At 39.6% G+C, this 565,591-nt stretch overlaps 1 protein-coding gene across 5 annotated transcripts; it reads left to right on the top strand.

The window, feature by feature from the left end:
* Nucleotides 1-78,925: 78,925 nt before the first annotated feature.
* On the top strand, nt 78,926-404,739 carry PHF14 (PHD finger protein 14). 5 transcript variants are annotated; one of them, XR_010090781.1, is made up of 20 exons: nt 78,926-79,025; nt 80,556-80,666; nt 83,800-84,440; nt 107,715-107,859; nt 115,287-115,446; nt 151,443-151,554; nt 157,856-157,993; nt 161,143-161,289; nt 162,610-162,880; nt 164,573-164,679; nt 166,988-167,083; nt 179,328-179,431; nt 180,236-180,367; nt 185,610-185,778; nt 190,829-190,969; nt 212,832-212,888; nt 213,007-213,131; nt 279,965-280,082; nt 281,904-281,975; nt 403,772-403,822. XR_010090781.1 is itself a non-coding variant. In XM_063452419.1 (20 exons), coding segments are annotated over exons 1-20 (2,871 nt in total). In that variant the 5' UTR covers nt 78,926-79,024; the 3' UTR covers nt 403,824-404,739. The 5 variants fall into 5 exon arrangements, 4 of the variants coding, with proteins under 4 accessions (XP_063308489.1, XP_063308488.1, XP_063308491.1 ...); XM_063452419.1 differs by having other exon boundaries at nt 190,832-190,969; nt 281,929-281,975; nt 403,772-404,739; XM_063452418.1 differs by having other exon boundaries at nt 281,929-281,975; nt 403,772-404,739.
* Nucleotides 404,740-565,591: the final 160,852 nt, after the last annotated feature.

Below are 565,591 nucleotides of genomic sequence, written 5' to 3'. Positions count from 1 at the left end.
GGTTGCTTCTTCTAAGTGTTGCTTCTAAGTGTCTGTGGTTGGAGATATTCTGGAGAGTTTTAGAGAAGCTTCAACTGTCTAAGAGTTGTGCTAAGAGTTTTCTTTTTTACTGTTACAGGTAAGATTCATCTGTAGGAAAAGGTTACTGATTGCACAAGGTTTGATTTCCTGTTGGTAATTATAAGGCATTTGATTGGATTAGGTAGCTACTTGCTATTGATTGCTGTGTAAATTAGCTATTGTTTGCTAATAAGCAGAGGCCTACCCAGGTGTTAAACATTCCTAGTGGGAGGTGATTTTAGGAGTATATAAGGGCTGTTGTCATTAGCTTGGCTAATAGAGCTTGGTTGCTTCTTCTAAGTGTTGCTTCTAAGTGTCTGTGGTTGGAGATATTCTGGAGAGTTTTACAGAAGCTTCAACTGCCTAAGAGTTGTGCTAAGAGTTTTCTTTTTTACTGTTACAGGTAAGATTCATCTGTAGGAAAAGGTTACTGATTGCACAAGGTTTGATTTCCTGTTGGTAATTATAAGGCATTTGATTGGATTAGGTAGCTACTTGCTATTGATTGCTGTGTAAATTAGCTATTGTTTGCTAATAAGCAGAGGCCTACCCAGGTGTTAAACATTCCTAGTGGGAGGTGATTTTAGGAGTATATAAGGGCTGTTGTCATTAGCTTGGCTAATAGAGCTTGGTTGCTTCTTCTAAGTGTTGCTTCTAAGTGTCTGTGGTTGGAGATATTCTGGAGAGTTTTACAGAAGCTTCAACTGCCTAAGAGTTGTGCTAAGAGTTTTCTTTTTTACTGTTACAGGTAAGATTCATCTGTAGGAAAAGGTTACTGATTGCACAAGGTTTGATTTCCTGTTGGTAATTATAAGGCATTTGATTGGATTAGGTAGCTACTTGCTATTGATTGCTGTGTAAATTAGCTATTGTTTGCTAATAAGCAGAGGCCTACCCAGGTGTTAAACATTCCTAGTGGGAGGTGATTTTAGGAGTATATAAGGGCTGTTGTCATTAGCTTGGCTAATAGAGCTTGGTTGCTTCTTCTAAGTGTTGCTTCTAAGTGTCTGTGGTTGGAGATATTCTGGAGAGTTTTACAGAAGCTTCAACTGCCTAAGAGTTGTGCTAAGAGTTTTCTTTTTTACTGTTACAGGTAAGATTCATCTGTAGGAAAAGGTTACTGATTGCACAAGGTTTGATTTCCTGTTGGTAATTATAAGGCATTTGATTGGATTAGGTAGCTACTTGCTATTGATTGCTGTGTAAATTAGCTATTGTTTGCTAATAAGCAGAGGCCTACCCAGGTGTTAAACATTCCTAGTGGGAGGTGATTTTAGGAGTATATAAGGGCTGTTGTCATTAGCTTGGCTAATAGAGCTTGGTTGCTTCTTCTAAGTGTTGCTTCTAAGTGTCTGTGGTTGGAGATATTCTGGAGAGTTTTACAGAAGCTTCAACTGTCTAAGAGTTGTGCTAAGAGTTTTCTTTTTTACTGTTACAGGTAAGATTCATCTGTAGGAAAAGGTTACTGATTGCACAAGGTTTGATTTCCTGTTGGTAATTATAAGGCATTTGATTGGATTAGGTAGCTACTTGCTATTGATTGCTGTGTAAATTAGCTATTGTTTGCTAATAAGCAGAGGCCTACCCAGGTGTTAAACATTCCTAGTGGGAGGTGATTTTAGGAGTATATAAGGGCTGTTGTCATTAGCTTGGCTAATAGAGCTTGGTTGCTTCTTCTAAGTGTTGCTTCTAAGTGTCTGTGGTTGGAGATATTCTGGAGAGTTTTACAGAAGCTTCAACTGTCTAAGAGTTGTGCTAAGAGTTTTCTTTTTTACTGTTACAGGTAAGATTCATCTGTAGGAAAAGGTTACTGATTGCACAAGGTTTGATTTCCTGTTGGTAATTCTAAGGCATTTGATTGGATTAGGTAGCTACTTGCTATTGATTGCTGTGTAAATTAGCTATTGTTTGCTAATAAGCAGAGGCCTACCCAGGTGTTAAACATTCCTAGTGGGAGGTGATTTTAGGAGTATATAAGGGCTGTTGTCATTAGCTTGGCTAATAGAGCTTGGTTGCTTCTTCTAAGTGTTGCTTCTAAGTGTCTGTGGTTGGAGATATTCTGGAGAGTTTTACAGAAGCTTCAACTGTCTAAGAGTTGTGCTAAGAGTTTTCTTTTTTACTGTTACAGGTAAGATTCATCTGTAGGAAAAGGTTACTGATTGCACAAGGTTTGATTTCCTGTTGGTAATTATAAGGCATTTGATTGGATTAGGTAGCTACTTGCTATTGATTGCTGTGTAAATTAGCTATTGTTTGCTAATAAGCAGAGGCCTACCCAGGTGTTAAACATTCCTAGTGGGAGGTGATTTTAGGAGTATATAAGGGCTGTTGTCATTAGCTTGGCTAATAGAGCTTGGTTGCTTCTTCTAAGTGTTGCTTCTAAGTGTCTGTGGTTGGAGATATTCTGGAGAGTTTTACAGAAGCTTCAACTGTCTAAGAGTTGTGCTAAGAGTTTTCTTTTTTACTGTTACAGGTAAGATTCATCTGTAGGAAAAGGTTACTGATTGCACAAGGTTTGATTTCCTGTTGGTAATTATAAGGCATTTGATTGGATTAGGTAGCTACTTGCTATTGATTGCTGTGTAAATTAGCTATTGTTTGCTAATAAGCAGAGGCCTACCCAGGTGTTAAACATTCCTAGTGGGAGGTGATTTTAGGAGTATATAAGGGCTGTTGTCATTAGCTTGGCTAATAGAGCTTGGTTGCTTCTTCTAAGTGTTGCTTCTAAGTGTCTGTGGTTGGAGATATTCTGGAGAGTTTTACAGAAGCTTCAACTGTCTAAGAGTTGTGCTAAGAGTTTTCTTTTTTACTGTTACAGGTAAGATTCATCTGTAGGAAAAGGTTACTGATTGCACAAGGTTTGATTTCCTGTTGGTAATTCTAAGGCATTTGATTGGATTAGGTAGCTACTTGCTATTGATTGCTGTGTAAATTAGCTATTGTTTGCTAATAAGCAGAGGCCTACCCAGGTGTTAAACATTCCTAGTGGGAGGTGATTTTAGGAGTATATAAGGGCTGTTGTCATTAGCTTGGCTAATAGAGCTTGGTTGCTTCTTCTAAGTGTTGCTTCTAAGTGTCTGTGGTTGGAGATATTCTGGAGAGTTTTACAGAAGCTTCAACTGTCTAAGAGTTGTGCTAAGAGTTTTCTTTTTTACTGTTACAGGTAAGATTCATCTGTAGGAAAAGGTTACTGATTGCACAAGGTTTGATTTCCTGTTGGTAATTCTAAGGCATTTGATTGGATTAGGTAGCTACTTGCTATTGATTGCTGTGTAAATTAGCTATTGTTTGCTAATAAGTAGAGGCCTACCCAGGTGTTAAACATTCCTAGTGGGAGGTGATTTTAGGAGTATATAAGGGCTGTTGTCATTAGCTTGGCTAATAGAGCTTGGTTGCTTCTTCTAAGTGTTGCTTCTAAGTGTCTGTGGTTGGAGATATTCTGGAGAGTTTTACAGAAGCTTCAACTGTCTAAGAGTTGTGCTAAGAGTTTTCTTTTTTACTGTTACAGGTAAGATTCATCTGTAGGAAAAGGTTACTGATTGCACAAGGTTTGATTTCCTGTTGGTAATTCTAAGGCATTTGATTGGATTAGGTAGCTACTTGCTATTGATTGCTGTGTAAATTAGCTATTGTTTGCTAATAAGCAGAGGCCTACCCAGGTGTTAAACATTCCTAGTGGGAGGTGATTTTAGGAGTATATAAGGGCTGTTGTCATTAGCTTGGCTAATAGAGCTTGGTTGCTTCTTCTAAGTGTTGCTTCTAAGTGTCTGTGGTTGGAGATATTCTGGAGAGTTTTACAGAAGCTTCAACTGTCTAAGAGTTGTGCTAAGAGTTTTCTTTTTTACTGTTACAGGTAAGATTCATCTGTAGGAAAAGGTTACTGATTGCACAAGGTTTGATTTCCTGTTGGTAATTCTAAGGCATTTGATTGGATTAGGTAGCTACTTGCTATTGATTGCTGTGTAAATTAGCTATTGTTTGCTAATAAGCAGAGGCCTACCCAGGTGTTAAACATTCCTAGTGGGAGGTGATTTTAGGAGTATATAAGGGCTGTTGTCATTAGCTTGGCTAATAGAGCTTGGTTGCTTCTTCTAAGTGTTGCTTCTAAGTGTCTGTGGTTGGAGATATTCTGGAGAGTTTTACAGAAGCTTCAACTGTCTAAGAGTTGTGCTAAGAGTTTTCTTTTTTACTGTTACAGGTAAGATTCATCTGTAGGAAAAGGTTACTGATTGCACAAGGTTTGATTTCCTGTTGGTAATTCTAAGGCATTTGATTGGATTAGGTAGCTACTTGCTATTGATTGCTGTGTAAATTAGCTATTGTTTGCTAATAAGCAGAGGCCTACCCAGGTGTTAAACATTCCTAGTGGGAGGTGATTTTAGGAGTATATAAGGGCTGTTGTCATTAGCTTGGCTAATAGAGCTTGGTTGCTTCTTCTAAGTGTTGCTTCTAAGTGTCTGTGGTTGGAGATATTCTGGAGAGTTTTACAGAAGCTTCAACTGTCTAAGAGTTGTGCTAAGAGTTTTCTTTTTTACTGTTACAGGTAAGATTCATCTGTAGGAAAAGGTTACTGATTGCACAAGGTTTGATTTCCTGTTGGTAATTCTAAGGCATTTGATTGGATTAGGTAGCTACTTGCTATTGATTGCTGTGTAAATTAGCTATTGTTTGCTAATAAGCAGAGGCCTACCCAGGTGTTAAACATTCCTAGTGGGAGGTGATTTTAGGAGTATATAAGGGCTGTTGTCATTAGCTTGGCTAATAGAGCTTGGTTGCTTCTTCTAAGTGTTGCTTCTAAGTGTCTGTGGTTGGAGATATTCTGGAGAGTTTTACAGAAGCTTCAACTGTCTAAGAGTTGTGCTAAGAGTTTCTTTTTTACTGTTACAGGTAAGATTCATCTGTAGGAAAAGGTTACTGATTGCACAAGGTTTGATTTCCTGTTGGTAATTCTAAGGCATTTGATTGGATTAGGTAGCTACTTGCTATTGATTGCTGTGTAAATTAGCTATTGTTTGCTAATAAGCAGAGGCCTACCCAGGTGTTAAACATTTCTAGTGGGAGGTGATTTTAGGAGTATATAAGGGCTGTTGTCATTAGCTTGGCTAATAGAGCTTGGTTGCTTCTTCTAAGTGTTGCTTCTAAGTGTCTGTGGTTGGAGATATTCTGGAGAGTTTTACAGAAGCTTCAACTGTCTAAGAGTTGTGCTAAGAGTTTTCTTTTTTACTGTTACAGGTAAGATTCATCTGTAGGAAAAGGTTACTGATTGCACAAGGTTTGATTTCCTGTTGGTAATTCTAAGGCATTTGATTGGATTAGGTAGCTACTTGCTATTGATTGCTGTGTAAATTAGCTATTGTTTGCTAATAAGCAGAGGCCTACCCAGGTGTTAAACATTCCTAGTGGGAGGTGATTTTAGGAGTATATAAGGGCTGTTGTCATTAGCTTGGCTAATAGAGCTTGGTTGCTTCTTCTAAGTGTTGCTTCTAAGTGTCTGTGGTTGGAGATATTCTGGAGAGTTTTACAGAAGCTTCAACTGTCTAAGAGTTGTGCTAAGAGTTTTCTTTTTTACTGTTACAGGTAAGATTCATCTGTAGGAAAAGGTTACTGATTGCACAAGGTTTGATTTCCTGTTGGTAATTCTAAGGCATTTGATTGGATTAGGTAGCTACTTGCTATTGATTGCTGTGTAAATTAGCTATTGTTTGCTAATAAGCAGAGGCCTACCCAGGTGTTAAACATTCCTAGTGGGAGGTGATTTTAGGAGTATATAAGGGCTGTTGTCATTAGCTTGGCTAATAGAGCTTGGTTGCTTCTTCTAAGTGTTGCTTCTAAGTGTCTGTGGTTGGAGATATTCTGGAGAGTTTTACAGAAGCTTCAACTGTCTAAGAGTTGTGCTAAGAGTTTTCTTTTTTACTGTTACAGGTAAGATTCATCTGTAGGAAAAGGTTACTGATTGCACAAGGTTTGATTTCCTGTTGGTAATTGTAAGGCATTTGATTGGATTAGGTAGCTACTTGCTATTGATTGCTGTGTAAATTAGCTATTGTTTGCTAATAAGCAGAGGCCTACCCAGGTGTTAAACATTCCTAGTGGGAGGTGATTTTAGGAGTATATAAGGGCTGTTGTCATTAGCTTGGCTAATAGAGCTTGGTTGCTTCTTCTAAGTGTTGCTTCTAAGTGTCTGTGGTTGGAGATATTCTGGAGAGTTTTACAGAAGCTTCAACTGTCTAAGAGGTGTGCTAAGAGTTTTCTTTTTTACTGTTACAGGTAAGATTCATCTGTAGGAAAAGGTTACTGATTGCACAAGGTTTGATTTCCTGTTGGTAATTCTAAGGCATTTGATTGGATTAGGTAGCTACTTGCTATTGATTGCTGTGTAAATTAGCTATTGTTTGCTAATAAGCAGAGGCCTACCCAGGTGTTAAACATTCCTAGTGGGAGGTGATTTTAGGAGTATATAAGGGCTGTTGTCATTAGCTTGGCTAATAGAGCTTGGTTGCTTCTTCTAAGTGTTGCTTCTAAGTGTCTGTGGTTGGAGATATTCTGGAGAGTTTTACAGAAGCTTCAACTGTCTAAGAGTTGTGCTAAGAGTTTTCTTTTTTACTGTTACAGGTAAGATTCATCTGTAGGAAAAGGTTACTGATTGCACAAGGTTTGATTTCCTGTTGGTAATTCTAAGGCATTTGATTGGATTAGGTAGCTACTTGCTATTGATTGCTGTGTAAATTAGCTATTGTTTGCTAATAAGCAGAGGCCTACCCAGGTGTTAAACATTCCTAGTGGGAGGTGATTTTAGGAGTATATAAGGGCTGTTGTCATTAGCTTGGCTAATAGAGCTTGGTTGCTTCTTCTAAGTGTTGCTTCTAAGTGTCTGTGGTTGGAGATATTCTGGAGAGTTTTACAGAAGCTTCAACTGTCTAAGAGTTGTGCTAAGAGTTTTCTTTTTTACTGTTACAGGTAAGATTCATCTGTAGGAAAAGGTTACTGATTGCACAAGGTTTGATTTCCTGTTGGTAATTGTAAGGCATTTGATTGGATTAGGTAGCTACTTGCTATTGATTGCTGTGTAAATTAGCTATTGTTTGCTAATAAGCAGAGGCCTACCCAGGTGTTAAACATTCCTAGTGGGAGGTGATTTTAGGAGTATATAAGGGCTGTTGTCATTAGCTTGGCTAATAGAGCTTGGTTGCTTCTTCTAAGTGTTGCTTCTAAGTGTCTGTGGTTGGAGATATTCTGGAGAGTTTTACAGAAGCTTCAACTGTCTAAGAGTTGTGCTAAGAGTTTTCTTTTTTACTGTTACAGGTAAGATTCATCTGTAGGAAAAGGTTACTGATTGCACAAGGTTTGATTTCCTGTTGGTAATTCTAAGGCATTTGATTGGATTAGGTAGCTACTTGCTATTGATTGCTGTGTAAATTAGCTATTGTTTGCTAATAAGCAGAGGCCTACCCAGGTGTTAAACATTCCTAGTGGGAGGTGATTTTAGGAGTATATAAGGGCTGTTGTCATTAGCTTGGCTAATAGAGCTTGGTTGCTTCTTCTAAGTGTTGCTTCTAAGTGTCTGTGGTTGGAGATATTCTGGAGAGTTTTACAGAAGCTTCAACTGTCTAAGAGTTGTGCTAAGAGTTTTCTTTTTTACTGTTACAGGTAAGATTCATCTGTAGGAAAAGGTTACTGATTGCACAAGGTTTGATTTCCTGTTGGTAATTGTAAGGCATTTGATTGGATTAGGTAGCTACTTGCTATTGATTGCTGTGTAAATTAGCTATTGTTTGCTAATAAGCAGAGGCCTACCCAGGTGTTAAACATTCCTAGTGGGAGGTGATTTTAGGAGTATATAAGGGCTGTTGTCATTAGCTTGGCTAATAGAGCTTGGTTGCTTCTTCTAAGTGTTGCTTCTAAGTGTCTGTGGTTGGAGATATTCTGGAGAGTTTTAGAGAAGCTTCAACTGTCTAAGAGTTGTGCTAAGAGTTTTCTTTTTTACTGTTACAGGTAAGATTCATCTGTAGGAAAAGGTTACTGATTGCACAAGGTTTGATTTCCTGTTGGTAATTCTAAGGCATTTGATTGGATTAGGTAGCTACTTGCTATTGATTGCTGTGTAAATTAGCTATTGTTTGCTAATAAGCAGAGGCCTACCCAGGTGTTAAACATTCCTAGTGGGAGGTGATTTTAGGAGTATATAAGGGCTGTTGTCATTAGCTTGGCTAATAGAGCTTGGTTGCTTCTTCTAAGTGTTGCTTCTAAGTGTCTGTGGTTGGAGATATTCTGGAGAGTTTTACAGAAGCTTCAACTGTCTAAGAGTTGTGCTAAGAGTTTTCTTTTTTACTGTTACAGGTAAGATTCATCTGTAGGAAAAGGTTACTGATTGCACAAGGTTTGATTTCCTGTTGGTAATTCTAAGGCATTTGATTGGATTAGGTAGCTACTTGCTATTGATTGCTGTGTAAATTAGCTATTGTTTGCTAATAAGCAGAGGCCTACCCAGGTGTTAAACATTCCTAGTGGGAGGTGATTTTAGGAGTATATAAGGGCTGTTGTCATTAGCTTGGCTAATAGAGCTTGGTTGCTTCTTCTAAGTGTTGCTTCTAAGTGTCTGTGGTTGGAGATATTCTGGAGAGTTTTACAGAAGCTTCAACTGTCTAAGAGTTGTGCTAAGAGTTTTCTTTTTTACTGTTACAGGTAAGATTCATCTGTAGGAAAAGGTTACTGATTGCACAAGGTTTGATTTCCTGTTGGTAATTCTAAGGCATTTGATTGGATTAGGTAGCTACTTGCTATTGATTGCTGTGTAAATTAGCTATTGTTTGCTAATAAGCAGAGGCCTACCCAGGTGTTAAACATTCCTAGTGGGAGGTGATTTTAGGAGTATATAAGGGCTGTTGTCATTAGCTTGGCTAATAGAGCTTGGTTGCTTCTTCTAAGTGTTGCTTCTAAGTGTCTGTGGTTGGAGATATTCTGGAGAGTTTTACAGAAGCTTCTACTGTCTAAGAGTTGTGCTAAGAGTTTTCTTTTTTACTGTTACAGGTAAGATTCATCTGTAGGAAAAGGTTACTGATTGCACAAGGTTTGATTTCCTGTTGGTAATTCTAAGGCATTTGATTGGATTAGGTAGCTACTTGCTATTGATTGCTGTGTAAATTAGCTATTGTTTGCTAATAAGCAGAGGCCTACCCAGGTGTTAAACATTTCTAGTGGGAGGTGATTTTAGGAGTATATAAGGGCTGTTGTCATTAGCTTGGCTAATAGAGCTTGGTTGCTTCTTCTAAGTGTTGCTTCTAAGTGTCTGTGGTTGGAGATATTCTGGAGAGTTTTACAGAAGCTTCAACTGTCTAAGAGTTGTGCTAAGAGTTTTCTTTTTTACTGTTACAGGTAAGATTCATCTGTAGGAAAAGGTTACTGATTGCACAAGGTTTGATTTCCTGTTGGTAATTCTAAGGCATTTGATTGGATTAGGTAGCTACTTGCTATTGATTGCTGTGTAAATTAGCTATTGTTTGCTAATAAGCAGAGGCCTACCCAGGTGTTAAACATTCCTAGTGGGAGGTGATTTTAGGAGTATATAAGGGCTGTTGTCATTAGCTTGGCTAATAGGGCTTGGTTGCTTCTTCTAAGTGTTGCTTCTAAGTGTCTGTGGTTGGAGATATTCTGGAGAGTTTTACAGAAGCTTCAACTGTCTAAGAGTTGTGCTAAGAGTTTTCTTTTTTACTGTTACAGGTAAGATTCATCTGTAGGAAAAGGTTACTGATTGCACAAGGTTTGATTTCCTGTTGGTAATTCTAAGGCATTTGATTGGATTAGGTAGCTACTTGCTATTGATTGCTGTGTAAATTAGCTATTGTTTGCTAATAAGCAGAGGCCTACCCAGGTGTTAAACATTCCTAGTGGGAGGTGATTTTAGGAGTATATAAGGGCTGTTGTCATTAGCTTGGCTAATAGAGCTTGGTTGCTTCTTCTAAGTGTTGCTTCTAAGTGTCTGTGGTTGGAGATATTCTGGAGAGTTTTACAGAAGCTTCAACTGTCTAAGAGTTGTGCTAAGAGTTTTCTTTTTTACTGTTACAGGTAAGATTCATCTGTAGGAAAAGGTTACTGATTGCACAAGGTTTGATTTCCTGTTGGTAATTCTAAGGCATTTGATTGGATTAGGTAGCTACTTGCTATTGATTGCTGTGTAAATTAGCTATTGTTTGCTAATAAGCAGAGGCCTACCCAGGTGTTAAACATTCCTAGTGGGAGGTGATTTTAGGAGTATATAAGGGCTGTTGTCATTAGCTTGGCTAATAGAGCTTGGTTGCTTCTTCTAAGTGTTGCTTCTAAGTGTCTGTGGTTGGAGATATTCTGGAGAGTTTTACAGAAGCTTCAACTGTCTAAGAGTTGTGCTAAGAGTTTTCTTTTTTACTGTTACAGGTAAGATTCATCTGTAGGAAAAGGTTACTGATTGCACAAGGTTTGATTTCCTGTTGGTAATTCTAAGGCATTTGATTGGATTAGGTAGCTACTTGCTATTGATTGCTGTGTAAATTAGCTATTGTTTGCTAATAAGCAGAGGCCTACCCAGGTGTTAAACATTTCTAGTGGGAGGTGATTTTAGGAGTATATAAGGGCTGTTGTCATTAGCTTGGCTAATAGAGCTTGGTTGCTTCTTCTAAGTGTTGCTTCTAAGTGTCTGTGGTTGGAGATATTCTGGAGAGTTTTACAGAAGCTTCAACTGTCTAAGAGTTGTGCTAAGAGTTTTCTTTTTTACTGTTACAGGTAAGATTCATCTGTAGGAAAAGGTTACTGATTGCACAAGGTTTGATTTCCTGTTGGTAATTCTAAGGCATTTGATTGGATTAGGTAGCTACTTGCTATTGATTGCTGTGTAAATTAGCTATTGTTTGCTAATAAGCAGAGGCCTACCCAGGTGTTAAACATTCCTAGTGGGAGGTGATTTTAGGAGTATATAAGGGCTGTTGTCATTAGCTTGGCTAATAGAGCTTGGTTGCTTCTTCTAAGTGTTGCTTCTAAGTGTCTGTGGTTGGAGATATTCTGGAGAGTTTTACAGAAGCTTCAACTGTCTAAGAGTTGTGCTAAGAGTTTTCTTTTTTACTGTTACAGGTAAGATTCATCTGTAGGAAAAGGTTACTGATTGCACAAGGTTTGATTTCCTGTTGGTAATTCTAAGGCATTTGATTGGATTAGGTAGCTACTTGCTATTGATTGCTGTGTAAATTAGCTATTGTTTGCTAATAAGCAGAGGCCTACCCAGGTGTTAAACATTCCTAGTGGGAGGTGATTTTAGGAGTATATAAGGGCTGTTGTCATTAGCTTGGCTAATAGAGCTTGGTTGCTTCTTCTAAGTGTTGCTTCTAAGTGTCTGTGGTTGGAGATATTCTGGAGAGTTTTACAGAAGCTTCAACTGTCTAAGAGTTGTGCTAAGAGTTTTCTTTTTTACTGTTACAGGTAAGATTCATCTGTAGGAAAAGGTTACTGATTGCACAAGGTTTGATTTCCTGTTGGTAATTCTAAGGCATTTGATTGGATTAGGTAGCTACTTGCTATTGATTGCTGTGTAAATTAGCTATTGTTTGCTAATAAGCAGAGGCCTACCCAGGTGTTAAACATTCCTAGTGGGAGGTGATTTTAGGAGTATATAAGGGCTGTTGTCATTAGCTTGGCTAATAGAGCTTGGTTGCTTCTTCTAAGTGTTGCTTCTAAGTGTCTGTGGTTGGAGATATTCTGGAGAGTTTTACAGAAGCTTCAACTGTCTAAGAGTTGTGCTAAGAGTTTTCTTTTTTACTGTTACAGGTAAGATTCATCTGTAGGAAAAGGTTACTGATTGCACAAGGTTTGATTTCCTGTTGGTAATTGTAAGGCATTTGATTGGATTAGGTAGCTACTTGCTATTGATTGCTGTGTAAATTAGCTATTGTTTGCTAATAAGCAGAGGCCTACCCAGGTGTTAAACATTCCTAGTGGGAGGTGATTTTAGGAGTATATAAGGGCTGTTGTCATTAGCTTGGCTAATAGAGCTTGGTTGCTTCTTCTAAGTGTTGCTTCTAAGTGTCTGTGGTTGGAGATATTCTGGAGAGTTTTACAGAAGCTTCAACTGTCTAAGAGTTGTGCTAAGAGTTTTCTTTTTTACTGTTACAGGTAAGATTCATCTGTAGGAAAAGGTTACTGATTGCACAAGGTTTGATTTCCTGTTGGTAATTCTAAGGCATTTGATTGGATTAGGTAGCTACTTGCTATTGATTGCTGTGTAAATTAGCTATTGTTTGCTAATAAGCAGAGGCCTACCCAGGTGTTAAACATTCCTAGTGGGAGGTGATTTTAGGAGTATATAAGGGCTGTTGTCATTAGCTTGGCTAATAGAGCTTGGTTGCTTCTTCTAAGTGTTGCTTCTAAGTGTCTGTGGTTGGAGATATTCTGGAGAGTTTTACAGAAGCTTCAACTGTCTAAGAGTTGTGCTAAGAGTTTTCTTTTTTACTGTTACAGGTAAGATTCATCTGTAGGAAAAGGTTACTGATTGCACAAGGTTTGATTTCCTGTTGGTAATTCTAAGGCATTTGATTGGATTAGGTAGCTACTTGCTATTGATTGCTGTGTAAATTAGCTATTGTTTGCTAATAAGCAGAGGCCTACCCAGGTGTTAAACATTCCTAGTGGGAGGTGATTTTAGGAGTATATAAGGGCTGTTGTCATTAGCTTGGCTAATAGAGCTTGGTTGCTTCTTCTAAGTGTTGCTTCTAAGTGTCTGTGGTTGGAGATATTCTGGAGAGTTTTACAGAAGCTTCAACTGTCTAAGAGTTGTGCTAAGAGTTTTCTTTTTTACTGTTACAGGTAAGATTCATCTGTAGGAAAAGGTTACTGATTGCACAAGGTTTGATTTCCTGTTGGTAATTCTAAGGCATTTGATTGGATTAGGTAGCTACTTGCTATTGATTGCTGTGTAAATTAGCTATTGTTTGCTAATAAGCAGAGGCCTACCCAGGTGTTAAACATTCCTAGTGGGAGGTGATTTTAGGAGTATATAAGGGCTGTTGTCATTAGCTTGGCTAATAGAGCTTGGTTGCTTCTTCTAAGTGTTGCTTCTAAGTGTCTGTGGTTGGAGATATTCTGGAGAGTTTTACAGAAGCTTCAACTGTCTAAGAGTTGTGCTAAGAGTTTTCTTTTTTACTGTTACAGGTAAGATTCATCTGTAGGAAAAGGTTACTGATTGCACAAGGTTTGATTTCCTGTTGGTAATTCTAAGGCATTTGATTGGATTAGGTAGCTACTTGCTATTGATTGCTGTGTAAATTAGCTATTGTTTGCTAATAAGCAGAGGCCTACCCAGGTGTTAAACATTCCTAGTGGGAGGTGATTTTAGGAGTATATAAGGGCTGTTGTCATTAGCTTGGCTAATAGAGCTTGGTTGCTTCTTCTAAGTGTTGCTTCTAAGTGTCTGTGGTTGGAGATATTCTGGAGAGTTTTACAGAAGCTTCAACTGTCTAAGAGTTGTGCTAAGAGTTTTCTTTTTTACTGTTACAGGTAAGATTCATCTGTAGGAAAAGGTTACTGATTGCACAAGCTTTGATTTCCTGTTGGTAATTCTAAGGCATTTGATTGGATTAGGTAGCTACTTGCTATTGATTGCTGTGTAAATTAGCTATTGTTTGCTAATAAGCATAGGCCTACCCAGGTGTTAAACATTCCTAGTGGGAGGTGATTTTAGGAGTATATAAGGGCTGTTGTCATTAGCTTGGCTAATAGAGCTTGGTTGCTTCTTCTAAGTGTTGCTTCTAAGTGTCTGTGGTTGGAGATATTCTGGAGAGTTTTACAGAAGCTTCTACTGTCTAAGAGTTGTGCTAAGAGTTTTCTTTTTTACTGTTACAGGTAAGATTCATCTGTAGGAAAAGGTTACTGATTGCACAAGGTTTGATTTCCTGTTGGTAATTCTAAGGCATTTGATTGGATTAGGTAGCTACTTGCTATTGATTGCTGTGTAAATTAGCTATTGTTTGCTAATAAGCAGAGGCCTACCCAGGTGTTAAACATTTCTAGTGGGAGGTGATTTTAGGAGTATATAAGGGCTGTTGTCATTAGCTTGGCTAATAGAGCTTGGTTGCTTCTTCTAAGTGTTGCTTCTAAGTGTCTGTGGTTGGAGATATTCTGGAGAGTTTTACAGAAGCTTCAACTGTCTAAGAGTTGTGCTAAGAGTTTTCTTTTTTACTGTTACAGGTAAGATTCATCTGTAGGAAAAGGTTACTGATTGCACAAGGTTTGATTTCCTGTTGGTAATTGTAAGGCATTTGATTGGATTAGGTAGCTACTTGCTATTGATTGCTGTGTAAATTAGCTATTGTTTGCTAATAAGCAGAGGCCTACCCAGGTGTTAAACATTCCTAGTGGGAGGTGATTTTAGGAGTATATAAGGGCTGTTGTCATTAGCTTGGCTAATAGAGCTTGGTTGCTTCTTCTAAGTGTTGCTTCTAAGTGTCTGTGGTTGGAGATATTCTGGAGAGTTTTACAGAAGCTTCAACTGTCTAAGAGGTGTGCTAAGAGTTTTCTTTTTTACTGTTACAGGTAAGATTCATCTGTAGGAAAAGGTTACTGATTGCACAAGGTTTGATTTCCTGTTGGTAATTCTAAGGCATTTGATTGGATTAGGTAGCTACTTGCTATTGATTGCTGTGTAAATTAGCTATTGTTTGCTAATAAGCAGAGGCCTACCCAGGTGTTAAACATTCCTAGTGGGAGGTGATTTTAGGAGTATATAAGGGCTGTTGTCATTAGCTTGGCTAATAGAGCTTGGTTGCTTCTTCTAAGTGTTGCTTCTAAGTGTCTGTGGTTGGAGATATTCTGGAGAGTTTTACAGAAGCTTCAACTGTCTAAGAGTTGTGCTAAGAGTTTTCTTTTTTACTGTTACAGGTAAGATTCATCTGTAGGAAAAGGTTACTGATTGCACAAGGTTTGATTTCCTGTTGGTAATTCTAAGGCATTTGATTGGATTAGGTAGCTACTTGCTATTGATTGCTGTGTAAATTAGCTATTGTTTGCTAATAAGCAGAGGCCTACCCAGGTGTTAAACATTCCTAGTGGGAGGTGATTTTAGGAGTATATAAGGGCTGTTGTCATTAGCTTGGCTAATAGAGCTTGGTTGCTTCTTCTAAGTGTTGCTTCTAAGTGTCTGTGGTTGGAGATATTCTGGAGAGTTTTACAGAAGCTTCAACTGTCTAAGAGTTGTGCTAAGAGTTTTCTTTTTTACTGTTACAGGTAAGATTCATCTGTAGGAAAAGGTTACTGATTGCACAAGGTTTGATTTCCTGTTGGTAATTCTAAGGCATTTGATTGGATTAGGTAGCTACTTGCTATTGATTGCTGTGTAAATTAGCTATTGTTTGCTAATAAGCAGAGGCCTACCCAGGTGTTAAACATTCCTAGTGGGAGGTGATTTTAGGAGTATATAAGGGCTGTTGTCATTAGCTTGGCTAATAGAGCTTGGTTGCTTCTTCTAAGTGTTGCTTCTAAGTGTCTGTGGTTGGAGATATTCTGGAGAGTTTTACAGAAGCTTCAACTGTCTAAGAGTTGTGCTAAGAGTTTTCTTTTTTACTGTTACAGGTAAGATTCATCTGTAGGAAAAGGTTACTGATTGCACAAGGTTTGATTTCCTGTTGGTAATTCTAAGGCATTTGATTGGATTAGGTAGCTACTTGCTATTGATTGCTGTGTAAATTAGCTATTGTTTGCTAATAAGCAGAGGCCTACCCAGGTGTTAAACATTCCTAGTGGGAGGTGATTTTAGGAGTATATAAGGGCTGTTGTCATTAGCTTGGCTAATAGAGCTTGGTTGCTTCTTCTAAGTGTTGCTTCTAAGTGTCTGTGGTTGGAGATATTCTGGAGAGTTTTACAGAAGCTTCAACTGTCTAAGAGTTGTGCTAAGAGTTTTCTTTTTTACTGTTACAGGTAAGATTCATCTGTAGGAAAAGGTTACTGATTGCACAAGGTTTGATTTCCTGTTGGTAATTCTAAGGCATTTGATTGGATTAGGTAGCTACTTGCTATTGATTGCTGTGTAAATTAGCTATTGTTTGCTAATAAGCAGAGGCCTACCCAGGTGTTAAACATTCCTAGTGGGAGGTGATTTTAGGAGTATATAAGGGCTGTTGTCATTAGCTTGGCTAATAGAGCTTGGTTGCTTCTTCTAAGTGTTGCTTCTAAGTGTCTGTGGTTGGAGATATTCTGGAGAGTTTTACAGAAGCTTCAACTGTCTAAGAGGTGTGCTAAGAGTTTTCTTTTTTACTGTTACAGGTAAGATTCATCTGTAGGAAAAGGTTACTGATTGCACAAGGTTTGATTTCCTGTTGGTAATTCTAAGGCATTTGATTGGATTAGGTAGCTACTTGCTATTGATTGCTGTGTAAATTAGCTATTGTTTGCTAATAAGCAGAGGCCTACCCAGGTGTTAAACATTCCTAGTGGGAGGTGATTTTAGGAGTATATAAGGGCTGTTGTCATTAGCTTGGCTAATAGAGCTTGGTTGCTTCTTCTAAGTGTTGCTTCTAAGTGTCTGTGGTTGGAGATATTCTGGAGAGTTTTACAGAAGCTTCAACTGTCTAAGAGTTGTGCTAAGAGTTTTCTTTTTTACTGTTACAGGTAAGATTCATCTGTAGGAAAAGGTTACTGATTGCACAAGGTTTGATTTCCTGTTGGTAATTCTAAGGCATTTGATTGGATTAGGTAGCTACTTGCTATTGATTGCTGTGTAAATTAGCTATTGTTTGCTAATAAGCAGAGGCCTACCCAGGTGTTAAACATTCCTAGTGGGAGGTGATTTTAGGAGTATATAAGGGCTGTTGTCATTAGCTTGGCTAATAGAGCTTGGTTGCTTCTTCTAAGTGTTGCTTCTAAGTGTCTGTGGTTGGAGATATTCTGGAGAGTTTTACAGAAGCTTCAACTGTCTAAGAGGTGTGCTAAGAGTTTTCTTTTTTACTGTTACAGGTAAGATTCATCTGTAGGAAAAGGTTACTGATTGCACAAGGTTTGATTTCCTGTTGGTAATTCTAAGGCATTTGATTGGATTAGGTAGCTACTTGCTATTGATTGCTGTGTAAATTAGCTATTGTTTGCTAATAAGCAGAGGCCTACCCAGGTGTTAAACATTCCTAGTGGGAGGTGATTTTAGGAGTATATAAGGGCTGTTGTCATTAGCTTGGCTAATAGAGCTTGGTTGCTTCTTCTAAGTGTTGCTTCTAAGTGTCTGTGGTTGGAGATATTCTGGAGAGTTTTACAGAAGCTTCAACTGTCTAAGAGTTGTGCTAAGAGTTTTCTTTTTTACTGTTACAGGTAAGATTCATCTGTAGGAAAAGGTTACTGATTGCACAAGGTTTGATTTCCTGTTGGTAATTCTAAGGCATTTGATTGGATTAGGTAGCTACTTGCTATTGATTGCTGTGTAAATTAGCTATTGTTTGCTAATAAGCAGAGGCCTACCCAGGTGTTAAACATTCCTAGTGGGAGGTGATTTTAGGAGTATATAAGGGCTGTTGTCATTAGCTTGGCTAATAGAGCTTGGTTGCTTCTTCTAAGTGTTGCTTCTAAGTGTCTGTGGTTGGAGATATTCTGGAGAGTTTTACAGAAGCTTCAACTGTCTAAGAGTTGTGCTAAGAGTTTTCTTTTTTACTGTTACAGGTAAGATTCATCTGTAGGAAAAGGTTACTGATTGCACAAGGTTTGATTTCCTGTTGGTAATTCTAAGGCATTTGATTGGATTAGGTAGCTACTTGCTATTGATTGCTGTGTAAATTAGCTATTGTTTGCTAATAAGCAGAGGCCTACCCAGGTGTTAAACATTCCTAGTGGGAGGTGATTTTAGGAGTATATAAGGGCTGTTGTCATTAGCTTGGCTAATAGAGCTTGGTTGCTTCTTCTAAGTGTTGCTTCTAAGTGTCTGTGGTTGGAGATATTCTGGAGAGTTTTACAGAAGCTTCAACTGTCTAAGAGTTGTGCTAAGAGTTTTCTTTTTTACTGTTACAGGTAAGATTCATCTGTAGGAAAAGGTTACTGATTGCACAAGGTTTGATTTCCTGTTGGTAATTCTAAGGCATTTGATTGGATTAGGTAGCTACTTGCTATTGATTGCTGTGTAAATTAGCTATTGTTTGCTAATAAGCAGAGGCCTACCCAGGTGTTAAACATTCCTAGTGGGAGGTGATTTTAGGAGTATATAAGGGCTGTTGTCATTAGCTTGGCTAATAGAGCTTGGTTGCTTCTTCTAAGTGTTGCTTCTAAGTGTCTGTGGTTGGAGATATTCTGGAGAGTTTTACAGAAGCTTCAACTGTCTAAGAGTTGTGCTAAGAGTTTTCTTTTTTACTGTTACAGGTAAGATTCATCTGTAGGAAAAGGTTACTGATTGCACAAGGTTTGATTTCCTGTTGGTAATTCTAAGGCATTTGATTGGATTAGGTAGCTACTTGCTATTGATTGCTGTGTAAATTAGCTATTGTTTGCTAATAAGCAGAGGCCTACCCAGGTGTTAAACATTCCTAGTGGGAGGTGATTTTAGGAGTATATAAGGGCTGTTGTCATTAGCTTGGCTAATAGAGCTTGGTTGCTTCTTCTAAGTGTTGCTTCTAAGTGTCTGTGGTTGGAGATATTCTGGAGAGTTTTACAGAAGCTTCAACTGTCTAAGAGTTGTGCTAAGAGTTTTCTTTTTTACTGTTACAGGTAAGATTCATCTGTAGGAAAAGGTTACTGATTGCACAAGGTTTGATTTCCTGTTGGTAATTCTAAGGCATTTGATTGGATTAGGTAGCTACTTGCTATTGATTGCTGTGTAAATTAGCTATTGTTTGCTAATAAGCAGAGGCCTACCCAGGTGTTAAACATTCCTAGTGGGAGGTGATTTTAGGAGTATATAAGGGCTGTTGTCATTAGCTTGGCTAATAGAGCTTGGTTGCTTCTTCTAAGTGTTGCTTCTAAGTGTCTGTGGTTGGAGATATTCTGGAGAGTTTTACAGAAGCTTCAACTGTCTAAGAGTTGTGCTAAGAGTTTTCTTTTTTACTGTTACAGGTAAGATTCATCTGTAGGAAAAGGTTACTGATTGCACAAGGTTTGATTTCCTGTTGGTAATTCTAAGGCATTTGATTGGATTAGGTAGCTACTTGCTATTGATTGCTGTGTAAATTAGCTATTGTTTGCTAATAAGCAGAGGCCTACCCAGGTGTTAAACATTCCTAGTGGGAGGTGATTTTAGGAGTATATAAGGGCTGTTGTCATTAGCTTGGCTAATAGAGCTTGGTTGCTTCTTCTAAGTGTTGCTTCTAAGTGTCTGTGGTTGGAGATATTCTGGAGAGTTTTACAGAAGCTTCAACTGTCTAAGAGTTGTGCTAAGAGTTTTCTTTTTTACTGTTACAGGTAAGATTCATCTGTAGGAAAAGGTTACTGATTGCACAAGGTTTGATTTCCTGTTGGTAATTCTAAGGCATTTGATTGGATTAGGTAGCTACTTGCTATTGATTGCTGTGTAAATTAGCTATTGTTTGCTAATAAGCATAGGCCTACCCAGGTGTTAAACATTCCTAGTGGGAGGTGATTTTAGGAGTATATAAGGGCTGTTGTCATTAGCTTGGCTAATAGAGCTTGGTTGCTTCTTCTAAGTGTTGCTTCTAAGTGTCTGTGGTTGGAGATATTCTGGAGAGTTTTACAGAAGCTTCAACTGTCTAAGAGTTGTGCTAAGAGTTTTCTTTTTTACTGTTACAGGTAAGATTCATCTGTAGGAAAAGGTTACTGATTGCACAAGGTTTGATTTCCTGTTGGTAATTCTAAGGCATTTGATTGGATTAGGTAGCTACTTGCTATTGATTGCTGTGTAAATTAGCTATTGTTTGCTAATAAGCAGAGGCCTACCCAGGTGTTAAACATTCCTAGTGGGAGGTGATTTTAGGAGTATATAAGGGCTGTTGTCATTAGCTTGGCTAATAGAGCTTGGTTGCTTCTTCTAAGTGTTGCTTCTAAGTGTCTGTGGTTGGAGATATTCTGGAGAGTTTTACAGAAGCTTCAACTGTCTAAGAGGTGTGCTAAGAGTTTTCTTTTTTACTGTTACAGGTAAGATTCATCTGTAGGAAAAGGTTACTGATTGCACAAGGTTTGATTTCCTGTTGGTAATTCTAAGGCATTTGATTGGATTAGGTAGCTACTTGCTATTGATTGCTGTGTAAATTAGCTATTGTTTGCTAATAAGCAGAGGCCTACCCAGGTGTTAAACATTCCTAGTGGGAGGTGATTTTAGGAGTATATAAGGGCTGTTGTCATTAGCTTGGCTAATAGAGCTTGGTTGCTTCTTCTAAGTGTTGCTTCTAAGTGTCTGTGGTTGGAGATATTCTGGAGAGTTTTACAGAAGCTTCAACTGTCTAAGAGTTGTGCTAAGAGTTTTCTTTTTTACTGTTACAGGTAAGATTCATCTGTAGGAAAAGGTTACTGATTGCACAAGGTTTGATTTCCTGTTGGTAATTCTAAGGCATTTGATTGGATTAGGTAGCTACTTGCTATTGATTGCTGTGTAAATTAGCTATTGTTTGCTAATAAGCAGAGGCCTACCCAGGTGTTAAACATTCCTAGTGGGAGGTGATTTTAGGAGTATATAAGGGCTGTTGTCATTAGCTTGGCTAATAGAGCTTGGTTGCTTCTTCTAAGTGTTGCTTCTAAGTGTCTGTGGTTGGAGATATTCTGGAGAGTTTTACAGAAGCTTCAACTGTCTAAGAGTTGTGCTAAGAGTTTTCTTTTTTACTGTTACAGGTAAGATTCATCTGTAGGAAAAGGTTACTGATTGCACAAGGTTTGATTTCCTGTTGGTAATTCTAAGGCATTTGATTGGATTAGGTAGCTACTTGCTATTGATTGCTGTGTAAATTAGCTATTGTTTGCTAATAAGCAGAGGCCTACCCAGGTGTTAAACATTCCTAGTGGGAGGTGATTTTAGGAGTATATAAGGGCTGTTGTCATTAGCTTGGCTAATAGAGCTTGGTTGCTTCTTCTAAGTGTTGCTTCTAAGTGTCTGTGGTTGGAGATATTCTGGAGAGTTTTACAGAAGCTTCAACTGTCTAAGAGTTGTGCTAAGAGTTTTCTTTTTTACTGTTACAGGTAAGATTCATCTGTAGGAAAAGGTTACTGATTGCACAAGGTTTGATTTCCTGTTGGTAATTCTAAGGCATTTGATTGGATTAGGTAGCTACTTGCTATTGATTGCTGTGTAAATTAGCTATTGTTTGCTAATAAGCAGAGGCCTACCCAGGTGTTAAACATTCCTAGTGGGAGGTGATTTTAGGAGTATATAAGGGCTGTTGTCATTAGCTTGGCTAATAGAGCTTGGTTGCTTCTTCTAAGTGTTGCTTCTAAGTGTCTGTGGTTGGAGATATTCTGGAGAGTTTTACAGAAGCTTCAACTGTCTAAGAGTTGTGCTAAGAGTTTTCTTTTTTACTGTTACAGGTAAGATTCATCTGTAGGAAAAGGTTACTGATTGCACAAGGTTTGATTTCCTGTTGGTAATTCTAAGGCATTTGATTGGATTAGGTAGCTACTTGCTATTGATTGCTGTGTAAATTAGCTATTGTTTGCTAATAAGCATAGGCCTACCCAGGTGTTAAACATTCCTAGTGGGAGGTGATTTTAGGAGTATATAAGGGCTGTTGTCATTAGCTTGGCTAATAGAGCTTGGTTGCTTCTTCTAAGTGTTGCTTCTAAGTGTCTGTGGTTGGAGATATTCTGGAGAGTTTTACAGAAGCTTCTACTGTCTAAGAGTTGTGCTAAGAGTTTTCTTTTTTACTGTTACAGGTAAGATTCATCTGTAGGAAAAGGTTACTGATTGCACAAGGTTTGATTTCCTGTTGGTAATTCTAAGGCATTTGATTGGATTAGGTAGCTACTTGCTATTGATTGCTGTGTAAATTAGCTATTGTTTGCTAATAAGCAGAGGCCTACCCAGGTGTTAAACATTCCTAGTGGGAGGTGATTTTAGGAGTATATAAGGGCTGTTGTCATTAGCTTGGCTAATAGAGCTTGGTTGCTTCTTCTAAGTGTTGCTTCTAAGTGTCTGTGGTTGGAGATATTCTGGAGAGTTTTACAGAAGCTTCAACTGTCTAAGAGTTGTGCTAAGAGTTTTCTTTTTTACTGTTACAGGTAAGATTCATCTGTAGGAAAAGGTTACTGATTGCACAAGGTTTGATTTCCTGTTGGTAATTCTAAGGCATTTGATTGGATTAGGTAGCTACTTGCTATTGATTGCTGTGTAAATTAGCTATTGTTTGCTAATAAGCAGAGGCCTACCCAGGTGTTAAACATTCCTAGTGGGAGGTGATTTTAGGAGTATATAAGGGCTGTTGTCATTAGCTTGGCTAATAGAGCTTGGTTGCTTCTTCTAAGTGTTGCTTCTAAGTGTCTGTGGTTGGAGATATTCTGGAGAGTTTTACAGAAGCTTCAACTGTCTAAGAGTTGTGCTAAGAGTTTTCTTTTTTACTGTTACAGGTAAGATTCATCTGTAGGAAAAGGTTACTGATTGCACAAGGTTTGATTTCCTGTTGGTAATTCTAAGGCATTTGATTGGATTAGGTAGCTACTTGCTATTGATTGCTGTGTAAATTAGCTATTGTTTGCTAATAAGCAGAGGCCTACCCAGGTGTTAAACATTCCTAGTGGGAGGTGATTTTAGGAGTATATAAGGGCTGTTGTCATTAGCTTGGCTAATAGAGCTTGGTTGCTTCTTCTAAGTGTTGCTTCTAAGTGTCTGTGGTTGGAGATATTCTGGAGAGTTTTACAGAAGCTTCAACTGTCTAAGAGTTGTGCTAAGAGTTTTCTTTTTTACTGTTACAGGTAAGATTCATCTGTAGGAAAAGGTTACTGATTGCACAAGGTTTGATTTCCTGTTGGTAATTCTAAGGCATTTGATTGGATTAGGTAGCTACTTGCTATTGATTGCTGTGTAAATTAGCTATTGTTTGCTAATAAGCAGAGGCCTACCCAGGTGTTAAACATTCCTAGTGGGAGGTGATTTTAGGAGTATATAAGGGCTGTTGTCATTAGCTTGGCTAATAGAGCTTGGTTGCTTCTTCTAAGTGTTGCTTCTAAGTGTCTGTGGTTGGAGATATTCTGGAGAGTTATACAGAAGCTTCAACTGTCTAAGAGTTGTGCTAAGAGTTTTCTTTTTTACTGTTACAGGTAAGATTCATCTGTAGGAAAAGGTTACTGATTGCACAAGGTTTGATTTCCTGTTGGTAATTCTAAGGCATTTGATTGGATTAGGTAGCTACTTGCTATTGATTGCTGTGTAAATTAGCTATTGTTTGCTAATAAGCAGAGGCCTACCCAGGTGTTAAACATTCCTAGTGGGAGGTGATTTTAGGAGTATATAAGGGCTGTTGTCATTAGCTTGGCTAATAGAGCTTGGTTGCTTCTTCTAAGTGTTGCTTCTAAGTGTCTGTGGTTGGAGATATTCTGGAGAGTTTTACAGAAGCTTCAACTGTCTAAGAGTTGTGCTAAGAGTTTTCTTTTTTACTGTTACAGGTAAGATTCATCTGTAGGAAAAGGTTACTGATTGCACAAGGTTTGATTTCCTGTTGGTAATTCTAAGGCATTTGATTGGATTAGGTAGCTACTTGCTATTGATTGCTGTGTAAATTAGCTATTGTTTGCTAATAAGCAGAGGCCTACCCAGGTGTTAAACATTCCTAGTGGGAGGTGATTTTAGGAGTATATAAGGGCTGTTGTCATTAGCTTGGCTAATAGAGCTTGGTTGCTTCTTCTAAGTGTTGCTTCTAAGTGTCTGTGGTTGGAGATATTCTGGAGAGTTTTACAGAAGCTTCTACTGTCTAAGAGTTGTGCTAAGAGTTTTCTTTTTTACTGTTACAGGTAAGATTCATCTGTAGGAAAAGGTTACTGATTGCACAAGGTTTGATTTCCTGTTGGTAATTCTAAGGCATTTGATTGGATTAGGTAGCTACTTGCTATTGATTGCTGTGTAAATTAGCTATTGTTTGCTAATAAGCAGAGGCCTACCCAGGTGTTAAACATTCCTAGTGGGAGGTGATTTTAGGAGTATATAAGGGCTGTTGTCATTAGCTTGGCTAATAGAGCTTGGTTGCTTCTTCTAAGTGTTGCTTCTAAGTGTCTGTGGTTGGAGATATTCTGGAGAGTTTTACAGAAGCTTCAACTGTCTAAGAGTTGTGCTAAGAGTTTTCTTTTTTACTGTTACAGGTAAGATTCATCTGTAGGAAAAGGTTACTGATTGCACAAGGTTTGATTTCCTGTTGGTAATTCTAAGGCATTTGATTGGATTAGGTAGCTACTTGCTATTGATTGCTGTGTAAATTAGCTATTGTTTGCTAATAAGCAGAGGCCTACCCAGGTGTTAAACATTCCTAGTGGGAGGTGATTTTAGGAGTATATAAGGGCTGTTGTCATTAGCTTGGCTAATAGAGCTTGGTTGCTTCTTCTAAGTGTTGCTTCTAAGTGTCTGTGGTTGGAGATATTCTGGAGAGTTTTACAGAAGCTTCAACTGTCTAAGAGTTGTGCTAAGAGTTTTCTTTTTTACTGTTACAGGTAAGATTCATCTGTAGGAAAAGGTTACTGATTGCACAAGGTTTGATTTCCTGTTGGTAATTCTAAGGCATTTGATTGGATTAGGTAGCTACTTGCTATTGATTGCTGTGTAAATTAGCTATTGTTTGCTAATAAGCAGAGGCCTACCCAGGTGTTAAACATTCCTAGTGGGAGGTGATTTTAGGAGTATATAAGGGCTGTTGTCATTAGCTTGGCTAATAGAGCTTGGTTGCTTCTTCTAAGTGTTGCTTCTAAGTGTCTGTGGTTGGAGATATTCTGGAGAGTTTTACAGAAGCTTCAACTGTCTAAGAGTTGTGCTAAGAGTTTTCTTTTTTACTGTTACAGGTAAGATTCATCTGTAGGAAAAGGTTACTGATTGCACAAGGTTTGATTTCCTGTTGGTAATTCTAAGGCATTTGATTGGATTAGGTAGCTACTTGCTATTGATTGCTGTGTAAATTAGCTATTGTTTGCTAATAAGCAGAGGCCTACCCAGGTGTTAAACATTCCTAGTGGGAGGTGATTTTAGGAGTATATAAGGGCTGTTGTCATTAGCTTGGCTAATAGAGCTTGGTTGCTTCTTCTAAGTGTTGCTTCTAAGTGTCTGTGGTTGGAGATATTCTGGAGAGTTATACAGAAGCTTCAACTGTCTAAGAGTTGTGCTAAGAGTTTTCTTTTTTACTGTTACAGGTAAGATTCATCTGTAGGAAAAGGTTACTGATTGCACAAGGTTTGATTTCCTGTTGGTAATTCTAAGGCATTTGATTGGATTAGGTAGCTACTTGCTATTGATTGCTGTGTAAATTAGCTATTGTTTGCTAATAAGCAGAGGCCTACCCAGGTGTTAAACATTCCTAGTGGGAGGTGATTTTAGGAGTATATAAGGGCTGTTGTCATTAGCTTGGCTAATAGAGCTTGGTTGCTTCTTCTAAGTGTTGCTTCTAAGTGTCTGTGGTTGGAGATATTCTGGAGAGTTTTACAGAAGCTTCAACTGTCTAAGAGTTGTGCTAAGAGTTTTCTTTTTTACTGTTACAGGTAAGATTCATCTGTAGGAAAAGGTTACTGATTGCACAAGGTTTGATTTCCTGTTGGTAATTCTAAGGCATTTGATTGGATTAGGTAGCTACTTGCTATTGATTGCTGTGTAAATTAGCTATTGTTTGCTAATAAGCAGAGGCCTACCCAGGTGTTAAACATTCCTAGTGGGAGGTGATTTTAGGAGTATATAAGGGCTGTTGTCATTAGCTTGGCTAATAGAGCTTGGTTGCTTCTTCTAAGTGTTGCTTCTAAGTTTCTGTGGTTGGAGATATTCTGGAGATAAACTGGAGGTAATCTGAAGTATTCAGGAGGATAAATAAAAAGTTAAGATTCGTTTGATTTAAATAATTGATCTCATTGGAATGGCATACTTAGTTCAGTGTAATAGTTGCTATGCATTTGTTTTGCGTTCCACTTTTTGGAGGTTTAGTTGTTGTCTAATCTGTAGACAGTTCTCTATCTTGCGGCAGGAGATTGTATTTTTGAAATCTGAGATTTGTAAATTATCTGGTAAACAAACTCAGGCTGGAACTGCTGCAAAGCCACTGCCACAGAGACATACTAGGAATGGCAGATGGATTACTGTAGGATCTGGTCGACTTAGAGTTGTGGATAAAAGGCATATTGCACAGTCTGTTGTTCTACATAATTCATTTTCTGCACTTTCAGAGTGTAATGGTGTCATGGAGACAGGCACTGAGGCTAGTGGTGTTGTGCAGAGAGGCACTGAGGCTAGTGGTGTTGTGCAGAGAGGCACTGAGGCTAGTGGTGTTGTGCAGAGAGGCACTGAGGCTAGTGGTGTTGTGCAGAGAGGCACTGAGGCTAGTGGTGATGTGCAGAGAGGCACTGAGGCTAGTGGTGTTGTGCAGAGACGCACTGAGGCTAGTGGTGTTTTGCAGAGAGGCACTGAGGCTAGTGGTGTTGTGCAGAGAGACACTGAGGCTAGTGGTGTTGTGCAGAGAGGCACTGAGGCTAGTGGTGTTGTGCAGAGAGGCACTGAGGCTAGAGGTGTTGTGGAGAGAGGCACTGAGGCTAGAGGTGTTGTGGAGAGAGGCACTGAGGCTAGTGCTGTTGTGGAGAGAGGCATTGAGGCCAGTGGTGTTGTGCAGAGAGGCTTGAAGACTATGATGAGGCCTAATAGAAAGCAGTTGTTAATGGGGGATTCCATCATAAGAGGTGTGGAGATGGACAATGGTGGTCTTGTGAGGTGTCTTCCCGGAGCTACTGCTCACAGAGACAGGAGACGTATCTGTAATATTGTTAAGCAAGCAAAGCAGGAAGGGGAATTGGATGTACTCGTCCATATAGGGACAAATGACTTGGCTTGCAATGAGGTTTCAGAGGTTAAGGAAGTTGTTAGTGTTTTTGCCAATGATATACGGCAGGTTGCTTCCACACTGTCATTCTCTGAAGTTCTGCCTGTGCATAACACTCAGAATGACAGGCGGATGCGTATTAGGGACTTTAACTTGTGGCTTGGTGAATGGTGTCGGGAGCAAGGATTTGGCTTTATTGCTCATGGTAGCTCTGTTTGGAATGGAAATAAACTGTACAAAAAAGATGGTTTGCATCTTTCTCAAAAGGGAACAAATGTTCTCAGTGAGCAGTTCAGAGGTTTTGCTAAGATGTATTTAAACTAGGATGGGGGGGCAAAAGGGTGATAAAACATCAATCCAATTGTCCCCCAAAAAAGGACAGAAGGTGCCTGTAGCAAGTGTGTTAAAAAATGATAAGCTTAGAGTCATGTCTACAAATGCTTGCAGTTTAGGGAATAAGATCCATGAACTTGTGGCAATAATGGCAACTGATAGTGTAGATTTAGTCGCTGTTACTGAGACATGGTATAATGAAAAAAATGACTGGGACATAGCAATACCAGGGTACTCTTTATATAGAAAAGACAGGGAAGGCAAGAAAGGGGGAGGGGTGGCCCTGTATGTGAAGGATAGCATAAAATCTAGCCTAATAAAGGTTAGTGAGACGAACATAGAGTCCATTTGGGTTACGTTAGAATTTGGTAATCACACAGTAGTTCGTGTAGGTGTGATTTATAGGCCCCCAGGACAAATTGAAGAGTTAGATAATCTACTAGTTGAAGAAATAGCTAAAATGACAATGAAGGGGGAAGTTATCACCATGGGTGACTTTAATCTTCCTGATGTGAATTGGAAAACAAAAATAGCTACTTGTGCCAGAAGCACACATATTCTAAACTCCCTACTGGGATTGTCTCTAAAACAAGTCGTTGAGCAGCCAACTTGTAAGGAGGCCATACTAGATTTAGTGTTAACAAATGGAGATTTGGTATCAGATATTACTGTAGGTGAAAGTTTAGGATCCAGTGATCATCAGTCAGTGTGGTTTAATATAAGAACAGTGACTGAGTCACACCACACAAAAACAAAAGTTTTAGACTTTAGAAAAACAGACTTTTCTAAAATTAGAATATGTGTAAAGGAGTCATTATCAGACTGGAGCAATTTAAAGCAAGCAAGCAAGCTAAGCAAGTTATAAGAGCTTCCAAATCACACACAGAAGAGAAAATAGCACAGTCAGTAAAAAAGGGGGACAAAACTTTTTTTAGATACATAAATGAGAAAAGAAAAGTAAAACAAGGATTAGTTAGATTAAAACCAAAAGAAGGAAGGTATGTAGATGAGGATAAAGGTCTAGCTGACTGCCTCAATGAATATTTTTGTTCGGTATTTACAGCTGAAAATGAAGGAAAGGGACCTCTGTTAAAAAAAGGATAGATGAGTCATTTATTACACGTGAGTTTACAGAGGAAGAGGTTCTATTTCAACTGTCAAAAGTAAAGACAAATAAGTCAATGGGACCTGATGGAATACACCCAAAGCTATTAAAAGAGCTTAGTGGTGTACTAGCAAAACCATTAACAGATTTATTTAACCAATCATTGTTAACAGGAGTAGTCCCAGAAGATTGGAAGTTAGCGAATGTTGTGCCCATTCACAAGAAAGGTAATAGGGTGGAGTCGGGCAACTATAGGCCAGTAAGCCTTACTTCAGTAGTGGGGAAAGTGATGGAAACCATGTTAAAGGATAGGATTGTTGAACATCTAAAAACACATGGATTTCAAGATCAGAGACAACATGGGTTTACTTCAGGGAGATCATGCCAAACTAATCTTATTGATTTTTTTGATTGGGTAACTAAAATTATAGATCAGGGTGGTGCAGTAGACATTGCTTACCTAGATTTCAGTAAGGCTTTTGACACTGTTGCACATAGAAGGCTTATCAATAAACTGCAATCTTTGAGTTTGGATTCCAATATTGTTGAATGGGTAAGGCAGTGGCTGAGTGACAGGCAACAGAGGGTTGTAGTCAATGGAGTATATTCGAAGCTTGGGCTTGTCACCAGTGGGGTACCTCAGGGATCTGTACTTGGACCCATTCTCTTTAATATTTTTATTAGTGATATTGCAGAAGGTCTTGATGGTAAGGTGTGTCTTTTTGCGGATGATACTAAGATATGTAACAGGGTTGATGTTCCAGGAGGGATAAGCCAAATGGCAAATGATTTAGGTAAACTAGAAAAATGGTCAGAGTTGTGGCAACTGACATTTAATGTGGATAAGTGCAAGATAATGCATCTTGGACGTAAAAACCCAAGGGCAGAGTACAGAATATTTGATAGAGTCCTAACCTCAACATCTGAGGAAAGGGATTTAGGGGTGATTATTTCTGAGGACTTAAAGGTAGGCAGACAATGTAATAGAGCAGCAGGAAATGCTAGCAGAATGCTTGGTTGTATAGGGAGAGGTATTAGCAGTAGAAAGAGGGAAGTGCTCATGCCATTGTACAGAACACTGGTGAGACCTCACTTGGAGTACTGTACACAGTACTGGAGACCATATCTTCAGAAGGATATTGATACCTTAGAGAGAGTTCAAAGAAGGGCTACTAAACTGGTTCATGGATTGCAGGATAAAACTTACCAGGAAAGGTTAAAGGATCTTAACATGTATAGCTTGGTGGAAAGACGAGACAGGGGGGATATGATAGAAACATTTAAATACATAAAGGGAATCAACACAGTAAAGGAGGAGACTATATTTAAAAGAAGAAAAACTACCACAACCAGAGGACATAGTCTAAAATTAGAAGGACAAAGGTTTAAAAATAATATCAGGAAGTATTACTTTACTGAGAGGGTAGTGGATGCATGGAATAGCCTTCCAGCTGAAGTGGTAGAGGTTAACACAGTAAAGGAGTTTAAGCATGCGTGGGATAGGCATAAGGCTATCCTAACTATAAGATAATGCCAGGGACTAATGAAAGTATTTAGAAAACTGGGCAGACTAGATGGGCCGAATGGTTCTTATCTGCCGTCACATTCTATGTTTCTATGTTTCTATCATATTTGCAGTGTCGATATAGTGACATTATAAGGGCAGTGTGTATAGTGACATTATATGGGCAGTGTGTATAGTGACATTATATGGGCAGTGTGTATAGTGACGTTATATGGGCAGTGTGTATAGTGACGTTATATGGGCAGTGTGTATAGTGACATTATATTGGCAGTGTGTATAGTGACATTATATGGGCAGTGTGTATAGTGACATTATATGGGCAGTGTGTATAGTGACATTATATTGCCAGTGTGGGTATAGTGACAATATTTTATTCCATTTTTAATGTAGTGTATTTAATAATTTATGATTATCTCAGCAGTATAATATGTAATATGAAAAGATCCCTTATTATTTATTTTATTGGCTTGTAGTTTTCATATTAGATTCATTAAATTCATTAAAAAGTCCAATATTAATAAAATTATAGAAAAAAACTATTTTAAAATCATTTGGAGATAAAGTCATTTTTGGTTTCGGTTTTCGGCCAAGGGCATCCTGAATTTTCGGTTTCGGACCAGAATTTTCATTTCGGTGCATCTCTAGCGAAAAAACAAGCCAAAGGTCAGGAAATCCCAAAATACAGCACAAAATCACAGAGTGTTTACCAAGCAATAGCACAGAATAACTGAGCAACGATAGCTCAGCTGTTCACAATTTAAATAGGCCGCTTATCTGTGGACATACCTATTCTGACACACCTTCCATACCACCCTATTCGTGTACAGGTTGTCAAAGGTCTGGAATTGCCATGGAAGGTTATTGTGTTCTAGCCACGCCCACAGGGCTATCCTGTGGCATAGAACAAGCGTTCACATCTCCCAGACATCTATCTTAACACGTGAGATGTGGCACAGCTTGTGTTCGGAGGTTGAGGCCTGCCTCCTGTGTTTGTGCATGTGCGTGTTCAGGCGGCCACGACTTAGAGGTGCATTCAGAGCAGAACAACATAAAATAGTGCATAGATGTCTCCTCAATTACCAAAGACTAAGAAAGTACACAATCAAAAACACAAACTTCCATGATAATATTTTCTTTAGTGTTTTTTTTTATTTTGTTCCATTCTAATACTTAAATTTTAGTTAACCCTTTAACGCCAGTACGGCATTCTGAACGGCCACATTTTAACGGGCTTAAAAGCTGTTACAGCGACATAGAATGCCGTAACAGCTTTAAGCCCCTGTAGGTCTGGGATACTCACCTACCTAGCGATCCTCTACGGAGGGACTGCTGCCTTTAGCTTTGGAGAGTTTGCCTCTCTTCCACAGGTTTGAAGCAATGCTGATCAATCTGATAGAGTTTAACACTTAAAACAACTGATGTTAGAAAAGGGAGTGGAGGGGTTAGTGGGGTGTCATAAATAGCAGAAGATGTGCCTGAAAGTGAAAGGTGCAGATTGGCTGAGAATAGCCAGAAAAAGTAAATAAACAGAGAAGAGTCAATAAACTAGTTAAAAAGAAAAAAAAAACAACAACAAAAAAACAGCACAGCAGGGCATGCAAATATATAGCTGAATATATGTGTGTGTGTGTATATATATATTAATCAAATAAAGGTGAAGCAGGTATATTGAAAAAGAACAATATAGGACATGAAGGTGTGTGTTTATATAATTTTTGGGTAGTGTGTGAGAAAGCCAGATCCCTCATTTCTGGTGTTGAAATTTGCGATCATTTTCATTTCAAATGTCTGTCGTTCACTTTTATACTGAGGTTTTGGATGGAGTGACCAGTCTGGGTGAAGTGATGACCAACAGGGGTACATTATCCATTTTTCTTGTGGTTCTTGATTGAGTGTCTGTGTAGGTTTATTCTGAGATGCAGCTTAAGGCCAGTTTATCTAATGTAACAACCTTTGTCACACACTGTATAATGTACACCACATTCGCAGATGTGCACAAATATGACCCCACAATGTTTTGTTATTGTGTCTGGCTGTGTTATTGCCGCATATCTGTTGACACAGTTTGCAGAGTAATTTTCTTGCATCGTACAGTGCCATTCTGTGTGAGTTCCTGTTCTGTGGTCAGTTTGCTGCGGATCAGGTTAGTTTTGTCTCAGGTTAGTTGGTTGTTTGTAAGGTCATATGGGGGGGCTCAGAAAATATCTCTTTGAGTGTGGGGTCCTCTGAAATTTACGGCTGTAGCTCTTTAATAATGTTGTGTACTCCTTCTAGAGTTGGGTTGTATGTAACTACTAGAGGGATTCTTGTCATCTTCTCTTTGTATGATAGGAGCCTTTTCCGTGGAGTATTTTATGACACCCCACTAACCCCTCTCACTCCCCCTCGCTAACACCAGTTGTTTTAAGTGTTTAACTCTATCAGATTGATCAGTATTGCTTCAGACCTGAGGAAGAGAGGAAAACTCTTGAAAGCTTGTCTTTGAAATATTATTTTAGTCCAATAAAAAAGGTATCATTGCATACTGCAATACTCGGGTATTTTGGAATTTTGGCATCATATATATGTATATATATATATATATTAGTGTATTTTTATAGTGTATTTTTATATCAATATATAAATAATAATATATAAAAACTATATATATATATATATATATATATATATAAAATCCAAGTAGAGAGCACTCTGGAGTCTTTGTAATAAATTCAAACTGTTGCTTTATTTTCGCAAAAACAGCGATACAACGTAAAGGTTGACATTTCAGTCTTTGCAGACTTTTTTCAAGACAATTGTTACAGTTTCAGCAACATTTTGAATTTATTACAAAGACTCCAGAGTGCTCTCTACTTGGATTTTATACATTTTGGTGGGAGATTCAGCACTGGAGCAGTTGAAAGACCAGGAACAACGAGTTAAATATAGGCTGTGCAAATTAAATTCTCTGGACTTTCTGCCTGAGTTGTCAGGCAGGTCCCTCAAATTGTAATTAATAAAATCACTTAATTATGTAAAAATATTACATAAATATGCAAGCAGAATTTAAATACATATAAAGAAGTCCAGAGAATAAATTTCCATACCTGAAGAGGATATATATATGTGTGTGTGTGTATATAGAAACCAAGAAAGTTATGGTGGGGAAAAAATGTGGGAAATGGATGTCTTATGGCTTGACTGGTGTGAAGATCTGTGTTTAACAATGTATTGACCATGTGTGTGTATGTGTGTATATATATATGTATGTATATATATATATATATATATATATATTGATTTTCTTACCCTTACTGGGTGTTATGTTTATTCCTCATTCTCGGGTACTCTTTCAAAGGCCCGGAGGTCTGAGGGTTCTGCGCATTATCTTAGCTGTTCATAGAACTGCACTCTTCTGGACAGCGATCTCAGATGTCCCACCTGAAATCTCTTAAAGCCACTCCCCCAACTTGGAAGTCACAGCCCCAAGTGCTCTTTCACATCTGGGACTACTACGGCCTTCACTTTCCACATCTTTTCTAGCTCTTCTTTCAGTCCTTGGCATTTCTACATCTTCTCATGCTCCTTCTTCCTGATGTTAAAGTCACTTGGTATTGCTACATCCACCACAACTGCAGTCTTCCATTCTTTGTCTACCCCCACAAGGTGAGGTTGGTTAGCCAGTACTTACTTGTCTGTCTGGATCTTGTCATATACCAGTATTCCAATGTCAACTGAATATATATATAATTTAAGTCTAAGTGTAAATGGCCAAAGTTTGTGACTAACTGGCTACTAAAAAAGACTGAGCATACACAATTTTAAGTAGCCTGGTTTGTCTACGTTTTTACATAGTGTACCATAATGGGGATAATTCTCATTCCTGGGCTGCCATACGGTTTCAAAGGCAACATAACCTGGCAAATCTGGCAAATTTCAATGTGCAGAAATTTTAAATTTGGCATGTCTTGTATTTGACCCTGTAACTTTACAAAACACTATAAAACCAGGGCATGGGGGTTACTGTTGTACTGCTGAGACATTGATGAACACAAATATAAGTGTGTTAGAGCAGTAAAATGTAAATTACTGATTATATCATCAGTGAAGGGTAGCTTATTTGTAAAAAACAAACATGTATGTTAACTTTGGCCAGGGTTTGTGACTAAGTGGCTGCTAGAAAAGACTGGACGTACACCATTTTAATTTCCCTGGGTTGTCTACTTTTGCAAATGGTATACTATGATGGGGCAATCTTAATTCCTGCAGTGCCATACAGTCTCAAAAGCAACATAGGACCGTAAGCCCAAACTGGCAAATTTCAAAGTGTAAAAACTGAAAAGGGGTTAAGTCCTATATTTGACCCGGTAACTTTCCAGAAACCCCATAAAACCTATACATTTGGGGTACTGTTATATTCATGTGGCATCACTGAAAACAAATATGTGTATTTTATTGCAGTAAAAGCTAACAGATATAAAAAATGGTATGTGAGCGCTCCAAAATATTAAATCATGACCACTAAAACACTGTACACCAAAATAGCAGCTGTAGAAAAAAAACTTATATAGATCTGATAGCAACTCTGGGATAATATGAATAAATGAGTTCTAACCATAAATATATCAAATATATAGTATACCAAACATCATTTATTAAACATGTAAAAGCAATAACATCTAAATCAATGTTGCTACAAATAAATGTATCACATAAATAAAAAGCACAAAGTGTCCAGAACAGGAGTGCAAGGAATTAACACAGTGTGGGCCCCCCCTACACTGGTGAAGAATATATGGCCACTGGAACTGGAGATGTGCACATGAAAACGATATATAAATGGTAGAACAAATATATAAACAGATAAAAAAAATAATTCCCAGACACATACACTAACCTTGGAGGAGGGAGCTCATAAACCCGCCACACCACTGGGTCTAGGCTAAGGGAGTTGCAATGAGAAATATCCCCGAGTTGAAAGAGACTCTGGGGGTAAGCCAGGGCAGCTTACCTTATCCGCCCGACCTTCAAGTGAGGTGAGGGGAGCACGCCGACTCCTAACCACGAGATAGGCATGTGTGTAGATCCAATCACGGAAGCTGCTGAAAATCACTCCCGGACTGTAAATGAAACCGGGTTGGAAATACAGCTAGAATGATGGATAGCGGATCGTCTAAGTGTTTCGTTCTCAATGGAGGACTTTCTCAAGACAAAAGCTAACAGTACTATGACATTCACAGTTAAAATATCATACAGAACTTAAATTACTTAATTTCTCAATTTTTTTTAGATTTTGTTCATATTAAATTATTTTTCATATATATAGTTGTTATGAAAGAAAAGTCCCACTTCTGCTGAATAAAATGAATATAATAAGTGTGGGCGAATTTAATATGAAATTGGTAAACTATGATTGAACAGACATATAGCACAAATTCCAGGTTTATTTTGATCAGAACTTGTGCAATTGCCTCTAACCTTAAGGGGTTAATTTTGTCATGGAGATGATGCCTCATATTGTTCCCTTTTCAAATGCTACAATTCCCTTCAAACTCACTGTTTCGGTATCCGAACAAGGACCACCCCAACAGCTTATTAGAACGTTAAAACCCTCCGTTAACAAGTGTGAAACTACAAGGAAAACAACTAATGAATGCTCTCCTGGGTGGCCACCATTTCATGCAACCGAATGCACGTGGTCGACAGAATGGAATGTGGCCATTTTGTCTCCCGAACGCAGGCAGCAGTAGCTGGTCGTCGAGTGCCTAGAACTGATTTCAGATAGGCACTCCCACGAACACTGGTGAAGACGGAACTGCTGCCCATTCATGTTCCTGACCACCCATACGAACGGTGTTCGGGAGATATGAACTACCGAATGGGGGGAGCATTAGACACTTGAAATCATTTGTCTATTGTGTGTGGTTTTCGTATAGGAATCCTTGAACTGAGACCGACCATTGCCACTAAACCTCTGGAATTATTTTGGGCTTCTACCTCGTGGCCAGTCAAAAGTTTGAGTGCTTTTTGGATATGTAAGGCACTTAAATCAGGGCTATCTGGAGATGTGACTCTCGAGGGGGTTCCATGTATTTGGGGGGTACTTTTGGGGTGTTAAATAATTGTTACTCTTTTCTGTACCTGGGAGATAATTGAGTTTGTAAAGTCCCTGACTCAATTATCTCTCAGGCACAGGGGAGGAGTTTACTGTATGTATAAATTGTGAGTGCTTGCTTGCATTAAACAGATCTACTCCCAGCATTCAGTCTCGACTAATGTGTGGGTGGAATACTATACTGGCTATAGTTATGTGCACAACTGGTTGGAGCTATTTTACACTGGGAAAGAAAGTCTGTGGCAGTGATATACTGGTGGTCCGCCACATCTCCTTACTATGAAGTCAGCAGTATGTGACTTTAGGAAACTCTTTGTTCATGAAATCAAGTGCTATGGATCAAGAAGTGAAATAAAACTGTTCCCATTGACTTGATAATACCTAGGAAATGTTCCTTGGGCTTACTCATAGATGTATAGTCGGTGGGAAAAAATAATAGCGTCCTGGACCGACTGCGGGAGGTCTGCTTTTTAGAGAATCTTTAATTAAAGACATAAGTAAATATGTTAATATTTTTTTCAACTTTGGATAAAGCTCAAACTTCACTAAAAAAAGTTTTCAATCCAAGGGTGTTCAATAGGGCTGGGAAAAGGATGCATTTGCACATGTTGCAAGGAGTCATGAATGTGCACTCACTCTCAATTACCTGCATGGTCTTAGGTTGGATAAGCAAGCTTAAGACCTCCAATAGCAAGCAAGAATATGTACTGAAAGCAGTACTTACTGATATGCGTGCATTACTAATGTATACACAAAGGCTGTGATACAGGTAAACTTTGATTTATTAAAAACTAAGACAGCTTTCCTTTAACCCCTTAAGGACACATGACATGTGTGACATGTCATGATTCCCTTTTATTCGGGAAGTTTGGTCCTTAAGGGGTTAATGTAATTATAACTCATAAACTTAAATGTGTATAAATGAAAATAAACATACCTAGAAACTTGCAAATATCAGTTCAATTTCCAGACATTTAATGGTTAACTGCATTAAAATAATTCATTATCAAAGTTGTCAACTAATGAATTATGAGATAAATATACTGCTGAGCAACAAAAGTATACAAGTGGGCTATATGTTACTATTAGCAAATGACAGAAGAAGTTGCCATCGTATTTGAATAATTTATAACAGCAATACACAAAGCAATTACAATAATAGAAATTGATGTAGAAGCACATTTTCTTCTTTTAGAACCTTAGTAATGCTGACACTTTTAAGGAGAATTACAATTTCTTTAACCTATTGAGTATAATACGGAATATCACCTATAACTTGTGTAATCCTTTTTTTTTTGTGAGGTTCCATTTTCATTTACCTGTATATTAAAGGAACCACCTGGGCATCAGCAATGTGCAGGCGGTGATAATCTAGGCGTGTCAGGCATGTCTACAAGGTTGCTCACTTGTATAGACACTTGTTTGTACTTGACATCACATTCTAATTCAGTCCTGCCAGTCAGAGCACACATTGGAGTGGAAGAGGGGAAACAGCAACATTATTTTTTTATTTTTCTTTCTCCCTACTCTATGTTTCCCCTTGGGCACTCTCCATTGTGTGTAGTACATAAACACTACAACAGCATGTATACAAATATTTGCAAATACAGAAATAAACAATACGCAATCCATTTCTTTAAATATGGAACAGTTCTCATAATGTTATAGTTGCAGCCAGTGGTGTAGCATGGGTTGCCAGTGCCCAGGCAAGACAAGTATTGCGACCTTTAACCCCTGGACCGTTAGCACTCCCCAAGTCCCTTAATGGGGTGCCTAGATAGCCTATCTGCCTCATTTCTAAGATGTGTGTGCTACTGATAGTTGCGTTGTATAATTTTTAAAATTCACCTCACGCCTAAATTAATGTGTATATTCGGGTAGACCATTTTGTTTTTAATTCACCTCACAGTTATGGGCACTTGAATTTTGATTTAGGGGTGCTTGATTTGGACCTGGTTTAGCTGGACAGATATTTGTACAGGAGACAGTTGAGGGATACCTTACCTCGTACTCTTTGAGTCCTTGCTGAGCTTGGACATCCTTATTTTAGGATCAGCATAGTACCCTTTTGGTTATTATCTATGTAGGTTGAAGTATTTAATTTTCTTTAATTGTGCAATTTACATGTTATATTCATTTCATTTGTTGCAAAGAAGCCAATATCAGGAGAACCTTATTCAAGATATGTGGATAGACTTCCCTAAGCATATCATTTTTACTAAATGTAATTAATTTTTTGGGTACTAAATCCTGAGCTTTTTATTTCAAGCTGACCATTATGGTAACAATATTGATACCGTGGTAGAATATTCACAAGTCTTTTGTTTGTTGCTGGTGTTACAATTGTAACACTCTACTCTTGCAAATGGATTGCAGTTGACTATTCCCTATAATAACTATTACTTTACAGTCAACTGGTCTGGGTGTGTGGTCAGATTTTGGAGTCAGACATTAGTGTGACATTTGTATTTATTTTATTTTTTTCTCTCATAACGTAGTACCCTTTTGGGATATTAAGGTTAAGGTTAATCAGTGCTTACATTGGATGTTGCTTTGTTGGACATTGTGACTGTATATTGAACATCTCTCAGAAGGACTTATCACCTAAAGTAGGTTTTCATTTCGTCTCACACTAAGATCTGAAAGGCATTTTCTTTCTTATATCTCTCAGGATCCTCTATTATACTTTACCAATTACATATATTGTAATACACGAGAAGTGATGTTGCACCATGTATATGCCTGTTGTTCACCTACAGCTGTAAACCAGTTGGTCCATTCCAATTAATAAAGCTAATATTTATTTTTATTTAAGTAAGGACTTCCTGCCCCTTGCTCCCTTTTGGGGTGGAGTATTAGTGTTTTCTCTTTTATTTTGTTATTTACAATTTGGGTTACTTTTTCTTGGTCCTTACTATATGGTCATTTTTTGTTGTTGGCCCCTTTCACTTTAAGAGACCACTCTCATTATGTTTATATTGTTATCTAAGTTATGTTTCTCAGTGTGGGACTGAGACCTTTGTTTGCTATGATGATAAGATAAGGGATTGCATGCAGTGAATATATTATTTTATGTAGATGACATAAATATTCACTCAATGAATCACATAAAGGCTATATTCACCCACCATTAACAAAATAAATACAATTAAAAAAAAAAGACATTCACTAATATATATTATGATTACAATACACATATATGGCATTGCAATATAAATCTACTCATTTCGTTAAACCTGAGTATGCTAGATAACTGAAATTAAAAATTGAACTGAAATTAAGCAGAAAAAAATTAGAAACAGTGCTCAAACCTTCAAATTAAAAAACAAACAAACAAAACATTAATGGAGTACTGTTTTATGTGTGAAAATGATAGGAGGTGAAACTGTGCCTTGATAACACTGTCAGTCTTCTTTAAATTTATATTAGAAAACTTTTCAGAGAGGGCAAAGGTTAAATGGTGACAGAGAATTTGTGCAAATAAGACAGGGTCAATGCAACCACATTTATGTGTTTCTATTAGTAGTTAGAAGGGGTTGAATATCCAAAACAAAGGGAAATTAAAAATGCATTTCAAGTGTTGTCATATATCTTACTTTAAGTGCTTACAACAACATGCCATTTATTTTCCTCTACTGTCTGACTTAATACCATGCCACATCACAAAAGATTTTCCAAGTCAATTAACAAATATATGACTTATACTCTTCATATACAGTAGCTTGCACAAAAGGTAGTTATCGAATTTTCATGTTTGCTCAATAGTGCTCTCTCTGAGCCAATAAATGTATGTTTTCGAAATATAAATGATCATCATTCCCATGACAAGCGCTTCACAAAATGTATAACAACAAAACAAGACTAAGATTATATTCCTTTGAGGAGACTTTAAATTTAAATACTTTAAATACTAAGTAATAGTGATGTCGCGAACATAAAATTTTCGGTTCGCGAACGGCGAAGGTGAACTTCCGCAAATGTTCGCGCACGGGCGAACCGGGCGAACCGCCATAGACTTCAATAGGCAGGAGAATTTTAAAACCCACAGGGACTCTTTCTGGTCACAATAGTGATGGAAAAGTTGTTTCAAGAGGACTAACACCTGGACTGTGGCATGCCGGAGGGGGATCCATGGCAAAACTCCCATGGAAAATTACATAGTTGATGCAGAGTCTGGTTTTAATCCATAAAGGGCATAAATCACCTAACATTCCTAAATTGTTTGGAATAACATGCTTTAAAACATCAGGTATAATGTTGTATCGATCAGGTAGTGTAAGGGTTATGCCCGCTTCACAGTGACAGACCAAACTCCCCGTTTAACACACCGCAAACAACCGCAAACAGTCCATTTGCACAACCGCAAACTCCCCATTTGCACAAGGTTGGATACCAAGCTAGCCATGTCCCGTTCCTTGTCCTCACTGATGTCATTGAAGGTCTCTTCCTCCACCCAGCCACGTACAACACCAAGGGTCCCCGATAGGTGACAACAAGCCCCTTGGGACGCCTGCTGTGTTTGGTCTTCCACCTCCTCAAAGCCACCTTCCTCCTCTTACTCCTCTTCTTCAGACTCCTCTCTCTGCGTTGCCTCTCTCTGCGTTATTATAAGGTGTGTTAAGTAGTACTATTCCTATCAGTTTAATCCCTGTTACGTCCCTTATCAGGGGACGTGTATATGGCATCGATTTTAGGAAGCGGGAGATGGAAAAACATGCTTGGTCGTTCCTCCTACTTCAAATGTGGGGCACTGCGCGTGCAATCTAATGTGCCCCCAGATAGGAGTGGTGTGTTAAGTAGTACTATTCTTATCAGTTTAATCCCTGTTACGTCCCCTATCAGGGGATGTGTATATGGCATCGTTTTTTGGAACCGGGAGATGGAAAAAGATGCTTGGTTGGTCCTTCTACTTCAAATTTGGGGCACTGCGCGTGTAATCTAATGTGCCACCAGATAGGAGTGGTGTGTTAAGTAGTCCCCCTCATCAGGCCTTTTTTAGTCGAATGTATCGCCCACTGTCAGTCCCTTCGGGATCCATCCCTCATTCATCTTAATAAAGGTGAGGTAATTAAGACTTTTTTGACCTAGGCAACTTCTCTTCTCAGTGACAATACCTCCTGCAGCACTGAAGGTCCTTTCTGACAGGACACTTGAAGCGGGGTAGGCCAGAAGTTCTATCGCAAATTGGGATAGCTCAGGCCACAGGTCAAGCCTGCATACCCAGTAGTCAAGGGGTTCATCGCTCCTCAGATTGTCGATATCTGCAGTTAAGGCGCGGTAGTCTGCTACCTGTTGGTCGAGTCGTTCTCTGAGGGTGGACCCCGAAGGGCTGTGGCGATGCGTAGGACTTAAAAATCTCTGCATGTCCTCCATCAACAACACGTCTGTAAAGCATCCTGTCCTTGCCGGCGTGGTCGTGGGAGGAGGAGGATTACTTTGACCTCTTCCCCTGTTAGATTCCCGTTGTGCTGTGACATCACCCTTATACGCTGTGTAAAGCATACTTTTTAATTGATTTTGGAACTGCTGCATCCTTTCCGACTTGCGGTAATTCGGTAACATTTCAGGCACTTTCTGCTTATACCGGGGGTCTAGTAGCGTGGACACCCAGTACAGGTCGTTCTCCTTCAGCCTTTTTATACGAGGGTCCCTCAACAGGCACGACAGCATGAAAGACCCCATTTGCACAAGGTTGGAGCTACTCATGTCCCGTTCTTCGTCCTCAGTGATCTCACTGAAGGTATGTTCTTCCCCCCAGCCACGTACAACACCACGGGTACCAGATAGGTGAAAACGAGCACCCTGGGATGCCTGTTGTGGTTGGTCTTCCTCCTCCTCCTCAAAGCCACATTCCTCCTCTGACTCCTCTTCCTCACAATCCTCTTCCAGCGTTACCGCAGGTCCAGCAAGCGATGCTGATAAGGTTGTTTCTGGTGGTGATGGTGACCACAACTCTTCCTCTTCACACTCATCTACGGCCTGATCCAGCACTCTTCGCAGGGCACGTTCCAGGAAGAAAACAAATGGTATGATGTCGCTGATGGTGCCTTCGATGCGACTCACTAGGTTTGTCACCTCCTCAAAAGGACGCATGAGCCTACAGGCATTGCGCATGAGCGTCCAGTAACGTGGCAAAAAAATTCCCAGCTCCGCAGAGGCTGTCCTAGCACCCCGGTCATACAAATAGTCGTTAACGGCTTTTTCTTGTTGGAGCAGGCGGTCGAACATTAGGAGTGTTGAATTCCAACGTGTCGGGCTGTCGCAAATCAAGCGCCTCACTGGCATGTTTTTTCACCGCTGGATATCTGAAAAGTGCGCCATGGCCGTGTAGGAACGCCTGAAATGGCCACACACCTTCCTGGCCTGCTTCAGGATGTCCTGTAAGCCTGGGTACATATGCACAAAGAATTGTACGATCAGATTACACACATGTGCCATGCATGGCACATGTGTCAACTTGCCCGAATTCAATGCCGCCAACACATTTCTTCCGTTGTCACACACCACTTGGCCAATCTCCAGTTGGTGCGGAGTCAGCCACTGATCCACCTGTGCGTTCAGGGCGGACAGGAGTGCTGGTCCGGTGTGACTCTCTGCTTTCAGGCAAGTCAACCCCAAGACTGCGTGACACTGCCGTATCCGGGATGTGGAATAGTACCTGGGGAGCTGGGGGGGTGCCGTTGATGTAGAGCAAGATGCAGCAGCAGAAGAGGACTCAGCCGAGGAGGTTATGGAAGAGGATGGAGTAGGAGGAGTAGAGTAGGTGGCAGCAGGCCTGCCTGCAAGTCGTGGCGTTGTCACCAACTCCTCTGCAGAGCCACGCATTCCATGCTTGGCAGACGTCAGCAGGTTTACCCAATGCACAGTGTAGGTGATATACCTGCCCTGACCATGCTTTGCAGACCAGGAATCAGTGATCAGATGGACCCTTACCCCAACACTGTGTGCCAGACATGCCATTACTTCCTTTTGCACAATCGAGTACAGGTTGGGGATTGCCTTTTGTGCAAAGAAATTTCAGCCGGGTACCTTCCACTGCGGTGTCCCAATAGCTACAAATTTTTGGAACACCTCAGACTCCACCAGCTTGTATGGTTAAAGCTGGCGGGCTAAGAGTTCAGTCAAGCCAGCTGTCAGATGCCGGGCAAGGGGGTGACTTTGTGACATTGGCTTCTTACGCTCAAACACGTCCTTGACAGACACCTGACTGTGGGCAGATGAGCAGGAACTGCTCAAGGCAAAAGGTGGAGTGGCGGATGGTTGAGAGGGGGCAAGGAGGACAGCAGTGGTTGACATGGCTGAAGATGCTGGACCAGGAGGAGGATGGCGGCTTTGAGTTTGTGTGCTGCTTGTACTCATGTGTTGATCCCATAGGCGTTTGTGAGGTGCGATCATGTGCCTTCGCAAAGCAGTTGTACCTAGGTGGGTGTTGGACTTCCAACGACTCAGTTTCTTTTGGCACAGGTTGCAAATGGCATCGCTGTTGTCAGAGGCAGACACACAAAAAAATGCCACACTGCTGAGCTCTGCAATGACGGCATTCTGGTGGTGGCAACAGCATGCGTTGATTGGCGTGCTGTCTGGCTGAAACCGGGTGCCGATGCATGCTGTCTGACTGTGCCACTAGCTCCTTGTGACGACCTCCCCCTGCTTCCAACTCGTCTCCTCCTCCTCCTCCTCCCTGTCTCCCCATCTGAACTTTCCCCCTGTTCTTCTTCTCTTCTAGCGGGCACCCACATGACATCCACGGACGCATCATCATCATCAACCGCTTCACTTGTATCTGACAACTCAGCAAAGGAAGCAGCAGCGGGTACAACATCATCATCATCACACCGTACGTCCATGTGTGTAATGCTGCCTGACTGAGACATATTCCTGTTATCTACATCCTCTGGCAATAATGCTTGTGCATCACTCATGTCGTCCAACTGATGTGTAAATAACTCCTCTGACATACCAAGTGAAGCAGCTGTGGTGCTAGTGTTGGTGGTGGCGGCAGGCGGGCGAGTGGTAACTTGAGAGGTGCCCGAAGCTAAGCTGGAGGAGGATGGTGCGTCAAGGTTCTGAGCGGAAGCTGTGGAAGATTGGGCGTCCTGTGTTAGCCAGTAAACTATGTCCTCAGAACTTTTCGAGTTCAGGGTACGTGGCCTCTGAACACTGGGCATTATTCTAGGGCCAAAGGGAATCACAGAACCATGACCACGACGGCCCCTGCGGGGTGGCCTGCCTCTGCCTGTCATTTTTTTTTGATTAGTGGTACTATGCATTGGCAGAAGTTGACAGAGTAGACGCTGTAGGCCTGACACACACGCTTGCAGACAACTAACTGCTATTCAATCTATTACAGTCAAAATTTTTTTTTTTTTTAAATGTACACTACTGTTACACCAGATATGAGTTGCACTGGTGTGACACTGTGCCCTGGAAGGCCCTGAAATGCACACGCGTGACGGAAACTGACTGCTATTATTTCACAGTCAAATTTCTAGTTTTTTTTTTAAATGAACACTACTGTTAAACCAGATATAAGTTGCACTGGTGTGACACTGTGCCCTGGCAGGCCCTGAAACGCACACGCGTGAAGGAAACTGACTGCAATTATTTCATAATCAAAAAAGTTTTGTTTTTTTTAAATGCAAGCTATTGTGAGACCAGTGAGTGAGTGGTGGCACTGGGCAGGCCCTGAAATGCACACGTGTGAAGGAAACTGACTGTTATTATATTACAGTCAAAAAAGTTTGTTTGTTTTTAAATGCAAGCTATTGTGACACCAGTGAGTGAGTGGTGGCAGTGGGCAAGTGGGCACAGTGTACACTGTGAGACTGACACACACGCTGGCAGGCAGGCAATTGCAATTAGATTACACAGGGGGAAAAAAAGCAGACTGATGTTCTAGCCCTAAAAAGGGCTTTTTGGGGTGCTGTCCTTACAGCAGAGATCAGATGAGTTCTTCAGGACTGTAGTGGACACTGAATACACTAGTCTAGCTATCAATTTCCCTATTAAATATGCAGCAGCACACTGTCCCTCCTCTCACTAAGACTGCAGCTTCAGAATGAATCTAAAATGGATGCTGTCCAGGAGATGGGAAGGTCTGGGAGGGAGGGTCTGCTGCTGATTGGCTGGAATGTGTCTGCTGACTGTGAGGTACAGGGTCAAAGTTTACTCAATGATGACGAATAGGGGGCGGACTGACCATTGCATATGTTCGCCGTCAGTGGTGAACGCAAACAAGTTATGTTTGCCAGGAACTATTCGCCAGCGAACCGTTAGGGACATCACTACTAAGTAATGATCTAAGGAATACTTGTAGGAATACTCATCTATAAAAGAACAGAAGTGCAAACCTCTCTTCTATAGTGCTAGACTAAGACCTCCCCATTGCAAAGTGAATCGGTAACGTTAGCAATCAGTTTGTTGGATCAAAATAAGTATATCCGAGATCTGTATTCAATGCTTGCTACTCTATATTTATTGCTGTGAACTGGTAAATGTTAGATGCGTAATACAAACATAACTGAGACAGATTGTGCCCAAGGCCTTAATGTATAAATGAGATGCCATGCCATTAGAAAGGCCCACTTTTTGAAACTATCACTAATTATACAAATTATCTATAGGAGTGCCAATTCTGGAAATCTAGAGGAGTGCCACTTTTTTTCATAGAGATTTGATGATTTATATTAAGACGTAGGTCCGGCTCTATATTTGGAAGAGGACAATACATCCTTAACATTTGTATAAATGCTTACTCCTTAAATTATAATCAGTTTAACTTTTTACAGTATCTTTTAGAAAGAGTAAGAAGTTAAAAATGGCACGGTTATCATTTGTGGAGATTTTCATACATAAATTAGACCCCGTAACTGTCACCTCCAGACCTTAGAAGATTAATTCGCTTCTACAGGTCCGATCTACATTGGAGACACACAGGGTTTTTCACTAATGTGAGAATTCAAGTTGAATTCAAAGTGAATTTCAAATGTAAGACCAAAGTGGCTGAAGTAAAGGCATAACAGACTTTTAGCTATATTTCAGCTATATGGAAGTTGAAAATTCAGCTTGAATTCTCTTGTCAGTGAATAACCGTGACAGTGTGCATAACTAATTTATGAATATGAGTTGTATGACTGATGGAGGTTATTGAATCATAGGGAATGCAATTTCAAGTTTCACTCTAGGGTGCATAATACATGTTTTCACTTAGAGAGATCCTTTATTGATAAATTTGTCCTTCAAAGATTTACTAAGTCTATCTAAAGCATTACATGGTCATTCCATGTACCTATATCAGTGCAAATTCTTGCAGCTCGTAATAGCCCTAAAGAAGGACAATACAGATTAAGAGATGATCTAATTACTTAAATAAATTATATTAATAAGGCAGATAGGGAATTCAAATAAGTTTTTGGAAACACATATGACACTTCTGATGTGTCTACTGAACGCTTATGGCCGCTCTTTGAATTTGTACTGAGAGGAAATTTCATTCAAAAGGCAGCAGTAGCTCACAAAGCACGTACATAAGATTTGCTACATTTAGAACACGAGGTGCATGACCTTTCAATGGCTAATTAAACCTCTCCATCACCACACAGATTACAAATTTTGGAAGATAAGAGGCAACAATTAACTGACCTCCATGTTGAGGTTGCAGGTTTTCACCTTTTTTAAAGATTGAACCAAATCTATTACTTGAAAATAAATAAGGCTCCTTTTAACTGGTAGTGAAGTTAAAGAAAAAGATGGGCAATACATAGGATGCCTATATTTATATGCCAAAGGAGAGAAAATGATAAACTCTAAAAACTCCTCTGCAGTACTCTATAACTGAATTTCTGATAGACAATATCGCACAAGTTCAGAATTATTTCCTCACTTTCCTGCATTATATCTGGACAGAGTTATCACAAATTATATTTACATATGTCTGATCAGCATAGGCAAATAATTGAAAAAAATTAAAGTCTTTCCGAGAGGCGTTTCCTGAGATATTGGCAACATGCTGTCCCAGTCATCAAGACCTGAGATGGTGCCTACACAAAAGGACCTCTCAATCTCCTGGGACAAGGAAGAGCTTGACAGACTGGATTCAATACTGAATGGGGAGTGTGTGCTACCCACTACAATAACAGAAGATCTCTCCATGCAAGCTACTCATGAAAAACATCTGCTCCTTTTATAAAACTGACTTGGCTGTGCTCTGTGAGGAGCTTCTTACTGTCACTGACCAAGTAAAAGAGGAGGATGTTGCCACCATTAGCCAGCAACAGGTAGAATAGGCCCAACACACAACACAGATACAACACTCTCTGGGATTATTGTCTGCAAGACTAGAGTCACAAGACGATGCTGGTTGATGCAAAGACATAAAAATCAGGGTAATAGTGGAGGATGTGGAAGGATGGGAGCTACCACATTTCCTTCAATGTCTGATCTCCACTATACTACTGCAAAAGCAAGTGAAAAGCATTTATATGAATGGCATCTGCAGGCTTCCCAATTCATACATGCACTGGCTGGATCACCTCGGGTCATATTGGTCCACTTCTAGACCCTGGGAGATAAAGTGGCCATTGTTGCAGTACACAATAAGGCTCTCTATTTGGTTGAACACCATAGGTTCCTCATGCTTCAGGATTTATGTTGTTCCACTCTTACTTGAAGACAATCTATGTCCCCAATCACTACCCAAATGAAAGCTTTGGGGATCAAGTACAGATTGAGTCCCAACAGGATACTAAGGGTCAACACAGGCTCACATCGACTGCAGAAACAGCAGCATTTAGGCCCTCGGGCTTACTTCTCAAGCTGTCCAAACCATCTACCTCTCCACAATCTTGGGACACATGCGCTATGGGACATTACTTTGTCCCTTGCCAATCTATTCGTGTGGTGTGTTTATTTGATGCTCTTTCTTTTATACCAATTTTCTTGTTTAATTTATGTTATCAGTGATGACACTAATTGTGTTGTCTTTTGGGTATCCAATATCTGCTATGTCTGTTTCCTAATGCCTTTTTTTTGACACCTCAGTGCGACAGTCCGGAGTTAACATGTTTGAGGGTTACAGAGCCCATTACTTACCAATCCACTTCAACTCAATGTTATTCCACATTAGCTATCTAACCTGTATATGATAGTGTTTCAGTTATTGTGGTACTTTTAGTTTATTCAATGACTACTGTTAATAACGGTTATTACAAGTGTCTCATCATTCTTAATTTGGGTGCCCATAAAGATGGCTAGTTCTGATCTCTTGTCTGTCAGTAGTTTATATGTTGCTATGTCCGAGTCAGTTTTGTGTTTATCTTACAGTGTTCTGATATATTTTATTAATGTTCTGGTTTGTGTTTTTCTCTTTTGTTTGTTGGCAGAGGCCAATTGGATAATTTTATCTCTGACAACGCTTTTGTGTGCTTCCCATATAATTGGGTATGAGGTATGAGGAGTCTGAATGTTTATTTGTTGCGAAATATCGGTCTTTGTCGTTAAGTAAAGTAACCATTGGGTTTGAGATGGGTGTAGGGTCGGGATTTGGATGGCAAGAGACAGGGGTGCACTGTCAGACCATGTTATTGGGCCATAAGAACATTGTTTTACTAGGTGGAGGTAACGATGTGGTATGTGTTTGTAGTGTATGAGTAGAAGGAGTAATCTCTGGTCGTTGGATGAAGTATTCACCAATAATCAAACATTTGTGTTGTGTCCAGGATTGTCTGAATTTTTTGCGAGTGGAATTTTGATATGTTTGTGTCGTCGATGTAGAGTCTAATGCGCTATCTACGGGTGTATTGATGTCTCCTCCCAACTGTAGGAGGCTCTAGTTTGGTCAAGATTTTGCGTAAGGTAGTGATTTGTCGCCTGTTAGGGAGGTAGAGATTTGCAAATGTAATCATTGTGTTAACTATTAGCCCCTTCATGAACAAATATCTACTGTTATCATCCAATCTGTGATCTCTGTAAGTGAAGGGTAGGTTGGCCCCTACCAAGATTGCTTCTCCCCTGGATTTGGTTTTAATATAATTACTAAAGTAGCCTGTGGGGTAGTGTCTGTCCTTGAGATTGGGTGCTGAATCTTTGCGGAAATAGGTTTTGTGGAGAAAAGTCACCTTTGCTTTGAGTTTGTGGAGTTCAGTGAGTGCCATGCATCTATTCTCTGGAGAGTTTAGGCCTTTTGCATTGATTGAGGTTACTCTTATCACCACTATGCGGAATGCAGTTGGGTAAGAGGTGTTTATCACCGGGGATTGGGATATTATCCGGTATGAGATGCCAGTACAGTTCAAATTGGTACAAACAATTAAACAACAGTAATAAAAATAAAAACAATAATAAAAACAATATACAATTCGTAACGGAGCTCCAGTACTCCAACTGAGTACCTCCGCCATGTCTGCTATCTCTTACTTATCAGGGACCTTGGAGCACTTCATATTCAGTCACGGAGGCTTGTCTGGGATCACTGAGGGCCTTTTCCACCCTGGACCAGGCTACTATGTATATAGCCCTAACACCCTTTCCATCAGCAGTTTATATCCCTTTCCCCAAACACCAGACGACACATGGTAAAGGTTAACACAGCAACTCCTTTAATGAATACAGCACACATAGTTTAAGCCCCCAACAACCTAATTTACATACAATAGGTTGATAAGAGCACTACAGTACATGGAAGGGTGAGGTCAGACAAGAGCAAGGGCTTATGGGAGATTGAGGAGGGACAGGGCAGCCAGTTTAAACTGGTCTGGCAGTGTCCCTGGGACAACGCCTTGCTGGGGAAACAATAGGACAGGAAAAAGGGGGGAGGGGGAGATGCACAGACCAGCAATACATTCAACATACCCTGCACAAAAAATAGGCACAGTGTGACAAAATACAAAAGGAATTTGGGAGCCCACCCATAGTGTCTGAATTCCATCCCCAGTGACGGTGACTACCGTCACACAATTCAACAATATTCAGTCAAAAACCATTGTAGATACTGCTATGCGAGCTGAGTTTTTGTAATTGAAATACTGGTGTCGATCCCTGAGATTTTACCAGGGAACTTAGTTGCATTTTATGACACCACTATTAAGTGAGTAGGGGATGAAGGAAATTGAATCTTGGAAGCCACTGCTTGGTTGTGTGGCTGCATTTGGGATATGTGGGGGTGAATTAATGAATTTAGAAAGCAATTTAGGACATTTTGGTGATTGTGTAGTGAATGTTTATCATTGAGTGTGGGTGTTCAGGGGTAAATCCTTCCATTGGTGTGTATGTGGTATTGAGGTAAGATATTGTAAAAGTAGCTCCCAATCTATAGTGGATTTTCCAGACCAGCTATATGAATAAAAGGATAAAAAATTAAGTAGTGTGGAGGTTACTGAGTGCAATATTTTTTTATTTATTTGTTTGCCCCCCTTTTTTTGGGTGGCTAAATCTAAAATCTGTTGTGACCTGTAATGGTTATGGATTGTGTAATTTAGTACATCCCCATATGGTAAGCATTTAGACAGATTTATAGAGTACATTATTATACGACCTGAGTTTGTCTGTTTTTATTCTTAACCTGAAATTATATAGTTTGATTCTGTGTTTCAGAGTCGCAACTCTTGTGTTCGGTTGTTGAAGGTCTGCAAAGATAGTCCGTGAGTGTTTCTTTCGGGTCTCTTGTCTTGGTGGATTTGGAGTTTCTCATCTGTATATCTTTGTTTAGGTTAGACCTTGGGTGTTGTTGTGGTTTTATCATGTCAAGGTTTCTTGTCATGGGGTTTTAATGTTGGTATCCAGTCTGTCAGTAATTCAGTGTTCCTTGTGAGGTGTGTGTTGGGGAGGGATGATGCACTTTTGGGAAGTTCATAGCTGGTCCGAAGATAGTCCTGCTTTTGATTGTGATTTTCAATATTGTATCGGGTGCTGTGTCGTAGCTTACTTAGCTTTTAGGGGTGTTTAGCATTCTTGCAATCAGTCTCGGCTTCTTTGATGTGGGGATCCATCTGTGCATTCTGTTCGCCTTTTCTTCATGAGTGCCCTCCCCTTTTGTCGCTGCGGCATTGGTTGTGCTGTTTGTTAGGTCGCTTGAGTACTAGTCCATAATGTGAACTTTGTTCAGTTCCAACGCCCTAAGGAACGGTTGTACTCCCTGGTGCATGGCTAGTGTGGGTTGACCCTTTGTGAGTTATTATTAGGGCAAAAGGAATGCCTCAGCGATATTTAATGTTGCGTGTGTGGCGAAACCGACCTCGCCACGTGTCCTTGGAGGGGGCTGCTTGCCCGCCTCTTGCCTTTGGACTATGGACCAGACTTTATGTGAATGTGTTAACCCAGATAGCTATGCCATGGAGCCCATTCGTGTAGTTAAAGACTTCGGCTCCATGGCAAGTGAACTGTGTGAGTAGGATCTGCGCGCTATTCGGTAGTTTTCTGCGCGCAGATCTCAGCTATCTGGGGATAGGTGAAATGTCTGTGTGTTATGTGTAAAAGGTGAATTTATGTATTTTAAAGTGTTTTACTGTCTTTGTGTCCCCATGTGCTCAATGGAGTCTGTCTCTGTGCTGGGAGGTAATTGGATTACTTCTCCAATTATCTCCAGGGCAGAAGGGAGGAAGCCAGGGTGCATTGTGGGGATGTTTTTACTTTTACTGTTTGCTGTTTTACTGTTTGATTAAAATACTGCCAGCCAGGGGGAACAAAAGATACTTTACTAACTTTTGAACCCCTGGTCTGATCCATGCCATTTTTTAATATGTTGTTCCCCTGAATGGATTGATTGTGGATATGTAATTTTGTGTGAATGTGATGTATGGTTTTGAAGTTATAAATATGGTGTAAAAAGTATATTTTAAACTGTATGAATAATGGGATTATGTGTCACACTAAGGGGAGGGGATGTGTGGGAGGTAACATCTATGTCATTGGTTATTTTATGCCTCCCCTGGGTGTGGCCTGTAAGTGTACAATTGTAATAAAAGCCAGGCTGGATGTGCCAGTCCTGAGATTCTGCTTGACCCTCAAACCGATGTGTCGTCTCGTTTTTGGGGAAATTGGATTGTATGCTGACTGCCAGGAGTGTAAGCGGGTTATATGCTTTTCCTGTTCAGCTATTCCAGGGTTCGTGTGTTTCCAGTTCAGGAGTTGGTAGATTTGTATAGTTTGCAGTCCGGGAGATTGGTGCTTGCAGTAGCTGCTGGTCTATGGAAAAGGGGGATATCGCCTAAACTGGGTTTTATCCTCTTGTAAGTGAAACGGTCCGTTACAGCGTGATCTCAATTGGTCTGTGATTGGCTTTAGGGATCTTCTTGCATGTAGAGTCAGCGATGTTAAATCTGGAATGTGACGAGACCAATCTCACCACTGTGCATTGGAGGAGCCTGGTCGCCTGCCTGTTGCCTCTGGACTATGGCCCTGGGAGATTGGGCCCTTTAAAAACAGTATTCGTCCATACCAGAGTGTATGTCACTTATTCTGGCCCTTTAAATACTGTTGGGGAAGGTTTGGCACTTTTTATATGGCACTTCGGATGCAGCCGAAGTCCCGAAGTTGTTGAAGTCGTCGAAGTGGCCGCCATTCGACAAAGGAACACGTGGTGGCAGCCATTTTAATTTAGTCGAACACGGTCAGCGGTGTATGCTAAAGAATCTGTGGAACTAAAATCGGCTACGCAAATACACGAACACCGCTGACCCTTACCGTCGCCTCCACTTCGACACTTCGGTAAAAGTCGAAGTATGTTCGACAATTTGAACATACTGTTTTAATGTGCTATTTGCACAAGCGGACCTGTTCGTGCCTTCGAATGGGACTTAGCCGTTTTTCTACAGGAAATTGACCGACCGCACAGCCCAAATCTATGGAACTGTTTTGGGCAGGAAAATGTGCTTGTGGTCGGTCATAAAGGACTTCTGGCTATCTTTTTATCTACTGGGGGGATTTGTATGATGTTTGAGAGTGTTTATGTTTAAAGTATGCTGAGTTTAAATATGTAATTTTTATGGAGATTGGATGTATGGTTTTAAAGTTACAGTGTATGTGAAAAAACTGTATTTTTACTGTCTGTGATAATTATGTTAAACCATTGTGTAACATAATTGTATCACAGGCAGAGGGGAGGAATTTGTGGGTAAATGCTGGGAGTGTCTTTTGAAATGTACGTGTATGATTGGCTATTTTGTAACACCCTGTGGGTGGTCCTACCTAAGGGAACTGTCATAAAATAAGGTTCTTTTGGTGCCATTAAACAGACCACTGCTTGATCCTCAACACGGAGCTCTGTCTCGTTCTTGGGGGGATTTACTGTATGCTGTTAGAGACTGATTGCCAGGAGTGTAAGCTGATTGTCTGCTTTTCCTGTTCGTCTGCTAGCAGCTATTTGTGAGGTTCCAGTTCGGGAGGTGGAGTGCTATGTTGTATCCAGTTCGGGAGTTTGGTGTTCTGCAGTAGTTTTGCCTGTATCTCTGGAAGGGGAAGATCTACTAAACGGCTGTTAACCTCTTTTATGCCTGGGGGTGCCATTACATGGAAAGATCTGGATCTCATGGTCGTGGAAGAGCAGTGGAGGGGTAGTAGAATGTAATAATCTCTTCCTTGTTTGTAAAGTAGTGCAATCTACAAATGATGTCTCAGTGTGTCTCTGCTGTGTTCCTGGGCTTGAGTGAACGATGTGCCCTGTCAAATAGTAAAGGCACTTCTGCGGCCTTGCCCAAAATCTGATTGAATAGTTCTGTTAGAATGGTGTGAATGTCTTCTCCCGCGGTTTCAGGTATGCCTCGGACCCTAAGGTTGTTTCTGCGTCCCCTATTATCTACATCGTCTAGTGAGTGCTGTAGGTGAGCTAAATATGTGGCTTGAGATTCAACCTTAGAGGTAATTATTTGTACTTGCGTTTGTGTGGTATCTCTGTCTTCCTCTAGGTCCTGGACACGGTGGCCCACGTGTTGAATTTCCGACTGTAGGCCTTCCAGACTGGTTTGGAATGTAGTCTCCAGTTTCCTCAGCATATCCGCCAGGTCTTTCTCGGAAGAGACAGTTTTCAGTATCTCCCTTATGTCAGGTTCAATATAGCCTGATGAATTCTCAGAGGCCACCGGGATAGGAGGTGCGGACTCAGGTAGCAAGGCCATCGACGCCATATTGGAGTCAGAGTTCTCGGGTACCAGTTCAGCATATTTTTAAAATAGCTTTGTTAGGGAGCCAGATTTCCCCGAGGCCGTCTTCCCTGATGTGGAGTGGCCACTTTGGGAGCGTTTAGGGCTACCCATTGTAGATTGGTACCCCTTATTTTATTGATTTACCGCCTGTTTTGCCGGAGCTCAGTTAGTGTGCGTCCATCTCTGTCGGCAGTTTGCCACGCCCCCATGTCTATGTTATTGTAACTTTTATATTCATGCATTGTTGACATGTTAAATATGTATTTACCTCAATAAAAGATGAATAATAAAAAGTAAAAAAATCTGCTGGACACACACATTGACCTGCTAAACTTGCTACCAAAAAAAAAATCCTTCTTATTATAATTTGCCAGGATTTTTTTTTTTAGATTATTATATTATTCTTATAAGAAGAGACTAGTTCATCCCTACTACAGGATAACACTCCATTTTGTTTTCTGAAACTACAATACCATGTATATTCACTACTTGTTTAACTCTTCTGTAAGCAAAAGGCGACAATGCCAAATAATTAATACAGGGCCAATTATTACACTTTAAAAATGGGAAAAACACTGGGCAATTGTGCCAGTTGTAGGCCCATTTTGGATATAATTACTGATACAAACATGTATGGAAAGATTTCAGCAACAAGATTATCTTCAATATTACCAACACAAATCAATTATGAGGATTATTTGGGGTTTATGGCACACAGACAGGCATCAGACAGCACAAAACAATTTAATAATATTTTTCATTATATTAATTGTCTTTGAATATGTTTTCTCTGCTCCTATTCTTGGATGTTAAAATTGATAGAATACATTCAGGGTATCTGACAGTTGTTCTTGAATTCTCTGTTCAATTTACTTCTGCTATATTGGCAGTACAATGCAATCCCACTGTGATTTTACATTCTCATGCTTCTTAACACATCCTGTATCTATCTATAACTAATGCAACCAGATATAGGTGCCCTACTATTTGCATAAATAAAGGTACCGACTATGGCCATTAAGAAAAGTCCAGATATATAGGGAATACAAATGTTTTTAGGATGTACACAGACCTATAGTAAAATTGCATGTTTTATATAATTTTATCCACACTTTGTTTATTCACTACCTATCTTGCTCTCACCATACTATTTGTTTTTACCTGTTTGCCATATTTTGTGTGATTTGGAGTAACCCACACTTGGTGATTTTGAGCAACCTTTTCAATATTTCCCCTTTTTTCTACTGTTTCTAATTAATGTAATCTCAGTTTGGCAACATTTCTTATTGAAAATTGGATTCAAAAGGACATCTAAGATGGCAGGCAGAAGCGGATTCACTCACAGACCTAGATCGAGACTTTAGGTCCATGAACTGGGAAATTAAGAGAGAACACTGAACAGCTGCAGAGGACTGTGGTACCCAAAGCAGATTGGTTGAGAATGATCCAGAGGACATTCTAGTTGGGACTTTTAAACCCAGGTGGGCTGCAGTAGCTTTCATGCTGCAGACAATTTGAATATTCCTGAGGAAGTCCACGCAATAGCGGACAAAATGCGCAGGGATAATTATTTACTTTACTTGTTTTTAATGACTTGTTTGACTGTGTGATGGGATTCCTCCAGTAACCAAATGAACTGGTACACCATTTAGGAGTAGTTCCTCTTGCTGTGGATCCTGTAACACAAGCATGTCAAACTCACGGGCAGCGGACCGCATGCGGCCCACAAGGACCAACCTTGCGGCCTGGCGAGCCGCGAGTACATGCTGGTGTTATAGCAGAGTAGGCACCTGCTTTCCCCACAATGCAGGTGCCTACTCTGCTGAAACTTACCCGGTCGGGGAGGAGGGCCAGCGAGGGAGCTCCTCCTCCTCCTGCTCCTCACTGCTCCCTTGCGCGCCGTCTGTAGTGAAGCCGGGTGCCGGAATATGACATCATATTCCGGCATCACTAAACCGTGCAAGGGAGCAGTGACGAACAGGAAGGAGATCTCCAGACAGAAGATCCCCACACCAGCTCCCAAAGGTAGGGAACAATACATTTATTATGTGAGTGCAAGAATGTGTAAATGTGTGTGTGTCTCTCAGTGTGTGTGTGTGTGTGTCTGTCAGTGAGTATGTGTGTGTGTGTGTGTCTGTCTGTCAGTGAGTAGGTGTTTCTGTCTGTGTGTGTCTGTCAATGAGTATGTGTGTGTGTCTGTCTGTGTCTGTCATTGAGTATGTGGGTGTGTGTCTGTCAATGTGTGTGTGTGTGTGTCTATCAGTAAGTGTGTGTGTGTCTGTCAGTGTGTCTGTCTGTGAGTGAGTGTGTGTCTGTCTGTGAGTGTGTGTCTGTCTGTGAGTGTGTGTCTGTCTGTGAGGGTGTGTGTCTGTCTGTGAGGGTGTGTGTCTGTCTGTGAGGGTGTGTGTCAGTGATTGAGTATGTGTGTGTGTGTTGGTCAGTGTTGCATTGGCTGCGACTGGACAGTGGAGTACCTGGAGGTGCATGGAGGCACGCAACGCCATGTGAAATCGACATGCTCCACCTTCACAGGGCTTCAAGATGTAGCGGGAGGATCAGATTTGGCACAGAGTGGTAGAGGTAGGGGGTGCTGTGGTTTAGTAGGGGGGACGACTGGGATTTAGTGGAGGGAGAGCTGTGGTTTAGTAGAGGGAGATGCTGTTTTTTTTTATACTGTACTTTTTAAACTAAACCTACGTTTCTATGAAAATTGAAGGTATTTGTTTTTTTTTTTTTGCGGCTCACATAAACTTAAACCTTGTTTATGTGACCCTGCCAGACTTTGAGTTTGACATGCTTGCTGTAACAAGTATATCTTGTTGATGTGCCTTCATACTTTTGGAAATTTGTAAGTGCAATATTATTTAAATTTTGTTTTTAATATTTTCAGTTTTGCAAATGTCTTTCACTTTATTCCCTTTTACTACTGAAAATACTGGGAGTTGGAACGCAAAGGATCCCTAACACAGTGATTATTTGTCCTGCCTGCTAAATACTTGCATTTGTGAGTGTAATAGTCCACTATTTATTACATGGTGCCTTGATTATATTACAGTACAAAAGGTGTGTACTATAGCGTTAATCCAAAAATCGAAAATGTGCTATCACCAAGAGTGTACCTCACTCACTCAGCAATACAGAATACAAAAGCAAACAAAAGCAAATAAGGCTATACAAGCGATATAAGCTAAAAGGGAGGGATAGCACATCAAAAGAGAATACAACCTTAAAGAGGACCGGGATCTTTCCAGATCTAAAACATAAATACAGTAAAATATGGTGAAGTATGAATGGACAAGGGGGTAGGTGTCCAGGAGGTAGAGAACTTACAAAAGGTATAGGTTTTCTGCGCTTATCTCCCTTTCGGGTGTTTGTAGCCAATCAATGTGTAGAACAAGCGATAGATTTTCTTCCAAAATGGTAAAATCCTCAGTATGGACAGAAAAGAGAGATATACATAGAGTAGTACTGTATAAAAATATCAAAATTTAATCACACTGATTGCACTTACATTCAGGTAACAATCAGCAAGCATGTCTCCACTAACAAGTGGACCGAGATGTCAAATAGGATCAATGATGCAGATGATGAAACAACTGGTCGTACCATATGAAGTGCTAAAACAAGTAAATACAATAATAAAATAATATAATGAAAATACTCAGTCCAACGCGTTTCGTCTTGTGTAGACTTCTTCAGGGATATGAGTACTGTTCCTAAACGTTCCTTTTTTATATCTGTGTGTCCAGGTGCTTTCCATTGGGCTTCTCGAAAAAACCGCGAGGTCGGGCACTTCCGGGTTTCTTCATACGTTCATCCTTATTGGTCCCTTTAGGCGAACGTCATACGTCCTTTAAGGCGTGTGTATGCTTCCGCGTTCCAACAGTGAAACGCATATCGTCGTACTATTTATTGCGCTCCAGCCTTGGAACGCATGCAGAAAAAACCATATCCACAGGATCGAGACGACAGCGGATGGGGAAAAACCCCCCCCCCTGACAGCCCGAACCCATAGATAAAGTGTGTACAGGAGCATATTCCACATAGGTAAAAAACAGAACATAATAGATAGATATATATGCGGATCTAAGAGAGACCCAAAGGTCTGGATAGGAAATATATGACCAATTGGTCATCCAATGGGATTATGTAATGAGAAATGCAAAAAAACTAATAAATAAACTGATAAAATAATAAAAACGTATATGAGAAATATATATGCAAAAATGTATATAAAAGGAATATATATATAAAAAAAACCAAATCTAAAAAAATATAAAAAATCTCAAAAAATATTAAACCAATAGGGTGTCAAGTAAATCCGCCCATATGTACATGTAAACTGTAAGACCAGACCACACATAAAAAATCAATCAAATGGCCACAAGGTAATAATACAAATAATATCTATAAGCTAACATATGTATATATAATGTATTGAGTATAGGTTTCTTAAATGTTCTATAAAAAAGAAGAATTGAGTTAGTATCAGTCAATGTAAATATATCAAATGTATTGCTCCAAGTTCTAATGGACCCACCCAGTGAGAGAAAGGAGAGAAAGGGGGATAACCCAAAACAGAGGTCTTATAATAAACCTGTGAGGTCGATATCTTGATTTAATCCATTTCTTAGTGTTTTTAAATTGAATATCCACTGTGCCTCTTTCTTAGCTAACTCATGCATTTTGTTACCTCCTCTCCAATGCTTTTCGACAGAATCTATACCAATTGCAATCAAAGTGGACCAATTAAAAAATGTGCATGTATTGCAATGTCTCGGAACACTGTGTTCTACTTTGTTAGTTCTAATATTATTGAAGTGCTCTCGGAATCTGATATGTATTGGTCTGATGGTTCTACCTATGTATTGCGCACCACATCCACATTGTAATAAATATATTACATATGTGGATGTGCAATGGATGAACTTCTTGATGGTATATATCTTCTTTGTGTAAGTACCTGTAAATGTTATAGTCTTTCGCTTTTGATGGGTGCATGTGGAGCAAGTACCACATTTGTGGAATCCTGCAGTTTTTTGAGAGAGTAGAAAGTTTTTATTATTAGACTTGGGAATCTGTATGGGTAAGAGGCTCGGGGCTAATTGATTTTTTAGATTATCAGCTTTTCTGTAAATAACTGTGGGTCGATCAGGTAAAACGTTGCCCAAAATTTCATCCTTTTTTAAAATGGCCCAATGTTTTTTAAGGATTTTTTCTATTTTTTTGGCATGTATGTTATATTTAGTGATAAATGCAAATTCCGTATGAGTGTTGCCTTTTGTATCTTTTAATTTATTATCAACCAGAAATTCTGAGCGATCCCTGCTTTTTATATGTGTGATTGTCTTTTCCATTTGTTCCCTATTGTATCCTTTTTCAGAATATCTATTTTTTATTATTTTTGATTGTTCATCAAAAGTTTGAATATTGGAACAATTTCTTCGTATCCTTGTTATTTGTCCCTTTGGGACATTATTTAGCCAAGTGGGATGGTGTAGGCTAGTTTTTTTGATGGCAGTGTTACAATCAGTTTTTTTAAAAAAGGTTCTTGTGTTGAGTGATCCTGTTTCAACATACAAGGTTAGGTCCAGAAAGTCAATAGTCTCTTTGTGTATATTTGAGGTGAATTTTAGGTTATACTGATTGGAGTTAATGCTTTGAATAAACATCTCCAAACTGTTTGTATCACCTTCCCAAATAATAAGTACATCATCTATGTAGCGTCGCCATAGGACAAGGCTCCCCCCCAGCTGTGGACCCAACCGTATGCATAGAGACTCCCAATGGGAGACATACAGGTTGGCAAAACTGGGGGCGAACCTCGTCCCCATGGCGACACCACATAGCTGTAAGAAAAATGTAGAATTAAACCAAAAAAAGTTTTTTGTTAGTACAAATTGAATACATGCCAATAAAAATTCGATCTGTAGGGGACCGAAAGTGTTCTGTTGAACAAGTATATCTTTAATTACCTCTAAACCCTTAAGATGAGGGATATTAGAATATAGGGCAGTTACATCAACTGTGGCCAAAATATAGGACGGTTTCCAAACAAAAGACTCCAAAGTCTGTAAGAGATGTTTTGTGTCTCTGATAAAAGAAGGGCAAGATGGTACAAATGGTTTTAGAAAAAAATCAACATATTCTGAAAGATTACAGGATAATTAATTTATCCCACTAATAATGGGACGGCCAGGAGGGGAGGACAGGCTTTTGTGGATTTTCGGGAGGAAATAGAAAATCGCTATCTTGCATGTGGGGTTAAAGATGTATTTGAATTCTTCTGTAGAAATGATATTATTATCAAGCCCCTTTTGGAGTAGGGACCGAAGGTCATCCAAAAAGGGCTTGGTAGGGTCTTGTTTTAAGATCTTATATGTTGTGTTATCTCCCAAAATACGATTGGCTTCCTCCATATAATATAGTCTACTCATGACAACTGTACCTCCTCCCTTGTCTGCCTCTTTAATTACTAGTTGGGAATCTTTTTTTAGTTTATTCAGAGCCTGTCTTTCTTTATTGGTTAGGTTATGTTTAAATTTATGTTTAGCCTCTTCTTTCTTTTGGATTTTATCCAAGTCTGTTTGTACTAGATCGTTAAAAACCTCTAGATATTTTCCTCTCTCAAATGTTGGATAGAAGTTGGATTTGTTTTTTAAGGTGGAATGAACAAATGTGGTATCTACTGGACTAGGATCTGTGTTAGTTAAGTCTGTAGTTTTATTTTGGATCAAAATGGGAGTGTCATAATGTCCTATTATTTTCTTTTTCTCAAAAAAACGTTTCACGGTCAGTTTCTTAAGGAACTTCTGATTATCAATAAACAATTCAAATGGTTTTATGCCTGCCGTAGGGGCGAATTTTAAACCTTTTTCCAAAAGTGACAGTTCTTGAGTTGTTAAGTCAACCCCAGAAATATTGAAGATACCTTTTACTGATTTCGGTTGAATCTGTGAGTGGGTGTCGGGGATAGTGAGTGGAATGGAGGATAAACAATTAATGGAAGAATGGTTTAAGGCTAGTGATGAATGTTCCAATAAGTACATCCAAAGTCTCATAGACTTCCAAAAAAGATCTCTTATACAAATAGAGGATGAAATACAGAAATTAGAAAATGAAATAACCATTCAAAAAGACACCAAAAATATAGAAATCAATTATAAGATTCTAAAAGATAAGATAAAAATAATAGATGATAGAATTTCTACAACTAAATCATCAAAATTTAAAAGGGACCAAACAGACTACAAAGGAGGTAATATCAGAAATTGGACAAAGAACAAACGATTTAGTGAACCCTCAAATAGATATACTTTCAATAAACAAAGGTATCCTAATCACACATGGAGTAAACCTACACCATCTCTAAGGGCAGAATCAGAGACATTCCACAAACACAACACTTCCCCGGCCCCTTTTTTAGGAAAAGGGCCAAATCATACGAAACCCAATCTAATCTCGACCAAAAACAGATTTCAACATTTCGGTTCCCCCCAAAAGAAAAGACCACATATAGAAATGGAAGAACCAGACCACTCACTATCCCCGACACCCACTCACAGATTCAACCGAAATCAGTAAAAGGTATCTTCAATATTTCTGGGGTTGACTTAACAACTCAAGAACTGTCACTTTTGGAAAAAGGTTTAAAATTCGCCCCTACGGCAGGCATAAAACCATTTGAATTGTTTATTGATAATCAGAAGTTCCTTAAGAAACTGACCGTGAAACGTTTTTTTGAGAAAAAGAAAATAATAGGACATTATGACACTCCCATTTTGATCCAAAATAAAACTACAGACTTAACTAACACAGATCCTAGTCCAGTAGATACCACATTTGTTCATTCCACCTTAAAAAACAAATCCAACTTCTATCCAACATTTGAGAGAGGAAAATATCTAGAGGTTTTTAACGATCTAGTACAAACAGACTTGGATAAAATCCAAAAGAAAGAAGAGGCTAAACATAAATTTAAACATAACCTAACCAATAAAGAAAGACAGGCTCTGAATAAACTAAAAAAAGATTCCCAACTAGTAATTAAAGAGGCAGACAAGGGAGGAGGTACAGTTGTCATGAGTAGACTATATTATATGGAGGAAGCCAATCGTATTTTGGGAGATAACACAACATATAAGATCTTAAAACAAGACCCTACCAAGCCCTTTTTGGATGACCTTCGGTCCCTACTCCAAAAGGGGCTTGATAATAATATCATTTCTACAGAAGAATTCAAATACATCTTTAACCCCACATGCAAGATAGCGATTTTCTATTTCCTCCCGAAAATCCACAAAAGCCTGTCCTCCCCTCCTGGCCGTCCCATTATTAGTGGGATAAATTAATTATCCTGTAATCTTTCAGAATATGTTGATTTTTTTCTAAAACCATTTGTACCATCTTGCCCTTCTTTTATCAGAGACACAAAACATCTCTTACAGACTTTGGAGTCTTTTGTTTGGAAACCGTCCTATATTTTGGCCACAGTTGATGTAACTGCCCTATATTCTAATATCCCTCATCTTAAGGGTTTAGAGGTAATTAAAGATATACTTGTTCAACAGAACACTTTCGGTCCCCTACAGATCGAATTTTTATTGGCATGTATTCAATTTGTACTAACAAAAAACTTTTTTTGGTTTAATTCTACATTTTTCTTACAGCTATGTGGTGTCGCCATGGGGACGAGGTTCACCCCCAGTTTTGCCAACCTGTATGTCTCCCATTGGGAGTCTCTATGCATACGGTTGGGTCCACAGCTGGGGGGGAGCCTTGTCCTATGGCGACGCTACATAGATGATGTACTTATTATTTGGGAAGGTGATACAAACAGTTTGGAGATGTTTATTCAAAGCATTAACTCCAATCAGTATAACCTAAAATTCACCTCAAATATACACAAAGAGACTATTGACTTTCTGGACCTAACCTTGTATGTTGAAACAGGATCACTCAACACAAGAACCTTTTTTAAAAAAACTGATTGTAACACTGCCATCAAAAAAACTAGCCTACACCATCCCACTTGGCTAAATAATGTCCCAAAGGGACAAATAACAAGGATACGAAGAAATTGTTCCAATATTCAAACTTTTGATGAACAATCAAAAATAATAAAAAATTGATATTCTGAAAAAGGATACAATAGGGAACAAATGGAAAAGACAATCACACATATAAAAAGCAGGGATCGCTCAGAATTTCTGGTTGATAATAAATTAAAAGATACAAAAGGCAACACTCATACGGAATTTGCATTTATCACTAAATATAACATACATGCCAAAAAAATAGAAAAAATCCTTAAAAAACATTGGGCCATTTTAAAAAAGGATGAAATTTTGGGCAACGTTTTACCTGATCGACCCACAGTTATTTACAGAAAAGCTGATAATCTAAAAAATCAATTAGCCCCGAGCCTCTTACCCATACAGATTCCCAAGTCTAATAATAAAAACTTTCTACTCTCTCAAAAAACTGCAGGATTCCACAAATGTGGTACTTGCTCCACATGCACCCATCAAAAGCGAAAGACTATAACATTTACAGGTACTTACTGTCAGGGTTTCTTTGTTGTTTCTAACAGCAAACCTTTCTGTTTCAGTGATTGAGTTTGCAGCTGCAATTACTATGAGCTGCTTCTGCTTGTTGCCACGGTTACTCACCTGTAAGTAGTTATCACCCTGCTGCTAATCAGTTCTGCCTATTTAAGCAGCTAAGCCCAGAACCTCCTTGCCCTTGCGTGGTTTCCTGTTTCCCAGAAGTCTCCTTGTTCCTGTGTTTCCTGTTTGATCCTGGTTCCTGACTCCGGCCTTGTTCCTGACTCCGCTGCTCTCCGTGCTCCTGATCCTGGCTTGTCTGACTACCCGCTCTGGTGACTGACCCCTGCTTGATTCCTGGACTTTGCTTTTGTTTATTATTTGTTATTTATTAATAAAGGTGTGTTTGCATCTACTTCTGTCTCTGTCTGGTTCCTGGTCCCTGACATTACGCAAGGGCCATGAATACAGATGGTACAGGCAAGACACCTATACCTAACCTGCTTACCCAGTGGGACCAGCAGAACCACCATTTGGACCAGTATGCCCATCTGGATCCAGTACCCGGCCAGCCTGCGATTGCGGCCGCCTCTGCCTCACTTCCTGTTCTAGCACCGGTTGTAACCTCCAAACCTGTAGCGGCTAGAGAAATGACTGGGTCTGTCCCGCTCCCTCAGCATTTTGGGGGCGACCCAGCACAGTGCAGAGAATTTATAAATCAGGTTAAAGGATACCTTGAAACCCTGCCCCAGGCATTTCCTACAGACAGTGACAAAGTTCACTTCATGATTTCTTTGCTGTCTGAAAAGGCCCTAGCTTGGGCAAAACCTCTCTGGGAGGCGGAGAAGCCTATTATTTACAATTACCCTGAATTTGTTGCATCCTTCAATATCAATTGATATTCCAGCTCGCTCCACCCCTACTGCCGAACTACTCATGTCTAATTCTCAGGGCACAAAAACTATTGTCGAGTATGCCAGTGAATTCCGTACCATGGCAGCAGAGGGTGGCTGGAACAACGAGACTCTTGTGGCTGCCTTTGCACAAGGTCTCTCCGATGTGTTTAAAAATGAGATTGCAGCCAGAGAACTACCTAAAGATCTCGAGGAACTGATATCATTTGTCACCCTCATTGACATCAGACTCCGAGAGAGATCCTCATCCAAGGAGCGCCTGCGGAGGCCTCTTGTAAATTTGACACCGAGCTTTTCTTGCCCACCCGAACCTCCCTCACCTCCCTTGCCTCCTGGTCCTGAGTCCTCTGTCTGTGTGGAGCCAAGGCGGTTAGGCTTCTCACGCCTCTCGGCCGAGGAGAGAGCCTTTAGGAGGAGGGAGGGCCTGTGCCTATACTGCGGACACCACGGTCACATGTTAAAGTTTTGCCCGATCCGTCCGGCAAAGGGTCCGTACCCAAGATACTGTCAGGGGCAGATCTTGGGTGGTCTTTCTGCAGACCCAGAGATATGTGTGCACAAACCCTTGGTGCCTGTTATCCTCTCCTGGTCTGATTCATCCATTGATACCCGGGCGTTACTTGATTCTGGGGCCGCAGGCTTGTTTATAGATTGTGCATTTGCAGCAAAGCACTCTATACCCTTACAGTCTCGCAACTCCCCACTAGCCTTCGAAGCCATCGATGGCAGACCAATACAGCCAACCCACGTGACCCAAGAAACCGTGCCCATATCTCTGGCTGTAGGGGCTCTACATCATGAGACGACCCAATTCCAGGTCATTTCCTCTCCATATTACCAGGTTGTTTTGGGATACCCTTGGTTACAGAAGCATAACCCCACAATTGATTGGCGCAAAGCTGAGATATTATCATGGTCCCAGCAATGCACATTGTCCTGTCTCCAGAAACCGGTCAAAGTTTTGGCCGCATGTTCTGCCTCTTCCTTACCCGCTGAGTACCAAGAATTCCAAGATGTATTTGACAAGGGTCAAGCCAGCGTTCTGCCACCACACCGTCCGTATGACTGTGGTATCGAACTCCAACCGGGTACCAATCCTCCCCGGGGCCGGATTTACCCACTGTCTGTAGCAGAAAATCGAGCCATGGAGGAGTATGTTACCGATGCACTGTCTAAGGGTTTTATTCGGAAGTCATCTTCTCCTGCCGGGGCCGGCTTTTTCTTTGTAAAGAAAAAAGATGGCGAGTTGAGACCCTGTATCGACTATAGGGGTCTCAATCGCATTACTATTAAGAATGCCTACCCCATTCCATTAATCACGGAATTATTTGACCGCCTCAAGGGAGCAACGGTCTTCACCAAACTTGATCTGAGAGGGGCATATAATCTCGTCCGGATAAAAGAGGACCACGAATGGAAAACCGCATTTAACACCAGGAGCGGCCATTACGAATACCTAGTAATGCCCTTTGGTCTTTGCAATGCTCCGGCGGTTTTCCAAGAATTTATAAATGACGTCCTGCGAGATATGCTGCAGCAATGTGTGGTGGTTTATCTTGATGATATTCTGATCCATTCCACATCTCTCGAGAACCATCACGCAGACGTTTCTCGTGTTCTACAGAGACTTAGAGAAAATAGTCTGTTCTGCAAATTGGAGAAATGTGAGTTTCACTGCAAACAGGTTACATTCTTGGGATATGTTATCTCAGATACTGGATTCTCTATGGATCCGGAGAAACTTTCGGCTGTACTTAAATGGCCTCGACCTACGGGTCTTCGCTCTATACAACGGTTTCTGGGCTTCGCCAATTATTATCGGAAGTTCATACGCAACTTTTCTTCCTTGGTTAAACCTCTCACGGACATGACCAGGAGAGATGCTGATCCACAGCATTGGTCACAGGAAGCCATTACTGCCTTTGAGTCTCTCAAAGTCGCCTTTGCTGCTGCCCCTATACTGGCACACCCTAACCCTGCCTTACCATTCATTCTTGAGGTCGATGCGTCTGAGACAGGAGTGGGCGCCCTCCTGTCTCAACGTCCTAACCCAGAGAGTTCCAGGCATCCGTGCGGGTATTTCTCGAGGAAATTGAACCCGGCGGAATGCAACTACCAGATTGGTGATAGAGAACTTCTAGCCATAATTTTAGCTCTCAAAGAATGGAGGCACCTTCTTGAGGGTACTTCAGTGCCAATCCTCATACTCACAGACCACAAGAATCTAACATATCTTTCTGAAGCTAAGCGACTTTCCCCCCGGCAAGCTAGATGGGCTCTCTTCCTATCAAGATTCAATTATGTGGTTTCTTACTTGCCCGGTACAAAAAACATCCAGGCTGATGCCTTGTCTCGACAGTTCTCCCCTCCATCTAGAGAGGAGATAACCCCTACTCCTGTGATTCCTCCGGACCATATACTGGCAACCATCCGTACTAACCTCACCTCACCCCTAGGCGAGGAGATTCTGGCTGCACAAAGTAATGCTCCTCCAGAGAAACCTAATGGCTGTTGTTTTGTACCTATTAACCTCCGTACGAAACTATTGAGTACATACCACGACTCCAAAGCAGCTGGACATCCAGGCAAAAACCAGTTAATCTGGTCCGTATCCCGGCAATTTTGGTGGCCTAGTCTCCGTTCGGATGTCACCGCTTTTGTAGCTGCCTGTCCTGTGTGCGCTCAAAACAAAACCCCACGACGCTCTCCAGTGGGTCTCCTGCAAACCATACCTAATGGTGAACGACCCTGGACCCACTTGTCCATGGATTTTATCGTAGATCTTCCGGTCTCTCGTGGCAATACAGTCGTTCTCATGGTTGTTGACCGATTCTCGAAGATGTCGCATTGCATTCCCTTGAAAAAACTACCAACTTCCCAGGAACTTGCAACAATTTTTGGTCGGGAGATCTTTCGTTTGCATGGGTTACCCAAAGTGATAGTCTCAGATAGGGGTAGCCAGTTCGTGTCCAGATTTTGGAGAGCTTTTTGTACGCAAATGGGAATTCAGCTTTCCTTCTCCTCGGCCTACCACCCGCAATCCAATGGTGCAGCGGAACGAGCTAACCAAACACTGGAACAGTTTCTGCGTTGCTACATTTCTGACCACCAGAACAACTGGTCTGATCTGCTACCCTGGGCGGAGTTTGCCCACAATAGTGCGATTAATGCCTCCTCCCGGCTATCCCCGTTCCTGGCAAACTATGGGTTTCAACCGTCCATGTTGCCTGATACGTTCTTGCCACAGGAGATACCGGCATTGGAGGGACATCTCAGGGAACTCCGTTCCACTTGGGTGCAGGTTCAGACTTCTTTGCAACGCGCAATGCAGAACTACAAACTCCAGGCCGACCGCAGACGCCTTCCTGCACCTACCTATCAGGTCGGAGAGAGGGTCTGGCTGTCTTCCCGCAACCTACGCCTCCGTGTTCCCTCACAAAAACTGGCACACCGATACGTTGGGCCATTTCGTATACTTCGAAGGGTTAACCCTGTAGCTTACGCACTTGACCTTCCTGCTAACATGCGCATCTCAAATGTTTTCCATGTTTCCCTCTTGAAACCGTTGGTTTGTAATCGCTACACCAACTCAGTGCCACGTCCACGTCCTGTTCTGATTGACAATCATGAGGAATATGAAATACGCAGCATCATTGACTCACGGGTCTTCAGAGGACAGATCCAATACTTGGTGCACTGGAAAGGATACGGTCCAGAGGAACGCTCCTGGGTTCCAGCCTCTGATGTCCATGCACCATCCCTCCTTCGTTCCTATCACGCCCGCTTCCCCATGAAGCCCGGACCCACCAACAGAGATGGGGGGAATCGTTGAGGGGGAGGTACTGTCAGGGTTTCTTTGTTGTTTCTAACAGCAAACCTTTCTGTTTCAGTGATTGAGTTTGCAGCTGCAATTACTATGAGCTGCTTCTGCTTGTTGCCACGGTTACTCACCTGTAAGTAGTTATCACCCTGCTGCTAATCAGTTCTGCCTATTTAAGCAGCTAAGCCCAGAACCTCCTTGCCCTTGCGTGGTTTCCTGTTTCCCAGAAGTCTCCTTGTTCCTGTGTTTCCTGTTTGATCCTGGTTCCTGACTCCGGCCTTGTTCCTGACTCCGCTGCTCTCCGTGCTCCTGATCCTGGCTTGTCTGACTACCCGCTCTGGTGACTGACCCCTGCTTGATTCCTGGACTTTGCTTTTGTTTATTATTTGTTATTTATTAATAAAGGTGTGTTTGCATCTACTTCTGTCTCTGTCTGGTTCCTGGTCCCTGACACTTACACAAAGAAGATATATACCATCAAGAAGTTCATCCATTGCACATCCACATATGTAATATATTTATTACAATGTGGATGTGGTGCGCAATACATAGGTAGAACCATCAGACCAATACATATCAGATTCCGAGAGCACTTCAATAATATTAGAACTAACAAAGTAGAACACAGTGTTCCGAGACATTGCAATACATGCACATTTTTTAATTGGTCCACTTTGATTGCAATTGGTATAGATTCTGTCGAAAAGCATTGGAGAGGAGGTAACAAAATGCATGAGTTAGCTAAGAAAGAGGCACAGTGGATATTCAATTTAAAAACACTAAGAAATGGATTAAATCAAGATATCGACCTCACAGGTTTATTATAAGACCTCTGTTTTGGGTTATCCCCCTTTCTCTCCTTTCTCTCACTGGGTGGGTCCATTAGAACTTGGAGCAATACATTTGATATATTTACATTGACTGATACTAACTCAATTCTTCTTTTTTATAGAACATTTAAGAAACCTATACTCAATACATTATATATACATATGTTAGCTTATAGATATTATTTGTATTATTACCTTGTGGCCATTTGATTGATTTTTTATGTGTGGTCTGGTCTTACAGTTTACATGTACATATGGGCGGATTTACTTGACACCCTATTGGTTTAATATTTTTTGAGATTTTTTATATTTTTTTAGATTTGGTTTTTTTATATATATATTCTTTTTATATACATTTTTGCATATATATTTCTCATATACGTTTTTATTATTTTATCAGTTTATTTATTAGTTTTTTTGCATTTCTCATTACATAATCCCATTGGATGACCAATTGGTCATATATTTCCTATCCAGACCTTTGGGTCTCTCTTAGATCCGCATATATATCTATCTATTATGTTCTGTTTTTTACCTATGTGGAATATGCTCCTGTACACACTTTATCTATGGGTTCGGGCTGTCAGGGGGGGGGTTTTTTCCCCATCCGCTGTCGTCTCGATCCTGTGGATATGTTTTTTTCTGCATGCGTTCCAAGGCTGGAGCGCAATAAATAGTATGACGATATGCGTTCCACTGTTGGAACGCGGAAGCATACACACGCCTTAAAGGACGTATGACGTTCGCCTAAAGGGACCAATAAGGATGAACGTATGAAGAAACCCGGAAGTGCCCGACCTCGCGGTTTTTTCGAGAAGCCCAATGGAAAGCACCTGGACACACAGATATAAAAAAGGAACGTTTAGGAACAGTACTCATATCCCTGAAGAAGTCTACACAAGACGAAACGCGTTGGACTGAGTATTTTCATTATATTATTTTATTATTGTATTTACTTGTTTTAGCACTTCATATGGTACGACCAGTTGTTTCATCATCTGCATCATTGATCCTATTTGACATCTCGGTCCACTTGTTAGTGGAGACATGCTTGCTGATTGTTACCTGAATGTAAGTGCAATCAGTGTGATTAAATTTTGATATTTTTATACAGTACTACTCTATGTATATCTCTCTTTTCTGTCCATACTGAGGATTTTACCATTTTGGAAGAAAATCTATCGCTTGTTCTACACATTGATTGGCTACAAACACCCGAAAGGGAGATAAGCGCAGAAAACCTATACCTTTTGTAAGTTCTCTACCTCCTGGACACCTACCCCCTTGTCCATTCATACTTCACCATATTTTACTGTATTTATGTTTTAGATCTGGAAAGATCCCGGTCCTCTTTAAGGTTGTATTCTCTTTTGATGTGCTATCCCTCCCTTTTAGCTTATATCGCTTGTATAGCCTTATTTGCTTTTGTTTGCTTTTGATTATATTACAAGCTGCAATAATGCTGGATTAAATTGTGGAGTAAAAAAAAGTGTAGCTTTATTTCATCTCAAGGCATCAAGAAGTGAAAGAAATAACAAAAACATAATAGTACACAAGGGTGGGGCAGCACAGGAAAGACCCTTACACAACAGAGAACAGAAAGTTCTCTGAGGAGAATTCTAAATGCTTGCTTCATCATCTAGTCTCCACACATTACGTAATTATATTTTTTTATAATTTTGCTGAACTGCAGGAGCTATATAAGCTAAAAAAAAAATAAAAACATCTGTGAGTATTTACAGCTTAAACATTGTTTTTGTATGCAGGACTTAATCATTTGCTGTCTTTTCCCACTCCTTTAGAAATTGTAAAAAAGAAGAAAAATAAACGTGCATTATCTCCCCCAAATGCAGGCCAAGCTATCTCTATGTTTCTATAGTATTATGTCCTCTGAACGAACAATAAATGCAACTTTTCAAATATTTTTATTGAGTTTTTGAAATGTATATATACATACATTATACTAATAATACACATATTAATAATATATAAGATTAATAACAATGAGTCTATAAAATTATTCATAATATAATGAAAATAAAATTTCAACAATAAAGATAAAATAAAATGGGGGGGAAATAAAAAAGGAATTAATCAATAAAACATTTTACATGTACAATCATACATAAAAAGTTACATATTTAGTCATTTAATATATCCTTTTTACAAAATGATTTTTTTTAACAGTATTTATTTACATAGTTTGAGCAAATGGATTAATATTGTTAAATTAGATTTGCTTCAGACATTTTTTTCCCATTCACTCCATTCTTGTCTTATAAATAGAATATTATTTTCTGAATACATGAGATAAATCAATTCATGTTGTTTACTATCTAGAATAGAATATAAAGCCTCCATAATGTCTGGCAAGTCACTAGTTTGTCAATATCTGGATATGGTAGCAGTTGCTGCAATTAAAATATGACTTAGCATTATTTTTTGGTATTTTGGTAGGTGAGTTGGAAGTTGTTGTTTTTTATTCTTTATTTTTTCGTGCATAGTCAAGACATGACATAACGGCAAACACTGCCACAACAGCAACCGTCTGCGCTTCACTTTACATAGGAGTACAATCTGGCATGAGTAGCGGTGCACATCTTTATATATAATAGAATAAGTTGAGACTGTGAAGATGTGTATAGTCGGCTACCTCGGCTTAGGGGTCGATGCTTCGTTAAGGTCACATGGGCTGTAATAGGCTGGTTCAACAAGTCAACAAAAGCATGTATAACTGATGAAACATAAATTAAAACTGCTGTTTGGTTTAGACTGTGGGGGAAGTGGGTCAGTTTAGGCATGGCGGTTGCAGAACAAGAGGGGGGGTGTCTGTGTCCCCCTAGTTGTCCCGGTCTGCTGTGTACTGCGCCTGAGTTACCCTGAGGTGCGGAAGGGGAGGGGGGGGATACTGGGCAGGGGATAGTCGGGTAGGTCTAAGCAGGGTTTTGGGCCTACAAGTCAGTAGTGGTGGTTCAGGTTAACGGTGCTCCACTCAGAGCATGAGCTCTGTAACAAAATTCTTTGTATATATTGAACAGTGGGGGAATGTCCCAGCAAAGAGTAGGAATGGGCCTGCATGAGTTCAGGTCGTGACAGCGGTCTCTGTCAAGACACAAATTCTGCAGCATATGCAGGGTCCCAGCTGTGGGAATGCATGGGTTCAGCAGGAAGTATGGCTGGGCCAAGTGAGTCTGCAGGGAGGTCCAGGCTTCTCAGTGCCTGAGTGGCCTCCTGTATGTCGTGAATCGTGTGCATTGCTTTCCCTCGGCTGATGAACAGTGTGTTAGCTGGGCCCCAACGGTATCGGATTTGTTGCATTCGCAGTAGGGAGGTAACGTTTGCAGTGACCTTCTCCATGCCAATGTTCCTCTGGAGAGATCTGCATAAAATGACAGGTCCATCTCCTCAAAGAGGTATGTTGTTTGACCTCTGGTGGCTGCTAATACTGCTTTGTCTTTAAGGCACTGGAACTGTATCACCAGGTCCCAAGGAAGCAGAAGGTGGCGCCTTGGCTGTACTTGGTACGTGGAATATTCTGTCCAGTTGAACCGCTTTAGCCATTTTTGGGGTCAGCAGTGCTGCAAGGAGCCGCCTGGTGAAGTGTGGCAGTTCAGCCTCTGGGATGCACTCAGCGACCCCCTTGTTTTTCAGTTTTTCTGGCGCCTCTTGTCCTCTTGCGTGGAAAGCTTGTGTTCAGTAAGGAGATTCTGCTGCTGCAGTTCTTTAACCGCATGTTGTAACTTTTTGATTTGGCTGGAGTGGGTGCTGGATGTGCCTTCCACAACTCCTACCCGGGTGGTTATACCCCGCAGGTCGCCCCGGATTGTGGCCACATCGGCCGAGATTTTTTTGGTGGTGGTCTGCCATAAGCTTGCTGATGCCTTCCATAATCACCGGCGTGGGAACTGATACGGGTGGCGGGAGCGGCGGTCGTGCTGGCAGGGGCATTGTTAGTGTAGGTAAGTACTTCCCCTCTGCTTCATCTGACGTCCTGTCAGAAAAGTCAGAGCAGCCACTTTTGAAAGACTCCATCTTGGGTCCAGGAGTGGCTCCATAAATGCCTGCCTGCCACCATAACCTCATGCCCAACAATGCCCGGACTTCTCAGGCTTCTGTTTTTTGTTTTTTTGCCCCATGAGGCCCGGGTGAGGCTGGGGGTCCACCTGAGTTGCAACTGGGTCAGGATATACTGTTGGTATTGGGTAAAAATTGCTGCTGTAGCCGGGTGCTCTGAGGCCATGCGACTGTCCGCTTCAGTGGTTAGACTCCGCCCCCGGACGTTTTTTTTAAAGAGACAAATTTCAGGGGTCAGTTGGGGAATTGAATCGGTAAGTGTATATATTAATTTGTGAATTGATTTCCAATATGAGCCCACTTTGTTACACATTCATAGTATGTGACACAATGAGTCCACTTGTCCACACCCCGTCCAACATCTGTCCGAATTAGATCATTTTAATTAATGTAGTCTAGAGGAGGTGAGATACCAATAAGAATGATTTTGTAGTAGGATTCTAAATACGCCACACACTGTGTAATGCCCCTTAGTGCTGTTGCACATTCACAAAATTCTGCAATATCCAGTATTTTTTTTACATTTTCTTCCCAAGTAAACATCGAATCAAATCTTTGGCTGATGTTTTTTATTAAATATGAATAGGAAATTGAAATAGTTCTTTTTTTGCTGGGATCTAAAATGTATATTAGTTCTAAATTTTATAGTTCTGGTGTACAGTAATATGAATTGTTTTCTGAAAGAGCAAAGTTTATTTTAAGCCATTAACTTATATTTTTTTTATATATAAGGGACTGTCAGAGTCAGTTAAATAAAATATATATTTTAGTTTTGTAAATGGGGTAAGTTTGTTCGGACGTAAAAAAATCAGTTATCAGAGAAATAGAATCTGCAGTCCAATAGTCAATGCTTTATACCAGATTTTATTGGGGTTTAATTTTTTAAACAAGATGTCCCATGGTTTTATTGTGATTTTTGTTGATGGAAACATATTGCTGAAATGTGGTCTTTGAGATGGAGGAAGCTAAATGATGTTATTAATTAAATGTGGGAGAATTTTATTTGCCTTCATATCAAGCCATTGAGCGTGTCCAATATTTAAATTAAATTAAACTGCATTTGCAGCATTGGTGGCATGGTAGTATTGTATAAAATCTGCTAGGCTCATATCTCCTCCAATTCTAGGTTCTTGCAATACGAATAACTTAATTCTTGCCAGTTACGTATTCCAAATAAATCTCAAAAAAGCAGAGTGATAGCATTGGGGGAGAGAGTTATAAAATGGCCTCAGACGCCAATGACGTTTTGGTCACTCTCCATAACCCCTCTCAGTCACTAACCCTTCTGGAGTTATTATCGACCTATGGGGAGCACTCTGGCTATAAGATCAGCTATGATAAATCCTCTACCATACCATTCCATATGTCAAATACGTACCAAGCAGGTCTCAAATCAGGGTAGAACTTGAAAATCACAAAATCCTTTAAATACCTAGGGGTCACTCTCAATCAATCCCACACTGAGCTGTTTTCAAATAGCTACCAACCTCTATTACAGACTATACAGAAGGAAATAGAACATTGGCAGGATAAACCACTATCTTGGATAGGTAGGGGGCACTGCATTAAAATGAACATCCTACCCAGACTTCTGTTCCTCTTTCAAGCGCTACCCAGAAGGGTGACTAAGAGAGACCTAGCAGGCCTACAGAAAATGATAGACACCTTCATATGGCACAAAAAAAGACAGAAACTGGCTAGGAATTTACTGTACAGACTTAAGAACAAGGGGGGGGGGTGGGGGGGGGGGACTGGGACTCCCTCACTTGCTATTATACTATTATGCGACTCAAATGGCTAAAATAGTACCATGGCATGCCCTCGCTGGGGAACACAGATGGGCAGACATTGAAACGGGCCTACTGAAACACGATATCCCAGAATTATACATGTGGCGTGACAAGCCCAATAGAGCCCTACTCCGCACTGATTAACTGTCAATCTTAAACTCCTTAGATATTTGGGACCGCCTGTGGCAATCTCTTTTTTTTTTCTTTCTCTCTTCTTTGCTCTTCTTCTTCCACTTTTATTCCAATGTGATTCTTCTTACCCATGTCTCGAGTTCATAGGCATAGAGTGATTGACAAAAATCCACAGGGTACAACAGCACAAAACTGTATAGTTCGTAATCCTATAACATGGTTTTCTGCTCACGGTTCACGCCACAGGGAAGCATAAACATACATAGAGATCCATAGTTGATCGTTTATCGATGCGCATATAATAAAACTGTATAAACACCAATGTTACAAATATTTCTTTCATGTTTGAAATATAAAAAAAATTAAATAAAGAATATTAAAAAAAGAGCAGACTGAATTATTTATCTAGAAACATTTGTTTTCTGATGTGGGTTGCAATAAATGTAATGTATGTTGAAAAGGGAGAAAATTAGACATTAAAATTACAGCATGACAAAGTATTAACCCCTTCCCGACCGCGGATGTACTAGGTACGTCTGACATAAACAGTTAAGGACCTCGGACGTGCCTAGTACGTCCTTGGTATTCCTACTTACTTACTCGATCGCCGCTGTTCCCCTGCTGGCTATCAGTGTTCCTCTCCGACTGACAGCCCATACAGTCCCACCTCTGCAAATTAGGACCCTGCAGGTCACGTGACCGCAATAGGCGTCCATAGTGCTGCCTGCAGGGGCACATTATCCCCCATTGTCAGGACTTACGATTAGAATTCTCTCCGGCTCCGTTCTGACACTTCCGGTATGCGGAACAAGTCTCCGCCCCCTTCTCTGACGCGGCTCTCTCAAGCCCTTATAGAAAAACCGCGCCAGTTTCAAATCGCTTGGTGAATGTATTAGGTTACTTCCGCATTCATATTGCCGGCTAAAGCTTCTTACTTCTGACTACTGTATACCGAACTCCTGGACTGTAAAACGGATTCCCTGCCTTCTCCAATCCTCTGATCATCGGACTGTTACTGGTTTCTCCTATTCTCTTCAACCCTCAAGACCCGAACTGTTAAAGGTTTACTCTCATCTGGCTACAAGCAAACAGCCTGAAGACAACTACTCTCATCAAACCTTAAGTATTCCCTTTGTACATATTTCTCAGAGTTGCTTTCTTAAGGAAGTCTCAACTAAACAATTCAAATTCAACTTTTCACTTGCTCTCCTTCAATTATTATTTACTTACGATTACAACTTCACTATCAATTATTAAAGCTACAGTATTGTGATACCAGAAAGGACTTTGGTTTTATGTATCATCTGGCTAAATATTAGGAAAACATAAACTCTGCAGTTGTGTTCCACATCTTAATCTAATTGTAGCATAACACCCATGTACAGGTTTTATAATGTTTTTGAAAGTTACAGGGTTAAATATAAGGGTTGATTTTTCATTTTTTTCACATTGAAATTTGCCAGATTAGTTATGTTGTCTTTGAGAGCATATGGTAGCCCAGGAATGAGAATTACCACCACGATGGCATACCATTTGCAAAATAAGAAAACCCAAGGTATTGCAAATGGGGTATGTTCAGTCTTAGTCACAAACACTGGCCAAAGTTAGCGTTCATAGTTGTTTTTTACATTTTTAACACACAAACAAATATAAATGCTAACTTTGGCCAGTGTTAGTGACGAAAAAAGACTGGACATACCACATATTGAATACCCTGGGTTGTCTACTTTCAAAAAATATGTACATGTGAGGTGTGATTCAGAGATTTATGACAGATAACAGTGCTACAATGTCACTATTGATATATTTTAAAAATATATATTTTGAAACAGCAATGTCCTACTTGTACTTATAGCCCTAAAACTTGCACACAAAAAAAGAAGCTAAGAACATGTTAACAATGAGTATTTCTAAACTAAGGACAAAATTTAGAAACTATTTTGCATGGGTGTTTTTTGGCGGTTGTAGATGCGTAACAGATTTTGGGGGTTAAAGTTATAAAAAGTGTGTTTTTTGTTTGTTTTTTCATCATATTTTATTTATTTTTTATAGTAAATTATATCATATGATGAAAATAATGGTATCTTCAGAAAGACCATTGAATGGCGAGAAAAACGGTGTATAATATGTGTGGGTACAGTAAATGAGTAAGAGGAAAATTACAGCTAAACACAAACACCGCAGAAATGTAAAAACAGCCCTGGTCCTTAACGGTAAGAAAATAGAAAAAACGGTCTGGTCACTAAGGGGTTAATCATCTTTATGGTATTTGGTTCATACAATTCTTCCCATTATATATACAGGTTGAAGGTCTTCTGAGATCACGGGTGCAATCATAAAGTAACTATGGCTCATATTTAAAGGGACACTCCAGGCACCCAGACCCCTTCTGCTCATTGGAGTGGTCTGGGTGCCAACTCCCACTACCCTTAACCCTGCAAGTGTAATTATTGCAGTTTTTCATAAACTGCAATAATTACATTGCAGGGTTAACTCCTCCTCTAGTGGCTGTCTACTAGACAGCCACTAGAGGTCACTTCCTAGTTTCTAGCACAGGTTTCCTGTGCTAGAGCGTCGCTGGACGTCTCACGCTTTTTCAATGCTTTCCTATGGGGAGACGTAATGCGCATTAGGTCTCATCGGCCGGTGGGCGAGATTAGTCTCGCCCACCGGCCGACGTAATCACAAGGAGGAGCGTCGCGGAGGCGGAGACAGCGGCGAGGGACATCGCCGCTGTCCCAGGTAAGTCACTGAAGGGGTTTTCACCCATTCAGTAACCGGGGATTGGGGGGTGGGAGGGAGAGGGACCCTCCAGTGCCAGAAAAACGGATCGTTTTTCTGGCACTGGAGTTTCCCTTTAATAGAAATGCCTCCATATTCACAGATACTGACAGACTTCACTAATGTGAGAATTCAAAGTGAATTTCAAATGTTATGCCAAAGTGACTATTTTGACCATAAACATGAAATTCACCTTGAATTCTCACTTCCGTGCCTTGTCAGTTTACTAAAACATTTATGTTTAAATTCACTACTTTTCACAGGTTTGAAAAAAAAAATCACTTAGTATTATCTATATTAAAGTTAGAACTCACCCAGTGTTTAGCTTTTTTTAATATGTGTGATATTCTTACAAATATTTTTATTAATACATTTTCAATAATAAATATAATTTATAAACAAAAACGGAAAAGAAAATAACCTGTGTGTGTATTATACATACACAGATACATTTTTAATTTAAAAAAAAAAGTGAATTTTACAACCACAAATCTACATTTTCAGTGCTTTACATTAAAAAAAAAAACATCAAAAAGTATATGAGATATTTAAAAAGTGGAGCCATGGAAAACTATACAAATCCAGCCATTCAGAGTTCCTGCATCCATTGGGGGACATGCTGAGCTACATAGACTCCAATACACCAAAGGAGACCATAGTAAAGCGCACCCGCGCCTGTGAGCGTGAGTTTTCATTTCCCACGCCAAGCACGCGCCTGTACACGGCCAGTCTAGCGGCTGCGCCTCACTGAGCATGCGCGCCTTCCTTGTGCGGCTGTACAAGTATCGCCGAGGCGCCTCCCGTGGCGCATGCGCGGCTCTCCCCCACCCACCCACTCACCGAAACGCGCTTGCGCCATCTGCCCCCAATCCAGTCTGCGCATGCGCGCCGGTTTAAAGCCCTTACAAATCGGGCCAAGCATCGGAACACGGAGGAACCGGGGCAGCTGTAAAAAAAATAAATAAAATCGGGACCGCTGCAAGTATGCCATTAGTGTTATATATAAATCCTTCTTCTAGCACACAGGTCTTCCTCATACATAATGCTCCACGTGCTGTGTTAGTAGGCTGCTGTATTGGGGGGGTGGGTACCCCCAGTCACTTACCTCTCGGTGTGTGGTTGGCCTCCTTTATATTCTGATTAATTAATAATGCACAAAGCCAGGGCCAGGCCTAGGTGTCTGCACACAGAGGACCATTGTCAGGCTGTGATAGAGACCCTGTGCATTGCACACTTCCCATTCACCCATTGATTAGAAAGACCAGTGCTGAGATTTAGGATTTTTAGGATAAGGCTGATCAGTGTGCTCTTTTTTTATTTAATTCTGTAAACTAGTAGATGGGTAACCAGCATACATAGAACATCACAGGAGTGGAATCCCATCTAGAGAATTGGCACGGTGTACAAATGTATACAATGTAACACATCCACAGGAAAGCCCACAGCTCTGTTACAAAAGATGTGTTTAGTAGGTCCCACAAGTAAGGGTTTGATGCCAAAGTGTCCTAATTGTTTCCATTAAAAACAACAAAAGACAGAAAAGAAAAAATAAACAACCGATTTTGTTTTAGATAAAGTTACAAGTGAAATTTATTCCTTTATTGTAGTTTGAGTATGCATCTAATTTTGCATTATAACATTGTGAAAATACACATGTTTATATTATTTTGTCTTAGTTATGTTTCCAAACATACAGATGTACTGACATTTTAGATTTGGAAATCGTTCTGATCCAATATCAACATTTACCCGTGAGCTGCCTGAGTGATGTGTAAATCAGTTGGTTTGCAGAAAATTTAGATTAGTATTACTACAGTGTTAGCGATTTTGTGACATTCACCAGGATATACCGGAGTCCCAATGTTCTCGCCAATAGTGATATAATAGTTTCACCTCCCATGTGTAGTTCGTCAGGATCTGTAACTAAATTACTGTGCCCCATTGGCATTTCTCTGTCATTGTAAATTGCTACCTTAAAGCATCACCACAGATTTGCACATCTTAAGTGTTACTAGTATATAACACACTACACTGTCCCAAACTGGAATAGGAATGTGTCCATCACGCCTGCTTATCTGGCAAAATATATCTAATTTGAAGACAAAAAAAATAAAAAAAAATCTCTATTCGTAGTTCAGTGTTTACATGTGTGCATGCATGTTGTGTTGTCACAGTCTTTCTAACACTGCTTCACTTTTAATGAGGAATGCATTGATGAACATTACAAAATTTACTTTAGTTAACAGATGTTTGTGTTGTAGCCACGGTTTTCTGTTAATGGTATATAATGATGCTTATTGTAATGTGTTTATAAGTGATATTGCAAACACCATGGTGATAGCCCTCAAACTTTAGTGTCAGCATATTTATTTGTTAAATATTACTGGCACAGTTTAAGAATGGTGGTGTCCATAAAATATCTGTCTTAGTTGACGCCATTTTTAAATGTAGGTGAATTTAATGGATGCCACTTTTAAAAAAGGAAAAACAAAACAAAAACCTTTCTTTTCAGTGGACCGGAGTTCGAAAAGACGACAAGTGAAGCCTTTGGCCACTTCCCTCCTAGAAGCACTGGATTATGATAGCTCAGATGACAGTGATTTTAAAGTTGGAGATGCCTCAGGTATTTTACAAAGCTTTTTTTTTTTTTTTTAATAATCTATTACACATTATTACGTGGAATTGTTTAGTGACATTAAAGCAGCATTGTCATTCCCCCAACCCCCTCCCTGCGCATTGTGGGTATTTCATAAAGATAAAATCTTTATTACATACTCATATTGACTGTTTTGGCATTTTACTGTAATTCCAACCCAGTCAAAAGATATACTGAGATAAAATAGAGACTACTTTGTGTCAATATTTTTCCTATGCTGGACACTACTGCCTTAGTGTCAATCCCTCAGCTGACACCAGTGATGTCTGCCGGGAATTGGTTCTGTCTCTGAAGGTCTTGGCGCTAAAGGACTGACTGGTAGATAATGGCTTTGCCCGTGAAGGACAGGTTCAAGTAAGTTCAACTCACCTTTCCCTGCCCCCCCCCCCCATCCCCCAGCCTCCAGATCTCCTGCAGCAATGTCACAGTTAGGATCTTTGCAAATTCTATAAAGTCCTCAGACGGTGACAGTTTCACTTTAATATGTTTGGCACAATATGGTTATCAGCTCCAAAGTTCGCTGTGGACACAAAATATTGTGACTATTTTTCTTTAAATTACCTTGTGATCATTCAATCTATATTTTCAAATTATTTTACAGTACAAATGCTGGCACTGTATGCCAGGGCTATCATAGGTGCCAAATTTGCTAAATAAATAACTGTTCCATGTATTTTTTGTGTTTATGTTGACTACTTGCTTTATTTCTTGTACCACAGTAAAGTGTATTTGATAGATCAAGTTAAAGAAACATATCAAGCACTATAACCACTACAGCCCATTTTTATTGCTGTTTAACAATTTACCTGGGTCTTGCCAGGTGCCAGCCACTGCATCCCCTGCATCCACTCATCTCCTGCAGGAGAGTCCAAATTCCTCTGTACAGCAAAGCAGGATCATGTGTCAGCTGAGCACTCTCTGCTAATAAATGAGGTTCTTCATTGGCCATACTTCATTCTACAAAGATACAGTGTATTTTGTTAGAGAATAGAGGATGCGGCCGCAAGCGCCTGGCAGGACCCAGGTAAATTGCCACACTGTTTTAAAATGGTTTGACATGTTACTGTGGGACAATACCTGGGCTCTCCTTGCACCATAACAACCACAGCTGGCTGTGTTTCTTTCACCATGAACTAAAGCTATATGAATTCAGGATTCATTTTATTTTCTCATAATATATTTACTCTTCTTGATTAGTACTTGCTGTAGTGGTTAAAATACTAATATTACCCCGTGGTCCATCCAAAGAAACCAAATCATGGGCTATTTGTTTGATAACTTACCTGGGGTCTACCGGGCACAGATCTGCTCTCATATGAGAGCCAGAAGTTCTCTGCAATGAGCTAAGCTTGGTAGTCCAGGGCTTTGCTCATTGTCAGAGCTATCACCTGGCGCTAGCAGCAGGTTTTAGCTTAAGAGAGCTAAAGGAACCTCCATGTAGCAGCTTCCATATCTCTCTAGAGGATGTGGCTAGCACCCGGCAGAATCCTATGAAGTCAAACAGTTTGATTACTTACATTTTGGGAAGCGCCAGAGCATTCCTGGCACCATAAGCAATAGAGTGCACTGAAGTGGTTATGGTGCTTGGAGTGTCCCTATAAATTGGGTTTTAAAATCCAGCCTAAATGAATTGGCTTAGTAGTAATTATGGGACACTCCATGCTTATGTTTAGCCATATTTTTAAAACATTATATATAAATAAGTGCATACAAATATGTAAAAAATATATTTTTTAAACAAAATCTCTCATTTGAAGTTCCCCTGGAGGTTGCAGATTTCTGCAATGTCCAGACTAAAAGTAGTTTCACCTTTCAGTTAATCCTTGCCATGCAATAAGATTTATTGGCAGTGCTAAACTTATATTAAACTGCTGCTCACCAGCATGTGTAGTCGAAAAACACATCCCTTCCTTCAGTCTTTAGCAATAAACAAGCACCTTGGGTCAGACAGTGTTTGAAAACAGACATTAGTTAGTCACCATAAGCTTCTCTGCATCACTCCCTGCACAGAAGCAGGGAAGACCAGAGAGACTAACTCTTAGTTTTTTAAACACAGTCTGACACAAGGTGCTTGTATTTAGCAGAAGAATCATGTCCTATACAAAAGGTTTTTTTTTTTTTTTAAACATATACCACAAAAAAAAAATCAATTTCCTTTCAAAACTTAATGAAATGATTATTTTTTTAAAGGGACGCTATAGTCACCCAGACCACTTCAGTTCAATGAAGTGGTCTGTGTGCCAGGTCCCCCGGGTTTTAACCCTTCAGATGTAAACATAGTTTCAGAGAAACTTCTATGTTTAGATTGCAGGGTTAATCCAGCCTCTAGTGGACAGCCGCTAGAGGCGCTTCTGCGACACTGGATGCGAAAATCGCATCCAGCGTGCAGAACATTCATAGGAAAGCATTGATAAATGCTTTCTTATGGACTGTTTGAATGCAGGCGCGGCTCTTGCCGCGCATGCGCATTCCGCTCCACTCAGGAGCTGACGTCGGCGGGGAAGGAGAGGTCACCATTTTAAGGTAACTGGGGGTGGGGGGGTGTAAGGGTTATATAGTGTCAGGAAAATGAGTTTGTTTTCCTGACACTATAGTGATCCTTTAAAAATATTTTTGAGGTGGGTTATCATTTAAGGAAAGGTTGTCCTCAAAGTTTTAATACAATGAGTCCATGTACCTAAATTTGAAGGGTGAATCTGAAAGAGCATCATCTTGACTTTATTTATTTAGATAATGCTTTTTTTCTTGAAAGACTGACAAACGAAAACCCCTAATCACTAGCGTATTAGCCCAATGCCCGGTGTTTCCTCTATTCAGTTGTAGGTGATACATTATACTAGTAAGGGGTATAGTTTTATATACCCTTTGTTCTCATTAATTTTAATTGTATTTTGACAAAAGTGTGTCTGTAGGAAAATGTGTTACTATTCCATATTAATGTATGGAAGAATCAGTAATTTTCTATTTGTTTTTGTTTTAGCATCAGCTGTTCAATTTATTAAAAAGGAATGTCTCTTTAGTTTTGATGCATTTTTATAAAATTCTGAGTATGTTAATTGATTATTATAACTTCTTTAAAATATATGTATTTTCTTTACAGATTCCGAAGGTAGTGTGATTGGCAGTGACGATGCATCAAAGGATAGTGGAGAAGGATCCAGCAGTGATTCCGAAGGGAATATAATGGAGGATGCAATACCAACAGCTGCAGTTGAGCAAGAACAAAGCAAAGTAGAAGTTGTTCCCACGAGTCATCCTGAAAATGAAGATCATGCTGTCGAGGAAGGAGTAACGGGAGACGATAGCAAAAAAGATGATACTGATAAATCTTGCAAGAAAAAAGAAAGAGTCTCAGAAGTTGATGTTAGCACAGATGATCAAACCAATGAGCCCAAGAAATGGAATTTACGCAGAAATAGGCCTCTGCTGGATTTTATCACAATGGAAGAGTTAAATGCAATGGACGATTATGACAGTGAAGATGACAATGACTGGCGGCCTGCTATGGTCAGGAAAAAAGGGAGAACTTCCTCTCAAGGTGAAGGAAGTGATGGGGAAGATGATGACGAAGAGGATGGAAGTGAAGAAGAATCTACTCATCATGCAGGCAATGAGGACAACAGTAGCAGTTCCAGTGAAGAAGGGAAGAAAAAGAAAATCAAACTTACCGGTAGAAATAGTGGAGATGAGGAAGAATTGACAAATGACAGCCTGACATTGTCTCAGAGCAAGAGTAATGAGGTAAGTAATATATTCACGTTTGTTTTTTTTTTGTTTCGTTTTTTCAATTATCTATCTATCCTAATAATTGTTGAAGGATAGTTCTCATACTTCTCTACAAGATTGTCAATATTTATTTCATACCTGCTTTAGCAAAAGCCATAGCCATTCCTTGTTTTGGGTAAATAAATATTACACGGACAAAGTGCACCCAGTAGTGATATAGAAGGTACAGCAGTCTCACTAAATTAGAGCTAAACTCCTCTTTATCATTATATAGGCCCTCAATAACAAAAAGAAAATGAATTGTGTGCATATTTTGCATAATTCATGTCTATGATTGTTTGCTTTGCACTTTGAGTAACACTGTTGATTTCCCCCTAAGCCTAAAATCTAATCTTCTATTTCATGGATTTCTGTTGGTAACGTGCAAATAAACTTGCTATAATATAGTATAAAACAAAGTCACTACAGTATTTAAAATATGGCAAAAATTTAATGATAGTGTAAAACTATTTTCCTAAATTAATATGTAAGCAGAATCACTATACAAATCCACTCATGTTATTTTCCTCCTCTTGATTTACATTCTTACAGAGGAGGTTCACTTGTAAACTTTTGCACAGTTGTTTTTATCTTGCAAAACAACTACTGTTAATGTGTTCTGATTACCTTGCTCATACTTTGTGGATGTTGGGGCAGCTAATATACGCTTGTGTAGGACACTGTTAACCTCTTCTTTGTATGTTAGAACCTGGCCACTTTCTGTTTTTCCAATTTAGTAATCAGAAAATTGTTTCATTCTTACCGTAATTTTCCTTTCCTGGTCATTATATGGCCGCACTTACTTATTAGTTTGCTCCTAACCTGTACTTCAAAAAGGGCAGGAAGCAGACCTGGTATAATTAGATCCACCCCTCCCTATTAGGCAGTCTTTGTAACTAGCTTCACAACTCTCAAGTAGATGGGTGGAAACGTAATGCTGTAATGAAGTGTAAAGATCAGGACAATAAAATTATGGAAAGTCTGTTTTCCTTATTCCTGATCAAAGCATTTACTAATGGCAATACCCAAGTAGTGTATATATAGTGGGGGTACAGAGTTCAAATACCACTAATAGTTATAAAAAACATTCTTGAGCTGCACAAACTCATTAGGCTTATCAAAAGTCAAAGTAATCAATAGGATATTGTCATAATCTGCTCAGGCTAGTTATTGTACCCCAGAGGCTGCTGGTCCACAACCTCCCTGGTATTCAATATTGGGAATATCCTGGAGAATTCTAATGCCAGGTAGGAATTAAGGTAGTGATAAACAAACCTATAAAAGTAACAAGTATATACTAATACAAGAGAAATTCCTGTAAGAAACTCCTTGTATCTCTCTTGCTTTGTAGAATAATAAAATAGATTAGAGGAGAACCTCCTTTAACCCCCATAACACTGTTACGGCATTCTATGCCGTCCCACATTTAGTGGGCTTTAAAGCCGCTGTGGCATCATGAAACACCGTACCGGCTTAGAGCCCTGGAGCCGCCAGGGTACTTACCTTCAAGTTGCTCTGCTTCAGGGGCGCTGCCTGACATAAATATTTAAGTTGTCTTCGCAACAGCTCTGAGTCTTTATATCATTCACATATACTGTGCTTGCGTTTTCACACTAACTAATACATTGAGCATATAGTGGACACATACCGAGGCTGATTCTTTACAGCAAGCATGTCAAACTCAAAGGCTAACACGGGCCAAATAAACAAACTTTATGTGGGCTGCAAAAAAACCAAAAACTTCAGTTTTCATTGAAACGTAGAAATGTACAGTATAAAAAAGTTACCTAATGCTCGTAGGGCTTCAAAGTAAACAAAATAGCAAATTGATTTTAAGGACACATGCATTTGCATATAACCAAAGTTTCAGTCCAACTACCTTGACATATTAAGAAAAGTTTGGTAATGGGACTGATATGGTGAATGTATGCACAGCTGTAAAAACAAAATACATTATCTTGTTGATTTTGAAGTCCTATGAGTGTGTTCTTCACATTGGCTGAGATCATCCAATGCTTTCCCATAGGAAAGCATTGGGTGGCAATTGTGAATGTGTAGCAAAAAGCTGTGCAGCCAATCAGCATCTCCATGGGGAGCGTTCAGCACCTCCGTGCAGACCCAAACTAATACATTGCCCCCAAATCCAATACACTCCCCTTCTCCCTCCTCTCTAATACACTGCCCCCTCCACCCATTCTAATACACTGCCCCTTAATCTAATACACTGCCCCTCCTACCTCCACTCTAATTGAATACAATGCCCCTTCTCTTAGAACTCTAATTTAATACACTGCCCTTCCCCCAATTTAACACACTGCCGCCTCCCCCAAAATAATACATTGCCCTCCCCCCAATTTAACACACTGCCGTCCCTCCCACAACTCTAATACACTGCCTCCCCCCTCCCACCACTCTAATACACTGCCCCACTCCCTGTTGTGCCTAATCATTCAATTTATGAAGCGCCAATATCAAAAAGCAATAATCAATTACCCTAAGGTTTTTAAAGATATTGGTGGGCACCAAAACCCTATTCGGGATGAGTGAATTGAGTATTTGAGAAAGGGATGGACACTGACTCCAAGGACTTGCAATAATCAATACAAACTTTATTGATTAACAGAGACTTAATTAATAAGTAATAATTCAGCTTAAGGAAACAGCTTAATTATCTAGATATTCAGCTCAAGTTATACATCACCATTAGAGAATCTTGCTGCTCTCGACTGAGAGAACTTCTGGCAGTCAGGCTTGAAGGGACCCTCTCTTTCTGGAAAATCAGGAGAACCAGCAATACGCGTCCGTATTACAGGTGGGAAGTACTTCACGTGAGTGCCAAATTTTCTTGTCTTTTATATGTTTTTTACCAATTGGATGTATAGTCTGTACTTTTCCATCAAGTCTCCTCATCGGTGCAGCCCAGCAAAGACCTTGCAAAAGCGTTGGATGGGTCCGGCAGCTGGCCAGGCTGTTCAGGCCCACCAACAATGCAATGCCATGCCAGGTCTGTGCGATTATTTATCTATTATCTAAAAGCTAGCTATGTACTAATAATTATCTTGTGATGTTATGCATGAGTCATTCTGGTGCTGTGTTTTGTGGTTTTATTAACATTTTCAATGCTGTTACCGGCACCATCTTAACTATCTATAAAAGTTTGATTTGCTCAATAGTGATCAATCAATCATTCTTAATTAATATGGAATGTTGTTATCACACAACCTCCCCCAATTTAATACACTGCCCCTTCCATTCCCCTTATTAATGCATTGACCCCCTACCCCAATTTAACACATTGCCCCTCTCCTTCCCCTAAATTAACACATTTCCCTCTCCTCAATTTAATACCCTGCCTCCCCCTCCCACCACTCTAATACACTGCCCACTCCCTTCCTCAAATTAATACACTGCCCCCCTCCCCAATTTAGCACACTACACAGGAAGGTGCCCCCAAACCCTCTTCCCCTACCTTAAGATGAGCCGCCTGTCCTCCAGTTCCATCCCTGCTCTTCTCTGCTTAAGCAGGCCAAATGCTCCTCTGGCACTGTGGGAAGGAAGAGTGGCTGGCCTGCGGGAGCACGCGATCGGCCGTGGGAGGGAAGACGAGAATCTGACAGGAAATATCTTTCCTGTCTTGCGGCTGTTTGCAGCCACAACACAAAGTGGCCACGGATCAGGTGAGCCCCAACTATATCCATTGTGGGCTGCAAGTTTGACATGCTTGCTATACAGTAACTCGTACATAGATCATATAGTGGATACATATACTAAGGATGTGTCTGCAGACCAACTCATACATTGATGATATTGTGGATACATATGCTGAGGCTGTGCTTTACACCAGCTCATATATTGAGATATCAGTCATGTTTACTGAGGCTGTGCCTTTCCACCAGTTTATACAGATTGGCTATTTTATATACTGATTTAGAAAAGCAAGAAGATCTAACCAATATATTACCTTCCACTCTCTTAAAGAAGCATGCTTATGTGCTAAAATGCACAGTTAACAGAAATAAATGCCACATGCCTTGATAGGGATAAGTGTCTGCGTGGGCATAGGATTTAAAACCTGTCAAATACAAGTGTGCACTTCAAAAAATCACCCAGGGAAGCTTACACTTATCGTGGATATTGGCCTCTTCTCTGTCTTCAGGACTGTGGTATTCAGGCAGATTTTATACAGCCAGGATAACCATTATAAACACTCTTTTGTAAAATGCATCATTAGACATATAAACTTACCTAAATGCTCAATACACCCCTCCTAAGTGTGACCTATTTGTTAGATGGAAGCCCAATGTAAGCAACTGGGAGGAACTAAATCAGAAACCCAGGTACTTATACTAGTCTTTCATCTGAATTACTGTACTGTACTTACCTGAGGTGTGAAAACATACGGAACAACCATGGAGACAGATGAACTGCTGCAGACCTGTATTTCAGCGGCAATTGGGGATTTGAACTGACAGTCAAAACTGTTTAAACTATAGGCTTCCATCTGCCTCCCATAGAACATTCGTTATGGGAACATGGTGAAGGTTTAAAATAGACATACACAAGAAACATACCCAGCTAGTCACCTTATATGAGTGATGTGATGTTTACTAGGTATTCAGGGAAATAAACTTAGCCCTGGCTTGGCCTCATACATCCAGTGGACCGTTTTCAACCCCTCAGAGAGAGAGAGAGTTAGGTCAGACATTGGGTCACTAAAAGGTGTACCCAGAGAGGCAACTCTTCCATCTGTGTTGTTTTCTGGATCTTCATGGATTAGAGGCTTCACAGTGGCCTGGTGAGCAGGGACAGTTTAGTACTATTTTGCGCTCTAGACAAGACCAGCTGCTTGCATCCTCCGAAACAAATATTACCAACTTTGTGTGTCTTTCTTCCCTCTTCCCCAGCCCCTCTGTGTGCCTCTTCCCCCTTCCCCAGCCCCTCTGTGTGACTCTTCCCCCAGCCCCTCTGTGTGACTCTTCCCCCAGCCCCTCTGTGTGACTCTTCCCCCAGCCCCTCTGTGTGACTCTTCCCCCAGCCCCTCTGTGTGACTCTTCCCCCAGCCCCTCTGCGTGACTCTTCCCCCAGCCCCTCTGCGTGGCTCTTCCCCCAGCCCCTCTGCCTGGCTCTTCCCCCAGCCCCTCTGCCTGGCTCTTCCCCCAGCCCCTCTGCCTGGCTCTTCCCCCAGCCCCTCTGCCTGGCTCTTCCCCCAGCCCCTCTGCCTGGCTCTTCCCCCAGCCCCTCTGCCTGGCTCTTCCCCCAGCCCCTCTGCCTGGCTCTTCCCCCAGCCCCTCTGCCTGGCTCTTCCCCCAGCCCCTCTGCCTGGCTCTTCCCCCAGCCCCTCTGCCTGGCTCTTCCCCCAGCCCCTCTGCCTGGCTCTTCCCCCAGCCCCTCTGCCTGGCTCTTCCCCCAGCCCCTCTGCCTGGCTCTTCCCCCAGCCCCTCTGCCTGGCTCTTCCCCCAGCCCCTCTGCCTGGCTCTTCCCCCAGCCCCTCTGCCTGGCTCTTCCCCCAGCCCCTCTGCCTGGCTCTTCCCCCAGCCCCTCTGCCTGGCTCTTCCCCCAGCCCCTCTGCCTGGCTCTTCCCCCAGCCCCTCTGCCTGGCTCTTCCCCCAGCCCCTCTGCCTGGCTCTTCCCCCAGCCCCTCTGCCTGGCTCTTTGTTGCCTCAGCCTGCCCCTCTGCCTGGCTCTTTGTTGCCTCAGCCTGCCCCTCTGCCTGGCTCTTTGTTGCCTCAGCCTGCCCCTCTGCCTGGCTCTTTGTTGCCCCAGCCTGCCCCTCTGCCTGGCTCTTTGTTGCCCCAGCCTGCCCCTCTGCCTGGCTCTTTGTTGCCCCAGCCTGCCCCTCTGCCTGGCTCTTTGTTGCCCCAGCCTGCCCCTCTGCCTGGCTCTTTGTTGCCCCAGCCTGCCCCTCTGCCTGGCTCTTTGTTGCCCCAGCCTGCCCCTCTGCCTGGCTCTTTGTTGCCCCAGCCTGCCCCTCTGCCTGGCTCTTTGTTGCCCCAGCCTGCCCCTCTGCCTGGCTCTTTGTTGCCCCAGCCTGCCCCTCTGCCTGGCTCTTTGTTGCCCCAGCCTGCCCCTCTGCCTGGCTCTTTGTTGCCCCAGCCTGCCCCTCTGCCTGGCTCTTTGTTGCCCCAGCCTGCCCCTCTGCCTGGCTCTTTGTTGCCCCAGCCTGCCCCTCTGCCTGGCTCTTTGTTGCCCCAGCCTGCCCCTCTGCCTGGCTCTTTGTTGCCCCAGCCTGCCCCTCTGCCTGGCTCTTTGTTGCCCCAGCCTGCCCCTCTGCCTGGCTCTTTGTTGCCCCAGCCTGCCCCTCTGCCTGGCTCTTTGTTGCCCCAGCCTGCCCCTCTGCCTGGCTCTTTGTTGCCCCAGCCTGCCCCTCTGCCTGGCTCTTTGTTGCCCCAGCCTGCCCCTCTGCCTGGCTCTTTGTTGCCCCAGCCTGCCCCTCTGCCTGGCTCTTTGTTGCCCCAGCCTGCCCCTCTGCCTGGCTCTTTGTTGCCCCAGCCTGCCCCTCTGCCTGGCTCTTTGTTGCCCCAGCCTGCCCCTCTGCCTGGCTCTTTGTTGCCCCAGCCTGCCCCTCTGCCTGGCTCTTTGTTGCCCCAGCCTGCCCCTCTGCCTGGCTCTTTGTTGCCCCAGCCTGCCCCTCTGCCTGGCTCTTTGTTGCCCCAGCCTGCCCCTCTGCCTGGCTCTTTGTTGCCCCAGCCTGCCCCTCTGCCTGGCTCTTTGTTGCCCCAGCCTGCCCCTCTGCCTGGCTCTTTGTTCTCCCAGGTCCTGCGTGCCTCTTTCTCCCCCCATGCTTATTTCTTCCCACCATCTCCAGTGTGCCTCTTCTTTATTTTTAGATATGCCTTGTTGTTGGCAGTTAAATTCAGATATGCTTTTATGGTTTTAGCTATTTGATTAAATATGTTCCTTATTTGTTTTAGAGTTATGGTCTCTTCATTTTTAATTAAAAAATAAATAAATAGAAAGAAAGCAATTAAAGTAACCTTTACTCCTGCTCCAGGACAGTTTTCTTACTGCAGCCTGGTCATCCTCCAGTTAAGTCATCAAGATCCTAGTAGCTCTTTGTCTCAGAAGTGGTATTGTTCACAAGAGCAACGCTGCAGGGGAAGCATATATGCATCAAAATCACTTCAGTTAAGGTGAAGTGATTTTGGTGCTTGGACTGTCCTTTTGAGGAATAAAATCAATTGGCAAAGAATAGTCAAAACTATTGGCAAACATAAGACGTGTATACTGAAGTGCATTAAATGATGTCATATAACAGGAAGCAAAGTTGAATAAAGTACTCTTTAAAAGTCAAATGTCAAATTTAATTTAATAACTGCAAATATGAATTATAGCATGATTAGAAAAATAGCATTGGGACGAGAAAGAATTCAAATAAAAAACGAAACAAGATAGCGAGAGACAGACCAAAGCACTGAATCCTTGAAGGAAAGTGCCGGTCTGTACTCACAGTCCTGTGTACCGCGCGGAGGCTCCAGGGGCTTAACCCCTTTATTAGTTAGAAACAAGAAGGAAAAAGATGCTACAAAGGTCTCAATATGAAACAAAGTATGAGACCCTCTGCATCATCTGGATATAAATGTAGCCATGTAGGGGTGAAAAAAGTATATAAATGTGTACTAAATAAGCCCTAACGACAAATGAGGTCATAAAGACCAAGAAAATAAAGAAATAAAGTATGTACAAATAACTAATACCACTATCTCTCCAAGGTAAGGACAGGAAGAAGACCACTGCTAAATAAGTAAAGGGAATTATACTACTGAAATAAAGCTTTATTAAAGAACAGGCTAAGAAATGAGTATCAATCCCAGCAGTGACCCCTATATATCAAATCAATCCTTATCCAAGAGACTGGCTTGAACCATAGGAAGTACTAAGACTCCAAATACAATTATGCAGAGTATAGAGCGACCCACTTTGTAGCCCTCCAAATGGGTTAGTGATAAGAGATAGGGTCCCTAAATACAGAAACAATCTATGGATCCTAGTAGCCAAAGTCAAAACATTAATAGATAGAGAAGGGAGGAGGAATATGGAGTAAGGAGGTCAGTTCAAAATAAACTGATGGTATAAATTATAAAGCCTCTCTCCCTGTAAAACTATCTAGACAGGTATAGTGGTAGAGAAATGGAATGAAAGAGATATAGAGTATTTCAAATCATATTTGAGCTAAAGAGTGCATAGATCAAAAATTGTCCGGTAGCCATATTTGAAAATAGAAAAAAGAACGCCTGACGCGCGTTTCAGGTGCTTTGTATGCTGCACCTTCGTCAGGGAATCCACCCTGTCCTAGAGACCTAAGTTTTGCCTTTGGAACGTGTACAACTATGTCGGGCTGATAATTCATCGATGTACTGTAGGATCTCTTTTAGACTTTCAGCTTCATGGAAACTCCAAATGTAATAGCGTAGGACATTAGGAGTGCTAGGGCCTTATATGTGGCTTTGATTGGTTGTACTACTTTTACCTTAGTAACCCATTCCAATACCATAGGGAAAACCACATAGTTCCGGGGTGTCTATGTAGTCAGAAGCTTGGCTACATTCAAAATTTAGTTTTAAAGAGATTTATTAAACATAGATGGGTTTGCTTTTTTGTGTTTCAGTATGTCCAATAGGAAAGGAAAACAAGTGGATTCCCCATATATCTTTAATAGCTATGTAGGTCCCATGCCAGAATGGTTTGACTGCCAATATCCCAGACAGCATCCATATTCACTTGGCAGTTCCAGAATTTTTGCTGTGTTTGATGGCATCTAGTTAGTTTGTAATTGGATTATTGCGTTTTAATGGGAATCGAACAATGTGCTGTAATTTTAAATACCTTTTTCCATTTCTTGTTAGAACTTGAAATGCCCAATTCCGGCTCCCATTGTCTTTATTTAAAAAAAAAATCAACTGGGTTGTGTGCATGAAGAGAGGTTGTGCTAACTTGAGGCTGCAGAGTGGCAGAAATTGTCTATGGTCCTCTGTGTTATTGAGGAGAGTTCAGAGAGTGTTTTAAACTGGTGACAGAAAGAGAAGTGTCAAATCCTTAGTTTTTGTAGAAGGGAAACAGAGTGCACCATTATCTGACAAGTAATAGGCTCTCACTGGAGAAAAACGGGATTCGCAAAATGAATAACATTTTAGTCCAGGAGAGAAACCAGGGTTGTTTGTGAAGAGTATGAGTGGTGATGGGTATGTGCTTATTTTCCAAGCCTCGAGTGTAGATGTGACAGTCGATATTTAACTGTGGAAAGGGAACGCAATTAGGTCCACGGCAAGTGGGACTTGAGAATGTTTTTTTCTAAATGCACCCAGAGATTAGTAAGCAATCTCACAGACAAGTATCTGTAATCATTGTCAGCATGATTGCCTTGGAAGAATTCACAATGTCAAGAAGACAAACGCTTCGGCTGACCTGGATCTAATTCACAAGGAATAATGGAGACAAGGGTGGGCTAAATGCCATACATACTTAAAAACATTATTTCATAAAGTGAAGTTGGCACTCACTCTCATTCCTATATATAGGTTCAGTGGTCCATAGTCTTGGTGGCTAACCCACAATCATCCAGAGTAAGAAAAATGTCTGGGCACATGGATTGCATCCATAGTGAGAGTATTTTCATAGGCAAGTAGCGGCAACATTTCTGCTTTTGTGTGAACCTTTCTTGATAAATTTAGCAGTTTCTTCAAAAATAGTGATTTGACAAATGTAAATAAATATCTTAGAGAGTTTTATTGAAAGAACACGTAAACGTTAAAGGGGACCTGCCAGTTGTAATCTCCTTACAGAGTTTGTTGTTAAACTTCTGTAACACCCACCTACCTTCTACACACTCTTCTCCTGCAAATTTCACTTATTTGCAGGGCAAACCTCCTTCGTGATGCTGACATGATGGCTTTGTTGCCAACATGCTGGTGTCTGAATGGAGTGATGTCAGTCACTCAGTTCCCATACTCCCTAGCCAGTGGAACACACAGTGATTGCTATGTTCCAATACTGCCTACCCAGTGGTATGCACTGTGGTTGCTGTTTGGTGAAAGAATTAAATAGATTCACACACACTAAGATATACAGTGTATAAATAAATATACCACCTATTGTAGATATAAGTATTGTAGTTACATCTGAAAAACAAATGGAACATACATAGTGCTTTCCATATAGGTAAAGACAAACAATCTATAATGTATGAGGATTGAACTCACAAGGTTGGAGCCTCATAGGCTCTATGTACATCACCCTTGGGTGCCTGTCCAGGCTCTCGGTAAACTTCTGTTGAAGAACTCGAGGTCAACGAATTCAAATGTAAATACAAATGTATTAGATAATAAAATATTAATATATAGGGACAAAGGTAAGGCAGGTATAGAAATGGAATATAGCACAGTATTGCACCGCAATTATGGCCAGAAAGTAAAAGCAGTAGAATACCACAGCATATAAACAATAAAAAAAATACCGCCATACAGGAAAAGTCCCAATAAAAGTCCAGTAAAGTGCAAATGCGTTTCAGCCCTTGATAGGGCCTTCCTCAGTGCACTGAGGAATCCTATGAGGCTCCATCCTTGTGAGTTCAATCCTCATACATTATAGATTGTTTGTCTTTACCTATATGGAAAGCACTATGTATGTTCCATTTGTTTTGCAGATGTAACTACAATACTTATATCTACAATAGGTGGTATATTTATTTATACACTGTATTTCTTAGTGTGTGTGAATCTATTTAATTCTTTTACTTTGTCTTTAGGTGTTAAGGGATTACACCTCTTTTTCACACTCACTACTATTGTTTATATTTAAGGTTGGAAGCGCCTACACAACTACTGTATACTTTTTGTATATTTTGTTTGGTGAAAAGCAGAATGACCAATGTGGTCATCTTCTGCTCTCCCAGTTAATCAATTCTTTGGCATGGTCTATGCCAAATAACTAATTGACAGGTGGGAGAAAAAAAAACTATTTAAAAATATATATTTTTCTCCCCATGTATACATTTGTTAGCAAAACTGTAAGCACAATGTATAGATGAAATTCAATACTTTCTTTAGAAAGCATGTGTAGTGAGGAGGGGAGATTTTTTGTTTGTTTTTTGACTATCTTGTGTATTGTAGAGCTGTATAAATTTACAGGGATGTATGATTTTACTGCTTGTAAGATTGTATGTGGTTATTTTTTATAGTGTGTGCCCTGATGAAGTTCATGTCTTGAACGAAACGCGTAGGACCTAATACCGCATTTCTAATATTGATCTTAATGGTGTTTATTTCACCTTTTATATAATGAAAAGATTTGGAGTTTGATCCTATTCGGAGTCCCGTGTACCTTTAAGCTATTCCGTATTGGAAGGGAGATTACTAGCCCCCCCCATACCATCAGGGGAGGCACCCTATGAGCGCTTTTATCTACATAATCTCGTGAGTGCATTTATTACTAGCGCAAGATACATTGTATTTACTGTATCACACTATTGTGTTTTTTTGTATGTTCTCTTTATAGAATTTTCAGCCGTATCCCGCTTTGGTTGTGGTTTTTTTAAGACATGGAAATCCCCTGTATCTGCTAGCCAATGTTTTGCTTTAGAGACTCTAGCTAAATTTATTGCAGTGTTTTTTTTTTTGTTTTGTTTTTTTTATTCAATTTCTTTTTTTATTGAAAGAAAAATCAGACATATGGAATCAGCAAAAAGACAGTCAGATGGTGGCATACTTTTGCTTTGTACATGTCTATTAGTAAACATAATCAGGCAAGGTACAAACAATCTGTATATCAATTACATAGATGTGTGAGGGAGGCACCTTCTAAATTGGCAGTAGGAAGGCATAGCCGGAGAAGGCGAGAGCTCTAGGAGTGGATTGGTTATCTTTTATGTACAACATATCTTTTCGTCTGTGTGCATAACACTCAGCTAAATATAGGTAATAACCGCCTATAGAGACTATGGAAACATCAGGGGTCTGGAGGTCCTGCGACATGAATGGTATCTCTCAGTTCATTAGCGTGCCAGGACCATATAACTGGATAACTGTAGAGATAACTACTAACAGTAGATATTCAGAATATAACCAATAAACAAACAATTGAAAAATACATTAGAATAGAAATCGGATCACACACATTATGCACATTATTCTCATGTGTGTGGGGGTGACTTTCATGTAGGCTTTTGGGACTCAGAAGTAGGAGAATGCTGAGGTTTGTGTACCCTAAGCTGGTCTCAATCCCGTCTAACCTCCAGGATAAAGGTAGAGACATTGGCTATGCCAGATTTTGTTTAGAACAGCTACAATGTCGCCCATACAGTAATAGGAAGTTGCATTCTCCTCATCTGACGGTAGCCCGGTCCTCCCTTTGTGTATCCTCTACTCTGTTACCCATGTAGGCGATCCAGGGTTGCCAGATCCTAATATAATTAAGTTTTCCCCAGGGACGACCATCGGAGTTCTTCCAAGGTTCAGAAGTACTCCATTTTAGTGATCAATTCCCTTAAGCCAGGCGTCTTGGTTGCTTTCCACAAGCTTGCAATTACCGATTTTGGCAGCAGTGAGCATAAAATACACCAGTGAGTTTTTGAATTTAGTTAAGGATGTGTCTATGTGTAAGAGTAACAGGGTGTCCATATCAAGGGAGAGGCTCGTACCCATAATGTCCTGTATTGTGGCCACCGCCAGCCCTGCTGTCAGCCATTTTCAATCACTTGTGGTAGAGGAGTGATAGAGAGTGGAGCTAATAGTTAAAGGGACATGGAAAGCTCTGTTAGGTAGGGACATGGAAAGCTCTGTTAGGTAGGGACATGGAAAGCTCTGTTAGGTAGGGACATGGAAAGCTCTGTTAGGTAGGGACATGGAAAGCTCTGTTAGGTAGGGACATGGAAAGCTCTGTTAGGTAGGGACATGGAAAGCTCTGTTAGGTAGGGACATGGAAAGCTCTGTTAGGTAGGGACATGGAAAGCTCTGTTAGGTAGGGACATGGAAAGCTCTGTTAGGTAGGGACATGGAAAGCTCTGTTAGGTAGGGACATGGAAAGCTCTGTTAGGTAGGGACATGGAAAGCTCTGTTAGGTAGGGACATGGAAAGCTCTGTTAGGTAGGGACATGGAAAGCTCTGTTAGGTAGGGACATGGAAAGCTCTGTTAGGTAGGGACATGGAAAGCTCTGTTAGGTAGGGACATGGAAAATTTGGTAAATTTAAAAAAATATATATTTTTTTATTAAGAAATAGAAATTTGAAATAAATTCGGCAAAATGGCTGGAAATAAAACCAACAGAAAATAAATCACAAACAGAAAAAAAGGAAGCTAAACCTGAAAAAACAGTTATCCTTCTTTACTTCCCACACCATAAATATAAGTATGGAGAAGTCAATAATGAATGAATCTGAAGAAATAACAATATATCCAACAGATGAATCCGAGAAAGAGAAAATAATATCTTCAAAAGAACAACTTATGACTCAAGAACATCTTATGAATGCACTTGATCTTTAGTTTGGGAAAATAAATAATTTCATTCATCAAAATATGCAAGATTTAGAAAAGAACATTAGGGAATAAAATCAAAGAAAATTAAGAAAAAAAATTGCAAGTCTGGAAACAAATAAATAAATATACAACATGAAGAAAATTGGAATGCTGGAACAAAAAATCGCAGCTCTGGAAGATCGCTCCAGACTAAATAATGTAAGATTAAGAGCAATACCTAAATTTATTACAAGTGAAAATCTGGAGAGAAAAAAATTGCAAGATTTTTTTTTTTTTTTTTCTAAATTGGGAGTGACATAAGAAGGCTATGTGCATTTATGGGAGAGATGCCATAGAATGGGAATGCCACCTGGTTTAGCAGATGATCCACCTAGAGACGTTATTTTATCTTTATTCTCGTTTCGGATGAAGGAGAAAATATTAAAAATCAAAGAAGATAACTGTATTATCAGAATCTTACCACGGAATTATAATTTTACCGGATTTATCATTTTTTTACAAGAATCAATACTAGTTCATTTGCAACAATTATACTTTGAAAAAAGAACATTAGATATAAGTGGGGGAACCCAGTAAAGATAATTCTCACATATCATTTTAAATCATACTCCTTCAACACTCCCGGAAAATTAAGAATATGGGCAATAGATAACAAAGTAATAGATCCTATCTAATGAACTGATTAATGTGGTTTTTTTTTTTTGTCTTGATCTTATTTTTAAATTGTAAATTTGATATACAAAAAGAGGAGGAAGAAAAGAAAGTAATTGTAGATATCTATACACTGTAATAGGAATTGATGATATTAAAAATATTTAGACACACAATAATAAGAGAATTTATAAGAATTAAATATGATTCACACTAAAGAATTTGGCTGTATTTCACTGAATAAGACACTAAATATAAATAGAAGTGAATGCTATATGAAAAGTAGTTACACATAAGTTATAAATAGAAAACACAAGGAAAGTGAGAAAAAGGTGCATTTATTTATTTGTTTTTTTTTTTCACAAAGTCATAACTGGAATTAATACACCAATGAGAATTAAATTACATGTAATTTCACTGAAAAAAGAAGGAATGTATTAGAATTAGGGAATAGATATTAGAAATGAATAACACATTTAGGTGGAAAGAAAAAATAAATCTATAAAGGAAATAATTTAAATAAATATTAGGTAAAATTTCACTTTGTAATGGCACTAAAAAAAATGAAAGTGGTAATTAAAAATTGTGAAGTAAATTAGTCTAGAAGGGAGAGAGGGAGAGAGAGAAGAAGAGAGAGGGGGAAGGATTTTTTTAATCTTTCTCTCTCTCTCTCTTGGTTTTTTTAACATAAGAATATTAATTTATAGTATCTTAGGATAATTTTGCTATTCGCATATAAGGGGTAATACTGGTTACAATATCCCACTAAAAGGAAAGGAAGTGATAAAAAAGGGGGGGAAAAAAGGAAAATTAGGTTAGGAGAGAGAGAAAAGAATAATGTAGTAGGAATCCTCTATTTCTCCTGAAATTAATTAATTAAATAAAAATAGAGATATAATAACAGGAGAAGAGAAAAAAGTAGATGAGAAACTGGTTAGTACTGTCCCAGCTCTATCGCCATATATAGTATCACAATCAGGTTCCACATTTTATTGGGAGACAATATGTGGAAGTGGAAATGCACAAATGGGTTGTGCAGCTTCCACATGGTATGTTATTTGCATGTTGTTTATGTATTGTCTAATGATGTATTTATGGATTTTTTTGGCAGATTTGGGGATTGTTGTGAGGGATAAGAAATGGTACTGTAAATATAATGGTTACATTTCTAACGTTGAATGTACAAGGTATGAATTCTCCTCAGAAAAGATCCATTTTGTTTTCTCATTTAAATAAGGAAAAGATAGATAATTGTGCACTCCAGGAGACATATTGGAAACTGAAAAATAAAACAAGAGTGAATTCTTTGAGGTACCCATTGGTGATCATGGCTTCCTTGAAAGGGAAGAAAAAAAGAAGAGTGGCGTACCTATTCTCTAGCAACCTTGATGTTAAAATTAAATATAAAGAAAAAGACTCTGAAGGCAGATATATTATTGTTGTAGGAGAATTTAATAACAAAACTATGACTTTAATCAATATATATGCCCCAAATCAAGCACCTGCCCAATTTATTTTAAAGATATTTAAAAAAAAAAAGCTGAAAAAATAAAACAAGGCTCATTAATTATAATGGGAGATTTCAATTGCGTAATGAACCCCAAATTGATAATAAAACATTAACGGGTGAAATCACCAGCTACCGACCAATCTCTTTTAAATTCAGATGTAAAAATATATGCAGCCATAATAGCAGAGAGCTTAAAAGCAATATTAGATATAGTGATTTGTAATAACCAAGTACATAGTTACATAGCTGAAAAGAGACTTGCGTCCATCAAGTTCAGCCTTCCTCACATTTGTTTTTTGCTGTTGATCCAAAAGAAGGCCAAAAAATCCAGTTTGAAGCACTTCCAATTTTGCAACAAGCTAGGAAAAAAAATCCTCCTTGACCCAAGAATAGCAGTCAGATTTATCCTTGGATCAAGCAGTTATTACCCTACATTGAAATATTATATCCTTGAATATTCTGTTTTTGCAAGTATGCATCTAGTAGCTGTTTGAACATCTGTATGGATTCCACATCTTCAGGCAGAGAATTCCACATCCTTATTGTTCTTACAGTAAAAAAGCCTTTCCTATGCCTTCGATTAAATCTTATTTTTTCCGGTCTAAACGCATGCCCTCGTGTCCTATGTAAAGTCCGGTTTGTGAATAGGTTTCCACACAATGGTTTGTATTGGCCACGAAAAGTAGGATTTGTCCCTGGAAGATCTCCAACTGGACACATGAGATCACTCATAAATATATATAATCGATCCCGATTAAATGGTGTGCCCCAGCTGACTCTGTCATTGGATGCTGAAAAGGCATTGAACAGGGTCGGCTGGGGATATATGGCGGAATCTTCGAAGGCATATGGATTAAGTGGAAGAATATTTCAAGCAATAATGGCATTATACATTAAACCGAGAAGTCGAGTAATGGGATCTGGTATCATATCACCATGGTTTTGCTTAATGAATGGAACACCACAGGGGTGTCCTTTATCACCCTTGTTGTATGTCCTCACATTAGAACCTTTAGCCAGGAAAATTAGAACCCATCCTAAAATGCAAGGATTTAATACAATTAATACACATATAATCAAATTATATGCAGATGACATTCTATTGACTGTTGAAGATCCTTGTAAATCAATAGATGTAATTATGGATTGTTTAAAAGAATATTCTTTATTATCAAACTATAAATTAAATTAAACAAAATCTAAAGGGATCCCCTTAAATATGTCTAGAACTCAAATAAATTATCTGAAAGATAAATATAATTTTAAATTGGAAAACAATCAATTTACATATTTGAGTATCAAGATATCAACTAAACCTAGCGAATGGATGGAAATAAATTTACTCCCTCTAATAAAGGATATGAATAGGTCATTAAAAGAATGGAGAATGTTAGAAATTTCCTGGTGGGGGAAAATAAACACTGTGAAGGCATATATCCTTTCCAAGTTTACATATATATTCAGAATGGTTCCTCTAAAAATTCCAACTCCATGGCTAAATATTATCCAGACCACATTTTCTAGATTGACATGGGCTGGTAAGAAACCCAGATTAAATTTACAACTACATGCTAAAAAAACAAACATATAGAAGGACTGGGAATACCAATTATTCAAGAATATGCAGACGCGGCTTTGTTAGCACATGCAGTTATATCACAAATAAATAGAGCTTCATCTGAGAGTTGGTATCTAATAGAGATGAAAGATTTTAAACCTCAAGACTTTTTGAACTTATTCTGGAAATCACAGAATTCTTTGAAATCTTTATCATAATAGAAGGGAACATAGCTTTAAATCATATTCTGACAAATTGGTATATATTGAGAAAAAAATAATAGCTAAAAAAAAAAGCTAAGATAAAAGACAAAGTTTTACATTGTCTACATTTAAAGATTATAAGTGGCTTAACCCCTTAAGGACCAAACTTCTGGAATAAAAGGGAATCATGACATGTCATACATGTCATGTGTCCTTAAGGGGTTAATGGAAAATATAGACCTTCAACCATGGATAAATAATAGAATTATAGAAATTCATAATTTAGTAGAGAGAAAATAAAATCCTTCGCTGCACTCCAAACAGAATTTAATCTTGTTGACCAATAAATATTTAGATATCTCTGAATTAATAATAAAATGATAAATTGTATATTAATGATGATTCTCAAATAGTCAAAAATTTTAATAAAATGTTTAAACAAAATAATTATAAACATTTAATAACAAAATGTCTTGAAATAATTAAAATATGTAAAAAAGATGTCCTAATTACTGCTATAAGATTATTATTCCAAAAAAATCCAACTTGGCAAGAAATTAAGAATCAAATAATTATACAATTAAAAATGGAAAAGGGAATATCTTACCAAATAAATTGAACATAAAAGATCAAGAGTTATTGGTTAAATATTTTTCAAACCGATGAATTCTGAGACAAAAGGGTTAGAAGGATCAAAAAGAAGATTTATTAGAAGGAGAAAATGCATCAATGTGATGGGTGCTAACTGCAATTAGACAAGTCCACAGATGTTATAGGACTTTCAATTTTGTTGGTTTTTGTTAGATCTCATTTTGACAAACAGATTGAAGACTTGCTTCTGTGTAAAAACTTTGAAAACTCAAACCACTGGTGAGAACATCTTTATATCCAGAAGTTCATGGACACACAGGATAAATTTGGACAAAAGTGTAGATGTGTGCAATGATGGTGCCAAAGCAATGGTTGGGAAAGTGGCAGGTGCTGTGACACAGGTAGGAAATGTAGCAAAAATCAGCACCAATTCTCACTTTGTTCTTCAAAGACATGCACTGGTAGCTAAAAATATTTCAATCTGACTTAAAACTGTGCTAGACGAATCGGTCCAGATTATTCATTTTATGAAAAGTCGACCATTACAGTCACAACTATTTAAAATTATATGTGAAGATATGGGTAGTCCCCACTCTGCTCTACTTTTGCATTCAGAAGTCCGTTGGCTATCGCAAGGTAAAGTCCTTGTTAGAATGTTTGAATTGCATCAAGAGTTGTTTGCATATTTCCAGGATCATAAATTTGGATTATCTGATCGATTAACAAACATTTTGGGGTTATCCAAAGTAGCATATCTTGCAGACATATTCACAAAATAAAATGACGTATGTTTATCACTCCAAGGAAAAACCAAATAAAATATTTTCTGTTGTTAATATATATATATATATATATATATATAATCTGTTGAGCAAAATAATTTGAACTCTTTGCCAACACCTCAAGGATTTTCTTGAAGAATCAGAAATTGAACTTGAAGATGAAATTCACAATGAAATTGTAGATCATCTTCGCCATTTAATCACATCTATTAATCAGTATTTTCCATTCTTGAATGAAAACAATGAGTGGGTTCGAAATCCATTCATAAAAGACAAGCCAGCCGATTTTTCTGATGTAGATTTTGAGAATCTGATCGCTATAACTTCTGACATTCAACTAAGCCAAAATTTTTAAGAAGTTTCTCTTATTGCTTTTTGGGGTGATTTATGCGAAGAATACCCAGAATTGTCCAAGCGGGCAATCAAAGTTCTGTTGTCATTCGCCAGCACGTACTTATGTGAAATTGGATTCTCACTTTACTCTGCAACAAAAACAAAGTATCGAAATCGACTTGACGCAACTGCAGACATGCAAATACAATTGTCAACAATTAAACAAGATAAAAATAATTTGCCAGCAAAAGAGAACATTACACTTTGCTCATTGAAAGGTTTGCGCTGCGCTTCTCTATGGCACACATTCTTTTGTTGGCGTTCCAAAGTTTTGCTATACTATGTCAAAGGGTTCCAAGGGATAAATTAATTGGGAAACCCTGTACTAGAGAAACTTCAAATACCAAATAGATATTATTCCTATTCAAAATTGGTAGAGGTGTGGACAAAGTTGGATAATAAATTAATATCAAAATAATTTTCTTGAGGGTTTTAGTAGTTGAATAATCTCTAGACATAAGCTGTTGTGTTTTGCATGAGATGTCCATTAAAGGGTTCATTAGGAAATGTAATTTCTGTGTATATATGTGTGAATTCATTATTTGTGTCCCCTAACCATCTCTTTTCCGATTGCCTTCTGTACTTAAATCTTATATAATCTGAAAATTAATGAAATATAATCTGAAAATTAATGAAAGTTGCATATACAAAAATTAACATTCTTCTTAAACACTGAAGGTATAATAAATCTAGTCAAACCCCTTCCTTGTATGTTTGTAAGGGACCCTTTGTCATTTCTGTGAGTGTAGCTTCCTATAATGTCACCAAATGTAACGTATTGTATCTATATGGGCAAAATATTTCCAAGTTGCTCCAAGTGTTGTCAGACATCTGCATTGAACTCAGCACATTCCCTTTATTTTGAGTTGTCTGAAAATATCTCTTTAAACCTCTTCCCATCAGATGCTTATCGGATATGTATCCTAAGCATATGGCAACAATTCAGTTCATCACATAGGTCAAATAGGACTGCTGCCTAAGAAGATAGCAGCTGCATTTCTAAAAGTAAAACAGAGGAAATATTTAACAACTCTTCCATAAATCTCATTTCAAGATCTCAAATGAATAAACACTTTTACTGTACAAGAAATAATTACAGTAATTACAGAACCCTCACAAATCTGGCTACAAATGTCTCTTCTAATAGATTTTACTTTTTAAATGTGAACTTGATTGCCTCTTATTTATTAAAAACTTTAAAAGAAATAAGTAACTTGGAGAATTTTTGCTGAAGACATGCTATTAGCCACTATTACAACTTTACCCAAACCTACGTTCCCAATTACATACTAATTTACAGACTAAAACCCTTAGCTAAAGATGACTCTTTCACCATCATTACTTCTAAATTGATGGTAAACGGAATAAAATATTGCATGCTTTATTGCCTTTATTTTCTTACGTAATGGAAACATAGCTATATATAGTCAGGAGATAAATATAGGGGAAAAAAACTTACTATATGTTATGCTTTTGTGCTCTTTAACATCTAGTAATAATTAAAATTCATGACCATTTTCCTTTAAAGGGAAACTCCAGTGCCAGTAAAACAATCAGTTTTCCTGGCACTGCAGGTCCCCTCTCCCTCCCACCTCCCAATCCCTAGTTGCTGAAGGGGTGAAAACCCCTTCAGTCACTTACCAGAGGCAGCGACATGTCCCACGTTGCTGCTTCTTCCGCTGCCACCGCTTCTCCTCTGCATTACGTCGGCCGGTGGAGCGCTTAGAGCTCCCCATAGGAAAGCATTGAAAATGCTTTTCAATGCTTTCCTATGGGGAATTGAGCAATGCTGGAGGTCCTCACACAGCGTGAGGACGTCCAGCTACGATCTAGCACAGAAAATCTGTGCTAGAGACACAGAAGTGCCCTCTAGTGGAGTTAACCCTGCAAGGTAATTATTGCAGTTTATAAAAAACTGCAATAATTACACTTGCATGGTTAAGGGTAGTGGGAGTTGGCACCCAGACTACTCCAATGGGCAGAAGTGGTCTGAGTGCCTGGAGTGTCCCTTTAACCCCTTAAGGACCAAACTTCTGGAATAAAAGGGAATCGTGACATGTCACACATGTCATGTGTCCTTAAGGGGTTAAGCTGGTACCTGCTGAAAAAAAAAGCTCCACTAAAAGAGCTAGAATCATATAACCTTCTTTATCTTGAAAAAGATGAGGAAAATTTGTTCACAACCATATGCTTAAAGACACTGTAAACTTGAGACTTATTGATAAATGTAGGGAATAATGCATCAATATGTTTCTCTGAATGCCATTAATATAAATACATGGTGGTTAATGATTTATACAAAATGCTGAATTTTCTAATAATGAGTCACATTATAATACCCTTTTAAATGTTATTAGATTGGCTTCTAAACCAGTACCACACATTATACGTTGCTTCAGAAGACTGGATTCTTACGTTCCCTAGACATCTTCATCTGCTATCTGAGGCTTCCCAACTGTCCCGATTTTGGTGAGACAGTCCTGATTTTCAGGTCCTGGGGACACAACCGAACTTGCTCCTTGCCCTCTTTACCTCCCGCCCACTGGCATCCTAATTCTCTAGATGCCAGAGTTTGGAGGTATGCTATCCCATCTGCCATTGAATATAACTTGTCTGTAGGAAGCCAATCTCAAAATATGGTCCTTTTGAAATTTAGACTTAATTTCTCCACATTCCCTTTCCTACGCTTCCATCTTTAAGTAACCCCAACTTACTTTGCATTCCTACCTCATGTGTTTGGTAATTTCTGATAAATTTGGCTTATTGAATGTTCTTCTTGCAACACATTTTTCATTCACAGATCAAGTGAAGTGACCAAAAAGGAAAGGGGAGGGGTAGGGGAAATAGGAGGAGCAATAGAACAACTTTACTTCCAAGGATAATTATTTTAGATCAGTGGTCCCCAAACCAGTCCTCACAACCCTGTGGCAGTCCAGGTTTTGTTGGTATCTCCATTGGAATAAAAAAATAAAATACATAAATCCTGGATTGTTGGTGGCCATGAGGACTGGTTTTGGAACCTCTGGGGCAGACAGAACAGCAGTGATCCTGTGTGTTTACCCTTGTAGTGCTTGAGTTAGAGTGGGAGATAGACTGAGTCATTTATTCTTTTGTGAAACTAGGTCTTGGTTTTATGCTGTATGAAGGGCCGGCGCTACCATAAGGCGGCACAGGTGGCCGCCTAAGGGAGCACTGGTCCAGGGGCCCAATATCCAGGTGATCGGCAGGATGGGAGTGCACAGTGTATGACTGTGTCTGTATATGTGTGTCTGTATGTCTTTGTATGTATGTCTGTCTATATGTGTCTATATGACTGCATCTATATGTCTTTGTATTACTGTATGTTTGTGTCTGTGTGTCTCTTGAGCAAGTAGATTTTTCTACCCCTGGTTTGTGCTAATTTAGATGCAGTTCTACCCAAAGTTTAAATACCTGTAATCATTTATCAGAAAGAGACCTTTTATTTAGAAATGAGCTAAATAAACACACCTCTTTTGTAAAAATATATTTTCCTTTTTAATTACCCCCAAAGAAAGGCTCATGAAAGATTCAGTGCATATTGAAATATTGCCTTTTTATGTTGGTATAAGAATTGCTGCTGATCTGGACTATATCGTGGTTGACTGAAATCTTTTGTTCATGATCTATCATAGGTGATGTAAAGCAGTGATGAAAACTATTTAATTTAATGTCACCTCAATTTGGCAGTAGCAATAATCAGCATGTCTTGCTGATAGACATCTCAAGGGGGATGTGGGGGGCACTATGCATATCAAGTGACTTTAGCACATAGATCATTTCAGCATGCACTAACATGTAACTGTGGAATAAATCAATTTATCTTATTTACTTTTGTGTTTGGTCCACTTTTATAAGCAGTGAGCTTAAATAGAGTTTACAATTATGTAATATTTATATATAAGTACATATTTAGCATAAATTTATGTACCACAAAATTATTTTTATTTACGTGCAGGTGTACCCAGTTGTCCTTTTTTTGAATTTTAGTGTTTTTCCCTTATTCCGTAAAAAGAATAAGTAATATATTTATAAATGCACTCTTTTTTTTTTATTGGTTATTTTCCTTTTTAGGATTCCCTAATTCTAGAGAAAAGTGAGAAATGGACTTCCCAGAAGATGGACCATATTTTAATTTGTTGTGTCTGCCTTGGGGATAACAGTGAGGATGCTGATGAAATCATCCAGTGTGACAATTGTGGCATTACTGTACATGAAGGTAATTGTTCCTTTTCATGGTCTATATATTTTATTGTTCTTACTGTTAAAACTATTTACATAGTATGTTAGCTTTTATTTTTCAATGTAATTTTTTCTTTTTTGTACCGACATACAACACTGCTTGCTGATGGTAGATACAATTTCTGTCTGTTGTATGGTACATTTTGAAGCTTGTATGTTCACTATATTATACTGTTAGAGTATATTTGGAAATGTAGTGGAACTCGTCATTTTGAGGCACTTTGGAAATATGAAGAAATAGCAATTTTGTTAATGTATCCCTATGGATTTTAAATATACATTTTAAAGTCGTCTGGTGGATTATCTACAACTGCTGATGCTGCATAAAGAGGGATAGTTTCTAGGGTTCCCTGTTTTCTTTTCTTGTTTCTCCATCTATGAGTACATTATATATACATATATACATCATATAAGAACAAGGCTAAGTGTCACCTGAGTACACTAAAATGGAAGAGACTCTCCATGTGAGTTCTTCCATTGAGTGTATGTTCACTAAATTATAGCAGGCTGTATTGAAGTGTCTTATTTTATTTCATAGCACTGTCTTGTTGTCTTAACCCTTAGGTTAATTATTTTGCTATTGGTGGATTTTTTTACCGTATAGTATAATTTTATGCAATAATGAATAAGTTAAAGGAGAGTGGGGTACAATTAAGAATATATGATTGCACACTTGATCATTGCCTGAGTTTAATGCATATTAATATCCTAGCAGCCTTCTAGGCTGAAAGGATTAAAGGACCACTATAGGCACCCAGACCACTTCAGCTCAATTAAGTGGTCTGGGTGCCAGGTCCATCTAGGATTAATCCTGCCTGCTGTAAACATAGCAGTTTCAGAAAAACTGCTATGTTTATAAATGGGTTAATCCAGCCTCTAGTGGCTGTCTCATTGACAGCCGCTAGAGGCGCTTCTCACTGTGCTTTTCACAGTGAGAAGATGCCACCGTCCATAGGAGTGAGAATGCTTTCCTATGGATTGGCTGAATGCGCGCGCGGCTCTTGCCGTGCATGCGCATTCAGCCGATGACGACCGAAGGAGGAGGAGCGTCCCCAGCGCCGAGGGAGCCCGGCGCTGGAGAAAGGTGAGTGTTTAACCCCCTTCAGCCTGGCGGGAGTGTGACCCTGAGAGTGGGGGCACCCTCAGGACACTATAGTGCCAGGAAAACGAGTTTGTTTTCCTGGCACTATAGTGGTCCTTTAAGTGTTGGGTAATATCTGTGGCTGAGGATAAAACATCAATTTTATTCTTCCAGATCAAACATTTTGCTTATAATTATTATCATACTATTGAAGAACAATTTTTCCAATGTCATTCATTTTTTGATATTCTTATTTTATTAAACTAACACATTATATGCTTTTTTTTGTACAGTAGATGGAAATATTTTGCAACCAGTTGACATTTTCAAATGTACAAGTAATAGGTGTGATTTAATAGAATGATAAACATTTCATTGCTCCTCATTGCCACATTTTGATGTAGATATATTTTGTATTGTATGCTTTTGTGTGGGTTATGAACGGTTTAAATCGTTTGAACCCAATACCTTTTTATGTTTAAGAATATTAAGAATTCATTTTGCATCTTTATATGTACTATTTTCTGTAACTAATGGAAAAAAAAACCAAAACATTAAGACGTTATCTTTAGCAGGTTTCTTTCGAAGGTTGACACAAACTTATCTTTTAGTGGTAAGCCTTTTTCTTTAGACTCTAAACTGTCACTCAGGATAAATGTTTGTGCCAAGATCTTGTAACCAGAATGTAATCACATAGAACCCCAACAGTGATGTCAGTACTCCTGACATTTTGATTGTAGTGTGTCTGGAGAGAAATGTCTTGTATATATTATAGCATATGACAATGCTATCAGCAGTGCACTTGTAATATTGAGCCATTTTTTAACCTTTTAAATGTAGTCACACGCATGAACAAACACTAGAAGCTTAAGAAACATTAAAAAAATGCAGAGTGTAAAAAAATGAATATTTGAAAAGTACAATTTTAAAATTGTATTATTCAGCTATTGGTATTTATTGTGTTAGAAAAATATGAATTGTGTAGATATGAGGAAATAATGATTGTGTGTTTAAAAAAAAAACAATCTATGGATTGTATCGTGTGATGTCAGTAGCTCCACCCTAACTGTACCGTACCATTTTCCTATGGACCTACAACTGAAGGGGGCTCAGGGATGGTGCGGTTTGGTTTGGTTGTAAGGGCCCCTTTTATAATGGAAACACCCAAATTAGCATACCAAACTGTACCAACCCAAACCATGTCGCTCAGTGGAAGCGGGGCTTAAGAGATTATTTTAAGTTTTGAAGTATAGGATCAAGGCTTAATATTTTATTGAAAGTGATAAACTGCTAAATGTTGTCAGTGGGCTTCTGACACGGGAGATTATGACCAATCAATATTTGCACAATGTTATTTTAATTTAATGGAGATTAATAACCTCAAATTGTGATGTTATCGTTTAAATGGACCCTCTAACAGAGGCAGCTCTCTAATTTAGGTGGCCACGCTGATTGAGGCCTCGCAGTCGCCTAAATTGCCTTAGGGCAGAGTGACATGTTGGGTCTTCGCTCTCTGACCAAAGACCCGACACAGGAGGGGGCCCAGCGGCTTGCCCTTTATGCCGCCGGTGCAAGGCCCCTCCAGTCAGTCTGCGCTGATCGAGAGCCGCCCAGCACCACAGTCAGTCTGCACTCAGCAGGCGCAGAGCTGCAGACTGAGCTGTCTCGCGATCTCCAGTGTATCAGAGCGTTGCCACGGGTTACCATGGCAATGCTCTGACTGGAGATCGCAAGAGACTTACCACGTGGTCTGTAGCTCTGCGCCCGGCGGAGCTGCAGACCAGAGAACCTGCCAACCGGGGAATAATTAAAGTGCGGAAAAAAAGGTATTGATAAGCCCCCACTACCCATCTCTCAGCCCCCACTACCCATCTCTCAGCCCCCCTCTACCCATCTCTCAGCCCCCCTCTACCCATCTCTCAGCCCCCCTCTACCCATCTCTCAGCCCCCCTTTACCCATCTCTCAGCCCCCCTCTACCCATCTCTCAGCCCCCCTCTACCCATCTCTCAGCCCCCCTCTACCCATCTCTCAGCCCCCCTCTACCCATCTCTCAGCCCCCCTCTACCCATCTCTCAGCCCCCCTCTACCCATCTCTCAGCCCCCCTCTACCCATCTCTCAGCCCCCCTCTACCCATCTCTCAGCCCCCCTCTACCCATCTCTCAGCCCCCCTCTACCCATCTCTCAGCCCCCCTCTACCCATCTCTCAGCCCCCCTCTACCCATCTCTCAGCCCCCCTCTACCCATCTCTCAGCCCCCCTCTACCCATCTCTCAGCCCCCCTCTACCCATCTCTCAGCCCCCCTCTACCCATCTCTCAGCCCGCCTCTACCCATCTCTCAGCCCCCCACCCTCTCACAGCCTCCACACCCTGTCACCCCACTAGCACCCTGTCACAGCCCCCCACACTCTGTCCTCACACACACCCTCACAGCCATCCCACCCTGTCACCCCACTAACACCCTATCGCAACCCTCACACAACTTGTCAAAGCCACCCCACACACACCGTCACAGAAACTCCCACATACACCCTGTCACAGCCTCCCCACACACACCCTCAGCCACCTCCACCCTGTCACCCCACTAACACCCTGTCACAACCCCCCCCATGCAGAAAGTTCACAGGCATCCCCCATAAACACAGCACACTGCAAGCAGCTACCCCACACACGTAGGTCCCAGACACATGCTCACTAAGACATACATTCACACACAAGGATACTCTCTGTCAGACACACACTTTCATGCACACAGACAGGTAAACAATGCCAGACACACTCAGAAATAAACACATCTGCACTTATGTATACTCGACTGCTAGGCTATGTGACTATACCCTGCAATGGTGTATAAACGATTAGAATAATTGCTAATTAAATTTGTTTATTGCAAATTAACTTAGTTTGCTAATTATGCCATAACTTCAGTCAGAGAGCTCACAATGCAGTGGCAGATGGAACTGCAATACTGCAAGTCTCTGGACAGTGAATACAGAGACTAGCTCTCTGTATCCAGCGCTGCAAACAACTGCATCTCAATGTTGTAATTATTTTATGCAAAGACCCTGTCCCTGCAGTCTGACAGTCACTAGAGGCATTTTCTCATGGCTTGCAAACTGGCAGCCACCAAAGGCATTTTTGATGAATCGCTTCAAAAATCAAGTTTCTGCTTGCAAAGAACAATGATGCTTAAACCCTAGAGACATATTGGAATAATGCTTCTATATGAGAAGCATCCAGTTAGTGGAATGTGGCATTTACCATGCATGTGCCTAGGTCCACAATACTTCTTTATGAGGAGAATTTAATTGAACAGAGATCATCAGAATGTTGACCACACAGCGAGTAGACTGGAAACTGCATTAAGACTGTGATGTTAATGGATAAATTGTGAGGTTTTATTTTTTTTAATTTGTTTTAATGTTTCCAAAAGGGTTGTAGTGGTTATGGTATTAAAAAAAAAAAAACAACAACAAAAAAAAAAAAAAAATTTTCTTTATACTTGCATACACGTTTGTACATAGAGGTAGACACAGCCGAGCAATTTCCAAGCTAGGATTTCTACGTGTGCAGGATACATGGTCAGACAGTCACTTGCATTTTTATTGTAGAGCATATATTTTAATATCCTTCAAAAGAACATCTAACATATTTGATGTTCCAACATCCATTTTGTGATCCAAATCCAATTACTCTAGCAAAACCCTGGGCATGTAATTTTACCTAGATAAATGAAGTGCATCTATAAGTAGGAAAAATTAATACCAAATAGTTCAATTTATGCATTCATGTTTGATTTCCTTTACTGTGTATTAATATTTTGCAATTACTCTTTTTGTTGATGGTGTGAGTATGATGAAAATAAATTATTTTCACCTACCTAGCAAAACACATTTTCTTTCTCAATCTTTATATTTTAAATTCAGATATGGTTTCCTAACGTAAATCTCTTGACTATCATTTCTGTTTATTAATTTGTTTTTTTAGCAGAAAGTTTTACAAAACTTTTACGTTATAATTTTATTTTCATTAATATTACATGGCTACAAGAGACAAGATAATTCATTGTATTCAGATGGTATATGGTCCAACATTTTTTACATAAAATTAAAAAAAAAGCAATTCAGAAAAGTGTTGGCAATGTCTAGAGATCATACATACACATTTGGTGGTCATGCAAACTCGTAACACCATTCTGGGGAAAAAAAATAAGCATTATAAAATTATTAGACGATCAAGAGTTGAATGTGAATGCAATTGTCGGCAGTGGAAAAACTGGAGTGTGCAGTATAGACCAACGTACGGTGAGGGAGGATATATGGCACTGTGATTAGATACAACACCCGTATTCATGCCATTGTTTTGAAATAAGTCACATAAACAAAAACAAAAAAATATTACATGGCTAATACATCACATCAAAAAAACTGAACTGTGAATTGGCAAATAAAATATCATGTCCTATGCAGGGAGCAAAAAGCCAAACTAAAGCTAAAACATACGTGTGCTCCAGCTTCAGCTCTAGATCTTGCTCTGCTGACTCCTTTCCCTCTTACTGGGGAGGGGGAGAAGGTTGAGGGTGAAGTGGAATGTAGGGAGAAGGCATGCTGAGGGGCGGACTTGGGCATTATGGAGGTGGGGCATGCCTCCATTGGATGCCTGCATTCTGACATCCTATGTCCAATATGCATTGAACTGACATTAGCTGGCCAGGGCTGGCTTATGATGCCCTAGTGATGAAGCTGGATATGACATTACATGTCCAGTAGCAATGGGGTTAAACTCTGTAAATGCACAATTTTATATAGAAAAATATGCAATACAAGTTCCAGGAACCATGGCCATTTAAAATCACTTAAAAAATAGAGCTAGATTTACATCAGAATGACACCTAAAAGGTTTAATTGAGTTAGGGTAATCGGCAAATAAGTACATCTTATACCAGCTGCCGCCAGCGTGCAAAAGATGTAGACTAGAAATCAAACACATTGAAAATTATTGGGAGGGATGCCTTCAAACATATGATATTACTAGACACAAACCCATCCCATCATCGTGATCCTTGTGGGTTATTAGGTATTACAGTTGGCAATGTACATTATAAACAGATGGTAAGCATTGTAGTATACTGTTTATGGCTGAGATAAAAGTAAGCAATCTAAAAGGTATGCAGGAGCAAGTTCACAATATTCTTACATCATACTAATATTGAAAGAGAGTGTTACCAAAATTTGGTAAGATGTTTCAGCTTGCAACTTTATAGTGCTTAGGTGTACGTATTTTGAGATTACATTTTAAAGAATTTCCTGCATTTCTGACTACTTTTTAGATCAATATTGACCAATCAGATCAATCAATAAATGAGTGTAAATAATCCAGAAGTCATTGAAGCAAGGGATAAGCTCTATTCTTCATGTGTTTGATAATTAATCTTTCCATGTTTGTGTAGCGCTAATGACATGTGACATAGATATCCTTACGTATGCACTTATCTGGTTCTATATTGCCGATATGATGGCGACCTGCATGGCATAATCATATATTAGAAACTAGAAGAAAGGTAGAAAAGCCAGAGGCAGTTCACCTATATGATTGGAGCATACAGTGATAGTAATGGATACCTACCCTATAACAAGGGTCGTCTTAGTCCTGATATTGTAGCAGTATCACTTTAAATTCAGCGTATATATACATAGAAAAACATATACAGGGAAATAATGCAAATCTGTATGGTAATTCACCGTTGTGCAGTGATCAAAACAGAATGCTAACTCACATTTTTTAGAGCCTAAGATGGGATAGGCTCAAATCACTTGCGCTTTAGTACCGTCTGGTGGTACTTGTCCCCTTTTTTTTTTTTTTTTTTTTTTTAAGCGTTGGTGGAATCCCTCAGAGATAAGAGATACAGGGAAAACGTACTAGGAGATAATATAGTGTAGTAACTTAGGTTATAAAGGTGAGTATACTGTATCTTTACTCACCTTTATAACCTAAGTTACTACACTATATTATCACAAGTGATTTGATGCAAATGTAAACCGTGCTTCTACTGTTTTACAAATTAAAGTTGCATGGACTTGATATTTGCCCCAAAACCATTACTTGACTTTATTTCTGAAGAATCTACCAATTTAGTTAGTAAAGTTTAGCAAAGATTGATAATTTAGACTGACTATATCTTCCCCAATTGTTAATCTGCTCAGTTACATGTTAGAATTGGTTAACATTGGCAATAAATGTAACGCTTCATGGATATCTACAACTAGACGCTTCATGTAATTTATGCAACTTTTATCTGTCTATTAATCTGTTTGTTTTGTTTAGGCTGCTATGGTGTTGATGGAGAAAGCGATTCAATCATGAGCTCTGCTTCGGAAAATTCGACAGAACCTTGGTTCTGTGATGCTTGCAAATGTGGTGTTTCACCCAGCTGTGAACTGTGCCCTAACCAGGATGGGATATTTAAAGAGACAGATGCTGGCAGGTGAGTTCCTTTTCAAATTCGGTGTTAACATGCAATATCAAATTAAATTATTCTTGTGAGCTCACCACTCCTGGTCAGGCCAGTTTAGATCTCAGCAAAATGTGGCAAGTGTGCAACTTGGTTTTCTATAGCCTACACATGTCCTCAGTTAAAGTTATTGTAATAAGTATTTTAAAACATGTATAATGTAAACCTCAATTAAGAATGAATTCTGTGCAATTCAGGTTACATTTTAGATAAGAGACTCTGCTTCCCCTATAGGAAAACATTAGGGGCCTAGTGTGCATGCTCGATTAGTGTTGTGCTGCGCCAGTCAGCATCTCCTCATAAAGATGCATTGAGTCAGTGCACCTCTATTGAGAGCATTCAATATTGTTGTTCTGCAGTCTTTGCAGGATAGTACCAGGAAGCCCCCCTAGGGGCTGTCTGAGAATATACAGTGCTTACACTGCTTAGAGTGCACGGACAGTCATTTTTCCCCATAACTACTACATTAGGCTGTAAGTTGGTTTGGATTTTAGAGATTCCTTTTAACTGCTACCAGGCTACAGGTTCCTACCTTAGTCTTTAGAATTTAATTATGTTACATGTCATAGATGCTTCTAAAGATGCCATTTAATTTTTACATTTATTGTAAATGTCGAAATGCGCTCCAAATTTTATATTCTCATAGCAAAAAAAACAAAAAACAAATCAAATATTTTGCACAAATATTCTATCATCTCAAAAGCGAAATATATTCTTTTTATTTCTTTCTCTTTACATTTGTATTTCCCTATTTGTCAAATATACTCTAATATTCATATGATACATGTGTTTCCAGGCTAGGGGGTTACATAAGGAGAAAAAACACCCCAGACTATCATACATGTTTACACCTTGTTATACAGAAAGTACTTTAGGATTAGCTATAAGAAAATAAAAAAAATAATGGTACAAAGTGCAAAAAAGGTGAACAATACCATTGGTTTTCATTGTTATTGTTTCATGTGTGATTTATTGTTTAAATGGCTAATGGCGTATTTATTTATTTATTCAAGTGTTTATTGTTGAAAATTATTGTACTGTTTTTAGTAGAATTTTATATAAAATAATTCCTCCATATCCCACTCTTCTTTTTGTTTGTTCTATACAATAAATGTTTCTGAATGCTGTTCTGCTATTTAAAAAAAAACAAAAAAAAACTGTTAAATAATATAAAGGTGCTGCATGTTTAGTAACCATGCTAAAGGGGGACACTTCAGGCTGGACTTGCGCTTTCCTCGTAAAGCAAAAAAAAAAAACACTAAAAAAACCTCAAGCTTAGCATTTCTCTTGTTCTCTACAAATCTGTGCCATCTGCTGGGACAGTGAAGTGACTTGAGTTTTAATATTTATGAATTGGAAAAGCACTCAGGAGGTGTTTATGATAGGGTTCATGAACCTTTTTTCCACATGGCGGCCAGATGCCATGTCTGTAAATGGACGAAGAACTGTCTTCAGCTAAAAAAAAAAAAAAAAAAAAAAAAATGAAGATGATAATAGTAAATGGCTCCCTAATGTTTTATTGGAATGTGGGTTTGCCACATATAAGGATACTAGAACTAGGGAGCTATCTATTGAAGAGAGAAAAGACCAAAATGTGGTAAAGCCCTTTTTAGCACATTATTAACTGCCAGATTTGGTATCATTATGGGCTGGGATTACTGTGCATTTCCTGCACAGCTCCCACGTGCACCTTTTAGTGATGCTGATGCTGGATATACACATAAACACACAATTACACTAAACACAATGGCACAATAGGTAGACCCATACACACAGTCACTAGCCTATACATATGCACAGATATACTGACCCATATGTAAACACTTACACGTAGATACTGACCCATGCACACACTCATGGATACAGGTACTGACCCATGCACACATACACTGACACACTGAACAATATACATTGTCTTTCAAATACTGACATACGCACTAACTCACACCTCCCTAACAGTATGTACAGTCATGGGAAAAAGAAAGTACACCCTCTTCGAATTCTGTGGTTTTAAACACAACAATTATCTGTTCCTTAGCAGGTCTTAAGATTAGATAAATACAACCTCAGATTAACAACACCACTTGACATATTACACCGTGTCATGATTTTTTAAAAACAAAAATAAAGCCAAAATGGAGAAGCCATGTGTGAAAATTTAAGTACACCTTATGATTCAATAGTTTTCAGAACCACCTTCAGCAGCAATAACCTGAAGTAATAGGTTTCTGTATGACTTTATCAGTCTCTCACATTGTTGTGGAGGTATTGTGGCCCACTCTTCTTTACAGTGTTCCTTCCGTTCATTGAGGTGTGCTGGCATTTGTTTATGCAGAGCTCTGTTAAGGTCCCGCAACATTATTTTAATAGGGTTGAGGTATGGACTTTACATGGGCCATTGTACCATGGGCACCTTGATTCTTTTTATTTCATTACCCCTCCACCACAGTGCTTGTTATGGTATGAGAAGTTGGTGCTTTTATGCTGTGCCTGGTTTTCACCAAATTTGGCGCTGTGCCTTATGGCCAAACATCTCAACTTTGATCTCATCTGTCCAAAGGACATTGTTCCAGAAGTCTTGTGGTTTGTTGAGATGCAACTTTGCCAACCTAAGCCTTGGTGTTATGTTCTTTTTAGAAAAAAGGTGCTTTCTCCTGGCGATCCTTCCAAACAAACCATACATATTCTGTCTTATTGTATTTTCATGAATGTTAACATGCTAACTGAGGCGTGTAGAGTCTGAGGTGTAACTCGTGGTTTTTTTGCAATTTTTCTGAGCATTGCACGATCTTACCGTGTGTCAAAAAAATCACCAATTCTTATTTAATTTTTTTTTTTTTTATTTGGCATAGATTGGTGGTAAAATGGTTTCATGAAAAGAGTCAAAATACCCCCAGTTTAATACCTTAGGTTGTCTTCTTTAAAAAAAAAAAAAAAAAAAAAAAAAAAATATATATATATATATATATATATATATATACATACATGTGAAGGGTTTATTTAGGGATTCCTGACAGATATTAGTGTTACAATTAACTTTCGTTAATTTTTTAAAAAAATGGTTTGGAAATAGCAAAGTGCTACTTGTACTTATTGCCCTAAAACTTTCCAAAAACGGCTAAGAACATGTTAATATGGTATTTATAAACTCAGGACAAAATTTAAAAACTATTTAGCATGGGTGTTTTTGGGCGGTTGTAGATGCGTAACAGATTTTGGGGGTCAAAGTTTGAAAAAGTGTGTTTTTTTGTTGTTGTTGTTTTCTTACATTTTTTCATTTATTTTAATTGATTTTATAATTTTTTTATAGTAAATTATATGATGAAAATAATGGTATCTTTAGAAAGACCATTTAATGGCGAGAAAAACAGTATATAATATGTGTGGGTACAGTAAATGAGTAAGAGGAAAATGACAGCTAAAGACAAACACTGCAGAAATGTAAAAAACGCCCTGGTCCCAAATGGTAAGAACATTGAAAAGTGGCCTGGTCACTAAGGGGTTAACATATCAAAGGACCCCATATCTAGGAGGGAATTTAGACATATGGCAAATTAGAGAGTTAGTTTATATTTAAACCAGACCTCCAGGCCACTTATGTCTGACTTCTCACACCTTGCAGAGCCTTTGATTAAGCAAAGTATCAATCCATATGGTAAACCATCCCCTTTCACATTCCTATGCAATTTACATTACCCCTTCTGTCATCTGACCTCTGACAAGTGGCCAATTCATATATGCACTACATAAATTACATTAAATGGCAGTATTCTATAGTGCAACAATGAATTATGCACCCTTGGCGTTACAGAAGTGATGTCGGATCACTTCCTCCCCCACTTATGAACAGGAATCCACAGTGGAGTAGAGCAGGCTGCAAAAGCTATCGCAGCTCCTGCCCTTAACATGCACATTGCCAGCCCGGTCCCCACTGGATCCCAGGGAAGCTACCCACACTGCTAGATATACACAGAGCTGGAGAAGAAACCTCCCCTCAACAAATAATTCCTCTCATACAATTAATACAACCCCATAAGCAGACCCACACATATAAGCATCAGTAAGACATATCACTCACATACAAAATTCCACAAGCAGCTTCCATACACAGCCCACATTCATAAGTATCATATGCCTCGTTTCCACTGAGCGGATCGGTTCGGGTCGGTACAGTTTGGAAGGTTTAGAATGGACCGGCCCATTCTGGTGAGTGTTTCCACTGCAAGTCAGACCTTCAGGGCCATGCGAGGTTTAGAAAAAATGCTCTTCCTGTCCACCAATCAATGGATTGTATAGTAGGTCCGCCCTAACCGAACCGTTCCATTTCCTATGGCCCTACATCTGAAGCAGGACCCTGAATGGATCGGTACGGTTCGCTTGTATGGACTACTTTCATAATGGAAACACCCAAAATAGCGAACCGTACCGAACCGAACCGATCCGCTCAGTGGAAACGAGGCAATACACAATACACAAACTACTCATTAGCATATGTTCAATATAACAGCCCACATACACACAAAGACAACGCTACAAAGCAACTGCTGCGCCGATAAATAACATAAGCAGAATGCGGCAACATACACACTTTTTAAAAAAAAATAGGATCGGCACGCAAGAGACTTCAAAATCTTGTTTTGGCACAGTACTACCAAAAGGTTGCCTACCCCTGTCTCTAACTAAACTTCCAAGGTTAAATCATCCACACAGAATGGTGTGAACTGAAAACAATTCTGCTTGTAGTGAGTATACTAGCATTATTAAAGGGTCAATATAGGCTCCCAGACCATTTCATCTCATTAAAGTGGTCTGGGTGCACTTTCCCTGTCCCACTTACTCCTACAATATACTATCAGACAACTACTAGAGGCACTTCCTGTTTCACAGAGTTTGGAAAATCCCATAGAAAAAAAATAAATGTAATGCTTTCCTATGGAGAAGGCCTAATGCATCTTTGTATTCCTAACACTAAAGTGAGAAAGTAATTTACTTTTTTACAATTTTTTTAAACTGTGCCATTATATCTCTCATTACAAACATAGAACTGTCAAATGCTTAAAGGAACACCCCAAGCACTATAACCACTATGGTGTGTTGTATTGATTATGGTGCTAGGAAAGACTTGCCACAACCTCAATGTTTAACCATTTTTCAAACAGTTTGACATCTTACCTGGGGTTGCACTAGGAGGTACCTGTCTGGAGCTTCCCTTTGCTCTCCTGAGCTAAACCCTGCTGTGCAGGACTAGCTCATTGGCTGTATGCATCAGCTGATCACTCTCAATCTTGGCAAACTGTTTGACTACTTACATTGGTTGGGCAATGTAAGTGGCTGTGGTGGTTATGGTGTTTGGAGTGTCCCTTTAATGTTCATAGAATGTATTTTTCAGCACGTAACTATAAAGGAAAAATATTAGGAATTGCAACCATTTTCATACAAAGTTCCCTTATTTCATGGGCTCATATATAATAGGACGAATGAACACAATCATAAATATATTGTTCATTTTTAATACTTTGATAACCAAACACTGGGTTTCTTCCGTTGTGATGCTTTTTCAAGCCTTTACTGTCTTCAGTTGTTGGTTGTTTGTGGGTCTTTAGGCCTTACGTTTTGTCTTAAGCAAGTGAAACGCATGCTTGATCGTTTTGAGGTCAGGTGATTGACTCGGCCATTGCAGAATATTCCACTTCTTTGCCTTAAAGAACTCTGGTTTGCTTTTGCAGTCTGTTTTGGGTAATTGTCCATCTGTAAAGTGAAGTACCATCCAATCAACGTTGCTAAATCTGAGCAGACAATATATCCCTATACACTATACAGAATTTATGTGACTGCTTCTGTTTTCTATTACATAATCAATATACACTAGTGATCCAGTGCCAATGGAAGCCATGCATGCCCATGCCATCACACTGCCTCCACCGTGTTTTATAGATGATGTGGTATGCTTCAGATCATGAGCCAGTCCAAGCCTACTCCATACTTTTATGTGGAGTCATAGCTTGTGTTAAAGGAACACTATAGCGTTAGGAATACAAATATGTATTCCTAACGCTATAGAGCCCTAGTCACTGTTTAGGTGACTATGGCCCCGTTCAGCACTGGTGACCACTCCTCCTCCATCAACGTCGGCTCCCAAGTGGCCAGAGGCGCACGCGCAATTATCCCCGCCCATAGGACAGCATTAGTCCATGCTTTCCTATGGGGATCTTTTTTGACGCTGGACTCCGTGAGGACGTCCAGCGTCAAATAAGTGCGATTTACTCCGTGTAAATCGCTGAAGCGGTCTCTAGTGGCTGTCAGGGAGACAGCCACTAGAGGCTGGATTAACCCTGCAGTGTAAACATAGCAGTTTAAAACTGCAGAGTTAAAACTAGGGGGGGCCTGGCACCCAGACCACTTAATTGAGCTGAAGTGGTCTGGATGTCTATGGTGGTCCTTTAAACAAAGTTGAGAATCACCTCTGTCCATGGTGCTACTAGTCACAATGACACCTGAGTACTCCCTGCATGAGATCTGCTGCAGTCAGTATTTGGAGCCTTGGTGACGTTATCCACCAACCCCTTCCTCCCATGGCTGTGCACTGTACATGGTTTAAGAGAGCAGAGAAAGCTGTAACATGAAAACATAGCAGCTCTCACGGCAGTAATGTTGTTACGACTTCCAGGCATGCATTGCACTGACTCTTTGAAGTTACTTGATTTAGGAAAGCGAGGGCAGGTTGCGATCTTGGCACGGAGGGGGGTCAGAGCTCCCAAACTGGCACTGTCCCACCTAAATTGGGACATTTAAGTGGTATCCACTACACTTAAAATGTATCAGTTTAATAAAGGATAATTTACTTAAAGTTTGAAAATAATTTTAGATGCTATTTTGTTTTTGGGGCCATTATGTATAAAATATGTCATGTGGTCTCAATGGTCTGGTTTCACGAGATGATCTGGCATAGTTACAGATTGTGGTGCAGTTCATCATGCTGAGGTTGTTCCTACTAATAAACCTGCAATTATTTGTATCCTGTGCTGGAACATGATGATTTTGTCGTAACTGGTCCGGTGTTTTCCTTTGCTATAACATACCTCCTAACATTTCAAATAGACAAAGAGGGACACTTTAATGTTAGGAGTGTTAGTAGGGGTGTAGCCAGGTGACTTACTAATAACAATTTATGCATATAAAATTTAATTTTACTAAAACAATACATTTTACTTACAGATTTCTAAACAAGGTTATTGTAGTGTAAAGACAAATTATTGGTGTTTTTATCATGTTTTATTGCTGTGGAGCTCAGATACAGTATTGTAATGTATTTAGGTTTATATGCATTTTTTGGTCTTACAATTTTAGTAGGGTTGGTGAGTGAGCCTGTTTTCAGAAAGCTGCCTGCACTTAAAATGGACTTTTGATCCCCACTCACTGATTTACTATAAAAAGAGGGACAGTGGTATTTGGGCCCAAAACAGGGACGTTCCCTCCTAAAGAGGGACACTTGAGAGCTATTTTGCAAAGATATCAGACATATTAGGGATCGACCGATTTATTGGTTTTACCGATATTATCGGCCGATATTCGGTATTTTCGGCAATATCGGTATCGGCCAATATAGCTACCGATATTGCCGATAATACCTCCTAGGACCGCCAGGCTCATTACAAGCCCGGCGGTCCTGGGGAGTCCGGCAGCAAGCGCTGGCTTACCTTGCCAGCAGCTCCTGCAGCTCCAAGGGTAAATCTCGCGAGACCCGCGGCCGCAGAGCGTTGCCACGGGTTACCATGGCAACGCTCCGCGCGGCACTAAGGGCCGCGAGATTTACACTGGGGAGCTGAAGGAGCTGCTGGCAAGGTAAGCCAGCGCTTGCTGCCGGACTCCCCATGACTTAACAAGCCACCGGATCACCAGGGAATACTATATCCCCCCTCCCTGGTAAGAAGCAGGGAGGGGGGACTAAAAGAAACAAAAAAAACACCATTTAAATATTAAAATAAAAATAATTAACATAAACCCCCCCCCCCATTTTACACAAATTACATCACTACACAAACACACACGCACTACACATACACACTACACAAACTGCATTACAAACATACACACTACACAAACTGCATTACAGACATACACACTACACAAACTGCATTACAGACATACACACTACACAAACTGCATTACAAACATACACACTACACAAACTGCATTACAAACATACACACTACACAAACTGCATTACATACATACACACTACACAAACTGCATTACAAACATACACACTACACAAACACACACACACTGCATTACATACATACACACTACACAAACTCACACACACACTGCATTATATACATACACACTACACAAACACACACACACACACTGCATTATACACACACTACACAAACACACTGCATTATATACACACTACACAAACACACTGCATTATATACACACACTACATTATATACACACACTACACAAACACACTGCATTCACTATACACACACTACACAAACACACTGCATTCACTATACACACACTACATAAACACACTGCATTCACTATATACACATTACACAAACTCACTGCATTCACTATACACACACTATACAAACACTCTGCATTCACTATACAAACACACTCTGCATTCACTATACACACTACACAAACACACTGCATTCACTATACACACTACACAAATACACACTGCATCCACAACACACACAGCTCCCCTGTCTAAATACACTTCATCCACTACATGTGGCATGTATATTTTGTGCATTTACCGTTAGAAATTGTTTATTTTTTCAAAATGGTAAATGTACAGAATATCGGCAAGTTATCGGCTATCGGCCTGAAAGTTCACAGATTATCGGTATCGGTATCTGCTCTAAAAAATCAATATCGGTCGATCCCTAAGACATATCTGTACATAAGTGTATAGAATTGTAAATTTTAGCCAGGTTTTAGAATATATTAATTGCCCACTATAAAACTGGAATTTCTGCAACGCCCTGTGATGAGCAATACAGTGTATATAATGTCTAATAACCAAAAGAAATGTGTAATCCATTTTAAAAGACTGTGCCCCAATTATAAATAACCTTGGTGTTGGAAGCTGTTATAGGTGTGGGTGGTGTTAAGAGTGATTTTTTTTATTTATTTTTTTATCATTTTCGGGGTACTGCAGACAAATTTTGGATTTTTAACACTCTTGCAAACTGAAGCCAGTCATGTGCCTGTCTGAGTGGAAATAAATAAGAAAAAATGGAGGGTTGCACGCGATAATATAATTTAACACAGGGTGCACTGAGCATGGGTCAGCAAATCCCCCCAAATTTATACAAATGACAAAAATCTCAGGCACTCACTGTGATATCTTCAAGGCTGTTTTATTGGATCTGCAACGTTTCGACCTGTAACCAGGTCTTTATCAAGCTTGATAAAACTGCCTTGAAGATATCACATTGAGAGATTTTTTTCATTTAAGTGGAAATAAATAGCTAAATGTTTAAACAAAATATTGCTCTTGTGTTTTCCAACATGAGTTATATTCAGTAATACTGTGTCATCATTGCACATAGCGCGCGTCAAAATATTTTTCATTTTGGTTTCAAACATAGAATGTAACTTCTTCCCAAATTGAAAACAACATATTAATGTTTGTTATATGTTCACTTCCAATAGATTTATAATTCTTGTGAAATACTTTTTGTTCATATGTGTACGCTGAATTCTGTTCTACGCATATCTGATAGTTTGACATCTACTGCAACATCTGTCTTTGTGGCTGTAAGTAGAATAGATAAGAAAGTAAAACGGAGGATTATTCTTCTTTGATTACACAATTTGTCTTAATTACATGGTTTTGGACCATGTGCAACAAAACAAGCAAGCATGGCTGGTTAGGAAACTGCTGAAAATGCGTCTGTACTAAAATTGGTTACCTCTTTTATGTAGGAAAGATTGAATTGCTGTTTACTCTGGAGGTTGCTAGAGAAAAGGTGGGGAAAAAAAGCACTTGTGTTTTGAAAACAGCAGCTTTAAATTTGTAGTACGGGCATGACATGTACAAAACCATTTTAAGAAGGTCAGTATGAAGGAAGCAGCCAGCTGTTGGGTTTATCATAGATAAACTCCTACAGAGTGCGGCAGCATTTAATACACCAGTAGAGCATGAAAAAAATGTGCAAATTAAATTGAGAAGCAGCTGCTTGTTGAAGATGCGTATCTTTATATTGAACTCTGCAGGACGCGTTCTGGAGGTTGTATTAACCTCATATCACACATCGCAAAAGCCTAACCCCAGCTTCATTTTAGATTATTTTTTTAAGAGACATTACGCTTAATGTTGGCAACTAATTCTACCTCTTCTAGGTTTTTCTTGTAGATATTTGTTGCACCCTATGATTCATCCGAAGCAATTGTGCAGAACACAGGAAGAAAATTACATTTTTATTACAACATTTTTATCAGGATGAGCAGAATGTTGTGTTTAGTGATCATAGGTTTAGGAACAAACAGCTTTATTAAAATAAACAAAAATACCCCCATGCATTTACATTTTAGAAACATATGTTCTCTTAACGTGTTTGGGATGGATTGTTTTAAAGAGTTTATTGTCAAATATTTAAAAAATACTTGAATTTTAATAATATTCATTAAAGTAATGCACCCCTAAGGTTGTGTACATGGTATATACAATCACAACTGTATATATTTTTGTATGATTTGGAACAGGCTACTGAAATGTTAATAATTATACAGATTAATTACATTGAACCATGCATTATTGCATATAATATACTTTTTTTCTTAAGATTTGCCTAGACTCTTGTAACAATGTATTTTAAGCTGGAAAGTAGAACAATTAAAACCTGTATTCCAATCACATAGAAACATAGAATGTGACGGCAGATACGAACCATTTGGCCCATCTAGTCTGCCCAATTTTCTAAATACTTTCATTAGTACCTGGCCTTATCTTATAGTTAGCCTTATACCTATCCCACGCATGCTTAAACTCCTTTACTGTGTTAACTTCTACCACTTCAGCTTGAAGGCTATTCCATACATCCACTACCCTCTCAGTAAAGTAATACTTCCTGATATTATTTTTAAACCTTTGCCCCTCTAATTTATTTTAATAGTTTTATTTATTTTAAATATGGTCTCCTCCTTTACTGTGTTGATTCCCTTTATGTATGTTAACAACCTTTCCCCCTGTCTTGTCTTTCCTCCAAGCTATACTTGTTAAGATCCTTTAACCTTTCCTGGTAAGTTTTATCCTGCAATCCATGAACCAGTTTAGTAGCCCTTCTCTGAAATTTCTCTAAAGTATTCAATATCCTTCTGGAGATACAGTCTCCAGTACTGCATAGAATACTCCAAGTGAGGTCTCACCAGTGTTCTGTACAATGAGCACTTCCCTCTTTCTACTGCTAATACCTCTCCCTATACAACCAATAATTCTGCTAGCATTTCCTGCTGCTCTGTTACATTGTCTGCCTACCTTTAAGTCATCAGAAATAATCACCCCTAAATCCCTTTCCTCAGATATTGAGGTTAGGACTCTATTAAATATTCTGTACTCTGCCCATGGATTTTTACGTCCAAGATGCATTATCTTGCACTTATCCACACTAAATGTCAGCTGCCACAACTCTGACCATTTTTCTAGTTTTTTTTTTTTTCAATGTTTGATTTTTATTGAAAATTTTGGATAATTGATAATGGGGATACAGAAAGGAAAAAGGGATGGGGCAAGATGCAAAATGTACATATATACAAATATACAACACATATATACTGCACACAAATATACACGCAGGGCAACAATGTTTTGTAGTTACACAAAAAAGAAGAATAACTGTGTATACAGAGTGATACTATGAAACCTTAAGAATTCAGGTAGGCACGCCTATCCAAAGGCAGCAAAGTCTGTTGGGAGTCTTAGCAATTGTGAGTTCCTAAATTACAATATGTAGTTCAAAGCATGCATAATTGATTCCCAGGTGTACTAAATTCGGCTTTTGTAGAAAGTGTATTAGCCATCATTGGAAACACACATTCCACTGTTTGGACTATAATCCATGCCAAGATGCCTTACACAGTGTAGATTGGGATCTAATATCCTATAGGATGCATACCATATACACGTGAGCGTAAAGGCTTGTGTTGCTGTGTTGTGTTATGCATCTAGGGGACAACGGGCATCTTTTGTGGGCGTTTAACCTCTATGGGAGCCGGTTTGTGCGTCTTTGTGTGTTTTAGCAAGATTGTATGTCATAATGATGTTTCGATTACAACGTTTGATATAGAATGTTCGATATATTACAACCATGTTTGTGTGGTCTCATTTTGCATTTCGTGTGATGGGAAGACGCATCAGCTATTAACGAGAGGTGTTGTGAGAGTTCAAATGATTGGAACAGACCTTTTAGTAGGTATCTAATTGTACCACTCTACAGCATGTGGGTGGACATCCTCACCAAGAACTCGGTAGTAGCAAGCATGTTTAGTGCTGATTATTAACATCCTATGGAGCGATATCATATGTGTTGATAAAGAGCGGGGGTTAGGGATTTTGAAGTAATTCAGGGAAGAGGAGGGGTAGAGAGGGAAGGGGAAGAAATTAGGGGTTGAGGAAGCCTCCAATAATTGACTTTCAGATATAAAACATAATCTGATATAAAACATAATCTGTGCGGAGCAGGGTAATACAACAGTTAGCGGATCACATCAGTTTAGTGAATTGTTCGTAAGTGGATTCCCAATTGTCCCAGTGTGTATTGAATGCGGAAATATTTCCTCTTTTGGCCCATTCCCTTTCATGGCAGTAGACTGTGTGGACTCTATTGATTAATTCTTGTAGAGATGGGGTTTTGCTGCTTTTCCAATGAGTTACAATGCATAGTTTGGCTGCTATCAGGACGTTGATAATCGCTATTTTTGACGGGATACAGTGTATTGCAGGTAGAAGATGGAGTAAGCAGCTTGCTGGGCCTAGGGATAGCTGCTCGCTGGAAATTGAATTAATAACATTGTTCACATAGTACCAAAAGGTTTTAAGTTTCGAGCAGTCCCAAAAAATGTGTAGGATTGATCCCGTTTCTTTATTGCACCTCCAGCAAATGGAGGTGGAGTCCGGGTATATGTTATGTAATCTACTGGGGACTAAATACCACCTCATCAGGACTTTGAAATACGCTTCCCATAAGGTGACGCATTTCGTGGACTTTTTGGTAAGTGAGATAGCTGCTAACCAGTCCTCTATGGAAAATTCTGCACCCAGGTCGTGTTCCCATTTAAGCATGTAGGGTAGTTTGACCGATTTGTGGTCTGCTGAATGAGCTAAATAGCAGAGTTTCAAAAATTTCTTTGGTAAACGGGATTTGGCAGACATATAGCAGTTGTGACCTATCGTGCTAATAGACGAAAGATCTATGTGAGAGATAGCAGCGGTGGTAAGTATGTGTTTTACTCTCAGGTAGAGGAAAATATCACGGTGTGGTAGGTTGTGGGAGAGTTGTAAGTCAGGGAAGCTGCGAAGGCCTTCAAAGTTATATAGGGAGTATACATGAGTGAGGCCATGGAGAGGCCAGTGGTGTACGGGGAGATCTGGTGAAATCGCCGTAAGCGCTGTCACTGGAGCTAGGTAGAGTAGTTCTTTTTTAGGGCATAGAGTCTCGCTCCATGAAGACCAAGAACGTAATAGAAATCTTGTGCTGGGAAGTAGAGACGGGGAGGAGTGCTCAACCTTTGACCACAACATGTCGGGCAGGGATTGAAGATTTCCGCAAGCTTGTTCTAGTTTAAGCCATATCGGGTTATTTTTCCTTGTCATAATATCTAGGCTTTGTGCCAGAGAGGAAGCTTTGTAATAATTGCTGATGTTGGGGACACTTAAGCCTCCTTGGTGGATGGGACGCCATAGGGAGCGGAGGGCAATTCTTGGAGGTTTTCTTCTCCAGATATGTGCATTTACTGCGGTTTGAAATTTGGCAAGGATGGAGTTCGGGAGGGAAATGGGGAGTGTGCGAAACAAGTAAAGTATGTGTGGCAATGCCATCATTTTGACTGAGTTTATTTTGCCTATCCAGGAGGTGTTTAATTTATCCCACGATTTCAGTTGAGTTGATATTTTGGTTAGGACCGCTTCATGGTTTTCCTTTATGGTTTGTGTTCTAGTTTGAGTTAGTTTAATACCCAAGTATGTAATAGAGGTTTTGCGCCAATCGAATTGAAATTGTGACTTCAATGTGTCTACAGTTTGGTGGGTTAAGTTCAAGGGGAGTATTTGAGTTTTGTTGATGTTGTTTTTATAAAATGATACCGTACCATATGCTGTGAGAGTTCGTATAAGGTGGGGTATGGAGGAAGATGGGTTACCCAGGAATAGTATGATGTCATCTGCAAATACAGCGAGTTTTTTATCTCCTGCAGGAGTGGGAAGGCCGGGGAGTAGAGGGTCTTTTTTGATTAAACGAATAAGCGGTTCCAGGCATAGAATGAAAATCAATGGGGATAGGGGGCAACCTTGCCTCGTTCCGTTGGATATATCGAAGCTAATGGATGTAAATCCGGCATTAAAAACTTTTGCTGAGGGCGATGAGTAAAGGGCTAGTATGCTCGTAAGGAAGGGGTCGGAGAAACCAAAGGCTTTCAAGGTAGCCTTCATGTACGCCCAATTAAGGCGATCAAAAGCCTTTTCTGCGTCAAGGCCCATTAAAACTCCGGTGTGTCGTTGGCGGGTGGCCCAGTCAATTAAATCCATGCAGAACCTGGTATTGTCCCCCACCTGTCTGCCTAGCACAAAGCCCGCCTGTTCTTCGGAGACTAAGTTTGGTAATATAGATTTTAATCTGTTAGCTATAAGTTTTGCATACAGTTTCACATCTGCGTTCAGCAGCGATATAGGCCTTAAGTTGCCGCTAGACGTAGGTGGTTTGTTTGGTTTGGGAAGAGTAATAATGTATGCCGCTAGCATTTCCTTCGGGAAGTGACCTTTAAGTTGTATTGTGTTAAAAAGTTTGGTAATGTGCGGGGTAAGTTGTGGTTCCAACTTAATGTAGTAGTAGTTGGAAAGACCATCTGGGCCTGGAGCTTTATGTTTGGGTAGGGATTTGATAGCTTCAGCTACTTCATATTCTGTGAAAGGGGCGGTCAATTGGGCATTTTGTTGTGCGGTGACTTGCGGTAGTGAGGCATTTTGCAAAAAGGTCGAGATGTCTCGGTTAGTTGGGGTATGTATATCGTCATTTTTGTCTAAATTATACAAATCATTGTAAAATGCTGATAATTCGTTGACTATATCTTGAGGGTTGAACAATTTTGTATTAGAGTTTGAGAGAATGTATGGTATTTTTGTTTGAAGATATTTAGATTTTAATTGGTTGGCTAGCAATTTTCCGGCCTTATTATTTAGATTATAGTAAGTGTGTTGAAGTTTTGTCGCTTTAATGGTATGTTCCTTGATTTTAAGGTTCAGTATTTGTTCTCGTATTAGCGTTATTTGTTTAGTTGTGGCGTGGGATGGGGACCTTTTATTTGAGTTTTCCAGCGATTCAAGCTGTAGATGAAGCGAGTCATTGAGGTTTCGGGTCATCCTTTTTTTAGTTGAACCTATTTTTATGAGTGTTCCTCTAATGACGGCTTTGTGCGCCAACCATTGAGTTTCTATGGAGGTGTCGCCTGTGATGTTAGTGGCAAAGTAGTCTTGTATTTCCTGGGTAATTTTGTGTAAACTCTCAGATGAATCCAGGATGGATTCGTTTAGTCGCCAAGTGCCACGGCCTTTTGCAGGGTATGGCACAGCTAATGTAATTATTATCGGAGCATGGTCAGACCATGTCCTTTGTCCTATGGATTGATCCATGAGATGGGGCAGAGTTGCTTTGTCAAGTAGGCATAGGTCTATGCGTGTGTATGTTAGGTGAACTGGGGAGAAAAATGTAAAATCTTTGGCTGTGGGGAAGAGGTTTCTCCAGGTGTCATAAAGATCATGTGTGAAGAGGAGATTGGAGAACATTTTGCTGTTGTGAAAAGTAGTTTTGTTGGGTTTCTGATTGTTGACACGTTGAATGTCCAAAGAGGGGTCTAGAGTGCAATTGCAATCACCACAAATTATAACATGACCTTGTTTAAGGGTGGATATTTTTTTTATAGCCTTATTAAGAAATGAGAATTGGGCATCATTCGGAGCGTATAGGGATGCGATCGTTATTTGGATACCATTAAGTTCTCCAACTAATATTATCAGTCTCCCGTTCGGGTCCGCATATTGTTTTATGGGGGTGAATACCCAATCTGTGTGAAAAAGTATAGCTACACCTTTAGACTTATTAGGTGCATATGCGTGGTATGCTGTAGGATATTTAGATGATTTAAGTAGTGGCGGTTTATTTTTGCTGAAATGGGTTTCTTGGAGGCATACAATGGCGGCATCGGCATTATGCATATCTTTTAGTAGTTGCCTCCTTTTGTATGGACTATTCAACCCTTTTGCATTAAGGGATAAAATTTTCATCGAGTTAGTCATTTTGATAGGTAATTGAGGTGTGCAGAGAAAGGGTGTGAGCACCTTTTAGTGAATGGAATGAGATGAGTCTCCAAGTTGTATTGGTTATAGTCAAGATACTCCGCGTAGGAGCTTGGAGCATAGCATGAGGATGTAAGTTGTGGCTTCCGAGGGGGAGAGCTTGCTGTAAGGGTGGAGGGTAAGGGGGGAGAGGAAAAGGGGTGACAACAATAACATTATAACTATATACACAATCATTTCCCTTGAGTGGAAAACGTAAAGTGGCCATATTAAGAACACTAGGTAACTTAAGTGGTGACCAGGGGGGTGGAGGAGCTTCGGTAACCTGATATAGTAGTAGGTAGATGAGCGGACTGCGTATGATTCAGGGAGATTCTCCAGGCAGTTTAAAATAATTGTCTGTCAGACTGCTGAGCAGAGATGGGAGTAGACATTTGGTATAGGCCTTCGATTCGGATAGGTATGGATTCGACCGATCGATAAGTATCAACTCGGTAGATTCCATCCGAGCATATATATATACTCAGTACCGGCGGATGAGCTGTATAAACTTATGAGGTGAACTCCAACGTGTAAAGTTCAATGAGTCTGATGTCAGAGTTAAACCTTTGAGTTATTGCAACTTAATTTTGGCTAGTGGATACAAAGGTTATGTGACAGACATGTGTCTCAAAGGCATTCATGCGCAATCAACTATAGGATCTTTACATTTAAAGCTGTAGGATAACGACTAGCGCATATGTGGCATACGTAATAGTAAAACATGAAACATCCCGGATATTACCAAGATAGAGACAATAAACAATAATAAAGCAAAAATTTAAATGTACCGATTGTGGTTGTTTAGTTGGTACTAGTATTAACAGGGAGATTGATATTGAGATCAATGGATCGCAATTAGTGTTAAGTTGGGAATATTGTGTATAGACAAGATCATAGTAGTTTAAAGTTGAGAGTGAGGAGAGGCTTTATGGCGGTGGATGAATTTAGGTAAGTCCTATAATCATATAAGCACTGAGCGATATGGGCCAAGTTAAGGCATTTGAATGCACTCTATTCTTTGCGATATTTAGCGGCCTAGGTTTACAGTTGCGAGCCAGGGTGGTGCGTGCAGTTATGAATAAAAATTTCCCGCCCTTGGAAGGTGACGACTAAGTGGGTCTATGTGACCTTGGGATGAAAGGAACAAATGTTGGAATAGCAAACATTTGAGAGGCTGTAGATGAGTACATAGCAGAGAAATAGAAATAGCGCCTCATTGAACATATAAGGGGGTCGAGAAAAATCCCCTGTCGCTACACGTGGCGAACATGCCGCGAGAGGGATTAGTCCCGACCTAAGCAAAAAGAGAAAGGGAATCCCCTTGCAATTAAGTACAGGTAATGAGGACAGTTAGACATAAAATGTAACGATTAGACATAAAGTATAAGTGCATAGAGCCCTTAGTACATAGCAATGTTTAGAAGTCATACCCATACTGCTACACGGACATGGTTAGGTTTAAACGTGACAGTCTATCTTTCTTTAGATTGGGTTCCAGCCATCTGCCATTCTGCCGAGATTTTCTTCGGTGATAGTCCGGTACCGACATTTTGGTGGTTGTCTGTGCCGTGCCATAAATTCCATTCGGATAGAAGTTTCATGCCGTCCTCAGGTTCTGTTATTACGCGAGTCTTGCCTTGTCGCCACACTAACAGCTTGGTTGGGTAGCCCCATTTGTAGGCCACCTTGTGGTTACGTAAAGTTTTAGTGACCGTTATAAATTCCTTGCGTCTTGCCATAGTGGTTGCGGAGAGGTCTGCGAATAAAGCAATTTTCGTATGCGGATCTGGAAGCACTGGATTTTTCCTTGCGGCCGAGAGCAGGGTTTCTTTGTGGGAATAATAATGAAATCTGACTATCACGTCTCTCGGCGTGTCTCTTGTTAGCCGGGCCGGTTTAGGGAGCCTATGCATCCGATCGTATGCCCAAGCAGAGTCTGGTAGATCGGGGGCCAACACGTTGCATAGAGACAAAATGTATGCTGGGAGCGCGTCGTTGGAGACATCCTCAGGTATGCCTCTGAAGCGGATGTTCTGTCTCCTCGATCTGTCCTCCATGTCCGCTAACTTCATCTTTAAAGCAGTATTTTCTTCTGCTAGATTGTGAAGTTTATCCACAACTTCATTATGAGCCTTGCATAATTCTTCCGTTTTATTTTCAAGGTGGTTCGTTCTCTCGCCCACATTTGCGATTTCCCGCCTGAGATCGCCGTCTATCCGTTGGAAGTCTTCTTTAATCGTGGCTCTTAGATCTTGTAGCATTTTGTGAAGGCTTCTTTCTGTGACAGGTGAGTCAGCGTATCTAGAGGATATGGATTCCGGATCAGAGAGGCCTTCCGAGAAATCCTCCTGATCTCCGTCGCCATCTTGGTGTGGCTTGCGGCGGTCTTTTTTCTTTTTTAATTTCATCGACTCCGAAAGTTTGAGTTGTTTAGGAGGCGACATCTCTTTGCTCTCCTGGGTATGGGGATCACAGGTAACGTAAATGTCTGTAGATTGATGGTAGTTTATGCTTGAATTGTAGCTTTCAGGTTGTATAGCCGACGGAGCTCCTAAGCCATGCGACCAGCCGCACCGGAAGCCAGACACGCCCCCCCATTTTTCTAGTTTACCTAAATAATTTGCCATTTGGCTTATCCCTCCTGAAACATCAACACTGTTACATATCTTAGTATCATCAGCAAAAAGACATACCTTACCCTCAAGACCTTCTGCAATATCACTAATAAAAATATTAAAGAGAATGGGTCAAAGTACAGTTCCCTAAAGTACCCCATTGGTGACAAGCCCATGCTTTGAATATACTCCATTGACTACAACCCTCTGTTGCCGGTCACTCGGCCACTGCCTTAACCATTCACCAATATTGGAATCCAAACTTAAAGATTGCAGTTTATTGATGAGCCTTCTATGTGGAACAGTGTCAAAAGCCTTACTGAAATCACACACAGAAAATACCAATTATGAAGCTTATCTACATATAAAAAGGGGACTTGCTAATAAATAATACTGTGTTTTTAAAACTACATGACGTTTCTATTTTTCTGTTGTTGCATAAAACAGGTCTTTTCTGCCAACAATTTCATACAATACTTTTGCCTCAGCATGATGTCCTTATATATAGATATATGTACAAAAAAAAGATTATTTGAAAATGCAGCTTTATAGGTGGGTCCTATTAGACTGCCATTTCGCTGTTTGAGTCAACAATAAAATAAATCTGATGATTGCTTATTGATATGTTGGTTTTCAAAGCAATATATGAGGCAAATTAACAGGACTAGAATTACAATGAAGGGAAAAAAAAGAAACTTAAAACAAAAAAAATAATTTTATGTCAAGACACGGAGGCTCATATTGCCTAACCTTTACTGTCCACCAATAGCAGTAAAGAATTAACCTCTTCAAAACAGAGGCTGTTGTTGGTACCTTAAAGAAACACCCCAACCACCATAACCACTTCAATATGTTGTTGTATTTATATTGTCAGAAGTGCCCTGATTACCCCACTCCCATTGAAGTATTTAAACCGTTTGCTAATGTTTTAACTTATTGCTCCGAGTCCCCCAGCAGCTTCTATTGGCCCAGCGCACTGGCTGTACTCAGCTGACTTTTAATGGTTTAGCTAAGGCTTAGCTAAACCATGAAAAGCCAGCTGAGTCCAGCCAGTGTGCTGGGCCCTAGCCCTCTGGGCTTAATTCAGTTCAGAGAGTTTCTGGCTATCATGGACAGGGTGAATGGCTCTTAGAAAACAATTTGATTACTTACATTGGGGTGAGCCAATGCACTTCTGGTACCATAACCATGACAATTTTCTCCAGTGATTATGGTGCTTGGTCCTGAAAGTACAAGAATGAAATATCTTTGTTCAATGGATCATTTCCACCTTACTCTTAAAGTGTACAGATACATATGTAACACTTTTTTGTTTTTGTTTTTAAAGAGCACTTAGGAATTTGATAAGGCATACATAAGTATGTAACTTATGTAGCATATATAATGTAAGTGACCACATTATACAGAACTCTGCAGTCTGGCTCTTGTGTGAAATGCAGCTGTTCACTGTTTAATACTATCTCGCTTTAAAAATACAGGTGAAAATTAAAAAAAAATAATAAAGGAATAACAGTGTGGGTTGTAAAGTACAAAATATGCATTTTGTTGATTCAATTGCTTGCTCATAATTTACAGAGCCATGAGACCTGGATTTGGCATTGTATTGTATCTATCAATGTGTCAGCCATTACTGATTTGGTATGTAGATTTTCTCTAGTAGTGATATTTGTGGAAAAAAAACAGTAGTAGAATAATCAATTGCACATTTTCGACTTTCACATCCCTCTAACCTGACACCTGGTATTTATTACTTTGGTGCTATGAAGTGTCAATTTTCCATTCTTTATCTACTAAACCTCCTTTAGTAGGTATGTAGATAAAGCAGATAGTCTATTGTTTTGCAGCACTGTATGGTATAAAATAAGCAGAGTATTTAAAAGTAGATGCACCCACGTATCCAAGACCCAAGACCTGGCTCAATTAAACAATTAACTTTTTGAATCTACCTTTTGCCATGTTACCATATGCACCATTTTTTTCTGGATGGTCAGCACATGATAGTTGCTTTATGGTATGTAGAATTCAGAAACTGCTGTATAAAATTAAGTAATCAGTGAGGAATCCTGCATTAAATACATGATACATACGACAGGGCTTTTCAATGTGTTGCCGTTAATATAAAGAAATGTATATGCACTGGAAAACATGATGAATATGGCAATTTTTAACCTCTGCACAGTCCAGGAAAGTTCTGAAAAAGGTTCAAACTGTTATGTAGCTGTTCTGCCCATTATTAATTCATTGATATTCATATAGAAATTATCTATTTTGTTTGCCTCGTGCATATGCATATTTGTTTGTATATTGTATTGTCGTGTGTGTATAAAATCTTGACCACAACAAAAAAGGCAATAGTTTGTCTTGAAACTAAAATAGGATTAGAAACTTATCTGTTTAAAGATCATGGAGAAAATCTAAAAAGTTCAATAGCCCTGACCCTTGACTATTCCTCCACCCACCCCCATCTAAAAAAAGAATTGTCCCCTTTTGAAACTCTGATACATGTATAGTTGTGTGTGTTTTGTTTCTCAGTGACCTATAAATCTCTCATTTTAACACTTAAACATGTTTGAGTATTTGTACATAGAATGACAGATGAGCGGGTAAATTTGTAATGTAACCAGCACCCCATTTGGTCACGGATAATTGTGGAGATTTGATTGTGATAACGTTTTCTATTTGATGTTGCTTACTGATTAATGGTTCAAAGATTTGTTTTGTGCCTCCCACTAGTTACTGATGTCATGTAGATTGCCAAAAACTACTTTTGAATATTTGTTGTTTTATCCTTAATTTCAAATTCTGATTCATGACCGGTTTGTACAGCTCCTACTTCATACTCAACGATTTACTTTGCAAACATTGACAACTATCTCGACAGACAACTTCCACAAAATTGATTATTTTTTGCATTTGCATAGCACAATATATTTCACAGCACTTTGTAGATATACAGTAGGGATATATAGCAGCAAGTGATTGACAGACAAAAGAAAATTGGATACAATAAGTGAAGAGGATAAAGCTTACAATATAGGAGATACATTTTTACAGTCACACTTGTTGCAATTTCTAAATTGTTGTAGAGGAAATTTATAATTTCAAATAAATGACTGATCTAGATCCATATACTACCTTGTTGCTAATGTTTATTATTATCAGCAACATAAATTAACTTATATCCGGAATAAAAAATGTGTACAAAGTTAAATAGCATCAAGCAAGACAGTGAGAGGAACAGGCGAATGCAAATCTTCGTTCCAATTTTAAATATTTTTCTTTAAACCTAATCGGTAATAGACGCTGACAAGAGACTCAAGGCAATCATGTTTATTCTTTCACATATCTGTGTTACAGCTAATCATTCAAAAGAAAGTGGAAAATAAAAATACATTTAAGTAACTTCATATTTTGTAACAAATTGGGGGGGAACAAATCCTTCTTACACTACATGATCTTACAAAATCCTTCAACTGACTTACAGATTTCCCCTTTGATCAACAAGCAGTTACCCTACATGTTAATTATTATTTGTTTGAATGTTCTGTCTTTCCAATAATCATTCAGACTTCCATCCAGAAATGTGTACAGAATCTGATAAAATAACTTCTATAGGCAGAAAATTCCATCTATATTGTTCATAGCAACAAAAGTGGCAAGTGGTGTCCCTCAGGGTTCTGTTTCGGGACCGCTTTTATTTAAAATATTTATAAATGATCTTGAAATAGACATTGTAAAGTAATAAAATGTGAGCAGGATATTGCTTTGCTGCAGAGGGATTTGGATAGGTTGGGGGACTGGGCACTAAAATGGCAGATGAAATTTAACATAGTGAAATGCAAAGGTAGGCACTTCGGGGTTAAGAATGCACAATCAATTTACACCCTAAATGGTAGTGAACTAGGGATAACCACACTCGAGAAGGATTTGGGAATTGTTATAGACAAAAAATGAACAGCAATATGCAATGTCAATCTACAGTTGCTAAGGCCAGTAAGGTTTTGTCATGTATAAATAGGGGCATAAATTCTCGGGATGGAAATGCATGGGTATGCATTAAAATGTAATCAACTTTTCAGCCCCTCTGGAGGGCTTTCCTCAGGATAAAAAAAAATACATTAATGTGTAACACACTGACTAAACAGACTTATATACTCTAAAAGACGATGAAAAATTAATTGACTTACCCCAGCTGGTGCTGATGCCCGATCGGCGTCCCTCCGATCCCAATGCGCATGCGCGAAACCGGCCAATAATCGGGACTCAGCGGTGTGACGTCATACGCGTCACCATGGCAACGGAACAACAATGCCGCGCAACCATGGGAACTAGGAGACGCCGGGCGGGCGGCACAGTACTGCACCGATCGAGAATAAAAGAAGGTGATCGGTGCAGTAAAGCTGTTGGAAGTGAATAAAAACATGGATAAAATAGAGAGCATGTATATGGCTGATATGCAGCTAATAACTATATAGCAGATACTAAATATAATCTTGTACTTCAACATAAAAAAATAGAAGGCATAATGCCTCTTAAATATTTCCATCCTCTCTACAAAAGATGGGTATACTTCATAATTATAGAGTGCACAACAGTGAGCTAGGAAACAAGTTTAAACAGAGTGTAACCTACTGGTGCTAAATTCATAAATATCTAATACACAATAAAGGAAAAAATGAAAACATATATAATAATATATGCCAAATAAATCTAAGCCCATTATATATGGAGAGTCCTATATTGAAAAATAGGAAGACAGTGATCAAATATCTCTATATAACAGTGGAATGTAAAAGTGCTTAAAGCGGCACTGTCATGCCGAATCCCGTTTTTTTTTTAACCCCCCTCCCGCCTCCACTACATCCAATTGACCCCCTAGTCACCCCCAAATGCCCCTAAGCCCCCCAGATTACCTATTTTTAAATCTGTATCTTCTGCCCCGATCTTTATTCAGGGCGCCGCCATCTTTGTGTGGGTAGGTGAAGTCCCTGTGGGACACGTCATCTACCCACACTAGACAGACTGTGAGATTCCCGCACATGCCCAGTGAAACACCTGGACATGCGAACGGGAATTTCATCTATTCATTCATTCATCAGACAGACGAATGAATGAATAGAAAAAATCAGACGAACAAACTAACACTGAGTATCAGTGTTCGTTTGTTCGATCAGTTTATTACAAGGAGGGAGCTACCGACGTGCAGCTCCCTCCTTGTAATATGTAAAGACAGAAGCGGTGGGGAGCTGTGCTCCCCACCACTTCATAAGCCCCCCAGGTCCCCCCCTCACTCTATGGGGGTCAATATGACCCCCATAATAGCACAAGGGTAGGGGCATGTCCACTAAACAGTGAGCAGCCTGTGGCTGCTCACTGTAAAATCATAAATGGTAATAAGGGGGGGGGGGCTACTGTCCTCCCCCCTGGCCCCCACCCCTGCGCGGTGGGTGGGGGCACTAATAAAACAATAAGGGGGGGGACCTACTGTCCTCCCCCCGGCCCCCACTCCTGCGTGGTGGGTGGGGGCCCTAATAAAACAATAAGGGGGGGGGGGACCTACTGTCCTCCCCCCCCGGCCCCCACCCCTGTGCGGTGGGTGGTGGCCCTAATAAAATAATAAGGGGGGGGGACCTACTGTCCTCCCCCCCGGCCCCCACCCCTGCGCGGTGGGTGGGGGCCCTAATAAAATAATAAGGGGGGGGGACCTACTGTCCTCCCCCCTGACCCCCACCCCTGAGCGCTGGGTGGGGGCCCTAAATAAAGATAGGGGGGGACCTACTGTCCTCCCCCCCGGCCCCCACCCCTGTGCGGTGGGTGGGGGCCCTAATAAAATAATAAGGGGGAGGACCTACTGTCCTCCCCCCTGGCCCCCACCCCTGAGCGGTGGGTGGGGGCCCTAAATGAACCCCCCCCCCATCAAGTTGACTAGGGGTCCCAAGCCCCCTGGTCACCCGCCACCCACCCCAAAAGATTCTAACCCCTACCTACCCCCCTCACCCTAAAAATAGTGAGGGGGGAATAAAATAACTAACCTGTAAAAAAAATAATTAAACTTACCATTTGACGTCTTCTTTTTTCTAAATTCTTCTTTCTTCAGCCCCCAAAAAGGCCAAATAAAAATCCATCATACCCGTCGCACTTTAAAAAAAAAAAAAAAAAAACGAGCGCAAAAAAAAATTAATCCATGTTCACCCATGGAGGGCACGCCGCGTACTGAGCTCCGCAGGGCGGATCAAGGCTTATATAGCCTTGCCCCGCCCTGCAATTAGGCTTAGAACACACTGATTGGTTGGTTTAAGCCAATCAGAGTGCTCTGTGTCATTTTACAAGCGTGGGAAAATTCCAAAGAACTTTCCCACGCTTGTAAAATGACACAGAGCACTGTGATTGGATGGCTTGAAATCCATCCTATCACAGTGCTCTGTGTCATTTTACAAGCGTGGGAAAGTTCTTTGGAATTTTCCCACGCTTGTAAAATGACACAGAGCACTGTGATTGGATGGCTTGAAAACCATCCAATCACAGTGATCTGTCATTTTACACAGCGTGGGAAAGTTCTTTTGAATTTTCCCACGCTGTGTAAAATGACACAGAGCACTCTGATTGGCTTAAACCAACCAATCAGTGTGTTCTAAGCCTAATTGCAGGGCGGGGCAAGGCTATATAAGCCTTGATCCGCCCTGCGGAGCTCAGTACGCGGCGTGCCCTCCATGGGTGAACATGGATTAATTTTTTTTTGCGCTCGGTTTTTTTTTGTTTTTTTTTTAAAGTGCGACGGGTATGATGGATTTTTATTTGGCTTTTTTGGGGGCTGAAGAAAGAAGAATTTAGAAAAAAGAAGACGTCAAATGGTAAGTTTAATTTTTTTTTTTTACAGGTTAGTTATTTTATTCCCCCCTCACTATTTTTAGGGTGAGGGGGGTAGGTAGGGGATTGAATGTTTTGGGTGGGGGGGTGACTAGGGGCTTGGGACCCCTAGTCACCTTAATGGGGGGGGGGTTCATTTAGGGCCCCCACCCACCGCTCAGGGGTGGGGGCCAGGGGGGGGAGGACAGTAGGTCCCCCCCCTTATTATTTTATTAGGGCCCCCACCCACAGCGCAGGGGTGGGGGCCAGGGGGGAGGACAGTAGGTCCCCCCCTTATTATTTTACTAGGGCCCCCACCCACCGCGCAGGGGTGGGGGCCAGGGGGGGAGGACAGTAGGTCCCCCCCCTTATTATTTTATTAGGGCCCCCACCCACAGCGCAGGGGTGGGGGCCAGGGGGGGGAGGACAGTAGGTCCCCCCCCTTATTATTTTACTAGGGCCCCCACCCACCGCGCAGGGGTGGGGGCCAGGGGGGAGGACAGTAGGTCCCCCCCTTATTATTTTACTAGGGCCCCCACCCACCGCGCAGGGGTGGGGGCCAGGGGGGGAGGACAGTAGGTCCCGCCCCTTATTATTTTATTAGGGCCCCCACCCACAGCGCAGGGGTGGGGGCCAGGGGGGAGGACGGTAGGTCCCCCCCATCTTTAACCCCCGCGCAGGGGGGGGGGGGGTTATTAGGTGTTTTTTTTTTTTTTTTTTTTTACAGTGAGCAGCCACAGGCTGCTCACTGCTTACTAGACATGCCCCTACTCGCGGTATAGCGAGTAGGGGCATATTATTTACTAATACGAAGTAATCTTTACTTAGTATTAGTACATTTGGCTGAAAGACCAATTCAGGTCTTTCAGCCTTTTAGTAGATAGCTCCCTGATACCGTGGGAATTAGGGAGTTATCTACTAAGCGGCTGCAAGATGCAGCCACAGCAATGAATAGGATCGGAGTTTCATTCATTAGAATGAAATTCCGATACGATCAAAGTACCGAATTGCGCCCTAACACCAATGGAGAAACTCTTATCATTCTGTTAGGATGCAATTCGGCAGTTTTGCCGGCGTTCTGTCTAAGTGACAGGACTTTCGGCAATACTGACAGGAAGTATTGTGGGAACTGGGAGGAAAGCTAGGGATCATGGGAAAATTGCTCTGACCAGCGGAAATGAAGCACACTTTGCTCCTCCGCTGGTCAGAGCTGGTCAAGCGGAGGAATCCTCCATAAGGCAAAGAGTCCCTACTTTGTCTTATAATTTTAAAGAAAACTAAAGAAGAATGGAAGAAAAGAATAACAGATCCTGAGAGAGGCGGAGAAGAGGAAGAGATTGAGGAAAGGTAAGTTCGGCATGACAGTGCCGCTTTAAGAGTAATAAAGTGCCAATGTATAGTGCCAAATAGTGAATAAAGTACATATTGAGATATAATAAAGTGAATACTATATGAAACAATGACAATATTGTCCAATAAATAATGTTAGGATACTTTAGATGATAGTTTAGATGAGTTAATATGGGCAGAAATATTTAGTGCCATGTGTAAAAATGGCTACAGTGACTAATGAATGGTAAATAACAAATACAAAATTGTGGTATACAACCCTATTTATTAAATCTAATAGTATAAAGTGATCACATGTGCTATTATTAATACAAGAGAAATGCCTATATTGTATAAAGTGCTACTAGGAAAGTGCTAAACAGCCATTACACGGTGAAGTTTAAAAATATGTAAAAAAATATATATAAAATAAATATATATACAATAATACACAAGCTGGGTATGACTTAAAGGAATGAATGAAACAACAAATTCTCATTAAGTCCTCGAGGGGACACTGTATTGAGTTCATGTATCCAGTATGCTTCTCTATTCAATAACATACGGCTTCTGTCACCACCTCTTCTTGGTAAAGGTATATGGTCAATGGCTGTAAATTTTAATGAAGATAGGGGATGCTGCTGTGCCAAAGAGTGTTTAGCTACCGGCTTGTCTGTAGCACCATCTCTATATGCCAAACGAATGCTTGACCGATGTCACCGTATTCATTCACATAATGGGGTCTCCGTTTAACCCAGGTATCCCGAATGGAGGCCAGACGCTCATCCAGAGCAGAAATGGCAGTATCAGAAAATACCGCAGGGAGAACCGTAGGATGCCTACCATTATTGACAAAAAATGGACTGTGCCCAGAGGAGTCATGAACAGCATTGTTTCTAGCGAACTCGGCCCACGGGAGTAGTTCGGACCAATTGTCCTGTGTGCTATTAATAAAACAACGCAAATAAACTTCTAATGACTGGTTAGCCCTCTCAGCTCTACCATTGGTCTGTGGATGGTAGGAGGAGGAGAAGGAGAGATCAAGCCCCAATTGTTTACTGAACGCCCTCCAGAACCTGGACACAAACTGAGAGCCCCTATCAGAGACAGTATTGTGAGGGATGCCATGCAAACGGACAATTTCACGTATGAAAATTAGGACCAATTCTTGCGAAGATGGCAACTTCTTGAGAGGAATGAAGTGAGCCATCTTAGAAAATCGGTCTACAACCATGAGAATAGTAGTGAACCCAGCAGAGCTTGGAAGCTCAACAATAAAGTCCATGGATAAGTGGGACCATGGAATCTCAGGAACAGAAAGAGGCTGCAACAGGCCACAAGGAAGTGCATGAGTCACCTTAGAAACTGCACACACAGAACATGCCTGCACATACTCCTTTACATCTTTCCTGAGTGAATCCCACCAAAATGATCTAGTGATCGCGGCAGTGGACTTATTGATGCCCGGGTGTCCAGCAGTTATATTGTCATGGAACACTTTCATGATATTAACCCTTTCACATAGGGGAACGAACAGTTTATCACACGGTTTACCACTGGGCGCCTGAGGCTGGGTCTCCAGTATGGTACCAAGCAGTGGAGAAGACAATGAGAGGACAGTAGTAGCAATAATACACTCTGGTGGAATAATAGATGTCACCTGTTCCGGAGCTGACTCATTATCAAATTGCCTGGACAGGCTTGGTATTTTTAGAACCAGGTCTATAAGTAATGAGGAAGTTAAAACGTGAACAGTGACCATCTAGCCTGTCTGGAAGACAAACGTTTGGCATCCCCTATATATGCCAGATTTTTGTGGTCGGTTATGATCAACAGGGGGTCCTTGGAACCCTCCAAAAGATGTCGCCACTCCTTGAGGGCAAGAATAATGGCCAACAGTTCCAGGGGCGTATTAGCCGCGAGGCAAACAAGGCATTTGCCTTGGGCGGCATTTTCCAGGGGGCGGCAAAAAACGCCGCCCCCAAATGCCCAGGGCAAATGCCTTGTTAGCCTCGCGGCTAACTGACATACTGGGCGGTCGGGCGGCGAGGGAGCACTTCCAGAGGTGTGTTTCCCTGGTGGTCCAGTGGCTGCTGGGCGGCGCGGCCGGCGAGGGAGCACTTCCTCTGAGCTCTCTGCTCAGCTCCCTCGCGCGCCCCCCAGCAGAGTGAGGCTGGAAGGCGGGGCCGGAATCTGACGTCATATTCCGGCTCCCAGCCTCACTCTGCGGGCGGCGCGCGAGGGAGCTGAGCAGAGAGCTCAGAGGAAGTGCTCTCGCGCCGCCCAGCAGCCACTGGACCACCAGGGAAACACACCTCTGCAGAGACACCCCCCCCCCAGCATTCCCAAAGGTAAGGAGGCTGGGGGGGGTGTTTAAATAAATTAAAAAATTTTTTTTAATGTGGGTGAGTGTGAGAGTGAGTCTGTGAGTGTGAGAGTGAGTCTGTGAGTGTGAGAGTGAGTCTGTGAGTCTGAGAGTGAGTGTGAGAGTGAGTCTGTGAGTGTGAGAGTGAGTCTGTGAGTGTGAGAGTGAGTCTGTGAGTGTGAGAGTGAGTCTGTGAGTGTGAGAGTGAGTCTGTGAGTCTGAGAGTGAGTGTGAGAGTGAGTCTGTGAGTCTGAGAGTGAGTGTGAGAGTGAGTCTGTGAGTCTGAGAGTGAGTGTGAGAGTGAGTCTGTGAGTCTGAGTGTGAGAGTGAGTCTGTGAGTGTGAGTGTGAGAGTGAGTCTGTGAGTGAGAGTGAGTCTGTGAGTGAGAGTGAGTCTGTGAGTGAGAGTGAGTCTGTGAGTGAGAGTGAGTCTGTGAGTGAGAGTGAGTCTGTGAGTGAGAGTGAGTCTGTGAGTGAGAGTGAGTCTGTGAGTGAGAGTGAGTCTGTGAGTGAGAGTGAGTCTGTGAGTGAGAGTGAGTCTGTGAGTGAGTCTGTGAGTCTGTGAGTGAGTGTGAGAGTGAGTCTGTGAGTGTGAGAGTGAGTCTGTGAGAGTGAGTCTGTGAGTGTGAGAGTGAGTCTGTGAGAGTGAGTCTGTGAGAGTGAGTCTGTGAGAGTGAGTCTGTGAGAGTGAGTCTGTGAGAGTGAGTCTGTGAGAGTGAGTCTGTGAGAGTGAGTCTGTGAGAGTGAGTCTGTGAGAGTGAGTCTGTGAGAGTGAGTCTGTGAGAGTGAGTCTGTGAGAGTGAGTCTGTGAGAGTGAGTCTGTGAGAGTGAGTCTGTGAGAGTGAGTCTGTGAGTGTGAGAGTGAGTCTGTGAGTGAGTCTGTGAGTGAGTCTGTGAGTCTGAGTGTGAGAGTGAGTCTGTGAGTCTGAGTGTGAGAGTGAGTCTGTGAGTCTGAGTGTGAGTGTGAGAGTGAGTCTGTGAGTCTGAGTGTGAGTGTGAGAGTGAGTCTGTGAGTCTGAGTGTGAGAGTGAGTCTGTGAGTGTGAGAGTGTCTGTGAGAGTGTCTGTGAGAGTGACTGTGACTGAGAGTGTCTGTGTGTGTCTGAGTGTCTCTGTGTGTGTGTCTGTGAGAGTGTCTGTGACTGTGAGAGTGTCTGTGACTGTGAGAGTGTCTGTGACTGTGAGTGTCTATTAGTCTGTGTGTGTGTCTGACTGTGTGTCTGACTGTGTGTGTTTGCCTGTGAGTGTGTGTGTCTGCAAGTGAGTGAGTGTGTGTCTGTTAGTGTGTCTGTTACTGAGTGTGAGTGTGTCTGTTAGTGTGTGTGTATCTGTCAGTGAATGTGTGTGTGTGTATTTAGAATGCGGGGCGGGAGGAAGGGTTGGGTGGGGTTGCGCGGGGGGGTGGGAGGGGGGCGCCTGATTTTGGCCTGCCTAGGGCAGCACAAAACCAGAATACACCACTGAACAGTTCTCTATTGCCAATATCGTAGTTGCGCTCAGCAGGAGACATCTTTCTGGAGAAGTAGCCACAAGATGCAATGGTGTTCCCTGGCTTTCTCTCTGAGAGAGAACAGCCCCTACCCCTGTCTCGGATGCATCAACCTCCAATATAAAAGGTTTACTGGTGTCGGGATGTTTTAGTATGTCCGCAGAGGCAAATCTTTGTTTAAGAGTCTCAAAAGCATTCACAGCCTCTTTGGACCATACCGTGCTACTAACCCCTTTGCGAGTCATATTAGTGATTGGGGTTATTACAGATGAAAATCCCTTGATAAATCTTCTGTAATAGTTGGCAGAACCAATAAACCTTTGAATGGCTTTTAAACCAGAGGGTAATGGCCAGTGTAGTACAGCCTCTAGTTTTTTAGGATCCATTTGAAATCCCGATGCAGAGATATTGTAACCCAAAAAGTGAACTTCAGGCTGGTCAAATATGCACTTTTCTAATTTACAATAAAGTTTTTTTTTCAACAACGTCTTCAGAACCTATTTCACATGGGAATGGTGAGTTTGAAGATCAGGGGAATACACCAAAATATCGTCCAAATAAACCAAGACAAATGAGTAAATTAATTCCCTGAGTACATAATTTATAAAGTCTTGGAATACGGCCGGGGCGTTGCATAACCAAAATGGCATTACCAGATATTCATAGTGTCCACTACGGGTATTAAATGCCGTCTTCCACTCATGATTCTCTTTAATTCTAACCAAATTGTAAGCGCTCCTAAGGTCAAGCTTAGTAAATACTTTAGCTCCCTGAAGTCTATTGAACAATTCAGAAATTAGTGGTATAGGGTATGCATTTTTACAGTGATTTTATTAAGTTCCCTGTAGTCTATGCAAGTGCGTAACTCACCACCCTTTTTCTCAACAAAAAAATAATCCTGCACCAGCTGGTGAGGATGACTTTCTTATGTGCCCTTTGCTCAAGGATTCTTTGATGTATTCCTCCATTATTTTACTCTCCTGGGGAGATAAGGCATAAACTGCCCCCTTAGGTGGCATAGCGCCTGGAAACAGGTTAATGGCACAGTCATATGCTCTGTGGGGAGGCAATACATCGGATTGAGCCTTGTTAAACACCTCCTGAAGTTCTAGGTATTCTATGGTAACTCCAGGAGTTTGTGGAGTGGTAGTGGGAAGGTCAATAGTACCCAATCTCTTTAGTACTGGTTTTATACATCTCCCCATACACTCTTTACCCCATTCTAATATCTCCCCATTAGCCCAGTCAATATAGGGATTGTGCTTACTCAGCCACGGAAACCCTAATATGATAGGACATGATGGAGAAGTAATAACCTGAAACGTCATCTCCTCCCTATGGGAGGCCCCAATAGAGATCGTAATAGGGACAGTTTCGTGGGTTATAAGCGTTGTGTGAGTGGTCTACCATCAATAGCCTCTACAGATAGCAGCGTAGGTCTCTCCCTGACCTGTATCTCATTACCCCTAATATACTGGACATTAGGGCACTGCAAGAAAACTTCTTGTTATCAAGGGAAATAGATACCTCAAGGAGGAATCTACTTTTGTTTTTGTTAGAGGACAACTCCATCACACCTAAGATCTGTCCCCTTAAGGTTCTTAGGTGTGGAAGTTTTCCGGACGCACTGGGCAATTAGTTATCATATGTCCCTTTCTAGGCATAACCCCTCCCTTCTCCTATACTGTTTTTTGCCCTCCGACAGTCTAGTGACCCCCAACTGCATAGGTTCGGGTTCGGACTGTACAGGGAGGTTAGACAAAACAGGTTTAGAGAATTGAGGTTCTAGGGACATAGCCGTACGTCTGGTCTTGCTTCTGGTGACGTCTCTGAGTCTTAACCTATTATCAATATGCATGACAAACATAATAAATTCGTTAAGACTCTTAGGTAATTCTTTAGCGGCTATTTCATCTAGTATAGTCTCTGAGAGACCCTTTTTGAATGCTGAGATTAACCCATTGTTAGTCCAGTCTACCTCGGAAGCTAAGGTACGGAATTCAATAGCATAATCCGAGATAGACCGGTTACCTTGTCTGATGTGCATTAGGGCAGTGGAGCCGTCATCCTCTCTACCCAATGGCTCAAACATGAGCTTGAATTCGGCAAAGAATTCCTGGTAATTATGAGCTATGCTCCGATTACTCTCCCACAACGGATTAGCCCAGGCAAGGGCCTTGCCCTTTAATTGATTCATTAGATAACCAATTTTTGCTCTGTCCGTGGGGAACGGCCCTGGTGAGGCCTCAAAATTGTACTCCACCTGATTAAGAAAACCCCTGCATTCTTGGATATTGCCATCAAACTGTAGGGATGGCGATAAGGAGATGCTAGGAGTCCTATTAACAGTGGGTGGAGGTACACAGGTTAGAGGTGCTATAGGTGGAGACGCTGCAGATGTGCCGTTCTAGCGAGAAGCGTACTGAAAGCCTGTGCGAATTGATCCATGTGGTGATCATTCTCCTCTAATTTCCTCTCGCAAGCAGCTATGTGCTGACACAGTTCTACAGGATCTATGGCCATGTCGTAATGTCAGGATTACTGTTTGATCCAGCACGTAGAACTGTGTAGCATGGATGACAAATAAGTAACGTATTACCGGTCCTTAGAATGGCCGGATTTAACGTACATAGAATAGTCAAAATACTAGCCGAGGTCAGGGAACACAGAAAGGGAAGCAGCGATGAGGAAAGCAGGAGTCAGGATACCAGAATATAGAGAAGTCAATAAACAAAGCCAAAGTCAAAAACCAGGTAGAAAACTAATAACAGGAACGCGCTCTCTGACAACCACAAGGGAAACCACGACAGGGCACTGAGCAGGATGAGAACTGGGCCTAAATATTGCTGCTCAGCATTAACCCTTCTGTGGATTAGGTTGCTGCTCGGTACAACTTTTCCTGTGTGGACAGTAAATGTCATTAACCACATTTCTATAAGCGGATGAATACGTGACACTTACAACTGCAAGGAACTACAATCCCTACCAGGTTCCTTAATTTTGCCATGCCAATCATACCACAAGACCACGCTTTCACATCCAGAGTACTTTCCCCTTTTTTTCCACACTTCCAACATGACGATCAGAGGATATCCCTAGACACCCCAGCAACAGCAGACCTGCACATGAGGGGAAATTTCTTAACCACTTGGCATGGTACGCCACTACTCATCCATAAGGTCATGATAATTCTGGGGAACTCACTTGGTTGGCCACTTATCACATTTCTTTTACTTTCATGTACCAGGCGGGGGTATACATCCCTGCCGACAATTGTCTCATTCATATTCCAGGCATGTTCTTTCTACGCTTCCTACAGCCGTCCATACAGTCACGGCCACTCTTTCGTTCCAGAGACAAAATCATGGATTAGACATACTCATGCAGCATAGCATGCACTATCCCACCTAGCACTTTCGTCCCATACTTGTAGAACACATAACACACCCTTTCACCCGGCTTAAAGAATCTCATTGGAACACGACATAGCTCAACCTGTGTCATAACATTTCTCCTAGGTTTTGCTTCTTTTTGCCACCTTAAACTTAAACTTCAACTATCTCACACACCATTAATTATATATCTTACAGGCATTCAACGACACAGGATAACCTATGGCCAAAACTACCATAACTTCATGCTATCATACCAGACAAGAATATACTCAGAGGTTTTCAGGAATCCATTCCCCCATGTTCCTCTCAGAGATTACCAATAGCCATCCAACTTTTCATCCTTATCGGACCTATTAGATCTACAACCATTCAATTATATTACCAAGTCGGCCATTACCAGCCATACACATTGCCTTTTATGCCTTTCTCAGGCCAGAGAATCCACTACCATCACCACCACTCAGACATATCATTGTCTTTAACGATCCCACGTACATAAACACATGTATCATTACCTACTGGCTCTACCACATTCCGAAACGAGTCAACACGCACCAACAGTAGAGATAACATACTATCCTACCCACAACAAATGGTGTCTACTTTCGGTCCTAGATTCCTATCTTCAAAATCCTTCCAGGAATTAAATACTGTAATGCATTTAAGGCAATGTCTGGTTAATTTGTATATATTTGTTGACTGTATTAAATCTTTGATTATTCATTTTTGCCCTCTTTATTTACAGGCCTACCGTATCGTCGGTCTCGGCACACTACAACCGACTTGCTCCCTTTATACTATCCTAGGCTTCTGCCGGATCCGTACTCCATATACGCCTATTTGCCGCTTATAAATATATATATATATATATATATATATATATATATATATATATTTTTTTTTTTTTTTACATGGTCAGTGGTGGTTTTCTATGACAAGTACAGGCCTCCCAACTGTCTCGTTTTCGCAGGACAGTCCCTGTTTTAGGGTTCTGTCCCACCATCCCAATTTAGTGTTTTGCATCTGGGACACTAGGAAACTGTCCTTGGGCAGCACAGTGCACTCGTACTGTGAACCAGGCAGTGGGTTTACTTCAGCAATGCTCCCCAATTCAAAATTATAAAAGTGGCAGTTAGCGGTCCTTTTCAAATCAGAACTTTTTATAAAATAAGACGAGAAGTACCTATAGTTAGCACTGATAAATAACTGCTTGTTTAACTGTTCCTATAAGTGTTCCTTTTGGGGGCAAACATTTCAATATGTTATTTTTCTATTAGTTATCACCATTGCTGGTTATTCTTACAAATAGAAATTATAATTTAGTCTTTACAGGTTTGTTCTGTTTGTTTCCAACCACAGGTGGGTCCACATAGTATGCGCATTGTACGTCCCAGGTGTAGCCTTTGGAGACATTGACAAATTACGTCCAGTAACACTAACGGAAATGAACTACTCAAAATATGGTGCTAAGGTAAGCAATTCACACTTTTTTTTTTTTTTGAGAATCTTTATTTTGGTATTGTTAGCAATGAAGTACAAACCTTGGATAAATAGCAGAAATTATATAAATGTAACCATTGGAGTAAGCACTGGTTTGTGCTGTTCATATTTATTTACATTTATGTTATTTACCCGTATATACTCGAGTATAAGCCGACCCCCCTAATTTTACCCCAAAAAACTGGGAAAACTTATTGACTCGAGTATAAGACTAGGGTGGAAAATGCAGCATCTACTGGTAAATTTCTAAATAAAATTAAATCCTAAAAAAATATATTAATTGAATATGTATTTGCAGTGTGTGTATAATGAATGCAGTGTGTGTATAATGAGTGCAGCGTGTGTGTATGAGTAGTGTGTGTGTGTGTATGTGTGCAGTGTGTGTGTGTATGAATGCAGTGTGTGTGTGTGTGTATGAATGCAGTGTGTGTGTGTGTGTATGAATGCAGTGTGTGTGTGTGTGTATGAATGCAGTGTGTGTGTGTGTATGAATGCAGTGTGTGTGTGTGTATGAATGCAGTGTGTGTGTGTGTATGAATGCAGTGTGTGTGTGTATGAATGCAGTGTGTGTGTGTATGAATGCAGTGTGTGTATGAATGCTGTGTGTGTATGAATGCAGTGTGTGTGTGTGTATGAGTGCAGTGTGTGTGTGTATGAGTGCAGTGTGTGTGTGTATGAGTGCAGTGTGTGTGTGTATGAGTGCAGTGTGTGTGTGTGTGAATGCAGTGTGTGTGTGTGTGTGTATGAGTGCAGTGTGTGTGTATGAGTGCAGTGTGTGTGTATGAATGCAGTGTGTGTGTGTGTGTATGTGTGCGGTGTGTGTGTGTATGAGTGCAGTGTGTGTGTGTGATGCAGAGCCTTGGTGGGGGGTGGGCAATTTTATTATTATTTTTTTAATTATGTTAATATTTTTTATTATTATTTCTTCCTTATTTTTTTATTTAATTTCATTATTTTATTATTTTTAAAATTTTATTATTATATTTTTTCATCCCCCCTCCCTGCTTGATACATGGCAGGGAGGGGGGCTCTCCTTCCCTGGTGGTCCAGCATTGGTAGTTCAGTGGGGGGCTGTGGGGGCTGCAGAGAGTTTACTTACCTCTCCTGCAGCTCCTGTCAGCTCTCTCCTCCTCTGCGCCGTCCGTTCAGCTCTTCTGCCAGCTCACAGTGTAAGTCTCGCGAGAGCGTGGCTCTCGCAAGATTTACACTGGGAGCTGACCGAGGTGCTGAACGGACGGCGCAGAGGAGGAGAGAGCTGACAGGAGCTGCAGGAGAGGTAAGTAAACTCTCTGACAGCCCCAGTCTGTATTATGACAATGCAAATTGCCATAATACAGACTATTGACTCGAGTATAAGCCGAGTTGGGGTTTTTCAGCACAAAAAATGTGCTGAAAAACTCGGCTTATACTCGAGTATATACGGTAGTTTTCTTTCAAATGCTAATTTGGGTCTTTTTAACCCCTTAAGGACACATGACATGTGTGACATTTCACGATTCCCTTTTATTCCAGAAGTTTGGTCCTTAAGGGGTTAAACTATTCCATTTAATATCTGCTTGGAAAGAAATGCAGTAAAGAATACACATTTTGACTACTTAAGTCTTAGAGCAATATAAGTCAAATAGATGCACCCACACATGCAAGCTTACTCTTTGCCACTAGCTGTTGAGGAAGATTGTTTATTTGATACCAGAGTTGTGCTATGTTTAAAAGTTACCCATGGCTTAAACCCAAAGCAAAACTTGATGAATGCCCCCTCCTCAGCCCCTTTTCAGCTCCAATCTGTAAACCTTACATACTTCATAGTAAGATTATGCCCTGTTTGGTCCTTCCTTAGATCTCAAGATTTCAATAAATGTCCCTAATTTATGGTCACTGTGCAGCTGATTTCTTGTCTTGTCTACAAATTTTAAGAAATGAATTATAGCAAAATAATATTTGAGTCCATGACAGCTGAGTCCCCTAAAATAAAGATGCACGCTTTCCATTGTGACATTGGTAAGTTTGATAAAACTAAGTAATTGTGGTATCTAGTGCAAACAGCCTCTTGTTGGCTCAATTGATTTTATTTTTTTCAAGAATAATGGTATGCTTACACATATATTCAAATGGAACATTTCAGACAATATTGTTGTAATAACTCAACGGTTAGGGTTTTTCCAGTACCTGTTCAAATCACAAGTTTGGTTTAATCTGTGTCTTGTCTAGTTGTAATATAATTGACAACTAGACAAAAATACATACAACCTTCCTGGTTATATTGCTGATTGTAGCCATTCAGTTGTATATGTAGGTATTTAACAAGCTACTGGTATTATGTCATGTATAGGACTAAGTGGTCAAATGAAAGGTTCTATTTACATTATAAACTCAATGGCGGTAATTCTTAAGACAACTGCCATCAAATATTCGCTTCTTGTTTTTATGATTTTTTGTTTATTACTTTTATTGAAACTTTATAATTTATTTATTTTTTTACATTTAGATTTTTTTTTTTTTTTACTCTGATAAGCAGTCATGTTGGGCCTTTTTCTACTGTGCCTTCAAATATGCAAACTTTTCAGAAAAAAATAACTTTTTTTTTATCTGGCTGAGCAACCATGTTAGGTTAAGCTCTACTGTTATTTGACCAACTGCTGCTTAATCTAACTTGCCCGCTGCTGTGATTGCTCTGTGTGAACTTGCAGCAGCAGGCAAGTGAGGCTATGCAGCAGTTGGTCAGATAACAGTAGAGCTTAACCTAACATGGTTGCTCAGCCAGATAAAAAAGTGATATTTTTCAGAAAAATTGGCACATTTGAAGGCATTGACAAGACATATTTTTCATAAAGAAACTCCGTTTTCCGCACCATCACGCGTAACCATTTCATGATGAAGAACCCATACAGCGGCAAACACTCTTGACCTCCCCTTCACCAATCTCTGTACCGACTCTAATCTCTCCAATATTCCTTTTCTGACCACCATCTGCTGACTTTTGACATCAGCATACCTAAGACCCAATTGACATCACCGTCTGAACATCAATCTCACAGAAACCTCCAATGTCTTGACCTAGAGCATTTCTCCACTAATCTCCAAACTCTTCTTTTACCTATCTCAAACCTCACCTGTCCTAGCTCTGCAACCTCCTTCTACAATTCCACCCTCTTCTCTCAACTAGACATCATGGCACCTCCTACATTTAAACACAGCAAGCGCCCCCAACAACAACCTTGGCACACCAAGATGACTCGATACCTCAAAAAATGCTCCAGAACTGCTGAACGCTGTTGGAGAAAGTCTCACTGTGCATCTGACTTTCTCTACTATAAATTTATGCTGCGCTCATACAGCTTAGCTCTTTCCTCTGCAAAAGTAAATTACTTCAATACCCTCATAACCACACTCTCCCGCGGACCCAAACGACTATTTCACACATTTAACTCTCTTCTTCGCCCTATTGTTCCTCCTCCACCTTCTAACTTGACCGCCTCAGACTTTGCAACTCACTTCACTGACAAGATCTCTACAATCAGAGATCTCTCCTCTTTCAAACATTTAACTATAACCCCAATTCTAAAGAAGCCCAACCTTGACCCTAACTCCCCATCCAACTACCGCCCTATCTCGCTACTGCCTTTTGCATGCAAGATCCTTGAAAGAGTCGTGTATGCGAGATTGACAGACTTACTTGAGTCCAACTCTCTGCTAGACCCGCTGCAGTCTGGTTTCCGCGCTAAGCACTCTGTGGAAACGGCACTGATCAAAGTATCCAATGATCTACTCGCTGCAAAATCTCGTAGTCACTACTCTATCCTAATTCTCCTTGACCTGTCTGCGGCTTTGACACTATTGATCATCAACAGCTTCTTTTCATCCTCCGCAATATTGGTCTACAAAATATTGCTCCCTCCTGGTGCTCCTCCTATCTCTCCCAGTGCTCTTTCTCTGGCTTTGCTTCTTCTCCCCAACTCCTCTTTGTTGGGGTCCCCCAACATTCAGTCCTTGGTCCCCTACTGTTTTCTATCTCCTTTGTAATTTCATTAGCTCTTTTGGCTTCCAATATCATTTATAGGCAGATGACACGCAAATCTACCTGTCCTCTCCTGATCTCTCCCCGTTCCTCTTGTCTTGTATCTCTGACTGCCTCTCTGCTATTTCTAACTGGATGGCTGCCCACCTCCTTAAACTCAACTTGACCAAAACTGAAATTCTGGTCTTTCCTCCCTCAAGTGTTGCTACTCCTGTGTCTGTCTCCCTCCAAGTCAACAGTGCTACCATCAGCTCCACCACGCAGGCTCGCTGCCCAGCTGTTCTCTTTGACTCCGACCTCTCCTTCACGCATAATGTTCAGTCTATCTCCAAATCCTGTCGCTTCCATTTCAAAAACATTGTGCGCATCCGACCCTACTTAACGCCAGATGCGACTAAGGTGCTGGTCCATTTCACTGTCCTTTCTTGCGTTGACTACTGTAATCCGCTTCTCAGTGGTCTTAAGTTCACCCAACTTGCGCCATCACAGTCCATAATTAATGCGGCGGCAAGGCTCATCTTCCTGTCCGCCCGCACCTCCCACGCCTCACCCTTCTGTCAGTCCCTACATTGGCTTCCTGTAAGACATAGGGGTCAATTTAAAATTCTGGTTCTTGCTTTCAAATCTCTACATAATGCTGCTCCCTCCTATCTATCCCCCCTAATACACAAGTATGTCCTGTGTAGGCCCTTATGCTCTGCTGAAGACATACGTCTATCCTCTGTCTGAACTCCCACTTCTGATGCTCGCTCTCAAGACGTCTTGAGGGCTGCACCGTTACTATGGAACTCGCTTCCCTCCTCCGTTAGATACTCACCCAGTCTCCACTGCTTAAAAAAATCATTAAAAACCCACTTCTTCATAAAAGCGCATAAATTAAATTGTTAATAGCTCCCAACTGATTCCTCGCTTGCAACTGTCATTAGTCTAATACTGTCTTACCTTTTGTGTCACTTTACCCCACTCCCTCTCGCATGTGAGCTCATTGAGCAGGGCCCTCAACCCCTCTGTTCCTGTGTGTCCAACTTGTCTGGTTAAAACTACATGTTTGTTCGTCCACCCACTGTAAAGCACTGCAGAATTTGTTGGCTTTGAAGAAGTCGATGTAAAGCGTTACATTCCAAAACTTTGCTTTTGGGTACAAAGTTCTTTAGGTTATGACCATCAGACGGCATTACACATTTCCATTCAATCCACGCACGCTGTTAAGCATAGTTAGGCATACACTTTTTTTTAATTTTGAATTGTTAAAAGAAACAAAACCTATGGACAAGAATCTAAAAAAAAATAGCTTGCTGCCGTAAGTGAACCAATTTTACCTTATGTAATAGAACATTCCTTTTAAGTTCACTATAGCTATTTTACTACAGATGTGCTACTTAGAAATCTGTTAAACTGTGCCTGTGGCAATATGCAGGGCATTTCTCTTTAAATACGGTTTGCTCAGGAAACCTTGCCCATTATCTCAAATAGTGCATGAACTTGTCTTTGATATGGTCTAAATTAGTGGGAGATATTATTATTTTCGATAAAAAGAAAAACGTGAAAGCACAGTATGTGTGTCACCAAGCAAAACAAAGTATTAAAATATGCTCTATCAGATATAATTTTTTTGATAATTATTGTGAAGGCTCTATATAAAATGAAAAGCTACATCACAACACATGGTTTTGCATTCTAAAATAGGGTACTAGATAAACTCCAGCCTAGTTCAGTGAGGAATGACAGCAAGAAAAAACATGTATTGTACAAATTAAGTTCTCCAATAAAACATATGATCATTTTTGTTTTCTCTGAAATAATACTAATAATAAAACTAATAATAGTTGATAAGCACATTATTACATATTATAGTTATCAGTTGAATTGTTTTTTTTTTTTTTGCAGTTTCTTCCAAGCATTGTTTTCCAAACAAGTTCCCAAGGCACACCATCAATCCAGGTTTTGCCAGCATCCTTGCTGGAATAAAATTAGGAATGGCCTAGATCTTGGATTGTTGATGTTCCCTGAACACATAATTTGGAACCATTTATCAGCTTAGTATTACACTGGTACCTTTAAGTCTCTTAGCCTTAGATTCTAGAAGTGGTGGATTACTTTGCACGTCAATCTTATCCTTCAAGTGGTTTGCTTTTAAATATCGTTGAACATTGCAAATTTGATATTCTGAAATATTTTGTAGCCTTATCAAATATATGTATTTCTTTTATGATTGCATTTTAATAACTGTCGAGTTTTTCCCATTACTGTTTTGCAGGAATGTAGCTTTTGTGAAGATCCTCGATTTGCCAGGACCGGAGTCTGTATCAGCTGTGATGCAGGGATGTGCAGAGCTTACTTTCATGTGACTTGTGCCCAGAAGGAAGGTTTGCTTTCAGAAGCTGCTGCCGAAGAGGTAAATTAATAGACATACTTCTTTTGAAGCGTGCATATGAACTGTTGGAGAAAGTATTAAATAAATAAAGGCTCTGATATAAATTTAAAGCTGAGTTTCAAATGAAAAAGATACATAGTTTCTTTGGAAAATGTAAACTGCATTTAGCAGAGATTAATAAAATCCACTTAAGATGCAGCTCCTCAGTACTCTTGGAAAACATGTTTTTCCTTTTTTGAATGTTCATTTCTCTGCATCTCCCTTGCCCTTTCCTGTAAATTCTTGTACATGAATTTATGAAGCAGACCGGGGGCAATTTAAAGGATGCCATACCACTTGAAGTAACCTTTCATTTAAAGATAGGATAGTATCTGTTATTTGTCTTTATTAAATGGTCGTTAACGACCTCGGACGTACCTAATACGCCCGCGGCAAATTTGAGCGCTGGAAGCGATCATGATCACTTCCAACCGCTCTAACAGTATTGCAGCGATACCTTGATGTTGAGGCATCCTGCAATACCTCTCCTAACTGTATTATTTTAAAAGTAAAAAAAAAATGACGTAAAATAAAAAATAAAATTTATATATATATATATATATATATATATATATATGTATATATGTGTGTTACATCTATATATAATATGTATATATAGATATTATATATGTCATACCAAGTGTATTTTTTTATTATTATACATATATTATAAAAATACACTTAGTGTAAAATTACACACGTGTGTGTGTGTGTATTTATGTATATATATATATATATATATATAAAACTAGATATTGTATATATATTATAAAAATAAATACAATGTAAAAATTATAAAAAATTAAATACATGTAATGTTATTCTAACTGTATTTTGATATTTATATATATATATATATATACACATATTTATATAAAAATATACTTTGAATGAAATTATATACATCTATCTATGTATGTATATATAAATAAAAATAATACATTCATAAACACGTAGACTTCAAATATAAAAATATGTGTATATATTTAAATTATACATGCATATTTATGTAAAATTTTTACATAACTAAGTAATTTTATTGATTGCAATTTGGGAGACCTGCATGACAACCCAGGCCGAAAGTCCAGAGAATTTAATTTGCTAGCACTATATTTAACCCTATAACTTTTCAATACACCCTAAAACCTGTACATTGGGGGTACTGTTTAACTTGGTAGACTTCGCTGAACACAAATATTTGTGTTTAAAAACAGTAAAACATATCACAGCGATGATATTGTCAGTAAAAGTGACCTGTTTGCCTTTTTCACACACAACATATCACTGATGATATCATTGTTTTGATAAGTTTTACTGTTAAAACACTAATATTTGTGTTCGGCAAAGTCTCCCGAGTATAACAGTATCCCCATGTTCAGGTTTTATAGTGTTTTTTAAAGTTACAGGCTCAAATATAAGACTTGATTTTCATTTTTATTCCCATTGAAATTTACCAAAAATTGCAATTTTCTCCTGAAAAAAAACCCTGGGGAATTTTCTTTTTCAGTGGCTTTAAAATTTGCAGAAATTTTACATTTCTACCTTTACCCAAAAAATACATGCACAATCTGCAACACAGATCTCTTTGCTTTATATGGAAAAACAAGAAGGGCAGGGAAGTCACTAATATCCTACAACTTAAAGTCAAAGTGGGGGTTCTTGGCTTCCCAAATCTTAGGGCATACTACAGAGCTGTGTACCTAAGTCAGATAAGAAAGCATAACCACATCCAGGACTTTCACGGTGGGTAGATATTGAGCCCTATTTGTTGGTACCACAGGGTCTGCATTCTATATTTTGTCTCCCCCCTTCCATTTGAGACCCTCTATGCCATACACATGACATCTAGTTTACATATGGGATCTATTGCGTCATTTGGATAACTACCTATCTCATTAGCTGCTCAAATGTTTACAGCATCTCTGGGGTTATCCACCGTTAGACACAGACCTTAAGTGAAATGTAGAGTAACATGCTCATGTTAACTTTATGATAGAGTATCTTTAAAGTCATATACAGAGTTGAAAAACCAAATTGTTACCAAATGGACAGTATTCTCCTACATACAACTTAAATCATTTCTAGCAAAGATAACACCTAATGGAAAATATACACTCTGAGGATTACCTATTTTACCATTTGAGAAAATATTCTTACAACTTAAAAGTAAAGTGAACTAGAGAAACAGCTGATCAAAAAAACAGGAGCTAGTATAGACTGAAACGGGTGAATAAATATAGTAAAAATACAAATATAAAATAACTAAATCTCTGCTTACAACGTGCCCAAATTACGTTACTCTTACTCTTCCCCAGTACCATCAGCATGCCTCATGAAAATCATCACTTATATTCTGCATTAATTTTAAAGCAAGCTTTAGAAGGAAAGGAAAGGAAAGAAAAATGGAAAAAAACAAAACAAAAACTGGTTAAAAAAATCCTGATGGAAATTGTCTTGAGTGGATATAGGACCTATGGGAGCAGGTTAATTTTTTATAGCAGATATCCAACAGAACTAATTAATATATTTATATGACCAAACCCAGGATTTGCTTAAAATATCTTGAGACCTGGAGTATTGTACTGGTAGGCTTCTGTGAGGTCATTCAGCACCCAACTGCCCAAGTACTTAATAAGTCCTTATACCAATTAAAGGGGGAAAATAAGTATTATTGACTTTTCAGCATGTTGTTTTAGGTTGGAAACTGAGCCATATTCTCTAAACAGCTCCAAAATATTAGACAGCAACACCACAGGCTGTTCAACAATAAATCCTTGGCATACATCGTTATCTAAGGTACTTCGATGTTACCAGAGTGTCCAGAATTCACAAGTTTTGCCTGATCACATCAGGGGAGGGTAGTTTGTGAAAATGTTCTCACTTGCTTTTGGATCTCTTGGGATTTGCACTGATCCCAGCCAGTATTAGTAGAGTAAATCTACCATAAAAATCAATGTACTGCAATGCAGTGCATCTAGTGGCCTTATCTGACTTATACTGAGGATCATTGCGTTTAATCCTGCTTGTGGATAAATGTATGTATGCATGGGAGCCTGGTATATTTTTATTTTATAAATAGGACATAAACATTGGTAGCCTCTGTGAACTTGCATCGTTGTGTCTTTCTGCAGGATATTGCAGATCCTTTTTTTGCATACTGCAAGCAACACGCGGACCGATTTGACAGAAAATGGAAAAGAAAAAACTACTTGGCCTTGCAGTCTTACTGTAAAATGTCCTTGAAAGAGAGAGAAAAGCAGCTAGCACCAGAGGCACAGGTACCATTTCAACCCTCTGTGATGTTTTACTCCAAATAAAAGCCGCTGCATACCTTAAAATGGAAATTTAAATAAAGGTCATTTAATTCATGTGGGAGCTAAGATTGTTTACCTTTGATCACAGGAGCTTTGAACTGGAGTATGTATTTGGTCTGCATGAGATTACAAAGACTTTATTAAACCTTTGAATGTCAATCTCCAGCTTTTGCTAAGACACCATGACAACATCCTCTTATTCATTTTATGAACTATAGAGCTTCAGTTGTGTGGTGTGTAATTACTCTTTGGCTATAGGTGTACTTTAAATGTAATGCAGAAAATCATGGCACAGCATTATCTTGGTGTCAGTGAGGATATTTAAAATAGCCCAATGGGTTTGTTATTGGGGGTATGAAATTTCATTGTGAATCTTGTTTATAGATAATTGTGTGTTATTTTATGTATGCATAATGTATTGTTATGCATCAGGTAATAAACAAGAAGCGGAATTTATGCAGGCAGCTGCTTGACTGCCAAGCCTTGTTTATTTTTGATAGTTCATACTGTGCTGCACGGTCTTGATGGGAAATAAGCACTCGTCTGTGCAGCATATACACCCTCAGTCTAGGTTAGGGGTGCCCAACAGGTAGATCCTCAGATGTTGTAGAACTACAACTCCCATGATGCTTTGCACGTCTTTAGAATGCATTTAAAATGACAAAGCATCATGGAAGCTGTAATTTTAAAACATCTGGGGATCTCATTTTTGGGCACTCTTGGTCTACATTACAAACATTTAAGTGCAAGTAGCACAAGATGTGTTACTATTGTGATGTATTGTTCCACAGCTGTCATTGGAGGCATTCCTTAGTGCTTTTGATGCTGTGCCATTTATTTATTTTTATTTTTCAAAAAGTTGAGGTCACCCAGACCTTTAGATTCAGATCTCAATATTTTCTCACTGCTACAATGTTAACTTTAGTAAAAAATACTTCTTTATACTTTTGCACGCTGCATTTATGCAGGATGTTTATAATATGCAGATGTTTATTTTGGATGGATCCCTTTCTTTTTATATTAAAGTGATAGCACATAGCTATGACTATTTGTGACTGTGCTCAACTGTAATGTAACCTCTTTAGAAACCACATCCAGCCCCACGGTTTTGCCTGAGGGATTGTTCAGAGAATCTGTATTCAGTGATCTCTGTCCCTCCTTAGGATAATGCTTATAAATGTGCCCCTGGTAGAAGACCAGAAAGCGCTTTAATGCACTGTAAACTATTCTGTATTAGAAATTGCAACCTGAATATTCTTTGTGTTTGTTTCCATTATTTTCCAGTCCCGCATCAACACAAGATTGCAGCAGTATCGTGTAAAGTCAGAGTTGGCTCGTACTACAAGACCTCAAGCATGGGTGCCAAGAGAGAAGCTGCCTCGGCCACTTACAAGCAGTGCATCTGCTATACGTAAACTTATGCGTAAAGCAGAACTGATGGGCATTAGCACAGATATATTCCCAGTTGACAATTCAGACACAAGCTCCAGTGTGGATGGCAGAAGGAAACACAAGCAACCTGCTTTGACTGCTGACTTTGTTAACTACTATCTTGGTATGTGGTGTCTGTACTTATGATGTTTGTTGTAAGGTTTTAGTTGTTTAACTTGTCAGACTATGCTCCAGATAAAGAGTTATTTATAAAACTTTCAATTTGCTTAAAAATATAAGCAGATGTTTAATAACTAAACAGTTTATTGCACTGAATTGAAAATCAAATGTATAATTTAGGCTAAAGTATTGCTTAATTATTCCCTTTAACAGTTTGGTTTGCAGTTTTTCCAATTCACCACAATTTTTGTTTTTTTTGTAAAGTCTGCACAATCCTTTGCAAGCAATATAATTGTATCTTCGGAAATAAATATTGGATAGTCTAACCTATTTATACACTGGCTAAAATGATATTGATTTTACTTGTGGTGTAATGACATATTGCTTTATCTAAGTTATCATTTTGGAGAACTAAGATTTAAAGGTCATGCAAACTTGACTGTGACAACTAAATAAGGCTGTTGGTCTCGTTCACTGATTCTCATGACAGTGGAGGGATGAATGCATCCTATATTCCTTGAATATAAGATCATACAATTCACAATATGGTGAATATTCTTCCCTAAAGTCACCAATCTACTGCCATGCTTGAAGTACTTAGCATTTACCTGGTTTCCAGGCAAACCAGTCTACAATCATCCTGAGTGTAGTAGAAGATTTAATAATGTTGTTTGGGTTGAGCAAATCCCCGATTGCAAGGTGAAATAAGTTTGCCATTTTAAATGGCCTATACAATGCAAGTGGAATTAGGGAGAGAGACTGTGACAATCTGATCAAGGCATGATAACCATATTCAGTCTGAATCATTCTCCTGGTTTGTTGCTGAGACTAAATGGTTACTTCCATTTAAACATTCCTACTTCTTTTATCATCTCTTAACTATAAACCATTATTATTATTATTTTTACTTTTTGTGATCCAAGAACATTAGAAGCAGAGACCCCCTAATTCCTGATTTAAATATTATATTTATGGAAGCTGATCTCTGCGGATGTGGATTAACAAAAAAAAAAACATATCAAAGAACATTGATAGACTCAAAGTGTTATCCAAATTTTACATACTTCAAACAAGATGTTTGTGTACCTCCTAAGTGTCCCTATTTAGGAGAGATACTGCTTATGTTGGGCCCAGATCCTTCTGTTCCTCTTTTCTATCCTACTGTTCCTAATTTCCGCAAGCTCTATTGGTGGTGAGTGTTTAACAGATCTTCCCAAAAATAAAACTCAGTATTGTGTGTTTAAACTACATTAAATGTGTTAAACATCATTCTGTGTAAACAAGATACATTATTGTTCTATATTACATTTTGTTGCATAAATCCCCTAACATTTCTCAAAACAGCAGTGCCGCTGGCCAAACCTTCATAGTGGTACATAGATTTGTAGACTTTTTTGTGTTTTATAAACATAATTTCAGAACTTAAAGCAATGCACTTTCATGCAAGACACTTTTTAAATTATTGTCTATATTAAATAAATTTTTTTGCTTCAAGGAATCTACAGTATACCTGCTAGATGTGAGACAAGACCAAATGATTCTATGTTTTACATTTCTACTCCGTAATGTTTTTAGAGTTAGTGTTTTGAGTTTAAGTGGTAGTTTAGAGTGGATTTAACTATGCTCTACGCTATTTATTATCAATATGTTTGACCAATGCACTGTAATCTTGATTATTGCTTTTCCTTTTACTTAGAAAGGAACATGCGTATGATGCAGTTGCAGGAAAGTATGGCTGAACAAAAAAGTATAAAAGACAAGCTAGAAAATGAACAAGAAAAGCTTCACATTGAATATAACAAGGTAAGTAAACAAATACTTGAACTGTTTCCAGTACTATGAACATTCCATACCTAAGATAAGATGGAAATTTAACAGAATAAACCATTATCAGGTGTTTCATTCTGAGTGTTTGACTATTATAGTTGTTTTTTAGTTTATTTACCTATCTCCATGGCATGGTCTCCCTTTGAAAACCTAAAAACTAAGCATTACCCACTTGCTCCAAATGCCTTAATTGCCTTTTAGCTTGCATCATATTTGCACATTGTAAGTTTCTTTTATATTTTGGAAGGTTTGGAAGCAATGACTGATAACTTTTTGTTATGCCCAATTTTATGGTAACTATTCTACACTCTCTCTACAGCCTTTCACTCTGTAAACATACCTTTTCCTCCAGACTTCCCCCTAGCTGCTCTCTCGCTCCTTTTCTTACCATTATTAAAGGGAGACTGAAGTAACTATAACAATTTTACCTAATTGAAATGTTTATAGTGCTGGAGTCCTCTGACACTATTACTCTTTAGTGTAAGATTAACACCAAATAAGGGTCCCTGGCTACCCAGAATCCCACGGCCACAGTATGGCTTAAGCATAGGTTATACTCTTCCTAGTCGGATTACCAGTTCATACCAGCAATAGGTGCTGTGATTGACTCGTAGTGTCAGCTGACCACTATCAGCCTATCGCAGCCCCCCATTGTTGTTCAGAATAATGCTTCCTCATTAGCCTAAGTAAACCCTCTTTTTTCATCTTATTCCAGTGCCAAAGTCACTGTCTCCACATCCTCCAACATCAGCACCAAGTGGGAACCTACTGTGCATGTGTAGCGAGTGCCACGTGCGCATTAGTCCTTCCCCATAGGAAAACAGTGAGTCAGTGCTTTCCTATGGGGGATTTTGAGGATGCTGGACATCCTCATGCAAGGCGTGAGGACGTCCAGCGTTGTTTCTCAGAGTCGAACTCCGTGAAAGAGCAGGAGCACCACGCTATCTGGTAGACAGTCTAAACATTGCTGTTTCTCTCAAATTGCAACGTTTTACATTAGGGTGTGGGGGGACAGGGACATTGTTCCCAGACCTTTTCAATTATATTATTATTATTATTATTATTATTATTACTACTACTGCCATTTATTAAGCGCCAACAAATTCTGCAGCACTGTACAATTAGGACAAAGACAAACACAATAAGAACAGACCGATACAACAGGTAGAGTACCCTGCCCGTGAGCGTGAGCTTATGAAGTAATCTTGGTGCCTATAGTGTCTCTTTAATGAGAAAGTACTCCAGACACTATAACCACTTTAATAAGATTAAGCAGTTACAGTGCCAATAGTGTCCCTGTAGTATTTTGCTCTGTTTCACACACACACACACACACACACAGAGTTATTAACTGTGGGGCATTAAAAGTGAATTTCATATGTAAGACCAACATGCATGAACTGGTAAAACTCTCTCGGTCAGCTGTGCTTCCAGCTAAGCTATTTTGCTCTAACATTTTATATTCACTTTGAATTCCCCAAAATGCTCACATTAGTGAATAACTCTGTTAAAGTGCCCTTAAGGCATTTGTTACTTAGATTCATATAATGTCAGGAAAATATCATAATTGTACTATTTTATAATCTCACATTGGTTCCGATTTAAAAAGCTTTCAAAATGATTCAATGTGTTAGAAAAAACATTCCAAAAGATTTATTTGCAAAAGTCACCATTAATATTTATGGGAAATTTTCTAGATAAATCAAAGGTTTTTTTTCTAATAGTATTGAACCGTTTGGGAAAAAAACGTATTAAATTTAGGTCATTGTGTTTCATGCTTATTTTGTTGTGTGGAAAACTTTACAATGAAAGCTACATTTTATCTACTTGCAGAACTATTGGTGCCAATGTGAATTGCAAAGAGATAATCTGTTATTTATCATACACACATCCATAAATAATATATTTTCCGATGGAATGCAGTGAGTTACCTAATCCCAAAATATTGCAAGTGAGGGTATGTTTGCACAAAAAATAAGTTTCTGTTTCTAAATCTCATTTATATAATCATCATATGGCACACAATTCAGCAAGTTTTCAAAATATTTCGGATTAGAGTCACTAAATAACAAATAGCACTTAGTTTGTAGTGAAATCAGATTATAATTCTTAGCTACATGATCTTGCAGCATGGAAAGATAGCCAGTTAAATATAATCAGGTTAACAAATCTACATCACTGCTGAAGGTTGTGACTGAAGAAGCTTTTGGGCAGTAGCTTATTGAATACTGTACTTTTCTATGCATTTGGAAACTGATAATATCATCTGATTTGTATTTTTCAGTTTTGTGAATCCTTAGATGATCTGCAAAATGTGAACAGCAATTTGAGAAACGAAGGGCAGAACTTGTGGGTTATGATGAGCAAGATTGTTGGACAGGTATGTTTTTTTATTTTAATTGTCTTCTTCTATCCGTGTAAATATGTTGTTCTGAACTTAAAGAGTTCCTCTGAAGATTTCAGCATAAGCTTAATCTGCATGTCGAATCTTGTCTAGGAGATACCAAAACATAAGAATAGCCTATGTGGACATTAAAAATAAATATTATATTATATATTGGCTGTATGTAATGTGTGTGTGTGCTGCTTGTATGTAATACGTGTAGTGAGTGTGTCCTCTTTCATCTGTCCAGCACTTGACGGTCCAAGGCGACAGTGTTGTTATAACTTTTTGCTTAATTCTTTTTGGGGTTTATTGGTATATAATGGATCACCTGGCCCCCCCGACTGGGTACCTCCGTTGATGGATGCTCCTAGTGCTTCCTGAGAGCTCCAAGCACTCCACTTGACACCATAAGCACTGCAGACCCCATGAACCGCCACATCTTGGTTGGGGTCTCGCCGTCTCCTACCCACCCTGGACCTACGACAAAGCTCCAGATTCCAGTGGGTGAACCTCTCTTTTCCCAGAGAGTGAAGCAGTAACAGGAACAAGCTCTTACCAGAGCTTAGTGATTCTTCAAGGGAGTATGAAGAGCATAACAATCCCTTGCAGCAGATTCCCCCCAATAATAGACAGGACTCTAGATTGAGGGTGAAGTAGAACTGCAGGTTTAATGGTACAGCTGCTCTGTTATACAGTATTTCCCAACAAGGTTACCGCCCAGGTGGACCTTGTGGGACACAGGACATGAAATTCACAATCCAATAAAAACAGATTTTTACACTTAATCACTTCCAGTTACTGTACACAAGACCTCCCCTCTGTATGGGACATAATTGAGTTAATTACTGTGTCAACTCAATTACCTCCAAATGAAAAATACAAGTTTTTACCCAATTTTACAAATACCCCCAAAACATATGGGAAACACATACATTATATATATCCCCTGATAGCCCTGATCTGGGGAAACAACATATTGCAAAATCACCCAGATCGGTTCAGGGGTTTCAAAAGTTAGATGGAAGTCTCTTTTGACTGACCGCACGCATGTTTTCATGCCCAAAAGAGTTCCAGAGAATTAGGCTGTGCGGCCGGTCTATCTTCTCATTCAAATAATGTATAAATTGCACAAAAGATCCGTTCATGCATAACTCCATTGGATGCATCTAGTTTGGTAGACTGTTCTCACTGAAACGCGCTCTGTTCTTGTGTATTTTGCCGAACGCACTGGAAGGTGGAAGTCCCAGCGGTGTTCGTGCCTTTGAGTGTCCGATTTTGGTTCCAGGCGTTCGACGACTAAACACCGCTGGCCGCGTCCGACTAAACAAGATGGCTGCTGCCACGTGTTCGTTCATACGAATGACGACCACCCAGCCATTTGTCAATTAAGCTGCGGTTAACCACAGCTTCTGGGAGGTTAACAAGCAGCACACTCCACATGCAGGGTGGTCAGTCGTTCAGCATTTTGTTCAGCTACTTGAATAACATTATCCTGGTTGTAATAGCAGCTTAATTCACCAAACCAATCAACAAATACACAAGGGAGAATACAAAATCCAAGCAATGAAGGATAAATATGCAATCCATGGACAGAGGGTTCTGTCTCAAGTTCCTTAAAACCCCAAAAGTTACAGGGGCCATAATCACAGGGCAGAAGGCTGGCAAGCAGGCCACTCCAAAAACTCATGGCAAACTCCCTTAAAAAGGGTAGTTTGTCACATGGTTAAAGCCTGTCTATGTGAAAATTACAGAACAATTAGCTGATATGTGTGATGGATGGCAGGTAATCTTGTATTCACTGTATTCAAATCATTTGATGTTGTCAAAGATCTGTGCTTTGGGAAAGGTGTAGCAGTATCATGGGCATGACTGATGTAGAAAATTGATTTGTGAAGGCAGAACAATACCCTATCCAGTCTATTAAACATATAACCGGCCCTGTGGGTTCAGACCTTAATAATTGCTCCATTGCAGTTGGGGCACCCTGTGAGTCAGAGTGCATGCACCAGACCGTGAGCACCATACCGCAAGTTAGCGATTACACTAGCAGCCCTGCAGCAGAGCTAAAGGCCGGAAAATCTTTCTGCCCAACTCCTGGACCTTCATGTCCGGGTTGTCGGACGATACAAATTCCACATCCCTGCTTTAAAATGATTTGAGCAATCCCCTGAATTAAGCTTAACGCTGGCAGTTCTTTGGTAAGATTGCTTTGTTGTGGGGATAGTTCATAGAATGTGTATGATTGTAACTGATTAAGTAGGCAATTCTCCATTATTTATTTGTCAGCATTCTGTATTGTGCAGATATTTTCCTTTTGTATCGTATAGTTGATATGAGCTTCATAAATAAACTATCTGCATGTAATATTAAGTAATGGAGCACAATTTAAATGAAATACAACAGCTGGCAAACGGGTATATGAAAGATTAAAACAATTAACAGGCATAAAAAGACTTGTTAAGGCCTGGAAACGTGTGTGCAGCTCTGTAGTCTTTTGTCGATTTTTGCATATTTTGTAAAGATCTGCAATGGTAGCATTCCCGCTTTTATTATGGTGCTGGCGGAGCTTTATAAACCAATTTTCATAAAGTGAGAGTAGATACTGGTTTCCCAGAGCCACCACTGTAAAAATGTAAAATTAGATGGCAGAAGCTCCACCTTTTTTATATAACAATAGGTGAGAGCGCTTTAGGAATATACATAATTTGTATTTTATCACTTTGGTACAACTTCAATTACAGTCTGTAATTAAAAAAAAAAAAAAAAAACTAGACCATAGTGTAGTACAGGGGTAGGCAACCTTTTAGCAGCACTGTGCCGATATAGGTGTGATGTCCCTTAGCGTGCCGATCCTATTTTTTAAAATTGAGGTGTGTATGCTGCCGTATTCTGCTTGTGTTATTTTTACTGTAATTGCTTTGTATCGTTGTATTTGTGCGTATAGGAGCTATTATATTGTATATGTTCATTAGTACTTTATGGTATTGTGTATGATACCTATGAATGTGAGCTGTGTATGAGGGCTGCTTGTGGAATTGTGTGTGGATGGAAATGTCACCTTGTGTGTTTGGTAGTGTGTGGGGGCTGTTTGGGGTATTGCATTTGAGATGCTGCATGCAGGGTTGTGTGCGCATGTATGTGGATTGTTAGTGGTGTTGCGTTTGTGGGGATTGTGTGTATGTTTGTGTATGGGCTGTTCGTATTATTTGTATTATTTGGGTTATTTCTGTGTATATCTAGCAGTATGGATGGCTTCCCTAGATTCCAGTGGGGACCAGGCTGGCCAGGTATAGCTCAAGTATAGGAGCTGCAACAGCAGCTGCAAGCTGCTCTGCTACAGTGTGGATTCCAATTCACAAGTGCTGGGAGGAAGTGATCTGAGATCACTTCCTCTATGTGCTGCAATGCATAAATTGAGGAATGTCCTTCACCACCTCTTCGTATTAGCAGATATCTGAAGTTTCACTGGGACTCCTGATAGGACAGAGCCTGTTTGGCTCTAGCAGCCTTGAGTGCCGTGCAAAGTCACCTCGAGTGCCGTGCATGGCACTAGTGCCGTAGGTTGCCTACCCCTGGTGTAGTATGTCAAAAAAAATGTAAAACACCTTAAAACCTGTGATTATTGCACTCAAATACTGCTGAGCCTCTCCTATTAGCAGGCTCAGACTTCCAATGTTCCTCTGTATTAGTTTCCATCACTTTGAATTTATTGATCAGCGAGACCACCTCCAGAACCTTCCTTCTATATAGGATAAACAAAATAACAGCAGGATAGATGACAAAATACATACATCCGCCCTGACGCGTTTTGGCCGTCTAGCGGCCTTTCTAAAAGTGCCTATAAAGTTTCTGTATGTGTGTTTCTACAGAGTGATTAAACACAAGGTGAATAGTTGTGGCTTTTTGTTTTCACTGTTTTGCACACGCGCACTTTGCTTTTGTACTGTAATTTTTATCCAGAAGCTCCACTGTTTGTCACAATGGGTTTAGTAATATCTTTTGTTTGTGTTGTAATTTCAAAAGTAACAGGGTAGTGACAGAACCGTTTTAAAATACATTGAACATACTATAACATAAACCTAAACAGTTGGTGTGGAAAAACGGCATTTTAGGGGTTGCAAAAATTTGGTGCAGAGAGAACTTGAGTGAACTTGAAATAAGAAAGCAGTTAAGTGAAAGTTTTGAAAAGATAAGAAGAAACTAGCTAGAGCAGAGGGTTAGGGGATGTACAACATTGTGGCACATTTAATTCTACGAAAAAACATACATAAACAGGAAGAAATACGAACTATATAAGAAATATGTTCAATATGTATGTAGGGCAGTGTGAGAGGGAAAATCTATGAAAAAAGTTAACATTTTCTGTCTTGATTGAAAGTTACATAAATTGGTTGCTGTTCTCTTGGAATGATGTCAGCTGACTTGGGCTATGCAGAGAACTTGAGTGGACTTAATCGGCTGCAGATCTAGCTGCAAAAATTTATACATTTGCATGATCCTTCAGATTTCAGAGATATACCTGATGGTTTTCATACCAGAGCAACTGCATTTCTATGGGATTAACCATAACCAAAAAGGTTCTATAACTTGCACATTTATTTATTACTGGCATTTATAAAGCGTCAACAGATTCCGCAGCGCAGTACAATTAGTAGCTGGAAATATTCTGTACTGCAAATTATACTGTAACCTAGAGCTGTGTTTATATGTAGACCCCCAAAATGTTGTTTATATTATTTTTATTGCATAAACTACCAGGAGGAGTATATTGATGGTTTTCTGAATTTTTAAGTATATTTTGGAGATACTGTTTAACTAGTTATACTTCCCTTGTACACCTCATGCTTCTAACAGAACTACTTTGTATGTGAACTTGTCTAAGAGTAGTTTCTAAATTAGAGCTTTCTTTGTGTTTACAGGTTTGTTACTTTCTTCCTAAACCCAATGACTGCCTGAGCAGCTCACTATCTATTTTTCTGGTCCCTTTGGCAGTGAACACATTATCAGTGTAGCACTGCATGAATAGTAATTTGTTACTGGTACTCTCAGCAGTTAAGTGTTACAGAAAGCATTCCTTGACTCGCTTGATTTTTCAAAAGAAGACTTTACTTGGAGACAGCCTGGCATTTCCTGCTCAGCCTTTCCATTGATTTAATCAGCCAGTGTAAAATTCCATTGGCCATGCCAAGTTGGCCACGTCTTTCTTGGCTTCAGATATTTCCGTCTGGAGCAGCTTTCCTGATAATTACAGTCAGTGCAAAGAATACTCAACATCTATCAACACAAAATAGTGAAAGCCGAATAAGCAAAGTACAATACAACTTCAAAGAGATGCTGTGTTGCTATAATTTCTATTAACTGTCTGCATATATATATATATATATATATATATGTTGTGTGTTGCATGTGTGTGTGTGTATATATATATATATATATATATATATATATAGTGTGTGTATTGTACAGCGCTACGGAATTTGATGCTCTAGTCTATATAAATAATAAAATTATATTTCTATCACACACACACACGCACACATATATAGTAGAAAGCAAGAATAGAATTAATTTGCACAGCTTGCAGGACACTTTTTTCCAGTTGGTTGAACAGATGCAGGCCCACAGGGCCCTCGAGAAATGACTTTGATAGATGGCTGCTGTCTGAGCAGCTAGCATACAGCAGATTAGTGGAAACCCGAAGAGGATCTCGTCTGCTTTGTGGAGAGTTTGGTCCAATAAGATAATTTTTCTAATTAACCTATGGAGCACTGATGTAGCTGGAATGTAGTGGAAAATAAACTACTTCAATATTCTTTTGTGAGGAATACAGGAGCTGTTTGCTATCATATATTCTAAGCCAGCTAAACAGACCATTACTTTCTTCTCAGCAGTTGGGCAATCATACTGATGTCAATAGCTAAAATATATTTACAATTTGCAAATGATCTTTATGGATTAAGATTTAAAAAAAAAATGTTAGGTGCGTGTATAAGTAGATATGCATGTTAGTTTTTATAAATATGTATGTGTCTGTCTGTCTATCTCAATTGATATATATATATATATATATATATATATTTTTTTTTTTTTTATGTGGGTGTTTTTGTTAATGAATGCGTTATGTTTTTTCCGCAAAATTCTATGTTGTCTACCAAAGGTTAAAGTTATGTGAAATAAGGATATATTTTATCACTTCAATAAATTGAGTTGGTTAGAAACATATGCATACACACACTCACAGGCCATAAACTAATATGTGTAATATAATCTGTATGTCCACAGATTGAGGGCAATCTCTCTACTGGAGAATTAAATACTGCCCATGAATAGAATAGAAGAATTCCCATTTTTTCAGTAATAAATTGTGTAGTGAATTTAAATCATTTTTATGAGACAGAGCATGTGGCTCTCAGGCGGCATTTAAGCCTCTGTAGAGGCATTTGTCAATTGCCATAGACCCAGAAGAACAGTACAGTGTTGATGGTTTTCTATCTTCTTTAAGTAAAAGTTTCTTGCAACAGCTCATAGTTTTAGTAAAGAAAACTAAATAGCTTTTTTGTTATACTCACTAGCACAAGTTCAGCTAAATATTCGTTCCTATAAGAAGCTTTTTACGTCTTTAATGTACCACTGTCTTTAACTTTTCTCTTCTTGTTTTTTGTTTGTTTGTTTATTACATTTAATGATTTGTGTGTGTGTGTGTATATATATATATATATATATATATATATATATATATATATATATATATATATATATATATATATATATATATATATACACCCTGTTCCAAATTATTATGCAAATTCTATTTAACCCCTTAAGGACACAGCTTCAGAAGCTTGTCTTATGCTTAATGACACAAGCAATTTTTGCATTTTCTGTCTGTTTGCGTTCAACTGCAATTTGCATCTCTCTCGTTTATTGCACCGACACATATTATATACTGTTTTTTAAAGGACAGAAAGGGCTTTAATTTGATGTAACACACACACATATATATATATATATATATATATATATATATATATATATATATTTATATATAAATTCTTATTTATTATCAAAAAAATACAGAAAAATGCAAAAAAAATGTAAAAAAAGTTTTTTTTACAGTTTTTGCAATAATAATGTGTGCATAATTAGTGCAGGTTAAAGAAAGCAATTAAAAATAAATTCATTTAGTTGTTCTGATTTACAGAATATATAATGTGTCTGGGATTGTAAGTTTTTTTTTGGTAGTTACAGGTCACAAAGCACAAGGAGTGCTTTTAAAATAAACTTTTAATCTGGAGCAATTTTAGAATTTGGTATATTTGTCTTGTAAGCTTAATAGCATAAAATAAAACAAAATTGCCACACAAAAGTATATATTTAAATGAAGTAGACATCACAGGCTATTTACCTAAGGTTGTTTTGACACTTTCTACGTAGTCATTTCACCGCCAACCTCTGCTAAATATTGGAGAACATTTTTTTGGGGGGGGTTTGGCACACAAACGTATAACAAAGAACTTCTCATGTGTATTTTGTAAAGTTGGTGTGTGCTATTCCTTTACAAAGTTTTATTTTGTGTTCAGTTACACCTGCTGAGTAAAATGACACCCCCTTTGTATGTCTTTGGCACTATTTCATGAAGCTACAGTGTCATATATGAGACCTGTCCTTTTCAGTATTCACAGTAGATTTTTGAGAGACGGATTTAATGAGCCAATGCTTCCATTTGGGGTATTATAACAGTTTGACTGTTCAAAAAAAAACCACAAAGGGCCTACCATTTGTAAAAGTAGACACTCCAGGGTATCTCATATGGTGCATACTGTGCCTTAACATGCCCCCATTGTTTCACCAATATATGCCAAAGTATGTGGTAAAAAATTATCTTGGGCATTTTTTACATACGGATAACATTTTTGCTGGGCCTTTTGTATATTTCATATGTGCCACTAGGTTCAAACCTCCCAAATTATGCTCAGCTAAGTCTTCTGAGTAAAATGACACCCACATTGTATGTCTTTGGCAATATTTTGTGAAGTTACAGTGCTGTAAAAGAGACGTGACAAGTTTACGTTTTTAAGTGGGAATTTTCATGGAGGGTTTTGATGTGTCCGTGTTCCACTTTGGAGCACTTGAGCAGGCTACACCATAAAGGCATACAATTTCTTAAAGAACACATGCCAGGGTATTTCAAAAGGCATATTTTGAACCTTAGCGTGGGATCATTTTTCCGCTAGCTTGTACCAAGTGTAGTGGTAATAAGCGTTTTTTCTGCCTTTTTGACACACAAAGTGAGTTTGCACAGTATATTTTGCAAACCTTATGAGTGCTACGACTGTAAAATACTTCATATGTTGCTCAGCTATGTTGGCTGAGTACAGCAATACCCCCGTATGTACCTTTGCCAGGTATATGTGAATGTTGAAGGGGCACATTTGAGACGCAGCCATTCAGTTTTTTTCTAACTTTGAAGTTTTACGCTGTGTCCATGTTCCATTTTGGAGTAGTTTAGATGGTTGGTTATTGAAACTTCCCCCAAACACATACTATTTATTAAAGAATACACCCTGGGGTAATTCAAAAGGCATATTTTGAACCTTAGCGTGGGATCATTTTTTCTCTAGTTTCTTCCAGATGTAGTGGTAATGAGTATTTTTTTAATTTATTTTTTTTACTTTTTTAAACTTTTTAAAACTAGTTTTTAAACTTTTGTTTTGCTTATTATTTTTTTTAAACTTTCTAAACTTTCTTAAAATTTTTTTTTACAGATTTAACATTTTTCTAAGCTTTTTTTACCGTTAACCCCTACCTAGCAGTAATCAGCACTAACCGTAAATTCCCCATTTGCCCATAACTCCCACCCACCCCAGCTAGCAAAATATATAATTATAAAATATTGAAATTAATTAAATAAATTGAACCCCTGAGAGTTAATAAATAAATAAGTTAATCCTCAGGGGTTAAAACAAATTAGATCACAGTATAATACTGTGATCTGTATTTTGATCACTGTAGGCAGTGATCGACTGGCAGGGAAGGGGTTAATTTTTATTTGGACTGGGTAAAGGCAGGTGTCTTTTTTATTTTTTACTTAAACGTTATTAAAACTTTTTTAAAAAAAAGAAGTAATTTTTTACTTTTTAAAGCTTATATTAAAACTTTTTTTAACGTTAACCCCTAGTTAGCCTAACTCAATATCCCCAAATTCCCCACTAACTTCCACCCACCCCAGTTAGCTAAATATATATCATTTTAAAATATTTAAATTAATTAATAAAATAAATGTAACCCCTAAGGGGTAAAAACAAAAAAAAAAATAATAGAGAAAAGGATATAGGGTAGATCCACAGCTTCACAAAATCATGTAAAGCCGTGGGCTCTATCCTACAAATGCCTACCTCAGAGCTACAGGATACGGGGTAACCCAGACAAAAATAAATACAAAGAAGGAGACCCTTGAAACAAGGGGATCCCAGATTAGTAGCTCTAAAAACAGAGAAAGGCTCCTAAGTAAAACCAGATGGCAGGAAAGGAAGAGAGGGGGGAGCCCTTATAATAGATGGAGGGTAAAGAGATAGAACAAACGATCCCCCATACCACCCTAACCCACAGCTACCTAAAAATAGGAGCTAATAGTCCAAAACAAAGCATGTAGGAATAGGTCCCTACTCTCATAAGGCTGCCTAGGAAAATCTTTTAGGTGGATGGACTAACCTAGACCCTGGGTAAAAAACCTAGTAACCAGGATCCCGAGAGCACCACACCAAGAGCAAAGGCTGCCTGTCCTAAAATCCTAAATAATCTGGTAAACTAAATAATCACCACATACTAACTGCCTAAGTGCTACCTAAAGTGAAAAGTAAATTATAAAAGGAAGAGAAACGCTCGACGCGCGTTTTAGCGTGAATACACGCCGTCGTCAGGAGTGTTAGGAAAGGGAGGGCACAGTTTTGCTGGGGCCAGTAGTATGACATGTCCATGATGCAGTTAGTGCCACAAAATGTATCTTTCAGAATGGAGTATGTGAGAATTGTGCATGTGATTGACATATTCACACCAGCAATATATAGCAAGCAACATGAGCTTTCTTTAGTAAAACAATTCTGTGGAATGCCACAATCTATTGAATAACATTTACATTGTGACATGCATAAGTTTTATGTTCATTCCCTATAATGGTTCTTTGTGAATTTGTGTTGGTCCCCATGGTTGACATCATTGTGTGTGATATCATAAACTGCTCACCTCTACTAAAGAGATATATTGGCTACCTGCTTGGTATCTGTTTGTGATTGTGTGTCTTAATACTTAAAGGACCACTCTAGTGCCAGGAAAGCATACTCGTTTTCCTGGCACTAGAGTGCCCTGAGGGTGCCCCCACCCTCAGGGACCCCCTCCCGCCCGGCTCTGGAAAGGGGAAAAGGGTTAAAACTTACCTTTTTCCAGCGCTGGGCGGAGAGCTCTCCTCCTCCTCTCCGCCTCCGTTCCTCCCCGTCGGCTGAATGCGCACGCGCGGCAAGAGCTGCGCGCGCATTCAGCCGGTCGCATAGGAAAGCATTCATAATGCTTTCCTATGGACGCTTGCGTGCTCTCACTGTGATTTTCACAGTGAGAATCACGCAAGCGCCTCTAGCGGCTGTCAGTGAGACAGCCACTAGAGGAAAAAGGGTAAGGCTTAACTAATTGATAAACATAGCAGTTTCTCTGAAACTGCTATGTTTATAAAAAAATTAGTTAACCCTAGCTGGACCTGGCACCTATACCACTTCATTAAGCTGAAGTGGTCTGGGTGCCTAGAGTGGTCCTTTAATAAAGTTCCATTGCCCATTTGATAAATTCTTGCAAAAACATAAAATGCAGTGATATAATTGCTAATTAGTGGGGTAATAGCTGATTGATCCAAGGAGATATATGACTGCCATTTTGGGGTCAAGAAGGAATTTTTGTTTTGGAAAAAAAAATTGGATGCGCTTCAGACTGTTTTTTTGCCTTCTTTTGGATCAACAGCAAAAACAAATGTGAGGAAGGCTGAACTTGATGGACACGAGTCTCTCTTCAGCTATGTAGTAATGCAACTATGTCTATCAATGCCTGTATAGCTTTCTAAATAATCTTGCATTCCTTTCTTTAGATAAAAGCATAAATACATGAATATTTTGTGTTACAGACTGCAGACAATACAAAATGATGTGTTATTAATAGTTGTTATAGAATTTGTTAATCTATTTACCTGTAAACACATTGCAGAGTGGTGGGAGCAAAAGGGAGGACTTACACCAGCTGCCATATAAATGACCCTCACACCACTGAGGGGTTTTTGTTTTGTCTGAAATTTTCTTCCCAAAACTATTGCATGGATATTTTTTTCTTTAGATTAATTGATTTGAACCAAATTTTTTGGCTGTGCACAAGTCTTAAATAGAAGTGCAAAAACCAAGACTGTCAGATTGTCATATTCCTGTGTTACTGTTTATACCTTGTTGCTTCTGCTCCTGACTGACAATAAAAAAATAAGTGACGCGGGCATGGAGCTCTACATCCTCTAGCCAAAATATCTTGGGCTAAAGCGCTGTAAGTTGGGGCTGTCGCCCCTCAGGCCCCCTCCAATGACACGCCCCTGTATTGAACTTATGCGTACTTTGCAGTTTCAAAACATTAGCCCTTTTCATGCAAGTGTTTTGAGCTGTACGCTCATGTCTAAATGCTAATTACTAATCTTCAGTTTACTGGAAATATACCTTGTTAGCTACTGTGTGGGTTACTGACAGCTATTTTCATAGCTACTATATTTTACTATACCATTTGAACACAAAATGGTTTAGCTTTAGCATAAAGGTGAACAATGGTGGTTACTCAGCTTTTTTACAACTAAACTTCCAGTGATGCTTTGCCAACCAAATTGTTAGAAACTCTTCACAGGACCTGTATTTTGACAATTTCTGGGGATATACAGTTTGCCTCCCATTATCATAACCAGGTAACCTGTTGGGTATAAATAAAAAAGTAATTTAGTAATTTTAGTTGATTTTCGCCAGCACTTGTTATTGCCACAAATTTACATATTTTTTTGTGATATATCCTCTTTAAACAATCTATGAATTGTGTTCACCATTTTTCAAACAATGTGGATGAGGTAAAATACTCCCCTCTCCCCTCCCTCCCCCCCTTAGTGCTACAGGAGCTAACTTTCAAAGAATTATGATTTCCTTAGTTTTGCTTATTTTACCTTATTTTACCATAGAAGCCAAATATTCCGGTAATTCTGCGGGCACCAAAAGAGAGAAAACCGAGCAAAAGGGAAGGAGGCACACAGAAGACTTTGCCATTGCCGGCAGTGCTGTACAGGTAATTTTTTCACTTATTATCGGGGATGTTGCTAGGTTTGAAAAATAACCAGAGTGTGAGCAAAGAACAAAATTTGATGACCTCTTCCTGAAACATGTTCCAAGACACACAGTTTCATAATCACAGGCTCACATACACAAGTACACAGATTGACACACTCTCAGACAAACACACCCCTGCTACACGCATGCGCACAAACACTGATCAAATATGCAATATAACTTCTATAGATTCATTCTGAATGTTGTTTGGTTGTAGACATACTAAGAGGGCAGGGTTGTTCCTGCCTTGAATTATTTGGAGATCAAGGTCCTTAATGCATTAGCTCCTTGCACTGGGCCTTCATGAATTCTTGGCTGGAGGGCAGGTAGCCCATGTTGGGCTGCTATTTCTAAACTCCTTGCTCTGTGCCTTCATTATTTTTATTGCTTTGATCAGAGTTCTCAATATAGAAAGAAGTGTGGGAGAGTCATTTTCCTGCATTACAGTTTATTGTGAGCTTCCTCTGCTCCCAGAGGGAAATTAATGAAGTAACCGGATTTGGAGTTCAACATTCATCAGGCTGTAAGCCCCCTCTCCCACAGTAAAGCATGTGTTCGTTAGGGTTTCCACCAGTCCAATATTATGTAGCATTAAGTTTTAATTTGGATTGCAATGACTATACTGTATTCATGTGCTTGTCAGAATGCTTGTGCTCACCGTTTGCTCAAGCTTCTATTCATTGGTTATTGATAAATGACTGTTGCCTTGATATTTTCTTTTTTTGACTGAGTTTGTTCACCAATATATATATTTTTTTCTAAGCTGTGGAATCTGTAAGAAGAACCATGATCAACACCTCCTTCTGCTCTGTGATACATGTAAGCTCAACTATCATCTTGGATGTTTGGATCCTCCATTAACAAGGATGCCTAAAAAAACAAAAAACAGCTATTGGTAAGTATTTAAAAACAATTTGTGACCTAGCTATACAGAAATTTAAACATGAAGTTATGTTCTTTAGTGTCTTATACAAGGGTGTTTGATAGTTCAGTGGAAATATCTGCAAATTATTTGATTATTTTGCATTCATATAAACTGTATCCTGGGAAAAAAAGGACATCCTTACCCAACAGTAATTTGATTTGTTGTTTTTTTCTTCTTCTTTTTCTTACAATTTATGGCATCTAAATATTAAAGGAACACTATAGTCACCTAAATTACTTTAGCTAAATAAAGCAGTTTTAGTGTATAGATCATTCCCCTGCAATTTCACTGCTCAATTCACTGTCATTTAGGAGTTAAATCACTTTGTTTTTGTTCATGCAGCCCTAGCCACACCTCCCCTGGCTATGATTGACAGAGTCTGCATGAAAAAAAAAACTGGTTTCACTTTAAAACAGATGTAATTTACCTTAAATAATTGTATCTCAATCTCTAAATTGAACTTTAATCACATACAGGAGGCTCTTGCAGGGTCTAGCAAGCTATTAACATAGCAGGAGATAAGAAAATCTTAATTAAACAGAACTTGCAATAAAGAAAGCCTAAATAGGGCTCTCTTTACAGGAATTGTTTATGGACGGCTGTGCAAGTCACATGCAGGGAGGTGTGACTAGGGTTCATAAACAAAGGGATTTAACTCCTAAATGGCAGAGGATTGAGCAGTGAGGCTGCAGGGGCATGTTCTATACACCAAAACTGCTTCATTAAGCTAAAGTTGTCCAGCTGACTATAGTGTCCCTTTAATGGAAAGCATTTGCTGCACCTTTGTTTGTCTGTATTCCAAGTTTGTGTACATGGATGTGCAGCTCTTTAGGTCTGTCTGACTCTCTTTCATTTCACTGTATAATGAAAGTAAGACATTCAGATAATTGTAGTCTGGCATACAAATCAAGAATAGACGAAAGCTTGTAGAGAGAGGAGAGATATTCTTTAAGAATACAACAATCCTTTTGTCCAATGGTTCATAACCATGTTTTGGGGTGCAGGACAATAAGAATTACATTTTCAAGGCAAACATGAAAAGCTTTTTTTTTTTTTTTTTTTTTACTTCATCAGCAGTGTATAAATGTCCCATGAATATGAGGTGCATTTAAAGGCACACCAGTGCACCATGGCACACTGTTTGAAACCCATTGTTCTAGCATATAGATAGGAGTTTGGCGTGCATATAGATGACACAAGAAGATCATTGATGGGGAGAAGCTGAGATTAGTGTGCTGATTAAATGCAAAATAATGAAAAACAAAATACATATTTCCCCTGTGGATATTGGAAACCCCAATATTCTAGAGAACTCTCATATCTTATTTTAATAATTGATTTTAAGTATGGTAACTGCAATATCATAAGAAAGGGTAAAGTAACACAAAAGTAACACAAAAGTAACACAAGTGCAGATATAATTATAATATATATATTATTATTATTATGAGTTTGTTTGTTTTCGGTTTCACTCAAGTGGAGAAATACCATGTAACAATGAATAAAACAAACTACTAAGCACAACTTGGTTGCAAGAAAGATACTCGTATTTAATGAAGAGCAGAATCAATTTATTTAGTAAAGTAATAAGGGAACAACAAACTCCCAGTGGTGTATAATCTGCAGGAATACTCATTTGTATTTACTTGGGTGAAAATCAGATTTTTTTAATCCAGTCCTGGTCCCCCCTTTTTTATTTAGAGTGTTATGTGAATATCGCATTTATGAGATCTGTAGAACAATACCAAGCAGTTTCAGTCATAGAAAATTTGATTTGAACTGCAGAAATACCAAATGGTATAAAGGTATTGGCTTTTCAATAATGAAGCAAAAAGATTGCAATACCAACACTTTCATGGAAACCTAGAAGAGATCTGATACCTGTATGACCCATAAGGAACCCATATTTTTGTATTTTTTTCCAAACTGAATCAGACACAAATGATAACATTAAGGGTGGGAGGAAACATCACTATGTCAGTAAGTGTTATATATGGTGTTTAGTGTGCCAGTTTGAGTTGAAATAAACAATTCTCATTGCATGAACAATGAAAAGATATACATGAAGACAGAACTGGGAGCTTCAACGTATATACTAGTAAAATAAAAAAAAATCTCTAAAATAGAACATCTGCTTCAAAAATAAGTGGTTTGTTACCATCTTCAACTTTTAGATTTTAAAGTGTTTTTTTTTTCTATTTTACAGTTGTGTGTGCTAAAATATCAGATTATTACAGTATGTAACGATACCTTTTTTATTGGACTAACTTAAAAGACAAGCTCTCAAGAGTTTTCCTCTAAGAAATACTGTGTAATATACTTTGATATTATTACCTTGTTACCTTGTGTCATTACACACTGCAATGTTTTGATATTTTGACATCTTAACAATTCATTCTAATAAATTGAAGTTTTAGTCATTTCTAATTTAAAATGGGACTTTGTTGTGTCCTCTGGACTTTATGTCCATTGGTCATTTTGTCTACTGGACTAATACAGCTAATCCAATATATATATATATATACATTTTTTTTTTTGGTACACTTCAATAGAACATTTTCCTTCCCTCATTTTCTTTTTTGTTTTTCCTATTCTTTTCTTTTTTTTTTGTAGTCCTAATGTTCACTTTTTCTGACTATGGCAAATCTAAAAGCATAATCTATTTGTGTCATTCTGACAGACCTCTCTGTCTCAAAAATTGTTGAGCAGAAAATCTGTGATTTTGTTCTGTCTTTTAACTGAATTGAAAGACTATTAAGTGTCATCTGTCCATAGGGATAAAAATGGTATTACTCAGTTGGAGTCCAGGTAGAGTAGGTCAGGTAGATGCAATTATTTTATTTTAAACCAATAACCTGCCTTTCTGTGCATTACACGCATGAATTCGACTCATCACAGTGTCGCTTCCTTTTTTAAACTTTTTAATTAGTCCAAATGTTTTCTTGAAGATAAGATTATATTTGTGAAATTGAGCCATATTGATTGCAACCCTTTTCGTTTTAAGCTGTTCCTTTGTATATGCTTTTTCAGAGTAAGTCAGGGGAGCATAAAATAGACCTGCATTTTAGAGGTGAAGTTTATCTGCAATTTTAGCGTGTTGTTCTTTTGTTCGTATTTTCCTCTTTATTTATTTAGAAAATGCAGTGACTTTCAAAGATGATATTGAAAAGAAAAGGATTTAATTTATTTTATGGCATAAGTGTGATCTTTCTTCAATATGCCAACATCAGTTTTAGAATTTTTTTTATTTATTTTTTTACTTGGAATTGTATGCTTTTAGAAGTGCAATTTGGCAAATTTAAATTGAATATTCCCCTTAGAAATGAGTTAGTAACTATTATTTTATGTTTATTGTATATGTATTTTTATTTGTTGCTTGTCTTGTGCCAGTTTGAGTCAAATTTTACCTCCAAAGCCATTGCATGAATCATTGTAGAACTGCCACTCACTGCGTGTTTTTGAGTTGTCCACTCTTGCATATTCTAGAAACTGTATTGTGTGACAGTCACAGGTCAACTGATTCTGAGATGATGGATCACCATATTTGACACCAACAATAACACCCATGGTCAAAGTAGCTTAGATCATGTCTATCCATTGTAATGTTTGATTGAATAACAACTAGTCCCCTTGACCGTTTTGGTGTGTTTATTTGTATGGGATACAAAAGAGTAAATATCTTTTGTTATGTATTGTCAAATATTAACTGTTGTGCCACAACATTTGGTAAACTACGTTATTGGGCACCACTGGTCAGGAACATTGTGGGACATGTTTAATTCCATATATTCATGCAACATACACAAGCGATTGTTAAAGGGACACTGTAAGTACACTGTTTCATTTAAATGAAGTGGTTATAGTGTTTGGAGTCTGCTGGCACAGTGCCTCTGTTCAGTGTTAAACCATTTTTAATATTTTAATGCTCAACATGCGTTCCCTGCAGCCCATCCCTACTGTGCTGTTTGGGTTAGAATAAGCAGCAATGGATGACTGCTTTCAGACTATGACAGCCGCCCATTGCTTGTATGAATTAGTATGGCTCAAGGAAGTGTATAATCTCAGCCTTAGCCATATCTCTAGTAGGAGCCAGGCTGCAGGTGGCCGAAGACACTTATTTGGTGTTAAACAGCAAGAAAATAGTTTAATAGGCAATGGAGGGACAACACCAGAGGACCACAGACACTATAATCATTTTCTTTAGGTGAAATGTTTATAGTTCATATAGTGTTCATTTAAGAAAGATTTATCCATATCTAACACTCTTATGTGAAATTGTGATCATTTTAAGTTTTGCATCTTGATTTGAGGAAAAAACTACTATTCACCGATTTCCAAAATCTGAAAGCTTTTGTTTTGTATTTGTAATGGAGCATTTGATTAGCAAGCTAGTAAATTCAACACCCTCTAAAAATGACTTCCTTTTGGGTCATTAAACACATGTACTTCATATGACAGCAGGATTTACTTAATGATAGCATTGAGATAGACTATCAAATATAAAGACTGAGGATACTCATTACACAGGGCAAAGCTGAATATTACCTGCTTTTGGATTTTTGTACACCTATTACTGATGCACCTCTCTCAGGTATGGGGAAGAGGCAGATGTACATAACACAGGGGTCTTAGAAAAGAAACAGTGAAAAATCATATTTTGTGAGTCTGGGAAGGGTTAAGAGAAGGTGATTGTAGATATTAAATGAAAAGTCGTTTAAGTTACCTTTTTTCATGTTTTACCGTTTTTCAGAGACACATTTACTTTAACCAATTTACTGCCAACAATCTTGACTTTTTTGTTTTTATATTTATTGTTAATTAAAATGTATGTGCATATATGTGTGCATTTTGAGCCTTTCATTCCTAATGTTTACATTTTTACTTTATTGCTCTGCTCCATAATTGCCATTTTTTTTGAGACCCCCTGAATTACTGCAATATAACTGTCCCGGTATAACCTCTACCATTTTTTATGCAAAGGGTAAACAAATTAATGATGTCCATTCATAATATGTAGGACAGTTATATACTATACTACCCAGAATAGTTATCAGTCTGGATGTTTACAGTCAAAAACAGTATGAAAACACGATGATCAGATTAATGTTCTTTATACTGAAAACTGATTGATAAATATACTGTCTTCTTTATCAAATTTTTTTATTTTTTTTCCACTAATACTTTGCCATTCATTGATTCCTGTATTGTTCAGGCAATGCTCTGAATGTGACCAGGCTGGTAGCAGTGATCTAGATGCAGATTTTGCCATGGAAACATTGCCAAATGGAACCAAGAGATCAAGACGGCAGATTAGGGAACCTATAAAATTTGTTTCACAGGATGGGCCACAAGACACCAAAAAACCTCCACTGAGAAGTACGGTAAGTGCACTATAAACTATTAAAATCAGAAAAGAAAATGACTTAAAATGAAGTGGCCGTTTAACAATATATAAAAAAAAAAAATGGGGGGGAAAGAGTCTGCGCTAAAAACAAGAATAAAAGCTGCAACCCTAATTAGGGAATCCCACAAAACCCTAATAAAACAAGCTAAAAATGGAAAAGAAGGGGGGTAAGGGTTGCGCTAGAAAATAAAATGAAACACGGGTAAATACCAATAAAAAAACAGACCAAATGGTCACAATAAAACAGTAACAGCAAAATAAGTCTCTAGATAAGTATATTAAAATAGATAAAAAGAGTCCTTTGGACTGGTGAAGATAAATAAAACGTCTCACTGATATGACTGGATGGGGTATCTGTACAGTCCTCAGGAGTTGATCCGTCCGGTTTGTAAGATAATCCGTATATGTGGAGACACAATAGAAAACACGACAAGCTGCCAATAGTGAAGTATTGCGGATCCAAGAGTAAAATAAGTAAAAATAGGATAATACACTCACATTTGAGGGAGCTTGAACCAGCTCTAGGATAAAGGGCGTTAAGCGGTATGATCCCCGCTACAGGATATACTGGAGGAGTGCGTCCGTCAATCCAACCTTGGTGCTCCAAAATATATAAAAACAGCGATAGTGCTCTCAATAAGAAAAGTATATTAAAATAAATAAAATAAAATATACTTACAAGTATAGAGCAGGAAATACTGCTCTATTTTTGCAGTGCTGGTGGAATGATCCCCACCTAGGGTTTCTTGACTCAGGATACAAATAAAAATAAAAATAAAAATGCCAGGAATAGTAAGTAAAGTGCATATAAAGTACAATAAAGTATGGTCCTATAAAAAAGGTAACCAAAATCACTTTTATTGTTTAAAATACACAATTAAAACCATTAACGCGTTTCGCCAATAAGGCTTTATCAAAATGGTAGTATAGCAATATACCTGGCAAGAAACATTATTTATAAGAGAATGTAATTGTTTTTAACAATTACATTCTCTTATAAATAATGTTTCTTGCCAGGTATATTGCTATACTACCATTTATTTAGTTTAATATACTTTTCTTATTGAGAGCACTATCGCTGTTTTTATATATTTTGGAGCACCAAGATTGGATTGACGGACGCACTCCTCCAGTATATCCTGTAGCGGGGATCATACCGCTTAATGCCCTTTATCCTAGAGCTGGTTCAAGCTCCCTCAAATGTTGAGTGTATTATCCTATTTTTACTTATTTTACTCTTGGATCCGCAATACTTCACCATTGGCAGCTTGTCGTGTTTTCTATTGTGTCTCCACATATACGGATTATCTTACAAACCGGACGGATCAACTCCTGAGGACTGTACAGATACCCCATCCAGTTATATCAGTGAGATGTTTTATTTATCTTCACCACTCCAAAGGACTCTTTTTATCTATTTTAACCCCTTAATGACACAACTTCTGGAATAAAAGGGAATCATGACGGAATATATCCGTCGTCTGTCCTTAAGGGGTTAATATACTTATCTAGAGACTTATTTTGCTGTTACTGTTTTATTGTGACCATTTGGACTGGTTTTTATTGGTATTTACCCCTGTGTTTCATTTTATTTTCTAGCGCAACCCTTACCCCCTTCTTTTCCATGTTTAACAATATATGCATATGAAAAAAATTATAAAAATAAATATTTTTTTTCTTCAAAGTGGTGCAGTTTAATTCTCTTGTTTTCCTATGGTCTGGATGATTTTTGATGTTTTTATTTGGTGACTTTTTACTTACTTAAAACTACAGACATCTGCTTTGGACTGAAAATTTTTGTCACATTTTACAGATTAGTACAAAAAAAGCTCCACTTTAAAATGTGGGTGTGCATGAGGTGTAGATGCATTCAAAACTCACAGGTATTAGCAGATGTGTGAGATCTCCATCCCCTGCATGCAGTGTGATTGCAATGGTAACTCCGTAGTGTGAAGTCCGCATGCCGATATCACTAAGGTTTGCCCTGGTTGGGGATGAATGAAATTTTTTTCGAACCCTTAGATGCCAAGCTCTCTTGTCCCTGGAATTGTCAGAACATTTTTATTTCCTTGTCTAGAACATCTTTAAGATAACAAGCAGTTTGCAAGAGCATTTTTTATTTTTAAAAACATCTTCATAATAAGCATCAGTTGTGATTATGTATCACTTTTATCAGATCTTGTATGCAATATCTGTTTTTGCAGACAAGGATTTTTTTTTTTTGTTCCATTAATTTATTTAGAAGGTTATATTATAAATGTTGCCCACTGTTTCTTATTTAAAATCAATAACTATAAAACGGAATCACTAGACCTCATCCGTGCTGTACATATAGTGAATTAATTCAGTTTAATTTAAATCCCAAATGTTATTAATAGGCTTTACTTTACAAATCAGCCCGTAAAACATTCTATCATGTAAAATAATTTACAATTTATTCACATGTTATCCTAAAGATTATTATCTTAAAGAAGAGTAAAGATCTTCTAGAAATGTTCTGACAATCCCAGGGGCAAGAGAGCTTGGCATCTATGGATTGTGACAATCCCAGGGGCAAGAGAGCTTAGTGTTACGACACTCACCGCCAGGGGAATGAAGCCGCCGTTTAGTAGAAAATCCCCTTTCTCCAGAAATGCAGTTTTAGTCCAGCTGATCGTAAAACTCCCGAACGGAGCATACGAACACGGCAACTCCCGATCAGCAATCCATCCGAAATCCTTTCACAGCTAGAAATAAACGAAAACGCTGTCCCAATAGTAAATCCCTCCACAAACGAGACCAAGCTCCGTCTTGAAGGTCAAACAGGAATGTGTTTAATGGGGGCTACCTGCCCGGTATTTATGCGGGTCTCCACAAGGTGGACACTCCCCTAGGGGACCTTGTGGAAGACTGTAAAACATATTGGACAGTAGCCAATCGCAGTGGCTTCAATATAAGCCCTTCCCATTTTACCCATAAATCCTTCTTCTCTATCCCAGAGATAATTAGGAAGAAACCTAATTATCTCCAAGGATAGAGACCATCGCCATTTTAAAACATAATAAGAAAAATACAATAAAATACATAAAGTCAGAAATACCGATTGCATATGGTTTGTGTAACGTATCCCCAGATAGCCTGGATCTGAGTGCATATTCCTACCGAATAGCGCTCAAATCTGTACATAGTTCGATCGCCATGGAGTCAAAGTCTCTCACAAGTCCTTCGGTATACGAATGACTCCATGGGACGGCTATCTGAGTAAAGTCCATACGAAGGATAGAAACTCCCGAACTAGCCGGTGTTCATACGCCTTAACGAAATAGAAGGCAGGCGGCAGCCTCCAGCGGTGTTCGGCAGATAAAGTATCCGTTTTTAGTTCCATAGGTTTTGCACCGAACACCGCTGATTCTCCTCGTGTCCCAAAATGGCCGCCGCCTCGTGGTCAGCATACGAACGAGGACCACCCGTACGAATGGAATGGAGAGGTGTCTGCGGTTAACCGCAACATTCTAATTGTGGTCAATGTGTTAACGAGCAGCACACTCCTCTCCTGGGTGGCCGTTTGTTAGGTAGTTTCAATCGGTATTGGGGAAAACATACGAACAAGGGCATACGGACAGGAAATCCACGAAATCAAGGCAAACAGACGAACCAGCAATATAAGTCTATACAGATGGGTTCATCACACTTAGCATTTAAGGATTCTGACAATCCCAGGGGCAAGAGAGCTTAGCATCTAAGGATTCTGACAATCCCAGGGGCAATAGAGCTTAGCATCTAAGGATTCTGACAATCCCAGGGGCAAGAGAGCTCGGCATCTAAGGATTGTGACAATCCCAGGGGCAAGAGAGCTCGGCATCTAAGGATTGTGACAATCCCAGGGGCAAGAGAGCTTAGCATCTAAGGATTCTGACAATCCCAGGGGTAAGAAAGGTTGGCATCTAAGAATTCTAGACATATATATCGCACACACCCACCCACCACCACCCACCACCACCACCACCACCATCTCCTCCTCCTCCTCATGTTGGCTGTGTGTCTGGTAACATCAGTGATGTTACTCATGTGTATTTGAAGAAGTTTAGACTTTCCAATTGCATTAGATCTGGATGCTTACTCTTTGAGTGCAGTTTACATCAAATTAGTCAGCAAAAGGTCTCAAAATGTCTCTGGATAATCTCGGTATAAGCAGGGTACAAATACCGTGAGATGCTGTGTGCTTCAATCTGTTGTTGTACGTTTACTTTAAGATATTATTGTGCATAGCATGTTTAACATTACAGTATTATACAATAAAATTTGATGTGAAGGAGCTGCAATTCTCCTGACTGCACTTTGAAGCGGACAGTGACTATGACTTTGTATCGTGTCTTGAATAATTTACTTTTTTTCATCGCTATGCTACGCGGCAAGGGTATTTTTCATATAAAATTGTTTTCTCACCTTGTATATTGTCATTATTAAAGTTAAATAACCAAAGAGCTCTGCAAAATCCCTCTCTTAACCTTTGATTGTGTCCTATTTTCACACCTTCTGGAGATGCCAATAATTCTCAAGCTATGCCTTCTGCACTGATTTTGCCAATGTTCAACTTTTATCTCATAGCACTCTCTGGTCTTTAAGTGCAGATTGTAACTTCTGATGCATGTTGACTCAATTCCCGGCCTCATTGATTTGATCTTTACCTTTTTTTTTTTTTTTCTTTCTTTCTTTTTTTTTTTTTCTTTCCTCCGAGATAAACCTTGAAGAGCATCTTGTAAAAAAGGACATATTGTCTTTAATAGCTTTTGTTATAATGAATTTAAGTCAGGAGGGTCAGTTATCGGCAAGCTTTATAGATCAAGAGGGCTCATTTGTACAAAGACAGGAAAGGTCACGAGAATTAAGTCTGAATTCGGCGTCTGTATCTTTGGCCCCGAATAATTCACAATTTTTATCTTTTATTTATAGACTTTGCCGTTTAAAATGCTTGTATCCGTTTTAACTCCGTTTTGACTTGATTATACATAATACAATTCTTAACATAAAACTTTCCATTTTGCCAGAAGAATTGTTATAGAGGCAGGAGAAAAAGCGCCCAGTTACAGTTTGAAGAGTCAGAGGAGCTCAAGAAAGAAAAAGTAGCCGGTGACCCTACTAGGCCTGAGCTACACAAAGAACACTCTCAACGCAGCGATCTTTTGTCGGTAAAGTGAAAACTTTGCACATTTCCTAAACTAATTATAACAGACTATCTAAATGTGCTTTGTCTTTAATCATATATTTGTGTATCAGAAATGTGAATTTGCATGGGCCCCTACAGATGTATTCTGTAAATAATCTGCATTTTTGTGAACTCTCAAGTGGTGCTGCTAAGGTGACAATATAATATTTTTTATATTTATGATATCATTGCTTTGGGTAATAGGTTGATCTTGGTGATAATTTCATTTTATTGCTTTCAATAATATAAAACTATTTCATGGTAGCATTTGATATAGTTGTGTGTGTGTATATATATATATATATATATATATATATATATATATAAACCCATTGAAGAGATGTAATCGGCATACAAGACAGACGTGTACATCTCTACAATAATGTCCATTTAAGTATGATAATTTTGTTGCTGCAATGCATTAAATGACTTGTTAATGATATCTAAATAAAAATATTGATTTGTTATTTTTGTGTAAGCTTATTTTCTTACCCATCCTGATATACTTTACTTCAAATATCTAAAATCTAAACTGTAAATTTAAATTTTATTTATTTTGAATACTTATTATAAATATCCAGATCTTTGTTGGCTTTTAGATTTTAAAACTGTTTGGGTCTTTTGTTCAGAATTAGAGCACTGTGGCATCTTAAATGCTTGTTAGTTTAGTTAGTAATCTTTACATATAAAGATTTGATATTTCCATTTTAAGCAACAAGAGTGTATGCACATCCACACTGGTCAATGGTAACATTTTATTAACTCATAGGGTTTACAAATTAAAATAGACTGGAAAAAATATATAAGTAAATGAACATTAACCTCATTCTTGTGCAAGACCTTTTTAGACATAAGCTTAGGAGTTCTTAGAGACACTGCAATCACTATAGGTCATTATAATTGATAATGTGCTAGGAAGCTTTCGCTGCTGGTTCATAGCGTAGGAGTTCATCATTTCCATACATGCACATGCCCACAACTGGTCCCTTCCAGCTCTGTGCTTTGAACTGGGCAAATTAGGGGTGTAGTGCGTACTCTTCCTCTTCCACAATTCCTGGAAGCTGGCATCCACAATGTGCACATCTAGTAAAATGGACTAACAGGGAAGCAATGCTGTAGTTGCTATAGTGCTTGAAGTGCCACTTTAAAGAACAATGTCACTTTGCATTTTGCATGCTTATAAAGCTTTAATAATGTCAGTCATAGATCAAATGATTATCTCTATCAAAAAGATGCATTATGACTATTTATCTATACTACCTATCACAAAGCTAGCGAGATTATTCCTTTAGCGGGAGCTGATTGTTCCTGGCTCATTTAAAAGAATTTAAACATTTTGTATGTCAAGATTCAGCTCTATGGCTCATGACTAGCGGTCCTGAGTCTAATATTATTGTGCTGCTTTTAAAGTCCTATCCTGCTCACCTGGATTTGTTCTCTGGTGTCCAGCACCTGGGGACACCGGTGAGTTGTCAACAGCAAGTGCATTTTTGGACATGCTTATCTTTGCGCAAGCTGCAATCAGGGCATTCAGCAATTGCTGGCCTTAGTGGGGGCTGGCCAGACTGATCGGCAGTCAGCATGATGTGCATTTGCGATTGGCTGGGACTTCAGTCTTTTTTTTTCTTCATATTAAGGCTTCGGTTTAATCAGCTTTCCAAACAGCGCAATTACTTTCGAAAAATTTCCAAATGATTTTTCTGCAGAAATAATTTGTGAATTTTCCCTAACCGTATTGAATCATTTGAAAAACATTAAATCAAGGCGTGAATTGACTGCTTTAATAGCAAACATTGTACTAGCTCCCAGTATCCCCATGTACCTGTGCTTGCACAAAATATAATAAAAAAAAAGTCAACAAGGTGGGGCAAAGATATTTTAAATGTTATTGGGTCACAAATATGTCTGGTGGCTGTGTTGGCTCCTATTAAACAATTTTTTTCATAGTGCTGCATAATGGACCTGTCATCGTTTGGTTGACTGTTTCATTCTAAAGAACAGATATTTGTCTGTAATTACAAGACCATTGATATTGCATGAACAAAAGAGGCACAATTCGAGTGAAATAATTGCATAAACATTTTTTTTGAAGGCTAAAAGGATCTAATTGCAACGGAGACATCTTGTGAAAGCTGTAATAGAGAAATCATTAGAAGACATTTTCATTTGAAAAATATTCTTCGGAGATAATTTGTATGGCAAACAGAAATGTCTATATTTTTTTTTTTTTGTTCTTGTAAAAGTTCTTTCCAGAAAAAGTTAAACTTTCTAATCAACTGCTATTATGTTGCAGTTGCTCTATTTAATGTACTGATAAATATAAATAGTTTCTGCCAAAAGGAAAATGTTAGTTGCTAATTTCTCATTCATATATGATCTGTCTAAAGATTTTGCTTGCCAACTTAATTTAGAAAACATCTGTGTTTTTATTAACCCTTGGAATTAGATTTTGTCAGGCACGCCAAAGAAACAGTGTTTTTGGATTGCACGTTTCATTCAGTAAGCAGAATTTTGTCATACTAAATTGTGATTGCTTATTGACCTTTAAACACTGCCTTAAGTACTTAAGAATAGTTTCAATTCATTATGTGTATAATTTTTGACTTTGATGTAAAGTATGTTTTAAATTATATTTTACTGCTAAGCTGTATGCACCATGATATGATCTATTTCGAAACATATACATTGGTGGCAACGCATAGTAGTTGAAGAACGACCAGTTCTAGGGGATATTTTATACCTTGTGTTGAAGATTTTAATTTTTTTTTTTTTTTTAAATCCATTTCAGGAGATTTATTTTCTATACGTTAAAGAAAAATACAAATAATGTTTGCTTCTCTTTGACACTGGGAGAATTTTGGAAGCTTGGTAGTAAATCACAGTACTTTCTTGGTCACTAAATGTTTGGTAATTATAGACAAATTTGCTCTTAGATGAAAATATTTTCTACTGACATGTCTATTCAAGAATGTTTTAATAATAGCAACACTTTTACACAGAATAACCTGGTGGCATAATAAATGTTTTTAAAAAAATTATATATATATATATATATATATATATAGTGTTGTAATGTTTTGCAATACTACATGTATTTTATTGCAAGTCTGTTTTGCTGAAATATGAATTGTGGATTGTGTGCCTTGATTTTAAATGGCACGTTAGTGATTTTAGATCAATAAGGTTTGGACAAACTATGACAATTGCAGGTATATGTCCTTAAATATCAATACTGCTGACAATGTAAAAGTTCATTTAAGACCAGCACCAAGGGGAAACCTTTCAGTGAAGCCTTTCTGTACATTTATGATGATGATTCTAGCAACATATTATGGATTCTTTTTCCGATACACTCAAATCCATTTGTTTGGTTTTATCAAATCATCTTGAGCTAGTAGGACTCCAGACAATGCCTTTTGTATAATACATATAAATTTGAATGCTTTTTCCCCCAACATTGTAGAGTATCACTGTATCTGCAATGGAATACACTGAGCTAGGGAATTTGAGTTAATTTCTACAATTCCTCCACATTTATGATTTTTACTGTGTTTATAAATCAAATGCTAGACTGCAAAAAAAAATAAAAAATACGAGCAAAATTCAAATGATTTCATTCATGTTGGTAGTAACCAAATGTACTGCTGGTGAAGCTTGTACAAAGTACTTGAGTACGGCAGTACAGAGGAATCAGAATTGCTAAGAGAGAATAGGACACATACTGTGCCTACATTTGAATTTTCTTGGTCTGTAAATCTACATTTCCAGTCCTTTTTTTATTAAAGCTGCTTAATATGTGCTCATCAGCTCCATACCTTTTGAAACATTAAAGCCTGTAATTCATTTTAAGTATTTTAAGTGGTTTTATTCTTTGTGGGGGTGATAGGACCTCTTCTGACATCCACAACTATGCACTTGCAGTGCGTAGCTGGGCAAGAGTGCCTGAGTTTGACATGATAGTTTATATTTTCAAACAATGGTGTCTTGTTCCCAATTTCAGGTGATAGAAAGACCAGGGATTTCAGCCCAAGGGTAATTTTTTTTGGCCACTCCCATTACTGACTTTCAAAGCCACTTCAAAATCCATTCCTCTTGTCAAACCCAAATCCCTAACATGTTCTTTGACGCACATTATGACATGAATGATTTCATAGCGTTATATAAACATATATTTGGAAGCTCCACACCTGTTCTACTAACCCTGCACTCACTGCTCTACCTCTACACTGTGCTGTATAATTATTTCAGTTATTGTACATTAAAGTGGCACTGCCATAAATTACATAATTGATGGTGTTATTTATCTCTCAGCTATGTGGGGCTTGCAATAGAATGGTGGCATAAACAGACCCAGGGCTTTTCATGCAAGTCTCCAGCCTGTGGGAGATCCCATAGCAATGGCCCTGCTTGTCCCCTTAAGTTGTAAGTGATCACCTACAACAATTAAAGGGACAGCATTGAATAGACAGAATCTATTACCTTCTTAAGAGCACCTATCTATTCATTTCTTAATCTTAGTGGAGTGTGAGACCCCTTATTTGAAAAGGGGGACTTACCTCTAAGGAGTCACATGTCCCTGAGTATTATATCCCTTTTAGTGATGGGGGGGGGGGGGAGGAGGTCTGAAACTATTGTTGTATGCATGGCACATAATACCTAGCCAGTTTTGAGCCTCCCTGAAGACTTAAAGGAACACTGTAGTTACCAGAACAACTACTGCTTATTGTATTTGAACTGGTGAGTATAATCATTCCCTTCAGGCTTTTTTGCAGAAAACACTGTCTTTTCAGAAGCTCCACACCTGTGTGGAGCACAATGTGCAATACTGCCATTCAGTGTCTCCACCATCTGCATGGAAACACCGAACCGTCCTCATAGAGATGCATTGATTCAATACATCTCTATGAGGAGATGCTGATTGACCAGGAATGTGTTTGACTTGTGCCGGCTCTGCCCTGTTCTGCATCCACGACAGTCTCAACCAATCCTATTGGAAAGTGTTGTGGTTGGCTCAGAGATTTTCTTCTGATGATGTCAGCCAAGCAGGGAGATCAGGGGCAGAAGCAGCAGCTGCAGATTTTAATATGAGTAAGATTTGACTATATTTAGGGAGGCAAGGTGGGGCTAGAGGGTTAGGAATCAATGATTATGTTGTACCTGGTTGTGCCACTCTTATGACTGAGGTCTGATATAAACGGTTTCCATTCTGTGGTGGTCTGACAAATGGCATGAAATGCATATGGAAATCTGTAGTTTAAGCAGATTAATCTGTCAGTTGTTCGAATTCCTGTTTGACACACAAGTAGTTAATCTGCCTCTGCATAGTTGTTGTTGAGTTTTTTCCCATTTCAGATAGGTAAGTGTATCAGTAGTTTAAATGTATTGAGTATATAAGTATGGTGGGTTCTGTTCTTTCAGCTACTACTAGTTGTTTAGTTTGGGATCCTTTGTTACAAAGGAGGCTATTGGTGATCATTTAGGTAAGTTGTATATGCAAATAGTTGCTGCCTATTGCTATACTAACTGTGTTAAGTCTGCCTGAATATTACAGTTCTTTAGACTGAGAAATTATCAATATTTTCTCAGGTGGTTGAAGTCCACATCTATGTACATTAAGTGTTTAAAAGCTTTATTATATACTTGTTCCTATCAAGGTATGTGGCAGTGATTACTGGCACCTGCACATTTTACCCCCATTAACAGTCTTGTTTCGGAGATTAGAAGGCATGTTATTGTTTTAGACACTCTTGCTTGTCTGCATTAGCATATAAGAAAAAAATAGCCTATGCATGATCTAGTGTGAAAACACAGCCTCAGTATATACGACAGATGTAATCTCTGTGTTTGAGCAAAGTGGAGATACATGTTCAATATTTGTGCTTTCACAGTATGGTAAAAATTACTTATTGATAGACATATTTGCCACTAAAAAGTATTACACATCCTTTACTGAATATTCATAAATATGTGCTCCACTTACAGAGAATTAATAACCATCATTCACTGATGTTTGAAAACAAGATGTGAGACTGCACTTCCCAGCTTAAGGTCTAGGTACACCCTTAGGTTAGATGGTAGCAAAGTCCAACTAATATTTGGTAAGTTCTTCAGAAATTCTCCTTATGTAGTTTCTCCTATAGGAGGGTAAATGGCCATTTATACCATTTATACAATTGAAATTCTTATCGATTCCCTCAATTTTTAATTAACTGAAAGTTTCAGCAGTTAAAAATCTTCTCAACTAAATTGGACCATCCCCTCACCACACTGACAGGAGCTTTAAATACCAAGAAGCCAGTTAGTGACTTTATACTATTATGGACAGACAATTTGGTTTTCTCTCTCTCTCCTTTTGCACACAATTTTTGGTTCCGAATTGCCTTCTGCTATGTATCCCTGCTTCTCATTAGTAATAATGATCAAATAAAGTATATTTCTCATGATGGCCAACTATATTAAATATGGTGACATTCCCACTAGCTGTGTGGTGACCAGGAGTTGCAATAAAAGGTAGGTTTTACTTACCTAGGGCTATCCCTTGAGGCCACTGCCATCATCTTCTGCAGGATCCACTTCAACTCCTGGTGCTTCATCTGACAGGAGCCCATGTCAGTGCTGTACTCTCATGCATGCACAAGAGTAGAACACTAATGTCTATGGTGGAGCCCACAAGACCACAGGAGCCTCCATAGACATCGTCTCTGTCCCTCAGCTGTCACTTGTGACAGATTTGGGTTTTACAAAGCTTTACAGTGATAGCTCTTCCTTTGGACAAGCACAGGAAAAATATAGAAGACAAAATCGTCTCTACTGTCAGTACTCCTCTTTATGCCCCAGATGTAATGTATACTTTAACTTGAATAAAGGCTGATACTTCATGTTTCTGTGAATTGAGGCGTCCTATCTTTCCTGGTGGAATTTATCCGGAAGCTCAAGTCCAACTCAACGTTACCAAGCAGTAAGAGAACCTGAATGCGTCTCTCCCAGGATATAGGTACCATTCATCTGCTGTGCATTGATATTTTTGTGTCTCCAAAGATCCATATATTTTTTCAGTTATGAAGATTGCTGCTGGGGAATCTTGCTTAGCAATAAAACATTAAAAGCCGTTTAATGCTGATTGGAAGGACAGCCACAGGGGACTTCAGACTCTAAAACAACTTCATGTAGATGAAGTAGTTATGTACTTACAGTGTCCCTTTAATACAAAATAAAAACATGTCCTTCAAATTGTCTGGGTGTTTGTATTTTGCAAATTGTTGTTGGGCTGCATTTTCTGTAGTCTGCAACTAGATAATGTGTAGTCAATCAACAACTGTAGCAATAGAGTTGCAAACATATAATTAAAGGGACACTATAGTAACCAAAACAAAACTTTAGCTTAATCAAGTAGGTCTGGTATATAGATCATGCCCCTGCACTATCACTGCCCAATTCTCTGCCATTTAAATCATTTTTTTTTTTTTACTGTGCATGCAGCCTTAGCCACACATCTTATTGCCTGCATGAAAAAAAAAAGTAATATTCAATCAGATGTTAACTTACTTGTTCTTAATTTTTTTCTCCTACTTTGTAAATTGAACTTAATCACACACAGGTGGCTCCTGCAAGTTCTAGCAAACTATTAAACCGTGCAGAAGATAAGAAATTCTAAATTAAACAGGATTTGCAATAAAGGAAGTGTAAATATTAGCTCTCATTTTACAGGAAGTGTTTAGGAAGGCTGTACAAGTCACATGCCGGGGGGTTTAGCTAAGGCAGCATAAACAAAGTGATTTAACTCCTAAATGACAGACAATTAAGCAGTGAGACTGCATGGGGCATGATCTATATACCTTAACTGCTTCATTAAGCTAAAGTTGTTTCAATGACTAAAGTGTCCCTTTAAAATGTTTATAGTCATATGAGAACAACTTTTTGGAAATAAGTCAAGGATATAGCTGATCAAAATGTAAAAAATGATTTTGCCTTATAACTCGAATTAGCTATATAGAGTATAGTTCAATAACAAACGAGCTTAAACAACATTCCACTCTGGCAGTGATCAATACGAAATCAATACACAAACAATAGATCTATCCAGAGACACTCAACAATATCTTTTCGGATCTGTACAAATCATAATTGGTCTATGCTTTCTCTACGTACCGGTTGGAAATCTCTATTCATAAGGAAAGAAACAAAATTCAAATCTGCCTCTTATTCTTTAAATTCATTTACATAACCCTAATACCTTTGTGAAACAAATGTCTTCTTGATTACACAAAAATAGTGGTCTGCAAAAAAACTGATCCGTTGGTTGATGGTAGCATAAAAATGGGTAGAAAGGCAATATGACACCCAGACTATTGCTGAGTGAAGCTGGTTTCAGATTTGTGTTAATTCAAAATATTTCTTATACATATCATTTTATATTTATTGTTTTAAAATTGTCAATGACACAAACCTTATATTAATTACAATACAATCTTGATCTTTCAATTACCGTTTCTCTCAATTGTACATGTCCAAAGGTTACAATAAAAATGGGCACATTGTCCACTATAGTGTTAGGAATACAAAACTGCACGTGACGCAAATTAGGCCTTCCCTATAGCGTGAGGACGTCCAGCACCGTTTCACTGAGTTAACCCTTGTAATATAAACATTGCAGTTTCTCATAAACTGCAATGTTTCATGTGGCAGGGCTAAGGGGACAGGGATACTGCACCCAGACCACTTCAATGAGAGCGTTATCTGGTGCCTATAGTGTCCATTTAACGTTAGCAGAGTTTCCCATTTTCAAGCAGAATTGTTAGTCAGGAGCTTAGAATGTGTGCAGATGCACAGAACCCACAAAAACAGCTAAATTATCTATTGTGTAAAAGACAAAGGTAAATATGACTGCATATGCCACACATGGACAAACAGCATCAGCAACAAGGATAGTTGCTCAAATTTGGCTAAACATACCAATGAAGCCTACAAATGATTAAGTAAATACAATATATTTTTGTGAATAATAACAAATGGGTAAGCAGACAGGGAAGGAAAAATAAAGAGTAGTTGTGTGGTGTAATGTTGGGAGGGTGCACATACGTGTATGTCTCACATGATTGTCCCTAGATGGTCCTACCAGTCTTATTTGAATAAAGGCTATTTCGTATAGCAAAATGAATTAAGCAAAAAATTGAGAATGAAATAAACTTATCTGACAGATAAATAAGTACTGTGATAGTGTGATTTCTTCATAACACAACAACACAATAACATTAAACTGGTGATAATGGAGATTAAGACAGAAATGTTGTTGCATCAGCCAAAGGATACCTTTTTTGGCCCCTCCCATACATATTAACTTAGACCCTCCTAAAACCTGCCCTATACTGTGTCCTAAGTCCAACCGGAAACCATTGTGTTCTATAAATTACATTGTACACCAGGTCTTTGACTAAATTCACTGAATTACATGAACCTATATGTATAAAACCCACGCCTGCTGTAATAACTCTCCACTGCACTGTATGAAAACCTGCACCCACAGCAAAAACCCCACACTGTGCTGTGTAATTGATACCAAACATGGTGCATTAAAGTGGCACTGTCACAAATGATATAATTTAAGATATTATTCCTCTCTCGGTATTACAGGGAGTTGGGGCTAACAAGGAATTGGGGCCAAAATTATACCTGGGGCTTTTCAATGCTCCAGGGACTTCCCCTGTAACGGTTGTGCACTATTGATATCATCAGTGGCAATGCTGACCAATGTAAACTAGAGATGCTATTGTGACCTCTTCAGAACTATATACATGAGATCTTAAAGTTCATTTGAAGAAGGATACTGCTTACAGACCATTGAACTAACACCCATTTAAAGAATACACTGTGAGATGTGGATGTTGTTTTAATTAAAAAGTTACCTTGGAGAACACTTGGCTAGACCATGGGTAGGCAACTTTGGCACTCAACATATTGTATACTTCTTCCATACTGCTCTTGCAGCCATAATACTGTATGAAGTCCACATCTGGAAAGCAAAGGTTGTCTAGCTCTGGGCTAGACTATAGGTTGTTAGAAATCAGGACCCAAAGTTGTACCCCCAAGCTATTTTAGTGTGCCCTTATTTGTTTGATCAGGCATATTGATATAGTAGTATATTGATATTTATTGTAGTGTTATATTAAAACTTAAGAATGGGGATCCAAGCTGATTTTGCACTTGAAGAATGACTCCAATATAATCCATTTACACAATTGCTCTAGACCAGGGGTTTCCAATCCACAAGTACCCCCTCTCAGTCCAGGATTTAGAGACTACCCTGTTGTGTCTAAAGTGTTTTTTTTTTTTCTCTACACCTTACATATAACATACACCTTACATATATATGAGTAATCCCTAAATCCTGTAATGTTAGAGGGTGCTTGAAGACTGGGATGTGAACCACTGCTCTAGACTGTAAATCTTCATAATAACAATGTAAATATTAGTTAAGTATTATTTAGAATTATACACTTTTTTTTAGGTTAAAGGGATGTTGTTTACTTCAGTGAAGTTAAACTTAAGAGGCAGCAATTGAACAGAGCACCTGCCTTGCAAAGACTTCTCATTGTGCTACATTGGGAAGTCTGTGATTGGACGACCACAGAAACTCTAGACTGGGTATGAAGAGGAGGGCTTGCAAATGCTTCAAATTTCAAAAGCAAGCTGTTTTTATATATGAACAAAATGCATAATTAAATGCATGCATGTTTTCATTGGGGTATATTTACTAAACAGTGATTATTTCGGGTGGATTGGGGCAGTCGAATGTCCTTTTAAACACCATATAGCTGTTATGCTAAATTGCTACATACTTCATGTATACCATGTTTAATATTTGCCTATATGTTTAGCAAAGGGAAGAGCTCAATTTGAGTAAATACTATAGCACATATTGTTTTTGAAAGTTTTCTTTCATACTTTGGCAAGAGTACCTTGTGCCTGTGTGAGTTGGTTTCCTTCTGTTCTTAATCCTTTTTAGTATTTATTTTTATTTTTATTCTAATTATAATTCTGCCTATAATTTACATTTGTTTTATACATTGAGAACATTTTTTAAGTTAGAATTTGGTTCCTGTGTAATAATTTCATTCTAATTAGGCCTAATCTCTTATACGATAAGGCACGCTCTAGATTTATATGTCAAAGGCCATTTTTGCCTACACATTAATTGTATTAGCATGTCAATGACCTGAAACTCTTGATCTAAATTGAATGAACTACTTTATACTTGTTAAGAAGTTATATACTGTACATTAAGACAAGTCTTTGCAAATATAACATTTTTTTTCTTAATTTGCTTGTGTCGTCATCCATTTTTTTAATATATATTTGACCTTGTCAGGTATATTTTGTGAAGAAACACATCTAAAAATATGTGTTAGGAAAAGATCAATAAAGTGTTTTTACTACATCAGACTATTGCTGTTCTTCAAAATATATATTCCCTTTTCCTTCCTTATTATTTGATATGTACATTCATATGATTCTGCTCTCACTGTAAACAACATATAACAATTATACTTGATTGCGTTATAATGGTCACTGTGCATATCTTGGTCAATCCTTCCTTGTTTCTTTAAATTCCAAACTATAGCCCAATGATAGGAGAAATGGCTATTGCATTCCTAAAATAAATGTTGATAAGAAATCTTGTTCAGTATATCACTGCTGCATTAAATCTTATCGGATTTGGGTAATATCTTGCTTCCAGCAGAACTGAGCTGATAGCATCAATGAAATAGAAACAATATAAAATTGTATTATGTGTATATACACTGAGTCTTGAAGTCTGCAACATTTTTGGTTCATTCTTAAATTTTTATATAAAAAGTATTTGTAGTTAAAATTATCATCAGCAATAGATGAACATGATAACTTTATGTGCATAATTTTATTTGGAAATTACACACATTTTTTAATGTTGTCATTTACAAAGTGCCAGTTAACTCTTATGGTCAAAGTGTGTGACAGTTGATCTGACAGGTCATTACACATACTTATGATATTTCTCTGTTCTGCCATTTTTTTTCCCCACAAAATGTTTATTGGATATATTGTGATACGTTTTTATTGGACATATTATATTGGATACATGTCAGGTGCAGTAGCATATTATAATGTCATAGGTTTCAATAAGATAGAAATATATCCACAACAGCATTCATTGCTATGTTTAAGACATTATTTGTTTACATCTTGTGTAAGGACATTTAGGGTATGTGAGGAAACCCAAACGGAATAAAAGTAAAGAGAAGGTAATCATGAAAGAAGCAAAATAAAAGAAAATGAAAAAACTGGAACCTGGTTCCAAATATTAAATAAACAGAACTGACTAGTCCTTTCCTGAGATGTCAGCACCCAATATATTGTTATGCTTTGGAATGATGAACATAAATGAACAATGTAACAAAAGTGAATGGGGGTGGGGGGAAGAATGTGCTGCTTTATGTCAAAATTCTGGTTCGCATATTGTCAACCCAGAGTTGCCAGGTAGTTATGTGACATAGAAAGATGCTATTCCTCCATGACCCTAATTTATTTCCTGTAGAGATGGTGGAAATGCATTTTTACTTAAAAACAGTATTAATAGTTTTTCTGCCGCAGGGGGTGCTTCAGTAGGGAGGGAGGCTTTAAATTTATGAAGAGAGTTTGAGAATAGGTAGAATAGTATGGTGGCAGGGGATAGTAGTATAGATTCATGAGTGATTGTACTAGTGATAGAATTATTTCCCAATATCTTGGGAAAGTGTGTTAAAAAATGATAAGCTTAGAGTCATGTCTACAAATGCTCGCAGTTTAGGGAATAAGATCCATGAACTTGTGGCAATAATGGCAACTGATTGTGTAGATTTAGTCGCTGTTACTGAGACATGGTATAATGAAAAAAATGACTGGGACATAGCAATACCAGGGTACTCTTTATATAGAAAAGACAGGGAAGGCAAGAAAGGGGGAGGGGTGGCCCTGTATGTGAAGGATAGCATAAAATCTAGCCTAATAAAGGTTAGTGAGACGAACATAGAGTCCATTTGGGTTACGTTAGAATTTGGTAATCACACAGTAATTCGTGTAGGTGTGATTTATAGGCCCCCAGGACAAATTGAAGAGTTAGATAATCTACTAGTTGAAGAAATAGCTAAAATGACAATGAAGGGGGAAGTTATCACCATGGGTGACTTTAATCTTCCTGATGTGAATTGGAAAACAAAAATAGCTACTTGTGCCAGAAGCACACATATTCTAAACTCCCTACTGGGATTGTCTCTAAAACAAGTCGTTGAGGAGCCAACTCGTAAAGAGGCCATACTAGATTTAGTGTTAACAAATGGAGATTTGGTATCAGATATTACTGTAGGTGAAAGTTTAGGATCCAGTGATCATCAGTCAGTGTGGTTTAATATAAGAACAGTGACTGAGTCACACCACACAAAAACAAAAGTTTTAGACTTTAGAAAAACAGACTTTTCTAAAATTAGAATATGTGTAAAGGAGTCATTATCAGACTGGAGCAACTTAAATGGAGTCCAAAAGAAATGGGATTATTTAAAAGCTGCACTACTGAAGGCAACAGAAAATTGCATTAGGCTTGTCAGTAAAAGCAAAAAATTCAAGAAACCACTGTGGTACTCCGCAGATGTGGCCAAAATAGTAAAAAACAAAAAGTTAGCATTTAGTAATTATAAAAAACCCAGAGTGAGGAAGACAGAATGACCTATAAGATTAGGCAGAAAGAGGCTAAGCAAGTTATAAGAGCTTCCAAATCACACACAGAAGAGAAAATAGCACAGTCAGTTAAAAAGGGGGACAAAACTTTTTTTTAGATACATAAATGAGAAAAGAAAAGTAAAACAAGGATTAGTTAGATTAAAAACAAAAGAAGGAAGGTATGTAGATGAGGATAAAGGTCTAGCTGACTGCCTCAATGAATATTTTTGTTCGGTATTTACAGCTGAAAATGAAGGAAAGGGACCTCTGTTAAAAAAAAGGATAAATGAGTAATTTATTACACGTGAGTTTACAAAGGAAGAGGTTCTATTTCAACTGTCAAAAGTAAAGACAAATAAGTCAATGGGACCTGATGAAATACACCCAAAGCTATTAAAAGAGCTTAGTGGTGTACTAGCAAAACCATTAACAGATTTATTTAACCAATCATTGTTAACAGGAGTAGTCCCAGAAGATTGGAAGTTAGCGAATGTTGTGCCCATTCACAAGAAAGGTAATAGGGAGGAGTCGGGCAACTATAGGCCAGTAAGCCTTACTTCAGTAGTGGGGAAAGTGATGGAAACCATGTTAAAGGATAGGATTGTTGAACATCTAAAACCACATGGATTTCAAGATCAGAGACAACATGGGTTTACTTCAGGGAGATCATGCCAAACTAATCTTATTGATTTTTTTGATTGGGTAACTACAATTATAGATCAGGGTGGTGCAGTAGACATTGCTTACCTAGATTTCAGTAAGGCTTTTGACACTGTTGCACATAGAAGGCTTATCAATAAACTGCAATCTTTGAGTTTGGATTCCAATATTGTTGAATGGGTAAGGCAGTGGCTGAGTGACAGGCAACAGAGGGTTGGAGTCAATGGAGTATATTCGAAGCTTGGGCTTGTCACCAGTGGTGTACCTCAGGGATCTGTACTTGGATCCATTCTCTTTAATATTTTTATTAGTGATATTGCAGAAGGTCTTGATGGTAAGGTGTGTCTTTTTGCGGATGATACTAAGATATGTAACAAGGTTGATGTTCCAGGAGGGATAAGCCAAATGGCAAATGATTTAGGTAAACTATAAAAATGGTCAGAGTTGTGGCAACTGACATTTAATGTGGATAAGTGCAAGATAATGCATCTTGGACGTAAAAACCCAAGGGCAGAGTACAGAATATTTGATAGAGTCCTAACCTCAACATCCGAGGAAAGGGATTTAGGGGTGATTATTTCTGAGGACTTAAACGTAGGCAGACAATGTAATAGAGCAGCAGGAAATGCTAGCAGAATGCTTGGTTGTATAGGGAGAGGTATTAGCAGTAGAAAGAGGGAAGTGCTCATGCCATTGTACAGAACACTGGTGAGACCTCACTTGGAGTACTGTACACAGTACTGGAGACCATATCTTCAGAAGGATATTGATACCTTAGAGAGAGTTCAAAGAAGGGCTACTAAACTGGTTCATGGATTGCAGGATAAAACTTACCAGGAAAGGTTAAAAGATCTTAACATGTATAGCTTGGTGGATAGACGAGACAGGGGGGATATGATAGAAACATTTAAATACATAAAGGGAATCAACACAGTAAAGGAGGAGACTATATTTAAAAGAAAAAAAAAACTACCACAACCAGAGGACATAGTCTAAAATTAGAGGGACAAAGGTTTAAAAATAATATCAGGAAGTATTACTTTACTGAGAGGGTAGTGGATGCATGGAATAGCCTTCCAGCTGAAGTGGTAGAGGTTAACACAGTAAAGGAGTTTAAGCATGCGTGGGATAGGCATAAGGCTATCCTAACTATAAGATAATGCCAGGGACTTACGAAAGTATTTATAAAACTGGGCAGACTAGATGGGCCGAATGGTTCTTATCTGCCATCACATTCTATGTTTCTTTCGATAGATGGACATTGCCACCATAAATGGGCTGAGATGCCACTGCGTTGGAGGCATTGCCAGCATCTATCCGTAGAGCTTGGAAAAAAATGTGTGGATCTGAGTAGGAGAGTAATGCCAATGAGTTAGCTGTTTAGAGTTGGTTTCCTAAGTGGAAATTTTGTTGGACGATTTGTGGATAAACAGATTTTTTGTTTTAACAATCTGAGGGTGTTAATGATAATTGAAGTTCTTGGGTCCATATTTATGTGTATTTTGGGAGGGGGCTTTCCTTTGATAATTGTAGTAGTTTATAGAATGTGGATAGCTGTTTTTAGTAATGTTATGGAACCTACAGTATTGGTCGAATTTGGATGGAGTGGTCGCCTTTGTGAAAATTTTGGGATTAAACGAATGAAGTGTACCATCTGGTTTATTAACTTCTGAGTTGGATAGAGAAGATCACAGTTTCAGATATGTAGAGTCATTGTATATTATATAAGAGAAACCAGTTCTACCCGGACCAAACAGAGGGTTAGTGCATACATAGGAGTAGTGAGTTGAGAGCATCAGGGGGTGCCTGATCTGTGTCCATGTCTTTAACGTTGGAGTATTGGTAGGACGGGTAGCACAGGTGAGTAGATGAGAACACCTACACAAACTATACCATGGAATAGTTTCAGTAGGGTTAGGGAAAAAAAGGTTGGCTACTGTGAGTTGTTGCTCATGTTTGTCCATTCATATAGTCTGGTAGGCATAACTGCCTGGTAATACTTCTCTAGATGTGGAAGGCCAGACCACCATTCAATTTATGGTGGGTAAGTAATGTGTGAGACAATCTGGGTTGTTTGTGTGCCCAAATGAAAGATAGAAAAATTTGACATGATGTCATAAAAAATTATATAGGAAGGGAGATTGGGAGAGTTTGTTGAAGATCTAGGAAGTGTGGAAGAATATTCATTGTTAGGATATTAACTGTACAAAGCCAGGTAAATAGTGGAGTATTCTGGGTTTAAAATCCCAGGACACTGCCTGGAGTAAAGTTGAGGTCATATAATTTATGGACGTTAGGTGATAGGTGTACTCCCAAATATTTGACTGATTTGTCTGCCTATGCAAATGAAAGAGATTGAGTGAATGACTCTTGGCAAGAGGGAGACAAGTTTAAATTCAGAATTTCCCGCTTTGCCAAACTGACTTGAAAATTAGATACATGGCTATATAAGGATATTTCTTGACGTATGTGTGGTAGTGATTTCTCTGGATCAATGACTGTAAAAAGACAAGTAATGTCTTTGAATGCACCTTTGGCCGACTCAGTACCAGATTTCAGTGTCTGGATATGTGCAGGGGAGACATGCAGTACAAACCTAATATGTCCTACTAATAAGTTATTCTAACAAAAACACCACCCAAGAGAATCACATGAATGTTTGCTAGCCCAAGGTTCAAAATTTCCACTCTACTACTAGTCATTTATTCAGACATGGGTTAAAACATCTCACTGTTCATGAACATCTTTAGTATTTTATTGTCATAGTAGCCACACAGCTGATACTTGCAGCCATCAAGTGTGAGGTCAAACCTGGGTGTAAGGCAGCTTTCAGAATATGTAAGTAGTTGCATATCCTTAAGCCTTACCACCTTCTTACTCTACTTTCTCCAGTATAAGCACATCAGTGCATTCTTCTTTTTCCTGAACCATACAATGGTCACACTGCATAAAACATTTTACATTGGCAACTAACTTTGAAGATATTGGAAAGATGAGATAGTCTACATGTAAGCTGTTTTTTCTGTTGTTTTTTTTCTCCAGTATGCTTCCATACAACTCTTAATCAGTCCTTTCTCAGCCATATAATTTCATCTACCTTCAGCCCTGAAAACCTTATCACCTACATTTTGAAACCAATATTTCCCCAATTAAACGAAAATAAAATAAAATAAAAAATCAGCATACCATGCATGTATATCATCTGTGCAATAGAATGTCTACATCTACTTCATTGTCCTTCTAGGGCTTGAGGCCACTAAAATCTAGTTATCAAAGGACAGGCCTGAAAGACAACTCTAACTATCGTGTAACTCATTAATGCTACATATATGGCTTACTATACAGAGCTAGATGTGAGTTTGTGTATGGTTGATCTGTGAAGTTGGTTGTTGGACATGAAAGCTACATCCCGATGCCTGGACAGTTAGTTGGTTCCTTGGAATGTTCCTGCAAAGCTGTAGAGGTCAACATGGTTATTCATATCCTTGGTGCTTGGTAAGTCCTACATGAGATAGCTGTATTTCATCAACTATGTGTGTTGTTTACTTCTTTTTGAGATTACTTCTGTAGATAGCAGTTTTATAGCACAAAACTTTGGGCACCAAGGATATGTAAGGATTTTTTTTTTAATTCTTTATTTATTCCAAGACAATCTGAGACATTAGTGGCAGTCCATAGTTCATACATAGGCAGAGTTTAATGTACGCTTGTGGACAATATTCATTTACACTTAAACAGCAGGTTTACGGCTATGAGTGATCCCACCCATGCTTTTTTCGGTAACAGATAATCACCGAGGAACCACTTTCCAACATCTTTTTCTTGTTGTTTTTTTTTTTTTTTTTTTTTACTTCTTCTAACAACAATAACATTAACTTTGTGGTTATGATCGTGCTTAAAATTATGTGTAACATATCATATTTTGTATCTATATGACATACACGTCCCAACTGTTGTAGCTATACCCTGTGTGTTTCCTGTCCTCTGTAGCCTTGTTTGTTAAAAGCTGTCAGGTAACTGAATCGTTTTGCGTTGGTCTACTAAGTACAGTCGGAACTGCTATTGTTTTGGTATGTCACTTACGTTCGTCTGGGTTTTCTAGTAAGCTTACATAATGTGTGGGGTATGTTTAGAAGTTAGTCGGGGTAAGAGTCCCCGTACCTATTCCTCCTGGAACTGGCCCTGGAACAGCCAAGGCCTACTTTGGTCGTTGGTGTGTATGGACTAACGTCCAGACCCCCTCCCGACTTCGTGTTCATATGGGGAGAAGGATAAGTGTAGAAGAGAGAGAGTATAGATGAGAGAGGGGGGAGAAAGAAGAAGGAAGGGGAGGAGGGTTATGGGACGGTGATGTTAAGATGTAGAGCTATGTCAAACGTCTGATAGGGTACTGTTGTGCCATGGTTCCCATATTTTGTTGAACTTGGATGTGGACCCTCTCAGGCGGGCTGTCAGTCTATCCATCAGGTGTACCTCCTTAATATTGGAGATCACTCTCTGTATGGGTGGCATTTCCGTATGTAGCCAAGTCTGCTACCGTTCTCCCCGCAGCTAGTGTAATTTTTTGGATCAACTTTTGTTCCCACCCAGTCCAGTTCATATGTAAGGATTTTTAAAAGTAAACATGTTTTTTTTTTTTTTTTTAATGCTCAATCTGAGGTGTTTTATTATTTATTTTTTTTCTTTGATGCCGGAAATTGTTTTTCCTGTGAGCATTATTTTCAGGACAGTTATTAAGAGAAATTTTCTTGTAATCGTTAGAAAGCAGTAATATGATTTCCATTATCTTGACATTGGTAATGATGTTTACTAAGTAAAATAAATGTTGATAAGTTCTGATTCATATATTTATCTTCTAATTCATAAAACACTGAATATGTAATCATGTTAGTCCAAGGATTGGGAAAATGACAGATTTCCAGATGTAGATCTGCAGCTCCCATGATGCTTGCCATTCTAAAGACCGACAAGGCAACCTGGCAATTGCACTTGTGCAACTTGTGCACAACTTTTGGGTATCTGCTCTTTGGTAAGCCCTGGACTAGCAAAAGAAAACGGAAAGGCATGATTTGAATTTTTCTTCTCATCTTGCTCCCCTCCTATTGGTCTCTGAACATTTTACTACATAATTCCATACCAGCCTGACTATATGGATATGTCTTGTTCCCTCTCCACCAATGAGGATATTTCTTGTCTCCTCATTAGTGTGCATAAATGGTTTACCTGGGCATTCCAAAAGGCACACCCAGTTTGTCCTCACTGTTCATTATTTAGATCACTGTGGTGGTCTTGTGGGAGTTTGCATTATTTGTTTTTATTTGATATGTCTTGGATTGTGTATAATATATATTGTAGTCACAGGAGGAAGTTGTTTGTCTTCCTAAACCCATTCATGCTGTGCATATGGCATGGGCACACTGTGTAAAACTCTACCTTTCCCTGAGACATAGCTCAGGTAAGCGTTGTGTTGCAGCCCTGTTCATGAAGCTGTGAACAGGGCAGTCATAAAAAATGATAACAGCCTCAGAATGACTATTATTCACAATTTCACTCATCAGATCTTATGAGTGGAGAATAGACAGGTATTGATGGGAAGGACAGACTTTTGTCTTCAAAATACTGATTGGAACTTTACTTCTACACACAAAATATATATAAAAAAGATTTATGGGCAAATTATTCTGCAGTTCACTGCTATATACTAGACATATGCAAACGTGTTTTAAGCATTTGGTCAGGAAAAGATTCCTGGCAATCGTAAAATAAATTGACTTAAAAATCTGGTTTGTTTGCAAACGAAAGAAAACTGCATAATCTGAAGAGAACCAGAATCATCCTTCTTAAGATGCTTTTTTCTGATCTTTTATTTCTTTTTTTCCCATTCGGTTCAGATGATTCCGATTTAGTTCGTTTATGAACGAACCAAATTAATCTTCAGAATCGATTCATTCGACAATTGCCATGAATTTGATTTGGACAAATTGTGTAAAACAAATATTTGCAGATTTCTAGTACATAGCAGTGCACTTCAGAATATTGTGTCTTTTTATATATAATTTTTTTTTGCACTCATGGTCTTTTGGAGATAAAAAATATTCCTTTATTAGAAGTTATTCCATAAAATCATCAACGTTTCAGCCCTCATTCAGGGCTTTCCTCAGGATCAACCATCAATATGTTATGATGATATTGATGGTTGATCCTGAGGAACACCCCGAGCGAGGGCTGAAATGATGATTTTATGAAATAACTTCTAATAAAGGAATATTTTTTATCTCCAAAAGACAATGAGTGCAATCCGTCCTTTACTATATTATACTTTTGGCTATGGCTCATTATGCACCCGGCACTTAAACATTTGGCTCAGTCTGTGTGCAAGGACTTTAGTGGTTTTTATATATATATATATATATATATATATATAGAGAGAGAGAGAGAGAGAGAGAGAGAGAGAGAGAGAGAGAGAGAGAGAGAGAGCTAATACAATGTTAAACAAAAATCTGCACATCAGTCAAGCCATAATTTTTCCACATAAATCACAAACCTACAAACCTGCAGTGATGTTACTACTGCAAAGGATTCTGGGTGGGCATATGCAAATTAGTTTAACAAATAATCACATTTTGGCCTCATTCCATTTTAAACAGACTCAAATGAATCCATGTATAAAATGGAATGAGGCAAAAATGTGATTCTTTGTTAAACTAATTTGCATATGCCCACCTAGAATCCTTTGCGATAGTAACATCACTGAAGATTTCTGATTTCAGTGGGAAAAGAAGTCTTATGGCTTGACTGGTGTGGAGAATTTATTTTAACATTGTATTAATCATCCTCAGACTTCAGGTGGAAGGGATTTTAAATCACACGTTTTCCTCACTGCAACCTTTGGATTTTGTTATGTATATAAATATACAAAATTAGTATTTTATAATAGAGCATATGATTAAACAGAAGCAGGTTACATTTTATTTTATAGTTTGGTGCTCATCTTAACTTCTCTCCATCACACATATGATTTATAACATTTTGTGGTAAGCATTAGACAATTGATTTAAAGCTATTGAGAAACAAACTGATTTATGCAGTTTCCAAGAGTTGTAATCTTCTTTGCTAGGCTGATTTATACAATTATAATGTGGGAGCTGGCACAATTTAATCCCTTAATCTGAAGCAGAAAAAAAAACAAAAAACGACGAATTAACTATTGTACTTTAAATAGATACAGAGCATTGTTTTATCAATCACTAATTAAATTTTACTCCATATCTGGCGGTTGGAGAAAGGTCTGCCAATGGATTACACTTAGTTTTGTGTGATTGTCTCGACAATCTCTAATTTTTAATCCCCTAGAATATAAAGAATATTATTTCTGTTTTAATTTTATGGTATTTATTTAAAAAAAAAAAAAGAAAACTTAGCAGAAACTAAAAGTTTAAACCTTTTGTTTGTTTCAGAGAACCAGAGGGCAAAAACGAAAAAGAAGCTTCATGCTTGAAGACGAAAAGCTTGAGGTTAGATTGCCAAAGCTTCTTTTTATCTTCTCCTAAATTATATATAAACCATGCTACATGAACATTTTAGAACCACTAATACTATTATTATCATTATTATGTTTTGCCTTGATTGTAGGAGCGTATTCCAAGAGAAAGAAGGAGAAGGCAACCTATGGCATTGCATAAAAAGCCCAAGTCAGAGGATTTAAGGACAGAATGTGCTTCATGTAAAGGGACTGGAGACAATGAAAATCTAGTAAGGTACAGGAAATTAAGATATTTTTTTTTATATCTGATGTTATCAGTTAAATCTGATACCTTGTCCCATGGTCTGTATTTCAACAGAATAACACTCTAATTTACCCTATTAACTTTAGTCAAAAAAAGTTTGGCCAAGCATTTTACTACTTCTTGGTTTGAATGGTAGAGTTTGGTTAAAGTTGCAGTCAAAACACCGTAACCAATATAGATCAATGTTATGGTTATGGTGAAAAGAGACTATCAACGCCATTCTACTTTTTTATTTGTCCAACTGTTTTAAAGCAGGTTGACAAAAAGGGTTTGCCCCCTTGGGCAGCAGTGAAAATTGGATAGCAGTGCTCTAATGCACCCCTTAGGTCATAACCAATCATGTTTGTCCAGGTTGGGTGGAATTGATTTTGGTAATGTGGAAATGTAAATTCTGCAATATTATTGTGGTTGGAGAGGGGGTGGCTATGGATGCCAGGAAGAGCCAGTGTTTTTGGCACAGCTCTATAGCGTTTTTGCCCATTAACCTAGACTAAATTGTGTTGATCATAGTACTTAAGCTACCTCTTTAGTTTTCTTGAATAAATAATTAACTGTGGAGTAAAGTCCTTTAGGTGTTGCAATCATTATAAAAGCCAAAACATGTTTTTGCTAATTCTTTCTGTTTTAGAATCGGTATCATATGAACAGGGCTGTTGCAAGGATTTTGGGCTACACAGATGAATATGCATTTTGCCAACTTCACCGCCACCTGAAAATTGCATCTTCACCTGTGTGTCTTTCAACCTCCCTCTTGAATTTCTTGCCCACTTTTGTGTTACTTATCCCCTATATTTTGTCTTGTACCCCTCTTTAGTGTATCCTATCCCCCATTTCCCCTTTGTGTGTCTTACACCCCCTTGTGTGTCTCTTACAACCCCCCTTGTGTATCTCCTATTCCTCCCTAGCCACTCTGTGCAGGGCCGTCTTTAATACTGATTGGACCTTGGGCAACAATTTCCTTGGGCCCCCTGGATCCCGCCCTCTCACTCTCTAGCATGCAATCATGCTCTCCACCCCAACAGCCACACACACAAAAACTCCACACACCTCGTAGACCAATACACTTTAATGTAAACATAAAGAACTGGTTCACAAAGTGCAGTTTGTTAGTGTATTACAGATCACCTCATCAATACAATGCACAGTAATGTGCAGGGTGTGAGTACATCTCAGCCAATCCACTACTTTCCCATAGGAAAGTATTGGGAGGCTATTGCACATGCGTGGCAAAACACTAAGCTTTTCCGCACCAATCAGCATATCCTCATAGAAATGCATTGAATCAAGCATTTCTATGAGGAGTTTTAAACATGAATGCCAGTGTCGCACATTGTGTAACTATGGACTAGGAAGCCTCTAGTGGCCGTCTGATGAGTGGCCTCTAGAGGTAACCCTAGGCAGTAATGTAACCACTGCTTTTCTCTGTGTGTTTATGTTAAAAAGCCTGCAGAGACAAGCTATAGGCACCAGAACTACTATATTACGCTGTAGTGGTTCTGGTGACAATAGTGTCCCTTGAATATTCCTGTGTAGATAAAGTAAACAATAGATTTTATTAGCAGGTATCAGTATTTATAAATCTATCTATCATTATTCTAGACATTAAAAGAAAAAGAAAAAAACTAAGCACATTCCTAGCCTGATTTTTAGCACAACTTATGACACAAATATTTTTTATTTTGCAGTTTACTTTTATATATATATATATATATAAAATACAAAATAAAGGGAGCACTCTGGGTCTTCTCTTCAGTGAAAAAAGTATTTACTGTATCAAATAGAATACATTACATGTGCAGAACAAATCGACGTTTCGACCCTGCTGGGGTCTTTATCAAGATCAAGATCGTGATCTTGATAAAGACCCCAGCAGGGTCGAAACGTCGATTTGTTCTGCACATGTAATGTATTCTATTTGATACAGTAAATACTTTTTTCACTGAAGAGAAGACCCAGAGTGCTCCCTTTATTTTGTATTTTATATTTGGACGCGGGACTGCACCTGGGCATTTTTTTGATTTATAGATAAATAGAGGAGGAGTGCCGTGCTTTTGTATTGTTATATATATATATATATATATATATATATTTTTTTTTTTTCTTTTGTAAATGCGCAGATTGTGTACTAACCCCCTAGAATCTACTAACCCCCCCACCCTTCCCCCTCTCCAACCTTCCCATCCTCCCTGACCCCTTCTCCAACCCCCACCCCCTTTTAAACAAGTAATAGCTCCCCTTATTCCTTATTAATTAAATTCTTACAGTTTTGAAGACCAGCAGGCTCAGAATTCAGGAGCCGCTTTGCTGTTTGTTCTGGGGGGGATGTCAGGAGACTGATGACGGCCGCTGCGCTGCCTGTGTCCCCGGGCTCCCCTAGCGCTGTCATGATATCACGTGATACACATGCGCAGTACACTGCAGGCGCAGAGCCAGGGAGGTAGGGAGGAGGAGCAAGTCAGTCCTGGACTATGCGACAATGCTCCTCGCATAGTGAAGGATTGGATGGATGAGGATCGCTGGGGCATGCCAAAATAAATAGATAATAACAGAACATATCTATTATCTATTTAACAAATTGTTGTGGCCAGCGGGGCTCAAGAGGCAGCTGCCTTGGGCCCCCCAGGAGCAACTGGGCCCGGGGCAACTGCCCCTTTTGCCCCACGTTAAAGACGGCCCTGACTCTGTGTTGTTCTTTCCCCATCCCCTTTGTGTGTCTCTTTCTCCCCAGCAGCCCCTTTGTGCACTTCTTTTCCCATTCCCCAGTTCCCGTGTGTCTTTTTCCCCAGCTCCTTTTGTATATCTCTTACCACCAAGCTCCTTTTATCTATCTATTTCTCTCCTTCCCAAGCCCCCATGTGTGTATCTTTCTACCCCTCCCCAGCCCCTGTGTGTATCTCCCCGCGCCCCCCTGTGTGTCTCTTTCTCCCCCACTGCCCTTTTGTATATTTTAAACAAAAGTACTCACATCTCCATCTGCCAATTAACCATGATACATAGAGTTTAACAAGGAAGCTAGCTGTTGATGGTGCCAAATAGAATTGGGACCTTTTCTTGGACCACTGTTGTATATGAAAGAGATTTCAATGGCAGACAGGTATAGAGGAATACAAACTTAAGCAGTAGTAAGAATTTGTCTCTTTATCTTCTGTTGCAGTGTTTTATAGCATGTCATAAATGTGCCTTCCTTTTGTACAGTGTTGGAGAAAATATGGGTTTTAGATAATAATCTTTTAAAATGAAGGCCTAGAAAATGTTTGTGTTAATGGCAGGCTTAATGAATAACACGTTCCATAAGTACCATTCTATGAAATGTTCCGTAGCTTTCTAAAGCATAATAATTGTAATAGTTATGGCTGTAAGGGATGTTAAACTATTCTTAAAATGGATCTTTTTTCGAGACACACAGCAGTAAAATGAATGATTCAGCTGCATTTTGGTAGCAATGATTCAACTGCATATTAGCATCCTGGACAGCACAAGTAAATGAGGCAAACACACTGAAATATATATATTTTTTTTGTTCAGAATTTTTTTTTATAAAATAAAAAGAATATTTCAGAAAATGAATAAACTACTTTTGCGTATAGACTGAACAGAGAAATTACATAAAATATACAATGCAATAGATATATATGGGACAGATGTGACTTTATTGACTAGCTTGTAATTATTTAATGCAAATACGTGGTTTGTTTGTTTTTTCAGATTTTTTTTAAATTTTTAAACCACTTACAAATTAGTTCATCACACGTATACATTGTTGCATCTAAATTAATAAATGCTGGGTCACTGTCATCATATGTTGCCCTACTATGAATTATTGTTGTGTTAAGCGAGTGTCTGTATATATGTATATACTTGTGTAATGTCATTTATCATTGGAGGATATAATATATTCCACTATTCTTTGAGACATCATGATTTTAGAAAGCTAATCCAGCAATAAAATAAACATGCTCCTGTCACTGTCAGTACCACCCAAATTAAACAGGTTAAAGTGCCCATGTGTGGGAAAATTCGGGTTACTTATTTGAATGATGAGAGCAAAAAAGAAAATACCCTCCCTCACCTTACACGTGTAGCTGTTGTAAAATAGTTTAATTTGGTTATTGATATGCTGTAATGTAAGTATATGAAGTATACTAGAGTTAAAGGATCACTATAGTGTCAGGAAAACAAACCCGTTTTCCTGACACTATGTCATCCTTGGGGGACCCTCACCCTCAGGGTCCCCCTCCCATGGCACTGAAGGGGTGAAAACCCCTTCAACAGCTTACCTTAATCCAGCGCCGGGCTCCCTTGGCGCTGGCGACCTCTCCTCACCCGCCGATGTCAGATCCCGAGTGGAGCAGAAAGCGCATGCTATGGATGTTCTGCACGCTGGATGCGAATTTCGCATCCAACGTTGCAGAAGTGCCTCTAGCGGCTGTTAGCAAGACAGCCACTAGAGGTTGGATTAACCCTGCTATGTAAACATAGCAGTTTCTCTGAAACGGCTATGTTTACATGTGAAGGGTTAAAACCTGAGGGCCCCGGCACCCAGACCACTTCATTGAGTTGAAGGGGTCTGGGTGACTATAGTGTCCCTTTAACTAGGAATCGTTTAATGTATCAAAAAAAATAAAAGGTTGTGAAATATAGAAACAATAAGATAGAAGTCTGATGCTTGATCAAGATAATATGCAGTTGAAAAGTAAGGAGGGGGAGAACATTGTTAGGAAAGAAAATATAATAGTCAAGGACAGAGTGTAAATAATTGGAAGATGTGTACGTGGTGGGTTATGTCTGATTTCAGAAATGTGCTTACTGATATTTTAATTAGATTGCTTGCGCCTATATTTTGAACTTGCTAACCTGTCTGGAAAAAGCAGTTCAATTGTTTTGTGCCTACAAAGCGGAATTATCCCAGCAGGCCATAACAAGTGTACTCCTTAGTGGAATATATCCGGACGCCTGACCATGCCATCCTGCTGAGTTGATTGGACATTGTGTTGAGAGTGACTCTCGATGATTTAGCTGCTTAACTAAATTATTGTAGTTAATGAGAACTTACTTGAACAAACTTTTACAATCATTTGGGTTATCAGTGAAGTTGTAATGTTGTGTCAAGTTCACCTTGAGTGTAGTTTTGTAGCTTCAAATAAAGGAGACAGTTTTATTTTATTATGGTTTCTAACTGGTTTCTAAATGTTGCAAAGACTGTAGATACTTGCTTGGTATCTCCATTTGTGGGTGAACTCCATGGATATGGAAATATTTTTATAAAACTTAATGTTTATTACATAAAATAGAGAGGATTGAGTGGTTAAGTAAAAGTGATTGCACATTTTAGGACAAAGTATTCAAGAGGCACATTTTCTACAAGTTCTTGTTTAGCATATAAACTGGTGTTTGTTAATCTTGTAATGAATTTCACATGTTTAAGGTTAGTAGTGCTACAACATCAAGATACTTATTCATAGTTTTAGCAGGATGTAATCTGATGTCTTTGAAAACTGACATTTACTTTCTAGGATTCCCATTAGTTTGTTTCCTTTACTAGTTATTGTCTAATAGTTGCAGAAAATTTGATCAATAGGAGATCATCTAAACTGGTGGAAGACTTGTGCTTGTGCGTATATGCAACAGAGTGACGCACTGCCCAGCAAGGTTGCGTGTCTGTGTGCAGAATGCTGGCTAAGTGCATGTGGTCACTTAAGGAATGGGTGGAAATATTCTGATCCCTTTGGCAACTGTAACTGCATTTAAGAATATACATTACAGATGAGACTTGACAGAAACATTTCAGGACCCTGGCTCATGAGTCCAAAATCTTGACTCTCTCTGAATTCTGGGCTAATAGCAATGTTATATGTAATGTAGGAAACAATGAATTAGATATCTATCCCTTATCATTTATATTTTTTTCCATCCAGTCGACTTTGAGGCAAACCTGATATTATGTTGTCATTTGTACATTTTTGCTTTATGGACTGTCACTATTTTTGACAGTTGTCATATAATCCCCAAAACGATTGTTCAACAAAGGTTATGTGCTGTTTTATTCCGTAGCCTTGGGGAATATATTCAGTTCTGTCTCACTTGACAGTTTTCAAACTAACAATATCCATACTACGTTATGGCACATTCAATATGAACTGTTATTTCCAATTAATTGATGGGCCAGGCATAAATAATGTAAAGTAATTTATGTCAAAGCACCCTGTTTAGCACACGGAGGACATCTTTGGTTCTTATTCAGTTAATGGTCAATATGTACTCATTTTTATGTTATGTGTTACTGTATTGTATGCAACTGGCTGCAAATCACTTCTGTTATTTTTTTATTTTTTTTTATGAATTGCTTCCATCATTTTTTGTAAGTAAAAACTTTATTGACATTTTAGAATAGCATCCAGTTTGGTACAGTGTAACAGACTGCAAAATAACAGTACACATATAGCAACATTTCTATAGAGATGGCACATCTGGTATATAGTAGAGATTTCAGCCATGCTCAGCACAAAATTGACATATCCGCTTTGCAGTCCATTAATAAACAATTAAGAAAGCATGAGTAAAGTAAAGTCCACTCCTTTGGAAAATTTTAAATAATGGCATGGATGGTATAGAACTTGGACAATATGTAGATCGAGAAAGGGAAGGGAGGTAGATTGAGTGGAAAAGCGAGAACGACTCTCATTTAAGCTGCTATCTTGGGTAGGCTTCTTACATGGGCTTTGACCATGGTAATCTGTAAATTAGGGTACAAGGTAATAAGAGATGGTATCACATTTGCTCAGATTATTATTGAATCATTATACACAACCATCAGTGGATCCTGTACCTTTAGGGGTCAGGTAGTTGACCCAAACAAACCATGTTATATTGTATTAGTCTTCTATTTTAAGGTCAGATTTAATCAACTCTTTAAATATCATGTTTTGCTCAACGGCTGCCTCCCATTTTGTTCCAATTGACTTGGAATTAAAGATTTAGCTGCATTAATTAAAGTAGCATTGAAAAAAAAATTGATTTAGGCCCAAAAGAAGGGGGAGATTTGGATAGTTTGTAAATAATTCTATATATCTATTGCCAGAAAGTCTTTAGTGCAGGGCAATACCACCAGGTATGGAGGAAAAAGCTTCAGGAGAACTCTTCGTATAGTTTGCCCTGAATTGGGTAGGTCAGTGCACCTGTCTGTTTACTACTTTATCGGTTGACCCCACCTTATTTATAAGAAGTCCTGCTGCCCCTTTCATGGATGGACCTGCAAATTGTTGACATTACCCTTTCTGCTGTTTTAAATGCAATTGTTGGAAATTATAGGGAATTGTATACAGTGAGTTGTGAATTAGTACTGAGGTGAAGATGAATCCAGGAAGACATGTTAAATGATTATTTGTACCTGGAGTCCAGGGGTGCTAAGGATCCTATTCAAAAATGGAAAGTGCAGGGCCTGTGGTTATGCTACATAATAAATTGTAACCTAGGTCTAAATTGAAATGTGCATGGAGATTTGGCAGAATAAAACTCTCACCTGTAACCTGCTGGACCTGTCTTATTTCATAACCCAGTGCTACAACTCAATGCCAGTTTTGGCTTTCTGTTTTAGAGGTGGCATGTGACTGATGTGTTTTACACTGTAAACATTTGTCATTGAAGACTTGATGCATACCTTTCTATTTTTGTAGGTACAATTAATTGAATTATCCCTTTGTGGCTCCTGGGATTAAAATGAAAGTTATATAGTTATAACTAGGCTACAATCTGACTTTTACCAATACTCATAAACAGAGCAGTTATTCTGAATCATAGAATTGTTTTCACCCAAATAGCCACTAAAATTACTGCTCTGTGGTTTCTTCAAAATGCCATAATCATTCAGGCTGAATTAAGTCGAGCAAGAAAAGCAGACACGAGTGCTTGTGTGGTTATGTAGAGAGATGTACCTTTAACCAAGTAAAAAAAAAAGTGCATTAGAAGAACTGTAACCTTTTGCAGTGATGTTCTTATTTCCCATTTCATTCTTGACATGCAATGCTGAAAAATGATTTAATGGTGGCATTTTGTTTTGCTGACTTACCTTTTTCTCATTAGAAAGGAAACAAAAGTTGAGTGAAAATGTTGGAAGAACAGTGTTCCAGCACCTAATTTTTTAGGCATTAATATATTTTTTTGCAAAATAATTTTGCAAAAGAAAATAATAATATGAGCATGATAATAGAGAGAATAGCTGCACAAATGCAGACTCGCAACCATTTCTTTTTATGTTTTAAATTATGTTGTTCCTGCACAGTAATTGCATACAAGGGAGAAATATAAATCAGTGAAGCATTCTTTCTAATTAAAAGTTACAGAGACTGTAGCCATCAGATATACGACTCAGTGCTTGTCATTTCTGATGTGCATTACTAGAAATGATTGTGAAAGAGAGCAATGTAACAGTAGGCTTAGAACCCCGAAAGGTCACTGACTGTCTGTCGCTAAAGGATAAATTGTTATGGAGAACGAATACATAAACCAGGCACATTAATATATTGGAGAGGCATGTCTGCAGCTTAAGTAATGCATTCTAGAATGGTTGGACAGCGAAATTGCTTAACTGGAATGCACATGCATTTTCTGTTTTGGAGCCGATTAAGCTGCAAGAACATTTTACATCATTTTTTTGGGCAAAAATAAAACATGAGTAGATAAGTAGATATATGGATTTCTGCTGGTATCCGACGGAGGCCATTTGGATTTTGAAATATCTTCTGTGTGAATATTCAAAGATGCGTCAAAAGATGTAATATTTTAGGAAACGTGAAATACTATTAATACAATGGCTGGAATATATTACCTTGGAAAATTCCCTCAGAGAAGGCATATATGTGGAAGGTGAAAATAATTTCATTTTTAGATTAATGGATTTAAAACATCCTAACGATTATTGCTAATGAACCCTTTTACCATCTATGGATTTTACAAGCGAACATTTTTTACATGTGTGTGAGTACTTAGAGACTGTGATTAGAGAAAAATGATCTCTCATTATTTTAAAGTTTTCAGTGCATTGTAAGGGGTTAATGCAAGGGCAAGTTTTCTAGAATTTTTCATATCTTCATTGTATTGCGGAGATGCTGTGCAGTCCAATATGATACATGTTTTTATCTACTTTGTGGAATAAGTATTTGTATTTTATTCTAATTTTATATATATATATATATATATATATATATATATATATATATATATATAAATATATCTGTGAACCTTTTTCATAATATGTTTCATTTTATTTTAAATTTATACCATGGGCATTGTTAAGGTCCAAAAATACCCGGGGCTTTAGACAAAAAATTATTTGGTGACCTCTTTTTTTTTAAAGCCCCACCTCTTGAACACCCCCAATTCTACCCCTGTTGATGCAGTCACACTTACAGACACACATAGACAAGCATACATAGGCACATAGGCAGACACAGGTAGGCACAGGCACACCCAGACAAACAGATATATATACATTTGTGTGAAGGGCTCATGATGGCAAAGAGAAATAAGACCTAATAAGTGTAGGATGGTATAAAAGTAGCAAGTCGGTTGTGGTGTGCCGAAACCGACGATGAGGTAGGCCTGAAAATAAAGAGGGCAAAAATAGAAATTTCAATATTTAATACAAACTACCAATATACATACTTTTAACAAGACATGTTCTGAAAAGCATTTCTTACTTCTTGTACAGGGTTAGGAATGTATCGTGTGTAAGCGGATGATTTCCAGCGCCCCAGTGTCTTGATAACATGAACCGGTATGTTAACACTGGAGGCTGTGGAGGCCGCTCCTATGCGGAAGGAGTGGCCTGAATAGTTAGCTGGCTTGAGTCCCAGCTGTGTTAGTAATGACCTAACGTGGGTCATGAAGTTGGTAGTAGTGAGAACTGAACCTCGTAGAACAAAAAGTGGTTGTGATGGTGGTGCCTTGAGACTCTCTGTATAAGAGTCCAGTATTTGGACGGGGCACCATCTGTTGTGAGTCGGATAGTATTTAACCTCTACGGGTGGAGCGTGTTGACTGTTTTTGGAATGAGGTAGTGTCAGGATATAATAGTCCATGTGTTTGGTTAAGTGCGAATGAAGCAGTAGGAGAGTGGATTGTGTTGTATTGATGGCGGTAAACTCTCTAGGTCTCAGAAACCCATAAAAAGCCACGTAAATAGCTGTTTTGATGACTAGAGTTGTGTTGAAGGAGAAGGGTTTTAGATCTAGTAGTTGTGATAATTTCTTAAGGATATGAAAATCTATAGGAAGCCTCTGTGCTGTATGCGGGGGTTCGGATCTTTGTATACCCCTAAGGATGTTCTTGATTTGGTATGATGACATGAAACTTGAGTTGTTGGGTTGTAAGGTCAGCATGTGATGTTGGATGCCTGTAAGATATAGTTTGATTGTGTTGTAAGAAAGTTTGAGTTTGATGTGGCAAAAAGAGGCAAAACCTAAAAAAGATGTCATGATGAATGGTTGTAATATGTTGTGTTCCAAAAGGAATCTTTTGAATAAACTGAAAGCTCTGTTGTAGGTTTTCCTGGTATTTGTAGATAGAGCTAGTTGGGACAAAGTTCTGCAATGTTGCATGATAACGTCTAGTCCATTGTTAGCTGATGGAACAGTGGAGTGGCCGTGGCTGTGAGCGCGGCTGATGGGAGAAGCTGATGAAAGGCCTGGAATTTAAAACGAGACAAATTATCAGCTGCCTCGTTACAAATACCTGGAATATGAACACAATGCAAGAAAAAATTACGACATGCTGCCAACCAAGTGAGTTTCCTCAAAAATCTCATGATAGTAAGGGAGTTGGAGCGACCTTTGTTGATAATGGAACAGGTTGCTTGGTTGTCTGAGTAACACCTGACTGATGAACCTGTCCATAGATGTCCCCATGCCACGGCAGCCGCCACGATGGGATATATCTCGAAAAGAGCTGAGGTAGAGAAAAAACACTCCAGGTCCTGCACCTCTGAAGGCCAGCTACCCCAAAGCCATTCGTTCCCAAAAATCGCTGCAAAACCTGTGGTAGACGCCGCGTCTGTCCAAACAGTAGGAGAAGTGTCAGACAATTGAGGGAGGAACATGCTTTTTCCGTTCCAGGAGTTTAAAAAGTTTCTCCACATGAGAAGGTCTGCCGTGGCTTGGGTATCTAGGGTTAATCTGTGTGCATCATGTAGAAACCGTGGGAACATGCTGAGGAGACGTGATATGAAAGCACGGCCTTGAGGTATAATACGCATGGCAAAATTGAGTGACCCCAGTAAAGATTGTAATTCTTTGCGGTTGCAAGTGCGTAGTTGTATATAGAGGTTGATGTTTGTCAGGATGTTTTCTACCTTGGTGCGTGGTAGGCTAGCTTGCATGTTGGCTGAGTCTAGCATGATGCCCAGGAAAGTGATGATGGTATCTGGGCCTTCGGTCTTGGTAGGGGAGACTGGGACCCCCAACTGGTTGAATAGGCTGACAGTTTCTTTGAGGCTACTGGGAGGGGAAGAATTCTCCTCGACCATTAGGAAATCGTCCAGATAATGTATGACTGTAGGGCATCTGGATATATTGAGTAGTAACCAGCATAGGATTTCGGCAAATGTGTCAAATATGGCTGGACTACTTTTAGAACCAAAAGTTAGTCGTGAGAAAAAGTAGTAGTTCCCTTCCCACTTGATGCCATGTAGGTGCCACAGTGTGGGGTGGATTGGTAGTAGTTTGAATGCATTTGTTATGTCGGTCTTACTGAGCCATGCACTGACTCCTGCCTGTAAGATAGCCGTAATGGCGTGGTCTATAGTGGAATATTGCAGGGAGAATTCCTCCGATGGTATTAGGGAGTTGAGGCTAGGAGTGGTAGAGGTGTGTGGTGCCGACAAATCGATAATAAGTCTCTGCTTGTTGGAAGATTTTCCTGTGACAACCCCGATAGGGTTTGTCCTCCATGTAGTGAAAGGAGGGGATTGAAAAGGTCCCAATAAAAAACCTTCTGACACTTCTTTAGCTATGAGTGTGTCAACAGCTGTAGGGTTGTGTTGGGCGGATTGTAGATTTGGACATTCCAGGATTCCTGAAGGCATATGTATGATACCTGTGTGGAATCCTTCTGATAGACCAGAGATTATGAAATCTACTAAATGTGTAGATGGATGCTGTGACAGAAATGTCGCAAGTAGGGATATGTTGATAGACGTTAGGTACTGTTTGGGATACATTTTATTGGGACACATGATTTTTGCATGTGCCCTGAAACATTTTGAGCATATATGCAGTGGCGTACTAAGGGGGGGGCGGGGGGGGCGGTCCGCCCCGGGTGCCATCAGGCAGGGGGGTGCCACCAGGGCTGACCAGGCTTGCTATTCTGTGAGCTGTGTGGCTGCACCGGGTGCCATAGCAGCAGGGGCGCCGGGCAGCCGACACAGCTCACACGCAGGGGCTGGAAGCAGGAAACCTGCACGGAGATTTGGGGGCGGAGCTAAAACGGCCGTGGGGGCGGAGCCAAGCCGGATGCGGGGGCGGAGCTAAATGCAGCCTCATACTGCTGCACACAGAGAGAGGAAGCAGGAAGGAGTCCCTGCTTCCCCAACTACAGCACAGGAGGGACTGAATCCACTCCTCCTCCAGCCCAATCTTACTGTAAGTGAGAGAGTGTGTGCTGTGTGTAACTGTGATTGTGACTGTCTTTGACTGTGTGTGCTGTGTGTAACTGTGATTGTGACTGTCTTTGACTGTGTGTGAGTGTGTAACTGTGATTGTGACTGTCTTTGACTGTGTGTGAGTGTGTCATTGTGATTGTGACTGTCTTTTACTGTGTGTGAGTGTGTAAGTGTGATTGTGGCTGTCTTTGACTGTGTGTGAGTGTGTAACTGTGATTGTGACTAGGGATCGACCGATTATCGGTTTTACCGATATAATCGGGCGATATTCGTTATTTTCGGCAATATCGGTATCGGCCAATAAAGCTACCGATATTGCCGATAATACCTCCTAGGACCGCCAGGCTCATTACAAGCCCGGCGATCCTGGGGGGGCCGGCAGCAAGCGCTGACTTACCCTCCCAGCAGCTCCTGCAGCTCCATGTCTAAATCTCGCGAGACCCGCGGCTGCAGAGCGTTGCCACGGGTTACCATGGCAACGCTCTGCGCGGCACTAAGGGACGCGAGATTTACACTGGGGAGCTGGAGGAGCTGCTGGGAGGGTAAGTCAGCGCTTGCTGCCAGCCGCCCCACAGTACTTAACAAGCCACCAGACCACCAGGGAATACTATATCCCCCCTCCCTGGTAAGAAGCAGGTGGGGGGGGGGAACTAAAAGAAACAAAAACAACACAATTTAAATATTAAAAAAAATTATAATAAACGTAAAAAATCCCCCCTCCATTTTACACAAATTACATCACTACACAAACACACACACACACACACACACTCACTGCATGACATACATACACACTACACAAACACACACACACTGCATTACATACATACACACTACACAAACACACACTCTGCATTCACTATACACACTCTGCATTCACTATATATATATATATATATATATATATATACATATATACACACACACTACACAAACACTCACTGCATTCACTATACACTCTGCATACACTATATATACACACTACACAAATACACACTGCATCCACTACACACACAGCTCCCCTGTCTAAATACACTTCATCCACTACATGTGGCATGTATATTTTGTGCATTTACCGTTAGAAAGAGTTTATTTTTTCAAAATGGTAAATGTACAGAATATCGGCAAGTTATCGGCTATCGGCATGAAAGTTCACAGCTTATCGGTATCGGTATCGGCTCTAAAAAATCAATCCCTAATTGTGACCGTCTTTGATTGTGTGTGTGTGACTGTCTGTGATTATGTTGTGTGTATGTGTGACTGTCTGCCTGTGTGATTGTCTGCCTCTGATTGTGTGTGTGACTGTCTGTGACTGTGTGTGTGTGTGTGCCACTGTGTGTGTGACTGTCTGACTGTGATTGTCTGTGTGACTGACTGTCTGCCTGTGATTGTGTGCGTGTGTGTGAGTGACTGTCTGTGACTGTGTGTGTGTGTGCGTGTGTGTGTGAGTGACTGTCTGTGACTGTGTGTGTATGTGTGTGAGTGACTGCCTGTGACTGTGTTGTGTGTATGTGTGACTGTCTGCCTGTGATTGTGGGTGTGACTGTCTGTGAATCTGTGTGTGTATGTGTGACTGTCTGCCTGTGTGATTGCCTGCGTGTTTGACTGTCTGCCTGTAACTGTGTGTGAGTGACTGTGTCTGACGGTCTTCGCCCTGCAGTGAGCCGGCAGCCAGGATATGATGTCATCGCGGCCTCGGCATCATTACAGGGCGTGCGATGGAACTGTGCAGAAAGAGCACAGAGATCCCAGCAGCAACCACTGACCACCAGGGACTGAGGATCCACTCCAGCCCTTCTAGAGCAAGGTAGGGAGGCAGGGTGGACCTCTTAATGATTAAATGTGTGTATGTATGTAATATTTGTGTGTGTGTATGTGATTGTGGGTCAGTGATTGTGTTTGTGTAAATCTGTGATTATGTGTGATTGTGTGTATCTCTGCGTATGTGTTTAGTAGATAGCTCCCTTATTTCCTATCCTTAAATATTGCAATCCCACATAAGGATAACAAATAAGGGATTTATCTGCTAAACAACTGAAAATAAGAAAAGGGCATTTTTTTTATCCTTTAGCTGTTTAGTAGATCATTCCCTGAATTAGTGTCCGTATGTGAGATTTCCATATTTAAAGATACTAAATGAGGGTGCTGTTTAGCAGATAGCACCTTATTTGGTGTCCTTAAATATGGCAATCCCACAAAGGATAGCAAATAGGAGTTATCTGCTAAGCAAAGATTGAAATTAAGAGGTGTCAGCCAGCCCACAACAAGAAATCTGGGTGGCTAATGTGAATAATATGCAAATGTGTAGTCAGATGCCAGCATGCAGAACACAGCATGCTGGCATCAGACAGCCAATGGCAGCATATTACCCCATCCCCTAGTGAGAAGTTTTACTGCTCCCCCTCCTGTTTTGACTGTGGTATCTTATGTGCCCCCCCCCCCCATATATATTGTTCCTAGAGTCGCCACGATGTCTGCATGTGTGTCAATGTGTATCTGTGTGTGACTGTGTTTGTGTGTATATGTATCTGCATGTGTGTATGTCCGTGTATGTGTATATGTGCAGACATCTAAAAATCTCGCCAACACTACACACAAATACACTCATGCATTTCAACGTCAACACTACATACACACCCCACCATTATATATAACCATACCACTGCATTCAAATACCACACAACACACAAATGCATGCTTGCATTCAAACGCCAACACTACATACAAACACACCGCTACATTCACTCACATATACTCCATACAAAAACATGCATACATTCAAACACACAAACACTGCTTAGTGCTAAATACATACATAGTATGTAGTGCTAAATACATGCTAAATACATAAAAAGTGCTAAATACATGCTAAATACATAAAAAAAAAAAATTGGTTGTTTTTATATTTAAATTTGAGGGGGGGGGGGTGCCAAAAATAGGACCCGCCCCGGGTGCCAAATGCTCTAGGTACGCCCCTGCATATATGCAATAAACAACAACCGCTGTAATTACATGTACCAACATTAAAGTTATTACATATCTGGGATTTGCCCAGAAACTTGATAGGTCTACCCAGTTTGTCTTTAGCTATTTTCTCCGTAGGACCAGCGGAGCTAGGTCCTTGCACGTGGGTATGCTCGTTAGCAGTGGTGGGACAAAAATTTGCCGAATGAGACATGGAGGAGCAGTATGCACAAGCCGGCGTCCTTAGCCCTGCAAAGTGTCTGCAGAAAATCACTGTGTCTATCTTACTCCAGTTGGACCTTGTCCCGTACTGTGAGAAGGCGCCTGACACTTTTGCAGAAAAAGATCTATGGTAATCGTAGAATGCCGATCCACCATATTTATTGCCCAGGTCCACCAGCTTGTGCATATACATGTCAAATTCCTCACGCCTGTGTGGGTAAACGGCACATATGACATCCCGGTAGATGCCAAAAGCCAACACAAATTCCGGGATGGTGAGTTTCCTGTTTAGGCGTGCATCCCTGGACTTGACCACCACAGAAATATCCTCATACGCATAAGTTTTATGCTCCACCACATCCTGGGAGGCAATTAGTAGTGCAGCTAAGTTGACATCTTTACCTTCCAGGATGTCTTTCTTAAGGTGCTCAGGTATCATATGGGCAGGGTTAACCTCCTGCTCGTCAGAGGTGGTGGCTGGAGAAACTAGTGGCAACTCGACCAGTGGCGGAGGGGTCACAGTGGCTGACCCAGCCAAGGTAAGGGCTGTGGTGACCGATTCCAGTTTCTCCAGCCTGGAGTTTACCTTGCCCATGGATGACATGAGGGATGTAAGCATGCCATGTATATCTGTCGGGTTAGACTGGCTAGTCCCTTCCCCTGCATCAGAGTTATCAGTTGAGGTGTGCAACAGTTTGTATAGTTCCGCTTTCCTGGCAGTAGCGGGGAAAGGAATGTGTCGCCTCCTGAGTTCGCTAGTTATGCGAGGGATTGTCCAGGACCTGAATGATGCAGGACTAGCCATGTCTTCTTCCGGTGGTGGGGAGTTTGGTCTAGCCGGAGTGATCGGGATGGAGAAATCCTCTACCCCTTCTTGAGACATACTAGATGAGAAAATATACCGTTAGTGTTGAAACCCAGGGGATGTACTGGCGGGCTAATTATGCCGTGTGAGGCGAAAAAATTAATCTTGTCCTTTGGTGACAGGTGAGGCCCTGCTATTTGCCAAGTGGCTATGAGAGGCTCTATCTATGCGTTGGCGCGAGGGAATATTGAGGCCACCCATGTAGTGGCAGGAATTCGTAGGCCTCTCGGTGACAATAAAAGAAAAACAGGGGAAGGGAGTGACAGGTGACGCCCTCTCTAAACTTTGCGAGGCGGCTAACTAACGTGTGGCTCGAGGGGTGTTTGCCTCCGAAACGTTTGAGGCGGGGTGTTGGCCTCGCGGACCTCTAAACTATAGGCGGTATGCCAAGAGGGGAGATACCTATTTGGGCCTATACCCCTAACTTGCCAGTACTCTATGTCCTATTTAGGGAGAACGTATGTGACACGTGAGCAGGCTTATGTACCTGATAGTATGTATACGTATATGGTGCATAAGGTATAGAAAACCTGGATAAACCTAAAAGGGTAGAAATAGATATGATAGTATGAGAAATGGATCCTGTGATACTAACGTAGACTAGATATGCTGTGGTTGATTTTATTAACCGTATGTGTTGAAGGGGAACAATTAGAGTAAGGAAGTACCCCGCCTGATTTGTTATGGAGAAAAACCGTAACGCAGGATTAGCTTGTAGTGGCTACGTATAATGTGTATACATGGTGACCAAATTTAAAATATATATATGGCCGTGCTACTGTAGTAATCACTGTAGTAAGTGCAGGGAGTATGAGTTAAAATATGAAAATTGACCATATGCAGAAAAAGTTGACGTATGAGAGGTTAAACCAAAAGTGTGATTCAATCCTGAAAGTGTGAGATGTTGGGACCGTGTTCTGTATACACGATATATCGTTTGAGTATATGCAGAAAGGTCAGGAAATGTACGTGCCATGTAATCGGGTGTAGATGGTAGTGACAACGTAATATACACAAATAAATGAGAGAAAACCTTATCACATATATATACATTATACCTATTCCTGATTAATTATCTGAGTTCTTGTGTATGTAATTTGAGTACATAAAGAAAAGTCAGCATATGACACGTGCCATGTAATGAAAAGTGTACATGGTGTGTTTAAACAGGGAGGAGAAAAAAAAAAAAAAAAAACGTTTGTTTAAAACAAATTTCCTAAGTGTAAATGGAAGGTACACAAAAAGTAAAGTTGTTCAAGCAAAACTATGTATATGTATACCAAGATAATATCATGAACTAATAATACCTGAGCCCTAACCTAGGTATAATTAATGTGACAGCATAAATTATGAAATACATGCTATAATCGTTATATGTATATAAAACAGACTGGTATTTAATGAACTATAATCTGCATTAAAAATGAATAATCCTACTATCAGGTACTAAAAACTTATCATATAGAAACAAACTGAAATAAAGGAGGGAAAAAGTAAAGCATAAGAATGCTACATACTTAGTACTTGGTTTCCGGAAACCGGAGGGTTAATTTGCCTGAGACTTTGGCCGTAAAGCGTGTGGCCGTAACGTAAGGCTGAAAATTATTGCGACGCCGTGGGAAGTGATCCGGGCGACGGACTTACGTTTGAGAAGTCCTGAGGACTCGATCAGCGAAGAAGACCGGGTTTTTTGTGCGTGGCTGGCCGTGGAAAGACCTGTAAGGAGTTCCTGGACACAGCTGACACCGAAGAAAAACGCGGAGTTTCCGAAAGCAAGATGGTGCCGTCCGTGAACCGGAAGTGGATTCAGGATGCAACGCTGACCTCGAAGGTATGGAGCCAGGTAAGGGGTGTCCCTTAAGTAGGGAAGGGGTGTGTCATGCGCCCCTCCCACAAACACAGGCCAAAAGGCCTTACTACTTATAACAATATGTGTAATAAGAGGAAGACAGCGCATTTTTTTAGGTAGATAGGTTCTTAGTGATTGTTTTAAATATACAAAAAGAAAAGAGAACAGCAAAATATAGTGTAGTATATCCCGTACAAGTAGTTTTTATAAAAAGAGAAAATGCACTTACAAATTGTAGACCTTTAAGTAGCTCTACTATGATGCACTTGGGTAGCATGATCCCTACCTAGGGATAACTGGTGTCTTCTTTTAATAAAGTACTCAGTGTGTGGGACCTTCAGCCAGGTAGAATGGCTCACAATGACATACACACCACCCAGGGGTCTTGCAGGTTTGTACGCAGTATTGAGATACATTTATATATAAAATGTAACAGTTGCTGCTCAATGATAATATTATAAAGTAGTCAAATTATTTTAGAGAGTTACTCACAAATGAAGAGTAAGAATAAGATTTTTATCAATCATCGGCGCTCAGGTGGTATGTTCCCCACCAAGGGAATATGTGTCCAAGCTCCAGCGAAATCATTAGGGTAAGTCCAGGGATTTATTTGAAAAAAAACTACTTAATTAATCAAACTGATATGTAAAAGTTGATAAAACAACAAAAGCAGTATAAACTCTTTATAATGATATGCCTTTCCTGAAAAGGTGAAATATAATATTAGCATTTTGTTATACGGGATAATCGTTATTCCCCACAAAAGTCTAAAATTACATAAAATTAAAAAAAAAAAATAGTAAAAGAAAAATAGAAAAAGAGGAAGAGAAACAAAAACCTTGTGAAGAGTGGGGAAAAGAATAAAGTAGATGAGACCCATTCCTACAGTGTTAATATTTAATTTATTATATGTTTGACACTCCTTAAACCATTGACACGTTTTTTCAAAGACATGAAAACAGTTATTGGCTGCATGCACCATACATTTCATTGCATTATCACGAGATAAGTAAGCTATTAACTCACTTTACTTCAGGATGTATAGGTTTACACCAATTGTATGCCAATATATATTTAACTGAAAGAAAATGATAAATAGTGAGCCAACTGTTTGAAGAGAGAGGAACAGTACACATCGAAAGTGGTATATCGGTTTTAACAGGTATGCAACATACTGTACGAGTTGCCAATATAAAAAAAATATTTCAGACAAAAAATGGGCATGCCCATCATACATGAAATATGGTACCCAGGAAGTCATCACCCTTCCATTACCATGTTTAATATGATCCTGTAATAGATACAATGATGCAAAATCTTTTTGTCTAGTTCTTCATGATTACATTTTTTGTTTGTTTTTTTACATTTTCATTATGACAACAATTATTTAATGGACCGCTGCCCTAAATACCCCAATGGTTGAGTCACCATTGCTCTAGTGTAATTGCTATGATGTACATTTCCTTTTGGAAATATTTTCTCTCTCTCTCTCTCTTTTTTTTTAAACGAGATGTCAAAAATCCAAAGTAGAAGAATGACACATCTTGGTTTTTCTTTGGTAACCAAATTAAAAAATATTTCTTATTTGCATAGAAACAGTATGTCCTTGTTTGGAACACACAGAAACAGCTTGTAATATTTCTTGCTGTGAAATAGAGATAAGTAAACCAACAGGAATCTAAAACACCAGTGGCAATTCTAGTTTCTTTGCATAAAAGAAACAATACTCAAACTAAAGGCTGCCAATTTGCATTTCCAAATGCTGTACTTTTGGGCTTATCAACGTGCTTTTTTTTTTTTTTCTTACTTGAATATTGTAAATCAATTTACATTGACTGTTGCAAAATATCTCCCAAACAGTTAGCTTGATCCCCCCTCCACCGCCACCTTTTCTTTCTACATCTGTACAGAACTAAAAATCAAGTAGCGTTTCAGCTGTAATACCCTTTGTTTGTGAAAGTTATTTTAAGGAGCATATGATAATTACCACTACATTCCTATCAGCAACATAATTATAGCAGGTGTTTATGCAGTTCAACTGGAAGAGTTTTTTTTATGCCCTAGATTATAATCAGTGTTGGACAAAGAAGATTAACGTGAACATGTGCAAAGTGTATGCGAGGGAAAATAAATTAAAGAGAAGCCCCGTGTGATAATTGGCCTAATATAATGTCTTTCTTCCTTGGTGTAGCTTGAAAGTGGTCGAAATAAACAGTTGACCAGTGGCATATCAGAAGCCTTGGTAATGAAGTGGGCGAAATATAATCTATTGCAGAACGATTTTTACTGAGGTTAACAAGCAGCACATGTGCAAAATTGCAGATGTTATTGAAGTTATTTTTTTTCTTTATAGTATTCTTGTTGCGATATTTGCATAATTATAGAAATTTATCAGGTTAAAATTGTAATTACAGGGAGATTAAAAGGTCAAAGCGGCATTATTTGTTCTTGTATACATGGTAACAAAAATAAATTCTTCTATTGAAGTGGTTTGGTGTATAAACAATGTTATGATCAGAAATCCTTACATCACCTTTTATTTTGAATTCAGCAATGCATTTATAAGAAATGTGTTGGGGAATAATTGCTATTGTTGCTTGCTCTCTATTTCTTTAGGATAACATTTAATTAGCGTGCTTATTTTTTATTTTTATTGTTTTATATTAAACTTGGTTTATTTGTGTTTAAAGGGACACTCCACAGACCAAATACAATTTAAAAACAAAAAAACTGTTTAGCAGATATATCCCCAATGAAAACATGTGTGCATTTAATTATGCATTTTTCGCATTGAGGTTATGTCTAAAACCAGCTTGCAAAAGTTGCATAGTTTGTGTCTCCAGCCTTTCCAAGTCCTCCTTTTCTGACCCCGTCCAGACTTTCTGTGGCTGTCCGATCACAGACTTTTAAATGCAGCTCAATGAGAAGTCTTAGCAAGGCATGTGTTTTGAGCAATTGCTACCTCTTGAGTTTAGCTCCATTGCGCTAAACAATCAAGAGGTAACAGGAACCGTTATGTGATTGACAGTCGACGTGTAACAAGGTTAATTTATAAAAGTGTCAATTTCTATTGAAATCTGCACGTTTTGTAAAATGGAAAAAAAAAAGAAGCCACACTTTTCACACATAAAGCATTTCTGCAAGCTAAAGCGCGTCATGGTTTTGGAGTGTCCCTTTTAATGTGTTTTCTTTCTATTCTTCTTCTTCTTCAAACCTTTCTTTATATTTAAGGTAATCATGTCATGTCAGTTATCCTGATTTATTGTGGTCTGCATCGGTTTGGCTGCTATAAAATGACAGTCAAATTCAGTATATTGGGAAATGAAACAAGAACTTTGTTGAAACAAAGTTGGTAAGCAAAGCATTGTAGCCAATATATAAAGTGGTTGGTCCAGTTTGTCAGCCATAAAAAGAAATATAGAAGCAAAGAAACAAAGTATATACACTAAGAAAATACACGTATACTGTGATAGCTCCAGGTGAACTTCACAACCACCTGTGGAAATATATAGCAAATAGACAAAAGTGGAAACCACCCAGAATACGTATAATAGATAGAATACAAAAGGACAACCTGATATAGGTCAAATTTCCTTAAATGGAATCTGTGTGAAAATTGAAAAAACTTTCATAGCGTAAAAAAGTAAATATAAGTAGTGTTTAAAGTGAGATTAGAAATGCACTCACAAACAAACGATCATTCAGGCCTTTCACCCTCTCAGGGGTAGTGTGATGAGTAAAGATATCCTCCGACACGATATATGTGAATGTAAAAAAATGCAATATAGTGAAGTATGTCTAGAAATATATAAATTCACATTTATTCATTGCACTTACAAATTAGCAGCATAAAAAAGGCATCTCTCCATAAACATATGGAACTCCTGGTGATGATAGTCGAGTATCCACAATCCAGAGTCAGGAAGAAGACACAGCATTCAAATAAATAAAAGTAAATAAAAACAATATAAGTACATAAGAAGTTCTGTAATATCCAACGCGTTTCGTCCTATTGGGTGTCGGACTTCTTCAGGGATAGTTGTGGATCCACTTCTGGAGGTTTTTATACCATTAAACCTCATCTTCTTAATCCGGTACACATGTAATCAAACATGCGTTTCACTGTGAAAAAGAAATATAAAAAGAAATATACACAGAAAGCTGTAAAATATATTGAGATAGCTGCTATAAGCACCAACTTGCACTCTATTCATCCTGATAGCCTCACTTGAAAAACCAGCTAAAGCAGAATCCATCTGATTGTCTATAAAATTCTGGTACACAATAGTTACCTGCTATCTCTGCCCTGGGCTAATTAAGTGGGTGGATGATCTGAATGCAACATTTCCTGATGACGTCTGGTCTAAAATCTTTAATCTGATTCATAAGACCATCCCTTTGGTAAGGTTTCAGGAGATTTTTTATAAATGATACATTAGATGTTACCTAACATCATTGGCTTTTATTGCTCATAATTTGACATACTCTTCTTTGTGAGAAATGTGAAGAGACGGATGTTGATTTTCTTCACATCTGGTCACCTTCTTCACATCTTGTTTATGGATTTTGGAAGGCAGTCTGTTTTATTCTGGAGAAGTTGTCCGACAAACCCCCTTTTTTTTGGCCCTGCTTCAATGCTGCTGTATCACATACACATTTTGCTCCAAGCATACAAATGTTAAGTTATACCTCAACTATAAAATGCCGCGTAGGTGGTTACCGAGCTTCTCTGGCATAAAATATGCTCACCTTATGTGGCTTGACGGTCCTTAAGAATTAAGAAATTCAACAATTCAAGAACTTGCCAGATATCATGGTTCAGGCTAGAAAGCACTACACTCAGAAATGGTTCTACTGGATGGAGTTTATCTCCTCCTTGGATGCAGCTAGATACCTGGATGTTTGTGGTTAAGATTCCAAAGTGGCAACATGTTGATGTGATTAGCGGTGCACTACCAGTAACAGCTGGGTGTGATTCTAGACATTTTTCATTCCTTACCCTTGTACTTTTCTAAACCCCCTTTTTTTCTCTTTCTCTACCTCCAACCTTCATTCTTTTCACTTCCTCCTTATTGGTTCTTACATTTTTCCAGTGTCTTCTTCCTTCTATGTTCACTGTAACCTTCTACTTGGGTTAAGGTTTCTTTTTATTAACTTTCTTTTTTTTGATTTGCATACAAGCCAATTTTTGCTTTCTAGCATGGGTATTCCCATGCCTACACCTGGACCTAATTGTCTAGTGATGCTAGAGCTGGTTCCCCACTTTATCTAGACACATTATCATCACGGCTAAACATGACCCGATCCTATTTCCTTAATGTACAAAGTATTTTTTTTTTCATTTGCTGATCGTATTGTACTCTGATACCATTCCTCAGTGATGACATCTCCTGCTATTGTATTGACATGTGTATGATTATCAAATCCTTTAGTGTGTTTTCTTACCTTTTTTTTTTAATAAACTGCTATTAACTGTTATTATCTGATTGCATTGAGCAGACAGCAGACAACCCGTTAAATGGAACATTCCACTCATACTCCAGACAGCAACACAACATAATTGCAATTCATAAGTTTTGGCCAAATACTCAGGATGTACTCAGGAGCTGAGCTGCTGACATCACTCCACCCCATAGTCAATTGCAGTAGTCTTTCTATTTGTCCCCTTTCTCCTTTGCACAGCTACTTTGCAGATAACAAGAGGGCAGTATTTGGCTATGGGGAAAGAAGTCATGTCAACAGCTCAGCACAAACTGTTATCTCATGGAGCTGGTCTTCCTACTAGATCTTACTCTCTGTGAATAACAGCTTATATATTGTTTCTGCCTTTATATGCTGTCCATACAGACTTTAGTAATAACTGTCTAAATATGTGGGAGCTTTGTCAATATCGTGCCAAACCGTCAATATCAAAATAAGATCATGAAGTCATGCACTTTTCTAGGGATCCTCTAAGCACCAAAACACCTTTATCTTAACCCTTTTGCAGATGATGAAATAATTATTCCATTGTGGTTGTCCTGCCCTAAGGACCCATCACATTAATTCTGTCACATGGTATTTTACCAGTAGGGACCATTTTCTTATTCAATGACTGGCACACCTCTCTTTTAGCTGAGGCTAATGCTGACTGAAGAGCCGTATGCAGTGTTCAAAGTAAGCACTGAATACTGCCCTTTAAATGGGATTTAAGTCTCCGCAGATGGAACTGGGTGTAAGCAAGGCTCAATCTCAGGGTCAGTCAATACCTGTGACATCCTTCTGTCAGCTAGGGCCATACATATTTGCCCCAGACTGACAGATGAGCTGTATAGAGCACTCAACGTTTTGAAATTACTGTGGCTGTACTTCCGGGTTCAGCCAAGGTCCTGGTGGGATCATTTCTGACGTCACCAGGTATTTCCTCCATTAGCGGGAGACTCCAATCACCAACTGCAGAGTGTGATCAGTGCTGGGCTATGCAGACTGTCCAGCGCTGATCACCAGGGCTGCCATCAGGGGGTGACGACCATGGCGGTTGTCATGGGCCCGGTAGCCCTGGGGGGCCCGGCCCCCGGACCCCACATGGAGCGGGACAAAACTGCTGCAGTTGCATTAGCACCAGGGCCCATCAGGTGGCCCAAGCATTTAGGGCCACCTGATGAGCCCTATATCTTCATGGGCCCTGTCAGCGTTCCCATCATCCCCAGCCACCCTCCTGCAACTGAAAGGTATCAGAATGTATGTATGTCTGTTTGTGTATGTCTGTTTGTCAGTAAGTATGTGTGTATGTATATATATGTCAGTTTTAATGTATGTATGTATGTCTGTGTGTATGTATTGTTATGCATAAAATACTAAAATGTATTTTTTACTATTATACATTTGTGTCTTATTTGTCACACATTCCCTAATATCCTTGTAAGAGGGTCATAATGTCTTACACATGTGTGCTCTGTAACTATTTCCTCTGTGAATTCCTCCCATCCGACTACCCTCCCCCCATCCCATCAAGCAAGCCTTGTGTAACAAATTCCTGTGTTAAAAGAACAGCTTCCTTTACTAACTCCTCCCCCACTACCTTTGTGCCAGTTAACAGCTATATGCCACGTGTAAAAAAATGGAGAATCACTGTTAAAGTAACTGAAAGAAACTACTCACTCCCCCTCCCATCGTGTAACCAAGATGGAGCTGGAATATGGGTGGGAGAACTCTGTAATGATGACATCACATCCTGTAGGGTGGGTTTAGACAAGACCCCTTAGACTGTTAACCAATTGTTGAATGTATACTGTATGTTTAACTGTGACTCTGTACATGACGTATTTCTGCTTTAAAAGGAGCTCCCACTCCAGGGAATACAGGATTCCTCCTCAGGTTTTTCACTTATCAGAAACTTTGTCTCAGGTGTGAATTACTTCTAGGAAAGGCGCATTAATTAATCAATTTGGAAGGAGTAGATAGACAATTAATCAAAGTTTGCTTTGATCTAAATCAGTATGTATATATCTATCAGTATGTATGTGTATGTATGTCTGTTTGTGGATGTATGTCTGTCAGTATGTATGTGTGTATACAAATATTAAAAGGCGGTCTTGTTTTCTTTTAAAAGTTTCCTTTATTTCATTCCTTTAAAATGTGATCAACGTTTCAGCCAATGTCCATGGCTTTCATCAAGATCTATACAGCACCACTCTTCTGATGTAGACCCAAAATAGGGACTGTCCTTCTTACATAATCATTGGGAGGTATGGAATTCCTTCTGCTATTGATGCAGAGGAATTCCCTTGTTGATTTTGATGGATTTGTAGATGGATTCTCTAGTTGATTTTAGCAGAGGGATTCTAAATCCCTTCTGCAGCCTCTTTTATATGCTAATGTCTCTCTTTTCTATGTGCTTTTAGATCTTGTGCCTATAGTGTATTTTTCAACTATAACAAATGTGTTTAGAAATCAGCCTGTGTAAATAAGATACACTGTTCTTGTTATAAATTACCTTTTAGTTTCACAATTTGTTATTGGAAAGTCTCACAATTTCTCAAAACAACCCTGCCCCTCACACCCCTAAAATGAAAGTGCTTCTCTTTGTTCATTTGGAATGTTGATGGTATCTAACACTAGTACTGGGGTTAGGTTTAGAATTAGGATTAATACTTTGGAAAGGTATACATAGAGGTTATTGTTGTACTCAGGAGATGTAACTAAGTATGGAATTCTATTACAGTGGCACACATGAATGTTACAAAATAAGAGTAAGTGAAGGGAGTCAGTCATTCAGGAGATACAGCTGAGGACAATTTAGTGATTTTTATGACATGTGAAAAACATTAAAATAATACCATAAATTTTGAAACAAATTGGCGCAAAAACAGCTGTATAATAAGGTTCAAAATATACTATATAAACATACTGCATGTTGTCTACTTGCAAATGATATGCGTTTTTGGGGTAATTTAAAAAAATATCAAACTGCTAAAATGCCCCAACATGGAATATTGGCCTATCATATCCATCTATCAAAATTCTAACTGTAAAAACTGACATTGTCGTCTTTTATATGATGCTGTATCTTCACAAGATAGTCATACATTGCAGGTATTGTTATACTCACAAGAATTAGCTGAGCATAATTTTGGCTTGTAGCATTTCAGGTTTGCAAAATTCCCTGAATAAATGTAATGTATATGTGAAAAATGCAATTTTTTTTACTACAAACGTTTACATAAACTGAGCTACCCTGGAGTGTCTACTTTTACAAATGATAGGCTTTTGTGGGATACTTTGAACAGTAAAACTGCTATAATGCCTCACAATGAGACATGGGTCTATAAACTCCAATTATCAAAATTCTAACTGTAAGACCTGAAATGGTCAGGTCACTTATGACAGGATAGTTGCAAGGGCATACGTTGAGGGTATTGTTGTACTCAGGAGATGTAGCTGAACACAATTTTTTTTTCAGGAGTAGCAAACATTAGGTTTTAAAATACACATAAAAAAATCTTGTTATATGTTTGTAAACAGAACACAAAAACAACAATGTTTAGAGATTGGCAGTTAAAAGGCTACATACAAAAGTGTCAAAATAGCCTTACGGAAATACCCTGTGAGGTCTACTTTATGTAAATATATACTTTCGTGTGGCAATTTTGTTTTCTGTGCTTGTTACTAAAGAAACCCCTTCAGCCACTTACCTTTCTCCAGTGTCGGGCTCCCTCGGCACTGGGCAACTCCTTTTCCTGCCAACATCAGCGCCGAATGCGCATGCGCGGTAATAGCTGCGCGCACATTTAAACCACCCGTAGGAAAGCATTACTTAATGCTCTCCTATAGACGTCAGCGTCTTCTCACTGTGATTTTCACAATGAGAATCGCGGAAGCAGCCTCTAGTGGCTGTCAGTGACACAGCCACTAGAGACTGCATTAACCCTCAGTGTAAACATAGCAGTTTCTCTGAAACTACTATGTTTTCAGCTGCAATGTTAAAACTAGTGGGACCTGAGCTGAAGTGGTCTGGGTGTCTATAGTGGGACCTTTAAACTTAGAAGATAAACATACCAAATTCTAAAATAATTCGACATTAACATCATATTTTGTTTTGTAACCTGTAACCATCAAAATACATTGCAATCCTAGACACAAGACAAATAGATTTTTTTTTTTTTTTAATGACTTTTCTTTAGTTGTGCTAAAGGCTGTAGCAGACAGTTAGGACATATGAAAGCCTATAATATATATGCTGTGCAATATTGGGAAGCTTAAAAATTAGATCTCTCTTTACAGGAAGTGTTTAGGGAGGCTGTGTAAGTAACAAGCAGAGGAGTGTGACTAGGGCTGCATGAACAAATTATTTACCTCCTAAACTGCAGAAAATTGGGCAGCGAGACTGCATGTACATGACCTATATATATATTTTATAAAATAAAACCACTTCATTAAGTTAAAGTTGTTGTGGTGGTCCTTAAAGTGTCCTACTGAAACACTCCAAGCACTATAGTCAGTAATGTAGTGGTTATGGTGACAGACGTATTATGGAACCTCCATTATAAGTAGTCAAACTGTATGGAAAAAAATGCTTATTGTTTGATTTTTTCTTTGGGCCAATGAGCCAATTAGATAAACCCGGCACTGCCGGGCTTAGCTCAATGAAGAAGGTTTCCAGATACATGAGGCAAGGAATGGAGCCTGGCAGACCCAAGGTAAGTTGTCAAACTGCTAGCAAAAGGTTTGACTACTTACATGGGGGGAACGCCAGGGCACTTATTTAAAATTAAAATAGAAAAATTTAAAAAATCTTTATTTATTTGCTGAAGAATGATCACAAATCAACCAGAGCACTATTGACAGTGTTCTTTAAGTAATGGTTTAATCCTTCCCACCGTCCCCCCTTAGTTCCCTGGTGTCCAATTTTTGGGACTGTCCCCAACATTCATAGCACGACTGCATTATAAGATGCACTAGCGCTATGTTTAGGGAACTAGGTTAGTACTGAAACATGCATGTCTTACGCTCAGAGGACAGGAAGCCATTAACTGTACTGCCATTAAGGGGACACACCCCCTTTCTGGGTGGAGTTAGTGATGTGAATGCATCACTGGCTTGCCGCCTTGATCTCCCTCCCACCGGCGTCTCGACTCGCAGGACGCCAGAGTTAGAAGTTATGCTACACTAAACTTGTACAGTACAAATATAATAGAACGCGACTCGACAATTGATTTTATAAGTAAATTATGTAGTGCTTTTGTTTTGTTTCAGTGGGGTGGAATAACTTCCCTCCCCTTAGGGTGACATAACCTTCTTCACATGTCAGTGCCTCAAAGAATAACAAATGTTATGATTAGTAAAGGAAATCTGTTTTTCGTGGGGCTTTTAAATGCATTCACAGAATGCATAATTAAAGAAATTACTGCTTTGCAATGTTCTAATTGTGAGCAGTGAACTGCTGTGTTGATTTAGGTAATTTGTCCCTAGTACTATAGAAGATTCCATTCAACTTTGAACAAGAAAGTTCATTATACAAAGAAAATTTAAACTAAAAGGACAAAATGTGCCTCTTTAATTGTTTCATTTTACAGTAGTGTGAAATGCATCTGGGCTGTGCTGTATGAGCATGATTGTCTGTGTTTTCCCTTCCATATCACATACATGTTTTTTTCTCTGTGTTTATAATTTTTTTTTTATTTATTAAAGCATTTTAGATAATATACTAAATATGCCCTGTCTTGTGTTCTTTCTACCATGTTATCATTTTTAGACTTAAATGTTCTGCACATTTTGCAAACTATGCACTCGTATGAGGCCTTTGGTGTATTTTTTTTTAACCACCTAAGGACTGCATGACGATCTATGCAGTCATGCAGTGCAGGGCTTTAACATCCCTTGATGACATAGACTGTCATGCAATAAAAGTACCAGCAGGGGTTAAACCACTGCTTGTGCGGAGGAGCCCCTGACATTATGTGATACTGGAGGATCCCCTCTGTCTGCCAGAGCTACTGATCTTGCTCCACTGTGGCATTTCTAAGTGTGCCACAGCATGCCACTTTAAAAAGTCATGGACTCCAAGGTTTCTTTCAATACCTGAGGGTCCCCTCTGTCACTTGGGACTACAAATTGCAACTGATAGAAGAGCTACGTGCAGCGCTCAAAGTGTGATTTTCACAGTGAGAAGTGCGGAAGCGCCTCTAGCGGCTGTCAATGAGACAGTCACTAAAGGCTGGATTAACCCTAGTGTAAACATAGCAGTTTCTCTAAAACTGCAATGTTTACAGCTGCAGGGTTAACCCTAAATGGACCTGGCACCCAGACCACTTCATTAAGCTGAAGTGGTCTGGGTACCTATAGTGGTCCTTTAAGGACACATTACTCTGAGCATTATTGCTGTGGAGCTATGCTATACACTCAGACACACGCTTCTAGAAATGAGGGACAGAGAGATTTGGGCCCAAAGTAGGGATTGTCCCTAATAAATAGGGACAGTATTATTTTATTGCTCCTCCCTTTGTTCCCTCTGTTGGTTACTTCTTAACCCTTGACCTGTGAAACAAGTAGCATAAAAAAGCACCCATCAGTGTACTGCTAAATATATATGTAATATTTATTTTACAATGAGGGAAAAAGTATTTGATCCCCTGCTGATTTTGAATGTTTGTCCACTGACAAAGAAATGATCAGTCTATAACTTTAATGGTAGGTGTATTTTAACCGTGAAAGACAGAATAACAAATAAATTAAAGGGAGTGCTCCTAATCTCAGCTAGTTACCTGTATAAAAAACACCTGTCCACCGAAGCAATCAATCAATCAGATTCCAAACTTTCCACCGTGGCCAAGACCAAAGAGCTGTCCAAGGATGTCAGGGACAAGATTGTAAACTTACACAAGGCTGGAATAGGCTACAAGACCATCACCAAGCAGCTTGGTGAGAAGGTGACAACAGTTGGTGTGATTATTTGCAAATGGAAGAAACACAAAATAACTGTAAGGCTCCCTAGGTCTGGTGCTCTATGCAAGATCTTACCTCGTGGAGTTTCAATGATCATGAAGGGTGAGGAATCAGCCCAGAACTCCATGGGATGATCTTGTTAATGATCTCAAGGCAGCTAAGACCATAGTCACCAAGAAGACAATTGGTAAAATACTACGCCATGAAGGGATGAAACAAGGTCCCCCTGCTCAAGAAAGCACATGTACAGGTCCGTCTGAAGTTTGCCAATTAACATCTGAATGATTCAGAGGAGAACTCGGTAAAAGTGTTGTGGTCAGATGAGACCAAAATCAAGCTCTTTGGCATCAACTCAACTGTGTTTGGAGGAGGAGGAATGGAGGAGGAGGAGGAATGCTGCCTATGACCTTGAGAACACCATCTCCAACGTCAAACATGGAGGTGGAATCATTATGCTTTGGGGGTGTTTTTCTGCTAAGGGGACAGGACAACTGCACCACATCAAAGGGATGATGGACGGGGCCATGTACCGTCAAATCTTGGGTGAGAACCTCCTTTCCTCAGCCAGGGCATTGAAAATTGGTCATGGATGGTTATTCAAGCATGACAATGCCCCAAAACACACAGCCAGGGCAACAAAGGAGTGGCTTCATGAAGAAGCACATTAAGGTTCTAGCGTGGCCTAGCCAGTCTCCAGACCTTAATCCCACAGAAAATCTGTGGAGGGAGCTGAAGGTTCAAGTTGCCAAACGTCAGCCTCGAAACCTTAATGACATGGAGAAGATCTGCAAAGAGGACTGGGACAAAATCCCTCCCGAAATGTGTTCAAACCTGGTGGCCAACTACAAGAAAGGTCTGGCCACCAGACAACAGTTTTGCCACCAAGTACTAAGTCGAAGGGGTCAAATACTTATTTCACTCATTGACATGCAAATCAATTTATAACTTTTTTGACATGCGTTTCTCTGGATTTTTTTTTTTTTTTGTTGTTATTCTGTCTCTCACTGTTACAATACACCTACCATTGAAATTATAGACTGATCCTTTCTTTCTCATTGGGCAAACATGCAACATCAGCAGGGGATCAAATACTTTTTTCCCTTACTGTATGTTAATATTTAGCAGTAGACGGATTGATAAATTTGTGGGCCCTTTTGGTTCATCCTGATTGGTTTTCCCAAAACAATTGCATAGATAAAATTTGTTTAGACTGAAATGCCACATGGACAAATCATGAATCAATGGACATAAAAATCAACATTGGCAAAAAAAAATGTTGTTCCTCTATAAATTATAGCTTACATTAAACTGCACCAAAATGTAATTGTGGCATTAACAATGTTTAGAAACTGGTATACAATAGTGCCCGCTTCCTATTTTCTAAAGTGAATGTCTAATTAGTATTACCTAATTAACTATTACCATTGTTCCTTTGTATGAAGTCAAAGCCATTGAAAACAAAACTTCTTGCAATGTACATATTGCTCACCCCTCTATGCTCTGTAAAGATAAAGTTAAATAATTATTGCTCACTTCGGTTCCAGCTAGGGGGCTCCTCTACTGCAGTCTCCAGGTCTGCCTCAAATGATGTCAGCAACCATGCTGACGTCACCTGCGATCTCATCCAATCCAAAGCATTGGATTGGAGAGCGTATGCACAGCAGCATTTGATTGCAGGACCAAGTTTTACTCAGTTATGGAGACAGAAGCACCTCTCATGGCTGTCAGGAAGACAGCCATGAGAGGCTTACTTCACCTTTAATGTAAATATTGGTGTATTTACAAAACAGCAATGTTTTACATTAAAGGGTTAAAAGTACAGGACCACTGTACATAGACCACTTTATTGAGATGAATTGGTCTGGGTGATAATCAACACATGCAAGACAATTGTTTAGAAAACATACGGGAAAATTATAGCATTATTATTTAAGATGTATTACAATTTTGAAGAAATATGTACATGACCATGAATTGTTATATGTCGTGCTTTCAGAAAGTATTCAGACCCCTTCATTCTTTTTACATTTTTATGTTGCAGATTTATGTTACTGTTGTTTAAATAATTGTTTGTTTCACATCAATCTACACTTAATATCCCATAATTACAAAGCAAAATATTTTTAAACCTTACAAATCTATTGAAAAGAAAAACAACTGAAATATCGCATTGACCCAAGTATACATACAAACCTGTTGCTTTGATTCTTGAAATGTATCTTGGATGCCACCTATTTCTCTAGATCATCTTAGAAATGTTTCTACATTTTGATTATAGTCCATCTGTGGTAAATTCATTAGAATGGCAATGCTTTGGAAAGCACACACATCTATATAATGTCTTACAACTGTAAATTCATATCTGAGCATATAAACAAAAACAAATTATGAGGTCATAGGAACTGTCTTCAGGACGCAGAGGCAGGATTGTGTTGAGGCACAGATCTGAGGAAAGATACAAACATATTTAATTGCATTGGTGGTTTCCAAGAGGACCTCCATGGCCTTCATCATTCTTATTTGAATGTAGTTTAGAACACCCAGGTCTCTTCCTAGAGCTGGCCACCGTGTCAAACTGAGCAAACAAGAGATAAGAGCCTTTAAGAGAGGTCACCAAGAAGCTGATAGTCACTCTGGGTCTAGAGATTATGTGTGGAGATCGGGAAAACTTGTGGAAGGATAACCATCACTGCAACACTCCACTAATCTAGAGTTTATGGCCAAACAAAAGCCCTTCCTCACTTTTTTGAAAAATGTGGAATTAACAAAAAAATTAAAAAAAATGTCTAATGGATTCTCAGACTGTGGGGAAAAAAAGATTCTCTGGCCTGGTGGAATGAAAATATAACTGTTATGCTTCAATTCAAAGTATTCTGTCTGGAAGAAGCCAGGCACTGCTCCTCACCTGCAAAATACCATCCCAATGGTGTAGTATGGTGTTGGTAGCGTCATGCTTTCAGAGTGTTTTTCAGTGGCAGGAACTGGGAGACTGATCATGGTTGAGGGAAAAATACAGATATATGCTTAATGAAAAACTAATTCAGAGTGCTCTGGACCTCAGAATGGGCTGAAGGTTCACTTTCCAACAGGACAGTGACACAAACACAGCCAAGATAACGCAAAAGTGGCTTAGTGACAACTATGTGAATGTCCTTGAGTGGTCCAGCTAGAGCCAGCACTTGAACCCAATGGAACAGCTCTGGAGAGACCTGAAAATGACCACTGACTGTCCCAATCCAACTTGACGGTGCTTGTAAAGATCTGCAGTGTTAAATGGCAGAAATTACCCAAATTCAGGTGTGCAATGCTTGCTGCATCATACCCCAAAATAATTAAAACTGTAATCGCTGCTAAAGATGCTTCAACAACAAATGCTGATATGTCAATGCAATACTTCAGTATTTTCTGTTTTATATATATTTGCAATGGCTTAAGAAATCTGGTATTCTTGCAGAATCTGCAGAGAGCTCCTGGCCTGTCACGTTACATTTTAACACAGGACCCCTTATTTGATAGCAGTCTCAAAAGTCTTGCATCCGGGGGCGTGGTTACGGCGCCGACTAAGATGGCCGCATAGAGGGTGAGCTCCGCTCCGTCCGACCCCAACAAAGCTCTGAAAAGCGACACACATGAGCCAAATGGGTCGCACTAAACGCCCGGAACAACCCCAGACCCCCAGGAATCCACAGCAGGGGCCCCTGGACGGGTTTCTCCTCCCGCAACAGGGCGCAAGCGGAGAGGGGAAAGGCCCCAAGATGGCGCCGACAACCCCCACGGGGACGGACAGCACAGCCCTCGCAAGAATTGAGGACAGGCTGAGGAGCCTAACGGACTCTATGGCCACTAAGGACGACCTGAAAGCCCTTACCTCCACTATACAAGAGACCTTTCGAGCTGAGATAGTGGGACTCCGAGCAGAGGTCTCATCCCATGCGGATCGCATTGCCCGCACGGAGGAGGCCGTTGAGGCCCTCACAACACATCAAATGTCCGCGGACACCGCAATAGCCCGTCAGGGTACAATGCTGCTCTCGATGAGACGACACCTTGAAGACCTGGATAACAGGGGCAGGAGGTGCAATATTCGCATTAGAGGAGTGCCTGAGACTGAAGGTACGGCAGAAAATGCTATCGATATCCTTACAGAACTTTTTCAGACCATCCTGCAGCCGACCTCACCAGAACATATCGAATTTGAGAGGGCACACAGGGCTGCTAGGCCCAGATCTGCAGAGGATGGACCGAGAGACCTCATATGCTGTCTCCACTCCTTTCCCGTTAAAGACGCCATTATGAGGAAGGCCAGGGAGAGACCGACATGGCCTTATAGAGACACGCAAGTCACACTTTATAATGATCTCTCCCCGATCACCCTAGAGGCCCGGCGGGCCCTCCGCCCTGTGACTGCTGCATTGAGGGAACGTGACATCGCCTACAAATGGGGGTTCCCCTTCGCCCTCATGGCCAGGCATCGCAATGGATGGACTTCTATCCGTTGGCCCGAAGATGTTCCTCGATTCATGGGAGACCTAGGCCTTCCCCCTCCTGCTATACCTAACTGGATCCTGGGCCCGGCGGCCCCCCCGACGAGACCACCGAGACCGTCTCGAAGAAGAGAAGCCCGATCCCCTTCCACCCAGCCCTCCAGACGGCGTCCCAACCCGACTTCTCCGGAAGAGTAAGACCTGCTTCATTCTCCTTGGACCCTGGTTCTGTGCCGTATCCTGACACTGCTCCCGAACCCCTCGTACAGCTATTGACTCCAGCCTCCCAGCTAACCTGGCCCTCCTCGAGACAGGTTCTAATCACAGGTACATTGGGCCACCCTTTTTCTTTTGGGGGGGGGGATGGGATTTGGGATACCCATGGGCTGGAGACCCAGACCCCGGGGCTCATTTCAACCTGGCGGAGGTCTGCCGGCACCGCTCCTTACGGGGGCTTTCCCACTGTTCCATCCGAAGCGGAACCTCCTCACTGGGACTGGGGCACGATGGTTTGGGAGGGGGGATACCGGGGGGGACTGAGCCACACAGCTACACCCCATGGAATATGGACTGCACCCTGAGAGGACCGACTCCCATGACACCACGTAGATATTGTTTCTCTTTTTTACCTCATCTTCTCTGTGTTATATAGTCTTCTGGCCTAAAATGTTATAGATGTGGGGTGTGGGGTGGGGGGTGTATGGGGGACATCGTGCATGATCTTAGTTCTATCCCTCACATCACCCGGTTACGAATGTGCCCCCATCACCGGGTGACGTAATGCTGATAGATGGGGTTGGAACGGCTAACATATGTATACTGGAAACTACTCTCGGGAGTGGGTGGTGGGGTGGTGGGCATGGAGGGAATGTTGTGTGTATCCAGACATGACTCCCCCCCCGCCCGAGTAACGCTCGTTGCTGGAGGGGGGTGGGGTGGCATGGTGGCGGAGATGCGACATGGGCTATGCATAGTACCCTAGGACCTCTGACCCCCATACTGCCATATAGATATGATTTTTTTGTCAATAACGTTCTCCATTTATTCACTCATATGTATTTGCAATATGTTTTCGGGTGCGGGGTGGGGGATAGCACTGGGGTTGTTTTACACGTTCCCTGCAATGTTGTTTTCCCCGCATGGATGTTGCAGGCCCACCAGTGAGGTTATAGTGTTATCGTGGCTTTCCCACCCACTCCCGACCCACACACGATGCCAACCAGGCTGATACCCGGCACCCCCCTCACCCCTTCCCCCCCCCCCCTCTTTTTTCGAAGAGCCACCTCGGGGGACCTATATTATTATGTTGATCCACGCCTAGGCTTATACCTTAGGTTTTGCTCCCCTACGCATGCTGTTCTTGCATTGCTTTACTACGACCATGAGACCGTGCACTGGCGGGACTGGCATCTGCTCAATAGTATGTTAAACCGGTCGGATAGACGAACCCATTATCTTTATACCAGCTGGATAAAATGCTTGTGATTGCGTTACTTGGGATGTCACGGAGACCTCTCCTCCCCCCCCCCCCCCCCCCACCGTCCTGTGATATGGGACACATGACTACAATCTGTATAGGGGTTTTGAGAGGTCCACGGGGGATGGGAATGGGCACGCTCACGTGCAGCCGGCCTCCTCACACTGGCCCTATGCTGCTAGGAAGCATAGACGTCCCCATTTATTATGCTCAGACACGCTTGACTCAATGCTTGCAGATAGGGGCCGGACGGGGCGGACGATACCTTCACCTGTTAGACCTACCCTCTTGGGCGGAGCCTGATCCGCGCTTCCCACACCATACACTCGTGCTACGAGTTGAGCAGCTAGGCTGTGGTTCCCCCCCTTCCTGGGCAGGTACCGGAACGAGGCACCACTAGCACTAGTTGCAGCACGAGATCTACTATCCATATCTCTTTCTTTTACTAAAAGATCGCATTAGACACTAAAAACTCCCTTTTTCTACACTAGCCCTAAACGGGCGCCATCCTCCTGGGATCCGGAACCTGGTCTTGACTACTTGACCCTACCCCGTCTGTCTCCCACCCCTCCCTCCTTTGCCTTTTCCCCTCTCTCCTCCCCCCCCCTCTCTCCCTGGCTTGCGTCAGGACGGCGAACTCAGCCGCCGCACCCCCCTGGGAACACGACTTAGCCCAGATACAGAGGTGTCTCCGGCTCTTAACCATAATATATCACGAAAATGGCCTACCGCGACTCACCTATTAGGATCCTCACACAAAACTGCAGAGGCCTTAACATACCCGAACGAAGGTCGCACCTTCTGAGGGAACTAAAGAAAAAACACATATCAGTTGCCATGATTCAGGAAACTCACTTCAAGTCGGGCGCGGCGCCCACACTCCAAAATAGACACTACCCACATAACTTCTTCTCCAACCACCCGACGGCCCACAAGGCAGGTACGGCTATCATCCTGGCTGCCGAACTCGAGTTTAAAGAACTTGAATGTGCTCAAGACTCCCAAGGACGATACCTTTTCATCAAAGGGATTGTTGCTGATAAAATATACACCTTTGCTAATATCTATGCCCCCAATCGGCGGCAAGCTCCATTCCTACGAAACGCCCTACATCTACTGGAAGACTTCACGGATGGTATTCTAGTTGTGGGGGGGGACTTCAATGTACCCTTAGACCCATTCCTGGACTCCTCCTCGGGGCATAGCTGCGTCCCACAGACCAGCTTACGATCTATTCGCAGATCCCTGGAGGAGCTACGGTTGGCCGACTGTTGGAGAACGCTCCACCCGTCGGACAAAGACTACACCTACTACTCTGTCCTCCACAACCGCTACTCGCGCATAGACTACCTTTTCATCGCACAAGAAGGTCTTACCCGCCTGCTTAGATCCGAGATAGACCCCGCCACATGGTCGGATCACGGTTCGGTCTGGATAGAGTTGGAGTCCCCCCTGTTCCGCCCCTCATCATGGACATGGAGACTCAACGAGGCACTCCTACTAGACCCCACCGTGAAGGACCAGATAAAGCAGGACCTTGAACACTACTTCAGGGAGAACGATACACTCGACGCCTCTCCAATATCCGTGTGGGAAGCCCACAAAAGTGTCATCAGGGGGGTACTTATATGCATCGCTTCGCATAAACGAAAAGCAACTATGATTGAAATGGCAGACCTATACCAGAAGATATCATCACTAGAAGGTCAACATAAACGCTCACAGCTACACAGTGTCTATGGGGAATTGATGGAACACAGGAGGAGACTTAAGGAGCTCATCACTAAAAAACACCTTCGTACCATACAACGCACAAAGGGATTTTATTATGCCCATGCCAATAAAGGAGGGAAATACCTAGCAAGGCTATTAAAAGGCCCCATGCCTCGCACGCAAATACGGAAACTGCGTTTAGCTTCGAACGAACTGTCCTCTTTCCCGCAAAAAATAGCCGATGAATTCAGAACATTCTATCAAACTCTCTATAACCTACGCCCACCCCAACAAGGAGTACAAGACGGAAACCACGATAGGCGCATAACGGAATACTTGTCCACCACGATCACCAATATGATAAACCAAGACCCAGCGAACGCACTTGACGCCCCGCTCAGCGTGGAGGAGTTAGCGGCAGCCCTCAAAACGACCAAGCCAGGCAAAGCCCCGGGACCGGACGGCTTCTCGTCCGGATATTATAAAGGATTCTCTAACCTTTTGTTGCCCTGGCTGACGAAGGCGCTCAATGCGGTAGGCGAGGGTGGGAACCTGGGTGCGGAGTCCTTAGCAGCTACCATCACAGTTATGCTTAAACCAGGAAAGGACCCACTACTATGCGGCAACTACCGCCCCATCTCTCTTCTGAACGTTGATACCAAACTGTTTACAAAGGTCATGGCGAGCAGATTGAACCACCTTCTGCCGGACCTAATCCATGTGGACCAGACGGGCTTCATCCCGGGACGAGAAGCGAGAGACAGTACCCTTCGCCTGTTCTCCATCCAGCAACACGCCAGAATGACCAAAACACGACTATTACTTCTTTCAACAGATGCGGAGAAAGCATTTGATAGGGTCGACTGGAAATACATGCTGGCAACATTACAACGGATGGGATGTGGGCAGAGATTCCTGGCCTGGATATCGGCACTATACAGTAATCCACGCGCTACCGTGAGAGTCAACGGGTCCACGACCGCGGACTTCGCGATCAATAATGGCACGCGCCAGGGTTGCCCACTTTCCCCCCTTCTGTTCGCAATGTCATTAGAACCGTTACTCCAGGCGATCCGCATGAACCCGGACATCCAAGGGTACACATGGCAGACAACAAACCACAAGGTAGCCGCATACGCGGATGACCTTTTGTTTTTCATACAAAATCCCAGGACAACTCTTCCTAATCTCCTCTCAGAATTCGACAAATTCGGCCGCATTTCAGGCTTCAAACTTAACCTCTCCAAATGCGAAGTCCTGAACATTACAACCCCTACAGAAGAATATAAATCCCTGGGCCAGCAATTCCCCTTCACATGGTGCCAAAGCCGAATGAAGTACCTGGGAGTCTGGGTAACCACAGCCCCGGAGGACTCTTACCGATTCAACTTTGACCCCCTCCTCAAATCTGTTATAATAGACCTGAAAAGGTGGTCTCATCCTCATCTAACATGGCACGGCAGGATAGCCGTGATCAAGATGAATATCTTGCCAAGGATCCTTTACCTCATGCAGACGATCCCGCTGGCTATCCCAAGCACCTTTTTCTCCTCCCTAAAAACGGCTATCATCAAGTTTGTGTGGCGCGGAGGACGTTCCAGGATCCGACATGATATCCTATGCCGCCCAAGGCCCCGTGGAGGGCTTGCCCTTCCGGACATCAAGAAATACCATCAGGCTACGATAATGCAACGGATTCTGGACTGGCACCTTAGCCCAGTGGAAAAACAATGGGTCACATTAGACAGGGGACTAGCGGGGCCGTCACTTGAGGTGGAGGTTTGGGGGAACCCAAAGGGACGAACACCCAACGAGGAAGAAGGAAGCCCGATTCGACAGACGTTACTTGGTTGGAAGTCGCTGAGAAGTGCGAGCCACGTCTCACCCTCCCCTAGTCCCATGATCCCACTCACACACAACACGGAGGTTGCTGGAGGTATACCATCGGGTGCATGGCCCATTTTGAGCGACAGGGAATATATCCCCATCTACCAGGTCCTTGACAGGGGCAAATTACGTGACTTCACCTCTCTCATGGGTACACACCCCGGGACACCTATCGCGGTACTTAGGTACCTGCAGTTGCAACACTACTACAACTCAATTCCACACAGGGATCGTCTACACCGAGATCTCACCTGGTTTGAGGGCCTTTGCGACCGAGGCGAGCAACTAGAGCATGCAATCTCGACATTATACCAACACTTGCTAATAGGAGACTCGACCCAGGCCACCACTTTTCAACGCCAATGGGAAACCCAACTTGGAAAGTCACTAACCCCAGCACAGTGGGACACGGCTTTACTCTGGCAACAGAAAAGCTCTATGAGCTCGTTTTATCAGGAGGTTAATTACAAACTGATTTCCTCCTGGTACAGGACCCCGACCGTACTCCACAGGATCTATCCATCGATCACCCCACTGTGCTGGAGATGCCAGACGGACCGCGGATCACTTATGCATATATGGTGGGATTGCAGGGACATCGTTCCATATTGGGCGATGATTAAAGACGCTGTTTCCGACATATTGGGAGACATCCCGGAATGGACCGCGGAACTAGCCCTACTTCACATATCGCCACTGTCTATCCGGACATACAAACGATCCATACTACGCCACCTACTTAACGCCGCTAAAGCAAATATCCCAGCACATTGGAAACAACGCGATCCACCTACTAAGAAAGAATGGATCCGAAGGGTCGAAGATATATATGAGGCGGAAGGCATGCAGGCCTCCCTGACAGGCCGTGAAACGAAGCATCTAGAAATGTGGCTCCCATGGTTCACATACATCACTCGATATAGACAATCGGACACCACTCCCGCAACCTCTAGCGGAGCGGCACAAGCTGTGGGACCCACTTGACGCAACCAGACCCCCTCCTACTTATCCTCACCTTCCCCCCCCCTTTTTTTTCCCCCTTTCTATCCCCACCTATCCCCTCCTCACCTTCTTCCCACCCCACAAGATTCGGACCGGAGGACTGAGACCAGGAGGTCATAAACCAGATTTTAAGGGATATAAAACTACACATACAACACAATACACCTTTAGGGAACGTATACTCTTAACTCTCACAGGGCTCGGACACACCCCCGTGCTCTGGGAACAGGAGCTAAACTTAGCAACACGCATCACCCCGACTAACCCTGAGATGTAGAAAGGCCTAGGCCCACAGCACACAACGCTAACCATATAGACATACACCACACTCAAAACTGAGCTTAGCTGGATAAACAGACCACCACTTACTCATATGCACTAAAGCGAGCTTGCTACACTATCAATGAGGACGACAGGTCAAAAGCATACTGGGACTCTCGCATTTCACAGACCCTGACGGGAGGGTTGGGAAGGGAGACCGTAATCTGACCCACTTATAACATGGAGATGTTGGGGTGCACCATGGGCACGCCCAAGTAGATTCTCGACTATGATTACCCCCACCCTCCAGGGATCGCCCTGAGAACCTTACGCCGTCCCGGGAACCCACAGTAGAAAGGGATTGGCGGGTCACCTATTGATCTGATCCTTCGACATCCCAATCTAACGCTTTCACCCTGTCCGGTGCCTCTGGCACTGCCTACACCGCATATGTTTATATTAAGCTCCCAGATTACTATGTCTAATAACGATACGTAATAGCTAACGACATATCATTGTATTGTATGATACTTCCAACTTACCCTGAAAATGTCATCCTGTATGTTACCTTTCTCCCGTGAACAATGTTATTGTACCATTTATCTCACACTTAAGTTATTCTTTTTTCATACGGAGCCCTGCGTGCCTCCCTGCTGATACTAATGCTGAGACATTTGCATTTTGACTTACTGTTTATCTTATAGTTGTTAGAAACCTGCGAGTTTCACCTGTTTAATCATACTGACTGCCTTATATGACATGTGATTACTTAATAAAAAGATTTACAAAAAAAAAAGAAATCTGGTATTTTACTTTGTCGTAAGAATTATTTTTTTTTGTAAAATACACAATTGTAGCATACGGACGCAACATGAAATAAATGTGAATAAAATGGAGTCAGAATACTTTTTGAATGCACTGTTTCTAACCAACAGCATGTGTCCACTATTCATGCCTTTCCTGGCATTTAATAACAATATTACACCTTCTTACTCATTTTATCTATTTGTTAGATTTAGTGTTTTTTTTTTCTGATTATACTACAGGGCAAGAAAGAGTTTCTGCCATTGAAGTTGTCAGTGGTTCTCTCTTTCGTTTGTTAGTTGTTTTGCCAATAGGAGACATTGAACCGTTTTGACCTGATTTGCTAAAAGACGATCTGCCTTATTCCAGTACTGATAATAAGCTTTAGTTTGTAAAGCTTCTATTGTAGACCTCTCTTTTAGAAAGAGTTCAAGTTTCAGATTTTTCTCAAGTAATTTCTTGTAGAGATACAGTATCAACTATCTAGTTGAAGAACGCAAGGTTAAGGTTGAGAAAGATGGATATATTTCTACACAATTATCTTTCTAGAGCAAGTTCTTTAATATGTTGCTTCCCCATACTTCCCCATACATCCTTTTTACACCCCTAAGTCTTCATGTGCTCTGAACCAATAAAGATAATTCTTTATCATGTTTATTGGTCTTATTTATCTTGCCATATTGCAGTAGCTAAAGTTCCAGTTACATAAATATTATTTTGTTTTATTTTTTTAAATTAAAATTAATTTATTCTAATTAAAGTGTGCTTGATAGTAATATTCTGTTAGTACATTGAACAAATTTCACTTCTTGATTTCCTTACAATCTCCCTCTGCGTTAAAGTTTATCAAACAAATGTTCTCTATACCGAACAAATATTTTTTAAGGATAATCTGTTATTTGGCATCTGTGTTACTATATGTTTTTTTTTTTTTTTAAATAGACTTGTCTGTTTCATGATAATACTTTTGCCTTGTTTATTTGCATTTGAGATATTAAAGATATTAAATATATTTAACTCCTTAAGGACTGAGACAATTGTACAAGTTTTTTTTTTTTTTACTTTCATTCCATTCTGCTGCTACTGGCTTTGCCCCCAATTTGCCTGCTTGGCTGACATCATCAGAAGTGTTTATCTGAGCCAATCACAAACGTGTTTGGATTGGCTGAAACTGTCAAGGAGGCAGATCAGGAGCAGAGCCAGCACAAGCCAAACACAGTCCTGGCCAATCAGCACTGCCCAGGAAGCACCTCTAATAGCCACTGGAGTGGCCACTGGAGGTGTCCCTAGGCGGTAATGTATACACTACCTTTTCTCTGAAAAGACAATGTTTACTACAAAAAGCCTGAAAGGAATAATAATACTCCCCAGAACAAATACAATAAGCTGTAGTTGTTTTGGTGACTATAGAGTTCCTTTAATGTATGTGTTGATTTCAAGATGTGGGGGCCCACAGGGCAAGGAATTATCATTTTATGGGGCTTCACACTTTTTTGTGTGTGCATTTTTAAGTAAACTAAAAAGAAGGGGTGACTTAGTGGGCCCCCATATAATGTGTTCTGCTCCACTGCATCGAATGGTTATTAATGTCTACTCTTGGATATTCATTCACATATATAAATTCGAGAATTTGGCATGTCATCATGCAAGTACAGTCTTCAAAATTAAGACTTTACAAGGCCCAACAAAATCATTATTTGTTGTATAACAGAGCGTTTCTTACATGCCACTGGTGCAAATCAATTTATGAGTGCGTTTTATCTTATTGATTTTATCACACAGCTACTCTAGGCTTAATTATGTCCCTGCTCTAGTGATAAAGCTGTTCTGTTATCTCAGTAACTTAAAAGACCATTATTATTGATGATTAAAAGGAAAGATTGGATTGACCTATTGAGGAATATTTTTTCTTTTTTGTCCGGGCTAATTAATTAGAATGCTTTTCTCTCGTTTGCAATGACATGTAATGCATGGCATTGTTGTAGCCGATTTGAGAACTTCAAAACAATTTATTTATTCTCGATTTGTTTTATATTATAGACTCCTTCCATGTAATCTACAAACCTGTTATGAAAACATTAGAGTTTTGCATAAAAGCAAAATATATTCTATTAAATGTATATAGCCGGTATAACCCACTACCTGGAACATTGATTAATGAGTAAAGGTTAAACTGTATCTTTATGTTAATAAAAAAATAAAAAAATCTAAACATTTGGGTTTTTTGTAATTCATATATACTTTTATTTAACTTCAACTTATGTCTACTGTGATAGGTGCACTTTAATTTATAGCTGGTATATCTTCATGAAGTATATATCATGTCCAATAAATGTTTTATACAATATACAGATTAAGGAACAACATAGACATAGAAATACAGTTTTACATTTTATAAGGCTACTTAAAATAACCTATCTTAAATAAATATGGGGATTCTGGGTGTGCTCCTGATTTCCTTTATTTTTACTAAATAAATGTTTAATGGCATGGTTTATTTTAAAATATAAATAAGATGGCAATTTTAACAGCTTTCATTATAAGGTGTGATATGGTACAATATATATATATATGTGTGTGTGTGTGTGTATGTATCTCTCTCTCTCTCTCTCTCTCAATATATATATATATATATATATATATATATATATGTATGTATTGTACCATATCATACATTGTATGTATATATATATATATATATATATATATATATATATAATAAATGTAATGTCCTGCACTCACTGCTCCCGGTCTTGCCCAGGTGCAAACTTCGACCTCCAAATATATAAATCCTTGTTTGAAGTGCACTCACAGGACTTTGAATTATTTCAAATCATGCTGTTTATTCAAAGCATCAAATTTCCAGTAAATGGTGTCAAAGTTTCAGTCCTCCGGGGGCTGAATATATGTGTATATATATATATATATATATATATATATATATATATATATATATATATATATATATATATATATATATTGTATTGTATTGTACATATACATATATAATTAAAAATATAAATAAGATAGCAATTTTAGCAATAAACGTTGACACCATTTACTGGAAATTTGATGCTTTGAATAAACAGCACGATTTGAAATAATTCCGAGTCCTGTGAGTGCACTTCAAACAAGGATTTATATATATTTTGAAAGAAATACCGTCACTCCAGGATTTTGTAAAAATCCAAACAGTCAACGTTTCAGCTCTTGTATAGAGATTTCATCAGGACATGATGAAAGCTCTGTACAAGAGCTGAAATGTTGACTGTTTGGAACTGTAAGAATAAAGAACTCATCTTTTTTAACAAAATCATGGAGTGACGGTATTTCTTTCAATATTTATACTTTATGTGACCAGAGCACCAGGTATTTATTTTGTTAAAGTTGCAGGAGCCTTGGATTTATATATATATATATATATATATATATATATATATATATATATATATATATATATATATACAAGGTTTATATAAGATACAAGAAACATTGTATAAGGACATAGTTCCTTTCTACATAGGCACCTTGGGACCTCACACAGGTCTTCCAGCATCTCTTCCACTGTTCAGTATGCAAAATCCTTTGTTGGATTCTCCATCAGCTGCCTCGTCATATTTACCTGAATCTCATCGATGGTTGGAAATATATATAATAAGTTAATTTTAGTTTGGGAAAAGCCAGAAGTCGCAGGGCGCTAAATCTGGACTGTAGGGGGGGATAAGTCAACTGGGTGATTTAATATTTCACAAAAAACATCCCATTGGTTGTGTTCGCTGTCTCGATGAAGCTGCCGATTACCAGTTGCCCATAGCTGCAGCCACTTTTGTTGCATTGCATTTCTCAATCAATTTTCAAAACGTTGATGACTTTCAACAGACTCTCAATTATCTTGAAGCATATGTGCCACACTTTTATTTGCTCTGCACATATTGCATTGTCCCCTTCTGAATCATCCAAATAGTTTCTACGGAGGAATGTTAAAGCTTAACGTCAAATTTGATGCATATTCCATCCTCTACTCGCTCAGTCTTTTTGAATGGGATGGCCAAACAGCACACATGCTCACTCAACGGTGTCTAGTACCCCCACTGACTAGTACACTGAAGTTGTCATTGTTCATGCATGCGCATTCCAGTCCACTCTACTTCACTGCCAAGATACTTTGATGTATACTTCGATATATTATATTCAGATGAAGAAAGGGACAGTCCTTATTTTGGTGTCCCATCCTTAGTTGTTACCCTGATGTCCTGCATCTAGGGACATCAGGGATATATCCTCAACCAGCACAGTGTGAGTTCATTATTAAATGTGCCTGCAGGCTGCCAGTCAAGTTGCCATTCCCCTTACTGGGCCTGTCAATTTTGGTCATTGCCAGTAACGCAAGCTGTATTACTGGTATGCACCCAGAGCCAAACTCATTCCACCAATCCCATCCTGATCCCAAAATTGGAAGATAGGCGGATGTTGTGTGCCTTGAATATATAACCATAATGGACATAGGAGGCATACAGGAACAGTGGGCTAACAAATGCAGTTTATCACAATCATGTGTTCCATGGTATACCACTGCAGTGCATTGTTTAAAAGACTTTAAATGTTATTCAATAAACTCAGTATTTTAGCAATGTAAATCTAAATGATAAAACAGAAGGTAGAATAGACAAGCTGTGACTAGAGCCGAGCTGGAGAATTATTCCATGTAAACAATTTTAGCTGTGACTTACGTTTTTCACTAGGTTTGAGGAATATTGCCTGGAGTCTCTACAACACCTCTATTTGTTCAAGCAATCCTCTCTTTTTGTTTCCTTTCAAGTTAGATGCTTTAAGATCCTGACTGCCCTCATTGACTACAAAAAGAAAATGCTGTGCAAGGCTTTAGGGAGAAAAAGAACTACAGTATATATCTCTTTCTAATTGTCTTACTACTTTGTCATGGGAGACATGTTGGTAGAACTATGATGTTTTTTTTTTTTGTTTTGTTTTAAACCTTATATTCTTGAAATTGCATTTGTGATCCTGAAATGACCAGAGTGTCCCTTTAAATGCATTATTTAGTTAGTTGAATCAATTTCCCAATATCAATAACTTTGAGAATATGTAACCGGACAAATAAACAAAATATATGTTTTCCCTTTTCTGCAGGTTTTATCAGAACAAACCAGTGATTTCTCTTATGCTTTTTGGTATGAATGTAATTGATTAGGTTGCTATTTACAATGACAAAGCTTTTCATTTTCCTGCTCATTTTTCCACACTCATCAAGAATGCTTGATATGTGTATTGTTAGAAAATACCGGATAAATGTCTTGTCAGACTTGTCCTAATAAGTAATGTCTTTTTCCCCTGTGCTTCTTTGGCAATTGATGACTTTCAGTACTTGAATTCACTGAAAGTGACAGAAGCCTATGGGAGTCAAAAGCAATGTGTTCCTTTGTTATCCTTGAACAGAAATAGCATTTCTTTTTATCAGTCTAGTGCTGTGATTTCCTGCAGCTGTTTTAATGGTAGTCTTATATTAAAGATGTTATTCAAAATCACATTTAATCAAGTGCAATAAAGAGAGCTATGTTACTAACACAAAAGGATATTATTAATCGTTCATAATAAGCATTTTATCTTTGTGGAATCTACATTAGAGGACAAGCGATGATGCATCTAGACATTATTCTATAAGCTTGCATTATTCATATGGTCTATCAACAAAAACACCCATCATTTTTATTAAATTCCCCCTATTGAAGTGTCCCTAACTGCAAGGGATGAAAATTGTAACATAATATAAATCACAGCTTCTCATATAACTAGTCAGACATAAACTGGATTTTCTGTTCGGACAACCTAGTTTTCTAATTAGTTTTTATAATCCTCACGGGATGCAAATATTAAAACCAACTTCGGTTTCTCTAAATCAGAATATAATTTTACCTTGAGGTAGAGTAGAAACATAATACATTTGTAATGTACACATGTTTGAATAAATTCTAATTTAATGGTAGCATTTTATTTATTTATTTATTTATGTGTGTATTTATTATAAATCTGGGTCAACTACTTGTCTACAAAGGTTTTGCCTGAAACATGATTTAATAAATAAATCATACAATTCTGGTATAAATTACTTTCTTGTATCTGTGTTCCACAGTAGAACACCAACAAGAGTCAACTATTTCATTTCATAATCCCAATCCATTTAAAAGATTTACTGTACAGACAACCAACAGCACAATGGATACGTTTTTGATATCAGAATTGTTGTCATAGTCGAGATGTAAATTCCAATACCATGCATTGTTTTCAAAGATACTTATATCAACTGGCTAAAGATCAATGTGAGTGGAAAGGAGGTTGTTTAACAATAATTTACTAAAGTGTATCTATACAATGAGCCCCAAAGGTGACATCTTTGGTTGGAGTCCAGTGGCTGAGGGGTGCAGTTTAAGGTAGGTTTACGTACCTGAAACCATCCATTGGGGGGTTAAAGGCTAACCACAACCAACCGTTTTATGTTTAAAGCAGCACAGAAAGCTACAGTGTAGCGAGACCATTCTACTGTATTATTTTGTTATTGCAGAAATTACATACGGTACTCATATATAATGTATTAACAGAGCAGTGATACTTTATAATATAATAACACAGTTGAACCATTTATCTCCTTTTAAATATTGTACTTCTCAAACATTCAACTTTACTTGCTAGAATCTATATCTATTTTGCCTCACTGCACCAATCACTATCTCCTCATAGATGTATTATCCCAGTACTTCACTATAGTGGGTGACTGGGTGTCTTCATGTTGAGTGTAAAAATGCTGAATGTATCTGCTTTCTCTCTCCTGGTGTGCTAGTCCTGGCAGGAAGAATGAGGAGCTTCTTTATTTTGCACTATAATACACTGTTTCTCGATTAGTGGATTGGTCTGAAGCAAATATAGGTGGGTAAAAGGGAGGGAGGAGGCTGAGGAAGCTATCCTAGCTTAGAGGTGTGCCCAACTGTGCAATCTGACCATGATTCTAGTACGTTTAGAAATGTTTATTACATCATTTTTTGCTTGCTTGTTTAAAAAAAAAAAGTGTCAAGCGATGCATATCTCTTTAAATAAAAAAAAAACACAAAACTTTCATTACAGTTAACAAACAAGTTTACCATATGAGAAGAATGATTGCTGTCTGAGAAGAAGGAAAGTGAAGGTTAACTAGTTTAACGACTTTAATGACTGGCTTTAATGACCTGAATTCCAGCCAGAATCACGTATCTTTTTCATGTTAATTGATGTGAATTGTCACTGTCAGAGCAAAGTTGGCGAGTATGGACTTGGCATTAAAATTAGATGCGTTTGTTGGTTCATTCACATAAAATATGTCATGGTTGTCTAGAGGTGCTAGGAGGCACACTACAATCTCACATATGTATTAATAAAGCACACTTTAAGTCTGTGACTCTTATCGCAGACTGGTTGCTGGGATGTGTTATTCCCACCGCTGCTGTCTAGTCTAACAATTCAAGTGTTGGATCACACTACTTAATATGGCTTTCATATATTTTACAGTGGGACTTCCCACTGTGCGATACAGAATTTGAAAACACGATCTGCCCGTAGATTATGCAACATACGTGTATATACTGTTTAAATTGTTGATGCCTTATCTTGCAATGCTGATGAAAAATGTTCATACCCCTTCATCATATGAATCTTTGGGATGTGCATGATAATATCATCTGTTAGCACAACTTCTATATATTTTCTGTTAATATACATATGTGTGATTTTTGCATTTTATGTTTATATTTTTTTACAAAACATATTACATTTTATCTTAGCCGAATAAAACCTACTTAATGTGCTCAATATGTTCTATTTTTAAATTTTTTTGTCCCAGGTGCTAATGATGTCATCACAGTGTACCTCTGCCATGTGTGTTCATGTTTGTCTGCTTATGACATGTTTTAAGGGCATGAATCATTAGGCTAATTAGAGCTCAGATTGCCAGAAAAGGTTCCACAGTGTTACTCTCATTTGGTTTAGTGTCAGGAGCCATCCCTCTTCTGCTGCTTCATTGATCTTCCATGTCTTTGTCTTTCCTATCTGTTTATATTTACTAATTAAGGATGCATTCAAGTAATGTTCTTCATATATCTTCGCTGTTTTCTGTTGTGGGAAAACGTGTAAAATATAAGAACACCGTAGAACCGTTGTCTCTGCAAATCTCTAAAGAAATATTTCAATCTCGTTGAGTTCTGAATACAGAGTCGGCTGCTGTCTTGTTGAATATTTTCACGTATATATGTAAACCTTTAGTTTGCATGTGTGCATTTTAAATTAAAAAGTCTTATTTTTTTTTCCATTTCACTTCAGCATTTTCTTTTCTGTATATGGTTTAGGTAAAGGTGTAGCTATATATTTTTTTTTATTAAACTTCTGATCCACATCATACCCAGCTCGATTCTATTCTTGTCAGAGACTCTCATTTTTAAGGCTAAACTCAGTTTGGCAGAAAAATGTATTGAAAGTTCTGTCCTTTTCTATTTTAATCTTCCCAGAAAATCAGCCTGCCGTGTATTTGAAAAGTACACTTCAGAGAGAAATACGTGACTGACACTGTGGGTGAATTAAATCAACTCCAGGAGCAGGTGTAAATATACCTGTTACAGGAGAGGTATTGCGGCACATGTATCTTCCACATCATTTCCCAGTCGCTTGACAAGAAATCATGAAAATTAATTTAACAACTAGAAAAGACTACCAGGAGACTCATGCTGCACTGTGCAGCTTGTGCAGGCTTCCCAAGAGTCCTGATTTTGGCAGGATTATCCTTACTGAAGAGCCGTGCCCTGCCATCCTGACCTTGTTCCTTGATGTCCCACTTTTGGGGACACCAGGGAACTGTCCCCAGAAAGCAAAGTGTGTGCACATCATTAGACGTGCTTGCGCTATGCTAAGGGCACTAGGACCCTGCAGAGAGCGCTGAAGCAGTACACTCTGCATGGTCCACCCTCAGTGGGCTGGCTTGGGTGCTTGAATAGAGTAGGGGGGTAGTTTACGGCGTAGGTAAATATGTCATGTAGTGTAATATGTCATGTGTTGTTGTTCATCTGAGGTTGTATTTACCTAATTTTAAGACATGCTAAGGAACAGATGATTGTTATTATGTCCTGATATGTAAAACCACATAATTCAAAGAGGGTGTACTTTATTTTTCCCAGGATGGATGGATAGATAGATAGATAGATATTATATATAACTGACTAACAGCAAGCACTGTGTTTGCATCAGCGCATGTATACATAGAAGACACATGCCCATTTAAGAAGCCTTATTTCCCAATGTTCAGATTATGCCATCTTCATTTTACTTTTAGATGCTGTTTTTTTGTTCTCAATGTATATCCTCATTACTCTCATCCCGCGACTTAGCCAACAAAATGAAACTTGCCAACAATAGCAATGTAATAATAAGGACACTATTTTTGTTTCGGATATAAAAGTCATCAAAAAGAGCTGTGTGGAATATCGTATGCCCTTCATTTTGCTAGAGGTCTTTTTCGAGCTAGTATAAATGCAAAAACAGTTTCTTACCATCCGGATTGCTGTTTTCCTTTGTACATTACGTTTAGTGTTAAAAAGATTAACAATAATATATTGTGGCGTAGATTAACAGGTTAGCATGTCTTTTCTCTCAAGTAATTCTGTGTATTTGGCTTTGCAATCCCTGATTCAATGTGCCGCAGTATATGTCCCCCTGTGAGCACATTTAGCCTTCTGCATGCTTGCTGATAAGATTTTCTGTGGTCCAATGAAATTGGATGGGTTTACCGGGCTTTGTAAATAAAATTAGATTGACCTCCTCCTTGTCTTAGTCATTATCTCGTTTATCTCATTTACATTGTACAATCAGAATCTACAGTATTGATTAAGTTCTAACTCATTTCGAGCAAAGAACCATGGTACATGGTCAAGGAGCAATGTGCTGCAGCTTATTAATGGATGGAAAATAACCCGTTGTCACTTTTGATGTTTTGATTGTTTCAAATTAAAAAGGAATTACGAATGATTACGTACAAATGTGTATTCTGTCAAATGTTTCCTGATGATTAAAACAATGGCACGCTGACTGCCAGAAGATAAACCATTCAAATGATAGAGAATAGAGGGACTTGTTTGTAACTGCCAAAGTTATTGTAATTCTTTCCAATAGTTTGTTTGTATTGTACTTTTTAAAAGCAGGTGTTTGACTCAGTTACAAGCAGCTGATTATAATGCAATCAAATGCCAACACAATGTTTAGGCGAATTTGCTGCCAATTCCGATTCAAAATTGTGAAACGTTAATTGGAAATATAGACCAGTGACAACATTTCAACAGATAGATCTTACATGTGTTTAACAAGTGGATCATTAACTCATCCTGAAGGTCCTTCATTTGTTGGGACAATCCTTTAACTCTTTTTTAAACTTAATCTTCTCCAGATGCCCCCCATTTATTATATGAGAATGTTTGGTATGCAAAGGCTATCCCGCAGTTCTCTAGAAAAAAACAAGGCAATAAATTACTTGTTCTGAATGACTTTATCTATGATGTAAGGTGTCCGTAGGTGAGGAAATCTCATTTGAATTTTTTTGCCATTTGATTATTGTGACAAACGCCTCTCTGCTTGGACGTTCGCTACGGACTCCTGGAGGAGTGTGGACGCTAGCCTCCTGCCCACTGACTATGAGCCATATACAAAGGCCCTGTTCAAGAATTAAACCTCCCAACCGCCATTAGTGGCTTTCCCTGGGTGTCCCTGGATTTGCACTTTCCGGAGCTAGAAAAATAACCAACTTGACCGGACATCCCCAAGCCAACCCTAAGCGGGTATGCTGTCCTATGGAACTGGGGGGAGCTATGTCAAAACCCCTATTTTGCCTTTCCAGAAACCATTCTCTTCCTCAGTTTGGGAATCTGTTTAACCCCTTAAGGACACATGATATGTGTGACCTGTCATGATTCCCTTTTATTCCAGAAGTTTGGTCCTCAAGGGGTTAAACTTCGTTTTTTTGTTACCAAAGTTGACTGACCACAAGCCCTGATTTCATGGTTTTGGGCATAGGTCCATGTGCACGGTCGGTCAAATAATTGACTTCCATGGAAATCTCGAACCCCTGAACCGATCTGGGTGATTTTTGGATATGTTGGTCACCCAGATCGGGGCTATAAGGCGATGTAACTGGCGATGTAACTGACTAAATGGCCAATTACTAACAGATCCTACAATACTTTCCCAGCTTAAATAAGATCTAAACCACTATTTCTTGACCAACACTGCCTCACAATTCACAACTGAAGATATCTGGTTAGCACACAAAGCATATTTTAGAGGCATATTCATAACGTACGCTAGTTGTGCTAACAAGCTAGGGCAACAATATTACACTAGAATTGAATTGACGCAAAGTAATAATAGTAATAGTTTTTAGCTACCATTGACCTCCCTAACTTATCATCTGATGACATAGACATAGACAAACTCACAAAATAAATTTCAGAGAGAGGAGGTCTCTAAACTAATATCTCAACTAACCACAGGCAAGCAACCAAGCCCAGAAGGCCTCACCAATAAGAATTACCAAACTTTCTCAGGCATCCTCTCGCCCCACCTGGTCACATTACTTGCCCATAGTTATAGAATATGTAGACTGACTTCAGAAATGCTGTCAGCACATGTTTTCACCTTACCCAAGTCAGGGAAAGCAACTACCCAATGTAAACATTTTAGGCCAATATCACGCCTGAATAGTGACATTAAGCTGTATGCAACGCTGATTAGCAGAATATTGGTTCCACAGCTGCAAAAGATAATGCAAAAGGATCAGTCAGGGTTTGTTAGAGGCCTTCCGGGATCAGACTACTCACAAAGTTATTGAATATCCTCTCCCAGGTACAGGATATGGAAAACTGAGGCCTTTTCATAGCACTTGATGTGGAAAAGGCCTTTTGCAGGCTGAACTGGTCTTACATGAATCAGGTCCTAATCTGTTTTGGGTTCCTTAACAGCAGTCATTAAAGGAATAATGGCACTATATCATGCTTCAGCTACAAGAGTTTCCCATGGAGATTTTCGGTCTGTGCTATTCCAAATAACAAATGGAACACAACAGGGGTGCCCCCTGTATCCCCTGCTTTTTATATATTAGCCATAAACACTTAGCGACACACATTTGTTAATATCAAGAGATAAAGGGAGCATTAGTGGAGGGAGCTGAATATTGTCCATCCTTATTCACAAATTATATTTTTCTTGCTGTGACTAATCCGGAAAACATGCATTTGATTGGAGAACCACATTTGTTATATATTTGTGAGTTAAGATACCCACCAAGGTTGCAGATATCATAAAATACAACTATACCCCCTGCTGCAAATATGTAGACTGGAGTTTCACAAATGGAAAAATTTAAAAATCATTTGGTTGGCCAAAATAAACTCCTTAAAGATGAAAATACTCCCCTGAATACTATACATTTTTACAATCCTATAACAATCTATGCATTCTTTGTAAATATGCCATATGCCACTCGTAAACCAAAAATACCTCCTATGTTGTTACAAAAATATCCACATAGAGGCACAGTTGGTATGCCTTATTTACTACAATATTACAAGGTAACTATGTTGGTGTCTGCAATCTCAATGCATGCCCCAGAAAGTATGCTCCATTGGGTGTACATGGAGCATAGACAGTTCCCTTATGGCGCCCCGAGAGATCACTTGTGGACACTAGTGTCCTTACATTTAAGGAACTTGATTATGTTCACAACCACAGCTGTAATGATAAAGATATAGGACCAATTGAAGTCATTGTTGGGGTGAGGAACACATTTCAATCCAAAAGCCCTACTGACAATTTCCTTATTGATTACCTTAGCTAAATAGATATAAGTGGGAATAACCAACATAGCCACAATATATGATAGAGGAGTCATAGTGCCATTTTTGCAGCAAAAGTTTGGAGTACCTTCACAAAGCATATTCTCCTATTTATTTCAACCATTGTGGCAAAATGTGGGAGACCTAATATCCTCTCTGAGCATACAAGACTTCTCCATGTCCTCTTATAATTGTCTGTTCTTGTTGTTCCCTACCTTCCCGACACCAGGCCAGAACTAGTTGGTTGCTATTATATGCGTGTTGGCATGTAATTTAATAGCCAAAGCTTAGAAAACAACTAACTGAACGTCCAACTATACTACTTTATAAGAAAATGCCTCTTGACTCTTCAGCAAAGACTACAAAGTTTGGCAAGAAAAACTTAGGATAAATGGAAACAATTATACAGTACTGTGAGAATGGGGGATGGGTTTACTGGAGACAGTGATTCACGGGCTGAGCTTGGATAAAAAGTCATGGAACAGGGGCAATTGTTGTGATAGGTCATATCTTTGTCATCAAAATAATTGTTAGAGAGTTGTTCATGAGTAGACATGTCTATTTGTGAATCTGTTTTCCTTTCTTATTACTGTATTTTATTTTAATTTGTTTTAAACTCTTTTTTGATGCATGTATGGTTTCAGTTATAGGAAGCTGTGATACTGGCAGCTAATATTTTGAACGCACAATTTTGTGATTATATGTTGTACATGAAAATGACTGGCTGTATGTAATACATTGAAAAATCCTCAATAAAGTACAATTGGAAAAAAAAAGTGATTTTTTTCCCCCTACAGTCTTTCCCAGTGTATCATTATTGGGAGAGAAGCTGAGTTAATGGTGGCAACAGCAAGTGTATATTTCTAAAGAATATTGGGCAGACTGGGACATGTTTGTACCTCTTCTGCCCTAAGCTTTAAATAATCCTAATCAAAAATAATGATAATATAATTTAAAAGATACAATAAAAAATAAAATAAAAAGATTGTATCTCGATTTAAATAATATTCCTTTTGACAGATCACTGTACTAGTTGTGCTATTACATAGTTCTTGAAACAACATATGACTATATTTGAATATTTGTCTGGGGCAGATGTCCTTATCATATAGACTTACAAAAATCTAATAAAGTACCATCCTTGTGTAACACACCTATACACAAACACCCTTATACATGTTTAATATAATAATGGACTACTGCCCTACTGAGAAGAACAGCCGTATACACCTTATGCTGCTCTGCAAAGGCAGATTAGCCATATGCGTTCTGCTGTGGTTCTCATCCAAACACAGGAGATACATTTAAATTAATGTCCCATGTAGAAAAGTCCTAGTTGTAAGCTAATGATACAACTGGTGGTGGGCTCGATGTCATATTGCTAACTTACTATAAAATACACAATATTTTATACTAATAATTGCATGCATGAGTCTGTTTCATCACTAGTGTCTCAAGTCGTCCTCCTCTGAATTTACCAGCTGTGCCTAACTTCTGGCAGAGCCTTTAATCTCAGCATTATTTCTTTCATTAGTTGCTTACAAGATTTAACATGCCAACAGAAATAATGAAGATAAAATGCACTTTGTGTGACTAAAACATTGAACCTAATCCACACTCAATAACGTGGTAATTTAACAATGTCAACATCACAATTAGCAACTGTTATTTACAAGTGCAGGTGTAAATATCTTATTTTTTTAAACGTTTTTCAGAATTAGTTTTAACTTTGATTTACATAATTTGTTAGAGCTTGATATATATTTTTAATTTTTGCAGCTTTAAAATGTGTCCAGCGAAACTTGGTTGAACAATTACCATTTGCATCGTTTAATTTTCTTTTACACACTCTTCAAAGTAAATATTTAAAATTGAAAATGTGTTTCAACACTTCAACTAATAATGTAAATGCCTGAGGAGATAGACACACATCTGTTTGATTTATGAAGGTAAAGATTTAGTTAGAATGCATGTTTTTGAGAGTGGATTTTGTGTTTTAGACATTGCTTGGAATTAGATGTGTGCCCACATGAAGGGAATAATTCATCACCCTAGCAAAGTAACAGTATTTTCTCATTCATTTAGCTAACTTGTGTCAATAAATATACACATACATTCTCATCTGTGGACTTCTTTTACTTTGAGTTATTTAAGAAAATTAATAAACAATGTGTTTGTTATATGTAAATGAAACTGACCATTTTAAAGAGGATATATCTGTATATTTTATAAATGAGAAGTGCTTTATGGGTTACGTCTAAAATAGTAAGGACGTATGCCAAAAACCCATACTTGAGATCATGAAAAGACAAAAAAAATGCAAACTGCACAATCTCTGAAGTCACCATCCAAGTGTTTGCTCAAGGGACATTATAGGCATCAAAACAACTTTAGCTTAATGAAGCAGTTGTGGTGCAGAGGACATCTCTACCATTTAGGAGTTAAATTACTTTTATTTCTGTTTATGCATCCCTACCCACACCTTCCCTGGCTGTGACTGACACAGCCTGCATTAAAAACTGTTTTATTTTCAATCTGATGTTGGCTTACTTTAGAAGCTTTTATCTCCTCTGTAAATTGAACTTTAATAACACATAGACATCTCCTGTACGGTCTAATAGGCTTTTAACAGAGCAGGAGATACAACATTCTAAATTAATTAGAATGTGCAATAAAATAACTTTATACATTAGATGACTCTTTACAGGAAGGCTTTTCAAGTCGCATGCAGACAGAGGCGTGACTAGGGCTGCATAATCAAAGTGATTTAACTCTTAAAAGACAAATAATTGAGCATTGAGATTGCATATGCATGATCTATACACCAAAAGCTAAAGTTGTTTTGGTGCTTGTAGTGTCCCTTTAAGTATTTAAGTATGTGTAGGTATATAAAAAATAATGTGTATTTTATAGATTAATTAGAAATTAATTTGAACTTTTTGGTTTTTGGAAATGTTTTTTTACTAATGGAAAAAAGATGACTTTGTTTGCTTGCATTACACCATGTTTTAAAAATATGAAGTACAACTTTAGGTTGGTATTTTTTCTCGTCTGTTGATAAATCAATTAGAACTATGCAGCCAAACTCCAGCATTGTTAATGCAGTGCAACCTAATATATAATTACCTTCAAGAAGAGAACAGATATTAACAGTACATATTTCTGTAAATCTCTGTGGATTACAATAGGCCAGGCACATCATTCCAGACTTATTAACAAGCACAAGAAAGATGATGTGTACAGCATGTACAGTCTCAGATGCAATAAGGGAAAAAATGGCAAAAATATATTTCACGCTGAATGACCTTTCCAGAATTCATTCAGAATTATTGAAATATAAAGCTTCTGTTTTTCCATTTCAGTCAGTTGCAAGCTATCGTTTCTTATTGTTTAACAACACTGTTGTTCTCTTTTTTTCACCCTTTTTAGGGTGGGGGGGGGGGGGGGGGGATGGCATTTAGCATTTGTTGTGTGTAGCTGGATTTGCAATTTTTTTTTTTCTAATGTACCTTTATTGAAAGGTTTTTCAAAGAGAGGTACAATAGAAATGACACAGTAAATGCACATAATATGAAACTGACAATTCCATAGCGATTACGACAACTAGTTTGCAATTTTGGTGAACATTAAGGCAAACATAGAAAGGAGGAGGGATAGGGTAAGAAAAAGAAAAGAGCAATAAGTAGCTGAGTCAATGGGCTTAGGGATGAGGTAAATAGTGTATGTTTTATGTTATAGTATTGCAGTAGTTGCAGTTAGACCAGGTTTGCTCAGTTTGCAAATTTAACACATAAATAATTGTAATACATTTCTCTTAAGGGGGACACTGTATGTACCATAACCAATCCATCTCCTTGAATTTAAAAGGTGCCTCTAGTTATATATATAGTCCCAGTTCTTCCACTCCCGCAACATGAAAAATAATAGTAAACAAAACTAACCTGGGTGCTTCCCAGCGCAAATATATAAAGGTCAAAAAAAGGAGCATTCACATTGTGTTCACATTAAATGATGCCCAGGTTCTATTCATTGTTAGAAAACATGTTAAATCAGGATACCATTATAGAGGAAATCCAACAATTTATTAAGATAAGAATAACAATACAATAAAAACATACAATAAATCGCTCTCTATAAGTCATATTGTAATTGCGCATGGACATGGGTGGAAGTAATGTTTCATAGATGCATATTGGCATTCAGCTACCATCTAGGTACCTGGTTACACTACTTTCTCTCTTCTAATATTCCATCCCTAATTCTTGGGGACTTCAATATTCCCATTAACCCACTTTTGACCTCAGCAGCCTCTAAACTACTTTCAATTACTTCCTCCCTCGCGCTATCACATTGGACTAATTCTCCCACCGATGTAGCTGGCAATACCTTCAACCTCATTTTCTCTTATGCATGTACAGTATCTAATATGTGCAACACTCCATTTCCTTTCTCTGAGCACCACCTGTTATCATTTGTTCTCAAGTATCCCATCACCTAACAACCTCAGCCTAACCCCCCTCAACTCAGGAGGAACCCTAATTCTATTGACCTCCATCAGCTGTCAGCTGATATTGATTCACAACTGCTATCCATCCCTTCCCTCACTGGCCATCTCCACATATAACACTACCCTCACCTCTGCGTTGAACACTGCAGCCCCACTCCAAACATGCACCTCGAGGAGGACACGCCCCCAACCATGGCATACTAAATCAACACGCTACCTGCAAAGATGCTCCCATTGTACTGAACACTCCTGGAGGAAGTCTCGCACCCAGTCAGACTTTCTCCATTATAGATTCATATTGTGTTCATAGAGCGCAGCCCTTGCCCATCGCCAAACAGTCATACTTTTCCTCTCTCATTAGTTCATGCTCCCGCAATCCGAGGCGTCTCTTTGATACCTTTAACTCTCTTCTTCGCCCTGCTGTGGCCACCCGCCAAACTAACCTTACAGCCGATAGCTTTGCATGCTACTTTACCGATAAGATTGAACAGCTATGGAAAGAATTCTCCCCACCTTGCCGTTCTCTTTCTCAACCACACGTAGATCATGCCTTTCCTACTGTTCAGACTTTCTTCCTGGTGACTGAACATAGGTGGCTACGCTACCTGTCCCATCTCACCTTATCAGATCTCTCTCCTCTTGTCTTGTGCCTTCCTTACCACACATCTTCAACTGCTCTCTCTCTCTTCTGCTGTTGTCCTTGCTGACCTTAAACATGCCACTGTAGTACCTATCCTGAAAAAAACATCTCTCGACCCGTCCTGCCCCTCTAACTATCGTCCCATATCCCTGCTCCCTTTTTCCTCAAAGCTTCTGGAAAGACTTGTGTTTACCTGTATGTCTCACTTCCTCAATTCCAACTCTCTCCTTGACCCTCTTCAATCTGGCTTCCTCTCTCTCCACTCTACTGAATTTGTTCTTATCAAAGTTACTAACGACAAAATAAATGAGCAAGGTTAGGCAAGTAGTGGGTGAAAAATGGCCACTCCTTGCCTGTCATTGTTAGCATATCATAGCACAGCACCACTCAGCATATCCTCATAGAGATGCTGAACACAGAGACAGTCTCTTTGTACCAGAACTACTACGTAATGTTATAGTAGATCTTGTGCTTAGCGTGTCTGTTTAATATTTTGGCCAAAATAAGTTTTGGTTTATAATAAAAATAATTATCAAAATCACCCCTCAATACAGCTCAAATGCATCACAAGAGTGTCATTTTCAAATGCATTTTGAATAATTTGCACATGTGGTCTCTCAAAATACCCTAATATAGGATATGCTCCAACATCAATTTTCTGTGTTTGAAAGAATAGAAACTGAAATGGACAGATCTTCTGTTGGCCCTATCCAAAACTTATTAAATGTATTCAGAGAGTAATTCTGTACTCAAAAAATACAGCTGAGTACGGTATTATATTGTTTCTTATTATTATTAATATTGTAGCAGCACATGTCAGTTTTTGTAAAAAATATTTAAAAAACTGCTAAACTGTAGACTGCATGTAAAAAAACAATTACACAGATTACTAAGATTTTGAAATTGGCTAAAAAAAATAGCCCAAAATATACCAAGCATGCCATGCCTTGGGGTGTCTAGATTGTAAATGGTATGCATATATGTAGTAATTTGAATTTTTGAATAACTGAAATACCCAAAATAACAGAGATTTAGCAAATCTCTCTGTCACAAAATTCCAAATTAAGAAAAAAAGAAAAAAAAAAACTACTGAAATGGGCAGGTATCTAATTTGGCCATAGACCTCAAAGAACCATAGAATAAAGATACATAACTGGTTGCAAAATTGCAATATGCATGTGAAAAATGTGAAGCCAGAGTACTATAAGAGCATTCCTTCAAGTGATACTCTAAGCACCAAAACAACTTTACCTAATGCTTCAGCTTTTTAGATCGTGCCTCAGCAGTGTCAATTCTATACAATTTAGCAGGTAAACCACTTTGTTAATGCAGCCTAGCCATATCTTCCCTTGTTGTGGCTTACACAGTCTCCATGAAAAAAAAAGAGTTTGATTTTCAAATATATCTTAAACACAGTGTGTTTTCTTTAGCAGTTCCATCTCCTGCTCTATTACATTTGACTTGCATCACACGCAGGCTCCAGCAGACAGTTCCCAAAGTATGGGATAAGAACTTCTGCGTTAAACACACTGTATAATAAAAAAAGTTTTAAAATGAAGTGCATAGGTGGCCTTTGTGAGTCACAGTCAGGAGAGGTGTGGTTAGGGCTGCATAAATAAAGTGATTACACTTTTAAAGTGCAGAGAATTTAGCAGTGAGATTGCAGGAACATGCTCTGTATACCAAAACCACATCATTAGGAAAAATTGTTTTGGTGCTCAGTGTGTGCCTAAATTGAATAAAACACCAGTTTCCATCTGGATAAAGTCAACATCAGTTACCTTTTCACCATCTCTCATCATCATATGTTCGCATCTGGAATATATATTCTCACTCTCGGTTGCTATTTATCATAAACTTTATACACATTATCACTTTTGATTTTAAACTCACAGGTTGCCCTGCAGCGCACTTTGAATAATAGTGCTTCATATGCTAAATTATTAAACCCATGTGGAGGGTTCCGTGTTCCAAATATTCCAGTTTGTCTAATTATATTTCCCTGTCTGTAATCTCGCCTTTGATTAATTGTTAAATTTTGTATGAACTCTGGATAAGAATGCTCTATATAACATGTGAATAAATAAAAAGCATAGAACCACAATTGATCATTTTGTTTTATAACATAAAGTGCGGCTGCAGGCTCAGAAGTGTGTGTTATCTTGTTTTCTATCAGGTAGAAATATAGGTGGTACTAACAGCAAATAATGGTCTTGCTGTTTCATCACTGAGGTAATATAGATAAGGGCACATTTTATAAGTTCTTTTTATAGGGTCCAAGGAGTACCATTGATAGAACTCATATAATATAGCACATTCTTCTCAGACTGTGAATCTAGTTTGTAAAAGCTTTGCTGTTTATAATTTCTACCTATGCTATATGTTTCTGCTCTTCATAAATCAACATTCAGCTTGCATAAGGACCCTAACGTAATGTGTGGAAAATAGCAATTTAATTAACTTTTTCTTGTTGGTGTAATTCAGACATTGAGCACATTGGTGCAATGAAAACATGAAGAGTTGGTAGACACAGATTAATACAAGCACTTGACTAGTTACAATAATGAAGGTTCATGACAGGCAGTGAATTGAGATTGATATGTTCAGGTCGAGTTGCAAAGTTAAACTTCATACATCCAGGTCTAAACTATAAAGTAAATGACTAATGTATTGACAATTGCTTGCTTTCTCAGTGAATCATAAAGGGGCATGGACCTATATACTGGATGTATTGTTGAAGCAATTTTTTGTTTTTGTTTGTTTGTTTCGATAAATTCTGGTGTGACAGATTTGGTTATGAACACATGCTGAAATATGTTTGACAGACATGGTTCACATGCTTATATCATTAGACATATTGCTTATATATTTTATATATCCTTGTTTCCTCTACTTTATTGTTTATGAAGCAGTGACCACAAATGGAGATATTTCTTCTCTATTTATAAAAATGACTAGGGGAGGCCGAGATTCATAAATCTGAACTCCATGCTTTAAGATCAAGGGCAAGCAGAAACCTACACAGTTTTGCTGCCTCACGCCTGCAGTACTCTGGTAACTGACATCCCGAAGCTCTTTCATTTAATTTTAACCAGAAAAGTGCTTCAGGATTGCAGTTTTGTGGTCCTGGGGCATTCTCTCCTTGCCCCCTTTTATCCTGTAATTTTAGGCATGGTACACTGATAGTGAATGAAGGTATGTTCATTGTTAAGAAATATTAGCTTTATTTTATCTAATTATGTTTTTGGCATTTGTCTAATTGAACCCTAGCATTGGACTCTGAGTTGGACATTCTGGTGGGGTGTTGTGATTCTCTTCTTCGAAAAGAAGGGATCAAGTGGACACTGCTTATATTTAAACATTGTGGTTTATGTATTATTAGGTTCCAGATTATATCTAAATATACATGGATGCAGAGCACCTTCTTTGGTATGAATCTTAAGCAACAAATTTCATAAACATCTTAAAATATATAATACAAAATGCATTATTGTGTGATTGACATATTGCCCAACCTTGATTAGGATTAGACTCAGACAGGTGGAGGTGAAGCACCTGTGACAACATTTGTATTATTAGTGGCATGTGTAGCTGCAATAGAGCTACCTAACTTTGTCGCACATGTTAGAATGACTTGCTAAAGCGCTATCATATGGGTAGCATTTTGAGCATGTCTAATCCCTTAATGACAGTGTACAGTCTACATCCATTGTCACTATGTCCCTAGTAACCATGGATGTACAGAGAATATCCTTTAACAAAAGAGCTGTTTAACCCCTTAAGGACACATAACATGTGTGACATGTCATGATTCCCTTTTATTCCAGAAGTTTGGTCCTTAAGGGGTTAAAAGCTGATTTCAGTCTGATTGTGGAATCAGTCTATTTTTGGATGTCTTCCAAGTGAGACATCACAGAAATCGCTTTATGGATGTCCCCAGGCATAAAATCTCAGAGATAGCCTGCCCTAGTGGTCAGAAGTCTCACATGCAGCCATCATAGGGACCTACAGATATAATGGCACATGTTATGATTACAATGATTGCAGCATGTCCCATGCTTTTACTGGAAGCCTCAGTACTGAGACTTCCTGTAACAGCTTTGAATGTTTGTGGAACAGCATATGACTGTCTGCCACAAATATTCTGTGCCATTATTGAAAAGTAATCCCTGGCTGCAGCATAGCATGCTGAGATCAGCCTTACCTGACATTTTAGCTGACATAACCCATTACTAGTGATTGATTTGCCCATAATCAATTAGCCTGGCCTGGTCGTGATGGTGGTGGGGGCAGTCTGCTAAATGTTATGCCACAATGGGACAGTTGGGTGCATCTGTGAATGTATCACTGAAATTATAACACACATGATTAAATATATCAGGCAGATTTGACACAGATTGCTCCTAAAATTGTTATATAAAGTGTCAAAATGCTCTTAGTTAAATACCACGGCAGGACAGGACTGGCTATCAGGCAAGATAGGCAAATGCCCAGCAGGTCAAAATATATTAGAGCATTGCAGCAGGTTTACCATGACAATGCTCTGATACTTTCCCCAGAGAAGTTGTCTTCACCTGCATGGGGTGCAGACAAGCAGCATCTCCCACCGGCCTAACTTGGAATCGTAGTATCCTCCCCCAACCAAAAGTAAGCCTGAGGGAGGGGGGAATAAACTTTAGTTTTTTTTGTTTTGTTTTTTAATTAAACATGTTTTTTTATATATATATATATTGCCCCTATCCCTCATCACAGCACCTATCACCACTACTATTGCCACTATCACCATCACAGATCAAATACCCATCTCAACCCTTATCACCATCACATGTTTTATCACCATCACAGCCCTTATTCCCAATCACATTTTTTTATCACCATCACAACGCTTAGCCCTCATTACAACCCCTATCCCCCCACATTACAGCCGCTTTCCCCTTGTATACCACAGCCCATATCTCCTCAATACACTGACCTAAACTACCAAAATATACTAGCTAGCTCCCTCCCCCCCTCACCCCCCATCCCCACAAAATCTCACAAACAGCCTACAGCACCATGCATAAACAATATGCCTCCAAACTCATGCAAAATCACAGGCAGTCTTCCTATATACACACAACACCCTTCCCCAGCCCTGTTCCTTTTTTTGCCCTCAGATATTTCACTTATGAGTACAACAGAGAGAAGTCACCAGCAAATACAGAATGAGCATGTCATTGAATTAACTTTCACTCGGTTAAACAAACACCAGGGCAATTTTATTATACCAAGGCTCTGTGCATAAGCCACCATGAAACAGCACCAAACAGGCATGCCCACCTTGGGAAGTGTACGTATCACCCTTCACCCATTTTGCAATGCTTGGCCCTTACATGCCCAGGCTGAATTTTTGTTCAAATCTGCCCCTACTTGGCGAGGTTTACTTTTAACGAATATAACTGTTATGAACTGGATTTGGAATCTGGGATCCCTATTAAATTTGTAGTTACAGCATACCAAATTTAACAAAGAAGAAAGTCAATATTTATCCTTTAAACAATGAAATATAATATAATTGGTGCACTTAAGGGGACACTCCTGACCCATAAAGCACTCTAGCTTGCTGCAATGCTTTATGTGTGAACAATGTGTCCTATTTTTTTTTATTTTACAAAAAGCGCAGATTTCAATAGAAATTGGCACTTTTATAAATTAATCTGGTTACACCCCCCTGGATTTCAAGCAGACAACTAGTCTTGTTACTTCCTGGTTTGGCAAGCTCAAAAGGTATGGTTAGATTAGAAGGACAGAACTGGCAAAAGCTTCAAGCAAGAGACCTGCACAAGAGTGCCCCTTTAGCCAGAAAATGTGAATAGCACAAATGCAGGAAATCTTGGTGAATCCTTAATCACAAAGGGGTTAATAAAAAATTAACACAACATACAGACATTAATTATGCTTATATAGAGTCTATACTAATGTAAAGTTTAGGATTTCAGTGCCCTTTGATGCAAATAAAACGCACTCTCAGCTCAGCTTTTTAACGCTTTCCTTTTTTTGGTCACAAGTGATGCTGATGACCTTATGAAGGAAATGTTTGGCTTTTCAGAGGAGTTTCATTTAGCCTCTATGGTAAAAGATAGTTTGTTTGTTTCTTCTGTAGGTGTGATGAATGCAGACTCTGCTACCATTTTGGCTGTCTGGACCCTCCTTTGAAAAAGTCTCCTAAACAGACAGGGTATGGATGGATTTGCCAAGAGTGTGACTCTACATCATCCAAAGTAAGTTAAATGAAGACTACATTAGGACTGATAGTAACTTTTTAAAGTTGCACTCTTTAAATGGAACTAAAATTATATACTCCTCGTATTGTTCTTAAAGTGGACCTGTCACCTAAAAAGGAAAAGCCTCATCAGACACAGAAGTAAACATATTTTCATCTTCATCCATCTCTTTTATTTAGATTTTTTTTTTTTGTAATAGAATATTTGCTAGCATGCACTTGGCCCTCTTTTCTATCATCAACTGCTATTTTCCATTACTTTTGTAAATCTTTTATTATATTAGCTTGCAGTAGAATCGTTATAGGTTTCATTAAAAAGAAACAAAGGTTTGGCTACATAGTGAATTATTTGTCAGTAGTATAACATTTAATTGTACGCAGGTGTCTTCGGAACTAATAAATCGTCTTAACACAAAATTATTAAAATTATTTTATCTTCTGTTCGTTAGTGTAACTTTTTTTTAGGATACAGGTCCACTTTGGGGTTGTTGCAAAAATGCCATACTAGTCACAGTTGACTTTTTTCTTTTGTTTATAAATATAAATTAAACATGCATTTTTTTCAACACCTGTTTTCTGATAATAATTAACAGTCTAAAATATCTAGATCAATGGTGTCCCTTTTAATACAATAATTTGCTCTAGGCATTGTATTTGAAAGTGTGAATACCTAACTGCATAATGCCACAACTAATATTTTAAATTCTCATCTTGTTCTGCTAAATCATATAAAGAGCATACTTAAAAAAAAATAAAAAAAAATGTTATGATACCCATGTGAAATGTGAAATAGATACATAAATGTTCTCAATGAAATAACAGTGCAAATTAACAGGAAGGCTCAATGCACAAATACTTTTGTTACCTGTTATTAAAAATCTTAACTGTCAAAAAATTCTCTAGGTACTGCGAAATTGTTGCTGATAGCAGTAGACTGACAAAAGTATAAGTTGAAGGTTAGCTGTAAAAAATGGTCCTTACACAATAAACATTTTGAGGTACATATAGGAAATGAGCTGTCCACCCTTGTTTGGGATTCCGCAATCTCACTTCAATACCACTTAAATACGCTGGTCACTCTTTGAGTGAATAAAAATTGGTATTGAATTCCTGTCAGCTGTTTAAAATAGAAGAGTTGCACCATTAGTTAAAGTGTTCTAGTGTCTTTCAGAATCTATCTGAAATCATTTATCTGAAGATAACAGATTGGAACACCGAATGAAGAAGTTTTAAAACCATTCCAATCTATGTGTAATAAAATGCACTAATTATTTCTTTCCTTCTTAATTTGGTAGGTTGTCTACAATAGGTACATTTAAATTCCACACAATTTTTTCAAGAACATTAAATAAAAGTACTAATGAAATAAGTATGCAATGTTTTGTAGTGATGACCAAAATAATGTTTTTATTTAAATAATCTGATATATATATATATATATATATATATATATATATATATATATATATATATATATATATATATATATATATTTTAAATGTTGTTGTTCGAGATATGGTAGTGACACACCGAGCTTGCATGGGCAATACCCTGGAGACATTTACGATCTTTGTCAAAACATGACCCTGTATGGTTCACCTTACATACAGCTCTCAGCTTGATTTACGTTATGTTTGTCAAGCATTGGACTTCACAGAACCCCATGAATGTAATGTCTTCTCCTTAGTGGCTTCTTTGCTCTATACTGAGTTTCCTTTCCCCCTCTATTTCTAACTCACTCTGTCTCGTTTTTAGAATCTGCTTAGATTTTCATTTTATATGTGTTTCCCTCCTTCTTTTAACCACTTTTCTGCTGGAGGGTCCGCAATGAATGTTCTGTGAAGACAATCTCTCAAATTGCTGCAGGCTCATCTCAATCTGCAGCCACAAGGTATAGTAGCAGCAGGGACTGCTTATCAATTATTTGTTGAACTTGTGGTATGTGGGAGAAAACTAAGAGGTTCAGTTATTTAAAAAGAGCCTTTAAAACGTGTTCAGCACATCTACATTTCATCTGTTTAGACATTTTTTATTTTGTGGTTGAAAACCAGCTTCAATCAAACTTCTGAAGTCAACTGTGCTTCATAGCAATAAAATACTACTCATGTCCCTTAAGTAGATTTGTGGAACTGATAAATATGTAATTATATAGGGCAAACACTATATTATTCTAGAATGACACAACATAATTTTTTATTGATGTTATTTCCATATTTCTGGAATCGACCTAATGACTTGCTTTATGATGACATTTAAAGCATTATTATCAGCAAAATATCTTAAACTATTTAAATGTTTTACTTGATTTGTTTTTACTGGTTGGGATGATAATTAGATTACATTATTGATAATAAAACATGTTCCAGTTTTTAAACACAGCTTCTTTTCACGGATAAGTATTACAAAGGGACTCAAGTCATAAAGTGTGGTGTAAATAAAAAGCGGACAATAACACTATCTCACAGCATAAATGGGTATCAGCAAGCCCATCAGTATATAGGTTTGTACTATATTAAAAATAAAAAATAAAAGTTCAAGGCATAAACACCTGCAATACGTCCTACAGGCTGTAATATTGCAGGGTAGATAATCATATGCCATTAATAGTGTTCTAGACTAGCTAATAGTCCTCAGGTCGATATTCTGAAGGATCATTTCAATGTTACTCACTAGAAAGCCACTCTTACTGACATCCAGTAACATTTAGTATAATTTGTGTAATCCACCTGAAAAAAATATGTTTCAAAAAGATGTATCAATGGTCTACCTGTTACTTGCAGATGTTTGTACTACGATGTATTATCTGGATTGTAAGGTAGTATAGCCACCTATGAACTCGCCTATTGAGGCTTGCCTTGACGTGGCTGGTGAGCTTATATATTCAAATGGCCATTGGAATAAAACTAAAGAGCCTCCATTTTGTTTAAATGCGCATGGGGATTTAGGCCAGAGCGCAGGTAACGTTCTCTTTATTTTTTACTATTATTATTATTATTATTATTATTGCCATTTATATAGCGCCAACAGATTCCGTAGCGCTTTACAATATTTTGAGAGGGGGGGATGCAACAATAAATAAGACAATTACAAGAAAACTTACAGGAATAATAGGTTGGAGAGGACCCTGCTCAAATGAGCTTACAGTCTATAGGAGGTGGGGTATTAGAAACATTAGGATAGGAAATATCAAGTAGGAGTGAAGCAGAGCTGGAGGAGAGAGCAAAGCACTATCCCATAGGAGAGCAAGAGACAGGTATGTAAGGGAGAGATTACTCTGGGAGGCCATACGCTTTCCTGAAGAGATGGGATTTAAGGCCCTTCTTAAATGATTGAAGACTAGGGGAGAGTCTGATGGCAGTAGGCAAGTTATTCCATAGGAGAGGAGCCGCCCGTGAGAAGTCCTGCAAGCGTGAGTATTTTAATACTATGTATTTTAAAATACTATGTAAAATACTATATAAAATACTATGTATTTTAAGCTGTTGGATACTAAGCTACTGCTGCTGTAAGCGCGGTGCTTTATCTTTGTGTAGGTAGTATAGTTAGACTTGTGTATCCTTTTGAAAGTGAATGCTGTAGGTGGTCAATTTAATGATTTACCATACATTGGCTCATTAAGGATATGTTACATAGTTATATAGACTGAAAAGAGACATGTGTCCATCAAGTTCAACCTTCCTCACATTAGTTTTTTGCCGTTGATCCAAAAGAAGGCAAACAAACCCAGTTTGAAACACTTACAATTTTGCAACAAACTAGGAAAAAAATCCCCTCTTTAACCCAGAATGGCAGTCAGATTAATCCTTGGATCAATAAGCATTTACCCTACATTGAAAAGTTATATCCTTGAATATTCTGTTTTTGAAAGTATGCATCTAGTTGCTGTTTAAACATCTGTACAGACTCTGATAAAACCACTTCTTCAGGCGAAAAATTCCATATCTTTATTGTTCTTACGGTAAAAAAAATGTTTCTTTGCCTTAGACTAAATCTTCTTTCTTCCAGTCTAAACGCATGACCAAATACCCTATGCAAAGCCCTGTTTGTGAATAGATTTCCACACAATGGTTTGTATTGGCCCCAGATATATTTGTGTAATGTTATTATATCCTCTCAATGTGCTGTTTTTCTAAACTAAAGAGGTTTACATTTGTTAACCTTTCTTCGTAGGTAAAATGTTCTATTCCTTTTATTAATTTTGTAGCCCGCCTTTGCACTTTTTCTAGTGCCATGATATCCTATCTTCAGAACAGGTGCCCAAAATTGCACAGGCTATTACAGATGAGGTCTTACCAGTGATTTATAAAGAGGCAAAATTATATTCCCATCCTGAGAATTAATGCCCCTTCATATACATGCTAATACCTTACAGGCCTTAGTCACTGCTGATTGACATTGAACATTGTTGCCTATTTTGTTGTTTATAACAATTCCCAAGCGATTCTTGTGTGTTGTTATCCCTAATTTACTGCTTGTGCATTCTATACTCCAAAGTGCATAACTTTGCATTTTTCTACATTAAATTTAATCTGTCATTTGAGTGTCCAGTCCCCCAGTCTATCTAAATCCCTCTGCAGCAAAGTAATATCTTGCTCACATTGTATTACTTTACAGAGTTTTGTGTCATCTGCAAACACTGAAACATGACTTTTAATGCTTTTCGCAAGATCATTTATAAACATGTTACATATGTTAAACATGTCCCAAAACAGAACCCTGAGGGACACCACTTGCCACCTCTGTCCAGCTTGAAAATGTACCATTAATGACAACTTTCTTTACCCTATTTTTAAGACAATGTTCTATAGATGTTACATTGACCTAGTTCCAGGGTGCATGGTCGTCACACCGTGTTTTCCTTTGAGTACCATTTTAGAACACATTGTATTAGAGCTACCTATCTTGGTTGGACATCTAGCATATAGTCAATTGGTATGAAGATGTCTCTGAAGAAATCACGTAAGCCACCTAGAAGCATAGATAGGGATATTCCATAAATTGATAATTGTTGGGAAAAAAAATCTTTATGTCAACTCTGTTATCAGAAACTTGAAATTCACTTTGAATTTATGACTGTTCTCACTATATTAAATAATCCTGTAATAGCCACTAAGCGTAGTAATTATATATTTTTTCTTTTTGTACAGTTGTTACATTTTCTTTCTACCTAAAACACTTTATAATGTTACTAATGTTCTATTTTGTTCTCCTTCTGTTATTTTGTATTTAGCTCTATTTTTCAAATTTTCATATGTCTAATTTACCTTCTGTAAAGTCTACCATTAAGACACCCCCAGCCTCATTTGGTGGATATATTTGGAGATCTGTGTGGTGGAGTTCCTATTGCTACATATTTAAGGATGGCATTTAAAGCGTCTCTGTCAACAAAAGTAATCTTTACCTAATCTACTGTTATATAGTTCCTTGTTTTTTAATTACGTTAATTTTTTCCTCAAGTGCTGTAGTTTTCAAAAAGTATATATGAAAAACCAGGATCTAGTCTTCCATATGTATAGTAGCCAAGATGTCAAAACTTAACAATGGTTGGGGCATAAGCAATTATCTGTTACAGTATAATTATAAAGATATGAGGGAAGGAAAACCAAAAGGGAAAAAAAAACATGACAGGGTTGCTTAAAAGCTAATATAGGGACTAAAGCTGTATCTGTTGTATTTACAACTTTAATTATAATGGGAATGTGACAAACTCCCCTTTTCCAGTGAGTTTGCCACGAGTTCCTGGAGGAGCCTGCTTGCCAGTCTCCTGCCCACAGACTATGGACCTTGTATAATGTGATATACAAGTCTTCATTCGTGTATTTGGAATATATGGTTCGGGAATCGAACAGCCGCACGAGATCACCCTGGAGCTTGTTAAGCCTAATTGCTACATAGAACACTGAGGTGGAAATTGTTACTAAGTGTTCTTCTGGGTGGCTGCAATTCCTATGAATGACCACAAGGTGGCGGCCATCTTGTTCGCATGAACACAGGCAGTTTTGGAATCAATCTCATGGAACTAAAATCGGACACAAACTCCTGAACACCGCTGGACTTCCATTATCGCCTGCGTTCGGTTCTACACAAGTTGGAAAGGCACTGTTCGGTTGAATCGTTCATCTGATCAAGGAGAGCAAGCTCCAGGGTATGACCATTGACTATGTTCGGTAGTTTGTTCGTTTTTAAAATACCGAACTAGACCGACCGCTAGCCCTGATTCTATGGAACTGTTTTAGGCATGGGACCATGCGTGTGGTCGGTCAAAGAAATGACTTCCAGGAAATTCCTGAACCCCTGAACTGATCTGGGTGATTTCGGATATGTTGGTCACCCAGATCAGGGCTATCTGGGGATGTATGTTTTATGTATTTTTAGGGTGTTTTGGAAAAAGTATGTTTTTTCTGTGCTTGGAGATAATTGGATTAGATTAGTACAGTTCCTGATCTAATTATCTCCCAGGCACAGAAGAAGGATTATCTGATTTTGTATGGAAGTGTCCTGGACCTGAGAGCCAATGTAACTGTGTATTTGTGCCTACTGTGGTTTACTCTCAGGTCCAGGGGGGAGTGCCCCTTGCATGGGGACATGCAAAAAAGGCCAGTTGTGGCTGCCATTAAAGTATTCCAGCTTGTACTCCCAGAACTATGTGTCGTCTGGTTACTGGTAGGGGAAAGGGTTATTCTTTCATCACTGTTCCAGTGTAGAGGATTCAACAGGGTAAGTCCTTGTAAGGACTAGAGCTCCCAGGACTGTCGTCCAGTGCCTGGGGGTTTCTAGAGCGGATTCCCCATTCGGCTCCAGAAGAGAGCGATTCCAGGGCCCCAGTCAAGCCACGGCGACTGTGGGCTGCGGTTTGTCCCCTGTTCCAGCTAGGAAGCGGTCGTTGGCTGAGGTATCCAACCGGGGTACAGGGAGCTCCGCTAGAGGGAATATAATATTGATGGTTTTGTTCTGGTTGTAAGGCTAGTCTTTTATAATATGTGCCTGCAGTTCTGGATTTATACCCCTCCCATTACCTTTTCATTTGAATATCATTGTCTGTAGTACTATTCTAGTCACTGTAGTACATGTTTTTGCTTGTGACATTTTTCATTTTTAACACACTATGTATTGTTGACCTATAAGCTAGCTTGACTTATTGACATTTATATTTGCATGACACTGAATTTTTTTTCTACTATGTTTTAAAGATCTTTTGTAATACTCAATACAATGGGATAGTTTTGTTTATTCTGTTTTTGTTAGTCACTGTGACAAACCAATGTAAAGATCCAGATAATTTTGAACCTTGGATCAACCTCTAGATTTCTTGTTGTTGTTGAATGTCATGCTCATGCATGTAAATTCTGTTAACTGTAGTAAATATTACTGCTGAAAACTTGTTTATTTTAAATCTCAGATAATTTTTTAGTTGCACAATAACCACGCCAGGCCTCTATTTTGTGTTTGTTTTTTGTTTTTTGTATAGAATGAATAATTTGTTCTCCATATGGGTTCAGTTGATTAATATTCTCAAAAGAAAACACAAAAGTAAAAGCTAAACGACTCGCCTCACAAATACATCAATAAAATCACAAGATAAAATGTTTTTAACATAGATTTTTTTTAAAGCCATAAATAAGAAAAAATTAATACCTTTCTGTAGCAGTACTTTGCATATTTTCCCAGTTCTGAATCACCTTAGCCCATGTTCTATGGGACAATCAATGAGTTTGCTCTTGTGTATAACATCGCAGTCATTTTCTCATTAATTTGTTATATCTCAGTCATTGCTTAGACACAATGAATATAAATGAATGAAACCCAATCACAAAAGTGAATAGAAGTTGCAGCTCCTTTTTTTTTTTTTTTTAACATTCTTTTATTTTCTCATAAATTTTTATCACAGTCAACGATTGTGATTGCTCCACTTACAGCTGTATTACACGAGTCCTGCCCATAGCTGCATTACACACAAGTGCTATTTAAATCTAGAGAGAAGAGGTTTTTGGGAGAGGTACAGTTGATCATATTTCAGGTCAGGGTAATATTGAGTAAATTCAGACCGGCAGCATATTCCCCTGTCCAAATCTCAACAATTCTCACTATGCATATTAATCCAGGTAAGTTATTATACAACAAACTTTTATATGTATCAAAGTTGGCCAGGCACCTGGAGTGTCTCCTTAAGGAAAATGTAACAAGACAAAAATTACACTTTTATTCAATGCTGCACTTAACCAGAGTACATCAGTGTTCATACTTACTCACTCCCAACTGTGCAGGCTTTCATGGTGTTCTGATCTGAACACAGCTGGAACTGCGGGAAAGACAGTGGCACTGAATGAACACATGTGACACAAGAGAAGAGACAGAAAAGACTTGCACTCTTGGTGGTATAACGGGCCCACTTACTTGGAACTGTGTAGTACTCTATGTACTGCTTAAAAAAAAATCAATTATATTATCTAAGTAGAATTGTATAGGACTTCTTAATTTAACATACATTATGCCTGTAACCATGTTTATGACTGTTTTCAAAAAAATACACCATTGAATTTTTCCTATTTTTAAAATTGTTAGCTGACATAAGCAATAATTATATAATCAGGATGCAAATGATGATGTCCTGCCTTCCACCCTAGATATTTTATACAGAAGTGCAATGCCTTCATGGTTTTTTTTGTTTGCTTGTTTGTTTGTTTTTGTTTGTTTTTTGTTCTGTGACATGTAGTTCTTCTAACAGACAGTTTGTGGAGATACAGTTACTGATATAACTAACATTCTTGGAAACAAACAAACATGGTTTTCTACCTGCATCTGACTCAAGGTGCATGTAAATGACTGAAAGACCCTGTCATATACTAAAGGTAAAAATTTGTTTTATCTGGTTCTTGGTTTCCTGACTAAAGTGGTTTCTAATCATCATCTTAGTTTTCAATTCAATATTTCTAGACTAATCACATGCTTACTTGGTCTTAGTCATCTTTACCCATATATTAATTGAATTGCAGGTTGCATTTTTTTCTCCCCATTATAGTATGAGCTTCTTCATAGTTTATGGTTGTAACATTTGGCTAATTAGTAGATTGGGGCATTTTTGGCAAGAGCATCTTTCTGCAGCATTATGCATATTTAATTTTGTTAAACTCTATTTTATTGATGTCATGTTCTGCCAGCATTACCGCTACCCTGACACTTCCGGGTAGACAGAGCTTGGCCTCACCCCCTTCCCTGACGTGGTCTCCCCACGCTACATAGGGAGACCGCGCCAGATTCAAAACGCTGGATTATTGAAAAGCTTTACCGCGAATCTCAAAACCGGCTAGCAAGAATCTTCTACCCTTTATGTGTATCGAACCTGGACTGGAACCTGTTTACCCACTCTCTCCTCACCTCGACCACGGAATGTAAAAGGACCTTCTCTTCCTGCTAAATCCCCTCTCCTCCCCGGAGGAGAATTTAGGCAAACCTGAACTACCACCATTAAAAAGCTAAGTAACAATATCAACCGTAATTGGATTCTGCCTGCTTGCAAGTCTGCTTACTTCTATAACGCCAAACTAACTATTACCTGCTGCAACTTACAAATCTTAATTTGCTTTGATTCCATGGACTGGCAATTTCCTTTCTGCTATACTGCATGCATATCAGAAGCTGCTTACTCCGTTTAACAAACCTCCACGTAATTAAAGATACAGTACCTGTACTATTCTCTACTATCCTAGTCATTATTCTAAATCCTGAGTTATCTGCAGTTGTGTTCCATATAAATTCATGTAAGCATTACAATTGATAGGGAAAAGATATGCCCATGTAAATGCTGTCTTGGATAATAACCAGAGAACTTATGGCAAGTTTTAAGGGACATGGAGTGGGGCCAATGCTTATTCTTAACCTCTCACACGCTCATGGTCATTGAGTGACTTCCAGATATGGACAGCTTCTTGATAAATTTATGATAAAGCAAACATAATATCATTTAAAAGAGCATTACAGATATGGGGAACATGCTCATACTTACCCTTTGGTATTTCTGTCACTTAATAATAGTGATAATTAGTTTGATAGGTTGCGTTGATATTCACTCTTAAGGCTCTCTAACAGTCTTGAAAACTGAGTAAAATATACAGGTAGGAGCTCATTGATCACTATTTAATTAAATGATCAAATGGTTCTCTCTTTTTTAATTTTTTGTAATTTTTTATTTTTTTATTTTTGTAGTGCATAAGAATATTACAACAAGCTTTAGGTACCCCAACGGAATTCCTCAGGCATATTATTACGTTTCACATGTGGGGTAGATGAGGACACAAGCACAATTTTTTTTTTTAAACAAGCGTTAATAGGTAGTGGGGATAGAAAACGAGTGTGACATGCTAAGATAAGTAGGTTAAATATTTCAACTTAGAGAGGTAGTCATAGGTCGATGCTTTTTGCTTTTTGGGTAGCTGCAATAACTGTGGGAGATGATCTCTCCCCATAGACTCCCATAGTTAATCATGGCTATGCTCAGTGAAATGAAGTTGGCACACCACAGGGGCTGAGCTTGCGGTTTTGCAGTGCACATACTAGTGGAAGTGGGTCCGTCCCTGGAACATATCTGACAAGTGTCCTCTTGAGTGTCTGCTAAGCCGATACCCTCCATAGGCTTAGTCTAGTCCTGCTGTATACAGGCTGACTGCGCGCATCACGGTTTCATCACGGCTGACCGGGAGGCACTGTATGGCACACCAGGGAGAGGATGCGGTGTCTGGCGTTGGTAAGCGGCTCATTGGACCGGCTTGATAGTAGGTTTGCGCGTGTGTGTTGCTGATGTCAGCCCCCGTGGTGTGAGCGCTGGCTTGATGTGTCTCCATCTCTTCTGCCGGAGTCGAGGTCCCGCCCTGGGTTTCTAGAGGCAAGTGTCATGCTGGGGCACTATGTGCCGTGCATATATCAGGCTGCCATGTATATCGGGCCAGCTTGTGCCAATGAGCTGCGGTGAGTGCGGGGGAAGTGCTGGTGGTCCCTCTGGCAGTGGCACTTGTGCACATAACCTCTGCCATTTTAGGTAAGGAGTCTGGGCTGCATGTGGGGATGGCATTGTCGCTGGGTCTCGAATATGTTGTGGTGAGTGGGGCCACAGGGTGAGGACCCGGATCACCCCCAACGGTCCAGAGCTGGGGAACAGGGCCAGTTCAACATAGCTTCTGACTGCATACAGGGCACTGTTAGACAGGATAGTGGAACAGCAGCCGTCCGCTCCACTCACCGCCAGAGTAAGCCTCATCTGTGACAACGTAGATTTCCCCTCCAAGGGACTAAAACTCCAGGAGTAAGCCTCGCTTTGGATTCAGTGCCCCATGCACACTGAGCGTCACAGCTGCTGGTCAGCAAATAGGTGAACAATTGTCAAGATTTGTCAAGATTATTAGATTGCAGAAGCTGATCTCTCTTGCTACCGTCCAGCATGGCGGTTCCGGACGTGCCCATGGTTCTCTCTTTTCTAACATTTGATAACATTTGATGTATGCATTGTGTAATCATTAGACTACTTCTGACTTTTCCACTATCTAAAATATCACTAACCGCTTAATGACAGTGTGATGTTCCAAATACTGCCAAAACAGGTCTTTAGTTCCCATTGACAACATTGTGTATTATCATGACTAGCAGAACTAGATCACTGATAACTCTGGGGAGATCCAAGTATGATATTCGGGACTTCACTCTGCCAGCTAGGACCAAATTTAGTTTCCTAACACGAACCAGTTAGATGCAATAAACACGTATGTGTGTAGTCACAAATAGGGGAAATAAGGTCTAAAAATGTTTCTATTCTGCTTTCCAGTATATTCTCCAGTGACTGATCACTCTGCCATTGTGATCAGGCAGCAGTCTCAGCCTATTATCATGAAAATCCTTAACAAACTAAACAATGCATTTTGATAATAAGGTTGCAAGTAAAAATTATCCTAGGTAAATACCCTAGAATGCCTTCTTTTGGAAATAAATGTAATTTTAGATTCAGTTAATACTACCAAACACTTTCTTGAAGAAACAGGAATAAACTACCTGTAATTTATAACATGCAACCCACATAAATAGATACAAATGGACAGCATATATAACATTCTAATAAAACTATGACAACTAGATGAATGTGTTTAAAGTATTTTCCTCTGTAGAAAGTAATACTTTTTAAATTGCCATAGTTTTGAATTTAGAAATTTTGATTTTTTTTTTTACATTTTCATCAAAAAAGAAAAAGGAAAATCATCGCTAAATACATACATAGCAGCACTAAAAGTGATCAAGTTAAATTTTTTTCTGTGAGATAAAAAAAAAATCACATTAAGAAAGCGGACATTTTTGTATTTCCTTCGAAATGAGAATGTATCGATTCAATTTTTAGTTTAGTTCTCTTCTTCGTTGTTTATCTGCTATCTTGGGAGGTGAGCAATGTCTTTCCACCGCACTCTTGCCGAGCTTTTCAGATGAATTGTCTTGTTCATGTGATGTTAAGTTTGATTTAGCTGTTCTGTTTGCTCAGCTTTCAGACACATTATTTGAACGTTGACATTGTATCATTTTCTAGTAAATTTTGTAAAATATATATTTCTATTTCCATGTGTTATATATTATTTTTATTCATTTACAGCTACTCTTTTGTTTTGGTATATTGTCCTATTACACGCAGAAAATATGTCAGATTATTGCAAATCATTTATAAATTGTGACCGTGTGATTTTCGTGTCCTTCAAAACCATTTTGACAATATAAACTTGTGGGTTTTATAACATGCTCTTGACTGCAGATCGGTTTCCAGGTTCATGTTGATGTCTTTCATCTTTTTGACAGCATGCATAGGGATTTACTAGAATCCGTGTTAGTTTTAACCAGTGTAATATACTCCTTTTTACCCTGTGTGTCAAATGTTAGACAGACAGTGACTGCAGGGCATTAAGTCTGCTTCCGCACTGCTGCTAATACTGCCTGTCACCTCCGAGAATAGGTGTTGATCATCAGACCTGACTAGGTTGCTCGAATGACAAACATTGCACTTGTTATACACTGCAAACCATCTCATCAACTTAAAGGGATGTACTTTAAAATGTAAATGTGGACCTTTACGCATTGTAATGTGTATTTGTGTAGGTGGCTTTGAATTAAGCACATATTTGTAAGAAATTAGAATCTGAGAATGAACAACTGGCATTGCTGATAAGGACATTTCTCCTTTTCCCTAGGGCACATGGATCATGCGTGAGGCAGTTTTCATTCTACATAACCATAAATCCTCTTTATCTAGCGATACTTTTTACAATTACTATCATGAAATCCACTGTATTATATTAGAACATAAAATGAAAGTGAGAAAAAAAATCTGCTTGAAGCTTGCTTGCACATCTTGTGGAGACTTCATGTTCTACCTTTAGATAGAATTAATTTTATTTTGTAAGTTGTGTATGTTGTAATTTTATATGTTGTAACAATTAGGGGCATTAAATAAGAAGTTTAGACACTATAATCAATGGTGCTGATATAGTGGTTATGAGGCCATAAGACTACATGTACCATGTACTATCCCTCAAGCTTTTGGTAAAATCTTTTATTTTTATTTTTTGGCTGATGCACTCAATGGCTTTATAATATGTATGAAATTGATATTGCTAATGCGTAAGTGTAAATGTTGCATTAGCAATTGCCAAACTGGGGACCATACCATGAATATCTCAGGGATTCTCGGTTTTAGTAAAATTCAAAAACAGGTTTAACCAATGAATAGCACACACAGCTTAAAGGCATCATAAACACTACATCTATATTTAATTAGTGGGTATTTAAAGGGACACTACAGCTTAAAAACACAAAAATTAATTTCTAATGCTATAGTGTCCTGTACCATTTTAGGGGTCCAGCCCCCCTCCGAGTGCATGAACAAGTTGAGATTTAATTACTTTTTCTTCATCGTCATGCTGCTCTTTCCACAGCTGCCCCGCTTACTCAATCTTGATGATCTCAGCCAATTGCACTCTTGGGGCAGAAGAAGTGCCACTAGTGGCTGTCTGAAAGACAACCACTAAATGTGTGTTAACCATGCAATTTAAACATTGCTGATTTTATAACTGCCACTGCGCCTAGACCAATGCATTGAGATTAAGTGGTCTTGCTGCTTTTAGTGGTCCTTTAAGGGAAACTCCAAGCACCATCGCCACTATATATTATTGTTATTGATTCAAAGGTTAATTCTGCTTTCTTAAACCTGTTAATACATGGTAAAATCCTCCAATTTGTTCACAGACTTTCATTGCACAGAAAAAAGAGGAATTCAGGGGAACACCCGGAACATGCATTTCTCATCAGTGGTGCTACAGTAAAGAACATGTATAGAAAATGCAGATTAAGGAACAGTACACACACAAAAAGGCTACCTAAAATCATCTGTCTCAGCAAACAAATATGGGGATTCAGTTCCATCATTTGGCCATATTGTGTTAATCATACCACTATGTCACAGTACCCCAAGATCGGTGGGTCCTACACAAATTTTAACATGAGAGACAAACTACTTAAATAGTGCTAGTGCTAAAAGAATATAACTAAAACTAAGGTGCATTTAAATAATCAATTGCAAGTGCATTGTTAATATGTATCAAAGTATCTGTATGAAAACAATTCAGCAAATAGGGTGCCATAACTAAATAATTCAAGTGCAAGTGCTTTAATGTATACATTACCAATGCATAAAATAAATCTACTCTGTATCAAACAATATTGTTAATTTGTTATTGCTATCTAAAACCTCCTGAAATGAATCTTTTCCTGTGCTTACCTCCAAAGGGGAATATGAAGCAGACGGGTGGGGTGGGTTGCTCAACCCAAAAGGAATCTGGTCTATACTCCATACATAGAAAAAAGAAGGATTGTGGGCACACCCAAAACATGCATTTTCCACTGATATTGGGGTACTGTGACAAAGTGTTGATCTAAACACAATACCGCCCTATGGTTGAACTGAATCCCCATATCTGTGTGCTGAGATAGGTGATTTTTAGTAGCCTTGTAAAAATTTAAAACTGTATCTTTGTGTGCACTGTTCCTTAATTTTGTATAAATTTTAGCCTTTCATTGCATGGCATGAGCACCCAACGACTGTTCAAATGCCTGCAAGGTGCCTGGAAATCTCCAATTGGAAATGGTCGGACAACAACTGGAGTGACTGCACCCAGTGTCCTGGCATCATAGCCACTATCATAAACTCCAGCCACATTTGGGCAGCAGTCATAGACTGTGAGTGTTATGCCTCGTTTCCACTGAGCGGAACGGTTCGGTACGGCACGCTATTTTGAGAAAGTGGCCCATACAACTGAACCGCACCATTCCTGGTCCCCCTTCAGATGAAGGTCCATAGGAAATGGTACGGTACGGTTAGGGTGGAGCTACTAGCATCACACCATACAATGCATTGATTGGCGGACAGGAAAACCTCAATGCTCACGACAAATGACACGCTAGGCATTTGGTCTAAACCCCGCATGGCCCCTGCAGTCTGGCTTGCAGTGGAAATGCTCATCTGAATAGGCTGGACCATTCTAACCCTTCAGAACTATACCGACCCGAACCATTCCGCTCAGTGGAAACAAGGCATTAGAGGTAGCTTAGCTGATTTGATTCTTATATGCTTCAGTTACAGGTAGATACGAGGAACTATGTCACCCTGGTGACAGCCTTATTTTCCACCTGCTCTGAGCTCTGAAGCAACAGTAAAGACTGGAATTGTGTACGTGTATCGTAGTGTTTGACCAAGTGTGGTAGGATTAACTGCTGGAATGTTATGTAACAGGCTCTCTCTGTCCATTCTTTGGAATGAAATAAAATTGGAAACTTTTAGTAAATTACAATTCTTTCATAAACATAATTAATAGACACAGGCCAGAGAATGGTATGTTATGGAAAATAGAGAAATCTATGTGACAATTTCTAACCCCTTAACGACCAAGTGCTACACTTTTCCGTTGGTTTCTATATGGTCCCTGTAGACTTTATTCCAACACGGAAAGTTCTACTTATTTAACATTGAAAATGCAATAAAGCTCTTCTGTAATTATTTGTGTTGGTCATATTCTGGATTAAGACTTTTAAAGAATAGACTCTCATAAGGCATAAATTGTAATTAGGCTTAAGGGGCTAGTTTATCTTTATCTTAAAGTATATTTTTGGTAACGGGACAAATGCACATATTTTTCCTTTGCTAGAATTTGGAAAGTACAGATAGCCTCAGTGATTTACAGCTCCTTACACCCTTTTTTAAATTATTATAATTCTGTAAATCAGTTTTGTTGAAATGTTTTAAGCCTAAGGCCAGATAGATTTTTTTTTTTTTTTTTTTTTTTTTTTTTTACATGCTATAATTGAAGATCTTCTCTTTGTATTGCAGGATTACTTCCTGACTTTTAGCAAATCTTATGACACTATAACAATCTGCATTACCCTTATCTTGTGTTATGCTACAGCCTTTTGTGTTTATATCATTCATTTGATTGTTGCAATGTTTATAAACTAACACTAATTGTCATATATCAGCCATCAAAGATCTGGAAAGTCCGATTTTTTTTTTCTTTATTTAATATGGTGTGTGTTTAGATTCTTGTAGTATTTTCCAAACATTTTTGTTTGTCTTAAGCCCACAAGTCTGTCGTTCTAAATAGTTAACTTTTGCTTACATTCATGAATTATTAATTTTATGCTGATACCTTGAACACAGCAGAACTGACAAAAAGCCATCCTTTTTATTTATATCGGAGTGATGCATTTTTATGCTGAGTCAAGTTGTATTTTAAGTTACAAGTAACCTAGAGAGCGAATTCTGGGAAAGGCCTTATTGACTCTGGATCTGTTCATATTTAATCTTTTCTTGCAAAGACAGCCTGAAGACTGCTCTGATTTGTGCCTTGTCAGCCACTCTGTACAATAAAGGAAAGTATGGGCGTTTTTATTTCCCCTTCAGATTCAGCATTCTTTACTTAACGCTTTCACTGCAGAGTAAACAAAGTTCTGTCTCAGTGAACTTGAATGTCAGATGTTGTTGCTATTTAGCCCCTTATATTTCACACTAATATGAGGTGTATAAAATTGGGCCCATCTTTCAGTGATGATAGAGAATTGACTGGGCAATATATATACGCAGTTATTATGACAGATAACAAAAAACTGTTTTATTCTGTCATCCATAAAACATGTAGATGATAGGTTCAGCTTCGAGTATACATATTTAATCTCTATATTGCGCTATGCTAGGAAATATATAGATTAAACGGTTTACTTAGCTGGAGATCGCTAAGATTGGTAAAATGTGTTATTCTATATGTAATAGCTCACACACATAAAGAGATCTGGGTATGTAGATCCTAGTGCCTTTTATATGAGTCTTGTGCAAAACCACAAGTGGATTAATGTGTGCTGGTTTTAAGTGAACTGTCATGACGGATTGGAATAAATGTAGCAAATAAAAGTGTATAGTTAAAAAGATACTCTAAGCACCAAGACAACTTAAGCTTAATGAATCAGTTTTAGTGTGTAGATCATCCCTTATTGTCTCGCAGCTCAATTCTCTGCAATTTTGGAGTAAAATCCAGTTGTTTATGCAGCTCCAGCCACACCTCCCCTGACTGTGACTCACATAGTCATCAGATGTAACAGCACAGTGTGTTTAAGTTCAAAATTCCTTATTGCCTCCTCTTCTAACTTAACTACAACCACACACAAGCTCCTGCAGACTGTAGAAGGTTTTTAACAGAGCAGAAGATAAGAAATTCTAAATTAAACAGACTGTGCAACAAAGGGCATTTAAAATGTGTTGTTTCTTTACAGGAAATGTTTTGGGAGAATGTGTAGGTCATATGCAGGGGAGTGTGGCAAGGGCAATGTAATTTAACTATTAAATGGCAGAGAATTAGGCAGTGAAATTTAGTTGTATGATCTATACACCAAAATCAATCCATTAAACTAAAGTTGTTTTAGTGCATATTATTTCCCTTTAACCAAGACCTAGTTTATTCCTTTGGTTAGCTTGTAAAAACTGCAGTATAGGTAAAACTAAACTGCCATATATACATTTGTAAGCATGTCTAATGAAAGGCATTTCAAAGATGTTACATGAAAACCTTATTAAATCTTACAATAATGTATGTCTTTAGCTTAAGCAGATGTGTAACAATCTTTGGCAAACAATCCATGAAGTTACAGGCTTGAGTGTATCCAGGAATCAAAGGTTGAAGAACTGTACTTCATTGTGTTTGAACAGCAAAATAGCAGTAACAGACTGGAACTGCACTGTATCCCTTTTCAGGATACACTATCACACTTCTTTGGTCACATGACTCTCTATCTGAACTAGGCTGTAATTATAGCAAACAATTACCACTTGGGGTTCAAACATATTAACTTCATTATGGACAGCAGAGTGTTGAATAATGTAAATAATGTTAACGAACGATAACTGTGCACATTTTTTGTAGTAGCATGCAAACGAAAGTTAATTGTGTGGGAGTCACATGTCTGTTGCAACCATTGTTAATTTCTTGTCTTTTTATGTCATGTTACTTTAGTATTATAATTATTATTATTTACAGTAAAATAACATTTTAGGCCCAGTCCCCTCCCCATCCATGAAAGGGTTTACAAAACCCTTTCTTTCACTTACCCGATTCCAGTGCCGATGTCCCTTAGTGCTGGGTTGGGCTCCTCCTCCAACGTCAACCAATGGGGGAACCTAATGCGCATGTGTGGAGAGCACTGTGCTCACTGACTCAATGCTTTCCTATGGGATTTTGCTTGATGCTGGATAACCTCATGCAAGAAATGAGGAGTCCAGCGTCGATTCACAGAGTCAAACTCTTTGTAAGAGCCACTAGAAGCAGTCTTAAATTAACCCTGCAATGTAAACATTGCAGTTTCTCTAAAAGGGAACAGGGACACTGCTCCAAGACCGCTTTAATGAGATGAGTGGCCTGGGTGCTTATAGCGTCCCTTTAACCCCTTAAGGACACATGACATGTGTGACATGTCATGATTCCCTTTTATTCCAGAAGTTTGGTCCTTAAGGGGTTAAGTTAGTAAATATATAAAAAATAGCTATGCCAAGCACACATGAACTACATTTTAACAAATGTGTAATAAGCAAACAACATATAATAAACTCAGTATAGCATATTGTCTGTGCATTACTAGGAATTCTAATTCAGAATTATAATTGCATGTGATAATCTTCCCTTAGATAAAAAGATTTTGATCCATCAGGATCAGGGTTTTTGACAGCTCACATGTTAAATATTGTAAGTCTGTACCTTGTGCTGGCTTTTCCTCCTCCAAAATGAAATCCAAAAGTGGAAAGGACAGCCAAACAACTTCACTCACAAATGATGCACTGGTGTGTTGGAATCATGATATGCCTCTACATCACTTTGGGGTGGAGTAGCTGTCCTCTCAGTTGTTATCATATACCTGTCACATGTCATATATGTAGTCCTTCAGAAGGTCAAAAAATACATTGGGATTACATTTTCAGTTATACATTTGTGCCATGTGCATGTAGAAATGAAATACATACATAACTGACATCATGTCATGTTTTTCATGAGATGTGCACTTTAACAGTTCACTGGCTCTCACACCCAGACATCTAGCTCTTCATGTTGCTTTGGCACATATGGGGAAGACTTGTTATTATCACAAGCAATGTATGATCTTTTTATACACTTAAATTGCATATATTGCTAAATAGAATTTCTCATCCACAGAAATACAATCATTATATTTTTTTTAGTACTTATTAAGAAGGAAGTTGTCATCAACTGCAATATTATTTTAATCAAAATTGAATCCAATACAAAGTTTTTGGTATTATATATAGAACATATAATACCAAAGTTTTCTTATTAAGAAAAAGGAATTGCTATCTTTTTGCAGCTTCTTCCTCTAATTAAATCTTTTTTTTCTTCTTTTTATTAAAATATTTTGCTCATTCTGTTCTTGCATTCCATTAAAAGTGATAAAATGTTTCCATTATAAGTTACTTAGATCTACACATTATCTATTTGTATAGATATTTGTGTTGGAATTGAACTATATTTACAGATATACTTACATGCAATCACTGAGTGCTCTAATCTTATTACCACATTTAGAAAAAAAAGGATTGCTGCTCACAAACAAGTGTAGATGATCAATAGAGCGTTTGTTGCTATTTAAATCTTTTGCAAATTCCTTGTCACCCATGAAATGCTGTGGCAAACAGGTACATTGTTGGATAAACCAGACACTGTTTTCTTTGTCTCTGATGCTCTAGAACTGTACTAGTATATCAGGTCAAAAAATATTGTCTAAAGAAACGGAAAGGTGTCAATAAGTAAATTGTATCCTTTATCCTACATCCTAGTATAATTTGCTACTGAAACCATTAGACTTTGTTTTGATACAAACTACAGTTAGCCCCGAAATTGGGAGACGAATGGGTGAACGGTTGAATTCCTGACCTACGAGCCAAAATGTACCTGAATCACAAACCAACCGAAATGTGCAATGAAAGAGCAGGTTTGTTTTGATTCTTGACTCTGGATTCCGTCCGTAGCTCCAAAAATAGAGATGATTGATGGCTAGGAGATAGTCACTAAATGTTGATTTTATTCAAAGATCAAGTGAGAAGTGACCAATAGAAGGAAGAAAAGAATGAACAGTAGAAAAAATCTGTATGTCATATATTTAATTAATATATAATATAAAAATATAGATTTATTTTTTCTTACTGTTCCTCCTCTTTTTCCCACTAGTGGTTACTTTGTCTCACCTGGTCTGTGAACCAAATGGCAGGACAATGCCATAATATATTATGTATATATTTTGCGGTACACTGATTTACCCATTTTCTTACCCTTTTTGTTCATCTGATTCGGTTCCAGAATCAGTTTTTCAGTACTGAATTTCTGCTTCGCTGAATCGAGATATGGTAGAAGTGCTGAGTTCCTTCCCTGAATAAATTATTATAAATCTCTTTGCCTCACATGTCCTGCTGGCAGTGGCCCAAGACATTGTGCTCTCAGGGTCCAAGGACAAAATGTTATCCTCCTTTCCACTAAATGACCAATTCCTGAAGCCACTTACATACAATGCACCAGTCATACGAAATACATTACAACATAAAATTACATTTTGTTTTGCTTGAGTGTTCTTCCACAGGCAATATTCGACTCGAGAAATAATGTTTCCCCCATTACCCTATACATTACTCTCCAATACCATATTCCCCAATGCTTTCCTTCTAGTATTTTTCTCTACTCCCACTCCTCTGTTTCCCCAAATTATTTCAAACACTTATGTCTCTCCCCATAAGCTCTGTACCGTTATCTACCTTTAGAACAGAACAAAGACATCTCATAGCAAAAGCAGCTAAATGTTTCTTGTGATATGCAACGCTTGGTCGTCCGATTTCACTACTAGGGCCCCTGCAACTAAAACACGTGTCCTTCATTCAGTTGGTAAAACCACAAGTATATATATATATATATATATATATATATATATATATATATATATATAAAACAGATAAAATTCGTATCTTGTAATACCTTTTTTATTGGACTAACAGAATTTTTTAGTGACAAGCTTTCGGGATAACCTCCCTTTCTCAAGTCTGAAGCTATATATATATATATATATATATATATATATATATATATATATATATATATATATATGTATGTGTAAAAAAACAGATAAAATTTGTATCTTGTAATACCATTTTTATTGGACTAACAGAATTTTTTAATGACAAGCTTTCGGGAGAACCTCCCTTCCTCAAGTCTGAAGCATTTCTGAGCAAGACGACACATAGAATTCAAAGATGAGTTGTGATACAGCGGTTAAAGCAACATGAGTGCACATAAGACATAGGTTTGATAGAAAATAGACAAAACTCTTGCAGAGGGTCGTACATATCTTTCTGAAGATCAGAGTAAGGGAGGGAGAGGAAGAAAACAAAAAAAACGCTTTAACCCCTGAATCACAACTCTACTTTGAATTCTATGTGCTGTCTTGCTCAGAAATGCTTCAGACTTGAGAAAGGGAGGTTCTCCTGAAAGCTTGTCATTAAAAAAACTCTGTTAGTCCAATAAAAAAGGTATCACGAGATACAAATTGTATCTGTTTTTTACATCTACATCACTGGACTAATACGGCTACAATGTCTACTTGAACACTATATATATATATATATATATATATATATATATATATATACATATCCCAAGTTGCTGGGATTGTGTACCGAAACATCTGCACAGAAAATGGATTGGACCTGTCTAAGTCCAGATGGGCGATACCACAAAGGGTAGTTGAGAATGACAAGGCTAAGATCCTGTGGGACTTCAAGATCCAGACAGACAAGCAAGTGCTGGTCAACCAACCCGACATTGTGGTGGTAGACAAGGAACGGAAGACTGCAGTCGTGGTGGATGTGGCAATACCCAGTGACTATAACATGAGGAAGAAGGACATGTTCCTTCTTCCTCATGTTATAGTCACTGGGTATTGCCACAGAAGGTGGAGAAATACCGGGGACTGAAAGAAGAACTAGAAAGGATGTGGAAAAATGTAGCAGCACTCAGGGCTGTGACTCCCAAGTTGGGGGAGTGGCTTCAACAAATTCCAGGTGGGACATCTGAGATCGCTCTAGGAACAGCTAAGATACTGCGCAGAACCCTCAAACTCCCAGGCCTCTGGTAGAGGACCCCAGAATGAGGAATAAACATACCACACCGGAGGGGTGAGAAAATAAATTTTTAAGTATAAAATATATGTATTTTTTAATCACCCTTATTGGAGAAGGGATCTCACTTACAAATGCAACCTTGTCTTTTTGTAACGTCGACCTTTGTCTTTGCTGATTTTTTTGCCAGCCTGTGCTGATTCTTCCTTCAGTCATACCATACAGTTACTACTTAGATAATTAAAAAGGCTGTGACTTAAAGAGTTACTCGAACCTGCATGACCACATCTGTGGTCATGGAGAAAGCAATCTGTATGTGTATCTCTGTCAGTGTAACAGCCGCTAGAGAGTCGTTTAGCCCTACAATTAAAATATTGCCATATCTAGATGAAGTGGTCTGGGTGCCTCCAGTGTACCTTTAATTACAATATGCAAATCACACGTAAACCTAGCTAACTGTGAAATTACTACAAGTTAACTTGTTATAACATGTATAGTGATGGATTAAATAGAGAATCATGTTGATGCATTATGTTGAAGCAAATATTTCCAATGTTGTTCATTAAACAGCATATATCTTAATCATTTAAATGTGTGTATTGTTGTATATAAAACCATCATATGTTTAATAGATAAAAGTAATACAAATCTATTTACTTTTGATTTTTAAAATCCAAATTTACTGACTTCCCTCAAAAAATTTCATTTCAATAAATGTATTTGTTGGCTGAAGCCCTCAACCCATCACTGGCCATCTATTGTGAGTAACAGCATATATTCTATTAGCAATCGGTGATCAATACATAGTGTGTTCTCAGCACATTACTGGCACCCATACTTCCGTATTCTGGTTTTTATTTTAAATTTCATTTACTATTAATTCCATCTGTACTTTGCCTTTATGTCATGATGATTGACCAGCAAATATTATTCATCAGCTCACATGAAAATTTCCACAAACGTTTGCTGTAGCAACTATGTCTACCACTTTGATTGTTAGAAGAGTAGAATGAAGGCATTTTGCACAATTGTTATTAAAATATATTATAAAACAATTACAGAATAGGTCACTGAGCTAATTTTGCAGCAAAAAATGGATGACCAAACTAACTCAATGGACATAATTTGTGTTCCTGTCAAAATAGGTTACGGACCTTTGTGCTTCACTGAATGACAGATCAATATATGCATTTTAGATGTTAGAAAAGACATTTGCTTTTCTAAACACATGCCGCTGTTTTCTCTGTCTTGTCTTAGAATGCATACAATAAAGACAATTTAAATTAAGTTCATGTTAACATTGATATTGATATGATTTAGCATGACTTAATCATCAGCTGCAAATATAGTTGCATGTTATCTTGTTGGTGAACAAGAAATGTATTTGAAAAACATTTTTCTTCTTTCATTCTTCATTCAGAGTTTTTTTGTTTGTTTCTTTGTTTGTTTTGTTTTTGGTGTGGGTAAATAAGCAGCTTAGTTTACCATGATGGACAAAAGGTCTGCCAAATAGTTTGGTCTGGCTAAAAACAAAAGATGAATAAGACAAATGTCCATGCACAAAACTGGATGAACCAAAGCAGACTTTATTTAGACACAAGGGTTGGCATAGTCCTGACTCTTTACACAGAGTCTTTATACAGGGTTTTGTGTACCTTGAGATATGTAGGTGTCTTGAAACATTTGTACCTCTATGCCTAGGTAGCCTTATTTGCACCAGCATTAACCACTTTGAGCCTACGTTTGTCTTTAGCTCATGATATAAGCACATGGTGGAACTCCACTTTAGACATGGAAAACATTTTAAAACAGCAAAAGGCAATCCATAAGCTATCATTCCACCAATCCATTGGCATTGACTCCCTACTGAGGTGTGAAAATTGGACAATAGTAGTGTTAGTTTCCATTTATTCCATTTAGGAAAGAAACTTTGAGCCTCAGTAATGTCAGTTTGGGACAGGTCATCCCCATTTTTGCCACCTCATAAAAAATAATTAATGGAATTGCTTCCCCTTTTTTCAAATGCCTTTCATTGTTATAATTAAGCCCTACCTCACTGAGTCATGCAGATGGAGTTAGGAGAAGCTTATAGGGCAGTGTTTTTTGTTTTTCACACTAAAGGACATTGATATTACAGACTGGATGTGTAAGAAAGCTTTGTTCTTCTCAGGGTGGAAGGGTTGAGTTGTGGGTGATCAACTGCCCTCTGGCTTTTTCTTTTCACATATGGATAAATCCCTTACTATCAACTTGAAATGATCCCTGCTTTTCATTTTTCATTTATAAGATAGCAAAACAAAAAAGATTACATCAATCATTATAAAAAGTTCTCTCACTTCCTATATATTTTTTTTTTTAAATACAGATATATAATAATCTAATTTTGACAACACAGAAATACCTAATATTGCATAGCCCATTAGGCCAGTATTTTAGCCATTTTTGCACATCAGCACAGTCATACATACCATTTCTCCTGCATTTTTGGCTACCCAAAAGTATTGCCTTCCTGAACTTTTTATCAATACTGAGATTTTGGCCAACCTGAACATTGGCATCAACAAAATTATGTCCCCCCCTCCCCCCCCCCCAAAAAAAATAAATAAATATATATATATATATATATTGTTGCAGAAGTGGCGCAGAATAAGTCTAGTTACTTTTACATATCTCTTATTGCGAGCACAGAAAATAGAAAAATATTTTCATTATTCAAGGGACACTCAGGGTCACTCCTGGGTTCTCTCCTGCAAAAAATTTAAAAAAAACAACGTTCTTAACAGCATCTCCATATTCTGTATGCTCAAGATGCAGAACGCTCCCCATTGAGATGTATTTTATCCACTATGAGGAGATGTTGATTTGTTCAGCATGATGAGTGGCCTCACACTAGCCTCCCAATATGTCACTATGGGAAAAGCATTGGGAGGCTGAGATAATCAGAATTGATGATCAGCATGGAGAGGTGGGATCCCACTAAGACCAGCATGCTGGGGGGGAGTGAAAGTAAGTTTTTTCTTAAATTCACATGGTGTTGGGAGGCAATAATCAAAATAGTTTTTAAAACACTATAGAGTTAGGAAAACATGTTTGTATTCCTAACACTATAGTATTCCACTATAGTATTCCTCTAAGCTAAATATTTTGATAAATAGAAACATAGAAACATAGAATGTGACGGCAGATAAGAACCATTCGGCCCATCTAGTCTGCCCAATTTTCTAAATACTTTCATTAGTCCCTGGCCTTATCTTATGTTAGGATAGCCTTATGCCTATCCCACGCATGCTTAAACTCCTTTACTGTGTTAACCTCTACCACTTCAGCTGGAAGACTATTCCATGCATCCTCTACCCTCTCAGTAAAGTAATACTTCCTGATATTATTTTGAAACCTTTGTCCCTCTAATGTAAGACTATGTCCTCTTGTTGTGGTAGTTTTTCTTCTTTTAAATATAGTCTCCTCCTTTACTGTGTTGACTCCCTTTATGTATTTAAATGTTTCTATCATATCCCCCCTGTCTCGTCTTTCCTCCAAGCTATACATGTTATGATCCTTTAACCTAAATCCAATGTAATATATAAATGACCGTATATCTCCTAGACCTTGGTCATTTGTAAAATAACTAAACAATCCAGAAGTAAGTTCTTGTGCTGGAATAGTGTTTACTTTCATACACTTGCTCGAGCAGTTTTTGCGCCAGAACCACTACATGTGCCCTTTGCACTCACAACCACTTGTGGTTCCCAACCATTTCTTATGATTCAGTCCAGGCTTTTTTTTTTTTTTTAAATAAATATTTATTAGATATTTTAAATAACATACAAAACAAAGACAACAGAATGCAGTACTTAAGTGATCTCCAAATTGTCATTTATCACATTGTCTCTATTATTCAAAACCCTGTTTAAACAATCAATCTTAAATCCAAAGCCTCGAGGGTCATATTGTACTACATCATATAAAAACAAACAGAGAAAACAGAAAGTGATGGTCACAAGCCTTGAGATAATAATCAAAATAAACAGAGATAGGTTCCCATTTGAAATCTTATATATATATATATATTATACCATATTCACATCCGGGGGTCCTAATATATAGTCCTATAGGAGGAGGGAGGGGAAGAGAGGGCAGGAGGAGCACCTCTTGAGGTGAGTAATAACCCCTATCCATTCAGGGGAATTTTACAACATGACAGGAGGCTTCATATTTTGCATTAACTTCCTTTACTAACTCCATAGCAGCAATGAAAAAAAACAGTTGAAATAAAGAACCAATCAGAGCGAGTCAGAGTATATATAATTTCAAGCATGACCAATCATTTCCTCTTTCTTTGCTGCTCCATCACAAGTCAGGTCAGAGTACTAATTTCTTAACTGTCTTTTTTTCAAATGTATTATAATCTTATAGTTAAAGAGACACTGTACTATCTTTCAATGTATTATTTTCTAAGTATTATATATATATATATATATATATATAGACTGTATAGCAGCATTAGAATTATTTAATTATTATCTTATTGTGCAAAAATACAATTATTATTGTTTATGTTACTGTCCTGGGGGTGGCAGGGGAACCCTTAGTATTTAATACCAATTGGGCTGTTAACCATTGCAGGGGTTAACCCTGCTCCCCTCAGTAATGGAGAATAAATATAATCTCTGTGCTGTATTGCTGTATTGTACATTTGTGAGACTTAGATAGACAGGCATAGCAATGTCAGTATGTCCAGATTATGGGATATTGAAAAGCTTTTTTCCATGTGATATTTTTATTCGCTTTTCATTAGAAGCCTCTTCTGAGGCAATGGCATCCCCCCCCCCCACTACCCTCCTCCTTATGGTGGCTATGTTCGCCACTTTCACTCCTTTCCCGCGCTGTTTGCACTGTAATCTGTGCGTACAGAGCGGGCAGTCACTCTGTTCGTGCATTTCAAGGCACGAACAGACTTCTGACTGACTCCCCCGCCTGTTCACACTATATTTGTGCGAACAGAGCGGCCAATTACTGTTCGTGACTTTCTATACGAACGGGCTGCCCATGAGACCCGCGGCAACCATTTTGTTGATGTAGTTTTGGCGGAATACCACACTCATCATGATAAGGCAAACCGGCTGAAGATTTTCTACAAAAATGACCAGAGATGATTCCAGTTCTCTCACAGGGACGTGTACAGGTTGGTTTGACTACCCCTGGGGAGTGGTACTGCCAGTTAAGGTATACCCTAGTAGTCTGGCAAGGGGTGAGCCCCTATTTGGGTAATTCCCTGAGTGCTGCCTAACGGAACCTGTTAATGCAGTTCCGAATTCCTGGGTGAGCCCCAGCGTTAGAGAGTCTGCTTTTTCCACGCCACTGGGCGACAAATATTATACGGCCTAACGGCCTGTCTACATCCCTCCCACAAGGTCCCTTCAACCCTCATACCTGTGCCTGTTAGTGCCCGAATCATGGAGGACACACAGAACCTGATTGACCTTCAAACCATGATCAACGCAGTTGCTGCGTCCTGGAGAAGGCAATGGCGAAGGTGTTACCAACAGCCTCTGAACCTATCAAGCCAGTTGGCAATCATTCCCACACCAGGGAGGACTCAGATGAGTCAGATGATTCCAAGGAGAGACAACGCCCGGCGAAACGGCACTAGACGGGCGAGGAGTCCAAAAGGCCGCTAACAAGGGCAAGGCACCGCTGAAGCGCAGTAAGTGCCCTATTACCAGGGCCTCACATACAAAACTCGAGAGATTTCCTCGAATGAGGACAAAGATATGCCCCAATCCCTCTCCACTCATGGATGAGTGGCAGGCAGAGGTTTTAGATTCGGACGAGGGCGATTGGGGCTCCAACGCCTACGTCAAGGAGACTTCCCTGGCTGAGCACCAGTGTGAAGGAGATGTGGAGCCATCCGCTACAGTTGTTACACAGGAACAGGAGATATTCCTGGATGCCACGGGGCATAGGATGTTTGACCCCAGGAACATACAGCACCCCCACTCCGGGGAATGGGCCCCGCCTGAGCACCTACTCAGGGTTATGCACTTTGGACCCGCAAGTCCCTGGAGAAACACGTCCGCAAACGGACGAGAGTGGAGTGCCCCGGACCACCCCTGCAAAACAAGGTGTCTTTTCACGCCAGAGTTTGACCAACTCATGCTGGCCTTTATGGAGCGAAGGGACGACCCACACAAAGGGGTCGAGAGAAGCTTTAAAGGGGTGCAAGACAAGCTCCTGGAGTGAGTGAGTGGTGGCACTGGGCAAGTGGGCACAGTATATGCTGTGAGCCTGACACACAGGCTGGCAGGCAGGCAACTGCAATTACATTACACAGAAAAAAAAAAGCAGACTGATGTTCTAGCCCTAAAAAGGGCTTTTTGGGGTGCTGTCCTTACAGCAGAGATCAGATGAGTCCTTCAGGACTGTAGTGGACACTTAATACACTAGCCTTGCTATCAATTTCCCTATCAAATCAGCAGCAGCAGCTACACTGTCCCTACTCTCATTAAGAATGCAGCTTCACAATGAATGTAAAATGGATGCTGTCCAGGAGGTGGGAGGGTCTGGGAGGGAGGGTCTGCTGCTGATTGGCTGGAATGTGTCTGCTGACTGTGAGGTACAGGCAGGGTCAAAGTTTACTCAATGGTGATGAATAGGGAGCAGACCGAACAGCGCATGTGTTCGCCATCCGTGGCAAACGCGAACAAGCGATGTTCGCTGGGAACTTTTTGCCGGCGAACAGTTCGGGACATCACTAGTCCTCTCGGTTATTTTATTCAGGGTGCTTATCTGTTCGCTCGCTGCACCATATACATTTATTAGGGTTACTGTTAATTGATTTATATTACATACAAGAAGATTATATTTTGCATCTGCATCGTTTTCTTGGTATAATATTTCAACCGCTAGTGTGTTAGCGGCTAATATAGAGGCTCCTCTTTTTTTCCCTTCACCCCTTGAAGTGCTCGTTATATTCCTGAAATTTCATTCTATCCAAATCTTTTGTTAACCAATGCGTCTCCTGGATCAAACATATATCTATTTTCTCTTGCCATAATAGATTAGTGAGAAGCGATCTTTTATTGGGTTAGTTCAATCCCTGAATGTTCAGAGACAGAAACTTAACCATCTATTTTAAATGCTGCTCCCATCTCTCCCCCCTCCCCCTGAGCTATATTGCCAGATATTTTAAACCAAATCAAAGCTACAGTTATACCATCAATAACAAACAACATATAACATTTAACATAAAAAGCCATTTCTCCATGTCCCAAATAGATAGTGGCTAATGCATTTTCCCACACTTTGCAATGCGTTATAGGAGAAAAACGGTCTAGCGACCTTTAGCAGGGAGGATTGCCCTCTTGGGAGGGGGGGGGAGGGGGGGTCTCATGTGCCAGTCCAGGCTTTGCCAATATCTCCATTGGAACAAAAAAAGGAAACACATAAATCCTGGATTTAAACTGGGCCATGTGGACTGGTTTGGGAACCAGACATTCATGCATTTGTTGTCTTCTGAAAACATTACCCATTCAAGTGACTGAACACTATTTGGCTCCCATTTAATACACAAAATGATGCTCTTTACAATGTCACGAACAAGCAGTACTTCTGTTGTCTCCTTTCTATAGAAACCAATGGTTGTCTCTTTTATTTCATGGTTGAAATGTGTCATTTGATTAGGACCTGGACCATGAATTGCAGTCATCTTCTTCTTCACTTTTTCTTCTTTTCTTCTTTTTTTTATTTTCTTTTGTTCTCTTTTCATTTTGCTTTGCTTTGCTTTTATGTTTTCCCCTCTTTTCTTCTTAAAATATGATCTATTGTAAACATGTATATATATTATTCATCCACAGCACTGATGATAGAATCTACCATGGATTGTCATCTTAATTATAATTTATCTGTCAGGGTTTGGCCTTAAATCTGCAATGTTGTCTAACATTTAAAGCTGCACATAGGATTCTGAGCTACTGGAATATGGTGATTGTCCTCAAGGGACTAGTGACATGGCAGACATCTTATATAACTGAGCATTTGATGTTTCATGTCATTCTAGCATAACACAACTTGTGTTTAATGAGATGCAAAATATCAATACGTATAAACTCCACAAATTTCCAGTTCATTCATTTTCAATTTCCGTCAGAATCAGCAATGACCATTCAGCCTGCCGTGATAAAGGGGGGAAGAGAGCTCATAATTGGTTTAAGCACAGCACTGTTTTATTCAAATAGCAATGCATCTTGTATCATTTTATCATAGAACATACAACTGTGTTTCCCATGTGAGAAAGTCGCCAATATGTAAAATAAGGTCGTGAATTCATGGTGCCAATATGATCTGGTAAAGGATATGACTAACGGAGGATTTATAAAAACCTAGTACAACTGTCGTCTTGTATATCAGCTGAGCAGCCTTACATGTTAAGCCAAAATGTGAAACGTAAAAATAAATCTGGTTTGATATTACATAGCACATGTACAATGTTAACAAATTTTAGTAGTAGCTTTAGCATGAAAACCATAGGAAAACATCTGCGAAAAATAAGAGTTGGTTAAGTGATAAGATATCAGTTTCCCTTCGTCATAGTTAACTTTGTTAACACATATAGAAGTCAAACCTGAGAAAAGCATGTATTTCCCCTTAAAGTGAATGATTTTGTTTTATATAATTTAGAAAGCAGTTTAATCAGAGGTTCAAGTGCATTAAAGTATCATTAAATGCAATTTAGAATTAAGCTCCGTTTCTAGAATACGACTTGATAACAATTAGAGTTTTTCTTAAAACGTGTCTACATTATTTAATCCACTGCTCTGTTTGCTTCAAATTAAACACTTATGTCTGCTGCTTCACTTCATAGTACTCTTGCATTGCTAACGTTAACCCTATAAGAGAGCCCCATCCAAAGTCCACGCTTGTTTGTCATGCAAAATTGATTGGGTAATAAAGTGACCGCAGCTTGTAATATCGCTCTTTCAGTTTAATTGGAGAACCAATCCATGCCTGAATCAAGGCTTATTTAAAGTTAATTTATGGGTTGTATGATATTCACTACAGCCTGTGTGTGTGGTTGATATATGAGATTGAAAACAGAGTTAACATAATATATTCATACTTGTCAATTTGAAATCACCTGATATATAAAACTACAAATGGCAAGGAAGTAATTGGCTGTTAGTATGTATAAATAATGCCACGCCAACGTGCAGTTTACATACATCATTATTTAAAGTACAGATATCTAAGATAGGAAGTTGTTTTTAAGTGTGCATATGAGTAATTTGCAAGTGTTTCATTAATTCGTGCTATTTGTTTGATCGGTATTTCAATAATTGACATTGTAGATCCTTTTTTTTATTATTATTTCTCTTATAATTTTTTTTTTTTTTTTTACTTAATATAGTCGGAATGTTCTTTTTTTTTTTTTTTTTTTAATATATATATAAAATGAATTCATACCAATGGTCCTGAAACAGTTTTTGACCCACACTGTGTTTTTTTTAATATGTTCTTTATTTAAAAAATCTGGGAGGCTAGACATTTGTGACACCAAGTAAAATAAAATTGATTAAAATAATTTCCATATGAATAAAAAAATCTCTAAATCTAATAACTATTAAAAATTAGATAGGTAATTTCCTAAAACTTTGATGATATAATTGTTGTAATTTAGTCGTAAAAGAAAATGTGATTTTGTATGGTTTATCCTTGGAAAAATAAAATTAAAGTAATATAACCTGATATGCAAAATGACTGCCATTTTTATCTCTTTTTTGAGCTGGCTAAGCAGCTAGCAAATGTATACAGAAATAGTTGTTTAACAGAACATACCAGTATGCTTTAAGTGCTAAATTGGGTTTCTTTGGTAGTAGTGTGCACAGCTGCATGCTTACAAATGAATGTGTCAGTATGCGTTCTGAGATCCGTTGTCAGTTGGTGGCATAATCCAACAGTATCACGGAGATAACATATCTTCAGGCATAAATATATATATATATATATATATATATTTTTTATTTTTTTTTAATTTTAATTTTATTAAGTTATACAACTTTTCCATTTTATGCGATAAAGAATATACTTGGACATAACAATAACACAGATGGGTGCATATAGTGAACGTAGAGGTAAAAGTCCCTATCGAAACAACTTGTGTTTGTTCACATGTGTCGGATGGCTGGGTGACCACTAACTTTTCTACAGAGTCATAGTTTACAGCAACATATATGAGCAGTCCCAGAGCTGTGTAGTAAGGGGTTTGAGCTCAAAGCCACGACTATGTTTTTTTTGGTAGTGCTTCGCGGTGTAATTTTAAAGTCTTGTTTGGGGACACCCCCTCGCTCAGCAGCTCTCTGTGTAGGTGCTGGGTCTTCTGGCCGTGGCTGGGGTAAAATTTTTTGCAGAAACGGCTCTGGGTCATCTAGGGTTGTTAACGTGATGCTCTCACCTTCTTTTAATCTACACGTGCTAGTTATTTCCTCACTGCAATGTTTAGTTTAGATATATTTTATGTGGTTGACACAAGTTTGGTAATTCTTTTATAGTTTTGCCGAAGCACAATGTCATGTATCTATATGTGTGTGTTTGTGTGTATCACAATATATACACAGTAACCATTTATTATATGTTGAATTAATGAAGCGAATCATGATCCATAGCATATTGTTATTTTGTTAAGAACCATTGAAACTCTTTGCTGTCAGGACAATCTGGCCTAATCACTTTCTATCCCATCAGTAGTTCTGTAGAGCCCTTTTATTATTAAATTAATAAGATGTCCCATGTTGGTGATTATTGATCACGCTAATCTGCCAGTGAACTATTAATTATAGAAAGTATAAACAATTTGGCTAGTCGATGCTATCAAAAGCAGGTGCTTTTATGTAAAATATGTATTGTATACTTTAGCCATGTATCTTCCCAAAACAATAAGTAATTCAAAGAATGGATGACTAGTCCAAAATCTAAATATGATCATCATGAGCAATCAGGACATTTTATTGAGAGAGAGAAACATTAATGCCTTGATAGTTTTACTTTATTTACATTTATTATCCTCTCTATGTCGAGTTCTGATAATAATTAATGCAATGTGGCTTCTGTTTCACTGTTAAACAAGTATTCTACAAAAGGGGGACAGTTTAGCCAGGTACAAGTAACAAAATCAATTTTCTAGAATTTTTTGTTTTGCTCACAACAATATATCCTGATATATTACATTAGCAGTATTATTTTTTTTTTTAAAAAAGTCCTCCAAACTATGCTAAAGAACTCAAAATAGAGATCTTGAGGAAGATTAAAATAGGTACTCATTAATCTGTTTCAGAGCTGTTAAGCATTCAGTTCGCAGCACGATTGTGTAAGGTGCAGACTTTTCCCATCAGTCATTCACAGTTGTAGCATAGCTCTCTGTTTTATGGGTAAAGATGTGCCATGTACTTAACTCGACTGCCATTAGTCATAAGTACTCTACAAGCAGCTTAAAAGGATTAGGGACATTGGCAAGTGCCTTGTGAGGCATTACATTCATTCCATTAGTGTTCCAAAGGCAAGAAAAGCCATACACATTATTTAACAGTCTATACAGTTAAGTGTGTTACAAGTTGGCTTTACATTTGAAGAAACAAAATTATGACATAACACAGCTTGTTACTTCTTATTTTATCCTTGTATTTACATTTTTTAAATTTGTAAGCAAAAAAGGTTTTGTAGAGGGGTGGAACTAATATTTAAATAGAAGCGGACTCGTTCCAGTAGGAATTTAATCCAAATTCATATCAGTATAAATGTATTCAAAGTTTACGGACAAAAACTTTGTTGGTCTGATAAAATGTTTTTACTAAAAAAATGAGATGTGAATAAAATGACAATTATGCTAACTATAACATTAAAACAAATTATTTAAGAATATATAGATATATATATTGTGTATTACATGCCAAAAATAAATAAATACATACAATTACCAATAGCACAATTGGTCACAAAAACAATACACTTACTAAAGTCAGAAAACAGCACATATGGTGGGAAAAACACAAAACAAACAAAACAGTTATAGTTATAACGAAGTATAAAAAATAACAAGAAATTGTACTTATGAATGTTCAGACCTAGAAAGTTAGTAACTGTACTTACCAGTGTGCAGATTTAGAAAACAAGTAATTTTATCTATGTATACTTAGATTCAACAAATGTGTGATTTCCCTACTTGCACCTATAAGGGCCAGGACAGAGGCCAAACCCAATGCACCTGGTATAATATTGAAACATCATAGAATTGCAAAACTCATCATATTGTGTATTAAAGTCAATTCAATGATTTTTAATAGTATGTTAACTTACCGGCATATTAAACAAAATATATTTAAATGAACACTGTACTGTCAGGAATATAAATGTGTATAGGTGTAAATAGCTGTTTAGTCCCTGCCCTTTTTCCAGCACCACGTAGATCTGGTCGCAGCGGGCCAAACCCACGCTCTGGCCCCTTTGCTGAGATCATCAAACTGATAACTTAATGCATCTCTATGGGGAAAGTTCATTCCTTCATGCAGAGCTTGGAGATGCTGAACGTCAGTGCTGCACAACCCTCGGAATCACCTCTACTGGCCGTCTGAGTCACTGCCATTGGAGGTGTCCCTAGCCTAGGCAGTAATGTAAACACTGCCTTTTCTCTGAAAAGTCAGTGTTTATATTAAAGTGCCTGCAGGGACAGGCTATAGACACCAGAACCACTGCATTAAGCTGTAGTAGTTCTGGTGACTACAGTGTCCCTTTGATGTAGAAATTCATACCTTTTTATCCTCCATCCGGGCGCTCCCTGTCAATCATTGTTATAAACCTTTGCACTTGGCAGTCAGCAGTCAAATCTTAAAGTGATAATCTGATATGTAAAAAGGCTGGTTGTCATTTTGTAGCTCAGACAGTTTTATCTCCGTTTTTGAACTGGTTAAACAGCAGTATAGGTAAATAGTAAACTATACTGAGAAGGGGAGAAATGAAACAATGTTTCTATTTCTCCTCCTTAATTGCAATATTTGTCGTATCTGTGCTTGGACTGAACTAGATTATTATGTCATTTTCTAAAACTTTAATATAAACACAAGTTAAAGGCGATTTTTATACATTTTATTTAATGGTTTAAATTTCCCGTATACTATCATTAAAGTACTCTTTTGGGCAGTATTAACTATAAAAATTCCTGATAATATTTTCATTGGGATTTTTTTTATGGTAAACCCTGCATCTAGAAGTCAGTTAAAGCTATACTCAATTCCCATGTGTTAAATAAGTGATGTTTGAGAGCCATTGTTTTGTTAGTTTAAGAACACATAGCATTAGTTCTTTAATTTTATGTGGATAGGTATTCACTACATCGTGACATCATTTCAATTATATAAGAAGATTAACTTTACACGCTTTGCTATTAATCTGAGTGGCTTTACATATTGACCTATGAAGGAGCACAATTAAGTTAGCATAATTAAGTTAATTAATTGTCACACACTGATGAATGTAGTATTAGGAGAAAATTAAAAGCAAATAGAAATCAACATATGTTGATATGCAGTCGCATTGTAAAGGATTTTGCAATGATAAACCGCATTAAGAAGGAGAAGATAGTGTGAAGTGTTCAAAGTGGAGGTAATTAAAATACTTTTAGTTAGTAATCACCTGAGTGGGCACTATCATATGACATGTAGATTTATTTTGGTAACATTGTTTTGTAGTTGTACCCCTGAAAAAAATAAGTGAGGGCATAAGCAAGGTATATGTATATATTTATATTCTACGCAATGCACTCGCTCTTCAAATCTTAAAATATACTTGTCAATATGGCCCTCCAGCCAATTCAATGTAGATTACTAGGAAGGAGAGCACTCAGGACTTCTTAAACCCAACTTAGTTTTATTTAGGGATCGATCGATATTGATTTTTTTTAGAGCCGATACCGATATTCTGTGAACTTTCAGGCCAATAGCCGATATAATTTGCCGATATTCTGTACATTTACCATTTTGGAAAATAAAAAATATTTCTAAAGATAAATGCACAAAATACATGCCACGTGTAGTGGATGCAGTGTGTTTAGACAGGGAGCTGTGAGTGTTTGTGTAGTGTGTGTAGTGGATGCAGTGTGTGTTTGTGTAGTGTGTGTGTAGTGGATGCAGTGTGTGTTTGTGTAGTGTGTGTGTTTTTGTGTAGTGTGTGTGTGTTGTGGATGCAGTGTGTGTTTGTGTAGTAGATGCAGTGTGTATTTGTCTAGTGTGTAGTGGATGCAGTGTGTATTAGTGTAGTGTGTATATAATGAAAGCAGAGTGTTTGTGTAGTGTGTGGGTAGTGTGCGTAAAGTGAATTCAGTGTGTGTGTAAAGTGAATACTGTATATACTAAATGCAAAGTGTGTGTGTATGTGTAGTATGTGTATATAATGAATGCAGAGTGTGTGTGTATTTGTGTAGTGTGTGTATAGTGAATGTAGTGTGTTTAATGCAGAGTGTGTGTGTTTGTATAGTGTGTGTATATAATGCAGTGTGTTTGTGTAGTGTGCATTATATAAACACACTACACAAACTCACTGCATTATATACACACACTATGCAAACACACTGCATTATATACACACACTACACACTGCATTATATAAACACACTACACAAACACACTGCATTATATACACAGTGTTTGTGTAGTGTGTGTATATAATGCAGTGTGTGTGTGTTTGTATAGTGTGTTTATATAATGCAGTGTGTTTACATAGTGTGTTTATATAATGCAGTGTGTTTGTGTAGTGTGCATTATATAAACACACTACACAAAACACTGCATTATATACACACACTACACAAACACACTGCATTATATACACACACTACACAAACACACTGCATTATATACACACACTATACAAACACACTGCATTATATACACACACTATACAAACACACTGCATTATATACACAGTGTATTTGTGTAGTGTATGTGTATATAATGGAGTGTTTATATTTAATTATTATTATTTATTTTTGTTGTCCCCCCTCCCTGCTTGTTACCTGGCCAGGGAGGGGGGATATGTTAATCCCTGGTGGTCCAGTGGCATTGAGTGAGCTGTGGGGGGGGGGGGGGAGGGCAGGCGGCAAGCGTTTACTCACCTCCAAGCAGCTCGTCCAGCTCCCCAGTGTAAGTCTCAGTGTAACCCATGGCAACGCTCTGACGGCCACAGGTCTCACAAGAGTTACACTGGGGAGCTGGAGGAGCTGCTGGGAGGTGAGTAAACGCTTGCTGCCCGCACCCCCAGGACCGCTGGGCTCTTAATGAGCCCGGTGGTCCTGGGAGGTATTATCGGCAATATCGGTATCTCTATTGGTCGATACCGATATTGCCGAAAATACCGAATATCGGCCGATTTTATCGGTAAAACCGATAATCGGTTGATCCCTAGTTTTATTCAAATCTTGGTTGCAACAAATCAACGTTTCAGTCCATGTGCGATAAATATACACACTATGTAAAACTAAGTAACCTTTAAGTCATCCATCATGACCTTAATATATTATAATTTCTGTCCCAAGGTATTATTTATAAAGAGAACTACAGTACATGGTAACAGAGTGACATAACCCATCTGTAATTGGGAGAATTATTCATTTTGAGACTATAATATCGGTAGCTTAAAATGACACTTAAGGCATAATATCAACTACATGATACAATTCATGCAAGCTAACTTTTTAGATCTGCAGTGCAGTCTTTGATTCAGCTAGTTTATAAATGTATTACAGCAGTAAAAGGGATGTATATTGTAGAAAGCCCCCTTGGTTCTTGAGGCACCGATATGGCTGCATAGCTTACAGCACTGATAATATTTTTAATATGAATTTGAGTTCTCTCCTGTTTAATTGATCTCTGTGTAAAAGTTCAACAGAATCAGGCAATTATAATAAAATGGAAATGCAGATTTTGCAGCTGAAATGATGAAACGGGCACACTAAAGAGTGAAGAGATTATAATATAAATACATTTAATTAAAAAAGAAGTAATACTTTTAAAACTAAAATGTTGTCTAAAATTTGCTATCACTTTATATTAATATACCTGCTGTACAAAACTATATACTCTGAAATGTGCTTTCACTCTATAGTGTAACCTCCTGTACAAAACCATATACCGGTACACTGAAATGTGCCTTCACGTTCTAGTATACCTGCTCTACATAGCAGAATATCACTTAATATATGACATTTCTCATACAATATAATGGCAAATCTATATGAAGTACAACTGTATAAAAAAAAGGCAAATTAATGGTCAACTATGGACTACAAAGGTGAGATTTTATCAGCTAAGTACATCTCAGAATATTGTAGAATGAATGATTATAAAACTATTCTGTTCAATACAGAGTTATTCACAATATTATTTATTATAAGTACTTATTTTATATTCCGCAGTGCTGTTCATACGTACTTAGGAAATATATATATATTTTTTTCTTATCCACCAACAGGAGCTGTTTGTATTGATACAAAACATATAATATAAATATATCTAATTTTTTCATCCTCTCCAATATCTTTTTCATCTCTTATAATTCCATCATTATCTACTCTTCATTCCCCTTGGTATAATTATTGCCTTTCTACGTTCCACAAATCATTATCATCTTGCATCTACACCATATGTCCCTACTACTTTATTTTTGTTTACACTTTTTTTATTTCATATAAACACTGTAGAACCTTGTCACTATTAAATACTATGCAGCTTCATTTTCCCATTTATTGGGACCTTTATTAAAAGGGGGAGCAATGATTCTATTATACTATATATATTTTCTGTAGATATTTGTGGTGCTTATATGATGGGTAGGTAGGTTTTATACCTAGGGTACTGTGTCTCATCTGATAATCTCAAATGTAGATTGGCGGTTTGGGGACTTCCTAGTCCAGGGGTAGGCAACCTTCAGCATTACAGATGGTGTGGACTACATCACCCATGATACTTTTACAGCCAGAATGCTGACAAAGCGTCAGGGGAGATGTAGTCCACAATTGCCTACTCCTGTATCTAGTCCATCTTATACATAATACCCTCCACCCCATAGCAAAGGAGGGATGAGGTGGAGGAATTACTGTTACTATTACTAAAACTGAGAGCTACTCACTTGTCCTTCACCATTTTTTTTTTAGTGAGGAGAGCATTGAGGCCCAAACTGTCAGACTTTGACATCGGTTCCTAATAATTCCTAAATTCAACCAAATAGGTTTAATTTAATTTTGCTAGACTGCTGGATAACTTAATCCATAACCTTGCCAGAGGTTACATTTCAAAAAGTGTGAGGAAATGTGGAATTATAGATGGTGTAGTTTGAGTATGATACTTGATTGCTTCATTTAGGCACATATTATCAGGGGGAAAAAACTTTACGAAAATCATTTTTAAAATGTATTTGATAATGAGTGGAAGATTTATGGAAAACTTGATACTCGCAAATATAATGCAAATGTGCAACAACTTTACTCCTTTGATGTGCAATTGATGATCTAACGAAATATTGCCCTATAACTCATTAGCTGAGCAGGAGAATGGAGAAGTCTTGACAGTTTAAAAGCAAACAGCTTAATTTTTTTTATACATCCTTAAAAATAGCAAGAAAAACACATGTTCTTATGTTAGTATACAACACTCAGGCATCAGACTTCACAGTATATTGGTCAGAGCTCTGATGAGCCTGATCTAGCACTCTTTTATTTTTGCATTTGCATTCCCATCAGAGAGATCTTTTATTTTAAACAGACATTTAAAATACAGTATATTAATCATGGGAAGAGTATAATTTAAAATCTACCAAAAACCAATTTCTGATGCTTTCGAGTCAGTGGAGATTGTCACTTATATTTACTCTTTATATTTATCTTATCTTAATATGACTGTTAAGCAGCATACCACAGAATAAAATATATTCTGGGTTTTCTCCAGATATAGCAAATTGTGTGGTTTCTTCCAAAAACTTGATTTCACTTTTGTACTTCAATCATGATTTAAAATGCTATGGGGAAGAACCGATTTTAGACATAATGAACAGATTCTGGTAATTTAGGTTTTCTTTCTGTACTTTATGGGGAACCCGGAGGTTTTCAAAACTTCATCTAAGTCTGGAAAGAAGAACAGCAAATAGCAACAAAGCTGATAATGCATTAGCTATAATTTTATTAAATGGGGCATGACATGCATGCCTTGTTAGTATACACCATTAAAGGACCACTATAGGCACCCAGACCACTTCAGCTTAATGAAGTGGTCTGGGTGCCAGGTCCAGCTAGGGTTAACCCTTTCTGCTGTAAACATAGCAGTTTCAGAGAAATTGCTATGTTTACAAATGGGTTAATCCAGCTTCTAGTGGCTGTCTTATTGACAGCTGCTAAAGGCGCTTCCGCGCTTCTCACTGTGATTTTCACAGTGAGAAGACACCAGCGTCCATAGGAAAGCATTGAGAATGCTTTCCTATGAGACTGGCTGAATATGTGCGCGTCTCTTGCCGCGCATGCGCATTCAGCCGATGGCGGAAGAAGAGGGAGGAGAGTCCCAGCGCCGGGCTGAGAGTCCCAGCACCGGAAAAAAGGTAAGGGATTAACCCCTTCCTCTCCCTTCAACGCCACAGGTGTGGGACCCTGAGGGTGGGGGCACCCTCAGGGCACTATAGTGCCAGGAAAACGAGTTTGTTTTCCTGGCACTATAGTGGTCCTTTAAGATGTTTTTGCAGACTATATAAAAAGTTGTATATTTTTGCAGTTTTGTTTTTGTACATGGAGGAAATCTTCTCTACGATAAACTTACCATGAATAAAACCCATAGCGCTCCAGTATAACTTGCTTGCTTATTCTAGCTGTCCGCTCTACTGCGAACAGAGAAAGAGGCAATACACTGTTATATGGTAGAGAATGACTAATACTTATTGCATTATATGATTGCTGTGGATCATTGATTGCTTTCTTGGTAGAAATGCTAAATTACATTAACACATATAATTACACAATGGGCTCAAACTCCCATTATTCCTGGGCGGCACCAATGGCTACAGTATCATTCCACCCAAACACATAGAACAAAAAGAAAAAAGTTACCTGCACTCTATCCCAGACTCCTTTGCACATTTAAACAACAGGACAGTTTTTTTTGTATCACAGCAATGACAATTGAAGTATAAGCTCACCTGCCACATGAAGGCAAACCTCTTAGATAAGTCCTACAATAACAATTAAGATATGTACCAGGGTTGATGTTCCAGGAGGGATAAGCCAAATGGCAAATGATTTAGATAAACTAGAAAAATGGTCAGAGTTGTGGCAACTGACATTTAATGTGGATAAGTGCAAGATAATGCATCTTGGACGTAAAAAACAAGGGCAGGGTACAGAATATTTGATTGAGTCCTAACACAGAACACATGTACACACAATCACACTCTGCCACCTCCACACATATCCCACTTAACCAACTAACACAATCACACTCAGCCTCCACACACATCCCACTCAGTTGTATTGCTTTGGGGGAGCAAGGAGGGAAGATGAGGGAGGCCCTTTTTTGATTCTTGCATCTGGGCCCTGTGATTCCTAGTTACACTCCTGTACTGCACTTATTTTCTAACAGGATCTTGGCACAAAACCATTGACAACTTGTCGAGAGTTTGGTTGCTTGTGTATGTGTGTTCAAAAAGGCAATAGGGGAGCAATATATGTGGTTAAAAAAATATGTTTGCATCAATCATGGTTATTCACTAAAGTGCGAATTGTTGGGATAGTGAATGTCAAATGTAAGGCCAAAACACAAACCTGGAAAAGTCAGCTATGCTTCCATTTCATTTTTTTTTTTGGCCTTATATTTGAAATTCATCTTGAATTCCCAACAATTCTCATGTTAAAGGGAAACTATTGTGCCAGGAAAACAAACTCGTTTTCCTGGCACTATAGGGTCCCTTTCTGTCAAAGCCTCCTCCCACGGCACTGAAGAGGTTAATAACCCCTTCAGTCACTTACGTGGGTCCAGCACCGATGTCCCTTGGCGCTGGCTCAGCTCCGTCCACACACCTCCCCCGCCAGCAGTTCCGTCCACACTCCTCCCCCGCGTGCGCATTACACCTCCCCATAGAGGTGTAATGCTATCCTATGGGAATTCCGGTGATGCTCGACGTCCTCATACAGAGCGTGGGGACGTTGAACATCATTTAAAAAAAATTCATGCTCTAAGAACACGGAACACGGAAGCACCATCTAGTGGCAGTCTGAGAGACAGCAACTAGAGGTTGGATTAGCCCTGTAATAAAAAAAAAACGCAGTGTTTTGACTAACATGGCTAATGGGAGAGGGGCAAGGCACCCAGGCCACTCCAATGGGCAGAAGTGGTCTGGGTGCCTACAGTGTCCTTTTAAATAAACACAACAATAATGTACACACACATGTTAAGCCTTTCAATCAATATATCTAATTATTTGCCAAAATCCATAACGTTTTATATTACTAGTTACTATTACTTTTTTTTTAAATGTATGTTTAGAATTTAACTTAAAGGAACACTCCAGTATTAAAATAAAATATGTTTATTTCTCATGTTAGTGTTTCTTTTAATGATGTAGATTTATGGTCCCTTACTGTTTCATTAAAACAAATCAGTCACCAACCTTTTTCTACTCTTATCTTCGTGCCGCAGCTCCAATCCTTTCCCAGGAGATCATCAATATTGATGATGTCTGGGCCAATCCAATGTTTCACATACAAAACATTAGTGACCTTCAGCACACGTGTGGCAATTGCTGCACCCACCCAATAGAATGCTTTAAATAGAGCTTGAAATTCTTTTGAAATATTTTTTATTAAAGAATATTAAAAAAAAATATAAAAAAAATTAATACAAAAATAAAATTAAATAACTTTTTAGTGATATATATAAAAATACAATGTATGTTAAAATATATCAAAGTATACAAACCACATATGAATCTTCAATTAAAGTATTTAACAATTTCATTAAACCTCAAAACCTCCATCCATCCTGAAGAATAAAGACATCAGTATCTGAAGACACAAATAAAATACAGTAATAACAGGAACAATTTATCGCATGGACATGACAAAGTTCCCTATTATTTTCCCTATAGTACAATAAATAATTAGAGTTTATATTCCCTTTTAATCTCTTTTTTCCACCCATCCCAGTCATATCTAAGGTTATCCTATATTGGAGAGAAATGTCTAGTAACTACCTCATAAACTTTGTTTTTTCCAAAACAGAATTCAATACTTCTTTAATGGAGGGGATCACAGGGGACCTCCAGCGTCTGTGGATGACAGCGGTAGCAGCGATTAGGATGTAACCAATTATAATCTTTTCATTTTTTTCAATATCATCTGGGAATGTTTTGAATAAGGCCAATTCTGAAGACAATATAGGGATATTAGAGTTAACTTTTTTAATCAGTTCATGTACATCTTTCCAATATTGTGTTAATTTAAGGCAAAATCAAAAAAATATGGAATAGTGAAGCCAACAATCCACAATTCCTCCAGCAATTATTAGGGTATTTGGAATTTATTTTATTCATTCTATGGCGGGCTAAATACCATCTGTATAGCTTTGAATTTTATGAGAAGCACTTACTACACCTACAAAGGTGAGTTGATTGACAGCTGGGAAGGTAGAACTTATCAAAGTGCCTTTACAAAACTTGGTTTATAACAAGATGTAGTTAAGAATGGTTTATCTTAAGTTTATCTCATTGTTTGATTGCATCCTTAGTGTTGATACTCTGAGGTTTTTCAAAAGTGGCACTGAAGGACGTTAGCCCATCAAACTGTTTGTTCTGCAAGAAAGAAATTGGAAATTTGTAAGGTTTATTGCACATTGCACTTCTCATAAACATATTTTAATCTGGTAGGACCAAATATCATAGATCATTACAGTATACATAACTGAACTCTAGTAATTCTTGTGACACAATAGAACATACTTTTAAATAAAACGTACCCGTCACAATCTGAGCGATTCTTTTATTTTGATATCTCTAATGTGCGCTTTAACATTATATGTCCAAACGTATACATGTATAATACCCTATAATTAATCTAAATGTCATGTTTCCAGTTTATCCCAGTCCTGATTTTAAGTTTTAAAAGTGCAGGTGTCAAACCTAAAAGTAGAAAGTTTATTGAAGAATTCAATGTCACCTTTAAGTTGGTGAAGATAAGAAGAGGTCACTTAGTAGTCATTAATAATGTAGCTGTATAGATTTTTGTCCTGCTTGTTTCTGGGTTATCTCGGAATTACAAGCGCCAAAATGTCACATAGCTGCAAACTCTCATTAGTATACTATTCCATACATTAGCTAAATAGATTAGATAACGTCTGAATGGGAAATTAATAGGCACAATATTTAGTAATGTTTTGCTTCAAGTGTCACAAGTTGAATATGTGTCAAGTGGAAACTTTTCCCTTGGCTAACACATATAAATGCAGTTGAATCATATTTTATAGCCCTACAATGCTACATGCAGTGGCTAAAAACTGCCTTTTCTCGATTTTGCTGATTTTCCATACATGAAAAGTTCCAAAGTATGTTAAAATAAGAAACTTTTCAATACACATGAGAGTTTTTAGGTTTGCGTTGTGTTTGCGTTGTTGTTGTTTCTTTTAATGATTTTTTTTTTATCATCAGTGAAATCATTGTTAATTATTTAATTTGTATTGAATTTGTTCATATTTAATAAAGGTAATGATGCCCATGTGCAAGAAGTTCACAATGTTCTTTATTTGCATTGCATACTGTACTGCATTTATGGAATTGTGCCTAAGAATGTATACTACAGAATCATCTTTTATTTAGTTAATTAGCCACAGAATTCTATGTGTAAAAAATATATATATACACACCACCTATACACCCATGAGCAATAAGTGTGATAGAAAACCAATATATATGCAGGAGTACTTAACTCCCAATGGAAAACAGCTTCCCAGGGGGCCTTCCCCAATAGCTCCCCTTATTTTATGACAAATTGTGGCAATTTACAAATAAGGGATACAGCTGTATATCTGCAAATAAAATGAATAACACATAGTGATGTACTGTAATATGCAAATCATCTATTTGCTACTGATTGCACTCACAAGAGGTCAGAGAATAAAGCCCTTTCTTACTGTCAGGAGTTTCTGGTCCCAGCAGAGAAGAATTCTCAGACATCAGGATAAAAAGGTAGATATGTATTAAGGGCACAATAAGCCCATAATGGTACATAAAGAATATAAAAAGGTATATAAATAGTCCAACGCATTTCTACCACACTAGGTGGTCTTCCTCAGGGACAACACAATAAAAAACACAATCAAAATGCATCCTGATCCCATCCCCCGCATAGGTCCAACAAGACTATTCAGGAGCCCAGAATTTGAAGACGCCCTACGATTATCCTATCAAGATAAGGGATTAGCCCTATTTAAAGGACCTATAGGGGGAATGGGATCACAATGCATTTTGAATGTGTATCCCTTATTTGTATATTGCCACATTTTGCTAAGTGTAAAAATATGGTGAGTTCATCAGCCTCATGAGGAAAATGTTTGGCTTTCATAATTTGTAAAACGTTTTTTTTTTACAATGTATATTTTTTTTGTAAAATAAATATTATGGGTTTATAGCATGAGATAGTAGGAATTGTCTAACCTCTGTTCGTACTCCTACCTCTGATGCTCACCTTAAAAAACTTAGATACTTCTCTAGAGCTGCACCATTCCTATGGAATGCCCTTACCCTTTCTGTTAGACTTTCACCCAGTCTCCACTCCTTCAAAAAACATCTTTGAAAACTTACTTCTTTAGGAAAGCATATCAATTAAACTGTCAACAGCTTTCTCTCCCAGCACCCTGATTCCTCTCCTGAAACTGTCATCAAAACAAAACATTAACCCCTTCAGGACCGCTGACGGTTCAGGACCGTCAGCGGTAAAATGTGCGTTTGGACCGCTGACGGTCCTGAACCGTCATAACGGTCTGGGGCTACTTACCTGATCGCCGTCGGTCCCACGGCGGCGATCAGTGCTCCACCCGGTCCAGGGGGGTTGCCTGTCTGCCCGGGCAGTCCCCCCTCGAGCAGATCACTCGATCACATGACCGCAATAGGTGTCTGTGTATCTGCCTGCAGGGGGACTGTCTGTGCTGACAGGCAGTCTCCCTGCAAGTGAAAAATCAAAAAAATAAAGTAAAAAAAAAACAGTGTAAAATCAGTGTAAAAAATAATAATAATATGTGTATATATATATATATATGATATAGAATACAAAGCAGAATACAAATACCCCAGCAGGGTCGAAACGTCGATTTGTTCTGCACATGTAATGTATTCTATTTGATACAGTAAATACTTTTTTTCACTGAAGAGAAGACCCAGAGTGCTCCCTTTATTTTTGTATTCTATATCTGGACGCGGGATTGCACCTAGGCATTGTTTTGATCTATAGATAAATAGAGGAGGAGTGCCGTGCTTTCTTATTGTTATATATATATGATATATATACATGTATTATATCTATATATAATATATGTATATGTATCATATATATAATGTCATATTAAGTGTATTTTTATATTTATATATACGTATATTAATATAAAAATACACTTATATTTAAATTACACACGAATATATACAATATATATAATTGCTATATATATGGTATATATATATTATTATAAAATACAAATATTATGTTAATAAAAATAAATAACAAAAAATAAAAATATTTTTTAATAATTATAAAAAAAATATTTATATATGCAATTTTATTCTAACAGTATTTTGATATATATATATATATATATATATATCAAAATACACTTAGAATGTAATGATATATATATCTATGTATAAATAAATAAATAAAAACAATACGAAATATACATATGTCCATATACATAATTACATAAATAATTTCATAAATATACACGTAGACGTCAAATATATAAATATGTATATACACTGTGTGCAGAATTATTAGGCAAATTAGTATTTTGACCACATCATCCTCTTTATGCATGTTGTCTTACTCCAAGCTGTATAGGCTCAAAAGCCTACTACCAATTAAGCATATTAGGTGATGTGCATCTCTGTAATGAGAAGGGGTGTGGTCTAATGACATCAACACCCTATATCAGGTGTGCATAATTATTAGGCAACTTCCTTTCCTTTGGCAAAATGGGTCAAAAGAAGGACTTGACAGGCTCAGAAAAGTCAAAAATAGTGAGATATCTTGCAGAGGGATGCAGCACTCTTAAAATTGCAAAGCTTCTGAAGCGTGATCATCGAACAATCAAGCGTTTCATTCAAAATAGTCAACAGGGTCGCAAGAAGCGTGTGGAGAAACCAAGGCGCAAAATAACTGCCCATGAACTGAGAAAAGTCAAGCGTGCAGCTGCCAAGATGCCACTTGCCACCAGTTTGGCCATATTTCAGAGCTGCAACATCACTGGAGTGCCCGAAAGCACAAGGTGTGCAATACTCAGAGACATGGCCAAGGTAAGAAAGGCTGAAAGATGACCACCACTGAACAAGACACACAAGCTGAAACGTCAAGACTGGGCCAAGAAATATCTCAAGACTGATTTTTCTAAGGTTTTATGGACTGATGAAATGAGAGTGAGTCTTGATGGGCCAGATGGATGGATTGGTAAAGGGCAGAGAGCTCCAGTCCGACTCAGATGCCAGCAAGGTGGAGGTGGAGTACTGGTTTGGGCTGGTATCATCAAAGATGAGCTTGTGGGGCCTTTTCGGGTTGAGGATGGAGTCAAGCTCAACTCCCAGTTTCTGGAAGACACCTTCTTCAAGCAGTGGTACAGGAAGAAGTCTGCATCCTTCAAGAAAAACATGATTTTCATGCAGGACAATGCTCCATCACACGCGTCCAAGTACTCCACAGCGTGGCTGGCAAGAAAGGGTATAAAAGAAGAAAATCTGATGACATGGCCTCCTTGTTCACCTGATCTGAACCCCATTGAGAACCTGTGGTCCATCATCAAATGTGAGATTTACAAGGAGGGAAAACAGTACACCTCTCTGAACAGTGTCTGGGAGGCTGTGGTTGCTGCTGCACGCAATGTTGATGGTGAACAGATCAAAACACTGACATAATCCATGGATGGCAGGCTTTTGAATGTCCTTGCAAAGAAAGGTGGCTATATTGGTCACTGATTTGTTTTTGTTATGTTTTTGAATGTCAGAAATGTATATTTGTGAATGTTGAGATGTTATATTGGTTTCACTGGTAAAAATAAATAATTGAAATGGGTATATATTTGTTTTTTGTTAAGTTGCCTAATAATTATGCACAGTAATAGTCACCTGCACACACAGATATCCCCCTAAAATAGCTATAACTAAAAACAAACTAAAAACTACTTCCAAAAATATTCAGCTTTGATATTAATGAGTTTTTTGGTTTCATTGAGAACATGGTTGTTGTTCAATAATAAAATTAATCCTCAAAAATACAACTTGCCTAATAATTCTGCACTCCCTGTATATATTAAAATTCTACATGTGTATTTATGTAATATTTTTACCTAATTAAGTAATTTTAATGATTGCAATTTGAGGGACCTGCCTGACAACCCAGGCCGAAAGTCCAGATAATTTAATTTGCTAGCACTGTGTTTAACCATGTAACTTTCTATGACACCCTAAAACCTGTACATGGGGGTACTGTTTTACTCGGGAGACTTCGCTGAACACAAATATTAGTGTTTCAAAACAGTAAAACATATCACAGCGATGATATTGTCAGTCAAACTGAAGTTTTTTGCATTTTTCACACACAAACAGCACTTTCACTGAGGATATTATTGCTGTGATACATTTTACTGTTCTGATACACTAATATTTGTGTTCAGCGAAGTCTCCTGAGTATAACAGTACCCCACATGTAGAGGTTTTATAGTGTTTGTGAAAGTTACAGGGTCAAATATAAGGCTTGATTTTACTTTTTTTTTTTATTGAAATTTGTCGGATTGGTTAGGTTGCCTTTGAGAGCGTATGGTAGCCAAGGAATGAGAATTAGCCCCATGATGGCATACCATTTGCAAAAGAAGACAACCCAAGGTATTGCAAATGGGGTATGTTCAGCCTTTTTTAGTAGCCACTTAGTCACAAACACCGGCCAAAGTTAGCGTTTCTTGCATTTTTAACACACAAACAAATATAAATGCTAACTTTGGCCAGTGTTTGTGACTAAGTGGCTACTAAAAAAAACTGGACATACCCAATTTTGAATACCCTGGGTTGTCTACTTTAAAAAAATATGTACATGTTAGGTGTGTTTCGGGGATTTATGACAGATAACGGTGTTACAAGGTCACTATTGATACATTTAAAATATATATATATTGAAACAGCAATTTCCTACTTGTATTTATAGGCCTTTAACTTGCAAAAAAAAGCAATAAAGCATGTAAACACTGGGTGTTTTTAAACTCGGGACAAAATTTTGAATCTATTTAGCAGTTTTTTTCATTAGCTTTTGTAGATAAGTAAAAGATTTTTCAAGTAAAATTCCAAAAACATGTTTTTTTTTAAAATTTTTCACCATATTTTATTATTTTTTTTAAATACAATATATGACATAATACAAATAATGGTATGTAAAGAAAGCCCCTTTTGTCCTGAAAAAAACAATATATAACTTGTATGGGAACCGTAAATGAGAGAGCGGAAAATTTCAGCTAAACACAAACACCACAAAAGTGTTAAAACTGCTCTGGTCCTTAACGTACAAACATCGCAAAAACAGGCCGGTCCTTAAGGGGTTAAACCCTCAGTGAATACTATCCTGGAAACCTACTTTTCTACCCTAGCCTTACCTTTTGTGTCACTATACCCCACTCCCTCTAGCATGTAAGCTCATTGAGCAGGGCCCTCAATCCCTCTGTTCCTGTTCGTCCAACATATCTGGTTACAACTGCGTGTCTGTTAGTCCACCCATTGTACAGTGCTACGGAACTTGTTAAACAATATTGTTAAACATTAATAATAATATATGCACATAACATAAGCCAATGAACAGCGCAGCATAGGAATACATTAGAATAGACACAGTTAAACTGATACTCATCTTACAGCATGACAGACTTTCATGAACCTTATAGCATTTAATAGTCTTGCAATAAACAAATCAGCAAAGATATATATATATATATATATATATATATATGTTACAAGTTAGCTCAGCACTCTTCCTTAAAGGACCACTATAGGCACCCAGACCACTTCAGCTTAACCCCTTAAGGACACATGACATGTGTGACATGTCATGATTCCCTTTTATTCCAGAAGTTTGGTCCTTAAGGGGTTAATGAAGTGGTCTGGGTGCCTGGTCCAGCTAGAGTTAACCTTTTTTTCTATAAACATAGCAGTTTCAGAGAAACTGCTATGTTTATATTTGGGTTAATCTAGCCTCTAGTGGCTGTCTCATTGACAGCCGCTAGAGGCGCTGGAGTGCTTCTCACTGTGAAAATCACAGTGAGAAGACGCCAGCATCCATAGGAAAGCATTGTAAATGCTTTCCTATGAGACTGGCTGAATGTGTGTGCGACTCTTTCCGCGCATGCGCATTCAGCCGAAGAGGAGGAGAGGAGGCGGAGAGGAGGCGGAGGAGGCGGCGGGAGGGGGTCCCTGAGGGTGGGGGGCACCCTCAGGGCACTATAGTGCCAGGAAAACAAGTATTTTTCCTGGCACTATAGTGGTCCTTTAAGGGTAAGTATTGCAGTAATTGCCTGCAGATACAGGTTTCCAAAAAAGAGTGCACTCACGGGTATTGTAAATTATACATTTATTTCTGCAACTAAAAATGTTCTTCAAGATCTTAAAAAAGACTCTGGTAAACCAAAACATTGATTATGTAATGTAACCAAGTTTTTGTTGCACAAATAAATGTACAATTCACAAGACCCATGAGTGCACCCCTTTTTTGAAATTATATATATATATATATATATATATATATATATATGTAACTCAAACAAGAAAAGAACATCAGCATACAGATCAAACCACTTGTTATATCGCCCTTAATTCACTAAAATGAGGTTGCTAGTCCTAAATGGGAACTTGATATCACACAATAAATATCTCTACTCACCTCAACTAGTGAGACAGAACACCTCACTAATATGTGTATGAACTGATACAAAAAAGTGTAAAGCGCACTAATTGACCTATATGTGTGATAGCACTCTTATATGAAGTGTAGTAAATACATATCATTCATACACTTAGAGAAAAACTTGTTTCAGATGATGTATCTACAAAAGAAATGCTCACATAGGGCAGTACAATCTGCACAATACCCAAATCATACAATTCACATAATTAGGCACTTAGTCCTACTTACATTTTCATGATAACATGCAGAACTGGCTCAGGTATACAGGCACGAGCAGGATATAGAAATCCTGGGATTTCAAATAGATGTGTTTCTCCCCAAAGTATGTTCATATAATGGAGACAAATAGCAGCAATTAGAGATAAAAATGCAAATGCATTAAACAAAGTACAAAAATCCTTACATATAAAAACAATATGTTGCATCCAGGTTCTTTCTCTTAATAAGTTCAGCACAACGCGTTTCGGCAAGACATCTTCATCAGGTGCATGTTCTATTTTCTTTCCTTTTATGTCCGAATTTTGGTGCCGAAAATGTTGGCGTGACCCGCCCTTTAGGGGCGTTCATTTCCGTTTCCGTCCGGTTAGACAGTAATGTTCTTTTTCTTTGTGTATACTAATATGTATATACCTGCGTTTTTATTATATATTTTCATTTCACTTAATTTTTTACTAATTTTTCTATATTTTTTTTACTTTTTCACAAGTTCTGATGTTGTTTAACTTTGGTCTTCATATTCATTTAGGCAATTCTCTAGGGTTTTAGGTTCCCTGGTAATTTAATTTAAACCAGTGTTCTTGTATGGATATAACCTGTCCAGAGAGAGATAGAACTGCTGTACAGTCAAATAGAGACATATACATCTCTGTAGCAATGTAGCAAATGTAGCATTTTTAAAATACTTTTATGGGAAGCTCCTGCTTGAAAGAAAATCTGTCTTAGCCATTGAAGCAAAAGGTGTCATTTTAGCTGAGACAAATACTGGCATGGAGGATGTAGCAATGCCTATATTTTGTTTCCACTGTTATGTACATTTGCTTCTAATTTGCTCCCAGAATATATACAGCTCATTTTCTGCACTCAATCTGCCCACCTGCCATTTTTCACTAACGTTGTCTTGGTGACATATTCAAGTTCATCTTGGCTTCCATAAAATTCTCTCATATGAGGTGACTGTAAATATGTGTTGAGAAGAGAACACTTGACGTTGGTACAGTACAATATCCCCTCCGTAGAATTCGAAACACCCCTTTCCCATTTGAAGAGCTTCCATTTAGAGCTTTAGTGTCATGGAATTCAGTATAGTCTTGTTTTGTTTAGTAACCTCCTCTGAACCTTAGAAAACTTTCTGTTAGTTTTTGTCAATTTTGTTTCCTACGTACGGAATGTATGACCTTGAAAATGAAACCCACAACGCAAAATGAGGTTCCATTAGATTAATGCGTCTACCTGAGCTTTTCAAGGTTAGAAACTGCATTTTTGTTGCTGTTGAAATAATGTATAAATTCATGGAAGCAAATCTTGTCACATCTGACCATGTAGCAAAAACCTAAAATAAATAAATAAATTCAGGGCAAGATTTATTGTATATCTTCTGAAGTTTTAATATTGGCTTGAACAAGGAACATACACAGTAAGCAAAAATGTGTGGCTATTTCGACTTATAAACAATGAATCAAAGTAGCTTTATTAAGGTGTTAATAAAGGTCACCAAATCTCTTTACTATGCTCGGAGTACCCATGCATGAATGTTGCATATATAGTCTTTATCATGAAACATCTTTGAATTGTTATCAAACGTTAACGTCACTGGCACTAGAATAATAGGGGATTTCTATTAATAGTGACAAAGGGTGTACATGTTCAGAATACCGAATATGCTCTTTATTTTTTAAATAAAATAAAGAATAAATAGTTGTGATATTGAATTTATATCTGTGTAGAAAACACACACCCTCTTTTAAGTTTGATCACAATGGCAATTTTTTCCTTTGTGTCCGATTGCATGAACTAGGTGCTTTAAGTTTAGTTGTAAAAATGATAGTGAACTGATTTTCTTCAGAAAATTGTGGCTTTACTAATACAGTTAATGCTATGCATGTCATAACTAACCTTTATTTATTTTTTTAATACAGGATATTTAATATATGTTTTGCCTCTTAGTGTAGTCTCGTATTTTCTATATTTTATTTAGCATGCTATGGTGCTAAAAATTCACTCCATATTTCGTCTACACAAAAACATACCACATTTCAAAAGCCTGTACCCTACGTTTTATTTTGTAAATTTAAGTTAGCTAATACGCATGTGGGATCATGATCTGTGCAGGTTTTTAAATATATTAGAAATATTTGCACATCTTAGCTGTATGACCTAAAACATACAATGTACAACGTAAAACAGTCATCTTAAATATTTGATTTAGAATTTGTATGACTCTTTAAATTGGGTTTCTCTAACAGTGCAGTTAAATTAATTAATTAGCCATTAAATTAAATGACTTTTTTTGTTGTTGATAGAATTGTGTTATCTGCTTTGGATGTGTCTTTTAATTAAAAACCCAGTGCCTGTATAGTTCATTGGTCAACCAGTCCAAACAAAGGCACATGTGTTAGACAATTGTATTTATTAAAATTAAGTTTTTAAATATAGATCTACTACAAAGCAGAATTTTTATAACTTCACTATTAATTTGTGTTCTTAATGCATCACCAAAACACCATTTAGTCATGTTTAATGTTTGTATAAACTGAAACAAAGGTAGAGCTACAGGCTCTCTTACATAGATCGCTCACCTGCCAACCACTTCTTAAAACATATATAGAACTTTGTAGGGTGTCTGTTCTGGTGTTGGTGAGATGACCAGAGACTATGTTCGACCAAAGACTATGTGCAAATTATCTGAAACTCAGACTGTATATTCTGATTCATTGCCACTTATGCATATCTCCAGGATTAATGAAAATGCATTAGTTCTTGATTATGTGCATGGTTGTTCATTTTTTTTTTTTTAAAGTACAAAATAAAACATGCTGCTACATCCTATGTAACAATACAAAGTTTTTAATGGTTCTCAAATGCATTCTACAAGTTTTAAATAATACATTTTTAGATTTTTATTTTTTTATTTTTATTATTGCAGTACTTTTCTAATTTGATATTTTTAATGTTAAGATGTATGGTCTGAAGGGAACACTTTGGGCACCATAACAACTTCATCTCAATTACATTATTACGGTGCTTGGTTGTCATGGGCACTGTCTTATCTTAATGGGTTGAACCTTTTAGGAATGGTTTAAACCTAAATTTGTGTAGACAGTGCTGGTCAGCTCAGCTCCTCTTTTTCTAGGTGGTGTCCTCAGCTTCCTTGAGAAAGTCTCAAACTTGGTACATGTGATTGGCAGAGAGTGCTATATTGCACAAGTTAAAGGCTGAGAGCACCACTAGCTTGTCATTTAGAAAACTTTGAGAGAAAGGTACGTATGTAGCCTATCAACGATGGCCAACCTTCCTCTTTGAAGCAGAGGACACTGTTGAAAGAAGATGAGATAAAGCAGAAGATGAGAATTTCTAAATTAAACACACTGTGCAATAAAGGAGATTTAAAAATTAGGTCTCTCTTTACAGGAAGTGTGTAGGTCACAGGCAAGCAAGGTGTGGCTATGGCTGCATAAAGGAAATTATTTAAATCCTAAATGGTAGACAATTGAGCTGTGAGATTGCAGGGGCATGATCTGTACACCAAAACCAATTTATTAAGCTAAAGTAGTTTGGATGCTTATTAACCCCTCAATAATTGTAGACACATGTATAATTACTTGTTATGATTTCCAATGTTTTGTTTACTGTTGCTACACTTTGCCATTTCCTTGAAAAACTCACATTTTACATTGGGAAGAGTCTAGTGAGAGTGTTTTATATTATTTGCATTTGGGTTTTGTTAGAACTGATGACTCGGAAAACTGATGTAATTTACTCAAAGTTGGCATCTGCTAAGAATGTCTTAGGAATAGACACAAATGTGATCCAGTACATTCCATTTCTGGGGGGGTTCCAAAATTCTAATAGCAGCCCTGAATCGATATGGCATATTTGTGTTCCACTGTTGTGTCACGGATATTTCACGGTTTGTATATTTTTCTTTCTATCCATAGTTTACTCCTACATATAACTTTTAGAAGAAAAACTCCTAGAAGTTAGTAAAACCAACGTCACATTTGTAACCATACTTTTTTTCAGGCTACTGTTTGCTGTTAATTAGATAAATAACACAGCTGATAAAAATCCAAACTTTCATGTAGTGACCTAAGAAATAGATTGCCTTCCACTCTAGTGAGAAATGGTTAAATTACCAAACCTGAGATAATGAAAGTTTAAAGCAAACTATTTCTTGTTTACGAACAGTAATAGACAATACGAGCATTTATCTTTTATAGTGGATCTTTTTTTTAAGCATAGTTCTTCATTTTTCCTTTTATATGTGAAATAAATATTTTGTTTTCCTCATTTTTTTGACCCAAAAGATAAAGATAAAATAGGCTTGAAGTGTCAAATATAATTCATTGCCTGCATAGAACGGCCTTATACTGATACTGCACAGAGAGGAAATCTAAATCATTTTGGTGGCAAGCTTATAAGCAAGATAAGATCAGCATTTTTCTTCCTGAAAAATATATCTGCTGTAAATTAAAGGAAGTTGTATTTTATGAAAATGTGTATGACAAAATTTAACTCTGTGTCAGATTCCCAACTGCGTTAACAGAAATATATGGAAATGATCACAAGATTGCAAGAAACTTGTCTTCCAGCTCCAAGACAACAGAGGCTATAATTATAGCAGAGTCAGATAAAGTTTTAGTAGGCATACATTTTCAATTTGGTATCAGACTTGAGTTTTTACCATGAAGCAACATAAACTTGACAATTCTGGGGATTTTTCGCACAATAACTAATAATAAAGACCTTAATTTATGTCTTTTGGTCTTTTTGGTCTTTTTCCATACAAATATAGAGGGTATGCATGATAAATAAAAAGTAAACATTATTTAAAATAAAACTGAATTAGTCTTGAACATTGTTAATTAAACTCCTGTCACGGACACCACTCCAAGTGTGCACGCAACTTGCTTTCGTGGGTGAAAGGGTTAAAGGGACGATGTAGGAACCCAGATGACTTCAGTTCATTGAAGTGGTTTGGGTGCAATGGCCCAGTCCCCCTTAGTCCAGAGAAACTGTAATAATTACATTGCAGGACAGTTGTCAACTAGACAGTCACTAGAGACAGTTTCTGATTGCTAGGTGACTTTTGGTCATCCTAACTGACGCTGGACATCCTCATACAGGAGACTCCTATTACCGGAGCAGATGATAAGAAAGAGGTGGGCTTAGGGGCATGATCCATACACCAAAACTGCTTCCTTAAGCTAAAGTTGTTTTGGTAACTATAGTGTCCCTATAATGTGATTATTTACCAGACAAAGCAAAACTTTATATTTATAATATTAAATTATATATTTACTTTAATAACAATTATAATGAACAAAAATAGTCGCATTGCATACAAAATAGATGACACATTAATAAAAAAAATAATTATACTAAAACAAACACTTAGAAATAAAAATCTTCTCTATCTGGAAGTTTTAGCTGTACAAATGGCAACTCTCTCAAAATTAGATTTTGACTCCAAGTAAAGCCTGCCCATAATTTGCATGTCATATGGGTATACAGGACAGGCAGGTAGGCATGACTGTAGGAATTCTAGGTTGATAACACATCTCATCTCACCTTTTGTTGATTTAAAGAACATTTATATGGGACGAATCTTGGCAGAGCACCGGGGGTGAAACTAATTTACCTGGTTAAATTGCCAAACGCTGTTTTAGGCTCTCCTCACACAAGCTGTGCACTCTCGAGAACCCCTGAGGTAATATTGCTGGTGACTCAAGGCTCCATGACTGGACGGGGTCACTTTAGTTCTCATGCAAGTTAACTAAGATCGACAGATCACTCAACAAAAAAAATATATATACCTTTATTAATTACAGCTTCATTTGTAAATTATAATTGAAAATGTAATATTATTATAACTAAAATGTAGTATTCGTATTAAATAAAATTAGGTTCACAAATCTGCAGAAATTTGTTTAGATTATTGTTTCTTCCTGTGAAGTTTGCTGTATGAAGTTTAATCTCACGCAGGAGGCTGCTAACAGTGTGTGTGTGTGTGTGTGTAGTTTTGCATGTTACAAAACAGACATTTATAATGGTATAAATTATACTACAATTAGTGGATCCACAAGTTTCCTTTCCTCTTATGGGGAATAATAATTGAAAATTTTTCATCGCAGTGACTTTAGATCATCAGTCCTTTCTTTTGGTTCTTTTTTTAACTCACTGCATTTGTTTAGCACTGGCTGTCTTTTATTGTAGCATTTGTATTACTTTAATGATATAGTAGAGCTGACACTGACTTTCTGTGACAAGTAACAATTTCCATGTACTGAACATGTCTCATACTGTAAATAATAGGTTGTCTGAGACGAGTGTCTAACAGCTGTCAGTTTGTGTTTGTTCATTTGTATTGACTTCATTACAAAATTGTTATTGCCCATTAAATGAGAGGTCATCATGCGAATTGATTGAGGAAACATTAACGAGAATAAAATGTCTTTTATTTAGCAGTATTTTGACTTTGATCTAGATATCCAGTTTGAAAATAAAGTAGTGTGCATCTAGTGGCTATACAGGGCAAACGCACAGCCCTCTGCTGCCTGACTTTAAACTAAACAAAGCTTAGGTGTAATAATTCATGGGAATTGTGTTAGACTGATTAGTCAAACTGATAAATGCAAAGAAATTATGTTATTTCTATTAGCTACCATTTGCTTTGTATGGTTTAGTTTCAATGTCTTTTAGTTATCTTGCTTAACCCCTTAAGGACCAAACTTCTGGAATAAAAGGGAATCATGATATGTCACACATGTCATGTGTCCTTTAGGGTTTTTTTTTTCAATAAGTATTTTATTGATCAGTTTTTCGGGAAAAGGGGTACAGAAAAAAAAAAAGGGGAGAGGTGGGGGGGGGGTAACAAATACACTTATATATGCATGTCTCACATAAGAGGGTACCACAAGTGTGGTATAGGTACTCATAATATTGGTGCATTACATTGTGAACACAAGTTTTAGATAACGGTACAAGATAATGGTACATTAATGTCACAACATAGTATATCACACATCACAGCATAGGTTACCACAATATATATGTCAGCATCTTCCTACCCAATTGTAATCTGGGGGCATGTGGAGGTAGGTACAAGGTGTGCGCTGGTTCCACTGTAAGGGTTATGTGGGGGTAAGGGATGTTAGGATGTGTTCATTTTCCCTTCTAGCTCTGTCCACCTCTGCCAATTGTATCTCGTGATATTGGAGTGTTTCAATGTGGTCACAGAGAGCAATTCGTATTTGAGGAATTGATTAGTCATGTGCTTTACCATTGCCAGAGGTGGGCACCCTGGTGTTTTCCAGTTGCACGCAATAACCTGCCTAGTCGCCAAAATAGATAGTATCACTAACTTCTTGTCTGCGTGGGGTATATTACCTGGGAGAATAAGAAAGATGCCTATAGAGGGTGTAATTGGTGTGAGCGTAATTCCCAGTTGCTCCCAAATTCTTTGTGTTTCTAACCACAGTGGCCTGATCTCTGGGCAGCTCCACCATACATGAGACATTGTTCCCTTTTCTGTCTCGCATCTCCAACAGTTAGGAGAGGTATTTGGGTATATCTTGTGGAGTCTGGACGGTGTGTAGTACCACCTGAAAACAAGTTTTTTGTGGGCTTCAATATGTGAGTAGCAGGAAGTGATGCCTTTCAGGGCTTGAAGTGAGGTTAGCCATGTTTTACCTGTGGGTGAGTAGGTGCATTCATTTTCCCACTGTGTGCGGTATGTAAAAGTTGGGGGTGTCTTTTGACTCTGTAGTATAGTATAGCAGACTGAGAGAGCTTTGGACTTGGTCGGTGTATTGTGACAACGCTCATACAGAATTGAAAAATCTTGGTGTGGCCTGTGTGTGAGTTGTGTAGGTGTTATAACCACACTCGAAACCAAACTCTTCAGCTGAAGGTATGGGAAGATGAATGACGGGGGTAATTGGAACTTTTTTTGTAGTTCAGGGAATGGCATAATAGTTCCCGTCCGGCAGATGTCTGTAATGCGGTTCACTCCCAATTCTTTCCACCTGTGCAGGGAAAGCCATGGGGATACTGAGTTAAGGGCTGTGAGTGGGGCCCAGGTGGAGAATGTTGATTCTGCTGTACGGGGTCCGTGAAGATGGTCCAATGTTTGAATTGCATAAGTAGTAAGCGGTAGGAGTGTCCTGTGTGTACCTCTGAGAGGTTTAGGAGTCCACATTAAATCAGTTGGCAAGTGTTTGGGGTCGTAATTATTCTCTATGTCTACCCATTGTAGTGCATGTTGTGGTGCGTGCAACTTTATTGCACCTTCGAGAAGAGCAGCTTTTTGGTATTTTGCAATGTTGGGGAGTCCCAATCCTCCCTCTTTTGTAGGAAATTGTAGGAGAGACATGGGAAGTCTCGGTTTCTTATTAGCCCAGACATAGGTGGAGATTATGCTTTGTATTTGTTTGCACAAAGTGGGTGATATGGGGATCGGCAACATCCGAAACACATAGAGCAACTTTGGGAGAAGGATCATTTTTACAGCATTAATCCTACCAAACCAGGACAGTAACACATTGTTCCATTTGTGGAGAGTTTGTTTGCACATCAACGGTAGAGTAGAAAAATTGTGTGTGCTAATACCTCTATATGTAGCTGCAATTTTCACTCCTAGGTATGTTAGGTGTGTTTGTCTCCAATCAAAGGTGTGTATAGATTTGAGTGCTAGGACATCCATCACGGGGAGGCGGATCGGCAGTGCTTGGGTTTTAGTTTGGTTTAATTTATAGTAGGAGATTATGCTATATTCGTTTAGTGTGTCAATGAGGTGTGGTAAGGAGCGGTCTGGTGTAGTAAGGGAGAGGAGAATATCATCTGCGAACATAGATAATTTATATTCTACTTTGTTGATGTTGACACCCTTTATGTCTTTATGTGTTCTAATCTTGTACGCCAAGGGTTCTAATGATAGAATAAATAGCAGGGGGGAGAGCGGGCAACCTTGGCGGGTGCCGTTCGTGATCGGGAAAGGGCTCGAGAGGAAGCCCGCATTGGATACTCTCGCAGTTGGTTTAGAGTATAATGCCATTATGCCAGTTATGTAGGATTTGGGGAAACCAAATTTGAGCAATACTTGTTCCATGTATGCCCAATTGAGCCTGTCGAAGGCCTTCTCCGCGTCCAGCGCTAGAAGAAGGCCTTCCATTCGGTGTGTTTCCATATGTGCTAGAATGTTCAAGATTTTCCTCGTATTATCAGAACCCTGTCTGCCTTTAACAAAACCAGATTGGTCATTGTGTATGATGCGGGATAGTATGTGTGTGAGGCGGTCCACCAGGATCTTGGCGTATATTTTAGTATCGCAATTGAGTAGTGAGATCGGCCTAAAATTTTGGCAGACTATTGGTGGCTTGCCTGGCTTAGGAAGCGTGGAGATATGCGCTTGAAGCATGTCAGGGGGCATTGTGCCTGAGGTAAAGCAGTGGTTAAGGAGTTGTGTGAGATATGGGTTCAATGTATCCGAAAAGGTCTGGTAATAGAGATTGGTAAAGCCGTCAGGGCCTGGTGATTTGTGCAGGGGGAGTTTCTTAATCGTATTGTTCACTTCTTCTACTGTAAAGGGTTTAGTAATCGAGTCAATGTCTGATTGGGTTAGCGTTGGCAGTTGTATGGTGTCTAGGAAAAGTCGAATTTGTTCCGGTGATGGTGGAGGTGAGGTGGTGTCATCTTTGAGGTTGTAAAGAGAGCTATAGAATTGTGCAAATGTTTCCACTATTTCTTGCGTGTTCATAGCCTTTGTTTTGTCCTGTTTAAAGACGTATGCCACTCTGGAGTTGGCCATACGTTGTTTAAGTTGGGATGCTAGGGTCGCTCCTGCTTTATTCCCTTGGGCAAAGAATTTATGTTTAAATTTTTGTAGGATGTAGTTGGTTCTATCTAGCTGAAGTTCTTTGAGCTTGGATTGTAAGATTCTCAGTTTTGTGTGGTGGTCTGGCGAGGGGGTAGTTTTGTTACGATGAGTAAGAATTGCTATTTGTTGGATTATGTCGTCAAACTCGCGTTTTCGCTGCTTATTAGCGTAACTAGCGTGTTTGATGAATAAGCCCCTAATGACAGCTTTATGTGCTTGCCAGAGTGTGGTTATTGAAATATCATCTGATATGTTGTTCTGGAAATACATTTCCAGTTCCTGCTTGATTTGTTGCGTTATGAGGGGTTTTCTGAGTAGTGACTCATTTAATCGCCAGGAGCCTCGCCCTGTATTGGGGAAGCGGGTCGATAGTGACATAGTTATAGGTGCATGGTCAGACCACTGTATGAGGCCTATTTGTGTGGATTGCACTTTAGAGATTAGGGAAGAGTGCAGGAGGAATCTATCGATTCTTGAGTAAGAGTTGTGTGCCTGTGAGTGGAAAGTGAAATCCCTGTCAGAAGGGTGCAGGGTCCTCCAGACATCTACATATTGAGCCTTGTGTAAGTGTGACCCAATGGCATTGGCAGAGTGAGTGCGTCTAGTAGCAGTTTTGCGAGAGACTCCCAGGGTGGAGGACGTGTCTAGTTCATCGTCTAGGATAAAATTCGTGTCACCTCCTATTATTACAGTTCCGAATTTATGGGTATCCGCTAGCAATAGTATTTTTTCTAGATAGGGTATTTGGTTATCATGCGGACCATATATGTTGATGAGGGTATATTGCTCATTATTAATATTACATTGTAGGAGAATAAATCTACCTTCCTTGTCTCCTATTTTTTTTTTGTAGGGAGAAGGCTACATCCTTGCTAATTAGGATTGAGACTCCTCTCTTTTTTTTTGGCGTAACCCGTGTGAAAACCTATGGGGTAGTATTTGGATGAAAATTTAGGCTTTTTAGCATTCAGAAAGTGAGTTTCTTGAAAGAAGGCTATCATGGCTTTTGCCTTTTTGGCCTCTTCGAGAGCTAGCCTCCGTTTGTGGGGGGAATTCAATCCCTTAGCATTCAGTGAAAAGATATTCAGAGCCATGTAGTTACAACCAGCGCGCTGAGTGTAGCGCAGACGTATATGGGTTTTTTATGCGACACTCCAAGACCTAACGCTCTATGTAGCAACAAGTGTCGATTAAGTGTAAAGCAAGTTACCGTTTTTGCTAATGATTTAAGACCGTATTGTGCATAAAGTATATTTGTGGGGGGATGAAGGGTCAAGGTAGGGGTGGGGTACTCAATATGGTACCAAACAAGAACTATATACAAAGGAGGGGTCAGACAGAGGGTATCTGACCTAGAAAACGAGTTTAGCGGCCCTATGGAGCCTAGGTGGAGGGGAGGGCAATCTGTGGGTTAGAACTGCCCCGGAAGATTAAGGAGGCAATAATGGGGGTCTGTATAAAACCTTCAATATGTAGCGTGAGTATATGGCACATAATGCATCAGGTATATATATACGTAGGTCGGCTCTCTACATTGCTAGGTATCCAAAAGACCTTATAATACACAAATATACATGGTAGCATTAGGGAATAGAGCATAGGAGCAAAGCAACATATCAAGATCATATGCTTACTTATCCTCAGAGTACGGTGCCATAATCTGGTCTATACAGTTCGTTATGTAATGTCAGTCCTTGTTATTTGTGTTTTGTCCCAGTAGACCATTCGTTAGGGATTTTCAGAGGTGATGATCGGAGACCTTGAGATGGAGTCTTGGTGTCTTGTAGGGTCACCGGTATGTTCCAATTTTGGAGTATTCTCGCTCCTTCTGCCGCCGTGGTTATGTGGTAGTCCGTGCCGTTACGTTTGATTATGAGACGGGTAGGTTATCCCCATTTATACGGGATCTCTGCATCTCTGAGTGCTTTCGTGACTGGGTTCAATTCCTTGCGTTTAGCTAGTGTGGCGGCGGATAAATCCACGAACAGCTTAACATGTTGGAATTCAGGTGGTATGTTATCGGGATTTCTTGCCGCTCGCATAACCAGCTCCTTGGAGGTGAAATAATGCATCCCCATGATCACATCTCTTGCCGCTGTGGGTTGCAGAAATTTTGGTCGCGGTAGGCGGTGAATGCGGTCTAGCCGGAGGTCTCCTTCAGTGAGGCCTGGGCACAAGGCTTTAAAGAGGCCGGTAGCATAGTCTCTCAGTTCTGAGGGTTTAATTTCCTCCGGTACGCCACGCAGGCGAATATTGTTGCGCCGATCACGATCTTCGTGATCAGCAATCTTGGCTTCTAGGTACGCCATTCGAGCATCTATCGTATCGTGCGATGCCGCTAGATCGTTGTGCGCACTGATCACTTCCTCCATTTTGTCTTCAATGGCACTTGTGCGTTCACTGATCTCTTTGATATCAGCTCTGACATTGCGAGCCAATTTAGCAAATTCCATCTGCAGAGTTTGCTGTAGATCTTGCAGCATCTTGTGCAGGGTGTGTTCTGAAGCAGGGGCATTAGTCCCCATAGAGATGGAGGTGCTGTCGCTGTTTTCGGACGCTGCTGTTGGTGATTCTGGGCCTCCGGCGCCATCTTGGATTTTGGTGCGTGGCGGTGTGAAGGAGGATACCCGGGTCACTGCCGGTCGAAGTTTTGTTTTTCTGGGCGCTTTCTGGGACATGGTGGTGCAGGTCGTCGTAAGCTCTTTGACAAACCTGAATTAGGGCAGATATTGCTCGTGTAGTCGCTGTTTATTAGGAGCCCTCACGGGAGCTAACAGATCGCGCGTCCATTACCGCGCGCTGCCAGGCCTGTCCTTTAGGATTTAAAGGGTCAAGCCAGACCCTAAACTACTTTAGCTTGCTGAAAAGCTTTGTGTGTGAAAAGTGTGTCCTCTTTTCCCATTTTGCATAAAGTGATTTCAATAGACCCTTGTATAAATCAACCAGGTTGCACTTCCCTGGATTTCAAGCACACAACAGGTAATGTTACTTCCTGGTTATGTTAGCTCAATGCAGCTGACCTTAAGAGGCAGCAATTGCTCAGAGGACCCAACTTACAAAGACTTCTCAGTGTGGTGGATTGGGAAGTCTGTGATTGGGCAGTCACAGACAGGGCTGGACTGGGGATACAAAGCAGCCCTGGAAAAAAATCAATGCCAGCCCCATAAGTAACTACGCCATGTATTGTCACATGTAATACGTATGGCTATGTGTTGCCACCCGAGATGATTGAGTAATTATATATATAATTATATACAAATATACACTATATATATATATATATATATTTTTTTTTTTATGTGTTTATATTACTCAATCATCTGGGGTGGCAAGACATGCATACATATACATATATGCCTTACATATTATTAATGTGTGTGTGTATATATATATATATAAATATATATATCTAATATGGTGGGGATGGGGGACTGTGAGGTGGATGGGGGGCCTGTGAGGTGGGTAGGTGTCCTGTAAGCTGGTTGGGGGGACTGTGAGGTGGGTAGGGGAACTGTCAGTGGGTAGAGGGGTTGTATGGCTGGGCAGGGGGACTATGAGGTGGGTAGGTGTCCTGTAAGCTGGGTGGGGGGCAGTGAGGTGGGTAGGGGGGCTGTGAGGTGAGAGGGGGGCTGTGAGGTGGGTAGGGGGGCTGTGAGGTGGGTAGGAGGCTGTGATGTGGGTAGGGGGCAGTATAGTGGGTAGGGGGGCTGTATAGTGAGTAGGGGGCTGTATAGTGGGTAGGGGGCTGTGAGGTGGGTAGGGGGGCTGTGAGGTGTTTAGGGGGACTGTGAGGTGTTTAGGGGGACTGTGAGGTGTTTATGGGGCTGAATAGTGGGTAGGGGGGCTGTGAGGTGGGTAGGGGGGCTGTGAGGTGGGTAGGAGGCTGTGATGTGGGTAGGGGGCAGTATAGTGGGTAGGGGGGCTGCATAGTGAGTAGGGGGCTGTATAGTGGGTAGGGGGGCTGTGAGGTGGGTAGGGGGGCTGTGAGGTGTTTAGGGGGACTGTGAGGTGTTAAGGGGGACTGTGAGGTGTTTAGGGGCCTGAATAGTGGGTAGGGGGGCTGTGAGGTGGGTAGGGGGGCTGTGAGGTGGGGAGGGGGGCTGTATAGTGGGGAGGGGGCTGTATAGTGGGGAGGGGGGCTGTATAGTGGGAGGGGGGCTGTATAGTGGGTAGGGGGGCGGTGAGGTGGGTAGGGGGCAGTATAGTGGGTAGGGGGCTGTGATGTGGTACAGGGGCAGTATAGTGGGTAGGGGGGCTGTGATGTGGGTAGGGTGGGCTGTGATGTGGGTAGGGGTGGCTGTGATGTGGGTAGGGGGGGCTGTGATGTGGGTGGGGGGCTGTGATGTGGGTAGGGGGGCTGTGATGTGGGTAGGGGGGCTGTGAGGTGGGAAGGGGCAGTATAGTGGGTAGGGGGGCAGTATAGTGGGTAGGGGACTGTTAGGTAGGTAGGGGGCTGTGATGTGGGTAGGGGGGCTGTATAGTGGGTAGGGAGGCTGTGAGGTGGGTAGGGGGGCAGTATAGTGGGTAGGGTGGCTGTGAGGTGGGTAGGGGGCTGTATAGTGGGTAGGGGGGCTGTGGTATGGGTAGGGGGCTGTATAGTGGGTAGGGGGGCTGTATAGTGGGTAGGGGGCTGTAAGGTGGGTAGGGGGTAGTATAGTGGGTAGGGGGTCTGTTAGGTGGGTAGGGGGCTGTGAGGTAGGTAGGGGGGCTGTGAGATGGGTAGGGGGGCTGTGAGGTGGGTAGGGGGCCTGTGATGTGGGTAGGGGGGCAGTATAGTGGGTAGGGTGGCTGTGAGGTGGGTAGGGGGCTGTATAGTGGGTAGGGGGCTGTGGTATGGGTAGGGGGCTGTATAGTGGGTAGGGGGGCTGTATAGTGGATAGGGGGGCTGTATAGTGGGTAGGGGGGCAGTATAGTCAGTAGGGGGCTGTATAGTATGTGGGGGGGCTGTGATGTGGGTAGGGGGGCTGTGAGGTGGGTAGGGGGACTGTCTGTAAGGTGGGGGGCTGTATGGTGGGTATGGGGCTGTAAAACAGTAAATACCTTTATTTTCCTGTTGGTCCGGTAGGCAGCTTTCCAGCACTGTGTGTGGGGGCGGAGCTTGTGGACGGGAGGCGGAGCTTCCGATTGGGGGCGGGGCATGCAGCCAAAATTATTGGAGACTGTGCAGGGAGACTGACAGGTCTCCCTGCAGTGGCTGACAGCCACACCAGCCCCCAGCTCCTCCCTCCCCTCGGACTGACAGGTTGGCACAGTCCGAGGGGAGGATTTATTATAATAATCATCAGGGCTGTCAGCCCGGCCCCAGCTTAATGCGGCCCACCGGGAAATTTCCCGGTATCCCGGTGGGCCAGTCCGGCCCTGGTCACAGAAAGTCTAGGTTGGGTTAGCAGGGGAGAGCTTGTAAAGGCTGCAGACGAGAGATTTGCAGGTTTTGCAAGCTGATTTTAGATATATCCCCAATTTAAAAATACACGCACGTTTTTATTTGGAGTATATCTCCTAAACAGTGATTTGTATTTATTTTGTTTTTGGGCAGTGGAGTGTCCCTTTAATCAGTAACAGCATCCACGTTGAACTCAATTCCCAGGTCTTGCTTGTGTTACTAAATGTCCCTCTTTTCTAGGCATTCTATTTTGTTTGCCAATTTAAATGACATTAAATATGTTAAAATTAATCCATGTAAATAAAACAAATTCATTTTGTTCTTATTCACATTTAATTTTCAGAAATGGTTATGAGTTCATCCCAAAATCACCATCATTCATCTTTAAAATGTGGAAGTTTGCGATTCACTTTACGAAGTTACTAATGCTATTTACCAAAAAACAAGACAGTTGTCAATACACTACTGGTGGAAACCTTTTAGAGTTTTATGTAGGCAATTTCCGGATGCAGAGCAGTTGCATGTTTGCTCTTCTGTCAGTAGCTCTAAGATGCCCTACATCAGACCATAAAGTCCTCATTTCAGAACCCTGACTCACTATTCAGTGTTCCTTAACCCCTTAACGCCGTTATGGCGTACCATGCCGTCACGCATTAAATGGGCTTTAAAGCCGTTGCGACGTCATGGTACGCCGTAACGGCTTAAGCCCCCAAGAAGAGAGGTGTACTTACCTCCGCCGCGATCCTCTTCTGGGGGGCTGCCTGAGAGCCCAGGCAGTCCCCTTCCGACAAATGAGGCCCCCGGGGGCCATGTGATCGCTCTCAAAGAGCGATCACATGGCCTCCTATAGCTGGCTGTGGATCTGCCAGCAGGGGGACTGTCTGAAATATCAGACAGTCCCCCTGCTGGTAGGAGGTGCAAAAAAAATAAATTAGACATGTGTAAAAATAAAATAAATATATTTATATATATATATATAATATGTATATATATTATATATATATAATATATATACATATTATATATATATGTAACGTCATACAAAGTGTATTTTAATATTAATATAAGTACATATATTAATATTAAAATACACTTAGAATGATGTTACATATATATATATATATATATATATATATATATATATTATATATGTATATATATTATATATATAATAGATGTACATATATATATATATATATATATATATATATATATATATATATATATATATATATATATATATATATATATCTTTGTTCATCCATTTTTTTTATATTTATTTATTTATTTTATTTCCACCTTTCTGGATGAATTCCCCTCAAAGCTGGCAGTTAAAAATGTTAAACACAAGATAGGAGCAAGTTGTATAGTGAAAGTTTAGCTTCAGCTATTTGCTTGCTTGAGTGCACATTTCTCCATCAAATTTCTGGGGTTCGAATGTACTCTGAATGTGTCATAAGTGATGCTAAGTGGTTCTTCAGAACCAGCATGAGAGACCCATTTCTTATCTTTGTTTGATGAATCTAGGCCTTATCGTTCTAGAATGAAATATTTGAGTGTTGCTAAGATACTTGAAATTAGTGTAGCAGCTGGTGAACACGATTACCTATTTTTATATATTTATTTTACTTATCTCAGGAAAACTGTTTGCAAGGTATTACACATCCATTTGGTTTTCAACTTTTATGCACTTTTGAGAAGGGTTTTAGCATAAAATCTTTGAAACATGTGAGAATTGCAAAAACAGGTTCTGTGAAACAGACAGCTGACACAAAATATTTCTTTCGAAATATGTAATTTATCTTTCTAATAAATTTCCACTGCCACTATTTTTATTCCTGTTTCTGTTTGTGTAGTTTATAAATAGGTTGACTTTAAATTAGTGTTTTGCTATTTGGATTTAATTTTGATCTGATATTTTCCTCAAAGGATTAAACATTATCAGAGTGTTGCATTCTATTTGGCTAAGAATAGTACTGATCATTCTATTTGGCTAAGAATAGTACTGAACAGAACTGGGAAAAAGTTCTAAATGCGTATTGAATTGTGATGGAGTAAACCAGTAACAAGTAAGTACAGACACAAAATAAACTAACAAACGAAAAAATATAGCTCATGGTTTTATGCAGGGGCGTATTAGCCGCGAGGCAAACAAGGCATTTGCCTTGGGCGGCATTTTCCAGGGGGCGGCAAAAAACGCCGCCCCCAAATGCCCAGGGCAAATGCCTTGTTAGCCTTGCGGCTAACTGGGCTGCCGGGCTGGTTGCTGGGCGGGCGGCTGGCGAGGGAGCTCTTCCTCTCAGCTCTCTGCTCAGCTCACTCGCGCGCCGCAGAGTGAGGCTGGGAGCCGGAAGATGACGTCATCTTCCGGCTCCCAGCCTCACTCTGCGGCGCGCGAGGGAGCTGAGCAGACAGCTCAGAGGAAGAGCTCCCTCGCCAGCCGCCCGCCCAGCAACCAGCCCAGCAGCCCGACCGGCAGCCCCACTAGACCCCAGGGAGGTAAAGAAACCCCCCCAGCATTCCCAAAGGTAAGGAGGCTGGGGGGGTAGGTTAAATTAATTATATATTATATATATATTATTATTATATATATATATTATATATATATTATTATTATATATATTATATATATATATATATATATATTATTATATATATTATATATATATTATTATATATATATAATATATATATTATTATATATATATATTATATATATATTATTATATATATATATTATTATATATATATATATTATTATATATATATTATATATATATATATATTATATATATATTATTATTATATATATATATATTATTATATATATATATATATTATATATATATATTATTATATATATATATTATATATATTATTATTATTATATATAATATTATATATATATTATATATATATATATATTATATATATATTATTATATATATATTATTATATATATATATTATTATTATATATATATATTATATATATTTTATTATATATATATTATATATATATTATTATTATATATTTATTATATATATATATATATATTATATATATAAATATCGAGAACTCCGCACTCAATGTACCGGTCTTGTGCTCGCCTCGGTGCTGCCTCAGCCGTCAGTATATACAATGAAGAACGAGTGCACTCAAAAGGACTTAGTAGAAAGTAATGTGTTTATTCACAAACGTGCCAGTGATAGGTTCAACGTTTCAGTCCTCGCAGGACTTTTATCAAGACAATCAAAAGGCGGGTAAACAGTGTTTAAATATGTTACAAACAAATTTCAATTGGAGAGTGAAAACGAGGTTGTGATGTCACCAGTGACGATTTAAGGTCAAAGTTCAACAAGCATACCTGGAAAAGTTTAACCCATTCCGGTGAAGTAACCAGCAATATAGACAAGAGCTATAGAGCAATCTAACAACATTATAGTACTAAGTGTTTAAGAAGTGATTAGACCATACATTCGGTCCAACTCTAGAGTGTCTGTGCTCATATATGCATGTGGACAGAATAAAGAAATACAAAATTTAAAAACAAGGAAAATAAACCCGAAGGGCCTCGCAGAGTGGTTAGTCTACTAAAGATCTGTTTTATGGAAAATCCAGTAGCAAAGAACCGTGTGGTACGTCATCAAAGAGCATATTGAAAAGCATATATTGAAAAGCATATATTAAAGATAAGCTTAGCCAATCCATGAAATGGATAATCACAGTATCATACAGATTATAACCTTTTTAGTATACAGATACAAATGTTACTATCTGGGATAACCTCTGCGCTAATATAGCAAATTTTAACACTAACTTACTAAAAATGAAGATAACAATAACAATGACTGCATCATTCTATCTTTTAGGGATGAAACAGTTCAGAGGGTTAATCTCATTTAGCCCCCCTGGGGACAATGTTCCCAATGTAAAAATCCAGTAGGCTTCTCTCTGGAGAAGTAAATTATCCCAATCACCTCCTCGTCTTGGAGCCGGGACTTGTTCAATACCCATAAATTTGAGGGTTGGTAATGTATGTCCCGCTGTGAGAAAATGTCTAGCTATAGGCGTGGTTGCTGTGCCACTGGACAATGCAATCCTAATGGTTGATCTGTGACCCCTCATGCGTTCCCGAAGGTCATTTGAGGTCTTGCCGATGTACATCAGACCGCACGGGCATGTGATGCGGTATACAACATGTGTAGTAGTACACAAAATACGTTGACGTATTTTATATTCTTTACCCGAGTGGGGATGAAAAAAAGATTTCCCTGGAGTCATGTTGTTGCAAGCTGTACATTTTAAACATCGGTAGCAACCAACATTGTAGTTTTCAACTTGTTTCAGCTCATGTGTATCAGTATGTACAAGGTAGTCCTTCAGATTTTTATTCCTCCTATAGCTCATGATCGGGGTTTGCTTAAATATAGCCGGCAGTGTGTTATCTTTTTGAAGTATCTCACAATTTTTCCGAATCATTTTTGAGAAATTCAAGGATTGTGAGTGAAAAGTTTGTGGAAAGGTTAGTCTGGGTGATTTAATGCTTGACGATGGTCCATCCGTGTAGCGCTGCAGTGCTTTCGAATATGCTCGATCCAGGGTGTACTTGGAATAACCCCTTTGGATGAATTTCTCGAACATTTCTTGAATTTGAACAGCAGTTCTATTGGGATCCGAGTTGTTCCTCATCACCCTAATGAACTGTGATACTGGGAGTGATTTGATCAGATTGGGTGGATGATGACTGGTTGCGTGTAATAATGTATTACGGTCAGATGTTTTAGCAAACAGTGTATATCCCAATTTATTGTCTTCAATGAAAATGCGTAAATCCAGGAAATCCATATGGTTGTCACTGATCTGGTATGTGAGTCTAACCGGAGAGTCCAAAGTGTTGAGTGAATTTAGCATGTCCAGAAATAATGATTCCTCTCCAACCCAAATAATAAACACATCGTCGATGTATCTGAGATATTTCAGGATATGGTTGCTGTATTTTTGTAAGATATACTTCTGTTCATATACATGCATGTATGCATTCGCATACATAGGTGCCATAGGGGCACCCATGGATGTCCCCGAGACTTGAATGTAAAAAGAATTTTCAAATCTAAAATAATTCAACGTTAAACATAATTCCAGCAATTCCAAGATGTATTCAATTGGGGGTTCAATCTTTTCTTGACATTGCAAAAGTACCTGTCGCATGGATTGTATTCCCTCGTAGTGAGGGATGATGGTGTACAAACTGCACACATCTATGGCAGCCAGCAAGACCCCTTGTGAAGGAAGTTCAATGGACCTCAGAGCAGTGATAACTTGGGCAGTGTCTTTGACATATGTAGGTAATGTCATAACTGGTGTTTTAAATTTAGAGTCAAGCCATCTTCCAATGGGTTCAAGGAGACCCCCAATGGCCGAAACAATTGGGCGACCCGGTGGTAATTCCAAGTTTTTGTGAACTTTCGGGAGTGTGTAAATAATAGGACATCTTGGATGGGTTTCAAACAGATATTCATATTCTGATGTAGTCAAGAAACCAGCTTCCAGCCCCCTCTGTAGAGTCTGTTGTATGCTTCTACCAAATTCCTTAGAGGGGTCGGTGTTGGAATATTTGTAAACCGTAGTGTCGGACAGTTGTTTAAGGATTTCATCCCTATAATTTTCAAACTTTTGAAGGACGATAGCCCCACCCTTATCCGCCGATCGTATAACGATTGACTTATCATTAGCTAGACTATGTAGAGCTTCTCTCTCCATTTTGGTAATGTTGGATCTGGCAATGTTATCACTAGTTGTCATCTGCATCGTTTCTGTTCTTAGACAATGAGAAAATGTTTTTAATGTTGCATTCACGGCTGGGGGGTCAAACATATTATATATATTATATATATTATTATTATATATTATTATATATATATTATTATTATATATTATTATATATATATTATATTATATATATATATATATTATTTATATCATATATATTATTTATATATTATATTATATATATTATTTATATATTATATTATATAATATATTATATAATATATATATTATATTATATATATATATATATATATATTATATATATTATATATATATTATATATCAGAGAGTGTGTGTGTCTGACAGTGAGTGTGTGTGTGTGTGTCTGTTAGCTAATGTATGCGTATCTGTCAGTGAATTTGTGTGTGTGTATTTAGAAGGCTGGACGGGGGGGGGGGGGGGGCGCGAAGGGTTGGGGGGGGGGAGGGGCGCCTGAGTTTTGTCCTGCCTAGGGCAGCACAAAACCAGGATACACCACTGGTTTTATGACAGTATCTCAATACAATACTCCCCAAGGTGTAATGTTTAGTTTCATGATGGCACTAATAGGGAGAGGAGCAACCTCTGACCTTGTGCAATAAAATTCCAACACAGTATATGTTCGTTTTAGGTACAGATTCCATCATTGTCTTAAGAGGACAGTGCGGTTTAATTTTTGTTTTCGGTAGGCATGTGGATGGAGCTTGTAGAAGGATTGCAGCCACTTTAACATCCTTTTAAATATCTTATGATATAAGGGCCATTTCTGTTTTTTGTAAAAAGTAATCTATGCAAAATCATACACAAACTCCTTTTTTTAAAAAAAGCATATTTCATAGATTAAATAAACATTTGCCCGTCAGTTTGTTTTTGATATTAGACTCTCTTAGCCAATCACATTGTGGGGGCCAACCAATCTGACTGCATGACAGTGTATTTTGGGAGAGAGGAACTGTTCTTTTCTAAAGAGGAGTCACTGAGTAGATATGTAGGCAAAAATAAATAAATAAAATAAATTATAAAAAATGTAAGGGAAGCACAAGTACAACATAGATCTTTCCAGATTGGGGACATGGCAGATTCACTCTCCCATGGTTGATTTGGCTTCAATGACAATTTTAGTAATTTTAGATATGCCAGTAGTGTTGCCACCTGGCTGATGTTTGAGGGTGTCTGGCCAGAGCAGTTATTGTAAACACACTGGCAATGCAATGGCTGGTATTTTGCTCTGACTTGGCTCTGAGAGTGGTGAGAGAAATTAACCCCTTAAGGACCAAACTTCTGGAATAAAATGGAATCATGACATGTCACACATGTCATGTGTCCTTAAGGGGTTAAACCAGAATACATGTAATATACATGGCAGACATTATGTGTACTATATACACACAATGACACATGCACTGCTATACACACTCTCAGACACAGTGTACACACACTGTTAAGCATACACAGTGGCACATGCACAGTCATAATACACACATTTTAATTAGTTTTTAAAGCGGCACTGTCATGCCAAACTTACCTTTCCCCAATCTATTCCTCTTCTCTCCCTCTGTCAGGATCTGTTTTTCATTTCTTCCTGTCTGCCCTAGTTTTCTTTAAAATCACGAGACAAATTTGTCTTATGGAGCTTTCTTACACCTGACCAGCTATGACCAGTGGAGGAGTAAAGTGTGCTTTATTTCCGGTGGTCAGAGCAATTTTCCCACAATTCTCACCTTTCCTCAGTGTTCCCGTGAAGCCTCCTTTCACTTTTGCCGAACGTCCTGTCATTTTAGACAGAACCCCGGAGAAAATACCGAATTGCATCCTAACAGAATAAGAACAGTTTCTCCATTCGTGTTAGGACGCAATTCGGGACTTTGTTCGTATCGGAATTTCATTTGAATGAATGAAACTCTGATCCGATTCCTGCTGCTTAGTAGATCACTCCCTAATTCCCACAGGAGCTATCTACCAAAAGATTACTTAGTGTTAGTATAGCAGTGGCTGCTCACTGGTAAAAAAAAACAAACTAAATCCTAGTGTCCCCCCTCCCAAGCCCCCACCCCAGCACAAGTGGGGGCTATTAAACTGAAGGGGGGACCAAGTGTCCCCCCTGGCCCCCACCCGTGCAGTGCAAGTGAGGGTTATTAAACTGAAGGGGGAGACCAAATGTCCTCCACGGCCCCTACCCTTGAGCGGCGGGTGGGGGCCCTAAATGAAAATGAGTGGGGGGACCTGCTGTCCTCACCCTGACCCCCACCCATGAGCAGCAGGAGGGGGTCCTAAATGACAATGGGGGGACCTATTGTCCTCCCCCTCAGCCCCTACCCATGAGTGTCAGATGGGGGCCCTAAATTAAAATGAGGGGGGGACCTATTGTCCTCACCCCGGACCCCATCAACGAGTGGTGGGTGGGGGCCCCAAATGAAAATGGGGGGGACCTATTGTCCTCCCCCCTGCCCCCACCCATAAGCAGTGGCTGGGGCCCTAAATGACAATGGGGGGACCTATTGTCGTCGTCCCCCGGCTCCCACCCATAAGGGGTGGGTGTGGGCCCTAAATGACAATGGGTATTGGACCTATTGTCCTCCCCCCAGCCCTTACCCATGAGTGGTGGGGGGAGGGCCCTAAATGAAAATGGGGGGACCTATTGTCGTCATCTCTGACTCCCACCCATAAGTGGTGGGTGGGGGCCCTAAATGACAATGGGGGAGTGGACCTATTGTCCTCCCCCCCGGCCCTTACCCATGAGTGGTGGGTGTGGGCCCTAAATGACAATGGGTATTGGACCTATTGTCCTCCCCCCAGCCCTTACCCATGAGTGGTGGGGGGAGGGCCCTAAATGACAATGGGTATTGGACCTATTGTCCTCCCCCCAGCCCTTACCCATGAGTGGTGGGGGGAGGGCCCTAAATGAAAATGGGGGGACCTATTGTCGTCATCTCTGACTCCCACCCATAAGTGGTGGGTGGGGGCCCTAAATGACAATGGGGGAGTGGACCTATTGTCCTCCCCCCCGGCCCTTACCCATGAGTGGTGGGTGGGGGCCCTAAATGAAAATGGGGGGACCTATTGTCCTCCCCCCACCCATGAGCGACAGGCTGGGGCCCTAAATGACAATGGGGAAGTGGACCTATTGTCCTCCCCCCGGCCCTCACCCATGAGTGGTGGGTGGGGGCCCTAAATGAAAATGGGGGGACCTATTGTCCTCCCCCCACCCATGAGCGGCGGGCTGGGGCCCTAAATGTAAATGGCGGGACCTATTGTCCTCCCCCCGGCTCCTACCCATAAGTGGTGGGTGAGGGCCCATAAATAAGATTAGGGGAATCTGTTGTCCTCCCCCCACCCATGAGCAGCGGGTGGGGGCCCTAAATGACAATGGGGGGACCTATTGTCCTCCCCCTCATGGGCAATGGGTGGGGGCTAAATGCAAACAATCCCCACAGGTGACTAGGGGTCCCCAAGCCCCTAGTCACCCCCTCACCCAAACCAAAATTAATAAACCCCTACCTACGCCCCTCACCCTCTTATTTTTTCAGCCCCAAAAAAGGGCAAATGAAAATCCATAATACCCGTCGCAACTATTAAAAAAAAAATAGTTATCCATCTTCACCCACGGAGGGCACCACACAGACTGAGTTCCGCAGGGCAGGGGAAGCCTTATATAGGCTACCCATGCCCGGCAATTTGACTTAGAGCACTCTGATTGTTTGATTCCAAGCCAACCAATCGGAGTGCTCTGACAGGTAAATGAAGAAACTGACAGGTAATTCTCTACATATACCTGTCACAGCTCTCTGATTGGTTGGCTTGAAAAGCAACCAATCAGAGTGCTCTGTGTAATTTTACACAGCGTGGGAAAGTTCTTTGGAATTTTGCCATGCTGTGTAACTTGACTCATAACCCTCTAATTGGTTGCTTTCAATTTGAAAAGCAACCAATCACAGTGTTATGAGTCAAAGAGACACAGAGGGACTGGGAAAGGGGAACAGAAGACACACAGAGGGGCTGGGGTAGGGGAGAATGAGACACACACAGAGGTGGTGGGATGTGAGAAACAAAGGGGCTGGGGCTAAGAGACATATGAAAGGGGCTTGGGGGAGAAAGTTTCAAAAAATAGATAAATGCATCTTTACCTGTGTCTCCTACTCTCTCTGTAACTCAGTTCTTTAGCATAGGAGTCTATGCCGAAGAGTCGACAGTTGAGAGAAAAACGTTGTATTAAAGGGACGCTATAGTCACCAGAATTACTACAGTTTAATGTTGTGGTTCTGGTGTCTATAGCCTGTCCCTGTAGGCTGTACACTGTAAATTCTGCCTTTTCAGAGCAAAGGCAGTATTTACATTGCTGCCTAGGAATATCTCTAGTGACAGTCACTCAGATGGCCATTAGAGCTGCTTCTAAGTCTGGTGCTGCACAGTGTGCAGCACCTATGTTGAGCATCTCCATGTTCTGCATGGAGTCACTGGACTCTCCCCATGGAGATGAATTGATTCAATGTACCTCTATGAAGAGATGCTGATTGGTGCTTCGAATCACAGCGTTTTGCTACACATGCACAATAGCCTCCCAATGTTTTCCTATGGGAAAGCATTGGATTGGCTGAGATTATCAAGTTTGATGATCTCAGCCAAAGTGAAGAGCACACTCTTGTCACTTCAAAATAAACAAGATAACATCATTTTTTTTAACTGCTGTGCAATAGCATACATTCACCATTTCAGTCCCATTACCAAACTTTTCTTAATATGTCGAGGTAGTTGGACTGAAATATTGATTATATGCAAATGCATTTCTGCTTAAAATAAATCTGCTCTTTTGTATATTTTGAAGTCCTATGAGTGCTTTCACGTCGGAGTACTAGTTTTTAGTTTTAAGGTTTTTTGTTTTTCAGCTTTTGCACACTATGCTGACGCAACACATTATGGAGCTGGTATAGGGCAGCTTTTTGTTCCCAGTCTGGCCCTGCACATATGTCATATCTCATGAAGGCTTACGGAAAAATGTGTCTTCATATGCCTTTGGCATCTCATTGAACACGTGAAAAAGGATTTGTGAAAGGTCTCACGGGATCTTCCATAAACCCTTTTTTACTACTCTTGTGCATACATGAGAGTACAAAGAGAATGCAGCCTCATTTTGCTTTGTCTCCCAAAATCTAAAAGCCCTGGTATGTTGTAAATGGTGGCTCTGAGGAGGAAGAAGTTCAATGTCTCACTTCTCACACAGTTACCATCATGCAAGCAAGCATGTCACCTGGTGGATCTTTGGGGGGTTAAAACATAGTTGTAAAAAGTGACTGCAGTTTTTAATGTGCTCTACGTTTTTCAGGTCCAGAATTTGACTTGCTTTTTCTGTCTGTGAGATTTTCATTGTTCAATTTAGGCATTTTAATTTTGTTTGCTCTTTTGTACTTCTAAAGCGATGCTGTTGATTTATCTGACTTGCACATTTCAAACTCCATTTTCCTCCTTTTATTTCCTGACTGACCTTTCTGTTCAGCCACATTGTCATTAATTTTCTTCTTTTATTTTTGTTCCCCCACGGTACAGGTTGATAAGTGAACTTTTGTAACATTCATTTAAAGATATTCCACTTATCCTCTGTTTTCCCTGAGAAAATTTGTTCCAGTCAGTGGTCTGTAAAGATGCCCTTAATCTGACAAAACTGGCCTTCATAAAATTTAAGCATAATTGTACACAAGCACCAGTTTGCACTCAGTAAACTACATTTATAGAAGAACTTATCATACAAGCCTGTTTTTAAAGAAAACTCCTTTGTTCTGCTTTTGTCTTTTTAACTTTTTATGGATCATCATGACATGTCAGAAACATCGTAAGTATATTGTAAAGTTATAAAATGGAAAGCATAGAGCTTTATTTGCTGTAAATATTGGGAAAAAGAAAAAAACACTATTGTATCGGGACTAAGGATGCTAATTATATTAAACCTCTTAAGGACTCGTAATGGAATTATTCCGTCATGGGTATCCTTCCCTTAAAGTGACATGCATTAATTTGAGACTACTGTCTCATTCAAAGGCTGCTTTGCAAAGTGAATCTCGATATTTATACTGAGTGGCACCCACACTGCTCTCTACAATGAACCCCTCTATATAATATGTGACACACACTTCTCTGTGTATACCTCCCCTACACATATATACGTATGCGTAAAAGTGTGCCTATAATATTTGCTGGTGCAATAAATTAGAAATTATAATTAAACACATATATCATAAATGCCTAAATTGCTTGCATCGTTAAAGGAACACTCCGCTGCCCAAATACTAAAATAAAAAACAGCTTGCAAATATTGCAGTTCTTACTTTGCATCCCTCCTCTTCTAACCCCGCCCAGACTTACTATGTCTGTCCAATCACAGTCTTCCTAATGCAATTCAATAAGAAGTCTTTGCAAGTCAGGTTCTCTGAGCTTTTGCTGCCTCCTGAGTTTGGCTCCACTGAGCTAACCAAATCAGGAAGTAACATTACCTGTTGCCTGCTTAAAATCAAGGGGGTGTAACCAGATTATTTTATACATCTGTCAATTTCTATTGAAATATTCACTTTTTGCAAAATGAAATAATGAAGAACCACTCTTCAAACATAAAGCTTTTCAGTGAGCTAAAGTGCTTTAGGGGTCTGAAGTGTACCTTTAAAGGCTTACTCCAAGCACCATGACACTTCATTGATTTGAAGTGGTCATGATGCCTTGAGTTTGTACACTGTTTTTTTTGTTGTTGGAGGAAACCTTTAAGTACAAAAAAGGAAAACTGAAGCTTTGTCCTTAAGGGGTTAAATACCTATCGGAAGAGGATAGAGCATCAGTATACTCTCTCTTCATACAATGACTGTTCTCTGTTTATTGCCACCATCACTACCCTAGTCCCTGTAACCACACATTTATCCTTCTTCTTGGACCTCTTCTCCAGTAACCTCTTGTAACGGATCACCTGGCACCCCGACTTGGTACCTCCGTTGAAAGATGCTCCTAGCGCTTCCTGAGGACTCCAAGCACTCTGGCAGACACCACAATCACCGAATCCGAGAAACCTTTTAAATTCTCCCAAGCATATGAATGCTGTAGACCATTGAATAGGAACCATACGAATAGGCTTGTACTCCTAGCAGTCAACTGGAACAGCACTCAATAAATCCTTCCCCCCAATAATGAGACGACACATCACTTTGAGGGTAAAACAGGAACTCTGGACTGGCTCATCCAGCCTGGCTTTTATTTCCAACTCACACATACAGGCCACACCCAGGGGGAGGCATAAAAGAACCAATGACATAGATGTTACCTCCCACACATCCCCTCCCCTTAGTGTGACACATAATCCCATTATTCATACAGTTTAAAATGTACTTTTTACACAATATTTATAACTTCAAAACCATTCATCACATTCACATAAAAATACATATCCACAATCAATCCATTCAGGGGAACAACATATAAAAAAATGGCATGAATCCGACCAGGGGTTCAAAAGTTACTAAAAGTATCTTTTGTTCCTTTCTGGCTGGCAGAAAAACATCCCCACAATGCACCCTGGTTTCCTCCCTTCTGCCCTGGAGTTAATTGGAGAAGTAATCCAATTACCCAGGACTAAAGGCAGACTCCATTAACCACATGGTTGCAAAACAACATAAAACACTTTAAAATACATAAAGTCACATTTACACATAACACACAGACATTTCACCTATCCCCAGATAGCTGGGATCTGCACGCACAAAACTACCGAATAGCGCGCAGATCCTACTCACACAGTACAATTGCCATGGAGCTAAAGTCTTTCCCATAGTCTTTCATTATATGAATAGGCTCCATGGTATGGCTATCTGGGGTATCACATTCCCATAAAGTCTGGTCCATAGTCCAAAGGCAAGAGGCGGGCAATCAACCCCCTCCAAGGACACGTGGCGAGGTCGGTTTCGCCACACTTCTCCCCTTTACCCCCCAGACTAACAGGGTACTTGACCTCCTGCCGGTCAGTGCCCTTGTTAGTCCAGCAGCCCACCCACAAGTCAGAAACAGCAGAGCAGCCCACCCACAATAAACAGTTACTACACCTGGGTGAGGGAGAATCTTGTCCAGGTTCAGGTGCCTCACCACGGCTGTGTGGGGGACTGGTAGGCTGCTTTGGTAGGTTGCTGAGGGGGCAGAGACCAGCGGTACTCTGTCCTGTTGCCAGCACTACCACGGGAGTAGTCTGGTTGGAGCCTGGTTGCTGGAGACCGACTGTCTCCCCTTTAAATACACCGCTCTGCTGCTGGAGACCGACTGTCTCCCCTTGAGTTACACCGCTCTGCTGCTGGAGACCGACTGTCTCCCCTTGAGTTACACAGCTCTGCTGCTGGAGACCGACTGTCTCCCCTTTAGTTACACAGCTCTGCTGCTGGAGACAGACTGTCTCCCCTTTGGCTAAACAGCCCTGTTGTGGGGGGGCAGGACCGACCGTCCCTACCCCCTGTGCTGGAAGTGCAGAGACCACGGTCCCATCTGCACAGGTGTGGGGCTTACAGTCTCCCCCTGGTACATTAAGCTGCCGCTGGGGAGAGGTGGTAACCAGCTCCTCTCCCATTAGAACACTCTGCCGCTGGGGAATGGAGACTGGGCTCTCTATTCCCTGTACATTAATGATCCGCCGCTGGGGAGAGGTGGTAACAATCTCCTCTCCCATACATACTTCCCGTCTCTGCGGAGGGAGACCGACTGTCTCTCCTCCCAGCACAGAGTCCTGCTGTGGGGTAAAGGGGGCTGGGCTCTCCATTCCCTGCTGGATACTCTGCCGCTGGGGAATGGAGACTGGGCTCCCAATTCCCAACAAATCACACTGCCGCTGGGGAGGGGGAACGGCCCCTTCAGCTCCCTGTAACTTGGGCGCAGAGACCACGGTCCCATCTGCGCTGGTGTGGGGCTTACTGTCTCCCCTTGGTGTGCTAAGCTGCTGCTGGGGAGAGGGGATAACAGGCTCCTCTCCCTTACACGCCTTCAGCTGCTGGGGAGAGGAGATAACCGGCTCCTCTCCCTGAACCGTAGACTGCCGCTGGGGAGCAAGAATGGCACCTTCAGCTCCCTGTAACGCACACTGCCGCTGGGGATCTGGGCCGACTGCCCAGCATCCCTGTAGGGCCGGTAGAGGGACCGCAGTCCCATCTCCACCTGCCATCTGTGGGTCTTCCCAGGACCAATCTGTGAGGCCCCTCAACATTTGTGAGTAAGGGCCACCTGCTTCCCCACCTGACAACTCTGGCTGCTGCTGGGGATCTGGGCCGGCTGCCCAGCATCCCGGTGGGCCCGGTGGAGAGACCTTGGTCCCATCTCTACCTGCCTGTTGTGGTTCCTCACAGGACCAGTCTATGAGGACCCCCACTTCGGGTTCCTCCCGCCGCCTCAGGGAAAGACGGCTAACCTCCTCGGATGCAGCCTCTACTCGGCTGCTGTAACGCTCCTGCTGCTGAGCATACTTCCTCTCTTTCGCCAGCCGGAATTCTCGGTCCAGCCTTGTGTTTCGCTCGGCCATGACCTGGTTCCAGATCACCCGGCGTGTCTCCATGGGTATATCATCCCCATACTCGGCCACTCGCTGCCTCACCTCGGCCAGCCAATCATCTCCAGAGCCAGAACCTTCCATACTTGTCTGCTCCCAGGGGCGCTGCACGACTGCTAGCGTTGCCCTCAATTTGTAAATCCAAACGTACTGTGTCTCTGAGCTGCTTTACCTCGCACTAGGACGCCATCCCACCGCTGCCACCAATGTAACGGATCACCTGGCACCCCGACTTGGTACCTCCGTTGAAAGATGCTCCTAGCGCTTCCTGAGGACTCCAAGCACTCTGGCAGACACCACAATCACCGAATCCGAGAAACCTTTTAAATTCTCCCAAGCATATGAATGCTGTAGACCATTGAATAGGAACCATACGAATAGGCTTGTACTCCTAGCAGTCAACTGGAACAGCACTCAATAAATCCTTCCCCCCAATAATGAGACGACACATCACTTTGAGGGTAAAACAGGAACTCTGGACTGGCTCATCCAGCCTGGCTTTTATTTCCAACTCACACATACAGGCCACACCCAGGGGGAGGCATAAAAGAACCAATGACATAGATGTTACCTCCCACACATCCCCTCCCCTTAGTGTGACACATAATCCCATTATTCATACAGTTTAAAATGTACTTTTTACACAATATTTATAACTTCAAAACCATTCATCACATTCACATAAAAATACATATCCACAATCAATCCATTCAGGGGAACAACATATAAAAAAATGGCATGAATCCGACCAGGGGTTCAAAAGTTACTAAAAGTATCTTTTGTTCCTTTCTGGCTGGCAGAAAAACATCCCCACAATGCACCCTGGTTTCCTCCCTTCTGCCCTGGAGTTAATTGGAGAAGTAATCCAATTACCCAGGACTAAAGGCAGACTCCATTAACCACATGGTTGCAAAACAACATAAAACACTTTAAAATACATAAAGTCACATTTACACATAACACACAGACATTTCACCTATCCCCAGATAGCTGGGATCTGCACGCACAAAACTACCGAATAGCGCGCAGATCCTACTCACACAGTACAATTGCCATGGAGCTAAAGTCTTTCCCATAGTCTTTCATTATATGAATAGGCTCCATGGTATGGCTATCTGGGGTATCACATTCCCATAAAGTCTGGTCCATAGTCCAAAGGCAAGAGGCGGGCAATCAACCCCCTCCAAGGACACGTGGCGAGGTCGGTTTCGCCACACCTCTTATTTATACTGTCTGCTAGTCCCAACTTTGGTCACAAGGAAAACACACAATGTAAATGTGTATGTTGTGCCTATGTGCCTATCAGATTTAAAAAAAAATAAAATAATTTGTCCTGTTACAGACTCAAATAACTATGAACTCTTTAAAAAAATTATCTAAGACCCATTGTGGGATCCCCCCTTTCTTCCCATAAAGCTGGGATAACTATCTGATATATAGATATTCTCTGTTTCCAATGTCTCAGGAGTGACAATCTCTTTATAGAAGTGAAATTAATATCGCAGGCAACAAAAACTAAGGATCGATGTACATCTGCCTTAACAATAGAAAATGCTTCTAATGGACCCTATTTGTATGTTTACATTTTTTACGTGCATTCTAAAAGTCCCATAAATAAGATTTAAAAAAATAAAGAAATGACCAAAGTAAAGAAAATAAAGAAATGTTGTAAATTCACCTTTTTATAAAATGTTTTATTTACTAAAATATTATGCTCAACACGCATTACTATGTTATAAATAACTCTTAAGAAAACTGTTTTCAATTCTGCAAATTACTGTTTTGTAGCTTTTCTATGTTGGTTGATTTTTATATTAATTTTCCAATTTAATTCATCGCTATGTTGCATAGCGAAGATTTTTGTATATAGCTGGCAAGACTAATTTATCGGTGAGTGAATTTAGTAAATTAGCTCACTTGTATACCTGCGTGAAGATTACTTGTGGAAGTATGAATCCTATTTCCTTTACTGTTTTGGAAAATATCTGATTATAAGATTTGAAGTTGTATCAGCAAAAAAATAAATTAAACCTTAAGATGCTTTAGTGAACTGTATTTACAAATTAGTTTAATGCAATGAAATAATCCTGACGCTAGGTTTTCTTAAAGCAGAAGATGTCTGTGTTGACCAATATACCAGTAAATTAAAATGAAAAAATTAAAAGCTGTAATTAAATGGGTAGTCTACTGCCCAAATACAAAGTAAATAAATATTACTGTTTAGTAGTATAAAACAGCTTCCAAAGCCTGAATATCTCTTGTCTGCTGCCTTTACAAGCCCTTCCCTTCTAACCCCGCACAGACTTTCTGTGACTGTCCAATCACAGACTTACCAATACAGCTCAATGAGAAGTCTTTGCAAGACAGGGGCTCTGGGAAATTGCTGCCTCCTGAGTTCAGTGCAACTAAGCTTACCAAACCAGGATGTAACAGGACCTTTTGTCTGATTGAAAAGCCAAAGGGGTGTAACTAGGTTTATTTGTCAAGTGTCAAATGCTACCGAAACCAAGAATTGGGATGCCGGTGGTAGTGGGTAAAAAGGCGGGCCAGTAATGCCAATTGTTTTACTGACCCTGCCCTAAAAGATGTGTCCACCCAAATTACTGACAGGTCACCATGGCATGCATGCCAGGCTGCCTGCTAGTCATGTAGTGCCAGCCTATTAAGGGCTGACCCTGTAGGGAGCACTCTTTTCGTGCTCTCTGCAGGGTCCTAGTACCCCTGACATAGTGATGTGCTATGGTTATCGGGGACAGTTCCCTTGTGTCCCCAAAAGTGAGACACTAGGGAACTAAGGCCCTTAATTTACTAACCTTTCCAAATTATTTAATATGGTTAGAAAAACTTTCCAAGTGATTTATCTACAGATGTCATCATTAAAGTATATGGGAATTTTTGTTGATATAAAGTTATTATATATATATATTAGTTTCCATGTGTCCCGCTTTTGGGACAGTGGAACAAGACCCAAAAATCAGGTCTATCCCACTGAAATCAGAGAGGCCTGCATTAAAGAAGCATTCGAACCACCAAAACATTATAACCTGCTGTACAGTGCCAGGAGACATCTGGTAGAAACCCATGGTTATGTGTCAAGCAGATTTTCATGGGCCTAATATCTGCATGTATTCACATCCACCTCCGTATTTACTGACCACCAGTTAGCATTTGCCATTTAATTGCCATACCAATTCCACAATTAAAGGTTCACTCTATGGATGTGCACTTCACCTGAAATCCCCTAAGCAAGTAAATTCTAGTGAGTTTAAAACTGAACAGCAAAATTAAGGAATAATTAGTGGAGATACAACTGGGCTTTTCAGTTTGATTTTCCATTTACTTCACTTCACTAATAATAATAAACCTCTGTTAGCAAAGACCTGACTTGCAACATTTCACAGGGATTGAAAACTGCATGAATTATAGATGTTTGTAGATAGGCTTTAGCACTTAAATATGGTATTAATGTATTTTCAACTTTATTCTAGCCAAAGTAGGTGTAAAGCTGAGTGAGGCCGCAACTGCATCTGACCTAGTGGGAAGTTTTACGGGTTAGAATAGAAACCAACAGGGTTATTTACTAAAGCCTGAATGACCATGTATTGAATGTGGCCAATCCATATGCTTCTGTATGAGACAATTCAGGCAGCAAAATCGGGACATTGGCCCAGAATTTGCAAACTAGGCTCTGAATGAGTCTAAATTTCAGCACCCATATGGTGGTGGTGATGGTGGTGGTGGGGTGGGTGGGGGGGGGGGGGGGGGTGATAAGACGTTTATTGGTCTTAACCTGGACAATAGCCTGTCCATCCCCAATTTATTAAAAAGCCACAGACATTAAAAAGCCACCTCTCATGAGCGGGGGCTGGGGAGGACAATTTCATAGCCCCCCCCCAGGTCATTATCTTAGTAGCTCAGACACGACACCTATGGGTACATGTATGTGCATTAATATGTCCTCCATGTTTTCTCACAGAGCAGAGCAGTAGGGTAGACAGTGACCTATTCACCATCTTGAAGGGGCCTATCTAGCAAATGGGCAGCAATGGCTGGGTAAACTCTTGCATTTCCAATTTGTTTAAACAGTTTGCCGACTGACCTCTTGTGTGCCAAAGGGCAAATAGCACTTCAAGTTATCTTTCACTTACTCAAAAGCAAGTGAATGATAATTTGTGAATGTGCATCCTGCCAGATGCATTCTGTCCATTTATAGTTTAACATTGGTGCGTTGTACATATTCTGAATCCTATACTTTGAATAGGGTTCATATGTGAAAAGCACCGATTTATTAAATTAAACTCCAAATGCATCTGGCCAATTAGTTGGTTGATTACTCAGACATACTCATTGATTTGGAATCATGTACACAATATTAATCATCTATTTGTTTACTTAAAGGGACACTATAGTACATAAAAAGAACCATTTGGCCCATCTAGTCTGCCCAATTTTCTAAATACGTTCATTAGTCCCTGGCCTTATTTTATAGTTAGGATAGCCTTATGCCTATCCCACTCATGCTTAAACGCCTTTACTGTGTTAACCTCTACCACTTCAGCTGGAAGGCTATTCCATGCATCCACTACCCTTTCAGTAAAGTAATACTTCCTGATATTATTTTTAAACCTTTGCTTCTCTAATTTAAGACTATGTCCTCCAGTGTTAATTTTGTTGAGTAACAATTTTAATCAAAGTTTAGTCAACTAAACTCTTTGAGATGTAGTGGACTAAAACTAGACTAAAACTAAAACAATTCAGATTACTAAAATACGACAAACTAAAATGGCTTTTTAGTCAAAAGACTATGACTAAAACTAAATAGAAATTTCCTGCCAAAATTAACACTGCACAGAGGATCTGTGGAAAGGGCAAGAGAGACAGACCATGGCTTGGGAGAGAAACACCTAAAAGGGCTGGGAAGGAACAAAGACATGGAGGGGCTGGGGATGGGCAAAAGAAACAGATCCTGGCTTGGGAGAAAGACACCTAGAGGGGCTGGGAGGACAAAAAAAGACACAAAGGAGTAGGGGAAGGGAAAAAAGAGACAGAGGCTTTAACTAGACCCATTAGGTTATTAATTGTGTCAACTAAAATCTACTGGTGATTTAGTCGACTAAACCTAGATTAAAACTAAAACAATTCAGATGACTAAAAAAACGACCTTAAATTAAATAGGCTTTTTAGGCAAATAAATTGAAATTTGCTGCCAAAATTAACGCTTATGTCTTCTTGTGGTAGTTTTTCTTCTTTTAAATATAGTCTCCATAGTCTGTTGATTCCCTTTATCTATATTGCTGCTTTAGGTATATGGTTATAGAGTTGCTCTGCCTTTCTTTTAACCCCTTAACGCCGTTACGGCGTTCTATGCCGTCGCGGCTTTAAAGGGCTTTAAAGCCGTTGCGGCGGCATAGAACGCCGTAACGGCTTGCAGCCCTGGAGGTCCGGCAGTACTCACCTCCGCCGCGATCCTCTTCTGGGGGGCTGCCTGAGAGCCCAGGCAGCCCCCCTCCGGCAAATGAGGCCCCCGGGGGCCATGTGATCGCTCTCAAAGAGCGATCACATGGCCCCCTATAGCTGGCTATGGATCTGCCAGCAGGGGGACTGTCTAAAATATTAGACAGTCCCCCTGCTGGTAGGTAGTGTAAAAAAAAAAAAAATTAAGATGTTATAAAATAAATTAAATGTCTTTTTATATATATAATATATGTATATATATTATATATATAATATATATACATATTATATATATGTAACGTCATACGTAATGTATTTTAATACTAATATAAGTATATATTAATATTAAAATACACTTAGAATGACGTTACATATATATAATATGTATATATATATTATATATAATAGATCTACATATATATATATTATATATATATATACGTATAATTACAATAATAAATAAATAAAATAATTAAATAAATAAATAAAATATTGAAACAAAATTTAAAATAAATTATATATTCATATGTAATTTCATTCTAACTGTATTTTGTTATTAATATATATATATTGGAAACAGAATACACTTAGAATGACATTCTATATATAGCTATCTATATATAAAATACAAATAACCGCAAATATATATGGAGAGATAAATACATATAATTACATAAAAGATTACATTAGTATACACGTAGAATTTAAATACCTATAAATGCATATATATAAAAATTCTACGTGTATATTTAAGTAATTTTTTAACATAATTATGTCATTTGATTAATTAAAATTTGATTGACATGCCTGACAACACAGGGAGAAAGTGCATAGAATTTAATTCACAAGCACTATATTTGACCCTGTAACTCTCCAAGACACCCTAAAACCTGTACATAGGGGGTACTGTTTTACTCGGGAGACTTCGCTGAACTCAAATATTAGTGTTTAAAACTGGTAAATTGTATTACAACGATGATATTTTAAGTAAAAGTGAAGTTTTTTGTATTTTTTACAAACAAACGGCACTTATGGACTATATTATTGTTGTAATATGTTTTACTGTTTTAAAACACTAATATTTGTGTTTAGTGAAATCTCCCAAGAATAACAGTACCCCCCATGTACAGGTTTTATGGTGTTTTGGAAAGTGAGAGAGTCACATATAAGGCTTGCATTTCATTTTTTTGTCATTGAAATTTGCCAGATTAGTTATGTTGCCTTTGAGACCGTATGGTAGCCCAGGAATAATAATTACCCCCATGATGGCACACCATTTGCAAAAGTAGGCAACCCAAGGTATTGCAAATGGGGTATGTCCAGTAATTTTTAGTAGCCACTTAGTCACAAACACTGTCCAAATATTAGTTTTTTGCTTTTTTCACACAAAAACAAATATGAACGCTAACTTTGGCCAGTGTTTGTGACTAAGTGACTACTAAAAAAAGGCTAAACATACCCCACGTTCAATACCTTGGGTTGTCTACTTTTTCAAATGGTATGCCATTATGGGGGTAATTCTCATTGCTGGGCTACCACACCGTCTCAAAGGTAACATTACTAATCTGGCAAATTTCAATTTGAAAATGGAACGTTCTATATTTGACCCTGTAACTTTCCAAAACACCATAAAACCTGTTAATGGGGGGTACTGTTCTACTCGTGAGACATCGCTGATTACAAATATGTGCATTTTTGTGCAGTAAAACCTAACAGTATTATGACATTTACAGCTAAAATGTGAAGCGGAACTACAAATTTTAAAAAAAATTTACATTTCTCACAGTTTTTTTAATTTTATTCATAATAAATTATGTTTCATATATGAATATTTTATATGAAATTAAAGCCCTGTTTCTCCTGAACAAAATGATATATAATAAGTGTGGGTGCATATAATATGAAAGAGGGGAACTACGGGTGAACAGACATGTAGCGCAAATTCCAGTTTTTGTTTACGTTTTGTTTTGATCAGAACGTGTACTATTGACTCCGTCCTGAAGGGGTTAAATGTATTTTTCAGGTCATTAGTTTTTTATGTTATTCAATATTTAGCTTATATACTCCTGATTTTTATTTTATCTGTTTTTTTCTTTTTAAAGGTGTATTCCTACGGCTTTTTTGTGATGTTACTATTTTGATCTAGCCTCTGTTGTTGTTACTCTCTATATCGTTACACCATATTGCTACATCCTGGTTCTAGTTGTTTTGACAGCATTAGGACATTGGATGTTACAATTTATATCTGGGTATATACATTTTTTATCTTGTTTTTCTTGTGGCATTTTCATTTTTACTTCGGATTGGTTATACCCTTTATTGTTACATTCGGGTCTTAGTTGCTTTCACGGCATTAGGACCTTGGATGTTTAGATCTGTATCTGTGGTTCAAGTGTTTTTATTTATTTTGAGCAGTGGTGTTTTTAGATGCTATATTATATTACACTTTATATCATAAGATTTCACATTTTTTACTATACCAATAAATATTTTCCTGAACTATTACCATATGGACATATTGTGTTACTAGGAGCACTTGCACTTTATTTTTATATTTTACTCTTTGTATCTTAGTCGCTCGTCTGTGGTGTACAGCTGCCCATATATACAATTATATTTAGTTTTATTTTAAGTATTAAGTATTAAGGATCTTTTGGATCAACAGCAAAAGCATATGTGAGGAAGGCTGAACTTGATGGACGCAAGTCTCTTTTAAGCTATGTAACTATGTAACTATTCTTTGTTGTTGACCTATACGTTTTTGTTCCCTTTATGTATTTAAATGTTTCTATCATATCTCCCCTGTTTTGCCTTTTCTCTAAGCTATACATGTTAAGATACTTTAACCTTTCCTGTTAAGTTTTATCCGGTGATCCATGAACCAGTTTAGTAGCCCTTCTTTGAACTCTCTTTAAAGTATCAATATCCTTCTGGAGATACCATCTCCAGCACAGCGTACAATACTCCAAGTGAGGTCTCACCAGTTTTCTGTACAATGGCATGAGCACTTCCATCTTTCTACTGCTAATAACTCTCCCTATTCAACCAAGTATTCTACTAGCATTTCCTGCTGCTCTATTACATTGTCTGTCTACCTTTTAAGTCATCTGAAATAATTACCCCTAAATCCCTTTCCTCAGATGTTGAGGTTAGGACTCTGTCAAATATTCTATACTCTGCCCTTGGGTTTTTTACATCCAAAATGCATTATCTTGTATTTATCCACATTAAATGTCAGTTGCCACAGCTCTGACCATTTTCCTAGTTTACCTAAATCATTTGCCATTTGGCTTATCTCTTCTGAAACATCATAACCTCCTATTACATATCTTGGTATCATCATCAAAAATACATAACTTATCATCAAGTCACCATCTGCAATAACACTAATAGAAATATTAAAGAGAATGGGTCCAAGTACAGATCCCCACTGGCATCAAGACCATGCTTCAGAGAAAAGGCAGAGTTTACATTGCCCCTAGGGACACCTTAAGTGGCCACTCCTCAGAAGGCCACTGGAGGTACTTCCTTGGTTGTAGCATTGCCTTCAGCATCTCTGTGGAAAGCGAGGAGTGGAATTTGATTTAATGCATCTCTATGAAGAGTCACTGTATGGCCAGGTTGCCGTTTGACCATGCCCTGACCATCGGGTCCATGCATCAATAAAGACTCAGAACAGTTTCTTAAGTGAGAATGTCCTTTGTTGTCTTGTCATATTCAATGTCCAGAAATGGTTGTGTTTCCTCTTTGTCTAAACTGACAGTGTTTCAGTGTCTTGCATCAAGTCTAATAATCACCCGTGTAAACCTGGGTGTTAATTACGCTGTTCTCAAAAAAGGATATCTATTTCTCTAGAGATACGCTTTGACTAATGACTAGTCATTGGATCAGTGGGTCAAACTAATTCTTTCTGACTGGTAGCAGTCAGTAATCTGACAGTAGCCACTGTCCCCTGATGGTTTAAAAGCCCTGTGTATTTTAGACAATGATAATCAGATTTTGTATGTATACCCAAGATAATTCTCAAGGCTTATCGCTTCATAAAGTATTTGATCTCTTGCTAACTGAAACATATTATTGCTAATTATGAGACATTGCAATGTTGGAAAGAATTTCTGCATCATGCAATTCATCAAATTGTGTTGGCATTTCCTGAATCCTATTTTGCACAAATCCAGTTAAAATTATTGTAAAAGTTGAAATCATTGATACATCAAGCACATGCGTACGTCTGTGACATTTTATCTAAATTTGATTTCAGAGTTATTGACAGTTTCTCTTTTTTCTTATAAAGGTTTATACCGAATAAACATGAAATATAAAAAAAAATTATACGGTGATGAATCATTATATTTGACTTTATAAGTTGTTGTTGTTTTTTTATGCAAGGTGATGTGAACAATAAACTATTTAAACTCTGACTGATTTTACTTTGTTAAAAAAAAAAGAAAGTATTTTTTTGATCTTTTGGATGCTATAGTCCACACTGCAGGGCATTTGCAAGATTAGATTGACATTTGCATTTAGGGATTGCCATTCAGCCCTAGAGATGACTTGAACCCTGAAATCAATCTGAGCATTTTTTACACTGTTTTGGGGGAAGTTGGTAAGGTCAAATAAAAGACATGGCTATTTCAGAATTTAAACTTTCCATTTTAACAAACTATAAATATTGCTGTACTCTGGGGGTCTGTCTGAACCCAATGTGTTATTTTTTGTTTTCTTCTATGTTGAAAGAACACTATAGTGTCAGGAATACGCGTTTGTATTCCTAACACCATAGTGTTCCTTTAACATAGAAGAAAACAAAAAGTATGTAAAAACCCATTTTAGGCCCCCCGCCCCATTATCGCTGTTAAATGGTATAAAACATACCTTTTTCTAGCGCCGCGTGGGTGCGGTCATGACTGGCCCCGTCCGCGCTTGACCTCCTTGGTTGAGATCATCAACATTGACGATCTTAGCTAATCCAATGGTTTTCCATAGGAAATCATTGGGAGGCTAGTGTGCATGTGCATCAAAACGCATCTCCTCATACAGACGCATTGAATCAATGCATCTCTACAAGGAACGTTAAGCACCTCCATGCAGGGTGTGGAGCTGCACATTGTAATAAAGATTTTATGCCTGTTAAAAAAATTACATATCCAGAATTGTCAAAATGTGACCATACTTTCTTTTCCAACACATCAAATTTTTCAAACTTTTAGCTCTAAAAAGTTAATATCATTCTTTGTAGTATTTGCTAATTTACTGCAAAGAAAAATAAATAAATAATAACCTGAGTCCTATCTTCTCACGGAGATATATTATATAAATGCACCTGTAGTATTCAACATCTTCATCATGGGTGTGAGGACGCTGAATGTCAAGTCAGGGGCCGCTCTAGACTTTGTGAGGCCTTAGGCGAGACTCAATCATGAGGCAATCATGAGGCCCCCACTAACACCATTAGTGCAAAAAAATAAGGTTGCCTTGTGCAGGGCCGGATTTAGATGAAAAGAGGCCCTAGGCTATTCCACTTATGAGGCCCTTTCACCTCCCATTTTTAAGTTTGTAAATTACATGAGAGACAATAAAATACATCATTACTGTGATATATATCAATATGTTAAATGAAACATGTTGTGATTGGTACTAACCTTTATAAAAAATGTGGCACGGATAATAAATAAAAAAAAAATCGAGATGAGGAAAGGGGGGGGGGTGATTGTTAAAGGGAGGGGGGTAATGAGGAGAGGGGGGTGATTGTGAGAGGGGGGTGATTGTGAGAGGGGGCGGGTGATGAGGAGAGGGGGGGTGATTGTGAAAGGGAGGGGGTGATGAGGAGAGGGGGGTGATTGTGAGAGGGGAGGGGGGGGTGATGAGGAGAGGGGGGTGATTGTGAGAGGGAGGGGGTGATGAGGAGAGGGTGGGTGATTGTGAGAGGGAGGGGGGTGATGATGAGAGGGGGGGTGACTAAAAAAATTACCTTAAATCCCTGGTGGTCCAGTGGGGGCTGCCTGGTGGTCCGGTGGGGTCCCTGGTGGTCCGGTGGCCCTCATTTCTGCGGAGCTGCAGACCATGGATCTCGCGAGACCCAATCAGAGCGTTGCCGTGATAAACCACGGCAACGCTCTGATTGGACAGTGCACGCGAGATCCATGGTCTGCAGCTCTGCACATTGCGGAGTTTCAGACCACCGGTCACGGCGATCGCGGCAGGAGGGGCATTGCAGTCTCCCCCACCCCCCCTTTAGTACGCCACTGGTCATATCATATGCGTAGAATTTCTCCTTATTTTCGCTTCAGTGTTTTAGTGTTCACTTTTTTTTAGAATAGTGTAATTTTAATTTTGCTAACAATTTGAATGTAGGTCCCTCTTGATCTTGAGGCCCTAGGCTGAAGCCTAGTTAGCCTATAGGAAAATCCGACCCTGGCCTTGTGTGTGTATAAGGAGCTTTAGATATATTGAATGGCGGGCTTGCAGCACTGGATATAGAGTGCTAGTCTCTGTATTCATCGTCAGGGGCTTGCATTGTCGCAGCTCACTATGCTGCTGTGTTGTGAGCTCTCTGTAGTTGTGGCATAATTTGCAATTATGCTATAGTTTAAACACGATTGCGGGGTTTGGTTATATAGCCTGGCAGTCGTATATACATAAGTGCCAATGTGAAGGGGTTAATTGAAACAAAAATGAAAATTTTGGTTGTGCTTTTAAAAAATAATTTGCCAAATAATAGTTACAGATAAGAAAACAATGTCATAGACATTTTCACCACATATTCTATAATCCTTTACATGTATATTATTACATATGTGTTTTCCAATGTATTGTATACATATAATATATATGTTGCTTGCAACTTTACCTTTGCATTGCCCATACCATACCACCCTCACATTGCAGACATACACACACACTAATACATGCACACATATACGCACTAATACACAAATACATATACACACTGATACATGCTCATGCATACACACACAAACACACTGATGCACAGAGACACAAATATTGACTTATGCAGACATACAGTCACAATGTGTTTTTATCTGAATGTGTGTATTTCTTAATGTGTCTGGCATTGTTTACCCGTATATGTGTCTGAATATGTTTGTGAATGTATGTTTCAGTGAGCATGTGTATGTGTGTGGGGTAGCTGCTTGCTGTGTTTTGTGTATATGGGGGCTAACTGTGGTCTTTGTGCACTTTGTTCATGGCGAAGTTATGTTTTATGACTTTGTATATATTATGATTGTCTTTAGGGGTGACCGTGGCAGGGTGAGTAAAGGGGTAACTGTGGCAGGGTGAGTGTGACAGGGCGAGGGGTTGAATGAGACAAGGTTGGGGGGGGGGGGGTGAGTGTGACAGAATGATGCAGGGCAAGTGTGACAGGGCAAGTTTAACCCCTTAAGTAAACATGACATGTGTGACATGTCATGATTCCCTTTAATTCCAGAAGTTTGGTCCTTGAGGGGTTAAGGAGGGAGTGTTACAGGGTGAGGGGAGGTAAGTACCACAGGATTAAATTGTTAATATAACAGGGTGAATGTGGCATGGTTGGGGAGGTGAGTTTTACATGGCAGAGTGGGGGAAGGAGGAGGTGGTAGTGTTAACGGGGGTGACAGGGCAGAGTGTGATAGGGTGTGACAGGGGGCAGTTAAGGTGGCAAAGGGGGTCAGAGTTAGGGTGGGTGACAGTTGGCAGAGTGTGGGAGGGGATGACATGGTGCAGAGTGAGGTTTTGATAGGGGACAGAGTTAAAGGGTTACAGGTTGCAGAGTGGGGGAAGAATGAGGTGTGTAGGAGGGGATGACATGGTGCAGAGTGAGGTTTTGATAGGGGACAGAGTTAAAGGGTTACAGGTTGCAGAGTGGGGGAAGAATGAGGTGTGTGGGAGGGGATGACATGGTGCAGAGTGAGGGAGGGGATGACATGGTGCAGAGTGAGGTTTTGATAGGGGACAGAGTTAAAGGGTTACAGGTTGCAGAGTGGGGGAAGAATGAGGTGTGTGGGAGGGGATGACATGGTGCAGAGTGAGGTTTTGATAGGGGACAGAGTTAAAGGGTTACAGGTTGCAGACTGGGGGAAGGAGGAGGTGACGGGGGCAGAGTTAGTAATTTTGCTCACTAGCTCAACTCCCAAAAGTCCACTGGTAACCCATGACCAATCCATGTTTAATTGTTTATTCCTAAACGGCTATATTTAGAAATGCTCCATATGTCATGGTATGTGAACATCCATAATGACTACATTTTATTTAAATTAGGCAGTTTAACGGAGGTATTGTAGGTCACTATTCTTACAAATCATGGACAATGTGGCTATGTCAGGCCTTACCTATATATTTTAGCTGACATTTCATGCCATTGACATTTAACGCAGCTTCCACCTAAGCATACTAAAGGCTTTTCAAGAAGATATTTTGTATTTAACATCCAGATCTTTTGTTAGATCTTGGCATAAAAAACTGTTGTAATTTGTGGTAATGTTTTCATATTTAAAGCCGCAGGTAGGCTGAACAATGTCATTATTTCAAAACTTTGCTTTATTTTTATTCAATATGAATTGTTTTTTTTTATACTTAGCTGATGTGTTTCTCTTTTAACCTCCCCCCCCCCCAGAAAATGTGTTTCCTAATGTGAACACACAGATTACATTCAAGGATTAGATTATCGACAGTGTTACGTGTGCTTAGCTTATTCTAGCAGTGTCAAATCTTATAAAATGGAGGATTTATGAATGCTGGAGACCCAATTTACATTTTTATATAATGCTGTAATTACTTTGGCATATACCATTGTTGCACTGCAGTCTTATTTATTGTGTGGCATAATTTTAGACAAAGAAAAGTGACTTTTAATGGGTCAACGTCATGTTCGTTAAGTCAGTGACAAATTATATCATGTGGTGATGTGGAGACAATTTCACAACAAATCAAAGTGTTTTATAAGAGGTGGAATCAGCATATTACAACCAAATTTAAAGGGAATCTATAGGTAACAAAGCAACTTTAGTTAAGGAAGCAGTTTTAGTGTCTCACTGCTCAATTCTTTGCCATTTAGGAGTTAAATTACTTTGTTTATGCAGCCCTAGTCGCATCTCCCTGCAAGTGACTTTACAGTCTTTCCAAACATTACCTGTGAAGAGAAATCTAATGTTTAAACTTCCTTTATTGCGCATTCTGTTTAATTTAGAATTTTTTATCTCCTACATTGTTAACAGACCTTCTAGACCCTGCAGGAGCCTTTGTGTGATTAAAGTACATTTTATAGAACAGAAGGTAACACTTCTAAAGGCAGTTAACATCTGATAGAAAATAAATTATGAATTTTCATTTTTTTTTCATGCAGTCTGTGTGAGTCACAACCAGAGAAGGTGTGGCTGGAGCTGCATAAGCAGAAACAAACGTTATTTAATTCCTATATGGTAGAAAATTGAACAGTGAGACTGCAGGGGCATGCTTTATACATCCAAACTGCTTCATTAAGCTAAAGTTGTTTTGATGCCAGTAGTATCCCTTTAAACATTCAGGAGGACGTATTACCATGTTATATACTGGACAGTACTATACAATAGGCAAAATAAATGGTGTGGTGTGCTACAATTACATGTGAGGATCACCAATGAGATAATATACATACACTTGTTATTGGTCTCCCGAAATATACTGGTAGTACTCCAGTTGGGAAATTATATTCCAGCTTTTAATCACTTAAAAACATACCATATATACTCGAGTATAAGACGAGTTTTTCGGCACATTTTTTGAGCTGAAAACCCCCCACTCGTCTTATACTCAAGTAAATGTCTGTATTATAGCAACTTACATTGCCATAATACAGACCAGGACCGCCAGGCTCATTACAAGCCCAGCGGTCCTGTTGGGGGCTGGAAGCAAGTTGTAACTTACCTTTACAGCAGCTCCTGTCAGCTCCCTTCTCCTTTGTTCCGGTCAGCTCCACTGTAAGTCTCGCGAGAGCCGCGGCGTCAGAGCGTTGCCACGAGTTACCGTGGCAACTCTCCGCACGGCACCCAGACCGCGAGACTTACAGTGGAGCTGAATGGCACGGAGGAGAAGGGAGCTGACAAGGTAAGTTACAGCTTGCTGCCAGCCCCCCCTCCTGCACAGCCCATCCACTGTACCACCAGGGACTGCTATATTCCCCCTCCCAGGCCATGTATCAAGCAGGGAGGGGGGACGAAAATAAACAAATACAATTTTTAATAATATTATAATAAAATAACAATGTAAACATTTTAATATTAAAATAATAATAATAAAAAATAATAAAAATGCCCACCCCCCACCAAGGTTACACACTCTGCATCACATACACAAACACACTCTGCATTATATACACACACACTGCATTCATACACATACACACTGCATTCATTATATACACACACTACACAAACACACACACACTCTGCATTCATTATATATACACACTGTAAATAAATATTCAATTAATATAATTTTTTGGGGATCTAATTTTATTTAGAAATTTACCAGTAGCTGCTGCATTTCCCACCCTAGTCTTATACTCGTGTCAATAAGTTTTCCCAGTTTTTTTGGGTAAAATTAGGGGCCTCGACTTATATTTGGGTCGACTTATACTCGAGTATATACAGTAAACATAAAACAAAACATAAACGTAAAACTTTTGGATATAATGTTAAAAGATTAGGTGATTATTGCACTCACAAGTGGTCCGCCACTAACAGTGGTAAGAAAGGAACATCAATAGGTCAAAAGACCTGCCACAAAGGGACTCTAGGATGTTCTGAGTCAGCTCCTGAATGCACCAAGGTTCCGGATCCCAAGGGGTAATAAAGGAGTAAGGATGTCCCAAATAGAGTGAAGAGAGAGTTATAGATTCTCCATATGCGTCTGACCGGTTTCGTCCTCCGGACTTTTTCAAGGAAGAGCGTAGATGTAGTCCACACCATTCAGACTTATAAACCCCACCAATTTGTGTGCACCTGGGTTTCCCAAGTGGGTTGGACCATATCAGGTGTGTGTAAAAACAAATTCCCACCAAAAACATGCAGGCCGAGATCATATATGGAGACTGATTTGGTAGCCATTAGGTTATGTCTTTTGGATATATAAGCCAGTGACTAACCATTGTACTCCTTTCATGGACTGGCCATCATGTGGGGGAAGAACACAATAATAAAATGTGCATAACAATTAATTAATATTTTAATCAACATAAATATCATTCGCTGATATCTTCACCAGCACCTTTCATGGACACAAAAAAGATGGCTGTTCGCATATACAGCAGCGTCTATGTGGGGAGAAGTAAAAATGTCTGTATGTTTATGTGTCTGTCTATCTATCTTATATAATATAATTACTTTCTTTTTTTTTTTTACTGTTCCTCCTTTTTTTCCCTCACTTGATCTGTGGAAAAAACACTTAGTGACTGTCCCCTATCCAACAATCATCTTTTTTTTTTCCACCAATCATTCTTTTTTTTTTGGTGACATTAGTGGAATCCGAATCAAGATCTGAAATGAACATGTTGAGTCATTGCACATATCAATTGGTTTGTGATTCAGGTACATTTCGACTTTTTGGGAGTTTGATAACTAAAATGAACACGAAATTGCAAACTTTCCAAGTCTATTGGCTTGTATTACCACGTTTGCTTACTGTTTCTTCATTATGAAGGTAATTATTTTGACTCTGGGTTAAACAGTTTCTTTCCTGAGGAAATGACATATAGCTTTTCATAGTATCCCCCCCCCCCACTTTCCCATAAATTTGCAAATCCCACCCACAAAAACTGCCCCTTCTTGGCAATCTTCTCTCATCTTTTGTGACAAATATCGCCTACTTCTTATATATGACAAGGACTAAATTTGAAGATTTGTGGATGAAGGAAATGTGTATTATGTATATTGACCTGTAATTATATAGCAATTTTTTTTTTAGCTCTGTATTCTTGCGGTACCTCCTAAGAGGGATGATTATCTATCAGTGAAATATGTTACCTTCTCCAGATTGCTGCCCTAGTTGACCAAATGCCTTGTATCCTAGTAACCATTGTTCATAGTTGATGTTCAGTCCTGGGCAAAGATTTGTGACATAAGCCACACTAAATGTGGTGTGATCTATCGCTATATGTTCCCTGTATACCTTAGTAAGAAAAACTCTCCCCAGCTTTTGTTAACTGTTCAGTGCTCATAATTATTTGTATATTGACAAAAATACTCTTTCCATATTGCTTTGAAAGTTGGTTTTAATGTATTTTTTTTTATTGTTTAGTAAAATGATGCAAATAAATATATTGCTCCTCATCTGGTACTTATATAGTTATACAAATTTTGCAGTTCAAAGTGAAACAAGGTAACAGGTTTTGCTTCTATATAATATATATCTATATATATATATATATATATATATATATTTATTTATTTTTTTAAATAAAATTTCTTGTAGGTACATATAAATGATAATCCTTCTGGAGCTGAGCGGCCTAAATATTAATGTGTTTTGATTCTAAAATCCTTGTAAAGATGAAAGAATTTGTTCTCACTGTTAAATCGGAAATACATTGCCTCTAGAGCTCAAGTCCACTTTGATTTATTTTCTTTTAATATATACTATTTTATTATATGATCTGCCTGTTCTTTCAGTGGGCATATCATGTTTTCAAACCCATTAGCGCACAGATGGCATCATCGGTGTGTTTTCTCAGTAATGCACCGATGATGCATAGTATGATTGACACAATGCAGTATGGGAACCCCTAACCTTAGGACAGTCAGGAGACACATTTCCCAGTATGCCCAAGATTAGTGGAGGTTGGACACCTGGTCAGTTTCTGTCATTTAAATCAAGCGATAATCTTTCGATAATAACATTGAAAAAGAGCAAGTCAGCAGAAATAGCATTATTCTGTCTCCCTGTCTCCTTGACAGAAAAATCTGTTATAATACAGATATTCACAACCACTGTCCTCTAGGGAAAAAATGCAAGCATCAGACTTCCGTTCATCTTTGAATTCCCTTAATCGTGCATGCAGGTTTTCACAGCAATGGTAAATCAGCAACAGCAGTCCACAGCAAAGTGTCTTTCCCATTCAAGTGCACCCACCATAAAACAGCAAATCCTTTCACATCTACACAGGAAAATGTCACAGGAAAATTAGTATGCAGCAATTCTTGTCAGCAAATAAACCTCTTTGCATCCAGCCCCCTGACTGGGTCAATCAGCCTCAGTTACTGAAAAACACACTTTGAAACCCAGCATCCATTAAGGCCCACCCACATCCGTAATCAATTAATGTAACACCTCGTCCCAGACGTACAGAAGAGCAGTCTGTAGATGTCTACCAGACAGACTTCCTGTCTTGCTGTATACGGAGAGATGCTCCATTAAAGGCAACATTACAAATAACACCTGGTGCCAGGAATGTAACTTGTACTGATTTGAGGCAGACCAGGAAAAGCATATTTCAGTGTTGCCTGACTTAGTCTCTCTGACTGGCTCCACTCAGGTCAGACGATGCAGCTAGCATTGCTGAAACAAATATATATCTATATGGTCCTAGTACCCACAACACAGCACAATCACATCTAATGATGTGCTCATACTGTGCTGACTGGGGACAGGACCCTGGTGTCCGCATCAACTGAGGATAGCGGGACAGAAGCCCAATATTTCTGTCAAGTGTTCTTTTACATCTCCAAACTTTTATATTTTCCCAGATCACTGTGAAATTCAATTCTCCATTTACCGTATATACTCGAGTATAAGCCGACCCGAATATAAGCCGAGGTCCCTAATTTTATCCCAAAAAACTGGGAAAACTTATTGACTCGAGTATAAGACTAGGGTGGGAAATGCAGCAGCTACTGGTAAATTTCTAAATAAAATTAGATCCTAAAAAAAATATATTAATTGAATATTTATTTACAGTGTGTGTATAATGAATGCAGTGTGTGCGTATGTGTGTGTGTATGAGTGCAGCGTGTGTGTATGAGTGCAGTGTGTGTATGAGTGCAGTGTGTGTGTGCATGAATGCAGTGTGTGTGTGCATGAATGCAGTGTGTGTGTGCATGAATGCAGTGTGTGAATGCAGTGTGTGCAGGGCCGGTGCAAGGATATTTGCCGCCGTAGGCAAAACATTTTTTGCCGCCCCCCTCCCCCCCCCATATGTCCTGACTTCCCCTCCTCCTCCCTCAGTGGTCCTTACCTCCCCACCCCCGTGTTCCTTCACTCCCCCCCCCCAGTGGTCCTGACTCACCCCTCCCCTAGTGGTCCTTACCCTCCCCTCCCCTAGTGGTCCTTACTTCCCCCTCCCCTCCCATAGTGGTCCTTATCCCACCCCCTCCCTCTCATAGTGGTCCTTATCCCCCTTCTCCCTCCCATAGTGTTCCTTATAACCCCCCATCCCTCCCATAGTGGTCCATATACCCCCCCCCTCCCTCCCATAATGGTCCTTATACCCCCCCTCCCTCCCATAGTGGTCCTTATCCCACCCCCTCCCATAGTGGTCCTTATACCCCCCCTCCCTCCCATAGTGGTCCTTATACCCCCCTCCCTCCAATAGTGGTCCTTATCCCCCCCCTCCCTCCCATAGTGGTCCTTATCCCCCCCTCCCTCCCATAGTGGTCCTTATACCCCCCTCCCTCCCATAGTGGTCCTTATACCCCCCCTCCCTCCCATAGTGGTCCTTATCCCCCCTCCCTCCCATAGTGGTCCTTACCCCCCCCCCTCCCTCCCATAGTGGTCCTTATACCCCCCCTCCCTCCCATAGCAGTCCTTATACCCCCCTCCCTCCCATAGTGGTCCTTAACCCACCCCCTCCCTCCCATAGTGGTCCTTATACCCCTTTTTTTATTATTAATTTTTTTTTAATTATTTTATTTCTTATTTTATTTATATATTTTGTTTTCGTCCCCCCTCCCTGCTTGATATATGGCAGGGAGGGGGGCTCTCCTTCCCTGGTGGTTCAGTGGCAGTTCAGTGGGGGGAGAGGGGGGCTGGCAGAGCTGTAACTTACCTGTCCTGCAGCTCCTGTCAGCTCTCTCCTCCTCTGCGCCGTCCGTTCTGCTCTTCTGTCAGCTCCCAGTGTAAATCTTGCGAGAGCCGCGGCTCTCGCGAGACTTACACTGGGAGCTGACCGAGGTGCTGAACGGACGGCGCGGAGGAGGAGAAAGCTGACAGGAGCTGCAGGAAAGGTAAGTTACAGCTCTGCCAGCCCCCTTCTCCCCCCAGTCTGTATTATGGCAATGCAAATTGCCATAATACAGACTCTGACTCGAGTATAAGCCGAGTTGGGGTTTTTCAGCCCAAAAAATGGGCTGAAAAACTCAGCTTATACTCGAGTATATACGGTAATTATAATGTCATCTTTGATATCTTTATTTTTTAAATTTTTTTAATATGCTTACTGTTCTATGTGCATTTTGGAAACCAGAAATAAAAAATCTGTAACTGAAACTTTACATATGTGCTAAATGTTCTACATCTTGAGAGTATTTATTCTGATTCAGGCTGTCAAATGCACTTTTTAAGAGAACATTTCATCTTTAGTATATGACATAGTACTTCTGATATGTAAAAGAAAACCTGGCCATTTATGGATTATATAATATCCTTACTTAATTTTATTTTGTGTCTCTTTAAATCCAGGCACCACTTAAAAACATCAGATGCGTGCATACACTTTTTTTTTTAAGGTATGGCAACCTACAGTGCCAGTAGTGCGTCAACGCGAGTCATTGTTGGAGACATCTGCCTGGGGTGGCCATATTGTAGTTGTTTTTTTTTTTGTTACATTTGCCTGTTACATTGAGACTATGTGCTTAACACTTACATTTTCTGCAGGAAGAAAAACATTCTATATAAAAATGTTTTTTATATAAATGTATGTTTTAACTATATGCTTTCTCTATTCAGTCAAATAGCAGCATACGACCCCAAAAACAAATACTAGTTACAAGACATATTTGAAGGAGACTACTTATATGCAAAATATTTTACTTCTGAGTGGAGAAAAGGCATTTATCAACTTTAGATTTGTGATGGACAGTTTTATCAAGCAGTTGGTTGGAATTATAAGCAGTATAACCATTTCTTCTCACTGAATTGATTATAGTGCTGGAATCCCAGAGTCCAGTCCCTCCATTCAGTAATAAACCATTGGAGCAGTTTAATAATGAATGAGGGTCCCCAACTATAATTGGACCCCCATTAGAGGTATGGCTAAAGCAGAAATTGCATACTCTCCTGGGCCATCCCACTTAATATAGCAATGGGCAGCTGTGATAGGCTGAAAGTAGACAAGTGAAAACTCTCTGCCAATTGCTGCCCAGGCTAATAGCAGCTCAATGAGATAAAACAGTTACAATGCCTACAGTGTCCTTTGAAAGCATTAAAAAAATGCTCACACAGTCAAATAGTTTAATTATTAAACTGTTATTATGCAAAATATTTATAAGAAACAGGCTTTACATGCCATATTTCTTCATTAAAATCACACAGCTGAATTATCTCCCCTACAATGAACCTGAAATATTAATGAATATCTACAACCCCCCCCCCCCTCCCCCCTCCCATCCAAATATCTGATTGTGCCCCAGGCTGGCTAATTAGTTAATGACAAGGATTTTACTTGTAAACGGTACCAAATAGGATTATTTTATAGAATATGCCTATTGCATAACAACCCAATCAGTACAGACACAATTTGTAACAAGATGATAAACAATATAAAATAATTAAGTTTATAGTAAATTATGAAAATTAAAGGACTGCCTCCCATAATTGTCTTAATCTGCTAGTATACAAATAGCATTCACAAAGCAAATTTACTGTATATTTCCTGTGTATGGCAACAGATTAAGTTGTTTTTAAGGACAGTTTTCAATACTGCAGCTTTAGCCATTCTATTTTAAAGCAGCAGTTCCAAAATATTAGCAATTTCTAGGAACAGTGGAATACATCATGGTGTTCTTCTCTGTCAATGTTTTTTATGTGTCTGTGTTTTACATGAAGAAGGTAGTATGACATGATTGATTCTGATTAAGTAGTGTTAGGTGCAAATAAAATGAACATGATCCCAATGCTGCAAAAAAGTTGGTTTGGGCACACTCACTAGTTTCTTCAGCAGGTAGACTTTATTGTGAAGTAAAAAATTAAATGTTTCGGCTCCTCTGAGCCTTTGTCAAGACTTGACAAAGGCTCAGGGGAGCCGAAACGTTGTCTAATTTTTGTACTCCACAATAAAGTCTACCTGCTGAAGAAACCACTGGGTGTGCCCAAATCCTGTTTTTTTGTTCCACTGAGATTGTCTGGACTGGAGCCCTACCTGTTTTGGAGCACCCTAGTGGGAGTGCTCCCTAAAAAAGTGTGTGTGTAAGGTCCTCTGAAAATCCTGCAAGACAAGTGTGCAATCCCAATACTGTCAGTTCAAACTGACTGATCCCGTGTCTTCTTCTAGAATATAAGCATAGGATCCTGCTACACTATGGTTCTGTGTTATAACAATGATTTGCTCCGGAGGCTGTGTGTGATTTCTACCCGAATTATGATACAGGAACAAGGAAATAATTGCATAACATTTTGGTCATTGGATTGTCTTTACTATTTGTTAATGTCACCTTGTACTCTACTGATTTGAGATATTATGAAAGAATACTGACAAAAATAATCTTCTGTACATAGGTTAACACAACACACTTTTATGTTCATGAATTAGGTCTATCTTCTAGTATTTCCCCAGAGTTTATTCCAATGTTTGAGTTAAAATAAACCAGTTTTTATACAAACAAATATATAACAAATATGCTCAATACTAAAATCAGACTTTTACGTGTATATAGTGATCCCACTATAGTGTCATGGACAGAAGCATACAAAATTGATAAATAAATAAAATAAATGTGTGTCTTCGCCTTCAGTATGGGCACAGCTAGTCTAAGGAACTTATTAAGCTTATCAATCTAATTCTGCTGTATTTGCTTCTTAGACCAATGTAGATTCATCTCTACATAATGCTGCTCCCACCTAGTTATCCTCTCTAATACACAAGTATGTCCCGTCTAGGCCCCTGTGCTCTGCCGAAGACCTATGTCTATCCTCTGTTCGTACTCCAACCTCTGACTCCTTCAAGACTTCTCTAGGGCTGCATCGTTCCTGTGGAACTCCCTTCTCTGTTAGATGCTCACCCAGCCTCCACTCCTTCAAAAAGTCATTAAAAACTTACTTCACAAAAGCGTATCAATTAAACTGTTAATAGCTCTCAATTAAATTCTCTCCTGCAATTGTCAAAAAAAACAAAAAAAGTCTTCAACTTGTCTGGTTACAATTACATGTTTGTTAGTCCATCGGTGCGGAATTTGTTGGCGCTATAGAAATAATAATAAGTAATGTCAACATGGACTAAGTGTGACTTTTCTTTATGGTCACCAGTGAATATTATCCGTGCCAAACTCCCTATATAAAACAATCACTTGTTTTCTTATGCATTGCTTTGGTGATTCATATTAATTCAAAATCATGCACAGTAAAATCCATATTCTTCATTGAAGAGATCCAGGAGAGTAAAATGACTTCCTGCAGGTGGTATTTTTCATTTCATTCATTTCTACCTAATGTTTTGTGAGCTACCTCAATAATACATCAATGAATCATTGGAAGCCCTGGCTGCTGGGATTTTGTCCAGTTCCACAATTATTGATATTCAGCAGCAGCATAGTTTGGATTAGCTGTTTTGTGTTAGTTTTATTCTTTCTGTTTTTTTATTTTTGTATTTGTATAGCATTGGTTACTTACTGTAATGCCAAATAACCCTGACTAATTATATATGCTAGTTTTCGCAATCACAGTCTTTACATTTGCTTTTACAGTAGGTTTAATTAAGCATCTCTTGTAAGGTCAGCTTCAGATCTATTGTGGACTACCTAAATTGGATGTTGGATTTTACAGAATGGTTGATTAATTGCCCTCTGTATTAAATGAATTACAATTCCAAACATACACCATCAAGAAAAATTGTAATTACTTTTTGTCAATTGCCTATTCACTGCTTTGGAAAAGTGATACAAGAAATACCGTAGTAAAGGGTCAAAGGTTGTTAAATGTAGCGAATAACAGCCATTTTGAACTTTATTTAATTAACCAAATATTTAAAACCATAAAATAAACGCTCCATTTAAAAAATTATAGTGGACCTGTACAGTATTAAAAGTCTAATTAATTTTGTTCAGTAGCATGCAGTGCTCTTATCTTACCTAAAGCATGTTCGATAAGATCATTTTTTTCATGTTATGACTGTGGATATATCATTTTTTTTTTGCACTTTACTCAACACAATACTTCTCTTACAATACCCTAATTAGAAATAAAAGTTCATCACACAGCCACACTTTTCCTGTTGAAATATGTGACCCGTTTCCAAAATCAGGTTTATTTAAGCTGAGCATGAACAAGAGAATGGATTCAAATAAAAAAATAAATAAAAAGCAGGTATGTCAGAAAGAATTAAAGCTGGGCCGAGACCTGCTCATGTTTGGAGGATATCTGTGCTTCTGCACAGGTGTTACATTAATTTATCCGCTCATTATGATTGAATGTGCTGTTGAGAGACGACCGTATTCTCAAAATATAAGAACGGAGTTTTAGATTTCAGAATGAATTGTGAGTGTGTGAATTTGGAAATAAAATAATGTGGAAGTATTAAGTTACTTAAATATTGATTTCCGAAATTGTGGTCAGTGATTTCAAATAAAATAATGATTAATGGACTTCAAACCAATGCATTCAAACATTTTATTTTAATACTTTTTTTTTTTTTTCGAAAAATTTAGGAAAAAGTATTATGCATTACATTTGCATTACCAAGATTTCTAAGCACATCAATAAGTCTGTTCAAAATGATCTTGCACCATTTTAGAAATGTGTGTATTTGTGTACATGCGTGTACCGATGTGTATGTGTATATATATATGTATATATATATATATATATATATATATATATATATATATATATATATAAACTAGCACAGCTACAAACTACATAAACTCATACTCATCCATAGCATTATATTCAGTTGGATTTCATTAAATCAAAAGTCATTTGAAATTAACATTGTAAGCATTCGTGAAATATTCAAGTAACACTTGTTCTAAAATCTGTCAGAATGCAGTGCATACAGCTTTCCTTTTTTCTATGGCTTCGTTTACTCGTAAATTTGCCTTACCGTCTTTTCTTGGTGGTTTTGACCTGCTGTACAAGTGTCACGTTGCAAGTTGGAAAGCGGCAGAAAATATCTTTGTTTTAATGGACCAGAAAACAATGCACTCAAAAATGAAATTAGGAAAAAGGATTATGAATTACATTTGCATTACCAGCATTTACAGGTTCATCAATAAGTGTGTGCAAAATTATCTTGCACTATATCAGAAATGTGTGTATATGTATATATATATATATATATAATTATTAGCATTATATCTATTCACAATGTTCTTACAACAGATTGTTAAAATACACTTTAGTTCATGTAGCACTAGCACTATTTAATTTGTCTCCTATGTTGAAATTAGTATGACCCACTGATATTGGGGTACTCTGGAGTAGTGGTGGGCTTAACACAATTATTTATTATTTATAATATATATGTGTTTGTGTGTGTGTGTGTCTGTGTCTGTGTGTACATATTTGAGAAATAAAGTTTAAACGAATAATGTGTATATTAGCAATTTTGTAATTAAAGAAAGAATAAAGTGTTAACTATTTCAATGCCAATAACTTTAAGACTGCATTCTGCGATTCTCTGGCAAATAAATTAGTAATTCAGAAAGTATTTTTTTCTGCTTGCCATAGATATGACTTGGTCGCTTAGTTTCCTGTACCATCTGAACTGAAATCAGAAAGAAGAAAACTGATAACAAAACTCACACTTAATAGAAATCCAAAGCGTCACACACTTGTAATAAGTAACTGAATTCTCATTAAACCTCGGAACTATATAAAAAAAAATGCATTATTTTGTTAGTCCTTGATTGCCACCTGCAGGGGAAAAAAATGTAATGCATGCTATGTCATACGTGACTATACAGATTTATAGATTTCATTGAGGGCAAGATTAGAGCAGAAACAATATCTTCCCCTTCGTCAAATAGATTCATTTTTGTGAAACCTATAAATATACTTTAAAATGAAAATATTAGTAATGAATTTTGGCCTGTGGGATGTAGTACAGTTATACATACACTATGTCGGTACACAAAGTGGTCCCAGTGGGTGAATTTTCTTGATGGCTGCATCAAAATGCTTCATGCAAATGTCAGACTTGTCCAAGCTGCTGCTATGAAAATGATCCATGTAGCCTAGTCTATTTTCCCAGGGAAACAAACAGCTGTCTTATCATTGTACTACTGCAGAGACAGAAATAAGTAATTTATCATTAGAATGCATATCTGCTTGTTAACAGTCTCCAGAAAAAAAAAAGAACCTTATTTTATATATTTATATAGTAATGAAATTTCCAAACATTGGCATCAATTTTAATATTTTTGCATAGGCTTTTAAAATAATTTACTATTTTTAAAACATTTATAATATTTAGATATTTTATGATATATTAATACATATTTTTAAATATATTTTGGTAATTTGAAAAAAAAAGTATTTTGAAAAGTTTATCCAGAGATATTAAACCAGTTAAAATGAATATAAAAAAATATGAAATCAAGGAAATAATTGTAATTTTTTTTTTTAACTAATACATTCTTATTGTAGAATTTGGTGTAGTTTCTTGAACAATAATTGATTACAGCATCACTTGTTTCGTATATAACTTCCTATGTGTTATGTATTATACTATGTGACCTGAAACTCTTTAAAAAAGATTAATCAATTTTAGGGAATCATTGGCACATGCATATCCTAAACAGCAAAGAATATTTGTGCAAATCAAACTCTAAGCAGTAGGCACTGCTTGGATTGCCTTCATCCACCAATAATTCAGTCCATATCCCCTTCCTAATACAAATGATGTATTTGCGAATTCACTGTATCTCTATTGAGTGGTCATTCGACGGTTGGTGGGATGCTGCAATAAAAGGGTGAACTGAGTTACAACTGTTGTAGTTGTTAATTTGACTAGATAAGTTACTTCAATTGAAGTGGTTGCTGCTCTTTTTTTTCCCTATGCCTTTTCTGACATGTACAAGGATTGAAACATACCTTTTATCAATATATCAGTAATGGAAGGTGACAGGTTTCATTTAATGAACATGCCAATCCCCTAAAGCATTTCAACTGTCCAATCTTTCACACTTTAAGAAAGCGCCGGTTTCAAGAGAAAGCTGTGATTTTGTGCTAGATGCTTCACTTAGCCAAAGTTACAGAAGTCCACGATTGCGAGACTTTGTGAATGTTTATATATAACTGTTAGCCCCTACCCGCCATTAATGGATAGGTACCAGGGCGGGACACTAGGTTGTCAACACCAGTTTTTTAAATTGAAACTCCCACCCAATGCCCACAGGTGCATAAGTGGCACAAGGTGGTGCGTCAGCCTCCACATGGTTAACCCTTGTGCTATCGTGATGTTCGAGCATACAAATTGGTTTTAATGAACCGAACCATCACATTGACAATCATCAGATGTTTTGAAAAAAGGGAGAAGGGGCTTGTGTGTGCATGTCATAACTGAAACACAGATAAAAAGTGAGGTTTATCAAGACAGTCATACATTTTGACTATAGGCACCATGAGTTAGTGGCCTGTCTTGGGTACCAAATGAACACACCTGCCTCCTGCATAGTTGTAATTCTGCGCAGAGCTCGATCAAGCTATAGCTATATGAGGTGGGGCAGGATGCCCATGAAACGCATAAGACAATAGACCTTTGGAATTTGAACACAACAGACTCTAGACTGCAGCCTGTCGATCCCACACACATACCGGAGATCGAAATAGGAGCCTCGAGGGAGTACATCTGAATGAGGCTCTAGGTGGAACGAACGCCGATTCCACCAGTACCCGAGACAAAGGACCAATCGCAACTCCCACATCTCTCATCCATCTCCAGGATTGTCTCAGCAAGTTACAGTGTAGGCTATTGAGCCAATTTTTCCTTTTATTTTACTATTTTTGTGAGTGTTACAGTGAGCACTATGCTATTTTATCTCTGTTTCTAGGCACTGAAAGGACAATGTGATGCAGTTCAGCAACCAATTTTCTCTGGACTGGGTGGCTGGTTGTTGTTTTTTTACATATATTGAAGATTTTATGCATCTTTCTTAGAAAAGTATATTAGTTTGGTATATGGGTCCCACTACTCTGTGATGACTTCACAAGCAGGGGAAGTGACACTTTTGAGTTATATATATATATGACTTATTTGGACTTGGACTTCTATTTTATATTTTTATTTTCATTTGTCATTTTTATGCATATATTTCTTATTGATATATTTTCATTGTTCTCTTTATTCTCTTGTGAGGTCTATCTAGCTCCTGGGCACTTTCATTATACGTATTATAGTTATATTGTTTTGTTTAGCTTATATAAGGATTGGTTCTGTTCCAGTTTTAAAGCTACTTTCATCACTTTCTTTACTAATATTTCTCTTACTCCCTCTTCATAATGAGTTTTGGAACACATTTATTTGTGATTCCTAGCTATCCCTTTGGTACTCTGCTTACTTCACAGGTGGCCAGCCCAATTTGACAGTGATGCCCTTTAAAAGGCCCATCCACACATTTTGTTTACCTCCTAATGTTGGAAGTTATGCATGTTAAGAATAGAGAGACATTAATAGAAGGACATTATTATTATGTCTAATTGAGTTATTATTGGTATCATTTGTTCCAACAGTTTTATTGTATGGTGCAATGAAGTTGCCATGAGCATGAAAGTGCTGCGGAGGTAACTGTGTTTCAATGTATGTAGGTGTACTGCAGTACTCATTCCAGTAAACAGTGTAAAAGTGCTCTCTGAAATAAGGAAACAAAGAACTGTTTTATTTTTTTTACATACAAGTGATTGTTCCGCTTTAAAAATGATTAATTTTAAATATTAAAGGAACAAAGAAAAATGCAACATCTTAGCAATGAAAGCATATATAAGTATACATTCATTTTGTAAAATACAACTACATAGAACTAGCTAACCATTGGTGTCTGTAGAAAACTTGCTACTTCCTTACTAGGGGAAACTTTTCTCTAGCAATCCAAACTAGCATGTCTTGGATAAAGAATTTACCATCCACAGACTTCTAAGAACACGTCAAAGCAGAGTACAGCTTCAGTTACCTTTAGACATTTGAGTGTAATCCAATTAATGACTTTAACAGACATTCTCATCATATTCATTTGTTTTTCTTTTTCCTGTATCTGAATTTAAATTTCTACAATTTATTTTTCTGTAAAAATAGGCACTTCAAGAGCCTGCAATCATTAATGCTTTTCTTCTAATTGTCTATGAAGTGCTCCTATAAATCACTCTTAAATTACCAGCGAGTAAAATGGGAAGTATGTCACCAGTGCATCCTTGTATGCAATGTGATTTATTGATCAGTCAAACTGATATTAACATCTGCAACACTCAGTGAGTTGACCACTGACATTAACAAAGTTCCTTGTTGTTACATAAATTTTGCTGTTCAGATTTTTGGGCATTCTGCTCCTTTAGTAATTATTTGAAAAATTACAATAATTATTTACGTTTGCCAGTTAACTCTTACCTGTACTGGAAGACTGCAAGCTGCTATTCCTATATAGAAATATGTTTTGTGAATCTCTCTAAACCAAAATAATTGCCATTTGTGTGCAACTTTAGATGGCTATACTTGCAATTTTTCTTTGTGATAACAAATCTATAAATACTCATAGAACCACATAATCTGATATCTTCAGCATTCTCAGAAGACAAAATAAGACATGGGCAGAAAAAAACATTATACTATCTATTACACTGAGATGACCTGCCTCCTGCCTACTTAAAGAGGTAGCTACCACATCCCACAAGGTATATGTCTGTAACTGTGTTCGATATTAACGGAACACTATAGGACCAGGTACATAAACATGTATTCCTGACACTATAGTGATAAAAAACACAATTTTGGTGTGGGCCTGACCCCCCCTGAGCCACCTTAGAAAGGGTTAATACTTACCTTATTTCCAGCACTCCATGGGTCTGCAGGCACTGGCCTTGCCCCCGATCCGCCTCTTTGGGTGAGAACATCAGAATTGATTATCTCACCCAATCCAATGCTTTCCCATACTACTTTAGACCTGACTGATCATCCCATAGGGAAAGCATTGGATTGGTTGAGATCGCCAAGGAGAGGTGTGGGGGTCATGCCAAATGCCGGCGGACAGGCCAACCAGCACCTTCTCATAGATAGGCATTAAATCAATGCATCCCTATGAGGAAAGTTCAGCTTCTCCATGCAGAGTGTGGAGACGCTGAATAGCAGTGTTGCACACTATGCAGCACTGCCCCAGGAAGCTCTGAGGAGTAGCCACTGGAGGTGTCCCTAGGCTTTAATATAAACACTGTCTTTTCCCATATCATATTTTGTCTTACATTTATGGAACATCTGATCTTACTGTGCAATAAACATTGAAGCCATTAAAGCCATATTAAAAATAGAACAGACATTTTTGTAGATGTTTAAGAACTGTGTTTTAATGAAATCTAAATTATTGTGGTTTTAGAATGTGATATGTCTATATTTTTTCAGTTGATTGTATTTGTTTTGTTTTTCCATTGTACCCTATATTTTGTACCTATATTCCCTTTATTATTTATTTATAAAGTTACCTTTAAGAGATTTGCCATCCATTTTCTTTCATAGACAATTGTAGCACTTTGACTTTTGACTTTCTTACCTGGGCAACTAGACCCAAACATGCAAACTCTTCATATAATAATAATAATGAACAAAGTGGTGTTAACATGTTTGAACTCAAAAATAGAAACTGCTGGGGGCGTGGCCTGACGGCTAATGGAGACGGACGCTTGCTAGATCAGCTCCGTGCGGGAGTCCGACGAACACAGCGATTAGAGAAGCAATTTTTACTTACCCTTTTATACTGACATAGGGGAAGCCACCCGAAACCATGGCACACCGCAACATAAAAAAACCGAAGCCTAAACCGGCAGCATTACAGATTACAGCGATGCAATCTCCGCCACGCCGTGTGCAAGATGGCGCCGACAGGCCTTCATCGCCAGCTTCCAGCTCCGACAGGAGCGACGTCACCTCTGTATCGACTAAGGTCGTTCCAGCCACGGATGCATCCATCCAAAAAATGCTCAACGACCTAAAGGCATCACTAACTGCTGATTTTGCCAAAATGGCCAAGGAAATCCGGGCAGACCTGCATTCACTCGGTGAGAGGACGGATTATTTGGAGAACAAGACGGAAGAAATAATTTCGGCGCACAACAATGTGACCACAGCCTTTGAGACCATGCAAGCGCAAATGTCATCCATCGTGGCTAAATTGGCAGACCATGAGGATAGGGATAGACGGAATAATATCCGAATCCGGGGCATCCCTGACGGCATCAGCCCTAAAGAACTTGGCCCCTATGCCAAACGTCTATTCCTAATATTGGTGCCAGAACTCACAGAAGATGCAACACTGATAGACAGGATTCATAGACTGCCAAGGCCCAAGCATCTCCCGACTTCCATACCGCGGGACACTGTTGCCAGACTACATTATTATACCACAAAAGAGCAGATAATGCAGGCGTCCAGGCAACAACCAGCACTCCCTGAGGATTTCAGTAAAGTCCAGCTGTTTACCGATCTCTCAGCAACTACACTAACAGCAAGAAAATCATTTAAACGGATAACTAAAGCGCTGAGAGAAGCCGACCTGCCTTACAAATGGGGTTTCCCAGCAAAGATCATAGTGCGACGCAACGGCACCGAACACCATATGCTCAACCCAGCAGACGGTGAGAAGCTCCTGAACGCCTGGAATATCCCGATGGAGGACATTGTGCCTGGGGATGATGTCAAGAAGCAGGCTATTACCTCACCGACGACACTGGCCCACGAATGGCAATCTGTAGCAGCAGCTAAGTGACTCTAACATGTTGGCCCAATAGGGCCATTTACCCCTAAATTAACAGGACGTGGGGCTTTCCCTGCGTTAATATAGTTCATCCACGTCTGTATGGTTCAATTGTTTAAGGTTTAAAGTTTCAGACACAGATGATAGGTTATCTCAGTGCCGCTTCTGGTATAAGGCAAAGCTTACCGCACAGCCTTACCAGCTAATATGGAGCCCCTAGATAGATTGATGTAATATACTCTCCCCTCAGTTATGCCGTGTGATCCGGCTTGCTTCTGTACACCATGAGAAGTTTATAATTATCATGGGCACCAACCCAGGGCTAACATGTCAAACTTAGGGAGCACGAATGCCACCTACTATGCGCATCCCACCGCGGATTGCGGGCACCTTCCTCAAAGATTTTTAATGCTCGCCCATCACATTGCAATATTCTGATTTATGGCGTACAGTCCCAAGGCCTATTTAAAACCAATATCACACAATACCTGATGTTTAAGAATAGACCCGTGTACCTCTGTACAGCCTTAATGGACTTCACTAATTCCCCTGTTACGGGAACTACCCAGTAAGAAACGAACTTGTCCTTTATGCTATAGAAGGGGACAAAGGTTCTTCTTTGAGATGTATAGGTGATGTCTAGATTGTGGTTTAGATTTAGATTTCATAATTTACTTCTGGGGATCGTAAAGCTATCATTGTACCGAGAGATTATGAAACAAAGTTACGATCAAAATTCAATATGTACTATATGGGAGAGTTCAAATATTGTATACCACCTACCCCTATGCGAAACACTCACGAACAACCCCTTAAGGGGTCCACAGAAAGACTCCTCCCCCCATGCGAGCTTAACTGCTCACCTGTCTATATGACATCTAGGTCCCACTATGGAGACCATCTTAATGTATATAGTTCTATCCAAGTTACTTCTTCCCCCTCTTCTCTGACTTGTCCCACTTCCCTAACAATATACCGACAACAAGACAGACTTGTGCACGCTCTGCCAGGCTTGGATACTGGTCTGACACCATACCAATTGCCTTACTACATTACCCAGATAATACTGGGGATGACCACCAGGCCTAATGAAGAGACATATCAACTGCTCCAACCCTTGACATGTAGGGGAATCCCGTATACACATAATAATCATAATCACAATTATATACTCCATGAATATGGCTCTTAATGTCTTCTCCTTGAATGCCAAGGGCCTCAATTCCCCTCATAAACGGCGTCTTGCGCTCAAGGAGGCCAAACAACATAGAGCACACATTGCGTTCTATCAAGAGACTCACTTCCAATCAATGCATACACCTACTTTTAAGTCCAAAAATTTTCCGATAGGATACCATAGCACATATAGGAAAAAGAAACGGGGAGTCACGATCCTAATAAGTAGCGAAGTCTCATTCCAATTGATTAAAAAAATCAGCGATAAGAAAGGGAGGTACCTAATTCTGCAATGCATAATTAATAATACTCAATACACACTGGTCAACCTCTATGGTCCACACAACGACCAGCATATTTTCCTAGATTATGTTTTATCTCTTACACATGATCACAAATATGGCAACATTATCGCTGGTGGTGACACCAACTTTCTTGTAGATCCCCTTTTAGATACCACTTCATCCTCACAGGTAGCACAGGCAACGTCACGTCGGAGACAACGTAACACCACGCTGATAGCAAATACTCTTCTCACTCACGGATTCATCGATGCATGGAGAGCCCTAAACCCTCTTGGAAAAGATTACACATACCATTCACTAGTCCACAATACCTATTCAAGGATTGACCGCTTCCTCATCCCAACAACGCAGTTAGCGCAGATCACAAAGGCCACCATAGGTATTACTACCTGGTCTGACCACGCCCCGATCACGATAGCATACATGACTCAATACCCAATCTCTGGCAATAGGTCGTGGCGACTCAATGACACGCTCCTTAGGGACCACACGTTTGTTGCACAGATCAAAGGGGATTTGGAGACGTATTTCGCCACTAATGATACGGCAGATATAGAAATAGACACACTTTGGCAAGCTCACAAAGCGGTCCTTCGTGGTCAATTCATTAGACAAGCAAGCTACAACAAACGTCAACGCATGAAAAATTACACAGAGACGATAACCAAGCTGGCGGAACTCACCCGCATAAACAAAACATCACCAACACATTCCATAACAAAGCAAATCCTCCACCTACAAGCAAAACTAGGGGATATGGAACTCGCGAAAACTACTTATTTTCTGACTAAAATGAAGCATAAATTCTTTAAAGAAGGCAATAGAGCAGGCAAAATTTTAGCGGCCCAACTAAAGGCGCGAACGACACAGTCTAAAATTGCATTTATACATGACCGTGAGGGCCGAAAAATTACCAATCCGCAGGAAGTGGTGGAGGAATTTGGCAAATACTATAGTGATTTATACAACTTAGCACACAATAGCGAAACACATTCCCCTAATCAGGCTGATATCGATAAATTCCTCCAGGATATCCATCTCCCTGCCCTATCGACAGAAGATTGTTGCAGGTTGACACAACCGTTTCAGGCTCAAGAAATCCTAGATATAATCAACCAATTGCCGAAACAAAAATCGCCTGGGCCAGACGGATTCACTAATCTCTATTATCACACCTTCAAAAACATTTTAGCGCCATACATGACAAATCTATTTAATAGATGCTTCCAGTTGGGATCTATGCCTATGGAGATGCTAAAGGCACACATTTCTACATTACCGAAACCAGGGAAGCCCCCTACACACTGTGCCAACTTCCGACCCATTTCGCTTTTAAATTGCGATACCAAAATTTATGCCAAACTAATAGCGAATAGGATAGCATCGATACTCCCAAAATTAATACACAACGATCAATCGGGATTTATAAAAGGTAGACAAGGCTCGGATAACACCAGGAAACTCTTGAATATACTCTCCCACATTGAAGAAGCAGGCATGGAAAGTTTATTGTTAGCCTTAGATGCTGAAAAGGCGTTTGATAGACTCCATTGGGGATATATGTCCTCGGTGTTAGCTAAATATAGGTTCCCACCGGAATTAATCCAGGGGATCATGACTCTATATAATAACCCGTCTGCCCAAGTGTCTCAATCCGGCTTTCTCTCCACATCCTTTAGCCTTACCAACGGAACCCGTCAAGGGTGCCCCCTATCTCCCCTTCTTTACATAATTGCTCTGGAACCTTTAGCTATTAAGATTAGACAAGACCCGACCATCACCGGCATCAAAATCAAGAGTTCTGAATATCGCATGACTATGTTTGCTGATGACATCCTCTTAACCCTGAGCGACCCGGAGTCATCCCTACCTAGGCTTATGTCATTACTACACGAATTTGGACGCATCTCCTATTATAAATTGAACACTACCAAAACGCAAGCTTTACCATTACACATACCCATGTCACGCATACAAAACCTCCGTGCCACATTTCGCTTTGACTGGCGGCAGAAATATATCACATATTTGGGAGTTAAATTAGCCCTGCACACACAGTCAATGATATCATTAAATTATAACCCCCTCCAACACACTTGCGTTTCCAGCTTCCAGAAATGGAGACAAGTCAAGCTATCATGGTTAGGCAGGCTACACACTACTAAAATGATATTATTACCTAAAATCCTGTACATATTCCGCATGTTGCCTCTACAAGTTCCGCCTAGTTACTTCAAATCACTACAAACTACCTTGAACAGATTTATTTGGGACGGCAAAAAACCTACACTACCTCTCTCCTTACTCCAAACCACTCAATCGGGAGGAGGCTTAGGCCTCCCGAAGCTCAGCACGTATTATGAAGCAGCCATTCTCGAATCAGCAATACGACTACATGCGACTCCACACATGTTCCAATGGGTAGACATGGAGAGAGATCGAGTCTCCACATCTTCATTGAAAACTATCTTGTGGACACCGAAGATATATCGAAAGAGAGGGTCATTGTGGTACCCTACCACCTCGTTAACGATAAAGATATGGGATAAGTTCCTAACTACCAAACCTGACAAGGGAAAATACAGTGTACATGCCCCTCTGGAAGCAATAGAGGAACTCTCACCATGGCTCTCACTAAAACCCTGGATGGCGCACGGTATCCGACGAGTTGGAGATGTGTGCTCAAGGTCAGGGATTTTAGCTTTCCCGGATCTACAAGAGAAATATAATTTGCCAAACTCCCTTATCTTCCCATACCTACAATTGAAAAGTATTGTACACGACAAGATAAACCTGCAAAAGCAGACATCGAAACCACAAGAACATATGGTGACGTCCCTTACAGAGAGATGTCACTCAGCCCCTACCAAACCCAAATCACTATCCCTCTGTTATAAAACTCTCTTACACTCCCCACCCCCGAGGTCCTTTGCTTATGTGGCACAATGGGAAAGAGAAGGCTTGTTTGGACTCTCAGATGAAGACTGGCTGCGGGCGCTCAACGCGCTCAAAGGCAATACGTCTTGCTTCTCCCATGTGGAAGCGCATAGAAAAATGGTCTACAGATGGTACCTCACTCCCCAAAGGTTGCAACAGATATTTCCTAAAGCAGACCCCTTATGTTGGAGATGTGGAGTACACATAGGAACCATGATGCATTTGTGGTGGGATTGTAAAGGGATCAGACCTCTATGGGAACGAGTCCAAGCGATCATAAAAACCATGATACCCAAAACACAACCTCTCACCCCACGGGAAAGTCTTTTGCTACTATTTCCAGCAGCATAGAATAAAGCAGCAAACACGGTGATAACAATTCTTATACTAGCAGCGAGATATCTTCTAGCCAGACATTGGAAATCTACTTATTGTCCATCACATAAAGACCTTTCTGATAAAACCTTCCAATTCTACAGATACGAACTGCTCTCCGCAGATTCACATGAGTCTGCAAAAAAAACAGAACAAATATGGTTGCCTTGGCTTACGATTCTAAACAAAACACTGCCCGATACAAAGTCCGGGGATCAGCCTAGACACCCATGCACGAACGTTACAACATAAGACGCTCACACTCGAACCAAGTCGGGTACACATGGGACAGCACACTAAACACTGTATGCGAATAGCATACCTTTACCATAGAGATAAACTGGAAAATAACTCAGGTGCATTATCCAGAATACACACGAGAGTAATACATCATTCCACTAAACTAGGACATATGAGCCTCAACACTCTACAAATTATGTGTCCCATGATTATACTCCCTGGGCTTAGTATGGTAGATCAGGCCCCCACGGCCGAAACCTATACTGAGTGTTATACCACGACTCATGGATATGTCTAAAGTACACACCAAACAATGTGTTAGCAAACCTAGGCGACTGGGGTATAGATATCTTATCCAAGGTTACATATCAGACTCGTTTATGCCTCGTTTATGCCTCATGAATGCTGTATAGTGAACATGTTTAGCGAAAAGGTCATATGAATACATACCAATGTACTACACCATCATGTATCGTTGTAATCTTGCCCTAATGCAATGTATGTGAATAAAGCAGAGAGTCCTAAGACTTTGTTGTCCCCCCCCCCTTCTTCCTTTCTGTATCCCCATCCCCACTACTTTCTTTGTTTCCTGAAAACAATAAAAACTCATAATTAAAAAAAAAAATAGAAACTGCTCTTGATAAACACAAAAACAAATTTTATACAAGAGATAGCCTAGCATATTATTTCACCTCCCAGAACTTCCTCTAGGCAGAATGACCAATCTGCTTGACGGTGCTGAGTATGAACAATATTGTCTTCTTCGTTTTTTATATAATTTTAGATACTTTTTCTTTTACTGTATATAAGCACATGTCCACATTCTTTTATTTGCATCCCAAAGTCCTTGCACAACTTTCTGAATACTCTAAAAGTAGAAGACAAGAGGTCAAGGCTGCCAAGTGCTGAAAACAAGGTCTACATTAAATTTACTACCAGAAGTTTGTGCTGTTTTATCTTTCTGTCAAATTGATCAAGATTGCCATAAGTGGATGATATATTTATTTTTATAAGTTTATGAGACCCAAAACATACCTTCTTGAATTAACATCAAAATACATATATTATTTTGCATACTAAAATAAAAATAAATAAAATGTCATCCTGTGATGTCACTTATTTTTACGCAGTGTGCTGGAGAAAATATTGCCACACATTATGAGGACGACACTTGCAGTTGATTCAGTTGAAACTGTAAGCATCTTGCTGGCTGATGGCAGAATGTTTACTATTTTAGACCTGACTGATCTTCAGATAACATATGGCTGTACAAGTAATTGGAAAATTGGCAGGGCTGTCAAGAAAATATGCGAGATGGTACAAAAATTTGATGCGGCAGCACAAGAAGTGTCTGTGAAGTTAAATTTATTGTTGTAACAAATGATAAAGTAAAGGCATCTCGTTGCAAAAATCAAATCTTGCCATACTTTTACTTTGTATAATTTATGGTACTTGAAGGACTAGTAGTAACAAAATGCATACATACAAATTGGGCCATAATTTATATGCATATGTGTATGTGGGGGATTTATATAATTTTCCAATTAGTATAGTAGAATTTAGAGAAAAATGTAGACTAGATGAGTAACAAAACTTTTTTAACACTTAATTACTAATTACTTTTCCTAAAAAAAAAAAAATTAATCGCCATTTGTTTTTTAAACATCTGATGAATACAACATTAACGTTTGACAAAAACAGAAATTTTACTTTTTTAAATGTACTGAATTTTTATTTATTGTGAATGTATTCATCATTTCCAACCATTTTTTGGGGGATTAAAATTATGCGTGATTATGTGACATCTAATACCCTAAAATACTGTTGGTTTTGATCAATATATTTTTTTAAATATAGCGGCCACAACAAAAATATTTTGCTCATGGGTATGTGTTGAAGAAATTTCTTTCAGCATTTTGAGATTCCAATTCTTAAAATACGTACAGAATTTGAACAATAAGGCTGTATGTGAGTCAGCATGTACGGGTTCAAAAGATTACATTTTGCCTTCTAGTTGAAAGCCTCAGCCTATATTTGAGAATAAAGTTTTATCATGTCTATAAATAGTAAATAGACTTGCTTGGCTAAAACCAGTTTTGTGCAGCATGTCACCTCTTTTGCATAGCATGAACTCTCGTGAGCTGCTATTTAGCTGCACTGACATTTTGAAATTTTGCAATAAATGCACACATTTTCAACCATCAGGGCAGGGTGGGGAAGAGGATTCTTTCACACTCGGAGAATAGATGGAGCAGTAACATAAATGTTGCATACCGAAAAATTATTCTCCATAGACTCACATATTGTCAAATACCCTCACAAAACACTGCTACCAATATAATTATGTCAGATATTCTTGAAAATATTAGAAAACCTTTCATTTTTTTTATATAACTGATTTACAAATAGTAAGTATTACGTTATGCAAGTCTTTAAGGGTCCACTTATATTCTTACATTCTACAGAAAACATGTACTATTTATGATTTTCCCAGTAATTATTGTAGCATCATCAGTGTTGTTATCAGGTAGCCAAAAATTTGCGCTTCTGCCTAGTAAAGAGTTAGCTGAAGGTCTAGCAGCTGGCCACCTCTGTTATACTATATAATTCTGTTTAATTACATAAGTGCTTCAGTGTGCATCTCACAAGTAGCATCAATGTGTGCTGTTTTTCAGAAGGGCTGGTCAAATATCAAAATATTCATGAATATTTTACATGGGTGCATTTATCTCTCAACAATCATAATCTATTTACACTTTATGGGCATATATACACATGATAATTGAATTATGATCTAAAGGTAGCTAAAAAATTCTAAAAAGTACATAAGAAGCATTATATATTTCAGTGTTATATTTGGCTATCTTTTTTGTTAGTGTTTTGATTAATAGATCGGTGAATTATAAAATGTATTTTTCTTTTGGATTTAGTTTATCATTTTCAGTAATAATAAAGATCACTTTGCTAAGCTGGCTTGTGATTGGTACTATATTTAGCTAATAATAATAATGCTGATAATTAATTTATAATTATTATATATAAAGGAATTTTTTTCTTTTTTTTTTTTACTGAACAACAATTTAGTTACAAAATGAAGTTCAAAACAGCTGGGCTGAAATTGAATGAACTGAAGAAAAAATTGAATTACATTTGAATTATAGCATTTATAAGCAAAAATACTGATCTTAATTTTTAAATTTGTATCATATTCTTGTCAGTGTCATTTTGTTTTATGTAACAGGTCCATTGTCATAAAAATGGGTAAAATATATATATTGTTTTTGTGTTTGTGTTGTTTTTTTTTTAAAAGACATAATGTAATACAAAAGATGTTGCTTATTTATTGTTTTTATTTTTTCATAGGAAGATGAAAATGAAAATGAAAAGGCAGAGGCAGGGTCGCCACAGCAGCTAAGCACGGAATCAGACCATGAGAAAAAATGAATGTTTTTCATCGTACTAGGTCTAAACTCTTGGGAACAGATTTTGAAATTTATTTTAAGAAAGCATCAAAACATTTCAACATTTAACAGTGTTCCTCAACCTTTGTATTCTCCGGTACCACTATTAAATTATTTTCATTGTATAGAAACAACATTTTTACTGAGATAAACCACAATAGCAACTATTCCCTAAGAAACACAATTCATTTCTTATATTAGACAGGTATTGAAGTACCCTTTGACCCTGTTAAATATACCAAAGGTTGAGAAACTCTACACTAAAACTAATTTTAAAACTCTGTGTGTTTCTGAATATTTAGGGTAGGCATATATATTTTTGTTTTATTTCGTATCGATATTCACTATTAAACACTTTGCAGTGAATGTTTGATATAACACATTTTGCTACTTTATGTTTTAAAATGTGTTTGACACATATACTATTAGTAAAATGTATAAGAACTGCAACTTGAGCGATAGTGATGCTCGCATTTTATATTTTATATCTTTAAAATGCAAGAGGAATATTAGTTTTCCAAAATGTACTGTTTATAGCTTAACATTTCACATGGTATATCTGTTATGATTAATGCTAGCTATCTGTTTTGAGTATAAAACCAGAAGCAGTAGACGCTTTGGAAATAGGTGGTGTGGGGGCCACCCAGATAATTTTATATATCTGCTCATCTAATTAGTAGTTAAAAGCCATACCTATAATCACTACTGTATCTTTGCATGGTTTTATCAGTCAGCAAAGACAATGTAATGTTTAGTGTTTTGCATGTTGTTTATTTTCTAAATATGTGCTATGAATTTTGTAACAGTTGTGTGACTTTAGTAGCATTATTCCTTATCCATTAACTGTAAATTTTGAACACAAGCATAAGATACTTGCAATAAAAAATAATTTTTCTTGATTATTTTGCTTATCTTTGAATGTCCACGCTTAATATTTCACATTAATAAAATATTAGAAATGATCTTATATACATGAAAAAAAATTGTAGAACATTAAAGTTGCATTGATTAGCATATTTCCAGCACATTTCACACTGACCATTCATCTTAATTAGCAAGGGAAAACCGATTAAATGATGGGAAAAGCCATACTCTGCATTATAATTTTCTTCATATTATCATTATTTTTTTTTAAATAGTTTACTGATCTCATTATGTTTTGTTTCATTGAACTATATATTAATTTTCACTCTATCACATACATTATAGTGATTATTATATCTGTCTAAAGTTGTATGTTTTCTAAAACATAACTGTGTTTGTTTTCTTGTTTTTTTTTTTCACCACAATGTATGCACTTAACTAGGTCAAAATATAAAATACCAGAATGTCTACAATTCAGGAATAGGCAACCTTCGGCACTCCAGATTTTGTGGACTACATCCCCCATAATGCTCTTACACCCATAATGCTGGCAAAGCATCATGGGAGGTGTAGTTCGAAACATCTGCAGTGCCGGAAGTTGCCTATGCTTGGTCTACGTTGTCCAAAATTGCACATTTTAAAGGGCAAAATATTACTTTACAGGAAAACAAGACATGTATGTGTGATACGCATATATATATATACATATACATTTACAGTGGTTTTTATCAGACAGTACCAAAACTTAGCTTTTATTTAATTTAAATAAAATACATCAGAATTGATCTGTGACTTGTACAAAGAAGATGATGTTTTCCACTTGGTCTAGATATACCTTATCAGGAGCATAAGATGAAAAACTAAAAACATATTGCTACCTTCCATCAGCCAGAGTACATAGAAAGAGTGTAACGATTTTCTATCCCTTTAAATGTTAATGGGAGCAGCCCTCAATAGAAGCTAGTCCACCTACTATAGTGTTGCAAAGGTAACCTGGGTGAGACCGGGATTAAAGGAACACTATAGCGTTAGGATCACAAAACTATATACTTAACGCTGTGGTGTTCCTCTACCAATAGCTAAAGGGTCTTTTAAAAAACCTTTTTTAACACTTACTTCTTTCCAGTGCTGATGTCCCTCAGTGCTGGCTGTGTCTCCTCTTCCTCTGACATCACAGCAATGAGGGATCCTAATGTACATGCACGGTGACTGTGCCATGCGCGTTAGGCATTTATTGGATTCCTATAGAAGATGTACTTATACAAAGCATGAGGGTGTCCAGTGTCATTTCATGGAGTTAAACTCTGTGAAAAGTCAGGAAGTGCCTCTAGTGACTGTTCGAAATCCTATTTTTATATCATGTTATTAATTATATATTGGGGGACCTATCTGGCATCCAAAGCAGAAGTTCTAGAGAATTTTATTGGCAAGCCCTATATTTGACCCTGTAACTTTGAAAAACCCCACAAAACCTGGACATGAGAGGGAGACTTTGCAGAACACAAACATGAGCGTTTTAGAGCAGTTAAATGTAAAATTACAATTATATCGTTAGTGAAAGTGCAGTTATAGTGTGAAAAATGCAAAAAAATTATATGAACACTAAATTTGGCCAGGGTTTGTGACTAAGTGGCTACTAAAAATAGACTGGACATACCCCATTAAAATTTTTTTAAAAAAATCTTTATTTTTGAAAGTAGTGCAGCAATTTACAGCAGATAAAGGCACAAATAGCAAAAATTACCATGCTTTTCATGTGTTTGTTAGAGCAAATGGCTGCGTAACATATAAAAGACATCAGGAGTATCCATGGAAAAAGAAGGCATATAGATGCCGAACTGTTAGCTAAATTGAGAGATGAAAAGGTAGCAAAAATCAGACAGGTATGATTAGCACAATGTATGTATTAGAGTACATGTATTATGTCAAAACTGGAGAAATAGATAGAGGGGGAGAGTGTGCAGAACTAAGGCGGTCAGAGGCATACAGAGCCTGGTTAACATTATTAATTGTAAATAGTGTCGCGAACCCGAAATTTTCGGTTCGCGAACGGCGAACGCGAACTTCCGCAAATGTTCGCGAACCGGCGAACCGCGCGAACCGCCATTGACTTCAATGGGCAGGCGAATTTTAACAGGGACTCTTTCTGGCCACAATAGTGATGGAAAAGTTGTTTCAAGGGGACTAACACCTGGACTGTGGCATGTCAGAGGGGGATCCATGGCAAAACTCCCATGGAAAATTGCACAGTTGATGCAGAGTCTGCTTTTAATCCATAAAGGGCAGAAATCACCTAACATTGACACCTGTCCTCAAAGCCCAGCCCTGATACACACTGACACAGAGCAGAATAGAGACTGTTCCCCCTACATAGGGTCCCTTGGCAGATATGGATTGACACCTGTCCTCAAAACCCCTGATACACACTGACACAGAGCAGAATAGGGACTGTTCCCCCTACATAGGGTCACTTGGCAGATATGGATTGACACCTGTCCTCAAAACCCCTGATACACACTGACACAGAGCAGAATAGGGACTGTTCCCCCTACATAGGGTCACTTGGCAGATATGGATTGACACCTGTCCTCAAAACCCCTGATACACACTGACACAGAGCAGAATAGAGACTGTTCCCTGTCCACAGAGACCATGATACACACTGACACAGAGCAGAATAGAGACTGTTCACCGTCCACAGAGACCATGATACACACTGACACAGAGCAGAATAGAGACTGTCCCCCCTACATAGGGTCACTTGGCAGGTATGGATTGACACCTGTCCTCAAAGCCCCTGATACACACTGACACAGAGCAGAATAGGGACTGTTGCTCCTACATAGGGTCACTTGGCAGATATGGATTGACACCTGTCCTCAAAACCCCTGATACACACTGACACAGAGCAGAATAGGGACTGTTCCCTGTCCACAGAGTCCATGATACACACTGACACAGAGCAGAATAGAGACTGTTCACCGTCCACAGAGACCATGATACACACTGACACAGAGCAGAATAGAGACTGTTCCCCCTACATAGGGTCACTTGGCAGATATGGATTGACACCTGTCCTCAAAACCCCTGATACACACTGACACAGAGCAGAATAGGGACTGTTCCCCCTACATAGGGTCACTTGGCAGATATGGATTGACACCTGTCCTCAAAACCCCTGATACACACTGACACAGAGCAGAATAGGGACTGTTCCCCCTACATAGGGTCACTTGGCAGATATGGATTGACACCTGTCCTCAAATCCCCTGATACACACTGACACAGAGCAGAATAGGGACTGTTCCCCCTACATAGGGTCACTTGGCAGATATGGATTGACACCTGTCCTCAAAACCCCTGATACACACTGACACAGAGCAGAATAGGGACTGTTCCCCCTACATAGGGTCACTTGGCAGATATGGATTGACACCTGTCCTCAAAACCCCTGATACACACTGACACAGAGCAGAATAGGGACTGTTCCCCCTACATAGGGTCACTTGGCAGATATGGATTGACACCTGTCCTCAAAACCCCTGATACACACTGACACAGAGCAGAATAGGGACTGTTCCCCCTACATAGGGTCACTTGGCAGATATGGATTGACACCTGTCCTCAAAACCCCTGATACACACTGACACAGAGCAGAATAGAGACTGTTCCCTGTCCACAGAGACCATGATACACACTGACACAGAGCAGAATAGAGACTGTTCACCGTCCACAGAGACCATGATACACACTGACACAGAGCAGAATAGGGACTGTTCCCCCTACATAGGGTCACTTGGCAGATATGGATTGACACCTGTCCTCAAAACCCCTGATACACACTGACACAGAGCAGAATAGAGACTGTTCCCTGTCCACAGAGACCATGATACACACTGACAGAGTGTCCGCGTGAAATAGGGCCGTAATGACGTCGCGGGTAGCCTGCCCATAGGTGGAAGAGCTGATGGTGGAAGAGCTGATAGGACATCTGAAACGTATTGGGATGGAGATGCTTAATTGTTCTCCAAAATGCTTGACACCACCCCATAGTGAATCTCTGCAAACTTTATTTTATTTTTTTTTTTTATTTCTAAAATTTCTTTATTTGATTTTTAACATATAACATATACCATACAAATATCTCATATAAAAAATATTAATACATATATAGAAAATATACACATATATAATTCTTCCATTTTACAGATTCTCATTTGTACATACTAGAACCTCACACATACACACACACAAGACATAGTGGGATAGGGTAACAACCTAGTTGAGTTGCTTTGAATATGATTATGTATATAGCAATTCAATATGATGAAGCCTTGAATTAGGGTCTTTGGGAGCTACTGATTCCTTTCTAACAGTTGTAGACATGTTTTACTCATTTCATATTTACGTATGTTCTCCTTAGTTCTAAATAGTGTTTTCTCGTTTTTGAGCTGTAAAACCAATTGGTTTTCCCAGTTTTTATACTCAATTGTTGTGGGATTTTTCCATTTTCTGGCTATTAGTATTTTAACTGCTACAAAAGCATGGGTCACTAAATATTGTTGGTATAAACAAAGGTCCGGCCAATGTAAATGAAGCAGAGCAGTGATTGGGGATTGTTCTATCCAGATTGTATCCCAAATATATAATTTTCTAAAGACTTCCACCCAAATTTTTTTTATTATTTCGCAGTTCCACCATATATGTATAAAGCTACCAACTGCTGATCCACATCTCCAACATTGGCTGGACTCCCTTTGATCGATTCTGTTTAATCTGCTTGGTACCAAATACCACCGATAGCAGATTTTATAGTGTGTCTCAAATAGAATCGTATTATGAATATTTTTTTTGACTTGTGTCAACATATTGCCCCATTCTAGTAAGTCTATTTTTAGATTGCATTCTTGTTCCCAGCTCTTTATCTGTTTAGATGAGTTAATTTTAGGGGATGATCTTATCAGGGCATAACATTTAGCCATATTTTTGTTTGGATTTTCATTTCCAAAAATCTGTATTATAAGACTATTCCTATTATTATTACTGCTTGCGAGGTTCTTCCCCAGACATGATTTTATCCTTAGATATCGAAAAATCTCCATTTGGGGGAGACCAAATACTTCTGACAAGGTTAGGAAATCTTTCATTTTATCTCTCAATAATATGTCTTCTAGTGTTAGGATATTCCTTCCCCTCCAAGAGTCAATTTTTAAGTCATTTATGAAAACCTCTAATAAACCTATCTCCATAAATCCATATAGATTTCCCAAAATTTTTAGTTTTTTTCTAATCAAAAACCATTGATTTAATAGATGGGAGAGGATTTTATTACCAATTACTTCTCCATACTTTTTTGGTTGCCAAATAGCCCTTGTTAGTTTTATCCCATTCAATGTTTGGGTCTCTAAACAATACCAAGCCAATTTTCGAGAATCTATTTTTGTCAATAATTGGGTATGGTATACAATAGTGGCTTCGTAATGATTTATCAAGTCTGGGAAATTTACCCCTCCCTGTCCTATAGTGTTAGTTAATTGATCTAGGCTAATACGCGGTCTTTTCCCCTTCCAAATAAAGTTTTTAATTAACCTTTGTACAATCTCAATCCAGGGTAGGGGAATTTTTAAATAGGTCCATCTAGGAATTATATACGAATTGATTATATTTATCCTTCCCAACCAGCTAAAGAATAGACAATTCCATTTTTTTAGTGTTATTCCAGTGGACTTCAGTAGCTTCTTATAATTAATCTCTATTATTTTGTCAATATCATCTGATATAAGTATGCCTAGATATTCAAAGCTGCCGTTAGCATCTGAAAAGCCATAGATCTTAAGAAATTCATCTTTCCAGTTTTTATTGCAATTTTTGAACATCACTAACGTTTTTTCTATATTTATCTTATAATTCGAGACTATACTATACTGTTCTATCTCTTTCATCAGGCTCTCAATTGACTCGGCTGGGTCTGTAAGGGTCAGAATGGTATCATCGGCGTACATACTGATTTTCAATTCTCTGTCTAGAGAAGGGACTCCCCGAATATTGGGGTTATTTCTTATTCTAATCGCCAATGCTTCCATGGACAATATATATAAAATGGGTGACAATGGGCACCCTTGACGGGTACCATTTTTTAAATGAAACCACTCTGAACACAAATCCAATCCTACCACTCTTGCCATCGGGTTTTGATAAATAGAACCAATTGCTGAAAGCATCCAGCCATCTATTCCCATTGCCTTCAACACCCCCATCATAAATCCCCACCCGACCCTGTCAAAGGCCTTTTCTGCATCCAATGACAGGGTCAGGAGGGGAATCCCTGAGCCATCGCTCCAATCCAGGACATCGATCATTCTCCTTATGTTAGTGCTCGCCTGTCTTGTGGGGACAAATCCTATCTGATCACTGTGTACTAGATCTCCCACTATCCCTTTCAGCCTTTCTGCCAGTATAGAAGAAAATAATTTAGAATCCACATTGATAAGAGAAATGGGGCGATAGTTTTTTAATTCTAGGGGATCTTTGTCCTTTTTAAAAATAGGAATTATATTGGCTTGTAAAAGTTCTTTTGGGCCCCTGCCATTCATTGTTATTTCATTATATGTTTTGGCCAGATGTTCCACCAAAATATCTCCATAGATTTTATAAAATCTATTAGTCAGACCATCCGGACCAGGAGTTTTATAGCTCAGTAATTTTTTTATAGCTGTACGAAATTCTGTTTCTTGCAAGGGAGCGTTAAGCTTTCCTTTTTGGTCTTCTGCAATCTTGGGGAAACATATTTCCTTCAGATAATCATTTATTATTTGATCTTTTGGTTGATTTGGAATATTATACAATTCTTCGTAATATATTTGAAAAGCCTTTGCTATATCTTCTGGTTTCTTTAATAATATTTTTTCCTTCCTAATACTATGTATCCTGTTTTTTCCTTCTGTTTTTTTCAATTTTCTAGTAAGCCATTTATTGATCTTATTATTTTCATAATAGAAGTTTGCTTTCATCCGATCTAATTTTTTTTCTATTCTTTCCCTTTCTATTTTTTCTATCTTCATTCTAAGCTCTGATAGTTGTTTAGATGACTCTGTGTTTAGTACAATTGTATTTTTCCTTGCTAATTGATAATATTCAATATAAAGTCTTTCCCTACTCAGGCCTTTTTCTCTCTGGATCTTATTTTTTAGCTTAATCAAGTACCCCCGAACGACAGCTTTGAAAGCACACCATATTGTGGCTGCTGAGAGTTCTTCTGAACAATTCTCTCTAAAATACAGTGTGATTAGTTGTCTTATTTGTTCTTGATCATTTTTGTTATTCAAAATGTAGTCATCTAGCCGCCATGTCGTGTTAGATCTTTTTTTGATTTCTGTTTTTATATTGAAGACCATATAGCTATGATCTGACCATATGTTTTCTTCTATCCTTATATTTATTATTTGTTCTACTAGATTTGCTTCTCCCAGGATTAAATCTATTCTTGCAAGAGAAGAATGAACTTTTGATGTATGTGTATATTCCCTTGCTTCTGGATTATATACTCTCCATATATCTAATAGGTTATGTTCTAATGATATATTTCTAAGTATTCTGGCTTGATTGTTCAGATGCTTGGATATTGGTTTATTATCTCTGATTTTTTTTATCTAGGACAGGATCCATTATACAATTAAAATCTCCCGAAACTACCAAAAGTCCCACTTTGATCTTATCAACTTTTCCCATTATCATTTTAAAGTATTTAGTTGGGAGTATATTCGGGAGGTATACATTGACCAGAGTATATATTTTCTCATCTAGCTTACATATCAATATTTGAAATCTTCCTTCTTTATCTATTTCCTCATGTATTATTTATTTATTAATTTTTTTCGTTAAGATTATAGCCACTCCCCTTTTCTTTTTTTTTTTTAAGGACGCTTGTGATATTATCTCATATCCTTCATATGCCCATCTCCTATCTTCTGTGTTCCAATGTGTCTCTTGCAACATCGCCAGGTCTATTTGTTTTTTCTTGAGTAGTTCCTTCATCATAATTCTTTTATAAGGGGTGTTAAGCCCCTGTACATTAAGTGAAATACACTTCATATTGTTTCTTTTATCAAGTAATTCCTTTCTGAGCTGTCATCCTACCCACTTCATTCACACACATCTGAGTTCTCATAATACAGAGAAACCCATACACACTCATTCTTACAAGCTGATATGACAGTATAAATACAACCGTCTCTTAAGTCTGTAAGCCTAGAAAATCTCTCATGAGATGTCTAGGGCTAAGGTCTAAGTCAGACCCTAAAGTGGTAGCCCGTAAGGGGGACCTACGAGGCTGAAGTTATTATTATCTGTTCCCTGCTCCCTGCCGTCCTCCCCCTATCCCCTCGTCTCTCCATAGTAAATTTTAACCTATGGGGGAAAAGGGAGCCCGGGAGGCGGAAGACCAGAAGGAGGGAGGGGACGTAAAAAAAAAAAAAAAAAAAAAAAAAAAAAAAAAAAACTTCACTTATTTTAATTAATTTATCTTTTGGATCAACCCATCGTAATGTTCTTTCTTAAATCTATTGTGCGATGATAACAATATAAATTCCAAACATCACCTACTTATAAAAGGAAAATTTTGCCAAAAATAAATATTCCTCAGTGTTCTAAACACATTCTATTATTAACTTTTTAATCTATTTGCCCCTTAGTGCTTAATTAAACAACATATAATAAATCAGTAATATCTTATCTCCATATATTAATTTCATTTGGGTTTAACCATGTTCAGTGTCTCATTATTATTGTGATGAGTTAAATTTTCCTCCTCTTAGCCCTCATTATCTATTATTTGACTCCCTTTGTTCAAGCTTAAATGTGTCGTGCTGTATTTAACCATATAGTAGCCACTTTACTTTCCTTTCCAAAAATATCAACCAATTTCCAATATTAATATTCACCTCTTTTCTAATCAATTTCTTTAATTAACCTTTTAATCCTACTACTTCTAAGTGCTTTATTATACCCACCAATCTAAATCAGCAAACATATATACCATTTATGTCGATCCACTCGGAAATCTTATCTCCCTTCTATTTGTTCTAAGTGGGTTTCATGCTTTTACTCATTTATAACATTGGGTTACATCCTATTTATTAATTATTACTTTCCTACCACCCCCTGTTCATAAATTACCATATTCGTGACGTGTATTTATCACCAAAATAATAACTTTGCCATTTCCTAAATCGTTTTATCGTATGCCCACCAACCAATTGTATTAAATATTCATCTTCGGATTGCCCATCATATTCGATTTTCTACTCCTCTCTGTTAAACAGAGAGAGAGGGAAAAAAAAAAAAAAAAAAAAAATATTATACATATATATATATAAAAATACTAATAATAAGTCCTTTTCTTCCACCCCCTCTCTCCCCCCTCTTTAGACTCTTATCTCAAGGAATAATTCGTCCATTCTTGTAATTCTTTTGGGTTTAGAAAAACTTTCTTCTTATCATTCCAATTTATTGTGATGGCTTTGCCTGGGCCCCATCTGTAAGCTATTTTCTTTTCTTTGAGTGGTTTCAGCGCGTCAAAGTATTTCTTTCTCTCCAATCTTACAGCTTTAGAAAGATCTTGATAAAATTGAATATCCTTAAATTTGTCGTCTTCTGGGAAGTTTTTATTTCGCAAAGCTTGCATTAGTTGTTGCTTGAAGGTCATTGAATGGAAAGAGACTATCAAGTCTCTAGGGACAGTGTTTTGAATTTCTTGCGGTTTTTTAATTCTGTATATATTTTCCATACTTGTAACCAGATCATTATCTTGCAAATTCAAAGTTAGGAACAGGTCATTTAGATAGGCTTTTATTTTATCCTGGGTAATTATTTCTGGAATATTCTTTATCCTGATGTTTTTAGCTCTCGCTTTTTCTTCCAGCGTGTTTAATCGATCTTCCATTGTCTCCAATTCCAATTTCATCTTGATTTGTTCCTCTTTAATTGATTTACAATAGTTGGTTACTTGTTCTTGCATTTCTTCTACTTTAGTTATCCTTTTATTAATTTCTTCCATATTCTTTGTCATTTGGGTCGTGCTATTCTCCAGCTCCTTTTTAAAAATTTCAGTTTGACTGTCTAAACTCATTTTTATAAAATCTTGAAAGTTAGTCATGGAGCTTCTTTTATCTTCAGGTATAGATTCATCTGAAAAGGACATTTCTCCTCCTTGTTTGTTTTGAGGAGAAAAAAAGTTTGTTGGGAATTTTTCATTTACTTTTTCTTTTTTGGTCTCCTTGGTTTTTTTCTGTATCTTTGGCATAGCCATTTTCTTCTTTACTATTTCCTTATTTCTTATGTTTTTCCTTCCCTTTTTCTTTTCTTTTTCCCTTTTTTCTTCTTTCCTTTTCTCTTTCTTTATCCTTTCCCTTTATTTCTTTTTCTACAGATATTAGACCCCAAGAGTTAAAGCCGCTTATATTTCTTATAACTCTTATTTTTGTTGACTTTTTATTGTGTCTCTTCCTTCCCTTTCTTATTTTCCTTCCTCTCTTCCCTCTCTTCCTTCCACTTAGATAGGAAAGATCTCTTATCTCCTTCAATTCACCGACTTCAAATGGTCTCTCTCTATTTTTTCTTTTTTTTTCCTTGGCCCAGTCTGAATTTATAGCTTGTTACTTTTGCAGTTTCTGTGATGGACCTTTTCAGCCCACCAATGTAATTTAGATAATTATACACTGCTAAACAAACCCTATTTGTGCCTCCATTCAGACAGGCATATATTAAATTATCACTTATATATCGTGGGACATCCGGATATTATGAGAGTTTGCTTCTCAAGCCTTGTTATTCAGCTTGTTATTCAGCTTGTTATTCAGTTTTGCGTGTTTGTCTGAATATTATGTCGGAATAATCTTATTGCAACCTTTTATGAAAGCTAGCAGTTCGCAAAATCAAACCGATTCCAAAAAAAAAAAAAAAAAAAGAAAAAGAAATATTTGACAACATCTGAGTCACTGCTGAGCGAGCAATTCCCTAGCTCAAGCAGGTTGTATTCAGGAGGAAGAAAATATAAAATACCAATCGCCATCTAAGTCACAGTTAAGTGGTCACACTTTCCTTATGTGCCCCCATATAATTCGTTATTCAGTTTTACGTTTTTATCTGAATATTATGTCGGAGTAATATTATTGTGACCTTTTATGAAAGCTAGCAATTCGCAAAATCAAACCGGTCCCAGAAAAAAAAAGAAAAATAAATATTTAACAGCATCTGAGTCACTGCTGAGCGAGCAGTTCCCTAGCTCAAGCAGGTTGTATTCAGGAGGAAGAAAAAATACCAATCGCCATCTGAGTCACTTGTTAAGAGGTCCCACTTTACTTATGTGCCCCCATATAATTCCAACAGGCTTTAGAATACTTGCGTATTTGTAGTTCGACCCTGCCAGCACAGAGAACAGTCCCAGATAACACCTTGCAGCTCTGAGCAAGTTCAGCGTACAAATTCAGCTTGCATATCGGAATAAGTCGGAATAAGTCGGTCCAAATCCATTAGTTATGTCCGGACGCCATTTCCTCGTGGCACCCTCTCTTCCAGCCTCGCGTCCCCCCTCGAGCTCCTCCTTACGGTGCGTGCACGCTCACATCTCTCTCGTCACGCCCCTCCTGGTCCACGGCTCTGAATCTCTGCAAACTTTAATACCATCAGAGGAGGAAGAATGTGGCAGCCCACTGGGATTATTCGAAAAATTTCAAATTGATGATTTTCCAGACCCTGGGGTTGACATTAGTCCAGATTTACATCTAGTGACCCATGAGGATGTTCCAGGCACTACTTGTGAAATAAAGACAGATAATAAAGTGAATGATCCTTCTCCTTGGGACTTGCACCCTGTCGTTGAAGGTGGAGTAGGCAATGGCAAGAGCATGCTGTGGGTAGTCAGTGCAAACACTCTCTTCCCGGTGAATAATGAGGAGACTAACTATGATGACGTTATTTGCGTTGAAAGTAATGATGCCAGAGATCTTTTGAAACCATATGGAAGGAACGAATTGGTTAAAAGAAAGGCAAGAGACCACCTGCATATAGACAAGAATACGCATAAGAGAAAGAAGAGAACAGGTGAAAAAGAGAAGCTGCAGACTGCCTATCTGCAAATAGTTGAGTTATGTCCTGAAGATGTCCATGTTACCACAGTGCAGACTCTGTTTGATACACTACTGAGGAGAGTCAGAGAAACCCCAGATCTTCACGTATTGGATGAGTCGGTGCGTGGAGTTGCAGAGAACGTAGAACAAGAAATATTTAAACTTTTCCTGTGTACTGACAGCAGATATAAGAATAAATACCGGATCCTCCTTTTCAATTTGAAGGACCCTAAAAATCAGATCCTGTTCCGTCGTGTGGTCCTTGGTGAAATCACCCCACAGTGTTTGGTTCTAATGAGTGCAACATAAATGGCTGCACAGGAGCTGGCCAACTGGAGAATTCAAAAGAGAAAACATGCACTGGAACTAATCGAGAAAGAGGAAAGACAGCCATACCAGATTCAGATGACAAAGCTGACACACAAGGGGTTAATTGAAATTGATACCGTGCCCGATCAGAACTTGACCCTAGAGGATCTGTCTGATTCTGTGTGGCAGCCTCAGGATTCTCAGCAGGATTGCATCTCAGAGAAAAGGGACACAACATCCCAACACAAGAGCCACCTTTTAGATCAGGACTGCCTTATATGCAAAGGGCTGATAAACCCCCCAGGTGATGCTGACTTAAGCCAATGGGTAATTACCAAGAAACCAGAGAAAATATGGAAACACCATATAACTAATGGCAATCAACATTATTCATGCATTGAAAAGAAGAACAAGAAATTGTATGATCCAGATACTAGACTCACAGATCCAGCAGACTCAAGTGTGTGGAAGGGATTCCTTCACATGTTCTCTATAAAGCAGTTTAAAGTTACAGCCACGCCAGAGTCTGGTTATAGCAGTCATCTTTGCCAGGATTTACCAAAAGTGTTAACATCCGAAGGATGCATTTTGCAAGAGTCTGTTTGGGAATATGTGGATCGTATCTGGCCAGAGTGCACCAAGGACATGTGTGTGATCCGACTGAATCAAAGAACGTCAAGTGATGCAGTTTCATATGCTCGGCTGTATTCTTATCTTAATCGGAAGCTGAGATATGCAATCATCAGAAGTCATGGCATGGAGGCGTTCCTAGTGCCTCTACCTGCCGGCCAACCCATCCCTCAAAGATTGCGTCCTTTGGGAGGTCCAGGTTTGGAAGACAACCATCCTATTCTGCTTCTGATCTTGCTTCTTCCAAGCCATCCTTCCTGGACAGCTTATCCCAAAAAATCTTCCAAGAAACATAAAGAAGGTTTGGATATCCCAGATGATATTTTCTCTGACATATTAGCAGATGTTGAACGAGAGGAGAGACAAATGGCCGAGCAAGGGCTCCCTCCTCCAGGTTTCCCAAATTTTGAGCAGTGGAATCAGAATTCTGAGGATACAGGAGAGGAAGTTGGCATGCCTGAGATCATGAATATGCTCCAAAATTTGAGCAATGGCCTTCAGTTCCCAGGAGAATTCTCTGTAATTATAGGAGAGAGTCAGGGTGCTAATATTATGCCACCTCTCCATGTGCCAAATACTGTTCCAGCAGGTCTCCCATATCCATCTTTTCCATTGTATCCAGAAGCAGCCTACCCTGGCTGGCATGGTATGTTGCCCCCTACTCATGCAGTAAATCCATTGTCCATTGACCCAGCCAATCTCTTCTCTTACCCGCTTTCACAAATAATACCACCTAACTTCTTATCTGATCAACATTTTACTGCAGGACCTCAACCTTTTGCATAAATGTTGTAGTTTTGTTATATTTACGTTTTTTGTTTTTTTTTTAACTGTTATGTTTTAGCAAAATATTTTAAAAAATACATGTAATGTGCTGAACATCAAAGCTGAAATTTTAATTTGTCTCAGTAAGTTGAAAGCCATACTTTCTATGGGAGTTTCAAATGTTCAATAATTGTTTTCTGAAGAAAGCATAACTGTCTGTTTTTAGCAAGCAACAACCCCATATTAAAAGAAAAAGACTAAAGTGAAAATGGTTGTTCCATTAAAGATGGAAAAATTGGACCCCCATTTCACCAAAAGATATCTCTAAAAAATTAGAATAAATATACGGTATAACCTTTATTAAGCCGCTTACGGACAAAGCAAAAAATAAGTGAAGTAATAGTGATACACTCGTGAAAAATACAAGTGAATTAAAAACTGGGTAGATGTAGTATGGATATTGTCCAGAGGTGATCGAGATGGCAGTGATATCCGAAATAAAGTTAAGGTACAAAGTACAGTATGTAGTACAGTATAAACTACATCGGATATCACATACGCCACATTCCTCTAGAACTAAGTATCCCCAGTCTGTAGGACTGTATAGGTAGCTCGGCTATAGAGGTGGGACTACACCGTAAGGCTGGAGGAAAGTGTATAGCGGTAATATCACTCTATGCTTAAATTGAGTAATAGTACATAGGAAGCTGTTTAGTCAATGAAAAACGTAATGACAGCACCTAGGTATATATACGTATACACAATATTATCCAGTGAATACTATCTGATATCCAAGAGTCTCCTTGTAGTCGTTTAATATAGCCTGGATATAAGTTTGGTAGTGGATAGATAGTAATTCACTAAATAGAAACAGCAGTGATAGAAAATATCTCAATATATCAATAGAGGTGTGAATATATAGTACTTAAGAGTAAGTTTGTGAGTATCCCAAAATAAATGGTTAGGAATATACGTCCTATACACAAACTGGTACTTGCCAACCACACAAAGCTCTCCCAGATGCACAGACCACTTCAGTAGATATACAACCAATAAGGTTGATATTAGAGTAAAAATAAGGTCTAGCTCATGGGTAAATTCCCTACACACTGCTGCTTCAAGGCAGCCTCACACTGACCAGAATGAACAGACTGTCTAACTGACTAAGGAGAGTAGCTGCTTCAGGAACGTCCAGCACTGAAAGGGTACACACATACTATCATACTGGCTGAAAAGAGTGGCTCGGTCTGTCTCCTAATACCCTTGAGTGCTGCTGCTACATCACTTATCATATGGGCAGTCTGGTATAACACATGCCTGAACATTACATTCGATAGTCTCCTATGATGTTAAGTCCCCCAATCTAAAATAGCCGTCTGCATCCCCCAGTGCTAAAATAAAGAACCGGCAAACGCTCGACGCGCGTTTCGGCGCGATCACACGCCTTTATCAAGAGCTACTGGTACAGCTGTATGGAGGTAAGTATATACCGGGTGAGTACCCGCCCATATATTGAGGCGCTCCAATCAGCGCGGCTGAGGAGTGGCTAGGGGCGGGGCTACAACCCGATCGAGTCCATCTCATTCAGAACATTTAATCCGGATGTCACATGTCTCGTGTGTGTTTAGATATTTGTAATAATCTTGATCTTTGTTTGTAATAATTTCATGGTATCTATACCTTAACCTGGTACTGGTTTAGTCCAACGTGACTATGACCATAGAACTGAGGTATACATATCTTTCTCCATCCATAGTTAAATATATAATCCATCAGAAATCTGTCTATCTGGATAACCTATCCAAAGAATGCATATGATGGATCCCTGATCTATTGGGTCTTTTTTGTTTAACTAATATCATGAGGAACCTAGAGGTACTCCTAGCCATACCATAATCTAACCCCATGATAGAACTAGTGACTATTCGCCCAAATGGGGACTTACTGACACTAATGAGAGAGGTTGTAGTATAGTGGCCTGGCTCTGTATAGTACTATATGTTCGTTCCACAGCTTACCTGCCCCTTTAATAAGACGGATCCTTTGCATTAGAGAACTTACAATGATTATCCATGTTGTGTATATATTACATTTATGGTTTTTACATATGTAGCCAATCAAGGGGATGGATCCCCAAACTAAAGCCTCTGCGCAGACGCACGACCAACACTGCGCGCGCACATAACATATCACCATGGCGATATCTAAACACACACGAGACATGTGACATCCGGATTAAATGTTCTGAATGAGATGGACTCGATCGGGTTGTAGCCCCGCCCCTAGCCACTCCTCAGCCGCGCTTATTGGAGCGCATCAATATATGGGCGGGTCCTCACCCGGTATATACTTACCTCCATACAGCTGTACCAGGAGCTCTTGATAAAGGCGTGTGATCGCGCCGAAACACGCGTCAAGCGTTTGCCGGTTCTTTATTTTAGCACTGGGGGATGCAGACGGCTATTTTAGATTGGGGGACTTAACATCATAGGAGACTATCGAATATAATGTTCAGGCATGTGTTATACCAGACTGCCCGTATGATAAGTGATGTAGCAGCAGCACTCAAGGGTATTAGGAGACAGACCGAGCCACTCTTTTCAGCCAGTATGATAGTATGTGTGTACCCTTTCAGTGCTGGACGTTCCTGAAGCAGCTACTCTCCTTTGTCAGTTAGACAGTCTGTTCATTCTGGTCAGTGTGAGGCTGCCTTGAAGCAGCAGTGTGTAGGGAATTTACCCATGAGCTAGACCTTATTTTTACTCTAATATCAACCTTATTGGTTGTATATCTACTGAAGTGGTCTGTGCATCTGGGAGAGCTTTGTGTGGTTGGCAAGTACCAGTTTGTGTATAGGACGTATATTCCTAACCATTTATTTTGGGATACTCACAAACTTACTCTTAAGTACTATATATTCACACCTCTATTGATATATTGAGATATTTTCCTTCACTGCTGTTTCTATTTAGTGAATTACTATCTATCCACTACCAAACTTATATCCAGGCTATATTAAACGACTACAAGGAGACTCTTGGATATCAGATAGTATTCACTGGATAATATTGTGTATACGTATATATACCTAGGTGCTGTCATTACGTTTTTCATTGACTAAACAGCTTCCTATGTACTATTACTCAATTTAAGCATAGAGTGATATTACCGCTATACACTTTCCTCCAGCCTTACGGTGTAGTCCCACCTCTATAGCCGAGCTACCTATACAGTCCTACAGACTGGGGATACTTAGTTCTAGAGGAATGTGGCGTATGTGATATCCGATGTAGTTTATACTGTACTACATACTGTACTTTGTACCTTAACTTTATTTCGGATATCACTGCCATCTCGATCACCTCTGGACAATATCCATACTACATCTACCCAGTTTTTAATTCACTTGTATTTTTCACGAGTGTATCACTATTACTTCACTTATTTTTTGTTTTGTCCGTAAGCGGCTTAATAAAGGTTATACCGTATATTTATTCTAATTTTTTAGAGATATCTTTTGGTGAAATGGGGGTCCAATTTTTCCATCTTTAATGGAACAACCATTTTCACTTTAGTCTTTTTCTTTTAATGCCATACGGGGTCCATGCCCTCTTGATATCTCTGTAACCCTTTAGGAATTTCGAGGTAGACTTTGTCCACCTCTAATATTTCCTCTCTTTTCTCTGAACCCCATATTAAGCTGTTTATTCACTGAACATCTATTTGTACTGAATTGAAAACTGAATGACAAAATGTAGGCAGAAAACTAATGGTTTGAATATATTCTTCAAATACCAGAATTTTTTAATTTGTTTTTTAGTTCACTACTATTCTGTGTTTAGTAATGTATAAGTGTGCCAGATGTGACAAGTTTACATAGGTTAATTATAGCCACTGTTATATCTGGGCTACAAATACATGCATTTTGGCAAACACCTCAAAGCCCATGTAAGCTTTGTGTTGTTGAATTTCAGTGATTTATTTTATGTTGCATGTGTACAGTTGTACTGTAAAATGGGTAAAGCATGGGATATGTTTTTACATTTGTATACTAAAAATTTTAATATACGTTGAAAAACAATGTAGACACGGTAGGTGATATACCTGCCCTGACCATGCTTTGCAGACCAGGTATCAGTGGTCAGATGGACCCTTGCCCCAACACTGTGTGCCAGACATGCCATGACTTCCTTTTGCACAATCGAGTACAAGTTGGGGATTGCCTTTTGTGAAAAGAAATTCCGTCCGGGTACCTTCCACTGCGGTGTCCCAATAGCTACAAATTTTTTGAACGCCTCAGACTCAACCAGATTGTATGGTAAAAGCTGGCGGGCTAATAGTTCGGACAAGCCAGCTGTCAGACGCTGGGCAAGGGGGTGACTTGGTGACATTGGCTTCTTACGCTCAAACATGTCCTTGACAGACACATGACTGTGGGCAGATGAGCGGGAACTGCTCAAGGCGGGAGACGGAGTGGCGGATGGTTGAGAGGGGGCAAGAAGGACAGCAGTGGTTGACGTGGCTGAAGATTCTGGACCAGGAGGAGGATGGCGGCTTAGAGTAGGCGTGCTGCTTGTACTCATGTGTTGATCCCATAGGCTTTTTTGATGTGAGATCATGTGCCTACGCAAAGCAGTTGTACCTAGGTGGGTGTTGGACCTCCCACGACTCAGTTTCCTTTGGCACAGGTTGCAAATGGCATCGCTGTTGTCAGAGGCAGACACACAAAAAAAATGCCACACTGCTGAGCTCTGCAATGACGGCATTCTGGTGGTGGACACAACATGCGTTGATTGGCGTGCTGTCGGGCTGACCCCGGGTGCCGATGCATGCTGTCTGACTGTGCCACTAGCTCCTTGTGACGACCCCCCCCTGCTTCCAACTCGTCTCCTCCTCCTCTCTGTCTCCCCATCTGAACTTTCGCCCTGTTCTTCTTCTTGCCGAGCGGGCACCCACGTGACATCCATGGACGCATCGTCATCATCAACCGCTTCGCTTGTATCTGACAACTCAGAAAAGGAAGCAGCAGCGGGTACAACATCATCATCATCACACCGTACCTCCATGTGTTTAATGCTGCCTGCCTGAGACATATCCCTGTTATCTACATCCTCTAGCAATAATGGTTGCGCATCACTCATTTCTTCAAACGGGTGTGTGAATAACTCCTCTGACATACCAAGTAAAGCGGCTGTGGTGCTAGTTTTGGTGGTGGCGGCAGGCGGGTGAGTGCTATCTTGGGAGGTGCCTGAAGCTAAGCTGGAGGAGGATGGTGCGTCAAGGTTCCGAGCGGAGGCTGTACAAGATTGGGTGTCCTGTGTTAGCCAGTCAACTAAGTCCTCAGAACTTTTCAAGTTCAGGGTACGTGGCTTCTGAAAACTGGGCATTATTCTAGGGAAAAAGGGAATCACAGCACCACGACCACGACGGCCCCTGCGGGGTGGCCTGCCTCTGCCTGTCATTTTTTTTGGGATTAGTGGTACTATGCGTGCAAGCTACTGTGAGACCAGATATGATTGGCAATGTGAACTGTAACAGTTCTGCAGAGCACACACTGTAGGCCTGAGACACCCGCTTGAAGACAAGTAACTGCTATTCAATCTATAACAGTGAAAAACAAATTTTGGTTTTAAAAGCACGCTATAGAGACACCAGATATGATTGGCAATGTGCACTGGAACAGTTCTGCAGAGCACACACTGTAGGCCTGAGACACCCGCTTGAAGACAAGTAACTGCTATTCAATCTATAACAGTGAAAAACAAATTTTGGTTTTAAAAGCACGCTATAGAGACACCAGATATGATTGGCAATGTGCACTGGAACAGTTCTGCAGAGCACACACTGTAGGCCTGAGACACCCGCTTGAAGACAAGTAACTGCTATTCAATCTATAACAGTGAAAAACAAATTTTGGTTTTAAAAGCACGCTATAGAGACACCAGATATGATTGGCAATGTGCACTGGAACAGTTCTGCAGAGCACACACTGTAGGCCTGAGACACCCGCTTGAAGACAAGTAACTGCTATTCAATCTATAACAGTGAAAAACAAATTTTGGTTTTAAAAGCACGCTATAGAGACACCAAATATGATTGGCAACTGTCAAAGCACGCTGGAACAGGTCTACAGAGCACACGCTGAAGTAGGCCTGACACCCAGACACTTGCAGACAACTAACTGATCTTCTATTACAGTGAAAAAAAAAGATTTCTTTAAAATCTAAAGCTTAAGCTATTGTTAAAACAGATATGAGTGGTGGCACTGACTGTGCAAATGGGCAAGGCATCCAACCTGACACAGAAGCTGGCAGGCAGGCAACTGCTCTTCTATTACAGTGAAAACAAATTATTTATTTTAAATGTAAAGCTTAACCAATTGTTAAAACAGATATGAGTGGTGGCACTGGGCAAGTAGGCACAGTATCCAATGTGAACCTCACACAGAAGCTGGCAGGCAGGCAACTGCTCTTCTATTACAGTGGAAACAAAATTTTGGTTGTAAAAGCACGCTATAGAGACACCAGATATGAGTGGCAACTGTCAAAGTACGCTGGCAGGGTTGTGCAGGGCACACGCTGAAGGAAGGCCTGACAGAGCCGCTTGAAGGACACTGACTGTCTGCTATTAGCTTACACTGGAAACCTTTTTTCTTTGTAAAAGCACGCTAAAGAGACACCAGATATGATTGGCAACTGTCAAAGCACGCTGGCACAGGTCTGCAGAGCACACGCTGAAGTAGGCCTGACACCCAGACGCTTGCAGACAACTAACTGCTCTTCTATTACAGTGAAAAAAAAATATTTATTTTAAATGTAAAGCTTAACCAATTGTTAAAACAGATATGAGTGGTGGCACTGGGCAAGTAGGCACAGTATCCAATGTGAACCTCACACAGAAGCTGGCAGGCAGGCAACTGCTCTTCTATTACAGTGAAAAAAAATATTTATTTTAAATGTAAAGCTTAACCAATTGTTAAAACAGATATGAGTGGTGGCACTGGGCAAGTAGGCACAGTATCCAATGTGAACCTCACACAGAAGCTGGCAGGCAGGCAACTGCTCTTCTATTGCAGTGGAAACAAAATTTTGGTTGTAAAAGCACGCTATAGAGACACCAGATATGAGTGGCAACTGTCAAAGCACGCTGGCACAGGTCTGCAGAGCACACGCCGAAGTAGGCCTGACACCCAGACGCTTGCAGACAACTAACTGCTCTTCTATTACAGTGGAAAAAAAATATTTATTTTAAATGTAAAGCTTAACCAATTGTTAAAACAGATATGAGTGGTGGCACTGGGCAAGTAGGCACAGTATCCAATGTGAACCTCACACAGAAGCTGGCAGGCAGGCAACTGCTCTTCTATTACAGTGAAAAAAAATATTTATTTTAAATGTAAAGCTTAACCAATTGTTAAAACAGATATGAGTGGTGGCACTGGGCAAGTAGGCACAGTATCCAATGTGAACCTCACACAGAAGCTGGCAGGCAGGCAACTGCTCTTCTATTACAGTGGAAACAAAATTTTGGTTGTAAAAGCACGCTATAGAGACACCAGATATGAGTGGCAACTGTCAAAGCACGCTGGCACAGGTCTGCAGAGCACACGCTGAAGTAGGCCTGACACCCAGACGCTTGCAGACAACTAACTGCTCTTCTATTACAGTGAAAAAAAAATATTTATTTTAAATGTAAAGCTTAACCAATTGTTAAAACAGATATGAGTGGTGGCACTGGGCAAGTAGGCACAGTATCCAATGTGAACCTCACACAGAAGCTGGCAGGCAGGCAACTGCTCTTCTATTACAGTGAAAAAAAAATATTTATTTTAAATGTAAAGCTTAACCAATTGTTAAAACAGATATGAGTGGTGGCACTGGGCAAGTAGGCACAGTATCCAATGTAAACCTCACACAGAAGCTGGCAGGCAGGCAACTGCTCTTCTATTACAGTGGAAACAAAATTTTGGTTGTAAAAGCACGCTATAGAGACACCAGATATGAGTGGCAACTGTCAAAGCACGCTGGCACAGGTCTGCAGAGCACATGCTGAAGTAGGCCTGACACCCAGACGCTTGCAGACAACTAACTGCTCTTCTATTACAGTGAAAAAAAAATATTTATTTTAAATGTAAATCTTAACCAATTGTTAAAACAGATATGAGTGGTGGAACTGGGCAAGTAGGCACAGTATCCAATGTGAACCTCACACAGAAGCTGGCAGGCAGGCAACTGCTCTTCTATTACAGTGGAAACAAAATTTTGGTTGTAAAAGCACGCTATAGAGACACCAGATATGAGTGGCAACTGTCAAAGTACGCTGGCAGGGTTGTGCAGGGCACACGCTGAAGGAAGGCCTGACAGAGCCGCTTGAAGGACACTGACTGTCTGCTATTAGCTTACACTGGAAACCTTTTTTCTTTGTAAAAGCACGCTAAAGAGACACCAGATATGATTGGCAACTGTCAAAGCACGCTGGCACAGGTCTGCAGAGCACACGCTGAAGTAGGCCTGACACCCAGACGCTTGCAGACAACTAACTGATCTTCTATTACAGTGAAAAAAAATGATTTCTTTAAAATCTAAAGCTTAAGCTATTGTTAAAACAGATATGAGTGGTGGCACTGACTGTGCAAATGGGCAAGGCATCCAACCTGACACAGAAGCTGGCAGGCAGGCAACTGCTCTTCTATTACAGTGAAAAAAAAATATTTATTTTAAATCTAAAGCTTAACCAATTGTTAAAACAGATATGAGTGGTGGCACTGGGCAAGTGGGCACAGTATCCAATGTGAACCTCACACAGAAGCTGGCAGGCAGTCAACTGCTCTTCTATTACAGTGAAAAAAATGATTTATTCAAAATCTAAAGCTTAACCAATTGTTAAAACAGATATGAGTGGTGGCACTGACTGTGCAAATGGGCAAGGCATCCAACCTGACACAGAAGCTGGCAGGCAGGCAACTGCTCTTCTATTACAGTGAAAAAAAAAACATTTATTTTAAATCTAAAGCTTAACCAATTGTTAAAACAGATATGAGTGGTGGCACTGGGCAAGTGGGCACAGTATCCAATGTGAACCTCACACAGAAGCTGGCAGGCAGTCAACTGCTCTTCTATTACAGTGAAAAAAATGATTTATTCAAAATCTAAAGCTTAACCAATTGTTAAAACAGATATGAGTGGTGGCACTGACTGTGCAAATGGGCAAGGCATCCAACCTGACACAGAAGCTGGCAGGCAGGCAACTGCTCTTCTATTACAGTGAAAAAAAAAACATTTATTTTAAATCTAAAGCTTAACCAATTGTTAAAACAGATATGAGTGGTGGCACTGGGCAAGTGGGCACAGTATCCAATGTGAACCTCACACAGAAGCTGGCAGGCAGGCAACTGCTCTTCTATTACAGTGAAAAAAATGATTTATTTAAAATCTAAAGCTTAACCAATTGTTAAAACAGATATGAGTGATGGCACTGACTGTGCAAATGGGCAAGGCATCCAACCTGACACAGAAGCTGGCAGGCAGGCAACTGCTCTTCTATTAGAGTGAAAAAAAATTATTTATTTTAAATCTAAAGCTTAACCAATTGTTAAAACAGATATGAGTGGTGGCACTTGGCAAGTGGGCACAGTATCCAATGTGAACCTCACACAGAAGCTGGCAGGCAGGCAACTGCTCTTCTATTACAGTGAAAAAAAATATTTATTTTAAATGTAAAGCTTAACCTATTGTTAAAACAGATATGAGTGGTGGCACTGGGCAAGTAGGCACAGTATCCAATGTGAACCTCACACAGAAGCTGGCAGGCAGGCACCTGCAATTACATTACCTAGGAAAAAAAAAAAAAAGCAGCCTGATGTTATAGCCCTAAAAAGGGCTTTTTGGGGTACTGTCCTTACAGCAGAGATCAGATGAGTCCTTCAGGATTGTAGTGGACACTGAATACCCTAGCCTAGCTATCAATTTCCCTATCTAATCAGCAGCAGCTAAACTTTCCCTCCTCTCACTAAGCATGCATCTTCCGAATGAATCGAAAATGGATGCTGGGAGGGAGGTTGGAGGGTGTGGAAGGGAGGGAGTGCTGCTGATTGGCTGGAATGTGTCTGCTGACCGAGAGGCACAGGGTCAAAGTTTGCCCAATGATGACGAATAGGGGGCGGATCGAACTGCGCATGTGTCCGCCCGCCGCGGCGAACGCGAACACGCTAATTTCGCCGGGAACTGTTCGCCGGCGGACAGTTCGGTACATCACTAATTGTAAATATAAAGCAGTGCTGCTAAACTGCCTCATGGAGGTAGTCTCTCTTTCACAGGCGTGCTGGGTCCAAGCACAAAGGGCATAATAGTGCCAACATTCTAGTGGTGGCGTTCCTTCGGTGGTTGTGAGTCTCCAGAGAGTCCCGTTGTTTGCAGAAATGTGGGTGCGTCAGTCATAGAGGAGATGGTGTAGGTCTTGCTCTTCTGGTCCACCAGCAGCTGCTGGGGTCCCCATTTGTAGAACATGCCTTTCCCTCTCAGTAGCTTAGTCAGCGAGAAGAACTGTCGCCATAAAATCATTTATCTGGAGAAATTTCGGAAAAATTTAAGTTGCACCCTTCAAACAAGATGAGGGAGTTTCCAGCAGCCTCTATATGCATTGCCCTGATCGAGTCTCTCAGGAACTTAGCCAGCACATCTCTGGGAGCCTCCTGTGGTGCCCTAAGTGGTTTGGACATTCTGAAACCACTGTCCAGGGAGAGTAGTTTAGCCTGCTTGGGCAGTAAGAGTGTAGAGAAAAGTCAGCGGAGATAGTGTGGAAGCTCTCCATTATGGATGCTCCCTGGTAAACCCCAGATGCAGATATTTTGCACTCTGGCCATCTTTTAATGCAGTTACTCGGGCAGTTAATGCAACTCGAGTTTTCTGCATCATAGAGAGTGCGGAATCTGTGGCCATTTGAGCCACTTTGGTAGCTGTGATGGACCGCCTGCCACGCCGACTGGGTGCCTCCGTCAATCGAAGCTCCTAGTGCTCACTGAGGACTCCAAGCACTCCACTGGACACCATAAGCACTGTAAACCCCACGAACCGCCGCAGCTTGGTTGGGGTCTCGCCGTTCTCCACCCACCTTGGACCCAAGACCAAGATCCAGCTTCCTGTAGTTGAACCTCTCCTCCAAGAGAGTATAGCTGTGCAACTCTTACAAGAGCTAGTGGCTATAGCTTGTATAGCAGGCCCTGCAAACATGAGGCAAGACTGAATGTTGAGTGTGAAGTAAGACTGCATTTTAATGGCGCCACACTGGCCTTTTATGCCAATCCCCATGCAAAAGGTACGCCCACATGGACCTTTTTGGGAACTCCAACACAAAGACACAGACCAATAAGGACACTGATTAAATGCATGACACTCCTATAACAAACAAAAAATCCCTCCACTCTGTCTGGGAGATAATTGAGTCAGATACTGTATTAACCCAATTATCTTGAGGCAGAAAAAACACACATTTCTACAAAGTCCCAAAAGTACCCAAAAACACATAATATCCCCACAAATGTCACATCTCCTGATAGCGCTGATCTGGGTGACCAGCATATCCAAAAATCACCTAGATCAGTTCAGGGGTTCAGGAATTTCCTGGAAGTCACATTTTGACCGACCGCACGCATGGTTTCATGCCCAAAACAGTTCCAGAAAATTAGGCTGTGCGATCAGTCTACTTCGGGGATTCAAAGTAAAGTTCAAAATACAGAACGTAGCTGTTCATGAGTACAGTCAGTGTATGTCTCTTGGTTGGGAGTTTCTTCTTACCGAACACCGTTCGAATAGCCGAACATCCATGGAAGGTAAAGTTTAGCGGTGTTCGCGCCGTCGAGTGTCCGATTTGAGTTCCACTGCAGGATGCGTTCGACTAAACAAGATGGCCGCTGCCACGTGTTCGAATGCCACTTCGAATGGCTTCGGGAGTTCGAAGTGCTGCTTCGATAGTTCGAATTGTTCCTGTTAGAAGTCCAAGAGGCACACCAGAGTCTTTAACCCAAAGTTCATTACAGGGGCAAGTATGCCCCTCCAACACGTGACGAGGTCCAATTCGTCACAGTAGCCCCAGCGTCTTCCTCAACAGCAGGTATGTGGCCTGTAAGGGTGGTCAGCTCCTCCCTGATCACTGCTATGTCCCATTGGAACATCGCCTGTATGTCCTTTAAGAGAGCCTTAATGTCAACTTTGGTGGAGGGGGCTTCATCACCTGTGGTGAGACGCTGTGGTGGACTGACCTGATTGCTGGAAAGAGCTGGAAGGTCCTCATCTAGACGAGTGGTCACATCAGGTGCCATCTTGGATGGAGTAGACCTCTGAGTTAAACTGAGCAGTGCTCCTACACCATGAGACCAGGATCCTGGATCCGACAAATGCTTTTTAATTTTTTTTCTCATGTTCTGTAGGTGAGGATTGACCACCTAATATTCCTGGAGAGAGAGCTGTCTCATCGGGAAAGATAGTTTTGAGACACACAATGAGGAGCTCGAGGCAAACACTTCCATCTCCATCTGGAGCTGGCTCTGCCACCTTAAGTACCCCATTTTGAATACCCTGGGTTGTTTACTTTTGCAAATGTTATGCCATGATGGGTGTAATTTTCTTTCCTGGGCTGCCATATGATCTCAAACATAGGCCCAGCAAACCAATCTGGGACATTTCAATGTGTATTAACTGAAATGGGCAAGCTATTGACCCTGTAACTTTAAAAAAAACAAAAACACACACACACTTTTAACACATATGTGTATATACACACACAATAGTGCAATGCAGATATCAATATATCATATGCAGACTTTATTTCCAGCATGCACAGGGATTGGACATTGGTTGATCACTTTCCCTCCTTCGGTGGTTATAAAAGCACAAGGAAGAAGAAGCAGTAGGCATATGTGAAAAGCACCTGTTTTTCATCTTGCAGAATGAGACACTGTCTCACTCAGAGCTAAAAAATTTGAATGAGATAGTTTGAAAGTGATACATGTCCCTTTAATGTAACTTTTCAAGCATGCAAACCTTCCCATTGCCTACATCTAATACTAATGTTGGATACAGTAGTGGGATTCAAACATTTCAGTAACCAGTTATGACTTCATAGTTTTTCCATTGCTTCAGGACCGTCATTGTGCTGCCTGGTTCCAACATTCTCCCCCCACCACCCCCCCCCCCAGACACACACATGCATAATATACAAACAAAAAATGATTTGCAAAAACAATGCAAAACAACCCTCGTGGCTATCAAACAGGGGAAAAATATAAAATATATAAATACCCCAATTAGGAAGTGCGAAGACTCCTCAATGTCTTCAAATATCGTAAATGTAAAACACTAAAAAGCACAACCTAAAATAGTACAAAGGGAGACCAAATAGTGCAGACAGAAAAATAAAAACACACAACACGAAAAAAGACTAAAATGCACTCACAAACAAAAGGTGTAAAAGGGCAGGGTATAATCGGTCTTCTTTAAGATGCTTCTTCTCTTCTCAGTGGAGAGATGGAGGCTTAAAACAAAACAAAAAGGCAGACCATAGTGTATAGCTGTATAGTATTAAAATGTGGCTTTATTGGATACACTTACAATGTAACAGAAGTTAAAAGGCTCTTCAAATCAGACTCAATGTCTTCCACCAAAGCAAAATTTCGCCATCAGAATGTAAAGAAGTATGGAGACAAAAGAGATGAAGAGATCCACAGTAAAAAAAATATAAATATAAAATATAAAATAAAGCCTGCCACCCTACGCGTTTCGTCAAAATGACTTCATCAGGGGCTTGCAGCAACAGAATTCTGTTCTATTCATGTCCCCCTCCCCCCCATGTCGCCCACACCTCGATTCATCATGTCGATGTCTCTCTCTCCCTCCTTCCCCAAGTGGTAGGCAGCATGTTCCCTCACAGCCTCTCGCTGTCTGGCGTGCTGTGCCTTCTTCACTCTGAGCGCTGGGTAGTCACGAGACACCGGGCACCCCTATGCTGAATGTGAGGGGTTAGGTGCTCCTCCGCTAGCTTAGTCTGCATGCGGTTCCCTTATGGAGCTGCATGCTGCCTGCAGACCGAGGGAAGTGCAGAAATCACTTGACAGTCTGACAAGTGATTATTGCGCTCCAGGAAGGGGTTAAATGTTAGTAACCGGTTTGCACAAATTGGCTCTGATTTCAAACTCTGATGAATGGACCTTATGGCATTCTTCCTTATACAATATATTCAAGATCGATTTTTAAACAGTGCAGAGTCACCAAATTAATTATGAACCATAGCATTACATTGACTTATCATTTATTGCCTGGGTTTCCTTAATACTGATATTTCACAATCTTTTTTGTGTTGTTTACTATTGCGATTTGTTAATCCTATTGCAAACATTTATTTTTTGTTTTCCAGTGTGTGTCATACATAGATGCTGATATGTAGATAGACATCTAGATATCCTGCATGAGCTTATTTTAAACTAGACTTTACATTAATAATTTTAAACACAGAGAAAGTAGCAGTCATTGATTATAAAACATGTTGCTGAGTTAATGATACTTTCTGATATTTTCTTTTTGTTGCATGTTTCTCCATTATTTACAGATGATACAGTTAGCCCTTAGTGGTAACTCATGTGGGCCTTAGAGGTTACTTGTGTGGTCAGTGAAGGATTAACTTCTAAGCACTTACATAGTTGATTCCTAATAATCAGCAGCATTTAAATACCCTCCTTTATACAGTATCATGCATTTAAAATACTAGGAGATGTTGTCACCACCATGGAATTTTGAAAATGCTGCCTTAGATTACACAGTTAACTAAAAGCTTAAACCTCAAAATAAACTCTTAGGAATAGTGTAATCCATGTACTTGAAAATGGTTAAATACCACCTATTATAGAGAACCCTTCAAACACACGATAGAGATATGAACATTGTACGTTTTATTTACTATAATTTTTTTGTACATTAGGAACTAAAAATAGATTTTAAAATAAACAAAAATCATGAAAGCCAAAACCATTTGTAAAGCAAAAGCTATAAGTACAGAAGCATGTTCCTTATATAAGTTCCTATTGTCTAGTTTATTGTGCCCTAGTCTGGAACAAACTTGTGTGTAGTGACCTGTAGCCTCATCATTCATCTGCTGATTTAATTAAAAGCTATGAGAGGTGTGTTGGGATATCTCTTGGCAAGGTGACTTGGCATGTAGCCATTGTGGTGGCCTATTAGCCAAGATCCTTGGTAGTGTCTTGCCTTCTCAATGCTCTCTAAGACCCAGGCAGGGATATTTCTCAGTTGTCCATGGAGCCATTTACATGTGGTCTTGTGGTTAGATGAAGCAGTGATCAAATAAACACAACATAAACATAACACAGATCATCAGTGGTGGAAACAGTCATGGGAAATAGAGACTGTTAGTTTAAAACATTCACAAATCTCTCTGAATTATCCTTTATGTTGCATGCTGATGAAGGCTGCAGGGATATATAATGGAACACTTTGTGACTGCAACAACCTCTATCTGTCAAACCCATATAGTGTACGTGTCTTGTGAGTATGACCATCCACACTCAGAAGATTTTTTATTTTTTTTTAAATTACCTCCCGGGTCAAAAATTGCCAGACCTCCCATGGACAGTGGACTAAAATAGTCTGGCTTCTTGAAAAGAGATTCCCATATGTATTAAATACATTGGGCACCTACATAGGTAGACAAAAACGACATCGTTAGAAATTCATGTTTGTATTCTTAATGCCATAGTGCTCTTTTAATTTATTAATTAGAAGACCAAAACAGATTGTTTTATTGTGTATACAACTATACACAATAAGGACACAACTGTGTTTTGATCATTTGTATTGTAATATGCAGAAGAACAAAGAGAAGTGGAGTCTCCAATGAAGTGGAGACTTAGCACCTAGTGAATTGTCAAAGCACTTAAATGTTACACTTTAGTATCGATCTAGGCTAAAATAAATAATCTAACTGTGACCAACCATCCAACTAAGTAAAAACTAATTTGCCTGAGTGATCATCATCTAGACCACTGTTATATGAATGAAAACCAGGGTTCCTCAGACTTACTTTGTTGAACAATGTACCACGGAGGGTAGGCTAACAAATGTTGTATTGTAGCAGACTAAACAGGAAAGTGAGGCAGGTACGGTTGTACTCAAGTTGATAAAAAATAATGGTTACAAACAACTATATTGATATGGAGGTAAAGTGTATAGTAATGGGGAGTTTAGAAAATACCCAGGTTCCTAGCTGTCAAGATTGCCATGTGGATAACAAACTAAATCGTTTTCAGATGAAGCCTCGTTGATAATATTATAAGAAATAATGTTGCATTCATCTCTAGCTCTAAACACTGTTATAAAAAAAACATTCTGCTGTATTAGTGATGGGGTTCAGCCTACAGTTCTGATAGAGAGAGTGGAGTAACAGAAAGTATGTCACAATTCCAAAAGGAAGTACTAGACCTGATAAGACAAAATGGAGGTAATAGGCAAAAACCTGAGAGACCTCAACAACTGTTGCCAGTGTGTAGCTTACCGTACCCAGGTAAGTAGTGATGTCCCGAACTGTTTGCTGGCGAATAGTTCCCGGCGAACATCGCTTGTTCGCGTTCGCCACGGACGGCGAACACATGCGCTGTTCGGTCCGCCCCCTATTCGTCATCATTGAGTAAACTTTGACCCTGTACCTCACAGTCAGCAGACACATTCCAGCCAATCAGCAGCAGACCCTCCCTCCAAGACCCTCCCACCTCCTGTACAGCATCCATTTTACATTCATTGTGAAGCTGCATTCTTAGTGAGAGTAGGGACAGTGTAGCTGCTGCTGATTTGATAGGGAAATTGATAGCCCTTCCACACCCTCCAACCTCCCTCCCAGCATCCATTTTCGATTCATTCGGAAGATGCATGCTTAGTGAGAGGAGGGAAAGTTTAGCTGCTGCTGATTAGATAGGGAAATTGATAGCTAGGCTAGTGTATTCAGTGTCCACTACAGTCCTGAAGGACTCATCTGATCTCTGCTGTAAGGGCAGCACCCCAAAAAGCCCTTTTTCGGGCTAGAACATCAGTCAGCTTTTTTTTTTTCTGTGTAATGTAATTGCAGTTGCCTGCCTTCCAGCCTGTGTATCAGGCTCACAGCATATACTGTGCCCACTTGCCCAGTGCCACCACTCACTCACTGGTGTCACAATAGCTTGCATTTAAAAAAAACAAAACTTTTTGGACTGTAATATAATAGCAGTCAGTTTCCTTTACGAGTGTGCGTTTCAGGGCCTGCCAGGGCACAGTGTCACACCAGTGCAACTCATATCTGGTGTAACAGTAGTGTACATTTAAAAAAAAAAAAATTAAAATTTTGACTGTAATAGATTGAATAGCAGTTAGTTGTCTGCCAGCGTGTGTCAGGCTCACAGTGTTTACTGTGCCCACTTGCCCAGTGCCCCCACTCACTCACTGGTGTCCCAATAGCTTGCATTTAAAAAAAACTAAACTTTTTTGACTGTAATACAATAGCAGTCAGTTTCCTTCACTAGTGTGCGTTTCAGGGCCTGCCCAGTGCCACCACTCACTCACTGGTGTCACAATAGCTTGCATTTAAAAAAAAAAAAAAACTTTTTGGACTGTAATATAATAGCAGTCAGTTTCCTTTACGAGTGTGCGTTTCAGGGCCTGCCAGGGCACAGTGTCACACCAGTGCAACTCATATCTGGTGTAACAGTAGTGTACATTTTTTTTTATTTTTTTTTTAAATTACAATTTTGACTGTAATAGATTGAATAGCAGTTAGTTGTCTGCCAGCGTGTGTGTCAGGCTCACAGCGTATGCTGTGCCCACTCGCCCAGTCCCACCACTCATATCTGGTGTCACAATAGCTTGCATTTAACAAAACAAATACTTTATGGACTGTAATATAATAGCAGTCAGTTTCCTTCACTAGTGTGCGTTTCAGGGCCTGCCAGGACACAGTGTCACACCAGTGCAACTCATATCTGGTGTAACAGTAGTGTACATTTAAAAAAAAAAATACAATTTTGACTGTAATAGATTGAATAGCAGTTAGTTGTCTGCCAGCGTGTGTGTCAGGCTCACAGCGTATACTGTGCCCACTTGCCCAGTGCCACCACTCATATCTGGTGTCACAATAGCTTGCATTTAACAAAAAAAAAATTTTTGGGACTGTAATATAATAGCAGTCAGTTTCCTTCACTAGTGTGCATTTCAGGGCCTGCCAGGGCACAGTGTCACACCAGTGCAACTCATATCTGGTGTAACAGTAGTGTACATTTTTTAAAAAAAAATACAATTTTACTGTAATAGATTGAATAGCAGTTAGTTGTCTGCCACCGTGTGTCAGGCTCGCAGCGTTTACTGTGCCCACTTGCCAGTGCCACCACTCACTCACTGGTGTCCCGATAGCTTGCATTTAAAAAAAACTAAACTTTTTTTACTGTAATACAATAGCAGTCAGTTTCCTTCACTATTGTGCGTTTCAGGGCCTGCCCAGTGCCACCACTCACTCATATCTGGTGTCCCAATAGCTTGCATTTAAAAAAAAAACTAAACTTTTTGGACTGTAATATAATAGCAGTCAGTTTCCTCCATGAGTGTGCGTTTCAGGGCCTGCCCACTGCCACCACTCACTCATATCTGCTGTCCCAATAGCTTGCATTTAAAAAAATCTAAACTTTTTGGACTTTAATATAATAGCAGTCAGTTTCCTTCACGAGTGTGCGTTTCAGGGCCTGCCCAGTGCCACCACTCACTCATATCTGGTGTCCCAATAGCTTGCATTTAAAAAAAAACTTATCTTTTTGGACTGTAATATAATAGCAGTCAGTTTCATTCACGAGTGTGTGTTTCAGGGCCTGCCAGGGTACAGTGTCACACCAGTGCAACTCATATCTGGTGTAACAGTAGAGTACATTTTTTAAAAAAAATACAATTTTGACTGTAATAGATTGAATAGCAGTTAGTTGTCTGCCAGCGTGTGTGTCAGGCTCACAGCGTATACTGTGCCCACTTGCCCCTGTGCCACCACTCACTCACTGGTGCCACTATAGCTTGCATTTAAAAAACAAAACAAAACTTTTTTGAATGTAATATAATAGCAGTCAGTTTCCTTCATTAGTGTGCATTTCAGGGCCTGCCCAGTGCCACCACTCACTCATATCTGGTGTCCCAATAGCTTGCATTTAAAAAAACTAAACTTTTTGGACTGTAATATAATAGCAGTCAGTTTCCTTCATGAGTGTGTGTTTCAGGGCCTGCCCAGTGCCAACACTCACTCATATCTGCTGTCCCAATAGCTTGCATTTAAAAAAACCTAAACTTTTTGGACTGTAATATAATAGCAGTCAGTTTCCTTCACGAGTGTGCGTTTCAGGGCCTGCCCAGTGCCACCACTCACTCATATTTGGTGTCCCAATAGCTTGCATTTTAAAAAAACTAAACTTTTTGGACTGTAATATAATAGCAGTCAGTTTCCTTCATGAGTGTGCGTTTCAGGGCCTGCCCAGTGCCACCACTCACTCATATCTGCTGTCCCAATAGCTTGCATTTAAAAAAACCTAAACTTTTTTGACTGTAATATAATAGCAGTCAGTTTCCTTCACGAGTGTGCGTTTCAGGGCCTGCCCAGTGCCACCACTCACTCATATCTGGTGTCCCAATAGCTTGCATTTTAAAAAAAGTAAACTTTTTGGACTGTAATATAATAGCAGTCAGTTTCCTTCATGAGTGTGTGTTTCAGGGCCTGCCAGGGCACAGTGTCACACCAGTGCTACTCATATCTGTTGTCACAGTAGCTTGCACGCATAGTACCACTAATCGAAAAAAAAATGACAGGCAGAGGCAGGCCACCCCGCAAGGGCCGTCGTGGTCGTGGTGCTGTGATTTCCTTTGGCCCTACAATAATGCCAGCGTTCAGAGGCCACGTACCCTGAACTTGAAAAGTTCTGAGGACATAGTTGACTGGCTAACCCAGGACACCCAATCTTCTACAGCTTCCGCTCGGAATCTCGACGCACCATCCTCCTCCAGCTTAGCTTCGTGCACCTCTCAAGTTACCACTCGCCCTCCTACCGCCACCACCAACACTAGCACCACAGCCGCTTCACTTGGTATGTCAGAGGAGTTATTTACACATCAGTTGGAAGAAATGAGTGATGCGCAACCATTATTGCTAGAGGATGTAGATAACAGGGATATGCCTCAGTCAGGCAGCATTACACACATACGGTTTGATGATGATGATGATGTTGTACCCACTGCTGCTTCCTTTGCTGAGTTGTCAGATACAAGTGAAGCGGTTGATGATGACGATGCGTCCGTGGATGTCATGTGGGTGCCCGCTAGAAGAGAAGAAGAACAGGGGGAAAGTTCAGATGGGGAGACAGAGAGGAGGACGAGGAGACGAGTTGGAAGCAGGGGGAGGTCGCCGCAAGGAGCAAGTGGCACAGTCAGACATTGGCACCCGGGGTCAGCCAGACAGCATGCCAATCAACGCATGCTGTTGCCACCACCAGAATGCCGTCATTGCAGAGCTCAGCAGTGTGGCATTTTTTTTGTGTGTCTGCCTCTGACAACAGCGATGCCATTTGCAACCTGTGCCAAAAGAAACTGAGTCGTGGGAAGTCCAACACCCATCTAGGTACAACTGCTTTGCGAAGGCACATGATCGCACATCACAAACACCTATGGGATCAACACATGAGTACAGGCAGCACACAAACTCAAAGCCGCCATCCTCCTCCTGGTCCAGCATCTTCAGCCACGTTAACCACTGCTGTCCTCCTTGCCCCCTCTCAACCATCCGCCCATCCGTCTCTTGCCTTGAGCAGTTCCTGCTCATCTGCCCACAGTCAGGTGTCTGTCAAGGACATGTTTGAGCATAAGAAGCCAATGTCACAAAGTCACCCCCTTGCCCGGCGTCTGACAGCTGGCTTGACTGAACTCTTAGCCCGCCAACTTTTACCATACAAGCTGGTGGAGTCTGAGGCATTCAAAATTTTTTTAGCTATTGGGACACCGCAGTGGAAGGTACCTGGCCGGAATTTCTTTGCACAAAATGCAATCCCCAACCTTTACTCGATTGTGCAAAAGGAAGTAATGGCATGTCTGGCACACAGTGTTGGGGCAAGGGTCCATCTGACCACTGATACCTGGTCTGCAAAGCACGGTCAGGGCAGGTATATCACCTACACTGCGCATTGGGTAAACCTGCTGACGGCTGCCAAGCATGGAATGCGTGGTTCTGCAGAGGAGTTGGTGACCACGCCACGACTTGCAGGCAGGCCTGTTGCCACCTCATCTACTCCTCCTACTCCATGCTCTTCCATAACCTCCTCGGCTGAGTCCTCTTCTGCTGCTGTGTCTTGTTCCACATCAACGGCACCCCCCCAGCTCCCCAGGTACTCTTCCACATCCCGGATACGGCAGTGTCACACCGTCTTGGGGTTGACTTGCCTGAAAGCAGAGAGTCACACCAGATCAGCACTCCTGTCCACCCTGAACGCACAGGTGAATCAGTGGCTGACTCCGCACCAACTGGAGATCTGCAAAGTAGTTTGTGACAACAGAAGAAACTTTTTGGCGGCATTGCATTTGGGCAAGTTGACACATGTGCCGTGCATGGCACATGGTGTAATCTGATCGTACAACGCTTTGTGCATAAGTACCCAGGCTTACAGGACGTCCTTAAGCAGGCCAGGCAGGTGTGTGGCCATTTCAGGCGTTACTACTCCGCCCTGAACGCACAGGTGGATCAGTGGCTGACTCCGCACCAACTGGAGATCGCAAAGTGGTTTGTGACAACAGAAGAAATTTGTTGGCGACATTGCATTTGGGCAAGTTAACACATGTGCCGTGCATGGCACATGGTGGAAATTGATCGTACAACGCTTTGTGCATAAGTACCCAGGCTTACAGGACGTCCTTAAGCAGGCCAGGAAGGTGTGTGGCCATTTCAGTTGTTCCTACACGGCCATGGCGCACTTTTCCGATATCCAGCGGCGAAACAACATGCCAGTGAGGCGCTTGATTTGCGACAGCCCGACACGTTGGAATTCAACACTCCTAATGTTTGACCACCTGCTCCAACAAGAAAAAGCCGTTAACGAGTATTTGTATGACCAGGGTGCTAGGACAGCCTCTGCGGAGCTGGGAATTTGTTTGCCACGTTACTGGACGCTCATGCGCAATGCCTGTAGGCTCATGCGTCCTTTTTGAGGAGGTGACAAACCTAGTCAGTCGCACTGAAGGCACCATCAGCGACATCATACCATTTGTTTTCTTCCTGGAGCGTGCCCTGCGAAGAGTGCTGAATCAGGCCGTAGCTGAGCGTGAAGAGGAAGAGTTGTGGTCACCATCACCACCAGAAACAGCCTTATCAGCATCGCTTGCTGGACCTGCGGCAATGCTGGAAGAGGATTGGGAGGAAGAGGAGTCAGAGGAGGAATGTGGCGTTGAGGAGGAGGAGGAAGACCAACCACAACAGGCATCCCAGGGTGCTCGTTGTCACCTATCTGGTACCCGTGGTGTTGTACGTGACTGGGGGGAAGAACATACCTTCAGAGAGATCACTGAGAACGAGGAACAGGACATGAGTAGCTCGGCATCCAACCTTGTGCAAATGGGGTCTTTCATGCTGTCGTGCCTTTTGAGGGACCCTCGTATAAAAAGGCTGAAGGAGAACAACCTGTTCTGGGTGTCCATGCTACTAGACCCCCGGGATAAGCAGAAAGTACCTGAAATGTTACCGAATTACGGCAAGTCGGAAAGGATGCAGCAGTTCCAAAATCAATGAAAAAGTATGCTTTACACAGCGTATAAGGGTGATGTCACAGCACAACGGGAATCTAACAGGGGAAGAGGTGAAAGTAATCCTCCTCCCACGACCACGCCGGCAAGGACAGGACGCTTTACAGACGTGTTGTTGATGGAGGACATGCGTAGCTTTTTAAGTCCTACGCATCGCCACAGCCCTTTGGGGTCCACCCTCAGAGAACGACTCGACCGACAGGTAGCAGACTACCTCGCCTTAACTGCAGATATCGACACTCTGATGAGCGATTAACCCCTTGACTACTGGGTGTGCAGGCTTGACCTGTGGCCTGTGCTATCCCAATTTGCGATAGAACTTCTGGCCTGCCCCGCTTCAAGTGTCCTGTCAGAAAGGACCTTCAGTGCAGCAGGAGGTATTGTCACTGAGAAGAGAAGTCGCCTAGGTCAAAAAAGTCTAGATTACCTCACCTTTATTAAGATGAATGAGGGATGGATCCTGAAGGGACTGACAGTGGGCGATACATTTGACTAAAAAAGGCCTGATGAGGGGGACTTCTTAACACACCACTCCTATCTGGTGGCACATTAGATTGCACGCACAGTGCCCCAAATTTGAAGTAGGAGGACCGACCAAGCATCTTTTTCCATCTCCCGCTTCCTAAAATCGATGCCTTATATACACGTCCCCTGATAGGGGACGTAACAGGGATTAAACTGATAAGAATAGTACTACTTAACACACTACTCCTATCTGGTGGCATTAGATTGCACGCGCAGTGCCCCAAATTTGAAGTAGGAGGACCGACCAAGCATCTTTTTCCAACTCCCGCTTCCTGGGTGGAGGAAGAGAGACCTTCAATGATATCAGTGAGGACAAGGAACGGGACATGGCTAGCTTGGTATCCAACCTTGTGCAAATGGGGAGTTTGCGGTTGTGCAAATGGAATGTTTGCGGTTGTTTGCGGTGCGTTATACTGGGAGTTTGGTCTGTCACTGTGAAGCGGGCGTAACCCTTACACTACCTGATCGATACAACATCATACCTGATGTTTTAAATCACGTTATTCCAAACAATTTAGGAATGTTAGGTGATTTATGCCCTTTATGGATTAAAACCAGACTCTGCATCAACGATGTAATTTTCCATGGGAGTTTCCATCGATCCCCCTCCGGCAGTCCCCTTGAAACAACTTTTCCATCACTATTGTGGTCAGAAAGAGCCCCTGTGGGTTTTATAATTTGCCTGCCCAGTGAAGGCGGTTCGCCCGGTTCGCCTGTTCGCGAACATTTGCGTAAGTTCGCGTTCGCCGTTCGCGAACCGAATATTTTCTGTTTGCGACATCACTACAGGGAAGTAAAGAAGTAGAGAGTGTTTAGGTAATAAGATAACAGAGAGATCCAAACAAAAATCTTATACTTAAGTCTGGAAACAAGGTATTAGTCTAAACAAAGACCTAAAACTAATGGTTCCTAAATAACAAAAGAAAAGGGAAAATGGAATCTGTGTGGAAAAGTGTAACGGAAAAGGCCACTGTTCTATTGTAAGAAATTGTCCAAATACACCAGAGACTTTGAATAACGCTGCATACCTTAGCTATATTAGGTAATTTATATAGCCTACAGAGCTTCCCTACCCAAGGCATTTTAAAAAAGAGGAAACAGCAGCAGGTTGGACAGGGTCAGTTTGATTCCTTATCACCACTCTTTTGTTGGATTTCATTACAGGGCCATATGAAAACAGCAGGCTAACAAAATCACACACCTGATTTCCCAGATTTATAGAGTGCTCCTACTGGCCAGCATGCATGTCTTTCATTAAGGACAGATCGGTAACAGCCCATGGTTTCTTGGTACGGTGGTGGTAGTGAAGGTGGCCAACCAGGGCCGGACTGGCCCACCGGGATACCGGGAAATTTCCCGGTGGGCCGCGGCACCTGGGGCTGGGCTGACAGCCCTATTCATCATCACTGGCCAGGCTCCTGTAATCCCGGCCGGCCCGAGCAGTGCGGCCACACAGAGCCCCATGGGAGAAGCTCGCACATGGCTGGCCGGGATTTAAAAAATATATATATTGCAGCGGGGACGGAGCTTACCGGCAGGCGAGGGCGGAGATAAGCGGCAGGCAGGGCGGAGCTAAGCGGCAGGCGGGGGCCCTGGTAATTGCAGCATGGGAAGCAGGAAGGAGCCCCTGCTTCCCCAACAAGCAGCCTCCAGTAGCTCCAAGCAGGAGGTAAGAAGCAGGTCAGTGTGTATGTGTTTAACTGCCTGTGAGTGTGTGACTGTGTGTGTGACTGTCTGTGTGTGTGACTGTCTGTGTGTGTGACTGTCTGCCTGTGAGTGTGTGACTGTCGGCCTATGTGTGTGTGTGTGTGACTGTGACTGTCTGTCTGTGAGTGTGACTGTCTGCCTGTGAGTGTGTGACTGTCTGCCTATGTGTGTGTATGTGTGTGTGTGTGTGTGTGTGTGTGTGTGTGACTGTCTGCCTGTGTGTGTGTGTGGCTTTCTGTGTGTGTGTGTGTGTGTGTGTGTGTGGCTGTTTGTGTGTGGCTGTCTGCCTGCCTGTGTGTGTGTGTATGTCTGTCTCTGTGTGTGTGGATGTCTTTGTGTGTGTGCATTTGCGAGTGAGTGAGCTTCAGTGTGTGTGTGTGTGTGTGTGTGTGTGTGTGTGCATCTGCTAGTGAGTGAGCTTCTGTGTGTGTGTGTGCATCTGCTAGTGAGGGAGCTTCTGTGTGTGTGTGCCTGCCAGTGAGTTTGTGTTTGTGTGTGTGCCTGCTAGTGAGTGAGCTTGTATGTGTGTCAGTGAGCTTGTCTGTAGGGATCATGTGTGTGTGTGTGTGTGTGTGTGTTAGTGAGCCTGTCTGTAGGGTGCATGGTTGTGTCTGAGCCTGTCTGTGCGGAGCATGTGTGTGCAGGGCCAGCCTTTGGGGTGTGCGAGCTGTGCGGCCGCACAGGGCACCATGGCAACAGAGGCGCTGGGGCAGCCAAAACAGCTCGCAGTTGATCACAAAGAGGCCAGTTCAAGTTATGAGGGGAGAGGCGAGCCGTGGCCAGAATCCGTTGCAGAATTAAGAGTTCTGTAGCGTGGAGGAGATGGAGCGTGGGGGCGCAACGTCCATGTGCTCCGCCTTCACAGGGAGCTGCGGCAGGATCCACTTGGTGCGTGTGAGGTCTGCAGCCGGAGCTCTTAAGTCAGTGACGCGGCGGAGTGGGAAGCTCAATCCAGGGAGCAGCAGCCATTAAAGTGAGTCCTTTTATTGAAGGGGTGCAGGGTTGTTGATGAAGGGGGTAGGAGATTGATTAAGGTGGCAGGGTCTGATAAAGGGGGGCAGGGGATTGATGATAGGGGGCAGGAATTGATGGAAGGGGGGCAGGGAATTGGTAAATGGGGCAGGCATAGATTAAAGGGGCAGGGTCTGATGAATGGGGGCAAATGAATGATGAAGGAGGGCAGGAGACTGGTAAAGGGGGGGCAGGGGACTGGTAAAGGGGGGCAGGGGATTGGCGAAGGGGGCAGAGGATTGGTGATTGGGGCAGGGGGCTGGTAAGGGGAGGGAGGGGATTGGTGAAGGAGGGCAGGGTATGATGAAGGGGGGCAGGGGTCTAGTGAAGGGGGCAGGGGACTGGTGAAGGGGGCAGGGGACTGGTGAAGAAGGGCAGAGCATTGATGAGGGGTGCAGAGGATTGGTGAATGGCTGCGTCTCAAATGTGCCCCTTCAACATCCACATATACCTGGCAAAGGTACATACGGGGGTATTGCTGTACTCAGACCACATAGCTGAGCAACATATGAAGTATTATACAGTCGTAGCACACATAAGGTTTGCAAAATATACTGTGCAAACTCACTTTGTGTGTCAAAAAGGCAGAAAAAACACTTATTACCACTACACCTGGTACAAGCTAGAGGAAAAATTATCCCACGCTAAGGTTCAAAATATGCCTTTTGAAATACCCTGGGATGTCTTCTTTAAGAAATGGTATGGCTTTATGGGGTATCTGGATCATATAGCCTGGTAAAATACTGTAAAATGGGACATGGGCACAGCGTAAAAATTAAAAGTTTGAAAAAAAACTGGAATGGCTGTGTCCCAAATGTGCCCCTCCGATGTCCACATATACCTGGCAAAGGTACATACGGGGGTATTTTTGTACTCAGCCGACATAGCTGAGTGACATATGAAGTATTATAGAGTGGTGGTACACATAAGGTTTGCAAAATATACTGTGCAAACTCACTTGTGTGTCAAAAAGGCAGAAAAAACGCTTATTACCACTACACCTGGTACAAGCTAGCGGAAAAATTATCCCACGCTAAGGTTCAAAATATGCCTTTTGAAATACCCTGGGATGTCTTCTTTAAGAAATGGTAGGTCTTTGTGGGGTAGTTTGAATTATATAGCCTGGTAAAATACTGTAAAATGGGACATGGGCACAGCGTAAAAATTTAAAGTTTGAAAAAAACTGGAATGGCTATGTCCCAAATGTGCCCCTCTGATGTCCACATATACCTGGCAAAGGTACATACGGGGGTATTTTTGTACTCAGCTGACATAGCTGAGCAACATATGAAGTATTATAGAGTGGTGGTACACATAAGGTTTGCAAAATATACTGTGCAAACTCACTTGTGTGTCAAAAAGGCAGAAAAAACGCTTATTACCACTACACCTGGTACAAGCTAGTGGAAAAATGATCCCACGCTAAGGTTCAAAATATGCCTTTTGGGGTGTCTAATTTAAGAAATGGTAGGCCTTTGCGGGGTAGTTTCAATTTAAAACCTGCGAAGATGCTTGGAAATTGAACATAGGCCCAGCGTCAAAATTCAAAGTTCTGTAAAAACTGATATGGCTTGGTCTCCTATATGGCACTGTAGCTTCACAAAATAGTGCCAAAGACATTCATTGGGGATGTCTTTTTACTCAGAAGACTTAGCTGAGCATCATTTGGGGGGTTTTGAACTTAGTGGCACATATGAAATATACAAAATGCCCAGCAAAAATGCAATCTGTATGTAAAAAAATGCCCCAAATTATTTTTTACCACATACTTTGGCATATATTGGTGAAAAAATGTGGGCATGCTAAGGCACAATATGCACCTTATGCTATACCCCGGAGTGTCTACTTTTATAAATGGTAGGCCTTTGTGGGTTTTTTTGAACAGTCAAACTGTTATAATACCCCAAATGGAAGCATAGGCTCATTAAATCCGTTTCTCAAAATTCTACTGTGAATACTGAAAAGGACAGGTCTCCTATATGGCACTGTAGCTTCACAAAATAGTGCAAAAGACATACAATGGGGGTGTCATTTTACTCAGCAGATGTAACTGAACACAAAATAAAACTTTGTACAGGAATAGCACACACCAACTTTACAAAATACACATGAGAAGTTCTTTGTTATAAGTTTGTGTGCCAAAAGCCCCAAAAAACTCAATTTTACTCCAATATTTAGCAGAGATTGGCGGTGAAATGGCTACGTAGAAAGTGTGAAAACAACCTTAGGTAAATAGCCTGTGGTGTCTACTTTATATAAATATATACTTTTGTGTGGCAATTTTGTTTTCTTTTATGGCTATTAAGCTTACAAGACAAACATACCAAATTCTAAAATCGCTCCACATTAAAAGTTTATTTTACTCCTTGTGCTTTGTGACCTATAACTACCAAAAAAAACTTAAAATCCCAGACACATTATATATTCTGTAAATCAGAACAACTAAATAAATTTATTTTTAATTACTTTCCTTAACCTGCACTAATTGTGCACACATTATTATTGCAAAAACTGGAAAAAAACACACAAAATTTTTCATTTTTTTTGCATTTTTCTGTATTTTTTTATAATAAATAAGCATGTATATATATGTTACATCAAATTAAAGCCCTTTCTGTCCTTTAAAAAACAGTATATAATATGCGTCAGTGCAATAGATTAGTCAAAAGCAAATTGCAGTTGAACGCAAACAGCAAAAAATGCCGTTGTCATTACGTGAAAGACAAGCTTCCGAAGCTCTGTCCTTAAGGGGTTAAAGTAGGGAAGCACTTGGGAACTAATGATCACATTATGGTGTCTTTTGAAATAAACTCAAAGAAGCACATGGGGTATACTAAAACATATATTTTTTAAGCTTTACAATATATTGACTGGAATACACTCTTTAGTGAAAATAATGAGGATAAATGAGATATATTTGAAGATATATATTTTACTCAGTATGCATTAAGGATTATCCTATGTCAAGAGATATTCAAATATTTACTGCAAAAAGCTTGCAGAAAAATTGTAATTGGGTGATTCAGGACAAGGTACTGCAGCAACTAAAGAATATTAATGTAAAGAAAACGCTGGGCCTGATGGTATTCATCCACGAGGACTAAAGGAGCTAAGTGTGGAAATAAGTGAACCTCTGTTTTTAATCTTTCAAAATGATTTTCTTTCAGAAAATGTATGGAAGAATGCAGATATGGTTCCTATATTCAAAAAGGGTTCAAAAACGGTGCCTGAAAATCACAGACCTGTAAGCTTAACCTCTATGGCAGGGACAATATTCAGGATTTCATTTGGAAGAATATTATTAGCAATAATCAGCATGGTTTTATGATACATAGGTCATGTCAAACTAACCTGAATGCATTCTATGAAGAAGTACGTTGAATTATAGATCAATGTGTTGCAGTGGATGTAATCTATTTGTTTTTTCCAAGGTGTTTGATACGGTTCCTCACAATAGGTTAGTGCTGTAACTAGAAATTGGTTTAGATGCAAATTTTTGTTCTTGTGTAGAACATTGGCTTAGCAATAGAGTACAGAGAGTTGTCAGTAAAGGTAAATTTTCAAGCTGGACAAAAGTGGTACAGTTGCAAGAAAAAGTATGTGAACCCTTTGGAATTATATGGATTTCTGCAAAAATCGGTCATAAAATGTGATCTGATCATCATCTAAGTTACAACAATAGACAATCACAAACTACTACTGCTTAAACTAATAACACACAAAGAATGAAATGTTGCCATGTTTTTATTGAACACACCATGTAAACATTCACAGTGCAGGTGGAAAAAGTATGTGAACCCCTAGACTAATGACATCCCCAAGAGCTAATTGGAGTGAGATGTCAGCCAACTGGAGTCCAATCAATGAGATGACATTGGAGGTGTTGGTTACAGCTGCCCTGCCCTATAAAAAACACACACCAGTTCTGGGTTTGCTTTTCACAAGAAGCATTGCCTAATGTGAATGATGCCTCGCACACAAGAGCTCTCAGAAGACGTACGATTAAGAATTGTTGACTTGCATAAAGCTGTAAAGGGTTATAAAAATATCTCCAAAAGCCTTGCTGTTCATCAGTCCACGGTAAGACAAATTGTCTATAAATGGAGAAAGTTCAGCACTGCTGCAACTCTACCTAGGAGTGGCCCTCCTGTAAAGATGACTGCAAGAGCACAGTGCAGACTGCTCAATGAGGTGAAGAAGAATCCTAGAGTGTCAGCTAAAGACTTACAAAAGTCACTGGCAAATGCTAACATCCCTGTTAGCGAATCTACAATACGTAAAACACTAAACAAGAATGGATTTCATGGGAGGATACCACAGAGGAAGCCACTGCTGCCCAAACAAAACATTGCTGCACGTTTACAGTTTGCACAAGAGCACCTGGATGTTCCACTGCAGTACTGGCAAAATATTCTGTGGACAGATGAAACCAAAGTTGAGTTGTTTGGAAGAAACACACAACACTATGTATGGCGAAAAAGAGGCACAGCACACCAACATCAAAACCTCATCCCAACTGTGAAGTATGGTGGTGGGGGCAGGGGCGTATTAGCCGCGAGGCAAACAAGGCATTTGCCTTGGGCGGCATTTTCCAGGGGGCGGCAAAAAAAGCCGCCCCCAAATGCCCAAGGCAAATGTCTTGTTAGCTTTGCGGCTAACAGACATGCCGGCGGGCTGCTAGGCTGGGCGGGCGGCATTGGTGGGCGGCCGGCGAGGGAGCACTTCCTCTGAGCTGTCTGCTCAGCTCCCTCGCGTGCCGCAGATAGAGGCTGGGAGCCGGAATATGACTTCATATTCCGGCTCCCAGCCTCACTCTGCAGCGCGCGAGGAAGCTGAGCAGACAGCTCAGGGGAAGTGCTCCCTCGCCAGCCTGCTGCCCGCCAATGCCGCCCGCCCAGCAGCCACTGGACCACCAGGGAGGAAGAGAACCCCCCCCCCCAGCATTTCCAAAGGTAAGGAGGTTGGGGGGGTTACATTAAAAAAAAAATTTGTGTTAAAAATGTGAGTGTGTGTGTATGTCTGTTAGTGTGTGTGTGTGTGTGTATGTATGTCTGTTAGTGTGTGTGTCTGTTAGTGTGCGTGTCTGTTAGTGTGTGTATGTATGTCTGTTAGTGTGTGTGTATCTGTTAGTGTGTGTATGTGTCTGTTAGTGTGTGTGTGTGTCTGCTAGTGTGTATGTATGTCTGTTAGTGTGTGTGTGTATGTATGTCTGTTAGTGTGTGTGTGTCTGCTAGTGTGTATGTATGTCTGTTAGTGTGTGTGTGTGTATGCATGTCTGTTAGTGTGTGTGTCTGTTAGTGTGCGTGTCTGTTAGTGTGTGTATGTATGTCAGTGTGTGTGTGTCTGTTAGTGTGTGTGTCTGTTAGTGTGTGTGTCAGTGCGTGTGTGTGTGTGTCTGTTAGTGAGTGTGTTTCTGTTAGCTAGTGTATGCGTATCTGTCAGCAAATGTGTGTGTGTGTATTTAGAAGGCGGGGCAAGGGTTGGGTGGGGGTAACGGGGGTAGGGTTGGGTGGGGGTGGCGCGGGCGGGAGGGGGGCGCCTGAGTTTTGTCCTGCCTAGGGCAGCACAAAACCAGGATACACCACTGGGTGGGGGCATCATGGTTTGGGGCTGCTTTGCTGCGTCAGGGCCTGGACGGATTGCTGTCATCGAAGGAAAAATGAATTCCCAAGTTTATCAAGACATTTTGCAGGAGAACTTAAGGCCATCTGTCTACCAGCTGAAGCTCAACAGGACAATGACCCAAAGCATAGAAGTAAATCAACAACAGAATGGCTTAAACAGAAGAAAATACGCCTTCTGAAGTGGCCCAGTCAGAGTCCGGACCTCAACCCGATTGAGATGCTGTGCTGTGGCATGACCTCAAGAAAGCGATTCACACCAGACATCCCAAGAATATTGCTGAACTGAAACAGTTCTGTAAAGAGGAATGGTCAAGAATTACTCCTGACCGTTGTGCATGTCTGATCTGCAACTACAGGAAACGTTGAAGTTATTGCTGCCAAAGGAGGTTCAACCAGTTATTAAATCCAAGGGTTCACATACTTTTTCCACCTGCACTGTGAATGTTTACATGATGTGTTCAATAAAAACATGGCAACAGTTCATTCTTTGTGTGTTATTAGTTTAACCCCTTAAGACCGCAGCCAAATGTACAAGTTGTGATCCAAAAAAAACGTAAACAAAACCTGGCATTTGCGCTATATGTCTGTCCAACCGTAATTCACCTCTTTCATATTAAATGCACCCACACTTATTATATATCATTTTATTCAGGGGAAACAGGGCTTTCATTTAACATCAAATATTTAGGTATGGAACATAACGTAATATGAAAACAATATAAAACAATGAGAGAAAATAAGATTTTTTAAAATTTTCTTAGTTCTATGTGACATTCTAACTGTGAATTTCATAATACTGTTTGCTTTTACTGCAATAAAATACACATATTTGTATTCAGCGATGTCTCACGTGTAAAACAGTACCCCCTATGTACAGGTTTTATGGTGTTTTGGGAAGTTGCCGGGTCAAATAAAGCATGTTACACTTTTCAGTTTTTTCACATTGAAATTTGCCAGTTTGGTTACGTTGCCTTTGAGACTGTATGGTAACCCAGGAATGAGAATTACCCCCATGATGGCATACCATTTGCAAAAGTAGACAACCCAAGGTATTGCAAATGGGGAATGTCCAGTCTTTTTTAGTAGCCACTTGGTCACAAACACTAGCCAAAGTTAACGTTAATATTTGTTTGTGTGTGAAAAATGCAAAAAACTAATTTGAAAGCCAATTTTGGCCAGTGTTTGTGACTAAGTGGCTACTAAAAAAGACTGAACATACCCCATTTGCAATACCTTGGGTTGTCTACTTTTGCAAATGGTATGCCATTATGGGGGTAATTCTTATTTCTGGGCTACTATACGGTCTCAAAGCCAACGTAACCAATCTGGTAAATTTCATTGTGAAAAAACTGAAACGCAAGCCTTATGTTTGACTCTGTAACTTTTGAAAACACCCTAAAACCTGTACATGAGGGGTACTGTTATACTCAGGAGACTTTGCTGAACACAAATATTTGTGTTTCAAAACAGTAAAAAGTATTACAGCAAAAATATTGTCAGTGTAAGTGCCATTTGTGTGCGAAAAATGCAATAAATTTCACTTTCCCTGACGATATCATTGTTGTAATACATTTTACAGTTTTGAAACACAAATATTTGTGTTCAGCGATGTCTCCCGAGTAAAACAGTACCCCCCATGTACAGGTTTTATAGTGTCTTGGAAAGTTATAGGGTTAAATATAGTGCTAGCAAATTAAATTCCCTATACTTTCGGCCTGGGTTGTTAGGCAGGTCCCGCTAATTGTAATTAATTAGGATACCTAATTATGTAAAATTATTACATAAATATATATGTAAAATTATTATATATACACGTGTGTGGATATATATATGTATATATATGTATATAATTTTTTTACAATTATTTTTATTTATATATGGGTATACATATAGTGATGTATATGTATATACTTAGGTATATACATATATATATATTATTTCGTTCTACGTGTATTTTTATATCAATATATATATATATATTAATATCAAAATACAGTTAGAACGAAATTACACACATATATATTTTTAATTTATTTTTTTAAATTTTTTATTTTATTTTTTTTAACGTATTTATATTTTTTTTATTATAAAATATATATATATAATTATAATTATGTATATATTTAATCAATATCCTTCTACGTGTATTTTGATATTAATATATATATATAATTATATATATATATATAAATATTAAAATACACTTAGTGTATGTGTAAATGTGTGTGTCTATATATATATATATATATATATATACAGTACATATATATATATATATATATATATATATACATACTTAGATCATATATATATAATATATATATATAAATGATCTAAGTATATTTTATTTTTAACTTTAATTTTTTTTTTTTTACTTTAAGGGGTTAAGAGGGGAGGAGAGGGGCAGAGACAGTGTCAGCCAGTGATTTTACATCACTGGCTGACACACAGGATCAGTGATCACAGTGACTGCCTGTCACTGTGATCACCTCCTGCAGATCACGGTAATTGGCCACAGGGGGAGTGCCTGTGTGGCCAGGCATGCCCCCCACCGTGATCTGCAGGGGGATCCTGCCTGCAGTTACTATGGGTCAGCCAATAGGCTGACACATAGTAACTCTGATCGCAGTGACAGGCTGTCACTGCGATCAGATCGCAGGGAGAGGCTGTCTCTGCATTCAGATCGCAGAGACAGCCTCTCCCTGCGATCAGACTCTGCAGATCGCGGTCACTGACCGCAGGGGGACTGCCTGGGGGGCCAGGCATGTCCCCCGACCGCGATCTGCACAGTGAAAATGCCGCTGCTCCATGTGTCAGCCGATTTTAAAATCGGCTGACACATGGTAAATACCGATCGCAGTGACAGGCTGTCACTGCGATCGGAAGCTGCAGACTGCGGTCCCCAGGCACAGGGGGGCTGCCTGGGGGGCCAGGCATGTCCCCCGACCGCGATCTGCAGCGGCCATGTGCCGCCGGCCACGTGGGGGGTAAGACCGCCCAGGACGTACTATGCCGTCCTGCGGCGTTTAGAGCCGCCCAAATAAGGACGACATAGTACGTCCTGCGGTCTTAAGGGGTTAAGCAGACTGTGATTGTTTATTGTTGTGACTTAGATGATGAACAGATCACATTTTATGACCAATTTGGGCAGAAATCCATATCATTCCAAAGGGTTCACATACTTTTTCTTGCAACTGTAAGTTGTGTCCCTCAGGGTTCTGGGATCATTTATATTTAACATATTTATACATGATCTTGGAATACATTACTCTGTAAAATAATATAATGTGTGCAAGATATTGCTTTGCTGCAAAGGGATTTAGGTAGATAGGGGGACTGGGTCTTTAAATGGCAGATAATGTATAATGTAGAAAAATGCTAAGTTATGCACTTCGGGGTGAAGAATGCACAAGTAACTTACACCCTGTAGGGTAGTGAATGATGGAAAACAATACATGAGAGGGATTTGGGAATTGTTATAGACAGCAAACTAGGCAACAATATGCATCGACAGTTGCTTTGGCCAGTAAGGTATTGTCATTTATTAATAGGGGCAATTATTCTCAGGATGAAAATACAATTTTGCCTCTTTATATAAAACACTTGTAAGACAACACCTTGAACATACTGTGTTACTTTTGGCACTTGTTTTAAAGGGACACTCCAGGCACCCAGACCACTTCTGCCAATTGGAGTGGTCTGGGTGCCAACTCCCACTACCCTTAACCCTGCAACTGTAAATATTGCAGTTTTCATAAACTGCAATATTTACCTTGCAGGGTTAACTCCTCCTCTAGTGGCTGTCTACTAGACAGCCACTAGAGGGCACTTCCTGGTTCATAGCACAGATTTTCTGTGCTATAGCGTCGCTGGATGTCCTCACGCTAAAATCCTCATAGGGAAGCATTGAAAACATTTTTCAATGCTTTTCTATAAGGAGGTCTAATGGGTGTGCGCGGCTACGCATTAGGTCTCACCCTGCCGGCAGCTGCGCATGCGCAATAGGTCAACCTGCCGGATGACATTGGCAAGGGACATCGGCGCTGGACTCCAGTAAGTCACTGAAGGGGGTTAAACCCCTTCAGCAACCTGGGATGGGGGGTGGGAGGGAGAGGGGACCTGCAGTGCCAGGAACATGGTTTGTTTTCCTGGCACTGGAGTGTCCCTTTAAAGATGGATATTATGGCACTAGAAAAAGTGCAGATGTGGGCTACAAAATTAATAAAATTAACATTATGAAGAAAGCTTAACACATTTAAACCTCTTTAGTTTGGAAAAACAGCACCTTAGAAGGGATATGATAGACTTATACAAATATATTCAGGGTCAGTACTTACCATTGTCTGGAAATCTATTCATAAACAGGACTATACTTAGGACACATGGTCATATATTTAGACTGGGAGAAAGGAGATTTAGGTTAAGGCACAATAAAGGCTTTTTTTTTACAGTAAGACCAATAATGATTTAGAATTCTCTGCCTCCTAGTGTCTATGTGTCTGCATGTCGCCCAGTGTCCCCAAGTGTCTCAGTGTACGCAGGTCTCTCAGTGTCCCAATGTCTCTATGTATGGGACACTGGGTGACATGGAGACACTGAGACACTAGGGGACACTGATATGGGGACACTGGGTGACATGGGGCACTGAGACACTGTGATAAATAGGGACAATGCAATACATAGGGGACACTGGGACACCTGGAGACACTGAGACTAGAGGATACTGGGTGACATGGGGACACTGAGACACTGGGAGATTAAGGGACAGGGAGACTAGGGGACACTGAGTCAATGGGTGGCATGGGGACACTGAGACACTGTGATACATAGGGACACTGGGAGACAGGGAGACAATAGGAGCAATCCATCCATACAGCAGAATCAAACTGTAAGTAGTGTTTTGGTGATTTAAAATAATTTTCTTCTTGTAATTTACATAATGTGATGTCACACATACATAATTAATTGCACAAATTAGTATGGCTGGTATTTTTTCCTAAGAAAGGTGGCAACCCTAACTACTCTTCACATATTCTTGCTTAAGTATGGAATCTTAAGAGGGATGTAGGGGAACATAACTGGTGTGGACTGGCTGACAATGAAATTAGTTAAGGTAAAGCTGACTTTGGTCTCTCTAACACTGTGGCATGTCCCCTTTCTTCTACACTCACTACATACACCTTTCCTCTGTCCCAGACTCTATATGCCAGGAGCTTCTGCCTGCTAGTAAGAAGTTAAGGAGACAAGTGGACATGTGAGTGATAGGGGACAGGGTATGTGTTTTCTTATAGCTGCATCCTATGAGTTTCCTTCCAGCACCATCTCCATCAGATTCATGACGCTTGGGAGTTATGGTTGTTTTAGAGGTTTTGGTCGTTAAGATTTTGTAATTAGGCCCATCATAATTGTCAGCACCAAGCCCATTGGGCTCTTTATCTGGCCCTGCTTGACAGGGATCATTATGAGATCTCTGACCAATCTTTGGTTTTGCAGTCCCATACTTTGCAAACTGTGATGCACTGAGTGTTCTGATACATTTCTATCATACCAACATTAATATTGTTTAGCAATTTTAGTTACATTAGCTTTCTGTGTGATCAGACCAGATGGCTTGCCTTTGCTCCCCACGTGAGCCTCAGGCACCCATAACCATGATGCAGATTCACTGGTTCACTGGCAATGGTGTCAGGTGCGAGGGCCCCTAGGACTACTAGTTTCTTTATTTAACCACTGAAGGTAAGATGTTATATGAGATGGAAATATTCTTTTAACGGTTACTCCAAATATTATGACTACAGCTCACTGTAGTGGTAATATTCCCAGGAATAGCCTGGCCTGGATCCCTAGTAATGGGGAAAACCATTTAGAAACGGTTTGCCCACTTACCTAGATCCCTGCTAGGATCTGATGCTTCCTGGTTGCCCTGTGATGCATCATTCATTGTCTGGGAGTGTTAACTGACTGTTCTCAGCCAATGAATGCTATTCTGTCACAGCCAAAGGCTTTAGAATAGTCTATGAAGCAGAAGTAGATGTTTTTCTGGAACTCTCTGGCTTTCTCTGTTACCCATCGTACATTGCCAATTTGATCTCTTGTGCCTCGTCCTCTGCGGAACCCAGCTTGTACTACTGGTAATTCTCGGTCCATATATTGTTTGAGTCGAACTTGTAGGATCTTAAGCATTACCTTGCTGGCATGTGAAATTAGTGTAATTGTTCGATAATTGGAGCACTCTTTGGCATTGACCTTTTTCAGTCTTTTAGCCACTGTTGAGTTTTCCACATTTGTTGGCATAAGGCAAGCAGAAATTTTGCAGAATTTTAAATAGTTCAATTGGGATTTCAACTTCTGCAGCCTTGTTATCTGCAAGGCATCATAGGGCCCGTCTCACTTCGCTCTCCAATATTTCTGGTTCCAGCTCATTGGACCAACTATTGAGGTCATCACTGCTGTTAAGATCCTTCCTGTATAGATCTTCAGTGTATTCCTGCCATCTCTTCTTTATCTGATCTTCTTCTGCTAAGTCCCTGCCATTTTTGTCTTTTATCACACCCACTTTGGCATGAAAGGTAACTCTTAGATCCCCAATTTCTTGAATAGATCTATTGCAAGTCAAATATTTAAAGGAGTAAAATATAATTAGCCCATAACTATTTGGCTACGGAATAAAGTCCCTCTGATTTGTATTTTGTCTTCTGAATTTCTCTAGTTTACATGTTATTCTAAAGCATCTATGTACTACCATTAAAGACGCTTCTGCATAGTATAACAGATGAGTTTGTTTGCTCACTACAGTGGGAATTGGGGAAAACAAGGGAATTATAAAATGTATAGCAGAATAGCTGTACTGGAAAAAGTGTAAAAGGCCAATTCAGCAGTTTTGTTTCTTTAAACTCTGTTATTATTCGTTGAAATGTTGTACCTTTTTCATATTTTATAGTTTACTGATTAAACCCCACACATACTGGACTTTTCTCTCACTTAGTGAATATTGACCATATTACAACCCATACTTTACCCTTAAATACAAATTATTCTGTGATTGGCTGAATTACAAGTTTATCATGCTTCTTAAAAGAACACTACAGGGTTTTAGAAATAAAATCCTGCATTGCTATCACTTGAGTGTTCTCCTCTCTATTTAGATTCAGGGATCCTGCTAAAGTTAAACAAAAGTGGAATAAAGGGTTTAACTTACCTTGTTTTCTAGCGCCGAGATCGAGTCCCAGGAAAGTGTTTGATCGCTCTCCAACAGTGTCACGCCATTGCTTCTAAATGTCCTATTCAATGTTCCTCATTGACTAACAATGGGTATGAAAAGCACATATAAGAGCAGCACTACATTTATGTTGGAGGTTACCGGTTCGAATTGAGCTTGACTTGGTTCTCACAGCGAGGCACCCCTAGTGACTGTCAGATAGCCATTAGAAGCGTAATTAACCTTGCAAAGTATGCATTGCCTATCTACTAAATGTCAAGGCTTTACATTGCAGAGTTTAAACGACATGACCACTCCATGCAGACAACGTCATTGAAGTGGTCTGGATGACTTGAGTGGTCTTTTAAGCCACATTTGACCGATATATGCATATTTTGTGCCTTATTAACAGTTGTTATGATTTTATTTTTAACGTCATGTGTTTACTTTGCATTTGAAAAAAAAATGTGAAAAAATTGCTATTGTTTAAAGCTTTGGATTTATTTCCTTCCCACAATACTGCCAAGAGAAAGTAGAAAATAAAAGGTCTATTGATGCAAAAGCTTACTGCCCCACTGCCTCTAATGTGAGATTGAAAGAAAGCCAAATGATTTTTGTTTACCCTTCACTAAAGCTATATGCTCAAGTAGATAAGAGAAATCCCAATTAATTGTGGGTGCTTTTTTTCCTATATTTGGCTGTAAGGTTCTCTGGAGAGCTATACCAGTGCGGTCGTTTATTCTACATCTGCCTGGAAAAAACTAATTCTCACTGACATTAGACTGAATAGGTTTCACTCTGTGAAAAGTGAAGGTTGATTAGAAACTGACTCAATTGCACATGGCCTAAAGAAAACAATTTTTACATAGCAATGAATGTGAGATCCACCGACTATCCGCACTTTTTTTTGCAATCATAGCAGGTAATAAACATTTCCCATGGTGAACACAATGAAGACTCAATGGCTATGTTATCTAGAGAGCACGTTAAATGCTGAAGGCAACAGTACGAAAATGCAAGCAACAATGGAATAATTCCGATCTATTTTAAAAGAACTATTAATTTCCTTGTTACAAATCCAAGTTAGAGCAACCCTTTAAACCTATTGAACCATAAAAGCCATTTCCTTAAGGGTTTTAAATTTGGGAAGAGTCTCATGAAATTTATAGCTTTGATGAGATATTCTTTTGCCTGCAGGCAAAATGAGAATCAGATCGTTGGCTTCTCAGCATGACACCTATGTATACTTGTGTATACTTGATATCATTAGGACTCGTAATAAAATAGCTATCATTGCATTAATGTCTGAAAAGGTTCGCTTTCTGATGCTTGATTTTTAGCCATTCATTGGCAGCATTTTAGTGCACAGTTTTAGAAAGAAAAGAAAATGATCTTTAAATATACATTTATTAATTTATCATACAGACAGATTTATGTTTTTATGTATTTTAATTTCTATATATAAAAATAAACAAATGCGTAAATGCTATCTATCTTTATCTATCTATCTCTATCTCTCTATGTCTCTATCTGACTCTCTATCTGCCTCTTTATCTCTCTCTCTCTATTGATCTATCTCTCTAGCTCTCTAGCTGTCTGTCTGTCTATCTATCTATCTATCCCTATTAGTCATGTAATTAAATCTTTCTTGACTAATCAATCAAATGCATGTAATATGTCTGAAAATAATGCCTGTAGAAAGAACTCAACTTTAACACAGTACTTCCCAAAGTGGGATAAACTTCAAAATGTTGTGCATCTTCAACTAAAATGGTATAACAAAAAAATAGGCTTCCTTATTTAATAAATGTGAAATCATCATGTTGAGACTATATATTTACTATATATTTATTTATAACATTTTTGATCTATAACCTGCCATTGATGGCTCAGCATAATAATATATACTATATACGGTACTAAAGTAATATTTACTAAAAGCTATACTTAAATGTGTCTGACTGTAGGAAAGAAAGCTGGTTTGAAATAACTAAATTACCAGCGTGATATGAATTGTAGCAAATCATAAAGTCATATTTAGAATAGAAAATATATGGCACGTTTTGAATGTATAGTGCATTGTTCTGATTGATTGGTTTTCTTGATGGCTTTTCTGTTTCAATTTAGAAATAGCTCAGACATACACGAAGCAAAACCGGTAATCTCTTGCTCTGTGATCAATGTTCATCAAAGCCGCATTATATAATTTCCTAAAGTGCAACTTATTTAACGATTCCATGCAAGAATGATGGTTTTACAGAGAATTGGAAGTGATACATTATATGTTTTACTACATATATATATTTGAACAGATCACACTATTCGTTAAAAAAAAAAAAAAGAAAATCATTTGTTAACGTTCTAAAATACATCTTTAATAAAAGGGTAAGCATTTAAAATCTTGACGTCCCCAGTGGTTTAGTGTAGAAAAGTCAATTTACTCATTTAAAAAATGAAGTCATTTGTGCGAGTGGGGAGCGGCATCACTTAGACTGTGCATATTGTAGCAGTGTTAATTTTGTCAAATAACAATTGTAGTCACATTTTAGTCGACTACAATTTTCAGAGATTTAGTTGACTAAAAATAAAACAATTCAGATAATAAAATATGAAGGGTAAAATGGCTTTTTAGTCAAAAGACTATGACTACAACTAAATTCAAATTAACAGCCCAAATTAACACTGCACAGAGGGAGTGTGGAAGGGGCAGGGCTTGGGAGAGAGACACCTAGAGGGGCTGGTAGGACACAAAAAGACACAGAGGGTCTGGGGAAGGGCAAAAGAAACAGATACAGGATTTAACTAAACTGGTATAGACTAAAATCAACTGGAGATTTAGTCGACTTAAACTAAACTAAAACTAGAACAATCCTGATGACTAAAATACGACCAAAACTAAAATGACTTTTTTTTTTAATAATAATGTAAAAAATATATATAAAAATAAAAACTAAAATGGCAAACTAAAATTTGCCACCAAAATTAAAGGGACACTCCAGGCACCCAGACCACTTCTGCCCATTGGAGTGGTCTGCGTGCCAACTCCCACTATCTTTAACCCTGCAAGTGTAATTATTGCAGTTTTCATAAACTGCAATATTTACTTTGCAGTGTTAACTCCTCCTCTAGTGGCTGCCTACTAGACAGTCACTAGAGGGCACTTTCGTGTTTATAGCACATGAAAAGTGTGCTATAGCGTCGCTGGACGTCCTCACGCTATGTGAGGACCTCCAGTGTCGCTGAAATTCCCATAGGAATTCCCATAGGAAAGCATTGAAAGCATTTTTGAATTTTTTCAATGCTTTCCTATAGGCATTGCCGCGCATGCGCATTAGGTCTCCCCCGCCGCCAGCCGCGCATGCTCAATAGGTCTCCCCCATTGGATGACGTCAGCGGGGGAGGAAGAAAATATTGAAAATCACCTATAATTCGTCTTAACCTTTTTTTCCATTTTCTTTTAATTTTATATTAGATATTTAGCAAATTAGATCATAATCTAGTTCAGTCCAGGCACAGCAAGGGAAGACACTGCAAATTACGAGAAATAGACACTTTAGGGATTATGTATGAAAGGTAATGTAGTGGAGCTCCCTGTACCCCGGCTAGATACCTCCGCCAAGGACTGCTGCCTAACTGGAACAGGGGAAAACCTCAGCGCTTCTGCCCCAGTCGGTGTGGCTTGACTGGGGTCCTCCTGGAGCCTCTCTGTCCTGGAGCAGGATACTGTGGATGACACACAGTACTGGGAGCTCTAGTCCTTACAAGGACTTTCCCCGCCGAATCCTCCACTAGCTGGAACAAGGTGCTAAGCAGTGATTATAGCCCTTCCCCTCCCAGTAACTAGATGACACACCTAGTTTAATGCATTCAAACATAGCCTTTTCATACACAGATCCCGGCAGGGGGTCTAAATTGTCTTCACCACAAGCCCCTCCCAGGAATCTCTGGGCCTGGGAGATAATTTTGTTAAAGACCGGTAAGCTAATTATTTCCCAGGAACAGAGAGGAAAACACAAAAAATATAAAACATAAAAACATCCAAAAACATCATAAAAACATAAAATAACCCCACAAATAATGCATTGTTAAATAGCCCTGATCTGAGCACCAAAGTTCTCCAAATAGCGTTCAGATCCATGCAGTGTAGGGGAAACACCACCGTGTTAAAGTTCTGACTGGCCGCACACGTGGTCCTATGACCAAACCAGTTCCAGGGTGCTTGGTGCTTTTGCCAGTCAACTTTTGGGAGCTCCTGCAGCCGCAATATGGGGTACTCCACCTGGCTCTTAGGTTGTGTTTGTTCCCCTTAGTCTTAGGCACTTTCCCTCTAAAAAGCGCTCTCCTGGTGGATTTCAAAGTGGTTCAAAAACGCAAACCAAGTTGTCCAGGAACCGCAGTCACCTCATGCCGAAAACAGTTCCATAACATTTGCAGTTAAGTCCCGCTGAGGTAACCGGGACCCCACAAAGTCCTCATGCCGAATTAAGTTCCATAGTGGTTGCAGCTAAGTACTGCTGGGATGATTAGTTGGTTTGGTTCATGCGAACGGCTGCCAGAGAGCCAGCATTCGGTTCCATTCATATGAAGAGAAAGTGCAGAACCAGGGGAACCCAGGGAAAGCTATTAATGGCGGCTGGGCAGAGTACCTCCCAAATGGTGTCCTAGACCTGAACCATAGTCGGTGGACAGCTCCCACACTCCTCCAGGAGTATATGGCAAATGCATGTGGGAAGGAGCGTTTGTCACAGGTAACACATCCGTTTTCAAGCTTGTGTTGTGGATGAAATTTTCTGTTTGCACCAAAAAATTCCATAATCTGCGCCATATTTTTCTTGTTTGTACTTTAAATTGTTTTTTTTTTCCAACATATATCCCCATATCGTTCAGGAACATGGGTCCAAACTGTAATAAAATGCAACAAAAAACTGAAAAGTCGTATATGTCTCAATCATAATTATAATATTATTACGCCTGTTCCAAATTTACCAGAGTTTATTAACAAACAGTCAGACTTATAAATAAGCAAAATAAAACACAAAAAAAATGTAAATTAGGAAGAAAAAAAAAAGAAGAAATAAGAGTAAAGGGAAGAATAGGGAAGGGACGGGGTTGCCTGATTACCTTCTTATCTGATGTTAAGATACTGTTGGCATAAGACAAGCAAGTTATTATGAAAGCTAAATAATATAATAAGAATGATAATTACTAGAACAAAAAAGACTAACTCCTAAGGTTCTTTCCGTTTATAACCATATAACTTAAGTGCAACTCACAACCTCATTCTGTTTTATATAAATATACCATACCTTCCACGCTTTCGTCTAAGTATTATTAAAAGGCATGGATGCTCTAACTGTTTGTTCCATTTTACCATTTTGAGTTTTTAATTCTGACACCTCCTTCAGGGAAGGGACATATGATAATGCCCAGTTCCAAGCTAATCATTTTAAAGCCGGTACTATAATATGAAATACAAGGTATTTCTCCCATTTAGTACGATATGCGGATAAGTTTAAATAATTATGCTTTCAGGTAAGTATGGGATCTTCACCCCTACACAATTTTGAATTAACAGAAATTTTTTTTGTCAATGTTAACTTCCACATGTTCAGCGTTTAACATATTCCCTTTGTGTGCCTTAAAAACACAGTCCCAGTAACTTTCAGGAAAGGTTTGACCAAATTCTTTCCCCCAGCCTATTAAAGAATGCATCTTAGTAATTAGATCCATTTTTAATAATGCCTGATAAATCACTGATAAATGTGTTCTAGATGGCAATATACCACTACAATTTAAAAAAAAAAAAAAAAAAAAGATTAGTTGTAGACCACTAGTAATAAGCCAATAGGATTTAATAATCAAATATCGAAAATATAGACCTCACTCCATGAATTTGTTAACCATTAATAATTAATAGGATAACACATGCAGAGCTAGTAACTGTTGTTACTGCTTTACAGTGTTGCCATTGGCAATTTGCTAAGGTAGGATAGACTATGCAAGGTCAAGTGCAACTCAAATATCTTAATCTATTGGAAAATTTTCAGCATAGCCACATGCTTGTGTGATATTTTGTTTTTGCAGTGCAGTATTCAGTCAAACTATACTATTGTCACCTTGTTGTCTGTCCTTCAAGACTTTCAACTCAAGGTTCTGCTTTGAAGCATTTTTCTATAGCTTTGCTCAAGATTAAACCACTTTTTCATAGGAAATACTGACATGTGCTCTTACTTGCTATGCCAATCACATTTGGAAATCTCCAGTGATTCTCTCTTCTTGTTTGCAGCATCCAATTACATCACTTCCATATATTACATTTTTAGAATGTTTAAAATATGTATCTAAGATAGCTGTAACACCCTCCTGCTTCTGAACTGTCACGTTAACATGACATGGTATTGACGGCCCATTACTTTCTCAGAGTTGCTGCATGACTTTTGCATGCTTCTTAGGCAAGCTTGTGGCTAGGAAATAACCTTCAGATTCTGCTTTGAAATTGTCCCAGTCACACCAGAAATGTTTTCATAGTTGCCAAACTAGTTTTTCTCATAGTTGCCAAATATGAAACCCTTTTTACAGAGACAATTTTCTGCATTTTGTTCTTGTATTGTCCCTTGACCTGTTTCTCATATTCCTTAAAAGAAACACTATAGGAGTCAGGAGCACAAACATGCAATTCCTAACCCTATAGTATTAAAAACACAATTTAGGTGGTGTGCCTCCCCCATAACCACCTTAAAAGGTAAGAAAATGTACTTTATTTTATGTGTTGTGTGAGTCCACAGGCATTTTTCTAGCGCCGCATAGGTCTGCCGTGGGCCTCCTTGCTGACATCATCAGAATTTATGATTTCAGCCAATCCAATACTTTTTCATAGGGAAAGCATGGGATTGGCTGAAATCAGTAAGGAGGCAGGGCCAAACGCTAGCTTGGCCAATCAGCACCTTCTCATAGAGATATATTGAACCAATGCATCTCTATGAGGAAAGTATAGCATCTCCAAGCAGAGTGTGGAGAAGCTGAAAGGTAGTGCTGCACAGTGTGCAGCACTGTCCCAGGAAACAATAGAGAGGTGTCCGTATTGGGCAATGTAACCACTGCCTTTTCTCATGAAAATGCCTGCAGGAAATTATTATATTCACCAGAACAACTACATTAAGCTGTAGTTGTTCTGGTGACTATAATGTCCCTTTAATAAAATTTGTGTTTTTATTGAGGTGCCACAAGCTGAATTTGACCCCAACTTTGTAATGCGTTTTACAGATCCTATAAGAGAGTAGTAACATGTTGTGTGCTGATCACTTAATAATACTTTCCCCAAACAATGGCATTACTAACTTGTTATGTTTGTTTAATTATGTATTCTTTTTTATATATATAACATTTTATTGTTCAATGGGGAGAACAATAAAATATTCTTGAAATAATGTACTGTAATAGAGAATCTGGCTATGCAAAGATATTTGCTCAAAATGTAAACTTTCAATATAAATCCAATAAAACCTGCAGAGGACAAATTTGATGTAAAGTTGAATATAAAGGAAAGTGTGATATTGGCATGTGCGGAAAAGTTTTATAGTGGCCTCAGTTCCAATCAATTAATCCCTGAAATTCAGAAAAGGATACAATGCTCGGATTTCGTACTTTGACCATAGTGCGAATTAACAAATCACTTGGCCATTCTTTGATGTGGTGGTGGTTTGTGATGTAGAAGATTATATTATCAAGGAAAAAACTGAAGTTTCCCAAAAACATTTTTGGTTCATTTTGATGGGTATTATTATCTGCAAACCATTTGCAAACTTTTTTTTGTATGGTGTCATAAATTAGGGTAGAAGAAAAGAGATGGTTAGAATTAAACCAATGCATGAATGGTTATGGTAAAGAGGAGATGGGTAAGTGTAGTCCTTTTTATGATTTGTAGTAAACTCCAGGGATCTAATAGGTTCCGAGAGTGGTTGAAAAATGGAAAAATTGCAATGAATAGGGAGGTTGTAAGAGTAACAGCTCATAAGCATGCTACTGCCAGGTTTCCAATTGTATTAAAAACTCCTCAAATTATTAACAGCAATGATTGATAGGAAGTAAGGCAATGACATGAAGAATACAAAGTAAAAATTACATTGCTTAATAACTCGCCAGCAATCACCAAATAATGTGATATCAGATGTGATATTAATATTATAAAAAGGTAATATATATTCAGACATGATATTTAGTATATTTGTGTAACCTATGTAAAGCAAAGGTGTCTGATATTTAAGGAAGGCTGCCTTATTTGATGTCTACTGCTAAACGTCAATCAAACACAGCCAACCTACTTCATCAGCGAAAAAATATAGAAATGTATCTGGAATGCTACATATGACAGAGTTTAGAATGAATTTCTGCTTTTTATTTCATTACAACTTCTGCAGCATTGGTGATATCAGGTGCGTTTTGGGTCTCATTGTCATTAATTGGCTATGTTAAAAATGTTTAATTTTGTTAAAGTCAAGGATAGCTGGAGGAAACTCATCTCCGACATTAGATTTTTGCCTGATTAACAGATTTAGGAAGGGTACTTTGAATAGCTATATAATGCACTTAGGGCCATTTGATGTCTTAAATATGACCTACGGTGCCCCAGAGAGCATTTTAAGTGAATAAAAATTTCCATTGAACAGATCTGTCAGTGGTCTTTAATCAGCACTAGTCTGCCACTTTAATTGCTTTTTTGGATTAGGGGTTATTAAATACTGCATTATGTACTGTATGTACATTGTGAGAATGGCAGGGATTCCGTGAATTCTGTACATTTAATAGCATTACTACTGGGCTGTAAATGAAAGCTTACAGGACAGATCTGTAAGCCTGAATATCACAGCGTACAATTAGAAATGTCACTGCACTTCATGCCTCTTACCCCTCCCTTCTTCAATATCAAATGGTTAATTCATTGTGGAGGTGGATGAGGACAGCCATGAATAGTTGCCGGGATACAGACACGAAATACATGGACCTCTGGAGCTCGGTTTCTTAAAAAATATAGGAATGGATGTAGATGAATGTCAATTTGGGATCTTGATTTTTGAGCAAATATATATATTAATCAGGAGGTACTTTTGTGACAAACATAAAATAATTTAGAAGCAGTGTCTTGTGTTTTTATCTAAAGTGAGTTGCGTTCGGCTTTGAATACCTTCATTATCAGATTTCAAAAGAACACAGTTGACCTTTACTAACACACTGTTTATAAACAATTTCAATCTTAGCATAACATTAAATCGTGCAATCTTAACCTTCCGTCAGTGAAAGTTAATGGCAGTGCAGAACCATCAGTCTTTTTTTTTTATTGTATCTGTCCATTAATTAAAACCAGGCACATTAAAAATTGTGTGTGAAAGAGGAAGATATAAAAAAAAAAATCCTGCAACATTGTTCTCAAAAGAATTTGTGTTTAAGTGTTTATATTGAACTTTATGATATCGGCTGAATAACATTCCCCAAAGGCCTTTTCTTCGTTAGAAAAAAAAAAAAATACGAGAAAATATCTGGTGTTTTTCAGATAAGTGCATAGTTTCTCTATTAGAATTTTAGCAAGATTGTTGTATGCCCACACATGAGCCGTACCCCATATTTATGTAAGCATACATTTTCCGACTCCTTTGTGAGTGCAATATCGGAAAGAGCATTTTAATGAAAGTGTCTTGTGTTTGTATATTGAAATGCTTTTAAGTCACCAGCTTTGAAACTAATATCAGTAGAAAAGAAAATTTCCTTTTGAAGTTATGGTTTTAAGGCCTTTTTAAATGTTTACTTGACAATTGTTGTTAAAGATTGAGTCTGGATGTGAGTTATTTTAAAAATAGACCCATTTATTTTTAACCATCTCGCTGATTCAAGTTACCGAAGAATTGTGCGTTTATTAAATTTTACATTTTGGCATACATGTTTGAAATATACAAAGTATTTAATGTATCTAATGTGCGCAAGGATATGTGCTAAATGATCATCTTGTTGCTTGCAAATTACAGCAATGTAGATTTTATAGATTGCTCAACAGGTAGACAGAAGGATTGACTGACATAATAAGATCGATAAGATAAAAAGGATTGGGGGGCACACCCAGAACGTGCATTCCCCAGGAATGGTGCTGCCGTAATGACCAATATTAATTAATAATACAAATCATGTTACAGCGTGCACATAACAAAACACTTATAAATCTCATCAGGCTACTTAAAATCGCCTATCTAAGAAAACAAATATGAGTATTCAGTTCCACCATATGGCCATATTGTATTAAGCCCACCACTACTTCAAAGTACCCCAATATCGGTGGGTCCTACACTAAATCCAAATGTGGGAGACAATTTTAATAGTGCTAGTGCTAAGTAAGCTAAAGTGTATAAAAGTAATCGATTGAAAGAGCGTTGGGAGTTTACAGAATACAAAATTAATGCAGGACCCACTGATACTGGAGTACTGTGAACTAGTGGTGGGCTTAACACAATTTGGCAGTATGGTGTTTTCTTACATTGGTGATTTTCAGTAGCCTGATAAGATATATAAGTGTATATATAAGTGTATTTTTATGTGTGAGCTGTAACTTAATTTACATTACTTCAACGATTATAATTCCACTTTGCAGCAAGAATGTTTACTGCATTCAGAATAAAGTCCAGAAAATATTGTCTGCAAATCAGTCTCTCTTCAATGAATCAGTCTCGCTTAATAACAACCCCTTACTGAGTTAATATTTCTGACCACAGTCAAGCAATCTTTTTAAACATAGTTGGGTGCAATCATGACATTCACCTGGGATTTTATTACTTCTCACACAAAATCTGGTCAGCATTCGATGGCTGGTGGCGTACTGGCCAACCCTGCTCTCCAGATACTCTAGCCAGTGACTAAGAATGCAGCTCACAGATAACACACATCTGTTCCCTGGGGATTTACATTTGAAAATAGAAACATATTGAATTAGAGGTCTAATATACCTCCCTTCAAACACCAAAGCAAATTTATGTCTGTTAGGTATCCCTACTGTATGTCATTCGTCATCCTTGCGTTACCATCTTGGAAAAGGCTAGATGCTCCTTTTTCACTTCTTTTTTTGAGCAAGACATATGTAATTTTGTTTATGTGAGGCAGCATCATTTTTTATACAAGCTCATGAGTCTGCATTGTTTTTTTTTTAAACCAATATAGGTCTTTTTTTTGTCTGAACTTTTAAAAAGTTCCATTATTGATGTCTCTACAGCATGTCATTTTCATGTAGGGACATGTCTATATGACATAACAGACCTAGGCTCTACACCCTGTTCCAAATTATTATGCAAATTCTATTTAAGTAAGATGAAATATTTTGTTTTTCAGTTTAACTCATGGGTGGCACTGTGTCTCAGGGCTCTTTTGATCACTGAAAACAATCTCGAACACCTGTGATAATTAGATTGCCAGGTGAGCCCAATTTAAGGAAAAACTACTAAAGGAGGGTGTTCCACATTATTAAGCAGAGCCCCATTTTCATGCAATATGGGGAAGAAAAAGGATCTCTCTCGTGCCCGAAAAGAGTGAAAAAGTTCAATGCCTTGGACGAGGTATGAAAACATTAGATATTTCATGAAAATTAAAGTGTGATCATCGCACTATTAAGAGATTTGTGGCTGGTTCAGAGCACAGACGGGTTTGTGCAGATAAAGGCACATTGAGGAAGATTTCTGCCAGATCCATGCATCGGATCAAGAGAGCAGCTGCTAAAATACCATTACATAGCAGCAAACAGATATTTGAAGCTGCTGGTGCCTCTGTCCCATGGATATCAATGTGTAAAGTCCTCCAGAGTCTTGCAACTGTGCATAAGCCTTCTATGCGGCCACCACTAACCAATGCTCACAAGCAGAAACGGCTGCATTGGGCAGAAAAATACATGAAGACTAATTTTCAAACAGTCCTGTTCACTGATGAGTGCCGTGCAACCCTGGATGGTCCAGATGGATGGAGTAGTGGATGGTTGGTGGACGGCCACCCTGTTCCAACAAGGCTGCAACGTCAGCAGGGCGGTGGTTGAGTCATGTTTTAGGCCAGAATCATGGGAAGAGAACCCTTTAGGGTTCCGGAAGGTCAAAAGATGACCTCTGCAAAGTATGTGGAGTTTCTGACTGACCACTTTCTTTCCTGGTACAGAAGGAAGAACTATGCTTTCCGTAATAAAATCATCTTCATGCATGACAATGCACCATCTCATGTTGCAAAGAATACCTCTGCATCAATGGCTGCTATGGGGATGAAAGGAGAATAAGGCATGGTGTGGCCTCCATCCTCCCCTGACCTTAATCCTATTGAGAACCTTTGGAGCATCCTCAAGCAAAAGATCTATGAGGGTGGGAGGCAGTTTACATCCAAACAGCAGCTCAGGGAGGCTATTCTGACATCTTGAAAACAAATTCAAGCGGAAACTGTCCAAAAACTCACAAGTTTAATGGATGCAAGACTTGTGAAGCTACTATCAAATAAGGGGTCCTATGTTAAAATGTAACGTGACCTGTTAAAATGTTTAAAAAGTTAAAATGTTGTTATAAGTTTGATTGAAATAGCTTTTGATTTCAGTAAATATGCTCCAAACAAAACAAATGACAATTTTCAGTTCTTTACAACCTATAAAGTGTTTTGAAACATACTTATAAACTATCCACTGTAAATTTAATTTTATGCAACTTAATTCCTCGTATTGGTACCATAATGGTGGGTCTTTTTTAACCCCATTCTATGCTAGACAGTGTGAAAGCATTGAGTTAGCAATTAGGAAAATATTTGGGAAATACATACCTCTTCATTGGACTTCCTCATCATATTTTTTTTTTTTTTTTATTTTAGCCATTTTTGTGTCCCATACATAATTCCACATTAGATCTTGAGAAAATTTTAATATCCTATCTGGGACTTTTATAGGAATATTTCTCATTAAATATTCGATTTTAGGCATTATATAGTCTTTCACTGTGTTATTCTTCCCTATCCATGAAGCCCTCACATTACTCCATGAGTCTAATGTTATTTAAATTTATTTTAAAAGATGATAATAGTTACGAGGTACCAACATCTTCAGATCGAAACCTAGATGAATACCTAAATATTCCATTGTGTCTTTATTCCATACAAGATTGTATAGTGAGGGGGGCGGGGCCTGGTTGCAGAGCAGAGAGGAAGCATGTCTTAGCAGCTCCTGCTCAACAGAACAAACAAAGCAGAATATCGCGACTTAAACAGCGGCTACTCGATACAGCAAGGTCACCAACCGAGAGGGAACATTGAGGTGAACAAACTGACACCACTTAAGCGACAGTTCAAGCAATACTCACCCATCACCCTGGTGAGGCCTACAAGCAAGGCAGGCACAGGATAGACGGCTGCTCCCCTGCTGCCACAACAAGGCGAAAACCCCATGCAAAGTACTGGTAACATGACACCAACACAGAATCCCGGGCTTACTACCGACAAGACCAACAAAATGGCGGATGCCTCCCACGCTACTGACCCATGCAGTGCAGCGCTGGAAACGGAGCGCCGGTTAAATAAAATCTTTGCCTCCTTTTGGGAGAAACTGGAGGCCTGCATGCAACCTCCGGTGCCGGAGAATCGGCCCACATACCTACCACAGAACCAACATCAGGCAGTCAAGTGGAGGGTAGCACTAACCCCCTCTGAAAATAAACCCACAAGAGGCAAGCAGCAACAAGGAGCCATCTCGGGATCATGCTTCTGGAGCCCCACAGAGTGCAGCAGCAGACCAGGGGCGGCACCCAGAGACCTGGGAAAACCCAGGAGAGGGCGCCCATGGCTACCTCACCTGCGAGTGGATATGGGACACAAGCTCAGAAAGGGCAAAGCGGGCTCGAACTAGTTGGAGAAACGGCGGGACGCGAGGCCCCATGAAGCGACAGCCACAGGCGGAATCTCCCGTGGCAGTGGCAACCCACGATCGGTCAGGGAGACAGGCCACGCAACCACAAGACTGACTCAATATGCCCCACCACGATCACGTCCACATGGCACAAGGTCCATACGCACCTAAACCCATGGTCTACCGAGCTGGATGCCTCACCCTGCACAGTGTGGATACACGCAGCCCCTGCAAGGCATTGGCTGACTTGAGAATCAAGTCGGGGACTCCAAGACAGGCAAGGTGCCTATTGCCTAGTACCTCTAAGTACTTTAGTTGAACATTCACATACGTTTAGCCTCTGCTACAGAGACAGTCCTAACCTACCTTGATTACTTGGGGGTACGAGTGGGGGGTCTTATTTTATGTTTATCTTATGTTTATTATTTGACAGAATGCTAATCGCTCATATGCTTTGCATACATCACAGCTACACATCACATGTTCGCAAACTGTAATTTGCTTGTTGATCGTCTGCTATGTCTAGCATCACTAACTTACTAAAAATGCTCACTCCTGCCTTAACACTGTAAAATTGTGTTGATTATGTTTGCACTTGTTAAAGCTGTTAAGGCAATACAGGCATCGACGACTCATCTGCCTACACGCCATTGGGTCAAGAGAGCTATTCCCGCGATGTCTTAGCTATACCATAGTTAATTATCTGGTTAACAGTATCTAATGTGAAAAAAATTGTAGGAACACAGCTTAATCTAGTATGCTAATCTCGCATATGGTTGCAGATTGTTTCGTACTGCATAGACAGCTCGGACTAACCGGTCTCCTACTCTACATAAACTTTAAAATGTGCAATCAGTATGTAATGCTGGCCAACTAGCATAGTATGTTGTTTGTTGCATTCTCATCTCTCACCTCACAACTATCTAAGTTTAAAAACAGTCTTCACTCCTGGCTGATTCCCCTGAGACATAATGTTCATTGTATAGTGGGGGAGGTGGGGAGGGGATCCGGGGGGGGAGCTGGGAGGGGGGGCCTTCCTGGCATAGAGAATGTGTCCACAAGCCCTGACGAGTGGGATGTGCTCTGACAGACCCTGTGACCCCCCCGGACCCATAGTTCCCATTATCTAGGCCCACACGGGGGAATGAGGACAGACACGAGACCTAGACACAGATTAGCCCCCTGGAAGACATGAGGAGACGGACGAGCCTCTGGCAGACCCAAATGGGGACACACTGCAGTGACGGAAGGGGGATGAACCAGGCCGGGAGGTAAGCGGGGCCCAATGGGGGGACACCTGAAGGGGATCCGGGGTAAGCGCACGGTTGCCCCAGGGGCTCCCCATCATTAATGGCCCAGGCGGCCCACAGGTCCATGCCACAGACTACCTCCTATGCTACTAATTGCCATGGGGAACCTGGGTGGGAGACAGGTGACCGGGAGTAGGTGGACGCCCACGGGAGGACACAGAGCACTGAGAGGCTTCTGACAGGCCCACAGGGACACACTGCTCAGCTTACTGTCACTATGCTGCCAAACTGTTTAAATGTCACTACAGTAGAACCCCCTTCTGCGAAATTGCTTTAGTTTAAATCCGGGGGGGGTCAGACGGATGCCCGGGAATGAGTGCGTGCCCAAGGGGGGATACAGGGCACAAGGAGGCCTCTGGCTGGCCCTCAGGGTATTGCTGGTCTGTTCAATGTAACTAAACGCCCTCAGGGTATTGCTGATCTGTTTAATGTAACTAAACTGTTGATTTGTTAGAATGTACCTTCAGTTAAGCCGTCTCATGCAAAAACACCACTGTTATAAATTGTTCACCTATTTATCTGCTCTGTCTTATGAATGTGCAGCCCAAAGAAGAGATACTCAGACACGTAAATACTTCCCCCCCTAGGCTCAGGAACAATGAGCATTTACACTGAGCCGGACGTGAGCAGTAGCCTCACGACTCTCTACACCTTTTACTTCATACCGGCCGCTACGGCCCTACGCAACGGACCCCACCTGTAAATTTGATCGAGCCCAGGGACCCCTCCATTTCTGGAAGGGGCGCACATACCCTGGTGCACCTGACCGATCTAGGGTCATAGTTGTCTACCCGTACTAGACACCCTCCAACCCCCCCCACCCATACAGACGTAATTGACTGACCCTCACTGATTGACGCACATCACTACCCATCCCCACCCTCACAGCTCCCCTCCCTTCCCTCCCTATTATCCTTTCTGATTGTTTTTGTCCCCTCCACCCTCCCCACTACACACACACAATCCGCAGCAATGTCACGGGGATTCCTGCCGGCTCCACTCAGGTTCTGGTCTAACAACGCCAGAGGCCTCAACATTCCTGAAAAACGCAAACACCTCCTACGGAAGCTGTGGTCCCTCAGGGTATCCGTAGCATTCCTGCAGGAGACACACTTCAGGGAGGGGAATGCCCCCGTGCTACGAGATGGACGATTTCCCCAGGGATTCTTTGCAAACCACCGAGATGCCAAACGTTCAGGTGTGGTCATCCTCTTGGCGGGAACTGTACCATTCCGGTGCACCGATACCGAGGTAGACCCGCAAGGGAGGTACCTTTTCGTGAAGGGAACTATAGCGGATCGCCAGTACACCCTGGCCAATGTATATTGCCCCAACCACGGCCAACACACATTCTTGGCCCGAACGCTATCGCGCCTGGAGAAATTTAGAGAGGGGCTCCTGATTTTGGCGGGGGACTTAAATCTCCCCCTAGACCCTCGGGTGGATACGTCTCGGGTGACCAGCGCCATACCAGACCACTGTGTGCGCAGGACCAAACACGCCCTGAATAGACTTGGCCTGGTCGACTGCTGGCGAGCGGCCCACCCTGACGGGAGGGATTACACCTGCTATTCAGCCCCCCATAACCAGTATAGAAGGATTGACTACATCTTCGTGGCGCAGGAATACCTACATCTGCTCATGTCCGCGGATATAGGGATCCACGGAGACTCCGACCATGCCCCCGTGTCCATACAACTCAAATCGCCCCTCTTCAAGCCGAAAGAACGCCAATGGAGACTTAACGATAACGTACTAACAGACGCGGAATGCACGACTCTGACCTCACAAGCGCTCACTCACTACTTTGAGGATAATTCCTCCCCCGAGGTCCCACCGCTGATCACCTGGGAGGCGCATAAATGCGGAATTAGAGGGCACTACATCAGCCTTTGCACACAACGTAAACGAGAGTGCTCCAGACTAGTCCTGGACCTAGTCCAGCGGATAGTAGACCTGGAAGACTTACATAAACAGGAACTGACAGAAGACATTTACCTGCAACTGACGGATGCCAGAAGACAACTCAAGGCAGTACTCTCCCAGAAACTGCTCAACGTGATCCGCAGGTCTAACCGCTATTTTTACGAGTACTCCAACAAATGCGGTAGAATGTTAGCCAGAAACCTGCAACAGAGGCAGAGGCAAAACCACATCAATAAAATCAATACACAAGACCGGAAAGAAACTCGACTCCCGGCGGAGATTATGCAGGCGTTCAGGAACTATTACACGGACCTCTACAACCTGGCTGATTCATCTAGCACCCATGACCCAGCAAGACACGGCCGCGACCTGACAGAATATCACTCCAGACATGTCTCCCGGAAAATTACCCCAGAGCAAGCCGCAGTCATGGAACAGCCTCTGTCTCCCGAGGAATTATACGCGGCGCTCAAGCTGACCAAATCCAACAGAGCGCCGGGACCGGACGGCCTCCCCGCAAGTTACCTTCGCACTTTTAAAGACATACTACTGCCACACCTACTGACGGGCCTAAATTAGATCCTTGAGGGCTGGAATTTTCCGACCGGCTCGCTCCGTGCCGTGGTAACGGTCTTGCCGAAAGAAGGTAAAGACCCAGCATGCTGTGCTAGTTACCGCCCCATCTCCCTCCTAAATGCTGACTTTAAACTATTTGCGAAAGCCATGGCACTCCGACTGGCCGGGGTGCTCCCTGACCTGGTGCACCCAGACCAGGTGGGTTTTGGTGGGAAGCCCGGGACAATACTATCCAGGCGCTTAAAATCATCCACTCGGCCGGAAAGCGAGGAGAGGGACTAATCCTCCTCTCCACAGATGCGGAAAAGGCCTTTGACCGAGTGGATTGGGCGTACCTCGCAGCCACACTACAACACATGGGCTTCGGTCCCAATATAAGGACCTGGATAGCAGCATTGTACACCAATCCGACGGCACGAATCCGTGTCAATGGCGCCCTCTCAGACCCGTTTCCCATACGGAATGGCATGAGGCAGGAATGCCCCTTGTCCCCCCTTCTGTCCGCCCTCTCTTTGGAGCCACTCTTGGAGGCGGTCAGAGCTAACGGGGGAATCTTGGGACATACAATCGGGAGAACGGAGCACAGGGTTGCGGCATATGCCGACGATATGCTCTTCTTCCTTGAACGGCCGCTGATCTCCGTGCCAAACCTGTTGGGGCTCCTCCGAGAGTTTGGGAGGGTCTCGAACTTGAAACTCAACACAGAGAAGTCAGAGGCCATTAACATCTCGGTCCCTGCCGAATCTGCGAGGCACCTTCGATCCCAATTCAAGTTCAAATGGTGCGAGGCCAAACTGAAATACCTCGGTATCTGGTTGACTAAAAAGCTCGCACACCTCTACCAGGCAAACTTTGTGCCTATCCTGACCACCATCCAGGCCGATATGCATCGGTGGACAGACCTCTACATCTCGTGGTTTGGACGCATAAACGCGATAAAGATGAACATCCTACCGCGTCTTCTATATCTCTTTCAGACGCTCTTGATATTCCTACCACGAGACTTCTTCCACGCTATATCCACGGCGATTCGGAGATTGGTGTGGAAGGGGGGAACACCATGAATCAGTAAATACCGACTGGAGCAACCCAAACACAGAGGAGGAGCCGGACTCCCATCGATCACGGGATATTACAGAGCAACGCACCTGCTGCGGGTTGTGGACTGGCACACCCAATTGACAGACAAACTATGGGTACGAGCCGAGATTGCACAGGCAGAGGGGAAAATCCCAGCGCAACTATGGAGATCGGGAATCTCACACACCGCCCTCCATACAGGGAACCCCCTGATTGATGCAACCGTGAAGCTATGGTGCGCTCTTCGCTATCCGCAGCAGTTGACTACCCACACCAGCCCACTAACGCCCATCTCCTGTAACCCAGATGTTGGGGGAGGACAGATGCCAGGCGACCTAAAAAAATTCACAAGATCAGACTGGATATACATGCGCCAATGGTGCAAAAATGGCACCCTCAAGACCCTGACAGAACTGCTCCCTGACACAATCCCCACGGTCCTTGACCGGTTCCGATACATGCAGGTCGGGTCGTTCTACTCAGCCACGGTAGCCAAGCAACAATTCCACCGCGATCTCACACACTTTGAAGCACTCTGCGCAAGTAGGAGGCACATGGAACGGGGGATTTTGACCCTGTACACTATGCTTATAGGTGGGGGAAATGAACCACCTCCGAAGTTTATCGCCAGATGGGAAAGAGAAACCGGGGAATCCCTGACAACCCAGGACTGGGAAAAGATATTTTTACTTACACACAAAAGCTCTATTAGCTCAAAATTTCAGGAAATGAGCTACAAGCTGTTAACTACCTGGTATAGAACACCTGACGTGCTACACCGCATGAACCCAGATGTAGAGGATACATGTTGGCAGTGCGGGGAAGAGAGAGGCACTATGCTCCATGTCTGGTGGACATGCTCATCCATCGCCCCCTTCTGGGAAATGGTACACGCCAAAATTTGCGAGATATCGGACCCGGAACTCCCGCTCCAGTCCCTCCCCATGTTACTACACCACACGAGCATGACGCTAAAGACCTATAAGAAATCATTGACGAAACACCTGTTGACGGCTGCAAAGTCCCTGATACCCACACTGTGGAAACAGACGGCGGCCCCCACCTTCCAGCAGTGGGTGGATAGAGTAGGAGAAATTCATACCATGGAAAGCATGACGGCATCCCTCCAGGGCCACACAGAAAAATGTAATCTGACATGGACCCCCTGGCTCTTGTACATTGCTGCGGACAGAACTGTACCCTAAAACAAGGGGCATCCTTAACTTACCCCTCCTTTTCCCTCCCCCCTCCGTCTCCTCCACACACACACCTCTTCCTATTAGGATACACACATCCCCTCCCTCTCTCTCGCCCTCCCTACACCCTTTCCGTCTCCCCCTCCCCCGCTCCCCACCCACCCGAACCATTGCTGGACCAGACTATCACACTCTTCGATATGAACCAAGACATGCATGCCATGACAGATCAACGCACAGACGCTACAGCCCACCCAGCCTATGGAGAGGCCGACAGACTAAGACCTACATAATCAGACTAAAATACAGCATGCGCCTAAATCACCTTAGATGCCCACAGACTTATACCTACACATATTCGGGAAATTGCAGTAGGACCAGCCGCACAGGCACTCCTACCTGTCTAACCCACACACTGACAACCCTTCACCAGGTAGACACACCTGAGAGGCGTAGTTACCAAACAATAGCGGTCGACCGTCTCTAACGTTGACGAGAACCACAAAGTACGACAAGTACATCCAACACTACCGTGAAAAGGGGCGATAAGCAAGCGGACTTAATTCATGCCGTTATAATTTAGATTATCGCTGGGAGATAAAAGAGGGACAGAAATTAACGTACTGATCCTGTGCCCCCCGATGTTCGCTATAGCCAAGGTGACTCTCATACCCCTGACTTCCCCCCTTCTCCTACTCTCCCCTATATCCCCATCTAACCTAGACAATAACAGATAACAGAAGAATGTCAAAAACAAACAATGAGAATAGTAGGAGACACAGAAGTCTGATGGGCTGTATTTCACAGTTGTTTTATAAATAGCACTGTATTATCGATGTGATTTTTCTGTGGTTCTTGACTGTACCCTGGAATCGTGACACTAACTCAAAGATATTGTGCTCTTCTTTCTGTAATTTCCTGTTTTTTTGTTTTTTTTGAAAACGCAAAATAAAGATTGTCAAAAAAAAAAACAGTCTTCACGTCACTATATATAAAAAAATGTGCATTGTATTCCCTTGTCATGCCTTACTACCGGTACATTGATGTTTATTACTATATCGCCGATTGATTACTATCCTTCTTGTATGAGGGACATGTGAAATCAGATATGGGATAAAATCACAGCAGAGGAACTCACACAGTGATATTTAAAGTAAAAAAATGTAAACTATTTTCAAAGTAAAAAAAAAAAAAAAAAGATTGTATAGTGACTGTAGGAACTCTTTCGTCTCCTGGGGGTGCTCCACTAATTTTTACCATGGGTGTCAAAACTACTTAAACAGTTTCTAATTAAATATATTTAGCTTTTTTTAAATTCTGCCAAAGGTAAAACAGAGCTTGCAAACAATCTCAAAGTATAGTCATACAATGAATAATACAAAGCATAATATTGTAAATATCTAGACACATATAGAAATACAAACAGGAAAAATTATTAACATATACTGTTGAAGGCTGGTGCTGTATAGAGAATAGCATTTAGACTGCAAACATATCTGAACCTGGCCCTAGGAACCACAAACAAATCTAAACAGTCAGTAAAATATTAAAATAAAGTCCTCAGGGAGTTCCTTTAAAAAAAAAAAAAGTTCATTAAATATGAAAAGTTACAAAAAGTAGCCTCATCATGGTGTAAAAATTTTTACAAAAACAAAACAAAAACAAAAAAAAAGTAAGTAAGGAAAAAATAAAAAAAAATAGGGTAGATCTCACCTAAATTAATAAGGTGCACTTGTGGAAAATAACTGGATTTAAAAGCTTCATTAAAACACTTATGTAAATGGGGTGATAGTATATTTTAAACTTCTGGATCCAGGGACTTCCCATTTGGCACAACATGAATATCATGTTCTATTTAATCAATTACAATGGATGCCAGCAGGAATGTGTTGTTATTGTTTCTGAGGGTATCTGTGGATATCTGGGTTAAAATATTTTGTTTTTTTTTACGATCAAAAGATCTCTAAGTAAATCAAAAAGAAATACTCACAGGTGTCTGTGACCCAAAAGTTGGAAAGGCTGTTTACAATTTAATTTTTCTTATTTTCCGTTCATGTTCCTGGGTTGTACAATCAGCTTCAGTGGACTCTGCTGGCACTGCAGGTGTCATGCAGCCAATCCTAAACAACAATATATTCCACTAATGGCGTAATGTCTCCAGGGACCAGAGTGAAATATCTGCACATATTTCAGTGTGGTCCTTAAAGGGTTAAACCATTTGTATTTTTTTTTTTTTTTTTAAATAATAATTTTGTTTTACAGGTTTTAAAATGTAAGGTCTATTTTTTCTTATGGGAAATTAGGTCCTAAGCTAGGCAGCCACCACTCCACAGCATTCAGTGGTTAAATAACCCTCACCTTCCATTTCAGGACCAAGGTTCCTCTTTGCCTCCTCTGACATCAGCTCCGAGACGGAACATAAGCAAGCGCTGCGCACAGGTCGTGTCTCCAAGAGGGGGATGATTACATTGTATGGCCCAAGGAGTCTATATAACGGTCAAGCTGCTTACTTGTCCCATAGTTTATGTATAAAGATGGATGTTGTATAGTCACTAGTTTATAACATTTGTTCTTAGTTATTAGTTAAATTGTTTCAGGAAGGGAGAGGGTAGTGGGAGACCTTCAGTGTCATGAGATTAGAAGGCATGTTATTATTAATATTTTTAATTATATTATTAAATATTTGTTAAACCATTTTTATTTCTTGAAATATTTGATCATGTTTTACAGGTTTACAAATATAGGGCCTACTTTTTCTTATAGGAAACTAAGCCCTAAACTAGGCGGCCACCTCTCTACAGCACTCAATCGTTAAAGAACCCTTGAATTTACTCACCTCCCATTCCAGGACCGAGGTCCCTCTTTGCCTCTTCTGACATCAGCTCCGAGGGGGAACCTAAGCGAGGACCGTGCACACATTGGGCCTTAACTATAGGAAAGCATTGAATCTATGCTTTCCTAAGGGGGATTTGAAGACACTGGATGTCCTCATGAAACTAGGTGGCCACCCCTCTGCAGAATTCAGTGGTTAAATAACCCTTTAATTCACTCACCTTCCAATACAGGACCGAGATCCCTCTTTGCCTCCTCAAACATCAGCTCCAAGGGGGAACCTAAGCGAGCACTGCAAACACATTAGACCTTCCCTATAGGAAAGCATTGCATCATTGCTATCCTTAGGGGGATTTGAAGACACCTGATGTCCTCATGCATAGAGTGAGGACATCCAGCAAGGTTTCACAGAGTCACGGAGTCAGTGTTGTTTCACGGAGTCAGCAGGAATCGTCTCTAGTGTCTGTATGGTAGATAGCCACTAGAGACAGTTTTAACCCTGAAATATAAACAGTGTAGTTTATGTAAGAAACAGGTACAGAGCACCCAGACCACTTCAGTGTCTCTTTAAACAAGTTCCTATCTAATATTGTCATATTAAATTACTCATCAACTGTTACTCACACTGTTTGACTGATGGGCTATATTTCCTCTATCCCTTTTGTCATGTCACCTTTTTTCCAGTTCCATATGCTAATGTATAATGTAATATTGAACAAGCAGACTGAGGGTAGAACCAGAGGTGGGTTTATAATATTCAAAAGCAGAGAGATAGAACAGAATATGGCAGCGCTGATAGATTTAGAAATCTCATCACGAAAGTGTTAAGTGGATCAGAGGGAGGATTCTTCCGAAAACAGAGGCATAAAAAAAGGACAGAACTGCTTCAAGGTCAGCAAAATGCATTGGGTGTTGATTTATTGTTTTATACATTATTCTTAATTCTGATTTATTAAACATGTTTTTATACTACTCCCATAATGTGCCTCTATTGGTGTGCGCATCCAAGTGGTTATTAATGACTTATTATGGAAAGAACTGGACTTTCATAGGTCCTTGATACAATGATTTGACAAACTTATTTTTGCAAGTGATGGTTTGGCACAAAATATTTTCTAGCTTTAAATGATAATCATTTTTTTGTAGAAGTTTTTTTTCTTCTAATCTATCTATCCGTCTATCTATCCATCCATCCATCCATCCATCTATCTATCTATCTATATCTCTCTCTCTCTATCTATCTATCTATCTATATCTCTCTCTCTATCTATCTATCTATCTATCTATCCATCTATCTATCTGTCAATCTATCTATCTAATCTATCTATCTGTCTATCTATCTATCTATCTATCTATCTAATTAAAAGTTATATGTAATGTCAGGTCTCAATATTTTGATAAATATTTCTATATAATACAATATGAAAGTGTTGTCAGCCAAGACAGACTACAAAGCTTCATATATTATATTGCATTAGAAACACTTTACATACGAAGATTAAAATGAACTATACCTTAAGTCCATCATCTATTATTCTGGGTTAATGGTCATGTTATCTGAAGTCAATTTAACACATTCCACATTCTGGCTGAACTTTAGCTATTTTTTAATGGACAGCTCTGCAGTAATACTTCTTTTATTTTGTTATCTTGTGAATAACAGTATTCCATTCCCTACAATCTTTTATGAACCTTTGGAAATGAAAAAAAAAAATCTAAATTTGGATATAATTCAGGTCTTGTGACACAATTACTGCTACTATTTCCTCCCTAAGGAAGTAATTTTAGATTCCTTTTTTTCATTCACTATATCAGATGATAAGTAATCGGATACATATATGTAGTTAAGCAAGAAGAAATGGTGCTAATTGAGATTCATTTTAGTTTCTAAAATCTTTGATTCCATTTTCACTAATTACACATTTCTAAACCAATAAAGAAATGGCAAAAAGTCAAGACACTTAATTAAAATGAACATCTACATCATCATTAAGATCTTTAGTATTCTATTTGGCTATAAATGAAAAAGAAGGTGAAATATAGGACAGTTTGCTGCAGACTAGAAAATGAATTTATTGAGTGATAAGATACTGTGGCGGTAGCTATAGTACTAGTGAGACTATAAGGTCAATAAATGAAATAATCAGACAGCTATATTTTATTGTAAGGAGGAAGATAAGTTAATGTTCAGCTACCAAATCCATCTTCATATTATGACCCGAAATACTCACTTAGAAAATACAAAATATACTTGCTTTTAACAAGCATGGACACCAATAGATAAAATAAATTATTGCAATGGCAAAGATGACTTTAATCACCAGGCAGTGGTCCATGCTGGGGCAATTTATAATTAAACTGATCAGAAGAATAAAACACTAGAGCTCTGTAGTTTCTAACATTGTAACCAGACTTAAATCTATAATATACGCTTGTACTATCTTTTTCATGTACCCTTCCGCATACTTAGACAAAAGTCCACATTTTCATTCAAAATAAAAAAAAATGTGGACTGACAACTGATTGTTGCCAGATCATATTACATTAGCCAAATGTAGAGCAAAATAAAACAAAGCAGCACAAAACAAAATCTTAAGGATTTTGTAATTTTTTTTTAATTTTATAGATGCCAAACCCAGTGAAGACGGTGAATACATGCTGACTTTGTTCTATCCGACCACATAAACAATGTGGACAAATGGCTCCTTAGTGCCACTGCATAACACTCACAGCTACTTAGTATAATTGTTGCACTATTTTCTGTGACTGTTCCAATATGATCTTCAAGTTTTGCCTTTGAATATAATGCATAATGAATTACTATGTGACACAGATTTATATGGAATTATATGATTTACATTTATATGGAATTATAAGGCATAAATGAACAGCAAGCTCATATTTAAATGTGTTGTTAGAATGTGGGTGGTTCAGAAGCAAAATACATTGACAAGATTGGCAAGGGACAGATATTAGTGAGAAATAGGTTGAGAAGGCGTTTCTGACAATTAAAATAAGTGTAATCACACAACCTAAACATCTAGATGTGACACAAAAGGCATGATGTTATATGAAACAAAACAAAAGGTGTCAAAGAAAAGTGATGGTTAATAGTGTCAAAAGCAGTAGAAAGATCAAGAAATAAGCAGTAATCTACAGTGAACTATAAAATTGGCAGGAAATGTATCATCGTTTTAAAATAATAAAAAACTGTGTATGCAGAGTGTAGGAGTGTCTAACCATTTGATGATAACGTGAATTATATAAACGAATTAATACAAATTGTGTTTTTCCCTCAGTGTTTCTTCAGGTTAGCAGCCTCTTCGCTGCGTGTCTATCTTTTGCTCTTCAGATCTCAATACGTTTCCGTTTTGGAAGCTGTCTGAAAGACAGTCAAAATGATACAATGATACTTCATGAAACTTGTTGTGAGTTCCTGACTGTCCTCTCCCTCCAGTCTGTATACTCCCTTTCTTCCAGCAGTTCAACTCAATATTTGTATTCTTATCACACAGTGTAATAAGAGAGGTGTGGCTAGAAATGCTGGGTTAAGCTGAAGAATGCTGCAAAATATTTTTTCCTTTTTTGCTAAACTTAGATAGATATAGATATAGATTTGAACGTGGAGAAAAATACCTCAGGACAATGAACACGGTCTGTTAGTGCTGATAGTGTCCCTTTAAATGTATGATTTTACCACCACCATCTACATTAGTTCCAACACTGAATTTAGGTGTGTAGATTATGTCCTTGCATGCTCACTGTTTTCATTTCTCTGTTACTTGGGAGTTGCGTCACTTTATGTTTGTGCAGCCCTGACCATGACTTTCCTGGCTCACACAGCTTTCCTAACAGTTCCTGAAAGATAATGGGCATTATGTATCTACACCAAAACGGCCTTGTTAAGCTCAAGTTGTTTGCTTTTAAATTAGCCACATGCCAATACTAGCCAATACTTTCGTTCCTACAACAATGGTTCTGTGTAAACAACATGGTATAGAAAAAACAAATAAAAATGGTTTTAGATAGTGCCCAGATAGAAAACAAGTAAAAGTAAACATTTTGCTTTTTACATTTAACCCGATACTCTAGTAATCATTACAAGTGTTATTTGAAAGCCAGTCTTACTATGATCCCATATTTAATCCCATAAATTCATAACAAATGTGTCAAAGGCTTGCATGTAAGGTATTAATATACTTGGAAGGTACAACAAAATGCAAATATAATTCTCTTTGAAGCAGTAGAACACATAAGGCCTGTTCGTATAGTGTTAAACTTTAAAACATATGTAAACATTTCAAAAAATAAATGTACTGCTCAATTTGGAAAAAAATGGTGTTGAAATGGACAGGTGAGAAGTTTCAAAACGCACCAAATTAAATAGCCATAGTTCTCTTATTTTACATATAGTACACTATGATGGGGGTTAAGTGCAGTTAAGGCTACTGTTTTGTCCCCAAAGTGACATTTGTAAAATACATTTGTGAAATACATTTGTGAAATACATTTGTGAAATACATTTGTGAAAACTGGAAATTTGAAAACGTAATTGTCATGTCTGTAATTTGAAGCTTACATTTTCAAAAATCTGTACCCAAATAGGAGGTATTAGTGAACACTGGGGCAACTGGACAATACAATAATGGGGTCTTTACAGCAGTGGGGCATGTGAGGTCTGTGAAATTGTCCACAAAATTAAATTATATGAGAGAAAATAAAAAAATAAAATATAACCATCAGATTTGGTAGAGGTTGGTGATAAAATGGTTAAGTTAAAAGTATAAAAAAATTGCTTGGTTAAAGGAACACTCCACTAAAAAAAATAAAATAAATAAATACATATTTATTTTTACCAATCTAGTACAATGAAAATATGCATGAATTTATTTCTGCCTTTTTTATGTAGGAATATATCTGAAAACAGCTTGCGAAAGCTGCAGATCTCTTTCCTGCATGCTTTGGAAGATCTCCTCTTTTTTCCCCAGCACACATGTACAGTCTGTGTTCAGGAATAGTCCAACTGAGAAGCCTCTGTGCTGGAGCTATGATTGTGCATGCATATACGCATGTGCATGCACATCCAATCATGGCTTTCCAGTGCTTCTTAATGAACTGTAAAACTGTAAAAAATGAAAAGGGGGGAAAGCATGCACACGCTAGCACAGCACGCCTACAGCTTCCTTTAGCTCTGTGACACTACCAGAAAAGGAAGTAAATGCCACTTTTATAAACTGTCATATGTGACAGATTTGAGACAATGAAAATCTGGCACATACCATTAGGACAAACCTGTGATTTAATATATACAGTTGTAACCAAATGATTCAACCCCTACGGAAAATCAAGTTTATTGTCAAAATGTACAGACTTTCAGCTGTTTACAATGAACAAACTAAACAACAGCAATTGAAATAACTCAACACAACAAATGCTTCAAGTGGTTTCCCCAAATTCAAATGGAAATTAAACTTATAATGACTTCTCCAGTCTCAAAATTATTCACCCTAATGTATACCTAATGTGCTCATTGATGTAGTGCAATTTTCAAAAGAGTACTATAAAAGAAATGCATGATCAATAAATATGACTAAAAGCTTGCAAGACACTCTAGTATATTTTTCAACTTTTCCTTTTAGGCAGAACATGTTACAGGCTTGCATGGTTAGAGCTGTTTCCTGTTCCATTATAGTTATTTTTATTGTAATTATATGCGCTTGATTATTTTAGTTCATTTCTCTTGAACAGTTATTCATGCTCTTATCACAGTCAAAATAAAAAAAGTATATCAGAAATACGTGTCTTCTGATGTCATTCCATTATACCGTGAGTCTAAATCACTTTTATAAATAGCCCTTCAAACATCCATTATTATCACATCTTTATAAATTATATTTTGAATTCTACCCAGAAACGACAGAGCAAAAGTCTTCAACTTCACATTTAAACAGCATTAAGTACAACTGTTCTAATGTAGATAGATTCTTAGTTTAACAACTTGTATATTCTACAAGGCTTCATTAAACACATGCACTGATAAATTCCCATTATAATTTTTTTCAGATGGATTCTGCTCTAAGGACTTATTTCAATTATAGAAAAAGTCTCTGGTGCAGTTTTCTAGTTAAAAATATCAACTTTAAAAAGAATTGTTGTGAACTAGATTTAAGAGCTATAGACTGTAAGCTCGTTTGAGCAGGGTCCTCTTCAACCTATCGTTCCTGTAAGTTTTCTTGTAATTGTCCTATTAATAGTTAAGTCCCCCCTCTTGTAATATTGTAAAGCGCTACGGAATCTGTTGGCGCTATATAAATGGCAATAATAATAATAAATATTATGTGATGTTTCAAGCCATGGTAGCAAAAACTCTTTAGGTATTTTTGTCGAAATATAACAGCTATTTCAAAACATAATGTTTGCTTTGTTACAATACAATATAAAGCACCATAGGCTATTATATATGTGCTATATAAATACATGATGCTGCAATCCTAAGCCTAGTTTAGATCATTGTTTAATTTTTTGTAAACCATATATGTTTTAACAGATACTCCTTCCATCCATCTTCTGATAAGCATGAGTGAGCCCTGGAGCCACAGATTTGATATTAGCTCTCCGCACTATATGATACCACTAGAACTAATTAATGTAACCAACAATGACTCGTCAGAACAGCTCTTCTGCTTGAAACTGAGTGCGCCTCCAATTGTCTGGAAAATAAATTTTCTAGTAGTCTATATTAAAGTTAAAAAATAATCTTGGTTTCGTAATCCTGTGTGTCCACATGTAGTCATTTTGCTTTATAATGTTTTGTATAGCTTAACAGAAATGTTAAATGACAATTCAAAATGTCTTTGCTTGAGCTTAAATGTTTATATTTTTATATATCATTAAGTTTACTTAATTTGATTAAACATAGTGGCTTTTTTTAAACTCAACTGGATGCCTACATGATAGTGACTGGGCACCAATACTTGCCCAGATGCTAGTCTTTTTTGACAGTTAGCAACCGTATACTGATTGTTTAGTAGACAATAAAATGTCCATAATACTAATTTGTAGGTCATATTGACCCCCCATAGGCTCTTTCTAACTACTTGCCCACATGCTGATAGCACTGCCAGTAGGCAAATAGCTTTTTTTAGCTTTCAAACCCAATAAGACCATTTAATGGTTGATTTGTGCTCGATTGATGGAACTAAATAATCAAATCCAAATATTATAACAAAATACCAATATTTATCAGCTCCAGATAAGCTTTTAATTAATGTAATTATAGAGATCTGAACACTTATATGGCTTATTGAAAGTCTATAAACTGCCAATAAATGTGATTGACTGGAATTTAATCCAGGACATCACTAGAGTTAATTCTGCAGTGCATTATGAATATTTTATTTATTAATTTAGGTACTGGATAATTTTTGATACTGATATATTGTATCAATAATCATGCATCAGTTGTGCTCCAGTCTATCAATCACATCTCACTGGTGCATGGCTTAAAAATGGCAACGCCAACTGTGTAGTGTCTAACATTTCCATTGTATGCATACTTTGTTTGCAGCCCTCTTATCTCTCTGCAGATCTCTTATTGTCTTGAAGTATTGTGAAAACTCTAGGTTCAAATCTATGGTCCCAGCGCCACAACTACATTTTGCAACAGATGTAGTGATATACCGGCTACCAAGGATGCTAGTGGAAAACTTACAGGCAATCTCCAGTAATGGTATGCCAATCTGCAATATACTGCACATCTAACTGGCTTATCAAGGCTATGTCAAGGTACTATGTCTTGTTCTCGTCTTACATGTGTTGCTGTTATAATAGTTCCTTCGGGCACTGGCAGAACAACTGTGTCTTGATATCAAATAAACCATTCCCTTCTTTATGTTCAATGCTTTAACCCCTTAAGGACACACGACATGTGTGACATGTCATGATTCCCTTTTATTCCAGAAGTTTGGTCCTTAAGGGGTTAAGAGTTAAAAAGGTTACTCCAAGCATCATTTCAGTGATGTAAACATGCAGCTTAAACCCTCTGCTGCCAGAGTTATACTTTTATCTCCAGCAGCATCATTAGGGTATCATTAGCCAGGCCAGAAGAGTTCCAGGCTGGCTAATGTGAATTTTGTGCATATTCTGTGTCTGATGTCAGAACTCATAGCATGCTGGCGACTGGCATCCAATAGTGGAAAAACCCTCATAGAGTAGAGAAATAGATACATGACCAGTGGATTTATTCTTATTAGACTTGTGAACAGCGAGATTCTCTGAATTGAAAATTTTATTCAGGACCTCTGACATTTGTCATTGTGCTGGCTTATAGTGAAAATGGCTTGCCCATGTAACGCAAGCTCAGTTAAGGAGCTCTTTTTTTTCTATATAAAATAATGTAGTTGTATAGCAGGTCAGTCATTGAAGCTGGAAGTTCTTTTCAGGAGTTAATTGGCCCAGGAATAGAGGATCAACATGGACCTCATACCTGTGTAGCACATATATAAACTATTAAAATAAATTTTCTCCTAATTTAAATAATTTATGGTGTTTTACACCACTATTATTAAACACAACCTGTACTGATGCATTGTAATTGTCTTCTTTGTATATGTACCTATTAGCACACTAACCTATTATTATTGCTAATTTCCTATTTAAATGAAGGACCTTAGGTGCTTGTTTTACAATAGTTCTTTCCATGTTACTTTTTATAATGACCATTTGTACTTTATTATTATTATTATTGTCCCAAAATATGTCATTAGCTGAGTATATATTATCGAGAACACAACTGTTGTGACGAGACCAATCTCGCCACTGTGCATTGGAGGAGCCTGGTTGCCAGCCTGCTGCCTTTAGACTATGGCCCCATGTTGAAACGCTTGATTTTCCCCTGGAAAGATACGAAAGCTGGGTCATTCGGTACTTGTCCTATTTGAACAGTGATACCCCAGATAGCTATGCCATGGAGCCCATTCGTATAACGAAAGACTATGTGAAAGACTTTGGCTCCATGACAATTAAACTGTATGTATGTGATCTGAGCGCCATTCAGTAATAATGTGCGCTCAGATCTAAGATATCTGGGGATATGTTGAATGTACCTGTTTTATGCAATAGCTGCACAGTTATATATTTGTATGTATTTTATTGTCTTTTGCTACCATGTGTTCAATGGAGTTTTGCCTCTGTCCTTGGAGATAATTGGATTACTTCCCAATTATCTCCAGGATAGAAGACTCCGTGGAACTGGTTTTGGGCAGAAAAACCATGCTTCATTTGGTCACAAAGGACTTCGATCTATCTTTTGAACCAATGGACCAATTTGGATGATTTTGACATATGTTTGTATTTGGAGTATGCTGATTCTGAAAATGTATGTATGTGATGTATACTTTTAAAGTTATGAATAATGTGGAAAAAAATTCTCTGCCTGTGATAATTACATTAACCCATTTTGTAAGTTAATTGTATCACAGGCAGAGGGGAGGATTTTGTGTGGGAGTGTCTGAGTGTATTGTACGTGTTTATTGGTAGTTTTACAAAACCCTGTGGGTGGTACTAATGTGTAAGAATGTGTATATAAGAACAATAAACCCACAGCTCTGGCTGTTCACTGCTTGACCCTCAACCCGGAGCTTTGTCTCGTTCTTGGGGGATTTACTGTATGCTGTTAGAGACTGATTGCCAGTAGTGTAAGCCGCTTGGGTGCTTTTCCTGTTCAGCTGCTAGCAGCTATTCGTGAGGTTCCAGTTCGAGAGTTTGGAATGCTACTTTGTATCCTGTTGGGGAGATTGGTGTTTTGCAGTAGCTGTGCCTGTGTCTCTGGAAGGGAAAGATCTTCTAAATGGCGGTTTAACCCTTTTATGCCTGGGGGTGCCATTAGAACTGTCATTTTATTTATTAATTTTTCAAAACCTTAAGCCTTACTTCAGTCTCAATGAGAAATATAGAAATAAATACAAACTAGCATAATGCAAAATCAGTGAGCAAAGGACAGTATGCTTTGCAATATCCAATATGCAAAGCAGGTGGAGGGAGGTGTTTTATAAGTAAAGAAAAAGATGACCATTTGATGACTTAACCTGAGGTTCCTGGTTTCACGCCTCACCAGGCACCTCACACCGATCATAGCCACCAATGATAAACCAGGCCTGAATTACCTAAATACCTGGTAAGCACTGGCCACAAAGCCAATCCCTTGAGACCTTAAGTTGCATGGGCTTCCCCACACAAAAGAAAAATCTGTATACTCTCCAACAGAGCCAGATTAAAAAAAGTTAAATCCCAAATCTGCAACGTGAACCCTATGTCCCTATGGCACAACCCCAGGGTACCCCCTTCCAGTGATACATGCCTGATGCTTCCTCACAAAACTTGCCATTAACCTATAGGTCTTCCCGGGCTTCACTCCATTGCCACTATGTACCATGTTATCAGTTCAGCTGAGATATCATCTTAGACCAAATCAGCTTCACGCCAGGAACCAATTCCAAATTACGGCAATGATCCCTTTTCATTCTCCACATCAGCACATGCTGCAGGATAACCTCCATGTCATTACCCCCAGCATGCACAACCTGGACTGTAAAACCCAAACGCAAGTACCTCAAGACAGTAAACAACACCCCTTCCCACAACATGCCCCACACAACAGACCACCTCAGCTGAACCAGGTCCCTGGAGAAGCCCAGCTGCAAATCATCGGACCAAACTATGGCTCTCCTCCGGGCCCTCCAATAATCCACGCCAAGTAAGGGTGTCCTGAAACAATTAACACAAACAGGATGGGATACATAAAATACCACATACAACATCCTACCACCACCACCTAAGCCTGAGGCCCCTCCTGCCCGACCTCCTAACCTAATGTACCACCAAAAACATGCAGACTACCAATGCCCGATCTGCTGCACCACCTTCTTCTCTAAACCCAGTCTTGCGGCCTCCGTGGCTGCCCCAAAATGGTAAGAATGCATCCCAAACTCCACCGCCTTGACCCCTTATCATGCCAAACCCAAAAGCACGACCTCAAAAACTGGAAAAATTACACTGGCAATGCATTCCCATAGACCAAATATGACTGACTCCTCCCCCCCTTTACCTGTCACAGGGTACCATACAACCTACCTACTCAACCAAAAATATCCGTCTTGGACAAACTATACCAAACCAACACCCTGCCATCAGTGCAGGCCACATCACCCACTGCCAGACTCCCATAAACCAATTTCCTAGGGTTAACCAGCTCCGAGACCCGGAACGCTCCTATAGAGGCTAAGGCATAAGCGACCTGGAACACCGCCTCAAATTCATTCGAACACATCGATGACAAAAGTGACAGTAGTTCCCTCAGCAACCCGGACAACAGTGGAGTCCGGATATCTGTGTCCCTTCTTAATACCCTTCAATGCCTGTCACACCCAGAAGTGTTTGGTTCCTCCAGCGCTGAATCTTGAAAAGGAAGGCCAGCACAGACATACATTTCTCTACCCTTAAGGGGGATGTCCCCCCCCAGATCCAGGTTAGTCAGAAACCACAGCAAGCCATTAAGTCACTCCCCCTCCCTGCAAACCGACTCAACGCACTCCTCCAAATGGTGCCAATCCCACTAGACCCTCTCCTCCACATAACTATAGCAAGTACAGCAAGCATTCTGTCCTGAGCTTACATATAACCTTTGAACAAGTAAACCCTACTGATGTTGCCTTTGGTGCCTACTGCCTGAACCACTCCCACTGAAAACAAGAGATTGAATCCTCTATCGAATTAAGGTAACAAGGTACATGCTGCACGTGGAAAGAGATGTTCAGCTCCATATATAAGAAGACAAACATGCACAGCAAGCATACCAGGGATGCAGAAGGCACGGAAAGACTATTCACTAAGTGCACGACAGCAGGTTGTCCATGAATAAAACCAGCTGCCAGTTCCTCATGTGCCAGCTCCACAAGAACAATACCACCACCAGGGGGAACAGTTCCAGAAAGGTCAAATTCCTCATCAAGGGGCTGGAACGCTATGCCTGATGTTATGCCTGATGCCACTCTGCCGTGCACTACAAACTCCCAAGCCACGCTCCCCAAGGCATCCGTAAAAAAAAAGTGTCCCAAACCATCAAATCAGCATTCATGGTCCAAGTCACCTAAACCCGACTGGACCCCCAATGTCACATTGGAAAAGGAACATGAAAAGACTCTCCAAACTGGCATGATGCAGCACGCAAAATTACAAAGGCACTTTTAGGGACTGAAACTGCCTCAATGTCACCTACCGTTCTGCCCCAATGTGCATGACCACCTCCCACAGGTCCAGTAATTTAGCAACCAGAAGTCAGCAAACCCATAGGACTGAATTCATTTCCAAGCCCAAGAATGAAAGATTGAGAATCCCTCCATTTTGTCCTCCATCAGAGGAACACCGAAAGACATTGCCATCCAGTGTAGGGTATGCAACAGGTGCCTGCATAGCCCAATGCACAGGAAGTTGTCAAGGCAGTGAACCATCAACCAACAGCCCACCTCTTCCGACACCACTCATTTCGGAATGGAGATGAACCGTTCAAAATAGTACGAGATGGAGCACCAATAGGGGGGTAAAGTTCTACACAGTTCAAACCAACACCCCACAGATGGCGACAATCAGAGTGAATCAGGAGCCCAAGAAAGGCAGATTCAATAGCCACCTTTGACATCAGCTCACCAGGCCGGTTTCCCTAACCAGATCCACCGCCTGGTCGAACAAGGTGTAAACTAAGCACAGGGCCTTGTCAATGTCATCATTGACTGAGCCACTCTTGGGGAATGACAAGTGGTTTATGAGTGGGAATTTGTCAGCTTCTTTTTTGGGGACCAGTCTTAGGGGGGATACCTGAAAACCTACCATGGGAGCTCCCAGGAAGCGGCTGCCATCCAACCCAATTAGACCTCCTTGGCCAACTGATCATGAACCACCTCTGGAAAAGATGCAGAATTTGTTGGTGTTTTATAAATGATAATAATAATAATACTAATAATGATGATAATAATAATAATAATAATAATAATAATAACCTGTACCCCACAGACACAATAGCTTGGTATGCTTTTTACTCTGACTTTTCCTTTGCCCCTCACATAAAATCAATCACCACATCCTATCAGTTTCACTTTAAGAACATTTCTTGCATTTGCCCATTTCTCATTAAGAATGCAACTAAGAGGCTTATCCATGCGCTTATTGTATGCCACCTTGATTTTTGTAACTCTCTGCTTATCAGCTTGAAAAGTGCCAATTTGCCGATGTACAATCCATATTGAACACCTCTGGAAGTCTCATCTTCCTTATGTCCTTCAACTCTCACACATCACCCCTCTGTCAGTCTCTACACTGGTTCATGTTTCATTTGTGATATTCTCATGCTTATCTAAAAAACTCTCCATACAGAGTTCTCATGTTTGCATCTCTTCCCTTATGGATATATGCTCCAGCAAGGCCTATTGAATGCACCAGCTACCTGTTACTATCCCGTTCTTACATTCACAGCCCCGACTCTCACCTGCAGGACTTTTCCAGTGTTGCCCCTTCCTTATGGAATGTCCCCCTTTAGTCTCTGCAGTCCCTCAAGAAGTCCCTAAAAACTTGTTTAGAGAAGGCTATCAGCTCACCCCTAAACTTTTCATCCCTTCCAACCTTCCTCTGCCACCTCTTATCTGCAGTGCTCCCTCCTCCGAAACACCATTTCCATCCTTTCAGGTACATACAGAACAACGGAGTCCCTCACTTTCCTCTGTGTATTTGTCCCTCATCCTCTTAGATTACAAGTAAGACAGGACCCTCTTCACTTACTGTTTTCGTATATCACACATGTTTTGTTAGAATAGTTTTTCTTACCTATTATACAATGGTTTTAAATATGATGTATAAATAATTGTAATTATAATTGTGATGTATAATACCAGCTAATGCAAAACAATAAATAAATATATAAATATAAAACAATGGATTTTTCAATTATGTAATGCAATGAAGTTAATAAAATATCTTTCTCCTTCATCATCCTACACTTCAAACTGACATTACATTTAAATTTGTTCCCCTATTTTATCATACCATTTATTTGAAAATATATTAATGGTGAGACTATATTCAAACGGGTCAAATCTGAAAATAGAATTGCCATAACAGTTTGCCATGTCAATTCTTCATTCCTTCAAATGTAAATTTCTATTGTAAATTAACTTGTAACCATTCCTCAGCCCTTCACATATAAAAATGTCTTGCTAAATAACTTATGGTATATCTGGTACATTCCATTCCATAAAACAATTGCAGTGTATGCAGCTTAAGAATCAATATCCAATATAGACACATTTTCATAATGCCTTTTTCTATATCACCTATTCTTTTCATTACCTTTTTTTTATTTCATTACCTACCATCAGCAACAGCATACATTGTGAGCTGATAGCTGCATATGGATATTGCACTGTTACTATACAGCATATTAGTTTCTTGATACAATTCAAGAGGTTATTTAGTTAATATTGATATCCCATAGTGTAATATTGTAATAGCATTATGATAATAGTATTATATCAATTTATATATTTTATGATGATATAAATAAATATAAACAAATACTAAAAATAGGGCTGCATTTTGTAATAATTCTTTTTAGAAAGGGAGTTAAATGAATCATTTTATTTTAACCCCTTCAGGACTGAGGATGGTTCAGGACCGTCATCAGCATTTTTAATATATGTCTATTTATCACATATATAATGTCATACTAAGTGTATTTTTATATTAATATGTACTTATATTAATATAAAAATACACGTATAATTAAATTACACACGTATATATATATATATAATATATATAATAACTATATATATATATATATTGTATATAAATATTATTATAAAATACAAATATTAAGTAATTTACATTAAATAAAAACAGGTAAAAATAATAATAAAAATAAAAAATATATATATCTATATGAAATTTTATTCTAACTGTATTTTGATAGTAATATATATATTATACATGTGAGGTGTTATTTAGAGATTTATGACAGATAATAGTGTTACAATGTCACTATTGATAAATTTTAAAAATGTATGTTTTGAAACCGCAATATCCTACTTGTCCTATAACTTGTAAAAAAAAAAAAAGCAAAAAAGCATGTAAACACTGGGTATTTTTAAACTCAGGACAATATTTTGAATCTATTTAGCAGTTTTTTTCATTCGCTTTTGTAGATGAGTAAAAGATTTTTGAAGTAAAAGTAGAAAAACATGTATTTTTTTCAATTTTTATCATATTTCTTTTATTTTTTTCAATTAAATTACATGAGATTATATAAATAATGGTATGTTAAAAAAGCCCCTTTTGTCCTGAAAAAAAAATATATAATTTGTATGGGAACAGTAAATGAGAGAGCGGAAAATTACAGCTAAACACAAACACCACAAAAGTGTAAAAAGAGGCCTGGTCGCAAATGTACAACATCGCAAAAACAGTCCAGTCCTTAAGGGGTTAAGCAATGTTAATGCACAGACTTGATTTTGCATTAAAATGCATTGTAATTCCAAACCAAAGTGAATAGATTAAGCCCAGCTTGCCTTTCTCTTAACTACCATGCCAGTCTATATTCGTAGATGATATACCTCTCCACCAGGACTCTAGTCAGTCTCTTTGCATTGTGCTGGTATTAAATGTGTTCTATACCTAAGCCTGCACAACTTGTTATATAACATGCTGATGTAGAGCCTCCAGTTATCGAGTTAGAGAGAGGGGCTTAGGCTCACAAATAACTGAAAAGTATGGAATGGCAGTTACAAAGGCATACATAATACAATTTAGCACTGAAACATGTAAAAGAGAAGAGAAGGAAAAATACAAGTAAGCTGGGATTACAATGGATCTGGAACAGAAAGAAACTCTGCTCTAGAACCGAATCCTAGACCTGCCTAATTTTGTGATATTTTGTATCTTTGGTGTCCCCAGGTCAGGTTGTATATTAAACTACCATTGTCTGTTTATTGGTTCTATTTCTAATTATCTCCTTTTAGATTTGTTTATACTTTCTGAGGATCAATAATGCATCTTGCAGTTCTATGCTTGCATTTATATGTTTCATATTCACATGATACAGATTCACATGATATAGTGAAACTCAAGACTACAAATGCATTCTGGATTCTGGAAAAATATTGACTGATTTCCTTTTCTTATTACATTTTTATGTATTTGATCATTTCATTGCTTTATTGTTTTTTCCAATTTGGAGTTATGACATTTTGAATGGTGGTGTACCACCTACTTATGTGGAATCTGCACTAGCAATCATTAGTAAGGACCCTGTCCCTAGTTGTAGACAAATGTGAAAAAAACGAATCCCCACCTATCCCTTTGTTTAGACTATAATTATGCAATACTTAGCTGGCCCATTGAAGCAATGTGCATATCAGTAATGAAAAGGTCAAGTTGTTGTGGAAGCGACTAGTATTGCTGCTAGGGTTCAACCAAGCAGCATGAGAATAAATCATTAAGACACATCTAAAAGCAGGCAAGGCAGGCCTAGACATGGAAGAACTATATTAAGGAAATAAAACATACCTCCCAAATTTCCCAATTTCCCAATTTGGGAGTGACAATTTCTTGTTTGGACACAAATCCCTCTGTCTCTCTGTCTCACTTTTCTGTCCTAATGTCTTTCTTTTCTAACATCTCCATATTGTTGGTGTGCCTGAGTGTATAACAGTTGGTTGGTGTGCCTGAGTGTATAACAGAGCTCCACAGCATTAGTAACCTGTGTGTAAACTATAATAACTTAGAAATAATTCTGTAAAGATACATTGTTCTTCTTCTAAACTCCATTTTAGTTGAATAAATTGTTATTAATAAGTCTCAGCTGTAATTTCTCAGACCAGCAATGCTGCTGGCTCACACCCCTAAAATGAAAGTGTATTTTGTTATTCATGTAAATAAAATTAATACAATTAGCATGACAAAGGAACAATTAACAACATTAAAACATGTATAAAAAAACAGCTCGATTGGAGGACACAGGACCTGATTTTGGATTGTAATGTATTGTATTTGAACCTGTAAGCATAGTGACTGTATGCAACTGAGTTTAAAATGTTAGAAATGGTTAGGATAAAGGAGGGAGGACAAGGTTATAGAGTAGTCAATGTCAGAGTTTACACAGGTTTTTTAGTGTTAAGAGGATTAAATATTTGAGAGGGCTTTTAGTTGTGGTATAAGAGGTGTTTAGAATTATTGGGTTTAGGGTTAAAGTGGGGTTAAATTTAGTATTGAAGTCCATGGTGTACTTCATTTGTAAGTGGAATTCAACCTTTGATTAAGGTAAAGGGTTTAGTTTCAGGTTTATGCTTTGAGTGCTTGCATTTGGGACTGAGGATATAGTTAGTTTCTGGTTTGGGATGGGTTATATTAACATTGGTAAAATGGGTGTTTAGGGAATGTGGAGTATGAAGGATTATTAGGAAAGTACTCACTCACCAATGATTGATAGTAGAATTGCAAGAGCTGTTATATAGTGTGAATCACTCAATGCTGTTAGTTGGCAGATAGGAAGTGATCCCTCTTCTTCCTGCCTAGCATTACACACCCAAGAAGAGCTGTGGTAGCAATGTGTTTTACACCCTCAACCGGTCCTGTAGCGCTGCTGTCAAGTATACGAGGGTGACTAGACTATAGAGGACACTGGCCAAGACCCTTCATACTTATCTCCCTTCACCAGCCCACCTAAGCTCCAAAAGGGGACATTATAAGTGCTGTAGAAAGGCATCCCCTACAAGACACAAACTTATAGGCATGTACCTTCTCTGACTAATGGGTAATTCTGCCATGGATTTGATCCGGGTGTAGTTCCTCAAAGGAAACTTCAGAAATGCTATAGTATAAAGCATGGAATATGGTTGCCTATAAACCAATGGTTTAACAATGTACATGTACATACTGGAAACCTGGGTAAGGCTGGTTTTAACAAACACAGAGTATTACTCAAGGTGGATTTGCTCCATTTAGAAGTCATGCTGTCTAGTACCTGTTTTTGTTACTGTTATAGATGAACTAGCCAACAAAAATAGAAAGTAAAACCTTAAACCTTACCAAGACTTTCTGGGGTTGGCCTTTTTTCATTTGTCATTGGTTATGTATTCTTTGATATTAGAATGATTGATTGCACAGGTTTTTGCTCTTCTGGAAAGTGTGAAGAGGGAGAGAAGAATATTTACTGTTGGTTATTTCCTAGCAGAGGATATTTGGAAGTCTCTGTGCAGAGGGTCACTTTAATTAATGAGAAGATGATTCAAGCCAAACATTTTTCCTTATAAAGCATGCACCCACATAAAATTATTGCATTTTTTTTAAAAAAAAAATCTCTTTGTAATTGAATTATTGTAGTTGCAAAGAAGCAGCTACCTTGTGTCCCACCTCCTTGTGCAATGCAAATCGTTTGTGCATTTTTAAATAAAGGAAAAATAAAATAAAATAATCATTACTAGACATAGAAGCTTTGTTTTTTTTAAATCAGTTACACTCAGTGTTGAAATCAGTTACACTCAGAATCCCTTCAGTATGCATTTATTTCATGTTTTAACTATGTATGTATATTCTTGTATCCTATTGGCTGCAGAACTCTGTGGTTTATTTTTTTGGCGCCAATTTTAAGCAATTAGATCCCTATATATACTCAGAATAGCCAGGTTTGACATTTTATCCCATTTGAAAAAAGCCCTAGTGGCGAAACGAGTTATGGTTATTTTAATTGTTTAATTTTCTTAATAAAAGTTGTTTTGGTTACAACAGGGGATCTCAACCTTGTCCTCAAGGGCCCCCTACCAGTCCAGGGTTTAGGGATTACCTGGGTGTGTCTAAGGAGTTTAGAAAAAGAAAAAAAAAAACCTTAGAGTCTAAGAGTCCCAAATCCTGGACTGGTAGGGGGTCCTGAGGACTGGGTTGAGAACCCCTGGGCTACAAGATTGTGCCAATCGTCTTTTGAATTACACATTTTTATATTTGGAATTTTTTGCCTGGCCTACTTTTAACTGCTTTCATCTTCGTGTGACTCCAAGTATATCATGAGGTGGATCATACCACCCACCCTAATACCATATTGCAGTTTGCCTGCACTCCACTTGTGAGTACAATTTTACTTATGTTTATTGCATTTTTATTTTACTGAGAGCACTATTAGTTGTCTTTTATTTTTTTCCTATCCTGAGTGTTGGACATCACTCCCCTGGAGGACTCCTATCACACATATCCTTTAAGCAGGGATTATACCGCTGTACGCTCTTCACACCCGAGCTGGATATAGCTCTTTTAAATGTGAGTTGAACTTACTTTAAAATTTATTTTATCTTCACTTGTCAGTACATATTGCACCACTGGCTTTTTCCATAATTGTTTTACATACGAGCAAGGAGGCTGAACAACTTAAGCAACTGAGGACACTGCACCCACAAACCAGCACTCCATAAAGACATTTACCTCTGTGTGAGACTTTGTTTTTGGCTTTTATTTCATCTTTTTGGTGATTTTATTAGAACTTTAGTCCCACTGAGTTAGTGAAACTATATTAATTATATTGTCTTAGGACTATTGTATATACTATTAGTACTACTTTTATTTTTTATTTTTTTATTAATACCTACCTCTTCTGGTTTTTTGTGTCACATGTTTATCTTCAGAGGGTTTAAGGGTTACCCTTTGTTGAGCCGCTGCCTATATTCTATTTATGTTAGCGCTGACCCTTCTCCCACTCTTTTTATTACTGTGCATACGTTTGGAATGCTGCCCGCACAAGTTCTGGCCTGGGTGCTCTCTGAGGGAATCGTGTCAGGGTGTGGGGTGAGTAGTTGTATCTATTTTAATATATATTGTGTGTGCACTATTATAACTGCTTGTCTTGATTAAAGTTTGGAATATCAAACTGAAATGATGATTTTTATTTTGGAGCGGTAAAACTTAAATTTTAATACTAAATAACTCCTGGGAATGCAATCTGAATACCGGCTGTTATAGTCTGGCTGATAAGCACCGGGAATGTAACCTACAATACCTGGAGTGGAGGATCCATTATTTATTTGTTTTTTTATATATACACAGGTTTATATGTTGTAATTTTCTCTTCGCAACTTGCTTAAAGGAGGTCATAGTGTTATAAAGTCTGTTCTCATCTTTCAAAACTTGCTATTTAATGAACAGACCCTTTTGATTCTTTTTTTTTTTTTTACAAACCAGTTATTTAATTATTGATGCTGACTGTTCAGATTCAGATCCGATTCAGATTCAACGTTATTGTCACTGTACCATGTACATACAAGGACAATGAAACACTATTGACCTCTGAACAGAAATGCAGCAGTGATTTTTAAAATACTATTTGCTGTGTGCAGTATAAGCTTTCCAGTTTATACTTAATACCACAATTCCATAATACTTAATAATACAATCCTTCTATATTACTAGCAATGTACAGCCTAGAAATACAGACATACTGTAGTGCCACCGTAAACAAATCCAACATACAACCCATAACCCCAATCTAAGTAAAAATGAAGTGTACCAACTTCCATTCAGTTAATACGCGAGAGTAAATAAATACCCAATTGTTAACTGTATATCTTAATCATGTGACATAAAAGTGCCTAATGTTAGCCATAAAGTGCAAAACATAAGCACATAAACCATGTACATAAAGTGCAAAAGGGGCACATGTGGCAAGTGCAAAATTTAAGCACATTTAAAAATATAACCACAAAAATCCCAAATATTTGGAGTGTCCCAAAAATGTATACACACTTTGAGTGATTGTAAAGTCAGTATACACAGTATATAACCTGTAAAAGCAGGTAGCTAGCAACAGTCAACATCAATAATTAAATAAAAAAAGGAATGGTTGATAAAAAAAGGAATAAAAAGGGTGAGTTCATTAAATAGCAAGTTGTTGAAAGCTGAGAACAGACTTTATAACACTATTAATGCTCTCGGTGACCTCCTTTAAGCAAGTTGTAAAGAGAAAATCACACCATATAAACCTGTATTACATTCCTTGCATCATAAGAAAAATCACAAACATAATTTATTCAATTTATCAATAAATATAAACTAACAAAAAATGAATTAAAGACTTTACAATTGTAGGTTTTTACATTAACATTGAGATTTACACTGATCAGCCACAACATTAAAACCACTGACAAGTTAAGTGATTAACATTGATTATATCATTACAATCACACCTGTCAATGGGGTGATATATCTTAAGTAGCAAGGGAACAATCATTTCTTGAATTTCATGTGTTAGAAAAACAAAAAATGGACAAACTAAAAGATCTGAGTGATTTTGACAAGGGCCAAATAGTGACTGGGTCAGAGCATCTCCAAAACAGCATGTCTTGTGGAGCTATTCCTGCTATGCAGTGGTTACTAGTTACCAAAAGTGGTGCATGGAAGGACAACAAGTGAACCAGCATCAGGGTCATGGGTGCCAAAGGCTCATTGATGCACGTAGTGAGTGGAAAAAAGCCCATCTGGTCCGTTTACATAGATAAGCTACTGTAGCTCAAACTGCTGAAAAACATAATGCTGGCCATAATAGATAGGAGTTGGAACACACAGTGCATCTCAGTTTGCTGTGTATGGGCCTTGGTGCCAGATACGATAGGTCACGTCCAAAGGCCTCGTGGAGTCCATGCCTCAATGCAGCAGAGCTGTTGAGGGAGGCCTACATGATAGGCAAGTGGTTTTTAAGTTGTGGCTGCTCAGTGTATCAAACAACTTTTAAACATTTAAAAGAAAAAAAAAGGAAAAGAAAAGAAAAGAATGTTTGTACTAACTTTTTCTTGGTGCTATATAGCTTACAGGCCAGGGTCACAAAAACAACACCACAATTACATTGCATACTGGGTACGTGTTCAAAACGAAACAATCAGAAATATAAATAGTCTGGAGGAAACTAAAAGTAGAAGAGAAGGGGTTAGGTGTCAGGAGAATAAACTGATGAAAAAGCAAGCAAGCAAGCGTTCCTGAAGAAACAAATTGAATGAGATAGAGCATAGGGTAAAATAATTCAATGTAGCCAGACTAAAGTCTAGTAGAATAAAATCTAGTGAAGAAAAATGCAAACCACTAGTCTACATACATCTTCATTGTTTAGCTTACAGAGATATGTGAAGATAGGAAACCTAGGAATATATATGTAGCATATTGTCTTTTTTCTCATTTCTTTTACAAAACCTGGATCCCGAGGCCGGTAATAATAATTTCTATTATGCAAACTTTAAATAATATGGATACTGCATTTTGCACCTGCTGCCTCAAATCCAATGCACTTCAAAGCTACCCACAATTTCATCAAAGTCACAAATAATTCTCTATTTCTTGTGTCACACACAAAAAAAGATACAATTTATTCCCCTTGATTACCTAGTTGAGTACATAAGTGTGTTCTCAGTAGAATAGTATTTAAATAGATCTTGTCCCATCTGGAAGAGTTAAGATTTGTATTACATTTGATCATTTTTATTATTTTATTGAGTATATGGTTAAAAAAATAAAAGAAGAGAAAAGAAAACCACATATGGTCAACTGGTAAAAAAAAAAAAGAGAGAGAATTCAAATAACGTTATGAAACTGCTACAAATCATGTATTTTTTTTTTTATATAAATATATGACCCAGTAATTGCTGTTTTGGTTTTATGATGCAGTTTGCATTAGTTAAAATAAAACAATTTAACCAATCACATTTTTTGACAATATTTATTTAAAGAAGAAAATACAAATAAAGAAAATAAAAGGTGCCACGTGTAATATCAAATAACAGATAAATCATTGATAAAATGATTTAAAAAAAAAACTACTAAATTTCATATGCTTTCAACAAGAAACATATATTGCATAAGGAAAACAAATAGCATCAGGTGGAATGCTTCTATCACTGACTAGTCAATTTTTCTGAGAAGATACATTATGAAATCGCCCTGGGAGCGTGACATCCGATATTACTCAGAATAGAGCATCAAAACAGGCCGTCCTTAAGTAGATACAAGTAGATATTGCAGCCCAAGTAGGCTAAAGATAACTCAGGGTAAGACCACCATATATGAAGGACAGACCAGTGGTCAGACTAAACCACCAACAGAGACTCGAATGACCCATGCCATAGCATATAAATGTTTAGGGGTTCAATACCAACCCAACAACAATTTTGAAATTTTCTTCCTGAAGCACAATTTTAAGTGAAGTATACAAGGAAATAACATTTTATTGCTCAACACATTGACATGAGCACCGACAAAGCATTGTGTTGCTATTGTGCCCCTAGTGATCTCCCAATAGAAATGTATTATAGCATTGCATCACTGTAGGGAGTGTTTGGCATCTTCAAGCAGAGCATACAAATACAGAACATCAAACCTGCAAAGATTGCAGGACCATGCTAGAAGGGGCCTCTATTGGATGCCTGAGTGACCAGGACCAGATTCCCAGTTAGGCAGAGTAGGTACCTGCTTACAGGAGCTGTTACACTAGAGGGAACCTGTTTCAACTCTTTTTTTTTTTTTTTTTTAATTCTTTATTTTTGCAGTGCAAATGAGGGTAACATGTAGGCACGTGGTACCCCAAAGGCAATCCACTTGCATATTTCAAAACAAGGAGTACATAACATGTAGAGCATTAGGGTATGGTTGTACATTGCACCTTTTTTTATATATATATGAACAAGTTTAAATCATGCTGTTTAGGCATTTTATAGATTGAGATTCTGTCAACATCCAGTTAAAATACGGGAAGATAGCTTTGCTATAGAGTTATCAGTTGCTGCCAACGTTAGGTTAAACAACACAATTTGTTTTTTCTTTTAAAAAGACAGAAAAACAGCAACGTGTGTATCATTAGCAATTTTTGTTAGGTATGCTAGGCTAGTATTGAGTATGTCAGATTCAGGTACGCTTAAGTGTGTGGTAAGCTGCATAGTATTGTTCTATATGGAGAAACACAGGCCTATGGTGAGGTGACACAAGGTGAATGGTAGGAGTGCATCATGAAACTGTGGTGAAATAACAACTGGTTCTGTACATTCCTACCCTAGGTTATAGGCAACAAGCTAGGCACATATTAGCAGTAAGTAAACTGTGCTACAGTTACAGGTTATTCTGGCGTATCATGGTTGTAAAATATTAGTAGATTAACTGTCTAGTCAACAGGTTAAAAGTAAGTTACTGCAAGTTAAGCTGGTAAGAACATCTTATACAAGCTAAAGATTCTGGCGAGATTATCACCCTGGTTGATCAGAGTTTCCCAGGCCGCCGCAGTGTGAAAACGTTGGTATCCTGGCGGGCTCAAGGCTCTTCAGCTAGGGGCAGTCCTGATTGTGATCCGGTGCCTGCTCTGCTGTGTCTTATGTGCAGAGGTCAAGAGTCCTTCCAAGCAGGCGTCAAAGCTAGTTTTGTCCGTGGTGTATTCTGTGAGTTTCGTTTGATTCCCCAGGTTTGTCACGGTATGTTTGTGGGCTTGCCTCTCTCGGTCATCTGTGGCTGGTGACTGCCCTGATCGTGCGCTGGGTGTGTTCTGCTGCTCACCGGTTCGTCTTGGTGCAGGCTGGAGTGTGGGTGACTGCCGGATCGGTCTCCCAGCAGAGGTGTTGGTTTGCGCGGTCTCAGCAGGCGCGTATTCTCGCTTCTCATGCTCAGTGCATCCGTTGTCTCCCGCGCACCTGAGCAGTGCTGGTGTCGCCGACTCTCCGTGCGGTTTGAGCGGGAGGCATCAGCCGCCTTGGTGGTTGTAAGTGCGAGCTGTAAGCCGGTCTTCCCTTCGCCGAATGCGCACATGGCGCCCGCCATTTTAGGAGCGGCGGTTGGGCTCTCTGGCCTCGATTGCTTGTTAAGGGCCTCAGGGTGAGGACCGGGATCACCCCCACCGGTCCAAAGGGGGGGGAACGGGGCCGGGTTTGCGCCGGTATGCACCCTCAGCTGGGTACCGTGGTGCAGGATAGTGGGCCAGCGGCCGTCTGCCCCACTCACCGCAGGAGAAGGCCCCAATTAGGTCAGCGTATTTTTCTCCCCCAGGGGACTGAAGCTCGACGAGCCAGCCTCTCCCCGGGTCCCTCAGTCTCTCAGCTCCGGGTGTCTGGCGGGTCGGTCGATTTTCGGGTGGAAAAACATGGTTTTTGGAGAGAATGTTTAAGTTGGTTGCAGGAGCTGCACAGACTTGCGACCGTCCAGCTCGGCGGTCCGGCCCCGCCCCCTGTTTCAACTCTTTTAATATACATTTTTGGGGCCTAGCCATGGTGGTGTGGGGAGATAGGGACCAGGAACCTTGGACAGTATCTGATGTAGTCCAACCAGCCACTACAATTGATAGCAGGGCTGCTGGATCAGTTTTAGAGGGTGTAAGTGGAAGGGATTACTTCCTGTCTGCCCACTAGTAACCTCTCACAGAGAAGCAGCAGGGAAAGCTCTCAGTGATGCACACTGTCGAACAGGAGGGTGACTGGACTACAGAAGGCCCAGAAGAGTGAGTACTTTGCAAATAACACATTAAACAAACTCTTACCTTTTACGTTGAAGCACTGAAAGGCTAAACCTGAAAAAAAACCTTACCTTCATCTTAAATACTAAACACCCAGTGTATCTAAATACTAGATACAACCCAACTCTTACCCTAAACTAAATAATTCTAAATATCCCTTATTCCACAACTATAACTTATCTTAAATTTGTAATCCTTTTAACACTTAACACCCTATATAAACTAATTCTGATGGGAATCCCTCTCAAAGCCTAAAGGGACAGTACAACAACTACAGCTTACTGCATTTGTTCTGGTGAGTAGAATCATTACCTTCAGGCTTTTTGCTGTAAATACTGTGTTCAGAGAAAATGCAGTGTTTACATTACTGCCTAGTGATTACTTTAATGGCCACTCCTTAGATAGACCCTCTGCATGCAGACACTGAACTTTCCTCATAGAGATGCATTGATTCAGTGCATCTCTATGAGGAGATGCTGATTGGCCAGGGCTGTGTTTGACCTGTGCTGGCTCTGCCCCTGATCTGCCTCATTCACAGTCTCAGACAATCCTATGTGAAAGCATTGTGATTGTCTCAGGCCACCACTTTTGATGATGTCAGCAGACTGACAGTTCACAGGCAGTTGCAGCAGCTTCAGACTTGAATACAAGTAAGATTTGACTATATTTATGGAGACGGGGGAAGGGGGGGGCAGGGGAACTAGATGGTGGTTTTAACACAGGGTCAGATATACATGTTTGTGTCCCTGACCTTATAGTGCTCCTTTAAAAAAAAATGTTATTACTTATAACATTACCTTTATCCCTGCATGCATTTACTTAACTGAATACACTCACTATGATCACAGATTCAAACACAATACATTATAATCAGCTTGTTGTCAATGACTGTGACAAACAGAAGAATCAGCCTGATATGTAGATGGAGGAGAGCTGAATAGTACATTAAAGATATTAGTGCACTGTGAGGAGGTCTAGAACATTATAAATCAATACAAAATAATGGGAAGAAAAATCACCTCACATCTGTCTATGCCAGGCTCCAAAAGAACAAAGCCAGCTTGGGGAGATCTCATTTTTTTGCCTTTGATGACTCTCCAGTCTTCTAAGATCTCCTCTATTGGTCTATAGTGATTTGCTGACCTATGGTGGCTACTTTTCATTATGCTTGCCCCAAGCAGTATTAAGTGTGTCCGGTGGAGTGGAGGAAACATTTCTAAGGAATCTGAAAATTAGACAGGACTTAAAGCATTCTAGTATAACAGCAATTCCAACCTTCCATGCACTGCCAACAGTTACCTCTGAATTAAAATTCTCATGGTTTTGCCACTAGATTTACAAGAGGAGAGTAAAATTATGAAGAGTGTGTATAAGGACAGTCTTAGAAGGTCTTTGAATGTTGACTGTTGTGTGGTAAATGCTTAGTATTATTTCTACACCACAACCACCACTATCACCACAACACGTTCATGAAACTCATTCTATAAGCTCTAAACTAGGGAAGGGATGTAGAGAGCACATTACTTTCTGTGCAGCTGGGAAATAATGTTATCCTCATACGCAACTGAATGGTTTTGCCCAATTCTGTTCATGGCCATTTAGACTTTAGTGAATAATCCCGTGTAATTTATGGTATTGCCAAGCATTTCAAAATTCATTTAAAAAAAGGCTTCAAGTGACTTTGAAAGTGAGGTTTAATGGTTTCTTAAACATAACCATATAAACAGTTTTTTGCAATACAAATACATATCACTGAAAACTGAGTAAAATATTAATTTATAGAACATATGCCACACCAATATTATAAATAAATATATTGTGAAAAAATATATAATTTTTATTCAACCCTCTGGTCATATTATTTGCATCTATAAAGTCTAGATACACTTGTGCTGGCAGGAACATTGTAATCTTTGTGAATACACTACAAGGCTAATGGCATTGAAATCATTAATGTAAAGTCTCTTGTAATGTTTAGATATGCTATATTTATCAAATCCATTAGCAAACTTTCTGTTGCATTTCATATGTACTTTTTTTTACCCTAATGGCATAGAACCTTTGTGCAAACTGTGCCTGCTTGTATTGCAAGTAAAGCATTGCATTGTGGAATTATGTATATATCAACGAGATTAATTCTAGACCAAGGTGTATGAAAGACAGAAGATGCAAGGATGAGCAAAATTAAAGGTAGTTGCAATGTATGATTGTGCCAACATTTCACAATTTCTGCCAGAGTATGCAAACGTTTTAGCACAATTATACATTAAATATAGAAACACATATCTTACATAATATATATTTTATATATAAAAAATAAAATATGTGTAATGGTTCGTTTTCTATATCTAATGTATAGTGTATAGTTTGCATACCCTAGCAGAAATGGTGAAATTTTGGCATTGGTTTTGAAAATATGACTGATCATGCAAAAAATGTATTTTATTGAAGAATAGTGATCAGATGATACCATTTATTATCACATAGTTGGTTGGTTCATTTTTAAATCATCATGATAACTGAAATCACCCAAATGGCCCTGATCAAAAGTTTACATACTCTTGAATGATTGGCATTGTTGCAGACACACAGGGTGACATATACAGGTTAAAATGACAATTAAAGGTTAATTTCCCACACCTGTGGCTTTTTAAATTGCAATTATTGCCTGAGTATAATTACTCAATGAGTTTGTTAGCTCTCATGTGGATGCCTTGAGCAGGCTATATACTGAGCCATGGGGAGCAGAAAAGAACCGGCAAAAGACCTGCATAATAAGGTAATGGAACTTTATAAAGATGGAAAAGAATATAAAATGATATCCAAAGCTTTGAAAATGCCAGTCAGTACTGTTTAATCACTTATTAAGAAGTGGAAAATTCGGGGATCTCTTGATACCAAGCCAAGGTAAGGTAGACCAAGAACGATTTCAGCCACAACTGCCAGAAGAATTGTTTGGGATACAAAGAAAAACCCACAGGTTACCTCAGGAGAAATACAGGCTTCTCTGGAAAAAGCCGGTATGGTTCTTTCAAGGAACACAATACGACGATACTTGAACAAAAATGAGCTGCATGGTTGAATTGCCAGAAAGAAGCCTTTACTGTGCCAATGCCACAAAGTCCAGTTACAATTTGGGGTGAGCCCTAAAGGCACGGGGAATCTTGTGAAAATTGATGGCAAGATGAATGCAGCATGTTATCAGGAAATACTGACCATTTGCATTCTTCTGCACGAAGGCTGCGCATGGGACACTCTTGGACTTTCCAACATGACAATGACCCTAAGCACGAGACCAAGTTAACCCTCCAGTGGTTACAGCAGAAAAAGGTGAAGGTTCTGGAGTGGCCATCACAGTCTCCTGACCTTTATATCATCGAGCCCCTCTGGGGAGATCTCAAATGTGCAGTTCATACAAGATGACCAAAGACTTTGCAGGACCTGGAGACTTTTTGCCAAGACGAATGGGCAGCTATACCACCTGCAAGAATTAGGGGCCTCATAGACAACTATTACAAAAGACTGAACGCTGTCATTGATGCTAAAGGGGGCAATACACAGTATTAGGAACTAAGGGTATGCAGACTTTTGAACAGGGGTAATTTCATTTTTTTCTTTGTTGTATTTTAGTATTGTGCCATTCTGTTATAACCTACAGTTGGATATGAATCCCATAAGAAATAAAATAAATGTGTTTTGCCTGCTCACTAATGTTTTCTTTAAAATGTTACATATATAAAAGAAAAAATGAGGGAACCCTAGGACAAGAAAGTCCCGGGTGCCCAAGTAGGATATCTCAGTGTGAACTGATACTGTTAAAAAGTCATAATTTTATTATACATGCTAGACATCAACAAAATAAAAGAAAAAGTGTAACTCCAAGCTATGGGGACAAAAAATAGGTATAATGCTAGGAAGCGACCCCCAGGCACAAAAGGGAGACTAACGAGGTATGTTACTCATAACCAGAGTTGCTGTTAAAGGTAATGTTACATATATTACCAATTCTCCAAGGGTATGCAAACTTTTGAGCACAACTGTATGTTTGTGTGTCTAGTAACTTTGTTTATTGACCTAATCTAATATATTATATATGTATTATACACAGAATAAATATCTATGTTTTTTTACCTGATACTTGTGGATGCAAATGATCTAGTATTTTCTCAAATTAACACCAAGCTATGTGCTTACCGTTAGACTTTTGAAGACTTACAGTGCTTTACTAAACACCAGTCTGTCACATCAATTTACATAGTGACTAATGTTTCAATCCTAGTAAGGAACTTTCATGAGGTATGCCTTTGTGCCTGCTCATTACTATAAATATCTATATCAGCCAATCATGGGGCAGAATCTCAGCAAGTGACTTGGGTCATGGAGTAATTGTTGTTGTCAGACAGTTTGCTCCCCTCAACATTTTCCCACACTACAAGCTGTAAAGTATACATAAAATAGTGTTATGGAGAATACAGCTAAGAAGGCACGTTTAGCCTCAAAGTTGATGGCCTCATTAATGATGACCACAACAAATTCCACTCCTGTCAGCTACGAACAGAAAACAATGCATGGACACATGCTCTACAAAACTGGACAGTAGAACATTTGAAATGTGTCACCTGGACTGAGGAACTCCAATTTCTGCAAAATACCAGTTGTAGTATTAGTAGTATTAAATTATGTAATGCAATTGTATTTTTTCATAATATATTTTTGGATGAAAAGTTCTCCCTTTTTATCCTCCTTCCTTTTCTTTCTTGTTTAACCCATTAACGACCGAGGACAGTTCAGGACCGTCATCGGCATTTTTGCATTGCCGACCGATGACGGTCCTGAACCGTCCTAACGGTAAGATGTACTTACCTGATCGCCGTTGTTCCCCTGGCGGCGATCGGTGTTGCTCCCAGTGTGGGGAGACTGCCTGCAGCCCAGACAGTCTCCCCATGGCAGATTAGGACCCATGTGATCGCTCAAAAGAGCGATCACATGGTCACAATAGGTGTCCATGTGTCTGCCTGCAGGGGGACTGCCTGTGCTGACAGGCAGTCTCCCTGCTAGTGTAAAATGAAAGAAAAAACAAAGTTAATGTTAATTAAAAATTATATATGTGTGTATATATATATGATATATAGACATATATTATATAATATATGTCTATATATCATATATATAAAATGTCATACTAAGTGTATTTTTATATTAATATATACATATATTAATATAAAAATACATTTATAATTAAATTACACACGTATATAGTGTTGTCGCAAACCCGAAATTTTCGGTTCGCGAATGGCGACCGCGAACTTCCTCAAATGTTCGCGAACCAGCGAACCGCGCGAACCGCCATTGACTTCAATGAGCAGGCGAATTTTAAAACCAACAGGGACTCTTTCTGGCCACAAAAGTGATGGAAAAGTTGTTTCAAGGGGACTAACACCTGGACTGTGGCATGCCGGAGGGGGATCCATGGCAAAACTCCCATGGAAAATTACACAGTTGATGCAGAGTCTGCTTTTAATCCATAAAGGGCAGAAATCACCTAACATTCCTAAATCACAATGGATATGGATTGACACCTGACATATGACATATTGACACCTTGACATATGGATTGACACCTGTCCTCAGAGACCCTGATGCACACGGACACAGAGCAGAATAGGGCGTGGTCGTGGGAGGAGGAGGAGGATCACTTTCACTTTCACCTCTTCCCCTGTTAGATTCCCGTTGTGCTGTGACATCACCCTTATAAGCTGTGTAAACCATACTTTTTAATTTATTTTGCAAATGCTGCATCCTTTCCGACTAATAATTCGGTAACATTTCCGCCACTGTCTGCTTATACCGGGGGTCTAGTAGCGTGGACACCCAGAACAGGTCGTTCTCCTTCAGCCTTCTTATACGAGGGTCCCTCAACAGGCACGACAGCATGAAAGACCCCATTTGCACAAGGTTGGATGCCGAGCTACTCATTTCCCGTTCCTCCTCCTCACACAGAGCAGAATAGAGACTGTTCCCCCTACATAGGGTCACTTGGCAGATATGGATTGACACCTGTCCTCAAAACCCCTGATACACACTGACACAGAGCAGAATAGGGACTGTTCCTCCTACATAGGGTCACTTGGCAGATATGGATTGACACCTGTCCTCAAAACCCCTGATACACACTGACACAGAGCAGAATAGGGACTGTTCCCCCTACATAGGGTCACTTGGCAGCTATGGATTGACACCTATCCTAATGATCCCTGATACACACTGACACAGAGCAGAATAGAGACTGGGGGTCTAGTAGCGTGGACACCCAGCACAGGTTGTTCTCCTTCAGCCTTTTTATACGAGTGCCCCTCAACAGGCACGACAGCATGAAAGACCCCATTTGCACAAGATTGGATGCCGAGCTACTCATTTCCCGTTCCTCCTCCTCACACAGAGCAGAATAGAGACTGTTCCCCCTACATAGGGTCACTTGGCAGGTATGGATTGACACCTGTCCTCAAAGCCCCTGATACACACTGACACAGAGCAGAATAGAGACTGTTCCCAGTCCACAGAGACCATGATACACACTGACAGAGAGAAGAATAGAGACTGTTCCCCGTCCACAGAGACCATGATACACACTGACACAGAGCAGAATAGAGACTGTTACCCCTACATAGGGTCATTTGGCAGGTATGGATTGACACCTGTCCTCAAAGCCCATGATACACACTGACACAGAGCAGAATAGAGACTGTTCCCCCTACATAGGGTCACTTGGCAGATATGGATTGACACCTGTCCTCAAAACCCCTGATACACACTGACACAGAGCAGAATAGAGACTGTTCCCCGTCCACAGAGACCATGATACACACTGACACAGAGCATAATAGAGACTGTTTCCCCTACATAGGGTCACTTGGCAGGTATGGATTGACACCTGTCCTCAAAGCCCATGATACACACTGACACAGAGCAGAATAGAGACTGTTCCCCGTCCACAGAGACCATGATACACACTGACACAGAGCAGAATAGAGACTGTTACCCCTACATAGGGTCACATGGCAGCTATGAATTGACAGCTGTCCTCAAAGCCCATGATACACACTGACACAGAGCAGAATAGAGACCGGGGGTCTAGTAGTGTGGACACCCAGCACAGGTTGTTCTCCTTCAGCCTTTTTATATGAGGGTCCCTCAACAGGCACGACAGCATGAAAGACCCCATTTGCACAAGGTTGGATGCCGAGCTACTCATTTCCCGTTCCTCCTCCTCACACAGAGCAGAATAGAGACTGTTCACCCTACATAGGGTCACTTGGCAGGTATGGATTGACACCTGTCCTCAAAGCCCCTGATACACACTGACACAGAGCAGAATAGAGACTGTTCCCCGTCCACAGAGACCATGATACACACTGACTCAGAGCAGAATAGAGACTGTTCCCCGTCCACAGAGACCATGATACACACTGACACAGAGCAGAATAGAGACTGTTACCCCTACATAGGGTCACTTGGCAGGTATGGATTGACACCTGTCCTCAAAGCACATGATACACACTGACACAGAGCAGAATAGAGACCGAGGGTCTAGTAGTGTGGACACCCAGCACAGGTTGTTCTCCTTCAGCCTTTTTATATGAGGGTCCCTCAACAGGCACGACAGCATGAAAGACCCCATTTGCACAAGGTTGGATGCCGAGCTACTCATTTCCCGTTCCTCCTCCTCACACAGAGCAGAATAGAGACTGTCCCCCCTACATAGGGTCACTTGGCAGGTATGGATTGACACCTCTCCTGAAAGCCCCTGATAAACACTGACACAGAGCAGAATAGAGACTGTTCCCCGTCCACAGAGACCATGATACACACTGACACAGAGCAGAATAGAGACTGTTCCCCGTCCACAGAGACCATGATACACACTGACACAGAGCAGAATAGAGACTGTTACCCCTACATAGGGTCACTTGTCAGGTATGGATTGACACCTGTCCTCAAAGCCCATGATGCACACTGACACAGAGCAGAATAGAGACTGTTCCCCGTCCACAGAGACCATGATACACACTGACACAGAGCAGAATAGAGACTGTTACCCCTACATAGGGTCACTTGGCAGGTATGGATTGACACCTGTCCTCAAAGCCCATGATACACACTGACACAGAGCAGAATAGAGACTGTTCCCCCTACATAGGGTCACTTGGCAGATATGGATTGACACCTGTCCTCAAAACCCCTGATACACACTGACACAGAGCAGAATAGAGACTGTTCCCCGTCCTCAGAGACCATGATACACACTGACACAGAGCAGAATAGAGACCGGGGGTCTAGTAGCGTGGACACCCAGCACAGGTTGTTCTCCTTCAGCCTTTTTATACAAGGGTCCCTCAACAGGCACGACAGCATGAAAGACCCCATTTGCACAAGGTTGGATGCCGAGCTACTCATTTCCCGTTCCTCCTCCTCACACAGAGCAGAATAGAGACTGTTCCCCCTACATAGGGTCACTTGGCAGGTATGGATTGACACCTGTCCTCAAAGCCCCTGATACACACTGACACAGAGCAGTATAGAGACTGTTCCCCGTCCACAGAGACCATGATACACACTGACACAGAGCAGAATAGAGACTGTTCCCCGTCCACAGAGACCATGATACACACTGACACAGAGCAGAATAGAGACTGTTCCCCGTCCTCAGAGACCATGATACACACTGACACAGAGCAGAATAGAGACCGGGGGTCTAGTAGCGTGGACACCCAGCACAGATTGTTCTCCTTCAGCCTTTTTATACGAAGGTCCCTCAACAGGCACGACAGCATGAAAGACCCCATTTGCACAAGGTTGGATGCCGAGCTACTCATTTCCCGGCCACACACCTTCCTGGCCTCTTTCAACAGGCGACAAGATTTGGCCCTGTAAAACTCTCCTGGATATTATGTAAAATTTCTATGGATATGGCAGTGATTTATGTAACAGGGAGATGGAAGAAGATGCTTGGTCGGTCCTCTTACTTGAAATTTGGGGCACTGCGCGGGCAAGCTAATGTGCCACCAGATAGGAGTGGTGAGTTTAGTATTGTTCTGATCAGTTTAATACCTTCCGCGTCTCCTATCAGTGGACGTGTATATGGCAGCGATTTTTAATTGTGGAATCACCTCCCCTTTTTAGGCCAAGGTTGGAAGATGCTTAGACCACTGGTATATTGGTGCCATCTTGGAGGATTTTTTTTTGGTTTGGTTTTTGAAGCCACAGTGCTGCACCAGTGGGCCTAAAAATTAGGCATGTACACATGCCTGAAAAAGTTGGTATTGTTGCAGCCGCTGCTGTAGCAGCGGCCAGAAAAATTGATGTTTGTTTCACAGGCAGAAAGTGCCCTAAAACATGGCGGCTTGAACCCTAGTTGGTGGCGGATAAGTCACGCAAGTCAACCGGCATTCAGAGCTAAAATACAGCAGCGTGTGGACCATTTTTAGCCCAAGGCAGCTCATCTCCTCAGGCCTTTTTTAATCTAATGTATCGCCCAGTGTCAGTCCCTTCGGGATCCATCCCTCATTCATCTTAATAAAGGTGAGGTAATCTAGACTTTTTTGACCTAGGCGACTTCTCTTCTCAGTGACAATACCTCCTGCTGCACTGAAGGTCCTTTCTGACAGGACACTTGAAGTGGGGCAGGCCAGAAGTTCTATCGCAAATTGGGATAGCTCAGGACACAGGTCAAGCCTGCACACCCAGTAGTCAAGGGGTTCATCGCTCCTCAGAGTGTCGATATCTGCAGTTAAGGCGAGGTAGTCTGCTACCTGTCGGTCGAGTCGCTCTCTGAGGGTGGATCCCGAAGGGCTGCGGCGATGCGTAGGACTTAAAAAGGTCCGCATGTCCTCCATCAACAACACATCTTTAAAGCGTCCTGTCCTTGCCGGCGTGGTCGTGGGAGGAGGAGGATTACTTCCCCCTCTCCCCCTGTTAGATTCCCGTTGTGCTGTGACATCACCCTTATACGCTGTGTAAAGCATACTTTTTAATTTATTTTGCAAATGCTGCATCCTTTCCGACTTGCGGTAATTCGGTAACATTTCCGCCACTTTCTGCTTATACCGGGGGTCTAGTAGCATGGACACCCAGTACAGGTCGTTCTCCTTCAGTCTTTTATGAGGGTCCCTCAACAGGCAGGACAGCATGAAAGACCCCATTTGCACAAGGTTGGATGCCGAGCTACTCATTTCCCGTTCCTCCTCCTCACTGATGTCATTGAAGGTATGTTCTTCCCCCCAGCCACATACAACACCATGGGTACCAGATAGGTGACAACGAGCACCCTGGGATGCCTGTTGTGTTTGGTCTTGCTCCTCCTCCTCCTCAAAGCCACATTCCTCCTCTGACTCCTCTTCCTCACAATCCTCTTCCAGCGTTGCCGCAGGTCCAGCAAGCGATGCTGATAAGGCGGTTTCTGGTGGTGATGGTGACCACAACTCTTCCTCTTCCTCTTCACGCTCATTTACGGCCTGATCCAGCACTGTTCGCAGGGCACGCTCCAGGAAGAAAACAATTGGTATGATGTCGCTGATGGTGCCTTCGGTGCGACTGACTAGGTTTGTCACCTCCTCAAAAGGACGCATGAGCCTACAGGCATTGTGCATGAGCGTCCAGTAACGTGGAAAAAAAATTCCCATCTCCCCAGAGGCTGTCCTAGCACCCCAGTCATACAAACAGCTTTTATTTATTAACAGATTTATTAACAGCTTTTTCTTGTTGGAGCAGGCGGTCGAACATTAGGAGTGTTGAATTCCAACGTGTAGGGCTGTCGCAAATCAAGCGCCTCAGTGGCATGTTGTTTCGCCGCTGGATATCGGCAAAGTGAGCCATGGCCGTGTAGGAACGCCTGAAATGGCCACACACCTTCCTGGCCTCCTTCAGGACGTCCTGTAAGCCTGTGTACTTATGCACAAAGCATTGTACGATCAGATTACACACATGTGCCATGCACGGCACATGTGTCAACTTGCCCAACTTCATTGCCGCTATCAAATTTTTTCCCTTGTCACACACCACTTTGCCGATATCCAGTTGCTGCGGAGTCAGCCACTTTTCCACCTGTGCATTCAGAGCGGACAGGAGTGCTTGTCCGGTGTGACTCACTGCTTTCAAGCAAGTCAAACCCAAGACGACGTGACACTGCCGTATCCGGGATGTGGAATAGTACCTGGGGAGCTGGGGGGGTGCCGTTGACGTGGAGCAAGACACAGCAGCACAAGAGGACTCAGCCGAGGAGGTTATGGAAGAGGATGGAGTAGGAGGAGTAGAGGAGGTGGCAGCAGGACTGCCTGCAAGTCGTGGCGGTGTCACCAACTCCTCTGCAATGCCACGCATTCCATGATTGGCAGCCTTCAGCAGGTTTACCCAATGCGCAGTGTAGGTGATATACCTGCCCTGACCATGCTTTGCAGACCAGGTATCAGTGTTCAGATGGACCCTTGCCCCAACACTGTGTGCCAGACATGCCATGACTTCCTTTTGCACAATCGAGTACAGGTTGGGGATTGCCTTTTGTGCAAAGAAATTCTGGCCAGGTACCTTCCACTGCGGTGTCCCAATAGCTACAAATTTTTTGAACGCCTCAGACTCAGACTTTACCAGATTGTATGGTAAAAGCTGGCGGGCTAATAGTTCGGACAAGCCAGCTGTCAGACGCTGGGCAAGGGGGTGACTTGGTGACATTGGCTTCTTACGCTCAAACATGTCCTTGACAGACACATGACTGTGGGCAGATGAGCGTGAACTGCTCAAGGCGGGAGACGGAGTGGCGGATGGTTGAGAGGGGGCAAGGAGGACAGCAGTGGTTGACGTGGCTGAAGATGCTGGACCAGGAGGAGGATGGCGGCTTAGAGTAGGCGTGCTGCTTGTACTCATGTGTTGATCCCATAGGCGTTTGTGATGTGAGATCATGTGCCTACGCAAAGCAGTTGTACCTAGGTGGGTGTTGGACTTCCCACGATTCAGTTTCCTTTGGCACAGGTTGCAAATGGCATCGCTGTTGTCAGAGGCAGACACACAAAAAAAATTCCACACTCCTGAGCTCTGCAATGACGGCATTCTGGTGGTGCACACAGCATGCGTTGATTGGCGTGCTGTCGGGCTGACCCCGGGTGCCGATGCATGCTGTCTGACTGTGCCACTAGCTCCTTGCGACGACCCACCCCTGCTTCCAACTCGTCTCCTCCTCCTCTCTGTCTCCCCATCTGAACTTTCGCCCTGTTCTTCTTCTTGCCGAGCGGGCACCCACGTGACATCCATGGACGCATCGTCATCATCAACCGCTTCGCTTGTATCTGACAACTCAGAAAAGGAAGCAGCAGCGGGTACATCATCATCATCATCACACCGTACCTCCATGTGTTTAATGCTGCCTGCCTGAGACATATCCCTGTTATCTACATCCTCTAGCAATAATGGTTGCGCATCATTCATTTCTTCAAACGGGTGTGTGAATAACTCCTCTGACATACCAAGTAAAGCGTCTGTGGTGCTAGTTTTGGTGGTGGCGGCAGGCGGGTGAGTGGTATCTTGAGAGGTGCCTGAAGCTAAGCTGGAGGAGGATGGTGCGTCAAGGTTCCGAGCGGAGGCTGTAGAAGATTGGGTGTCCTGTGTTAGCCAGTCAACTATGTCCTCAGAACTTTTCAAGTTCAGGGTACGTGGCTTCTGAAAACTGGGCATTATTCTAGGGCAAAAGGGAATCACAGCACCACGACCACGACGGCCCCTGCGGGGTGGCCTGCCTCTGCCTGTCATTTTTGGGGGGATTAGTGGTACTATGCATGCAAGCTACTGTGAGAGCAGATATGATTGGCAATGTGCACTGTAACAGTACTGCAGAGCACACACTGTAGGCCTGACACAACCGCTTGAAGACAAGTAACTGCTATTCAATCTATAACAGTGAAAAAAAAAATTGTTTTTTAAAAGCACGCTATAGAGACACCAGATATGATTGGCAATGTGCACTGTAACAGTTCTGCAGAGCACACACTGTAGGCCTGACACACCCGCTTGAAGACAAGTAACTGCTATTCAATCTATAAAAGTGAAAAAAAAATTTGGTTTTAAAAGCACGCTATAGAGACACCAGATATGATTGGCAATGTGCACTGTAACAGTTCTGGAGAGCAGACGCTGAAGGAAGACAGAGCCGCTTGAAGGACACTGACTGGCTGCTATTAGCTTACAATGGAAACCTTTTTTCTTTGTAAAAGCACGCTATAGAGACACCAGATATGAGTGGCAATGTGCACTGTAACAGTTCTGGAGAGCACACACTGTAGGCCTGACAGAGCCGCTTGAAGGACACTGACTGGCTGCTATTAGCTTACACTGGAAACCTTTTTTCTTTGTAAAAGCACGCTACAGAGACACCAGATATGAGTGGCAACTGTCAAAGTACGCTGGCACAGGTCTGCAGAGCACACGCTGAAGGAGGCCTGACACCCAGACGCTTGCAGACAACTAACTGCTCTTCTATTACAGTGAAAAAAAATATTTTTTTTTAAATCTAAAGCTTAAGCTATTGTCACAACAGATATGAGTGGTGGCACTGACTGTGCAAATGGGCACAGCATCCAGCCTGACACAGAAGATGGCAGGCAGGCAACTGCTCTTCTATTACATTGAAAAAATATATATTTTTTGAAATCTAAAACTTAAGCTATTGTAAAAACAGAAATGAGTGGTGGCACTGGGCAAGTGGGCACAGTATCCACTGTGAACCTTACGCAGAAGCTGGCAGGCAGGAAACTGCTCTTCTATTACAGTGAAAAAAATATTTTTTTTAAATCTAAAGCTTAAGCTATTGTAAAAACAGATATGAGTGGTGGCACAAGGCAAGTGGGCACAGTATCCACTGTGAACCTCACTCAGAAGCTGGCAGGCAACTGCTCTTCTATTACAGTGAAAAAAAAATATTTTTTTTTAAATCTAAAGCTTAAGCTATTGTAAAAACAGATATGAGTGGTGGCACTGGGCAAGTGGGCACAGTATCCACTGTGAACCTCACTCAGAAGCTGGCAGGCAACTGCTCTTCTATTACAGTGAAAAAAAAATATTTTTTTTAAATCTAAAGCTTAAGCTATTGTAAAAACAGATATGAGTGGTGGCACTGGGCAAGTGGGCACAGTATCCACTGTGAACCTCACACAGAAGCAGGCAGGCAGGCAACTGCTCTTCTATTACAGTGAAAAAAAATATATTTTTAAATCTAAAGCTTAAGCTATTGTAAAAACAGATATGAGTGATGGCACTGGGCAAGTGGGCACAGTATCCACTGTGAACCTCACACAGAAGCTGGCAGGCAACTGCTCTTCTATTACAGTGAAAAAAAATATATTTTTTTTAAATCTAAAGCTTAAGCTATTGTCACAACAGATATGAGTGGTTGCACTGACTGTGCAAATGGGCAAGGCATCCAGCCTGACACAGAAGATGGCAGGCAGGCAACTGCTCTTCTATTACAGTGAAAAAATTTTTTTTTTTGAAATCTAAAGCTTAAGCTATTGTAAAAACAGATATAAGTGGTGGCACTGGGCAAGTGGGCACAGTATCCACTGTGAACCTCACACAGAAGCTGGCAGGCAGGCAACTGCTCTTCTATTACAGTGAAAAAAATATATTTTTTTAAATCTAAAGCTTAAGCTATTGTAAAAACAGATATGAGTGGTGGCACTGGGCAAGTGGGCACAGTATCCACTGTGAACCTCACACAGAAGCTGGAAGGCAGGCAACTGCTCTTCTATTACAGTGAAAACAAATGATTTTTTTAAAATCTAAAGCTTAAGCTATTGTAAAAACAGATATGAGTGGTGGCACTGGGCAAGTGGGCACAGTATCCACTGTGAACCTCACACAGAAGCTGGCAGGCAGGCAACTGCTCTTCTATTACAGTAAAAAAATAATATTTTTTTTAAATCTAAAGCTTAAGCTATTGTAAAAACAGATATGAGTGGTGGCACTGGGCAAGTGGGCACAGTATCCACTGTGAACCTCACACAGAAGCTGGCAGGCAGGCAACTGCTCTTCTATTACAGTGAAAAAAAAATTTTTTTTTAAATCTAAAGCTTAAGCTATTGTAAAAACAGATATGAGTGGTGGCACTGGGCAAGTGGGCACAGTATCCACTGTGAACCTCACACACAAGCAGGCAGGCAGGCAACTGCTCTTCTATTACAGTGAAAAAAATATATTTTTTTAAATCTAAAGCTTAAGCTATTGTAAAAACAGATATGAGTGGTGGCACTGGGCAAGTGGGCACAGTATCCACTGTGAACCTCACACAGAAGCTGACAGGCAACTGCTCTTCTATTACAGTGAAAAAATATATATTTTTTTTAAATCTAAAGCTTAAGCTATTGTCACAACAGATATGAGTGGTGGCACTGACTGTGCAAATGGGCAAGGCATCCAGCCTGACACAGAAGATGGCAGGCAGGCAACTGCTCTTCTATTACAGTGAAAAAAAATATTTTTTTTGAAATCTAAAGCTTAAGCTATTGTAAAAACAGATATAAGTGGTGGCACTGGGCAAGTGGGCACAGTATCCACTGTGAACCTCACACAGAAGCTGGCAGGCAGGCAACTGCTCTTCTATTACAGTGAAAAAAAATATTTTTTTTAAATCTAAAGCTTATGCTATTGTAAAAACAGATATGAGTGGTGGCACTGGGCAAGTGGGCACAGTATCCACTGTGAACCTCACACAGAAGCTGGCAGGCAGGCAACTGCTCTTCTATTACAGTAAAAAAAAAAAAATATTTAAATCTAAAGCTTAAGCTATTGTAAAAACAGATACGAGTGGTGGCACTGGGCAAGTGGGCACAGTATCCACTGTGAACCTCACACAGAAGCTGGCAGGCAGGCAACTGCTCTTCTATTACAGTGAATTTTTTTTTTTTAAATCTAAAGCTTAAGCTATTGTAAAAACAGATATGAGTGGTGGCACTGGGCAAGTGGGCACAGTATCCGCTGTGAACCTCACACAGAAGCTGGCAGGCAGTCACCTGCAATTACATTACACAGAAAAAAAGGCTTTTTGGGGTGCTGTCCTTACAGCAGAGATCAGATGAGTCCTTCAGGATTGTAGTGGACACTGAATACCCTAGCCTAGCTATCAATTTCCCTATCTAATCAGCAGCAGCTAAACTTTCCCTCCTCTCACTAAGCATGCAGCTTCAGAATGAATCGAAAATGGATGCTGGGAGGGAGGTTGGAGGGTGTGGAAGGGAGGGAGTGCTGCTGATTGGCTGGAATGTGTCTGCTGACCAAGAGGCACACGGTCAAAGTTTGCCCAATGATGACGAATAGGGGGTGGATCGAACCGCCCATGTGTTCGCCCGCGGCGGCGAACGCGAACACGCTAAGTTCGCCAGGAACTGTTCGCCAGCGGACAGTTCGGTACATCACTACACGTGTATATATATAATATATATAATAACTATATATATTGTATATATATATTATTTTAAAATACAAATAATAAGTAGATTAAATTAAATAAAAAAAAGTAATAAAAATTAAAAAACTTATATATCTATATGAAATGTTATTCTAACTGTATTTTGATATTAATATATATATATATATATATATATTTATATCAAAATACACTTAGAATGAAATTGTATATATATATCTATGTATATATAAATAAATAAAAATAAAACGAAATATACAAATGTCCATATACAAAATTACATAAATAATTAAATAAATATACACGTAGACTTCAAATATATAAATATGCATATATATTTAAATTCTACATGCGTATTTATATAATATTTTTACATAATTAAGTAATTTTATTAATTGCAATTTGAGGGACCTGCCTGCCAACCCAGGCCGAAAGTCCAAAGAATGTAATTTGCTAGCACTGTATTTTACCCTGTAACTTTCTATGACACCCTAAAACCTGTACATGGGGGGTACCATTTTACTCGGGAGACTTCGCTGAACACAAATATTAGTGATTCAAAACAGCAAAACATATCACAGTGATGATATTGTCAGTGAAAGTGACTTTTTTTCGCATTTTTCACACACAAACAGCACTTTTACTGATGATATAATTGTTGTGATACGTTTTCCTGTTTTGAAACACTAATATTTGTGTTCAGCAAAGTCTCCCGAGTATAACAGTACCCCCCATGTACAGATTTTATAGCATTTTTTAAAGTTACAGGGGCAAATACATGGGTCAAATATTTTTACATTGGAAATGGCCAGGTTGGTTACGTTGCATTTGAAAGCGTATGGTAGCCCAGGAATAAGAATTACCCCCATGATGGCATACCATTTGCAAAAGAAGACAACCCAAGGTATTGCAAATGGGGTATGTCCAGTCTTTTTTAGTAGTCACAAACACTGGCCAAAATTAGCATTCAATTTAGTTTTTTACTTTTTTCACACACAAACAAATGTGAACGCTAACTTTGGCCAGTGTTTGCGACTAGGTGGCTACTAAAATAAACTGGACATACCTCATATTGAATACCCTGGGTTGTCTACTTTAAAAAAAAATTATGACAGATAATAGTGTTACTATTATAAATTTGAAAAAATGTATGTTTTGAAACCGCAATATCCTACTTGTACCTATAGCCCTATAACTTGCAAAAAAAAGCAAAAAAGCATGTAAACACTGGGTATTTTAAAACTCAGGACAACATTTTGAATCTATTTAGCAGTTTTTTTTATTCGTTTTTGTAGATGAGTAAAAGATTTTTCAAGTAAAAGTCAAAAACCATGTATTTTTTTCAATTTTTCATCGTATTTTTTTTATTATTTTTAAATTAAATTGCATGAGATTATATAAATAATAGTATGTAAAGAAAGCCTTTTTTGTCCTGAAAAAAAAAATATATACCGTATATACTCGAGTATAAGCCGAGTTTTCAGCCCATTTTTTGGGCTGAAAAACCCCAACTCGGCTTATACTCGAGTCAGAGTCTGTATTATGGCAATTTGCATTGCCATAATACAGACTGGGGGGAGAGGGGGGCTGGCAGAGCTGTAACTTACCTGTTCTGCAGCTCCTGTCAGCTCTCTCCTCCTCTGCCGGTCCGTTCAGCACCTCGGTCAGCTCCCAGTGTAAGTCTCGCGAGAGCCGCGGCTCTCGCGAGACTTACACTGGGAGCTGACAGAGGGAGCTGCACAGACCGCGCGGAGGAGGAGAGAGCTGACAGGAGCTGCAGGAAAGGTAAGTACAGCTCTGCCAGCCCCCCTCTCCCCTCACTGAACTGCCACTGGACCACCAGGGAAGGAGCCCCCCTCCCTGCTATGTATCAAGCAGGGAGGGGGGACGAAAAAAAATATATAATAAAAAAATAAGAAATAATAATAAAAAATGTATAATAACAAAAAAAAGAGGTATAAGGACAACTATGGGAGGGAGGGGGGGTATAAGGACCACTATGGGAGGGAGGGGGGGGGATAAGGACCACTATGGGAGGGAGGGGGGGGATAAGGACCACTATGGGAGGGAGGGGGGGATAAGGACCACTATGGGAGGGAGGGGGGGGATAAGGACCACTATGGGAGGGGGGGGGGATAAGGACCACTATGGGAGGGGGGGGGGGGGATAAGGACCACTATGGGAGGGAGGGGGGGGATAAGGACCACTATGGGAGGGAGGGGGGGGATAAGGACCACTATGGGAGGGAGGGGGGGTATAAGGACCACTATGGGAGGGAGAGGGGGGGATAAGGACCACTATGGGAGGGAGGGGGGGTATAAAGACCACTATGGGAGGGAGGGGGGGGGTATATGGACCACTATGGGAGGGATGGGGGGGGGATATGGACCACTATGGGAGGGATGGGGGGGGATAAGGACCACTATGAGAGGGAGGGGGTGGGATAAGGACCACTAGGGGAGGGGAGGGTAAGGACCACTAGGGGAGGGGTGAGTCAGGACCACTGGGGGGGGTGAAGGAACACGGGGGTGGGGAGGTAAGGACCACTGAGGGAGGAGGAGGGGAAGTCAGGACATATGGGGGGGGGAGGGGTCGGCAAAATGTTTTTTGCCTACGGCGGCAAATATCCTTGCACCGGCCCTGCACACACTGCATTCACACACTGCATTCATACACACACACACACTGCATTCATGCACACACACTGCACTCATACACACACTGCACTCATACACACACGCTGCACTCATACACACACGCTGCACTCATACACACACACATACGCACACACTGCTTTCATTATACACACACTGTAAATAAATATTCAATTAATATATATTTTTTAGGATCTAATTTTATTTAGAAATTTACCAGTAGCTGCTGCATTTCCCACCCTAGTCTTATACTCGAGTCAATAAGTTTTCCCAGTTTTTTGGGGTAAAATTAGGGGCCTCGGCTTATATTCGGGTCGGCTTATACTCGAGTATATACGGTAAATTTGTATAGGAACAGTTAATGAGAGAGCGGAAAATTACAGCTAAACACAAACACCACAAAAGTGTAAAAAGAGGCCTGGTCGCAAACGTACAACATCGCAAAAACAGTCCAGTCCTTAAGGGGTTACCGTATATACTCGAGTATAAGCCGAGTTTTTCAGCCCATTTTTTGGGCTGAAAAACCCCAACTCGGCTTATACTCGAGTCAAGGTCTGTATTATGGCAATTTGCATTGCCATAATACAGACTGGGGGGAGAGGGGGGCTGGCAGAGCTGTAACTTACCTGTCCTGCAGCTCCTGTCAGCTCTCTCCTCCTCTGCGCCGTCCGGTCAGCACCTCGGTCAGCTCCCAGTGTAAATCTCGCGAGAGCCGCGGCTCTCGCGAGATTTACACTGGGAGCTGACAGAAGAGCAGAACGGACGGCGCAGAGGAGGAGAGAGCTGACAGGAGCTGCAGGACAGGTAAGTTACAGCTCTGCCAGCCCCCCTCTCCCCCCCACTGAACTGCCACTGGACCACCAGGGAAGGAGAGCCCCCCTCCCTGCCATATATCAAGCAGGGAGGGGGGACGAAAAAAAAAATATATAAATAAAATAAGAAATAATAATAAAAAAAAATAATTAATAATTACAAAAAAAAGGAGTATAAGGACCACTATGGGAGGGGGGGGTATAAGGACCACTATGGGAGGGAGGGGGTGGGTTAAGGACCACTATGGGAAGGAGGGGGGTATAAGGACCGCTATGGGAGGGAGGGGGGGTATAAGGACCACTATGGGAGGGAGGGGGGCATAAGGACCACTATGGGAGGGAGGGGGGGGGGATAAGGACCACTATGGGAGGGAGGGGGGATAAGGACCACTATGGGAGGGAGGGGGGGGATAAGGACCACTATGGGAGGGAGGGGGGGGGATAAGGACCACTATGGGAGGGAGGGGGGATAAGGACCACTATGGGAGGGAGGGGGGGGATAAGGACCACTATGGGAGGGAGGGGGGGATAAGGACCACTATGGGAGGGGGTGGGATAAGGACCACTATGGGAGGGGGTGGGATAAGGACCACTATGGGAGGGAGGGGGGGTATAAGGACCACTATGGGAGGGAGGGGGGTATATGGACCACTATGGGAGGGATGGGGGGGGGAGAAGGAACACTATGGGAGGGAGAAGGGGGAGAAGGACCACTATGAGAGGGAGGGGGTGGGATAAGGACCACTATGGGAGGGGAGGGGGAAGTAAGGACCACTAGGGGAGGGGAGGGTAAGGACCACTAGGGGAGGGGTGAGTCAGGACCACTGGGGGGGGGGAGTGAAGGAACACGGGGGTGGGGAGGTAAGGACCACTGAGGGAGGAGGAGGGGAAGTCAGGACATATGGGGGGGGAGGGGGCGGCAAAAAAATGTTTGCCTACGGCGGCAAATATCCTTGCACCGGCCCTGCACACACTGCATTCACACACTGCATTCATACACACACACACTGCATTCATGCACACACACACTGCACTCATACACACACTGCACTCATACACACACGCTGCACTCATACACACACGCTGCACTCATACACACACACATACGCACACACTGCATTCATTATACACACACTGTAAATAAATATTCAATTAATATATTTTTTTTAGGATCTAATTTTATTTAGAAATTTACCAGTAACTGCTGCATTTCCCACACTAGTCTTATACTTGAGTCAATAAGTTTTCCCAGTTTTTTGGGATAAAATTAGGGGCCTCGGCTTATATTCGGGTCGGCTTATACTCGAGTATATACGGTAAATTCTATTTCGAAGCAGCAACGTTTCGACACTACTGGGTCTTTATCAAACAAGCTCATATACATGTTTGCTAAGTCAGTTTTTTTCTTGTTATACTATGCTTAGACATGTTTGTCTAGCTTGTTTATTATATAAAAAATTACACAACCTAATCAGGAGTATACATAATTTGACTTTATTGCCATATGTATACCTGCTATATCTCTTCTTTTTTCTTTTCTGTATCGTTTTGCAAACTACCTCAATAAAAAAAAGATTGATAAAAAACTCCTAGAATATTCTTATTATAACAAAATACATTTTTCCTGTTTTTTTTTTTTTTTTTCTGTAGAAAATTCTATGTTTAAAACCAGGGAGTACAGTACGTTTTATATGATCTATTTCTACATCAGCTTTATTAAAATGATTATGCTCAAAGATAAGCAACTTGCTGCATGATAATCACAATAATCAGAGGAATGCCTCTTTCTTAAGGAAAAAAGAAAGAGCAAATGCTAACTTTGAACAGGTCTGCCAAAATGACTTCAACAGCTTGAAAACTGCTGATAAACACACTAGGAAGAAACATCCAAGACTATAGTTCATTGACGGCCTGCTTGCCCAGATAGGTTTGGATGATTGCCAGTGAGTGAATCAGATGTCAGTTGGACTTGGGTTTTAGGAGACAATCTGTTCCAGCACCACTGGGGCCTGAAAAGAACTGCTTCAGTATAAGGCTTTTCTAAAGCACTATATACTGTCTTTTCATTGTTGGCTAAACACACTTATAATTGACATAGATTCTTAAAATAAACAAGGGATAACAAAAACATACCCAAACTCACCAATTATGAAGGCAATGTCCAACTCATACTCCAGCTGAAAAATATTTTTTTTTATTAAATATCAGTTAATTTTCAAATGTAAATGGATAACCATTGCGATGTTTAATGTATTAATCTTTAAATTAATCGATTTAGCCCCTTAAGACCGCAGCCAAATGTACAAGTTGTGATCCAAAAAAACCGTAAACAAAACCTGGCATTTGCGCTATATGTCTGTCCAACCGTAATTCACCTCTTTCATATTAAATGCACCCACACTTATTATATATCATTTTATTCAGGGGAAACAGGGCTTTCATTTAACATCAAATATTTAGGTATGGAACATAACTTAATATGAATACAATATAAAAAATGAGAGAAAATAAGATTTTTTTTACATTTTCTTAGTTCTATGTGACATTCTAACTGTGAATGTCATAATACTGTTTGCTTTTACTGCAATAAAATACACATATTTGTATTCAGCGATGTCTCACATGTAAAATAGTACCCCCTATGTACAGGTTTTATGGTGTTTTGGGAAGTTACAGGGTCAAATAAAGCATGCTACACTTTTCAGTTTTTTCACATTGAAATTTGCCAGTTTGGTTACTTTGCCTTTGAGACTGTATGGCAGCCCAGGAATGAGAATTACCCCCATGATGGCATACCATTTGCAAAAGTAGACAACCCAAGGTATTGCAAATGGGGTATGTCCAGTCTTTTTTAGTAGCCACTTGGTCACAAACACTAGCCAAAGTTAACGTTAATATTTGTTTGTGTGTGAAAAATGCAAAAAACTAATTTGAAAGCCAATTTTGGCCAGTGTTTGTGACTAAGTGGCTACTAAAAAAGACTGAACATACCCCATTTGCAATACCTTGGGTTGTCTACTTTTGCAAATGGTATGCCATTATGGAGGTAATTCTTATTTCTGGGCTACTATACGGTCTCAAAGCCCACTATTGGAGGGAGGGGGGTATAAGGACCACTATGGGAGGGAGGGGGGGTATAAGGACCACTATGGGAGGGGGTGGGATAAGGACCACTATGGGAGGGAGGGAGGGTATAAGGACCATTATGGGAGGGAGGGGGGGGGGGTATATGGACCACTATGGGAGGGATGGGGGGGATAAGGAACACTATGGGAGGGAGAAGGGGGATAAGGACCACTATGAGAGGGAGGGGGTGGGATAAGGACCACTATGGGAGGGGAGGGGGAAGTAAGGACCACTAGGGGAGGGGAGGGTAAGGACCACTAGGGGAGGGGTGAGTCAGGACCACTGGGGGGGGGGAGTGAAGGAGCACGGGGGTGGGGAGGTAAGGACCACTGAGGGAGGAGGAGGGGAAGTCAGGACATATGGGGGGGAGGGGGCGGCAACATTTTTTTTGCCTACGGCGGCAAATATCCTTGCACCGGCCCTGCACACACTGCATTCACACACTGCATTCATGCACACACACACTGCATTCATGCACACACACACTGCACTCATGCACACACACACTGCACTCATACACACACTGCACTCATACACACACGCTGCACTCATACACACACACATACGCACACACTGCATTCATTATACACACACTGTAAATAAATATTCAATTAATATATTTTTTTTAGGATCTAATTTTATTTAGAAATTTACCAGTAGCTGCTGCATTTCCCACCCTAGTCTTATACTCGAGTCAATAAGTTTTCCCAGTTTTTGGGGATAAAATTAGGGGCCTCGGCTTATATTCGGGTCGGCTTATACTCGAGTATATACGGTATATATACTTAGATCATATATATAATATATATATATATAAATGATCTAAGTATATTTGATGTGTAACTGTAATTTATTTTATTTTTAACTTTAAGGGGTTAAGAGGGGAGCAGAGGGGCAGAGACAGTGTCAGCCAGTGATTTTACATCACTGGCTGACACACAGGATCAGGGATCACAGTGACAGGCTGTCACTGTGATCACCTCCTGCAGATCACGGTAATTGGCCACAGGGGGAGTGCCTGGGTGGCCAGGCATGCCCCCCACCGTGATCTGCAGGGGGATCCTGCCTGTAGTTACATGTGTCAGCCAATAGGCTGACACATAGTAACCTCTGATCGCAGTGACAGGCTGTCACTGCGATCAGATCGCAGGGAGAGGCTGTCTCTGCATTCAGATCGCAGAGACAGCCTCTCCCTGCGATCATACTCTGCAGATCGCGGTCACTGACCGCAGGGGGACTGCCTGGGGGGCCAGGCATGTCCCCCGACCGCGATCTGCAGATTGAAAATGCCGCGGCTCCATGTGTCAGCCGATTTTAAAATCAGCTGACACATGGTAAATACCGATCGCAGTGACAGCCTGTCACTGCGATCGGAAGCTGCAGACCGCGGTCCCCAGGCACAGGGGGTCTGTCTGGGGGGCCAGGCATGCCCCCCGAAAGCGATCTGCAGCGGCCATGTGCCGCTGGCCACGTGGGGGGTAAGACCGCCCAGGACGTACTATGCCGTCCTGCGGCATTTAGAGCCGCCCAAATAAGGACGGCATAGTACGTCCTGCGGTCTTAAGGGGTTAACATGAAACACAGTGCACTTATATTTTCAGATTAATATTAAGTAATGATTTCAAACTTGACAAATCATGTCATTTTATTCACAAATGAATTGTGTTTTGATCTGATATCTTTCATTTTGCAAGGAAACCTTGAAAGTTACAAATGACCTCTTTGCAATAAGCATGAGATTAAAGGAACACAAACATATATTCCTGTCCCTTTAGTGTTAAAAACACAATTTATCCCCCCTGGCCCCTCTTTCCCCCCTATATACATAAAAAATCTTACTTTTATCAGCATCTGCAGCTGCTGGCTCTGCCCCTGATCTGCCTGCTTGACTGACATCATCAGAAGTGTTTATGAAAGCCAATCACAATGCTTTTCCATAGGAAAGCATTGGATTGGCTGAGACTGTCAAGGTGGCAGATCATGGGCAGAGCCAGCACACTCGAAACATAGCCCTGGCCAATCAACATATCCTCATAGAGATGAATTGAATCAATGCATCAATGAATCAATGAATCGAGGAAAGTTCAGTGTCTCCATACAGAGGGTGGAGACACTGAATGTCGGTGATGCACACTGTGCAGCACTGCCCCAGCAAGCACCTCTAGTAGCCATCTGAGGAGTAGTTAGTGGAGGTATTCCTAGGCTGTAATGTAAACACTACATTTGCTCTGAAAAAACAGTGTTTACTGCAAAGAGCCTGAAGGAAATGATTATATTGACCAGAACAAATACAATAAGCTGTAGTTGTTCTGATGACTTTAGTGTCCCTTTAACCTCTTCCCTATTGAGATATTTTCAGTAAAATAGTAGAATAACATTTATTTGAGTTGAGATGAGTAGCTGGGTTATTCACTTAAGACACGTGTTAGGAAACAAACCAACTTTGGTACACCTGCTTCAATTCAGCCGTGGTCACTAGGTTATGTCATTCTAGGTCCAACCAACTATAAATTATGTGAGCCGTGACCTATCCTTCCCCTGGTCTGAGTTACAACAGACTTAGTTCTGATATATCTGATTTTAAGTCTAAGCGGGTGTAGCGGGTCGACGGGCACCCTGACTGGGTACCTCCGTTGATGGATGCTCCTAGGGCTTCCTGAGGGCTCCAAGCACTGCAGCAGACACCATAACCACCGTAGACTCCTCCAGAGAGCAAGGCAGGAACAAGCTCTTACAAGAGCTTAGTAGAGATTTAGCAGATTCCCCCCAATAAGAGACGGCACTACAAACATATGTCAAAATCATACAAATTGGTTCAGTGGGTCAAAAGTTAGTTGGAAGTCCCTTTGTGACCGTCTGCAAGCATGGCTTGGGTGTGGTAAGCCAATTACCTCCAGCATACAGGAAATAGCTCTATTCACAACAGTAAAAACACATAAAAATACATAATTCCTATTATACTTAACAGAACCCCGACATTCAACCAGCGCTCACTATATCCGAACAGCGCTCACTATATCCGAACAGCGCTCAGATACCACAAACACAGTCAATCGCCATGGGGTTAAACCATAGCAACAAGTTCCAACTGGTCTGGCAGTGTCTCTGGGACAACGCCATGCTGGGGAACAATAGATAGGAAACGGGGGAGGGGCACACCTTCTCATGTTTTCAAAGGGGCAGAAAAAGTGTTTCAAAATCCAATAAGCCCAAATAATGCTTACACAGGGCAAAGTCTCCCAGGGGCCATAATCAGAAGGCAGGAGGCGGGCAAACAGGCTTCTCCAAAAAACAGTGGCGAGGTTGGTTCCGCCACAGCGGGTAGCTCAGCCACTCTAAAGTCTGGTAATACACCTGTCTGGATTAGGACAAAATTTGGTCTGGGTATTTAAATGCAAACTAGCTTAATATGAGGGGAAGGAGGTAGAGAGGTATGTGTTGTGTAGAGAGGTATGTGTTGTGTCATCATTAATGACATGCAAACCCCCTAAAAATGTACATGTCTGTTTAATTGCCCTATAGGGCAACCCACTCACCAAGTCCTGCTAAAGAGCTTGCACAGCAAAAATGCCCAGTGTTTGTTTAGCATAATGTGTGAATTTAATGTGTTCTGCTTTTGCTGGTAATTTGTTTCTGGTGTCCCATTAAGTGGAATAACAGAAGATAGCAGAATTTTGGAGAGTGTGTAGTATGTGTGTGTATGAGGGGACCATGGCTGTGGTTTTGTGTGTGTTTGAAAGCTGTTTGGGAGGTTAAATGTGTGAGGTAGGATGCTTGCGGTGTTTTGTGTGAGGTAGACTACCTGTGGTGTTTTGTGTGTGTTTGTGTGTGAAGATCTTGCTTGTGTAGTAGGGGCCATTGCTTGTGTGGTTGCATGTATGGGATAGACTGTGGTGGTGTGTATGAGGAGGCTGCTTAAGTGGTTTTGAAAGTGAATTTTGCTGTTGTGCTTTTGGAGTTAGGGTTTTGGGTTTGGTGTCTGTTGGCCTTTGCCTGTGGCCATTGCAGCACACTGTGCATTCCCCAAGTTTACACATTGGTCAGCCTGAGCCTGCGCATATCTATATTTTTTCTCTGTGCCTTTTGTTGAATTCCGGACATATCTTGCTGAGGATCCTCTTGTATCCTGACATAATTCTGTATCTCTACAAATGTTTCCAGCATGACGTTGAAAGAAGAATTTACTTTGTTCTTGGGAAAAGATTGTAAATTTCAATATTAGAAAGGTATCCTTATGAAATATATATAATTAGATTAATGGAATCTTTCTCTTCTATATGTTATACTGAAGTCTGTCCAAACTCTGGTTTCTCCCATGTGCATAACAAGGTAATGGAACTTTATAAAGATGGAAAAGGATACTAAAAAGATATCCAAAGCCTTGAAAATGCCAGTCAATCAAAACTGTTCAATCACTTATTAAGAAGTGGAAAAGTTGGGGATCTATTGATGCCAAGCCAAGGTCAGATAGACCAAGAAATATTTCAGAAAACAACTGCCAGTAGCAGTGGCGTACACACAACCCATGGGGCCCCGGTGCGAAAACTGATCCGTGGGCCCCCCCCGCGCGCGCTTACTCTGCGCGGGCTGGGGCCGCAACACATGGCGGCGGGCACCTGGTCGCAGGGCTGCGACCCCTGCGACCACGTTATGTACGCCAGTGCATGCATAAACACATACACTTAAAGGACCACTACAGACACCCAGATCACATCAGCTCAATGAAGTGGTCTGGGTGCCAGGTCTCTCTAGTTTTAACCCTGCAGCTGAAAACATAGCAGTTTCAGAGAAACTGCTATGTTTCACTGAGGGTTAATCCAGCCTCTAGAGGCTGTCTCATTGACAGCCGCTAGAGGATTTTCTGCGTTTCTCACTGTGAAAATCACAGTGAGAAGACGCTGAACGTCCATAGGAAAGCATTGAGTAATGCTTTCCTATTGGCGGTTTGAATGCGCGCGTGGCTCTTGCCACGCATGCGCATTCGGAGCTGAGAGGCGGATCGGGGCGGAGAGATCCCCAGCGCCAAGGGAGTCCAGCGCTGGAGAAAGGTAAGTGCTTAAGACACACACGCACACATTAACTGACAGACACACACTCAGTGACAAACATACATACACACTCACTAACAGACGCACACAGACACACACTCTAACACTAACACGCACACTCCAACACACACACTAACACACACACACTCTAATACTAACACACACACACACTCTAACACTAAGACAAACACTCTAACACTTACACACACACACTCTAACACACGCTCACACACACACTAACACAAACACACACACACACTCACTAACATACACTCACACACACACACTCACTAACATACACTAACACACTCACTAACACACACTCACTCACACACTAACTAACATACACTAACACACTCACACACACACTAACATACACTCACACTAACACACACTCACACACACACACTAACGAACATACACTCACTAACATACACACACACTAACTAACATACACTAACACACTCACACTAACACACACACACACACTAACACACACACACACACACACTAACGAACATACACTAACACACTCACTAACATACACTCACTAACATACACTCACACACACACACACACTAACATACACTAACACACTCACACAAACACACACTCACACTAACACACACTCACTAACACACACTCACTAACATACACTCACACACACACACACACTAACGAACATACACTAACACACTCACTAACACACACTCACTAACATACACTCACACACACACACACACTAACATACACTAACACACTCACACAAACACACACTCACACTAACACACACTCACTAACACACACTCACTAACATACACTCTCTCACACACACACACACACACACACACGCGTTTTTTTGGTTTTTTTTTTTTTCTATTTAATCCCCCCAGCCTCCTTACCTGTGGGAGAGCTGAGGGGATTCCCTGGGGTCCAGTGGTGTCACCCGGCGGGCAGTCAGGCTGGCGGGCGCGCGAGGGAGCACTCTCCCCTGAGTGCTCCCTCTTCAGCTCCCTCGCGCGCCGCGTACTGATGCCGGAGCCGGAAGATGACGTCATCTTCCGGCTCCGGTTTCAGTGCGGTGCGCGAGGGAGCTGAAGAGGGAGCACTCAGGGGAGAGTGCTCCCTCGCGCGCCCGCCAGCCTGACTGCCCGCCGGGTGTAAGCAGGGCCAGCCTCGGGGGGCCCGGAGGTGGCCGGCTCCTGGGCCCCCCAGGAGAAGAGGCTGTCCCAGTGAGTACATACCTGGGTCGCAGGGCGGCCGGGCCCCCTGGTGGGCCGGGCCCGGTCGCAGCCGCGACCCCTGCGACCCCGGTATGTACGCCACTGGCCAGTAGAATTGTGTGGGATACAAAGTAAAAACCACAGGTAACCTCAGTACAGGCTTATAAAATACAATAAAAAGACAATTGTCACAACTTTAGTGACCAAGAGACTTTTATTGATAAAAATATACAGATTTAAACAACCATAACACATTTCACAATATGTGGCTTCTTCCCATTTGAAGTCTGTGACTTGGCTGCCCCATACTCAGCAAACTGTGATGCACACAGAGAGAGGGAAAAGCTCACACCGTCTGCACCTGCTCTGCCAGCCGAGGGGAGGAAGGGAGGAGTGTGAATAAGGGAGACCCATACTACCAGAAGGGCTAGTTTTGTTGTTTTCTTTACTGACAATAGCAATCCTGGGGACTAGAACCAAACAGACTGGGGTGTGACATTGTCATGGGAGTTGTACCCCAACACACAGGAAAAATGGAAACCCACAAAAGGTGGATCCAAAAGGCGTATTACCAAGCCTTAGAGTGGCTGGACTAACATTAATATAGCGAGAATTAAGGTCAAGGATACAGAAATAGACAATGTCAATAGAAAGCCGAGGTCAGGATACCAGAAATTACAAGGTCAAATATGAAGCGGAAGTCAGGATATCAGAAATCACAAGGTCAATATGAAGCTTAGGTCAAACACAGAAATACACTAGGAGCACAAAGCGAGGGTCTATATAGAAACCACAATAGGGCAATGAATAGGGGCTAAAAGTTATTATTGAGGCTTACCTATGTTCTGATAGGTCCACATCATCATGTCATCATTGCGACTCAAAATAGATTAGGATCGCAATGATTACGTGGTCACTTTAAGAGCAGGTGTGACGTCACACCTATTATCTATTTATAGATGTCCTGCCGTGTGGATCGGTCAGACCGCGCAGCAGGAGGAGGGCTGCGGCACTCGACGGAGGTGAGTTTCCCTCAGCATGTTTCCTTTTTTTTTTTTTTTGTTACAAACTATCCACATCAATCCTAGCCGGTCCCTGTGGTTAACTCAGAATAAGGACAACAATACTGCTGGCAATATTCTTGCATACCGTTCCTGGCTTGTATTTTTAGCATGTTTAATAAACTTTGTAATTTTTTTCAATTTTATTCACCATTCTTAATCTATTTGATCTAAGTGGTTTAAAGCGATACCTAATTTTATTGCACTATAGAAAACACTTCCATATACTGTATTTCTATTCCATAAGGTTTATATATTTTTGCTACAAAGTATAACACCTGGTGTATACTCTACTTATTCTGCTTTTAACAGATTTAAAGACGTACACACCACATATAGCTGTGATATTGTACACAACCAATCCCATTATGTTCTAGGAAACAGTTCCTTATACTGTTCTTCTATATGGTTTATATCTTTGTGCACAAAGTATATTCAATTGATTCTGTTTTTAAGCAGATTTAAAGACGTACACACCATATATAAGTGCTGCACTTTTTCCCGGAATACTTGATTTATTTTCATCTGAATATAGGTATTATTATACCAAAAATTTCAAAACCAGTGATATTCAAATAAATAGCCATTTTTTAGTGAACCAGCTCCTGGATCAATTACACCAAACTCAGGATGTTACTTCTACTATTTTATCTTTTAGACAGATTTTTTGGTGAATTTCTGTCTGTATCCAGTTTTGAGCAATTCACTACAAGTCAGACTCCCTCATCCCTGTGTGTTGCAGTAGGCATACCAGACCAATCTAGTTTTATCTACAAAACAACAGAGGAACTGCACAAGTGATTGGTTGGCATGCTTGGCAGCTGCATTGGATTGGAGGTGGTAAGCAGAGAGGAATAACACCAAGCAAAATTGTCTCCAGAACCTGGAAACAAACTGACTTCCTCTATTGGACTCTCTCTCATATGGAATGCCATGTATCTAAACTCTTCCATAGTGAACACTTTGGCTAATTCTGCAGATTAAGGGATGTTAGACAGTGGCATCTTGGAAATCCTATCAATAACCATCCCACACACTTTCAAATCTTCCCCAAGCCTAAAATCATTTAAGAGATCCCTCTCTACATATCTCAAAACAGAATGCACCTGTCATGGTTGATTATATATTTCCTACCTGTTCTATGATACATTTTGTATATATTGTGTATTAATATTGTTTTTGTATTTTATTGTACCCTTTTGTATCAAGGCAATGTTTTGTGAACCCAGGACATACTTGAAAACGGGATAAATATCAATGTATCCTTCCTGGTAAAATATTGTATTAATAAATAATTTATAACTGTGAAATAGCTCTAGTAGCCTTATTTCTGTTGGAGCTACAGTTCTGCTCAAAAGTTTGCATACCCTGGCAGAAATTGTGAAATTTTGGCGTTGATTTTGAAAATATGATTGATCATGAAAATAAATCTATTTTTTGAAGGATAGTGATCGTATGAAGCCATTTATAATCACATAGTTGTTGCTGCCGAGTGACTAGTAGTGATGTCCCGAACGGTTCGCTGGCGAATAGTTCCCGGCGAACATAGCGTGTTCGCGTTCGCCACGGACGGCGAACATATGCAATGTTCGGTCCACCCCCTATTTTTTTTGTGGTCTTTCAGCCAAATTTACTAATACTAAGTAAAAATTACTTAGTATTAGTAAATTGTGCCCCTACTCGCAATACCGTGAGTAGGGGCATGTCTATTAAACAGTGAGCAGCCTGTGGCTGCTCACTGTTAAAAAAAAAAGGGTCCCCCCTCCCTGAGCGGGTGGGGGCCCTAAAGTAAAAAAGGGGGGAGGACCTATTGTCCTCCCCCCTGGCCCCCACCCCTGAGCGGTGGGTGGGGGCCCTAAATACCAATAGGGGGAACTATTGTCCTCCCCCTTGGCCCCCACCCCTGAGCGGTGGGTGGGGGCCCTAAATACCAATAGGGGGGACCTATTATCCTCCCCCCGGCCCCCACCCCTGAGCGGTGGGTGGGGGCCCTAAAAAAACCAATAAGGGGGGACCTACTGTCCCCCCCCGGCCCCAACCCCTGAGCGGTGGGTGGGGGCCCTAAATACCAATAGGGGGGACCTATTGTCCTTTCCCCTGGCCCCCACCCCTGAGTGGTGGGTGGGGGCCCTAAATACCAATAGGGGGAACCTATTGTCCTCCCATCGGCCCCCACCCCTGAGCGGCGGGTGGGGCCCTAAATACCAATAGGGGGAACTATTTCCCCCCCCTTGGCCCCCACCCCTGAGCGGCAGATGGGGGCCCTAAATACCAATAGGGGGGACCTATTGTCCTCCCCCCGGCCCCCACCCCTGAGCGGTGGGTGGGGAACCTAAAAATGACAATAAGGGTGGGACCGACTGTCCCCCCCGGCTCCCACCCCTGAGCGGTTGGTGGGGGCCCTAAAAATAACAATAAGGGGGGACCTATTGTCCCCCCTGGCCCCCACCCCTGAGCGGTGGGTGGGGGCCCTAAAAATAACAATAAGGGGGGGACCTACTGTCCCCACCTGGCCCCCACCCCTGAGCGGTGGGTGGGGGCCCTAAAAATAACAATAAGGGGGGACCTACTGTCCCCCCGGCCCCCACCCCTGAGCGGTGGGTGGGGGCCCTAAAAATAACAATAAGGGGGGACCTATTGTCCCCCCGGCCCCCACCCCTGAGCGGTGGGTGGGGGACCTAAATACAAAGGGGGGGGACCCTAGTAACCCCCTCCTCCCCCCAAAAAAAATTATCCCCCTACCTACCCCCCTCACCCTAAAAATAATGAGGGGGGACCTTTAACTAAAAACCTGTAAAAAAAAAATTAGATAAAAACAACTTACCATTCAATGTTTTCTTTCTTGTAAAATCTTCTTTTTTCAGCCCCAAAAAGGGCAAATAAAAAACCATAATAACCTGACGCAATAAAAAAAAAAAAAAAAAAAAAACGAGCGCAAAAAATAAAATCCATCTTCACCCATGGAGGGCTCCGCGCAGGCTGAGCTCTGCAGGGCGGGGAAAGGCTTATAAAGCCTTGCCATGTCCTGCAATGAGGCTAAGAACACTCTGATTGGCTGCTTTAAGCCAATCAGAGTGCTCTTTGTCATTTTACACAGCGTGGGAAAATTCCAAAGAACTTTCCCACGCTGTGTAAAATGACACAGAGCACTGTGATTGGATGGCTTGAAATCCATCCAATCACAGTGCTCTGTGTCATTTTACACAGCGTGGGAAAGTTCTTTGGAATTTTCCCACGCTGTGTAAAATGACACAGAGCACTGTGATTGGATGGATTTCAAGCCCACCAATCAGAGTGCTCTTTGTCATTTTACACAGCGTGGGAAAATTCCAAAGAACTTTCCCACGCTGTGTAAAATAACACAGAGCACTGTGATTGGATGGATGTCAAGCCCACCAATCAGAGTGCTCTTTGTCATTTTACACAGCGTGGGAAAATTCCAAAGAACTTTCCCACGCTGTGTAAAATGACACAGAACACTCTGATTGGCTTAAACCAGTCAATCAGAGTGTTCTTAGCCTAATTACTAAAATATCCATATCATTCTGCTTGCCAGTCCCTGGCAACACCATCTTCATTACTTTCACTTAAAGGGACACTCTAGGCACCCAGACCACTTCTGCCCATTGGAGTGGTCTGGGTGCCAACTCCCACTACCCTTAACCCTGCAACTGTAAATATTGCTGTTTTCATAAACTGCTGTTTTCATAAACTGCAATATTTACATTGCAGGGTTAACTCCACCTCTACTAGACAGCCACTAGAGGGCACTTCCTGGTCTATAGCACAACTTTCTGTGCTATAGCATCGCTAGATGTCACTAAAATCCATATAGAAAAGCATTAAAAGCATTTTCAATGCTTTTCTATGGGGAGGTCTAATGCGCGTGTGCAGGGGGCTGACGTCGGCGGGGGAGGAGGGATATCGGCGGTGGTCTCAGGTAAGTCACTGAAGGGGTTTTCACCCCTTCAGCAACATGGGATGGGGGGTGGGAGGGAGAGGGGACCTGCAGTGCCAGGAAAATTATTTGTTTTCCTGGCACTGGAGTGTCCCTTTAACTCCCCTTCCCTCTCTATTTATCCCATGCACTCTACATATAACTTGCCAGCCTATCTCCTCCAACTCCTCCCAAATCCTCTATATACATACCATCCTACAAAACTTTCAAATCCTACTCCCACCTTCACTTCCTTTCTATCCTTCTGCTCCTAGCAGCTTGAGAAGCCTCTCCAAACCCCAGTGCCATCTCAGCAAACCTACCATGTACTAACTCAAGGAACCATACCAATCTCATACCCATCTAATGTTACTCTTCCTCTAAATCCTCCTTCAATACTGCCCTCTGGAATGCACGATCTGTTTGCAATATTACAAAACCCACTGCTGTCCACGATTTCTTCATCTCTCGTTCCCTAGATTTACTAGCCTTAACAGAAACATAGCTCTCCCCCTCTGACACTGCTGCCCCTGCATCTTTATCCTGTGGTGGTCCACAGAGGCGGCTCTAGACTTTATGAGGCCTTAGGCGAAACGCAAACATGAGGCCCCACTAACAAAAAAGTGTCACATATACACATTGATGCACTGTCTACCTGTGTATGTGCCTGAGAGTGTGTCTGACAGAGAGTTTCCTTGTGTGTGCGAATGTATGTCTCTGTGAGCATGTTTGCGTTTTTGTCTGAGACCCTATGTGTATGGGGTAGCTGATGGTAAGAGGGAACGGGGGGTGTGATGATGAGAGGGAACGAGGGGTGATGGTGAAAGGGAGCGGGGGGTTGATGGTAATGTGAGAGGGAGCGGGGGATGATGTTAATGTGAGAGGGAGCGGGAGCGGGGGGTGATGGTAATGTGAGAGGGAGCGGGGGGTGATGGTAATGAGAGAGGGAGCGGGGGGTGATAGTAATGTGAGAGTGAGAGGGGGTAATGTGAGAGTGAGGGGGTTAATGTGAGAGTGAGGGGGTTAATGTGAGAGTGAGGGGGTTAATGGGAGAGTGAGGGGGGTAATGTGAGAGTGAGGGGGGTTAATGTGAGAGTGAGGGGGGTTAATGTGAGAGTGAGAGGGGGTAATGTGAGAGTGAGAGGGGGTAATGTGAGAGTGAGAGGGGGTAATGTGAGAGTGAGAGGGGGTTAATGTGAGAGTGAGGGGGGTTAATGTGAGAGTGAGGGGATTATTGTGAGAATGAGGGAGGTTAATGTGAGAATGAGGGAGGTTAATGTGAGAGTGAGAGGGGGTAATGTAATGTGAGAGTGAGAGAGGGGTAATGTAAGAGGGGGGTAATGTGAGAGGGGGTAATGTGAGAGGGGGTAATGTGAGAGGGGGTAATGTGAGAGTGAGAGAGGGGTAATGTGAGTGTGGGGGGGTAATGTGAGAGTGGGGGCTAATGTGAGAGTGGGGGGGCTAATGTGAGAGTGGGGGGGCTAATGTGAGAGTGGGGGGCTAATGTGAGAGTGGGGGGGGGGCTAATGTGAGAGTGGGGGGGCTAATGTGAGAGTGGGGGGCTAATGTGAGAGTGAGAGGGGGTAATGTGAGAGTGAGAGGGGGTAATGTGAGAGTGAGAGGGGGTAATGTGAGAGTGAGAGGGGGTGATGTGAGAAGGAGGGGGTGATGGTGAGTGGGGGGAGGCTGAGGGTGGTGACGGAGGGTTATGCTGAGGGTGGTGATGGTGAGGGTGGTGGGGGGTAATGCTGAGGGTGGTGATGTTGAGGGTGGTGGGGGGTGAGGCTGAGGGGGGTGATGCTGAGGTTGGTGGGGGGAGTGATGCTGAGGGTGGTGATGTTGAGGGTGGTGGGGGGTGGTGAAGCTGGGGGTGGTGAGGGGTGATGCTGAGGGTGGTGGGAGATGAGGCTGAGGGTGGTGGGGGGTTATGGGGGATGGTGAGGCTGAGGGTGGTGGGGGTGAGGCTGAGGGTGGGGTAATGGTGAGGGTGGTGGGGGTGAGGCTGAGGGTGGGGAGGGGTGATGGTGAGGGTGGTGGGGGTGATGGTGACGGTGGTGGGGGGTGATGGTGACGGTGGTGGGGGTGTGTAGCTGAGGGTGGTGGGGGTGAGGCTGAGGGTGGTGGGGGGTGATGGTGGGGAGGGGTGATGGTGAGGGTGGTGGGGGGTGATGGTGAGGCTGAGGGTGGTGGGGGTGAGGCTGAGGGTGGTGGGGGGTGAGGCTGAGGGTGGTGAGGGGTGAGGCTGAGGGTGGGAAGGGGTGATGGTGAGGGTGGTGGGGGTGAAGCTGAGGGTGGTGGGGGGTGATGGGTGATGGTGACGGTGGTGGGGGGTGTAGCTGAGGGTGGTGGGGGTGAGGCTGAGGGTGGTGGGGGGTAATGGTGGTGTGGGGTGATGGTGAGGGTGGTGAGGGGTGATGGTGACGGTGGTGGGGGGTGAAGCTGATGGTGGTGGTGGGTGTAGCTGAGGGTGGTAGGGGTGAGGCTGAGGGTGGTGGGGGTGATTGTGGGGAGGGGTGATGGTGAGGGTGGTGGGGGGTGATGGTGGTGGGTGGTGAGGCTTATTGTGGTGATGGTGGGTGATGGTGGTGGGGGGTGAGGCTGAGGGTGGTGGGGGGTGATGGTGAGGGTGGGGAGGGGTGATGGTGAGGGTGGGGTGATGGTGAGGGTGGGGAGGCTGAGGGTGGTGGGGGTGAAGCTGAGGGGGGTGATGTTGAGGGGGGTGAGGGGGGTGATGCTGAGGGTGGTGGGGGGTGGTGAAGCTGAGGGTGGTGAGGGGTGATGCTGAGGGTGGTGGGAGGTGAGGCTGAGAGTGGTGGGGGGTGATGGTGAGGGTGGGGAGGGGTGATGGTGGTGGGGGTGAGGCTGAGGGTGGGGTGATGGTGGTGGGGTGAGGCTGAGGGTGGTGGGGGGTGAGGCTAAGGGGGTGATGCTGAGGGGGGTGATGCTGAGGGTGGTGGTGGGGAGTGATGCTGAGGGTGGTGATGTTGAGGGTGGTGTTGGGTGGTGAAGCTGAGGGTGGTTAGGGGTGATGCTAAGGGTGGTGGGGGGTTATGGGGGATTGTGGGGCTGAGGGTGGTGGGGGTGAGGCTGAGGGTGAAGGGGTAATGGTGAGGGTGGTGGTGGGGGTGAGGCTGAGTGTGGGGAGGGGTGATGGTGAGGGTGGTGGGGGTGAAGCTGAGGGTGGTGGGGGGTGATGGTGACGGTGGTGGGGGGTGATGGTGACGGTGGTGGGGGTGTGTAGCTGAGGGTGGTGGGGGTGAGGCTGAGGGTGGTGGGGGGTGATGGTGGGGAGGGGTGATGGTGAGGGTGGTGAGGGGTGATGGTGGTGGGGGTGATGGTGGTGGGGGTGAGGCTGAGGGTGGTGGGGGGTGAGGCTGAGGGTGGTGATGGTGATGGTGGGTGATGGTGGTGGGGGGTGAGGCTGAGGGTGGTGGGGGGTGATGGTGATGGTGGTGGGGGGTGAAGCTGATGGTGGTGGTGGGTGTAGCTGAGGGTGGTGGGGGTGAGGCTGAGGGTGGTGGGGGTGAGGCTGAGGGTTGTGGGGAGGGGTGATGGTGAGGGTGGTGGGGGGTGATGGTGGTGGGGGGTGAGGCTGAGGGTGGTGATGGTGGGTGATGGTGGTGGGGGGTGAGGCTGAGGGTGGTGGGGGGTGATGGTGAAGGTGGGGAGGGGTGATGGTGGTGGGGTGAGGGTGGGGTGGTGGTGGGGGTGAGGCTGAGGGTGGTGGGGGTGATGGTGGTGGGGGTGAAGATGAGGGTGGTGGGGGATGATGGTGATGGTGGTGGGGGGTGAGGCTGAGGGTGGTGGGGGTGATGGTGGTGGGGGTGAGGCTGAGGGTGGTGGGGGTGAGGCTGAGGGTGGTGGGGGTGATGGTGGTGGGGGGTGAAGCTGAGGGTGGTGGGGGGTGATGGTGGTCGGGGTGAGCCTGAGTGTGGTGAGGGGTGATGGGGAGGGAGAGCCTACCTTTCCCTGGTGGTCCAGTGGGCTCCCTGGTGGTCCGGTGGCCACTGCTCCCGGTCTGCAGCTCCGCAGAGCTGCAGACCGTGTAATCTCGCGCGATTTCAGAGCGTTGCCGTGGTAACCCGCGGCAACGCTCTGATTGGCCAATTCTCGCGAGTCACATGGTCTGCAGCTCTGCACACTGCGGAGCTGCAGACCAGTGTCTGCGGTGGCCGGCCTGGCAGCCAGGAGGGGCCTCGCACCCGGCGGCATACCGGGCAAGCCGCCGGGCCCCCTCCTGGTGTCAGGTCCTCGGTCACTGACCGAGGACCTGACACACTCTGCCAACAGGCGGTTTAGGCGGCCGCGAGGCCCCAGCCAGCGCGAGGCCTTAGGCGGCCGCCTAAACCGCCTAATTAGAGAGCCGCCTCTGGTGGTCCACAACCCAATATACTCTGAATGTAAAGGTGGTGGTGTAGGGTTTCTCCTTTCACCTCACTGCTTTCCAATAAAAAAATATTTAAAAATATATAATGTATCACATTAAAAATGGCACAAAATAGTAATAACATTTGTTTTTCCTACACTTGTTCCAAATTTCCAGGATTTGCAAACAATGCAGTAAGAGCTGTCAAAATCTGGAAGTGACTTAGCCAATCATCATGTTCAATATTAAACTTCCTGTAGTACTAATGAGCATTTCCCATACAAAATGATGGGCATTATTATCTACATCATCTTGAGAGTAAGTGAACTGCTCAATCATCACTGATAGACTCCCTAAATTAGAATATGGACAATAGTATGTATATCCTTACTATGAAAACTATGAACCTTATTACCCTTAAGCCTATGTACCCTGTAAACTTAACCTTATGAAGACCATGACATTTGCCAAACAATTGTAAATGTGTTTTTACAAGTCACAGTGGATTGCTGCTGTGCTTTTATGCATGCACAATCATAATACCATTGCCATTTTGATACTCAATGTTAAAAATGCTGCCTTTCGATGATTCAAGTTTAATAGGATGCCTCATGCTCTCATACAAGCATTGTGCTTTTTAAAGAATTATTAGTGCCTTGGCATTGATTTAAACAGGGAGACTGATATTCAGAAGGATTGACAATCACTTAAATACATACACATTGTCTAATTCAGTGTCATGTTATAGGAAATTAAACAATAAAACTGTATGAAACAGAATATATAATTTATACTACAATGCCATCTAGTGCTCAGAGCATGTAAACTCGCAATGGAAACTCAAAATGTACAATATGTTGAATTTTGAAATGACACCAAAGACAAAATAGCCATACACAAACATAAATAATACAAATTACAAACATGGCAATTCATATATAACAGGCACTGATAATCATGTCTCAGTGTTCGCAGGTGACACAAAACTCTGTAAAGTAATACAATGTGAGCAGGATATTGCTTTGCTGAAGAGGGATTTAGATAGGGGACTGGGCAGATGAAATTTCATGTTGAAAAATGCAAAGTTATGCACTTCAGGGTACAAAATGCACAAGCCACTTACACCCTAAATAGTAGTAATTTAGGGATAACAACATTGCAGAATTTGGAAATTGTTCTATAAAAACTAGGCAACAATGTGTCATGTCAGTCAGCAGTTGCTAAGGTAAGTAAGGTATTGTCATGTATAAATAGGGGCATTGATTTTCAGGATGAAAATATAATTTTGCATCTTTATAAATAACTGGTAAGACCACACCTTGAATATGTTGTGCAATTTTGGGCATCTGTTTTATAGAAGGATATCATGGCACTAGATTAAGTGCAGAGGTGGTTTTCGGAATAAATAAAATGAATAGAACATTTTAGTTATGAAGAAAGGTTAACAAATTTAAATCTCTTTAGTTTGGAAAAACAGAGCCTAAGAGGAGATATGATGGCATTATACAAATATATTCGGGGCCAATACAAACCGTTGTCTGGAAATCTATTCATGAAAAGGACTATAAATAGGACACAAGGTCACGCATTTAGACTGGAAGAAAGGAGATTTAGTCTACGGCAAAGAAAATAATTTTTTACAGTAAGAACAATAAGGATGTGGAATTCTCTGTCTGAAGAGGGTTTTTTTTCAGAGTCTGTACAAATGTTTAAACAGCAACTGGATGAATACTTGCAAAAATATAATTCTGGGGTGAAGAAGGTATTTTTCATAGTTTGTTGAAAAATATGAAGTGCTTCAAACTGGGAAGCAGATGTAAGAAAGGCTGAACTTAATGGACGTATTCCCTTTTCACCTATATTTATAAAAAAATAAGCCCTTTTTGCGTATAATAATTTGGCTACAGTTACTTCCAGCAATCTAAAGCAAATAATGCATGCCTATTAAAGGCACACTATAGACCTCTAAAGCACAATAGCTTGCTTAAAAGCATCATGAGTGTAGAGTGTGTCCTCTTTTTCTTTTTTTCTTTTGCAAAAAGTGCAGATTTCTATAGAAATTGGCAATTTCATAAAGTTGCCTGGTTACATCCCCTGGCTTTCAATCAGACAACAAGTTATTCTATTTTCTGCTATGGTTAGCCCAGCGGAGCTAAACTCAAGAGGCAGCAATCGCTCACAGCACCTGCCTTGCAAAGACTTCTCATTGAGCTGCATTGGCAAGTCTGTGATTGGACAGATACAGAAAGTCTTGATGGGGTTAAAAGAAAAGGACTTGCAAAGGAAGAAAACAAGAGAACTGCAGATTTTGCAAGCTGTTTTTAGATATATCCCCCATGTTTTCATTGGAGGTATATCTACTAAACAGTGATTTTTATTTATTTTGTATTTGGGCAGTGGGATGTCCCTTTAAGATAAGGAATTATAGGCCTGGAAAGGCATGAACAAATACATAAACAAATCAATAAATTACTGTAAAGGATTTTCCATTTTTAGGTGCAATGTGTATATAAGGTCTCGGATAGTTATGTTGGGTGTCTTTTATTAGTATCGAAAAAGCTCTTCTCCAAAACTGCACTGTTTCTGTTTTTACTGCAAACATACTGCTGTACAGCATGTCAGGAATTCTAGAATAGAACATTGCCATCACTAGCTCAGACACTCCGTAGGTTTACACGAACTAACTGCAGAATATGTAATGCCAGGGGGTTTGCATCAAAAGGAAAAATGTCAGGTATAAATACTTTATTATCACTCTACATTTTTTTTTACATATGCAAGTATTTATACATATACATACAAACATACATACATAATACATAAAAGAAGTGATTATTTCAAGACCGTCGTGTCCTTTTAACCCCATTCACTGCCAATAATACCCTAGAACACACCAGTGGCAGATATATACATCTCTTTCACAACATTTACACATTATTCATGTTTTCACCTTTTCAACATCCTGCAAATAAAATAAATCGGTAATGTATTCTGTCTTTAACGCCATAACTTTTTTTCTGCTGTGCTTTACACGGATCAACAACAATGTTGTTTTGTCATTAAATAATCTGCTATTGATGCATACTGATAGGAAAAATACATTTACACATTAATGCTCAGGGCACAAAAAGCAGGAAACTGGTGTTTATTTCACATTAACTTGGTAGGAAGCATTTTACTTACTTTATTGATAATCTGAATATCCCTTTAATCTACAATATCAATGATTCATTTTATTTCTGCATCATTTTAACAGCAAAGTGTAATTATTATTAGTGTTTTGACTGAATGTGCCAACCCATTTTTGTTTATTTTGAATTCCACATATAAACTGCTTCTGTGGTGTATTATGGATTTGTGCAGCCCTAGGCACGACTAAATTTGGGCACCCCTAAAATCTAAATCCCCCCCTCCAATTCGTGCCAAGGCCACTTTTTTGACTGACAGCCATATGCAACACACCACGTTGCATTAATTGGCATTTCCTCATACAGATGAAATAAAATCAATGCATCTCTATGGGGACTGGGGAGCATTCAGTGTCTCCATGCAGAGCGTGGAGACGCTGAAAGTAGGTGCTGCACACAGTGCTGCGCTAAAGTAGGTAGTACCTTTAGCTATGTTGGTAAACTGGTAAACTACAGTGTCACTAGCATGGGACAACTGGTAATCTATAATAAAAAAAAATCACAACTTATACTTTAGTAATGGAGAGGGACAAATATTGCTGCACATTCATTGATAATTGTTGAAATATATACAAAAAAAAAATAAAAAATCCAAAGTATTTAGCAGCCAGCAGGTAAATAGTTACATAACACTCAGCGGCGCGAGACATAATGATGTGGTGGCTGGCCAGTTTTTGATAGCCAGTTGCCACATTAAAAAGGTTAAAAAAAATCTTAATAATAAATAAATTCAATGTTGGTCAAAAGGACCTCCACAATACAATAAGGAAGGTTTAAAACCTTCCTATGCCTCCAGCTGCCATGGGGCAAGTGGGGTCATATATAATACATTTTTAAAACAAGTGACTGGGCAGACATTGTCCTCACTGTGCCCTCACCCATGGGTCGCTAGTTTAAAAAAGTATTAGGTATGCCCACACCTGCCGCATGGCAGATCGGGGCATAGGGTTTTTTTAAACCTCCCTTACTGTAATATGGGAGTCTTATTGACCCATAGGGTTTTGATTATTTATTTATTTTAACTTTGCTTATGCAGCAGCTGGCTAGCATGCACTGATGGCCTCCACATAATTTCCCATATCAGATCCGAGGATAATTTAACTATTTGCCAGCTGGCAGTTCTAGGAAGTAGTACTTAAAATTGTAATTCACTTGCAAAAGTGTACAATAATTTGCAAATGTGCATCCTTCCTACCAATTCAGTTGCCTTCATTTCCAAATTTTATTAAAACTGATGCTTTGTGAAAATTCCAAATCCTATACCTTGTATAGGATTAGAAATGAAAGCACTGACTTAAAAAAGAGTCTATGGGGGTCAATAAGGCTATAGTACTATAAAGGAGGTTTTAAACTCACCTTATGCCCCCAGGACAGGAATTTTTTTTTTGGGGGGGGGGGGGGGGGGGGGGGATAACATTGTCAATCCCTCCCCCCCCAAAAAAAAAAAAACTGTAAAATTAAGACTTGATTAGCAAAATATAAAAAGTATAAATAAAACCGCTACCAAGCAAAAAGAAAAGGAAAAGGGCTCTTCTCAAAATAAGCATTCAAGGCGGGAAAAGCCTTTATAAAGGAAATCTCAGTATATCACTATGATTGGTTGGTTGTTGGCTTGTAAGCCACCCAATCGGAGCGCACTGACATTAAAGTATCATTTCTTTCAAAACTTGACTGGGGAATATTCTGTTTCCAATGATATTTGTCTTCAAGAAAAAAATTGTAGTAATGCAGTTTATAGGGACATGACAAAAAGATAATGTAAGGCGCCAGTCTGAAGATATATTTCTAAATAAACAGGATTAGGATTATTTATTATTTGGATTATTTTTTAAAGCCACTTAAAACTATAGTTTACACGTGTAGAGATGCTTCAAGGATATGTTTTGATCACAAAGAGAAAAAGTTATAAGATGCTGATATGAATATTCTCAAGCAATCCGCTCTGATGATCAGCATAGAACATTCTTACCATAAGAACAGCTACCTGCGTTCTATTGTTCAGTGAGATGGAAATGTGGTATTTCACAATGTGATATGTTTATTATAATCAAGGAAAAATAACCAGAAGCATAAGCTTGCCATAAATATTTATCCATCTCAAAATATCCATCTATAATTTTTGAAATGTAAATCTTTATTAGCTTTTGGAATAATAATGTATAAGCAACGAAGATAGAAAACATAACGATTAAATAAAGAAAAGAAAGTACATCTGTAGTGCATGCTTTTTTTGAATACACAGGAAAAAGTGAAGTTGTTATCACATGATACCAGGGGGGAAATTGCTAATAATAGTTTGAGGCCAGCTTCATCTTTGGATTGTTGGACAGTATTCTGAATATTTTGCAACCTCAGTTCCCTAGACCCCCCGTACCCTTCCTTGGCTTCAATGTCAATCACTGATTTCTAGGCTTCTGAAAAATAATTCTGAATTGTTTCATAAATAGACTGATGCTCATATTGTGTTTCCATGTTTCCAGTATCTTGACCTTAATCAGGGAGTTCCTGCCTGGTTTGAACTACCTTGCAAGTATTGGAATATACCTAAATATACAGAATATTCTTGTTTTGTGATAAGACGTTATTTCTGTAAACACTTGACATTTAAAAATGTTAGTGCTATGTAAGATGGATCCAAGTTGCAGGAACTAAAGTAGAGAGGGCCCTGGTACAATATTTTTTGGGGGGCCTTCCATCGCAAGAATGGAAAAAAAGTAGATCTCCATCTATTGCATAACTGCTAAAATGTTTTGCCAGCTGGGGATGTACTTTGCCCATTCTTGCAGGGATGTATTTAACATTAAGCAATGTTTGTATGTTTGAATGTAAGCATGTTTTTGCATGGAGTACATGTGTGTGAATGTATACTTGTTTGCAGTCTTATATTGATTGGTTTTATGTACTGTTGCCGTTTGAAAGCAGTGGTTCACATGTGTGTAGTGTTTGCCTGTGAATGTAGGAGTGTGTTTGTATGCAGTGTTGACATTTTAATTTGTGTGTATTGTTGGAGCTTAAATGCAGAGATGTTTGCCCATATACATTAACACTGCCACACACACACATATATACACACATCCAAATACACAGATACACACACATGCTGATACACTGACACACAAATACGCACACTGACATACATACAGATACACAGGTACCGACAAGCAGATACACTGACACAGATTCACACACTGACACAGATGCAGATACACAGACACACAGATACATACACTAACACTCATACAAATTCTGACACACATACAGAAACACACACAGATACATAGGGGGCACACATTAAGTGCTACGGAATTTGTTGGTGCTATATAAATGCCAATAATAATAATAATTAACACACAGATATACAGACACACATCGACACACTGACACACATACATACAGATACACACACAGATTCACACACAAATGCACAGACACACATACAGACACATATGCACACAGAAAGACACACATACAGACAGACCTACAGGCACACATACAGACACATATACACATACAGACACACAGATAGATACACATACACACAGACACACCTACACACAGACACACATACACATAAACTCAGATACACAGACTCACATACACACAGACAGGCACACATACAGACACACAAACATTACATGCAAAATGTTCACATTTTAAGCCACCTTCCTGTTTCCTACTTTTTTGGGTGCAGTGGTGTGGCTTCCTTGGGATCTGACGATCTCCCACTCCGGTTTCCCTCCTCTTGGCAATCCTCTTTTGCGGCTCAGTGTTATAATGGCTCGGTCACACTATTAAAGGGGCGTAGCACTGACAGAAAATACATTTGCATTTGGGCGGCCATCAGATGGCCCGCCTAAGTTTGCAGGCCCCAGTGCAACCTGCCCCTTTCCCCCCTTTTATTTTATTTTGTTTGATTGTTATACGACTGTTTAAATCTAAATAGTTAAGTATTTTTATATAATTACAAGATGCTTTTTGCAGCTTATATTATAGAACAAATACATTCATGATATGCATGTTCTATGATATACAGTCATGGAAAAATAAAGTACATCCTCTTTGAATTCTATGGTTTTACATATCAGGACATGATAATCAGCTGTTCCTAAGCAGGTCTTAAAATTAGATAAATGAAACCTTGGATGAACAACAACACATGACATATTACACCATGTCAGTGGTGCAATATGTCATGTGTTGTTCTTCTGAGGTCGCATTCCACAGCATTGTCCTGTTGCATGACCCTAATTTTCAGACCTGTTAAGGAACAGATGATTGTTATTATGTCCTTATATGTAAAACCACAGAATTCAAAGAGGGTGTACTTTTTTTCCCCATGACTATTTATCAAAGAACATAAATAACATGACTGTGTATGTCCTATTATATAAGTTGCAAAATGTCACTTGTAATTATATAAAGAAGTCACGATCTGGAAACTGATACCTTTCTTTAAATGATTGGAAGGACACTGATTATGACCCCTTTTTGTCCCACTGTCATCACTCCACGTTGAAATCATTGTTTCGGGCGATATGTGGGATATAAAACTGTAGAACAATTAAGAATTAGCTTTTCATACTGAACTTTACATTTAGGAGCCGCAGCACCCTATAAATTGCTATTTTTAAGCCACTGAAACCCAATATAAATATATACTATATTGTATATCTCAAATATTATGTGGCACAAAGACAACCATATCAACCCCTTAAGACCGCACTGCGTATATTTACGTCCTTTTTAAAGCGGCTCTAAACGCCGCAGGACGTAAATGTACGCCCTCCGGTTTTTTTTCACTTACCCGGTCGCCGGCAATCCCACGCCGGCGATCACGGTTGGGGGGACTCCCAGGGAGCCCCCCGCGGCACCTCCGTCCTCTTCAGCCCCCCCCGGGCCATGTGAGAGTGAGGTCCTTGCGAGGACCTCACAATCACATGGCCGGGATAGCTGGCTGCTGCATTGCCAGCAGGGGGACTAACTGTAATGACAGTTAGTCCCCCTGCTGGCTGAAATCAAATTAAAATAATTAAAATAAGGGTAAAAAAAATATATAAATACTTAGATCATATATATATATATTATATATATATGATCTAAGTATATATATATACACATATACACACACACACATACACTGTCTAGGTGTATTTCAATATTAATATATATATATTTATATATATATATATTAATATCAAATTACACTTAGACTGATACTGATTAAATATATATATAATTATTGTTATATATATTTATTTATAATATAAAAAATAAAATATGTAAATACGTAAAAAAATAAAATAAAAAAATAATTAAAAATAAAATATTAAAAAATATATAGATGTGTTTTATTTCGTTCTAACTGTATTGTGATATTAATATATATATATATATATATATATTTATATCAAAATACACGTAGAACGAAATAATATATATATCTATATACATAAATATATACGTATATATCACTATATATATACCTATATATAAATAAAAATATTTAAAAAAATGTGTATATATATATATATATATACACATATGTATATATATATATACATATATTAATTCTACACATATATTTAGGTAATAATTTTACATAATTAGGTATCCTAATTAATTACAATTAGCCGGACCTGCCTGACAACCCATGCCGAAAGTATAGGGAATTTAATTTGCTAGCACTATATTTAACTCTATAACTTTCCAAGACACCATAACACCTGTACATGGAGGGTACTGTTTTACTCGGGAGACTTCGCTGAACACAAATATTAGTGTTTCAAAACAGTAAAATGTATTACAACGGCTTGTGTTTCATTTTTTTCACATTAAAATTCGCCAGATTGCTTACTTTGCCTTTTTGACCCCATGGTAGCCCAAGAATGAAAATTACCCCTATGATGGCATACTATTTGCAATAGTAGACAACCCAAGGTATTGCAAATGGGGTATGTCCAGTATTTTTTAGTAGCCACTTAGTCACAAACACTGGCCAAAATTGGCGTTTTTTGAATTTTTCACACACAAACAAATACTAACGCTAACTTTGGCCAGTGTTTGTGACCAAATGGCTACTAAAAAAGACTGGACATACCCCATTTGCAATACCTTGGGTCGTCTACTATTGCAAATGGCATGCCATTATGGGTGTAAATTTATTTCCTGGGCTACTATACAGTCTCAAAGGCAACGTAACCAATCTGGCGAATTTCAATTTCAAATGTAATGTGCTATATTTGACCCTGTAACTTCCCAAAACACCATAAAACCTGTACATAGGGGGTACTGTTTTACACGTGAGAAATATGTGTATTTTATTGCAGTAAAAGCAAACAGTATTATGACATTGACAGTTAAAATGCCATGTAGAACAAAAAAATTGATATTAAATGAAAGCCCTGTTTCCCCTGAATAAAATGATATATAATAAGGGGGCATGCATTTAATATGAAAGAGGTGAATTACGGTTGGACAGACATATAGCGCATATGCCAGGTTGTGTTTACATTTTGTTCGTTCACAACTTGTACATTTGGCTGTGATCTTAAGGGGTTAAAGAATAAGGCTAGTAAGCAGTTTTGCTAAATAAATAAACAAATAAAAAATAAAGAAGGCATTTATCACTTTCAGAAAATAAAGGGCTCCTGACAAAGTATTGTGGTGTGTGCAATGTCTTCAATCGGTTCTGGAATAAAACATAGCAGGACAGACTGGATAAGCAGGACTTTAATTATACTGCAATGGTATTGAATCTGGAGACTCATATGTACTATTTGATGCCTGCAGTTTTGCAAGTCTCTTGTGTCCCTTATACAATATTGTGACCTACTTTAAAATAATTATGTTTGCTCTTTCAAGCTATTATATTTTTGCATTGCAATAAACTTACTACAGTATGTAAAGATTAAACATTACCCTAATAGTTATAGCCAATTGTTTAATATTAAAAAATGTGTCATTATTTTTCAATATAATAGTCATGTAATAGCATACCATCTCTTATTTTTTTAAATTCATAATTTTTTGAAGTAATTGCTTGCCTATCTTGCCAACTCCCCCTTTTTGATAGCCATTTTTTATGCAGCTTAGGTCAGACTGTCAGTTATCCCAGTCAATGCTCACTATTTTGCAGCTGCACCTTGCTTTTCAATATCGCATAGACAGAAAGTGCTGCAGGTAGACAGAGCACGAGATTTTAAAAAGTAGTGCACAGTTGCAAGATAGTGAACATCAACTGGGATAATTAAATGACCACTCTAGGCACCCAGACCACTTCAGCTTAATGAAGTGGTCTGGGTGCCAGGTCCAGCTAGCTTTTACCCTTTTTTTTTATAAACATAGCAGTTTCAGAGAAACTGCTATGTTTATACTGAGGGTTAAGCCAGCCTCCAGAGCCTCTAGTGGCTGTCTCATTGACAGCCGCTAGAGGCGCTTGCGTGCTTCTCACTGTGAAAATCACAGTGAGAGCACGCAAGCGTCCATAGGAAAGCATTATGAATGCTTTCCTATGCGACTGGCTGAATGCGAGCGCGGCTCCTGCCGCACATACGCATTCAGCCGATGACGTCGCGAGGAAGAAGAGGAGTAGGAGGAAAGCTCCCCGCCCGGCGCTGGAGAAAGAGGTAAGTTTAACCCCTTCCTCCCCCCAGAGCCCGGCGGGAGTGGGTCCCTGAGGGTGGGGGCACCCTCAGGGTACTCTAGTGCCAGGAAAACGAGTATGTTTTCCTGGCACTAGAGTGGTCCTTTAACAATCTGACCCCAGGTGTATAAAGATGGTTGTCCAAAAGGACTAAAGGGAAATGTAGACAAGAGATTAACATATCCTCCCCCCAAAAATTTACATATATGAATTTAGAAAAGAGATTATAACATAAGGTTTATATTGGGATGTTTAATGATATTAAGTCTTTTAACATGAAATTTGAGTGAAATACAAGAATTGATAATACTTCTGGAAACCCAGTCCACCATTTTGTTTTTAAGTGCTTTATCGTTACGTGCATTATGGGCAAACATTATGTTGAACAGGTTGTGTTTTTCATGGATTATCTCCAAAGGCCAATATTAAACTTTTCTCCCATCTTTTTAACTAATACTGTATTAATGCGTTATATAAATAAATACTGAAGTGTGTTGTTCACTAAATACAGTAGTTATTAGTTGACAAAAAATGGCATTGAGTGTTGAGAGGGTAAGCATAGCTAGTACCCATAAACACTATAGAAATAGCCTCTTCTGCTTTAAAGATGTTATGCCGTTTATGTCTCCAGACTACTGTGAAATTGTGTAAGTGCTGCCCTTTATCAAGAGCTGGCAGACCCACAACAATTTGTTGCTTGATTACGCTGACCCAGGAATCTCTCACTATAAAATACTTGCATAAAAATGTAACTGGTAAGATCGCCCCTGCTGGGCTATAATGTGCTTATTTTTTTTACATGTCAAGCAAAGTGCTATCATATGAACGTTCTAACATTAGCAAAATTAATTCATAAGCCAATTCTGTCTGTCACAGTGTTCTAGCTAACTGCATGCTCAGCATGCAAGGAAGAAAATTGCATCCTGAAATAATATATCTAAAAAAAGGCAAAAATGACATCTATTTCTTCTTATTTTGTTTGTCCAGAGCAACGAAGTTGTTCAAGAGAAAAAAAAAACTAGATTTATAAATTGAATAACCGAATATTCCCTCAAAATACTTAATACATATTGTTCCTATTTACGTATTCAAGGTCAATTTGTAAAAATCTCTCCTGGAAAAGTCTTCAAGAAGCTATTGTTTTTTCTATAGCAGTAACCTCTGAAAAATACTGTATTATATTTTGTAATAGAGTTTGTTTTGTTGGTTGCAATAAAATAACTATATTGTATATATTATAAACATTTAACTTGTTTTGACTGACAGAATGCACAGTATAACTCTGCAATCAAATATATTTAGCATATCATATTACTAGCTGCAACTTAGCAGTTGGGAACTAATGTAATGCTCAAAATCCCAGTTTCTATACTGTGCATTATAATAAGGTTACAATTAGACTTGTGCACTGTGAAAAAAAATAAAAAAATATATATATATAAAAAAATTGGTCAGGTAGTCTAATAGTTATCCATGTGACGGTTTGGCTTGTCTGAATATCGTATGAAAAATGTGCACGGAACTGACAAAGACAAACAAAAAGGGAGCAAAATGGGCCATTCAAAGTACGGCAAAATAAATTATTTTCCCACCATTTATTTCACGGATCAAGTGAGAAAAATACCAATAGAGAGAAAAACTTAGGAGCAGCAATAAATCTATATGTTTGTTTGTTTAATTAGATTGTATTCATATTTTCAAAATTACATACGTAACAGGACATAATTATCCTCAATTATAACAAAATACATCTTAGATTATATATTATATATTATATATTAAATATCTAATGCATATATTTTACCATATTTTCTGAATCTCAAAAAAAAGAAAGGAAAGAAAGAGAGAAAGAAAGAAAGAAAGAAAAAAAGAAATAAATCACTAATATGTTATATAATGTATGATGTATAATGACCTGTGTGTCTTAATTACGATCTATTAAATATTATCTCAAAATTAAATATATTTTTCCATATGTGGAGAGGAAATTCCTTGACCTATAGAGATTAATTCAATTCTCAATTTATTTTATATAACTGCTAAAGGGGACTGTATTAGCTACAGTATCAAGAACTCTCCTTCCCTTGTTCTTTGATATAGATTGATCGTGTCTCCAGTATCTAATCCAAGGAAGCCATGTTGCCAAATATTTCTTCCTATCACCCTAAGATGATCAGTGTATATTTTCCATATCCCGTTTTATTTCAACCTTAGCTATCCATTGATCTGGGAACTGTTTGTGGGTATCTGAAAAAGAAAAAGGCCAAGCCAAGAGCACATGTGATGGTGTCAATTAAAACTTACAAGGAAGCACCTCTTTAATTAAGTTAATAACTTGTACCCAATAAGTTTGTATTCTTTTACAAAACCACCATATGTGTTCAATATCACCTTTTCCTCCCCATATCTCCAGCACTGATCACTTTAAGATGGTTTAAAAGAATGGATATTTACAGGGGTTCTGTACCACTGTGAGATACGCTTATAGAAGATCTCTCTTTGTACCAGACGTATTGAAGCCTCCATTGCTTTACAAAAAAATTATTGACCAATCATTCTCTAGTATTTATACATGTAACATACTCATGCATTTCCTCTGAAAAGTTACCATTTGTCCTCTGTTTATTTTCTTAATTAATTAATATATATTAGAGAGGGAGCATCTTGTCTGTTTATTTCAACACATATATTTTGAAAGCGGTTTAGATCTCTATATTCCCATTGGGGCATAACATTTTTCTGTGCACATTGTGTCTGTAATGAGTAACGTTGTATATCCTCCATTAATCCTGTCACAGTTGGTAAATTTTTCCCACCATAATTGAGGAAAGAGTAGGGTTTCTGTCATCTAAGAGATATTTAGTTATATTTAATCCCAGCCCCTCCTATAAAACTGTGTTATCTGCCAAAGGATATAAGGGCGATATTCATGTTGATAATTGCCATATTTTTATTTTTTTCGCTATTTTTAAAATATATTACTTATCAAGGGATGGGAGTTGGGCAATATTTTTTTATATTACATGTTTGCCATGGCAATGTGTGCAATGGGACGAAAACAAATCTCTGTTCTACTGCAGCCCATGGTTTCATATTTTTAATATCTGTCCACTCCCGCACTTTATTAAACAAAATAGCTGGATAGTATCTAAAGATATGAGGCATACCTACTCACCTCTATTCCTACTTTTAGTCAATATTTCATATGATATGCGTGCTTTCTTATTGCTCCAAATAAAAGAGAGAAATAGGGACTTAACTTTAAGAAAGAATTAGTTAGAAATTAATATAGGAATAGCCTGAAACATATATAATAATTTTGGCGGAATCATCATTTTTAAAATGTTGATCCTGCCCAAAAAAGGAAAAGCATGGTAAATTCCATTTACTAAGGCAAATATAAATTTCTTCTAATAAAGGAGAATAATTCAGCTTATAAAGACTGCCTATCTCAATTGCACTCCTAAATAGTTTATCTTCCCATCTGCCCACCTATTCTTAAATCTTGTATGTTGTAATTCTTGTTTCAATTTAGATGTTATGAAAAGACCCAATATTTCACATTTGTCAATATCAATTTTGAAATTCGAGATTAAGCTGAATATTTATATTTCCTTTGTGACCTCAGTTAATGATCTAGACGGATTATTGATGAAGAGAAAAACGTTATCTGCAAAAGTGGTAACTTTTGTCTCTACTCCCACCGCTGGAAACCCTTTTATTAATGGGTTCTATCTTAATGCATTCAGAAAGGACTCAATAGACAAAACAAAAAGTAGGGGAGACAGGGGACATCCCTGCTAAGTTCCATTTCCTATTGCAAATTGTTAGGATATTTGCCCATTCACTCTTACGCTAGCTGATGGTCCCTTATAGAGCATATGTATCCAATTTCGATATCTCGTCCCAAGCCATAGGGCCTCCAATACTGAGAATAAATAGGACCAGTCCACTCTGTCAAATGCCTTCTTGGCATCTACTGATATAAGCAAAGTTGATTGTTTCAAGATTTTTTCTCCATAAATAATATCGATAATTTTAGTCGTGTTATCTTTGATTTCTCTCCCTGGGACAAAGCCCGATTGATCAGAGTGGACTAGTCCAGGCAAATAGGGCTTGAGGCGATTAGCAAGGATTTCAGAAAATATTTTTAAATCTATATTTATTAATGAAATTGGCCTAAAATTATTACTTCTGGTGGGATCTTTCCCAGGATTTGGTATAACAGCTAGCATTGCTTTCATCATGGGATCTGGCAGACTGCCATCTAAAGGCAATGTATTATAGGTCTCCAATAGATATTTCCGTAGGAGATCTTCAAACTTCTTATAATATCTTGCTGTTAATCTGTCTGGGCCTGGGCTCTTTCAATATGGGATCAACTTAATAACTCCTTTCAGCTCTTCTAACAAGAGTGGCGCCTCTCGTTAGAAGAGCCTACAAAGCAAACACAGAAAAGATAATAGCACAGTCAGTAAAAAAAAGGGGGATAAAACATTTTTTAGATGCATGAGAAAATTAAAGTAAAACAAGGATTAGTTAGATTAAAAACAAAATAAGAAAAGTATTTAGAAGAGGATAAAGGTCTAGCTGACTGCCTCAATTAATATTTTTGTTCAGTATTTACAGATAAAAATGAAGGAGAGGGACTTCAGTTAAGAAAAAGGACAAATAGCTTATTTGTTACATGTGAGTTTACAGAGGAAGAGGTTCTATTTCAAATGTCAAAAGTAAAGACAAATAAGTCGATGGGGCCTAATGTGATACAACCAAAGTTATTAAAAGAACTTAGGGGTGTACTATCAAAAACATTAACATATTTATTTAACCAATTATTGTTAACAGGAGCAGTCCCATAAGATTGGAAATTAGCGAATGTGTGTACCCATTCACAAGAAAGGTAGTAAGGAGGAATCGGGCAACTATAGGCTAGTAAGCCTTACTTCAGTAGTGGGGAAAGTGATGGGAACCATGTTAAAGGATCGGATTGTTGAACATCTAAAAGCACATGGATTTCAAGATCAGAGACAACATGGGTTTACTTCAGGGAGATCATGCCAAACTAATCATATTGATTTTTTTGATTGGGTAACTAAAATAATAGATCAGGGTGGTTCAACAGACATTGCTTACCTAGTTTTCAGTAAGGCTTTTGACACTGTTCCACATAGAAGGCTCATCAATAAACTGCAATCTTTAAGTTTGGATTCCAATATTGTTGCAGTGGCTAAATGACACACAACAGAGGGTTGTAGTCAACGGAGTATATTCAAAGCAAGGTCTAGTTACCAGTGGGGTACCTCAGGGATCTGTACTTGGACCCATTCTCTTTAATATTTTCATTAGTGATATTGCAGAAGGTCTTGATGGTAAGGTGTGTCTTTTTGCGGATGATACTAAGATATGTAACAGGGTTGATGTTCCCGGAGGGATAAGCCAAATGCAAAATGATTTAGGTAAACTAGAAAAATGGTCAGAGCTGTGGCAACTGACATTTAATATGCAAGATAATGCATCTTGGGTGTAAAAACGCAAGGGCAGAGTATAGCATATTTAATCCCCTACTAACTTCAACATCCGAGGAAAGGGATTTAGGAGTCATTATTTCAGATGACTTAAAGGTAGAAAGACAATGTACTAGAGCAGCAGGAAATGCTAGCAGAATGTTTGGTTGTATAGGGAGAGGCATTAGCAGTAGAAAGAGAGAAGTGCTCATGCCATCTTACAGAACACTGGTGAGACCTCACTTGAAGTATTGTACGCAGTACTGGAGACCGTATCTTCAGAAGGATATTGATACTTTAAAAAGAGTTCAGAAAAGGGCTACTAAACTGGTTCATGGATTGCAGGATAAAACTTACCAGGAAAGGTTAAAGGATCTTAACATGTATAACTTGGAGGAAAGACGAGACAGGGGGGTTATGATAGAAACATTTAAATACATAAAGGGAATCAACACAGTAAAGGAGGAGACTATATTTAAAAGAAGAAAACTACCACAACAAGAGGACATAGTCTTAAATTAGAGGGGCAAAGGTTTAAAAATAATTTCAGGAAGTATTCCTATATAGAGACCTCTACCAGCTGAAGTGGTAGAGGTTAACACAGTGAGGGAGTTTAAGCATGCGTGGGATAGGCATAAGGCTATCCTAACTATAAGATAAGGCCAGGGACTAATTAAAATTATTTTGAAAATTGGGCAGACTAGATGGGCCGAATGGTTCTTATTTGCTGTCACATTCTATGTTTCTATGTTTCTAATATATTCACTTCTTCCACCACTATTTTATTAATAAAATGTCTTGATAAATATGTTTACATTTCTAAATCTATTTCTTCAGTACCTTCATTTTGAAAAAATGATCTAAATTCTTTTAGAATAGTCTCAGTTGTGTGACAGCTTGTACTGTCTGGTCTTTGTATATTAGCTATAAATGATTTTTGGAGTTTATTTTTATGGGCCTTAGCTAAGACTTTTCCACTCCTATTTCCAAAAGAGTAGAATGTGCTGTTTGTAAGCTGGATTGCTCTATATGCTTTATTGGAAAGTAAAGTGCTTAATTCAGCTCTGAGAGCTGTTTGGTTTTTAAGACTTTCAGGTGATGGATCGTTTTTATGAGCTTTCTCTTCTTTGTCTATACAACTACTAATTTCCTGAATTTTTTGGATCCGCTCCCTTTTAATTCCCCCCCATTTAATAAGGACCCCTACTAACAACACTTTTCTGAGAATCCCATACCCATGAGTTGCTAGTTTCCCTATTCTGATTTTCAATGAAATATTGAGTTAATGTATGACTTATATCTTCTACTACTCGACTACGATCCAGGAGTTGATCATTAAGACAACATTTTGGGTTCGGGGTGTGTGAATCCTGAAGTACCAAAGTTATAAAAATAGGTGCATGGTCTGACTATGTGATATTCCCTATTATTGCTTTTTTAAGTAAATGTAAATATCTATGAGCCAAAAAAAAAAAAAACATATCTAAACTTGTATAACAATCTGCAGTATGTCAATACTATGAATAACCTCTACCTGATGGATGTTATAAATGCCAGCAGTCTGCTAACTGATGTGTATGCAATATCTTTTGATATACTTGTCATTGATGTCCCAGCGAATCTCTCCACAATGAGGTGCTATCAATTTCTCTGTCAAATATCAAATTCCAATCTTCTCCCACCACCATTATACCTTCAGCAAAGGAAACTATTTTTTTTCAGACAATTTTCACTAAAAGAAATGTGATTAATATTAGGGGCATAAAGATTGGCAAATGTAAATAACTTATTCCCAATTTTTCCCTTTACGAAAACATATCTCCCTTGTATGTCAGTTCTAACATCTATTACTGTCAAAATGATCCTAGAGGAAAATAAGATAGCTACTCCCCGTTATTTGCTTTTTTGATAATTACTATAATATGCTCTTCTTGGAGCATAATTTGGGGGTGAAACCTTCCTTATAGTGTGTTTCTTCTAAGAAAATAACATCTGCAAGGCACCTTTCAAGCTCATGCACTAGTATTGTGCGTTTTTCTGGGCTATTAATTCCCCTAAAATTCAAAGAAACAAGGTTAAGTTTAGCCATCTAAATTAGCAAAGTTTCAATGTCTCTCCACATATGTTGCAAATTGTATCTTTCCACACAGGTTTATATTTAACCAAGAGTAAATAACAAAAAAAAAAAAAAATCCTAAAACATAATTAAAAAATTATGAAAAAAAAAGAAGGAAATATACATAATTATATATCCATTTACACTAAACCATAACATTACATATGTTATGTAACAAATGATAGCAGAACACCTATGATTACTTCTATTGTGACCACAGGTGAAAAACGTAGGTAGCGATATAGCTTCTGAAATTACTAGGGCATATATATTAACATTAATATTATAGATGGAACCTGATGACAACAATCAGTTCCAATTCCCAGTCAATTGTTGATATGTGTACCTTATACTGTATATAGCTTAATTTAAACCTTCAAATAAGAATTCCTCAGAAACAATATGTAACCCAATAAGTCATATTGCTTAACTTATTATACCTAGCATGAATATCTATTACCTATTAAGCAACTGAATTATTAGAATCAGCCTATAATCAGCATACTTGTACATCAAATAAAATTGAATTAAATAGCCGCAAATTATAATCCTCTTAGCTTTGTCGCATCAGGATAATTTGTCTCACTGTGTAGGTGAGATGTCCTTATTCTGTTTCTTTGCCATCTTTTGCCATTTTGGCTTCTGCCATAATTGGTTTAATAATTCAAGTGAGTGGCCAGTCCAGTCTTCCACTTTGTCTGTAGGAAGTCCCAGCGAGTTCTGAAATTGCCGGACGTCTGCAGGAGATGAAATAGAGAATGATTTTCTTTGATGAAACACAGTCAAAGCAAAGGGAAAGTTCCATTTAAATCTGATATTGCGATCATTTAAAATCTTTGTCACGGGCCGTAGTGCTCTTCTTGCATATAAGGTAGCTTGTGACAGATCTTGATAAATAATCACTGAGTTACCTTCAAAAGATATCTCTCCCAATTGTCAAGCCTTATATAAAATCTCCACTTTCAATGCAAATACCTGGATTTTGCATATTACATCCCCTGGTTTATTCTGGGGAGTGCTTTTGGACAAAGTGCTCTATTTGCACTGTCTGATTTAATAATTACCTCTTCACTTTTATTCAATAATCTGATTGCTCAATTTATTAAGTATTTGGGGAATATTCTCCTTATCCCCATTATCCTGCTCAGGTACCCCTCGTACTCGGAGATTATTTCTCCTACTTCTGTTTTTCTTTAAAGGGTAATATTGCTTCATTGTGTGTGTTGTATTTGATTGTGAGCTGCTGATCTCTGCTCAACTAAGACTTCTCCTTCCTCCTCCAATACTTCCACTCTGTGTAGTGAGAGTGGCATATGTCCACAACTAGGGCTTACCTGACGTGTTCCAAGCGTTATCAGCATTACCAGCGTGTATCATTAGGTTACTTGGTGGTTGTCTGGTGGATTAGACCTTGTCTGACATGTTCTTGTTGCTCCAGTGCATCCTGGGAAGTTATCTGGCAGTAATTGGCGTTACCTGGCACTACCCGTAGTTATCTGGCGTTACCTGCCGTGATTTGGTGTGCTCCAAGAGAGTACTTGAAGGGTCAACAGAACTAACCTGGTGTGTATCCTGGGTGTTTCAAGGAACTATTTTATATATTTATATTAACATATATTTTATTGCACTTGCTCCCTTTATTGGTTTCTTCTTGCTGGATCTGTGAATAAAATTAAAATGTAGTGGTGTCACAGAACCAAGGGCCTAATCTGTACTTTAAAGGAATGTTCTAAGTGCCAAAACATCTTTAGCTTAATGAAGCAGTTTTTGTTTATAGGTCATGCCCCTGCAGTCTCACTGCTCAATTCTCTGCTATTTAAGAGTGAAATCCCTTACTTTATACAGCCCTAGTCACACCTCCTAAATGGCAGAGAATTAAACAATGAGACTGCAGGGACATGATCTACATCCACATCCACTTCATTAAACTAAAGCTGTTTTGGTGCTCAGAGTGTTTCTTTAAACTTTGCTGTATGAAGAAGACATCTGAAGAAATGTTTTGGGGTGAATCTTCTTTCTTCTCTTCTAATTTGTTTGTGTCTGAAATGCATTACATACGTGCATGTTTCTGTGTGTGTGTGATGTCATAATAAAAAATATTAAATGCGGCTGAAATATTACTAGAATTCCAGAATACAAAGTGACATATAGGCAGGTCAGATCAAATAAGTGTCTTAACAGTTATGCACATTTATACTTCTTCCCAAAACGAATTAAAAAGACTGGGTTCATTACAGTTTCCGATTGCCCCCCAAACTATAAAATAACATGAAACTCACCATTTTTAATACATTTTGTAATTTAGAGAAACATGAATAATAACTTGTAAACAACACAAGTATGATTATCTGTTTTCAGATCTCAGCAGTAAGCCAGTTATAAAAAGAATGGATGCAGAGAGCAGCACTTCATGCCTTATCTATCTTAGCAGGGGAAAATCCTTCCCATAGTGCTGTTTTTTGCCTTAAGCCTATCTAAAAGTGATACCGTATGCTGCAGCATTTGTACAAATTGACTCAGTAAAATAGTTTCAAATTTTATGCTTCAAAACAATATAAAAGTTGTAGGTAAACTGGCTGCTAATCATACGTGGAAAGTGGAAACTTTAACAGCAAAATGTACAA

This window comes from Pelobates fuscus, chromosome 4 (genome assembly GCF_036172605.1).
Source record: "Pelobates fuscus isolate aPelFus1 chromosome 4, aPelFus1.pri, whole genome shotgun sequence".
Taxonomy (NCBI): Eukaryota; Metazoa; Chordata; class Amphibia; order Anura; family Pelobatidae; genus Pelobates; species Pelobates fuscus.
This window is presented reverse-complemented; position numbering and strand designations above follow the sequence as displayed.

What these genes read in the sequence shown, in the direction of transcription:
- PHF14 (XM_063452418.1), top strand. An exon ending in TTCACATTGAATATAACAAG is followed by an intron (nt 164,680 to 166,987) that starts GTAAGTAAACAA and finishes TGTATTTTTCAG; the next exon opens with TTTTGTGAATCCTTAGATGA. An exon ending in AAAACAAAAAACAGCTATTG is followed by an intron (nt 180,368 to 185,609) that starts GTAAGTATTTAA and finishes TGTATTGTTCAG; the next exon opens with GCAATGCTCTGAATGTGACC.